The following is a 576,716-nucleotide window of genomic DNA, read 5'->3' as shown; positions in this document are numbered from 1 at the left end:
AACACGATGAAAACCTGGCTATTATCTTGATCCGCTTCTCTCCGTCAGCACAGTCGTAGTTGGGAACGGCACAACAGTGTGCCATGCGGGGCTTCACGTGATCGCTTCCCATACCAGGCCTCGTCGCTGTGCTGTGCTCCCATTAAGGCCCATCCACACGACGGACCAAGTCCGCGGGCCGCTCGGTCACGTGATGCGACGTCACGGCCCGCCGCGGTCCGGTCCGGCGCAGAGCACATCCACACGGCGGACCGCCATAGCAGACGGCAGAGCAGACCAACCAGCTCTCGGCGAGAGTGTTATCATTGTTATCATTCCGGCTCGAGTCCCACAAAGCCGGGAACTGCTCAACGAGGCATACAAAATGAAAAAAAACCTCCTCGTCACTCCAAGAGGACACGGTGTTTAAAAAATATATCTGCTGCACGCACGTGTACGCGGAACAACGGACATGAAACGACTGGCTTGACTGGCCTTTGCTGAGCCGAAAACTGGATTGGATTTGGCTGAAGACACTCTGTTGCCGGATAACATTCGTTGGCTACGCCAAAATCGCTGCGGTTTGCATGCGGTCCGCCGCCAAAATGGAAGCGGGAAAAGCCTCGGCGATTTGTTGGACCGCGAGGGCCGCGGTCTTGCGCGGGCCAACGGCGGTACGCACGAACTGGTGACGTCCTATCACGTGATGCGCGGACCGCGGTCCAAAAGAGCAATTTGGTCCGTGGTGTGGATCGGCCTTTAGCGTCACGGTCTAGGAACAGATGCGTGACCACTTTTTGCCAAGCGGCTTAATGTGTTATTACGCCGAAACGCTTGTTCTGCGCCACCACCAACGGTAAACAACAGTGCACGACAGTTCTCTAAGTTCTTTTACGTTATAGAGTCTGTTATTTCACTGCGTACTAGTTCATGTCGGCGTGCGCTGTCTGCGTACTTTGCTCAAAGTCTTTGTCTCGGAGAGAAACGCCTCCTTTTATCGTTAAACTTTTCGAGTCGGCTTCGTGCACGCTCAGATAATCTGTTAAATTACCACCGTATCTAATTGCTTATGTGCGTGTTGTACATCGGGTGATCCACAACTAACATGAAAAGTAAGAATTCAAAAGCAGGAAAAATATATATACGGTAGAGTACTGCAGTTTTCTCAGATTACATAAATAGAAAGGCGCGGAATTTTTTTAATTAACCAGAAATCTTACGCACAGCATCGCTAGATTTGGCATTCACAGGTATGGCGCTTCAGTAGTACCAGTAGCGTTACAGCGCCGCCTGTCCGTGAGATATTCAACTAAAATGTATCGACGTGAAAAAAAAAAAAAGAACTTTGTCTTTCTGTACACTACGGTGAAAACCGCATCGTACTTTTGCCTCTAAACATCCGAGTATTCGTTTTTCTTTATTTTTTTTATTTTCCGTAACCTGGTACAGTATATTGCTCTTGTGGGAGGCAGCAGTCGCGTAGTGCTCATGGATTCGTGTATTGTGAACTTGCACTCTGTTTTCGCTGCTGTATCAACAAAAGACATCGCTTTTATGGCGAAAACCGAGTACAACGGACCCAAGATATGTAGCAGAGTAAATGCTATGACATGTAATTCGGGTATACTTCATGGGGTATATGGCGTATCATCTCAGTGAAACATCTTTAATCTCAGCAGACACCATATACCACGCAACACACTTGATACATGGTACCGAGAGATCTGTTTTTAACATCCTAACTCTCCATCAAAATTATAAAAATGAAGTTGTGCAAAGTTTCCACACCCACCTGTGGCAATCCATAGGGAGAGTCTTTGCTTCCTAACACATATTCTCGTAGGTTCGACCGGACGCTTTCGCTTCTCTTGATAGGTTCCTGCGGGAATACGATTTGGGGGGACTCGTGATAATGCGCCAGCTTGTTATAAACGTCTCCGAACTTACCTTCGCGAAGTCTGCAGGGATGAGTACTTTGATGGGGGTGTTCTTGTACATCGAGATGTAGTCCGATACACTGCAAAGAAGTGGCGAGTTTCCTTAGCCGATTTGAACCCTGCCGACCTGCGGATTGGAGCAACCATAACTTTTGCGCCTTTCGTGTCTTACCGTTTCCAGGATAGAACGGCGACAACGGCGACGACCACCAGGACGATGTACAACACGATGAACGGAGTACCGATGAAGGACGATGCTGCGTAAAAAAAGTAAGCGCAGATTATAAAGAAACGTTGAGTCTCGGTTACGGCGCTGTACCGGCACTTAATATCTGAGCCCCGCCGTGTTGTTATAATATACGTGTAGTGGGTATGGCGTTACGCTAAGCCCAAGGGCGGGGGATGGAATCCCGGCCGAGGGTGGCCTCATTTCCATAAGAATTAAATTCCATAACGCCCGCGTACCGTGCATTGGGTGCACGTTAAGGAACCCCGGGCGGCCAAATTATCCCTAGTCCCTCACTACGGCGTGCCTCATAATCAAATCGTGGTTTTTGTAAAACCGAAGTTTTCTTTTTTTTAAATATATGAGAGCATTGCAAATCCTAGAGCTGTTTACATCTCGCAAGAACATATGGAAAAAGATATTAGTTTTAGCTTGTCCGTAAAGATATTACACTTGATGGACTACAAAACAAGGTCGACGGCGGATGATGGTGGTCATAATCTTCATCACTAATGGCATCGCCTTCGACTCGAGTGGTTAGAAACACAGATCTACAGCGTGAGACAATAAGATTTTACTACGTCTATTGCAATAGCGAATTCTACCTACCTCTATCTTGTAAAGTTACATAATGCTGGGTACGAGACCGCTCCTTTTCTACGTTTTCCTGCTTCCCCCCCCCCTCCCCATTTACCAATATTCCAGTCGTCTCTTACGAACCTCCATCGCTTTAGGTCCCCCATGAGCTTTCATGTCCAGCGCTTCTGGAAAATGGACGTTTTCGTCCAGTTCTAGATATGTGGATATATCTTCGGATATATACCAAAGCGGCGGCAGCAGCTAAGATAGCGCCATCTCATTGATACTTCTCCAACAACGCGCTAGATACGTTTTTCTTTTTTGTGCTGCGTAGTTGTTGTAGCAGAAGGGAAAAGAGAACTCCAGCTCCTACGATAGTAATTATTACTGCCGCGCCCTTGCAGCCGCACACCGGTAGAACAAGGTCGTTCCCAGTGGGGTTCTGTACGTGTCCTCCGAGATCGCGTGATGCGCGCGTGGAGGCCATGTTCAGTGTGGTGGCGGTGATTAATACCAGAGCGATAAGATGGCACCACCAGCGCTTTTGCGCGTGTACGTGTCTTTGGTATCCTTTAAACTGCAGTATATCTACGGACAGGCTCGTTAATCTATTTTACGACTCAAGGCGGGCATGTAATTAAAGAATTACTACAATAAACAACAGAGAACTTGTGAGTCGAAGTGTGAAATGAGATATGGACGCTAAAATAACTATTATTCTAGCAAAAGCGAAATAAAAATAGCGAAGTCACACACGCACCAACAAGAACATGCAAACATATCTAAATTGGTCAGAGGGAAGAGCGATGCAACACTTATAACAAATATTCATAATGCCTGTACGCAGGTAAAGGCTGTGCTGCTTCCCTACACAATTTCCTTTTTCTTTTTCTATGCATGTTCTACAAATGAGCTACTGAAAGCGCAACTTGTAAGTAGAAACATAGCTGCATTATAAAATTGATGTATGTATAGCCGGTGAACAGCTTATAAACTACTATTATGCCTTCCTGTACAAGTTAGCTTCTGTCTTTGTATAATCTACAGAAATGCTATATAAAACTGCTCATAAACAGTGCAACATCAATGGGTTGTCTACGGACTGACTTGTAGCTTTGATGAAGGTGGGTTCAATAGCGCTGAAAAAAAATATATTAAAATGCGAAGGATAGAGCTAATATTCCATGTGAAATAGGACAAAAAAAAAAGAAACAGAGGAAACTTCTCATAACGCAAGTACTTTGTTCTCAGATGCGGATAAAAAGCACTACAAGTGAACTGCCCTGCGCAACAGTTCGACGAAGTTCGAAAAAGAAGTGCCGCGCCGGCGGCCTGATTGCTTTCTTGTACGCCACCTTTGGCTACATTCCCGCTCCCCGCTTCTTAATTGTAGCTAAGCCACTGGCAATACCTACATTTCGCTTGAGTCTTGAAGATAAGCGGGCGATGATGAACCGTTGCTCCATCTTCGAGCATTGTGCTCACACTGGCACGATACGTGGTGGCTGGCTCCAGATCGGACAGGCGCACCGCCTTCTCGGGGCCCACGGCGTGATCGAAACACTGCGTGAGATCAGCGTCTGCGAAAAAAAAAAAAGAAAACAACAACGAAGGCGGCTTTCTCGTTAAGCACCAACTGCAACGAAACTTTTTACTGCTGCTATATTGGTTGCATGGCGGGGGCTGTCCACACAGCAACGTGTTGTACATGTGGCGACTGCTCCGCTCTAAGTGTGTACACAAGGCATTGTAAGACTGCTGCTCACAGTGCGGTGCTAAACTTGAAATACAGAAAACACGAGGAAAGCTTGTTTCTTTTCCCTCGCGAGTGTCACCAGAAACGAAGGGCTTTAGTACCGGCCTTGGCATGTTGGTCGAGTTGATTCCCGAGTGCTATAAAACGGCGCTCCGCCTTCTGTTGTGAAAAATATTTGGGATCAATTCCCCGCGTTTCCTTGTACGTTGTGACGGGTAGTGTAGTCTAACTCTGACCGTCAAAGTAGTGCAAGTGAGCCCACCTGTGTTCTGCATAATCAAGCAAGAAATCATGGCACAAAACCTCTACACAAGATGTTGCTTCATTGGTGTCTCTAAAGCGCACATGCCTCTTTACGTAATGCAATAAAACGCCGTCCCGCTTTTCTTATCTTTATTTTTTTCCAGATAACAACTCTTCGCACCGCCCAAAGTTCTCGCGAACAGTGTTTTATTAAGTGGGAGAATTTGATGCCAAAGGAGCAGTATTTCCTTGTCGTTACTGCAGAGATACGGAAACAATGCAGCGCACTATTATACACTTACAACTGCTCCGCGAGGAGCTTTCGGGGCCGATTGCCGAGATTTCGGGCCTCAATAACGTACCTGAGACATTGTGTAGGCTCGTATCAGTTGCTCCTTCCAAGGACGTCTCGTTTCGTTGTGGCTCGTCCTGACCCTGGATGGCACACACACGTACAACTCGGCTGGCGACGAGGCCTGAACACTTTGTGAGGAAAGCAAGCTGCACAGTCGTGTCGGTGATTTCATCGTAGTGCACGGCGTCTTGTCCTTCGAATAAGTTCTGGTACTCTGGAACACGCAAATAGGCACCTTGAATTGAAAAAAGAAAATCAATAAAGAGCACGATTCACCCCATTAGCGAACGCATTCTAAACGGAAGCCACCGATGCGCTTAAGTGTCCGACATCGGTGCAGTCAAAAGTTCGACGGAACACGGTTTGATCGGATGGTATATATTTCAACAATATTTACTTTGTTACAAGCACTACCTAATGTACTGAGGAGAACGCAAAAATGACAATCATTGACTGGTAAGACCAAGACAATGAATTGACAAAAGCTAACATTCGTTGGTTCCGGCGCTTGTAAGCAAAGGGCAGAGTGGCAGGAGAGGGGGGGGGGGGTCGGTAGGTCATACGGGCTGCGGGTTTTCGACAAAATGTCTCAGATGTTTGGAGAGCACTGCAGCGAACCAGTAATTTTGTTAGGGCTCGTATACACGAATTCAAGGAAACACTTGGGGTCCCTAAGGTATGCATTGCTAAGACTAAATTAATGCCAAGCCACCTAGCTGCTCTACTGCTTTTCAAGCACATTTCCTTACCCCGCGTGAATTTCAGTGAGGAAAAGTTGGGCTGCATTGACAACCCTTCCATTTTGGGTACCGAAATACCTGCCACGTGAAACAAGGTAATATATCAAACCTCATTGACACAATATTTTTTTTACCGTTTTCCCGGCTCTTACGCTATCAAACGCCGGTCCTGTCTGGCGCCCATAGGGTCACCTTTATTAGCTTCCCGGTTGCTACGTTGAAAAACTGAAACGGCGCACCACTGACGCCCCGGCATCATCCGTCGGAGGCATATTTGTGGACTGCCGCATGTTGCCGATGAACACAGTTACTTCGTGTGTTCTGAATAGTGACTATCATAGCTCCAATTTAGTGAATTCTCACTGGGTCGTTGGCTTTCTATTTAAGTTTTAAAAAAAAAAGTTTCATGTGGGAGCAGCTTTTTCCCCATTTGTAGTGCTGCCGCACTCGTTATCGCATATTACGTTTTCCCGGATCGTGCGGTATTTTTCCTTGTGATCCCCCAAGGAAGGTTACAAAGGGGTTCCATTATGGTACAGCCATTCTCCATGCTGGCCGTACATTTCGTTTCACCAGAACGCGTCTAGCTCCTTCGTGGAACGCGCTTGCTGGATGGGCAGGTGGGTCGTTTTAGACGTGCATCTAGAAGGATCCACGAATCGAATTGCAAGCGCAATTGCACGTCTCAAGTATGAGTGGTTCGATTGCCTCACCTTTGCTGCGGGGAACAATGCAGTCGATCCACACCATAGGCGACACGGCCTGCGCCGAGCGAGTAGCGACGCCGTACCTGCACATTCCCGCGAACGCGCAGCCGACCGCAGTCATGACGTCTCCGGCCGACTTCACCGTCGCCCAGGACACGTCGCCGGCGCAGGACTCCGCGTCCTTGCCGTCCTGGCTGCACCAGAACAGCGTGTAGTGGTGCACTTGGTCGGACCCCCTCTTCTCCCACTTCGCGAGCGAGAAGCGAGACGACGAGTCCCTCGCTTCGCTGATGTAGGCGTGTTGCACCGGTGGCAGGACTGCGGCAACGAGAAACGCCGCATATAGGAAGAATTGTGAGATTCTTCGGCGCTGCCTAAGCACGGCCGCATCGAATGCCACCGGAATGACCGTCATCAACCTATTTAATGTCCACTGAGAAACGAAAGCCTCTCCCGTAGATTCTCCAGTTAGTCTTGTATTGCGCCGGCTGACCACATCTTATGCCTGGATTTTTTTCTGATTTGATCACGCCGTCTAGTTCTCTGACGCCTTCCATTACACTTTCCTTCGGTTGGCGCCAATTCTGTAACTCCAGCTGAGGCGCCGGCTATCTGTTCAACGCATTACATGTCCTGTCCAGCCCCCCCCCCCCCCCCCCCACCATTTCATTCTCTTACTTTAACTAGAATATCGGCAACCGCCGTTTGCACTATAATCAGCAGCACTGTCCTGGTGTCTCGTACCGTTAGTGATAATTTTGCGTTGGATCGATCGTTGCGCGGCCTTTACCTAAAATGTGACCGGCTTTAAGGAAGGCTGCGCTCCTGGTCTACACTGACTATACAGCGAGACACAAGTGTATCAGCTTTAACCAGTACAAAACAAGATGCGATAGAGACGGCCGCGCGGGACAATACGCGTAAGCGTCATTCGGACTTGCGACGCTCACTCGACAATGCGCATGACGCGGTTTCTCTGAATCCCTGGGGTGCCATTCTTTCTTCAATATTGTCCCGGTGATCACACAGGTAGAACGGATAAGAGAACATATTTGCAATATACATCAAGGCTGTCGGAACAGTATGGCGCCTACTTCTGTCATCTTCGCCCTGCCAGGTACTGCTGCAATGTGGGCGCGTCCATATACAAACGCCTCTTAACAATATATTCATGTGAACGTTGGCAAAAGAAAACGGTGCTGGTGGTGACTTTCTGATATCTAGCTTGCCGTATAAATGGACCCACGCAGGGAATCGTGTTCTATTTGGTTTGGAAATTTCTCTACTTGAACAACTGTACTGTACAAGTCGAACCCGGTTGTAACGAACAGGCTTTGGCACTTAATGCTAAGGCTTTAAAATTCGATACATCAAGTAATTGGACATACCGAATCTCGACGTACACTAACGAAATCTCTTGCGATGCGTCCGTAACATACGGCTTTGTTATCTCGAAAAACGAAACTATAAGCGTAGTAAGAACTAATTTTTGCCAGTGCCTCGAACTGTTTCTCAGCGTCACTGGGGTAAAATAGCGTTCTCGATTCGCGACATATCGCGTACACCTACTCCGGTCCGCACCCGGCAAGCTTCTTTATGGCTCCTTGCAGCGAACTCCCCAAGTTCGTTAAGAAGGGGAGATGATATTGCGTGAACACGGTTCAGTAAGTTCGACATAGCGAACGGTTCATTATATCTGCGTTCGACTCCTGTCGTTTATGCTCGCTTCCGCGACGCCGGTGCGAGGTGGGTTTTTGCTTCACTCACGGAGGTCGGCGCTGGGCACGAGCACGCGGACGCCCACGTGCGAGCGGCCCAGCTCGTTCTCCGAGTACAGGTGGAACGTGTAGCTCTCCACGCGGCTCAGGTTGAACAGGTCCGCGTAGGAGCGCTCGCCGGACACCCTGTGCGTGCCGCAGCCGCCGCTGCTGCTGCACCAGTGCAGCACGTAGCTCATGTGGTCGCCGTTCCACAGAAACTTGGGCACTCGCTGCACGCGGGGGGGTTCGTGAGGAGACGGGGGAGGGGGAAGGATGCGAGGAGGAAAAGTCGGCCGTGCGTGTGAAAGCATCACTCCATTGACGTTATTTGTTCAAGCACACTGTGAGCCCCCTTCTTTTTTTCTTATCATGCAGGAGAGAGAGAGAGAGAGTGTGTAAAGTTTATTGAAGAAGGGAAATGTTATTTGGGGAAAATCTCTCAATCCAGGGATCGTATATGATGGCGCTTGCGACGTGCATTGCCCGGTGGGCCACCTTGCGCCAGGCTCGTTTAATACAATAGTCTTGGGAACAAGATGAGTGAATACATGCATGTATAAGAGCAAAAAAAGAATACCGTAGGACCAAATAGAATATTGAAAGGAGCATTCAGCAAGAAAGTCAGCCGACGCATCGCAACAGGCGACGTTTACATTGTCAGCCAAGTTATCAACAATATATTCAAAAGCCAGAGGCATCATTATGTGCAGCACTTCGTGGGACAACTTGGCAGAACGTCACTTTTCTGGGAACAACCAACACTTTCGCTTAACACGTGTGGCGAACTGGTGTTAGCATTCATAACATCGCTTGGCAGCCTGTTCCGCAACTCGACAGCTGATGGGAAAAGTGGCAGGTGATATTCCCCCACTTCTGATTATTGGTTAAGCCTCCTTTTCAAACTTCGCGTTCTTATACATGTTGCCGGAGCTAGCCGGAGCTAGCCGGAGCCTGGAACTGCCTCCTCGTGGCGACTGGGGCGAAACTGAATAATTTGTATTTGATCCGCTGCCTCACCGATCTCAGATGTTGTGCTTGTTTAAGCAACATAGTAGATTACTTCGTTGATTTAGAAGTCTCAGACAGGGACCCTTCTTGACAGGGTGGTAAGAAGCAAGAAAGTTGCAAGTGGGGCGAATTAATGTACACTCGATCGTCTTGTCCCGACCAACGTTTAACGGAATACTTGCGAAAAGCGAAAAACTTTCTGTTCTCAGGCAACCTACAATACGATTTGAATAAAATTTCTCTCCAGTTGAGAATCAGGATAACATCCAGTGACCAGATAGTTACCCGTACTTCAAGCATCATCATCATGATCAGCTTACATTTATGTCCACTGCAGGACGAAGGCTTCTCCCTGCGCTCTCTAATTACCCCTTTCTTGCGCTAGGTGCTTACTGCGCCTGGAAGTTTCCCAATTTCATCACCTCACCTAGTTTTCTGCCGTACTCGACATCGTTTCCCTTCCCTTGGCACCCATTCGGTAACTCTATTGGCCCACCGGCGATCTACCCTCCACATTATACGGCTTGCCGAGCTCCATTTTTTTCTTCTCCTAATGTCTAGAGTATCGGCTCTGCTCTGAATATGTCTGGCCCAAACCACTCTCTTCCCGTCTCTTGACGTTACGCCTAATAGATTTAGTTCCATCGCAGTTTGCGCGGTCCGTGTTCTCGAGTTTCTTTGCTAAACTCCAAGTTTCTGCCCTGTATACGTGAGCACCGGCAGAACGCAGTGATTGTACACTTTTCTTTTCAATGGCAGCGGTGAGCTCCCAGTCAGGATTTGTTAATGCCTGCGCCAGATAATGCAAGCCATTTTTATTGTTCTGTAAATTTCCTTTCGCATGATCATCGGTCCCGTTTGATTATCTGACCCTGATAAACGTACTCCTGTACAGCACATGTACTTTCGGGGATTGAACCCGGGACAAACGCCTCTTTCGGGGCGGTCGCTCTACCATCTCAGCTAACCAGCAGGCTAGCACATCGCTGAGTGAGACCGAATATATCTGATAGACGTTGAACATGGCAATTTGGTTCTGCGTAAATATGCAAAGTGGATGAACACTTTTTATACGAAAAGCTGGCAAATTTCCAAATAAATGAAACGTGCAAGTTTGTAGGTTGGCAACTCTGCGCCGGAAGCTTATATTGCAACGTGCGTTTAAAGAAGTACCAGTTTTGCGTTTATTGCAGCGACAAGCTGACTTTGCAATGAGATGGTACGTGTGTGTACGAGTTCTCGCTTTGCGACAAAGCGGTATCTTGCTCATCCAGTGGATATGAACCGACATAATGCAACGAGTCTTTTCCGTCAATTTTACTCTGCTGGTAGGGTGATTGGCGGGTGGTAGGGTGGTAGGGCTGGTGGTAGGGTAGGGTGATTCTGGGCACGTTGGTGGCCAAAGTAATGACCAGGCACGAAAGGAAGAACAATTGTAATACTGTCTTAACATTCTCTAAACCATGATCGGATAGATCTAAATCGCCCCTCTCAGCATTACTACAGCAGTCTTGTATTATACTTGAATTAAGGTAACAGCCCCATGAACGATGCAGTATCAGTCGTTACCTGATAGTATAGTCGAACTTTCCTGCGGTCGTCGAGGTCCTGGATGATGAAGCTGTTGTCAGCCACTTTGGGCAACACTGTCGGTCCTGAGCAGGAAATGCGCATAATTTTTAGTTATTGTAGCATACTTCTCCGGCACAAAGGAAAACCGAATCGCAGTGTGTTGCGTATTTACGTTTAGTAATATCGAAATAAACTCCCCTTTGTTCACACGGTGAAATAATTGTGACTATACCAGCGGGCAACTTTTCTGGCAGTGAAGCGAAAGCTATGGGACAGGAGATTCTACACATGTATTCACAGGCAGTGTAGTCCGGGGACCATTTGGCACCACTTTCGGTTTCGGTTTTTCTGTCGAGACAGGCACAGTTAACTCGGCGTGTATTCCTGAAGCTAATCGATGTTTACAAGTTTCCCATATGTACAGAGTTCTGAACAGCGACCTACGGGCAGCCTACGTCAGAGCCTGAAGCGGCCGTATAGAACGCGCAGCTGCATTTTAATTTGAACTTGAAAGGGCCGCTACAAAAATTGAATATTTCAGAAAATAAAGACCGGGCAGATGTTTCTCACGTTTCAGTTAACTTTTTGTTAATTCCTCCTAGATTAACGATTTCAAATTGAGATAGACTGCCGAAGGCATCAGTCAGCCCACAAGATACAGGGCTAGGGTTCAGAATTAGGACAAAATTATAATGGATTATGCTTAAGAGTGAGATGTGGGATCATTTATGGACCCCTGTGCCTTTGGGGTGAATGAGAATCATAGTTAATAAGCGGTGCCGCATTTCATAACTTTTATGCCACTTTTGTGCCGCCTGGTGTTCCGTCTACACTTATTAGCCGACAGGACTTACCGGCCGCGCTGGTTTAGCGGCTGTGGTGTCGCGCTGCTGAGCACGAGGTCGCGGGATCGAATCCCTGCCGCGGCGGCCGCACTCCGATGGGGGCGAAATGCAAAAACTCCCGCGCCCCATGCCTTGGGGACGCGTTAAAGATCCCCCCTAGTGGTCGAAATTCATCCGGTGTCCCCCACTACGGCGTGCCTCATAATCGAGTCGTGGTTTTGGCACGTGAAAGCCCAGAATTCAGTTTAGCTGACAGGACTTACGTGTTTTGTCGGTCTTGCAGTATCGACTGTGGCTGAAAGGGCTCCATACTTTGTCCGTGGCCTTAGCGAACTTGACCCTCACTGAGAACTCGTACCGTGTGTTCGGTATGAGCTCCTCGACAGTGGCGGCGTGCCTGTTTTGAACCTGTTGGAAAGAAAAGTTGGTCGAACGTCTTTTGTGGCGCGTCGTTCTTGAAGCCTTTATAGGTGCATTTATCTGATCTTCCCGACCAGTAATTTTTCGTTCGTTTTGTAAGTGAAGGTTCGAATCCTCCAAACCCTATAAAAATACTAGTGAGCCCCACAGCGGCCTAAGTGATTTACTATGAAGTGCGCAGTACCTGTTCCTACGAATCAGTTTCTGTTTGAACATGTATAAAAAGTAGTGGATGCGCCATGACGTCATAGGCTGGCTCGAGGTGCCATTGTGGACGTTTTCGATTTCGCCATGTTGTCAAATTCTGCAGTGGCGGCGTTTCGAGGCAACCAGAAAGGTCGTAGTATGACTCCCCGAGGCAATAATAGCTGATAATGTAGCGATATTTGACTATATGGCGATATTTGATAATATGGCGGATTTTGACAATGCACAGAACTCCATCTTCACTCTCTCCCTGCAATCCCAATACACGAAAAAACGAGTGCAGTGTACTTTTTTTTTTCGTTTTATTATTGGCGAGGGTTTGCCACATGCCATAAAGAATAAAAGAAAGTCAAATGTTTCCAACTCTGTATCCTGCACGAGCACGAACTGCAGCAGTGTCTTCGCAATCTACTTGTCCATCACCAAGCGGTTGTAGTTTTCAGGTAATTGGGGCTTCAGTTCAACCTTCATTATTTTGTTAAAGCAGATCGACTGCGTTCCAGAACTCATACACAGAAGACAAGCCGCACCAATTTAATCGCAGTACTCCATGAAATACCTCGCAGTTCAAAACTCGAAAACGTTACTCGCAGCTCAAAACTCGAAGGACCGCTCAGCGGCGTACGTGTGGACATTACTGCTTTCGCATTCACAGCTGATACGAAGTGCTAAGGGGTCCTCGGATTCTTTTTTTAGTTATTCATTCTTTACCGTCTTGAGTCACAAGATACCCTCGGTATCAAGAGAGACAGAGGAAAAGAATGAATGAAAGGCAGGGATTTTAACGAGGGCTGAGCCCGGTTGGCTACCCGGTAGTTGGGGAAGGGGAACGGGGAGAGAAATATTAAATGAAGAAGAGAAAGTGCGCTGTGGATATCGCCGAAAAAGTAACAGTTGCCTGCTCTATGTCACAGACCGTCACTCAGTGCGGTAGCCTCCAGAAATGGCAGCAACGCTTTTGGGCATCGTGTCTGTCCACTATGAAGCCCGTGCCTCGGTGCTAGCCGCATACCATCTTTCTCGTCGCATACCATATTGCTCTTGCCAGAGAATTCAGCGAGCACTCCGCGTGTTCTGAAAAGGCACGCTCTATATTTATACTTAAAAAATATGGCTCACAATGAAATTAAGTATGCGAGACTCAACACGAGAACAAAGATTCTGGCCATTGTTGTCAGCAGGAGCGCGCTGGGTACACTGCACCATATAACGCAGCTGAACAACACCAAAGTCCGGTGTCGTACACCTGGGGAGACAGTATACGCCACAGACGGCGTCGTCTATGATATTTTACACAGATGCATTGAACGCGGATCTCACAATACTTATAAAACCTGCTAGTGAAGGTGTTGACATCGTGCCCATTGGCCACCTTGGGAGTACACGCCTTGTCAAGGTTACATTTAAGGGTGCATCCATCCCCTGACATGTCAAGGTCAGCCACTTTTGGAATACAGTTCATAAAATTATTCCAAAACCACTTCTGCACCACAGGTGCCTAGAGCTTGGGCGCGTGAAGGCCATCTGTATACAGGCCCAGTGGTGTGTGACGGATGTGCGGAGAACCACACAAAAAGAATAAGGGAGAAAGAAAAAAAGAAGACCTGCGGTGCAACTACCTTCATGCCCTGGAACTGCCAGGGCTCTCATGGCGCCACTTCCAAAAACTTTCCTCAAATTATTAATATCCAATTATGAAACCGCAAACATCTTTCCGTTTGCGGGTTACCGGAGGAGCGTAAACGTGAGTGGCAGCGTTGATGGCGCCACCTGGACGCGCAGAGCTCAGCCAAAGACAGAGCTAGTATTGCAGGAACTTCGTTCTTATTGTATAGTTCTGGCAGGGGCGTAATCGTGAACACAATGACTATTAAATTATTATATTATTTTAACAAGAATACTGATGAAGCACAAGGACCTGTCTGTAAGGCATTGTGCTTAGACGAATCGTCACAAGATGTCGGCATACCAGCGTCCGTTAACCCGCAATTTCGCAAACACCATTGCGTATACCTAAATAACGAACACGTAAAGGCTCTCCATTGCCGGTGATGCCATGACCGGCTTTTCGAGAGCAACTTTGGTAACAAATTGAGGTAACCAACTTTCATAACTTTGCTAACTGTCGTACGTGCGAGAGGTGTGTGTGTGTCAGTGATAGAAAATGTGCGTCAGTGCAGCTGTACAAGCTAATTGTTAGCCACAGTGACAAGGTCGTATAATATATAACGTAATATACAGAACTCAGTTGTCCTCACGGTGCAAGTACGTGGACTGCCGACGCTCTCACACCTGTAAGTTAAGACACGCAACTCCAAAAAAGAAAAGCGATAAAGACGAAGCGAGAAGCTAAATTCCGCGGCTGCGGCTTCTCTACAGCTTACCGATATCAAGATGTCTTCGCCGTTGTCGTGTTTTACACTCACTTCATACACCACGTTGGGAAACGTCGATATACGAGGCAAGCTGGTCCAGTTCACGCTGGCATTGAACGCCATGGCATTGCAATACACGCGCTTCGGGGGTTCGAGCACCACTGAAAAAAGAAATCAACAAAAGGCGCTTTTATAGGCGCCACGCAGTCGTGTACATCTATCTTAACTCAAGTTCACAGAAACATATTATGTTTTATCAAAAATTTGTAGCCATATTTTACTTAATGCCGGTTTCGTAGCATCAGTGTAGAAAATTCAAGATGTTTTTTTTTTTTAATTTAAGGCTCCGAGAAAGCAGTTTAAAAAATAAAAGCACTGTGATGCCCGACAGTTCCACCACGAAACATTTAAAAAAAAAAACGAGCAAACATTTTTTTTATAGCACACGGAATGTTAAAATAGGATGCTAGTTTCTGAAGTCTTTATCGCATAAACCATCACAAGCCACCATAAGAAAGATCGCTCTGTAGTCAAGATGCTAATCGGACTGAATTGACTTGCCGCCTGTGATTGGAAAACCTTTTCTGTTACCTGTTTTCTTTTTTGTTCTTCCTTTTTCCCTTGTTTTCTTGTTCCTTTTTTTTCTGCTCTCGCTCTTTGCGGTGTTTACAACCCCTATACCCCCCACTGAATTGCAGGGTAGCGAACCGGAAATTCGCCTTTGGTTAACCTCTCTGCCTTCCTTCCTCCCCCCCCCCCTCCCCCCCCCCCCTCTCTCTCTCTCTCTCTCTCGTGGTCAACCGCACAAATTAAATTCAATAAGCTTAGTAGAAAGCAAAATTCAATATTTTTTAATCGCTTCGCGACATATCAGGATTTCCAAACCTGAATATGGCATTTTCACAGTCACGGGTTTTGCAAGGGATTCAGAGATCGCTACAAAGCCTGTAAAAGTCTCCATAGCATCACAGACAGTATATCCTCCTCCGTCCAAAGGTCTGCTTTTGTGGACATCGGCTTTTACCTTTTCTTTTAGCATTAAGCCAATAAAGATAAGCTAAACTATTCTTATGTAAGATTAAGCTACGAATGCAAGCGCCACTATATGTCATGCGTTTGGTCTATATTTTGCCAATGGTTTCGGTAAATATTCATACTTTTTGTTTTAGACGTTACGCTGCACTATTATCGACCACAACAAAGGAATGTTTATTACATTTCAAATGCAACTCCACATGACGCGGCAATCCAGGATGAAAAAGAAGGAACAGTGAAGGCTACGAAGCGTCACGTGGTATTAAACCTGTTTAAATATTGTTTAGGCACGTAAATTCCGTTTTATCTGAACAAACTCCAAGAATTGACGCCTTGTGTACCTTCGGGGTCGTGCTTTCGTAAGCCCGTGTCATGTGATCAAGCAAGCAGCGTTTTTTTTTTTTTCGCCGTTCGCAAGATATTAGCTGAAAATGTAAACACACGGCTGGATCTTCCACACGTGTACACGACACATTTCACATCCCGTTACAACGGCCAGCAGACAACCAAACAATGAGACCCACCATTGGCGAAGTGGTCCACAACGTATTCCCACTGCTTAGCGCCAAACATGTTGCTTCCGACGACCTCGAAGCGGAGGACCTCTTCTTCGATCCGGTAGATGATCCTTCCAGATGTCTTCAGCTGACAGGTTAAATTTCTTGGCTTGATGCTCAAGGATTTGTTACACTCGATACGGCTGAACACTGTACTCGACCTATTGGTAAACGAGAAAAAAAAGATGAAGGAGCGTTTCTCATCATGCTCGTGACGTGCCTTTCTACCTTCTTAACGTACAGCAGAAAAGAATGTTTACCCAACTCTCAGGCTGACGGCGTACCGTGTCTCGACCCGGTTGTCCGGAGTCTCCCAGGTACACTGGAATGTTTCAAACTTGTCTCCCGAGCACGTAGGGGCAGGAGGCATCTGCGGAAAGTCTGCAATGTATATGTAATATACATATATACAAACTTTTCTTTCACTTTTAATGCTTCACCTTGGATTAAACAGTTCTTTTTCCTGTTTTTTATACAAACGTGCCAAATTCAGTGCCGTATAGATGCCGAGCAAAACGATTTCTCCTTTCCAATGTACTTGGATAGGAGCTTCTCAGGTGAACCCTAATCTGGAAGGATCATTTCCGATGAATGCAAAGTTAGGCGCGCAGCTGTGGCTGAGGGACTATGCGTTTTGCCGCTGAGCACACCGGGCCTGTGCCGTCCCGCCAGAATTTGTGTACAACAATAACTGGTATTAAACTATAAGTGCGACAACAGCCGTGTCTCTCTCTCTCTCTCTCTCTCTCTGCCCCCCGTCCCCTCCACGCCATGGAGGAAAGAAAAAAAAATAGGAGAGGCCCTGACGTCACGTTTTTCACGCCGGAAAGTCAGCCATCTTGGTGTGTGCCATCCGCCTTTGAGTCTCAGTTCAGCTTGTCGGAGAAAATGGGCGCGACCTTTGAACTTACGTTGTGACGAGCCGCCGGAAATGTGCGCCTGCTGACGCCCGTCACAACAAAAACCTGACAAACTTCTGTAACAGCTTTAGTGAAATTTAGTAAAGCAATAAAGGGGGCTAGTTGGTGAACGTTCATGGTTATATTGCACTCAGTTTTACAAAGACGATATTAAGAAAGGACAGGACGTGGACGGACGTAGCGCAAACTACCAACTGTTTAATAATGTTAAATAACGCGCTTATATACAAGGAGATATGGCGCGAGGGGGGGGGGGTATAAAAGATATGACAAGTTCACGAAATGTGATCATAGTTCGGGTCAGGCATACATGGTTCACTGGCACCCGTTCGCCCTGGCAAACTCAGCCTCAGCTTTGATAAGCGCGATGGACGGAGTGCTTACGCACATTTCTTTTTCTTTTGCTATCGCAAGCGCCTCCCATATTTCTCGCTCCGTTTTTGTTTTTGTTGTGCCAATGACTGTGGCGCTTTCTAGAAGCGGAGAGCATTTGCATTGTTTGCAATGTGCAGCCAGGTTGCTGGGTGCTGTCAGAAGCTGGCACGTGTATTTGTGCTCCCGTAACCTATCATTTAGACAGCGTCCAGTTTGCCCGATGTATACTTTCCCGCAATCTAGTGGGATTTGGTAAACAACTGAAGTTGCACATTCCACGTACTTTGTCACGTGCTTAGTTTGACAGATCGTAGCACTAGTGTTTGCTTCTTTGGATCCTGCATTCACCCTCTTGCACATGCCTTTTAGTTTTTGTGGAGCGGAGAACAGAACTTGAACGTCATGGCGTTGGGCTGTCTTTTTTATCCTATGTGACAAGCCATGAATGTAAGGCAACACCACGCGTTTTTTCAATTTTTCTTTTTCCTGTGTTTTCTGCCTTTTCCTGTTGGTTCTGATTTCGGGCAACAAGTTTTCACAGATTTGCACCACCATGCTGTTTGGGTACCCGCTGTTTCGTAAGCGGCTTACTTGCAAATCGATGCTCTCCCTGACCGCATGGCGGCATGATTTTTCAATTGCTTGACTGATGCAAGCCTTGGCGATGCCTCTTTTTATGATTTTAGAATGGCATGAGTCATACCTCAGGATTTCTTTTTCTCCTCTAGTTTTGTAGCACCAGCAGATGTGGGAGCCTCTGAGCCTAATATTTATGTCAAGGTACTGCAAACGACCTTCGGTAGGAGTCTCGTACGTGAACTCTAAACCTTCATGCGCTTTTTTGAACATGCTGATGACAGTTTCAACGCTAAATGGATCGGTTTGGTCTTCTTTCATGCACACCAAATAATCGTCTACATATCTGAAGCAGGCAGTTATGTTAGTTTCTTCAAACAAGGTGGCAAGTTTCCTGTCTCCCACACTCAAAAACAAGTCGGAAAGCACGGGAGCTATACAAGAACCAATAGCGATGCCGTCCTTCTGCTCATACACACTGTCACCATATTCGATGAACTTGTATCTTTTATATACAAGTTCATCGAATCGTTTTTTATATCTTTTATACCCCCCCCCCCCCCTCGCGCCATATCTCCTTGTATATAAGCGCGTTATTTAACATTATTAAACAGTTGGTAGTTTGCGCTACGTCCGTCCACGTCCTGTCCTTTCTTAATATCGTCTTTGTAAAACTGAGTGCAATATAACCATGAGCTTTAGTGAAGCTGACGCGCTTCTGTGTTTTTCCGTAGCATGATGCAGTACACGACGAGTCTTACTTTTCGGAGGCCGACAGCAACAGCGAGAGCTTAAGGAGCGCGGTTGCTTGGCAACGAGGATGGTTGGCTCACCAGTCCCAGTGCTCCTTCGCGAAAAACACCGCGCGACTTCCGCCACGCACTCTTAAGCTCATCCAGGCTGGCCGGGGCCTCTCCCATGCCTTCCTTGCTCCGTCCATCGCGCTAGGGTCCCATTTTGTTCCCTTTACTTTTGTTGCCGACTTCTTCCTTTCCCTGTAGCGGACTGCTTCAATCTTCTTTCTTGCAGACTTCACTTCTCGCCTCTTGTGCTCCTCTCTTCGGTGAGCCAACGAATTGGACAAACCCGTTACGGGTTATTTTTCGTGCTGTCCAAGAATGTTCACGCAGCCATTTGCACGTGCACAATGGTCCAGGTTATCCGTTCGGACACACACACAATGCTACATGCCCATTTGCATACAGCCAGTGGCCCATGTTATCTGTTCGGGCACATACCTAGTAACCCAAGTTGTTGGGTAACGTTCGCATACTTTCGCGTACTTATCTCATCTACGAAGCTTTGTGTGGGCGTTAAAAAAAAAGCCAAAGCATTATAAGTAAACCGCAGGCCTGCGCACTGGTGTCCGTCATATCCAGAGTTATATTGCCACGTGGAACCCCGTCAGTAAATCAATCACACAAACACTTCTGGTCCTAAAGGACATTTGTCGCCACCGCCGCTTCCATTGTGCTCACGCGTTAACGGTCACAGACCCACATGCAAGCCGCCGTCGATGACCTAACATATCAGAGAAAAAAAATCGTTCGCACTGATCGGCACTGTTACAAGCAGCACTCAACGCTCACACATAACAGCTACCAACACATGGCGATCAGCTGATGGGAGACGTCGCCTGTATGGCAAACAAGAGCAACAAAAGGCGCTTCCTCTTGAAAATACAGTTTATTCGATACGGATTACTGACAAAGCGTCTTGACAAGCTTGAGCCTTCGATCAATATCGGCGTTCGTTGAATTGTGTTCGTTGTTTCCAGTCGCCGAGTGCGTGGTCTTATCGAAAGAAGGGTGATTCCTGGAACGACCAACAAGCATTCTGCCTCCCGGCTGGCTTGGCCGCAATGCCTTCTCAAGCCCAAAGCAGCGAGGTCATTCGGAGAAATTGAAAAGTCGTCACCTTGGCCAACTAAGGTGCGCAATTTGTGATTACCATGTACCTTTCAAGTATCGAAGAGCGGTGTGTCGTGTTTCCTAAATATTAACTCCTACAGCTACTTTCAAATAAAGATTTATAAAAATTGGCAAGGCCCGTAGCAGATCTCGTGGGCAAAATTAGAGAGTCTTCAGGAGCCTTCAAGGAGCAGACAAAGCATACGCAAGGATTAAAGCACTATGATGCCCGACAATTTAGAAGCGAAACACTGTCTCAAACGACCACCGGAGATTATTTTTTATTGCACACAGAGCGCAAAAAAATTGTGCTCGCTCAGCCTCTTTCACGAAAGCCATTGCAAGCCACCACAAGCAAGATGGCTGCCTACCACAAAGACGCTAATCGAATTGAATCGCATTAAATCGGATTGCCTAATCGGTGTGCCGGTCGTTATCCTTCCGCTGCAGTAATAAGGGGGAAAAAAGGAGAGAGAGACCATGAAGGTTATGCTTTTGTCAGCTGCATGCACTGGAGGCGATTCGTGAGAAAAAGAAGCGCGTTTGAATATACGGCAGCGCAAAAAAGACAGGGATGGAGACGAGAGGACAACGATGAGCGCTAAACTTCCGACAATATACCGAATGATTGACGAGTATATACGTGCTGTCCGAGCCAGGGGTTATTTCAGCTCTTTGTCGAAAGCGTGATGGATGCCATGCATGACGCATCCCATCCCCAAGTCTGGACATCCATTCAGGTTCTGCGATTTCCCGTGTCACACGCGTTTTACTCTTCTTGATAACGAATGTGTTTACGAGGTTCACAGGATAACGGATGTGTCTACAACACTGAAAAACGGTGGGACGCCGCTCTACGCAGTCTGATGTCGCAACGTGGGAGCGGCCCTCTTCGGGCCAGGAAACAACTAGCGCGACCTAATGGACCTCAATACAGTTTTTCCGTCCATCCCTCCATCACTCTCTATGAAATATACTTTGTTTCCGTATATAGAGAAAACGCGTAGCCGACATCTGTTTTACCTTAAACGCATCGTGACAGAACTCCCGGATCGGTGAAAAAAAAAAAAAAACGCAGTCCGGGAACAGCATACGCTGCTGTGAAGATAGCCGAATTTTAGTGGTAGTGCGGGGCGCGCGGATCTCGCAAGTGGATCGCCGGCGTCACCTTTTGATCAAACACTCTCTTTTCAAATGAGGCCTTCTCCTCAACCGCTTCGAAGTTGCCGCCGACTTGCATATATGCCATGTGCAATATTTCCGTACACGGCTCCGACAGCTGACATCAACTGACAGCTGACATCAACCAAGAAGGGTGCTTGGACCAGTCCGTTTCTTTCTACAGACTGTTGTTGTGCGTATTTATTGAAGCAGTTTAATATCCACGGAAGAAGCAAGCGAAAGTCGGCATTCGAATTTCGAAAAGGCTTACGCGTATACTTCCGGTAGAAGCCGACTATCGTGTGCTCACGCTCGGCCGAGCACGCCCGCATATGAATTAAACTTTGGCAACCCTACTTATTCGTATTAATGTCTTGACAGCGCTGGTGCCATATTTGTTCGTGAAATTTCTACAACTTCGTCGCTGGCTAGTAGTGCACACGCTTATCTTTCAATGCGTCCGTACGGTTCTGTATGTGTTACTCTCTGTGTCTGTCTGTCAAAGCAGGAAGAAACAAAGATAACGTTCACATGCTGTCTGTCTGCATCGTTGCGCAGCTGCACGATATTTTCCGGCACCTTGGAAAACTTCGACTATTGTCTTCAACGTCCAAAAACCGCACAGTGCTAAGCGGCCCGGAACGATTTCGACCACCCGGCGTTCTTTGGAGCTTGCTCAAAACGTGGTACACCAGTGCATTGGCGTTCCGCCCAAACCAGGACGCGGTTTCCGCGACTGGGAATCGAACGCGCAACCTCTTCCTCGGCAGCGCAACGCCACATCCACATGAGCCACCACGGCGTATACAATGCCACCTCGGAGCTCTTGCTGTCGCACTACTTCTAGATAAAATTACCGCGTCACCTTGACCAGAATGGAAGATGCGAACTTGACAGAAGGGTGACTTTAATAGTCGTTAGCGCTCATTCCGGCTTTCAGTTTGTATTTACATCCCCGGCGCTGTAGGTACCGTCTGACACGGGCATAAGCTGCCGTCAGGCGCGCCATAAAACTGTGGGTCGGACGATCTTGGCAAGCTGCCCTGTCGTTTCCGCAACCATCGTGATGTCCGATATCTCGTTCACGACTCGCGCAGAAGTGTCCGCGGGATCGAGAGAGCCTTACGTCAAAGCCGACGGCACCTTATCGCTGACGCCTAGGCTTTTAGGCGGGACGCCATAAAGCGAAGGCCGATGACACGGCATTTGTATAGATTTTCAATAGGGAATGCGTGTCGATCACTCCACTGGTTCGACAAGGAGGGCTCTCGCATCGAAAGGCACCGCTATCTTTTACGACGAAGCTGTATACCTCTACCGTCCAAGGAAATTTCCGTGTCGTAAGCAAAAAACTCCCCATACGTGGGCCGATCCTGGAGATACTACAATATAGGCCCGACCCGTGGCGGAGGTGAAGCAGGCGTTAAGCACTCCCCATACGTGGGCCGACCCCGAAGATAGTGCAATTCCGGGCCGACCCGTCACGGAGGTGCAGTTCGCCATTAAGGGGCCCACATGCACCGCTTTGCTGGTCATCCTTCTTCACAGAGTGGAAGGGCACCGAGTTTTTTTTTTTATTTCTATCTCTCCCTTTACGTGACAGACTCGTGAGGTACGTTTGCTTCCCACGTGTGTTGACGTCACGATTGCGAGAGACGTCCAAGAAAATCAACACCGTGTTGCGTTCTGAGCACTTGTCCTCCCCTGTCCCAGCTCCACCGTGCACCCGAAGTTGCCAAAGACTCACGTTGCACGTATAGGATCTGGTTCAGACACTCCGGAATCTGTAGTATGGAAATGACTAACAATGTTTCTCGAACTGTACAGCCATGAGCATGGCGTGAAGGACGACGTTAGTGAGCACGAGAGTAAAACGAGCACACTCGGTCGGAGTCGTGAAAGTATATTTATTGAAACGGCAGATGAACATACAACTCAGCACGACAACGAGAAAATTTCCGCACTTAAAGCTTAAGATTTTCTTGAACGCGCTCTCGTAAACAGATAGTTCTATGTTCTGTTGACCGTCAATAGACACATTACAGACTTATAGTGTCTCCTTACTCGTTTGTACTTTTGTGTATTTTCAGCATATATAGCACAGACGAGTCATGGCTCGTCATTCGGTATAAACCTGCAGGGTTCCCAAAAAGCGTTCGATAAACCCTAAATGCTTTAACATTGTCCACAGTGGGCTTCGGGTGACAAATCTCCGGAGATCGTATCATCTGAATTTCGCGTCAAAGGTAATCTTATCACCGATGTCATACGGCGTAGAATTTTTACGCTCCAGCTCCACCATGTGACTGTTGGAGAAGCCATACTTGATGGCTCGACGCGGATTGAATCTGACCACCCGGAGTTCCGCAACGTGCACCCAAAGCTCACTAGACGAGCGTTTTTGCTTTCCACTTCCACCTGAATTTTATGCGAAGCATATTACGAGAGCTCAACCCAGCTCCTCAGGCGCGGCGGTGTCGCCTTGAAACCACGTGACACCGTGACGTCACGACAGAGGAGAAGTGGCTTTGGCTCAACTCTTGCTAGACGGGCTGGGTGGGAATCGAACCAGGGTCTCCGGAGTGTGGGACGGAGACGCTACCACTGAGCCACGAGTACGATGCTTCAAAGCGGTACAAAAGCGCCTCTAGTGAATGCGGTGTTGCCTTAGAAACGAGCTGTTTCTAAGGCGTGCGTCTCTTGCTCAGGCGCACATTTCGTTGCCGCGCCGAACGCTGCTTTGCTCGACGCTCACCGCGTCCAATGCGGGGCGCGTAGTCGCTGCCCTGTAGCCCATTGTCTTACACCCCTTGGCGGGTCGACGGGAATGCTGTCGCGTTCCACTCTTGAAGGCGAAGCAGAGTAACGCATGAGTTGTTTCTCCGTCTAGCCGAACCAAATATAGCCAAGCAACAGCAGTTCACCAGGCTAAACAGTGGTTCAACAACTAAAATAAAGGCTAGTATGCTTCGCATCCTGGGCTTAACCTTACCTAAGCCACAGCCATTTTTTTCTTCTCCTTCTGCTGCTGCTGCAGTCAAAAATCGAACCCGCGAACTTTTGCAGAGCAGGAGAACGCCGCAGGCATCGAGCCACAACGGTATAGTCAATCTACAGACTATCTGTAAAGCACCTATGGACTAATTTTATCTCTTGTCACCTTCTCTCATCCTTCAAAGAACTTTTACCCCGTCACATGGCAGCCAGTTCACTATTACGGTGGCATACCTCGCTGCTTCTCCCTTTGTTTTCTTCCCCTACGCCTCAAGCACACTGAGCCTCCTCGTTTCTTCTTATATCTTTCGCTCCTGCCGACGCGCAGGGTAGCCAATCGGGCTTGACCATGATTAACCTCCATGCATTTCTAACACTGTCTCTCTCTCTCTCCCTTAATTAATATCTCGACAGTTTCTCTAAGCGATTATGCTTAGAGGTCTGTGAACGATAATACAATGAAACACTTGTTAACGACGTCTGTATACGTGTGCAAACTGGGTAGACTTTCTATAGCCAGAAGAACGAGTCGACACGAAGACCGCAAAGAAGCAGATTCAATAATAATTCAGGTTGCATTTCTCTCGCTGTATGTGTACGTTTTACAATGGAGGGGTTTTGCCTAGCAGCATTTGTTGTAGATTTGCCGCGGTGGGCCGAAAACAAGTCAGTCGGTGCTATGGCGAAGCGGGCAAGCAGTGCTTCTCGTCGTTTTCACCAGCACCGGCCCAGTGCCTTCAGTAGAGTTTATATGATGTTTCGACTGAAATTTTATTACATTTCCTAACCCTGCTGTTGCCAAAGTGAATTGTACATACATTTCATGATGACTCCTTTTTATGATCTCTCTTTGTTAATCCGTTGTAGTTTTTAACATGATTGCTATAAAACGTAGAAACTAGGGCTGGTTTCTGTAGAATAGTACACACTTCGGAAAACTAGCGCCGGTCTTCCGAAATCTGAACCATGCTTGCTACTTGCTTTTGAAACGCTACGCTGCGTGTGTCATTAAGCTTCCGAACATAAGGTGGTTGAGAAATCGTGTGAGAGAGAGATGCAAATGAGAGAAAGGCAGGGAGCTTAACCAGACTTGATACCTCCGGTTTGCTACCCTGCACTAGGGGAAGGGAAAGGGGAAGTAAAGACGGGAAGAAGAGCGTGACAAAAATAAAAGCGTGACACAAAAAAAATATGAAAAGGGATGAAATGGGGCCATTATAGTCTTTCTAATAGGCCACTGTCACGTAGAAAAGTCAGCAAAGCCTTGACTGACTTTTGCTGCGACGACAGTTCACGTCGGCGTTCCAAAACTGACTGTTCTGAAAGTGGCCTGTCGTCAAGGCGTGCCAACGCGGTCGCTAGTGACAGCCAGTGGCAAAGCACGTGTTCGATGGTCTCCTCGCCGCCGCAGTGTCTGCAAGCCGCGCTGTCGTCCATACCGACTCGGAAGGCGAAACCGAGAAATCGTGTACTTACAATTACGCCATGGACCCTGTTAAATGACTTTACCTTAACTGTTTACTAACCATGACTATTTCTACAAACTAAAGTGAAAATGAACACTCACAACCGACAACGAGGCCAGTAGCGTTGTACACCGACTCGCAGGCCCCTCCCCTGACGATGCAGTAGTAGGTGCCCGCATCGGCGGCCGTCACGTGGGGTCTCGTCCAGGTGACGCTGGTGGCGTTGTTCAGCAGCGTCTCCGATTTAGGCACCAGGTGGTCGCGCGAGCGCAGGATTCCCATCTGGAATTCCTGCTCCGAAGGCCACCTAGAGAGCGTGCACGTCATCTGGAACTCTGACCCGTTCTTGAGCATCACGTCCCGCGAAGCCACTGCGAACGGGAAAGTAAGCAGGTAAACGAAGACGTCGTTGATTGCAAACGAAGACGTCATTGATCGCAAACAAAGTTTCTCAGAACACTACCTGATGCTGGCCGCTAAGTTTTGCGGGCGAAAAACAGTGTTCCACGCCGACCTTAGATGTCTAAACAGGTCACTCCACCTAACGAGTTTCCTATCGGAACCAACGCCATGCATTACAGCGTTGAGTGCATAGGGCTCGTGTCAGTGGATCAGTATAGAGTATAAACCCCATGCAAGCGATCTTGCGCCCGACAGGGACAAGCGACGCGATGGAGATGGCTGTAGCGTTCGCTCGTCGCCTGCAAGTCGTACCCCATGCGAGCGATGACTTCGAGCGACGTCTCCCCAGTGTTGCCGGTATGAAGGCAGCAATATAGGCGCCGAAACTAGCGTGACGCGTGCTTTATTAACTTAAGTTGATGTATTTTACTGTAAAAAGCAGCATAAAATATTTCTGAAGGTCTTCCATTAGGTTCTTTACCTTTGCACGTATAAAAATTCAATCGTTTGCTCGTTCCGTGCGACAATCGGAAGTACTTGAGTTATGTACATCCAGTTCCGGCTTCGCGCTATTGGCTAGTCGTTCATAGCACTTCAGGGCGACGAGCGACAAATTCTAGATTTGCAGAACCGAGCGATCTGTTCAAGCTACGGTCCAATCCGTCGCTCGAAGCCGTCGCTCGTAGCTGTCGCGCACAAAATCGCGCTCATGGTGTTTAGCCTTAACGACAGCCGATTGTGCGTTCTGGCAAGGGACGAGTGCTCGCCCATTGTACACTGCTAATCTATCCAGCGAGCTTCCATTGAGCCGGTGTCACGCGGAGGGTGACTACAGGTAGACACTGGAGGAGTCCTTAATCTTCTGGTTACCTATCGCCGTTGGCTGACGGCACCTGTAGCTTTCGCTACACTGCATGCAATTGTTCAGCCGGAGCGTGGCCTTCGCGATAGCTACGACGCACCGGTGCGATCCCGGAGGCCACGGATGGAGTGTAGGCAACTCCGGAGCTATGATCGTTCACATAGCATGAAAATTATGCATAGTATATGCATCTGTCTAATATTCGTGCCCATTGTGGCTTTGCATATATTTACGTCTTTGTAAATTTCCAAACAATTATATTTTTATATCGCATGACGGCAATAAGGTGCGCTTCAGATGTTTTCCAAGAAACACAAAGTCAAATCGTGGTCGCAGTTACCGGAACTCTTTTATTCAGGTTGCTCACCTCAGTAGGACTGACGTAACAAACCAGCGTCCCGTATTTCTTTATCGATCTATTCAATGTTTCGGTCATTAAATAATATTTTTACCCTTTCTCATTTTTGCCTTCTATGGAGTGGTACTCGTTACGTCTTTTTGGCTATACCTTTTCTCAATACGCAAGCAGCTAACTTTTGGAGTTGTAGAATCTCCGAGCTTTTTTTATTCGGTTATTAAACGAGCGACGAGAGGCAAACATGGGTTCCTCTGAATTCCCCAAGGGTTAGACAGTGGACGCGAACTTTTAAGCAGGTCTGCGTGGACGGAAGAACTATGCAAACAGTTCAAATTCGGAAATATACACGCAAGTGCTGCAGTAAATTCATGGTTTCTGGCCAACTTTCGTCTCGCAAATTGGACGATTTCAGGAAAAGATATCGAAAAACAACGAAAAGACAACAAAAAAATCGTCAAAACGAATTTTGGAACGAGAAAGACGACGCAAGTTAGCGTAGAGCTATGATGTGTAATTAGGGCGACATGGCCAAATTTACACCCAGGTTAGGGTTTAATTCGGCCTTATCGGAGATAAGCCGAATTAAACCCGGAGGTAGTGCACTCTGAATATTCCGATGCCGGAGGTCGTGCATTCTAAACAACCACATTGTGCACTGCGCCAAAAGGCCTTGTCTTTCTTCGGCGTCAACCGCTGTAGAATCGCCTTTCTATTGGTTCATGGAGAGCTTGCGCAAATAACCAGCAGCGGACTTTACTAAACATGATCCTGCTTGAAGACCCCAGCCAAGGGACAGAATGATAGTATGCATCCTTAGGAACTTGAAAGCATTTCTTGAAGAGGATTATTCTCAATCTGAACGCAAACGTTTTTACTTTAGAAAGCCTCACGTTGTTTCTAAAGAACACCTCTGATGGCCTCGGCGATAGACAACTAGCTATGTCAGAACTTAGCGCACTACGTAATAGGAATGAACCAGAAAAATAAACGACACGTTTAGCTCCTCCGGGTGGCTTATTTTTACAGCAAGGCGAATGCAAATGCAAGAATCATCCAAGAAAGGCGATGCGATAATTGTGGCCACGGCGGTGCGATGATAAGCTAGCACAGAGAGAGAGTGACATTACGCAACGTCTCGCTGCCTGACTTATCTATGTGAAGCTGCTTGCGTCAGCCTTTTTTTCCGCAAAGAAAACTTCATTCTTATGGCGCGGTCCCCTCACCAGATGTCCCATTGCATTCATAAACAACGCGCCGCCTAGAATGGTACGACGCACCTTTATCGAACGTAGAAGTACAGCACGTATTATTTTACGGCGGGACTATCGTTTACGTGGTACTAAAGAAAAAAAAAAAGTCGCAGTTTCGCCCGAAAGGCGAAGCACCGGTTGCGATAGCAAATTAGTAGATAGCTATACGAAGTAAGGGTAGTAGTTTTATGGGCCGTATAAACTTGTAAACATTTGCTTACTTACTAAATTAACGTTGATAGAATGTGTAACCGCGACTGAACGATGACGTAGAAGGAAACAGACACACAGACAGCGCTGTCCCTGTGTGTCTCTTTCTACGTCCTCGTTCAGTCGCGCTTACACATTCTGTCATGGATTGAGACCAACTAGCCCGCCAACGTGTTTTAAGTAAGTTAACAAGCGCGGTGTCACACGCGCACAGGTAAACATGAACACATCTCGCTCAATGAGCGCGGAAGCTCGCTTTCGAAATGCCGGAGTGAGGAATCGCGGCAGCAGCAGCTAGCGAATTTACCATTGTGCATCCCTCGCTTGAACGAGAACAAAACGTGTAAAGCACAGCGCATACGAAGCTACCGGCACTACGCGCACTCTGGAAGCATCGATCGCAGGTCGCTCGCTTTCAAGATGCGGCGGCCGCCCGGCCGCGCCTAAGTAGCAGCCGCCGGAGAAGAACAACACCCCCTAGATAGCACAAGGCCTTTTCACTCCAATCCATGACGTCATGTTACCTGGCCTGACTGCCATAGAATCTCATGGGCATGCCACAGAGTAGGCAACAGTGATTTTGACGTCACCGCTTTCATCACGCCAGCCTTGTCAATAGAAATTTCGGGCCAGGTAGCGTGACGTCATGGATCGGAGTAAACAGGCCTTGTGCTATCTACATAGGTGGTGTTGAGAAGAACCCCCCCCCCTCTTTCTCCTCCCTCGCCTCACCCTCATGTCTAGCGCGGGATAGGAGAAGCCACGCTTCCGGTACGCGTTCCTCGCTCGCGCACGGGAGCTCGAGCCACGTTCGCCGTCTCACCCTCGTACGCTTTCACTCGCACATGCAGCATACGGCGCGCATCGACGATTTGATCGCCCTTGGACCTTATACGAAACATCACGACGACGCCGACGACAGAAATGCGCCTGGAGTGTACATATAATTGCGATCGCAATAACATTACGCCGAGTTGGATCGGCAGGTTGTTCGTCTAGGAGTACGCAACTGCGTGCAATGTGCCGATACATGTTTCTGTTGCGTAGAAAATTGCCAGCGAAGGTCTCCGGTGCTAGTATCGAATTTGAATTGCCCGCGCTGAACCGGACGAGTTGACGTAATCCTGACGTGGCCCATCTCTTGCTTTTATGCCGCTGTTTGTGAATCAGCCAGTGGTGAACTCACAAGTCACAATATATTCTGAAATAGGTGGCGCCACTCGAATGTTTCGTTTCGTTAATTTCCGCGCTTACAAAAGCTCTGTTCTCGCTACGAATTAGGATATTGCTAATACAAAAGCCTAATCTTTCAATATAACTCGACTGAAAAGGAAGCGTGAGCTTGGGGTCTCCTACATATATATATATATATATATATATATATATATATATATATATATATATATATATACATATATATATATATATATATATGGGGGGGGGGAATGGGGAAATAGCTCGTTCGGCAACCATTGCACCGAACTTTAATCTCCTCGTTGCCCTTAAAAAGAAAAATTTAAATCTAGTGACTCTAGAAGCGCATATTTCATTTAGGCCATATACAGTTTGTTGAAAATCGCAAACTTTCAGACAAAGGCAGTATCACTTCACAACTGTGCTACGTACATATTTAACATGATCTGCTTATTTTTCTTTTCTCGACGATTTAGTGTGCCAAGTAGTATCTGTTTTCTCGGAGTGTCCCAAACCTTGCCTTCTTTGGAAAGGCACTGATACGCGAGTGGGCGGCACTTCTTCCTGTGCCTGAAAAACGCAGCCCATGTCGCAGAGGCCGATCACCGTGACGCTGGTTCGCGAACGAACCAGGTGGCGCCGCCACCATCTGTGTGTTTGTATGGCGAATACAACAGTTTCACTTTCGATACACAGGAGGTTCTCGCATTGTGAAAGCAGGGCACTCTGAACCTTGCCTCCGAGCTCGCCACAAGTGCACCTCGCGTCGTTGAAATCTTGGAGGCAACGTTTTGGCTCGGTCGGCTCCCGCCATCGATGCGGCTGCCCCGACCGAGCGCAGCCGGAATAAACGCGACAGCGCGCTCGCTGATTTTGTTACGAGCAAAGTGCTGATCAAAAATTCGCTTTTCGATGGGGACGAAATGCGAAAACACCTGCGTTCTTAGATTTAGGTGATGTTAGAGAACCCCGGGTGGTTCAAATTTGTGGAGTCTGCCCACTACGGCGTGCCTCTTAGTCAGACAGTGGTTTTGGCACGTAAAACCCCATAATTTTTTTTGCGCAGTTCTCATAAGAAGGTATTGCTAGAGATGCCAGCGAATTTTGCTCTCTGTCAGACGTCACAGTAACGTTAATGACGTCCGGTCCAGCCTTTCGAGGCATTGTTTATTGTCAGATGAAAATATAATAAGTCTTTCCCAACCTTCGTACTTAAGAATTCGTACATAAATATTATGGTGGTGGTGGTGCAGCAGGCGGTGTTAGCCTGGCATACACAGCCGGCAGTTGTTCTGCTTGAGCTTCCTATGAGTGTCATTGTGTGCGTCACCAGGTGTCGAAGGGCCCCGTGTCTCGCATGAAGGCAATCGGCAGTCGTTGCGCCATCTTCCCGATTGCCACAGGCCCTCCGGGTGAAGACGACGTCTCCGAAGGTCCCGTGCGAAAAACCGTTCTTTTGCAGACTGTCGGCCATCGCTTTCCTTTCCGCGTCCAAGCGCGGGCACATCCGAATGAAATGTTCGATGTCGGCGATCTCACCACAGAGGAGGAGGAGGAGGAGGAAAGAGAAAAGAAGAAGGCAGGGAGGTTAACCAGAATATCGTCCGGTTGGCTACCCTACACCGGGGGAATGGGAAAGGGGAAAGCAAAGATCACAGGGAGAGAGAGGAGGGAAGGAAAGAAGGAAATTACGGCAAGTTCGCTGACGCGTGTGGTTTTACAAAAATTGCCTTAATAGTCACAGGTGGTCGCACAAACCCGTCGTCCTTAGGAAACACAAAAGTGCCTTCACCGCTTTATGGGCCGACGGGCGATGGGGGCGGTGTTCCAGCAGCACCTGCACAGAAAGCGGCCGATTGTCCAGTTTTTGGAAAGCTTTGGCAAGTTCTTCTCTCTCTAGGGCATATCTTGGACAGTGGCGGATCGGTGACGGTGAAAGCGGATCGTCCAGTCTTGAATAACCAATCAAGGCAGAAAGCTGGGCTAGTTGGTGTGCCATCATTAATCAAAAGACTAGAGCAGTTAACAGGGACACAGACAGAGAAGACGACAGGACGAGCGCTAAACATCAACTGAGGTTTTACTGTCAGAGAAGGTACACGTATACATATGCACATTTTTTGTACATATATACAAAAAATGTACTTGCAGAATAGTTTGGCACATTTTGATTAGATTGTGGGTGTACTGTTTTAACCCTGTGTGCGCATGCACCACGGAAAGGTATATATGTACCTTCTCTCGCAGTAAAACCTCAGTTGATGTGTAGCGCTCGTCCTGTCGTCTTCTCTGTCTGTGTCCCTGTTATTTGCGCTAGTCTTTTGATTAATGAATAACCAAGCCGGGGTGTACGCGGAGTCGCTCCGGATGCGGTACAACAGCGTTGCTTCTTCCCGGCTAAGTACGTAAATATAAGTACGAGAGAGGTCTTGCATTTTAAACAGCGCTGCGCCATTTATCGCTAAGCTACAGCCGGCGGGTGAAAACAAGGTACAACATTAGGGAGCACGCTTCGCCATATCAGCTGCCATGCGCTCAAAGCGTGGCGTTATTTGACAAGGTAGAAGGGAATGTTCGTGAGCATTCCGATACGTGACCTGCGGGCTTGCCGATAAACGTGTTCTCTCGCTCGAGTCCCGTTATCTCTGCCCCGAGGTCGGAGCAACAGCGAATCCATATCTGTCGGTGGCGTAGCAGCTGTGTCGCAAGAAAGAATTCGTCGTCAGGCGCAGCTCAATGTACGAGATGCATCGCGTGCTACAGCTCCGCCACTCGAATCGTATTGTATTTATTTTTCATGTTGCAAGTACATGTCGACACAAAAGATATGAATGTACGAATAGCGAATTTTGTTAACCGAATCAGATGCGAATCGAAAACTGATGGCAAGGAACCGAATGCGAGTCCAGTTATGCGAAACTGCCTTGTCGTAAAACGCGTATACGTTCGCCTCACGTTGTTCGTATTTAAGCATGATTTATTATTATTATTATTATTATTATTATTATTATTATTATTATTATTATTATTATTATTATTATTATTATTTACAGGGTATTAAGGTGCCAGTGTTATATAATCGTTCTAGTGTCTCTATACTGAGGCAGCGGGCGACAACCATAAGTGGCAACACCCCCAGTTTCATCGAAATAAATAATGACGCGGAATCAAATAATTAACAATAATATCGTGTTACCGAACCTAATGACTTGCTAGAAGCCTTCTATTTTCTATTATAACTTTTTCAAGAACACCCATTAAGTCCCTCACAGAGGGTACTACATAGGGGCTGGGGCTGATAGAACACAGGAGTAGCACAATAATAAGTGAATATTTTACGGTGAGATCGTAACACTAATCTAAACAGTGTGGATTAATCTTTAAAAGAAATAAAGAAGTGCTATAAAAACGTTTCGGACGTTAAAAAGAAAATACCATATCCGAAACAGGCAATCTCACTGTAACTGCCCACTTAAATGCGATTAGCATAAAGGCTGTGTGTACTCGCGGACAGCTTTCTGTTGCTATGAAGGGAAAGCTGCGGGGGCGGAACGTCTCCACCTGTGTCACCGCGCCTATAGAGCTTCGTACAACAATTATTCTTTGAAACTCTATGACCGCGCCAACTAGTGCGACGGCGTTTGACAATGCATTTGGTCGCTCGGAACAGGCGCTGAATAGACGCAGCTTCCACGTGCGACGGTTTCGCGTTTGCCCGGACGAGGAAAGGAAAAAGCCGCAAAATAAGTGAACCTTGGTATGCAGCGGTGTGTTCTGTCGTATTCAAGTGTTGTTAATAAAGCGTGTACGTTTTCTCTTCCCCAGCTTAAACTAGCGTGGGTGAAGGCGCGGGGTTCTTTTCAGAAGCGCTCTCAACTTGTGCACGCTTTGCCTCCGTTGCTTTCGATCCATTCACAGCCACAAAAAAAAAAAGGGGGGGGGGGTTTACGTGCCAAAACCACTTTCTGATTATGAGGCACGCCGTAGTGGGGGACTCCGGAAATTTCGACCACCTGGGGTTCTTGAACGTGCACCTAAATCTAAGTACACGGGTGTTTTCGCATTTCGCCCCCATCGAAATGCGGCCGCCGTGGCCGGGATTCGATCCCGCGACCTCGTGCTCAGCAGCCCAACACCATAGCCACTGAGCAACCACGGCGGGTCCATTCACAGCCACAGAAAGTTGTCCGCGAGTATAGTGATACACCGTATCGCCACCGCCAAAAGACGCGATGTATTTTCTTATGACGTCATGCATTTTTCTTATGATGAGGTCGGGAGAAACGTGGAGATCTAAGCCTCCATACCGCAACAGGAAAATGGTGGCGGGATCGCCGTGAACGCGTCTCGATTTTCCGCGCATTTTCTGTCCTAATAATAAGTACATGCTGCACGCATCTATATTTACGGTCCATAGATTCATGAGTCGGTGGAAAGTGAGGCTCGGTTGCTTGTAGTCCCCTCGTACATTAGCGAACGTAACTGCGAAATATTCTCGAACTATTCTTTAAAAAAAAAGATCATTAGTCTCTACTTGAAGCTATTAAATGTCAGGCCTGGGGCCCAACCGGTAACGCAATATCCTGCGCTTCGCTGTTCGAAATTTCCCGGTGATCACGCATGTACACCCAAAGAGAAGTTTGCCCCTTTGGGCCTTGGCTTAAACCCAAACAATAATCGTCATATTTTATCTCGCCTGCCATTCTTTTTTTTTAGCGACGCGTGTACGATATTTCTATGTCAGAAAGGGCATGCGAGTTATCAACGTGATATATCACTCTTGACAGGAAAGTAAGGAGGGCAGAGTTTTTAAAAACGGCAATAGCAAGCGAGGCAGATTGCGATTAGTGCTCGGGGTCAAAGGACGTATACGTTTTTGTTAAGGTGTATTTTAAACAAGGGTAACGAAAAAAATGCCAGGCGAATGTTTAAGCACAAATCTAGTTATCGCTAGCCCAGCTGGGCAAGCTCCCTCTCACGAAAATTAAAAATTCTTCGAAGCTCGCCTACGCAAACATCAGCGCGAGCCGCTACGAAGGCGCTGCTGCGCTATTTATGGGACACACCGGACTGTGCCGCAGCCTGTGCCTGGGCCTAGAATGTATTAGTGGGACGTTGACACGTCGGACCGCTACGTAACGCCTTCGCAGGCTTAATGTGTGGCGGTGCCCACGAAAACAGGTTCTGTACTCTGTTATTTGCTTTATTTTTCTCCGATATGTCGCACCCATTGCCCATTTTCCTGGTACAGAGTAGCCAATCGTAGATATCCTCTAGTTAACCTCCCTGTCTTTCTCGTTTGCTTTTCTCTCTGTATCTGGTTGTGGACTATATGTGGCAGCAAGCTTTGTCCGGGTGTGTTTTCCGTAAGAATATATTGTCACGTACGAGTTTGAACCGCTGTGTACATAAGGACGCGTTGAGGTGAAGGGGAGGTTGACGTGTCTCGACAATCTGCAGGTGGTGCTACCTTGACTACTGAGCTACAACCTCGTAACTGCATATATTGTAGATACATACATATTCTTCCCCGTAACATTTTCGTGTTATATATATATATAATTATATATATATAATATATAATATATATATATATATAATATATATATATATATATATATATATATATATATATATATATATATATATATATATATATATATATATATATATATATATATATATATATATATATATATATCAGAACAAGATTTTTTTTTATTTACCGAAGGCGTTAACTTAACTTTCATATCCATTTCCGACGTGCGATAGCCGAAGTTATGGCGACATCGCGACATTGTTTCAGTTTTGTTCCCGCGTCACGGGATCTCGGTCGAAATTAGGTTGCAACGTTCGCGCGAACTTATCGGCGACCCAGACGTCATGCTTTGACGGTGGTCTTTTTACCTCCACCTTAACATTATCTGCAGTACGTTTGATCGAGTACAAGGGGGCCGCGCAAAGAATGCTTTAGGATATACTAAAGGGAAAATTGTTTCACCTGCATTAGTGCCTTGCATGGTAAGCCAGGAAATTTATTACTTTACTGCGCAATAACGAAAGTAGCGTGCCGATGACACGCTGAAGTTCCGGCGTCAGCAGGCCCTGACGTCATGTCTTTCGAACGTCATATACTCGGGCCCCATTGTATACTATTGTCGGTATTTCAGAAGAGCCAGAAACTGAATTTAGTAAGATTCAGGAACATTTGCGGGGGGATAAACGGCCCAACACGAAAACATGCTTTGAGATCTCTGACGTCGCACTGATTTATTGGAGCTGAGAAACACGCACGTACACTAAGAAAAAGAAGAAAAAAAGCGGAACGTTTGCTCCAATTTTCTTTTCCAATAACAAACCTATTACCACAAAACTAACGAAATTAGACTCTTCCAATAATCCACGTGGAATAGTTTTGAAAGTCCAAGTATTGGAACGTGCTTCCTGTCAGACATACTTCGTCACTGCTATTTTATTTCTATGCAAACTGACTCCGCCTCGTAATTAGTGAGTGCTCTTGTCGCTGTAAATGATCCAGCTAAACTGGGGCGATGACGTTTCATTTGCCGAACGACTTATCGCTCTGCACTGTCTGCGGCCGGCGGCGAGTTCTGCGCCGGCGTTTGCAAGCCCGCGTCAAGCTTGGATTGTCTCCTTTCCTATGTTTCATCTCTCCGCGTAACCGTTTGTTTACGTCTTGTTCAGAGAAAGGACAACGCTCGTATTCATCCTGTCGTGGGAGGCTGCAAGCTTGCGTGCTTGTATGAGGCGCGGGCGAAGCTGTCAGCCGACTAAATAAATGACCGACCGTGCTTTGCACGCGTTCGTCGCTTTCACACAGACCGCGGTTTACAAGCTCCGCAACGAATGCAATGTAACCGTTCTCACCGGACGACGTACATCTGTTTCCGGTGGTATCTCTACTGTTACGTTATACAGCGTTTGTATACGTTGGTTTGGCCGTGCGCCTAAACAGCAGTTGCACAAAACGAACAATCTTTTTTTTTTTTTTTTGTCTCCTGTCCTGCGCTGCTTTGATCGGGTGACTGCGTTTAACCTCGCAAATAAGCTCCGTGTTAACCTATGGCGCCCGGGGTTCTCCAGAGCGCACGCAAAAACACTTTACGTGCAAGTGTTTTTTTGCATTTAGGATCCACCTGAAGGCGGCCGCCGCAGCATCGGGAATCGAACCAGTGACCTAAAGTTCAGCAGCAGAACGCGCGTCTCCGAGCCACCGCTTCAGGGTGCTATTGTTATTGTTGTTGTTGTTTATATAACAGGCATAATCATTATCAGCAGTCTATTTCAGGTCCACTGCAGTGCGAACGCCTTTCCCAGTGATTTCCGATTACCCATGTCTTGTGATAGCTGATTCCAACTTACGCCCGCATATTTTCTAACTTCATCAACGCACCTAATTTTCTGCCGTCTTCGACTGCGTTTCCCTACCCTTGACACCCGATTCCACCGTATATCTGGCATGTGCAACGTGTAGCTTTATACATATGTAAATACCATACAGAGACAATGCCATTAAGGGCTAGCAAATGTCTCAAGAGAACACCGCGGCGCCCATCCGTACGCTCTCTCTTTCCTCCTTCCCCTTTCCCCAACGCAGAGTAGTTGGCTGAAGGAACGTACTCAGGCCGACCTCTCTGCATTTCGTATCATTAAAACTTGCTCTCTCTCCCATCCGTTTTGAAGAGGACAGAGCTAAACATTCGCAGTTTTGCCCTAAAAGCCCATTTAGAGCATCATCATCATCAGCCTGGTTACGCCCACTGCAGGGTAAAGGCCTCTCCCATACTTCTCCAACTACCCCGATCATGTACTAATTGTGGCCATGTTGTCCCTGCAAACTTCTTAATCTCATCTGCCCACCTAACTTTCTGCCGCCCTCTGCTACGCTTCCCTTCCCTTGGAATCCAATCCGTAACCCTTAATGACCATCGGTTATCCTCCCTCCTCATTACATGTCCTGCCCATGCCCATTTCTTTTTCTTGATTTTAACTAAGATATCATTTAGAGCATACATACAGGTAAATATTTACAGAGCAACACGGTGACGACGACAACGAACATTTGCCTGCATTGTCCATATAACTGCTATCGCAGTAATAAAGAAAGCGAATAGGAAAAGACAAAGAAAGAAGGAAAGTAGGAGGAACGCATACCACAGCATCTCTCAGGTCAACAACAACAATAACAACACGTGTATACACAGTACGAACCCTACAGACGAGAGTCAATAAAGTCCAGTGGTTTATAAGAATTCTGTGCCTCGTGTTGTGATGAAGCTCGACCTTTCGGAAGCAAGAAATCGTCGAACGCACTCCGAGAAAGTTCAAGTCGTTGGAAATTTCTCAGCGGCGCAGAGCGACAGCTGTTGAAAACTGGCTATTCTACATCGGCAAGCGCTCGAGCTTTTCCCTGTGCTGCCCAGAAGCTGCACGCGCACGAAGGACTCGGCGTCCTTCTTTGCCGGTGAATCGGATGTGCTCCATTTTGAGTGTGCTACAAAATGTCATTTCTCGGGTGTGAATGAGGAGAATGTCTTTACGTTAGGTGTTTCGCAAGTTACACACGCTTGCTACGTTTCGGAATTATAATTGAAGAGTTTTATCTTGGCCGCCTGCTTCTTGCCGCTCGGGGCAAGTCATCGGGTTACCGGCGCCGCGGATGGCAGTAGTAAAACCCCTAAATCTTTGTAAAGTATAGCGACAAGTGTCGGCAGTGTCTCGCAGTTGTGTGTCAAGAGAAAAACACTATTGGAGGACGCTGAAGCTTCACCTTTAAGAGTGGAACGCGATAGCATTCAAAGACCCCTGACTGCTTCTCATGCTTCCCGGCAACTGCAGCTTATGTAACCGTGTGACGTTCACCGGGAAACCCTGGCGGCGAACGCTATGCACGAAGGCGAGCTTTCTGGTAGAAATGCTGCCTCATTCGTGGATCGATCTCCTGCTATTGTTTCACACTTTTAATATTTCAGTCTGAGAAGAGCTAACATAAGAAATATGCGCTCTCAGCGCTTTTCTTTTCTTTTTCAGTACATTTGTTTCTTGGCTGCCGTTCTCAAAATTCCGAGGAATAACTTAAAAGTCCGTATCATAAGGTGTCGCTACCGGCGATGACTGCCGCCAAGCTAGTCTGCAAACGATAGTACATTTACAGACAAACTCTTGCGGGCTTTGCGCGGCTGGTGTAGCAATATCACGAGAACACGACTGCTTCGATCCAAATTCAGCCTATTTACTTTCTCTTCGTAACATTTATGATGAAATCAGCTCTCACTTAATGTGAGCTTCCTCTCAGGACAATGTCGGCGACATTTTGTCGTAAAATCAGGTGTATGTTATCAGACTGTTACGCCTAAAAAAGACGCTGCCGTTACCGCGAAGATGTTTTGTATTTCCATATAGCAGATGTTGGCACATCATTTGACGTCGGTCACCCGTTCACAATTCGGAACGCCCGTATAGGGAACACTCGCCTAGGATATACGCGTATACCGTCTTGCATGCGTCCACGTAAACAACCCAAACGATTTACTAAAGCTGTCCGATAACGACAAGTGTGGCGATGTGGGCTTGTTCGCATACATCTTTACTAAAGGTGGCTGAGCGCAGGGAAACAATAATGTCCAAAAGCGCGCCCCGTGAGTAACTCGAGCAGTAGGGACCCTTGCGTGGTGGGTTAACGCACGGCCAAATAGTGGTGTATAGTGTACGACCCCTTGGTGACACGTTCATCCGGGTGAGTGCGTTGTAAGCGGCGACGTATGAGCGGTCGCGCGTCGTGGTAATTGCGAGAGCTTGCGGGAACTCAAGAAGGCGGCTCGGCTGAAAGAGGCGATATCTTTGCCGCGTCAGTAGGACTCCTGAGAGCAGAAAGGAGACGAAGATGTGCGGAGCCATATCGCTGCTGCGAGGCAACCTAGTTTACCGGCGGCTCTCCTTTGAAAAGTCCCGGGCGCTGGCCTTATACACCACAAGCATTCGCGAGAAGTAGGACGACCGCGAGTGCCCCTTCAACGTCAATGCTTGTTTACCGCGCGGCTTCAGCAGCAGCTACGTTTGCACGGACCCGACCAAGTCGTCTCGAGTCGGATAGTCGGGTTCGAATCCGGTCGTCAGCTTCAAGTTAACGTACCGAGTGGGGCCGATCGATCGCCGAGGCGAATTCGATTAGCCGGTGCGAATACAAACGCAGGTTAATTCGCCCCTCCCGCTTGGTAAGACACATGTAAACATGGTCGAGTCGAGCTGCGTTAGCTCGATTTCTGACTCGACCCGCTCGCGCCGAGTTCATTTAACGAAGTTAGTGTCCTTCCCTTATAGTATCTCACTGTTGCTAGCGCGTTCATATGAACTGTGTATGAAGGAGACGAAATAAGAAAATTTGCAGGCATAAGTTGGGGCCAGATGGCACAAGAGAGCAGCAACCGGAGATCGCTGAGAGCCGCCTTCATTCTGCAGGGTACATAAGGCGACCGATTATGTGCATGATGAAGCTCTTGGACATCTATTTATACAGCCTACATATACTTCAGCCTTCACACATATGCTTTATCTCTACTTTGTTATCACTTTACATCCCCCTCCCCTCTCTCCGCAGCGTAGGGTAGCAAACCGGATCTTCCCCTCTGGTTAGCCTCCCTGCCTTTCCTCTGTCTCTCTCTCTCTCTCTGTCCACACATATACACGCACACTCTCTCTCTCTAAAATAAAGAAAATAACGGTAGAGCCAATCTCACGGCGAGTGTCGACGGTAATGCGGCTAACATTCAAACACTGTAGAGGCACACTGTATTGCTGAAGGCACGTTCACGGTCACGTTCATTTAATATGCGCAGTGGTCATTCTGAAACTTCCGTTGCTTCGGCTCGCAAAAGCACAGCAAAGACGGAGTTAGAGCAAAATAAAGTAGACAACACAGCGCATGACTTTGACGCAGTTCTGGTGCTTGCGCGCAAGAGCGGATTCAGTCTTCAAGCTTGCGTGCAAGAGAAAAGTCACGAAATTACTAAGAAGGATGACATCGCTCGGAAAATAACGCGTCAACCTTTCGCGGCGACACTTCGCACGTACATCTCTGTAAGTGCGACCGTGCGGCAGTTCGATCGCGCTGACTGTAAACCGAAAGTTAGAGCAAATATGCCTCGGCGCGCATCTGCTGAGCTCTCTCGGATGTTACCTTAGCAGGCGGTCTGAAGTGACGCTGTATTCTGACGTCAGCGAGCCTTGTTGGGAAACCGAGAATTCGCACCTGGGGACTCATCCGTTGTTTCGCGGATCTTGCTTGACGTTTGTTTCTTCTGACGGGAGCTTTGGTTAGATTAGTTATGACGCTGAGAACGTATGTGACAATTAGTCACGATTGATCTTTTGATGCAAGCTTTGGTAGCTTTGGTGAGATGTAGTTATGATGCTTAGAACGTATGTGTCAATTAGTCATCACTGGTGGTACTTAACCTGAACATGTTACGCACCGTTTCGCTGCGAATTCGTGTTTCACTGGCCCCTAGAAAACATTCGCTCGTATTTCTACGACGATAGCGCCTTGCTCTCTTTCAGACATTACCTAGTCCATCACCTCTATTTAGAATTCTAACTTCTGTGCTAGCTTGTTCACTTTGATGTCTTTGGTTTCATTCGGAACTAGCGCCTCTAGATGTGAAGACACGGCTTGCCTGTTGAGGCGTCTCAGGTTGTCAGTGGCGAGAACTGGCGCGAACAGGATGGTGAGCTCCTCGGTATTGCGCGAAGATCTCACCAACAACCAACCAACCAACAACCAACCGGCGGATTGAGTCAGCGTCTGTAATCCGGACTGAGTGACTGAACGACATCCCCGGTGGACTTTCTCTTCTTTCTTTAACCATTCCGTCCCCGTTTCCCTTTCCCCAGTGTAGGGTAGCCAACCGGGCTCAGTCCTGGTTAACCTCCCTACCTTTCATTTATCATTTGCTCTATCTCTGGGTTAGCTTGTTGTGTCGCGAAGTAGCGCTTTGAGCAAAACGAGAACAAGCTGAAAGCAGGAGCCAACGTTTCGACAAGTGGACTTGTCTTCTTCAAGCCGATATATGCTTTCCTCGCCACAGTATAGGTGGGGTTTTTCCAAAGGGGAGAGGGCGTAAGGCGGGTGGGTCCGGCAACGATCGAAGGTGTGTTAGCATGTCGAATTGAGAATGAAGGGGTGCTGTACACAAGGCTAGGGACCGGGGCGCCTGTCAGTTACGTGTCAACGCCCGTGTGTCAGCTGCCGTGTCAACGGCGTACACAGCAGCCCTCTATTAATAGCCTGTTTCACTGGTGTTCGTAGGCTATCGTGTCTCTGAACGAGATAATAGAAGGAGCGGCAGAAACCGGTGCTTGTAAAAAAAAAAGAATGAAAAGGAAAAAAAAGGAAATTCTCAAATGGTCTTAAGAAATAAATAAAGGGGGAAAACGGAAGAAAAAAGAAAAGAGAGAAAGGCGGCAAAAAAAAAAACGCTACGAAACCAAACTAAGTGTTGTTGCATATAGCCTGAAATTTAGCATAGCGAATAGATTCTAAAGCCCCCTTTGATACGTTTATGCCTATTGGTTGCAATGTCTTGAACTTATGGATAAAGTATAATTCTCTGCATTTTCTTTCTCGTTCAGAACGGAAATTTGACTGTAAGATGTAGAGTTTAAGTTCATCAAACTTATGACATGGTTGGTTGAAATGCTCGGCGATGGCTTTGGGAAGCTATTTAGCTGCGTACGCGCGATGTCCGTTTAATCTGACGTTCATTGATTGTCCTGTTTCACTGATATACTGTTTCTTACAGAAGGAATATTCAAGCATATAAATCACATCCGAACTTGTACAAGCGAAGCTAGGTTTGACTTCGTGTGCATAACTATTTACACCAGCAGTGAAGTATAGTATTTAAGTCCCTATAGTATTATTTTTGCGTGCTGTCCGGTTAGACACTGCGTCAGCGAATGTCGCTACCAGAGTTGTTGCTGCCGCACACCTTTCCACTAACCCGGTATAGGGGGTTATCAAATTCACGCCCCATAGGTGGCACATTCTGAATCAAAAATGCGCATCTTAAAGGCTGTGCTTTTGCTCTTTGCATGCGGCGGAAGCGATTGAGGGAGCCGGAAACACGCCATAGACGTCGGGTTTTGGACACCACCCATTCCGCAAACGGCATTACGTTTACGGCCTTACTAAAACTACCTGTTAGAGAGCTTTAGCTTGTCCGCACACATCTTGCCCTTTTATGTATTGTCTGGTTGCCGGACAGGCATATGGCATCAACAACGCTGGTGGCGGCATCTGGCTACGCAGAATGTAACCAGAGTTCGCGCAAAGGTACTACTGCAGTGACTTACATGTGCTACTTAACCATCTGCGCAAAGCGTTAAAAGCACTAAAATATTGTTCTGTGTTGTCTGTATCTAAGACTATGAGGAATGTGATTAATATTTAATGCCTATTTTTATAATTGCAAGTGGCTTCCCTTGTTCTTTGTTGCAAACTGCTAAATGGCTGAAACGTTTCATTTCATCTATCATCATTATCTTCGGTTTCTTTAACAATTGAACCTTGCGGAGAAGCCAGCGAAGTGCTGTACTTGATTCCAAACCCTCGAATCCATGACAAATCAATGAATCGATCAATCAGCAGGCCCTGTCTGGCCTGTACGTTCGAGCTTAAGTGTGTCATTTCCCGCAGCTTGCAAGACGTCATATATAGGCGAGATAACAGCTGTTTCCAAACAGCCTGACCAGTACACTTTCCAAGCTTCGGGGCTTTCGAGGCTTAATGAGAGAGGATGGGATGACGTTATGCATCTCTGAAGTGCTCCAGAAGGTCTCGCTCATCGGGGTCGTTACACCTAAGACCTTTTAGTGAATAAAAAAAATACTGGCCAGGAAGAAAGCATAAATAAGAAATAATGAAAGACTGCCATCTTCTCAGAAGCAACGGGACGTCCCAGATTCTTTTTTTTTTTTTCTACAGTTATCTCGCCCCCAGATATCGCGGCCGGGGTTCACCGACCGGTGCCACACGGCGGATAGCGTAGGGCGCAAGCGAGATAGGCCCTCCGAAACGCCGCAGGTCAACAAGGGTTACCGCCAGGTTGTCAGACGGTGCACAGCCTTATCGGCTCGGTTGTTTGGCGATTACCGCGAACGACCATGCTGAGCTGAGCGCCGCAACTCTGTACAAACACCCCGCGTGCGAGAGCACTCACTGAGAAGGCGGCTTCACCGACAAGCAGCCTCGTTTGCACACACGTGTTTTCCCACGCCACCGGACAGCCGAGACCAAAGTCATCGGAGAAGCCTACGTGTGTGTTCATTTTTCTTTATTTTTTTTTTCTCGCTCTCGAATCGCTCCTTTCTCGAGAGTGCAGTCAACAACGTCTCGTGTGACCAAAGTGGGCAATGCCCGTCCCAGACTCACTGATTCGCTCGCAAAAAAAAAAAAAGCACCTCACAGTTTCGTCATAAGCGCGAAGCAATGAATGCGAGAGCAACATGATAGAATATTACACGAAGTGTAAGACGTGTAGCGGTATAGCGGCAGTATGAATTGAAGTAAACGTAAGCTAAGTAAACACGAGCTGTTGTGCTAGGGGTCCTCTGTTTAAATCCTGCCATCAGACAGTTTCATTCATGTTTATTAATTAAAGACAACGGCTTTCTTGGCAACTTTACCAACAGTTTTCCGTCTCGGGTGTATTCTAAACCTCTCTCCTGGTCCGATCCCAGACGTTGTGCACAACCACGCTAATAACATCACATCATTTCCGGGTTTGAGCTCTGTTATTGTTTCGCACTGTATTTAAGCTTGAGAAGATTTAAGATGAAAGGTATTATGAAAAGACACAAACCCGCGCGGTTCGTGTGCCTTGGTTGCCAACTGCAGTTTTTTTTTTAATTGTATCCTACTGTAGAAATGGTTGTGTTAGGTGGTCCAAGTTGTTTGTTATTACTCTGCACTCTTAAAAAAGGTCGTCATATTCACTAGCTAAATGCTAACATATTATTTGTCCCAAAAAGGACAACCTTCTTATTCAGTGAGGGTAGTAAAACGATGTTTAGTAATTTTCACTACGTGCTGACGCTAGAAAACATTACTAACTTAGTACTGACTAAATACTACCTCGGTTGGGCAGTTACTAACGCTACTGAAATATAATTACCAACAATACGATGAGGCCTATTCTATTTACAAGTGCCACTTGCATTGTCAGATGAAGTCGATGGTTCCTTCCTCTTGGCTTCACTTTCTCTCTCTCTCTCTCCATATATATATATATATATATATATATATATATATATATATATATAAAGAGAGAGAGAGAGAGAGAGAGAGAGAGAGAGAGAGAGAGAGAGAGAGAGAGAGAGAGAGGGCAACCGCGTCCTCTCACTATATATTAATTCATCAGTTGCAGGTATATATACGTAATGTTTACCAGCGACATTAAGACGCACTGATTCTGTGTAAGAATGTACTACATATCGGGAACGAGCACCCATAAGCAATTACACACTTAGAGAACGACAAAGGTGCTCGAAGAGCAACTTCAAGAGTACGTATAGCCCTAGTTTGAGGGAGTGCATGTTGTCCCAGTGGGCACCTATGTATTTCGTTAAATAAAGCTGTGTGCACAAATGTGTAAGCCCTACTGTCGGCATATACGTGTGCTACCACGTCGCACGTAACTGTTAGTCCAGCATAATGAAGAACACTACAGTTCATCTCAATTGTGCATAGGACTGTCACCACCGCAGCTTAATGGGCCACGGCCTGTCGAGGCAGTAGTGGCTTAGTAGTTGGTAAAACTACTAAGAAGGTTTACTGGCTAGTAAAGGCAGCACTTACTAGCTCTACTAGCCGCCGGCTAGCACAGAACTAGTCAGAAGGTATTAAAATACATACTAATCTATTAAATGCGAATATTTATTGGCTATTTACTAACTTTTGTACTACAGTGGTGCAGGATTACCGTAGAAACACCGGTGCCGTTTATTACCTTTCTCTTTTTGATTATGTATTCGAAGGAGAGTTTCGCGTCATGTGTAACTGCCGGCGACTGAATTTCGCTTAGTCAACGAGTACACATAAAAGTTAGGCCAGTAGAACAAAAGGCGAGTGTCGTTGCGTAGGAACACAAAACATATTATTTATTTATTTATTTATTTATTTATTTATTTATTTATTTATTTATTTATTTATTTATTTATTTATTTATTTATTTATTTATTTGAACCTCAAGGGTCCCTGGCGGGACATTACATGAGGGGTGGGCGCAAGAACGGCGGTTAACAATGAATGTTACATGATAATCATGACGATGACATGGCTTCCTCGATGGCAGTCTTGAAATGGACTGGATCAGGGATTTGTGCTAAGTGACAGGGAAGGTCATTCCAGGGCTATACGTACTCTTGAAGTTGCTCTTCGAGCACCTTTGTCGTTCTCTAAGTGTGTTATTGCTTATGGGTGCTCGTTCCCGATATGTAGTACATTCTTACACAGAATCAGTGCGTCTTAATGTCATTCCAGTCGGTCATTCAAACTATTTACACGAGTTCAACCACTAGCACTGCAGTGCACTAGTGTATTTCTTCATCTTCTTCTTCTTTTCTGTCTTCTACGGCAAGCTGCCATAACCGGTGTTGATGAGTCACAAGATAAGCACATGATGTCCTTCACCTTCACCGGTGACTAGAGCATGACAGCCGCCGACGGTCGACGAGGATGGAAGCTCTGTGTCAGTTTTGGCTGTCGCTAGCATTTATTGTCTTTCACGCCACCAGTTCGACTCCTCTTTCGACAATCATCTTCCGCGCGCATGTTACTCGAGGAGATCGTGAAGCTCAACTTGTGCTGTGAATGTCGCTGCCATCTGTGAGGCTTTTTGACGTTGGGAACCAGATGCGATGGAATCTGGTCGGGTATGGTGGCCGATTACAATGTCTGCTCGCAATGTCTGCTCGCAAAGCTTTATTGTCACCGCGATGTTCGCCATCGCGGTGACAATAAGTGACTGGCTGACGTTGACACTTTTGAGACCTCCGATAAGACAGCGCACGAAATGTAACTGATGCCTCGTGACTGTCGCATCTCATCTCCCGCAAAAAATAGCAACGAGTGGCACCTCTCGCAAACGACTCGAGTACACCTGCACAATGCAGTGCTTGTTGCCGAAGCGAGAAGTGAAGATGTCAGAAGCGCTTTCGTGGCATTTTTTTTTTTTTCGGTCCAATAGAAGCCTTTAAACGAACTTGCTGGTGCACCGCTACTATGAAGGTTTCGAGTTTGAGAGGGAAAATGTCATTGTCGTTGCGTTGGGACGCAAAGTATATTTACATCATTTAAATACGCTGAGCAGTTAATGTAGCAAAAAGAGTCCACAGCGGGCTTTGTGTCTTTCCTGTTGTTGTTTTTGTTGACCGGAGTGGTCGTGGCGCATACCTACAGTTGTTCTTTTTCTCGTTCTTGTTGCGCATCGAACATGTGGGTTATACCGACTAATGGGGGACGAGCCAAGAAAATAAGCAAGTTATTCTAAGTTATTACCGAAATAAATTTTCAGGACTCCCATATATTATGTGCCGTGGAAAGGCGAAATCACCGGTTGAAAGTGACTAGGAATAATACTCTAAGAGTCACAAGTAAGTAGACGAAAAGCGCGAGGAAGCAGATAAAGAACATACAAATTTAACAGAGCGTTTGATTGGACTTAATGAGGAATTCCTGGACGGTGGAGGAAACATTTCTGTGGCTGAATCGCGCAGTCGAGACTCCAAACGAAATAGTAACAGAGTGTGCTGAATCCAGACCAACTTCTTCAAAGAGGTATTTCCAAGATTCTTTTTATTCCAACAAGATAGAAAGAAGTGCTCCGTCTTGTACCTGCCGCAAGGAACACCTGTATGATGCTTATTCGCCCTGACTTTTAGAGGGAGCAGATATATTCAACGAGGTAGGCTCGAAGGACGTCGGGAAAAATATATAATAAAGGAAAATGTAAATGAAAGTGGGATGACGCTCACGCGTTGTTCACGCAAAAATTCCGAGTCGGGCACAGTATACGTCACAACAAAGTAATCTTTCGCAGCGAGTAAAGAAAGCAAGTTCGGGTAGACTCTTCGTGCGTCACTGTTGCCGCCTTGGCGAAGCAGTGACGCGTTAGCCGGAAAAGTATAGTGCGCATTTCGCCTTACACTGTTTCGTGCAGTGGTTTTCTTCTTTAATTACAGGGTTTTACGTGCCAAAACCACTTTCTGATTATGAGGCACGCCGTAGTGGCGGACTCCGGAAATTTCGACCACCTGGGGTTCTTTAACGTGCACCTAAATCTAAGTACACGGGTGTTTCCGCATTTCGCCCCCATCGAGATGCGGCCGCCGTGGCCGGGATTCGATCCCGCGACCTTGTGCTCAGCAGCCTAACACCATAGCCACGGAGCAACCACGGCAGGTGCAGTGTTTGTTGTAGGAAATGTTCGCGGGTGCGAGCGAATATCCTCCTTTCGAGAAGGAAAACAAAAAAAAAAGTGTGATTCATGCTCGTTTGTGGAAGTTGCGCCTCACGGTGGTGAAGTAAAGAGGCTCGGCTTTTCTTCTTCCTCTTATACCTGTCTGGATTTAGCCACTGGTCTCTAATAAAGCGACAGTTTAGCTTCTTACCGCTGGTTTGGTCCAGTGTTTCTCAAATTTCTATTTAGATCCCTCTCCCCCCCCCCCCCCCCTCCACCGTCCATTAATAAGCCTCCCGCTATCCTTGAAGAAAACAATTAAGAGGGCGTTTTCGCCATCCAGTACACATGTCAAGTGAGCCGAGCGCTGTGCGAAGACTAATAACGAAGACGAATCTGACGCGTTCAATCATTGTCATTACATGAACAAGAAGAAAACTTAAAATTGAAGACCGCCTCCGCAACTGCAAATGCCACGTGCTAGAACACGACGAAGGCGCGGACGCCAGTTCTATCCGGTGCACACATTTTGATCTGGTATTAACCAATCTTGGCAGCAGGCTCAGACGGCACACTGGACAGCCAATCTGCTGGTCGTAAGCTCGACTCCTCGCAGTACAATTGGCGTTTTTTCTGTACATGTAAATTTGTCACAAAGGACTTTGGGGTTCCGGCGACGACGCCGACGGACATTAAAACGACCGGGTCATTAAACTTATACCACCTTCGTTTTAAAACCGAGTCAATATTATACGGGTTACCAGGTGGACCATTACTTTCTGTTCGCTGGTCATTCTATGCGTCACGAGATCTCGCTACCAGCGTTGATACTACCGTGTATCTCTCTCTAACCCAGCATACCGCAAGACGTAATAAGTTTACGGACAACCTATAACTCTCTATTCTTCGCTTAGCGGCCGTAACATCATAAACACATAGCTTCAGATGTGGCCTCTGAGATTGTACACGCGCGCTCCCAGGTCTCGGTGGCATTCTTATGAGCGGTGCCACTTAATTCATAACGAAAACGCACGAAACAGCGCTCGTATGTCCCGTTCTAGTGCTGCAGTCCCTTGGGTTGCCACGCCCCAGCGAATGCTTTCCCTGGGCAATAGATGCCGATCTCGAAGGGCGTGCTTTTGCTAATTACATGCCCTGCAAGCGATTGAGGAGCCGGAATCACGTCACAGACGCTCATGTTGGGGGGCCACCATTTCTAACTGTTCACATCATTTCGATTGCCCCTTTCCGCACACGTATATGCACTTGCGATGCATCCTCCAAAAGCGGTCACGTGCGCTTACTCCCTTCTCATCAAGTTCACTCTGCTGCTTGTCACCTCTCCAAAGCGGTTCAAAAATGGCCGGCGTACTTTGTTTCCACGAGTAACGTAGTGGCTGTATGGCGCGTTCTTTTTTTTTTTTCTTTCTGTAACACGTTGCAGAGCCCTCTCCGGCAGGACTTCACACATTCGACTTGGTCCGACGTGTTCGTCGGTATTTTCTTCCTTTGTTGTTCATGTATTTTTATTATTATTTTCATATCTTTATTGTTTTGAAGAACACGCCGCACCTCTCACTTGCGAACGACAATGAACAATGGGATGACATTTAGAGGCCGCAGTCGCTGTTCGTTTGTTTCACGTAGACCGCGGCAGACTGTCTTCGCCCGTGTTGCAAGATATTTCTTTCTTTCTTTCTTTCTTTCTTTCTTTCTTTCTTTCTTTCTTTCTTTCTTTTTCTCTTTCTTTCCTTCCTTCTTTCCTTCTTTCTTGCTTTCTTTCTTCCTTTCTTTCTTTCTTTTTGCGGGGACAATAGAAGAACGGCGCGGTTTCTAAAGAAACACGGCAAAATGTCTCGAGTCAGAAAGGCTTCGAGAAATCCAATCAGCATTAGTCTTGTTCGCGGTTTCTCAGTTGTCTTTCCGGCTCTGAACGCATACTTGAAAACGACGCTAAAGAGAGAGAAAAGATATATATATTTTCTTTTGTGTCCGTAAACTATATACTCTTCTCCAGTTTCAAAGACACTACTACTCGTACCGCGATAAGACCCTCGGTAAGCGAGAAGAAGCGCATTAACGAAAGACGGGGCGCGGCGACGCCTCCGTGAAGTTCCCGCGCCAGCTGGCTGCAAAAGCCACGGTTTTTGACAGCGTCTTCAAACCCCCAGTGAATTCTGTATCGGTGAAGATAGAATACACTGTGTTCTAAAAGAGCCAAAAAATTTAACGTGGCGAGTTTCAGAAACTTGTGCTCAGCCAACGCGCGGCCTGTACCCGCCGTGGTTGCTCAGTGGCTATGGTGTTGGGCTGCTGAGCACGAGGTCGCGGGATCGAATCCCGGCCACGGCGGCCGCATTTCGATGGGGGCGAAATGCGAAAACACCCGTGTACTTAGATTTAGGTGCACGTTAAAGAACCCCAGGTGGTCAAAATTTCCGGAGTCCTCCACTACTGCGTGCCTCATAATCAGAAAGTGGTTTTGGCACGTAAAACCCCATAATCCAACGCGCGGCCTGAATAAACACTTAAACACGAAACAACGCGAAATAACACTTCGAAATTCGTCGCGTCACAGTGACGTATACGCTGCCATCGGGGATTCGGCGCGAAAGTAAAAAATAAAAAAAAGAACTGGATCTTTGACCTTACTTTTATCCTGTAATAAACCACCATACGCTTTCGAAGTTGGCGACAGCGGTGTTTTGAAACGACGCTTCATGCGTGACTACTGATTGAGCGTTTTGCATTAGCGCCCTTTGTGTGAAACGGAAATGTAGAAGGTGACTTCTCTCAGCAAGGCATACGCTGAGTCACCGTTGTTTATTGCTAAAACAGCCAGACGTGTACGGGGCGCAGAAAAGTGCACATTACACGCCTGATGTGCACAAATCTTGTCTCGAGGCGCCAAGCTTGTATTCTCGCAAATCGCGCAGGTGGCAATAAAACGTGCAATGATCATTCTTTTCTTTTCCTTTTTTTTTAAAGCATTAAAGACACGGTTCTGCTGAGGCACGGCAAATCTCAACCCAGGAACGGGCACCTAAGAACTGTGCCCTAAAATTGTTCATAGCTGATTGCCTGTCATCAACTTTACAAATGAAATTATGGAGTTTAACGTGCCAAAACCACTGTCTGATTATGAGGCACGCCGTAGTGGAGAACTGCGGGAATTTCGACCACCTGGGGTTCTTTAACGTGCACCTAAATCTAAGCACACGGGTGTTTTCGCATTTCGCCTCCATCGAAATGCGGCCGCCGCGGCCGTGATTCGATCCCGCGACCTCGTGCTCAGCAGCCCAACACCATAGCCACTGAGGAACCACGGCGGGCTGTCATCAACTTCCGAAGTGGTCATCGCTATCGAGCGGTCAAAACGCCGCTTCAATTTGCCAGTCAACATCTGGTGGACGTGTTCTCGGCACCCTTCGGTCGTTTGCCATTTGCACTTAAGCGACTAATCGTAATACACGACCGCGAACGTCCACGTTTCTTGGAAAAGGGGACCAAATATGTAACATAATTTAACACAACGCTGAGTACACTTCACCCATAGAAATATGCTGATCCTGTGTTACAGTCACAAGACTGTGCATATACGTCACTAAATATCAAGCAGATAGACACACGTCAGTTTAAGAGCCAAAAGTTTCTCTCCATATCAGAGAAGTCTTAGACTCCACTAAGCGATGAAGAATTGAGCAGAACTTCTTAGCGCCTATATAAAGGCCGCCTGTAGGAGCTTCCAGGAGAGAGAGGGAGAAAAATAATTTTTTTTAATAAGGCAAATGCTCAGCGATCGGACTTCCGACAAAAGTCTGCAAATCTGCAAGCCTGCCAAGTTCAAGTGTTTCGTGCGTAGCTGCGGAATGCTGAATTGAAAATAATAATAATAATAATAATAATAATGACGAGATATGCTATTTTTGTCTGTATACAACCTACTATATTAGTGCCTGTATATTTATAGTTTCTGCCTACCACGTATTCGATTGGCAGCAATACTGTTACTCGCCGTGCTTGCTCAGTGGCTATGGTGTTAGGCTGCTGAGCACGAGGTCGCGGGATCGAATCCCGGCCACGGCGGCCGCATTTCGATGGGGGCGAAATGCAAAAGTTAACACCCATGTACTTAGATTTAGGTGCACGTTAAAGAACCCCAGGTGAGTGAGTGAAGTAACTTTATTGCGGTCCAGAGAAGACGCAGGGGAGACCCTGCGCCACCCGGCTAGTCCCACGTAGGGACCGCCAAGCCGAGCTTGACGGCCCGATCGCGGGCACTCTGAACCCTAGGTGGCCGAAATTTTCGGAGCCCTCCACTAAGGCGTGCCTCATAATCAGAAAATGGTTTTGCCACGTAAAACCCGATCAGTTAATTTTAGTTTTTAGCAATACTGTTAGCACAACAATCAGTATACACCCCACCTTCGTTGCTTTGTGGTCTACTGCCTTCCCCTGCTGAACATGAGCTCCTGGGTTCGATTCCCGGTATTTCGAAGTATAGGCAGAACATTATAAAGCTCCTGCGCCTTCGTTACACCACCAACAGCATCGGGTGCCGCCATCGCTTTCCGATTCCGGGTATCTCTCCCTCTCTGCACAGACGCTTTAGCGGCTAACTTGGTTACCGGAAAGACAACAAGATTTATTAACTTCTCGCTCTACACGAATCTTCACTTCCGAAACAATTCTCTCTGCGTTCTTTCCGACGCAGTGGGTGGTCTACAAGACATAGATCATACAACACACATTCGTGCAGCTGCGTTTGCACAGCAGCCCACGTATCGCGTTTGTTATTCTAGTCGCGCTCGGTCGCGTGCAGATGCGACTCGAAGCACTACAATAACGATGCTGCGATCGCACGGGCTGCGTGGTCTGCATATGCCACACGAGCGCGAGACCTATTCGCATAAAATGACGCGCGGAGAGTTCCTCTAGAAGTCAGTCGTACGGACATAGATAGATAGATAGATAGATAGATAGATAGATAGATAGATAGATAGATAGATAGATAGATAGATAGATAGATAGATAGATAGATAGATAGATAGATAGATAGATAGATAGATAGGATAGATAGATAGATAGATAGATAGATAGATAGATAGATAGATAGATAGATAGATAGATAGATAGATAGATAGATAGATAGATAGATAGATAGATATTGGTTTCAGAAAGATTTCTTGTTCAACTGTTCATCACTTCATCTATGTATACCGCTGCATTGTTTAGAGGTTATGTGATTGCTTATTAGTCTAGATACTATGCTACGTTATGTAGGTGCCACATTTACGTTACGTAGATGTTATCTCCATATCGTGCACGCTAAGAAAAAAATTCACCGGCAATTACGATGCTCCCTAATGCGAAATTTTGAGCGCAGCTGTATACGCGTTTCTATTTCCCGACATATTAGCTGTTTCAGAAAATCTATCTCGCGCGACACTTTGCAAACGGCACGAAGTGTAGCGCGACTGCCTTGCTAATCGGGAGACCGCGAGAGGCAGTACTTGGGTGACCCGTGGGCGCGATTCGCAGCGGCCGCCGCAGACAGACCTCCACTCATGCAGCGATTTGTTTCCCTATACGTTATCGATGGCGTCATCGGTGAACAGACGACGCGCGCTACTCTGGCGCCATCTCGTAGCCATCGTCGCCTCTAAGACCATCTTGCAGCATAGTTTTCTTCTCACGCTTCCTCCATACCCTCCTCCTCTGGTTTCCACCTCGTAGTTCTGCTGCACCCTCCTCTTCCGCTTTCCTCCTCGCGTTCTCCTCGCTGTCGCCCTCTTTCATCGGCGCTCCGCGTTCGCTCTTTCATCCTTCGCTGTGCTTGTTCGCTAGGTTACGAGGACGCCGACGCTCGCGGCAGGAACGGGCGCCTAAGCGCTGCGCTCTAAACAAAGAACAAACAGCGCGTCGGCCATGTCGTCCTGGATACATTGCTTCTCTTCAGATGGCAGACGCTAGGCAGTATTCGGTTCGGTCACAGAATTTAGCTGGCAGACCATCTTCGATTAGAAGATAGATCAGGTGTACGCCTTCAGCGAAATTGCCACGGCGCCAGTGGCTCGACACCGGTGTCCGCCGTCGAAGAACCAGTGATCGCATCAGGTGGTGGTTGGTATGCAGGTAGGGTTAAACGGGGTCCCACTGGTGAAGTTTGAGACCAGTACACCTCCGGCTACTACACTTCTCTTGCATGAAAAATACCATTTTACTTTAAAAAATGCACAAGCTAAAAAGTAAGAGAGAAAATAATAATAGAAAAGTAAAGCCACTTATACACAGTGAAAGCTGTCAAAACAGCGAAGCTGGTGGTCGTATTCTCAAGTTTCAACCTGTGTTTAGCACGACTTTCATGAAAGTATTTTGACTCGTTGCCGTCGTTTTGCTAGATCCGAGCTTCGGCACCGAATGCGCATATATATATATATATATATATATAAATATACGCAGTGCATTAGGCGAATAAATGGCTGTATGGCGTGTTTTTATTTGATGGGGAGGGAGCTGCCATCAATCCGTATTTGCTGAACGTGGAGAATCACCCATTTCTGTTATGAATAGCAGCTGGGTCACCTGCCAGCGAATGGGGCAGCGCCTGCTGCACTTGACAAGTATGATAATTTCAGGCGCTGGAACGCAGTACGTGTGCGAGGCGATATCTAACTAAGGAATATAACGCAGAGACAATGACGCGGGGAGCACACAATATTGCCATGCACGCTCCGTGGAGTCGGCAAATGCGTCGTTGTGAAGTGAAAGGTAGTAATGAAAAAAAAAGAAGAGAAAGGAAAACAGCACACAGGCGCGGAGAAATGAAAATGAATCGTACAGTATGTGGCCCCTGATGCATGGCAAACGATTTATAACGTGAACATGTACTTTCTTTGTCACTTACACGTTCCACGCTGTTATTGTGTTTGTATTAAATGACACAGGGGGTTTACTCGGAGATAGGACGCAGCACCGCTTTTGAGCTAAGAAACAGCGACAGCGGACTTTGTCCTTGCCACAAAATGTCACCGTTGCGCTCGACTCGAATGTTTAGCTCAGACGTGTAACTGTCAACGCTTTGCCGCACGGGGTTATAAGCTGACGCAGGCTGTCCAAAAAATTCCTATGCATAGCCTATGCCAGGTTATACCTAGCGAAAGCTAAGGCAATGGTTAGCCTTGGTTAATCTTGATTGCGAGTCCAGGTTAGTCTGGTTGTCTAGCTATGTTGCGGCGTTTAGCCAGTCGTACGGCGCGCTGTTCGTCTGTTTCCTGGGCGATTCGTTTTCCTCTTCATCCCGTTCCGATGTCGATCCCAGGCCTCCTCCTGCTTATCCGAATCGTCGCCGTTCATGCTGCCGTCTCAACTGTGGTTGCGGCGCACGCGAGCTCTGCTTTTAAATCCTCCGACATGTTATCAGGCATGCGACGCAGCTGGCGAAGCGAGCGGAGGCGAGCGCAACGACGAGGAACGCGGTGTGACGAGGAACGCGGTGTGACGTCATGTGCCTCCTCGGAGCACGGCCACGGCGAAATCGCAAGTTCGCGGCCAGTGAAGCTATCGCTTTAAAAACGGACACACCGCCTATCTTAACGGAGCGCTGACGTACGAGACATATTCGACTTAACATTTCCCTGCTTGAGGACTGGTGGAAGGGCGTTCTCGCGCGGGCCCGCTAAGCTATAGACTCGGCGAGTATTCCCTGACGTTGTGACTGAACGTTTGCCGCGCAATTCCAACCCGGCTGAATCTAGCCGGCAGCGCGGCGCGCGCCTAGGCGCGCATATTTAGTCCACGCGCGCATACTTTCCGCCTGTGACGTCACGCCGGAGCGAACCGCGAATGCGGAAAAACAATCTGGAGTGGCGCGTTTCGCTTTCCGCGTTAACTCGACACTTCGTTAGAGGCGGTGACCGCGCGACACAAAGACGGTGATAGAGACAATGCCGTCATTCGCTGACGTGCGTGTTCTTGACGCTGGTGCAGTTTTCACCCAACGCTCAAGGCGCCTGGCAACCCTGAACTCGCCCGGCAACGCTCAATCCGCCCATGGCAATTTAATGTAATTACGCGGAAGAGAAGTTCTCTGTCCCTGTTCGCGTATCAGCCCACCGCGATAGTGCAGATGCACGGGCACATAGAAGGACATTTTAAGTGGCTAACGCCCTAATGTTCATAGCAGTTGGAGCGGTGCCCAACGGGCGAATTTATTGTCATTCACCTTGATGTAATTCGTCAATTAATGCGTTCGCTGTAGGGCTGGTTCGGCCGCGAAATGCGTACTTTCAACGTCGTGGCTTGCGCAGATGCAACGTACCTAAAATATTGCTGCTGTTGCTGCTCGAGTCCGCACCGGCGCCGAGCCTCATAACTACTGCCGCCAACAGGCAGACGCTACGAGTGGTGCTGGCTTGTAGCAGCAGGCGGGGATATCTAGTCTTGCACGCTTAGCCGGCAATCGTTCCGTCTGGGTATCTCGCGCATTTTCAGCAAGGCTGTCCTCGTCGTCGAGTACGTAGTGTCACCCTCGATACGATCAGCAATAGACTGTGCAGATGTTTTTTTGTTTTTTTTTTTTAGTAGCCGGTGGCACGTAGCGCAATTGCAGTCTTCGAGCTCAACTACTCGAAGCGGCGGCCATTACTCACTCGACAAATCAAAACGCATAGTCGACTAAGTAAGCAAGATCGCGAATAAACCCATCTTATTGGTTGTCTTGGAGGACGCGTATTTCAATTCAGGAATTGTAGCCAATGAGTACGCAAAGCATATTTTTCTTGGAACGAATTCTCAGGATCACAGGGATGCGCCTTTAAACTTGCGGCAAAAGTGCGCTGTCGTTCCATTTACTTTATTAACAAACCGCCATTTCATTCGTTGAAGCGCAATAGTAACTGGGACGGCCACGTAGTTCGTCGCAGACTTCGGGAATGAATATCTCGAAACTGCAGTGGCGTCCTGAAGAAAATTGGTAATAATAAACAGTTTTACCGATTGAAGCTCCTTGCTTCAATTTATTCCTGATTTGTCGTAACCTTCGTGAAAATGTCTACGACACTAATAGTGTATCCGCACCCTACAGTTAGTAACTGCGCACTTTCTTCTAAACGGAACAAATCTGCAGTAGCTGAACGAAATTCATTCAAGTCCTTCAGGGGTATACCCGAATGAGCAAATTTCTGCGTTGAATGCACGCTTTTAATGACAAGTGTACGAGATACCACCGCGACATGGCGCCACTGTCTACCCGCAGACCATACAACAACAACAACAAGAAAAAGAAGGTCCGGGCACCAACCAATAGCACTTTTTTATCGAGTCGTACGTCATCGCAAAAACAGCCGCTCGTTTCTAGGTCACAGAGTGTTTACACAACGATAGGGAAGCAATACCGCAAACGGCAAGTGCAGATTGGTGCTATGGAGGCGCTCGACGGGATGGCGCCAAGTGTGTTGTGCAACTTCAGGTGTCACGCAGCTTTTCACGGGCTTGCAACATCGTATGGCTGACGGTGCGGTTCACCGTCGATTCTCGCTGTCTACGCAAGTTCGAACGCCTGCATTTATGTGATGAATGGATTCGGTTAATGAAATTGAGTCCTTCCTGCTTGGATCACAAGAAGTCTGCAGTTTCGTGTAACTAAAGTCCTGTAACCCCTCAAAGCCCAATTTATCTATCGCTGTATAGCATAGAGAAATAAGGTACATGAGGTACACTTAATTTTTCACAACAGCATCTCATGTATAACAAGTCGTAACAATGTAAAGATGAATTGAGCACATTCTGTAGCCTTCTTTCTCGTAATTGCATATTAACTAATGTTATTAGCTCAATTATTAAATATTTGTTTAACAAAAATTCATTATGGGGTTCTACGTGCCAAAACCAGGACATGATTATGAGGCACGCCGTACTGGGACACCCCCGATTGATTTTGACCACTTGGGTTTGCAAGAACGTTGGCGTACTTTTAGATTTAGGTGCACGTTAAAGAACCCCAGGTGGTGGAAATTAGTCGGGAGTCGCCCACTACGGCGTGCCTCATGATCAGATCGTGGTTTTGGCACGTAAAAGAAACTGTATTTTATTGTGTTGTTAATAGCTTTCTTCTTTTTACTTCTTTTCTTTTTATGCCAGGGACGGTATAAAGTAAGGATTCCCCTCTGGCTATATTGCGTTCCTTGCTTATCCGCGGCTCACGGCCTGCCAGCGCTCACGGTGATAACGCGCGCTCGCACCACTGACGAATAGCGATTAGGAACGGCACTGTAGCGTAATGGTTACGCTAAACCGATCCGGAGCATTGCACAGCGCGTACACAAGCTAACCAAGTGACCGCGCACGTCCGCATACGAGAGACCGTGAGGGACTCGCCCGCTCACCTCCTTCGACGTCGCAGGGCGGCAGGGCAGTCGGCGATCCGTCGTCGGTCGTCGTTGGCACGGTCCGCGGCGCAACGACCATCGAGACCGGCTCGAGCAGCATCGGCAGCAGCAGCAGTAGCTCCAGCACGGTCGCAAACGGGGCACCGTGCCGTGTACGCCGGCACCAGGAGCCCGCCGAGCACGAGCGTCGACCGCGCACGGGCGTCGCCATCAACCCGCTCACTCGGCACACACGCACGCACACTTCGGTGGTCGCAGTAGTCGGCGCGGCTCCACGTGACAATCCTGACAATGCGGGCCCATGGCTTTTACACCGGCGCTCCTCCAACCGCGTGTCACGCACGCCGCGAGTGCAAGCAGCGAGTCGCCGAAGCCGACTGCTCGATGCAAAGCTACTTCCCGGTTTGCAGCCGCACACACAGGCGCACCAAGGCGCGCGCCGCAGTCGGCGACTCTCCTCGACTCGGCAGATTTGCTTTCTTTTTTTTTTACCCTGGTTTTGAAATCCTGCAGGTGCACCAGAGATGGAACGGCGACGCCGACATTCGCTCGCGCGGCGCGGAAGATAGCACGCCGCCCGCGGCTGGTAGCGGTAGCTTTACTTGTAGCACTTGCAGACGCACGATGTGCCCGGCTTCTCTGAAGGTCTCCCGTGCCACGCACGTCGTCGGCGCTCTCGTCTGCTACAAACGTTCGTCTGCTGGCCCGTCCGTCCACTCACCTCGCCGTCAAAGAACGAAGAAACAAAAAAACGCAGAAGAGATAGCAAGTGGGCGATTGGAGGCGTTGCGCCGCCCTCCGGGCTCTCTCGACGCCGAGAGATAATCGGCCTCTCTGAGAGGGTTGTCTCCCGCTGACGAAGCTCAAACCCTCCGCTCGCGCCGCTTTAGCGCACATGGCGATTTGCCGCCCGTCGCGAGGGCTGCGCGCCTCCGCTCGGGCGCTGCTATCTGCAAGCGCGACCGAGCAGCCGCAGGTCGCATGCAGTTGCGTCCTCAGCTGCAGCCCGGCATACGGAGGGAGTCTGTGCGCGACGGTGCACCCCGCAGCGTCATCTCAGGCGGAGTGAAACGACGTTGTGTGTCTCTCTCTCTCTCTCTCTCTCGTTAGCAGGAGAAGCTGCTGCCGCCGCTCTCGGTGTTTCTACGCGCTGCGTCGAGCGCCTGGAAACGCGTCTCGACGGTGCGCCGAAGGAGTGATAGATCGCAAACCCGTTTTATACACGGGAGGCAGCGCTATACGAATGCTAGGGATGCTTCTCCCACTGTTCCCGTTCGCCACCACAAAGTGGCAGTGCGTCGTGTATGAAAGGCACATATATAGGCGTCACGTGATTCGGTGTCACATTAGGTCTCGTATACCTTCAGGTCGCAAAGTGTGACGTATTCATCTGCTTCAAAGGCGCTGCATATCGGAACTGATTCACCACCGAACGAGTGCAGTGACACGCAGTGGCGTAGCTAGGTCGTCTGGCACCCGGGGCCCATGGGTCTCCTGTCACCCCCCTCCCCGGGTGTAGCCGGTGGAAAGAGGGGTGTATTCAGACGTATATGACACCCCCCCCCCCCTTCACTGGCCCCTTGCACCCGGGGCCTACGGCCCCCCGGCCCCCCCTGTTGCTACGCCACTGGTGACACGGTCCTGCCACCAAGCGACCAAAACATAGTGCGTTGCCTTGCTGCAAGCACGAAGCTGCGCGAGTAATAAGTGATTTGACGTAGCCCCATGTCCAGGAGTGGTAGTCGTAATATATTGGTATAATGGAGGTCACCGAAGTGACGAATAGAATAGTGGAGGTCACACAGCGTCGTCTACGCATCCGCGGGGTTATGTCAGGCAGTCGACTCAAGCCGTATAGATTGGCCCCCTATGCTGCGTCCTGACCAGACCCGCCCCGCCTTAGGGAGCTTGCCCAGGGGGCGGTGTCGCGAGACTTGAAAACCAAAACACACTTGTCAAAAAGTACCGAAGAGACGAAGAAAAAGCGAAGGGCCTTCCGCGCCATCTTGGCTACACTTAGACCTACGCTCCTTATTCTCAGTTGGAAACATCCCTAAAGCATGTGGAAACATTCATTCACACTGTAACAATGCTAACTAGACATTCCGTGAAAATCGTAACTCGATCTGCATCGCAAAACGCGCCGAGTGAGGCTTACATGACCGTGCTACTTGCACAGCTGCGTGCAATACTTTTTGCAAATGTATCATGGTACAGGTATTGTGCCACTGTCCTCAATATCAAGCACACAGACAATCTTTGTCCAACACATTCAGGAAACTAGATGATCGTCCTCTGAGTGAACAGACAGTACTACAGCACCGTCCCCACCGGTCATCGGCTCAGAAGGAAGTGAGGACACTTTAGTGCTCTCTCAGAACGCCTGGTTTGCACGAGCGGCTTTGACTCAAGTACTGTCCGTGCATGTCTCTATACCCTCTCTCTCATCCCCTTTTCCCTTCCCCCAGAGTGGGGTAGCCAACCAGACTCTTGACTGGTTAACATCCCTGCCTTCCTTGTATCACCCCTCTGTCTCTCTGTCATGGTACAAGTAGATGATACTAAGCCCACGACACTTGAGGTGCAGATATAAGATACTGGTAGGTCGAATGTATGCGGTACTTCTCGTTTGTATCTTAAGATACCTTGATAGAACAGTTAATTTCTCATTATGGCTCCGCTACAGGGCCACTGCAAGTTTGCAAGTGTTTACTTGTAAAATTCTCCTCTCCAGCCAGCAGTTCCTCTCGAACTTCTTTTATTTAAAAGTCACTTCTTTTTTCCTCTCTCGACAATATGATCAGGTATTATATTGCCATTCCGCAAGAGTCTACGGGGCCAGCTGAACTTTTTCATGAGATCAACGTAAGTATACGCTGCGCAGTGAGCGATTTTTCCACGCCACCTTTGGAATGCTTTACGGTCTAATCGTAAACCAGGTCCGCGTCTTATTTAACGGCGTAGTCGTTTGCACATGGTCGCAATTTCCCCACACTGAGCTTCAGTGCATAATCTGCATATTCAGCAATGAATAGGTTCTACGAACGTATATAAGATTGTTGACACACAATACGTCACCCTATTCTCTTTTAATTTTTATGGGTCAGTGATGGATGGTTAATGTGTCGTAGGCCACCAAGCTACTAAAGATGTGCAAACGCTCGAAACTTGAAACAGCGAACTTGGTAACATGTACCACCACCCCGTTTTAAATGATGTGCTCTTATTTTCATCATCATTATCATCGTGAATATAACATGATGCGTCTCTACCAATGTTTAAAGTTCGTGTAGATATAAGTGAAATTAAAGCTCGTGGTGGAGCAATATGCGCCGCTGACCATGGTCTTGCAAAACGCTTATCTCGATTTCACTTTGTACCCGTCAACCGAAGAAATGGTGGATCTTGATGTAATGACAGCTGCTGAGCACGAAGTCGCGGGATCGAATCCTGGCCACGGCGGCCGCATTTCGATGGGGGCGAAATGCGAAAACACCCGTGTACTTAGATTTAGGTGCACGTTAAAGAACCCCAGGTGGTCGGAATTTCCGGAGTCCTCCACTACGGCGTGCCTCATAATCAGAAAGTGGTTTTGGCACGTAAAACCCCATAATTTAATTTAATTTGTAATGTAATGACAGATAAAGTTGCTTCTGAGAAAGCATCCGACTGTCATCAGCCGCACTCAGCTCTTCGGTAGAAACTTTATATATATATATATATATATATATATATATATATATATATATATATATATATATATATATATATATATATATATATATATATATATATATATATATATATATCGGCGATTACCTGCATTTTACAAGAAACTCTTCTTTCGTATTCTCATGAGAGTGCATTGGAAAAACTTGGAAAGAACGGCCATTTTCGAAATGCGTCTTCTCACGATGGAGAAAGTGCGCTAACCCGTAAAATATTACGTTCGATGTCGTATTAACAGTGGAAGGGAAAGCAGCGTTGAGTGGGTTAGGGTGATGTGCCGGATACCTTCTACGGAACTATATTGACCAGCAAGGAACGATATATATAAAAAAAAGAGAGAAAAGCCATGATACTTCAAAGCACTGAGCACTACTGTACGAACAGCTCTTAGGTCCGATCCTCTGAACTGGGTGTTACAGTGGAATATCTGTCGATGACGTCTGTATTTCTGTTTATAGCGTCCGAAAATAACTCAAACTATTAAGCATGTTTTGCCACGTGAAAGTGTCAACGCAGAGATAAATAAGGAGGTGGTTATTCTTTCGAATGCTGTGAGTTGCAAAGATAGTTGGTAGAAAGGTAAATAAGCATGCGTTTGGGACAGCGGTGGGATAGAGATGAGGGACAGCGGTGATAAGGTGACCGCGGCTAGCAGAATAAGTGCGATAAAACGATTCTCTCTTGTTTATCAGGCTCTTCTGCGGCTTCGAATTCCATTGCGGAAGGTCCCTGCGGGTACATCGCGGGGACTGGGTCAGCGCTCGTGAAGAGCAGTTGAAGTGCTCAAAATCTGAAGCGATATATGCATTGCGGTTCCAGATGGAAATACTTCTGCACTGTGCAAAGTGTATGTCGAAATGTGAGCTGGAACAGCAAGCCATTTCACGACACGTGTTCAGAATGTATTTGTCGAGGATGGGGCCTAGGGATAAAGTTTGGAACAATGCGGCATGCTATACTTGACTTCCGTTGACTGACTTCCTTGACACTTTCTTGCGGGTTTAGCAACATTCTTTTTTTTTTTTTAGCGACCGACGACTTTCTTCGGTGACTGACAGAACAATTGGCCATGCCTCAGTGACTTCGCAGTTTGGAAGGTTGCTACGAAAATAGGCTTCTAGAACGCGCTTAATTATTTAAAAGCAGCACACGAGTCACCTAAATTGGCTGCATAACACGTAGGCGTTAAGGCTGTGTGACCACGATGAAGCAATGGTTGCCTTCACAGGATTTAGCGTGATCACAAAATCATGCTTTCTTTTTTAATTCTTAACGATACCAATTTGAAAGGGTCTTGGCGCTGCGGGTTCTGCACTTTTACTAAATATATTCGATTGGTGGTTTGCAAAATTTATTCTGAGGTGCCAAACGCAGCAGTTTAAAAATAAGTTGACTGTAGAAATGCGTGCAGGTAGGAGCAGCTGGGCTCGTTCGCGTGAGCCTGAACAGACAGCTTTCTTATCGCAAGGGTTCTGAATTTGGACAGATCAGTACTTCGAAGGTCATAAAGGCCTTAAGGTCACGTGATTGCCGCCACCGTGTTAACAGGAGACGTTCTGCGTAGTGCAGAATTTTGCATTCTTTCAGGAGCGCCGGGTACTAGAAACTTATGAAGGATAACGTGGATGAAAACTCGATTTCCTGCGATTTTCTCGCTCCTTGTTGGAGTGCGTTCATCTCGTGCTTTGGCAATCGCAAACGTGCGCTGATGTAAGTTTAATGGAATTTTTAAACGTCACCTGTGTCAGACAGCATAATTATTTTCCCTGAGCGAGATAGCTAAAAGAGACGGACATTACTAGCCCGAGAAGTCCACGCATATTCTACTATTTATAGAAAGTCACGGTCTACTTAACATCTGAATTACCTTACGGCACATATCGAAGTTTACGAATTGTAGCTGGTGAGTTTGTGAGACGTTCCCGCTTGAAATGAATTTACAGCATGAAACCGGTTTGGAGATATTATTTACCAAAGTGTGGCACAAAATACATGGACCTTCCACAATTCGGCTATAACAGATTGGCTATTCAGTTGTACTGCCATCTCACGATATCCATGCCGTGCAGCGGCAGCTATGGGTTGCATGAACCAGTCGAAAAGACATAGTCGCGTGGGATCTATACATGCAATTAGACTCCTGTGCTCTTTGTTTCATGTAAATCCTACATATTTAGCCGCCCATGCTGGTGAATGAACAGTATGGTTGTAATTCTAGTTCGTACCCTTCTACGTGATTGTTTCTTTGTTGCATTACCTTCTGTTACAACTATGCACATAATTTTGTACATGAGTTACGTAAGTTCGTGCACGTAAGTGCATACATAAGTGTATACAAGTTGCGCATGACTTTGCGCGTCGTTCCTATAACAGTGGGCACGAGGCCAACCAAGCCTTGAAAGCTCTGCAGGGAGTTGATGCTGCCGTTTCACCCCCCTCAGTGCACGTTGCATCATCAGTTGGAGCCTGTATGCAAACGTGAAGAAAGCTCACAACGAGCGAACAGATTTGAAGAGGTCCGTTTATTCACACATCGGAAAAGCGGCCTCGGATATATACAGCACGCCTATGGGTTGGTGCGCACTATAGTACGTTCTTTGTTCGCGGGCCATTCTTGGAGTACTTACGGCCTCAAGGGGTCGCCGGTGGCATAACAGTGGCGAGTTAGGTTCCGCTTTTGAGTGAGCGTTCTTTTGTTGCCTCATCCAGGTCGCTCTTTTTCCTTGAAGGACGTTCCTGCCGGTCTCCCCTGTGCACTATATTCCAACTTTGTGGTAGTTAAAAGGAAGAGGGGCGTAGAATTGTACTGGCCGTTCCTGACTGTAGCCGACTGTTGATACCTGAACGTCGAGTCCGCATTCTGATGCGCTAATGGGGTAAGAAGGTGACAGTAAAGGAGAAACAAGAGAGAGAGAGATAGAAAGAAAAGAAAAGAAAGGAGAAGAGAGATAAGCTTAGAACACTTACCATATCTACAAAACACGCCAATAATGATACCGCGTCAGAAAAAGATAGGAAGATGGATATTTTTCGCCGAAAGTTAACAGGAAGTTGGGTGTGGTCGAACAAGGGGTGCCTTATGTTGCGACAAAGAGGCTTGCCTTTCGTTGGGGAAACAATTGCTTTCCTAGGCATTGTTTACCTAGCTACCTATTTCCCACTCCAAATGGGGATTAGAATGAATGAGTGCGTAGGGCAGGGTGGATGCAAGTGTTCAAAAACGTGGGTTCTGTTTCTATAGGGAGGGTACGGGAGTGAGAGGGAGGGGGTGTAGTAATTACCGGAAGAGGTTCTGCATGCTAATGATAGCGATGAACTACCATGGTGTACACCGTGCTGTCACAATGCAAGCATGGCGATGGGCTGCCAGTGACACCTCAGTACACGCGCATACAGCGCCGAAATTGCGAACGTCAATTGGTCTCCAGTGTGGACACAGCGCCAGCTGTGGGCACCGTGTCAGCGCCGGGATTCCGCACTATAGTCGTGTGCCGTTGTTGATCATTATCTACATTATGCATTTTCGAATGACATGCGAGCCGCCCGCCCGCCATTCGTCTCTTGAATGCAGTTTCCTGTCAAGCAGGGTATCTGTTCCGGATCGTTATTTGACGTTGAAACAGATGGCAATGCACAGGAAAGGCGGCTGCGTGGTTTAATTGAGCGCGCAGCACATACTACACTCTAAAAACAGTTGCACCCTTTGGGGTGTATATTTGTCCCACAACAATAATCGTCGTCTGTCTTGCCCACGTTTCCTTTCTTTAACGCTGCGAGCCCAGTACTTCCCAGTCACGAACGGCATGCGAGTTATCACTGTGACGCAGCAATCTCGAGAGGAAAGTAGCGAGCGCCGAGTTTTCAAGAAAGGAAACGCAAGCAAGGCAGATGACGATTATTGTTGTGGGACAAATATACACCCCAAAGGGTGCAAACTGTTTTTAGAGTGTATACGCGTGGACGGAGGAAGAGCGGACAGGACAAGGAGCTGACGTTCAATTAAAGCAGATCGCATCCTCGCGAAGATTAAATAAACGCTCGCGAGAAAATAAAATTGACTCGCCATCCCGGCCCTGTAAAAGTGGATGTCAAGCGAAGCTGTTGAAAACCGCCACCACCACAAATGCTGAGGAGAGTACGCAATGCTTTATTTCTTTAGAGTAATGGTAGTAATGGTAAGTTAGAGTAATGGTAGTAATGGCAGTAATGGTAATTTTGACAGCACGCGACCGCCGGTCGTATTGCCGTTTGTTTTGCAGCGAAGCTGTTAGCCTCTCGTTGGTCGGCATTTCTCGCGTCGTCGTTCGTGGGCAAAAATGTGGGCCGATCCTGGAAGTAGGCAATACGGGGCCCACCCGCGGCGGAGGGGAAGTAGGCTTCAAGCACTCGGCAAAGTGAAACGAAAAGTGCATACATTCTCATACATTCGTGCATACATATAGAACAGCATTCGTTTAAATAAAGAGCAAGCACAAAACAAGCATCTGAGCAACGTAATTGATGATAAGGTGCTCCTGATAACAATGCGAACCACGTAGCGCTCCCCGTATGCGTTTCCCGGTAAAGATTACTGTTGCGCAAGCTTTTGAGGCGACGGCAGCTTGTGACGTCGGGAGTGACGTCACTAGCCTTTCGTACACAAGAGCACCCGCCTAGCAACTGATATCATCGTTGTAGGAGCCCCTCTCTGGCTGGGCAACGCATAGTTAGGACTCCCGAAGAGCAGCATGAATACGAGGAGCGGCTGCTACGGACGAAAGCTTTAGTTAGAAAGCAAAAGCATGCCGCTTCGGTCAAACGCCACCGGCGTTCACTCATGCCGGTAGCGCCCAACTAAATCTTGAAAAAACAATTCAGCAGACGGTGCTGCTGCTTCCCTAAGCGTGAAGCTGTGTTTTTTATTTTACTTTTATTTTCAGGACTTTCTGAACTTGTTCTTTCAGGTCTATGCTGATCGAGACAACGTTTAAACATGTCCGACCTCGTTGCTCAATGCACAGGCCTGCCATCTAGGAGGCGTTGTCTTAACTAACACTATGGTGTTGGGCTGCTGAGCACGAGGTCGCGGGATCGAATCCCGGCCACGGCGGCCGCATTCCGATGGGGGCGAAATGCGAAAACACCCGTGTGCTTAGATTTAGGTGCACGTTAAAGAACCCCAGGTGGTCAAAATTTCCGGAGTCCTCCACTACGGCGTGTCTCATAATCAGAAAGTGGTTTTGGCACGTAAAACCCCAAATATTATTATTATTATTAACTAACAGAAATCAAGGCGCTTGAATCCCCGTAGCCTTCCTGTCCAATGCCACATTGGTGCTGTATACTTTCTTTGAAGTTCTTTTTCGTTACTTACTCCAACTTTGTTTTTGTTGTTTAGGGGTTGTGTGAACATAACAAAAGTGGAATAGAAATTCAGATACTGTCGTTAAACCGAGGAGTTAGCGCGAGGATACCGAGGATATAGCAGCATAAAAATTGAAGCAGCACGAGGCTTTAACTTTAACTTTTAACTTTAACTTGTTTTTAACTATTTGTAACCTCGCGAGCTGACTTTTCCTAATACTTCATTCCTAAATACAAATTTGATTTTCAACGAAATGCAACACCGTCAAATGCGTGCACCGCAAACGCGCTCGTGGTTTTCAGTATTGCCATACCTGGCACCATATCTGGCACCTGCTAAACTTGGCACCTAAATTTCTTTAGATCTTTAAATTTTCGAAATTTCTTTTAATTGTTCTTGGATCTAAGTTGAAATTATCCCTTCATTAGTCACTAACAAGTGACTTTGTCTTTTAAAGGTAACCGGGATGTTTGTAGGCAGTTCGGAATTTACCTGATGAAAGCATGTCACCTTCATTCGTCCGTTTGAATAGAACAATTGCAGTTAAGACTGCGTCATAGCGTACTACTCATACCTGCGTAGACATCCTGGCTTTTGCAGCATCACGCACGAATCATGCCGATAATTTGTGCTGTAAGCTTGGGCAATCGAGCTTCGATTTATTTAGGACGTATAGAGGTGGATTCCTTAAAGCTTGAATTCTGCCAAAAGTTTGCTTAGTGAATCAGCGAATAAGAAGCGTGGTTGTTGATTGTTTGTGTGCGTATACGTGGTGATGGGGGAGCTGCACGACAGTTGGGCCCTCATCGAGCAAAACTCTTACTACATCTTCAGCGAGCTGTCGTTCAGTGTTTATTGCCATCATTAAAACTGCCGGCCGCCGACGGCCATACTTGAGCAATCGAGCTTATATATATTTATTTCGGAGGACCGAGAGGAAGCCTCACTTCTATATCGAATAAGGACAGGATCTGCTAATGCACTGGCCTGGTTATTTAAGACGGGACGAATCAATTCTCCGAACTGTTCGGCATGCAACGAGACAGGAGACATTGAACACTTTTTGTGGTCCTGCCAGCAATTCCAAGATGAAAGGGACGCTCTCCTGAAGAATCTGCAAAAAAAAAAAGGACCTACCGCATGCGCGCCTGCAACACCTTATATTTCCCGAGGGATCAGTTATAGCCCGCAAAGAAACTTCACGTCTCCTCATCGAATTCTTAAGAGAGACTGGTTTGATGGACATATGGTGAAACCCTTCAGCGTCATTGTGCGAGACGCTCGGGCGGAGCGATTGCCGGCCTTGATCGCCAGGCTAAACACGCCTGTTACTACGATTCACCACCACCACCGAAAAAGACGCATTCTTGGAAGTTTGCAGTCTGCCGTAAGTTTGCACAGCGATTCAGCGAATAACAGGTGAAATTGTCGATTGTGGGTACAGAACTATAGGCTGCACCATGTTTTATCCATCGTGCACTCTCGGCAAGCTCAATCTCTCTTTGCGGCTTCAGCTTTTTGCCAAGCATTGAACTTCACAGTGTAATAATTATTACCTTTGGTACAGTCCCTCCAGCGCAACAAACAGCCCCCCCCCCCCCCCCAATACACAGAAACATGGTGACAAAGAATACGCTCAGAGGCTAAGGTCTTGTTCACGGCATTTATTCGATTACATCAACAAAAGGTCACAGTGCTCGCGTAAAAGTAAAGACTCAAGACGCTTGCTGAGCGTTAACCACGCGCCCAGGAAGGCAAGACGTTTCATGTTCGTATATATTATATTCGATTAAAGCATTGCGCTGGTCGCTACAAAATGAAGCATGCTGTAGGGCATAATCTAAGGCACACTCCGGACAATTCCCGGATGCAATTGCGAGTGACAGTGTGATAAAGCAAAGCACGTAAAAAAGCGCTAGCTCTTGCAGTGCACTGTTGATAACCGACTTCATCCACCGCTGATCTGGTCACGCGGTCATGGAAAGGCAATAAGTGAGGTATTTCGATACCGATATTTATGGCCTGCCACCGGTGAGTATTCTAGCCATTATCTAGTGCACAACACAATTCGGTCGAGAAACTCCAGATAAAGTATGGACTGTTGTGATTCTAATTCAGTGCTATTCCTTTTCGCCCTCAGACAATGGTCCGAGGTGCGCTCCGCTCACGTTATCTCCGTGATTGACCCGTCGCGAATGGGAGATTGTAAGAAGGTATCGAATCGCGATCATACTGATGTTATACCTATCCTGGTTACTCCCACCGATCCACATCCCAGGCCTGTAAATTTACGGATGCATGTGCGTAAATTCATGATGAGCGACCAACCGCACGCTACTGTTCAGAGCGAACTGCTTCAAGCTCTTGTTGGGGTACGCGCAGGGCTTCTTTCGGTCGCCACTTCTGTCAAAATTGTCGTCCGTTCGCCTAGAACCACGCTCACAAAATGCCCTCGGAGGTCGCCGGTGTCAATGCGTCGCTCGCATAAGTTATTTACAGAACACAAGTAAGCCAAAACACATAAGTTGCTTCGTCAGTTTCTTTGGTAATCCAACTCGATAGAAATTAGTTTGACAGTACGGAGGGAAAATATTGATGCACGTAATGAGAGACAGCACTGATTCCGTTTAAGACATCGGCGAAAAGCAATCGAAATGCTGTCGTCGTACTCGGTTTTGCTTCGCGCGGCACATTGTGCTCTTCACGTTTCGAACGGACGAAACGTATTCAGAAGACTGTGCCACGAATAAAGGTCAACGACGGACGAACGGACGTGCCACTTGAACGAGCTATCTTATCGCGCGTACAAACGACTCGCCCGAGCATAATCAAAGGCCGCGTGCGTCGATCGTTTATGTCCGCACCTCACGCCCACCTTCCCATATCGTTCTATCTCTTCAGTCACGAGGCGCTTTCGCGAGTGTGCGCACGTTATCGAATTCCTTCCGCGCCGGAAGTTTAACATAATAAGTGAGATAGCCAGAATATAATATCAACGGCCAGTGGTCAAGCTTCGCGTGCCGATATCAGCGCCGTAATACGCACCCTAGCGAGCGGAGGGAGTAGTTTTCAGTTGCACGTGCTGCCATCTTGCGCCAGCGAATTCACATCTCGTCTCGAGGCACATGTCATCTTCCAACGTGACTGGGTGACATCGCGCTTGCACGTGGGAGCGCATGCGCTCCTATGCGCGCGAAGTGGTGCCGTGCAGAATTTCGTGCCATTTTTGTTGCATCCCTACCGGAGGGTTTCAGCCTATTTCAGTGCACGTAACTGCTGTAGCGCCTCCGCACCACCGCTGACTCCCCATAGACGCGGTACCGAACCGCCGCCGTCAAGTCCTTTACTCTCGCAACTGTCACGAGTACAGCACATGGAATAGGAATGGAAGTACGTACAGCTTCGCACGCTAAACACGCTTATGAAAGGCTTGGCGAAAAATAGCATACGTCGCCAGAATCCCAGCTAAACGCCCAGTCCCCAGCGAACTTCTCTCAGCACAACAGGAAGATTGAAGATATTTGTGTCGAGGAGGCATTGGTTATCCCTTGTGGTATGACTGATTTAGGTGCACGCGTGTTTCAATGCAGTGGTTGTCACTCACACATATTTTTGCAGTAGCTGTTTATGCTCGGTATTTTAGCCAAACAACAGTTAAAGCAAGAACATGAACACTACAGAAATGAATCAAATACAGTTCTGCACGCGAATTCAACAGCCAGAAGGCAACTATGCACAAGTCCTACCTGAGGCGCGAAAATAGTCACGTGACATTGACTGCGCCTTGCTACGCAGAAGCTTCACAGCTGGATTCACGTGCACGTTTAACTTAAACTTCTATAAAACATTTCGTGGTGCAGACAAACACAAGCGAATATTGCAGAAGAAACAATCGCCGGGAACAACACGTGTACCTCTCTTCGGCTGCCGCACACTGCGATATCTGTGCAATGACGACAGTGGCTGAACCATTGATAGCTACGAGAGACTTCAATATACTTTCAAAGGATTGGTGCAGAATGCGATAATTTGATGTATGTGTTCACGCCGCCGTTATTCACTTACGAAAAATGTCGAATGCTCAAGTAATGGGACGACGCATCTACGTTGGTAGTGGATCACCGAGATAATAATGAATGCTTCGGAGTATTTCTGTAGTGTGATTCGATCAATAAACAGAATTATCTTTTGTATTGCTGGCGCCCGAACAAAGCAGAGCAAAAGAGAGTGCGTGTTTTCTGTGCAACACTGTGTGAAGCAAACTGAACTTGTGCAGAGGGAACCGTGTCACAGTATTCCGTCCGTGATTATTTTTTTAGCCTGTTCATTTGCATACGTGTATACTTATATTACTCTGTACATTAACAATAAAGCAAGGGCGTCTGAAATTCTCTTAATATACACCACCTTACGTCTGGTATTTTGCGCGCTGCAGAAGAAGACAGTTCTACCAGAACACAATCCCGCATTGTTCGTTTTCGATTCCGTTCCTTCGTCGCTCAGTTCGCTCGGACTAAGCTGCCGTGTTCACGCAGCCCGTTCACACCGGTCAAATGCCGCCCGCGCCGTTCAGTCAAAGTCGCCTTTCAGCTTGCCGACGTGCGACACCGTCAGGCTTCGCAGAGACCGGGACCGCTCGAACAGCGACGGGTCCGTGTAGATGGGTTCGCTCGGGTCCTCGAACTTGGAGACCGGAGGAGCCGGCTGGAACTGGGACACGTACATGCTGCAAGGACTGGGCGAAGTCATTCCGGCCTGGGCCTCCTTCACCTGCGGCCGGAAAGGAGGGAAGACGGATAGAAAGAAAGAAAACATCGTGTTGCTGTCATACCAACATGACCGTACAAGACTTGCTGTAGCTGGGCAGGCAGTCAAAAATGACACGTGATGTCTCGCTTCACAGCACACCCTTACAGACCGGTGGCTTTAGCAAGCGTGCAGTCAGCGTCACTTTCCCCTGTCAGCTTTGTAATATACCTCTTTCCTTGGTTAGGACAGAATCAACGGGTCAAGAGGTACAATGGATGAAACTGTAGTACTTGCTGGATGAGCTCGATTCTTTGTTAGGCAGGGCCATACGATGTGACAGACAATAATGCTAAAGAAAGCATAAGGGGGAAGTTAATCGTCACGTCTTACTTAAAATTCTTGCTCCTGCGCAGCAGCAATCCACCAAGCGTTGATCAAATAGGTGTCGCGGGGGAAGGCGTTCAACAAGCCATGTCAGTGCTCATTTAATCGGAACTGTGAATCTCACGCTAAAGGTCAAAGGGCCTGATTGAGAGAGAACTCACCTGCAGCTTGACCCTTCGGACGTAGAACGTGGCTCCCATGGCAACCCCCACGAGGGCGCAGATGAGAATAGCGAGTACCACCACCAGGGCGTAGTAGCCGGACTGGGCGACGCACACTGTCGGCTTCTTGTACACTGTCGCGAGAACGAAAAAGAAGAAAAAAAGAGGCATAGAAAGGCACTGAGCGGAATCGTCGATAACCTAATTTTTCACGTTGACTATTCGCCCTCGCGCTGCCAACAACTGACGTGGTAAGCTCGGTATAGGCATGCAAACTCAAATCTGTGTCGCCTGCGAAAGTTGCTCCTTGGGCCTGTTGTGCACCATTAGAACGTGTAACGTTGCGCGAACACACATGGACAAAAACGAGGAACGGTGTTAACACACAGCGCAATGTGTGTATTTGATGCGGGCGGACGGCTAGTCACGTGATATTTTTCATTTTTTTCGCGGGCTTTCTTCATCAGCCGGAAAAATAAACGAGCAAAAATACCTGGCTGAAGACATGCCATCTTTAAGCTTCTTTCAATTTCCCACAAATTCTTCATTTACACCATGGCATTCAGGACAGTAAATAAATAATTAGCTAATCAGCTAACTGCAAATAATTATTGAATTGAATGGCATCAACAGCAAAATTACTGGCAGCTACCATACCTGACTATGGGCACTTGGTTATCGTCGTGTAGTTGTTGAGGGCTAGGCCGGAAGGCACATCCACTTGAAAAGAAGTGTGCTGATGACACCATCCATGAGATATACGCGGTCAAACGTGCTGTAAAAGCACTGTCGTTCCACTTATCTTCTTAACAAAACGTCGTTTTATGCATTAGAAGCACAAAAGTAACTGGAACGCCAATGCATTCTTCCACAAAGATCGGGAATGAATATCTCGAAACTACTGGTGTCATCCTGAGAATTCGTTCCAAGTGGATCCGCCTTGCGAACTCCCCGGCTAGAATTTGTAAATTCCATTACGCGCCATAAGGTAATTAGTTAAACATGTAATTAATAATTTTTGTTAATTAGTCAATCAGGGATTTGAAGCTTTCTTTGTGGGAGTAATGTCCGCGTCTGCGAGTACACCAGCTCATGGACTAGATAGAGTTGTGCGATCTGCCACAGGCAATTTAAGAAAAAAAAATGAAAGTGCACGCACCCGCCACTTAGTGATCAGTGCGTGGCGCTGCTAAGCTCGAGGTCGCGGGTTCAATTCCGGAAGCGGTGGCGGCCGCACTTCGATGGGGACGAAGTGCGAAAACCCTCATACAGATAGATTTAGAACTCCAGGTGGTCATAATGATTCCGGAGTCCCCCACTAAGGCGTGCCTCGCCATCATGACCAGACCGTGGTATTGAAACGTGAAGCTCAGAATGTAATATATATATTTTTTACAACAAAATGTTCTTTCAGTTGGCGTTACTTTGCAGTCCGCGACGTCACACTGCCGTATCGGCACTGTCGTTACAGCACGATTTTTTAATTTAGAATTTACGTTGCAGAATTGTTCTGTGGCGAACTAGTTATCTAATACTGAACAAATAACTTATACTGCGCAAAGAAAAAAAATGCAAAAAAGGGCGGAAAGTAAAATAGGACAGAACGCAAATAAAAAAGAAAAAGATATGCGCTCGCGTCCTACCTTTCTTTCCGCGTTTTTCTTGTATTTTGCGCAGTATACGTTATTTCCTTATTAAACAATATGTTTTGTCCTTCATTCTTTTTTCCTAATGTCGCCGCGGAATCAACGGAAGTAGAGTTTCGAAAGACTATTTTACCGATCGAAACTGATTTACTGTTTCTAAAGCGAGTTAAATAGTTAGCGGGCCGCTATATAGAGTGTCCCTTTAACTAAGCACGATGGCGGCACTCTACCCCCTTACGTAAAATTAGAGAGTATTAGGTCAAGGGGAACGCAAGCGGACCCCAACGCCATTGCGTCCCCTTAATCTAAAACTCTCTCTCGCCACACAGATCGTCCGTGCTCTCTCTCTTCCCCTTCCCCATGTTTCATCGCCCCATCCCAATCCCATGTGTAGGGTAGCAAACCGGTCAAGCTAAACTGGCTAACCTCCCTGCCTTTCCTTCTCCACTTTTTCCTTCCTTCCTTCTCTCTACGCCACAGATCGCCCGATACTCACGTGCAGACGGGCCGTCGTGCGGAATGTCGGCACGCGACAGGTACACGTGCAGCAGCTCGTGCACCTCCTCGGCTTCCTCCTCGCTCGAGTTCGCTGCCCTGGTGGCGTTCTTCGCCGGCTTGGGCGACTGGCCGGCCCCGTCAGTCGCGACTGCTGCCGCCACCGGCTTGGTGGCGTTGCTCATCTTCATGACGGGCAGCGCGACGGCAACCGGCGCAGCGGGCTGCTGGTCGGGCACGGCACGCTTCCGGCGCCCCCACGACGGGAACGTGCCGGGCCGGCCACGGTCACTGCAGATCACCTGGCGAAGGTATACGGTGCGCGTTGTTGGTGTGAGGCTGCTGAGGTCGCGGGATCGAATCCCGATCGCGGCGGCCGCATTTCGATGGGGGGCGAAATGCGATAAACACCCGTGTACTTAGGTTTAGGTGCACGTTATAGAGAACCCCAGGTGGTCGAAATTTCCGGACTCCTCCACTATACGGCGTGCCTCATAATCGGAGAGTGGTTTTGGCGCGTAAAACCCCATAATTTAATTTACCGATACGCGTTGTCTCAATTCACAATCTCGTGGTCTTGCCAGCGAAACGCCTGCTGTTAAGTAGTTTCACATTTTGCGTACGCATATAGTTATGGTAAGCAAACCACATGGTTTAGGAGAGAACTCAAAAAGTTATACGAAAGAACCCCAAAGGAGTACAAAAGGACGCAGTCAGGGCGTGGCGCTCTGCGTACGCAAAGGTCCCTTTGAGCACCCAAACCCATTTGCGTACGCAAAATCTGAATCTCGATCTCTGTTGCGCGGCATCGCAGCACAAAATTATTGGGCAGTTTCAAGAAAGAACTTGTACAGAGACCTTAACGCGAAAATCGCATGTAGGTAATTGTATATTCCTGCACCCGCGTTCCCCCTTTCCAACCACCAGCATAAATAAGATAACCTCTCCGGCGGACATCGGACGCCGTCAGTTTCGCCATCTTGTCTGCTCTGATTGGCGCACAAATCTCACAATGTCGCTATGCCGTCTCTGATTGGCCCAAACGTCAACGCACAGTGGAATTCGACGAGATAGTGGAATTTGTCAGTGTGCGGAATTTCTCACTTACGTAATAACTGGATTTCTTACTTATGTATTTCGGCCCCACCCGCGGCTACGCGTAGTAAATAAGGGCATCGGGAAATCTTACCGGCTCGCAAGGACCGCGACATGTTCGCACTGTCGCCTGGAAGACGAGCAGGTTTGAGTCCGGTATCTTGAAGGCGTAGAACTCGGCCTCCAGCGCACCGTCTGGAGCTTTGTGAAGCTCGGGAAACACGTACAGGTCGACGGGGCACCTGCGAGTAGAGCCAGCCGTTGCCACCAATGAAGACATTGTACCCCGTATACTGGAACGTCCCTGCACTCGACACCCGGCCGCGACTGAACGATGGATGGATGTTATGAACGTCCCATTTGGAACAGGGCGATGAGTTGCGCCAACAAGCTCTTGCCATTATATTGCCTAATGTCCTACTTAAGTTAAACAATAAAACAGAAAAAAGAAACACTATGAAGTCCCAAAACCAAATTTTCTGATCCCCTATTGTAAACTGTGCTTTTCTACGTCTCCGTTTTTTTGTCGTTTCCCTACATTTCTTCCACCAATCCTCCAAGCGCCTCTTACTAATCCCTATTACGGACATGTTTACTTTTCCAGTGCTCTCGATGAACCCAAGGGCTTCGAGGAGGCCAGCGGTGCCTAAATCCACCGCTGGGCAGATGTCTTCACATTCTAATAAAACATGCGCCATAGTTTCCCCAGCTTAACCGCAGCAAGCACATACTTCTTCCTTATATCTCACTTTATATAGGTGCGTGTACTAAGGCATCAGGATCCCGCTTCGAAAAGTAATAAGCTTCCCTTCGAGTTATCATAAATTGTTTCTTCCCTGATTGAACAAATCAGGCGGCAGCGCCGCACTTGGACAGAAGTGGTCGCTGCGCTTCATCTGCACCGCATTGCAAATCTTAAGAAAATTAGCGTCTTCTTCAGCCGAGGGCGGCGCTGTGCCTAACCCGGTGGAGTGGAGGAAGAGCTTAGGAGCCAGGATCGTCTTAGAATGCGGGTTATTAGAGACGTTAGTGTGTACTATAATACGCGCGCCATTGAACAAAGTCCGCAACGAAGGCGATGCTGCCTTTCAAGCGAACTTCCTGTAATTTACAAAAGTGGTGAAACTCGGAGGCAGTGAAATGCCTTTAGAGCGATTAGCTTTATGTGGCTCTTGCGCCCGTTTTCTTGGCCGGTGGCGGCACTTTCTCCGTCGATGCAAAGGGGGCGATAGTTCTCGAGCAACCGAATTTCATGATCCGCGTTCTCTGAGAAGCGTGTGCATTCACGGGAGATTTTTTCTAGCATCTCAAGACGCCTTGGTTGTTGGTGGCAAGCTGTGTCGCGTTTCTGCGCCGCCTGGGCCGGTGACTGCCCACTGGCAGCTTCCCATATATAGACCGACTTCCACAGTGCCTAGGGTTTGCCTGTTATTAAAGCGAATGGTCGGAGGAGTGTCTGATCTCTGTGTAGAGTGAACGAGAGGAGAACAAAGCGCAGCTGTGCAGCCGTTGTGTCATCGTGGTCACACTGTCCTCATGCTGCCGTCTTCTCGCTGTCACCATCTCTGTCGTCGTCGCACCAATATTGTCGCGTTGACGCAGCTGTTGTTGTCGTCGGCTCGCTGTCGTGCCGTCGGTGTCATGCTGTGCCGCTCTCGCCACGGCAAATTGCGCCAGCATCATCGAACACAGTTATGTGCGTCAGCTACATGCTTCTGCAGTAATGCCACTTTGTCTGCTTCATTTCTGCGGTCCGCATAAACTGTTCGCTTACTTTGACGATCATCACCGGTATCGTTAGTGCAACAATCTTTCTTTCTTTCTTTCTTTCTTTCTTTCTTTCTTTCTTTCTTTCTTTCTTTCTTTCTTTCTTTCTTTCTTTCTTCCTTTCTTTCTTTCTTTACTACATCGGCCTCACTCCGAACATGAAGAACACTCTACGCGAAATGCTCGGACATGTTCCTCGGCAATGTGTTTACTCATTGAGTTTCTGGCGCAATACTTCTCTATGCGTTACGAAGCGTCACGCACACAGCGTTTACGACTTTGTCCTTTGTAAATGGTCATAGCCACAAAAACATTTGCCACTCTCGTTTTGCCGAATTTTCTTTCAAAATTTTTTTTTTTTTTGAAACTCGGTGAGATGTCCCTGCGAAGTGAAGGAACAGATAAATCATCAAAAAGAAAAAAGCCAATCGTGGTATAATTTCTCTATTCCCAGTTAAATGGCAAAAGACGTCGAATGCAGCGGCTTAATGGTTTAACTACCCTCCCCCCCCTCCAAAGTTCCCTTCGTAGAAAAGCGTCTAAAATGTCCACTTTTTTTTTCTCACTTCGCCTATTCTATGTCGTTCTCATTAAAAACGGGGGTATGGTTCATATATTATATTTAATAGGAACATTGAGTAAGAAGAACATCAGTGACGTTCAACTCACGTATATACACACACACACATATATATATATATATATATATGTATATATATATATATATATATATATATATATATATATATATATATATATATATATATATATATATATATATATATATATATATATATATACATGAGAGTCTGCCGGGATCCGGTAGTTGTAGAGGCACTAGTGGGTTGAGGACAAAGGACCCAAAATCACTAAAATCAGGAGCCATTCCACTCTTCAAGGTGGATGACCAGCGAAGCTGTTCACGCAACACAGCGGTGGCACAGAATTTTGAACAAAGATACGAACCCATTTACCGTGATTTTTGTATACATTCGCGTGGGCCGGAGAAAACTAGAAACGCGTAACGTTTCGACGGGACGGCCACGACGGGAGAGCGGAAGTAGATAGGCAAGCGCTCGGAACGCCGACAAAGAGAGGCCACTGCGAACTTTGGCCGACGCGGGTCAAAGTGCAGTATCTGTTCTTGCCAGCGTAATATGTGATACGCGTTCTGTTTGGACCCAAGATATTAAACTTACTTTTGCAAGTTTGTGGAGTGCCTGTAGCCTTGCTTGCTGAGCGCTTGTAGCTTCTACCTTACGAGGGTATGAGCGATTACATTTTTTTCTTGCTTACGAGGGCATGAGCCATTGCTTACAAGGGTATGAGCCATTGCTGCTGGTGATGATATATGCCTGTTTTGAGCTTGTCCTTCTTTGAAACGTACGCTGTTCTGTTCGTTGTATGCGTGACTCCAATGGATGTACGCACTGTTCGCGTCACATTGCAGAGTGCTAGTACCGTCTGCATTACGAAGGGGATGAAGCATGGCATTTTTGCTTGCTTAGGGAAGTATGAGCCATTGCTGCTGCTGATAATTTTATTTACGCACACGAAAAATACGCGGTACCCTAACCATGTACAGCTTCGCTGTTTAAAAAAAAACAACGATGCTTTATTTTTTTGTTTTAGCCGGGGCCCAGCCTTCGTCATGGAATATTCCGTGACCAATGCCGGATCCCGGCCGCCGTTATCGATAGGTCGAGCCGACATGACTCGTTTTAGCACAGCAAAGTGCGATTTGAACAAGTAGCACTGGTACTTTGACAATATCGGTGCAATCTTTTAGGACGAGTCCAGTTCGGGAATGCGAGTTTAGGGAGTATAGTGAATGACTGTGAGCCAAGCATGTAAATCATTGATTAGCCTCCATTAAGAGCAAAGAAATGTGCAGTTGAGACTACTACCATGCCACCCATATACTTACCCTCTGGAATCGATGAGATGCACCTGTCTTCCGGAGTAGGGGTCCTTGGCAATCACGTTAGTGGCAAAGATGTCGCTGTAGAAATCGAATTGGTCTGCGAAGATTGCATGCAAAACACCGTGTGTTAAACTCACAGTACGTCGGTCGCATGCATTTCCAGCTGCACTTACACTTTCCCCTTGCCTCTAGCCTGAACGTCAGCAAGTCCCCTACGGCGATGGTGGTTGTTGGAGTGCCACGGTACAGGATGCGCAGCTGCACGTTCGAGGTGAGGATGTTCTGGGCCGGTAGATGCTCTATTTGCGTCGGGTACCGGCTGCGACCGATATGGAGAATACGAGTTATTACGGTCATTATAGGTTTTCAAACATAAAGCGATCAAAGAGCGGAGAAAGAGCTGTCTGGCAAATGCCACCAGAAAGGCTACAACGCCTGACTTCTGTAGCGTAAACAAGGTCCATATAAAACGAATAGTCAGTGACCGATAGAAGAGAGAGTGAAGATAATGAGAGGTGGATAGTGAGTGAAAACGATCAGAGGGGAAAAAGAGGTGTAGGGAAGGGAGAGAACATCAGAGACATCGTACTTTATTGCTAATGCTAGGTATAGGCCTAATAACGTTACCAGATGCCGCATCAATCTCCTGACCGCGCTAGCATTTTCGTGTACGCCTTGGAAATTCCGCTGTCAATAACTTTTCGCACATGGACTGTTCTGACAAAGAACGTGTCGTGTGCAGCTAGTAGTGCCTTCTTGCCGAAAGTTCATTTCACGTAGTGTAAGCGACAAAATGTCATACTTTCAATGTCATGAACGCACGCGCTCAGGCAGTTTGATACGTCGCGAAAATTCCGCAATAGGATCACAGCGTTAGCACATACGCGAGCGTTCGGCAATGTTTTGAAATTTTCGCCATGGTGGTGGCGTTAATGTTGCGTGTTTTTTTCTACGAAATTATAACTGCAAAAATTGTGTTCTTGCTAGTGATGCTAAGCTATTCTCAGTCAAAAATGCATTAGCGCTTACAGTAGCGTGACGTCAGCGCAAGCCGCTATACAAGAGGACCGCTCAATCTTCATCAGGGCAAAAACAACTGTTGCAGAGAAACACACACACACACACACACACACACACACACACACACACACACACACACACATATATATATATATATATATATATATATATATATATATATATATATATATATATATATATATATATATATATATATATGTATCGCTATGTTTGCTTTTGGGACATTAGCCATAAAGGCGGCCACGCAAGCCTTTGAGACAATGTAGTATTACTTAGCCAGTCAACCCCCAATTTCCCTATCGGGTATATGTGTCATTTGAACTAGTGACTACAGACAAGATAAGGAGACCGGTAGTGGCTTCATTGATGAAATTTCTTAATGTTTATCATCAGAATGTTGAGCTTGCGTTCACCGCTGTGCATCCCTCTTTCTACGTCATCATCATCTTCCCTCGCCACACCTTTATATCTCCCCGTTCCCCCTCCCCCTGTGCAGAGTAGCAGGCTAGAGCGCGTTAGCTCAGGCCGAACCTCTCTGCCGTCTTTCAAATAAATTATCTCTCTCTCTAACCACCTTCATGGGCCGGTGCCGAAAATTGTGCAGTCTAAAGAAGAAGAACACGGCACTTACCCGTCCGTCCTTGTGTCCAGGTAGTTAGAAGTCACAACGGCTTCGCCAGGTCCCGAAAAGTAGCACGTGAGATTGTATTTCTTGTCCCTGCTTGTCTGCACGTAGTCGTTAAACTGGACCACGACTATGTTGGTCATCACGTCGCCATACTGCAAAAAGTGATGAATTTTTGGCTTAGTTGACCGAACGGGAACCTGATAAACACAAAGAAATACGCCGCTCTACTTTCGGCAGTTGTAATTAGTATGGAGGTGTTGGGTCCTAACAGACTTTCTAGAAATGCGGCGTGTTCTTATTGGCAATGTTATAATGTTCACCGCTACAGTGATGCAAAATGACGCACCTGACGCTCGCCAGTATCCGCCAGAATATTTAGTACCCTCTGGTTGTTTGTTTCAGCCCGTTTAAGTCTTACAAAGCGAAAATGAGTAGCCAGCATCCCACGTGAGGCTGAATTGTTCCACACACAAGGCGTAAAATCTCGCCGCTCAGTGCGAGCAAACGCGCTGTACGCACACAGGCACATGCATCCCCAAGACACATTCGAAAATCTGACTCCGCCTATCTCCCCACATGACGCGCGCACAGACACACCAAGTTTATCCACAGTTAATCCCGTCTGCATCTCACCTGCTGGGTGCCGCAACGGGGAAACCCATTGGCCCGGCTTATCCTCAGCACGTTGACGCTTCCTCCGTTCCCGTCGTAGAAGCACGAGTCGTAGAAGCCGTACGTGTATATCCGACCGTAGAAGCCGTCCACGGTTCTCAGGGAAAACTCCATCCCATCCGGCGTGCACGTCTGGCTCACTGCGATTCGAAACGATCCATCGCTAAGAGACGCTTGCGTACAGAGCAAGGCAAGGTCGGCTGCACCACAAAGTGGTAAAACATTCACTCCTTGAACCTAGCTTAGAAGCATCATCACAAAATGTCCGTTCATTTAGTCACAAAAGGTCCGCTCGGGCGATCACTGTCGGAGATCTTTCACTTCCGCGAGATTTCCCGAGACTATCACCGGGCGCTTCGGCGTCCATGAGCGATAGAGTTCCTGGCGCGCTGCCTTAGCATAGTTGGCACGCTGCCAGAACGCCGTGGCCCAAACACGCCGAACGCATCCGGCGCTAGTCTCGTGAAATGTCCTAAAGTGATCCCCCAATCATACGGCCCTACCGTGGTGGACGTCCCCGCGCAAACCACCATCTTGTGTATGTGCCCATCTCTTCTCCTCGACTTCTCTTCTCCCCACTCCCCGCCACCACCTCCCCACCGTGGGTGGCCAATCGCGGCTTCACAGCTTCAGGATAAGCAGTGCCGGGCTAATTCCATCGACGAGCCACAGGTCATAGAGCCAAGGCGTGAACGTGGCGCCCCCTTGTAGGATTCTAGCTCTCCAACCAAGTATAACAGCAGAGCTCTGCACATATGACCTTGACATTCTGGAGCCCGAAATAGCGTACTTATTTTCTCTCTACTTCTAACTTTGCATCAAATTGCACTCAGTAGATTTAGTTTAAGGTCTATGTTTTCGAGCAAGACTTTTGGAAAGCCAGAGGATAGCTAGCTAACCGTTATTTTCGATGTTGGTCCCGTATACCACTATCTGTACTGCGCAGAACTCCTTAACGCCTTAGATTGACACGCTGTCTTTCTCAATTATCTATATTCGCTGACAACCTAACAATTACAAGGGTATATATACACTGTTCAACTGAAACGAAATCTGAATAGATGCGCTGGCCAATTAGATTCGCTAATTTACTTACCTGACATTAAGCGACAGTGCTGCCAACCCCCGAAGCCAGCTTTCCCCTTACTCGGATTAAAAAATTCCATGGATTTCCTTAAATGGTTGCAAAATATGGTTCTGTAGCTTGTTACTATCATTTATGTATATAAATTTTTGCTTGTGTTATGCAAATTGACTGCAAATTTTATAGCTTAACTCTATCTCTATGTGGGCTCATTATAACACATTCAAATAATGAAGTCACTGGACTCAAGCTGATATGATGTCGCAGTGCAAGTTGTGCTAAGAAGGTAGGCTCCTGTTTGATGTCATATTGGCGGAATACGTCCGCACGTATACACTTTGTCGCCGTCCAAAGTTGTTTTGCGCTTAGAACAAAGTGCCAATATTACACGGAACTTTATTCAACTTATAAGGAAGGTAGGCGACTGACCTCTCTTACAGAATGCAGGAGTATCAAAACAGTGTGTCAGTTCTCGAAAACAGTGTAAAAATTCCGAATTATTTTTTTAATGCCGTGTACTGACGTAGCACCACCACAGCAAGGCGCTTACGCGTCAACTGCAGCCTAGCATGAAGATGCACGACAAATTTTTAGCTTTCTCTCAAAGCAAAACTGACCCAGACACATCACCACTAGGATGGTGTCTAAGGTTTCTCTGCCTATGGGCGATCCCCGGTAAATTTTAGATTTTAATATAGGCGTGCGTAACGGCTGTTTATTAGATTTGCTCGTGCTGGTTCGTTGGTTGTTGGAGCGTACATTTGTTTCGCCGGTTGCAGATAAATACTTCATTTGGAATGCACATACATCGACAGCCCAGCTGCAGAGGCACGAGTGTCACAAACATAGAAGCAGTACTTCGTTAGAGGGCTCCGGAAACCCACACCCTGTCGTTCACTGGGCGAGATGTGTTCAGCGCGCTGCTGCACAATCAAAAGCGATAGCTCGCATGCTAATGCCAGGTAGTTCGCCTTGACTGTAAATGAAAATACGCCGTCACGTCAGCATTTTCTCCACTTCAGTGCCCCTAGAGAGAAGTTTCCCTAGATTTCAGCAAATTTCCTTATTTCACTAAACACTGCCTAAAATCCCTACAGTTGGCAGCACTGTCAAGCGGTTTCGCGTGTTTGAAACAACTGTTTTCTGTGTGGTACAGCGCGAAGCGGGACAGGGGATACACTAGCCCAAACCATCACCCTTCTGTTTTCTCTCTGTGCAAATAGGCCTTTGTGTCACTGTTTCAAGGTCATTTGCGTGGGCATATATTTTAGAGCATCCTGATGTCACTGCTCTGGTGAAGGTAATGTTCTAACTCGAAAAAAACAAGCCTTTTATTTTGTAATTAGCCTAGTGTTTGCATTAGCCTACCAATACCATTAAGCTGTGAGCGGACTCCAACTGGTTCAGCTCTCTTTCAAAGGGGAACAGCAGGTGCACTGAGTTTTTGTGGGCGGGGCTTCGTTGTAATTTTTAGGTTGGCGCCGATGACAGTAACTGATTTGTAGACACTTGCCGTCCAAGCAGTCACCTCCCGCTCCACCTGGGCCGTGTCCGAGGTCGTCGCGTTCGTAGTAGTCGAACTGCGTGCTCTGGTCGAAGTGGGCGGGGTTGCTGAGCTGCAGTTGTCGGGAGTCGTAGTCGCTGAGCTCACAGTTGTCCGGGAAGAATGCCCTGAAACATGCGTACGGTGACGCAGCGCGAAGCAGGAACGCGGCGCAGGTGCAGCCAGTGCGGTGTTTCCTAGCGCCAGATATACCGGAAGTGCCTGTTTAGTTTCGGCGCTGTGGAATTACCATCGTGGATCACCAGGCTCAAGTTCCGTGGAGAGGAACAAGAGCTCAACGAATTCCTCCAACTGTTTTCATGTTCTCGTCCCCAGTCGTTCCTCCGCTTTCTGTCGCTAGGAAATCCCCGATCGTTTAAGAACAACCAGGTCAAACCGCTGCGTTAATATAATGCACAAAAGACATGGCCGCACTTATTTTAAAAGCTGGAGTATAAAAGCGCCTTGAATTAGTACAATTCGTTTCAGCGGCTTCGTTCCATAGTAAAAGCGACGTTCTGCACGCCATAATCCTCGTTTCAAACTACAGGCCCAAAGATCCACAATTTTGGTCGCTTCTTAAAGCAGTGCACTTTATTACATGTCTGCTAATTTTAGGAACATTTCGTCCAAGGGGAACCGCTGTAACAAAGACGTTATATATCCTGGACTCATATGTGCTTTTACACGAAATCGAAAAAAACTCATGACATCAACACAATCAGCTCACTTCGGGACATTCTAAGAGACTTGCACCCACAAGGTCAGAGGGACTGCTCGCAACTCCTTGAACCTGCCTGCCGTTAACTAACCTTCCTATTTCTCCCCTTTTGCGGAAGAGACTGCTTGCCCTACATCTCATTTCATTCCTGAGACCATTGAAGTATGTCGTCGATTCAACTTGCGTACCAGCAGAGAATACGTGAACCATCGTCGTGCACGAAAACTGTCAATGTGGAGTCAAAGACGGGACAGGCAAAGTACTTCCACTTGAAGCAGACGCTGCCGGCGCTGCATCCCGGTCCTCACCTGAAGTTGAAGGACTTGCAGTGAATGTCCTGCGCTTCGGAGCAGGCCTGCTCGCACTCTTCGAGCCGCTCGGTGCGCACCACCCGCCTCACGTAGAAGCTCTTGAGCCTCGTCCCGTAGCCGACCCGCCGGAACACGGCCGACGAGAACTTGCACTTCTCCGCCAAACCTGGCGGAAGCGGCGGCGCGAACGGTGGCGGCGGCGGGCCTCCCGGTCCCGCCACGGGGGGCAGCGGTTGGTGGGGCACGTGGGGAGGCGGGGGAGGCGGCGGGTGGGCGGGAAACGTCCCCGCTCCACCGTGAATCGGCGGCACCACGCCGCCCGCTCCCGCGGGAGCGCCGCCGGGAGCTCCGCCGTAGGGACTGGCGCCGTAGCCGCCGCTCCCGTAACCGCCGCCTCCCGAAAACCCTCCGGCGACGGAACTGCCGCCGTAACCACCACCACCACCGCCGCCGCCGCTGTTCCAAGACCCGCTTCCGTAGCCGCCGTAGCTACCCGTGGAGTAGACTCCGGAACCGTAGCCTCCCGAGGACGCCCCGTAGCCACCGCTCGACGAGCCGATCGAGGAACCGCGGCCCGGCAGTGGGTGATAGCTGGTCGGAGGCCAGCGGCCGTGGGGGTAGCTGGGCGGGTCGTAGCCGCCGCCGCCGCCGGCTACGCCGGGCGACGGGTAGCCCCGGTGGGTGCCGTGTATGCCGTGCCAGCCGTGGTGGTAGCCGCCCGGGCCGCCGGAGACGACGTGGCCGCCGAAGCCGGGAGACGGTGGCGGAGGACCGTAGCCGCCGCCTGCGGTGCCGAAACCGGGAACGGCTCCTCCCGCTACTCCAACGCCGCCCGCGCCCGTGCCCGCTCCGCCGAGTCCAGGCCCGTAGCCGTGACCCCCGGCGTGGCCGGCGCTCCGGTCTGCTGGCGAAATGAACGCAACAGGCGAATGAACAACAGACCAAGGAGCTCGTCGCAAATTATCAGCGGCTGGAAGACACTACACCTCTTCGCGACCAACGCATGGAGCTGGTAGTGCATATACGCCCACACGAAGTTACATCACCTTGCCCCGAGAAGAGCAGATGTGCTGGCGGCTCTTCTTTTTTTTCTTTTTCTTTTTTTCTTTTGTTAGGATAACTGCATGTGCCACGTCTGACTCCAATTCGGAGAGTGCTCTCGAGCTCCGTGATGGAGGAAGTTTACTCTATATCTCGGCCACAAGCGGAGTGAACGTTCACCGTGGCGATTACAAGAACAAGGCACCCAAAAATGCACTCAAATACGGAACACGTGGTTCGAGCACTTGTTCTTGTCGTTAGACTGTATTTACCTGTGCAAGACAAGGTCAGCCGAGTAGTCTAGTCGTTAGCGTTATCTCTAAACTATGCTATAATTATTATCCATACATCGGTATTTTACGCTTCTGAAACTTTACTTTGTATGTATGGCGTGCTCATCTTTAAGTATTACGGAATTTTTAAAGATTGCCTGAGGCAGATAGCAGAGTTCTTGCCCTTGTGCTTGATTATTCGAAGATGCTGACATTATTAGCATGAGAAATCGCAACACATATTTAGATAATTAACGAGAATTCAGTAACTCATTTCGTGGCTAATCACACTACGGTACTCATTGCAATTTATGAATTCGAGCCAATCAGTTTGCAAGACGTATACACTTGAAATGAATTTCTAAGATGTCGCCCAATTTCGAGATATTGAGCTCAACACGTAACAATATTATTTGTCAACGTGTGGGATGAATTACATAGGCGTTCAGGGGGGGGGGGGGGGGGGCAACTTTTTTGTTCCAATGCATAAAAGAGCGTTTTCTTAAAAATTAAATGGTACATCAGTGCATTTTTACTGCGAGTTTCGTGGCGCATATCTCTAAACTGATGTCATTCTGGAAATTCATTACAGTGAATGCGCCTCGAAAACTCAACGGCTACAATATGTAAATCGCCATGTGCGCCGTAAAATAATTAAGAAGCGAACTGGTGATTTTTGTAAGTTGGTTGAACGTGTTTCTCGTGCAAGTAATGTCCGCCTCTCAGAGTAATCCAGCTCAAGGACTAGAATTATGTGCAACGGGGTATTTTTGAAAATTTCTTAAAATTTGAACATGAAAACCCCGTGTTGTCGAAACGGTGGAACAAGCAAACGTGGCTATATTTGAGTTCGCAGGAAACGTACTTCACTGGGGATGCCTTTCTCGAAGTTTGCCGAAGAGTGGAATATTCAGTTTTCTGAAGCAGTCAGCGCGAGTAGGGAAACGAGACTTAGTGATGTTCATCGTTTTAGAATAAAGCCAGAAAGCTTCCTCAGTGGGGCAGTTGGCAACTTTGCTAAGTCTTGATTGTGAGCAAAGGGCAACACATATGCAAAGAAAACAACGCAACGAAAACCCGCGTCTGTGGTTGGGCTCTTCTTGTGTATGTCCCGTTCTGTGTGTGGACACAATTGCCGTTACCCAGAATCAGCCATGTATTCCGTCTCTATGCAGTTGCGCCAACCGAAAGTTTGCACGTTCGTTTAAAACATCAAAATAGCATGTTGTGTTTGGATGTAGTAGCAAATTACTCCTCTGCAATAGCAAAATGACAACCCTTGGCGCAGAATTATGAATTTATGGATTAGCGATACATTACAAGGCAAAAGGAAGTGGCTGGGAGTACCTTATTGACGGACAGGTAGTGATAGCCGAGATAAAAATAAGGAATTGATTGATTGCATTAGTGGCCGTATTAATGAGTTCGAGAAACCGGGCCAGGCGATATTATTGGGAAATATGAACGCGCACATGGATGAGTTAGACGGATATCTGATTACAACGGTTTTGTAGTGCCGGATCTATGTGATGAACAAAACCTTATAGCAGCTAACAAGGAGAATAAATGTCATGGACAGACAGCGTGGCAATGCGGAAACAGGCATTCATGTTTAGACTACGGTTTAGTCTCAGAAATGGACTGTGAACAACTAGACCAAGTGGTAATAGACGAACATGAAAAGTATAGCTTGGGTAGCGATAATAGACGTTGAACGTTAAAGTTTGAGATAGATACTAAAGCAAAACACAAACCAGTAGCATCTGAATATTTTAAAATTAATGTATAGCAAATAACTGAGATCGCAAAAGACATAGCGAAGAAAATGAAGGCTTTTCGTACTGCAGTCTGGGAATATAGGGAACTGGTAGACGTTATGCAGCAGGAAATAAGGCAGACACGGCAAAAAAGAAAAAGAAATGTTGTATTGGAAAGAGAAAACTACGTGAGTGGTGGAACAGGGAAATAAAGCAAGCTATACAAGAGCGTAAGCAGGTGTCTGGGTATCATCAATAAGCCAAAAACTTGGAATTACAGGAAGAAGAGGTTCTCTAAATTTAGCCGGAACTGATATCGAGAAAAGAAAGGGGTCGCGAGTGAGCTCGAGCAAGGGAAAATTAAATGCGCAAGTGAACGTTGGTTGCATAACCATCTCAAAAGAGATAAGGATTCTGGAACCATATAAGGGCATTTGAAGTTGTAATCGAAAATTTGCAAATGGCTATAAGGGACGAGGAGGGTAACATACTATACTATATCTATACTATATACTAGTTTACTATATATTCGAAATTGCTGATGATATTATCCTGCTTATCTTTCAGTGCATACATGTTGGCTTGTGCTGTGCCAAGTTTTCTTCTCACTGAATTCATTCTGCGTCCATTTTTTACTTGTTCCTCAGTCTTTCTTGCGTTATAATTTCGGTATCCCTTATCTTCTCCTTGTTGATCAGTTTTGACAATTCCGCGAATTCTGTCTGATTTCTTGAGTTGGACACTTTCATTCTTAGTAGTTTCTTTATTAGGTCATTCGTTCCGTGGGAGACGTTACCTATTAGTTGCCTTGGTGCGTTACCTCCCACTTCAATTGCTGCTTCTGAAGCCAGCCAAGTTACGGTTTCATTCAGAACTCTATGTCATCTTCATGTCGCTATGTGTTCGCTATGTGGTGCATATGTGTTTGTAAGTACTAGCCTGAATTGGACTGCTTTTACCCTCACTGCGTCTAGGTTGGCCTGCTTTTTCTTCACCAATTTTACTCTTTCACTCTTCAAACTGAAGTGAATGCTAGACCTTACTAACCTATCATCACGGCATACACTGCCTAATACATCAACATCCTGCACTATGCTGGGATCGGCAGAAAGTATGAAATCAATTTCATTTATTGTTTCACCATTAGGGCTTTTCAAAGGTCAATATTTTGTTGCTACGCTTCCTGAAGAAGGTGTTCATCATTCACAGCTTATTCCTTTCTGCGAATTCTACCAGCATCTCTCCTCTAGCGTTCCTAGGATCGACGCCGTACTTTCCAATTGCTTGTTCACCAGCCTGCTTTCCCCCCACTTTTGCATTGGAGTCGCCCGTTACTACAGTACACTCAGTTTAAACTTTTCTCATCGCTAATTCAACATTTTCATAAAACTAATCTACTTCATCATCATCATGACTAGACGTTGGAGTGTAGCCTTGTACTACCTTTAATATATACCTTTCATTAAGTTTTATTACAACTACTGCTGCCCTCTCATTAATGCTGTAGAATTCGACAATGTTGCCTGGTTCGTCCTTACGGATTAGGAATCCTACTCCATACTGCTTCTTATATGGAAGTCCTCTATAGCACAGGACGTGGCCATTTGTCAGCACTGTATAAGCTTCACAAGTTCTTCTAACTTCACTAAAGCCAATGATATCCCAAAAAATGCCTGATAGTTCCTCAAGGAGTCTTGCTAAGCTAGCTTCACTCGAGAGCGCTCGGGTGGTAAATGTTGCTAGGGTAAGTGTTGCGAGGGTCAGGGTCTGTCCGGGTCCCGAGATTCTTAGCACCCACTGCTGCCTTACAGGTCTGATTTCCGCCTTGGTCAGGTGCTCCGCAGCTGCTGGGGACTGAAGGTCGTTGGTTGATCGAACAAGTCCTTTGGGTGTACATGTCTCTCGAAGGCGTGGACACAGAATGGAAGAAGACGTCAAGAAAGTTGGCAATGGAGTACAGGATGATTGAAAACCTGAATAGACAACCAGGAGTGGTGAAAAAGGAAGTGAGACAACCAAAGGCAGTGAACTGGATGCAAACAGGCGGGAACAAAAACGACCATGGAGAGTGACAAGAATGGGAAGAAAGAAATTAGAAGGAAAAATTTGTATGATAACGACAAAGGGCAGTGCCTTGCGATTTGATGCTCGAGCCTGTTGCCTAAGGACAAAAACGTTCTGGAGCAAATGTTTGCAACTAGATGAGGCTTCTGTATGCTGCAGCGAAGAAACGCGGACAACTCAACGCGTTCGAATCGAATACGAAGGGATTAACCCAGTGAGAACCGTAGGTAACGCGCACCTTCCAGAAGCGCTTGGGTTAAAACTGAACGGAAGCGTTAACCGGTGAGCAATCGAACTAAGCAAGAGACATTCAGAGTATTGGTGGGGGTGGGGGGGGGGGAGGGAGCAGGAAGGAGATTGATACGACCGGATTTCTTGCAGTCTTAGCTAGCGGTAGAAACTAGATTTTAAAGGGGGAAAGAAAACACTAAGGAGATGTATACAAACATGCTATATCAACAGCATGTGTAGCATGCCTGATTAAAACCAAGCAGGCTGGGTGATTTTATGTCACCGCCACATTTAGAAGGGGCTGCTAGTGAATCATCATCGTACCCCGAAAAACGTAGCCTCAGGCATCCAAATATGCGTCTGTATGCCGAAGGCCCACCGCAGCTGCTCCGCGTGCGCAAAGGCCGCAGTTGAGATGGAAATGGCGCGATCGCTTGCGACAGTGCGCGGTAAAGAAAAAAAAGAAGAAAGATCAAAAGTGCGGCAAAAGGCAAGTCGCAGCTGTCTGGTGACGCAGTAGAAGGCTTCGCCACCGGAAGAAATGTGTATGGGTGTACTACAAGCTGTGCTGAACGCCACGCGTGCAAAGAGCACATGTATCGTTCCTTTCCGCGTTCTTTTCATTTTTTTTTTCGTTTTCTGAAGCGCTGCGTATGCAGCGTAGAGAGAGAAAACAAGGCTAGGAAAGGCAGGGACGTCAACCAGAACAGCATCCGGTTTGCTACCCTACACTGGGGGTGGGGGAAAGGGGAATAGAAAGCGGAAGAAAGGGAGAGAGTCAGCACTGAGTACATGTGGGAGGGACACCTTACACAATGACACTATAAGCGGTCTGTTAAGCCCGTGCACTTCAAGTACTGCACTAGTGCACAGCAGCGTAGAAAGCATTACTTAAACTATCACGATGGTAGAATCTACGTGGAGCCAATAGACGACGAAGCCAAGGAAAGCACAATGGAGAATAGCATACATTATTGATGCTGTGGAATCAACTGTAGGTGACAGTGAAATTAGCCACCAATACGGTGTTGAAGGGTGTTGAAAGGGAAAAACTACTTTTTTTTTCCATCGGCAGAAACCGAACGCAGAACAACTGCAGAACGAGTTTGGTGCTTTACCATTTCACTTCCTTTTTTTTATTTAAGACAATTTTTTTGCAAAAACTGTTTCGGAGACCTGGCAAAAGGCTTCAGCTATATATGTCCGTCGTGTTGTGCGTAATTTATCAATATTCCGTGGAATTTCCCAAATCCACCGAGGTGTCGGGAACTGTCCTAGTATGGACGAAGGACATGCTATTCGCGACAATTGAGACACCTAACTGAAAGGCTAAAAAAAAAAAATTGCATTCGGCCCACCCCAACAAACTATGTCTCTCTCTTTCTACGTCCTCGTTCAGTCGCGCTTACACATTCTATCGTCAACTCAAACCAACTATCCCGCCAACGTGTTTTAACTAAATTAAAAAGCAGGGTGCCCCGCGTGCACATGTAAACATGAGCACATCTCGCTCTGTGAGCGCGGAAACTCTCTGTCAAAACGCTGGAGTGAGAAATCGCGGCAGCTGCAGCAGCTAGCGAATTGACCTTGGTGCATCTCTCGCTTCAACGCGAACGAAATGGCTAAAGCACAGCGCATAAGAAGCTATAGGCACTACTACGCGGACTCTGCAAAACATCGGAGATCGCTCCGAAGATAGGGACGTTTAGCGTGTCCGGTATCCGGGAAAGCGCGGGCGGTTTTCCGGTTTAGCGGGGGCGTAAAGGTGAGCGGCCCGATCGGTGGCGCCAGCTGGTGGCGCAAAGCTCAACCACACAACCACAGAGCTAATTACTGTATTCTGCTTAGCTGTTGGGGTAAATATTCGACAGTGGCGTAATCGTGTTCACAATTACGCCGCTGCCAAAAATTTGCACGAGTGGCAAAGCAGGATATGGTGAGTTACTGCAGTTTTAGCTATGCGTTTGTCTGGTTGAGCTCTACAACACCAGGCGGCTTCACCGCTCACGTTTACGCCCCGACCACCCGGTAACCAGCCCAAACCGCTTCCGTTTACCGGATTAGCGTACAAGCTAAACGTCTCTGATGAGAGGCGCGCGCGGGCCGCCGGCACTTGGGCACATTGCAGATCGCCTTCAGCAGTACGGTCGCGCCGTTATAAGCAGCAGCCGCCGGAGAAGTCGCACCGTCGAGGTAGCGACCGCGTTCGCGCCCTCTCCCTCCGTTCGTGCTTCGACGCTGCCCATGTTCGCGGCGTCTCTTTGCATGTCTAGCACTTGCGCTTTCCCTGCGGCAGAACAGGCGTCGCACCGTCGAACGATGATGCGTGTCTACCCAAGCCTAATCACAGTCATGACTAGCCGCCGACCTAGATACAGCCTTCATATACCTGGCTTGACGATGACTGTATACCTAAGTATAATCATTACATCTAAATCGGAGGTTAACCAAGTGAAACCAAGACTTAACCAGGCTAAACCAAGCTTTCGCTTTGCATATCCAGGGTTAACTGAGCTAAGCCGCAGCCATTTTTTCCTTTGGTCGCAACTCGTGGAGGTGCGTAAGGGACTTTAGGGGCGGGCAAATGACCTGAAAGGTGCGACGCCTGCAACGCTGCTGGCGGCGTTCATCTGCTACAGCGTGAACGCTGAACGCTGAATATATGAACAAGCTGAACCTTGCTATGGCGCCGCCTTCGGGAGAAACTGGCAACATTTTTTTTTTCTGTTCTTGTGGTACGTGTGTGCGTATTTGCAGGGAAATGTGTACTTTTATATTTCTCATGTGTGTGCTTGGGTAGCCGGGTCTAGTGTAGCCTATACCTTCGCATTTGTAGGCAAACAAGAACAGAAGCGCACGGAGGCACATATGCAGGCCTTTGCCATTTACTTTGCGAGGATTCCACGACGACCGCAAACGACGACAGGCGTCGACAGCCGGCGAGCGGCACGTTTACGGAAGAGGCGCGCAATTGTGGCAGTTGTCTGGCAGCAAGCGTTTGTCAAGCAGCTGGCATTGGCGATTCCGCGAACGCTGCGGCGCGTCGAAGATAGAAAATAACATGGGAGGCATAAGAAGTAACGGCGTTAATGCTCCGGGAATGATCGAGAGACTGTGGCCTTCATAGCGTGAGGCTGGAGAGAAGCGTTAAACCCGTTAAGAGCGATAAAATTTCGACTGATGAAGACTGACAAAGTGATAGAGACGAAGAGACTGATAAATTTTGCCGGAAGACGTTCGTTTCTTGGATAGAAGAGGTAGACCAAAGAGCGCGATCTTTCTTCCTTCAATTTTTTTCCTTGTTTTATCTGGTTCTGTTTGATCTGTGTGTAAACTGATGCAAACTGATGCCTATATTTATTATCTCGAGTGGGCGCCCGCTGTTGTCTGTTGCCTTAGATGGGTAAGTTGCCTGCGGGCGACGTTTGCATAGTACCCCGCAGAATTCTTTTGAACTTCATGGGAAATAAAGTCAATAATTCATTCAAAAGCCAGCGCCGTTACGTCAAATTGACGTGATATTTCTTTTCTTTTTTGAGGTTGTTGTGACGCAATAAAGGTTTTTCCAAACAGCAAGAAAAGCAGCAGTAATTTTTTTTTTCAGATGCGGGCTACACTCATTGGCATCCTTATAAACATATAGCTAGACCCGAAAGGACGCGGTAAGTTCAAAGCGGCGTTGCTACCCGTTTGGTGCTCATGTTAAATTGCCGTCTTTATTATCGTTTTATGTATCCACTTCTTCTTAAAGCAATGTTAATATTACATTGAGGTGACATGAAGCAGCCAGAGGCGTAGAGCTTCAATTTTCTCCATTTTGACTGCATTTAACAAATTTCACCAACAACATTAGGACCTATATAACAATTGCAGAATTGAAGCTGAGCTTTAAGCAAGTCTTTAAACAAGCAGAAATCCTGTGGTTATAGTTCCAGTTTCCAAAATATCTCTCTTCAAGATATGGCAAAATGCAGTGACGCTCCATTTAACGCTCGTGAGTGATGTACGGAGCAGTCAAAGTGCAAACGTGAGGGAGCCAGTGACACCTTTGCCACACCTGCGAAGTAGCTCATGCAATATCACAGGCACAATCAAACTCTGTCAAACAGGATTCAACGGCCGGAAAGTATTCATTAAAGCTGCAAAGACCTTTATTTTCTTTATTTGTCTGTTTTCATTTCAGTATAAACAAATTGACACGAATAGATACCGACGCAACGTCTTGTATACAACCCTGCGAAAAGGTACGGCTGCATATTGCGAAACAGTTGGAACGATGCGTAGTCTAAGGTCGGTTCCCGACGTCAGCGAATCTTAGGCTGCTAAACAATATATCGTGAAAGGTCGGCGTAACTCCTTTTGACATTAGGTTAGCAATGTGCCCGCATATCTCCTATAACCTTTTCCCAAACCACTTGCCAATGCCCCGCTCTGTCAGCGTACAGTCAGTTCCTTGGTTCACTCGCCTAGTGGATTATAATTTTTGCTAGTTAGATATACCTTCACATTACAGTTAGACGTTCACATTACTAACGATAAACATTAAGGTCAGCATTAATATTATGTCGGTTCATCTTTTTTTTTTCATTGCCAAAGAGCCGCATTTAGCATTTTTCTGCTACTGTCTCTAAACGTATCTAAAGTTTGCCCCGCCGATTTACATGTCGTGCTTAGATTGTACGCACATTGATTTAGAAGTTAGAACACACCTTCGAATGAACGTCGGAGCCATATTTTGTGACTGAAGCCATCGCTAGCCACTATAACAAATTTGAGAAGGTGTTGCATTGTTCGGTGTATGTGGTTTGTAAGAGAAATGATACGCATTCAGCCACTATTTGTAAATGCCTCATTCGTTCTTCTCTGGAATTTCTGGCACGCCTACCTGCAGATCTTGTGGAAGCGAAGACTATTAAACACCATTTGTGCTCGGTACGAAGTCCAATGTGAACTTTTCCGGACAGCATTAAACCAGCTGTACACAATATAGTTTTTGGGAGGCGAGGATCTTTAAATCACATTCATGCGCGTCGCGAAGCGTAGTACGCTTGCTTGTTACCCTCTGCGAAATGCTGCGCTACAGGCAACTTGTGCGGCAGTAGCAATGCTGGCAGCGCCATCAAATGAAGCAGATCCAACAAGTTGGAATCTATATACAGCGAAGCTTTGTGCGAGTGCATAAAGGGTCGAAACACAAATGCACGCGCGCATGCAAGCAAGCACGCACGCACGCTCACACACAGGCGCGGGCGCACACACATTATATCGAGCCTTTATTTAAGCAGAGTTGCAGACTACTAGCGCGTATGACGGACGCCTTAAACGCATCATGGTTTCAGAGGCCGCATGCGCATTCGCACATAGCGCAGTTCGAATCCATTCTATCCGCGAAAAGCGTTTACTTCCTCATTACCGTGCAGCCGCGGACGCGCGAAGGCGAGCTTTCTGGTTCCTTTGTTTTCTCGCCCCCGCACGGCCGGCGCCGCCGCTGCTGCCCATGCGCGGAGGCGAGCGCCATCTGGTGATGCTGCAAAGAACGCAGCGGAGCGCGTGCTACGCTGTGATTGGTTGGCCTATTCGGCAAGGGTACAGCTAGGCCGCAGCGCCCATGGTTACGCTACCCGGCAAGGTTCGCAAAAAAAAAAAAACTTTTAAAGGAACGGTACACGCTGACTATCTTGCAGCTACCGATGTTTTACACTAACAGCGAAGTAGAATATGGTTGGTCCCTACAATAATACATATCTCATCTCCGGTGAAACTCGGTGCCGCCAGATCGTGCTACAAGTGTTGCTACTGTCAAAAAGTATTGCCACTTGCGGAGTACCACTCCGCAAAGAGCAATGCGTTTAGGGACAATCTATTAAAACTCTTTAAATTCGCTTTGTCGTCTGGAAGCTTGGCGGCTTCTGCCGCTTGCCCTGATTGCGAAACAACATGGCGGCGACCAGGCGATCCGCTTCGATCCGAATTCGCCGTGGCTGATTGCTCTCCCTCGGGACAGCAAGAAATAAATCGCAATGTCAATCTTCGCTTAATCTCATCTCGCACAGGAGACGCGTTACTAGCGAGCTTTCGTCATTATTATTGAGACAGCTATTCGTTTTAACATTGTTAGGCCTGCGACCTTACCGTGCCGTCACAGCGATTTGATTTACCCTTACTAGAAGGGGGGCTCAACAGTATTTAACCTTGACAGTACACTATGATTTTTTTTCTCTCGCTAATATCGATCTCCACTCTCTAGGTAAGACGTTGATCTTGCGGCAGGCTTTCAATTCTTTTACGGGCGCACAGCTGTATTCAATCAGGCAACAATTAAAAAGTGTCACAGCTTTTCGCGATTGTCGCGTCCATGTGACAGCCACGCACGACGACGCAGTAGTGCGGCAGGGCCTGTCGCAAGCACGGCGTGCGCGAGGTACAAAGCTGCATGTACTTACTGTGACAGCTAGTGCGACTCTGGTTTAAATTATTATGCCGGGAACGTTCTCGCGTTGCGAGTCCCTTCTAGTTAAAAAAAAGAAAAGAAAAAGAAAGACACAAAAATACCTCCCACGTGCGATACATTGCTGCTGGCGAGTTTACGCAAGCAGATGACTGCAGAAGAGTCATTCATTGCGAAAAATGTTCTTTCCGCTTTGGTTTCACCCGGCCGCATAATATGTCGGCACCATCAGCAGTGCTGTTGGCGTCTGTACTTATCGGCACTGTGACATACGCTACACTACAGTACGTCTACACTATCTTTGCATTGACAACTTTCCTGTGTAAAGTTGCGGGCCAAGCTGGAAGACACTTCCGACACACTTTCACCGTTCATTGCATCCCGCAGGCCCGTCTTTCGTGGCGTGCCGAAGTCAAACCATCAACCTGCAGGTTGCAGCAGCGAGAATAAGTGATAGCCGCCGGCTCAGTGAAGGTCCCCACAGATGACAGAAGTCAGAACGGTTGAGAACGCAAGGATCTGTGAGAAGCCAAAAAGCAGGAGCCGGAGGAGCGTAGAGGCAGCCGTCAGGGTGGCACGGAAGGACAGACAAAGTTTGGTTACAGCGGTCGAGCTTTGCGACGCGCGGCACAGGCTCACTGGATGGTACGCAAGCGCCTTGTGGTGGTGGTGAAATCATGCACCCAAGCTCACGAAAAATAAAAAAGGCAGAAAAGAAACAAGCTGCAGGTTCGTGCTTGCGCAAAGTCCAGAAATCGAAAATAGTGTGAAAGGTAGGCTTCGGAATCGGAAATTCGCAGATAGGTGCTGCAGTGCGTTGCAGTGAAGTACCGAAGCTGCAGCAGTGCGGTGAGTTGGCACTGATGCTTAGAAAGGTAGCTAAGCAGGTTGTACCTATGGGCGAGGACGGTTGGGATACCATGCTCGGGAAGGTTCGTGCCGCGCGTAGGAAACGGGAGCAGCACATAAATAGAACACGAAAGCGAACGTGTTCCTTCACTACTTGCTATCCCCTTCTAGACTGTGCTTAACGCATTTAAGCTTTCGCATTTTGGAAAAAAGGTCTCACGTGGTTTACCTGTAAAAAGTCACGAATTGACTTTCTGCGACACTACTGTTGAAATGCAGTTCTTTTTTTTTTGTTGTTTACCGGCGCAACGTCATATCAGTTGTACATGATTGAGAATTCCATAAAGTCCAAAAATTAACTGATCGTAGTAGTCTCATTAACGAAGAATAGGTTGAACAGTCAGTTTGCAATAATCCTATTTGCCATTCATTTTGTGTAGTGGCTTGAGAGGTAATTATGTTTAAACGTAGCTGTTCAGCGATAAATGCGCTTCGCAATACTTTGCCGAATTTTTTTCGTGATGCTGAATTTTTTTCGTGAGTCTATAAATATCATGTTCGGGAGCAGCTCTAAAAAGCTTTTGCACCTCGCTTATGCGCTTAAATAAGAACGACGATGCATAAGCTCACGTAAACTATACTTTCTATGCCCTTATTTTTGCGGTAAGGTCCTTCTTTCTTTAATGTTCGCAGCCCACATATTTATACAGTAAGATTACAACACGACATGTGCTATAAGGAAAGTGTAATTCACCCGGTCTCTAAATGCAGCCATTCAACGCTTTCAGAGACACCAAACATAAATGTTTTTGAATATTAGAACAATTTTTCCAGGGTGGATAAAATTATGCCGAAATATAGCGACGATATATAAAACTTCGCGACGCACATAGTTACGATATATAGCTCAAGATAAGGGCGGCATTTTCATCTGACTTACTTGGCCGGTATCCGTATCTCTGCTAGCGCTTCTTCAATCTGCTTTCCTGTAGCATATACCCACCGTAATCTTACAAACCACGGTGCCTCTTCTTTCCTCACAAGAGTCGTTCCAAAAATTTTGCCTTCTGTAATTTCTTTGATGTGCAACATGGTAACGTACATAATTTTTGGAAGTGTTAACCGAGTTTGCAAGAAATTGGTATGGTATTCACATATCATTAAATCTTTTTCTCCCGCTCGCTATTTAGAGAAAGAATTGCATTCGACAAACAGCAGAGGTAGCGCCCATCTTTGTTTACAGCTAGTAGTTTGGTACACTACGCTAAATCATAGCAAGCCTAACGCATCTAAATGAAAACATCTGCGAAGGGCGTAGGCGCACGCTGCTTCGACACGAAAGGCTATGGATAGAACAGTGCGTGGGCTGGCGTTTATTTATACTTAGCTTCTGTAATGGAGTCGTCTATACTGCGACCAATATCACGCAGCGTAATAAGAGCGCAGTAGGTATAGAGACAATGCTCTTTAGTGTATTGCAGAGAATTGCCGTGCCGGTGTATATGTGGCCTACATGCTACTCTGCATAGGGAAGGAAATCGGCGACAGACGGGCCCTAGGAGGAGGGTGGGAATGCGCTAAACAGGCTGGACAGCGAACGCGAGTTACAGACTCACGCTGTTAAGACTCGCAATCTTTTCGGCGCGGTTGATATGTTTCGTAATTACAATAACCAACTCACACAATCACAGTACTCAATGTTTCCTTTTTACAGTGCGGGCTGGCGGCATACCTGCACTAATGGTCCAGTTCTTTGTCTTACCCCCACTTCGCACAATGACCGAAAACTTTCCAGGTACATATTCTCGGCTTTTTCTAACCGAGCTGTTTTCATACCATGAAACCTTTTCCCGCCCCAACAATTCCATGCATGCATAATACCTAATGCAGCATAACGTATCTGCAGCAGTGTTTAATTTTCAGCTCGCCGTTATCCTTCGTCGTGCCAAGCTTCAGTATATGAAAGAAGCTGTATCAGCCATAATCAACTCTACATTACCCCCCCCCCTCCCGGACCACTAGCTTGTTTTCAACTTTACCGGCCTTTTTGTATAGTAAACAGCAAGGGAATGCATTGAAGCACAAATACACAATGGTTGACGTAGTCTATAGCAGTGTTCGCCGTTCACTTGAAATACTGCAGAGTGAATGATAGGGAACATTACGTGTATGCGAGTCTGCATTACATTGCGACCTTTACATAGAGCACCACAGAATATGCCTTTATGCGCAGTTTTTTTTTTCTAGCCTTTTCCCGACTTTACAGGAGCTGCGCCCTGTCTGTGCATGCTACTTATTTGGACACTAGTTTGCATTTTTAGAAAACTGCACATTCTAGTTAGTCTCCTTGCCTTTCCCTCCGCCCTCTCTCTCTCTCTTTCAAACGACAGTAAAAAGTTGACTCCACTGTGATGCACCACACTATATGAGACATTATGCGCAATATTTACACATGCACATTTGCAACTCTGTCCATTTCTTAGCTTGTAGTGCGAGTTTTACTCTAATCGATTGTAAAACGTTTTTTTTTTCATTAGTTCTATTTTTCCTACCTATGTCTTTCTGCCGTTTACAGTTTACAATCTACAATTTCGCAATAGCGACAGCTCTTTAGTATATCATCACACCGCCGCAGTTAATGGCCGACACCGGCATGTATACGAGGTCGCTATGTAGCGCCAAACCATCCAGTGAACCTGCGGCCGTGCGTCGTACTTACACCACTTGAACTCGTAAAAGTCGTAGTGGTCGTCGTCGATCAGGTTCGGCCTGGGCTGGCCGTCGTAGGAGCTGAAGCGGCACATTTGGTAGCGCGACGAGTACTCGACCGAGCGACAGTCCCTGCCGTAGCGCCGCATGCACTCGTCCAGGCACTCGTGGAACGAGTACGCCTTCACCTCCACCTGGTGCGAGCCGTCCAGCCGCTTGCGCCGGTAGCACTCGAACGTGGCGTTGTTGAGCAGCACGTCTACGCAAGAGGAGCCCACGGTTGGCACGCCACATTCGCCGCTACGCGCACACACTCACGCTGGAGACGTGCTCCGAAGGAGGCGCGAGGAAGGCAGCGAAGGCAAGGCCGCTTCCCAGCGAAGGGTCTTGGCGGGGAGTCGAAAGGTGCCAGTAGAAGAAATTAAGCAGCGAAGAATGGCCAAATGCGAGATCTGAGTGTAGCACGAAGTGAAACAGAAGTGGCTGTAAAAATCCTCAGCGAAGGGTCTTGGCGGGGAGTCGAAAGGTGCCAGTAGAAGAAATTAAGCAGCGAAGAATGGCCAAATGCTAAATCTGAGTGTAGCACGAAGTGAAACAGAAGTGGCTGTAAAAATTCCCAGCGAAGGGTCTTGGCGGCGAGTCGGAAGGTGCCGGCGGAAGAAATTAAGCAGCGAATAATGGCCAAATGCGAGATCTGAGTGTAGCACGAAGTGAAACAGAAGCAAATTTGTAAACAAAGTAAAGCAATGCGCCTGTGCAGGAGTCCGATTTTCTTTGAGGGAAACCGCAGTAAAGACAGAACAAGCTGGGAGTTGTTTCGGAGTGTGCACCGGTAGCACTCGAACGTGGTGTAGCTGAGAGAACCACGTCTACGCAAGGAAAGCCGAGACGCTGCGCGCACTCCGTAACCATCACGAAGCACTGCGCGGCATGTTGGAAGATGTTCCGAGGGCACACATTAGTTAGCGCAGTCTAGAAGGCTGGACTGGACGGACATCTCCGTTCCTTCGGAAGACTGCCTTTCAGAGGAGGTCATTCGCAGGGAACGCAATGACGTGAGAAAAAGAAATTCGCAGTTCGGCCCGAAAGGCGAAGCACCGATTACCATAGCAAATTAGCAGATAGCTGTACGAAATGACGATAGTAGTTTTTTCGGTCGCGTAAACTTGTAAACACCCGCTTACTAACTAAATTAACAATGGTATAATGTGTAAGCATGACTCAAGGAGGACGTAGAAAGAAACCGACACACGGAGATAGAGCTGACTTTGTGTGGCTGCTTCTTTGTACTCTTTGTTCAGTCGCGCACACATTATATCATGGATTCAAACTAACTAGCCCGCCAACGTGTTTTCATTATATTACCCAGCACGGTGTCACGCGTGCACAGGAAAACGTGAAGACACACCGCTCGATGACAGCGGAAACTGTCTGTAAAAACGCTGGAGGTGGGAATCGCGGCAGCAGCCGCGAGCCAATATACCTCCGTGCATCTGTCGCTTCAACGCGTACGAAACGTCGAAAGCACAGCGCATGCGAAGCCACCGCCACTACGCGCACTCTGCAAACATCGCAGATCGCTTTGGAGATGCGGCCCACGCGGGCGCGCACTTCAACCACGTCGCACACCGATTTCCAGACACGAGCGGCGGCAACGGGTCACCACGGCGTCCGCGATTCGCGTGGCCAACGCCGTAGTAGACGCCGCGGTTGTCTCCACTCACTACGGAGCGGCGGGCGAGGAGGACGGGTAGCAGCCACCGGAGAAGAACGCCCCTCGTCCATCGTCTCACAGGAGAGGGCACGCATCCGTGCTGCGTTCCTCGCTCGCGCACGCGAGATTGAACCGCGTTCGCCGGCTCACCCTCGCAAGCTTTGACTCGTACGGAACCTTACAGCGATGGGGACGTGGACTGCGACGGCAGAAATGCGCCTGGAGTGCCCATATAATTGCTATCGAAATAAAAGAAGAAGAAGCAAAAGAAAAACTACTGCCTAGGCAAAGACGTGAAACGCGTAGCTGCTTGCTGTTTAATTAAGCAATCTGAGCAACGCCCCTACTTCTTCAAGGGTAACGTCAGTAAATGCTGGAAGGCAGACTTTCCTTTAGAGTAGGCTCTACTAAAAGAAAGCCAAGAAAAGCGCGCGGTGGGGAAATGGCACCTTGAAGAGTTCTAAGGCCGTGAAACAAGCGCAGAACAGTGAGGTACGCAGGGCTGAAAAGCTGTAGAAGCAATGCGCTAAGCAAGACGCTTGCTTATGTGGAAGGAAGACAGTGGTACAATGCCGAGAAGCAAAGCCATCTTTGATCTGGGCTCTCTTTCTTTTTTTTAGCCTCCAATGCTAACAATTGAAAAAATTGGAGCGGGAAATTACGAAATGACTCTCTACATTCCTTGTGTTTTATCAACCCCGTTGTTCACAGCGGAATTAATCATCGCTCAGGGCTCTCCTCAGTGCAACGCCACCTTTTCCTTGCAGCACCACTATTTGAGAAACAAACGGAGTGTTACACATGGTTGCGGTTCTGATGGCAGTCTTATTAAAGCACTAGTATAATTTTTATTATTGTCATCTCTAGCACATTCGTGTCCGCTTTAGCACAGAGGCCTCTCACAGCGACCCTCAGCAACACAACTCTTGCGCCAGTTGACTCGGCCATATTCATGCAGATATCCTAATCTCATCGAACCAACTAATGGTCTGCCACTCTGAACTGCGCTTTTTTTTCTCTTTGGTAACCATTATTATTATTCTAATCGATTAACGAATGTCTGGTTTACGCATTATGTCACCTGCCTAACGCCATTTCATTCTCGTCTCAACTAGTAAATCAGCGACCAACGTTTGTTCACTTATTCAAATTACTATCTTCCTGTTCGCTTCACGTTAACCGTATCAGCATCGCCTTCCATCGCTCATTCTTGCGTGATTCCTGGCCTCCTCTCAAGTTTCTTTCTTATCCTCCAAATGTTGGTCACATTGGTGCATTCTCTTTGGCCCGCGCTGTATTCAATAGAAAGACAGTCACTGGCAGAGGATATCCTGCATTTTGACAGTCAAACTTTCTCGGATGGGCTAAAAGCTATCGTCACATTCCTGTGTGAAAGTTCTCTGAATTTGAGATGTGTATAGGCTTTCTGTTCGCGAACCTTAGCCATCTCCTTCGTCCCTCATACCCCAACACTTTTCTCTTTATATTTACTTTACTGAGGCGTATACCCCCCACTTAGAACGCGGTGAGGACAAGGGCGAGCGCGGGCGCGCAAACACAACGCTTGTGTTGTTTCGGTATCGCCTTCGTCTTCGTCGTCACCGCGCTGTTAGTTTTAACAGCCACGCACCCGCGCCATCCTGCTCACATCTCTATCATGTTTCCCACCATAAGAAGTCTATCTATCTATCTATCTATCTATCTATCTATCTATCTATCTATCTATCTATCTATCTATCTATCTATCTATCTATCTATCTATCTATCTATCTATCTATCTTCTTTCTTTCTTTCTTTCTTCCTTCCTTCACTCCCGCTCTCCCGTTGGGGGTCATTGCGGAACCTCCCTCTGATTAGCTCTGCGCAATACTATCGCGACTCGGCGAGGAGGGCGGGCTCCGGCTCCGAGGGCGGGACTCGGCTTACCGCGCTCCGAGCTGCCGCACAGCACCCGGTAGAGGTCGCCCGTGCTGCTCTTGAGCGGCTTGTGGCCCTCGCTGCCCTCGCCGTAGCCCAGCGGGTCCTCGTCGTAGAGCGTGCACGTGCGCGCCTTGTCGTCGAACAGGAACGAGCGGCAGAAGTAGCCGCGCTCCGGCAGGCTGCGCGTGCAGTAGTTGGAGCACTCCTGCAGGTCGCGCGTGGACACCACCTCGCGCTCGAAGGCGCCGTCCAGCTCCTTGCCGGCCTCCAGGATGAACGCCGTCGTGGTGCACAGCTGGGAGCCTGCGCGCGCGCGAAGCACGCGTCGCGTCAGTCAACCGTCTCGCACTCTACATTGCAAAACAGTATACAGCCCCCTTTAGTCACGAGCTACAATATACCACCGGTAAGTCCACCAAATATTCGCTACTTTCATTACAAGGCGCCGTTGACTGCGTAAAAAGCAAGCCAAGGTGGTAGGCTAGTGCTCTGTGAATGCTCTAGTGAGTTTTCGCAGTTACAGAGTAATTACTCTTGCACTTACTGTGCCGTCAGTCAAGCTGCGTATTTTCATTAAAAAAAAATAAATCCCGGGCTCCCCTTGCATGTAGAAGTTAATTATTGTCTGCAAGCAATAGGAGACAAGAAAAATTGCTTTGTCATTGCTGATGGAACGCGGTAGGTCGAACATTAAATTAAATATTGTAGTGCCTTAAGCAAGTAGTTGTTTAGCGACACACTGCACTCTGAAATGAAATAGAGCCGCAATAAGTAAGCCGGCTGTCCAATTTACCCGGACTTTAATGTCGGTGATTCTTTCTCATCGCTACCGTTAAGGAGAAATACAAAGAACGAGTTGCGTACGCATATATGTGTACACCGAAGGCGATATACCGGAGGCGATATGCCTGTCAGAAACCACATAAAAAGCATAAAATTTTTATTTCTTCGAAAATTTGTCAGCACGGGAACTACGAATACTCCATTCATCCATTTGTATTTCTTTCATGTCTTCCGGAAATGCCGTTTTTCTTCATTTTAACCGAAATCGTCAGAATATAAAGCGAGATTACAGTGAACATGCGTATGAATAACGTTACCCGTGCAAGTGAGGAGAATCGGTGAAAAAAGCAAACAAAGGAAATCCGTAATCCGGAGGCAGTTCCACAACAGGAAAGTTGTGCGTCCACCTGGTCGCAGCACAAAGGGCTCTACAAAACGTTGCATTCCGCCACGTGCCATTAACGGCTAACACCTCTGTGAGCCTGCCCCGTACTGCATAGGCTTGATCCCACGGGAAAAGGAGGATTCTTTTTCGGAGTTCTCATTTTCTTACTTAACGCGTGATGTAAGTACGTAGACTACCTTCTCAGCTTGCACAAATTCTGAAGTACGTAGTTATGGAAGACAATTAGGCTAGTTACAACATTCGGTCCACCGACTAGAGCCGTCCTGAAATCTGCTTTAAGTTTATGCGGCAAATCCCTCCAGCTGCACCACATTCTTGGACTTTAGACTCCTTTTGTAAATTCGAGAGAAAATAAAGTGCAGTAAAAGAAAGCGTACGAACAGAATTTACATGATTTTTTTCGTATACGACGTGTCTCTTTAAAGGAAAGTCTCTATGCGACGAAAGCGCGGCACTTGTGACGTCACCAGCGTACAAAGTTCGCCTTGTGTGATTTGTAAACGCCAGTCGAAGCCAAGCGCTTTGTCCCGTACCATCATCTTCACTCCAGCTTCGCCATCCGAATCTCTTCATGCCGTCGTCGTCACGCTGACGTTTTATCAACGTCATCATTTCATTAACGTCGTCCCATTGACGTCATTCCGTCATCGCAATACCGCCTTCGTCGTTCCGTCGATGTCAGTCTTTCTTCGTCATTCCGTTGTAATCATACTGTCGTCATTCAATCGTGATTATGCCGCCCTTCTCATGCCGTCATTGTCAGATAGTCGCTAGTGTGCCTCCATTGTCACACCTTCGTGGTCGTGCCATCATCGTCACTCCAGCTTCGCCATCCGACTCTCGTCAGTCCTCAAGCCATGGTTGTCATATAGGTTCCACGATACAGTCATGGTCACACAATTGTCATCACACGCTCGTCGTCATCGCATCGCCCTCATACCGTTGTCATGTCATCGTGGTCCCTGCATCACCTTCATACAGTCGTCGTCGTGTAGTCATTGTCATGCCATCGTCTGGATGCCGTCGCAGTCGTTCTGACGTCATACCGTTGTCGACGTACCATCGTCGTCACGTCGTTTAACCGTCGTCATCCCTTCAGTGACGTCATACCGTTGTCGACGTACCATCGTCGTCACGTCGTTTAACCGTTGTCATCCCTTCAGTGACGTCATCCAATTGTCGTCATGCCGTCGTCGTCATACCATCTTCGTCGATCCATCGACGTCATTCCTTGATCGTGATTCAACCGTTATCACGCTGTCGTCATTCAGTCGTGAACATACCGCTGTCGTCACAGCGTCGTCACACGGACGCTATCATGCCTCCGTTGTTACACTGTCGTCGTCATGCAGTATTCGTCGCGCCAGCGTCACCGTTACCCCTTCTTCGCCATTCATTCGTTGTCGTATCACTGTCCTATGACGTCATCATCACGTTGTCATCGTTATACCGTCGTCATAATATAAGAATCCGCGTCTTATTGTCATGATGTCGTCGGTAAATGTTCCATCGACATAATTTCTTCTCAGTCACTCCACTGTCACATATTCGACATCATACAGTCGTCGTCACGCCCCCGTGCTCGTGGGCGACCTTGGCAAGCGAGTGCCATATCAAAGTGGGACGATATCGAAGCCTGTGGCATCTGGTCGAATAAACAAAAGTATAATTACCACTACACGTGCTAAATAAACGTGACTCTAGGAATAGGGTCTGTCGCTACATTGCTTATTCGCATTACCATCGACAGTCATTACCCGCCGTGGTTGCTCAGTTGCTATGGTGTTGGGCTGCTGAGAACGAGGTCGCGGAATCGAATCCCGGCCACGGCGGCCGCATTTCGATGGGGGCGAAATGCGAATACACCCGTGTACTTAGATTTAGGTGCACGGTAAAGAACCCCCAGGTGGTCGAAATTTCCAGAGTCCTCCACTACGGCGTGCCTCATAATCAGAAGGTTGTTCGTCTGAAAACTCCACATGTGTCAAGAAAAATTCCAACAGCTTCTCCCAATGTGAAGCCGGTCCACGATGCACAAGTGCCACCGCTGTAGTTGTTGATCCAGACGGCGTAGAACAGTATGCCGAAATAGCAGCTGCTGCACTGGTGCAGTCGACGTTTGCGTTGGCGAGGAAAAAAAAGCGTGCACCGTATCACCACGTTGGTCCGTATAGCATGCGGAAACTCGTTTGTTCCTGGTCGACCCGATGGCTGGGAGGCACTTGTATGCGAGTCGCTTGAAAGGCGGTACAAGTGATAACGCTCAACAATTCATCGGCACGTTTTGTGGACTTGCCAACCGACGCAATGATTCAGAAGCGCCCTTCACTGACCGTTTAGAACTCAACCGCGACATGCATCATCGCAGACCTTTTTTGATGACAAGGGTGTGCAACGCCGTCATGCCTGACCCACTTGCCTGAAAACGGAAGCGATGTGCTGATTTGGCAGCCGGTGAGTTGATTAGATAGATAGATAGATAGATAGATAGATAGATAGATAGATAGATAGATAGATAGATAGATAGATAGATAGATAGATAGATAGATAGATAGACAGACAGACAGACAGACAGACAGACAGACAGACAGACAGACAGACAGACAGACAGACAGACAGACAGACAGACAGATAGACAGATAGATAGATAGATAGATAGATAGATAGATAGATAGATAGATAGATAGATAGATAGATAGATAGATAGACGGACGGACGGACGGACGGATGGATGAAAAGGCTTGCAGTACGTCCGTCGTCCTTTTCGTGCGTTACAATATATATGATTTAATTACATCTACTTAAGGACGGTCCTTCCTGATTGGCAGACAGAAATGCTGTAAAAAAATTCCAAAAAAATGTCGAGATGGCAGCTCTGCTGGGATTTTTCATTTTTTCCTGAATAATGAGAGACGATATTTACGGCCGAAAAGAAGTAGCCTCGAAAAAGTCGGCGCCAGCAATGATCATATGCAAAAAAAAAAGCAAATGCGTATCTTTCTGGCGCCTAGGCTCATCGCAAAAAAATAATTTTATGTTGCGCAGAAGGTGCAGTCAACCCAGTAATGCTCATTTTCTTCTGTGCCCTCGTAAGCAGGTTGAACGCTCTCTAAACTATTACAATAAATCTTTACATTAACGTTTCTTAATCTGGCGTTGTTCAGTTTGTTTGAAAACGGTATAATACAAAAAATTCTCACTTTTTTATTTCTAGATAGATCAGTTTCTTGTATTATATGGTATTTAGGAGTTGTTGTCGCCTTTAATTGAAGCTGCGGCTACTCCTTTTCACATCGTGATTTAAAAAAAAAGAATAACTTGCAACAAAAATAATGAAGTTATAACAACACAAATTCCGATAACATAAGTACACTAATGTCACACTATAAGTGAAAGACAGCTCGAAATCATAAAAACAGAAATTCCATTCACGTAAGTAGACCAATGCCACACTAAAACTGAAAGTCAACTAAGAAAGACAGCAACACAAAGTCCAGTCACATATGTGCACTAAAGTCAACACGAAGTCCTGTCACTTAGCTAGACTAAAATACGGGAACACAAGAAATCACGGATTAAATTATCATGATGTTACAAAAAACCAGGCATTGGATTGGCCAAAGTCGGGTAAAAGGACATAGAATGCGCTATCACATTTAAACACTCTATTCAATACTTCGCCCAGAATATTGCTCGCTTATAGAAATCTTTGAATGGCCAGTAACGCTCGTCTTTCCAATGAGTATGAGATACATCAGTTTGTTTTGGCCGATTTTGTTTCTGACGCTAGCGCTACGCTTTCGGTAGCGTGCCCAAAAGAAAACACAAAAAAGAGATCGTCGGTGCCGTGTGTCTGCCGCGCAAGACCTTTCCAATAAAAAGTATTTCAACTTGGTAAAAGAACGCTTACGTAAAAGAGTTTTTGCGTGCCTGTGTGACAGATGCATAAGGGAAATCCTCTGTTACACACCACCCTATTCGGATGCAATTGAAACTCAAGTTTCCTTTCTCATTCACTAAACCTGTCTGAATTAATTTTTTTGTGCTCAGAAGGTTAAAGTAAGGAATGGTGTTCTCCGCTAATAAAATTGTCCGATCACTTCCTGCTTCCTTTCTATCGGCACTGTGGAACGCGTGAAATCGGCAACAACAACAATGTTAGGCGAGATTTGAGGGACTTCATTTGGTTACATCCGTGACACCATAAGGCAAAAAGACGTTCCCCATCCGTCCACAAAGGTTCTCAGTGGCGCTGGCTAACACTCCTAGGGCTAGATTTAGTCGACATAAATACCCATGTTAGTGGACGAATAGATAGCCGTCGCCGCAGCCCAACTGGTAGTGCAACGCACGCGTAATGCTGAGGTTGTGTGTTCAGTTCCCACCCGCGACAAGTTATCTTTTCGTCCACCTTCATCTCCCTGTTTCTTCATTGTTTTCTACATTTCAATTTCAACCAGTTAATTTCCCCGATGCTTTCCTCGGCCTTATTGTCTGTTGGCTTTAAGTGGCAATGGTTAATAAAATCGAGCCCCTCATGCCCCTTCTTCTCTCGTTTATACATTTGGTGCAGCATTACGGGGACACAAGGCGGAGGACTGGAGCTGAAAGCCGCACACGGGACGAACCCTATCTCCCGCCTTCCACCACTTGCGGCATTTGTCCTGTACGCTGTATCTGCTTGTTCGTTCCAGTAGGCGCACGTACCATTAACTCATCATCATCATCATCATCATCATCATCATCAGCCTGGTTACGCCCACTGCAGGGCAAAGGCCTCTCCCATATTTCTCCAACAACCCCGGTCATGTACTAATTGTGGCCATGCGGTCCCTGCAAACTTCTTAATCTCATCCGCCCACCTAACTTTCTGCCGCCCCCTGCTACGCTTCCCTTCCCTTGGAATCCAGTCCGTAATCCTTAATGACCATCGGTTATCTTCCCTCCTCATTACATGTCCTGCCCATGCCCATTTCTTTTTCTTGATTTCAACTAAGATGTCATTAACTCGCGTTTGTTCCCTCACACAATCTGCTCTTTTCTTATCCCTTAACGTTACACCTATCATTCTTCTCTCCATAGCTCGTTGCGTCGTCCTCAATTTGAGTAGAACCCTTTTCGTAAGCCTCCAGGTTTCTGCCCCGTAGGTGAGTACTGGTAAGACACAGCTATTATACACTTTTCTCTTGAGGGATAATGGCAACCTGCTGTTCATGATCTGAGAATGCCTGCCAAACGCACCCCAGCCCATTCTTATTCTTCTGATTATTTCTGTCTCATGATCCGGATCCGCTGTCACTACCTGCCCTAAGTAGATGTATTCCCTTACGACTTCCAGGGCCTCGCTGCCTATTGTAAACTGCTGTTCTCTTCCGAGACTGTTAAACATTACTTTAGTTTTCTGCAGATTAATTTTTAGACCCACTCTTCTGCTTTACCTCTCCAGGTCAGTGAGCATGCATTGCAGTTGGTCCCCTGAGTTACTAAGCAAGGCAATATCATCAGCGAATCGCAAGTTACTAAGGTATTCTCCATTAACTTTTATCCCCATTTCTTCCCAATCCAGGTCTCTGAATACCTCCTGTAAACACGCTGTGAATAGCATTGGAGAAATCGTATCTCCCTGCCTGACGCCTTTCTTTATTGGGATTTTGTTGCTTTCTTTATGGAGGACTATGGTGGCTGTGGAGCCGCTATAGATATTTTTCAGTATTTTTACATATGGCTCGTCTACACCCTGATTCCGTAAAGCCTCCATGACTGCTGAGGTTTCGACAGAATCAAATGCTTTCTCGTAATCAATGAAAGCTATATATAAGGGTCGGTTATATTCCGCAGATTTCTCTATCACCTGATTGATAGTGTGAATATGATCTATTGTTGAGTAGCCTTTACGGAATCCTGCCTGGTCCTTTGCTTGGCAGAAGTCTAAGGTGCTCCTGATTCTATTTGCGATTACCTTAGTAAATAGTTTGTAGGCAACGGACAGTAAGCTGATTGGTCTATAATTTTTCAAGTCTTTGGCGTCTCCTTTCTTATGGATTAGGATTATGTTAGCGTTTTTCCAAGATTCCGGTACGCTCGAAGTTATGAGGCATTGCGTATGCAGGGTGGCCAGTTTCTCTAGAACAAACTGCCCACCAACCTTCAACAAATCTGCTGTTACCTGATCCTCCCCAGCTGCCTTCCCCCTTTGCATATCTCCCAAGGCTTTCTTTACTTCTTCCGGCGTTACCTGTGGGATTTCGAATTCCTCTGGACTATTTTCCCTTCCATTATCGTCGTGGGTGGCACTAGTACTGTATAAATCTCTATAGAACTCCTCAGCCACTTGTACTATCTCATCCATATTAGTAATGATATTGCCGGCTTTGTCTCTCAACGCATACATCTGATTCTTGCCAATTCCTAGTTTCTTCTTCACTGTTTTCAGGCTTCCTCCGTTCCTGAGAGCACGTTCAATTCTATCCATATTATACTTAAGTATAATATGAAGTATAATATGGAAGTACTATTAACTATCACAAACTAAACCTGCCCTTCGACTGACTCGTGCCTGACGCGCATAGCCGGGATATCTTGACGGCACGCACGCAAGGAAAAAACAGCTGGGTCGCCGTGCAGAGCCGTTGCATCCAACGATTTAAAAAAAAAAAAAGACAGCTAGACCCTACTTCAATGAATGAAAAAATATGAACGTGAAAAAGTGAATTTCTCCTTCATCAATAAAAAAAAAGAGAAGAAAAAAAAAAGACGGCATTATATGAGCGCGAGAGCTCTCCTCGATTTGTCGCAACCGCGATGCTATAGAAACCGCTACGGTGTATCTCACCCACACAGTGCTGATAAGTAACAATGTAAGTAGTGTTGCTATGTAGAGTGCACCAGACGCGCCTATACACGGGGCGATGCCCATCATGCCCGCCGCAGTACTTAACTGTAATAATTTCAGCTTGCATAGCATCCCGGAGACAAATTTATTAATTTCCATTGAGGATTTGTTTAATTTCATTTCGTTTATCGTTCCCGCACCACTCACACTGAACCCGGCGCGGTAGCTTAGAGGCTGTGGTGTTGCGCTATGAGCTTGAAGTCGCCGGGCCTGATGCCGGAGGCCGCATTTAAGAGGGGGCGAAAAGCAAAAACGCTCGTTATTTATATTTAGGTGCTTTTAAGAGAAACCCAAGTGGTCAAAACTAATCCCGAGTGCTCCAATACAACGCGCCTCATAATCAGATTGCGGTTTGTTTATTTATTTATTTATTTATTTATTTATTTATTTATTTATTTATTTATTTATTTATTTATTTATTTTTATATACTGCAACCCCGACTTCGAATTTTAGTAGAGCGGAGTTACATTTGTTAGGTTTTGCAAATTGCAAACAACAGTAACGATAAAAGAAATGCACGGAAGGGAAGTGCATATTTTGGCAATGTAAGACAATGCTGTACTGGAACAAAGCACAAGAGCGTATATTAAACTTAGCGCGACATGCGAGACAAGCGACTCTTGTAGATGTGCAGCAAAAAGGTTTAAGGATAGTTGTCAATCTCAAAACACGATTTCCTTGCTTTAGCATTGGGAACTTGGCTTTTGCTAATAAAGATGTGATCGAAATTCGCCCGAAGCTGTTATAAATAAGCCTCACCGCTCTCTTCTGCATTTTTTTTCAGTTTGCTTAACATGTTTTTCGGTGTACGGGTATCAAATTACTGATAGCTAATCTAAAGTTGGTTGAACGATTGCTCTAAACGCAATAAGGCGAACAGCGGGAGTAGAAAGTATATATTGGAGCTCGTCTTAGCTAGAAGACGAGCTCTTGATGGTTGCGACAATTAAAACCCCAGAATTTAATTTTACCTTACTTTCTGTGCTCACGCCAACTTCACCCGAAAGCGCGCGCACCAAGCGAAAAGTGAGCACTCACTGGGCAGGCAGAGGTTCTCCATGTACTCGGCGTTCGGGTCCGGCTTGAAGCCCTTGGGGTTCATGTACCGGGTCTCCGGGCTGAGCCGGCACAGCTGGCCCGCGCGGTCGTAGGTGGCCGAGCGGCACACCAGGCTCGCCTCGGAGAGGCACTTGTCCTCGCACTCGGTGCGGTTCGACGCGTACACCTCCTTGTCGCCGACGCCGTCCATCCGGTAGCTGGGGCTCCGGTCGAACACGTACAGGCGGCTCGAGCACTCGGTGATCACTTTGCTGGCTGCAGGAAGCGCATTGTTCGTACCAGGGGTTTTGGGGAGAACAGTGGCATCTCAGGGACAAATACATCATCATCGTCAGCAGCAGCAGCATCCTTACGCCCATGCACTGCAGGACGAAGGCTTCTCCCATAGATCACTAATTACTCCTTTCTTGCGTCAACTAACCCAATCTTACGCCTACCAATTCCCTAATTTCATAGCGCCATCTAATCCTCTGCCATCGTCGACTGCGCTTCCTTTTCCCTTGACACCCATTCTGAAACTCTAACGTACCACCCAATATCCGCCCTATGCATCACGTGACCTGCTCAACGCCCTCTCTTCCTCCTAATGTCCGCTGAAATATTGGCTACCAACGCCTTTACTTCCTCGTACTGTCCGCTGAAATATCGGTTACTCCATTTACTGTCTAAGCCACACCGCTGTCGTACTGTCCCTTAACGTTACGCTTATTTTATTTTTTTTTCGTTCCATCGCTCGTTGCGTGCTCCTCACTTCTTAAGCAGCAGTGATGGAAGTGACGCGCCGATTGCGCCAAACTACGCCGTGAAGGAGACCCTGCCGCATGCTGCGCCGAATCGTCGTTTATCGCAGGTATTGCGCCAGATCAGTGCCGACACCCACCTGCTCTGAATTGGGAATGCACATTTTGCGTGCGCGAGAAGGCGCCGCGCATCAAGCAACGCTTCTTTGCGCCTTACCCTCGCACGCTGTGCATCACAGCTACAGCACGTACGGCGCATAAAGGCCATCATGGCGGCTGTGCGCTAATGTCCAAGAGCGATAAGGCTTATTGCACTTGGGCGTTAGACGGCACCTCACGGCTACGCCGACTGCGAAAGTTTTCCTGGAGTGTCCGTATAATTACTATCGCAATAATATTTACATAATTACGGCAACGCACGAATGTGAGGGCGCAGCTGCTCGACATGCTTTTCTCACAGTCGCCTAGTGGTGTATCGACAAGTGCGTTAAGGTGCATCTTATTACGACTAGGTAGCCCCGACATGGAAAAAAACTCGAAAACGGTACAAGGAAGTAGTCACTAATGTCCAAGTCACACAACACACACCATTTAATATATACCTGCGAGGACAACTAAAATAGCATGATTGTTTCTGTTCCTTCTGGATTTTCGCTGCCTATATATAGTCGTGCTTCTGATCAGCTGCCAACTTGCTCAGCGAGTAATCTCAACTGTATGGATATAGAACCCACGCTTGTCAAGTGTTGGTTCTGACTGTACATGTTTGTCTGCTTGTTTTTATTTTCGATTCCCCGTCATTGAATAAGTAACACGTACGATCAAATAAAACGTTTAGTTGAAAGTTAGCGCTGCGTGCGTGTCTTCTCATTCTTGGTCCCTGTCGCATCGCGCTGCTCCGCGTCTATTATGAATCCACACCGGCTAGCCCGGCAACGTAGCAAACATCGCGCGAGCGCCGAACAGATGGTGCGCCAGTACGTTGCATGGAACAGCCTAGAAGGCCACAGCTGTGACTGGCATGAGCTTATCCTTGCGCGGTATTATTAAAATGCAACGATACAGCGCTCGCGCCGTATTAATGTAAAAAATTGGGTAGATGTGCATATTCAACTTGTTTAGCGGATGAAACGCTATAAGAGATAACACGTTTAGCAGATAAAATGAATAACGAAGCGAAGGGCAGCTTGGAGGGGGTGGGGGTTAACTCTTTATTGAAGTGCAGAATTAACTGTGAATCATGATTCCAAACAGCATACATTTATTTTATATACTGTCATTTTTCCTGCTCCGAAAGCCGCACCAAAATACCAAATGCCGCTTCCATCACTGTAAGCTTCTTACTTAACCTCGAAGTTTATGGCCTATATGTTAGTACTGGTAGAATGCAGTGCTCTTACGCTTACCTTTCGAAATACAGCGGTAAGCTGCCGGGCATAACTTGTTAATGCCTGCCCTATACGCTGCAACCCACTTTTATTATTCTGTAAGTGTCCTTGTTATGATCAGGGTCCCCTGTGAAGAATTTGCCTCGCTCCCTCAAGGCTCATGTAATTTATTCACACATTTATTATTTATTTCGTTACTTCGTTTATTCATTACCTCGTGTTTTTCTCTACATTTTCTCAATCCTTCTTTCCCTTATGCATTTCTTTCGTTACATATTCATTACTTACTTTCTCCTTTCATTCTTCTTTCTTAGTACATGCTCTCATTCCCATGTTAATTCTTTCCATGTCATGTTAAATTATTTCCTCCCTTCACTCTTCCATTACTTTCTTACATTCTCTATTTATTCCTTCCTTTTTTTTTTCAAACACCCGTCCTTACTTCCTTCACTCATTCCTTCTTTTATTCTTTTCCTACACTCATTCATTCACACCTGTGTTCCTTCCTGCATTGTCTCATTCATTCATTGGCTCGCTCAGTAGCTCATTCAATTCCGAGTCAATACATTTATCTGTTACTTATGAAAACAATCCTGAAGAACGTACCACGGTTGCTATACAAGAATGCGTCTAGAATTCTTTGGGAGGCGGTTATTTGCGACAGTATGTTGCTCTGTGTCACGTGTGGGAGAAAAATTGCTGTGCGATTGGCCGCTCGAGGCACTTTGCGTGTGTTCGCGGGCTTTTTTCACGCTCGGAAAAACATTTTTATGCGACATGTATTGAGCAGCAGAAAGCTGTATCGGGAGTGTTTCATGTCGCTCTACAATTTTCTCATTGATACCTTCCATCTAATTATAATATTTGGGAAGTTGATTAACTAATGCAGACTAATGGAATTAGGTGGAAGGCAAAAAATTTGGAGGACGCTTAAGCTTCGCCTATAAGAGTGGAACGCGATATCATTCAAAGATCCCTGAGTGCTTCTCACATTTCCCGGCTACTGCAGCTTATGTAAGTAAACGTAATGTTTACGTGGAAACGCTGGCGGCAAACGCTACGCGCGAAGAAGGCGAGCTCTCTCTCTCTCTCCTCCTTCTTCTTCTTCTTTTTTCTTTTAAAGGTTTGCAGCGCTCCTAAGACGGACCTCGAACGGCAGCTGGAAAAAGCTGTCGCGTTAGAAGGGGTTTGCGTTTGAGTTTCCGCGTAACAGAATTATGTTTTCTCGTATGTTCAAACTACAATCCTATCGTATCTGCAGGTAGTCGTACTTTACGATTTTATGCGAAGCATATTACGAGAGTTCAACCCAGCTCCTCAGGCGCGGCGGTGTCGCCATGAAACCACGTGACACCGTGACGTCACGACAGAGGAGAAGTGGCTTTGGCTCAACTCTTGCAAGACGGGCTGGGTGGGAATCGAACCAGGGTCTCCGGAGTGTGGGACGGAGACGCTACCACTGAGCCACGAGTGCGATGCTTCAAAGCGGTACAAAAGCGCCTCTAGTGAATGCGGTGTTGCCTTGGAAACGAGCTGTTTCTAAGGCGTGCGTCTCTTGCTCAGGCGCACATTTCGTTGCCGCGCCGAACGCTGCTTTGCTCGACGCTCACCGCGTCCAATGCGGGGCGCGTAGTCGCTGCCCTGTAGCCCATTGTCTTACACCCCTTGGCGGGTCGACGGGAACGCTTTCGCGTTCCACTCTTGAAGGCGAAGCAGTAATGCATGAGTTGTTTCTTCGTCTAGCCGAACCAAATATAGCCAAGCAACAGCAGTTCACCAGGCTAAACAGTGGTTCAACAACTAAAATAAAGGCTAGTATGCTTCGCATCCTGGGCTTAACCTTACCTAAGCCACAGCCATTTTTTTCTGACGCATTTTACTTCGAGAAATTCAATTAGTTCGATAGCTTCTTTTGCGCTCCACGGAGGGCCTGCTTGGTTTGGATATGTGTGGTTGAGTACGTGGGATTCGGAATGATTATTCCCTAAAGGACGGGTTGACGCTGGACGCCGATACCGGATATTCTGCGACACGGTGCTCTTAACGCTATAAAAGAATTTGAGCACATCCAAGCGACGGCAAACAACATTACCTACGATGTGTCCAGCTATGTGGCATGTGCGTATATTTAAATATTGGTGCATGATAGTTGGGTCACCCTATATATTATTTACGTGCTTTTGGCAGGGACGCTGGAAAAGGATAAGAAAACAGACCCAAACTGACGGGAAACGATGGAAGAAAAACGCGGAAAACCAGGAACGTTAGAGTCACACTGAACGCAGGCGCATAAGGCATTGCCAACCCTCCATCTCTAGCCCGACTACATTCGTACCGCTCCCAGTTGTACCTCGCTTTCCAGCCTCCTAATTTCTAACGTACTGCCACCTATGATTGGCGCATCAATTCCGTTCTCTTCATCGGCTTTAGCGCAATGTGCTCTTTATTCAACACAGGCTTGCTTCCTTGCAGAGGCGGAGGTGCAAGTCATATCGCATCCTCATTCAGCGTTCATGTCGTGAGTATATATTTTCTCTGTGTACTCTCCCCCATTCACCGTCTCTGTGCTCTAAACACGGGAATGGTGCTTGCATTTAACAATGCAAGCACTGCATGTTGACCTTGGCGATTGGGCCGTAGCACAGTGGTTACGGCGCTCGGCTGGCTTGAATGAAATTTTTTCCTGATTGGTTCGATACAACTAGCAAGAAAGCCCAGAAAGCCCAACGTGTCATTTTTGCTGAGTCTGATACGTAAGAAATTTTAATCTAAGCGTCTAAATTTTGATCTAGGCGTGGGAAAGCTATAGCAATGCCCGTAAAGTCGTTTTCGATACGCTGAAGCTAGTGTTCAGATGTGGTTAGTTCGGCAAAAGAACTCACTCTATACTAAATGCTATCTTAAATGTCTTTTTCTGAAGTAACATTCACGGTTTTTGGTACAAATGCAATAAGGGCATCTGTACCAGAGCCATGAGTACAGACAAGAAAAATAGTTTTCATTTTCCTTGATGTGCAATTATAATTGGGTCTCGTGGAGTTAGAAAGTATATACGAGCTCGGGACCTGTTTCTTACCTCACGTTGCATCATGCCTGAATCAAAGTACGACCAACTAACCCACACGAGCAGCCCATCTGCTAGCTTCGTCACTGCTGCTCGCGTTATAACATATGCGCATGTGTGCAAATTTTGAATGCATTTTTGTAAGCACATTATGCGCGCTTTCTATGCTATGCGTCTTGGATCTATATAATGCTACTATAAACATCAAAGCACTTTCATAATGTACAATACCGTCATAATGAGGCGTTGTGTTTGCTACCAAGCTTGTTACTTTTTACATTTTACACTAATTGTTGCAACTGTTGTTGATATTTTTACTTATACGCGGTACAGGAGGTACCATTAGAGTCTTTGACCTCGAGACCTCATCCTGTATAATATTCCCTTGTACTGTATCTTGTCTGTTAATGATACAACCTCATTCAATGCGTACATTCTGCAAGTGCGCTTTACATATGTCAATAGAAATCATTTATATTGCCTACTGTTCAAAAATTGATATAAGGCGTGTTATGTTTATGTAGGGTTATACAAGCTTTCTTTGTGTTTCTTTTTACACCTTGTTTAATAATGCCGACTGCGCTGTCCTGAATTGCTGTTTTCTCATTTGTATGGCTTGAGTTGGAATTCGTAACTATAGCCTCTGTCTAAGAAGGATCCTGCTTCTGTTTGCGTATTTAAAACGCGCGTACACGCGAGCAGGCATCGAATTCAGTTCGACAACGAAAGAAAGGAGTAGTAGCGAGACGGCCGCTCACAGGAGAGGCAGACTTCGTTGAAGTGCCAGGCATTGTTCTGGCGCACGAGCGTCTCGCCCCCGTCGGGCGACGCCCTGTCGTAGTAGAGGTAGCACACGGACTCCTCGAACTCCACGGGGGCCGAGCCGGCGGCCTGAGCCGGGGTCGGGGGCCTCCGGCGTCCCGGCATGAAGTCGAACGACAGGCACTGCGCCACGGCCGTCGTCCGGTCTTCCTGGCAGCGGCGGACGCACTCTTCCAGCACCTTGATTGGCTGCTCGGCGCGCGTGATCTGCGCGAAGAGACACCGGTGTGCAAGGTCGTCCGGTTCACTCGGCCGAGCAGTTAGTTAAATACACACAATTTTCTTTTTTGAAATTTCGTATCGAACAAAAAACCGCGCGACTATCACAAAAGAGCGTATATATATATAATACGAGAAGAAAGCGGGTTAACCGAGGCGCCCAATTTTCATTAATCGTAACATAAGAGGCCAAAAAACAGTTTTGTATGCATAAGTCTGTTCTGTGCAAATTATACGGAATAGGGGAATACGCAAAATTCTGCCAGTTCGCTTCTGCACGCGTCTCGTTTGACCAACACAAGCTGGTGGAAGTCACTCTGGAAGCGGAAATAAAGCAGCACGGAACGACCCGGTACCACCATCCTTGCCGTCGCCATCCTTGCCACCACACGTGCCATCATCTCTTCCTTACGACATTCTCGCTATTTCCAAGCCTACACCCGACTCAACCGGTCCGTGATCAGGAGGCCACCCATCTTGAGTACGGCAACCTGATAGTGTGGTATAAAGCCTACTTCCAGTATTGCGCGCATGCGCATTCGAATTCATCGGATTCACAAAGCTTCTCTTTCGCAAGTGTTCTGTGCCATTGCCCGGTTGCCTTCGCTATAGTTATCTGTAGCGTCAGGATTGGCTGAAATTGTCTCTTACGAACAATTCTAGCGTAACAGGCTTTCTTTCTTTTTTTTATTAGATAAGGGCCAAGTTTTATAAGTCTCCCATGAGTATAGCACGCAAACCGTATAGATTTGTTGGAGTGCCGGCATGCAGAAAGTTTCACTGCGGACATGCGATGGTATATCTTCAACACAACATTGTTTCGCGCCTCCCAGCAGTGCTGTGTTTGGGAGCAGTACTCACCAGTTCGACGCGCTGTCGTCCCCCGCCGAAGCCGGCGCTGAGCTTGTAGTCGGAGATTTTTTCGTAGACTAGCTTCCCGACCCCGTTGTTGCAACTTTGAGCTACGCGTGGGGAAAAGGAAAAAAAATACAAGCGAGTGTCGAGCACTGAACTGCGTGCTGTGACCGTAATAAAGTAGCAAGCATAACCAAATTAAGCGTGAGTAATTCATTAGTTGTTTAATTACTCAGCAGCATATTATGTATCGCGTTGGGGACGAGAACAGCAGAAGTGACAGGACAGCGCCGTGTGTGTCTTGTCACTTCGTTTGTCCTTGTCTCGTTGTCCACGAGGCACTACGTCCACTGCTGGTAATGTATTGCCAACAATCCTACATTGCTACGTTAATGAAATTAATGAAGGGCTATTAAAGAAAACAAAATGCTATACAGCATTTCCCCTAATGGATGGTAGCAAACCACCCAGCCTTTCCTGTCTCTCTCTCTCTCTGTACAACATAATGCGCGCCTACTAAGCAAAAATCACTCATTAAAAGCCAATATGGCTATAGTGAAGAAAAAACCATTATTATTTGATATGAAGAGCACACATACACACAGATAGAGGGAAATGGGGAAGACGCAGGCTGGTAACTGATCCGAGAGAGGTATGAAGCCTGCTTGCTACTCTTTAGGAAGGAAGGGGATAGAAAAGGAAGTTGAAGATAAAAAGACGGGTGAGCAAGTAGGAACAGAAAAAAAGGGAAAATAATGACGCATAGCAAGCATGCCCATAACACGGAAATAGAATAAATAAAAGAAAGTATGCAAATAAGAAGGCGACAGACCAAAAACAAGGAGGGGGAGGGGGGGGGGAGTGCGCTTAAGTGCCAATTGATGCCAAAGGTGGAGGTTAGGAGCACACGATATTAAACAGTGTGGTTACAAAATCTTCTCAAGCACTGGCTATGCTGGCTTGCTAAAAGTTATTCATTATATTTCTCGTTTAGCATTTTGTACTCCTGTCGTCTCGTCGTGACCATACCTCTGACATTTCCTCTTACATCATCTCCTTCGCTGACGTAGTTAAGAGGCTACGTAGGTTTTTCTCTTGAGGAAGAGATGGGGAGTTGCACTCCCGGCCGCGGCAGCCGCACTCAAGCGGAAGCTGGATTCAAGAAACAATCTTAACCGAACTTTGTGCGTGGCCGCCAAATGACTCCACGTTATCGATATTATACCATGGGGCATCCCCCTCACTCTGATGAGTGTCATAGCCGCTGTAGCTTTGTTTAGATGAACTCCACGCGAGAACGTCGAGTCAATAGTCGGGCCGATCTAGACTGAGCCGACCACGCGTTTACATTCGTTCAGCGAGTAGGTGGGGCAAGTCGGCTCACCACTTGCAATCGGCTTAACTAAACCCACTCCAACGCGCACGCAAACCACTAGAATTTACGTGAACGCGATAAGCAGATTTCGGCTTGACAAGCCTACTCATACTAACGTGTGTGGTTTTTCTTTTTTTTTTTTTGCTAGTTCGTGTAAGCGTAGCTTGAATTGCTTTCGGCGTTAAGCTCCAACACCAGCCGCGGTGTACCTTAGTGTCCCCATGACGTCCTTAAAAAAAACACATTTAGAACTCCACCAATCAACGCATCCTCGCACCCATCTCGTTCATATTATTCTTTCTTTCTCTTGTTCGTTTGTTTCGTCACGGTACGTAAAGAAGGCGGGAAGAACGGAGGTGTTTCTTTATTGTCTTCTTTATTTCTTTTTTTTTTCTGGCCAGCCGGCCACTTTATTTCGCCGCACACTTTCCCCCTGCTTCCTAGAGCGCTACCGAGCGCCGGCGACAAGTTGAAAGCCGCTCTCCACGCCTCCCCCTGCACGCCCCCCCCCGTCAATCCCACTCAACTGCGGACATTCTTTCGCAGCCACCGACAATTGTCATGGAAAGCAGAATGTTTCCCGGCGACACGATCATTCAACTCAGGGTCAACTAACGACCGATGCGACGGCCAGATAGTGCGCCGTGATTTTGCATGCCTGTGCTGCTGGTCAAGCAGTGTTTGCTGCTGCACGTCAGTCCTCCTCTCTGTCTATTCCTTTTGTTATTTTCGTTCTTATTCTAAGTGTATTTAACATGTAAATACCGTTTCCGTGCAATCATTTAGATAGAGAGGAGATGAAAGAATTCCGCGTTTTGGAGAGGCACCCTTGTTTCTGGTTCAAGGTAACCGTGGTACGCGACGCTGGGTTAGGAGGCGAGGCAACACTTTCTGTGGTCACCTGTTGCCACACTGGCTATATGCGACGTTGATTTGTTTCGACAATCTCTCATTGTTCACTCCGCGAAGACGTACAGACAGCCTTGCAGCCTTTCTTCTAGTTTCCGGGAACTAGCGTTGTACTGGTGATATTCCGTATATTCAGCATCCATAAAGAAAAACAAAAAAATATGTGGTTCTTTCCACTGTCAGCGCTTAAAAGAACTCTGCTGATAATAGTGAGCTCAGCCTGTTCGCGAACTCATCCCCTTTTACTGACTACCCAAACATCCCGTACATTTCCTTTCCCTCCCTTCATTTGTACTTAGTTATTTAGTATTTATGTCTTTGTTGAATAGAGAACCAATCACTGTTACGGAGAAGCAGACGCGCACGCCACGCTGGTGGCGCCATCTTGTGACGCTTAGGTCAACTAGAACACAGATATACTTCCGACCAAGTTCAACTATCTGCTGGAGCAAAGGTGCCGGCCAACCACAATCATCGCATTTTGGAGCTCCTTTTTCTTCGTTCTACGAGAACAGTGACGTAACAGAGACATTTTTTCTGACGCGTTGCGGTTCAAGAAAGCGTCACACGATAGCGTTAACAGTGCTGGTACTGCGTCGTGGACGCGACTAGCGTTGCCTAAAGTGTACGGGCTAGTTAAAGTGTGTGTGTGTGTGTGTGTGTGTGCGTGTGTGTGTGTGTGTGTGTGTGTGTGTGTGTGTGTGTGTGTGTGTGTGTGTGTGTGTGTGTGCGTGTGTGCGTGTGTACACGTCCCAGACACGAGCCTAAATTAGCCACACCTGATTACGGAGTATTTCGCAGTTGTTATGGCGACGGCTAGCAAACTAAACGCGAACGAAGAAAACGCAGCACGAGGTCGAGTCGACCTGGCGCATAGTCAAGGATGGCTGCTCCTCAACCCCAAAGTAAAAACTAATTTCCGCGGTCACGCCTGTCTGTTGGCAGAGGAAGCAAATTTCACAGGTTATGAAGCCTACGCAATTCAAATCCACTGCATTTCGGCAACGTTTAGTTTGCGGTTTGACTTATGATGACTTTATTCTGGTTCGTGCACGGGGTTTATGGTCCTGAAACAACCTTTTCTGTCGGTAGCTTCAGAGCCGCTCCAGTGGCGCCTGAAACGTCGTGTGAGGCGGCAGCTCCCCTTTGTTATACGAGTCTATGCCAATTCTGACACGCATAATGACGGCCGGTTATCACCGTAAGAGCACATTCACTTGTCCTCGAGGTGCAGCTGGATGCTCTCCCTCTCTCGACTTTGAAGCACTGCTCGAGCACACATCAATGACCTGTTGATGAAGCCGTACTTTGACTATACTGACGTATTTGTGTTCTGCCCTCATCAACCGAGATTCGAACAAGCGCGCTGACACCTTGCACTCTAACACGACTGCGCCATGTACTCAGTGTCAATCACACCTTTCTTAAAAGGTTTGAAAGGGGTGCCGTCCACCAGCACGGGCAGCACAATTCGCAATGCAGCTTTCAGGACTCTTCTCAGTCGTCAGTCATCAAGCGCTAACCAGTGATTCTCAGTGGTTCGCGGGTGCGCGCCGTCGACTCAGAGGTGGCGGCGACAGGCCGCGCCTGGTCCCGTGCGATGGCACGGGGTAGCGCGTATAACGGTATAACCGTGCACGCCTAATTGCCCCTCCGCGCTTCCGGACCCGAGGACGCGCCTGTTGCTGGTCGCTTCCTGAAAAGAGCGTCCCGCCGCTCCGGACGTCCGGCCAGCGGAGTCACCTCCCCTTCTCCCCCTTTCTCCACCAGCCGCACAGCGTTCGTGTGACACCCCCCCCCCCCCGCCTCGAGGGGGGGGGGGGGGCGATACGGATTCGCGTCGCTCTCTGTGGACACTGGCTGCGGCATTTCGTAAGTGCATTGGTGCCTGCAACGCGCCCAGTTCATTCTTCTATGCGGACGAGGGCTGGCGTGCGGGCGGTGTGTGTGTGTGCCCAGTGTAGCGTCTTTTCAGTCCTTTCGGCCCCGACCGGCCACCGGTATCTTTTTTAAACCCGTTGTTTTTTGTCTGTTTATACGATCGCAGGAGCGGAAATAAAGCAAATGCCCTTTTTTGTCGTCGCCGGGAGCGCGGGCGACCCCCCGCTTTGAAGCGCACCTCTTTCGACACTTTTATCCTTGTTTTTTTTTTCTGAGTGTGGCTGCGCGTGCGTGGAATGTCTGAAAATTTTGTCCCGCCGTTGAATGACGTGGAGGGTCGGACAGGAGAGAAAAGATAGGAGCACAGTGACGGGCCTCGTTGGCTTCCGCCGTTGCTCGAAACGGCAGCAGAGCTCCGTGCGGGGCACGGTCGTTGAGATGCACGCGCAAGCTTTCTCCGACAGCTTTGAAGGGAAACAAGGGTTGCGATATGGCGCCGGGAGAAAAAGTTATCGACTAAACACCCACACATATCGCTCTCCCGCGCTTCTCTTATCTTCGTGCGCTACGAAGTCGCTTCTTGTTTCTCGTAGTTATAGAGGTCATAATGAGATTTATGAGCGTATCCGGAAGTACATGTGCCGTTTGTGTGGTCGCCGTCAGTGTAGATCACATTTCGACAACGTAAAGAGAAATGTAAGTGGAGGAAAAAGCACCTTGCCGCCAGTAGGAGTCGAACCCACAAACTTCAAATTACACCTCCGACGCTCTCCTAATGAAGCTACGGCGACGGCTGTTCCCATGTTCACATTATTGGGTATTTACGTATATGCACAATAGCTGACCCTGGGAGTGCTAGCCATGGAGTGCTACTTGTGGCTATTGCGACGGATGTGGCGCATCTTCTTCATTTTCTACCAATAAACCTTGGTATGTTTGCTACCTGAAGGTATCGAACCTGCCAGAGTGAGGGGGAGGGGGGTGGGGGGAGTGGACGAAAGTTATCCATCTATCGTCTGTCTGTCTGATATAATCTAATCTAGTGTAATCTATAGTGAGCTTAGCCCAAAGAAAATAACGCACACGTGCCCATGATTTGTGTCGTATATGAGGTGCAGTATGTAAGAGTAAGTTACAGTTTAAGCCTGAAATGCTAATTCGGCAAAAATGCGTGCGGTTTCATAAGCGAAATGCATGATCCAACGAAAATTATTGTTCATTCAATGATAATCTAAAGGGAAATAGCGAGGGTACTGATTAGTATCTGTAATATCCAGCGAAAATCGGGAGGCTGTTGAGTGAGCATTTATTTAATGCACGTGGTACTGGGACAATGCGGAGGGGTAATAGATATGACATCATCAGTAATATGGATAGTGTATCCCCTTGCCAATATTTTAAAGCAAGATTCCTTCGCATCTTCCTTCCTATTTCCTCTGATGCTGCCGCTGCTCCTGTTGCTACTCTCTTGCCGAATGTTTGGATCATACTGAAAGTAATGTCGTCGTCGTACCATTGACATCCCTGCTGGCTACTGGCTAGTCTTGTACGATTGGCCGGTACCGGACGTAGTGCAAACAAACACCGGATCTAGTAAAAATTAAGGCAGCCTCTGGCGGCAGGTGACGCACGTAAGCGTGGACGTCAGCTCCAGCGCCAACTCGCCGTCGTTGCGATGCTGTCGTCGTCGCCATTTCATTGCCTTCATGCCATTGACTGTGATCATTCCTTCGTTGTCTTGTCATCGTTATCCTTCAGCCGTTTTCACTCTGTCGCTTATTGCGTTTTCATATCGTCGTCATCGCGCCGCCATCTTCGAGCCGTCATCATCATACCGGCATCGACATTCTGTCGTCGTCTTTCTATTGTCGTCACACCATTTTCGTCATCGCGTCGTCATAACAGGGCCACCGTCATGCCGTCGTGCTCGTTCCATTGTCAGTTTTGTCACAGTGATTCCACTGTGGTCACGATGTCATTGTCATTTCACATTCGTCATTTCGTCATCATGCCGTCGTCGACGTGCAGGCGTCCTCGTAGGGTCGTCGTCCATTTGTCGTCATAATATGGCCGTCAGCAAAGCTCCGTCGTTCCCGTCGCGACTCCGTATTTGTCACGCCGTTGGCACCATTCCAACATGGGCATCACGTTGTTCTTCATGCCCTCGTCCGTCACGCTGTCTTCGTCATACCATCGTCCTCACTCCAGGGTCTTCATCCTACGGTCGTCATACGGTCATCTTCGTGCCGTCGTGGTCGTTCTGTCGTCCTGATCCTTCAGTCGTCACGCGTGGCTTGTGCATGAGTGAGCGCAACAACATTCTGTTGAGGGAAGCAGTTTTCGGTAAACATATCCAGCTGGGTCTTGTGGCTCTCTACTTGCAAACCGTCGCTAAGCAGGAAAAACGTTCTTAACAAGCACAGATGAAAGCTTCGCTTGAACCGATTCCCACAGCGCGTAGGATAAGCAATATTTTTTTCTTTGCCTCTTCATGAACAAGATGCTTAACCTAGTTCCAGCAGATGTTGTACTTTAGGATACAATTTCTGCAGAGGAAGCATTCGTACGCAAGTTTTACAAAACTACAACTACGGGTGAAATTGAAATACAAACAAAACGTTTGTTTCGGGAGAATATTCGGACCCCGTGTGTATAACAGCGGTCGAACAGTGTCAGTATGGAAGCAACGTTTGAAAAAGGAGGCTTGTATTAGTCAAAGCATTGTAGAAGACAAGGCGTCTCGGTTCTGTCTATAAAGGCCTATGCTAGACGAAGACACCTTCAAAGCCTGCGGTAACGTTCTGACACGATTACCTTTTTTGTTCTTTGTCCGGGCACTGACAAAGGTGAGACGTGTTTGTTCTGTCGATGAAGGCTCCTATAACACGAAGACTTCGTTCTAAGCATGATAGCGACGTTTCGACAAAATGACTTGTCTTTGTCTATATAAGGTGCATTCGTTTTGTTGATAAAAGCTCCTGCAAGGCGAAGTCACCTTCGAAACACGTAGGGAACGTTTCTACAGGAGGACCACTCTTCATTTGGGGTCCTGATGCAGGCAAGGTGTCTTTGTTTTCTCGATAAAGGCTACTACAAGACAATACTCCACGCTGAGGCTTCATTTCGCCTACGACACGCGCGTCATAGCTAAACATGTCATAGCTAAAATGTATTAATAGCTTAGTCCTGTACCACCGCTCAGGTATCATATACGACATTGTTTTATGGCAAACTTGTTTTCACTGATCAAGAAAATGTGCACAAAGCCCTTGAACCACGTGGACTAAACAGTGTTCACAGGGCTTCTAGCATATCCGGCTAACAGCGACACTCCGTGTGCCATCATCTAGACCACGCGGTGTCAATAATCTATTTCTTCGTTAAAGATATAATGAGTGATAAGTGTGATTTGATTTTATACCGTTTTTTGTTGCTGCTTTCATGCACCGTGGCTTCTTGGCAATCCTACTGTGGCTTGGTTGATTTATTTTCATGCAATAGGGAAGTATTGAAACGAAGCTTTCTTTCTCTTTGCCTTTTCCTTCGACTTTCCCACTACTGCTCCATCTCCCCCTTCCACTCTCTTTCTCTTTTTATCCCCCTTAACCAATCCCTCCGTGCAGGGTAGCCAACCGGAACTACCTCTGGTTAACCTCCCTGCCCCCCCCCCCCCTCCCCCCCCCCTCTCTCTCTCTTCCCACTGCTGCTGGCTGTTGTTTTGCGGTATAGGTCTTCGCGGAATGCGTAGATCATACTGCAAATAATGTCGTCATATCATTGACATCTCTGCTAGCTGCTTACTAGGCAAGCACGACTGGCCGGTATTGGACACAGCGCAGAAAAACTTCGGATAATTCGGGGTGTCGGAACGAAAGTTTCGTTCCACTGGAAAAGGTTCCGTTCCGGTTCTGCTCCGGAACGAAATAAGAAATAATGAAACAACCGTAACGGTTGATAACGGTTTTGGTTCGCATGCAAAAATTTTCGAAGCAAAGTAACGATAAAAACATATTTATTTTTCTCAATAAGCAAATTACGAATTCTGAGATAATGCTCAGTGCATTGAGTGAAGGTGCTGGGCATGATTTTAGAAGCAGCACGTCATCGACTGTACTCGCCGAAATGCGAGACCGCTCTACCAATAAAACGAACTTACACGAACATAAACGAAAGATAAATTTCGGTAACAAAGCGTTGTACCTGTAGAAAACGAAACCATAGGCTCTTCAGCGCTTAAGCCCTGGGTTTTGCTACGATCTGCCAGAGCTTAGATTAGTGGAGCACTCGACCGTCTTTCGCTCGCACTATCGCTTTCTGAGATAGGTGCTTATGCGGACTCCTCAAATACGCGCTAATGCCGACGTTGCCTGACATCGTTTGTTTCGGATTGCCGACTTCCGTTTTCAACCGAAAGCCGATAAAAAATATGTTTCGCTTTCACTTCGAAGCAAAATAATAAATGACCTTTTGGTTACGTTTTCGTTCGGGTCAAAAATCTCCTTTTCCTTTCGTTTTTTTGTTTCGTTCCGTTCCGACACATTGCCGGATATAATACGAATTACGGCGGTCCGCGGTGCCGGGTGAGGCATCTAACTGCGGAGATGAGCTTCAACTACAACACGCCGTTGTTGACGCGTCGAAGTCGCCATTTCATCGTCGCAATTTTATCTCTTTTATATGATCGTCCTTCGTTGCCCTGTCATCGTCATTATTCTGCAATTTTCACTTTGTCGCTGTCACTGCTTTGTCGCATCCTTGTCATCACGCCGCCATCCTCGAGCCGTCATCGACATTGTGTAGTCGCCTTTCTATCTTCGTCATGCCATTTTCATCATGGCGTCGTCACAACAGAGTCGCCATCATGGTCGTTTATTCGTAGCTATTTTGTTTGCACAGTGATTCCACTGTCGTAATGTCTGTCATCAGACCGTCGTGGTCATGCTATTATCTTCACACAATTTCCATCATCAAGCATCGTCATCCTAATGTCATTGTGGCATCGTCGTCATTCCAGCTCCGTCATTCCTTTCATCACACGGTTCTGATGCCGTCGCCGTCATATCATCGGCATAATTCCAGCATCGCCATCACGTTGTTGTAAACCCGCCGTGGTTGCTCAGTGGCTATGGTGTTGGGCTGCTGAGCACGAGGTAGCGGGATCGAATCCCGGCCACGGCGGCCGCAATTCGATGGGGGTCGAAATGCGAAAAACACCCGTGTACTTAGATTTAGGTGCACGTTAAAGAACCCCAGGTGTTCGAAATTTACGGAGTCCTCCACTACGACGTGCCTCATAATCAGAAAGTCGTTTTGGCACGTAAAACCCCATAGTTCAATTTTTTTTTAATCGCGTTGTCCTCACGCCATTTTGTCACTCCAGGGTCGTCATGCCATGGTTGCCAGACATGCGTTGTGATGCCGTTGCGGTCGTACCAATCATCGCCATTTTGTCGTAGTCGTTCCAGTGTCATTGTCCCATTGTCTTTGCGTCGTCATCGATCGACCATCTTCGTGCCGTCGCACTCGTCCCACTTTCGTCACCAAGTATAGCACGTGCATGATCGAGCGCGACAAGTTTATGCTGAGCGAGGCGATTCCCAGTAAAAATTGTCCGACTGTGTACTGTGGCGTCCACTTGCAAATGGGCGGAAAGCAGGAACAGCGTTTTTCGCGAACGCCGTTGAAAGCCTCACCTGAACCGACTTCCAGAGCGCTTGGGATCCGCAGACCTTTCGCGACTATTTTGTCCTCACCGCAAACAATAAATCGTTAAATGATTAAAACACTATAACATTAGATCATACAGAAGTTTGAAAAAAATTAGTCACTTTAGCATCCACTACAGAGGATGAAGGCGAAAGCCTCCACGCTCACAAGACATTAATTACGTGACATTCTCATTCCGATGCCCTTGTTACTTCCTATTACTTGTTTTGTCCCACAAAGGATCGTGGGTTCGAGTGCCTTAGTTAACTGTGCCTTAATTAACTTTACCCTAATTAACGCCATAGGTATTTGGTTCGAATCCCACCAAAGGTCGGGGGTTCGAATGCATCAGTTAATACAATCTTAATTAAGTACCGTAATTAACGTCTCCATTATTAACGTCAAATGTCGTGGGTATGAATGCCTTAATTAACTATATCCTAATTAACGGTGTCATAATTATGTTCGCCTTCATTAGCACCAAACGTCGTGGTTCGGTCACCAATGGCGCTACCATCGACTTTTGTGCCATTGAATTTTGGTGCCATAACACCGGACGGTCAGTGTTTCGATAATGCCGGACACCTGATTTTTCGACCCATGAGCTACATAAGGCTTTCACATTTAAAATAGGGTATTTACGCAAACGTGGCCCTTGTACAGCGAACATAAAACAAAAGCGTCACAAAAAAAAAGAGAAAAAGATACGATAACAGCACGTTGTAAATGTTTGTCTTTGTACACAAGTCGATAAAGCACATTGAATGTGTCAGTAACAAATGCAACCATGGCGCATTTTAGGCTGTCGACAGCAGGTTTTAGCCCTAGTAGAGAAACCGGGTGATCTCGACAATAAAGCTGATTTGATTTGAAACATAGGCTTCCGAAAGAAATCCTTGAAAGCATACAATCCTGACATGTTCGCTCCCTCTAAAAACTACTAAAGAGTCACTCGAAACGAACGCCATCAATTATGTTTTTAACATGCAAGCAATACTGTAGTACGGCGATTAGAATTTCGAAAGCGTACGATATATTTAGAGTTTAGATGACAAGAAGGGTATTCTTGGTTCCCAGCCACGGCGGCCGCATTTCGATGGGGGCGAAATGCAAAAATGCCCGTGCACTTAGATTTTGGTGCACGTTAAAGAACCCCAGCTGGTCAGAATTAATCTGTAGTTCCACACTACAGCGTGCCTCATAATCAGATCGTGGTTTTGGCACATAAAACCCCATATTTCTTTTATGCCGGATTGATTTTTTTTTTGTATATCAGATCACTGCAAGCGCAGACCGTCATCTTGGCAGTGGAGTTCACAGTGATGACGAAAAAAGGCAAAAAAAAACATAACAAAGAAAAATTATTGCTTCAACGTCCAAAAGGTAATATGACCTTGAGCTGCTTGTCCCGAAAAGCTGAATTTATCGACCGTTCTTCATTCCCAAAGGCTGTTTACGACTGCGATAGAACATAATATAGAAATCGGGAGAACGAAACTTCGTTTGGCGTTGTGCAGTGAAGTGTATCATATTGGTCACTGCGAAAGGAAACCTCTTGTATCTATCCTTACTTTCTTCTTATCTTTCTACCTTCCCCTTTCCCCAGTGTAGGGTAACAAGCCGGGTCTTCCGTTCTGGTTGACGTCCCTGCCTTTCATCTCTCTCTTCCCCCTCTCTCTATTGACGCTTAATAGCCTTCATGACGTGGAAATAACGCAAACACCGAAGTGTCGAAAGAAAGGGTTAGCAAAAAGAGCTAACCCCCCCCCCCCCCCCCCCCGCTTTAGAAAAAACTATTGTTGGTGTTGTCGCAGGTCGCCCTATTACTATAGAAAACGGTGCAGTGAGCGAGACAGCCATCATGTTCTGTAACACGCCAGCATGGATCTAAAATGTGCATGCGAGACTTTTTTTAATCACAATATCTCTCGTCCTTTCGGTCCCTGTGCATCCTCCCACACGCACTCAGTGCTTACTCTCTCCTTTTTTCCTCTTTCTATTCCCCTTTCCCCCACTGCCAGTGTAGGGTAGCAAACCGGGTGCTCGTCTGGTTGACCTCTCTGCCTTACCTGTCCTTGCTCTCTCTCTCTCTCTTGGTCACGAATTATGGTTTAGTGTTCGTAAGGTTGCAAATCTGAGCATATTTTCTGAAAGCACGATGCAGACTTTGAAGAAAAGCGTTTGGGCCTGTAGTATGAATATTTAGTTCACTTCAGTCCAGCCTTCATGATTGCAAAAATAATTCCTTACGAATGTTTACCTTATATAGGTGACGCGCTATAGCATGAAAAGAACTGAAACTCTTATTACTATTAAATGTACCATTGATTGTCGGATTGAGGACCTTCTGATGCAAGGAAGAGCACGAGTTAAGTGCGGTGATACAGAGCAACTCGTCACACTTCTCGTCGAACTGAACAGTGTGCATCCTATACTAGCTGTGTTTTGCATTACTCTTGTACTAGAGTAACTTGTGGTATTGTTTATCGCTAGCAGTAGGCAACGTTTACATTCAGCGACAACGTTCAAGTTTTAGCTTATGTCGTCCGATCATTCAAACGTACCTTGCGTCTCCATGTGAAGACACCGTGACGGAAAGGGGCAGATCATGCTGTCGTGAATTTGCTAGTCAAATTTTATTGTTATTTTATTTATTATTTTTTATATAGAACGGAGCCCACAATGTCGCATAAAAGATCGCTCGCTCTCTCCTGCTACTTTCCAGGCCTCTGTTACGTCAAGGAGTGCATACCCGTGAGTAAAGTAACACGGCAGGGGAACGCCGCAATTCCTTTCAGGAGGAATTCCGCTCGTCATTTCTGCCAAACATGGAAATCTTCCAACAGACGTTAGATTCGGCAGGTGAAATGTATGATACGGGATTACACGTCAACTTCTAATCCGCACGTACTCAGGAAGCGTTACCTGAAAACGAATTCCATGTTCTCATTGGTCACAGTTTTACATATTAAACTTATACATGTATGCACATCGTGGCATCGGCCATAACAGCGGTGCTGAGGGAATAGAGAAGGAAGGGAGTGTACCAGGAACTGAGACGGCACAAGAGAGAGAGAGAGAGAGAAAGGCAAAGGAAAGACAGGGGGGTTAACTAGAGATTATCTCCGGTTGGCTACCCTGTACTGGGGGAGGGGAAAGGGGATGCAATAGGTGAGAAAGAAAGAAGGATAAAAAAAGGAAAAAAAACCTAAGCACACACACGCACGTACACACGAACTATTTCTATGGGCACTGTCACGCAACCCGCAAAGGCATTCCTAGTCTTACGCAGCGTCACCGTACAGTCCTGCGCCACACAATGTACTGTCACAATTTGTCAGAAAGTCCCGCGTCTTTCAAGTATCGCAGCAGCGCCTTCAGAGACGGCACAAAAGATAGCAACAGGTTATGCACCTAGGTCGGAAAAAAAACAAAAAAGAACGGAACCCTTCTTTAACGAGCAGGCGTCTGACCGTGACCGAACTGAGGTGCCGATTTGAATTGCATGATTTTTCTCGTCGCCAAGCACCCCTAACTTGCATACTGAGATCATTTCAGTTCAATTTCGACGTTTTTAGATTTTACTGTTCTTATTCATTAAACGTCATTTCCGGGGGAAAAAAAGATTTGGCAGCGACATTTAAGACTGCTTACGTGTGGCAGTGCGAAATATTTATACCGTTTGTATACCTTGGAACGTCATGAAAGCGCTCAGTTTATGCACTCGTGACCTAGCGCCACCTCTTCCCCGTTGGCAGCGATATCACGTGCCCAATGACGCGCGTACTACGCCACACGTCGTTTAGCCAACCAGACGGCTCCGACGTCACGTGTTCAATGACGTATATACTAGGCACACCTTTGGTCAGCCAGAACCGTGGAGCCGCCTTGGTGTCGGCGAATGCGTGCTCGTCTCGCACCCCAGAGGCTCGGGTTCGATTCCGACTCATACCGCGATGTACCTCATTTTCTTTTCAAAGGCACTAATTTATTTTGTTTACAGAAATGTCCCTCACAAATTTGGCGTCAATCCGAACATTGTTTTAGGAGTTCTTCCTCTTTCCGCCGTAGGCCATTTTTGGCACCATTTCTGTCAGCCATTTTTGGTAGTCTGTCAGCCATTTTTGATATCTTTCCGTCACGGCGACTACGACGAATTTCAGTTCAATGGGGCATGTAATGCTGTCGCATTAAACAAAAAAAAAAACTTCTGCGGTGGCGTAGTAGCTTTGGCATTGTTCTGCTAAGCCCGAGGTTGTGTGCTCGAATCCTGGCCACGGTGGCCGCATTTCGATGGAGGCGAAATGCAAGAACACTCATGTACTGTGCATTGGGTTCCCCTTAAAGAACCACAGTTGGACAGAATTAATCTGAAGTTTCCCAATACGGCGTGCTTCATAATCATATCGTGGTTTTGGCACGTAAAACCCTAGAATTATATCCCCCTCCCCACAAAAACAGAAGAACGCACTTTGCGTTAATCTTGTAACATTTTGACGGTATGTCTGCTTTTATTAGGCGGGGTTATATTTTAAGCGCAGCCAATACAAGGCTTACTGATATCCAGGAAAGTGGCTGCTCCAACGGAAGGAAAAAGGAAGGAAGGAAAAAAGTGGAGAAGGAAGGCAGGGAGGTTAACCAGTTTCGCTTAACCGGTTTGCTACCCTACACATGGGAGCGGGATGGGGGAGATGAAAGATGGGAGGAGGCATTGTTATACTATGTCGCATCATATCGTCATAAATAAAACAATACAAAAGGGTCGCATGAAGAAGGTGACCTGAAGTAACCGGCAACGACCGAACAAGAGATAAAGCGTCAGCTTCGAGCCAAGGTTTCGACAAGGGCACTTGTCTTCGTTAGGGCAAAGACTTGAAGGCAATGAACTGCGGGCGTAAAATTGACTTTGCCCTAACTAGGACAACTCCACTTGTCGAAACGTTGGCTCCAGGATGAGCTTCCTTTGTTTGCGCGCTGCTGATGGTCATCGTAGGTCGTCTTGTACCCGATTAAAATATTTCCTGTGAATTTCGCTTGCTTCTTCTTCTTGTTTACTTTATTTTATTTTTTTGTCTGGCAGCGCTTGTGTTCGCCGATGTTATGACCTGGCAATGGCGACTAATTGTTCTTATTCCACCTCTTTCAGTTAACTGAAGAGATGTTCTTCTGATTGACGCGCATCTGGAACGAAAGGCACTAAAGGACTAACGCGTTTTTCTTAGTAGAACATTAACTCCCAGCATGGTTCATTTTTCTGTTCTAACCGAAAAGATCTATAGGAACCTATGTCTTATTCCGAGAGCGGTGGTTAATGCTCAGTTCAGTCACCTACGCGCAGCAGGACCTGTCCAACCAAAACTCTCGACTCATTCAACGTCACGTTACATCGTAACGTTGACAGACAGGTTGACTGGGCGCTAGCGCAAACTGCGGTAATTCTTTAACTAAACTCCATTATTGTTCCGGCTCTTGTAGCGGCACGTTAAGCGAACTGCAGTTGTAAATGTATGTCGTGACACTATTCAAGCACTGCGTTCATCTACTTGTACTCAGTTTCAGCCTTAGCGTTCCACAAGAGCAATTCGTGAAACTCTTCGAGCGCGCAAGCGTAAACAAGAGCTTTAGGAAACAATGATTGAGCCTTCTGGTTTGTAACATTGACCACAGAATTCTCCCTGCAAGACATTCTTCCGCTTTTCTAACGTATATAAAATACCTTGGCTTACTGCCAGCGAATGAACGTTACCTTACTAGGGGATGTCAGCGGCGATCGTAGTTTGCCCAGAGCCGAACAAATACAAGCTCTCTCAGATCGTCAGCAGGGAATTTGTTGCCTAGAAGACATCCGAACCTACTGATTACGTGGTCATACCGAGAGTTATAGCGCAGTTGGGCGCATCGAATGTTCCATACTAAAAAAAAATATTAACCGTATTCCCCATAACTCCTGCATCCAATAACATCATATGGCATATGGGGAAAACGTGTTTTTCCATAGAATCCTATGTTTCCTATCGGATTATCGATTACGGGAGTTATGGGGCATACGAATATTTCAATAGGGGTAGCACATCTATGGTATTAACAGCAATCCGCTCATAAAAGGAGGAAGCGAAGATAAAAACTGCCCGCCGCACTCACCTTCGGTCAAAATCCTTAGCGCCGCGAGAAAGGAGACCAGGGGCACCATGGTGGACCAGCTATAGACCATCTTGGGCCGAAGCACCGTCTACGAGCAAAAAGCGTCCGTCATCCCCGGCACCGGGCTGTTCACATCAGCCCGCCACGGGGCACACCAACAACGGCACAGACATCGAGTCAAGTCAGTGAGTCGGCGGTTTACACAGCAACGGAAAGTGCTCAGCGACCATCAGCACCACGCATGCACCGTCGTCCCTACTTGGCCCGCCGTAGGAAGACGACCGCGCGCGCGCGCACGGTGGCTCGCTCGCGGCAGAGTCTGGACTTCCGGCCTGGCCATTGGCCCGTTGCGGAAAGCGCGCTCTCTGACGTCACGGGACGCTGCCCGCTGGGCCAATGGCGACCCGCTCGGCGGCCGGCGGCATTCAAATGTGGGACTTCCGGTGGCCAGGTCGCACCGCTCTTCCCGGATCTTTCCGGGAAGCTTCGATGGACCGACTGTCCCTGCGGCCACGGTTCAGCGGCTGACGGCTTTATTATTATTATTTTTTTTTCATACGGTGGCACGCCTTTTGTGTCGTGCGCACGCCAATCTACTGTTCGATATATTGTTCCACTGCGCCCACACCCGGTCGCTGAGTTTCGACTTTTGTGTACGCTGAAGCCTGCCCGTGCAACACTCGTTCTGAATCCGTGTGGCTGCCGTAGGTATACGTGTCACGTCATCTCTCTGTGGCAACGGTCAATAGCCGTATACAGTCGAGCCACAGACGTTTCAAGCCGACCCCATTAACTATGCGTTGATATTTATATGTTTGAATTGGAAAATAGCGAGGTAGCGACGCTGATGCTCGTACATAGATGATATAACTTAAAAAGGGCAGCGTCATTCCTTGATACAGCCAGGAGAGGTGATGGCACTGGTGTTCCAAGAAAAATGGATTGGTACCTATACGCATCCCAAAACTTATTACACATCGCTCAAAGCCAGCTGAGTTCTAAAACAGAACCGTTTTCGCTGGGGCATTATCATATCCAGAATAGTGACTTGAGCTTTTTTACCTGCCACAGTGGAGCAGCACATGTCGCAAAAGAAGGTGACATAAAGACACGCTAACTTTGACTCCTGCGTTTCTGTTGTAATGGAATTTGTATTTCGCTTACGAATGTATTTATTTGTTAATGAATGCTGCAGACCAACGGCGTCAATGCAGTTGTAACTGTAATCATTATAGCTGTTCGTGTTCCAGACAATCTGAAGGTTATGTTGAAAATGAATACAATTTAACAGTCATAAGCATCTTCGACAGATGACTATAGAGGGTTATAAGCCGTTTATAGAGGGCAGCGGTCATCCAGGGATACATCCATGCGTAAGAATTAAGTGTGGCAGCAGCTGTCTTTAACAGTAGCCGCAATTGCTTATTAAAACAAAAATTTCAGAGCATTACTTAATCACTGTTTGCTTAAATAATTAACACGCGATTACGAACACTGCTGAAGCTACAGCATCTACGAGAAAATAAACTTCTGTACACTGAATTCACCAAAAGGTTTCAGCACTGCGGCTTGTGATAGAATAAATTAATTTAGAAAAGCCACATGTTTAGTGAGTTCTTATACATTTCTTTATCTTTCTTTACTGTTTTGTATGTCCCTTAGTGGCATCACTACGAAAATCCCTCTTCGTGCCTGACCGCAGTGATCCTTCAGCCAACCTATCCAACCCTTACAAAAATATTTATAGAAAGTCTATAGACAGTCTATAGACGTCTGCAGATTGTCTAAATTGTAAGGGAAGGCCAACTGCTATGAAATATTGGAACGCGTAGAAAGCCTGGTTTATATACTTTGGGTGCAGAAGAGCCTCCGTGCAAAATCTGGCGTTTAAAATACCAGTAGAAATGTCAGGAAAAGCAACCAACAATAGCCGTTTCTGGTAACGCAGCTGAAAAAAAAAAAACGCCATCACCGCACACCGGAAGTGACGCATGACTTAGAAAGTGCACCTCCTCGGTATGACCTCCAAGTTATACAGGCGCCTGCGGTTGCCCTCGGCGCGCTGAAAAAGATCTCGGAGACGGCGTGCTGGCATTTGCGTCATAGCGACAGCCACCAGGTGCACACGTCGTCTGCTTAGGTGCCTTTTATAGCCACCAACAAGAAAACTATACGATTGCTAATCCTGTGGTTTTGTCAAGATTGCTTCATTGGTATATACTACTTATAACAAATTTAGCCAAAGGTACATTGTGTTGCTGTTGGCCTATATTTAACACACAGCTACGGTTAGATGCATTATAATCGTAGTGACCGCCCTTGCTGAAAACGGTCTCCAGGAATTTTGAAGGCGAAAAATTGAGTGCAAACAGCCAAGACAACCCACAAAGAAGCACAGCACCAGTGCTTGTCTCGTCTCTTCTTTGTGGGTTGTCTTGAGTGTTTGCCCTGAATTGGCTCGGCTTCGCGCCGCATAATGACGAGGGGCAAGAACAAAAGAACAAATGCTAAAATTTGCAGCCTACGGACAGAATTTATTGGCTATTTCTACAATGTTAATTAAAGGAGCAGCACTGACAGAGCAGGACAGCAGAAAACTAAGAAAAAATGGCTAGAATAAACGGGGGCAATACACACGCGACAGCCAGTGAGTTTTCTGTGAGCGCCAGTTCTGTCCGAGTACCTCGTTTGTCTTCCGTTTCCTCAGAGCTGTTCTTCTGTTTCAGAACGTTACATCTTTGACCAGATGGATCAATGTCAAAACGTCGCAGTGTCCACTTCCCGCGTGTCCACGTACTGTGTCGTGATTCCACGACACAGTATCCTCCTGGCAAACGAAAGCAAAACTGGCTTGGAAAAGCGATTACATTAAATTATTTGCGGCGCTCTAAGGCATGTCACTATATTTATTTGGATTTGGAGCAGGGTATCGAAGTGTAACTGTACCGAAAGCAGCAGTAGACTAATTTTTACAGGAACCGTAACTGAACCGGAACGTTACGTTCAATTCTTTCTTTTTTTTTTCTGGAGCAAATCCGAAAAGATAAAATAACGGTTTTCGGTTCGGTTTGGTCATTTATGCATTTCCTGCACTTGTGGTACAACTACGCTCCCTCATTTTAATATATCCTGTATGAATTCATACTACGCGATATACAATTGTACACATAAGGTGCAGGAGCCTCTTTCAGGTGCTGTGCACGTTTAGCTCCAGTATCTTACTTCAAATGTTATCCAAAATCTTCACAAATGAAATCAAATGCACATGAGTCTCCTATGATTACAGAAGTGGTGGCACCGTTATTACGGTTTTCAACTTCTCGCGTCGTCAGACAGGCATGTCAGTAATGCACTTTTGAAGGTTTGAAATTAGCGACCGCAAAATGCTTATCGTTTACAAGCGCTTCATTGCAGGTTGGTAGCTCGATCACAGTAGTTTGTTAAACTGAAGCAGATGTAATAAAATGACGTATTGTTTTTGAGGTGCGATTCCGTGATATTTAAGGCGAAGCTTTAGTTGTCTGTTTTTGGTTGTTGACAATGTTTATTTGTATGTTCGACCTCCCTTCCATATATGTGGCCACTGTTAGGAAAGAAGGGGAGATGGAAGAGGAACTGAGACAGGGCACGTTAATATTTCATGGCCCAAGACGTCCACCAAAGGTATTCTATAAGAAAGTCTAAAATTTTTCACCTGTGCTGTGACTCCTTAGGTGGCCTTACCCATTGATAGAAACTTGCGGGATGGATGGTTGAGGGTAGCCTACTAATAATCTTGCATCGGTGCTGGCGAAAGAATGTGTACCCCTAGACCAGGTAGTAGACATTGGCATGTTGTCCGATTGTCGTTATCATCATCCTATTTTTGTGTCCACTGCTGAACGAAGGCCTTTCCCAGCGAGCTCCAATTACCCCCGTCTTGCGCTAGCTCATTCCAACTTGCGCCTGCAAACTTCCTCATTTCATCACCCCGCATAATTTTCTGCCATCCTCGACTGCGCTTCTCTTCCCTTAGCACCCATTCTGTAACTCTAGTGGTCCACCGGTCATCTGCACTACGTATTACATGGCCTGAGCAGCTCCATTTTTTACTCTCTTAATGTAAACTAGAATATCGGCTATCCCCGTTTGCTCTATGACCCACCGCTCTCTTCCTGTCTCTTCGCATTACGCCTAAAATTTTTCGTCCCATCGCTCTTTGCGCGGTCCTTAACTTGTTTTCGAGCATCTTTGCTAACCTCCAAGTTTCCGCCCCGTATGTTAGCACCTGTAGAATGCAATAATTTTACATTTTCTTTTCAACAACAGTTGTAGGTACCCAGTCAGAATTTGGTAATTGCTGCCGTGTGCGCTCCAATGAATTATTAGTCTTCTCTAAATTTCCTTCTCATGATCTGGGTTCTCTGTGAGCCATTGAACTACGTAAACCTACTCCTGCACAGACTCTAGAGGCTGCCTGGCGATCATAAAATCTTGTTCCTTTGCCACGCTATTAGGCATTGCCTTTGTGGGCTACATATTGATCTGCAACCCTACTCTTACATTTTTGTCAGTTAAGTTATTCGGTGTTGCACCTCCAACAAGCTACCTTTAGGTGTGGCTGGACCGCCATGACCAATGGGTTTTCCAATGTAGCTTTGCTCTATGTCTTTGCTTTTCAACATAGTTATTCAGAATCACATTCTTCCTCTTGGTATAATGTGACTTCTGGTGCTGACTGTGCCAGTATCGCAAATCAGAATGCGGCATCAGTGCTTTTTCCACATGTATCGTACCCCTTTGGTGCTCTATATCCCAGATTAAACCGGCCCCTGTAATACTGAATGTTGGCCGAAAAAATAGTGCCAGTTAGCACCCCCCCCCCCTGTATTCTATTTAATAAAGCAATAAATTATGACAACATGTTGTACTGATAATTTTAGCTCCAATGAATATGTAAAGCACAAATATATTTTTATAGAAGGCATGTTATTCAACGGCTTCTTTGAATTTATTTTAGTTCCTATATATATCGTACGCCTTTCCTCGGCTACTGAATATGCTCTGACTTATATTTCAGAGAATTTCGACTAGTAAAGTTGTGATAACGAGCACAGCCGTGTTCTGCGTAACAGAACTATAAATCAAATCACGACATAAATCATGTTAGCATAATGCCGGCTCATAGGTATCTCTAAAGCTCACAGTCATCTTAATGATCTTCAAGAGTTTCCTTAATTTTCAAAAATTTTGTATATTTAGGCTACCCATTCTTGGCCCATTCTGTTTATGCCATTATGCATGGACCCCTTCGCCATTGCAATAGAATGGATATGGGTCACCTTGACCCAAGGGCTATAGAATATTTGATGTATCAACATACGGATGTGTCGTACTTATCTGTTATTATACCTCTCATCACCACTCTTTCCTCGACATACATCACCTTAATCCTTGTGACATCGCTGAGTCAACGCTGAGCATAAATGTGCGCATCACATTTTATTTGTATCATTTATTGAGCCACTTCACGAAAGCTTCACTGATCCCCGATATTCCAACATTTGCGTTGGATCCGCATAGCTTTGCATCTGTGGGTGGCCTATGGGTGAGCACTTGTACTAGTTACTGGTCTTTCTGTGCAGCTCAGGAGCACCGTGGAGGTTTTGTATAAAATAAGCTCATGCTGTTTCACTGTATTTTTCGTTGGTCATGCAAAAGAACCATTTCAAACCGGTTTGAACCATTATTTTTTCGATCCAGAGTTGAACGAGAACTGAACCGTGATTGCTGAACCGGAACGGAAGCCGGAGCAGAAACGTTTCGGTTAGGCTCTCTGGTTTAGACGTCGAGGACATTTATTTAATGAAAAAAAAAAGCGTAATAATATTTCTTTAAAATATCATGTCAACGCCCCTTTAAAATTAAACGTTACCATTTTTTTGTTTTTGTTTTTTAATTACTCGACGAGTATAACATATACCTTCGAAGACGGAACACACTAGCATGAGTACGAGGGGTCTCCAGGGGAACGGACCGGGGCAGTTGTTCGTGGAGTTCTGCGTGACTCTGAGCTGCACACCGTACAGAGCGAGCAGCGACTGTGATAACACGGAGACGATTAAACATTTTCCGTGTATGCGGATATAGCATTCGTGGAGATTTATTAGTGGTTCTGTGTGCACGGGGAGACGCCTCATGGGATCGCATAACGCTGGGCAAAATTGTTGCGGTATTGCGTCGATGACTTCTGTCATGGCACCGCGAACTCTGGAAAAGCAACCCGACGCTCTCACCTGCTATGACCGCAATGCGCGAAGGTAGCGTCATCTGGCGGCTTTTTCTAAACACGGCGCCACTTTTTCGAAGCCTCCGAGCTCAGGTGGCATGCCGGAGGCAATGTCCGGTGCTCCTTGCCGCCGCTTTGCTTAAACACGCCAGCTGATGGCGCTACTGGAGCATGTATGGTAATATAGGGGGACCCGAAACAACGGAGGCGTACAAAAACAAAGTTCCCAATGGTGGGTCAGAAAGTTTGATGCTGGGAATTTTTCGTGCGCATTTTTTTTTTCCTACAGAGAGGAAGGACATTAGGAAAACTAATAAAAAGAGATTGGTGGCGTAACCCAGCGCCGCTTCTTAAAGGTGACGCTCATAGCATCCGTCCACCCACCCATGATAACTCTAGAGAGAAGTAGAGCAAGGGAGGTTGAACATCGTTTTACATCAGTTGTGCAAACGGCCCGTTAATTATTCGAAAGCTGTTCGAAAAGCATTCTATTCGGTTCTCTTTGGCACTACTCGATTCTTATTCGAATTCTCTCAAGCAAATTACTATTCGCAACCCACCGTACTCTAAGCCAACCCAAAAGAGTAATCATATTTCTTGGCCGCCAGCGAGCCGATTCTGGTCACGTTTCTTCCATTTAAAAGAAAAAAAGCGTTAATCTCAAGAATCGTCATACAGATCATAAATTTATTTAAACTAACTTTCCGATAATAGATTTTTCTTTCTTTCTTCTTTTTGTGGCGCAATAACTGTACAACTCTGCCAATCGACAATAGCATGAGATATCGGAGCATTGTGAAATCAAATGTACCAGACGGGACGATCCAATATGACCGAATGTTATACTGAGGGTTCTCCGTTTTCTGAATTTATTTTCGTGCAAAATCTGAATCAATCTTGTCTATTTGCTTCGCGCATTCTTTTAAGGGGTCTGTAATGTGAAATTAAGAGTTTTCTGGCCTTTCTAGAATTACTCACCTTTTAGGTTTCCCTGTGTGCTAAAAAGAACTTTTCAGAAAAAAAAGAAAGAAAATAGCACGAAAAGACAATAAGCCGAGGGAACGTTATTCACAGTCAACATTTGCACGTGCAGAAGGAGTTAACGCCGTTACAATTTGCTATAACCTGCTACACGTGCATATTTACCAATGTTGGGATCGGTCATTGTGGCTGGCACTTTTCGATTTGCGGTACCATCGAGAGCACCTTTCAGCGTTCGCAGTGGATACTGGTATAAGTAAGTAGGTCCAGTACAGTATTTACAAAGACGGTTCCGTCTCGGGCATTTATTCTTCAGGAAGCTGTGGGCTCAGCGATTTCTTCAAAAGCATATGCGTGACACTATCTTGCCACCAAGGTAGTGCCAAGCACCTGTGGTGAGAGAAGTGAAGAGAAAGCTAGGAGAAGAAAGGCAGGGAGATAAACCAGACGAGCGTCCGGTTTGCTGCCCTACACACTGGGTGTAAGGGAAAGCGGGAATGGAATGAGGAAGAGAGTGAGCCCTGAGTTCACGTGGGAGAACACACAGGGACATTATGGCAAATGAGAGAGAGAGAGAGATGAGAAGGGGGGGTAAATGGTAGGAAAATAACAGCTCATACGTGTCCAACACTACTGGCTGTTCCGCCTTCATGTTCCGGTTCGCGATCTTATAGCGTGGTACTTGTGACTGACTCGCTGGTATAGTGAAAGTCGTGAGGAATGTTTCGCTACACGGTAACGTTTTCCTGCAGCAGCAGCAATGTTGTTTTTAATATTATCGTCGTCGTTGTTCATCACACACGTTCCCCACGTTGCTAGAGAGTCATTATCACGGCAACGCGAAAGCGACGGCAACACATATAAAATAAGCACGCAGGACAACTGTTCTACCTTACCATGCTTCTAAATCTAAACAAACAAAGAAAAAAAGACAGCTATTATTTCAGGGATTGTCCTGTGTATACTTCACTCTTCTGTGTGTTGCCGTCCCTTTTGAGTTGCCGCGATTGAGAACCTGAAGCAACTGGCTCAATTTTATACCCAATTTCTATCGAGTAAGTTCAGTTGAAAGGCGGAATTACATGTTAAAATGAAAGCAATAAGAGCAAGTCCTCTCGGAGACTGTTAATGCCTTCACAATGCTTATCTCCGCGTCTACAAGGTCAAGCATGGCACTCGACGCCCGATCGAGGGTTGTCCGGAGTGCGTCATTCCATCGGCTTGGCGCCGGCTGCGTGTGCGCGGTAAGGAGATTGTGCCCATGCTGAAAAAGTGTAGACTTAGCTACAGCTCCTAAATTACTTAGGGCTAATCGTTTTGAACACTTCTTAGGGAAACTGACCTTGATGAGCGAGTTGCGCGAGCACTTCGTGGTTACGACGAACGCCTCAAGTTTCTCAGTTGCTTTCTTTTTTTTTTCGCAGTGTATTCAGCGCGCGGTAACGTCATTATAATTGAGGACCCCGAAATTCGAAGTCTTCCGGATGAACCGAAATCGTCAATCCTTATACCGACGAAGTAAATAGGAGTGGCCGAACAGAAAATGTCACTGGAGCCAATGTTTCGGCAAGGAGGCTTGTATTCGTTAGGGCATCAACTACAAAAGCCGTTTAAAGCCCCCATATCTTCCTGTGCATTTCGGACTTGGATTGTTGTCTGCCTTGTTCGGGAAATTGTTTTGCTTGGCACACACTGAATTGGATATATGGTATTTGTTGCCGTCCCCTTTTTTACATTATTATTTAAATCTTAATGCTTTCACAAGTTGCCGGAAATGAGAAAATCTAAGAAAATTGTGACTCGTCATGCTTACGACTTTCTAATTCGGCAGTGTATGTATGTATATATATATATATATATATATATATATATATATATATATATAACGCGTGAGCTCTATGATATAGAACGTCGAAACCGAACATAATTGGGATGTGCCACCAACATGGGAACAGCACTTTTGTGCGGCAGGAGCAAACAATCTGGCCATCCTAATACGTAATACACATGTCTCCGCTTTTGACTCTCCCACATATACAATTTACAGGATTAGGGTGTCAGTTTCCGTAACGAACTTAAGGCTTTGTGAACTTGCCGCCATTTGTTTGTTTGCTTTTGTGTGTGTGTGTGTGTGTGTGTGTGTGTGTGTGTGTGTGTGTGTGTGTGTGTGTGCGCATGTGTGTGTGTGTGTGTGTGTGTGTGTGTGTGTGTGTGTGTGTGTGTGTGTGTGTGTGTGTGTGTGTGTGTGTGTGTGTGTGTGTGTGTGTGCGCGCGCTTGTTGACATGGATCAATTTTTGGGAAAGAAAATCGAAGCCCTAAATCGCAGTATTCGGCTTCCAGCAGCTAGTTGTACTTCCTTCAAATCAGTTCAGCAGCGTTTCGCATGTGCATTCACAGGGCAATAAATAAGAAAAATATTTAAGCTTAAGTTTCTACAACACCAAAACAGCTACTCTTTACGCGGGGTAGACCTGGTAAGTCAGAAAAGCCGCAAACACGAAAGATGAGTGGTAACCCCTTCCGTCAAGATCCCGCGCCAACCAGCCGTGACATCATCGACTTCGACAGCGCTTTGAAATTCATGACGTCACAATGACATATCGGCGCTGGTGTTTCTGCCCGAAATTCAAAACACTGGAACTTTAACCTTCATTTTCTCTTCTAATAATCTATTCCGTGAAATTCGCGAAAACATTTAAATATTAATTTACCTGTCTAAGGTGATCCAAGCTTGTCCATGAATAGATCGAAGACGTCATACCGCTGACAAAAACTACAATGAGTTCGTTTCTGCAGGGCCTCACGGTAACAAAATCACCTACTAAAAACAACAGCATGCTTATTCTGTAGTTAGAAGTAAAAATGTCACTACATTTTCACACGTACTCCGGGTGCTGATGTGTTGATTCAATAAGGCCCAAGGAAAAAAATCTACGCGACAGATCATATTGATTTTGGGCACCCAATGACCTTCTTGCATCAGAACCGCATTGTGAGAGTTTTATGAATTGCGTTTTATTCTTTTAAACGTTGCGATAGCGTACTTTATCAAGTACGTGGGGCATTTGTGGAAGCAAAACCCAATGCAGCTACTCGAAGGTATGCTTCATCTCGTAGCGCCTTAAAACAAAAACGCTAACAACAAAGAGGCAAATCAGACCTACGCAAGTACAGTTAGCTTTCTGATGGCAAAATTTGTACTTTAGTGGCAATTAGTATTTGTTAAGAGCGTGACTTGAAATCTGTTAGCTTAAGACTAAAGGTAATTGGAAGCCGCTGAGAGAGGCCTTCCTCCTGCAGTGTACATAAATATAGGCCGGTAATGACTATTTGTTAAAAAGTCATTTCTGTGCCACTGTGTATGACACATGACTGAGAAAGGTAATAGGGAACGAACGCCATTGGTCTTTGTTTACGGCAAGCAGGAAGTGCTAATATTTTCATTGGTACAGCTGAAGACGTGATATGTCATAATGGATGCAGCCACACAATGAACCATTCAGCATTTCACTCATTGGTGATTGAAACAATCAACTTGCCTGGTAGTGTCTGTTGCAATGACAAGTCGATTTTTTGCATTACAATCATGTTGCTTGCTTTGTTTGGTTACATCAGCAAAAACGGATTTACGTAATGATTTTCCGGCTTATGATGAAGACGTTGGGCTTATAATGAAGCGCTAGTTCTGCCTAGCGGTTACCGAACTTCTGCAGAAAGACATACATCGCCTTTGTCGTGTTTTCCTCCAACATATTTCGGAAATTGTAATAAACCAAGCTATAAATGACCTCCCTTTATCAAAAATCTTCACGATACGAGTATATTCAAATTCAAAAAGTTGTTTACTATATCTAGTGTAACGTTGTTCGCTATTTTATTGACTGTGAAAGCATGAGCATCGTCATCTTTGTCGGAGGCAAGAAAACAGCTGGAGGAATAGTAACGATGTCGATTCGATATTTGTTCTCTCTGTATATTGAAACTCTCTCTGACATTTTTCTAATCAGCAAACAAAGAGAGAGAGAGAGAGAGAGAGAGAAACGACATTGCCTGCCGGATTAAAGTTATAAGAACAAAAACGAAATCATTATATGTGCTTTGAGAACAAGCAGGGCCTCCTAGCACGCACAAAATCCCAGCGTATTTATAAAGTACACCTGCATTCATTTTCTTGCAACGCTAAGAAGCTGCATAACAAACGCAATGTCATGCCTTAATCATTTACGTCGTTGTTTTACAGCTTACACATGAAAACTAGATTCAAGGAACAACTACTAAAGTATTGTAAAAAATAATTAACACGAAGTTTGAGTTGCCCACAAGCTAAAGATTTCCTTCAATGCACTTAAACTACATATCCTTGCAATCAGCTTGTTGCAGTAAGAAATGTGGCAGAAGAGTGATATACGCAGTGCGGAGACGTACGTATTTGGACTGGTTGCTTCATGACTTGAGTGCAGTGTTTCATGACTTATGTAGTCTTTTGAAAGGCGATGCCGGAAATGATATGGTGCGATGGGACAGCGGGTATGTTAATTAATATCAACTCCATCAATGTTACTAATGCAGTACTCAAGGTCTTTTGCGCACTGAAAACGGGTATTAATCAATTTACTCTGCGAGTGAGCCACAAATAATCTCATAGCGATTAGCGATTGAAACCTCTGAATTCAAGTCAGCCAAAAGAACCAGAAGTGATTTCGCCTATGACGCAATTTCCCTGCTTTAAGTTACTCGCTTGATATCCTTGCACAATCTTATAAGCTTATCGCTCACAATACGTTTCAGGAATGTAAAAGAAATCCCCAAGTTTCAGCAAAGGGAACGGGAGTATTTTCCAAAACGCTTAGTTCAGCACCAGGTCGATTACAACACCATCGCCTCAATGAGTAGAATAGGTGTACTATTAGAAATGCACAAATTCACCATTTTTGTGTCATGTGATTTTAAGTAATAAGAACTGGTTGATTTATCAATGTACCGACTAAATAATGCTGGCGGTTACTGCGCTTGAAACGTTATTTCACCTTTGTCTACATTAAACGCATTGTTGTTGTCTGTACGAGCACACCTAGAAAAAGTGCATGTCTATTCTGCCACCAGCAAGCGAGACCTTACGAAGCAAAAATGTTGCCCACCTGCAACGTCGGATGTAAGGTACATACGCACTACTTCGACTCCAACCAGTAGTCGTCATCCGTGGTCTTTCGAGAGCTAGTACATTATGTGTTACGAGAGCATGTGTCCTGTCGTAACGCACTCATAAAATCATTGGCTTTAACTAATAGCATTTTTCCTTCAATGACAATTTACAAATTAGTGGTGATGTGCTAGCAGCAATTACTTGCCTCGCAAAATTGCCATGACATTAACCTCCTCCTCCACCCCCACCGTCACATTTTCTCCTTCCTGTAGCAGCGTAACATCGTTTCCTCTCGTTTCTCACAGGTGGCGGCACCATCCCGGCAACGTTGACGTGAAGCGAATTCGCGCCAAGCTCTGACGTCACGAAGCAAGAGAAAGAGGAGGAAGTTGCTGGCTCGCTCTAGCAGCAAAAAGGTAGTTGGAAAGGGCGCGCGCAATAGCGTCGTCTTTCACGCGCATACAACAGACTTCCTGCTTCAAGGTTTCAGAGTACGCACTAGTACGTGGCGCCGCCTGTCGGAAGCCTCGCAACGCATACATCCACGTTCCCAGGTGTGAACAAAACAAAGCATACAAAAAGAAACGGGATTGAGAGGGGGCTCCCTAATGTTGCTCGCGAAGATACCTTCACCGTTGTCATGCCTGAACTGCAGTGAAGATGTTGTGCGGAGCAATGATGGCGACTGGGAGACAGTGCATGTGCCAAAATAATCTGACTATTTATTTATTTATCTGTTTATTTATTGCGATCGCTGGTAAGATAAAATACGAGATATGAAATTGTTGCAGTAGTAAAAAAAAGCGCGACATGAGAACCTAACGATTCTATTTCATGCTTCGTCGATGATCCGATCGCCTTCAGCTCCAACCAGCAGTCGTCATCCATGCTCTTCGGAGAGCTAGTTAGTCCATGTTATCATCATTATAGCGTGGTCAAGAGCGCGTATCTGACAGGTGTAGAATCGAGCAAAATGAATCCTTACATTGTATCGGCCAGGAAGTCCGAGTTATTTAGCTGTAATAAAACTGAATTCACTCTCGTCATAACTATATAAGACAATTTCGCCGTAACCATCGTAACCAGCAAAGAACGTTGTTTTAAGCTTATGCGTCAGTTTAACATTTTGATCGGATTTTCACAGATGCTTACAACTTATAAGCTGAGAATGAAATATTGCTTTATCTTGACATGAACCATACTAACGTTCCTTGCACATGTGTGCACTGACGCAGTTTCTCATTGAAAACGTGCCATGAATGCAATAATAGAATTCTATATAGTAATTTTTCCCTGCATACCCAAGGTTCCTACAGCAGTTGCGGTAAGCACGGCGAACGTGAACTTCCGAGAGAAGTGAGAAATTAGCGATTATTTTTACTGAGAAATTTCTGCCATATCACATGTTTTCATTCAACTACAAGCAAAGCAAAGATATGATTAACGGGTACTAAAAGTACCTTTTGGCCTTCATTCATTCATTCATTTTACATCATTAAGTAAGGTTTTGTAACTAGTCTGATAAAACCCAAGTTTTTATGGCTTTTTGTAGTGCGCCAACTCGTGTCCTCGACAGTGAATTTAGAGTTACGTTAACTATACATCTTCAGCAAAAAAAAAAAAAAGCGAATACACGCCACGAAACTCTATTCTTTTCTACTATTTTTTCTCAATTGCACATTTATGGCCTAAGCACATGTTAGGCTTACAGGATGGATGCAGTCCTCTAAAAAAACGAGAAGAAGCTTTCCACATGAATGATACGAACTACACGCTTTTACTAGCCACATAAAGCTTCCGGCATATTTTGTTTCCTCAATCGCTGAACCTCTTAATTGGAAAACAACAGTTTCAGTTGTTAGCGGCACGCTATCTTCGACGTAGCTCTTCTTTCTGCTTTAAAAGGTGTACCGACGGAAAATATTTTTCTAGTTCATCTTTATTGGCTTTCTGGATAGCCGTCAGCCCAGTAATTACGCTATTCAGCCTAAATTCCCCGCGAGCTCAAGAAGTAAAAAATGCTATTATCTTTTAATGTAATCAATTGAAAACGCGCTCCAACGGCAGCGTGGCTTCAGGCGTGAGAAAAAAAGACTCGTTGCGTTATCAAAACCTGTTCTGGCAGTTTCGTGGAACTAGACACTCTGACGCGTACACACACACACACACACTGAGGCAGTGCTGTCAAAAGCCGATTCAATGGAGCACTCGACAGGAGGAAAGGGGAGCGCGTGTCATCCCCGAGTTTAAAAAATAATGGCAGTTATTGGAGAACGAAACTATAGCGGCGCGAAAAGGCAGGACACGACACACGCCGCGTCATTGCAGTGCAAATATATGTCTGACTCTTCGTCATTCTGTTACGTCTCTGTGACGTCTCGTCCTTCGCTGCGTCGCCTACTTGGCTGACGCGGTTGCCCTCGTTGACAGGCGGGACGGCTGTCAAAAGCACCGCGCCAGCTCCATTCGAACGTCGGGTGATCCGTTTCCCAGCCGAGCACGATCGATTCTGGGAATTAGCGGTCTTAATAACCTGGAAACAACGGTGACTAGCGTTTTATTCAGTGTCGCGAAAGCAAGAAAGGCGGGTCTCCGATTTAATATTTCACTTTAAGTCTGAGACGACCTAAGATGAAAGGCATCTGCTGTCGGTTTTTTGTTTCATGACATTTGCTTTCGGGCTGCCGTTCTCAAAATTCTGAGGAATAATGTAGTCAAGAATCTAAGACCTGGTGTGAGCAACATTAGTGATAGAATGGTGTGGCAATATAACCCGCATGTACCGCATGTAATATAGCAGGGCGTGGCATACGGCATAGAAATACCTGAATATATGCGTAACCCCACGGCGACGGCAGAAATTCCCTTGGAGTGTCCATATGATTGATATCACAATAAACTTTGGCATAACGTTAAGAGACAGGAAGATAACAGTGTAGATCAGAGAACAGGCGGGTATAGCCGATGTTCTAGATCACATTAAGCGAAAAAAAAATGCGGCTGGGCAAGCCACCCGCAATTCGTAGAGCACTCTCCGGTGAACTATTAGGGAGAAAGAAAAAATGAGAGAAGGCAGGGATGTTAACCAGAAATGCGTCTAGTTGCAACACCCTCTAGACACACACACACCGCGTCGTGCCTATGCGTTCACGTCAACTTCTCACGTCCTTCTTGTCAGCGATGATGTTCTAAAGGCTCGCATCAATTTCTTGCACGAAAGCGGTCCAGATTTGAGAATTCGAAGTTCTTTGCTGTTTAAGTTCACTCATTACCATATTCACCCTGAACACCTCTCCCCCCTCTCTCTTTTTATTCCAGTCTCCCTTCCCCAATGATGAGTAGCAGGTCAAAACTTTGATTCAGGCCAACCTCCCAGATTTTCTGTCATAATAAATCTTTCCCTCTCGTGCCCGCGTCTTGTTTGCGCTGCGATAGCATTCCAAGATGGCAAGCCAAAAACCCCGCATTGTGACACTAGTTGACGTAGGTTTTGCCCTTTAGGCATCAAGTATCTTCCCGCGTCGACTTCTAACTTTATGAGGTTCTGGACCTTGCTTAGCCGCAGTCGTTTACAAAGACGCTCAGTCCAACCTCTTTCACTACATGTTCCTTACCGTGTAAATTTGATCTGTGAAACACGGTACGCACCTTATATTAATTAAAAAATCATACAGTATCAAAACACGATCTGCCCTTTTGTGGTTTCGTTGCCGTAAGGGGACAGAAGTTATAGCTTTTCAACCAGAGAATGCTTCGAAGTAAAAGAAGTGCTTAGGCGTACCGTTAGTAACGCTATCGTTAGTACACAAAGAAACATTGGTACTTATTACCAATTTTAAGAAATTGCGTAACTCAAGCCAAATTCACTAGAAGAAGTTTCGTGCTGAGCATTGCCTCGCTTCGTAATAAGTTTGGGCGCTTTGTACGGCCGGAGAACGCAAATTATCTGTGAAAGCCAGCAGTTACCGTTTGACGTTTCTATTATTTCAAAGCTTTATTTAGTTTTTGACTTTACATCGCATTACTTTTCCTCGTGATGCTGGTTAGAGATGCCATTCTGGCAGTATGTCGTTCTATCAGCAAGCCCAATGCCGTCACTATCATCATTATAAGCGGCACTGGTTTTTAGTACAGAGCCGTCGTTCTTCACAACGTTCTTCCATTTTTTCCTATCTTATCAAGTTGTGTTGATGAGCAGCAACCGGCCACTTGCTTAGGCACAGTCTGGAAACAGTGCCTGCGTTGTGCCTCCCGCAGCTCCATTCTAGGGCATGCCATTAAGCCGCCGTTAATTTAGACACTTACACAGTGCTTTGCAGTCGCTCAGATAGAAAGAAATAATAATAACGAGCAGACAACAACGACGAGTAGGAAGCCGTTGCGATCGCTATCATGCCTGCAACGGAGTCGGTGGCCATTTTTAGACACCGAAGCGCCCAGCATACGAGCACGCTGAGGCTCCTGCGCGCGGGTACGTATATACGGGCGACTTTCACTCCCCCCCCCCCAAAAAACTGTGACCTCTTCGTGCGCGCTGTGTTCAGTTCGTCGCTTTGGCGGGGTCTCCTCTGCATGAGAATAGAGCTGTCCGAGCCTGCGGGGAACCGTACGACAACGCAGCAGGAGCCGTCTGTTCAGCGTTTTCTTTCTACAGTTACGCTTTGTTTTCTTTCTGCGCGATGAAAACCGTCACCCTTCCCTTCCCCCTCAGCTTCCATCTCCTTCTGACTGTCCTTCCTTTCTCGTATTCGTTTCGTTCAGTCGTCCTCTCTTATTTGCTCCACGCCACCGGCAGTTCCGGCAGCGACGTTCTCACACGCGGCTCTCTCGCCGTACTGTATGTGAAGCAAACTGAAGCACTGCCTCTTCCCTCTCACTACGCGAACCCTCTCCAGCAGAGCCTTTCCTCGACGTCCGTCATGCCGTCTCGTTTTCACATGAAAACGACAGCGGCCGGCGGGTGTCCGGTTGTCAGGCTGGCGGCAACAAGGGCCGTGCTTCCCTTTCGCGCTTGCGGCGCGCGGAGCTGTCCGTGCCTACTGCCCGGTCACATTGCGGCCGCAGATTCGACATCGACGTGACCAGTGTGATACATTCAATCGTACGGGCGTCCAGCATTCCAAATCTCTCTCTCTCTCTCTCTCTTTTTACAGCGAAGCTGCTTATGGCTACGTTCTGGCGGATCTCGTCTCTGTGGACATAGACCAACAATTTTTCATACGTGGCCCGATCCCGAAGATAGTGCAATGCTGGGCCGACCCGCGGCGGAGGTGAAGTAGGCGTTGAACACTCCCCTCCCCATACGTGGGCCATTAAGCACTACGCTAAGGTAGTGCAATGCCGGGAAGACCCTCGGTGGAGGTGAAGCAGGCTTTAAGCAGTCCCCAGAAGTAGGCCGATGCCGAAGATAGTGCAATACCGGGCCGACCCACGGCGGAGGTGCACCTGGCCATTAAGGGGCACGCATTCACAGCTTAGCTGCTCATCCTTCTTGACAGAGTGGAAGGGCACTGGATTCTTTAAGCGAAGCTTTCTTTGCCTCTCCGACTTTCCCACTGCTGCTGCTGCTGTCTAGCACACCGCGTCGGAGAGTGGTTCAGAGCGTATGTATACGTGGCAGGAACCAGTCAGAGCGGAAAACGCGACGCGAGAAACTCGTTTGGACGCCACCGCGTCGCATGTACACAATGCCTTTTGGAACTCCCTGCCTGTCGTCACATTAGCCTCTTGCCACCTGTAATTTTCCGTGGCCCTCCTCAAAAGCATTGCAGAAACTGCAGCACTTCCCCTTCTACTAACCTGCGAGTCCAGAGGGGACATAGAAATGTAGAGAGGAGGGAGGCGAAGAGGCAGTTCCCATACAAGGGGGAGGGGGAGGTGGTAGGGAAACTGGTTAAGTTTAAGTTCAAGGTACGGTACAGTACGTTCCTGCTATTTCTGATAAAATGAACACCATGCAAATATGTCAAGTGGACAAACTATGCAGGGCCTGCAGAAACAGAGCTGCATTAATTAAAGCGCACCGCAGGGTCTAGGCGACTCTACGGAAGCGGTCGACCGTCAAATCAACTCTTCGGCGGCCGCCGCGATAGCTTTACAGCTACGGCACTGCTAGAGGTCGCGGATTTGATTCCGACCGTGGCAGCCGCATTTCGACGGGGGCGAAATAGAAAGCGCACGTGCACTTAGATTTTGCGACGCGTTTAAGAACATCACGGTGTCAAAATTAATCCGGAGTCTGCTACTACGGCTTCCCTCATAATCAGATTGTGGTTTTGGCACGTACAGCCCCATAATCCAATTAAAGTTTAATACTTCTGCCAAGATGCGATGTGTCATGTGAGGCAATTACAATGTTCGACCCTCTCAGAGGTTATGAAATGCAGCGCACAACAACGCCTCAAGCAAACACCTCTCCCTGTGTGTTCTGTGTAATGCACAGACAAACAGCAGTGGTGCACGCAAGGTAACGTATAACATCAACTCATCACTCTCGTGTTAGAATAAACGTTGAATAAATTAAGATTTCGCTGTCAACATCAGCGCTAATTATGGTCAATTTAAGCAACCAGCACAGAAAGCTTCGCTTACATCGATTCCCACAGTGCGTGGGATCTGCATAATTTTCCTTCAGTGTTTGTAGTGCTAGTTTCCCTCTGCGCCTCTGATAAGTCACATAACTAATGATTCGTCATAACTAGGGAAACGTACGTAAAAGGCGCAATCGTGTAACACTCGCATATACTCGTGTGCAAGCCTCACTTCTTTCATCAAATTTTGCCAGATGCGAGTTATACACGAATCAGGCCTATAGCGACACATTAGCACACCAGTGCCACTGCGACTACTGTTTCAGATAATTAAACTGGTGACAGATATCAGAATTTTATTATACTATTTATTGCCGCTTTCAGGCTAATCACTCTCGGACCGAGCTCAGCTCATCGGCACTCTCACCACTGTCGGACGAGCTCGCCTCATGGGCGCGCTCCCAAAACTGGTCGGTGTCTGTGCCGTCCATGGTGTTTGATATCACCGTGACTCTAAAGCTCTTTGCGATGGTGTCCACTGACACGGAACGCCAGGCGTCCAGAATCCAACAGCACATTTGCTGAACAGACGCTCGCTTCAGTCGCCCTGTCCGAGTTGCTTCGTGGTTGTCCGCGGCCATCCACTCGGCGTAGCACCGCCGAAATTCCGTCTTGAATGGCCGGTTTACGCAAACATCTAGCGCACGCAGCACGCTTGTCAAGCCACCATGAATCACGCCCAAGTCCGTTCGGCATTCGGCCAGCCGCGTCTTCACTCGGTCTGTTAGCACTGTTGGCACTCGACCTGTTAGGTCGATGTGCAACGATGATGATGATAATAGTTTGCGGCGAGTGGGAAAAACTAACTGGCGCCATCTTGTAAGACTTTTCGGACGCAAATTCTTGCGTCCGAAAGTGGGGGGGGGGGGGGGGCGCGGGCTATGAACGCGGGCGGCTTATACACGACCTTATATGGTATAACATCAAGAAAGCGACTTCTCGGAGACATTACGCCTGGCGCAACATCGTGGTCGTATTAATGGGGATGTCGTTCCGACGAATAACCGCATAGAGGCGTGCGACACGACGCATATGGGTGATGTAGCCTCTAACTTTTATGCCAATATGGCCCTTCATTTGCTATACACTGTATATCAAGTTAAAACAAGTTTTGGTTTTGAGTGCAAGTTTATCGCGTCATGCGCAGAGCACTTCCAAGAGTTCATAAACAGGCATCCGCCGAGGGATGAAATCACCCTCGTTCTCGTCCTTTCACGTCTTTCCCAAGAGAGGAAGAAGCTGCCCGACTTTTTAAATAATGTGATTGATTGATTGATTGATTGATTGATTGATTTAATGTACCAAAGCAACACATGGGCTATGAGAGACGCCGTAGTAGGTTGCAAGCTTTATTTCCGCCCGCGGCGGCCCCATTTCGGTAGGGGCGAAATGGAAGAACGCTGGCGTATACCGTGCATTGGGTGCACGTTGAAGCACCTCCAGGCGGTCAAAATTATTACGCAGTCTCCCCACTAAGGTGTGCCTCATAATCATACTGTAGTTTTGACACCTAAAATCCTAAACAGTATCTTTTGAGTCAATCAATCGATCGATCGATCAATCAATCAATCAATCAATCAATAAATCAATCAATCAATCAATCGTTTATGCAGAGTCAAGCACATTTGGGGGAATGGATGTGTCTCTGCGGGATTAAACGAACAAAGGCTAACGTGTTATTTTTGTCACGCTGTGCTTCATATCACAAAAGTGTGATTTAAGTTCGGCGATCTTAACGAAAAGCCAACAGTCGCTTTTTTTATACGCTGGAGCGAGTTTTCAGATGCACATACTTGAATAAAGTAATTAGTAATGAATAACTGCTTTACTAACTGTACTGTACTCAACAAACGTTTTATTTATTCTTGCATGAATGCATAATTTATAGCCAGAAATGAAGTGAACATGTTCTTCTAATTTCTCTTAGTATGACATGTTGTTTGGCCTTTGTGGTGTTAGGCTCCCTTCCATCTGTGGTTGCGCATGGTGTCTCACAAGAGCCACGAGATGCTGTTATGAAGTCCAGCGGTTTCAGCGGAGTTAAGAAGCGCGGCCACCTATTTCTTTCCGACTCTATTCTGCGCAATGAGTGCCCGCGTTAATTAAACATTTCAACTCTTTTCACGCGGCGAGATTTACCACCCTACCGCGATTTCGCTCTTATTACCCTTTTCTATGATCAGAATAACTCAAGAAGAAACGCTTGGTTGGTGTTTGGTGTTGAGACAGCGCAGTAAATCGCAAAAGACCCGAGACTCACATGAGAAAGATAACTCGTTTCATTCCGTTCCTTCAACTGAGACGCATGAGGCACTGGCCGTAAGTAAGCGCGGACGGAAAATCGAGTGGAACCTGCCCAGGCGAACAGGTATTTATGAAATAAAGTAATATCCATCACCCTCTCTCAACAGATTCAAATTGGGAATAGGCAGTCCCAGCGCACAAATTCTTAGACATCGGAAGAAGACGTCATGTCATCTCGCATAGCACGTGGCCTGGTTGCAGGTTGTGCGCAAACGGTCAATATTGTTTAAGCTAACGCGGCAGTTAACATTGCCGCGTTAGCTTAGCGTAAGCTGCCGTCACATTGGTGCCGTCTGGACGCGAAACAAGGTTGCGAGGCGAGCTGTCGTGCAACGCATTAGATACAGAGAAGAACGGAGAGGGCTCCCGGATGATAATAGAAAGAGAGAGTTGCATCCACGCACCGCCGCCGGGACAGACGCAAAGTGAAAACCGCACCCCGGCAGTACATTCACAAGGCTGACGCCGCGCGGGGGTCATTTGAATAGGCACGAGCGAGCGCGTGCTCTCCCGCGCGCGTTTTGATGGCGCCTGATTATGGAAGGACGCGACTGACCCACATAGCTCGTCCTCTCGTGGGACGCACGCGGCGCCCGGCGAGGGAGAACAAAAACAAACAAACGCGAAACGAAAAACACCTTCGCGCAGTGTCCGACCAGGGACCATGTATACCCTTCTCTCTCGCGCATCGCTTGCTGTTCCGAGCAACGGCTGGAAACATTGCGCGCGCGGGGGGTTCCGTTAGTAGCAGGCACATACTCCAAAAAAGTAAAAGAGCTACTGGCCTCGCGTTTCTTTCAAAAAACGCAGCCTCTGTGTATGAAAGGTATGTGAGAACATCATTCGCACGCACAAAAGCGATCCTCTTTGAACTCTGGAACAGCGTCAAACGAAAAAGAAAAAAAAAGAAAAAGCAAACGTCCGGCGGCGAAAGGGTTGTAGTGCTCAAAGGGTGACCGACTCGTTGTGTCAAGACGATGACCTTGGGAGGAGTGCCGCGAGCGTGCGCTAATTGGGACGCGAACGTACGTGACTTGCTCGATGCGGCCTTTTGGAGGCTTCCCCGTGTTGATTTTGCAAACTGAGCTCGGTTTTGGACACTGGAAAGCCTTGAATCAATCGCGTTTAGCCTTCAGACGGTACAGTCTTCCGCGTAGTGCTGCTTATGGCATTTTGCTCCCGTTAGATAACGGTGTGCGAATGCCTGGCACCAGCGGTTTGTAGCCGGTGGATACAAATGAAGTGCCATTGAATGAAGAGATCTAATAGAGTTCTCTGTTCATCTTTCAAGCCGTTCTTGCTCTTTATATCGCCAAATTGAAACGTACGGCGCTATCCTGGGTGCTTCTGCGAGTGAAAGTACCTGTCGTCTGTATATGATAGTCTGGTCATAAGGTCATATGTCTGTTCATATGGTAGAACTGCCGTACCACACACGATGCTTCAAAGCTCGGGGGAGTGGAGAGCACTGTCCTTCTCGGTCTGTGGGCTTTTGTAGCAAATAACGGAATTTGGCAAACCCGCACTTGGATCATGCCCTTCTGCAGACCGGAACTCCTGAAGCACGTATTCTTTGATTCCTTACATGTTTCCTGGATTCTGCTGGCCCCCTCTCATACTATGACTTCTCTATCCACTCTAGGAGCAAAGTAGTTCGTCTTCCGTCTTCACCATTCTATTGTATAAAGTTGCGTCTTTCTACAAGTGACTTTCCATGTTGCCGGCCAAGTACTCCGATTAGCGTCTGCTGATTGTCTAATCTCTTCCTTTTGAAACTGCTATATAGTGCTGCAACTTTACCTTCAGTAGTGTTGTTCAATAATTTACTTTAGTAACTATAGCTGCAAGGGCAGTGTCTTCCTCGACGATATCCCCAAGCTGTCCTTAACTATAGCATTCCCTCGGAACATCCATCAATGTGTTTAGCATGAACGGGCACAGGATCGGAAAACTCCCCGAGTGCCACTGTCATCTCAAGGTTTCCAATATCGCTGAGGCATCTGCAAACTCTTGTCGTTGTTTCTTTAGGAGTACTTACCTTGAATCAGCCGGACGTTGTTGTTTGGAGAGCTCTCTGCCATAATGCTACTCCCTTCATCCTGCTTCTGCACAGTTATAAGCTTCTTTCAAATCAATCGTGACTACTAATATGCCTGTTCATATGGTTCCCTACGCTTCTCTATTACCTGTCTCGTGGCGAAGATTACATCCGTAGTATAGGCTTCCCCCGTCGCGCGTCTAAGTTGTTGGGCACCGGATATTCGTACCTGGTCCCTGTATTGTCTCCAGGACCAGTTTAAAGGTCCTCGTCATGGGATGTGGCAATCTCAGTCATTACTTAGTCATTGTGGTCCTCAACGTTGCGCTCGCGTCATTGATGGACACAGCCACGCTTGTTCTTCATTCAATCCGGATCTGTTTCTGCCCGCGAATTTTCGTCACCAGCTCTCGAAGTACGGCGACGCATTTTCCTCCCGTCACCTTTTGAGGTGGAATTAAGAATTTCTTTGGTCCAGATGCTTTTTCAGTTCGTCTTCTACAGTGCTGCCGCAAGCTCACTTCACACAACGTCCTGCGCAAGTCGTCGTTGCAGTTTTGTCGTTGCTGCCGTTATCAGTAGCAAGTGAAATGATAGAATCATTGAAGGGCAGTAGACCAACGATTGGTGAGGCACGTTAAGCAATCCACCCTCGTGGTATCTTCGTTCATTCCCCGCGTCGAATAGTTGCGCCGAAATAATGCACAACGAAATTATGTTATCTATTTCCGCACATTTTATCATGTCCGCCACTGGTAGGAAATCTGAGAAGCGGAACTTACTATTTTGCTTGCAATCTCTTGGTGTAACTGGAGGCATTCGTCGTGCAGAAAGTACTGTGACACGCTATCCTGTACTGTGACAGCAATGAAGACCTCGAAACTAGCTTTACTGAGCGCGTCTGTCCGTCCGTTCGCAGTCAGGCCACCTTCTCATCCTCAGATTCACCCTCACCATGCGACGAAGGAAAAAAAAAAGAAAGGAAATTGCTCGCCTATGATCGCCACTAGATACCGTGCAACAAACTTTCAAATTTTCTTGTAGTCCTGCTGTGTCGCGATGCACAAGATATGCGCTGTAGTTGCATGGCTAACACGGCTGCCAATATAGACAGAGGTACCGTGAACGTTCAGGGCCTACAACAGAACGAAAATCACGACTAATACAGAACCGTCTTTAAGTTTCTGACAGTGCAACAGAAGCCAAAAGAGAAGAAAGTGCGACGGAGCTGTCAGGTATTATAAAAAGAAAATCTGGCTTATGGATTCCGATTCAACAGAAAAAGATAATGCGAAGTTCCGACTGGGGCTCAGAACATTTGCTCTAAGTCATGACTGTTCCGCCAAAATCAGAACGGTTGGCACCCGTAGTTGAAAGCCGAAACCGCTTGCCACTGAGTTTTGAACATTCGTGCCTCGTAATTCCTGCAGGTGCGCGTCATGGAGAGTCCGAGATCGGTGGCGTCTGTGCACGTATCTCGAAGGCCACGTGAGGCAATACTGAAGAGGACGAGGAGAACGTTGCAAAAAACAAAAAAGAAAGTTTTTGAAAAGATATCATATTTGTAAAAGGCAACAACCACAACAAGATGGCGTTGTATACGTTTAAGAACCTGCTGCTGCTTTCGCTGTTAATAAGCTCAGAGCAGTCACTGAAGTCTGCTGAGTTCTTTTTTCTTTCTGCTGTATTTCACAGTAAGAAAGAGAAAAAATTGGCCAGTGTTCAGTGGCAAATATTGTGTTCCCTTTCGTACGCTGGTTCATTACGTACACGCGGCGCCCTTGCGTGCTTCCGCGGGAGCCACGCGGACACACGGGCGCAGGCAGCGATCGCCCAGCCGCCAACAGCCGCAGACATTCCCATTCGGCACCGGCAAACAATGCGCACAGCGTGTGGCGCGAACGCGCTTCCGAACGGTATCGACACGCACACCGCACGCATCGGCGTCCAGGGTCGCGCCGGCGTGACAGGTCGCGAGCGCGTGTCAGCGTCGAGGCAGGATGAGGCGCTCTTTATTCGAGCCCAAACTGGGGGAGTCACGGCACGCCGGTCGACCGACTGCATGGTGGTGGTGGTGGCCTTTCGGTTGTGAACTGCGCGACCTACTTTTCAGGAGTTGGGTCGTACACCGCAGTGGACTTTCGCGCTCTCGCGTCGCGCCGCGGTGTGCGCGAACCCTCGCACGTCCCAAACGCGCGCCGCGGCCACGCTTGTATGCATGGCCCGTGCACGCCACCTAACCGCGCGCATGGTCCTGAAGCGCGCGGGGAAAACCGAACCTTGTCTCCGGGAGACTCGGCAGGCGGAGCACACAGTGAGATCGTTCACGTGTGTATATAAAGTTATTTGATTCGCATCGTCCTGAAGCTAATTAAGCATGCGGAAAGCCGATCCTTGCCCCCAAGGGGCTCGTAGGACGGATCACACAGCGGGATCGTTCACGTGTATATAAAGTGAATGTGTAATTTGCTTCGATAGTTTAAGGTTTGCAGAAGCTCCCGGTTTCATGAGAAGTCGCTTCGCGGAAGGCATCCACCACCGTTGGACCCAGGAACTGCAGCGGTTTCGTTCCGCTTTGCCATGCAAAACGCAAACGGTTTCTCTTGGTAGCTTTGTCGTCTTTCCAAGAGCACAGTTCTGAAGGTGAGCAGTTCACTGAAACTCGCAGCGTTACCAAAGCGACCAATGTCGCATCACGTTGTTGTTCTATCTTATAATGCCCGTTGTTCAGATTAACGCGGACGGGCACACATAAGTTTTTGTAAGCATAGAAGTTATTTCTCCATCCAAAATGAACATATCGAGATGTTTGTGACAGTGCGTTTCGAAGCACGAAAATGGAAGCTGGAGCACGATACGCACTGCGCGAACCCACACCAGCACTCTCCCTCTCTCTCTCTCTCTTTTTTCCGTTGCCACTACTTCTCCAGAACGTTGAACAGCATTGCTCCCTAACTGTAAGTTAGATACAAGACGTCACCACCTACCTCAGAAGCTGAGACGACTCGCACGAAGAAAAGTGTGCGTTGCCAGAGGCAGTGTCCACCCGGCGTCCAGAGCGCTATCGTTCGTCCCCTCGTGTGGTCAGAATCCCGCTCACGCGGAGAGGCGACCTGTCATGGCATTCCTTCTCCACGGGTTTCACATTAAGTGGAGCCCTTGCGTCAGGACGCGGCATTTACCCCCATCCGCTAAAAGCTTTCTCCCTCTGCCTGCTCTTCCACCGTCACCAGGACGTGACGTCTGGCGGGACGTCACATCCGGAAGGGCGCGTCTGCCACCGTCCAGCGCCGCTGGCCTATCCACTCGCGTCGGATCCGCATCCGTTCTCTGACCGATATACACAATTGTGTGCCGCGCCGACGCGATGACGCGCCGGCACCATGCCGTACTGGCCGGCACAATAAGAGTTGTGGAATTGGTGTGAAAGAACCACTGTCAGGAAGCTAGTTCTCCGCCCTGTGGCGAACTAATGGTGGTGTCAATGGTTGGCACGCTCTATAGATACACTGTCCTGGTCAATGGTGACGCTTGTCGCCCTGCGCGGACGCCTCTCAAAGCCGAAGCTGTTCAACTGTGGTCGTGTGCACGCCCATTCGCCTCGTGACACATAGGACCTTGTATCTAACGGCAATGGATGCTTCTCGGCGTATATGCTTTGGGTGCCAATTGTCCAAAAGCTCAATTACGGGTGCAAACTTAATCAACTTTTCTCTAGTCGGCCCTGGAAGCTACCTTTGCGCGCTTTTGACAGCGTCCGGACCCAGCCAATTCATAGCGTCCAATGCCAGCACTGTATCAAAGAACCAAACAACAATGAGAGTGCTCGAGCGTTGACGACCTGTTATATTGTTATATCAGCGGACTAACTATAATGCGCCGCAACCTGCAAGGATTTCAATCGCGGAGTTCATTCGGTGTTTCGGTTCACAGGTCTAGTATACGATCAGTATCGTTGGCGAGGCACAAGGCAATCCCGCATCGACGACAGTTTCCCCTTTTCTTCCGGGCACTTGTACGCTTCCCAAAACTCTGGCAGTGAGCGCACCGAAACCTCGCACCTGTCGCGCATGCGCAGTAGGGACGGTGTCGGCTCTAGCAGAGGATGACTGCAGAACTGAACGCAGAACACCTGGAAAAAGTTCCTGTCGAACGCGACGAGACTTGATTCTTCGACGCCATAACAAAGACGTTTCTGTTGCTTGTACGCCTGGTAGGCGAGGCGAAGCGACTCGGCCTGCCTAAAGACCTCGACAGCTTGGCTCTTCGAAACGAAGCTCACTCTGTCTTGAATCGACGGCGAGCAAATGTCGGTGCCTGTAAGTTCTTGCGACAGTGCCATGAGCAGCTCCCGCACGAAGCGAGCCCGTAGAATCGCGTAATTAGAGACTTCCCTGGACATGTACGAAGCAAACTGCGGTGCAGAAAGGAAGTTCTGGCTGGCAATGACAATGGCGCGGAGCTTCTCGACGTAGCTGAAAGAGCCGAGCCACTGCTTGCGAGCCAGCATGCGGGAGTGAGGTGGCCACCTGGACTTGTTCAGAGCACGTTCCACTGCCTCCTGACGCGTTGCGATGAACATATTTTCGATGTAACTTTGCGTGTGCTCCACGTCACTCTCTGCAAGAAAGTCAGCGACGTTCACAGGCTCGACAAATACGACGTCTACATGACTAAGCTGCTCGCGTATTCCGTCTTTGGCAGCGGCATCAATCGTGGCAGTGTCGTTCAGACTGTCCATTAGGTACCCCCTGGATTCCTCGAGCAGTTCCGACGCCGACGCGTTGTGCACGTGCTCTCGCAGGGCCGTCGCTTCCAGATTAGCGTAGTGCGTGGGAAACAGCCTGCTGAGCACTTCGCTGCACGATACATGTACCCAACCAACTCGTTGCTCTACCTCGGCGTAGCGCTCGTAGAATTCGTAGCGTATCGTTTGCGAAGTGACCAGGACAAGAAGGTACATGGACACGACTGCAGAGTCCGTTCTGACCATTGCCGAAAAGGCGTCGCGAATACTGCCAATACTCCTGACAGCTATTTTCGTTGCAAACGACGCCTCCCTGTCCAGGGAGAAGGCGCGGTTTACAGATGACGCCCACATTTCGTGTGGCACTCCTTCCACGTCGAGTTGCTCCAGAGGCAGCGTCGTTTCAACCGTGCTAGCCATCTTGGTCGCCTCGTGAACCTTCCCGTCGAGCTTGACCAGCGCGCGCAGGAGTTCGTAGCGGGCTGCAGCAGTTTTATCTATGGCGACAACCATGGTTTCGAAGTAGGAGTAGAGCTTGTCGAGGCTGTACACGGCGGCCGATATGTTTCGCACAACTTTTCCCACTGTCATTCGCAGTGGCATCGAGCGGCGTTCAAAGGTCAAGGCGAAGAACGAGTGAAGCCTGTAGAGCAGCGAGAACTCAACCAGCCGGGGCAGCATGCCGGCTAGAGTCGAGTTTCTCCAGGTCTCTAGACGGACGTTGAGGGCGTGCAGCACCTCGTCGGCGACCGAGTCCAGGGACTTGCGCGTGGCGAAGTGCTCAACGCAGCCGTTGTAGACTGAGGCCATGGAGGCGATCACGGTGTCTTGTCGAGCTTTCTGCGTAGACCATGACAGAGAGCGCTGTAATACATGCCCGAAGCAGGCAAAATGCCAGCACTAACAACCACACGAATCGCCTGCTGAAAGTTTACGCTGCCGAAAACGATATACTGCTGAAGGCTCGTAAATGACTTAGCTTTGACACTCGCATTTTGAAGCAGAGCGCATCACCCTCACCTCTATGCCGAGCAATGCGAGCATGTAGGCGACAGTGGCGGCCTTGGCGTACACGCGCTGGTCGTCCACGAAAGACGAGAAGCGGTCCGGCGCTCCCGTCCACCTGCCGCACACGTAGTCGTAGAAGTCGACGCACGGATCGAACTGCGCGCTCACCAGGTCGCGCATCTCGGAGTCGATGTGGGCGCAGCCCTCGGAGTGACAGGTGGCGACGTAGCGAGTCGCCGCCCCGCGCCGCGCCGCCCACGACTTGACGAAAGTCGACGCGGAAAGCAGCGCCGCGGCTGCGCAGAGCGCGACCACGGCGGGACACCTGTACTGGACGGTGCCCGTTCTTTTGGCGACGTCGCTTGGGACGTCGCGACGTTCGGGTTCCGCTGGACGAGAAAAGTGTGGTGGACCGTGGGAGCGCCGACGCCGACCCCGAGAGCTACTCTCTTTCAATATCTCGAAGAGTTGCTATAGCATTTGGTTAGTATACTTACCGTTACGTATGTCGTCGAATTCTTGATAACGATCAGCTAGGAACATTTCAGGTAGTGCACGAGAGTTTATTGACCGGCTGCCTGCTCCTAAGTTCACCAATGCACTATATACGTGGCGTCTGCGGTTGAAGAGATGTTCCACATCCGCCGCACTGGCCACGAGGAGCACTGGCTAGCGCTACCAATATCAGATCTCGTACTGACAAGAAAATATCCGACAACGTGGACATGAGAGCACCAGTCGCCGTGACTCAATTGGTTAGAGCATCCTACGCGCAATGCGAAGGATGTGGGTTAGGTTCCGACCGAGTGCAAGTTCTTTCCACTTTCATTTCACTTTACCTTACCAATTCTACATTTTATTTAAAGTAACAAGCAATTGCCCTTATGCTTTCCTTATCCTTATTGTCTGTTGGCTTTATATCCCAAAACCCCGTAGTGCAGCACTAGGCGCGTACTCCGCAATATCTTAAATCACGATGAACAGCGCCTGCGATACGTCTTAACAATGACAACCAGCAAGCGAGGTCTGAACATTGAGGGGTGACGATGTACGTGACGCGTGTAGCCTTTTGGTACTACCCTCAAGGGTGCCTCTTGGGACAACGAGCGCATAAGTGTCTCGCAAAAGTGAAAGCAGTGTTTATTGTAATTGTGGAACCAACTTTCTGTAATTGTGCGTTCAGGAAAGCGGCACATGACCCTTACCGCAGTATTCAGAAATGCATCTTGACTTGAAACCCATGCTTGATATAGATGACGCCTGTTGCGAACGCGCCAAAGATGCTCATTGCGTTTCTTTCGGTGCGTCCGCGACAGGCGTCATTAAAATCAAGTCAAGCATTGGCTTCAAGTTAAGGTGCATTTCTGAATACGGGGGTTAACGACATCGGTGAAATGACGCGCAGTTTGCCATAATACGGATTATGAGACCGCACGTTGGACCAGGTCCCTGCGTTTACTATAGATGACCGTGACCGTCGATTAGAGGTCTTATCAGCAACCAATAAATTAGTATGCATAACGTTATTAATGGAAAGAGTTGGGAAATGAAGCAGTTACTGAGCTATCACGAAGTTTGTTTGGTTATTTGTTCTATGCACGGTGTGTTTGTTTGTGCAACCGTGCTTATGACGCAGCTAAATGACATGGGTAGCCCGATATTATACCGGGTGTTTCAGCGAACACTCGCAAAAGTTTTAAAGGTTGTTTGTGGCAGATAGAATTCCAGTATATGAGCTGGTCTACTCAAAGAGGCGATTACTTCCAAAAAATTTTCAAATGCATAATCGGCTAATTAACAAACATTCACTCATTAAGTTTTAGCTAATTACCATATGGATGGCCATATTGAAATTTACAAATTCTGGCCGTGGAGTTCGCTTGGAACGAATTCTAAGGACGGCACCAACTTGTAGATATAAATTCCCGAACCTTGCGGAGAAACGCATTGGCGTTACAGTTACTTGTGTGCTTCGATGCATAAAACGACGTTTTGGTAGGAAAGTAACTCAACGCCAATGCATTTCTCCGCAAATTTCGAGAATTAATATCTGTCTCAAAACTGGTTTCATCCTGAGATTTCGTTCCAAGTGAATTCCACGGCTAGAATTTGTAAATTGCAATATGGGCCATACGGTACTACTTAATTGGTGAAATTTTGTGAAGTCTGTTATCTGGCACAGGCACGCTTTAACAACAAAATTGAATGCGTGCGCCACACACACACACACACACACACATATATATATATATATATATATATATATATATATATATCGGCAGCCTAATCTCGAGCAGGATGGGCTCTGGGTCACGCTTCGATGGCCATTCCTGCTGCCCCGTGTCAACTCACGTTTAGCTGGAGCAGGCTCGACCTCTGGAGCATGAGCGGCGTCTTCGGGCTTGAGTTCCGCTGGTGCGGCCACGTCGCTCACCTCCAAGATGCCCGGCAGGCTTTTGCTCTTGGCTCCGAGCAACGGGCGTGCCCCGTAGCCTCTGCCGGGAGGCTCCGAGAAGCGCCTTCTCCTGCCGGCGAATTCGGAGCGAGAAAACGCAGTTCAGTTATGCCGCAAAATATTTTTGGATAGCATACAAACAAACAACAAATAAACGTGCTGAAACCTTTAGTAGGGATACAGCGAGAACTGGTGCCGTATAAACTCGGAAACATTCGCTTACTTACTGAATTAACGAGCATGTGGTGCAAGCGCACCACATGGAATGAAGGAAGGAGATGGAAGGAATGAAGGAAGGAAGTGAACAAAATGAATTGGGAGCGCTCGTCACCTCTTGCGCGAATCCCGCATGCCTCTCCCGCTGGCCGGCGTGGCGCCCAGGAGGGCGCATGACATCGACGTCGAACACCAGCTGTCGGTCTCGGAGCGCGCTGTGGCGGTCGTGAGCGATTTGGTTCCCCGGCGAAGCTGGCACAGCAGCAGGCTGCGGTCGTCGCCTTCGTCCCAGCCTCTCGATCCGACCCACGGGCAGAGCGCGGATCGAGCCCGGAGTTCGTCGCGACCGACTGGAGTCTCGCCGCGCGCACCAACGCCGTCTTCGCTGGCCTCCATGGAGTTGCTCTTTCAGGGCTATCCGAAATCGAGAAGAGGGCTGACAGATTGAGCAGCACACACTGGGACATAAAGGTTGTGAACAGAGATAAGGTGCCTCAGAAAGCCTGGCCAACGTTCCGATAGGAGCACCTATCTTCGTCAAAGGCGGCCTGGTCATCCTCGGCAGGTTGGTTTCAAAGTCAAAGTATTTAGGCATCAAAACAGTTGCCTAGGAGGCAGACATAAAGGCTATTAATGCCTGACAGAGTGTTAGCCCCCTTCCGCCCACTTCCCAAGCACATCGCGCAACATCACTGTAATAATTGCTACATTGCATGTCGACGAAACTTTCAACAAAAATCGGTGGAAAGCACCGGCAGTGATGCATCAAAACCAAAACTTTGGACCAGACTAATGTACATCGTAAGAAATGCACAACTATGACATGACAACAATGCACAACATGACGTGTGTCATGAAGTACAGGAAAATTAACCAAAACAAAGAAACAGGAACAACTAAAAATGAAACTCACAACTGTACGAACATTTCGTGCTCACTTTTCCCGATAGGAAAAAAAACGAGTTAGTTAACGGGTTAGTAGAGTCCTTCAGGGCTACGCATTCACAGCACGTACAGCCGCCGCTAGAATTGACAACAGCACAGAAAACACATTTCTAGCGGTTTAACTTGTAGAAACTGTTTGCATTTTAAGTGTTTTGGAAAGAATACACACTAAGCTAGGAAATTCAAGCGACCCATTCACAAATCACTAGCACCCCTTGCAGTAGGATTAAAAAGGCGCTTAAGGTGTCTTCGGGTTGAGTATGACTGACGGCGGCTCTATACATACGACGCCAAAGGTCTCGAAGTCGCTTCGGGCGTACTCCTTTGGGATACTTTGGGGCATACTTTGGGATGCGAGTATGTGCGGGAACTACTTCTCAACAGTAGTCGAACAACAGATGCATCCGTGACAAAGCCTCTTGCCAATACGTAGGCTCGTATATCTCTTGTTCAACCATTGACAATTCTGTTGCGTCAGGCACCCTTAGGCTGAGAGCTAGAAGCGTCCCTCGTTTCTCCACTGACGATCGCTTCTCAGTCACCATCTTCTTGTGAATGCGTACCTTGTTTGGATGTCAGCCTCTTTGGGGCAAGTGAAGTTTTGCAGAGGCTCCAGCCTGTTCACCTGCGCAGTGCATTCTAAACTTCTGCGCTTAACAACTAGGCTGCGGGGTGCTGTCCTTGTAACTGTTGCCCTGATAGCAATACGGCGTGCAGCCACGGCTGGTACCAAGGAAACTCCTTGGACGATACCGACGAGCATTCGCACTGGAATCGCGAAGCAACTAATTTCTCACAGCCTACCTGGTTAGTCTTGTTTTGGTGTGTCCTTGTTGATGATGATGGCCTCAAAGACAGTGATGCATACCCACTATTAGGGATTGTTCATAGAATTGAGCGGCGCAGGTATACAATGCATCTTTAGAAAGTGTTTTTTTAAGTTTAGTAAATGAAACAAGAAGAGAATAGTGTAAGCTGTCAGACGCTGATGAAATAACGTGGGTGCTTAAATTTGAAAGAGAGAGATATTGTTTACAGAAAGGCAGAGTGGTCAGCCTGAACTACAGCCTGCTACTCTTCACTGGGGAAGAGGGACGACAAAAGGAATGTTGCATAGTGCTTGTGATAGAGAAAGGTGCATATTTAAACAAGCCCACAGCGTTACAGCATCTCTAAAACCGCGCTTCTAGACCAGCGGCCTGTAGAAAATCTGCATTGTAATCATACTTGTACGTAACGATATCATAAGAAGCCAACAAACACTGACACCAAGGACAACATAGGGGAAATTACTTGTGCTTGTACATAACGAATTGCATGTAATGAATTGCTTACTTACTTGTTATTGCTTGCTATTGTCATGTTTTCAATATTGTAATTATATATTCTGGTGTATGCATTTCGTCATATGCTCTTGATGTCATCATATCTTACGTATATTGTGTAGCTTCGTCGCCAGGTATATGTGGTTTCCACCAATTTTTAACTTTTTACACTATGCATTTTCGAGAGGGGGAGGGGGGGGTTCGTTTTTTTTCTGCTTGTGTATCCAGTGACGACTGTTCTCTCTTTTTTTATTTCAACTGAGTGTTAGGTAGGCTACTCACACTGGGTGAACCCACGCTGCCTAGAAAATCGAAAGTAATGCAGAAGAGATGGGAAGACGGGAAAGATTAGAAGTGAGAGAGAAAGATGAAGACTGGAAGAGGAGCATGGGAATCAGCCGCCCGGTGCTTACCCTTCTTCCAACAATGGGTTTTATCAGTCTGTCAGGATTCCAAGATACATGCTTTTAACATCAAAATCAAATCTTAAATCATCCTCGGAACCACACCACAGCAGGAAATTTTGCAAAACAAGACAAACGGAACTGACATTAACGAGACTGCGTTGTCGAGTTTTATCTCTAAATTTATACATGCATCGATCTGGTCTGGCAATATCCCCATAGTGCCATTTTCACAACTCTTTAGAGGCGATCAAACACTACTTACTGGAATACCAGCATTTCTCCTCCCTGAGAAAAATGACATTATAAATTACGGTGCGATAGCTCGGCCTGCCATTGAACACTCCGGTACTGCTGTCTTTCCGAGCGTCTGTGCTTAGGCACTCACACAGGAATCTGTACATCGCCTTACAAAAATTCATTACTGAATCAAACCGATTTCATTATTGACCGTGTGATTAATTTCGTGCCTCCCTTATTCCCTCATTTTTTTATATAGACTTTTCTTTTCTTCTCTTGATTGAAGGACAGTCTACTGAGCCGTTCTGAACTTTTCTCGCTTCAGTTTATGCAACAAAATTATAGATTTTAAATTCATTACCTGAACACGTAAGTCTGCCCGACTCTTGGCCAATTCCCGTGAGTGGGTATGCGCCAAACTCATCAAGGTCATCATCATCATTAAACGGCAACTACGGGTTTCCCCCGGATGGGTCAGTCCGGGGGTGCCGTCTACGTGAAGCCGAGGCCAAAAGGGTGTGTTACCTATGCTGAGGGGCCTTACAGGTCCAGACACTCGGCATCAGCTCAACCCCCAGGATCCTCTTTTCCGCCTGACACGGCTAAGCCGCGCACGGTTAAACGCGGGAGGGACCAACCCTCGTGTGCTCGGGTACGTGGTGTCGCAACGCACCAAACGCCTGCTGACGCAGACGCCCCTGCGGGGGACAGGAGCCTCTCATCGACGCGTGCCCGATGGGAGAAACCAATTCATTTCGTTCACACGCGTACGTGCGACAAATACTAAATATGCGAGCAAGCGTTTCTGGCACTTGACAGTGTTCATACTTTGGGCTAGGGGTCCAAAAACAAGAAAGGGGCTGGCAGATGGAATGGCACACTGTGGTATAAACTTTTTTAAACGGGGTTGAAGTACCTCAGACAGGCTGGCCAACGTTTCGATAGGTGGACCTATCTTCGTCAAAGGCGGCCTCGTCATCCTCGGCGTGTTAGTTTTAAAGGGTTAGTGCAGTGACGTCACGTGCGGGTGTTGTCGCTGGCGGCTGGTTTTAAAGAGAGAGATTACAAGAGGGAACAGGCGCTGTCGTCGGACGTCTGTGAGCCTCATTCTCAAGACGAAGGGACAAGAGCGTGAGAGTGGGCACGCGGGGAGGAAAGAAAAGAAATAGAAGCAGAAAAAAGGGGAAAAGAAGGAGAAAAAAAAAAGCAGGGGGGTGCCAGGGCCGTACCAAGACACAACAAAGGGGGGGGGGTGAAAGAAAAAGAAAGAGAAAAATGAAATCTTTAAGAAATACGGGGGCTTGGGAGCGTGTTGGGGATGCGAAAGGTTAGGAGGTAATCCGGGGGAGTCGTTGGCGGCATGTTTTTGAGGCATTAGAACGGCCGGTCAAGCAATAGGTCGAGTAATTTTGAAATAGTTAAGGTGGCGACGGGGAGTCTGCGGTGCAATGGTGGGGTGACTGAAAGGCAGCGGCATGGTCTTTCAAGGGGCACTGCCCCACGCGCTTAACGTAGGTGTCGTTACGGCGGCATCCAGAAGGCGATGGTTGAGGCGCCGAAAAAGGCATATTGACTTCGGAATGTGTTGTCGAGGGGGTTTCAAAAAAAAAAGACTAAAAAAGGGGTAAGGGGAAGGGGGGGGCGAAATCGGTATAGCAAACAGGAGGGCGACGCGTGCAGAAGCGGGCGCGGGCAAGTGTACACGGAAGAAGGGGATCGTACACTTGGTATAGACGTAAAATCCTGAAAGAGTACATTAAATTGAGTAGTAGGCAGGAAATTTTTTTTCTTCCCTTCCTCCTCTCTCCCCCTCTCCCCCTTTTTCCTCCGAAATGAAAGAGTAGGTGAGGTCTTGTGAATGAGGCTCACAGACGTCGGACGACAGCGCCTGTTCCCTCTTGTAATCTCTCTCTTTAAAACCAGCCGCCAGCGACAACACCCGCACGTGACGTCACTGCACTAACCCTTTAAAACTAACACGCCGAGGATGACGAGGCCGCCTTTGACGAAGATAGGTCCACCTATCGAAACGTTGGCCAGCCTGTCTGAGGTACTTCAACCCTGTTTAAAAAAGTTTATACCACATTGGGCTAGGGGTGTCACTGCAACCTGTGAGATGTGTATGACGCCTGGTGAATGCGACACCAAGGCGAATCCGGTGCGCCATACTTGTTTGGCTTCGTTTCAGCGAATGCCTAAATTAGTCAAAACCTATTGTTTGGCTATAGTTCTTTATAGCGGCAAACTGCGCCAGAGAACATGATGGGCAAGAAGAGGAGATGTGGACGTAATCCCCGCCTGAATTTCTTGTCCAGTGTTCTCTGGCGCCGTTTGCTTCTTAAAGGGCCCCTCACGAGGCCACACAGCAAATTTCGGTTCTACGCCGGAAGTCGTTACGTGCCCTCTAGGGAGCGGTCTGCCACGTACGAATTTTTCAAATTGGTTCATTAATAGCCGAGACAGAAATATTTCAGTGCCGCGAACCCATGATTTCAGGAGGCGAGCGTAGGCACTCTCTCTATTTGCGCCGTCTAGCCTCCGCAAGTGAATTTCCTTCCCTGCGTCCTCCCATACCGGAGCTCGAGGATCGCGTCACGTGTACGTCACTCACCCCGCCTTCATTTATTTTTTCCCTCGCCTGTTTGCTGCGCCGCGCCCTTCCGCTGACTGCGTCGCGCGCGAGCTGTTGCGTTTGTCTCGTTTTGCGCAGCGCACGATTTTCCGCGCTGTGCACGAGAACAGTTGACTAGCGATGTAAGTCTGTGCTACGCGAATACTGAGGCAGACACAAGCGGTTCACAGAGCATGATCGCGAGTGCGTTGGAACACGGTAGAAAATTACATACTTTTGTTGTCTGCGCGGGCGACTGCACGACGTAGGAACAAGCAGATAAAACGGAAGTACATCTCTCTTGCTGCGATGCGAAGAAATACAAGAAAACGCAGACATTCGGATTCTGTGTTTCATTATTTCTCTAAACTTTAATTCGTCTACTGAAGCAACATATTTCATAAATCACGGATGTTGCCTTGAATTATTCTTGGAGTCACGTGTCACTGCGAGCGATGTCACAGCAGTGCGATGTACGTAGGCACACTTGTGCGATATACGTCGACTCTCCGGCTGGGAGCGCGGCGCCCAGCAAACGGCGTTCAGGGCAAACGGCGTTCAGTTTGAAATTTCAGCTTTTTTTTTTTTTGCGGCGCGTAGTGATGTAATACTTAGTATAGACACGATCGTTAGCGCGCATTGTACGCAGGGCGCTTGTCAGTTCAAACTGGCGAGACCTGCAGTGAGGGCCCCTTTAATTTAATAGAAATAAAGAAAACTATACCAAAGGAGACGGAGAAAGAATGCATGGCCTTTGACGGCTTCAAGTCTTTCACCTCGCCTTTTACGCTGTGCGTATTAATGACACGTGTCCACGATGTGGTTTGTCCCGTGCCGTCCGAAGTAACAAAACGCCCCTTTCACATGAAGCGCTTCGTCGCGCGAGTGCTAATGGACAAGAAGATGCAGATCACGATATATTTTTATTGAGATTATATGGACAGTCCAGGCGCATTTCTGCCGTCGGCGTCGCCTTGAGGTTCCATATAAAGTCCAGGGGCAATAAAATCGCCACCGCGCGCCGTATGCTGCACGTGCGAGTGAGAAACCTTGCGAGGGTGAGCCATGTTCACCATGGATGAACAACACACGTTCATCCACGGCACGGCACGGGCGGCCCAGGCGCCCGTCCGCGGGCCGCTTTCTTGAAAACTGTCAGCGACGAGGAGTCCGCCCGTGCGCCGTGTTTGCGCGGCTCAATTGGCGTTGATGCATGACGAAGCACGATATTCAATTCGCTCGCTACTGCTTCCGCGTTTCCTCGCTCCTGCATTTTGACGGCGAATTTCAGCGGTCGTCGAGTGAGATGTGTTCACGTTTGCCTGTGCGCGCGCGACCATGCTTGGCAATTTAGTTAATAATCCTATGTTTGCAAGTTTATACGACCGATAAAACTACTATCCTTACTTCATATAGCTGTCCACTAATTTGCTATAATCGATGCTTCGGCTTTCGGGCGAAACTGCGACTTTCTTAAAAATGAGAATGCCAGCTACAAAAGTGCTCTCTTTCGCTTTTATCACGACAGCGTTAAGTGCCCCGTGTCAATAAGGTGTCGGCGTCCCGCGTCCGATGCTGGTCGGCGAAAAGAATTTTGAACCACGCATATCCAACCACGCAGACCCTCCATGCGGCGCAAGGGAATTACTGAACTAATTGAATTTCTCAAGGTCAAATACGTAGAAAAATCGTAAAGTACGACTCACACGCAACCTGCAGAGGTGGTAGCGTCGTATTGTAATTTGAATATGCGAGAAACAATAATTTTGTTACGTGGAAACTCAATCACAAACCCTTTTTCACGCCACAGCGTTTTCCAGCTGCCGTTCGAGGTCCGTCTTAGTGGGATCGGAGCGCGGCCCCCCTCGGTTCCTTGCAAACCATCAAAAAAAGAATCACAAAGCTCGCCTTCGTGCGTAGCGTTCGCCCCCCGCGTTTCCGGGTAAACACCACGGTTACATAAGCTGTAGTTGCAGGCAAGCGTCCAAAAGGGGAAGTTTAAGCGTCCTCCAAATTTTTGATGCTCCTATACAGCTATTATGTGCGCAATCAGACGCCTAATTTGCTCATCGGAGAAAGGAAACCGAGGGGCTCGATTGTTCTTAACCATGACCACATATAGCCAACGGACAAGAGAGTGAGAGAAAGAAATAGAAGAGAGCAAAGGCAGGGAGGTTACCAGATGCATGTCCCGTTTTCTACCCTGCACCAACGGACAAAGAAGCCATCGAAAGCATAAGGGAAATAAGCTGCGGTTGAAATTGAAATGCGCAGAATAACTTTCCTTGGCTTCATTTTTTTCGTTGGCTTTATGTTGTCAGGATTAATTTGTTCATCAAATTTCTTGCCAATTACTCCAGCGCCCATGAACTTGGTTACTGCTCTCCGCACGTCCACTTTGTACGAATCTTGCGAGTAGCATAACGTCCGAGAAGTTCGGCCGAGGTCAGTTGCAAAATGCAATTATTATATTTCTTTGTTACCTTGTTAACTTCATGGTAAGGCGTACAGTGCGCTTTGCCGCTCCATTTTGAGGTTCATAATGGAAAAAACGCTACTAAAAACGGAGACAGCAAGAACACAGGACAAAGCGATTTGTCCTGTGTTCCTGCTCAGTCTTCGTTTTTAGTAGCGCTTTCTCCGTCATGAATGCTTACCAACACGCTCAACTGACAGCTATACTATTTTGAGAACTTAATTTAAAGGGGCCCTGAACCACCCCTCGGTCTTGGTGAAATAAGATAGTCCGCGGGTAGCATACGCTGTTGTGAACATCTCGGCCAAGTTCTGCTGTCGTACGCGGTCCGTGGAGCTCGCAAGCGGAGCGCGAAGTCACCTTTTTCTCGAACGTTCTCGATTCAAAAACTACGCGTGCCCCTCGCTCTTTTCTGTGTGTTCTATTGCGTCACAAAACACACTCCAATACGCGGCTGCCATTGGTCGCTGCGCTCGGCTACAGCGCGGCCGCCACGAGTCCAGTGGCTAAGCGCACTGCGGCTCTCTGAGGACAGCCGCGTTTGGCTTACGTTTAGCGCGGCGTAGGCACCAAATGGGAAATTTGAACTGCGCGCCACGGTGACGTCTCCGCCGTAGCCTTCGCAGTGCAAGGCATTGGAGGAGGAGGGGAGCACAGCTGAGCCCGTGTTTGATTGCCGATAACTCCGCTTCAGCTGAACGCATTGAAGTACTTCTTGCGGCAAAGTGGTTCTGAAATAGTCTATCTTCACTTCAAATGGCTCTCCACTTCGATAAAAAGTGTTTCAGGGCCCTTTAAAGGAACCAAATACTCACCATAGCATATCCGCTTGGCCTTTCCCTGCGTCCGAACGGCTCAAAGAAAAAAACTCGGTTTATGACGTCACAGCAATGTACCGGCGCCGAGGTTTCGGCGCGAAGTTCATGTATAGCATGCCGTTTAACGGTCTAAACTCGTCTAATGTTGCTCTTCTGTGTCGCCTTCCTAAGGTATTGAATTCCAATGGCAGATTGTGGGCGCTCGGCCGAATCACGAACGGAACGCGTCGTTCCGACCGAGATCGCTCTCGTCAAATTTGTGAATGGAATGAATGCGTGCGCTCCCGCGAGAGCTCTTAGTACAGGCAAATCAAGTGACAGGGTGCTAGACTAGAGGTGGATCGGTTGGTTGTCAGAAATACGTAAGACCGCACCTAGAATATTTCGGAACCAAATAAAATTATTAAGCAAGAAATCAACAATAATACAACAACATAACCTAGACGAAGATGGAAACAAATTGGAAGGGGAAGCGGCATTAAATTACGTCCGAAAAATAACAGCCGAGTTTTTTCAAGGCAATGACGGGGTCGTATTTGAAGAAGAAAAAAAAAGCATGAAAGGGAACCAGAGGGAAAAGGAGCTGGTGCTGACAAATTTCAACTGGAAGAAAGCCGAAAATTCCTAAGCGCACAGCCACAGGGCTAGACGACGTTCCCGTTAGGCTGATTAATGAACTAGGACGAAAAAATTAGAGACTGTTGAAAGCAGCAGAAAAAAGTCTAAAAGATAGACGAATACCAGGCAATTGGTGACAAAGTAGAATAAATTTAATTCATATAGGTAAGGAGGGAAAGATAGAATTCAGTCGTATAGACCGTTGACCATTACATATACAGGCTAGCAATGCAGGCAATCAAATTAAAGCTGCAAGTATGGGCAGAGAATAATGGCGTTTTGGGAGAACTTCAGAATGACTTCAGAATAGGTAGGCGTTTGGATGATAACTTATTTGTTCTTACTCGGTGTATTGAAATATCAAGAGTAAAAAGCAGACCATTCCATGTGGTCTTTTTAGAAATTACAGGAGCATATGACAGTGTAGATCGCAACATTTTGTGGGATATTCTGGAAGGGGAAGGCTTAGGCGACGATTGTCTACAGTTCTTGAGAGAGATGGACAGGAAGGCGAGACTTTAGGTTTGAAATTTAGTGTTAGAACATTAGGTGTTATGGTATACAATGAAAAGAGTGAACAGACAGTGGCAATACAGGGCCAGGAAATACCTCGGGTAAAAGAATATAAATACCTTGGTATACGGATAAACGAAGGCAATAGATATGTGGAAACACGGGGAAAAAATTATAACAGGAAAGGGAAAGAGAAATGCGGCCATTATGAAACACAAGGCGCTACGAGGATAGAATGGGTACGAGGCAGTGGCGTAGCCAGAAATTTTGTTCGGGGGGGGCTACGCCACTGGCCCAATATATATATATATATATATATATATATATAGCTGCACGTTGCAGCTCAGCCTCCTCCTTAAGAGGAAGCTTTAGCTCGGGTGCTCCTATTTAAGTACATGTAGAAGGCGAATTCGCTTTTCCCTGCAACCACTTCACCAAATTTGAGGAGGTTTGTTGCATTTAAAAGAAAAAGTTTAATTCCAGTGACTACTGGCTTCGAATTTTTCATTTAGGTGGTCAATTATTTATTAAAAATTGGCCAAAATTGAAAATTTTCAGAGAACGAAACTATCAAGTTTAAAACTCCGTGACTCAACAATGAAAAATGATATCACAATTCTGTGAATTGCATCTAATAGTACATCTACAGCGGACAAAATAGATATGTTACACATGAATCTCAAAAAAATTTAGTATTGTGGAAATACGGCTTTTGCAGAACCCTTGTACACAACGTAACCAATTCACGTAAGATACAAATTGACACAGCAAACTTGTCCGCTTTGACTGTTATAATAAATGCAGTTTACAGAACCACAATATCTGTTCTTCATGCATAGCTATTAGTTTGTAAACGCCGTGCTTCTATTTTTTCAAACTTTCGAATTTTCCAAAATATTTTAAACAAAATGCAGGCCCTAAATTGAAGTTCTGTTTATAACAGACACTAGGATTTAACTTTCTCTCTCAAATGCAACCAATTTCAATAAAAGCGAATAGCAGGATTATCTCAGAAAAGCGTTTCTGCGTTTTACAAGTATTTGAATAGGCCGCGTCGGATTGGGCCCGAGCTAAAGCTTCCTCTTAAACAATTTATCGAGGGATCAAATACATGAATAATAACTGCATTGTCATTGCCAAAGATGCTGCAAACGAATTCTTGAAAGCTACGCACTGTAAATACAAGTAAAATATGTATTTTTTCATAAAATATTATACTCGTATGTGCCAAAAATTGTGCCCAACATAACTGACGTCAATGCTTCCATGTTTTTTTGTCTATTTATTAAGTAAAGAAAATATCACACGAACTTTAGAACTATATCAGTTCGAAACCAGGAAAGCAGTGCATGCCGCTGATATGAAAAATTAAAAGGCAATGAACTGAACAAGTTGAGGACAAATATGTTAATGAAACTTTGTCATTCAAGAACCGTGCTTACATTCTTGTATATATGCAATGGCCAGTGAAAAATCTCAATGACGCTGTCGTTAGTTCCAATGTATTACGCAGGAGTAGCTGTCCCTTGTCGTTTATCGTGAGTAATTGCACCGAAGTTATAGTCGCGACAGAGAGCACGTATAAAAAGCAGGAGTTCTGCAAGATATATGAGGGCAAGTGAAATGAATGAGCCAGCAACGGGGTACTTTATTTAAAAGTAGTCTTCATGAGAATTCAGACATTTGTCCTATTGACTAACGAGTTGCGTGATTCCCGTCTTACAAAACTCCTTGGATTGTTGCTTCGAAAAGTCTGTATCTGGTTCCCTTGAGCTGTTTTTTCGGTTGCCCCAAAATGTAGAAGTCGCAAGGTGACAGGTCTGAGCTGTATGGCGGATGTTGCAGCGTTTCCCACTTGAACTTTGCCAGTTTTGTATTAACCACATAAGTGGCGTGGGGACAGGCATTGTCGTGGAACAAGATGACCCCATTCGTCAATTTTCCACGTTGTTCGTTCTTGATTGCGACACGCTGCCGTTCTGGCGTTTCACAATATCGGAAACAATTGATAGCCTCTCAAGATTTAGCAAATTCTATCAGTAATGGACCCTGTCGATCGAAAAAAGCCATAATTTCCAGTGGAAATGATGGCCTTTGCGTTCTTTGGGCGTGGTAAATTCGAATGTTTCCACTGTAAGCTTTGCCGTCATGTTGCAGGCTCGTAGTAGTGGCACCAAGGTTCGTCCCCGATCACAATTGCAAACAAGAAGTCTTCATGCTCTTTGTGATACCCGATCAGATGAGTCAAGACAGCGCGAAACTTCTCCGTCTTCTCGCGATGGATAAAAATCTTGGGGATCCATTGCACACCAAAGAGCCGATAACCGAGAAGCTCACGAATTATGGCGTGAACCGAACCGTGACTGATGTTCAGATGGTCTGCCAGTTCATCGATGCTTATCCTCCGTTCTTGTTTCAGCAGCTCACGAACCTTTGAAATTGTGTGGGGGGTGATTGCACGAAGGTTTTGGCCCGGTCTTGCAATGTCTTTGCAACGTCCTTTGAACCGTTTGCTCCAACGCTTCACAGTGGTCAATGAAATGCAGTGTTCAACGTACACGGCAGTCATATGGTGATTAATTTCTGTTTTGGAAACACCTTCAGTTGTCAAAAACTTCGTGACACCGAGCTGTTCAACTTTTGAAGTGTCCATTATGTGACGCAACCATATTCAACCCAGTGTATGAGAGCATTAAAGAACATTTATCTTCACACCTGCGTGTCACTTTTGTAAATGAGACATGCCGTTCTCCTGCGCGCATGCCTCGCCGATCATGAACCGAACCATTATTGCACGGTTAGGCTAGGCTCACTTTCATTTGACTCGCCCTCGTACATTAGAAATGCAAGGATACAATGGGATATGCAAATGCGAAAATACGGCTTGATAAAGGACAAAAAAGTGTCACTGGAAACAAAGTTCACTGCATGTATATACAAAACCTTGCAACAAGATATTTAAGTATACGTATAAGTCTCCAATGCGTCTATGTATGTAAGAAGAAGTAACTGTATATAACGCGTCAAACAAGGCAAATAAACATGTTGCACAATCATAAATTCACAGAATCCTACATTCCGCCCCCATTCCATCCACTCCCCCCGATGTATTGCACGCGATGGAAGGCGGCGCGCTTGCTCCCTGCTTTTCTCCTTTAGGCACACAAGACTGAGCCACAAACGTCGGCTCACCCATTCCACCTCCCCTCCTACGCTTTCACTCGCACATACAGCATGCAGCGCGTGGTCACGATGTTATGACCCTTGGACTTTATACGAAACATGAGGGCGAAGGCAGGAATGCGCCTGGAGTGTCCATATAATTGCTTTTGCAATCATATAATAAACGTATCCGGCAACTGAAGCGTCCCGTCGCCCATTACTTTCCGCAAAAGAAGTATCAAAATCGAACTTTCACCATGCGACAATTCGCTGCGCCGCAACAATGTATTTTTTTTTCTGTGAGGCGGAGGCACCAAAATGAAAAAAAAAAAAAACGCATAGGAAAGTTTGTTGGCCAGTATCTAATGCCTACTTCGGGCACCTAATGGGGCTGCGGAAGGAATACCGAAGAAAACATGAGACATGTAGAAGACATGTAGGATACGCATACTGCTCAGTATCCTACAGCGGAGAAACAAGACTTTCCGGAAAGGTTCCGCTCAAGGAATGCGGTGCAATCCTTCGAGTCCCCACAGTGATGGCGGCGAGCGACCATTTTTTTTTCTTTTTTCTCGTCTGCTAGCCAGAAAGCGTCCAAAACCCTGTCCGGTGAAAATCCACTCGGCCAGAGCAAACTGAACGCGCACCGAAGTGCACCGCACGGTGGTCAGAGCCATACGAGAAAAACGTTTGCGCTCTGGCTGGCTCTGGCAGCCCGCGGGTAGGGTGGCGAGAACCCCCCCAAAAAAAAAAATAAATAAAGAGGCTCAATGTGTCCTCGCGAATAAAAGTCAAAGTAGAAAAAATAAATAAGAGCGAAGTTACTTTGGCTGGCTTTAGTGTCTTGACATGGATGTCCTGGCGTAGGTTTAAAAAAATGCTGATATTTTTTTATGTGACATGACGGCACAAATGAACCACCCCAACGCTTCGTCTCATTGGACCTCGCTGCCTGCTTTGTCAACTCGTCTGCTAGTGTGTTGGTTTGGCTTGTCTCGTTGTATGTTCCGATGTAAGACTTTAGAAAAGTCAATAGACCTTTGGCGTCAAATGTTTATAACAACATTAAACCCACAAAGTTCCACAATTGAAAATCTAAAGCACAACTTTGGAAATGTCAATGCACCTTTCACATCAAGAGCTTATGAGATTTATACCCATAAAGTTTTGCAATTGATATCCATACGCTCCATAGATTCCCTGGCCTCAGTGAGATGCCGCGGCGAGCCCGCTCACCATCAAAGCGCCCTTGAAACTTTGTGCTGGGATGGGACTGCTTGGCGTTATGTGACTCACGGTGTATGGGCGTTGCCACGAAATCCAGCCCGAGTTTGCAATCTTCGCGGTTAAATGTCTTTTCGAGCGTCAAAAAGACATTCTAGACAAAATCTAGAGTGATTTCCGGCGCCGGGGGTCGTTTTGGTCGGCGGTGCATGGACAGCACGAAAAAATTTCGGGGGGGGCTGAAGCCCCATAAGCCCCCCCCCCCCCCCCCCCCTGGCTACGCCCCTGGTACGAGGTGCTCCGGGCTATGTGGAAAGGCGTAATGGTTCCAAGACTTACTTTTGTAAATGCGGTTGTTTGCTTGATATCGGGGGTACAATCAGGACTCGATGGCAACCAAAGGTTAGTGGGATGCCTCTCATTGGGCGCTCATGGAAAGACTAAAAATGAAGCTGTGCAAGGTGATATGGGCTGGTCAAGTTTTGAAGTGAGGAAAGCTCACATTGAAATTGATAATGAAGAATGACTAAGGAATATGGAAGAAAGTAAATGGGCTGGGAGAGAGCTGAGGTATTTGTGCAGGGAAAACATTGATTCACAGTGGAGGAAAAGAACTAGGAAGCTTACCAGCAAATATGCGGCCTGTAGGGTGAGCAACACAGCACCAAAGAACGTCAAGCGGAAAGTCAGAGAGGTTGAAATAATCTCATGGATGGCGGCAATAGAAAAGAAACCTGCCATGAGTAACTACTTAAGAGAAGAAAAAAAACGAAATAAGGAAGGAAACGGTTTATGGTAACTCAAAGGGAAGGTCATTACTTTTCGAGGCGAGATCAGGATGCCTTAGAACATGCACTTATAAAGCGAAACATTAGGAAGAAGCATGTGCTGCATTTGCAATTGGAAGATTGCTGGAAGTGGGGGAACCACAAAAAATGGAGACGTAGACGTACAAAAATAAAGTTCACAATAAAGGGTCAGAAAATTTGGTTATGGGAATTCGTGGTTTTTTTTTTCCTTTTCTTTTTTAACCTAGGTAGGACATTAGGCAGTATAACAGTAAGAGCTTGGGTCCCGTTCCAAAGGGGACGCTTATAACATCCATTCATCCATCCATCGGGTAGGGACTCATCACTATCACCAACATCATCTGGATCATCCCGGCATTCCGCGCATTTGTTTTTCTTCCGTTTCGGAGGAATCGTCACTGGACTTCGGAACTTACAGTGCCCGTCTTAAAACTTTTTGTGTGCAAGTTTTTTTTTTTTTTATCTGTTCCAACTAGGGCGACTCGCAGTTATGCTACAGTGCCCGAGTCGGAGTTGTCACTATCCAGAGCAGGAACAAAAAAATTGGCAGTGCCTTAGCTCGCCTATGCCACGATATACGTAGCGAAAGCTAAGGCATAGCATGGTTAGCCTTAGTTAATCTTGATTGCAAGTCCAGGTTAGTCTGGTTGTCTAGCTATGTTACGGCGTTTATCCAGTCGTTCGGCGCGCTGTTCGACTGTTTCCTGGGCGATTCGTTTCCTCTTCATCTCGTTCTGATGTGAATTCCAGGCCTCCTCCTGCTTATCAGAATTGTCGCCGTCCATAATGCGGCCTCAACTGTGGTTGCGGCGCACGCGAGCTCTCCTTTGCAATTCTCCGACATGTTATCAGGCATGCGACGCAGCTGGCGAAGCGAGCGGAAGCGAGCGCAACGACGAGGAATGCGGTGTGACGTCATGTGCTTCCTCGGAGCGCGGTCACGGCGAAATCGCAAGTTCGCGGCCAGTAAAGCTTTCGCATTAAAAACGCACGGTGCGACGTAGCGTCCATGTTTTCCATGCCGTCCATAGGTGCCCGTGACTGGAAACAGACGACCATGACAGAAAGGCAGAGGCAGGCGAAGGAAATACGTCACGCGTACTTCCGGTCAAATCTGCCGATTTCGGCGGAGCAAATATTTTTGCTCCGCAGTGCGATCCGGAATCGGTGGCTGGTCCTAATCTGCCATTGGAACGCACAGCTCAAGCTCTCATTCTGCCATTGGAATAGGATTGCTCCACACGGAGCAGAAAAACTTGATCTGGATCTACCATTGGAATTCAACATTCGTTTCATAGGCATGAGCAAAGCGGCTTGCTCTAGAGGAATGAGATGATGCTTTCGGCTGCGCGCCTGCCGGTTATAGTAACGGCCATCTGTTTCAATGGGCAAGGTGCCACTTCATCATCATCATCGCACGTGGCCGCAGTGAAAGCACATGAATACGAAACCATTACTCCTGCCTTGTTAATTTCTGATCAGCTGTCGGAAATGCAACTGTGTTAGCTAATGCACTGTGCTCCATTCACATTGCAAAATGTGGAACAGTAAACGGTCTCGCGTCTGCTAGTTAAGGCGCAAAAATCCACAAGGACACTAGAAGGCACTGAAGTTACCTGTACACACTGTTGAAGATAATCATGTTGGACACTAAGAAACAATAAAGTTGGACATGCAGAATACTCTATGTTCCTTGTAGCGGAACGTTTGTGCCTTGCTTGCTTCAGCAAGATGAACCAACATGACCTTGTCACAACCATCATGATGTATGAGTGTACACTTTTGTGGTACGGCACAAAGATTTGCCGCGGGTGCTATTCTCAACTCCATGAATTTCTGCCATATCCTCAAATTTGCCATCTGGTCAGTTCGAATCGAACTACAGGCATAGGTCGGCATGACTTGGTCACCATTACACTGACTCGTGTACTCTCCACAAGTGAGAGATAAGATCACTAGTGAATGACGTAGGTTGCTAGTGGACACGAGTATGAACAGGATTAAATGCCGCTGACAAGGGTATGAATGACAGGCAAGTGCGAGTGGACTTGAGTGTGAAAGTGAGCGACTGTCGGGAAGTGCGAGTGGATGCGAATATACGCATGTGAGGAAGTGCTGCTGGACGATTGCAGCAGAGCAGCAAGTTGGGGTAGTTGGTGGAAGTTCACGTTGTAGTGAGGGGGTCACTGCGCTATAAACACACGGACAACAGAAGTGGACAGGACGTCCTGTCCACTTCTACTTCTGTTGTCCGTGTGTTTATAGTGCGGTAACCTCTTATTACAAGATGAACGAGTGTGACAGGAATAAGTACAAGCGTCAATGGGTGCCTGTAAGTGTGCACGGAGGCGACTATGAGCACGAGTGAAGGTTGGTACGAGAGGGTGCGAACACAAACGTGAGTGAGTGTGGCAAGTGCGAAGCCCTGTAAAACATTGACGAGTATGAGCGAGCATCCACTTATCCTGCCAACCTATGCCCACAAGGCCGCTAGGGGTTCTATGATTGGCCGAAACGCCGCCACTCCGGATTTCCGGGAACGTCCTTAACACGAGTTGGTACCGTGACATGCAGGTGCAACATTGCAGCCGGCTCAAGTTGACAGCGTTTGCTCAAGTGAATCGGCCAATGCAAAACACACACACGGATGCGTGTAACAGGTTTTTATTATCATTTTTCTCAAATACTAGGCAAATGTGCCAGGCACCTGTCGCAAATTCTTTTTTTTATATCTCTGCGCTCCCGCCAGCCGTCTCTACCGGCAGACACAGCGTTATATTATGCCATACACAACATGATATTATACACACACTCTCACAACAAACACACAAGACGCATGAAACGATTGCGAGTCCTCGTCGACAAAAGCCCCAACGTCATAAACAAGTTAATCATCTGGCATTATCAGACAGGGTAGGGGGAGAATAAAAAAAAAAAGAACAAGGTTGGGTGTGGAGTTGAGGAAACAGGTGAAAACAAACAATAGTAGCTCTGTAAGGGAAGACCCCCGTCATCTCAGACTCGTGTGGTTTTGTACTTTCGTTGACGATGTTTCAACGCATCTGCCACTACTTGGGGTGGCAAAACAATCAGGTGTGGCAGAGCTGACGTGTGGCCCCTTCGCTGCTATTATGTAGGCAGCAAAACTAGCGTGCAAGTGGTAATACCATCATTGCAGCCCAAGCACGATGTCGATGCTTGGACTGGAGAAAAAAGGAAATGCCCCGCGAGTGTGGTCTTCACGTCAAACAGGTCCTGTGTTCCAAGTTCACAAGGCAGCGTGAAGTGCAAGCAAGCTTGGTCCGGGTAATGATCGACTGCACAAGGCTTTATGCTTCAACCGGAGGCACTGGCTACGAAACTAACTCTGTCCGAGGATAAGCATAGCAATCGTGCCTCCAGAGTTTACATTGCACTGCATTTTTGCGAGCCAGCACAATCAAATAGCAAACTTCCCACAATCAGCACGGAAATCGTCACAACATTCCCAAATTTGAAAAAAAAAAAACAATTTAGCATTCTGCTTTGTACGCATGTAAAGCTGCTGGCTTGACAGCTATTAACTGGCTTGATAGCAAATGTCGAGCAGTATGAGTGATATCAGATGCTATCACAACTTTTAAAAGCACAAGGCTCATGTCATGCGTTGTTAAATGATAGATTGAGTGCAATAATGGTCGTAATTGCCAGATCGTAAACCCAAATCAAGTTACGAGGCTCAATATTTCAAAGCATTTTTGACATGCAGCTACATTTAAGCACACAGGCATTTTAGCACTCCACCCAGGTCGAAATATGGCCACCACTGCCATGAATCGAACCTACGACGAGAACTCGCAGCACGTGCAAATAAAAGGTGCTGCAGTGGTGGGCCTCAGATCAATTCCGACCATTTAATGCTCTCTAAAGCATTCTGCTTCTCGCTTGTTTTTTCACTCTCACCCCCGGCAACTGACCCAGTTGCGAGGCAAACCCACGAGCTTGTACTCGGCAACAAATGATGCAGACCCACCTAGCAAACAGCGCCTCATACGAGACATGTGCCCTTCAAGGCTTCGAGAACCCACAACTTGGTCGTCGCAAATGATCTCACAATAAAAATATTGAGGACGCAATGCGTCACACCAAGCTTTAGTGTTCATCAAGTTTCCAGCCTGTAAAAGGCTGCGATTGTTCTTACAAGACATAATGCCTCACCACAAATGCCTAGAGCACATGAAACACACAGAAGAACTCGACAAGTGTCCTTTCCACTGCTGTCAGCGACACTTAGCACCAATGGCGAACACAGCGGTGCAGTTGCCGACAAAGCATCAAGCACCACTCTACAGTGATCAGCGGCACAGCTGATTAGGTGCCGAGCACCAGATATGCAAATGGGTTATTCACAGATGGACGTTTATGAGAAAGAACTGATGCGATGACTGCCAAGAACAACAGCTTGGGAGCACTTGCCCCAATATCATCTTTATGAAGTGACACCGAGAGAAAAAAAAATTACTGAAGCAGGCCAGACTCGTAGATTGCTCATACACAACTCTGCATTTTTTTCGCAAAAAGATTTGTCACTGGCAAAAGTCATTCACACATTTTACTGCCTGAACTGCGATATCAGTGACGTCTTAACAGACGAAAACGTTATGTATAACAAGTGCAATAAGAATAACGGATGTAGAAGAAAAGGTCGCAGTTTTGCCCGACAGGCGAAGCATCAATTGCGATAGCAAATTAGCGGACAGCTATACGAAGCACGGCACGCTTTCACTAGCATACAGCATAGAGAGCGCGCCGACGATTTTATCTCCCTTAGACCTCATACGAAACCTTACGGAGACGGCAATGGCATAAATGCGCCTGGCGTGTCCACATAATTGCTACCGCAATAAAAATGCAGTGAGCTTTCCCACACAGAGTTAGTGTACAGAATTTTATATACACATATATATATATGTATAAGCTGCTCCAAGTGGTGTCATAAGCTTTAGTGAAAATCGGCTGAGGCAACTTAACTTTAGAATATCGATAGGCTTTGTTTTATATCAAAAGAAAAATATAAAAAATATATATAAAAGTAACACTGAAAACTACTTTTTTTTAAATGTGCAAAAGAACATAAAACCACAAGACGTCTAGATCTCCAGTGTCTTCCCCACTGTTGGTTCTGTGCAAAAGAAACTGAGATGTTGGTTTTCAATAATGATTTTCTTGGCAATAATACTTTTTTGTGTGTGCGCGCGTGAGACACCTTGAGAGTTCTGGACAAGTAATGCACGAGTCTAGCTTGGTTCAGTTTGCTTTAGAATACAAGGAATTATTGAGTAGAATACAACATGATGCTGGGGGCATAGAATTCAATGCAAGGATTACTAGAAGGATATCTGGCACCAGTACCAGAGGCAGCATCAATTACTGCTGTTCAACTAGCTTGTGTATAAGCCAAGTCTCTCTGAGACAACTCTTAATAGTTTAGCTTCAAACATTCTTGTGGGTTATCATAGTAATGTAGAAGCTAATTAAACTATCAAATCATAAGATTGTATAGGGAGTATGACAAATTACCTGTGCCAACCATTCATGCAAAAGCAGTGACCAGATCTTGTGGCACACACACACTAAATATTTGATAAAGCAAATAGGCTCTCTAACTTATAACGAAACAAACCTTTAAGAGGCCGAAAGTGCTTTCATGGCTAACTGATTCACAACATTACAGCTATCACTGTTTACTGATTGATCAACTGTGCTCAAGGTAGCAAAGCAACACCGGGGATATAAAAAAATCTAAAAAAAGGCTTTTACTGCTCAAAAGCTGTTAAAAAAACACAAACACCTAAGTATGCCAAGCATTTGAACATTCGATCTTCATTGAAACGCAGCTGTTCCAGTCAAGAATAGAGCACTGCACGAACCTGGGCTGACCCGAAAGCCCGGGCCGGGCCGTTCGAAACGTATTTTGGCGCTCAGGCCGGGCTTGAAGCTGCAGGCCCGGCCCAGGCTGGACTCAGGCCCACTCATCCAATTTAAAAAATTAAACTATGGGATTTTACGTGTGGGCCCGCTCATCAAAGGGCCTAAGCAGTGCCTTTGATCACATGCGATTATGCAGTGCATGGTACAAGGCATTCTGTGCCAAGCAAGACATTCTGTGCCAAGCAAGACATTCTGTGCCAAGCTGAGCGATACGTGTGAAGAGTGCTTGGTATACCTTAGCAAACAAAATATAAAAACAGATGAAGTTCAAATTTTGTTTCTTTTCCACAAGAACGAACAGTGTTTCCGCATAATGAAAAATAAATTATACGAAATACCGCTCTTCAGACTGTTTTTCCTGTTACCGCCTTTGCTATTGCACAATTACAGCTCTCGATACTATTATTTTAGTGCTAATGCAAGGGGTGTCTCTTTCTACTTGTGCGTTTATATTATGCTGTATGCCCTTGAATGCGCCTGTTTGTGTGTATAATATCCACACACATATATGTACCGTTATGCAAAAAAGGTGAGGCGTGCAGACAGGCCACAAGAGCAGAGAAGTGGAAAACATGAACGCCGCTAGTTGGTAAGGATTCATTATGCAAATTCATTATTCACTTCTCTTGTGTCCTGTCTGCATGCCTCACCTTTTTTGCATAACGAATCCTTACCAAATCTCAGCTTTATACATATATATATATCTGCATGCTAAATGACCTCATTGGTCCAAATTGTATGATAAATGTAAATGCATGCGTACCAGCGGGAAAATAACAGCACAAGCATCGGCCAGATAACTGATGTTCCCGTAGGAGAAACAAAACAAAGATTTCAGTTGCTTATTGCATGCAGCTGATTAGACCTCGGGAAGGCGAGGTTTATGCATACGGTGCAATCTGTAAGTAAAAAAAAGATACTTTTCTACTTATAGACCGGGCCTGGTCATGCACACCCGGGCCATGGCCAAAAGGAACACTCGGCCACTGGCTTAGTAAAAGGGGTCCGGGGTCCGTCCGGGCCCAGGCTGAGCTCAGTCACGTATGCCCAGTCTTGGTATCATGGGCCCGGGCTGGGTTCGAGCTTCATAAAGCGGGCCTGTGCAGTGCTCTAGTTAAGCATCAATCCTACAAAATTGACCTGAGTCGCCCTCTCACCCACGCCAGGTGAATAACTGCAATGCCAGAAAACCTCTACTAAAGTTTGCATTAAAACTCTATGGTGTGAGGTTAAGCCTTAGAAACCTACAGAGAAGTCTTCCAACTGCTGAACGATGCCACGCTCTGACCATCATGACACTTTCTAAGTTCACATAAAGGCAGGACATTCACCTGCAAGAATGCAAGCTTTTGCTTCGAAACCCATGGGTGCTCCGCTGTACAGCTTGAGAGAGGTTTGCTGGGCTACGCACTGTAGCAAAACATATTGCACAATCACAATGAACACTGCAAAGAATTTAAACCACTCCAAAGAAGGGAAAACATTATAGACAAGTTTCACGAGCCTGTACACTGCTTTTGAAAAGCTTAAAAAGCAAAGTAACTTTTGTACAAACCTAAAACATTGATGCCATAGCTTGTGACATTAAATGTAGAGCTTTGAAAAAAATATGTACAAGCTCAGCAAAACGTAAGAAAAAGGGGACGCAGGCTGTGCTTGTGTTTGGCACAACTAAAGAGATATTCTCCTTTACTAGGCAATTCGCAAGAGTGACTACCAAGTCCCACTTCCTCTTTGCCCCAACACAAACAATGACGGAAGCAGCACTTTGCGCATTCAAACACATTTCATCCTGTGCAGTATGCAGCCCTGGAGAAACACATACTTCGGCAACAACTGGATTGCCTCCAGAAATGCAAAAATTGTGCACGACAGACTGGCAGACGAAATGGTGACGCACACTTCTGAACGAAAAGGCAAACAAAAGCCACCTTATTTCCCTTCTCGCACATACATGAGCAGAGCTCACCAGGCTGGTTGTGATGGTGAATGACTATGACAATGAGCTGACACGAGCCCTCGAAGCGATTTTCCTTCCTTCCATGTCATCAAAACATCCTTGTCCCTGAATAGCTATAATAGCAAAAAATGCTTCACATGTCTACCCCACCGGAGCTCGAAGCTGTGCTCCAAAGTCGTCGCTGTCCTGAGAAGCGAGCTTGCAATGTTAAAAAGCACTCCCGCTCATGACTAGAGTGTCAGATATAAAGAACCACCCCGTACGTTTCCCCTGAGAGGGTTACCAGGCTGTCACAGAGGGCGGACAATATATGACAGTTGTAAAAACCAGAGAGAGAGAGACAAGAACAATCCAACAAGGCAAGTTACAGGCACGCCCCCAGGGCCTTCTGGAGGCGGCGGCCGCGACGGCGTAACGAGGAACACCTTCGCACAGAGCAGCCGCAAGATCTGGAAGCTGCCAGCAGCAGCCCTATATCAGCATCCAAAACTTCAGGCCTTCCTAAAGGCCCTCACACGAATCACACCGAGCAGTCCACCTGAGAGGATGACTCAGGTTTAACACCTGGCACAAAGCCAACTGCCGAAGTCCTTGAATTGACGGCATCTACTGTAGTGGGCAACATGACATAACCATTTGTCTTTGCTGCCGATGTTGGTGGAGGTAGTGCACTGTCATCCATCTCGCTGTCGCCAGGTGCAGAACGCCCCCAGTCGAAAGCAGCCACATGCGTCACATAGTCCCCGGCCCCTCCTTGAGTTTCACCCGGAGACACAGAAGGCAGAGGAACGTAGCCGTTGGATGCAATCCGTGGCTCGCTTGTCAAGTCGAGTGGAGGTGGCTTTGTCGCGGGCACAACAGTGGCAGCTACGTATCCAGGTGTCTGTCCCGCTGTGCGCTGTGGTGACTGATGAGCTTCCACAAGTTCATCAGTGCCGGGCCCAGAGGCACTTGAAAACGAAAAGTCCTCGAGTGAAGCGTTGTTACTGTTGTCGTCGCCAACAATGGCCATGTCGTCAGACGAAGAGTCGACGTCGCGGAAATGTTCGTGGGGACTAGGCTCTCCAGCAGGCATGGTTGTAGCTGGCACTGCAGCCTGGTGAACCCCAACTACGTCCTGAAGCGGGACATATCCCGACGTATCTGGCCTGTTCAAGGGCTTTGGAGGCTGGATGCTGAACTTGGAGTAGCCCTGTCCCGACTGTGGCTCGACCGTGGTCGGCTGGGTTTTCATGGCTTGCCCTACTGTGACATATCCACTGGACGGCGGCTTCGGAAAGAACGGCAAAGGCGTACTCTTAAGGTTTGGCAGAAATCGGGGCTGCTCCAGAGCCAGACCAACAGTAACGTCTGTGCTGGGAAACACGTGCCCTGGTACACCATTCACACTTGGTTGTTGGCGAAGTGCGAGCTGGGAGTAGGGAAGTGCTGGCGGCCCGTCTTGCCTTCTGGTGTCGGGAGATGACCTGCACGCGGTGTAAGGTGCCACCGACACATCCTCGCTGCTTCTTGCCAACCCAAACTTGCTGTATGGCGGGAGGGGTTCCACGGGCTCTGGAACATTCTCAGGTCCCTCGAACAGCGATGGCTCGCTTGTAGCCAGAACCTGACTCTGCAGTAACGGTGCCTGTGTATCGGGAGTCACCCCAAGTTTGCTGTAGGACGGCTGTGATGAGTCCGAAGACGGAATCACAATGGGAGGAGTCACTTCAGTGTCGAGTCCAGAATCCTGGCTCTCGCGGACCCTATCTTCATCGAGCTTGGGAAGATTGGGTCGACAGCGTGCGAGCGGCGTGTGGTTTCCACCAAGGAGGAGACAGTCGGGGGAGGGAGGTGCTGCCGGGTCACTCTCGGCACCGGAGTCACACGACGAGGCGGCGCCCGTGCGCGCCGTGCTGGCGGACACGACGCTTTCCTGGCCGTTAGTGCTGCCACCACTGCTGTCACCACTGGGATTGCGGCCAAAGGTGTCTGCACGCCGAGTCTTCTTGTACAGCAACTAGAACAAAGTAGTTTACCATGGATTGAGAAATGCATGCTGTCCATCTGAAGTGGGTTTACGCGTGTACACTCATGGTGCAAGGTTTCCAAGTCCCCTTCCTGAACGAGTTACTAGACCTGTCACTTGGCCCCGCCTTGCAATACCCGTAAAAATTCCCACGGCTTGTCAACCTCCCCAGCTTCATAGCACCAACAGGACCCTATCAACGATTCTTGTCACTCATAAGGTTGGCTTCCACACTTTTATCAAACACTGTTACTCAATCCTTGATCAAGCTCACATAAATCAAACAGTATATTGTAAAGCTACGCCATGCCCAATGACTAGAGAAAAACTAGCTATACTGAACACAGTTCAGCTGTGGTTACTCACCACTGCTACAACGACATAATCTGCTTTTATCGATGCAACGTAGGATGCGAGAACATGATAAAACAGTGGCATTATTATCGAGAACATAATACATGAGTCAATGGTCTGTTTAGGTTGAGATCACGAAAATGTAACAATGAGGAACGTATCAGTGCGATTCTACTGTACAGCTGTTCGTAGTAGCCTCACATAGAAGTGGAAACAAATTAAGGGTATTGCAAGAAAACGGGACGCACATGTGAAGATTGCAGGGCTATAGGTGAGCCCACTGTTTACCTTTCCATTTTCAACAGCACCACTTACGATATGGTCAAACGAAAGAACACAGCACATGTCTGTGTTCTTGTGCTTGGCCTCGTAAGTGCTGCTACTAATGATAGGTCTCTACCAACAATGCTGAAATTCGCAATCTTAATGACTGTTCACCTCTTCAGTTGAAGAGCTGCTGCCCTGAGAACGTCCCGAGTCGTGACGTTTCTTAGGACCAGCGTTGTCAGCGGCAGAAAAGCAGCCCATGCGGCCGTAGGCGATGTGCGGACTCCGGTTGCTCTCGCTTGTCTTCCCGGCAGAACCATTCTTGCTGTTCTTGTAGCTATGCATCTGGTTCTGCGTCGCAGACAGATGCGGAATAAGCGTAGAATTAAACACAGATTCATTGAAGAGGCTTACTATGCTCAAAAAATACCTTGACGTTACAGGTAATTCGATACCATGCAGACATGTAGCCTACCAGTCTTTTTTGATGTTTACAATGTGTTTGATGCGACTTCTACTGTGACGTTACTCACAAGTATCCTCCCCACGTGACCCGTTGCACTAGCCATCATGGAAGTTAGGTGCACTGCTGATACCGGATCTGTGTCCGTGCCATCCCTCCCATCTCCACACACTGCCATATGCCTTGGTCAGCAGCCACACAGCAGGCATTTAGCAAGCATCACGCTAAGGAAGCTTCCACGCAATTGCATCAACGCGAATATACATGTGCAGTGGAATTTCTAGCTGTGCAAACATATCACTCCAAAAGTTTATCGTAGTGACAACACGTACGGAAACGTCAGTGAAATTCGCGAGATTAAAACTGATAATTGCCCCAACTTTGACAGTACGCTAAAAGTTACGACTCCAAACGTGCAGTTTTCATCCCTAATCAGCAGGCGCCCCCCGTACCCTTGCTCTCATTGGCAAATAAGTGACACTGAGATTTCCAAAATTTGAGCACCTGGCTAAAAGCAAGTTGACTTGGCACAAAATCTTCCCATCATTTCATTGCAGAGTTCCCTTTACAGCACCAAAGCTTTTGACGAACATCGCCTTCCATTAAAATGGCACAGTCTTCAACAAAAAGTACTACATAAGATGGCCCACCACAAGATGAAGGCGTGAAAATTTCAACTTGACTAACAATGTAGTAGCATTTCACACAGTAATTTATGGATGTCACATTGGCAATGAAAAGCACTAAAATATCCATTTTCCGTTGCACACAAATTTGCAAGCAGCAAGTACAGTCATGCATTAGCATCAATTTTCATAAATTCACTACTGCTGCCTCAAAACACTTTTCTCATGCCTTCACGGTGAGAATTTCGGATCACATGATCCTTCTACTTCACTCAGGTCCACATGATGACATTCTATGTCCATAAAATATTTCAAACTCACTGCTTCTGAAGAATCAAGGCCATCAGGAAGTTGAATCTTGATCTCTTTGATCATGTCAACTTTCTTCTTCATCCTGCGAGAGATAAGCAAAGTGAATCAGTCCCAAATGTCTGTGTTCAGCTATGCAGGTGAGCTTACAAAATCCACCCAACCATTCGCTATGTTGCTTTCACCTAAACCATAGATATGCATCATAAGGACAAGGGCCAGAAAAAAGTAAAGATTTTTTTCCAATGCAATTCTTTCCCACCTTTGCCACTGCTCGTGAATAGTGGATGACAAGAAAGAAAGAAAGAAAAGAGAACTGAGTGAAAAAAATCCTTACGTTATGTATTTGCCGAATTCTAATTTGGATTCGAAGGTGCCATCAATAAGCCATCATAAACAGACTTCTAAAATACCAGATTTCCCAGAAAATACCGCATCTACACGATTGTAAGACCTCCTTTTAAAATTTGAAAATCTGAAGAGGGGGGGGGGGGTCGACTTACAGTTGAAACCAAAACATGGCACCGCAAAAAAAAGAAAAAAGAATGAAAAGAAAAGAAAGAGAAAAAAAAGCGAGACCAGTGGCATATCAGGGGAGCTACAACTTAGTTCCAATTTTATGTCTGCTCTACGGCCCCACCCATAGCTTTCTGCTATCCCGCGCGTTTGTTCACTTTTCTGAAGGGTTTTTCAACATTTTTGAGAGTTTATAGCGCACACAGCACTCAAGTGGGGGTGTCGATAGTTCATGGAAGTGTCGCTGTTCCATTCGCAGCAGCACCCTCAAAAGAGCGGCGCTTGCGGGGAGTATCGATAGTTCATGGAAGAGTAGACACCGCTCGCGGCTCGCGCGTTTCTCTTTCCCTGTAGCTCTTTAGTTTCATGCGGTCGATTTGACTGCCGGCCACGTGCTATTTCCGTGCTTCCTCAGCCGTCATGAGTGCTCCGAGTCCACTAAACATTCGGCACAGCAGCGTTGAAGGGGGCTGCCATCCTTTACGCTGAAGAAACAAATAACTGCGCAGCGGACCGCAAGTCCGATGTTCTTTAACGGGTGGTGCGAGGGTGGCGACGGCAGCGAAGCAAAATTTTCACCTGTGACGGCAAGCAAAGAGGTTTCTGCGAACCAAAGTCGGGACGCTTTCCGGAGCTGAAGGCCAAGCTTACGGCATACGTCGTCGAAATGCGTGATCGGTCCCTGCCAGTGACGTGCGACATGGTCATGAGACAAGCCTGGATCTTCGCCTTTAGGGACCTGCTCCGCTGTGAGTATGAGTGGTTGGCGGCAGAAGACTGCGAACTTACGGCAAGCGGACGAGTGGCTGGCGGCAGAACACCGCAAACTTACTCCAACCAGGCATGTCAGAAGAGCCTTCCTAACGGCTCTGTGTGGTTGGGTGCTTTCGGCGTGGACTTATGCACTTATGTATGCAAATGCGGAATTTCGCTGGACAGCGACGTGCTGTGCCACCGTAGCAGCAATGACAATGGCAGCACTAGTGAGAAGTAGTAGTCCAGTGACCATGCCAGCTACTAATAAATTTTCTTGATGGAATGCGCCCGCGGGTATGCTCTTTTTTTTTTTTCCTCTGCCGCACGCGATATGGGAGGGGGGGAGGTGGACTTACATTCGAGTTGACTTACAGTCGTGTAAGTACGGTGACTTCATTTCACAAGAGGCCAAAAAGGTGTGCCGTATTATTCTGAGGTAGACACCTTCAAGAATACCTTCGATTTCGCTTACTAGCACAAGACACATAGGAATCTATGAGCAATGGCATTATTGGTACAATGCCAAGTATGCAAGGTTATAACACAGTCAGAAAGGTTGTCGCCCATTGACATGTACTGCGCTAATCACGCGAAATATCATGAAAGTGAAAGTATCTTCAAAAATCATCGTGTGAGTATGTGGCCAAGGTTTGCTGACGCATTGCTGTTCGCACACATGCTTGTCTTTGGTCTAAACAGCCTGTGGCCATAATTTTGTAGCTATACCGTTTGTTATGCTGCTCCTTTTCACATTTTTCATGCTTCGTCATTCAGTGGTCAGAGCAACACTCTGCCATGTCACCATGACCGGTAGATTATAAGAGTGACATAGGATCAAGTAGACAGCATCACTACAAAATTACCACGCCTGTTTCAACCACTGATATGCTGTCCCTGGCAACACATAAAAAGTTTACTGTGCTGTTATAGCCAAATTGTTGCATGTTTCTTTGCAACAGTCATTGTCTGGCACTTCCCTCACCGACCTCGTCGGCGCAGACATCTAAGGTGCAGCTGGTGCTACTTGAAACTGCTTCAAAATGTCACCCGGGACTGTGTTGCTATTTACACATAAATTAACACTAAGAATTGCTGGATGCATGAAACGAAACTCCCCCGACCGATTGCATAAATCAGAAATGCAGCCTCTATAACTTCGTGGCTTATATGGTCCTGCGGCTTTGGTGCAGCGTGTGGCTACTGGATTGACTACGCTTTGATAGTTTTAGTTTTGGGGAGGCGCCAGCAACCTGGCTGATGACCGTGCCGGCAACATATAAAAACCAAATGCTATTTTACTCTACTTGCTGGCGACATTAGTCTGAGTTCAAATTATCGCACTGCGCGCTGTAATGTGTTCAGAAATTTCAGTGCCCGAATTATTGGTTGGCAACTCGTGCCTACTTCACTTCACTGGAATGGCCTGCAACAATATTTGTATTTGCCACTGAGCGAAGCACTTGTCTCCAATAGTCCTACTTTACGATTCTGGCACATATAGTGGCTTTCAGAGTAAACTAATTACATTCTGCAGGGCTCTTCAATCATATGCTCTATTAGACACTTTATGAACACAAAATGAACACAAAACAACCTGTACTTTGTTTCGATATAATGCGACACATGCGTGGAAAAAGTATTAGAAGCTATATATGGAAAGCAGCTCTTCACGCTGTTCATGCAAATGTACAAGACTGGCTAATTAGTCGACAAGCGACAACACAGCGATGCCTCAAGAACGATGTTTCACCAACTACTTTCAACACATCCTCTCATACCAACCATTCCCCTTTGTAATGTCATTTCACCTTGAGGGTACTTGAAATGAATAAACAAATAAACTAATCCCAGTAACTCGTTAATCCAAGCTCGAAGTGTTTCAACGAAGTAGGGATGTGCAAATAGCACTTTTTAAAACCAAATTGAATACAAATTGAATCGAATATTGAATACTTGTGAAATCGTTGATAAACAGCAGTTATCAAAATTACAGTAAACGATGTTCACATCCCGGTATTGTTGAAGTTAGCAATCTTCTGTCATTACGAAGTACGTTATGAAGCTTTCTTAACTAAAGGCGGAAATGGAGCCCAAGAAGCAAAATGAGTAGATTCTTTGGATGCACTGGGCTCTTTAGAAAGTGTCAATGATTCCTGTACAGCCTCTAAACTAGAGCATCTAAGTGATTTAGCCTGCTCCATTATGAAACTTCTGATGTTTTCTGTGTGTACTATGCCTGCAAGCTGACAATTTACCATGCTCCTGCTCCAATTTTATGTTTATCTAGCCGCAGTTGAGGTTCTGAAATATCCTAACTGTATTCCAAAAATATTCGCCTTTATGACTAGGGTCTATTCAATTCTATGCCTGAATAGATTAAGAAATTGTTTGATTCGTTACTCGAGAGTTTCGAATATTTTCTCACCCCTAACAGGAAGATGGAGACATGAATTGATAAACAGTGAATGAAGAATGGAAGCTCCAGGATGAAGTCAACATAATGACTCGCTTTCATCAGGGCAACGTTGCTTCCCACCTGGAATTTCCTTTCTCCACCTACTGCTGCTAATTGGCTAGTATTGGCGAAAATACCAGAATGCTATCAAGGTTGTAAATCTCACCATCGTGCTAGCAGGTAGAGCACAAAGACAAGGACAGTCAGGCCGACAGCTCCACCCACGGCACATCCAACCACGAGAGGAATGTCCGCCCCTGAAGACGCGGATACAAGCACAGAAATGTAGCCACAAGCAGCACCATCTCTGACAAAAGGAATCTCACTACGACATAAACCAACACAGCTTAAGGTCCCCCAAAGCAACGTCTCTCGCCAGCAAAAGCAATTTTACTACAGCAGTAACTGATAGTGCTCTACATCCTTTTGCTAGCAGATGCAAAGCATTCACAAGTTGTTTCCCTTAAGATTTGACTACTTAAGAAAGCTCATCATGTAAAGGAACTTGTATGTACAAGGCCCTGCTTCCCCGAATATGTTAATCTATACTGCAGAATAACCAGCTTGTAAAGACTGGGTATAAATACAAGCCAGGGCAGATTTATGTGCCAGTCTAGAAGTGCACTTTTCCGCGTTGCACATTTGTAGAACTAATTGCGGCACCAGCTATTTGTTCAAATGAAAACGAAGTGCTAGATCCACATTGCTGGGTTTCTCTTGTGCATGGTTTCATCATGGGAGACATGCCTACATTTTTCTTGTCATAATACTACAAACATGCTGTGCTTGTACACGCCATTTGCAAAAATGACTACACCGTTACTAATTAAGCAAACTGCATTGCAGGAAAGTTAGCTTTACGATTATAAAAAGGGCCTTAAATTCTCAAACCGTCCTAGATTGGGACCCATTTGGTTCCTTTAGGAAATGGTGTAGTTCTCCTTTACCGACAAATAATTAACCACGGTCACCGACAAGACGAGAATGAAGCAGAGGCTGCTCCTAAAAAAAGCATGTTGCACCTAACACAAAAATTAATGTATCACTTTAATTATGACAATTAAGGTTCCCCAGGCAACATGGTCGCCTCATCACTGTCATTGTTGCTTGAATGCAGCCCATAATCAAGATCACCTTGAATTAGAGTTCATAAAAAGCTCCTGAATTTCTGCAGTCTTAAATATGCACAAGTTTTTTTTCTGCATCATTTTAGCAATGTCAGAAAATGAGATTAAGGGAACACCAACAGTCAATAAGAAATGTCACACCAACTGTGATATAATATCAAAACCTACCATAGAATTTTAGTTTGACCAACTTCTGAGCAGATGGCACAACCGTCTACAGATGTTTCAGATTCACAAATTATATCGAGCAGAACCAGGGGTGTGTGCATCATTAAAAGGCCAGAGGAGTATAATTGGGCACAATGCTTCAAAGTCGGGAACAGCTGTTTTGCTATTGCAGAAGCTTAATTTACTAATGCAGCTTAACTTAGCATTTCCCTGCAGTCTCTGAAGTCTTTTTTTCAATACAAACTACGCACACTCACATCAGTAAAAAGCTCCGTCCCCCATGCCTTGGCCCTCGCATCTGCTGGGCAACCCATACTGTCAATGTTTGTGGCACAAAGTTTAAGAAACAAACAGAATGAGCGTCTATTGGCACTCTTTGTTTCTTTTTTCTTTCCTTTCTCAGACTTTGCTCCACTAATACTGACAGCAACGCATCTACTATCCCAACATTGCACTATGCCAACTAAATGAGGTATTGCTAGAAATACTGAATCACCGTACCAGTGCCTTCGGTCTTGGCACACTGCGCGGGGCTGTCCTCGGTGAGCTTTCCGTTGGACGAGGCCCTCACGACAGCTCTGTAGACTGCGTTGGAGGACAGCCCGTCCAGGACGTGCTCTTCATCATCCCGGTCGGTAATGTTGTAAACTCTGCAGGTCTTGGGATCGTATTTGCTGTACAGACACCCTGACGAAAAAAAAGAAACGAGCGCACAGTTAAGAAAAACATATTTCTCGTTCTAAAACGTGGTGCGAGAGCTTCTAATATTTAGCGCTAGATGCAGCTTGTTGCATGCCAGTTAGGCTTGAAGTTGATTGCCTTCAGTCGACTTGTCCAAACCACAAACAAATAAACTAACTAAAATGGCGGCTCAGTGACTGAGAGTTCGAATATACAAAGAAAGCTTTGTTACAAATAAGTGAACACGAAGAAAATAATTTTCTTAAACCAACATTGAATCGGAACAAATATTAGGAAGAAGATTTCTTTGTCGAAGTCAGTTCAGAAGGGACAAAAGGGTGGGGTATGCTCGGAAAATTTGTGGAACATTGGGTGAACAGCAGGTGAACATTCAGGAGGAACAAGCAGCCTATGACCTGTGTGCTTGAGACATTAACATGAATAATCAAATTTCTTGTATTTACTTTCAAAGCTGAAGTTGAATAGCGTCAACTGTTTTGAAATGTGAAAGTTTCAATTATTTGCATTGCCCACCCAGTTCTTTCTTATTCATGTTTCCTTCCTTGTTTTTAATGCCACATGTAAGGTGACAGTGGGAGAGATTGATGCCTGGGTTTGTCCATGCTTCCTGTGCCGCTTTAGTTGTTTCCCGCATGTCCCACCTTCTCCCGTTTGACTGCCCTTGCTATTACGATAAATTGTAGTGCCGAGATGCAAAAATGGACAGAGAAAGAGACGACACACGAACACTCATATGCCTTGTTCCGTTTAACTAGGTCTATGAGCTGAGATATATGCAATGTAGAAACAACAAGGCCGCCACGATTATACCCTCATTTCATTTACAAGCCTTCCCTGCAATGAATCAGTGCCAACCAACTCGGACCATCGCGCTTCATAAAACCCATAAGCAAGAAATTTGAGACAACGTTTTGTCCTTTCGTCACAGCTGCCAGAATGTTCAAAGATGCCCGGAACTAAAGAATTTATTACGCAAGCACCAAGCACTTCAGTTAATGCCAATGGATGACAAGACAAATGCTGTAGAGGGGCTCACCAGCAGCGTCGTGTAGCGCCATCTTTTGGTGGCGTGGCAACACTGCGCAAGCTTCGATCTGGTAGCTGTTCACGTACGACTTCAGCGCACTGCACTCAAGTTGCCAGTGCATCAGGAGTGAATGGGCACTGTCTTTCTCCAATGTCACTTGCGTGATCTTCTCAAGCTCTGCAAGGAACATGGAATGGAAAATATCAGACCCCGTAGTGAAAGAAAGAATGCTAGCACGAGAGCACACTCCCCCTTACTACTGAGACTTGCATCACCATCATTAGGCCGTTGTTCATTGCATGAACAAAAGCACATTCCCCCCCCGCCAAGATCACCATTCATTCCTGTCCAATGTCAAGCAAAACTCCTTCGTGATTGCAAGTTTCCTTATGTCATCACTCTCTATGCCTCTGCTGCCTTCAGTCCCTATCCTATCTTTTCCTATCGTACCACGCCCATTAGCCTACTGACCATTGGTAATCTCTTCTCCACATTATATGACTTGCCAAACTTCACATCATATTAATCTCGAATAAAACGTTAGCCAGCTGCATTTGACGCCTAACACATGCTGCCCTTTCACTTGCACATTCGTATTCACACGAATACAGCACGAGAGAGTGTGTGTGAAACAAAGAATAAGCTTCACTATGGCCACATGCCAAAGTACACGTGTGCCCAACATAAACATAGCTGTTGATTTAAATTATATGTTAGCCCCACATACCCAGGAGCTACTGCACTGAGGATAAGGAGTCAGCACAGGAACAGTATGTGCTTTACTACAGTCATTCTCTTGGCACATACTTCTGCCGCTGGACTCACCTTTGGACACTGGAATGACGCACGTCGTCCAGTGCATCTCCGAGGCCTTGTCAACAGTCTGTGCCGCGACTGCAAATTGGTACACGTTGCCTGCGTCGAGGTTGAGCACTATGGAGGACGTGTTGAGTTCCGTCTTCTGCCACTTGAGAGATTCGTTGCAGCTGTAAGAGCGTGGCAGCATCCGCGGGCACCAGAACACTGTGTAGCTCACGGGTCCTAGTGGCTCCGAGCTAGCCGCGTGCTCTTCCTCGGCCGACTTCGAAGTCGAGGAAGTCAGGACGGGCATTCGACCGGACGGTGCGCGCCACGAAACCACGTAACTCCCAGAGCCGTGGGCAACGACTTCTATGTCCTGAGGTACGTTGATCACTGCAAAGACAATTACATATGGTATATTGCAAGATGCAGTGCAATGCGTCCTGGCGAAAACTTACGCCAGCGGTCATGACCTCTTCCCGGTACGCTATGCTGGGAACAAAGGCACACCAAAAAGAACGAAGTAGCTTGAGCTGCACTAGTACGACCCTTTAATACGAAGAAAGCCACTTTTGCCATGAAAGCAGGCTTGATAAGCCAGAAAAGGCACAAGAACAAATGACAAATAGTGACGCTTCTTTGAAGTTCACACCATAGCTCGCCGTGACATCACAAGTTTTGATGGCATCTGCTTGGGGGACTAGGTCAATGTGTTAATCTATAAAGACTTGACTGCGTGGTAGTATTCTTAAGGTGCCAGACGAAACTTGGCAAGTTTTGAGAACCTTTACTGTGCTATTGCAGCCCAAAACAAGAAACTGCTTTAAAATTCGTTGATGTCACAGTGATGTATTGGCGGTGCGGTTTAGGCATGAGAGATTTAAAAATTGGAGTATGGCCTTCATTTTCTCTTGTATTGATCAACCTCACACAGCAACATTAGCACATATACAGTTCTGAAAGAGTACTTCACTTGTCTAAGCTAATTTAGTGCTTCTCTATACTAACCATCACCGACACTTGACTGCCAGTGAGGCTGTTCAAAGGCCAATTTTATATATACGTGCCATGCCATTGACTATACATTTTCCATGTACGTCTGATGTCTCGTATGCCCGACACATCATCAGCACCACCAGGGCAGGCCACTGCATTCTTAGCACTTCAGCCATCACTCGACAATTGCATCTCAGAAATTAGCCAAATTTTAGCACCTTTTTCTCAATTATTATTCCTTTATGTTTTTTCATTTTAAAAAATTTCCCTTCTATGAGCAAACAAGTATTTCGTATCCAATTGATATTCTAGGCTTGAATAGTGTGTATAGTGTATTCTGCTTTTTTGTCTCAGTAGTGTGAGGATCCTAAAACTTCCAACTACAACTTTAGAACTTGCTTCTTGATTCATGCTACCAGTGTAACAGAAACAGGACACAAAGAGAAGATGTAGACAACCACGAGTGCTGGACTACAATTCTTAGTACCTTGAGGCCCATTCTCCCCATGCTACGTATCAGTCCCTCCATCAGTTTGGTTAACCTCAAAACTATTGTAGCCTGCAATGCACAAGTATAAAAACTTCACCCTCAACCATCAACTCGTTCTACAAGAAGTTCAGTTGTAGCCCTGCGTTTGTTGTTTCTGCGTCTCCTATATCTATCTTGTTTCTATTGCGACAGTGAACTAGACCAAGATTCTTGCAACCAACTAGCTCATTTAACAGAACTACTGAAGAACTTACGTTCATCATATTTGTCCACCTGGAGGCTGGAGTGAACCCGGGAAAACCCAATCTCGTTCAGCGACCACAGCTGAAAGTTGTAGCGCGAGTTGCGAAACAGGCCGTCGAACGTGACGGTGGGCATCTCCACCGTCTTGTTCTCACAGCTGTCTTCCGGCACGTCCTCCTCGCAGCACTTGATGAGGTACTGGAGAGTGGCCCCACCCCACTTCTTCTCGGGGAGTGCCTGCGTTCCGCCGCGAGCAGTACAACCATAAAGCACAACTCATGTAGCCTGGACAGCAGTGGGTTAGTGTAAAGCATTGAGAATACACAGGAAAAACAACAGAGGATGCTAAGCTAAACATTGGTTTAAGCTGGCTGGCAATCCACAGGGTTTCTTTGTGCGTAGAATGTGACAGACGACAAAACTCGGGACAGGCACAAGTGCAAACCGGTGCTTGTGCTTGTCGTTTTGTCTCTCATATTCGGCGCTAAAGGTCTAGGTGAGACAGAGTGCTACTTAGCACACTAAACGAACACTGGCGCCCCATGCAACCATCTCGCTTACAGCTTTTCTGTCTGTATATTTTACCGAAATATTTGACATCGCTGGACAGGCGTAGTGTAGATTTTGATGCAACTCATTTTTAGACATACCAAAATACAAGAACCAGTAACCCAACAGTGGAATTCAAGAGCCAGTTCTTTAGGTAATGGTAACGCCTGCAACCATGCAACCGAAGCAACGTCTCATACAATCTGATGGCTGTCACCGTTGACCAAGTGTTTTCAAAAAGAAGAAAGAAAGAAAAAAAAAACGGCGAGGGAGGGGAGTGGCATTTTTGGTGCATGTTATTGTGTCACCCGGCTGAGTTAATTTAGCAGAAAGACTGACAGGAAGCTTACCCATGCAGCTGGACACTAGTCCTGTAATTAGTGATTGTTTCAAAATATGAAGGACACCTCCATTCTTTCACAATAGTCTTGTGCAGCAACAGAAGCTACAAGGCATGCTCTCAAGCTTGAGACTGAGCAGACTGTGGCACTTTGATGCAGACAGACGGATCGTGTACTATCGTGAATTGAAATATACCAACCAATGAAGGCTAACTAGTGCACATTCTTTCAATTCTGCATTTGCCAATTACATTTAATGACAGAATCACTTGCAGTCTTAGTGTGACACCTATACCCTGTTGCTGTTGGACTTGCAAAATCCGTCTTACCTTGTAATTGTTTGTAAGCATTTTGTTAGTTTGAGACTAACCAAGTGGACTCACATGAATATGCCCTTAAATGGATGGCAACAACCAGAGGTTCAACTCGAATTACACTTCACCGTAACGCCGGGCGTGCACTACCTCTGAATACCTTCACACAGTTTTCCATCCAGCCCGAGCATGAGCTGGTAGCAAGTATATAACTACATTCATACTTGAAAATAAAAGCATTAGGAAAGAAGAAAGCCGCACTTACCTCAAAGTTAAGCATGATGGTCCGTCTCTCCTGATAATTCTGCACCTTGAAGCCGCTCCTCGATATTCGAGGTGGCGCTTCAGGCACATCTTTCAATGTCGTCTGCGAAAGCACAACGTCGTCGGTCCACAACTCTTCCCGCACCGCCTTCGATGCCTTTGCTCGGAGCCGAAAGGTGTACGCAGTGAATGGGTTCAGGTTTTGTATCATCAGCGACGTCTTGTTGAACACCTCCACAGTCTGATGAAAGAGTGATAACCACAAGGAACGAAGGATATTTTGAGAACTCAAACAATTATAAATTGCAGTCAAAAGTTTGCTGTTGATAACTTTGGCCCAAATTATTGTAGAACTTTGTCTTGTATCGTTGCACCCTCTCTAAATTCCAGTTCCTTTAATCTACCAATGTTTTTTCACAGTATTCTTTATGCCCTTTGGTAGGTAACCGAGAACCAAGAATAAAATTCCTCTAACCTTGAAACTATGTAATGTACAAAGAAAAATTAAATATACACAGATTTCAAATCAGCACATCAAGAACACAGCAATACTACGTCAGATTATGCTGTTAAAGTACTGTTCAAATAAAACTGCCTTTGACTAGCCTAGAAAAAATTATTCGTCAGCAGACAAGATCAAGTACCAACATTCTTCAGACTCCAACTGTAGTGCCAGTACTAGATTTCAAAACATTTTCTCATATTTCAGGTTTTTTATGCACAGAAATTATTGAAACCTGCTCAACCGTCTTCAGTTTGTTATTTCCCATTTATCTGCAGTTAATAAACACCAAAAACATACAGCTTCTCCAAAGTGCAATGCAATCTTTTTCTACTTATAAACAAATGCTGCCAAAATCATCCAACGTCACTGAAAGCCGGTACAGGAACTTCAAGCTACCCCTCTATTTTGCGCAAGTTTTCTGGCCAGCATTGTTGCCACATAAAAGGTCCCTGAAACACTTTTTGAGCCTAGTAAGAAAATGCTGCCGATCTGTCATAGAGGCTGCTGTGAACCTGTGAGCCAAATATTACGGCATTGCATGCAGCAGGGAGTTCACAATCTCACGTCACAAGCGGCGAAAGGTCGCTTGCTCTCGCTTCCACAATGTCTTCATGCTGCGCCACTGAAGGCAGCTGGACCTACCAACACTATTGCCTCATTTCATGTTGGCAAGAACATGGTCAGCGACATCTAATTGCTAATTTTCACTTAAAGAATGAAACATAATATACCATAGACTTGTGTAAAGGCCTGCACTTTTTTTTTCACAATTCTGACAAGGCGCAGCTCTTCCGATGATGCCGCCACAGCTGGCGATTTATGCGTACCCACGATCCTTGGACGTACCACTGCATCAGAGGTCAATTCGCAGCACTTACCATTTAGTAGCGAGACCCGTACGTATGCAGTGCGCGAAAATTCGCCAGTGCATGAGCATGGCATCGGGACATTGACTGCGATTGCTTCTCTGTTGTAATTTTTTCCACAAAATTTTGGGCTGTCGAGTTGGGGGTGCGGCCCTCACATGGATGTGGCCCTTACACGAGTCTATATGGTATGTCTGTGATCTCAAAAAGGCAGAATAATCATTTCGTCTTTGCAATGCCGGACTACATACGACAAGTGCGCGTAGCTGCATTCACTGTGCATGGCTTCCGAGATGTCAGCGGCGTGCTGTATAGCACAGTCTACCGCGGCTATCACGGGTTGCTGCCAGAAGCCCATTCATTGTATTTCGCTGTAGGGTGCCTGAATGCTCTCCTCCCCTCCTCCTCCCCCCCCCCCGCCCCCCTGCGCACAGAGCAGGGGAGAAGGAGAACTCCCTTGGCTTCTCCCCTGTGCAGCTTCCAGTGTGCTTGTGGAGGTGAAAAGATCGAGAAAGCCGGGTACCGGCCGCGTACCTCCCCTAATACGTGAAGGATCTGAAACATTTTTGTGGCATGACATTCGCAAGACGTTGTCTTTTACTAGTGAGGCCATTCCATGAGTACTTAGAGAAGTGTTTCAAGGCCCCTTTAGTCCCTCCTTTGCAATCATGAGCGCATTGCGGTCTTCAGGTCGGGAAATATTTTGCACATTTTGGATGCCACACAGAAAGAGCACTTCGATTATCAAACTAGCATTTCATGATTTATTTAGGACAGTTTTCATCACTGCTGAGGCTACTGTAGAGTGTACAGTCTCAAGCTAACATCATGTTGTCAGTGATCACGAAAGCAACCATTTTCTCTTCGGTTTTCATCGTCACATACTTCTTCAGTGCTCTCATCCGGGGACATTTGCTTGGTTCTCTTAACATGCAATCAAAAGCACCAAAATCATCCTCAGAGTTATTAAACTGCCATGCAAGCCCCCTCCCCTCCTCCTCCAGTCACCTGGGCAGATCTTTCTACTGTTTGTGGAGCTGCCCCAAGCCCATGGCGGTAGTGCCAATTCCTAACCCTTCCTTTTCCTTGTGGGAGGCCACTCTTCGGGCCACTTGCTCAGATCATCAGCTCTGGCTGGTGGACTGTGGTTGCCTAGAGATGTCAGCCAGGGGGCTCCTGGACGTTTAGGGGCCCAACCACATTTAAGTAGATCCAATAAAATTTTATCCATCCATCCATCCATACACCAGAAAGAAAAATTTCACCAACTGCTCTGGTGCTTCACGCAATGATGAGCACGTACGAATTCCATCAAGTGTGTCACTAAATAGCACTGCCGTTGTGATGCTAAGTGAAATTATCGACAGTTGGAAATGTTAACGAAAGGCACCGCAATGAACACAAAGACAAAACCGGCGTACATGAGTACACGCCCATGTCTGATTGGAACCAGTATTATGACATGTCGGAAGGAGTTTGACACAATGCTTGCTGCCTAATAAATTTTCACCTTCATATTCCAATGTGGTACCCGTTCAGACCAAAAGTAACATGCCACTAAGGCAGAAGCATGAAATGGCACGTGGCCGTGGGCACTTAAGAGAAAAGAAAATGAGGAGAGGGGGACACACGGACATTTTTTCTAGGACTTGGCTAGCTGCCTGCGTAGCGTAACTCTTGCAAGCTGGCATGGACGACAGACGACAGAAAGTACACCGCTTAGATGGGCTCTTTGAAAATGATAAACATTTACCCGCTTCAACTACTCTTCTTGCCGCCACTTTTGCAGAGACAAACGGCCATTGTTCTGTCATGAGACGCCTGGACAAAGGACAAAAACAACTAGGGAGCTAAAGGGCTAGTTAAAAACAAAGAAAGCACTCAAACAAAGCAAGGGGAGAGGGAAAATACAGCGACGAAGGTAGGAAACAAGGAAAACACGGAGGCCTCTCTAGCACAAAGGGTCTGGGCTTTGTTCCGCTAATTATGCGCAGTACTACAAAGGCAGAGCTTGCAACCAGGTTCCCAGGATTATACAGCGTCATGACGTACTATTCATTATTAAGAGTTATGCACTACTGTTCCAGACGTGGCTGCCCCATACACACAGAGATGTTTTGGCGGAGCCCCACTAAATATACAGTCATAAGCAAAAGTTTACGCGATGTACTGCTGCGATGTACTACTACGCGATGTACTAATACGCGATGTACCACTGCATACTAAGACTATGACCTCAAAACTATATGCCCAGGTTTCCTGGGAAGTCAGATTTTTTCGAAAATGCTGTGTCCCCTAAACTTCTGTGGCCGACTGCATGTCTTGAGATTTGTACGTCATTATGAATTCACAGTGGGAACAAACTTTTCAATTACTCCCTCCTAGAAAAATTATGATTACCACTGTTGTGAGATGTATGGCATAGCATCCAGAATCACTGGCATGGATTCCTGCTACTGTTATGTTGTCACAACACAATTTTGCCATAATGACACAGGCTGACGTCGAGCGCAAATGCTATATTTGTGTTTCATGTCTCTGTGTTCAGTAATGAAAACATGATGCCATTCAAGCAACCAATCAGCTTATACCCCACACATTAACAACTGCTTTAATCAATTTATTATGAGCTGTTTCGACTGTTCATACCATAGTGCCAGCGGTTACCGTATTTACTCGCATAATGACCCCAATTAAAAAAAAGAAAAGAAGAAGACTGACTTTGTTTACTATTATCGTGTTACCTTAGTGACAACAAGCAGCCATCACCAGTTATGGCATCAACGAATTTAGATTTCAATAAGATAAATCTGAGGGAATTTTGGCGTTCACTTTCTATGCCAGCAGCCAACATTTTCCGCCAAAGTGGTGAACCGCTAGTAAGTACAAATAGATTCCCCGAAAAGGATATAGCAGAAAATTTATTCTCGTGTTCGCACATTTACTGCCGCCAGTTAACGTCCCTCTAAAATGAGATAAGAGAAATGACTACGTACCTTCCAGTTGGACTCGTATTGAGACTGGTAGTGGATCTCGTAGATGACAAGCAGCTTCGGAGTCTCCTTCTGCTCGACGCTGGCGTTCCAGCTAAGCGTGATGCTCCGCTTGGACACTGCGCTGCACTTGAACTCAGTTGGCTCGGAAATTTTCACTGCAAACACAGGGTGGAACATGCTCAGAACACAATATTTTAAATGTTATCGTGTGGTGAATATCACAAGCATGTTTCACTGCAACAATATAGGTTAAAGCATTCAGGTAGCCCCTGTTTTCACCATGCACACTGATAATACTTCCGATAAAGAGAACAAAGATTATGAACCGCATTGCAACAGTCATATTCAGTGCGAAAATATATTTGTCATATCCGATATTCCTTGTATGTATTTGTCACCTCCTAAATTTAAGCGACATATTTCAGATTAACCTATGCTTTTTCCAATATTTCTTTATATCCATGTTCATACATCAACATCTGACTTAGTGGGGTCCCATAAAGTTAGCGCATTTATGAGGGATACGTCGTATTGCCTATGACAAAACAAGTCACATTTTTACAGCATAAAACCCGATTTTTCATGCACGTCTGATAAAGTCGAAACTCCCTATGATGAAGTTGCACAACACGAAAATGCCTTTGTTATGGTTAATATTTGTTACAAGCATACACATAGATATCAACAAAAAAAAGTTTGTGAATAACGAAATGCTTCGTTATATCCATTACACCAAGATTAGATTGTGGTACACAACATCTGTTATGCAGGCGAGTTGTGGCGTGAAAGCAGCGAAACCACGTAAACAACAAAATGTCTGCCCACTCCTGGGAGCAGAATACAGAGAAATTCTCACCTATTTTTAGATGCTCTATAGTGTAGGTGAAATTTCTCACACCAAGAGCATTCGTCCCATTCATAACCAGGCGAAAGAGAGTGGTCTCCTTGCGAAGCGGCGGCGAGGACTGCAGAGTCCATGAGCAGAAAGAGCCATTTCCTGAGTGTCCCGCCTTCGGGCACAACCGATAAAAGCCCTTGTGCGTCCTGCGTGAGGAATGTAAAGTACGCCATGTCATCTCGGTGTTCACGACAACGTCGTGACAGAAAGCACTTATATCGCTCACCCACGTCACTGCTACCACAAGGTATATAGTGCAGCCATATGATATGATTTCACAAGGTTTTTTTTAATAAAGGAGTACTTGCACATATTTCCAAAATTGTAGAAACTCTGCCAGACACATTTCCACACAAAAGGACAACACTTAAACAGTACAGATCTGCCAACATTAAAAAATATGAAAAATACTACAGTCAATGCGAAACATTTCTAAAATTTGGTGAATTGTACTAAAATTTGTTTTACTACATGTGCACTCTTATGTAATAAGCTCGAACTCAAACATGATTGTTTATATGTATGCTGGCTATATTTTTCACATGGACGCCATGCGCAGTCACTCTGCTCCATTGTTGCAGCAAGAATGATCTGTGCAGCAGACTAACGGGAATGGCTTTGTGTAGTTTAGCTTTGTGTAGTTCCAGCTGCCGTTATACAGTAGTTCTATAATTTGGTGAAGCTGCAGCGGTCAAGTCTGAATAATTGACAGGTACAAAAAAGAAGTCAGACTATTGAGAAATCGGTGAACGACTGTATTTGTAATTTCTTGAAATCAAATTTCGCTCCAGACCAGACACGAATGAAAAGTTGCAATATTACCGATATCAATAGCACAATTGTAAAAAAAGCCATAAACCTTGGGCATCTTCAATAAAATCGCAATTGTTCTCGAAATGCCAGACCTGGCGTCGCCGACATTATCCTGAAGTCTTCACACAAAGTAAATTTGCTGACATGAAGAAGCAATAAAGCTAAATATGACAATGTTTTTCGTTAAAAAAAAAAAGAATGCAAACAAATGTGCTCCGGCATGCTTCTCCTGACTGTGCTCACGTGTGACACAGCGATCAGAGGAATCAAGAAAGTCAGTGTATTATGTCACCATGACGCATCCACGTCATAAGTACCGTAACAAACTTGTCCATAGAAAAAGTATTGGAGTACAAGTGCCCAGAACCTCATGATAAACAGCAAAAAGCTGCACAGTCGTACTCGTCACATGTACAATTATACCTATATAACTATCGAATTGGATACGTGACGACAACAGCAAGCAGATGGATGTGAAACATGCTGAAATATGACAAGCAAAGGAAACAGTTTTCCACGATGATTAGAGTGTATACATTCAGGAAGCCAGTAAATGCTGGCGGCAAACTCCGCACGTGGTTAAGCTTGGTACTCAAATTATCCCTAGTCCATTTGATCTGCATTCATTTGATCCAGGTGAAACAAGCAATATTGTTTTAAATTATACGATGTTCAAATTTAAAGATACGATGTTTAATATTACATAACACCTAAGTAAAACAGACACTTAAGATAATGTTTCAATAAAATGGCCATAGGATATCAAAAATTAGGTATTAACTTGGGTGAAGAAGGTGGTGTATGAATTTATCACTGACCGCACAGTAACAAATGTCCCGAGTTCACGATTAAATCTATCATAGAATGCAAACCCTTGCTTTAACAGTTTCAGCCTTACTGAACCAAACAAAAAGACTAAAAAGAAAGATTTTTACATAGTCGTGGTTACCCACATCATTTCAACAACAGCACCATGTGCACCTATCCAGACCTATAAAAATGGTGCAGGCTTTGCATTTCGAGATCAGCAGAACATTCCATGTCAACTAATTTTCAGCTAAAATCAACATCAAAAGCCAACATTTCAAAAGCAGACTGCAACAAGACAAAGGCTCGAAAGAAGATGCCAGACATTTCCAGAATAATTTTGAGCTCGGCATCAAGCTCTGTAATGTCTCCTGAGCGGGCACATCATCAGTTTCCACCGCAAAACACACACACGGCAACTACTCACCGTGTGTACGCAAACATCTCTCCCAGCCTGTATTCAGTCTTGACACTGTTTGGTGGAGGCTCCCAATAGCAGGTAAGGTTTTTGTAGTAATAGCTGATGCACCGGAAGTTTTCAACAGGAAGTGGTGGCTCTGTGAAACAAAAAAACAGGAAAATAAACCCAACGGTGAGGTCATTTAATTACTTGCAGCCTCAACCTAAATTACACATCCCATGTTAAAGATCTGTTAAAATGCAGCGTTTAAATTCGCCTGCCCTAATGCTCAAGAGGCCTGACAAGTTTGGAGAATAGTGGGAAGGAAAAAAATAAAAAACACTGAGTCTATTGCACAGGATGGAATCAATGTGAATTGAAGCTTTCATGAAGTGGTCATTTAAATGCCATACAACATATAAATGCATACAATTGTCTTTATTTTCCCTTTATGCAACATGTACTATTCTCATGCAATGTTTACATTTACGCATAAGACTATTTGCAAGCTAAGCTGAACTTAAATGCCAATTTAGGCAGGTGCATTCTGTGACACGATGATTCAGCCATGTCACAAGGGTGAAGGCAATGTATTATGCCTGTCGATGAAAAAATGGCAAAAAAGAAGTATCGTAAACACCCGTACATTATAGTTCCTTTTGTCTTTTTTTTTTCTTTGACATGCATAACCCTAGTATCGCATTTTAACCAGCTACCAACAGCTTTCCACATCATTTTAAGCCCCTAGTCGCACAGTTTTAGTTTTGAAAAATGGTGGAAAGCAGGCACATATTGCCATCGTAGTCAGGTGCTGTGATGGAATCGGCAACCCAATAATACGAGCATCCTCCTTCTCATTTAGAGCCCCTAGTCGCACAGTTTTAGTTTTGAAAAATGGTGGAAAGCAGGCACATATTGCCATCGTAGTCAGGTGCTGTGATGGAATCGGCAACCCAATAATATGAGCATCCTCCTTCCATGCCCAAACTTCTGCCAAGCCCTGCAAAACCACATACTGCATGTATGCACGCCACTATGCATACGTGCATACTGACCAGTACCACCCATCATCCGGTTAACCCTTTGCCAAGTTGCACGAAGACAGCCCCATGTAAGGAGCAAGCAAAGAGCAACTTAAGCTGCTAAAACTACCATGGCGCAACAGTTAGGGGTGACCAAAGGGAGCCACTGGGGCTGACGACAACAAAAAAGAAGCTCTTTTTATCTGCACCGCAAAGTTACGAAGGTCCAAGAAAGGACAAAGTTACCAAAATTCCAAGAAAGAAGGCTGCCTAGAAATTTAGAACGACTTAACTGGCAGCCTATGCCTACAAAAGTAGCAATGCTTTCTGAATCTAGCGGAAAACACTACTACAGGCATCCTGCAGTTGCATCTTGCAGCTACTACAGCAAAATGCAATGGAGATCGCTATTCTGAAATAGTAATGGCCATGATAATATACTAAAGACATTGTGAAGGCAGACACTCACAGCACTTTGCATAACGATGCGTGTATAACAATAATGGAGCTTTAGAAATAATGTCCCCAAGTGGCTTTTCGAACCTCAAAACCCAAACTCCTCCGTATGCCTTTTGCATTCTTTTGACCACTCTTTGCCCAAATGTAAGGAATTCAAAGAAGCCAAATATCATGAGCCAAGTTTCAACGTTAGCATATTCTCCTTAACCCCAAACTTGAACCATTCCCTGGCTCTGAGAGCAGTACAAACACTGATGCGCTCAGGTGATGTAAAACCTACCTCCTATGGTGACCTGTGTGGCACAGACGTGGAAAACCTTGTCAGTGGCGACGCGGATGTTGCAGTTGTAGTTGCCCGTGTCCGAATACTCCGAGCGCTCCTTCCGCAATGCCACCCACATTTCGCCCACCGACAGCAGCTCGCTGGGCACCTTAGTGTCATTGAACTTTATCTCCAGGTGGCTGCCATTCACCGAGTACCGCCTGCTCGAGATGCTGAACTCTGGAGTCTCGAGGGTGCAGTTGAGCACCAGAGGGTCGCCCACTTTCAGGCTGAAGTCCTTGGGCATGTCTGCATACAGAAGGTAAGCGCTAAGGAAGGTGCACGGCTTTCACACGGCAGTAGGGTTGATTGCCACACATGTGTTTAACCAAATGATTGTGTTAGCAAAGTTTGCAGCAACATTTCCATCACACCGTTAGTCATGATACTGGGCTGGCAGAGGAAAGCATTAGGAGCATAAAACTAGAAGATAATACATGGCCACGCATATTTCGGACAACCTTCACGCACCCATGATGTTACAGACTGTTGGATCCCCACTGTAAATTTAGACGTACACACTTTCCTAAATAATTAAAATTGTGCAATGTTACTTAAGCTGTGTTCTCTTTGCTGATATATGTGGGGACTGCTTCCTCGAATATCTTTAACACTTAATGGTTAAAAGCTAATACTGGTGAAGTCTTAGAAAAGTGCTACCTGTATCAGAAAAATGTCCTTCTCTTCCATAAAAAGTTTGGGGACAGTTCTAGCCTGATATACAAACACAGTTGAACGTTAACATTATGAAGCTTCATTGACAATTTTTTGCTAACTTCTCAATATCAGATGCACTGAAAACCATTCAGGTTTTACATGCTAGCAAAGTATTCTGCATTGGAGTTCTGCCTTGAACTGTCCGGACGCTAAAGATAAATATAAATCAGCTGAGATTGATAATGTATCAATCCAAATCTATGCTTTCAGTAATATCGCTGTAGTAGGTTGAGTAAAAAATAAATGAAGAAAATGAAGGTGAATGTTCCATTTTTCTACACTTCCACGCAGTAACCCAATGCCAAGTCTATCAGTGCGATGCAACAGATTTTAAATCATTATTATTTTTTTCAAATTATTTTTTTCAAATTTGGGCCAATGCAGCTTGGTAAAAGCTTTTGAAACTTGAAAAGTTCAGCGTTTGTTTTCTTCAGAATACAGTGTCTTCCATCTCTGCCATTAAAATCCATGACATTAAAGCAAGCTGGTTTCAAAACTTTTGAGGCCACGGCGTCACCTGTCTTTCAGCGTCTTTCCTGGCTTTTTGAGCCTGCTCTCACTGTAACAGTGACCTTTCTTTTTTATCATTTAGAAAGCAATTTACTAATGCAGTTAAAATTATTTTTCTACTTAGTTTGCCTTAAATGAACCAGCCAAGGCTTTCCAATCAGCACTGAAAGGATGGCAACCGCTATGCTTAAGAACCCTGTCACTGAAGGCTTCGTTTCATTGCGTCACGCTCCACAGAGGCAGACAGCTGTGTTGCATGCTTTTAGGAACAGCACAGACAGCATAGATAACCCTACCTCCAGAAATTGGTGAGAACACCGACTTGCAGAGCGATGTGTGGGCACCTGGGAACACCCACAGCAGGAGCAGAAGTCCAGCGCCACTCGCCAGGTGCCGCCACTGCCTCCCGTCCATGACAGACCGGTGTGCACGTCCCCTTGGTTGGTTACAAATGCTGCTAAAGCAGGGTCCGTAGAATCATGCACCCGGCGTGGCTACTGGTGTGCCGCCCTTTTCAGTCAGCAAGCATGGTTGTTCAGCAACGCTCTGTAAGAAGGTTCAAAGTGACAAGAGTCAGAATCGCCAGTTAGCGTTTTGCCTAACCGCAAAATTGGCTTGCGTTTATTGCAGTGGTTTTGTGTCCTTCATTTGCGCTGCAGGTCATGACAAAAATTAAAGCTTACACAGCGCTAAAACCGGCAGAAAATCCTAGATTATTTAGTAAGCTTGTCCACATTTTGCGATTTATGAAACAGCAACTGCTCAGGAAAGTTCCCATGTGACACATGATCTAAAATCATACGCCCAAGGACCACAAAGCAAGATCAGTCATAGACCTACACAATGCCCCAAAGAGTGGCCGACTGAAATGTTTGCAACAATGCTCATTGGTACCCCGCTTACTTCCCAGGAAAAGCACTCAATTTCTGCCGCATCTAAAAACATTTTCAAAGGTAACAGCCCTATACTGAACTAGTGAAACACTCACCCAATCCTAAAATTGGCAGTTAAACCGAAACGATTTACAAGAGTAGTCCACGGCTTCCTGTTTACAAACACTAGCAGCCAAGGAAGTGCAGTGCGCCCAGTCCACCAACACATGTGGCCCACACTAACACGGAAGCCAAGGTCGACTAACAGGACCTGCCAATTCACTCTGGCCGGGGTGAACAACATGGCACGGAATGCAGAAAGCCGAGACAAGAGGCCTCATCGCTTCCACCCTTCCAGAGCAAACATCTTCCTTCGGGCTGTGCCAAGGGGAAGGCCGTGGCCTTGCAAATCCTAAGAGAAACGCCCCTTCCCACTCGTCACATCTCGCCCTACCTTCCCTTGCCGACAACACCTCCTCTCAAAACCAGTTCCACTTGACCATGGCCCGCCGAACACCCTGGCTAGGTTACAGATGCAAGTAGCAGCAAGCCTTTCCCTTCTCTCTTATGAAGCAGAGCCATTTGCTCTCCAGCCTTTTCCGCTGGTGCGGCACAAGATTTACAAGACGCACCGCACCCTCCGGATGAAGAAGTAGTAGCCCATGGTCATCATACCTTGGACTGTGCTTCCCCCCACCCCCCCCCTCTCTCTCTAAGCGTGATTGCATGCAATCAGACTGAGAGTTGCGCGTGTGTAATGATTGCTGGCTCGCTGCCGGCCCCCTTCAATTCTCTCCGTCATGTAACCAACCCGGAAAACACACCCCTTCCTGACATGTAACCACCCCAAATCATCCACCTGGCATATCTTTCCTCGTAGATGCAGCGGGTGCAAATGACACAACAGAGCCTTCGGGTGATGCAGGTTTTGGGTGCAGGACACGAAGGTGTCGGCCCTGCTTGTTGAAGTAACGCGGTCAGTGCAGGGCAACAGCACTTCGACACTTACTCTAACAAAACAAGAAACATTCACGGCAACACAAGGCAACAAGTACTGCCGTAAAGACAAGCCACCTATTACAAAGTCTTCAGTAGGCCCAATGCAGAAGAATTCTTATAAAACGAGACAGAAAATACAGTCTCAGGGCCACAGGCATTCATTCCTTACTTGGGGATGTAGTTACGTCATTACAAACATATCTGGCCAAAGACAAAGCGGAAACTATGTGTCACGATTTTAGGACAAACGTACAGAACCTTAAACAGAAGTCAACTGATGCTATTTTAGCACCTCCACATCCTGGACTTTGTTGGTTCAATGTCAACAAATTCTTTCTACACACCACGCCGTTTTTTGCTGATGCATCGTGCAAGCATATTAGCTACCTGCTGCAGATTTCCTCCACGGCAACAATGCACAATAAAAACATAGCCTTGCTAAGAGGGAAAATGCCTGAACAGTGGATGCTCCGAAACAATGAAAAGCCCTTCAACTTGGAGATTCTTTTTCGGTGCGTAGCCTCATGGAAAGGGACATTCAACCCTGATGACAGCCACGAAGCTTTTGAAGTCCGTGCCAAACGCCACGATCAGAAAGTGGGAAGAGGGGAGGGATCAAGGGAAAGCCCTGCTGCCTGCTTTGATGGGCTCAAAATAAGTTGAGCCCCTCTCCGACCCAAAGAAGCAGCAATGGCTCACTTGCATGGGAGACAGAGGAGGAGCTTCTGCGACGAGTGCCCAGTGGAATTCTTATGAGGTAAACACAGACCACTGTGACGGGCTTGGCTGATAGCTTAGATAACAAACAGCAGGCCCCGCTCACCACACAATGGAAGCAGGCAAGCATTAAAAAAAAAAAAAAACACTTCGCGTAGTGTGGCATGCAATGATGACCTGGCCATCTCCGTGGAATAGGTTGACCCAGCCTCGGCTATGTGAACTGGCTCTTAAGAGTTTGTGCTTGTGCTCTAAATCTCTGTCAAGCCAGTGGATACATGTGCTTTTTGCCACTCTTTAAGAAAACAGCTCCTATATTTGTTTTCTTCACTGCCTCTGAGCTTGAAAAGCAGCATCTGTGCAGGCAAGCTGACGTTGCCCGCTCTCCCGACATGAAGCTGCCAACAAATTCGTCAGAGTAAGAAGAAAAACAGAATAAGGAAAAGTACAAGAAACAGCAATTGTAAAATAAGTACAGCAAAAAAAAAAACATATACCTGCCAAGTTATAAGCCTCACCCATAGTGCGAGGTCCCCAGTGTGGCATGTCTGAGGTCTTCCCAAGTCAAATCAAAGGTGTTTTTGGACGAGGATTAGAGGGAAAGGGAAAAGTGGAAAGAAATGGATACAAGCAATGTGGGCAGAAAGACCAGTTAATATAACATGCCTCGATACAGGCGCTCCACGTTTCTGAACGCACACCACACGCTCTCTTTGAATTGCAAATGCAACAGGGATGCAAGTGCTGTGCAAGAGAGTTATAAAGCATACGTGGCTGCAACACCTGCTTTCTGCCATTGGTTATGCAAGCTACTGATTTGCATCATTTCATCCTGGCGTGGTGGGGTGCAGCAGCGATGGTGAGAAACACACTGACTTGTTGCACAAGATGATGATTTGCATTATTACATCCAGTTGTGCCTAAGTAGTAGCAACTGCAAAAAAAAAAAAAACTAGGTGGCTTGTAGTAGGTGACTTAATAGACTGTCAGTTTTAATGCAGGACATAACAGTAAAAAGAAGGCTGTGCATGAAGGTGCCACCAGTTCCCTTGATGTTGAGCAACGAACACACCAGAGATACCATCTTCAAATCATTTGACAACAAAACTGATTTGTACAAAAATGAGCATGTAAAAGCAATGTGTGCCTTCGAAATGTTTGCAGATGTTGGCTGTGAAATGATATTGTGGTTATCTCCTAGCCTTGAGTGCATTAAGAACACATGGCAAAAACGTCACAATGTTCATGCTACTGGAATATATGGTGTGTATTTAGCAATAAGCATACACATTACATTAAAACAACAAATGAAATATTTTCATTCTCCAGTGACAGTGCTGCATTTTCTAAAAATCCCAGGAAATTGATCCCGCGTAATGTGACGATTAGATTTATGACATCTTTCACTAAACCAGCCCACAGGGAGAAAAAAAGATAGAACAGTGCAGATTCACACCTTCTCGCCTGCTTTCATGCAAAAGCTGCCTTCTTGGCTGGTGGAGGCAGGCTCCCATGCCCTCAAGTGAAGGCACGCCATCGTGCAGCATCTGCGTTTGCTCCAGAAGGGCTGATAAATGCAAACCTCCAGCAAGCAAGAGACAAGAGCCCCGCCCCCCAAAGGGGGGGGGGGCGCAAAGTAAAATGTCGAGTACTACATACTAGACAGTGCACACACACTCGCGCGAGCTAGCGGGAGAAGCGAACAAGATAGGGGGTCCTCAGAAGACGGCGAAGGAGGGTGTGCGCGACGATGGACGGACGGGCCGGGTGTGTAACGCCACCAGAGGGCGGGGGCGCAAAAATCCCCGTCTCCCAAAGAGCACTACGCCCCCTTTCCCCCCTCCTTCGCCAACACCTCCCCTCCCCCCCTCCCCGCACGTCCATCCAAAGCGAAAGGAGGAGTGCAGCTAGAGATATATCCACCAAATAGCGGAGGAGGATAGGAGAGAAAGGATGGCCTGTGAAGTGCACCGCCGTCTGCTTATCGGCGTCCCCATCCATCACCGCGGGGGACTCGACCGGCGGTCCGGAAACGACGAAGCCGGGGAGCCCCTTTCCCGGCACCTCGGCGAGCATCACGCTGGTGGTGGCGGCTCGTGAAGGCGCGCGAGGAGGACATAGAAGAAGCGCACGAGTCATTTTTTTTTTTTTCTTCGCCCAGACAGTTCCGTGCAGAAACAATTTGATCCAGCTGATATCGGGCAATAGCGCCATCAAAAACGACAAACAAGAGATGGACATGAGAACACCTTGTCACCCTAAGGCCTCACAGCGACCTTCAAGTTGCGTTCTTGCTAGCCAGTGCTTCCGCATGGAACGTTATATCGAAGCAAATCAGAAAGACGGTAGCAATATATGTAGATATGGTGCACCACAACATATTCTCGTGCACTGCGACATAACAAAACAGCTTGATGGCAGTGGCCACCCACGTATTGGGGCCGCTCTCCCCGCACCCTTCCATTCCTTCGGATAGCAAGAGAAGCATCAATACGCAACAGATTTAAAGTTTGGATAGAACAGCGCTGGATACGCGACGTCACGCGCCGCGAGAGCGGTGCACGCAACTACCCGGCGGACGACGGACGCTTGGCAGTTCGTTTCCCGTCGCGCAGGCAGGCACCCACGGGCGATCCCTGCCGTGGCGTCGCCCAACACCCTCGACAGCAGCGAGGAACGGTGTGGATGGCGGGATGGAGCGCTCGGCGGACGGCGCGGCATTTAAAGAAAAAGGACGAACGAGGAGGTGACGGAAAGGCGAGATGCCGGCTATGGACACATGGCCTCCAAGATGCAAGGCGCGCCGCCCGCTCTCGGAGGCAATGTTGGACACGATGCGATTCCAGAGGTGAGCGAGCGATGGCAGTACTTCAAACTGACTCGTTGCGAGCACAGCTCGGTCTAGTAAATCGCACGCGAGAATCGAAACTGCGAGTGTGACAGCCAGCTGGCACGCGAGGATCCGAATACGGCGGCAAGACCGAACGACCAGCACGTCCGTCCCGAGTGAATAGCTCCCACTGTCGCTGTCCGTGGCAAGATGTATTCGCTGCGGTGTACTGACCATGTATACTTCTAGTCCCTAGCTGAATAAACGTCAATTGTGGTTCGAAACGGGTTGGAATAGCCAGTTGATTCATTGTACTTTGCGTACAACGGCTGGCATGGTATTTTGGGTGCCAAGGGTGCCAAGAAGTGACAGGACATCGCTTTGTCCCGTACTTCCTTTGCCCACCATTCTTCGGAAGATTTACGCGCTCCCTTGTGTTCAGAGTATATCAGAATAGAGCACACTGGACCAGGCGTACCTCCCTGAATCTTATATAATTATTTGTCTATGCGTTGCCAACCCAAAAGCGCAGTGATTAGGAAGCGCGTACTTTCGCTTTCATTTCGCGCCGCTTTCCACACCTGACGGTTCGAACCACCTGTTTCGCTCGCGAACGCTCGTTTCCTTTCTTTTTTTCCTTTTTTTTTCCAGGTAGTAAATGACGGTAAAGAAAACTGCGTGGGACCTGTACTCCAGAATGCTTAACACCGCAAGGACAAACGACTTACCCACCGCGCGACTCTCAATACAAGCAGCAACTTTTGAGAAGCGAAATCCGTTTAAGGAGGCCCCAGTTTCGCTTCGGGAATCCGTTTAGGAGCGAGTCTGTGAACCAGAGTTCTTGGTTCGGACAACGAAGTACTGCCGGAGCATCTGACTTGCAGAATCTTTTCAAAATCGTTCGTAATTGCTTCAGCACCGATGTCAACGACGCGCCCTGCATATCGGGCCTAAATCAATTACGGAATATGGCCGACTCGCGTTTCCTCCTACAAGAGTGGGCTCTATTCGCACAGTATAGTTGCGAAAGCCGTCAAACCTATGCAGCGAACCTTCACGCCAAGTTAACACGCGGTCAAAGGTTAGTGGCAAATAAAGATGTAACACAGAAACACCTAATTAACGACACATACGGGAGCCGCAATAGCAGGCTGACAGGTAACGGTTGAATACTAATGACTGCTTAAAGCAGGATACGCGTGATACTACGCGACTAAACCATGGTTACTCCGAGTGTCTGAATATGCCGACGCGTTCTAGACGCGTTTGATGGTATAAGGCTAGCCCCGCGTCAAATCGCAGGTAGAACCATATTCTGCACTGAACACCTACAAGTCATGCTCTGTCTTCCTGCTCACATGAATGTCGAAGAGCAACAAGATTGATTGATCGATTGATTGATCTTAACGTCCCAAAGCAATACTGGAGCTATGAGAGATGCCCTAGTGGAGGGTTCCGAACTATGACTACCTGGAGTTATTTAAGGTGCACCCAAAGGACGGCACACGAGCGCTTTTGCATCATTTGCATTTCACCCGCATTTAAACGCGGTCGGGAATCGAACCCGCGAACTCGTGCTCGACATCAGAACGTCACAGCAACTGAGCCCCACGGCGGCGGGTAGCAACATGCGTTAAGGAAGCACTCAGTAACAACTCACGTCGCAATCTTCGGTGCTCGAACACGGCGTAGGCACAGTCACTGACCGCTACTGCACAGTCAGAAGGACTCTCTCCGCAAAAGTAGGCGCAGCAGCGTGTTCCGCCAGCAGCTGGCAGGGCCCGTTCGGCGCACCACTCGCAGTCTCAGTGACTGGCACTCGAATGAAGGAACACAAGGCCCCCGCGGACGCCGTTCGTATCACACCAGCACAGAGTGCGAGACGACGAACCCAGCGGGGTCGTAGCCTGCTCCTCCTGAGGGCCCTCTTTATAGAGGCGGAGATTGCGCCGACGACCCTTCCGGCAAGCCACACACACACAGCCGAGAAGGTCAGCCTAGGGAGGGAGGGAGGGAGGGGGGGGTGCAAAGCAGACCCTAGGAAACGCTTGGAGGAAGGGGAAACCGGCGGCGAAGGGATTCCGCTAAGAGGAAACCGAGACGTCAGCGGCCACGTGACCACCACCGTCGCACCCCGGGGCCCGTTCGTCTTCCCAATCAGGACCGCAGGCCGGTAAACACGGATCTCGGCGGGGCTTGAGAGACGTGACCGGCGATACAAGAGCGCGGCTCTGCGTCGTCCATCTGTTGTGGTGCGCCTATACACGCATCGAGACGCAATGGGCCGGCAAAGGAAATCGCCGATGATGCCGAGATGGATGTAACCGTGACGGCGGCTAGGGCCAAGCGGCGGAAACGGCGCTAAGGCCCAGTGGTTTCGTTTTACTTGTTCGTAGGAGCTAAGGGGAGAGGGAGAGAGGTCGAAAGAGAGAGTGAGAGGTGCTCACGAAACAGCGGGCGAACGTGAATATTGCCATGGCACACCAGTCGGCACGTTCTTCGCAGAAGCGTGGCGGGCGAGAAGGCACGCGCTCTCGTCGTCGCAGTGCCGGCCAACCACGAAACCCGAGACCGACCGAGCTAACGAAGTTAAGGGATCGCAGCTCACCACAGCTCGAACTCAACAGCCGCAACAAACAGCTAGATCGACGCTTATAATTTCTTCCCACACTTCATTTCCAAACAACCAAAACGGCGCGTCTTGCTCCGCATGCACGCTTCCACCAACGGCGCTTCGGAGAAGCTTCGCGCGTCACGGAGCAATCCATCCGACCAGGGATCGAGCGCACTGGCGGCTGGAGGCGCGCAAGCGAACGACGAAAGAAGGAATGCCCTCTGTACTTGGGGCAGCGTGCGCGGCCGCGAAACCATAACAAAGGCAGGCAGAGGAAGCAGGGATGACGCGAGGGCAGAGGAGCAAGAGCAAGCGGACGCTCTTCTGACGCGATAAACACCGGAGATCGCGGGGCTGGCAGTTTATTATGGTTAGGGGGCGCTCATCCACCAACTCTCACTCCTCTCTCTTTTTTTTTTATTTTAGCTTTCTTCAGGGCCACGCAAACACACGCACACGCAAGACAGCGCCTCGTTGCTTCGCTGCACCGCGGGCACAGGTCCCAGAAGCGAAGCACTACGGGGGACGTCTTGGAATGGAAGCCTCGAGTGGGAGAGCGTTTGCCGGCCGGAATGCACGCGGCGCTGGAACCGCGGGTTCAGGAGACTGCGGAAAACAACGAAGGGGAGAGGAAGGACCCCTCGCGGTTTGGAGTGCTGTGCCTCCTGCATGCAGACCCCGGGCGGACTTTCGTCGTGCTTGCGCATGGGAAGAAAGCATTGAACGCCGCGCAAAAAACACAACGGCGGGAAGAGAGGAGGGGTTCCCATTTCTGTAAGGCCGTCGGTCGACAGACATGTACGCCTCGCTCGCGGTCCGAGTCGGGAGGGTCTTGAACGGCCGCGGAGGAAGCGAACGTCATGGTTGAGAAGGAGCTTGACGAAAGCGGGCAGCTAAAGCAATATACAGTGTGGTGCGCGCCACTGTTCCTATGCCGCCAGGCCGGGGGTTCTTGCGTGGAAGGCGACGGTAAAACAACATGTAAGGGGGCCCCTGCTTTATAGAAAGGAAGCAAGCAGAATAACAAAGGGTGGTTGGACCGAAGTTTGCGAGTGGGGGCAGCGCTAACGTAAACGGGGACGTTGCCTTGAAGCCTGGGAGGCTTGGTTAAACAAATTGAACCACTTCGCTCGCTCGCTCTCTCTCTCTCTTCTTGCTGGGTCTGACAAACTGCGCCGCAGTAGCGAACGTTCCCATCACCTTCTGCACGAACCACACGGCTATACGGATCCTTCCACGAATAGGCGCGTGCGAAACGGTAAACTTGAACAAACGGAGGCTACACAAGAAATTCCGTGAAACGATACGTTATACGTTCAGTGGAAAGGCGAGCCTTTCCTGAGAAACTAGGGAACTGTACGTTTTACAAGCCACAACAGCCATGTTTATTTGGCTGTACCGCCGTATAGAGGACATCGCTTACAAAAACAAAAGCGATATGGCCAGACTAACTCAAACGAAGCAATACAGACCACGGCGACACAACTTCAGATCTTTCAGAGCTGGTCACTTGAAAGCAGGCGCAGAAACACAGGAAACAAGCTACACTATCAGCGGTGATTACGTTTAAACAAAACGACGAAGAAGAAAAAAGAAACGCTATTTCGAGGCGACCGACCTACTAGTGCCCTAAGACCAAAGAACGGGTTTAAACTGTACTTTCACCGACACACGGTCACACACTGACAACACGACGCACACAGTAAAAAAAAAGCGCATGATTCGAGATCGGGGTTATGCACAACTTTTTAGTATTGGTAATTAACCAGCGAGCTGTCAGGCTGTTTCAGTCCTTACAGAAGGAAGTCTCTTTGAAAACACACACACAAAATAATGCAACAACGCCTAGCGAGTGAACAAGGTAGAATATCGCAAAACATGGGCCCCGCCAACAGGTCTACGAGACAGACGAATACTGACTTCAGGTCTTCGCTCGCTGTGCGTGTCGGTCAGCGCGACTGTCTTGCAGCATTTGCAGTAGCGCTCGGAGAGCATGCGGGATCGGGCACCCATGCGGGAGAAACATGTCCCACGCACCACGCGCAGTTTTCAGCTGGCTCACTCACGCGCGCGCAATCGTCACTCGAGCGACACGATCGCGCTGCCCGCAGCCGAAGCAGTGCGAACATTCTCTAACGCTGTCATCGCGCCGGAGGTCGAGAACCTGTAGGCCAGTGTTTACGAAGACGACGTGTGGACAGCTGCCGCTGGCGCCGGCGTCGCGGAGCCGGTCGCCATAAAGAACGGCGAACGCGCAGCTGGAGATCCAAGTGGAAAATACCGAAAAAGAGACAGAGTGTAAGGGGGGTTAGTAGGAGGAGAGGCCGGGTTAGGGACCGCGGCCCAACAGAACTGTGCATGCTACAGACACTGCAAATACACGAATAGTTTCCTTCACGTCGACTTTTGGTTTGCGTTACTTCGATAAACAGCGATGTACTGACAGTAGTACGTGCGCTATAAAAAAAAAATTTCACCTAGTTTCAAGATTTTATCCCTCGTGTGACTGACACACACGCGCGCGCGCGCACGCACGCACGCACGCACGCACGCACGCACACACGCACACACACACACACGCACACACACACACACACACACAGCATCACTGCAGTATTCAGCCCTGTGTTTCCGTGTTTCATCTCCCCATGCCACCACCACCAGGCTCGGAGCTGCATGCAGCCTGTACGGCCCAGTAGACCGGCGGCATCTGAACGCGCGCAGAGCTACTTTCGTTACGCGAATGGGCGGTTACCTTTCAATGACCCGATGTCGACAATCTGTTAAGGTTAGAATTCATTTTACCGCTCACTGGAGTTCATTTAGAAAGCCTATTGAGTGACAGTGCGAGCCGCTGTAAAGGCGGCGCCATGAGCGCATATGCGGTACAGAATGTTGCACTGTGACTCTCGACTGGTCCACCATTCCGTTATTTACGAAATACCGCTTCTACCAAAACGTAACTCGTGCCTGGCGACTTTTCCTGTCTTTCTTTTATTTTACTTTCCAAGAAGGTAAATACTCCCGTCTTTATCAGTTACGGTCTCTTTCAGGAGGGGTACAACGTGTCGACAATCGCTGTCAGCAGAAAGATTCGGCTTCCTTCTTCTGGGAAGCTCTACCAAAGAGTCCAATCCTTAGAAAAGAACATGTAACACAACACACCCTCGAGGTTTTAGCAGCTTAGGAAGAAAAAAACGACGTCTGGTTACTTAGAAAGCGAAGTACCGATAAATTTATCACCAACGCGCGAGCACGCTTTATCCGTGAAACGCTGGCGCAAGCTCGCTGACACAAGCACAGTCGGCACCCCGACCCTGTCAGTCACCCTGCCCTTATCTATCAAATGGACGTGACGGACGCTGTCTACCGTTATCTCGCGCCTCACTTCCAATCGGGGCGGGCGGGCTCGGGGAATTCTAGACACGTAGAAGATCTCGGAAACCTTAGCATGAATCTCCCTAAGACGCTTCGAGCGTGGCATGTGAAAACAGCAGCGCTTTCTCGTTCCTCTATGGGCGCGGTCTGGTTCTCGTCATCGCGCGCAACCACAGATAGCACGTAGGTGGCCCTGAACCGAAAGGGCCATCGCCGCGCCACTGGGCTGCGCGCTCCGCGGTTCGGCTGCGGCGAGAGCGCTCGGCGTCGGATGCGACGCAACGTAACGCCGCGCATTCCCGTTTCGAGAGCGAGCCCCGGAGTCGCAGCCAAAGGCAGCTCGGGTATCGGTTCCAGCGACCGCGGCGCCGTCGCAGCGTCCGGCGGGGCAGCCCGAAGGCACGCGCAACGCAACGTCGAACGTACTACAGTTGCGTGCAATATGACCTGCATGCAATACCGGTGCCCGCGGTCGAATGGGCTCCAAGACTGTACACGGCTGCGCAGACACAGGGTAAGTTCCACACCTAGACACAGCTTCAATTAACGGTAGTTATTAAACCGCTATTTCGCATGTCAAAGCCAACGCGCAGCCCTGGAGCCCATTCGACCCCGAACAAGGGTGTTGCAAGTCATGTTGCACGCGATTGTTACATACTGCGCGCAAGTGGCGTACTGTATACGCGCTGTCGCCGGCTTCAGCGCGATAGAAGTCAGAGCGCCTCCACCACACCGTGGTTGCGAAACCCTCGGTCCAGCCCGTCGATTCTAAATCGGGGAATCCCCTCCCCCCTCCCCCCGCCACCTCCACCGTCAGAAGTTGGGCCTATAGCGCGCGTACATGGCGTGATGCTAACAGACGAAAACTGCGTCTGCTCACTTTCCCCCGCCAACTTTCAAGAATGCTAGAAGCGTCTGTAGGGTTGCTTCAAACCGTGCTGTCCCGGGCATGGTGGTCCCGAGCGATCTTTACGCCTGCCGTCACTTCAGCCTGCGGTCCAACATTTGAATGCCGTCAAGCACACCCTGAAACCGAACCACCTGCTTGGGGAAATAGCCTAACGCAGACTAACCGGGAAAAAAAAGTGGAAATAACGGAAACCAAGGGGGCTCAGTCTTCCTCCGCCCCCGACGCCGAAACCCGCAAACGTAAACACCTTCGCTGAAGAATGTCTGAAGCATAGCATACTGGGACTGAAGAAGCTACTGACCGAGGATCTTGTCTTTTATTCTATCCACGACCCTGCAGGATTCTTTCTCTATCTTTTCTTTTTTAAGTGCAACAGGAGCCGTTTCAATAGCGCCTCTCTCAACGCACAAGGAGTGCTCGCGACAGGCGACGCTTTCAAATTACGATGCTGCCCACTGGTATTGGCGCGAGGGTATAAGCAATCCTGCCGAGGTTTCGCGCGACAGGTCGTACCGAAACTTTCGGTACGTATAACCGAAGATAGGGTTTGAATGAAGACGACTTCGGCCAGCGCGTTCGTCAGCCTCCTCTCCGTACGCCTCGCCCCGTCGACGAGACGAGAAGGAAACCCCAAACTCGACCCTGAACGCGCGCGCTCTCCGTCGCGTCTCCTGCACGTTCTCGGTAGCGCGCGCGCGCGCGCGCGACCAGTCTCCCTCCTACAACTCCCGTTTCGCGGCCCCGCTACCATCGCCGCCTAGTGGGGGCGTCCCCGCCGACGTCCTATCGCACGTATACGAGCCTCTTGGCCACATTTGCGAGGCGCGCCAGCTTCAAGTGGCCGCGAATGGACGGCGCGACAAGAAAGGGCCAATCGGGGTCGGTTTCGCCGGAAAGGCTCGCCGCCACGCGACACTTGTCGCGCTGATAGAAGAGCAAAGAGGAACAGCACCGGGGAACACGCTAGGCACGCGTGCTAAGTGCTTGATTCAGCTGTGTACTCTGCATCTTCGAGGAAACGAACGGGAAGTAACGACGCCACGCAGACGGCAAGCCGAAGACGTCGAAAGCGCACAGTTATATACGTCCGACGAAAACCCGGCTGGGAAGTGCGCTGTGCAGGAGCCACAGGAGATACGATGCGGTGTTACACACACACACACACACACGAAGGCCGCATGTAACCTGATTAGCCGAAGCAGGCAACAAACAGTCTTCTTGGATGCCGCCCTTGCTACGACTGGTTGCATGTACGATAGATTGCACGAGCAAGTGTATACCAAATTCCTATCCGGTTTATATGTCGCCGCCAGTACGGAGGACGCATCTCCTAGACATATGCAGCTGAAGCTCACGACTGCAGCATCTGGACAACACGACAATCCATCAATTCGAATCTACAATAAGGGCTAACGGCGCATACTAGCAGAAGCGATTGCTCACGTTCGCAACAAGCCAAGAACACGATATATCGTGTCCATGCGCACGAGGCGAGTTACCAATACACGTGATTGCGGCAACTTTGACACGAATACCTCGCTGCGGCGCTATAACGACTTTATTCCATATTAGACGTGCTTCGTGTACACAAAATTAACATTTTTTTTCTTCAGTTACAGGGGAGGCAATCGAAGCCTATACTGCGTTAATTTAGAATTATGAAACTTATAAAGACATCGCCCAAACTGGCTCTCGCTACATCTACCCCCATAACACTTCCAAACTAAGTCCTAACGGCCGCGTTAGATAGGCAGTAATTTGTCTCAATGACCATTACCGCCTCAGCGCGGCTTCAACTGTGCGAATTGCTGCTTCCGTCAATTCCTACACCACATTCCTCATCACAAAAAAAAACAAGAAGGAGCGAGAAAGAAAACAAGGAGGCGACAATTACCAGATGAACCAAGACAGCGGCGTGCTGTGCTATAGAAGCTGCCACGGTGTAGTGACCTCCGGCAACAAGCTCGCGTGTCGTTATCACACGACAACAACATGCGGAGGGGGTAACTACAACTCCCGACTTTCAAGCAACGTGCAAACAAGCGAGAAAAAAAAATAAAGAAAAGAGAAACACGGAGGGAGTCAACGAAACTGAAGATAGACAGCTACAGCTACATGGCGCCGCCGTAAACCGAGCTTAGACGTTATGACATGCACTCTCCAGCGACGCTGGCTACAGAGCAACGCGCTCTCGCACTCATGAGTCCTGGCGCGCGCAAAACAAGACGACGGGCAAGCGAGCGGCAGACGACAAGAAAGCAAGCGTTGCCGAGTTCAACGACCCGTGCGTCTGTGCCGTCATCTCGCTTGCAAGTAGCAGCAGCGTCTCCCCTGCGCCCTCCCTGCGCCTGCACAACGGATCGCACGGAAGTAGTAGTCGTCACCGCCCCGAGCTGCCGCGGCGCCTCGATAATCGCATTCGCCAAGGTTGCCAGACCTCCCGAAAGGCGCCCCCGAGAGAGAGAGAGAGAGAGAGAGAGAGAGAGAGAGAGCTAGTTCATCGAGCAGCTGAACGTACACGGTACACTAAGTCGCGTCGTGTCGTGTCATAGCGTCTTCAGTAGGTTTACAATGTGTTCAATGGGGCTGGTTGGTTCATCTTTAGAATAAAAACAGGAACTGGACTGCTGGACTGCTGAACACAGGACGAGCGAATAAACGGGACAGAGCGCTGACTAGCATGCAACACAGGACGAGCGAATAAACAGTCCTGTTTACTCGCTGGTCCTGTGTTGCGCTGTTCCTGCTTTTATTCTAAAGGTTTACAATCCCTGCTAAAACGCTCCGAAACGCACGACAGTCAGTCAGCGGTCCACTGGGGTGGAGCCACGTTCTGGGACATTCTAGCCCCATTGGCTCTATCACCACACGCACGGTGGTTGCTTTGATCGAGTGGCCGTAATCGTATACTTGATATGCAGCGACATCTATGCTCTGACGCAATATCTGCAAGCCGAAGTGTTTTGCAGTATATTCTTCAGTCGTTTCCAAGTCCCCTACGTACGTCAGATATACTTCAAGCTGAACTCCGCCTAAAGCTAACAGTCTTTGTGACACTGACACTAACACTGACACTGTGGTACTGACACTAACAGTCTTTGTGACACTGCAACAATCCTATTGGTTAGGATACGCGCAGCAGAGCTCTGTTTGAGCAGCGCCAGAAATTAACTTGACACAAAACATTACAGTGACTATTTAGCAACGCGCCCGTTCTTGAATATATTTCTGGGATTAGGAGAGCGTCCGCACGTGGTAACACTGCCTCACAATACCGCAGTGGTCGCTGTTACGGTTGCCGAACAAGTTTGTTACGCACGGTATAGAAACTTGTAACCGTTTCAGCTTCGACTGCTGTCAATATTCACAAATAATTTCGTTTGGAACGTGCAAGCATTAATCTACGATAGTTCGATCGCTGGACTTCTGAAACCGCAGGTACGAAGATTCGACGAGTGCGTGCGTGCAGCGCATCATTTCCATAGCAGCTACGAGCTGAACAATCGCAGCGCCCCCGAGATCCCACTATAGTTATTTTTCGCAGAAAGCTCTCGCGCTCAGGACGACTCGTACCTTTGGCCACAGTGCACAGAGGACACGAAGGCCACGGCACAGCGTATACGACAACGCTCCTCTCCTGTCTCGATCCCCTCACAACCGTCTTCCCGGGTCGGGCGAGCCAGCGAGCGGCGCCAAGTCCAACAGCTTACACCGAGTATAGATGCCTGCCCGCGTCGCTGAACGTCGCGCGATGATCTCTTTTCGGCAGCGGATTACGACCGACGGCGGGGATTCGGGACAGCATAATAATAATAAACACGGCTTTAACTGTCGCTGCTACCGCTGTTATCCGCAGCATAAAAGCCGGGACCGCCTCTCGCCCTTAGCCGGGGCGAAGACTTGAGGGGAAGCGGAGTTCGGCAGGAGCCTTATCTCTATCGAGATGGCGGAAAGGCGGAAGAAAGGGAAATAAACAAAACACGACGGGTGCGATTTAAAAAGAAAGGAAGAAGGGGGGGGGGGGGGAGCCGAACTCGATCTGTTCGAAGCGGCGGCGGACTGCAGGACCTATAACGTTGCAGAAAGGCAGAACACGGGAGCGAAAAGGGCAGCGAGAGAAAGAAATAAACAATATTACAAATGGAATGATGATGACAGGAGAGCTTGAAATTTATTTTCACTTTAGGCAAGGCGAGTACGGTAGAAGAAATTCGATGCCAGGCACGCGGACAGAGTCTGTAAAGGTCAAGACACGACGATACAAATGCGAAATAAAGCTAGACGGCAGAAACAAAATCGAACAAGGCAATATAGGCGTTGTATACATGTATATGACCATACCGAAGAACAGAATCAACACACGAAGAAAGAGCGCAACACGTACGCTATCGCATTGGGAGTTCAAATCACGCCCCGACTTTTTTTGAGCCGGGGGGAGCTAGGGCGGATGTTTTAAAGCGACCGAATCCGGCATAAACTGGAAACCGCTCCCCGACGCTGAGCGCCCGTGGCTTGTACACGGATGGCGCTGCCTTGAAATGGCAAAGAAAGCTTTCCGCCGAGAGAGCCACAGACGGTCTTGGGCCGGCCTGTATGTATAAGCAATGACACGGGGAGCGACGCACTTACGTCCGCGAATTTATTTTCGTGGTGGGAAAATATAGAGCGCGCAAGAAATGGAAGGCAGGAGGAAATGTTGCGCCTCATGCGTGCGCTCCCACGATATTAAAAAAAAAAAAAGCTCGCAGCAACGAATCCGCGCTGCTTCAAATTCAAGCGGATTGCCCAAGACGGTAAGATTAGGCCATGCGATGAGAAAAGAAATTTGCGGGCGCAGTATGGATTAGAGCTACCGTGGTCGCTGAAGTGGTAGTGATGGAGGCGGCGGTTCGGCAATCAGTGACAGCAGTGGACACAGGTCGCCATACACACACACACACACACACACACACACACACACACACACAAAAAAGAACATCCGCTGACAGTGACGCCCCTAGCGGCAACGCGCGGTCGTTAACGTGACAGCTAGGGAAGGAACCGTCAATAATAACGAGGCGACCAGTTGCCGAACTTAGCTCGACGATATCGGCGACCGCGACAGCAGTTCACTGCGGACGAAGGAACGGTATGCACTGACGGGTTTGCGGCGCGTTCCGAGACATAAATGGGAGCGCCCCTCGAGGCGTTGCCGCCGAGCGACGTGGGGAGGACATTCGTTTCTAACACGCCGAGGTTGTAAATCCTGCGCTCTCTTTTTCGCGCGCTCCGAGGCGGTGACGCGGAGTCGGCCATCTATTTTCCAGCCCCAGCCAAGCCCAGCCGCCAGGAGCCGCTGGTCCGTATAGAGCAATAAAAAGGGTGCCGCCACACTTCGTCACCTTTTTTTTTTTTCTGAAAGTCGCACCCTGTAGCGGAGGCCGGCCAAGAGAGCGAGAAGAGAAAGAAAGAACTGAGACGAACGACTCGAGCGAAGCAAACGAAAGAGGAGTGAAAAAAAAAAAATCGGTGCCCTGAAGACAGGAAGCTGAAACCGTCTCCATCAACTCTCCTTACCCCCCCCCCCCCTTTTTTTTTAATCCTCGACATCAGCGAAGCCTGGCACAGCACCTTTGCGTTCCCTACTTCGTCTTTCAGGCATGTTGAAAATAAATCGAACTCCAGAAATGAAATGCACCCACGTTTCTTTCACAAGAGCTCTTCCTATTTCCTTTGCTGTGACATCGTGTGGAAGATAAGAGCGCGGGGGAGGTGCAGCAGAAGACCCGCGAGCTGTGGTTCTAAATCATGAATTATTTACAAATGTGCAATCTCGAGCTGTAAAGAAACTCGCTCGAGTTTACGTTCGGTTGACTTTGTACGAACACCTCGACGACCGCAAACAGGGGGACCACACCCACGAAGAGGACGGGACGTACGCGTCTTGACATGCGTGTCAAATATAATATGGAAGTAGCGTAGCAGTGGACAGAATAGTATCTCGCGTAGTCGCTTCATGTCCCTGATCTTGTATACTAAAGCTAACACGCCGGTGACTCAGTGATAGCACTCAGCGACAGCAGTTTCAGGGTTGCTGTGCATGCGCTATCATAAGAAGCCAACAAAGACACTGTTGTGCCATTACCACAAGCCCGGATTCCGAATCTGCAAGATGCGGAATCTATCCTGCGAGCGCCCTAATTCTCCCTTCACAAGTCAAGATGCTGCGCCTTCGTGCGGGAGAAGCCTCGGCGGAGCAGCGTGTTTTGACGTGCCCGCGTGTGCCCGACGGCCCGGCGCCGCACCTCCCTTGCCTGGAGGTCACCGCGCGCGCGAACTTTGAACCGAGTGGCCAGCGCGGTCGCTGGTTGGACCCCTCGGACGACCGTCGTGTGCTGACTTTGTATTGGGCCGGTTGAGTGACAATGGGCCTCGGGGATTATAAAAGCAGTGACAAGCCGCCTGAAAAACAGGATCCGCTGACCCCACCTGGAGAGAGGGTCGCTCCCGACTGGGGTGAGATGTGTCACGCGTTTTCGCCGGACGCCGTCGTGCGAGAACAGTCGCGTTTGTGTGAGCTCTCGGCCCCAGTGCCGATCCGTTCATGTCCTGTATGATAACCTGTATATAATGTATAAAGTCCCTTTTGTTATTCTCATCGACGCCAGGCTCGGAGTCTTCGCTACCAACGCTCTGTCACGAAACGGGTGACGAGCGCTACGGGACCACAAAGCCGTTATCGTGGTGCAGCGGTGCAAGTTCGTAACACTGGTGGCACCGGTTGGGAGTTCGTAACACTGGATGGCAGCTACGGGATTGACCGGCATCAGCTACCTCGGCGCGGTGAGTGCCTGAAGTTTACCTCAAACACCAGACTTTCTCTGACACAGGTTATAGTAGCTCAGGGATTGACTTGGTGTTGCATTGTGATAACCTTGTGTGTTTCAAGCCTAGTAAGAGTGTTTTGAAAACCAGGGGATGCTGAGGGGGTAAACAGGGCAGTGTGTGATATACTTGCATATGTCTTACTAGTAGTGTTATAGTAGCGTACGGCAGGTATATTCAAAAAGGGTAAACAGCAGGAGGACAGTGTGAACGATGGAGAAGTGCAAGGTGAAGGAACTTCTCGAAATTTGTGAGGAGTTGGGCATTGAGTTGGGCTCAACCAAAAGAAAGAATGCGATCCTTGAGGTCATGAGGACTGGGGACGTAACGGCTGAGGAGGCCGCTGAGGCCTGGGCGGATATCAAGGAACGTCGGGAAAGGGAGGAAAGGGAGAAGGAACGTTGCGAGCAGGAAAGGAGAGAACAGCAACGTCGCGAGGAGGAAAAGGAGGAAAGGAGAGAACAGCAACGTCGCGAGGAGGAAAAGAGGGAGAAGGAACGTTGCATGGAGGAAAGGAGAGAGATTCGTGAGCACGAGCTTAAAATGAAAGAGTTGGAGACCCGAAATAGCTCGCCAGCGCCTAGTCTCACTTCTAATGTTCCAAGAATACGCGATCAACTTCCACCCTTTGTCGTCGGAGAGGATATGGCCAAATACCTCGTGAAATTTGAGCACGTGTGTGAACGGAATAGCATTGAGCGATCCCTTTGGGCACAGAATCTGTTAGCGTTGCTTCCTGGGGAGGCATCAGACGTAATAACTTGCTTATCGAAAGAGGCGTTTGAGAGCTACAGTGATGTGAAGGAAGCGCTACTGCGGAAGTACAAATTGTCGCCCGAAGCTTTCCGGCAGAGGTTCCGGTATGCAAAAAAGGGTAAGGAGTCGAATGTTGACTTCGCGTTTCGTCTAAAAGCCGACTTGGTGGAATGGCTGAAGGGCGAAGAGGTTTACGACGACCGCGACAAAATTGTCGAATGCATCGCGTTGGAGCAGTTCTACCGTTGCATTGATGAGGATGTCCGGCTCTGGCTGCAAGATAGGCTAAAGGAGGTTAAGCTAAACAAGGCAGCAGAGTTAGCGGAAGAGTATTACACCCGCCGCAGCTTGCACAGCAAGGCAGTGCGCATAGAAAAAGCAGATAGAAGAGATGGGTTTTACGGGAAGCCCGACGAACGGAAGGAAATCACGCGTCGCGAGTTTCGGGACGACGAGTCCCTTCCCAAAGAAACTGTAAGGGATGGACAGAATGCATCTCAGAATGATGACGATGGTCCGAAACAGCGAAACGAAATGACGCGTTCTTTTGAGAAACGGAGACCGTTAACCTGCTACAATTGCAAAAAGCAAGGGCACATCGCTGCAAGCTGCCCAGAGAGAATTGCTTTTGCAACGATACAGGAAACTCACAAAAACATACGTCTATTGGAGCCCTATGTGCAGGAAATTAAGGTAAACGGCAAGAAGTGCCGAGCACTGCGGGACTCTGCAGCCACTATGGACGTTGTTCACCCGTCTTTCGTCTCCTCGAGTGATTTTACGGGAGAGTGCGTTAGGATACGGCAAGTGGCCGAGAAGGAGAGTGTCTGTTTACCGATCGCAACGGTTATCATTGAAGGAGAGTTTGGAAAACTTAACACCGAAGCCGCTGTGTCAGCCGCCCTCCCGGAGCAATTTTCCTACCTCTTCTCAAATAGCTCGGAGCAGCTGCTGAGGGATCAGGGCAAATCATTCTTTGCCGACGTGGCGTACATGGCCCCCACGCGATCCAAAGCGCGCCCGCTGTCGAGGGAACTTGACTTAGCGTCGGTGAGCGAAAGGCGGTGCGGCACACGGACCGATCACGGTAACTTGAGTGGCGAGCAGTCACGGGAGAGGCAGAGCTCGGAGGCTGGCCTAGACGAGCGGGTCCTGGAAGTGAGTGGGAGTGACGCGTGCAGTGCTAGCCGCGATATAGACTCGACGCCGCAATCAGGCGACGCGGGCTCCACACTCGCTCCGGTTTCCGCCAGCTGGCAGGAGCAGGCTGCAGTTGAAAGGGAAACTCGGATTCGCGAACAACAGGAAGATTGTTCACTAGCCGATCTGAGGAAGAGCGTCAAACGGGGAGTGAAAGAAAAGGGGGTTTCATTTGGCAAGGAATCTGGCTTATTGTACCGCCGCTACACGGATAAGCAGGGTCGCAAATATAAGCAGCTTCGGATTCCGCGAAAATATCGCCGGGAAAAATGAATGACCTCATTTGCTTCCTCAGAAGTATGTTTTCGGTCCAAGCGATTTCAAGGGGACCATTCTATTTGTCATTATTATTGATGATTAATAATTGTTTCTAGTTTGTTATGTTGATGATTTGAAAACTGATTGTTTGAGCCTTGTGTGCTAGATCGTACACCTGCCTCTTGTTGCAGCGGGAGCAAAAGGGGATAGCGATTAATTAGGTTGATTTGAATTATGGCTTTGTCTGGTGTTTGACGGGAGACAGAGGGCACTTGTTCGTGTTGGGTGTTGCCTTTTGCCGGTCGGTTTTGCAAGCTGCAGAACGACCAAGCGGGACCAGTGGCGAGAAGCAAGGTCTTAGGAACGACCCGAGCGGAGCTGGTCAAGGTGCCTTGGCGACGACGTGGTGAGCAGAGCTCCTGTCCTGACGAGTCGGACCTGGGCACGTGAAGTTACCTGGCGTCCCGACAATGGACGTGAACTTGGACGAGCCTGACGAACGTGCGCGCCTGGCATCCGAGCCACGTGGAGGCAGCTCGTCTTCCCGGCGCCTTATCTGAGGGCGGGGATGCTGTTGTGCCATTACCACAAGCCCGGATTCCGAATCTGCAAGATGCGGAATCTATCCTGCGAGCGCCCTAATTCTCCCTTCACAAGTCAAGATGCTGCGCCTTCGTGCGGGAGAAGCCTCGGCGGAGCAGCGTGTTTTGACGTGCCCGCGTGTGCCCGACGGCCCGGCGCCGCACCTCCCTTGCCTGGAGGTCACCGCGCGCGCGAACTTTGAACCGAGTGGCCAGCGCGGTCGCTGGTTGGACCCCTCGGACGACCGTCGTGTGCTGACTTTGTATTGGGCCGGTTGAGTGACAATGGGCCTCGGGGATTATAAAAGCAGTGACAAGCCGCCTGAAAAACAGGATCCGCTGACCCCACCTGGAGAGAGGGTCGCTCCCGACTGGGGTGAGATGTGTCACGCGTTTTCGCCGGACGCCGTCGTGCGAGAACAGTCGCGTTTGTGTGAGCTCTCGGCCCCAGTGCCGATCCGTTCATGTCCTGTATGATAACCTGTATATAATGTATAAAGTCCCTTTTGTTATTCTCATCGACGCCAGGCTCGGAGTCTTCGCTACCAACGCTCTGTCACGAAACGGGTGACGAGCGCTACGGGACCACAAAGCCGTTATCGTGGTGCAGCGGTGCAAGTTCGTAACACTGGTGGCACCGGTTGGGAGTTCGTAACAACACCAAGGACAACACAGGGGAAAAACTCAGTAATTGAAACAAAGAAATTGTATATACGTATATATTGTTGCGGGGAGGAAAATACCTAGTATATTTACGGGTTATATACAGAAGGACACTTCGAATGTCACTCAAGATGGCTACCGGACCACACGAACATCACCGAGCGTCGTCGTGTTTTTTCTCTTCCAACTTCATCGCTGACAACGCCTCGTAGCACGACCCCCGGGAGCGAAGGCGCTGTCCCGGTGCTTGGTGTGTCCAAGTGATATGACTTTATTCTTGTGACGTGGACGATGTCAGAGGCAGACAGCGCCATGGTGACATCGAGAGGTTCGATTTCATATGTCACGTCGGCTACTTTGCGCAAGACACGATACGGGCCAGAATGTGGCGAAATCAACTTTTCACACAGACCAACACGTCGTGGTGGTGTCCAGGGGAGGACCATGTCCCCAGGGTTAAAACTGTCATCGCGGTGGCGGGCGTCATAGACACGTCATTGCTTTTCCTGAGAAACGCTGAGGCACCAGCGGGCAATTTCGCGCGCGTCTGCAGCTCTAAAAATTACATCAGGGGCGTCGTTCCCCACCTGCGGCAAGTCTTTTCATTCACTTTCAATTCCATTCATTTATAATTTCTTTATTTCAATTATTAAGTAGAAGTAATTTCCCCTGTGTTGTCATTGGTGTCTGTTTGTTGGCTTCTTATAATATGATTAATAACAATCCTACTGCAGCCCCCATTTTTCTCTTTGTGCATACTCTAGTCATTCTTGCATTTTCAAGTATCCATTGCTAAAAATTTAGGCAACGTCATTGTCTACAACTGTCATTTACTACGATATCAACGAGAACGACCAACCACGTCTACCATGCAAATTTCAGATAAGCGGGGATGACCAAGTATCAGACAGGCACACACTAAGGAACTGGGCTGCCGGGTGACCTCAGATTCTAGTAAAATAAAATTGACGCGATTCAGACCTGCGATTCTAAACTTTCGTTCAACAGAGCCTCATCATCTGGGAGTCGAACCATCGACACTGCTGTGCTCAGAAGGATGTCCCGCTAGTTGAGCCACTGCTGCCGGACGAGCACACCTAAGAAGAATCGTTGTACGAGCACCCTCTGCTTAAGCAAGGTAAGCAGACCATGATACGGCCAGACTAACAAGGTCCGCAGAAATGTGCCTTCTCACGACGGCTCCACTCAACCGATAGGGCAAGCAGTGTGATGTGACGAGCGAGATTGTAGTAGGCCAAATCGCGAGGGTTACTATCACGGCCTTGGACTATAGCTTGTTAAAGAATGAACAGCGGTCATGCTAATTAGCGCCTGGAATTCGAGATGTAAATATTCCACGTCGACAGCCCCATAAATCAACGAACACGTCAACGTTGCATTTCACGCTCTGGAGACGTTCATTAATTGATTGACTGACTTCGATTTATTGATAAATTTCTTATAATTAATCAGTTTCGCGAATCTGAAGCATGCATTTCCGATTTAGACAACACAGCCACGCGGCAGAGCATTAGGTCACTAAATGAGGTTAGAAAATTCGCATACTAGAAGGACAGTGTCGGCTCTGGCATAAGAAAGAGTTGATCTGAGATCACCGGGAAACGTCGTCTTCCTTACTGCACATAATATAGGACGATGACAGTGATGAAAATACAACAAGCACATCAAAGTTGCGCTTCTAGGTTTAAAATGTACGTGACTGGCAGGTTTTTTTTCCTAATATAAACACAACGCGCGCACAGGTCATAAGACGATGTTCTGCAACGATCGTTTTACCTAAACGAGCAAGCAGTTTCGTTGCGAAACCACACTACACATACGTATACAGACACATCGAATACCGGAAGACCTGGACCCATACTTCGTATTCGATGTTTACAGTTCAGAGGAAGCTTTAGCTGGCGCCCAAATCTGACGCGGCCTATTCAAATACATCTAAAACGGACAAACGTTTCTCTGTACCTCTGGAGCGATTTTAATTAAATGTGTTGCATTTGAAAGAGAAAGGTAAATTGTAGTGACTGTCTGAAGCGGAATTTCGATTTAGGGCCTGAACTTTGTTATAGAAATTTTTAAAAGACGAAAGTTTGAAAAAAACAAAAGAAAAAGCACGAAGCTCACAGATTACTCACTCTGCATCAAGAACAGATATCGCGGTTCTGCAAACGGCATCCGTTAAATCATTGAAAGTGGAAAAATTCAATATGTCATTTGTCATACGCTAATTCGCTACTTTGGGTGCAAGGGTTCTGCAAAAGTAGTATTTCCATATTACTAAATATTCCAAGACGCGTGTGTAACACAACAGTTTTGTCCACTTGAGATGTACTATTAGATACAATTCACAGAATTGTGGTACCATTTTTTATAGCCGAGTTAGAGAGCTGTAAACTTCGTAGTTTCGTTTTCTGAAAATTTGCGATTCTTGCCAATTTTTAATTTAAAAAAATGGACTTCAATAAAAAATTCGAAACGAACAGTCGCTAGATTTTATTTCTTTTAATTGCAGCAAATCTCGTTTAATCTGGTGCAGTGGCTGCCTAGAAAAACGAGAATTCTCCTTTTACGTGTATTTAGATAGGAGACCACCTGAGCTAAAGCTTTCCCTAAAGGAATACACTCCTATCGAATTACAGCATACGCGACTTCCCGAACTTCGCAATGCCGCGCCGTTCTAGCCCCTTCCACACGTCCGACACTTTAAAACTTGTTGAAGGCTTAAACTTGTTGCCGGAGCGCCCGCTTCTCGGTGACGGGAGTGTAAACCCGAAACGTGCAAATTTTCCATAAGCACTTCTTGCCATAAGCACTCCTTGCCATAAGCACTACAGAATGTCATAACGAATTCTCCTCAATAAGAACCGCCAAACCCAACTCACGGGCAGGCTGTTCCTTAATTTCCTACTCGGTGTAACAGCCACTGGTAAAAGTAGCTGAGACAAGTAGGACAGAAAGCGACAAGACGGATCTTTCATGTAACCATGGCGAGCTAGACAAGTTCCTAAGAGACCGCTATCACCAGACCACTCCTACTCGGAAACGGCCCGGCGAAGCTAAACAAGTGAAAAAAATTTCTCAGAATATGCAGATATACTGCTGCATGAGCGTCACTTGGTAATGTAAAGTGGGGGCACTCGGCAGTCCAAAATTTCGCGGGAGAACTGATGCGACGCAAGTTCCCCGAACAAAATAAAGATGTACAAAAGTGACGTTATCGGGGAGAAAGTAGCGAATCTCTCGAGTCCAGGAGATTGTTTCCAGGCGCAATTTTGAAAACGACGAAAGGTAAGAAACGGCGAACGAAGAAGGCGCGCATTACCATAGGAATAAAAGTCACATTAAAAAAAAACAGCAAGAAACAACCTTATGGTTTGACAGACAGCTGTTTGTTCAATCGGCGGTATGTGGAAAAGCCGCCTTGCCCTCAGTAGTAGATAACGGCAGACTTGATTTGTTTTGTTTTCTTCTATTGCCTTTCAAACGAGTCTCAGCCATGCATCCTAAAAACTGTTGCGCAAGACCTCCAGTTTTACGATGGCCTGTCACTTCTTAATTTTAACCATACCATATGGGTGAAAGAAAAGAAAAAAGCCTTGCTCATGTGCCGTCCTTAACTTTCCCGCATGTCGTTGTTCCCTATAGGTTAGGCAGAGATTACCGTTAAGAATAAGCATCAGCTTTGCGCGAACTCCACTTTCCCTATTATTTAAACACACGCGAAACGCAGAAACTTTGGCGTTAATCGATCGCTACAGTGACTTAAACATGTTGAATTTTAAACAGTCGCTGCCCGTGCAGATAGATTCTCAAAAGCTTCAAAGCTAATTCTCTTTTTTCTTTGGCAGAACAGAAGTGAACCGTTACAGAACCGAAGTGAAAGTAGATATCGCTACTTTATAAAGCATTCTGACACGGACAGCTGAGTATGCTTTACTTTGCTGATGATCTTGGTTCATTCCAAAATAAATAAAGAATATAGCCTACTACTACTTTCGTACTTCGTCCTGCACAGGAATAATTAGGACACGCTGAAATGCCACGAAATCTGCGGCGCCACACATATGTCACTGGTGTTGCCGTTTGGGCCTGAAACCAGACAAAGTGACATTTAACTTCCATTATTGCTCAGTGTTGAAGTCACTTCTTCCACGTTGGTCATTGTTTCTGGCAGAGTACTCTGCCAGTCGTCTAACCTATAGTACATCGTTATCACTTAATGTCTTTCTGATGGCGATTAACCTAACTTCATGAAACTCGAGCGCGCGCACGTTATTCGGTGTACTTCTGCACCGATTCAGACGTATGCCACTTTCCCTAAGCAGACGTTAGCAAAATACTAAACAAAAAATACGGCAGGCAGACCGAGCTGAAGGACCTCTTCGAGCAGCAATGACAACAGGAAACGGGACAAATGGGGCGGGCAATGGGAGGGGTGCATGGGGAGAAGCAAGAGCGAAAGCTTCGGGAAATGCGGACATTATAGAGAATGCGCAGGGAACATGGAGGCAGGGAGAGGAAGTGAACCATTCTGCAGTTGAAGAGGAAGAACAAGACGGGGAACAACGTTCTATTTGACTTTACGAACAGACAAAGCAAGCAGACGACACGTGTTAAGGACAAAAAAAAAGAAGAAGAAAAAGGTCATGCACGCAAGACGGAGACACAAGAAATGAAACAAATGGGACTCACAAGGTCAGAAGGCACTCGGGAATACAATAAAGGAGAGCAAGCGTTGGTGCTGCTTTGGTGCTGCTTTACCGTGTATTTTTTAAAGAACGAAAAGCGAAAAGGTGGCGGTGACGGGTGCCATTGTCGCCCTTATTCATTCTGTACAATAGTAGTAGAGCGAAGGTAGGAAATACATCCGAGTTTAATTATACTTAACTACCAAGATATACTTAACCAAACCCCTTCCATCTTAGTTTGGCAAATCCATAGACCCTAGAGCCATCATTAGTACCATCAGTACCCTAGTACCATCATTCATTCATTCATTCATTCATTCATTCATTCATTCATTCATTCATTCATACAAACTATAATAGACACGTAAGACAAACGAAGGCGAGTAAGATGGGGACAGTGCGTGGTCTCGTCCGCTTTACGAACCGCACTGTTCTCTGACAATTTGAAACGCACTACCCCTACCTTAAGCACAAGCAATAATCTAAAATACCTCTAAAGGAGTTCCACTCTTCATAATGACCACTGCTGCCGGCACGGGGCGTTAAGCAATTCTCAAAGAACAACCAAAGTTCCCCAGCCGGAAAGGGAGGTAGGCTGCCTGTGTGTTTCTCAATGGACAGTCGAATACGGCACGTGGCTTCGTACGCCGCAGAGACAAAGAGTGGGGAGAGTGAATCGGTACACGCGCGCTTTCTCAACGGGGCCGACTCGTGTGACGTTTTTTACGCCGGTGCAAGGGTTTTGTACAAATCAAAGTGGGAGCTTAAGATCTCGCCTCCCTGGAGACGGGCAGAGGCTGGAATGGGGAAAGGCGGCGCTTAAAGTCGCTATGTGGGGAAAATGACTCCCGAGACGTGGGGAGCAGCGAAATCGCGAAAGCAACAAAAGGGGAAATTGGGAAGCCGGTACGCGGCGCTCACTGAGAGTTAAGAGCGTGAGACGTCGTGGTAGAGAAAAATGAAATCGGGAAGTATAAGAAATGGGGAAGTAGGCAGCACAAACCTCACTTCCCCCCCCCCACCCCGAAAAATCGGGAAATTGGGGGGAGGCGTCTACGACAGTCGACAACGTATATACCGCGACTGCATACGGTCGCATGGAAGCGGCGAACAAAAGAACGACGTCCCGAACCTACCGGAGCTCTCGGCAAAAAAAAAGAAAGGAAAAAAAACGAGAAAGTAACAAGCGAAAAAGTTCGCTTAGCAACGGAGTCGGGAGCCGAAATGAAATCGGCTTTGGCGGCGGAGGCACGGCGTTTCTCTAAATTAGTCGTCGCTGTAGCAGAGGCCGTTCCGCGCAGATGTACACGCGAGAAGCCAGGAGAACAAAAGATGGACCCCGAACTCCGGTTTCAATGCAATCGAGGTTGTTTTCGTCCAGCGAATGCGCCGATCCAATTGCTTTCGCTTCTTTCTTTTTTATCGTGCTAAATAGACACAGCCTGCACAAACGGAGGGCTAAAGGCGCAGCTTCGCAGTGATGGGCACGTATACACAGCACGGATGGCTTATGAGCGAAAAACCATTGCCGTTCACTCGCTCGGCTCCGGAAAAGGGGGAACAGTACTTTTTTAGGGATTAGGGAGTGCAGCTCGGCCGCCAGTGTTGCGGAACTTGTTTTGAGCAGCGAGCTGAGCTTTAGAAGACACAACGGCTAACTGGGGTTATTAGCGTGCAGGGATTGTGCGCATTTCTTCCGGCAATACAGGGTGTCCAGTCAGTGACAAAAGCAAAACGCGACCGGGATAAAAGGAGACCAAAAGCGCTGTTTACAAGACGGCCCAGCGTAAAGCGAGAGACGCAGTTCAGGCTTTGTTACAGATTGCGGCTGCCGGAGCGCCTGACTAAATAAGTGCGCGCTCGTATGTTAAAAGCTAATCGTCGTGGATTCGTTTAGTAGGACTGGCTCGCCGCGCGAGTTACGTGACCCAGAAACCATTTGCGTTTAATTTATGACCGATAAGCCAATGGAACAAGCTACCATCCGACGTCACAACGATTCTCTCAAATGATGTATTTTCAAACTCCACACGCCCACTGAAGTAAGATAGTGTTTTTGTGTGCATGCGCGAGTATGAAAGCGTTCCGGGAATATGTTTTGTTTTGCCTGCTTTATTTATTGGTTCTTTGTTCGAGTCGACGTGCAAATGAAGCAAGAGCAGAAACATGAATGAAGGCCAGCGACAGGGAAAGAAAGAAAGAAAGAAAGAAAGAAAGAAAGAAAGAAAGAAAGAAAGAAAGAAAGAAAGAAAGAAAGAGAAGCATATGAAATGCTACTGCATCATAAGCTAGACGCTGAGGTGGAAACTCATATTGTGTGAAGGAGAGAAAAAAATATTTTTTGTGGCTACGTTTTGAAGACCGGCCCTTTCGTAAGCAAAATGAGCTTTCTAGCGTAACTGTAATCCAGCACTCAGGAGCACGATCGAAATAAACCATGACGTAATCGCAACACTTACATACACAAACTATAGTCATCGACCTTCGTAGCATCTAAGGAGAGGCAGAGCTTTTTTTTCTCTCTCTCTCTCTCTTTCTGTCAACTCTAACCTCTCCGTCGAACTCGCCATGTGCATCGGGACGACCAAAAGCGTCATCCGTATCCCCGCGCATCGATACGTCCACGCAAAAAAAAAGAACACTTCATCCACGCCGGCACCGACGCCCAAGAGGCCGCCGCCAAGTCGAGAAATACATCACGCAATCTCGGTGCAAGTAAGCCCTTGCTAACACCTACGCACGACGCAGGTGTTAACGGAGAGGAGACAGTGCGCACGCCGCATGACGAACGGGCGTCCGACTTGACTCCGGCGTGCGCTCGAAGAAAACGCCGACGCCGAAGTAGTGAAAGAACACCCCCGCGTATATGCGGTCGCGGCAGTTTTGAGAGCGGTGACGAACTTCCGACGGGGGCAACGAACGATTCTACAACACGGGCACTTGCAAAAGCGAGGTCAATCAACCAAAAGCGATAACGTAGTCTCGCGCTGTTTAACGACAGCCGCGCGCGCGCGCGCGCGCACACACACACACACACGCGCACACACACACACACACACACACACACACACACACACACACACACACACTGAAGTCACTTCGGAGGCATCCGCAACTCTCGACCTGGAGCGCGCTTACATACATCTGCACGCTTCGACACCTCGCCGTCCCACGCGAGCAAGGCATGACGAGACGGATCGCAGCGGGAGGTGCGTCGCGCCCCCTCAAATCTCAAACACGCGACTTTGCCTGTTTTGTATTCACAGCGTTATTCGATCGACCCTGAGGGGGACGCGCGCTGCGAGAATCGGAAGGGGTCGACGTAATGAATGTTGGATGCAGGTTGGTCCAGAGCAGGCGTACCGAAGGCGGGCGCTTATCCAAGTTGCGTGCGCGGCTGGCAAGCCAAAGCAATAAGTCACCTGCTGCTGTGCGCATTAGAAATGCAACGGCGAACGAAGGCAAAAGCTGAACACTGGACATGGAGAAAACGTAGCGAGACCAGAGTCATTCGTCAACACCGTATGCGGTTATTGGCATGGCTACTGTAGGTGTGACTCTTTATTTATTTTTTCTCTCTCGTTTTCGGCGAGGCGACTCAGGAGAAGCGAACATCAGATAAATGCGGGGTATTTTTCTGAAACGCAATACACGTCGCCCCGGAGAAACACTGCCCGTTTTCAATCTTTACGCTTTCCGTTGTTCTACGGATCAGTGAGATATGCGGCGGACGAGGCTTTTGCAAACAGCGAAATAGTACAAATTTGGGGATGGTCAGTACGTGTTATAGTTAAATGGGGTAACAACGCAGGTGGCACGACAAACAGCGCTTCGTCCGTTCTTTCCGTTTGTCCTGTCCCATAAGCTGTTACTCAAGCTGTGCAAACGGGACAACGAACGTACAAAAACATCACTCAGATAGTCAAGTGCTGTCTAAAAGAAAAAGTAACGATAACACAAATTTTAGAAAAGGACAGTGGAAAGTTTTATTTCGTACCAAGCACTCATCCAACCATTTTTGAAACCACTCATGAAACCACCCCTAAAGCTGTGCACAAAACAGTCCTCTCTTTCTCCCTCTCTGAGCCTAGCGCTAATGACAGCCGTCCTTAAGCAAGCTAAAATAAGCGGCACGCGTGTTTACACCGGCGGCGCTTCCACAACGCGACACCGCGGCAGCCACACGGAAGAAAGACACAGACAAGGCGTAGCAATGAGCACCACCAAGGTCTACGCCGACACCCGCAAGTGGCCGCCGCGACACGTGCGACAGCAGGCGACGCTTCTTTCTTTTTCCGCCCCGCCCGGCGCTGGCTGCCTGCTTATTTAGGCGGCCATGCACTATGCATGCGCTTCGCCTCGGCTCACGCGTCTTCGCGCAACGCGGCGCGCATGCAAAATGGACCGAGCGCCGGCGCGGTCTGCGCGCAATTCGCACGAACGCACAGACGAGCGTAGGCGCTCGCACGCGCGCCTCGGGCGTCGCGTCGCACGAAACGCGGGCAAGCATCCAAGACATCCCGCGAGAGAGAGAGAGAGAGAGAGAGAGAGAGAGAAGCGACGCCGAGGCGGGGACCCCGCCGACACGCGATGCACGCATGGCCGGCGGAGCCGACAAGCGCGCGTTTTCGAAGGTCGCCGCTCGTCGCGGTCGCACGAGGAGAGCGCTAACGCGGTTCAGCGCCTGTGGCTTTCTCGGTGCCTGCCTAACTCAATGTCGTCGACGACGACGTCCGGCATTGTTTCGGCTTCCGCACGGAGACGGCGACTGAGCGAACGCGGCCAGTATAGCTGTTCCCGCGGCTCAAGTGGCTTTCGCCGTACGAATGAAGGGACTGTCGCTGGAAGCATTGCTGTTATGTGCGAGAATCTTACGACAACCGCCAGCCCTGATGGCCAAACGCGCCACCCTATATAGACTACTCTGGTTTTGATTTACGAGTGCCGTCATCCTGATTATGCCAAGCCATAGACTAACAACGTTCGCTCACTGTCAAGCACGCGGTGTGGCAGGCTATATCTTGATCGCTATTTAGGGCCGAACGCTTCCGCGGCGAGCGCGTTTCTGTTCGTGCGGTGGCCGTCAGAGGTTGCCTCGTGCACGTGTGATGATCCCGTGTTCGATGGCCCAACGAGCCATGGCACGATGGTGTGGACCACCTCGACATTGGTCCGCAAGCACTGCGACATGCAAAGCTGGGCTATTACGAAACACGTTCTGATCATCACACTTATGGGCGGAACTAAGAAAGAAGCCTTTCACACGTCACCCCGTTATCCTCCTCCTGTATTTAAGGACAATGCACAAAACATAAACGCCTACCACATCATGTTATAGCTGAAAATGATCTCTCCATATCTTGCGTTATGTGTGGTATGCACATAGACAAGTATGTTACGTTTTATGCGCAGAATGTCGTGCTATATTTGACTGCCCTATAGTTTTATCAAAACCAGGCAGTGCGAAACGGCGCTTCTAATTTCCTGCAGGCAACCGACGTTCTGACTCTGTTCGCGTCGTGTCGCATCTCTCCTAAGTCAGTCAGCTTGCTGAGGCACGCATGCAGAAAGAAAACGACGGAACCGCCGACACGCAGCTTATAAACTAACGAAACCACGAAACGCCATGGCTGCGCGTCCTTCTCACCGACATTCGAAGGTGCCGAAACCTTACTAACATGCTGACACCCCGGTGGTCTAAGATACCTTACGAAAGAGTACGCTATGACGCCACGGCGCTCGAAAGGCACGGACTGCCCGCGCAACAAGATACGCCGATGTCGTCTCCCAGTGTCGTAACGTCCTATGCACCCGGTTATCATCGCGTATGAACCGCAGACAGCTGGCTAAAACGGTGGGCGCCTCCTACAAACTGTGGCTGAATATTGCATTACCGCCTGCTTGCGAAAGACCACTTGGCTTGCCGAAGGGCAAGCCTATGACGGATTCGCTTTTCCTACTGCTATCTGAACGACCCACAGGCGACTACGCGCTGCATGTCATCCGTGTCACTACAGCTGTCATGTCAGCACATAATGACACGACGTCCGCTCGAGGCACTCCAGGCAGGCAGTTCACGGGGTTACGGACAGCTACACTTGAAGTCCAGGCGTAAAGAGCAAATGTGTGAAACACGAAGAACGTACATAGATACGTCCAAACAGGCGCGGACCACTCGTCCACTCCTTACCTCTTACAGTCAACCAACTCCCACCAAATCACCAGCCTCTGATTGGTCAGTATTCTAACACGTGACTGTTCTTCGTCGGTAGGTGCCAACAAAACAATAGATGTGGTAGTCGCTACACACACAAGCGCGTGGTATGACTGCTGTAACCTTCGGCACTCCGAGTAGAGGAAATCGTTTTGATGCCACGGTGACGTATATTGCCAGGCCTCTTTATTATCCCCCCCCCTTTTTTTTTTGCTACAGCAGCGAAGTGAATAAAATTATCCGCAAAGCGTGAACCTGCCTGCCCACTGGCCAAGGTTAAACTACAGGCTACATCACAGGAGCCACTCGTATTCCAGAACCGATAGGACCGCGGATACGTAGGACCAAACACACCCATTCGCTCCATATTCGCCCACCAGAACAGGCGTGGCATCAGATTGAGCACAGAAATAAGGCCACACTTTGAGCGAGTCTGAGTTGCTACTGTCAATTTCCGCCCTTCGTATGTATATCTACGTGCAGAGGCAACACGAGAGCGACCCTTAGGCTACAAGATCCAGTGACAAGCGCCACACGCAGGACCCACCAATTACGCCTCATATTTCACGACGGAGGAAATCGGACGGTACGATAAATGAGAGGTGTAGGGTATGCGCACATTGACAGCAAAAGGACCTCGTCAAAGCGAGCAGATATGCCACCGTCGTTCCTTTTATTTTTTATTTATTAGAGTTGAACCTTCGATTTAATGAGGTCGACGAGAAACGCGAATTATTTCGTTAAATCGTGAACTACGTCAAGACGAACGAACTCATGCGAATAACACATTTATTCAAGAGCGGAATTTTTGTTTCTTTGTAGGACTACGAAATTGATGACTAAGTCTACGCTGAGAACACAACACAGATTTCAAATCGACTGCGACTGAGCAGCTGGCGCCCTCTGGTAAATCGATGTTGAGCTTGCTATGCTGAAACCACTGCAACGGGTAGTCAGTTTCGTACCCACATTTCCTCCCGAAACTTCGTTAAAACGGGTGAAACGGCAACTTCGTTACTTCGAGGTTTTCAACTCGCTATACTCCGTTCCGTACGTAGCACTCGACGCGGTGGAGGGTAGAGAGACTTCTTGCAGTGGCTTCGTTCGCACTCGGATATAGTTCTTTTTTTTTTTTACCGCAATTGTGGGCAACTGTTGTTTATATAGGCTCAGTATTGAACGAAAGAAGTTTTTAATCCTTAGAAACAAACACACCGCGGTATACGGCTGCTAATGCATTGTTCTATATCATTTTTAGCTTTCTTGTTCTTTCCGGTTTTTTTTCTTTTATTTGCAACCCGTCGTGAGGAGCCTCACATGCATGCTCGCGCGAGCGAACGCTTGCGCGCAGCGAAGCATGGGTGGAACGCGCGGATTGATAACTTTTTCTTGACTGAACTTCTTGCCTAGCTTCCACAGCGTCGACTGCTATGCATGGAATGGAGCATAGTGTCTACGAATACGTGTTGGGGAACCGAAAGTTTCGTAAAATCTGGTTTCGCTAAACCGACCCTTGACTGCCCTGTTATTTAGAAATTTTACTTATCGAGTAGGCGCATTGCATTCTTTTCCTAAAATGAATTGCAGCAGGCGGGATACGTGAAGTAGCAACAATATGATTTTAGCCTCTTAATACGTTAGAAAGACATACTACGATAAAATACAAACACCGCCTTGTGCAAGAGATCTCCAGTAAAGTGGTACGAACAAACAATGACGAGAAACGTCACCGCTCAAGCGACTTTCACATATTTTCAAAGTGTGGTCAGTTCTTGACGATGACGACGATGCGCTTTGTTGCGCAATTGGACCAGATGTGGCCAAAGGGCATCACACAAATTTTGAAGAGTTGTCTATGAACCGACGAATGACGAAGAGTAAATGTAACATGGCTGCACAGAGGCCTAAATTTAGTCGATATATTAGTGCATAAAATATACATGTATTAAGAGTTTGACAATGACTAGTGAAGTGCGCTGTGAATATAGATGATATATAAAGTCAAAACAAATAAGAGATTATTATTATTATTATTATATAGCACCGCTCCCTCGCTAGGACTCTCAGAAGAAAGTGCCTAAAAGCATGTGGTATACAAGAAACCGCTGCGGCAGCCTATAGGATAAGAGGCTGTGCTACGGGTCGCTTGGTTTCTTGACAGTTAATGTGGCGGTGCTATTTGATGACGGAATCAATACGTAAACGAAAGGATAGGCAAGGAATGAAGCAGCTCGAAGAAGAAAGGGCTGCGAGGGGCGAAACGACTCCAGGTGAAAACAACCAGACATACGCACCACCGTGCGACCCGATACCCTATTAACCGGGCCACGCACTTTCAGTCGCCGTGAGGCCCAAACGTATACATTCCCCCGCACCGCCGGCGTCATTAGCGAGAGACTTCCGATCTATAATTGCCCCCCCTCCCGTCGGCGGGCCCCGCAATGCCTAACGCGCCGCCGCGGTTTCTCTTTTGTCGTGTCGATCGTCCTCCACGGTGGCCACTCCACCGGGAGCTCTATAATGGTGCCCGCTGCAGCAAACCCATGGGAAACCCAGTTTCAAAAGCGAAATGCTCGACTGGAATGGAGCTCCGACGCTTGTCGGCTGTCGCGTCACCTATGAGCGCAAAACTGAACTACATTCTCGCTCGCTGCCCCGGCAAGTCGCGAGCGACGTCGAAAGGTTGAAACGTAGCTTCACCGACATAAAAATTGTAACAGCGCAAACACATGCAAACACAAAGTAGCAAGGACGGAGTTTTATTAGAGCTTTAATGAAGTATAGCTTCACCGACAGACCGTAATTTCGTGCACGGCCGCCGAAACACAACGGCCAACGCAGCGTTCTGAAAAACAGTTGATCACTACGTAAGGAAGGATTTACGCAGAAAATGAAACATGTAGGGGATTTTGCACGCCTGCCGGCACGCAACGCGAGTGAGACGTGAACTGAAAGAAGACATGCGCGCTGATAGACCGTTGCGTCATCTGTAGGTCGGCTTTATGTTCACTATTAAAGCCACGCTCTGAGAGGAAAGAAACAAAAAACGCGCTTCACACTCGTCTCCTATCAAAATGCACGGGACCTCGGCCTACTAGCGTTACGTGACGGCTAAAGGCGTGCAGAGTTTCGGGAGTGTAGGAAACGAGCCATCGTGCGCGGCGCTCTTCTCTGGCTCTTGTGCTGCAAGTTCCTACCGAAGCTGTGTCAATGCACCGCACAGGTGTGCAGCAATGGGGCCGCCGCCGCCACCAACCACCAGTCGCCTGCTCCACTGCATGCCGCACTTGCCCGAAATAATAATTCACGTGCTGCTTTTTATTACACTCAACGTGTTCCCTACGGCAGTGGACCGCAGTGTAAATCGACAGGATGCTCGTCGCTCTAGCGAGACGTCGCGCTGAACGTTGCTGCGTTACGCAAAAGCGAAAGTGATCGATCGACAGTATACGGCTCCCCGGGGCTTTCTCTTATCTAGGGGAAGCCGTTGGGGAGAGCCGTCGCGACAGACTTGCCCCTGCATTCCAAACTATTGCGATTTCGTCCCGTTTACCTTCGAAGCCGAACACCCCGCATAGCACGAGAGGCAGCGAGACGTCGCTCGGGAAAGCTTCACGTCGTCGAAGGTCGAAGACGACGCGCGCGCAGCAAACGGTGCGCAAACACGATTGCGAGAGGCCCGTGCAAACTCCTCGAGCCGAGCCATCAGCGGCCGCTTGGACGGCAGCAGCAGTAGCAGCAGGAGAAGCGGGATGGGACGCAAATCGAGGGCGACTGCAAGACGGCTGCGACGCTCGAAGTGGCGGGAGGCATGAACTTGCGCGACGGTTTCGCGAGCCTGCAGTTCGGAGCAGCGCAGGTGAGGGAAGGCGGAACCACGGCGCCAACTCGTTGTTTTACGTACACTCTCAATCCTGTTGAAAGTAAGTTTCACGAAGTGGGGCATTTTTTTGCAAATATGCGCCACTTAGTTGACAGAGCCTATGTGGAGCGATATTGAGATGGCAAGAAGCTCTACCGACGGAAAATCGGACGCCGCCGAGCAAGGGGAACTTACTCGGTGTTGTTGCCGCCCATTATCGGGTGCCAGCGGGTGTGCGCAAGCTACAGCTAATCCGCGATGTAGCTGCTGATGACATTTAGACACAGCAGTCCGCCTTCCAGTAAGAGGAGCAAAAGCGACAGCGAAACCTTCCTCCCAAAGCTTCCTCGCATCTGAAGCGATATAGCCACTCGCACTTATCGCATTGAATTGACGAACCGTGGCAGTGCGATATCGGAATGGGTTCACCACTTCAGCATCGTCAGGCCCACTGCATGCTTAAATATAGAACACTTCGAATGCAAGTTGTACGCGGCCTTCCGCGGGTTAAGGACGCACTGTTTGGCGCACAAAACGTGGGACTGATAAAGAAACGAAGGCTCGCTCAGTGGCTTCGCTGGCGCTGCACTCAACTAGCGAGCAGCAGCCAGGACGAAAGCTGCGGAAGAACAAGATTGCGTTTCGTCACTCAGGTGCTGAGTGCACGCAAGCGCAGACACGGAGATGTGCAGACAGACCGCGAGTCCAGCAGGCGCACTCCAGAGTCTCGAAGTGCGCAACGGGTTGGCAAACACTTTAGGGCGAGCCGAGTGTACAGGCGCGCTCGCTCTTTGAAACGACGATCTCACCGCGGCTGCGAAGCGCAAAGAAAAACAGGGGACGAGGCGCTTCCCTCCCTCTCCCCTCCGACGGGCCGATGACAGCTGTCAGTTAGCCCAGCCTCAACACGCAGCGGCAACGTGACGTCAGCGGCGGGTTCGTTCCCATGCCTCGTCACCGCCGTTCGCAGCCGCAATGACGGGGCGCGCCCATCGTCTCGACTCCCAGACGAGGAACGGCTCACGCTACGTTTACGTGAACCCCACAAAGTCAAGCCGGGTCGGCCTGTCGGACCGAAAATCGTCGGGTTCGTGCCGAGCGGGCGTCGAGGCAAGTTCGGTCAACCGGGAATGGTTGGCCTCCAGAAATGGTAGACCACAAATAGCTGCACACTTCTCTCGTGGTTCTTCTTGCTGAAGCTGGGGACGCCGTAACGCCCGCCTATACTAATCGCATATTAGACTGGTAGTTTCAAAGCGCTCTGACGGTAGTGCGAATCAATTTATGATAGAAAGGAGTTCACTACTGCGTTATTCCGCCCTTGAAACGGTAGGAACGTGCTTGTTGTCCCGTGAGGCGTACAGTTGCCTCGTTAAAAGACCCTTGAGGCTTTGCACGAATGCTCGGGAAGGACCAGTGGAATGCGCCGAAAGCCGTTCCCTTCTGACCCGTTCGTGTAACTGTTGATCACGGTAACACTGAACGCTTCTGACTGCGCGCACATGAGATATGCTCGAGTAGCTGGGGCCACCTCCTCAACCTGATTTCATACGTGGAAAGCACAGACTCACACGTCACATGAAGCGTACGGCACAACTTTGAACATTTGGCTCGTCTCTCTATCTCTTTCTTTGTAATCTTCTCGACTATAGTAAGGCCTAGTGGAGAAACTATAAATATCCCTTTCTTTATTTCCTTCATTCTCTACTTTGCTGCGCATAGGAGGAATGCATCTCGAAGCATAGGCTCCGAGAGTCGAAATCGCACTGCCTACGACTGCACTGCCGGATCTCGGAAGCTACGAACGCTCGGAGGATGTCAACTATGCAGTCAAACATGCTGGACTGAAGCATACGGCACCCCGGTGACCGCGGGTGCGATTTATGCGGATAGAGAATTCTGCGAAGTGTTTCACTCGAGTTAAATTCTGCATACATTAAAAGAAGAAATGCCAGGACCTTCGATGGCCGAAAAAAAAAATGCGAGAGAGGCACGCGCAAGAAGACGAAAAACAAGACTTACGTTTCGGGCGAGTGTCGTGGCGGCGTCCATTTGGATACGCGGAAAGTAGCAGCAGCAACAGCGACGAGGGAAATTGCGATGCACCGGAGGTGGTCGCTCGCTTATTAGCACCTGCGAAGAGAAAGGCGCCGCCGTGAGAAAGTGCACATTGGGTTTTAAAAAAAAAGGGGGGGGGGAGGGGGGGACATGGCAAAAAAAGTAGATAAACATATAAAAAATTAACTCGCTGTGCAATGTGCTTCTGCACGGTTTAGGATATAGAAACACAGGAATGCGTCGTTAGAACTTACTAGTGCAGTAAGAGTTAGAAAAACGAAAATAAAAAAAGAAAGCAGGAACCCACAGGCGAGAGAAAGAAAGAAAAGATCACACGGCAAGCAGGAGGTATTTATTTGTACTATTTAAAAATCAGACGTCGTGGCATACCGCAGAGCTATGTGGGCAGACTGCCTAACGTTGCAACATGTTGCGAATACACTGTCGCCCTGAATAACGCACTACATTTTCTACGGTATCAGTACCCAATACCACTATACTACAAAAAAAAAAATACGCTGCATGTTTGTAAATCTACAATAAGCAGAATACTGTGTGGTAATTTGTTTTTCTTTATTGCAATTTCGATGGATGGTCCCAAATATGAATTTCGTTTTTCGTGAAAGTTAACGCCAGTGTACGAATTTCTCCGAAACGCTTATGTTTGTTTATTTATTTATTTATTTATTTATTTGTTTGTTTGTTCTTACAAACACTGGATCTCACGACAGTTACACAGCGTGACGTCATGGTCGTGCTTTGGACTTCTCTCTCGAGTGCCTCAGTATACAGTCACCACATTGCTAGTCCCGTTGGCGCCAACACTGCCTGGAAGGTCAGCACGCTTTAAAGCTATCCACTAAAACTCCCCATGACATTCACCGCGGAGATGCCGATCTCGTTCTGACAGTGTAATCGACCACAACACTTGCCACTAGCAGAAATATCTAAATAACGTACGATATATTGACACACACACACACAGAGAGAGAGAGAGAGACTGTTGTAGTTCGAGCACTTTATCAACTTCGCCACACCTTACGTATCCGAATAGCCGATGTCGAAAGTACGCGCGAAGTAGCTCCAACAAACAACTGAAGCAAAACGGACAGAAATGCAACGAGCACCGCGACTCTCTATTTGTGGCGGACTGACCTCGTCCGTCACGTGGAAGAAAAAAAAATAGAATAAACAGAACATACAAAAACAGTCCTGCAATAAAACAAATAAATGCCTTTGGTACTGCCTGCAGAACGCGCTCTAACACCGGCGAGACTGGCCTCTATACAGTCTTGTCCGAAAGATAAAAATAATAACAGACCCGGGAATAGGGGGCAGGACAGGACACCCTTTCAAGAAAACGCCATTATGACCACGCGTATGTGCGCATACTTCGAATGGGCGCAAAGCGGTTAGACTACATCAAAGAAAAAAAGAAAAAGAAAACTGCAAGAGCTAGAAGTCACACTGCGTGTGTGGTTTTTCTTTTCTTTTCTTTTTTTTTTTCTTCTCCTCCCGTCGAGTCCACCTGTGCCTTATCGAACACACCTGATCGCCCCCGAAGACAAGACACTCCCGAGTAATCACAGCCTCGTTTTCGAGCGAAACCGCGCACCAATGCGACGGAGGAAAGCCAGGTAGAAGGCAACAACATCGGCGATGGGGGCGCGGCGATAAATCATCCAGAGTTATACTGGCCACCTTCGAGAGGGCAAGCGAGTTTTCCTGCATTAGGAAGTACAAAACTGATGTGGAACTCGTACACAACTCTCGGTCGGAGAAGCACTGGCGTTTTCAAATGAGCGTTCTCTGTGTAACTATTAATGAGGCGCGCGCAAACGCATGGCACCCGCTGTACGACTTCCCTACTTCGTAAACTGTTTCGTGCTATCTATCTATCTATCTATCTATCTATCTATCTATCTATCTATCTATCTATCTATCTATCTATCTATCTATCTATCTATCTATCTATCTATCTATCTATCTATCTATCTATCTATCTATCTATCTATCTATCTATCTATCTATCTATCTATCTATCTATCTATCTATCTATCTATCTATCTATCTATCTATCTATCTATCTATCTATCTATCTATCTATCTATCTATCTATCTATCTATCTATCTATCTATCTATCTATCTATCTATCTATCTATCTATGCATGCGGTCTCTTACTTTTCTCTCAATGTGATGTGTGAGTGTGCCCCTGCATGCGTGGAGTGAGTGAGTGAGTGAGTGAGTGAGTGAGTGAGTGAGTGAGTGAGTGAGAGTGAGTGAGTGAGTGAGTGAGCGAGCGAGCGAGCGAGCGCTCACGGGCTAACTTAAATTTGAAAATAGGAATTTTCGTGGAAGCCTTATTTTCGTCGAAAACTCGCAAGAGTAATTCCAGTTTCAACACTGCCGAATCATGCTCCGATAATATTCGGTACTGAATGTCGTAACGATCCACTTTTTTTTTTCCTTTAAGTTATTGTATCCACATTATCTATCCCGCCAAGCGGCCCATCTCGAAACTGCGCGGCGGTCGTTCCAATGACGATTGGAAAAGAAATAGCATACATATATGAAAGGCGTTAAACTTTTCGTTACAAAAGACGGCCCCTTAAAGGGATACGGACACAAAATCTGAACATTTTACGATAATACAGAAAATGAGTCCTACATACAAGACCTACATACATCTCGCTCCGCCGCCTCCGCAATCACACAGCGCCACCGACATGCACCGAGAGAATGCGCCCCTTGACAAGGCGGTGTGCAAGAACTCATTAAGCCGTTCCTCCGAACTACGACAAGGCTCTCTATTTGTGTTTCTTCGCTCGAATTTCCCCCGAAACGCCTCTCTTTACTCGCAAGAGCCAGCCAAGCACCATCTCCCATCCGCCAGCCACCTCAGATCCTCGAGTGTAGTAACTAAAGCAATCCACGGAAACACCGGAGAATCAGCAGCAGCGGCAAGGCCTCGGGTGCCGGGATGAAAAATGTCCCGCACAGGAACGACGGGGAGGGGTGCGCGCGCGCGCACGTAGGAACAAGGCGAGGCCTAAAACAGCGGGGGACGGGGGGGGGGCGCAAGGCCTAAAACAGTGTGTGTGTGTGTGTGGGTGGGGGGGGGGGGGGGAGGTGTACCCGCACTGGAGAGCCGGCGAGCGACTCGCTGGCGGACACGCACTACATTATAAATAAGGTCACGGCGGCCCGAGGAAACGGCCCAGCCGAGGCTGTGGGGGTGAAGAAAGGACGAGACCGCATAGACAGAGCGCGACAGGGAGTCTCTCTGTCCCCACCTCTTCTCCCTTCTTCCCGCCAAACGACCACATCGACGCAGGGAGGACGAGGGGAGACGCGTGGCCCACGGAGGACGCCCTGCATGCAAAAATGTGGGGCTCGCGACCCAATATTACGGTCCTCCCCCCCAGTGGCGCCGTTTCATATCGAGGTCGCGGAAGAAGCAAAATGCCTAATATTAAAAGGGGGGCAAATAAGGAGGGCCAGTGGAGACGGAAGTGGCGCTTGCGGGAACGGTGCGCGGAGGAATATTACACGAGTCGACGAGCGAGAGAGAGAAAGGAAAAGAAAATAACGTTGGTGTCTCTTCGCCGCCGGGCTTCGGCGCCGTGCCGCAGAGCCGACCCTAGCCATATGAAGAAGACCCCGCGCGTGCGAACTGAGGGGTGGCACTTTTCAGAATGGAGATCATTTTTCACGTCCGTGTGCTCTGCGATGTAATACCGCGCGCGCTTACATTACGCGCTGTGCTCGCGGTAGCGCCTCAGCTGCCTAATGTCCTGCTAAAGTCGATTTGCATATGCATCACAGTATGTTTGTGCAACCAACCATTTCATCCTCGACTTTCTTTTTTCATTTTTCCTCCTTTCGTTACAACGTAGAACGCAGACAATTTCAACAATTTCAAGAAAGAAGAAAAGCTGAACAACGAATGCAGTTTTAACACGTCGAAACTGGTGCAAGTCTCGAGCTTCCTAGTAAACCAACCTGATTTGGGCACTGTCTGCCTTCAGTTGTGCACGTGCTTAAGTTGTGAACGAAAAGCTTCGTATAATTCAGCAAATGATCAGCTTACGAGTGATTATAACGGAAGTTTCTAGTCATACCGTGCCCTGCCGCGAATTGCAACCTCGTCTGTGCTAGACTTACGCAAATTTCAGCTTTTCTTTTGGTGCATATGAAATACGTATCAAAATGGGCAGGTGCCGCAGCAGATGCCGCGCAGCGTAGCGCTAGTTAGCGTACTTGTGAAGGAGACAGTATAGTGCCTGCTTTTTCGACATTAAAAGCGGCGGCGACATGCACTCAAGCGGTGGATATCGTAAAGACTGGAATGACACTGTAAAAAACACGAGTGACGCGCATACATAAATAGAACGCCAGTGAGATGCAACTCAGTCACCTCGGCATCGCTTTAGGAACCGCACTGAAAATGCCACGGCATCGACAGAGACATCTGCCGCGAAAGAACAGGTTTTAAACCGCGCGCGGGCTGCCGTGGAGTCGACGATAAGACTGCCATGGACTGCCACCGCAGTCTCGCACCGCCAGAACACGGAGGGGGGGGGGGGTCTTTGAAAAAACGCGGCAGCCGTAAAGATAATCCGGCTAGCACGAGCCGCAGCCAGGCCGCGGCTGCGAGAGATAAGGATCTCGCTTTTTCGCTCCGTCTCGGAAAAATCCCGGCAGCAATAGCAGTGAAGAGGAGCCGGGATCCCCGAAAGAACGAGGCAAATAAAAACAGCGCGTCGTTAATCACCGCCGCAACTGCATCATCAAAGAACCGCGCGCGGTCTCCGTTTACGAGGAGACGGCGATAAAATAAGACGAGGGAGGGAAAGCAGCCGGATCGGTGCTGAGGCTATCTGGAACGTCAGTCAAGAGTATACGGACTCTCTCGCCTTCGCCTTCTTACACAATCGTTAAGCGCCGAGACGGGTAAGGATTCGAAGATGGAGGCTGGGTCAACCGGCGATAAGCGAAGCTCGCGTGTGACTCAATCGAATGCGAGAACACCCCGACCTCCTGTCGGGCATCGTCGATTCTTGGGGACAGTGCGACGAGAAAGCGGGTGGTAAAAAGGCAGCGACAAAACGAAAAACAAAATTCCAGGAGACGGGAAACTTTTAAAATACAGCAAAGTATGAAAGAGCCGAGGACGTGACTAGCGTGAGCAAGGTGCTGTTCATCGACTGCGGACTACGTCAGCTACTGGTGCAGTGTGGCAGACGCGAGTGAGACGCTAAAGCTGCGTCGTGGCATCTGCCTCCTGTGGGTGGGCGAAGAGAAAAAAATCTGTACTGCCTGCGTAAGCGAAACGGACTAAGAAGCAGAAGCAACCGGCCGATACGAAACGACGGTAGGCAGGTTCGTCGCGAAACAAGTTTGCGCGGGACGATCGCCGACAGATCAGGCCGGCTCCTGGGCGCCGTCTAAATTGAAAAGGATGGCGGCCGCCCGGTGAAACGAGAAAGTGGTGTACGCTATATAAGTTGCCCGAACTTTTGTTTGTTGGGTCTCTTCTCGTGGAGATGTTCAGGCGGGGATAACTGGTGCGTTGTTGCAAGGTCAAATAGCTACGTTGGCAGGGACAGACGACGCACGCCCAGCAGAGCAGACGATACACAGCGTGTGTCATTTGCTCGTTTCGAAACATGCACCGTTGCTGTATATACCATGACTGCCTCTGTAACCGAGACAAAATAGGCGCAACGGAAGCCATATTTCCATCGACCCACGCCTTAGAAATTGAGAACTCCGTTACAAAGCAAGTCAGTTCTGGTGTAGGCCGCTGCTTGCGAAAATTTCATCAAGCCAACTTCGCGTACACTCGTGACATTGACCACGTTTATGTTAGTAAATGCGACGACTACTATCCATCAAGCACGTATCCCTCTCATATATACCACGACAGGAATCAACTTAGCGTCCTTGAAAAGCACGCCTGAACCCATGCACTTAAACGCGTCTTCCAACTTTCATCGCCAACGCACACGTCACCTGAAGCAAGCGTTCAATCCGTCAAGAAGACAAAGTAGAGTGATCCGCCCGATGTCCAACGTGATGTACAATGCCTTCGCTAAACGACCACGCACCCCATAATTGGGAGAATCTATTCACTTGAAGCACGCTCATGAGGTCAACCTAAACAAAAGACGGGCCCTTGTAGAGCTTCGGAAACTGAAAAGGATATACAGACCGTCATGGTACACGTAGACTGGGTCGCAGATTTGAAATAGAAAGAAAAGGAAAAAAAATGAACGTCCACACTCATTTCCATTTGCCGTTCGCCGAAAACTCGCGTTGTCTACTCATCGTACTGCAGTGATTACATGAACACCTTCGCACATTTCAATCATGGCCGCTGCGACCACTAATAGTTGTAATTGCACCTCGGGATTTTTATACTGTGTAAAAGAAAGGCGCCTCGTTGTCAGCAGGCGCTGTTTCCCAGGGGAGCTCGACATATCTATCGCTACGTTGAATATAGTCCCATAAAGTACATTATTTACGCAATACGTGAACCGAGACGTTCGTCAACCTCACACAACGATATAACCGCGGTGATGCGTCTTACGTACGTTGTGTACATGCCGCGGTGACTCAGTGGCCATGACGTGTAGTGCCGGTAAGCGCAAAGTAGGGGGTTTCGACTCCGGTCAGCGGAGGCCTCAATCCAACGGGGCGGTACAAAAGAAAGGGGGGGAGAAAGCAAAGAAAAGAAAAGCGCTCGTGCAGCGAGTTTGAGTGCACGTTAAATAATTCCAGGCAGTCAAAATTAGGCGTCCCTCATAACCTACTGCGCTGTTACGATACGTTGAATCCCATGAATTTACGACGCAAAGCTACGACAAGGTTATGAAGAACGTTTTCGTGCAGGTAGGTCCCGCATCAGGGCACTAGAATCCACTGCGCGCATACCCGCTTTTTCACTACCCCATCCCATCCCCCAATAGGAGCGAGATCGCTGTAAATTTGATAAGGTCCCCTAGATACATTTAAGCTTTCCGGGGAAAGCTCTCAAGATGGAGGACAGTGAAGTAGAGAATTGATCGCGGATCGCAATACATGCACTATGCGACGAAGTCTTCTTTTATTGTGTGTGTCTCAAGCACAAATTCCTGCCTCTTTCGCCCCCCCCCCCCTCCTCCTTTCTTTCCGATTGCATTAATAGTCATTCCCCCGGTGTAGGGTAGCCAACCGGACGTGATTCTGGTTAACCTCCCTGCCTTCTTATCTCTTTCCCTCCTCTTCCTTTCTTTCCGAACTCGAATGTGCGGAGCGCACTAAGTATACGAGAAGATAAGCTCCCAGCACACCTTTCGACACATCTCAAGACATCGAAGTTACGATAACCACGCGCATGTAAAACAAACACTGTTGCATCAAGTAGAATGTGGCAAGAGACGATAACCATCGCCATTTGCCAGAGGGTCAAGCGTATGCGACAGCCAACGAAAGAGAGCGCACGGCGCTATAACATGGCAACGAGGTCACTCGAATCACCTCTCGCGGATCCGTTACGTAATAAGCTAGCTCCCGCCCAGTGCCCGAAGCGAGACGCAGCTGTTTGCTGACGACAGCATGCAGAACCAAGACATTCCAACCAATGCCGATCGAGAAAGAAAGAAAGAAAGAAAGAAAGAAAGAAAGAAAGAAAGAAAGAAAGAGACGTTCCACAGCGATGTAGAAGAGAAAGACGGAAGAGGGGAGCAACACGCTCTGTGCACGCGATAACTCGATAGCCGGCCCGACCCTGCTTGCCTGCCACCACGCACGACCAAGGTCGTCGCCGGCCTCGTTACACAAGTGCACGACAAGGAGCGGTGGGGCAGTAAAACGAAGAGCGGGACGCTTTGAGGCACCGCCGCGACACGAGGCGGATGGAGGAGGGGGGAGGAGAGAACGACAAGGTGGTGGTGGTTGCAGCCGAGTACCAATGCCCGCCTCCATCACCAGGACACGGGGACGCGCCAGCATCGGCGAGGATCCGCTCCGGCGACCGAATGACAGGTTTGCGGTGCAAATCCGCTTTGCGGGGCGGACTGCGCGCAGGTCACGCGAGGAGACACCGCGGAGCGCCGCGGCAAGCTAAGGTATCACAAACTCGACGATGGCCAGCTGCATACAAGGGACGTCATTCCCCTTCTTCTGCTTCTTCCCTACAAGAATTACGCTTGCCTTTATTTTCTGTTCGAAAAAAATAAACGCAAGTCAGCCGAGATCCGCGCCGTACTAAATATTACAGCAACGTCCTGCAATTGTGTGCTGCACATCGAAGCTTTCGATAAAAACATGAGGACACAGTATCGAAGTGTCATTAGCGTCGTACAAACGCCTCTCAATCAATCAATCTTTATTTTCCGAAACAAATGAGCAGGAGGCTACAGGAGAAAACGCCGCAGCTTGACGAGCTCCTCGGCCCCATGCAGATCAACAGGTGGCTAAAATTAAACGCAGTAACTGCAGGCAGGCTGGACAAAATAAGGGTTACACACAGACTTACAAGTAACCGGCGTAATAAATGGACTATTGAAATAGACAACTGGTATTCAAATTTCTCCAATTTAATTAAAGTAGGCGTTTACTATTAAATAACACTAACCGAGGCTTTTACTATTAGACAAATTGTGTGTGTGTGTGTGTGTGTGTGTGTGTGTGTGTGTGTGTGTGTGTGTGTGTGTGTGTGTGTGTGTGTGTGTGTGTGTGTGTGTGTGTGTGTGTGTGTGTGTGTGTGTGTGTGTGTGTGTGTGTGTGTGTGTGTGTGTGTGTGTGTGGCACGTTGCTGCGACGTATACCCTACGGAGAAATCCTCAGAGTCGAGGGCTCGTTTGTGTACACGCTCCACGAACAAGAGAACAGCTGCCACTACGCCGTCCTTCGCCTCGCGCTGTATTATGCACAGGCCGCGACACACGCGGTTGCGTCGATGGCAATCGCCGAGAGACACTTCCAGCGAAAACGAAAGCCACGCCGTTGCGGCTTCGCCGCGCCGTACGCACGGCGATGCGAAACATCTCGAGCTAAGAGCTGGCCTGACAGACCGACCCCACATCCACTGCAGGTTACGGCAGCGCCAACCACATGATCATTGACGCCGTCGTGTGTTTGCGTCACAGCGCGCTGTAGTCACCCAAATTACTAATTCGGAGTGAGCGAGTCCTAAAGCAACAGTATTTCAATGTTTATCGGGTTTGACGTCAGGAGACTGCAAGACCGGTTTACGAGGGATGTCGCTGAGGGTTCTGGATCAACTGGCCGCCGGGGGTCCCTTAAAGTGCACACGACGCGCGGTACACGAACCTTGTTGCGTAACGCCGCCCCCAATCGGAATGCGGCCAATGCGGTCGCCGCAAGCAGGAATCGAACCCGGGACCGCCACAGCCACTGAGCCGGCGCGACGGATAAATCCACAAAAGAGAAAGATAGTAAGAATGGCAGTATCGCCCGAAGGGCAAAGCACCAACAAGTGACAGCAAACACATAGCATACATTTATATAAATATATATGAATATCTAATTATTATTATTAGTAGTAGTAGTAGTAGTAGTAGTAGTAGTAGTAGTAGTAGTAGTAGTAGTAGTAGTAGTATAAATACTCAACATCAGGGCGATGGTGAAAATTTGCCAGTTGTGTCCACGTTAATTGATATCGCAATAACAAAGTCTGGACGCAGAACAGAACAACTAAACGCGAAGGAGGAACATGTTATTTGTTTTAAAAACCCCACGCCTACGGTTGTCTACGGCTCCAACAGCTCGCGCAAGCGAGATCCGACCGCCAGCGTTGTCGCACCCGGCCGACCGGGCCACTGATCTCGTTCAAGGACGCCGACCCAAAGAAATCCCCGACGCAACCCTCTTAAAGAGACACTTCTTGCGGATGTTAAGGCACGGGGGAGAAATAGAATCGAAGTTTAAATGGCGCGCAGTTGGGGAAATGTCACCACGGTCGAGTAAACGCCGAGGACCGCGTAAGATTCGCTACTCGACGAACCCGGGTTCGTTCACAAAGGAGGACCACCGCACCTCCGGTTTAGTGCCCACACTAACGAAAGAAATAAAAATAAGTAAGAAGTCCTCGCAGAAGAACAGCTTGCGAGAAAGCACACACTCCCCCGGAAAGGCGGCAAAGCTTCTTTTCTCAATGGGATCAAGTGGCCATGAAGGATCGCCGCAGAAGCAGCGGCCAAGTACACGTAGAGACGGCGACTTTTTGTACAAGAAAGAGACGATGTGCCTTAAACACCACTCGTCCTTTTCCAAATATCCCCTTCACATTCACTTGGAAAGAAAACAAAAATCGTTCTGAAAGAAAAAAAGATATATTAAAAGAAAACGCAATCGTTCTTCCCCGCGTGACAAGTCGGTATGGTGGTGGTTTCAGGGGTGTCGGTAGCCGAGTGTAAGCTGCCACTTCCGGTTCCGGTCCGCATGTCGCTGTCTTTATTTCCTCTCTCTCCGACTCTCCGTAACAAATGACGGTTCCCTCCCCCCTTGCCCTTTCTTGCAGCTTTCAGTGCCCTCTCCTAAAGCCGCGCGCGGCGTTTTTTGGCCACAAAGCGAAGAAAGCCGCCGGCGAGGCGATCCCATACAAGCACAGAGGCGCGGTCGGCGCAACAAACACGCAAGCGGGAAAGAAATACTGCTCGCTGCGAACGGTCGCGTAGGGAGAAACGTGGGGGAAAAAGTGGGGAGAAAAGGCAGGCCATAAAATATCCTCGAATTGGGAACCGGCGGCAGGCAAATGGGACAGCCGAAGGACAACTGCGGTGCGTGGGACAGTAACAGCTTGTAGTACACATACGTACGTCCTAATGCACTCAAAAAACAAAAACAAAACAATGAATCTTAAAAAGACGACAGCAACTTACAGCAAGCAAAATTCTAAAAGAGAAGAAGGAGACAGCAAGCTGCAGAAAGCAATTGGCCGCCGTGCAAACTCGGTTTCGGGGTTCTTCTTCACGCATGTGTGGTCACGGCACGAGGATGTGCTACAAGCGTATATTGCCGCAACTAAACAGAGCCGATTTGCGGAGGGCCAGGTCACGAACGTTTCGTCAGAGTGTCAACGATACCGAACTGTGCTTTTTGACGGTTACATATTTCTATCTTACGTTGTTTCATACAGTTGTAAATAATATTATTGTCCCCTACACTCTGCTGTTCTACACCCTCTCCCTGTCGCCTGCTAACTATCCCCGAAAAGTAGTTACGCAGAAGGCACCAATGCACGGGCTTGACAATTACTGTTCGATTTTGGAGAGGGGTATCAGCCGTCAACTCAAGCGCACTGATACGCCCCTCCGAACAGCGAGATAACCCAACTCTCAACCATCGTTTTCGCAGACACGCTCCGAGAAAAACCAGAGAGGGGGGGGGGGCGAGGGAGGGAGAGGCGAGACAAAAGCAATACGAAGGATGCCAACGACCGCCAAGTATCCACAAAGGACGGGCGCCAAAAGTGAACGACAGCTTGCACCCTTCTTCTTCGCGTCTGTTTCTCGGCGCGTCCTTTCCAATTTGAGGACCCAACAGTTCGAAAGCCGTCGAACGAGCGCGTTGAGTATCTAGCCGCTTTCCAGCTTCGCCTAACAACCCGTGTCATCTTCGCGGGCGCTTTAGAATGAATGTTCTGCCAAAAAAAAAAAGAAAAGGGAAGAGAGGGGGCGAAAGGAAAAAAAAATTACAACGGAAATGTGTTTTCAATCTGTCCCCCGAACGGAGACCGCGGCGCTCGCGGGTCTTCCTCTAACGAGGCGCACTATCGGCGCAGGCACTTTCTCGCCGCGCGGCAATAAAAAAAAACGCACAAACACAGAAACAAATCTCCGCGACCACTAGCGCCGTCGTCATATCGTCGTCACCGGCTGCCCGGACCGGTCTAAAAAGTATACGTGCGCGCGCTGCCAGCGCTGTCGCACAGTAGCACGCAGCACGGCTTAAAAGGCTGCGAGCGGCACCAGATCGTGCGACCGCAACGACGGGCAAGAGAATAATGTGGTTCTACATCTCAACACAAGTCGCGAAACGCAGCCATGTCATGGACGCCGATAATGCGAGGGCGTAGCTTCTGCAATTACGGCAGTTGCAAAACTGACGTTTCGAAATCCGGCAATTTTTCGTGAGACACGTTTCACAAGTTGGCCGACCGACCGACGCGGCACCAAGGAGCGACCAACCCCCAAAATCCGCTCTGCAACATCGGTCGCAGCATAACGAAAAGTATGAAAAGCGTTGTGGCAAATGGGTCTAAGAAAGGCGTTGCTGCGTGCGTGCACATGAGTGTGTCTATGGCTACAGCGACCATTATGACACCCTGTCCGAACAGCTAACATAGGTGCTCCCTTTTGCTAAGTCCTATTCGTTAAAACGCGCAGAGAACGTGAATGACGTGGACTAACGACAAGGAGGCACATAGCGTGTCTAATATCAGGAAAGATTCCGCAACTGCAGGTTTTACATCACCGAGTAAAAAAAAAAAAGCCCCGCAGTGTACGCTTTGTATTAGAAGCTGCAATGAACGGCAAAGGCAAAGAAAGATCACAAAGTGTGTGCACGTAGGCAGCAACTTCACGGCTTTAAATAACTATGCGACATCAGAAGAGAAAGCCATTTCGCAATGTCCAAGCCGCCCCGAACGAGCTTAGACATCGCGATACTGTGCAGCAACCGCATCACCCGTGTGCCTGTACAAACGGCATACCCAGAGAGACAATGGCGACAGCTATCTGAAGACGCTGAGGAATAGCGACGAGCCCGCCAGGCCGTCACAAACGAAATCACGCGTGTGCCTGTACAAACGGCATACCCAGAGAGACAATGGCGACGGCTATCTGAAGACGCTGAGGAAAAGCGACGAGCCCGCCAGGCCGTCACAAACGAAATCACGGAGGCAGCGTACGACACTCGAGGGCAGCACGCACCGCGACGCTGCGCGCAACTTGCTCGGCGTTGGTAGTGGCTACACAGCGCCGGCATAACCTGCTGCGCGCGCGCGCTCTCGCCAAGCGGACGGGGATAGACCTCGGCCTTCGAGAGAGAAAAACACGAGTCGGCGAACTCCGCGGGCGTCGCAGGACTCTACCCTCGTCCCCCTCTCCCGCATCTCGCTTTCGCTGCCCCTGAAGGACAAGACGTGCCTCCGCCGCCGCCTTCTTGCTACCTGCAAGGCGCAGCGTGGAATGGCAGGAAAACGCGATGCGTCCGCGCAGCTGACGTAGCAAGGAGGCCGGCCGAAGAGTGTGACGTGTGGCGCTCGCATCCTCCGAGCCGTCGGGCGGGCGACGTATTAGGGTGCAGATCACGGCTTCGTGCATTTAGAGTGAAGCTTTCACAGCGAACCCCGCCGGACTTTGAAACCGACTGCTGGTGTTGTCTTGCCAATTCACACGCAAGGAGAGAGAGAGAGAGAGTTGTGTGTTCGAAGGTGGAATCTCCCAGCACGATAGCTCATATGCCACGACCAATAGGTCATATACTTCCGAAAATGCAACGTGCTACGAGTCTGATGACTGCGGTGGCGAGGATACCCTTCAGCACGTTCCGTGTGCCTGTCCGGCGGTAGCTCGCTCACCGTCCTCCCTGGATTTCTCCTTTCATCTTTCTTTCTCGGCATTGTGCCGTGTTAAATAAGTGACGTTTCCAGAAACTATGCCTTGTTTCCTGCATTTGGAAACCCGTTCAATTTGCACCTCAGGTATCGAGAGGGAAGGACTAGGTACCGCGGCCCTTGTGCGGTCTTGATTAGCTGTACTAGTGACCTCCTCGGCGCGTAAGTAACGGTTGGAAATTAGGTATTTCTTGCTTCAGTTATGCCTAAAAAACATGCATCAAACATCGCGAAACACACACGAGTTCGGTGCTGAGGACTTATGTTTTTTCCAGCACATCTTGCTATGCTTACCGAAGAAACCGGCAGCGCACGCATGCGTTACTTCTCTTCCTCCTATTTGGCGTCCCGCTATCCTTCCTTTCTTCTGCGAAGGGTAGCAAACCGCAACCTTTGCGTTTTCTTATCTGTAGATTCCCCCCTGCTCTTTGTGGGCGCCTTTCCCTTCGTCACCGTGACAGCGGGGAAAGGCTGACCACGGCAACAGAAAACGCATTACGACATATAGTACTGCAGTGTTATATGAGTGCTGCAATTACTTAATGCGATATTCTGAGACGCACACCGCTATTCCCCTTTCCCCGACGCGTGGTAGCAAACCTGGCGTGCGTCTGGTTGACCTGCCTGCCTCTCCATCACTTTTCTATCTCTCACTGCAACGCGAAAGATATCGGTTCAATGCCTGTGTTCTGCGTGGCCTCTGCGATTCTGCACGAAAATAGAGAGAGAGAGAGAGAAATAGAGAGCGAGAGAACGCAATGATTACGTGTCTCATTCCTGCGAAGGAAAATACCCGAGACACGCGTTGTGGAGAGAATCGTACGACGAAAAGAGAGAAAGCAAAGAAAGGAAAGACAGGGCGGTCAACCAGACGAGCGTCCGGTTTACTACCCTAGACTGGGAGTAAGGGAAAGAGGAAATAGAGGAAAACAGGGAGCACTGAGTGCACGTGGGTGGATGACCAGAGACGCTATAAGCGGTCTCTTAAACCAGTCCACTTCAAGTAGAGTACTAGTGCACGAACCGCTGCTTGTGCCAGTGATTGGTGTGGCCACGGTGTGAGTATCTTTGACTCAGAGACCCGTCTCGAGTCCAGTCGGCTTAGAGTAAAATGGACCATATTGCTTGTAGCGCTAGCGAAGCTAATAAGCACCGCGGGACATTAAGGTGGCGACGAATGATTAACACTTAAAACGAACTTACACTCCAAAGGATGCGACATCTTATACGGGTGAACAGGCACGTACCCAGGGGGGGGCCCGGGGGGGCCCGGGCCCCCCCCCGAAATTAAGTGGCATACCCCCCCCCCCTCCCCACCCACGCCACCACTCCTCACACATTCCTAAAGCGCCGCCAGATTAATGTTGAGACTTGACAGCTGTTCATCGGTCAGCCTTATGCTGCGCCTTTTTCACTCCTTTTAGATGGCGGTAGTTATCGGCATTTCTTGTAATGTGAAGGACAGTTTTCTCATAGATTCCGCACCCGCGCGATTAATTCGAGATGCGCTCAGTTGTCACCATCTATTCAACCGTCACGCGCATAGATGTTGCTTTTGTTAGTTCAACCTTCTTTGTTTAGGCTGATCCTGGGACCAGGAGAGGGATGCGGCTGTTACTCAGCTGGTCTGTACTCTCATGGAACGGGTTGCGGCCGGAGAAAACACCAATTGCGTTTAACTTTTCCCTTTGCTTCATTATTTTCTTGAGTTACGGCTCGCCGCGACGCTGGCAGATGCCCGGAACCATATACACGTGATATGGGTTAAATAAGGTGGGAAATAAAATGATGTGAAAGAGCGTCCATCATGAAACCCTGCAATAACCCTTAAACCCATAAGCAAAATGACTGTCGCCAGTTACCTCGTCTGTTTTTCCTTAATTGTATGGCCTTTCCGTGCAAAATTGGAAACCGGAAACAAAAATCGCAAGGAGTTGAGAAATTAAGCGATCTACTAAGGGAGAGAGCCAACGCAACCACCAAACCGCAAGCAAAAGCGAATAATAAAAATGTTAACTGTTGTTTATGAGAATATTTATGGATCAACATCTTTTTATTTAAAAGGAAGTAGAGAAAACGCCGCCGGAAGTGGAGAATAATTACTTGCTTTGAATGACGCTTCTACAGTTATCGGTCGAACCGCCTCACGTAGCCACTTCTCTGCTGTGCTTATGTGGGTGTTTTTCTAACCTTTCTCGGTCAGCTCAGTACGTCTAGAATCACAGAGTACTGCGCTCTACGCGGTTGTATGGGACTGGCGGTCGCACAGCGTTACGCAATTCGCGGAACTGTCAAAACTGATCAACAAGGCGAAAATAACTGATATTCGAAACTATAACATATGAAAGACTGAAGAAGCTGTAAAAAAATGAACGCAGCCTGAAATCAGTGAAAAAGAAACCTGGCATAGGACAAACCATGATGTATGCACTAAAAGATAAGAGGGATGATATCGTAAGCAATCTCGAAGGTACAGTAAAGGCAGCGGAAAAATTCTAAGCTGACCTGTATACAGTACCCAGAGGAGTCACGATACCTCACTTAGAAACAGTAATGAACAGGATACAGAAACTCTCCTATAACTAGCGATGAGGTCAGAAGGGCGCTGCAAGACAAGAAACGATGACGAGCGTGAGGAGAAGGTGGAATAACAGTCCATTTAATCAAAGATGGAGGAGACATAATGCTTAGAAAACTGGCGGCTCTTTATACGAAGTGTATATCGACTGCAAGGGTCCCAGAAAACTGGAAGAATGCAGACATTAAACTAATCCACAAAAAAGGAGACGTTAAAGAATTAAAAAATTATAGGACCATTAGCTTGCTCCCAGTATTATATAAGATATTTACCAAAATAATCTCCAATAGAATAAGGGCAACACTGGATTTTGTCAACCAAGGGAACAGGCTGGCTTCAGGAAGAGATACCTTACAATGGATCACATCCATGTCATCAATCAGGTTATCGCGAAATCTGCAGAGTACAATAAGCCTCTCTATGTGGCTTATATAGATTACGAAAACGGATTTGATTCAGTAGAGATACCAGCAGTCTAAAGGCACTACGTAATCAAGGACTACAGAACGCTTACGTAAAAAGCTTGCAAAATATTGCTGCATGCGTGTGGTATTTGTTTGTTTGAACGAGGTGCGTGGGCGCCATCACTCCAGAAAAGAGGAGGAAGAACGAACTGGGCTCGCGCTGTGAATCTAACCGGTCAGCGCCGCAACCGTTGTTGTAAATATAATCTGTAAATAGTTTCTCGTCTTACTGGCTCGTCCTTCGCGTAAGAATATATACAGAGGTTCTACAGCTACCTTAATTCTACACAAGAAAAGCAGGGAGATACCTATAGGGAAATGGGTAAGACAGTGAGACACAATTTCTTCAAAGCTATTCACTGCGTGCTTAGAAGTCAAGCTATTAAACTGGGAAGGCTTAGGAGTACATATCGACGGCAAATATCTCAGCAACCTTCGGTTTGCCGATGACATTGTTCTATTCAACAACAATGCAGACGAGTTACAACAAATGATTGGAGACCTTAACAGAGAGAGTGTGAGAGTGGGGTTGAATATTAATATGCAGAAGATGACGATAATGATAAATAGCCTGTCAAAGGAACAACAGATCAGGATCGCCAGTCGGCCACTAGAGACTGTGAAGGAGTACGTTTACCTAGATCAATTAATCATAGGGAACCCTGATCATGAGAAGGAAATTCACAGAAGAATAAAAATAGGTTGGATCGCATACGGCAGACATTGCCAGTTCCTGACTGGAAGCTTACCATTATTATTGAAAAGTAAGGTGTGCAATCAGTGCATTTTGCCAGTGCTGACATATGGGGCAGAGACTTGAAAATGAGTTTAGGACCGCGCAAAGAGCGATCGAACGAAGATTGCTAGGCATAACGTTAAGAGAGAGAAAGAGAGCGGTTTGGATCAGAGAGCGAACGAGTATAGACGATAATCTAATTGACATCAAGAGGACAAAATGTAGCTGGGCAGGTCATGTAATGCGCCGGTTAGATAACCGTTGGACCATTAGGGTTACAGAATGGGTACCAAGAGAAGGAAAACGCAATCGAGGACGACAAAACACTAAGTGGAGCGATGAAATTAGGAAATTTGCGGGCGCTAGTTGGAATCGGTTGGCGCAGGACAGGGGTAAATGGAGATCGCAGGGAGAGGCCTTCGTCCTGCCGTGGACATAAAACAGGATGATGATGATGATGATGATGATGATGATGACGACGACGATGATGATGATGATGATGGAGGTGGTGGCCCCCCCCCCGAAAAAAAATCCTGGGTACGTGCCTGCGGGTGAATCCACGTCTCAAGTCTCGCAGGGCGTAATGTACCGCACATCTTCCGCTTGCCTCCGAGAAACGCGACACGCGTGACCTCGCCGCGCACACGACCTCAAGGCTTCCGTTTTCGCGGTAGCGATTAGCCCACCGCTATCGTCGTATATTCGGCGCCAGCGCCTACGAAGGAGAAGGATATAAAGGCGATAAGCGCCAAGTTGCCAACAGCTACAGCACTCATTTTGGCGACAAAACAAGAAATAAGGTTCACGAGGGTCGGATTGTGGGCTTGCTGGTAACGCATCTGGAATATGTATTCCCGTAATGCGATAATATACAGGACCAAAGACGAGACGCACACAAGCAAGTCGGAAGTGTAGCGTTGGATGTCCCCGTGTGTCTTTCCTTTTTTACTTTATTTTGTCGTGTCTTTTATCGCGCAACGGGAATACCTATTTTAGAAATACGGGGCCCGCTTTACCGAATGAAGCATTTTGCAGATGGGCAAAGTGAGAGAAACCTTCGCGTATGTGGCATATTTTAGCGACTGACACCTTTTCCGGAGGCGCAAATTCCAAACTGGCCGGTGTGGTGCCTGGCTGTCTTTCAGAGCGGGGGATTTGAGACCGGGGGACTAGCCACATGCAGTTGGTTACGGTTGATGTTCACGCCTCATCATCCGCTTCGCTTCAAGAGGGCGACGTCGCCCACCTGACCGTCACGGATTGGCCAGTTATCGATGAAAGGGCCCTTCCCGGGAAGAAGCGTCGGCGACAGGTGGTTGCCTCCTATTGCGACACGTTGGAGACAGGTGCACCACGTGCACGAGTAGCTCATAGAGGACAGAACCTCCAGGTGCCGGGTCCTCTTACCATCTGACAACGGCACCACAGTGTGCTCCGATAGCTGGAACCGTGTCGGAAAACTTGATCATGCACCTTTTCTTTTTTCTTAAATATAATCCTGTTTTCATTCTCTTCCACGTGCCTCGGAACCCTTCTTTCTCTCGGCACGTGACACGGTGCCGCCAAGGGAATCTTCGTTGGCTGCACGGACCCCCGACTTTACGACACCGGTTAGCTACTGATATTTTTCGTCAGCCAAGGACCGGGAGAGTGAGTTTCTGCAAGCGTTGGGGCTTGCCATCAGCTTCGGTATACAGGGTGGGAAAAAATTTTGCATGTGTGAGCTATTAATTTTGCGCGTTTCCTGACATTTCACGCTAACCTCTCGCTACGAACGAGTCATTAGAGAGTTTTAGTATAGCGTAAAGCAGCAAACGCAAAGAGTTAGCGTTAGCGTTAGCGTTGCGTGCACCACACTGCGCATGCGCTATACGTAAACGCTGCTGGAGCTCTTACGTACGTACGCTATTTTCAGGATTTAGCGTTGAACGCTAACGCACGCAAGGGGAGCCTTACGTACGGCAAGATGGCGGCGCCAGTCGAAGTGAGAGCAGCCCGCTTCGGATCTATCGAGTCGTCTGCCTGTACTGCTAGGCTCTATCCTACCCCACTAATGCTCGTGTTCGCCTTAGATTTGTGTGATGATGCTTCGGCAGCGGCGCACAGGTGACAAATAGGCGTTGTTTGCGATATACGTACTCGATTAGCCGGGCAGTAGGCTTAACTAGAGGGTTTGCTCATGGAGTTAGTAGAACAACTCTATGGGTTTTCTAATGTTTGCTGTAGCCGCCTCGAGATGGCGCCCAAGTGTATTTCGCTCGTTCGCTTGGTGGAAAGCCGCATGTGGAGCCGATGCACGTCATGTTTTCCGCGGCAAAACACAGTAGTGTGGTCGGTGCTGTGGTCACAATGCGTGTGCGTTTTACCAACGACGACGATATGTACCTCGTGAAGGAGGTTTTCGCCTTGAACCCATTCGGATGGACGTCAAGGTGGGCGTCCGTTGGAAAAAATTGGAAAGAAGTGGGAAATCCGCTTTCTGAAAGCGAAATCGCCGGCGAAACGTATCCTCCGGTATAGCTTCGACGCTGAGTGGATCTTGAGGACACGTAGAACCTGCGCGGTCGCTCTCATTCCCGAAGCATGAGGGCGTCTATGTCATCCCAACTTAAAAAGGACACGTAATATGGGTCCCACAGAACACTCGATCGCGGCATGCCAAGATTAATCGGTGTGTTTCGCGACTCTCGACAAAACAACGCTCGAACCAAACACCTACATGCGTGATTAACGCAGCGACTGTGGCTTTCGATAAGCTTGACTTAGGGACACACTTGCGGATTCGGCATTGGATAAGCTCGACATTTCGTGTGCATTTGGCTTTCCAGTACTTTGTGTCTTTACATCTAGATGGCGCTGCATTTGTTTGCGTTAACGTTAACGCTTTTCTCCGTTCCGCTATTCTAAAACACTACCTTGTGCCGCGCAGTGCAGTCTTTCTTTGCGTTAGCGTTGCGTCGCACGCTAACGCTAACGCAAGGATTTTACGCTATACTAAAACTCTCTATTGTTAATTTCCAGTGCACACAGGCATTAACAGCCCTTTCGGTACGTGCTAGTTATCTGAGCCACTGCGGACGAATGCCGTCTATACGCGGCGTGCACGCCGATGGCCGCGCCACTGGTGGCGGCCTTGCGCATAACGCATGGGAGAGGAGCGAGCCGCGCGCCGTAGCGCGCCGTAGTTTGTTGCGTCGCTGATAGTGCTTCTCCGCCTTATTTTTGTTTTCAGAGCAAAATAGGCAACACCCTTCGCATGTGTGGGATGGCCAAAGCTTCCGAAGAATGTCGAAGAAAAATTGTTGTAGGGTGGGGGGCTGAAATACCGGCGAAAACGTGCCGGCGATACGGTTCTAATTATTCCCCGCAAAGCCTCATCAGCAGGAGCAACGGTGGCAGTGGATCGTCGCTTCGGCGCGAAATTTCTTGTTCTCATCCTTTCCTTTGTCGCTTCGGTGTTTTTTCTTTTTTATTATTAGTTTTTACTCGATTGTAGTTAGACGCGTAAGCGACGAAGTTCGTCTGCAGTGCAACATGCGGTTTAAAGGCATTTCGCTAAAGTTCGGAATGCCGTTTGCCGCTTATATTGTTTTCCGCTTCTTTACCGCGTTGTGCTAGCTAGGCAGCACGACTGCACGAGCGCATAGTATTGTATGTTAAAGCTACAGAAGTTTGCAAGAACTGAAATTGTTAGTTTTATGTGGCCCGATAAATCCTCGCACCAGCTGTCACGCACTTCATGTTTCTACATCGATTTTATGCGTGGCTTCGCACATGTTTAACTGTTGCTAGTTGCTTCATGCATAACTCTTGATTCTTTTGAGCTACGAGGTTTTCACCCTGCCTCGTTTGTAAAGGGTATAAATCACGCTGTGTCTTGTCGGAATGACACCAAGCAAGTGCTTCTTTAACAGCTTTATTCATTTCGCCCGAGGGCATCTTAGATATTGTGGTTTTTTGGGAAATGTGTTTAGAAAATAGGTAGCTCAGGGCAAGAATTGCTAATAGTTGCTGCATATGGTATTTTTGTTACATTTTTCGCTGAATAGTTCGCGTCACGTTTGGTAAGTCATCACACCTTGATGCTTTCTGAGCAGACTTAACACGCCGAGTGATTTGTTTGTTTCACAACGTAGTCACTTCTTGCAAGGGAATTTTGTACTCAACTGAATTATTTCTTATTATGCTTACGCCGCATACGACTAAACACGGCCTTGCCGCCAGCGCTGGATCTAATTTGACTGGCGCTGCTCTGCCTTTAAATATATCATGTGGCACCTCTCTCTAGTAACATTTAAAAAAACTACTGCAAAGTTAGTCAGACTATAGCTTTGTACGTTTCCAAGCAGCTCCCTTAGGGAATTTAATATTGCAAAAACTGCAGCGCGAACGGCAGTTCATCGGCGGTACAGCGCTAACACGCGCTTTTATTAACCCGTGAGTTTGGTGGCTTCGTTGACTATATAGTGTACGCGTTTCTATCAATAAATTCGCAATTATTCTTCTTCAGGCGACCTTCACTACACTTATTCGGCGGCGTCACATGTATTCATCGGCAGAAAAATCACAACGTCATATGCAGACATCGCACCATGCGGATTTGTTATCTAAGTCTGCAGTAACGACGGGTGCTTATTACTGAGGTACAGAAGCAGCATTACGGCAAGGGTAGAATTTAAAAAAGAAAACACGGTTGAGACATCGCATTAGTCAACAAAATTTGTCGGCAAGTTTACATGAGCTCCACTTCATGTAAATGGTCTTCATGGCGTTTGTCTGCGGGACGCACCTGGCGCGTATGTGGACCATGTTGCCCCAAACACCGGTAACATCTTGTTCATACCCGCTCCCACAGAGGTCTGCGTCTTCCCTACAGCTGTCACCGCAGAAGAAGCAGTCTGGCGCCCGAACAAAGGACAAATCGCAGCCGCGAACTTCAGTCACCCTTGCTGCAAAGCGTTGTCGTCTGCTACTGCTCCCACGCGTATTGTTGGAAGCGCCCGCTAGGTGGCTATCAGTGGCGCCTCTATAGGCGGTGCACGCGGCCTATACGGCAAGACATCTAAGCCTTGCATGGGCCGCAGAGACGTGCTTGTTGTGGCACTCTTGGCGCGGTCGCCAGCGCTTCTATGATATGTGTGGTCTGACGATACATTGACAAGTGCCAACAAAATCATACAAATTTGTTTGCGCCGTGATAAGCAGAAAGTGAGGAAGCTAATAAGATGAAGTTTTTTTTTTTTTCTATCACTCCTATGGAGAGGCCGCCACCTGTATTGTTTCATTCCAGAAAGGTCAATAAAGTGACCATGTACTTTAATTTGTACACTACTGACCAATGTCGCGAACTAACTGACTTGAGGACCCACAATGCTGCCAAATGATTCTCGCGTGAAGCCGCCATGTCTAACCTCGTAACACAGAGGCGACTCTGCTGCACTTCCATCTCCATTTTCCAACCCAACGCAGTCGTTCTGTGTTACTCCACTCGTTCCTTCTGATCCTAGTTCATACAGCGTTAAAGAAACGGATGCAACGACAAGAACAAAGCACTAACACAACACCAGGTGGCGCTGCAAGAACGTACAAAAGACGTACAAAAGCACAGTTCGCAATAGGGTATCAGAAAATTTGGACGTGGTAGTTCATAGTGTTTATTTTTTTTTTTTCATTGGTTAACCTAGGTAGGATATTAGGCAGCATAGTAGTAAGAGCTTGGTGGCGCAAGCCACCGCCCCGTTCCAAAGGGGACGCTCATAACATCCATCCATCCATCCACAAAAAAGCGCGGAAGAAGGCTGTTTCCGCGGGCGGTTATACACACACCGCATACACCTGTTCTAGTTAAAAGCCCGAAAGCAGGTGTGACGACCCACGAACGCGCAGCGGAGAAGGCATTCTGGCAAAGCCCGAGAAGCCATTTCCCATGGGACGGTCAAGACGCGAAACCCAGTCCCTGCCGCCGACCCCCCCAACACACAAGAAGAAACACAGAAAGAAAGAAAACCGGAACCGCAAGGCTGTGGATGCCCGTGAGTGTATCTCCTCTCTCAGGTCGCCGCGCTGCATATAAACACAGCGATGAGGGGAGGCGGGCTTGGCCACCAGTTGCGCAACACTCGTGAACCCGAAATATTCCGTAATCGTCAGCGGCGCGAACGCTCGGTCGCCCTCACCCTCTACCGCGGCCTCTCCCTCCTCCATTCCACCTCCGCTCGGTAAACGATCGGCAAAGCAATCCTAGGCGCTAGCGAGAGCGTTCAGTCGAGAGAGAGAGAGTGGTGGAGAGAAGCGGTCGTTCTATTCTCCATCCACAAGAACGCGTGTGCCAGGAATGGCGAAGAGAGAAACGCATTTCGATCCCGGTCAGCTCGTCACGATTTCGCGTGGCTGACTATATATAAATATATATATAATGTACGTAGGCGCCGGCAAACTGGTGTGGATGGCCGCCAGAACCGCGTGCCTTCGCATCAGTTCCACATGCTTACAGGGATTCCCGGCATAGCCAGTATCGACAGATCGAACTTGCACGCACGAAGCCGATTACCAGGGAGCGCGAGAATGTTTCCGAGTGCGACCCAGGAGGGACGGGCTGAAGTGTGCCTGAAAACATGGATCCGAATGCGCAAAGATTTTCGTTTGCGAATGGTCTGTGCCACTGGCCGGCCACCTTCGGTAATAATACGTCCAATAGCAGGATTGGCTAACAAATGCTCTTACGAACGGTATTGGCGTAAAAAACAATATATATGCCCTAAAGCTGATTATTTCTCTCGCCATACGTATTCGTGGCGAGCGAACGGTGATGACAATAAAGTAGAAGCGACACCATGCGGTAGCATTTCCCGCTGAGCGTGCCATAAGAACGGTAATAAGTCTAGCAGAATAACCTTGTGAACTTGGTTTTTATCTGAAGCGCACCAAATGCACCACACAACAAGGCTCACGTAACGTGGCGAGATCTTCGGTGAGAGACAAGAGCGGTGGACAGCGCATGTAATAGAGGCAGATATTTGGCTCTCGGTGACCGCCTGGGTTGCCTCGGTAAGAGGCAGGAGCTGACTGAATTATCAGTGGACTAAGGAAGGTGCCATGAATCACCGACACTTCACGCTTCAGTTGCATTGCCAAACGAAACAATCCCTTGGGTAAAACACTGGTTTTAGCTAGGCTGTGACTCGTTGGGGGAAACCAAGAGTGTTCTAATTTCTAGACACTTTACGGCACCGACTTCAAGCTAATAATATAGCAGACGCCCTGACAAAGGACGCCGCTGTTGGTTCCAAACACTGCTCTGACGTTTCCCATCTATCCGCGACGAAGAGCAGCACAAGGAGAGCTCACTTAAAGCTTGTGGCTCCTTCAGCGAGATCACAAGGAAGATTATCGCGTAAACGCACGCCGGCGCGAAAAAACAACAAGCAACTCTTTCGAGGAAATCAAAGCGAAGGCGTCAAGAAAAAACATTTGCCAACCACGGCGAACGAGGAAAAACATGCAACTGCAGGAGGACAGCAGGCAAGGCAAGCGTCCTTTCAAGCAGGCCACACGAAGGAGACACGGATGGCCAACATCAACAAACACTACCCGGCGCACCGAAGGAAGCACGGACCCCACAGCCACTCAAACACACAAACATTCACGACATACCTCGCTAGGGTTCGACGACGCCGGTGAAGGAGGTAGCAGGCCGGCTGAGGTGCAAGAAGGGCCCACAGGGGAGCCGTGACTGCGCGTCGACGAAGAGGATGCCCGGCGTCGAATACTCTCGCCCCACGAACACTCGCGCAGGCTCCTTCGTTTCGGCGCGAGCTTCGTCCCTAAACGAAGCACCACCACGAACGAAGGAGACGCGACGGCGATAGGGGGAGCCCGAGGTTCAAGCAAGCAATCCGCGCGTCGCCGGCCGGCGGCAACAGAGACGCGAATGGAATGTCACCAAGCGTCGGCGCGCACGGACACACGCACACACACCCAATCGCACACAGACACACGCACGGGGAGACAGAGAGAGGCAGCCCGGGGCCGCCGCTGCCCGCGAGAGAAGGACGTCGATGGAGACCGGCTTCCCCGCCGCTCGATAGCAGCCTAGCAGAAGAAAGCCAAGCGGCAGCAAGACTGGTTCGCAGCCGCAGCCAGCCACCAGCCGAGTAGTCTCCGTGGCGCCGCAGGAGAACGCGCTTTCCGGCCGCACGTCGCGGCGGCGCTGCCTTCCTATCACCAGCGTGACGTCACGCCCGACGTCACGCGCAGGTTCGTTTTCGCTCGCCTACCAGCCGCTCGCGCGAGGCGACCCGTGGCGGTGGTAGGTAGGCGGAGCCGACACCCTCAGGCGGAACGGAACGCGCTCCTCGCTTCAAGCATCCAAGCAGAGAAGAAAGCTCGGGGGATTCAAAAGCAACATAGAAAAACAAATAATAATAAAACAATCAGCGCGCGCAGGGTGCACGGCAGCGGCGACACTGGACTGCCGCCGAGAAACCGGCGGGAAGGAGGCGCTGCGGTTGCGCATGCCGGTAGGCAAAAGCGGCGCGCTCGCTCCCCACGTTTTGCGTGCCAACTTTTGTGTGTTTTGCTTTAGCAGTGCTGGAAGCACAACAGTGCAACCGGCTTCCCGTTACTTTTTTTCTTTCTTTTTTTTACTTTGTGATCCACCCTGGTCTTTCTTCCCTGCATTATTTCTGGGCTGTTTTGCAGCTTTCGTTCGACAACGCGCAGCCGCGTGTACTACCGCCTTGACTGTCCCCCCCGAACAACCCACCCCACTCTCCTGCTTTGCAATTTGGGCCCTTCGAAAGAGGAGAGGAAGGAACATAAAGCGTTTTGCCAAGAACGCCCTTCCGAGCACCTCCCGAGGCACCGCGCCATCAGGAAGTGGAAAAAGCTTTTCCCTTCCCGCTTTTTTTTTTCTTCCTTGCTTTACTCCGTGGCTAGTTTCATCCACCGCATTTTGTCCTAAAAGCGTAGTCGGCTCCTCTTTCAAGGGAAACAACAAATTTCTACGCTCGTTTTCCCAGGCGCGCTCGTAGACAAAAAGAAAAGAAGCCTCAAGAAAGCGATCTTTCTGCAGCCAAGACAAGAACAAGAAGAAGTGCCCGGGGCACAGCCTTTATTCATCGGTCCGGAACACCATGCAAAAAAAGAAAGCGTTTGCAGAGATAAAACGGCGGCAGAGACGGTCGAGAAAGACGGAATACAGCACACAGTGAGGGTCGAGATCCTACAGCGGTGGCTACTGACCGGCTCGCCAATTCCACAAGTTGCGACGAGCTAGCTAGCTTCCTTAACTAAAACCTATCGGGTTCGTTTAGAAATCACCAAGGACCGCCGCGCGCCATCCGTTCTTTGTGGAACTGATTCCAATACGGTCCCTATTTGCATTATCCTTGGCAATAGAATTGCCGTCGCACGGGCGACAGAAAAGATTGACAAAAAGATACAGCGAAAGAGTGTGGGAAATAAAAGAGCCGGGGTTAGGTGGAGGCCTTGATTCGGACAGATCTTTATGTGATGCAGTGAAGCGCAGACACAAGTTACCTATGTGCTGCTGCTTAAGACGACGGCAGAGTTGAAGTAAGGCGCTATATTGGGATCCAATCTTGGAAGTACTGCGCGTACTTTCGAGAAAGAAATGAAAAAAAAAATAAAAGTGTGCGCGCTCGCGGACTCGCTGTCTGCCGCGAGTAATGCGTCGATCAATAATTCAAGGCGCGCTTCGAAATTGAGCTCCAGCGTGACCGGAAAAAAAGATAACGTCTTATATGCGTAAGGGAGGGGGCGTTTGATGAGGCATGCATATTAATAACGCTAATGCAAAACTGCAAATCAATGCTGATAAAGGAAAAGAATAAACGATGCAAGGTATTTTGTCAGATTTTGTTAGGTTCCAAATGAATGCCGGCGAGCACGTTTTGACAAGAACGCTGTAAATGCAGGAGTTGGAAAAAGTTCGCCGTTCTTGCGAAAGGTGGATTGGCCGCATAAATGGAGATGAGAGTTGCGCGCAGAAATGACGAATGAATGAAACAATCGAGAGAGAAAATTGCTCCACGAAAAAGCAGAATTCAGATTGCCCTTGGTACTCGACTTATACGTGCAACTGTGTGGAGCACAAAATGCTCAGATATCGCTTCAAGGATGACAGTGATTAACGAGAGAGAGAGAGAGAGAGAGAGAGTAGCCGGTGCTAAAGGTGCGCCGCTTGTAGTAAATCAAAACAGTCAATATTAGAAAACTCCCACGATAAAGACGATAAAACCGCAACATGTGCGCATGTACGCATGTATACGAGACAGACAAACACACAAACAAAATTTAGTGTTTCCATCATTACGGTTTTTCATTGAGAGAATAGGGAACGTTAGAGCACTACACGGGCCAGCATGATCGCAGCGAGGCCGTGCCAAAGCGTTTTTTTTTCTTTCCCTCTTTTTTCTTGGGGGGCGGGGGGGAGACCGCTCATAAAAGGGCCTATGTAGTGCCTTCGAGCACACGCAAACATTAGGCATAGCAAAGTCCAAGGCATTCTGTGCCAAGCTAAAGTGACACGCGCAAATAGCTGGCTCTTACCCCCGTATGCAGAGATGCAACTTAAGTCGAAGCACATGCTTGACTTGATCCGAGTGACGCCTATCGGGAACGCGCCGAAGAAAAAGCAGTGAGCGTCTTTGGGCACGTTAACGCCAGGCGTCATCTAAATCAAGTCAAGCATGTGCTTCGACTTAAGTTGCATCTCTGCATACGGTGGTTAATATACCTTAACGAAAAAAAAATAGAAAAACGGAAGTTCACGTTTTTTTTTCCTTTCCACAAGAGCGAACATTGTTTCCGCGCGAAGATAAATAAATTATACAAAATATCGCTCTTGAAACCATTTCCCTGTTACTGCTGTTGGCGCTCTACAACTATTACAACTTTCGATACTACAATATTTCAGCGCTAACGTAAGGGGTGTCTCTCGCAAGGGGAAAATTGGCATTCACCCCAACTGTAGCACGAAGCTACGTGCTACGATTCGGATGGATGCCTGTTCTTTCCATTTCTGTACTCTCCTCCACCTTGCGAGCTTCTGCAGAACTGACTTGCGTTTATTTTATGATGTACGTCCGTGAATTCGCCTGTTTCTATGTACATATCAACCTAACTTCGGTTTACCTAAATCTGATTAGACGATATTTGCCATATAAAGAAGTGCTGTCAGTTGGCCGACACATATTCACGGAGCCCTATGCTTTGAAAACCACACAACAACGAAGCGAGCTCAGCGGCCCGCTAAATTTAACGGAGTTCCTTGTGGAAATACGGATATGTCCGGTTTCAGTTCACGTCATGGATGCCACTGATACATGTCAAAAGGTTAGGCGCCCCCTTTAAAGAACACAAGACATGTTCAGCGGGTAACGATAAATGCGTACGTCGACAAAAAAGCAAATTTCTTGAATACGATGACGTTTTCGTGTGCCTTCCGTTGAACGAAGTCTTTAGATTCGACGAACTAATTCCAAGGTCCCAGCGATTTCGTTAATGACGATTTAACTGTGTACCTGCCAAGCGTCCTTTGATCAACTCAAGCATGAGTTTCAAGTTAAGATGCATTTTTTGAATACGGGGTTGCGACTTACTTGTCGGTGGAGCGAGGTAATCTCTTTCCCCCTTTTCTTGCCTCTGAAGCCCCCTGCTGATCGATGGCAGCAAGCGGGCGGCTCCATCGGAGCGTAGAACGCTAAGTTATAGCTGAGTAATGGAGCGGGTTATTCGCAACGATGGGCCTTATCCCATAACGCAGAATGCAGGTCGAGCACGTGATTTCTCTTCTGCGTCCCACGTTCACGTGCCCGTGGTGCCTCGCTTCCGATTACGCTAGAGCAACGGCAGGGATCCGGGCCAAGTCGCCCCGCGCTACGGTAATTGACTAACGGGATTTGAATACCCCGGGTTCCAACCCATCGAACCCTTCCACCGAGTAGGCGGGGAAGAGGGGGGGGGGGGGAGTGGAGAAACCGTCGGGGAAATGATTTCCCAGAGGGCGCGCCCGGGCAAGTTACATTAATAAGTAACATGCGAACTGGTTCTGCTCGATATTGCGAATTTTTTGTATACAACAACCCCCCCCCCCTCACCCGGGCTGGTCTTATTACTTCCCCATTCTCATGGCCTCGCAATACGCGCACTCTTGCCATTGTGCGCCATGCTCACGTTTATATGGCGGCTTCCAATGCCCTCGTTGACTTCAATGCAGAGCTTTCTGGTTCTACCCTTTATGCAGCAAGCGGATCCTGTAGGGGTTGGAGGACGGGACGTCGGGATGAAAACCAAACTTGGGAGTGTTTATTTTACGTTATTTACATGGAGGTGAGCGACAGGTAACAGTCGTACAGTCATTACGGGCCGGCAGCAACTCGGACGCTGCGGTCCGCGGCAAGAAGTTCGAGAGAGGTGAATCAGGGAATCAGGGCATGTCCCAGAATGCCAGGTCTCTCTGGAAGGCTTCTTATAAACCCTTCGAGCACTGTAAGTCACGTCATGTTTGACCAATGGGAGAGTCCACTCCGATGACGCCACTTTCAGCCAATGGTAGGCGCCCGTGTCGCGGTGTCACACTTGGCGGCTCTCTGCGGTCTTGCCTCGCAGACTGGCAATGCACTTCTAACGAGGAGAAGGGGAGGGCTGCTCATGCTCCATTGTCGGATGCCCACCTGCTAATCCCGGCGGCGCACGAACTTGTTGGCACGTGAACTTGTTGCCTTAAACTTGTTTGCTCGGCCGCTCCTCTGGAATGTGCTTTCCTGCTTCGGCATTCCTCAATTAGCTGTGCTGCGAACCGATGTGGTCTGGGGAACTCGAAGTAATCGCAGGAAACAGCTCCATATCTAACAATCCATGCACATTTGGGAGCACCATACGCTTTATTTCTTTCCTTCGTTCTTTTTATTTCATCCGCTTGCGTCCCGTCGTGCCGAGGTGACGTGTACACTATACAGTATCGTAAGGTATCACACCGTCACGTGACGACAGTGGCGCAGGGGCTACGGCGCTCTGCTGCTGAGCACGAACGAGGTCTTGGGTTCGATTCTCGGCGCGGGCGGTCGCATATTTCGATGGGGCGAAACGCAAAAAGACTGCAAAAGAGTACGCATTTGGGCTGGTTGGTTCATGACTACGAGCAATAAAAACAGCGCTAAACGACGGGACGAGTGAAGGGACACAGACACAGCGCCGTTGTCTGTGTCCCTTCACTCGTCCCGTCGTTTAGCGCTGTTTTTATTGCTCGCAAAAAGACGTTCGTATACCAAGCTTTGGGTTGGACGCTAAGGAGCCTCACTGAGGCCGTCAAAATGAATCTGAAGCGTACGGCGTCTCACATAGTCCTAGCCTTGCTCTGGGACCTAAAAACCACTCAATTAATCAGAATCAATCTGACCAATCGACATTCCAGCACACGTCTTTCTGCTCTTGCACCAGTGCTCCCCCTTAGGCACATACACGCTTTCATTGTCAAAATCTAGCAAACTTATAGCCATACGTGCAGACATCCCGCTACAGGTGCTAGCGTCCTACAACTAAAGCGCCGCGTCCTTCCCAATCGGCGTAGATTCAGTAATTTTTTCAGTACCGCACACAGGGCAACTTGCCTTTTTTTTTTCTGAGACCTGCCTGCGCGTTGGATTTCGCAGTGCATGAATGCGCACGGCGAAAACAAGTTTGGTAAAAGCGAATGATTCCCTACAGGGGCTCGTATCCGAAGCAGAATGCTTAGAGCTCAATAGATTACAGACTCAGTCAAGTGGTTATTGCAAAATATAATCAGAAGTTTTTCTTTCAGCCAGGCAAAAAATATGCCGCAATGTCGCTTAACCTTTCATGTCAACGATGAAATTAAAATTTAATTTAAAGAACAGGACAATGCGGGTGTATTGTTACGTGCAAACCAATATGGCGCGCGAAAGGAATAGTTGGCGCAACTTCATGCTGTAGTTCGCGGCGAACAGATGAAACACGACGCTGAGAAGAAAGGCGGCGAGTTGCGCTCGCTTTTTCATCACAAGCCCCCCCCCCCTCTAAAAAAAAAAAAACTGAGCTGCATGTTTATAAAAGAGTTACCCCAAACTCTGCTCAAGCAAAAAAAATAAATAAATAACGGAAGAAAGACAAAAAAACTTGCTTTTGGCGCTACACGCCCGACTGCACGATACGAAACCTGATCGATGTTTCCGCTGCAGCGTGTGCGTGCGTGCGTGCGTGTGTGTGTGTGTGTGTGTGTGTGTGTGTGTGTGTGTGTGTGAGAGAGAGAGAGAGAGAGAGAGAGAGAGAGAGAGAGCCCGTTATCGTGCATTTGCATCCCTTTCATGGGTACACTCTCCGTGCCTTTGATTTGCGCGGGGTTTCGACCCGATCAAACGCCCAAGCGGCGATGATCCATCCCCGCGACGCCAGCGCATCCGACGGGGAGTTACCGTGCCTCCTGCTTAGTCCCTTAAGAGCCGTGCTCGACAGTAATTCCTTCATTTAATTATTCACGCGGAATATAATATCGTGGCAAGCTCAAATAAAAAAAAACGAAACGATGTCACCCTCCAACCTTTCTTTCTCACTGTCTTCTATTTCTACTTGTACAGTCACCATCCGGTCCTTTTGTTCCGTATATGAGAGACAGGGTTCAGAGATGCGCCACGCGACGATGAGAGCACAATGAGCAGTGGGAATATTATACGGGGTGAATAGGCTCTGGGAAGTTCCCGTCGTGGGAGCAAGCTGCGATAATAGGCCGACGAGATCACAAAGCACGATGTTTTATGACTTTTAGAAAGCACGCACTCCATAACTCAGTCAATCAATCGAGCCACTCGCTCATTCTCTCCGTATGCTCCATGCATTATACTCGTTACTCAAAGACGTTGCACCTTTCGTTGACTTGTAACCCACTATATAGGATAGTTATCACTCTACCAGTATGTATGTATGTATGTATGTATGTATGTATGTATGTATGTATGTGTGTGTGTATGTGTGTATGTATGTATGTATGTATGTATGTATGTATGTATGTATGTATGTATGTATGTATGTATGTATGTATGTATGTATGTATGTATGTATGTATGTATGTAACAGAGGTATAGTGGCGCAATGTAAAATAACATAACGGAGAAAAAGTAGAGACGACATAAAGCAAGTTGGGCAAGCTCTTTCTGTCGTCTTTCTTCTTCCGTATGGTATTTTACACCGCGCTACAATACTTTTATTGGCTATGTACCAACTCGCCGAACATAGTACCCTGCTAAAGAACATATATTGCCCGATTCCTTCTGCAGCTCCATCATTATCTCATTTATTTATTTTTGCATACATTTATCTCTCGAAACACGGGTTCTGCCCCTCGTTACGAGGGACAGAACAAATCAACGAGGACAAGTGGCTCTCCGCTATCAAGAGCCCCGATGCCGGGGCGCAACTATGGGCTGTCCAGAGGGCCCACGATGCGGCGGTCGGGCAAGACCTGACTGTCCCAACGTGGGAGCGGCCCGCAGCGCGCCGAGTCGCGTACCTCGGGACCTTATTAAAGTTTTGCATCCATCCATCGAAACACGGCTCACTCCACAAATGCGTGAATCATTTCAAGCGGTGCAGTCACTGCGCAGTAACACACGTGCCAGTTTTGAGATGCGCGCGACATTATATATGCGAACACGCACCACGCCACGAGGCGGGCGACCAGGTCGGTGCGCGCATCTTTCGAGACGGTGCGTAAACAGGCGAACGCAAACGTGGAAGCGCAAGGGCGACACACACACACACACACACACACACACACACACACACACACACACACACACACACACACACACACACACACACACACACACACACACACAAACAAACAAACACACACACACACAACACACACACACACACACACACACACACACAGTTACGCGTTTGAATATCTGCTTCCGCGTGCGCACACAAGGCCAAACACGCGTTAAAGGACGCACATATATATAATATGCATAACATATGCGTTTGCATATATATATATATGCATGCCCGTATGCACACACATGCACGAAGCACAGAAAGACCCCACAGGCGCGAAAGCGCAAATACGCGCAAGGACGCGAGCACTCGGTCCGTCTTTTCCTGGCGTCTAGGCGCTTCGCTCACTCGTCACGTGTTTGGCCAATGCAAACCCCACCACCACCTTCCCCCTAAACGTTCGTCTGCTGCCCGGGAGGCGCGCTTTCTCCAACGCCGGGGCACGCAGGCCCGACGATCCCGCGACGCGAAGCGGTCGCTGCTGGTAGACCACTCACACTCTGCATCAACAGCAGCCGCTCTGCCATCAGAGTCGTCGTCGAGGTACGGCGAGAGATTGCGCAACGTTTTTTTTTCTTTTTTTTTTTTAGTACGCGGGTGTGCGGGCGCGCGACGCATAATCGAGCGTGGCCACGCATAATGGAGTGTCGCGAGACACTCGAACGAACTTCGCGTTTCGTCAGAGCCATCCCACATGCCCGCGCGCCTTATGAGGCAATTACGGCGCGCCGCTTACACATACAGCGCCATTCCGGCGATCCGCACTCGTATGCATGCATTTATGCATGCGGGCACGCGCGCGCGTGCGCGCGTGCTCATCGATGCACTGATAAGTTATACGGAAACACGCGGTAGGCTTCCTTGTCGCGCAAAGCGAGAGCTCCAAATTGACCTCATCGTCACGTGAGAGAGAGAGAGAGAGAGAGAGAGAGAGAGAGAGAGAGAGTATACGCAACACCGAAAGCGATGAAACCTAGATTCCTGCAAGAATTCGGATCCAGCAACTTCTGACTAAAAACACTATGGCATGTTCGCACAAAGATGAAGGCTTGAAGTGCGATAATTGCAGTCGAAGAAAAGGCGTCGCTGGAGCCAGCGTTTCCACAAAGGGGCGCGCATCTTCATTAAAAAAAAAAGAAAAGAAAAACGGGGCAGTTGGTGTTCTGACGAAGCCGAGCTGCAGCCCCGTTGTCGCGACGTTGGCACCGACGACGTACATCCCCTGTCCGACCACTGTCATTCTACATTTAATATAGGCGTACACAGGAGCCCCGCAAACTGCACGTCTTCAATCTGCTTGACTGAGCTCATAGAGACACGCAACGAGAAATATTCGTTGAGGCTTATTCGTAACTCACGCTCCAACGATAGCAAATCGGCCACAGTAACAACAGGAGGAGGGGCTTGCATGACGAACCAGCAGAGGCGTAAGAACGAAAGACGGGTCCCGAAGCCGTCTCCCGAACCAGCTCGCCAGTGACGTAGCTCGTTTTCACAGCATATCCTAGGGCCCATAGTTACCTCTTCATTAAAAAAGATATTCTGGGGTTTTACGTGCTAAAAACACGATCTGATTATGAAGCACGCCGTACAGAGGGGGGACTCCGGATTAATTTCGGGGCCACTTGCGGTTTTTTAACGTGCACCCAATGCGCAGTACACGGGTGTTTGTGCATTTCGCCGCCGTCGAAATGCAGGGCCGCCGAGGCCGGAGTTCGATGCCGCGACATCGTGCTTAGTAGCGCAGCGCCAAAGCCACCAAGCAACCACGGTGGATACTGTTCGCCGGTATAGACGTACTGCAGAGTATTCTAAAGGAGCCAAAGACTGAACTAAGTTTTGAGAACTGTTTGCCATACGCCACGACAGAGCAGAGTCAAGCTTAACGGCGAAGAAGAGCCCATTTAAGTAAAACTGCACCATTCAGGACACAGGGGGAACTGTGTAAACGTAACCACTACGCGAATACGCAAAATATAATAATACAACCTGGGAGTCGGGGTAAAGAAACCGCGTGACGTCTCTCCCCACCCAATAACTGGTGCAGGAACGCGGAAGTCAGGGGAACACAAAAAGGTTCTTGCACGAGCGTATGAAACCACGCGCATGCAATACGAGCAAAAAAAAAAGAAAATGAAATGAACAACACAGGAGCGAACGTACATCTGGCACTTTGAGTAACGAGTAGCGGCAGCCGCAGATGCGAAAGTACTATATTGCGTACAGGCAGTCTAGCCGACCACCGCACGTACAGTATGCGCAAAAAAAAAAAGCACGTCGCACATACGCGCTTCGGCCGAGGGAGCGTGAGCGTCGTGATCTCACCGCACGTGCGACGTGCATGCAACACAGCAGCGCGAGCGTGGCCAGCGCCAAACGCGCGTATACGCCACACAATGCAGGCCGCAAACAAAACGCCCGCGACGCGTGCCGGACGGCCAAAAACGTTCGCTCGCCGTCACGCCAATAGTGCGCTTCGCGTCCCGCCAGACGGCGTGGCTGTCGCATGTCGCGTTACCCCCCTACGCGCTGCGGCGCACCTATTATAAGCCGCTTGGCGGGCAGCTTTCATTTCCTGTCTCCACTGGAGCGTTCATTTGTCACGGAGAGAACACGCCGCGCTGGGGGAACCGCGGCCTTTTGTAGATTAAAGTCGCACGATCCATCCACGCGGCTCACGCCTTGTGTACCACGTGCGACAATTCCGCCCGGCCTGTCGTGTTTCAGGGAGAGCCTCACGGCGTTAACGGCGCGACTGATAGTCGTCATTTTTCTCGCAGCGCGGTAATATGCAGTGACAACCGCACGATGCAGTGCAACGTGTTGCTGTTATTGTTCACTCGCGCCGTACTCATGATGTATTACTTTCGCAGATGTATCTCTAAGCTCGTGTTTATTGGCTAAGGCATTGCCCGAGTGCCTATACTCCAGTGAGGCATCGATCCCGGTATTTCGCGCTGCCGAAAGTGATCGACCGAGAACAAGGACTCAGTTTTTGCACTGTGCAACGTAATCCAAATAGAGACATCGAAGCCGATGGTCGTGTCCCTGTAGCGTACACGGGGACGCTACGTTGAAAGAGACACAAGCGCCACCTGCGATTCTTGGTGCGTTATTGTGGCAATCATTTGACTCGAAAGGGTTCCGTTTCGCCGGTGGGAAACTTGAATTGAATTGTGGGGTTTGACGTGCCAAAACCACGATGTGATTATTAGACATGCCGCAGTGAGGGATTGCGGATTAACTTTGACCGCAAGGGGATCTTTAATGTGCTGGCAATGCACGCCGGGACGCGGGTGTTTTTTTGCATTTCGCCCCCATCGAAATGTGGCGTCCGCATCCGGGATTCGATAGGACGATAGCCGTTAAACGCACATATCAGAAGTGACGCTTGCTAACACTCTTCCTTTTGTGTATCCTTTGTTCTGTTGAGAAGAAATGCCACGCTACGACCTCCCCGGGTCATGGCTAACTCAACCGCGCAGGCGTGGCACGTCCAGCTGTACGTGCACTTACGCACCAGGGTGATCATAAGTTGGATGCTTAGCAATGACCGCTCCTCCACGAAGCGACCATAAGCTGGCAGCTGACCATTAGCAGCACCTGGTACCTTATTGCTTAATACGTGGTTTGAATCAACATTAACTGACGCTCTCTATACTTCTTGGAACAACAATTATTCCAGGAAGTGCGAGAAGCGCAAAACATCAGCTACAATGAGAAGTCATTTCCTATACGGTGTTATTCCATATTTAACGTGCTTTCGGAAACGTCAGGCAGAACCGAAAGCTGCCAAGAAAGATTTAATCCGAAATACGTGCGCTGGGAGGCTTCCCTGGGGATTCTTGCGGACAACAGACAACTGATTTAGATTAGTAAACGCTCAGTCAATTTCATTTAATATGCATGGTATGATGCCATGTCATTGGCTCTACGCGGACAACGTATTAAAGTGTGTGGTTTCGTAACATTCTTAATGCAACTGCTCAAAAGAAAAGCTTCTCTAGAAGTTATGCAAGGTCGATCGCATAAGTCTGCTGTACTGTTTTTTATTCGTTTATTTGTTTTATGTTGAATTCCAATGGCGGAGTCGGAGCAAGTTTTTCTGCTCTTTTCGGAGCAGATTTGTTCCAATGACAGAGTGAGGGCGGGAGTAAGGTGTTCCAACGAGAGAGTCGGAGTGGATTCGGAGCGGGAGTCACTCCGTGGAGTAGAAAAAGATGCTCCGCCAAAATCGGCGGAGTGGACCGGAACTCTGCGTGACGTATTTCCTTTACCACGTTTGTCTGCTGGGAGGCGCCACCGGTCATGACTCGCGACGAAGCAAAAGCTGCTGCACGCTTGGCGAGATATCCATTCCGCACTTAAAAAACAACAACAGGTGAACGGCGCTGAAGAGACAAGTGACCGGTGCGGCGGTGCTGGGAGCAAACAGCGGAATGAAATGACAACACGCAAGGTATCCTGGGTAACTCGGTGACAGAACTTCCGCTTCCGCCTTGCTCCGGCGGCGCAGGTTCTGTTCCGCTCGCGGATCTGGAGGCGTTGCTCTGCGCCAGAGTCGAGTGCTCGCTCGCCGAGTCCGTCGGCTGCTCCGCCTCCGCCATTGGAATTCAACATTAGTTTTCGAAGAGGAAGCTTCCAACTTAGCCTACTCCTTCGTCAATAGGCTAGAATAAACAAAGCGCTGAGAAGCGCACAGTATATAAAACTTGCCTGGCCGAACCCACAGGCTCGAGGTATTTGAGTATCGCACGCGCCATCTTCCTATACTGAGGTTCGTGACGCAACGAAGACTCACCCATGATTGAGTCCAGATGCGCCCGGCCGTTCATCATCGCCTATCGAGAATGTACGACAAGAGAGCTTATATCGCGCTATAGCCGGCAGCAGCACAAGCAAGCGGCCGAAGCTATAGGAAACGTTAACGACGATGAAGGCGAATTCGGGCCAAAGCCGAAACGGGAGCCCTTCGCTTCCGCTAAACACACTCGCCCAGCTCCTATCGCGACGTATCAGTGGGACCCGAATCATCAGTCAACGCGAAATCAGGGCGCGACGAAAGCAGGCGCTCTCTCTTCGCCTCTCCGAGAGAGACTGTAGTGCAGTAGAGCCCGTATACACTTGTCATAAAAATCCCATGGTACAGCTACAACAACAAGGAGAACAGCATTAAAGAAGTTCAAAGAGAAAGTGGTGAGCGGGTGTCAAGAGAATTCCGCTTCACAGGGAGAAGAAGAAGAGGCAGAAGAAAGGCGTCCGCCGCCGCCGCTTAGTTCTCGGAACGGAAGGAACGACGGCTGGAACCGCACCACGAAAATGCGGGGCAGAAAGACACGAACCAGACGCGCGCGTCCAGACCGAACGCTGCAGCGCCCAGAGCGCTATCTGGCAGGCTAGTAGTACAAACAAGGGGGCTCGCTCGCTCGCCAGCGCGCGCGCGGTCACGCCACGCGCCGCGAGCGCCCTCTGCAAGCCGCATGCTGCCGCAGCCGCCATGTCTATAAACGGTCGCGCAGTGAGCGCAGCATAAGGCTTCGCCCGTTCGCCGAACGACTTTCACAGCCGGCGACGCCCCGAGGAACTGAACTGCTTCGGGTGCAACTGGGTGCAAAAGCAGGCTCCAACCCTGGCTTGCACCCCTCTTCCGCCTCACTTACTTCCTCGGCCTAACTATACTGTCGACGCTTGAAACAGCAAACTGAGCAATGGAAACGCGAGCGGTTGGCACCGGCAGGAGTGCTAAATGTTTATATTACTATAAAAACGAGGGACGAGATTACTGCTCGGTCCGGCAAGATTGATTGATTGATTGACTTTTGCACTGATTTATTTATTGACCTTAACGTCCCAAAACAACACTAGAGCTATGAGAGACGTGGTATATAGTGAACTTCGAAATAATTCTGATCACCTGATGTTCTTCCATGAGTACCTAAACCTAACGTAGACTAGCGTTTTCCTTTTTTTTCGTTTTTTTTTCTATTTAGCCGCCACCTCCTCACCTTCTCCACGGCAGGAAATCGTACCCGCGACCTCTAGCACAGCAGCAGGACGCCAGCTACCGCAAGTGTCAGATGAATCTTTTTTTTAATAGAATGATAAAAAATCGCCCCAAGTGAATTTGGCTTTAAGTGCCACCCAAAAAAAAAAAAAAACAAGCGTTAGCTGCGCCGACGAAATGGTGACAAAGATGACGCCATGACTCTTTAAACGACGGCTGACGTTAGTCTCGAGCACACCTAAGAAATATCGCGCCCTTAGCTGGAACGAATAAGTACTTTTTTTTTCGCTGGGCACTTGCGAAACAAACGCGAGTGCGACAAAGTCTATCACATAACAATTAGTCAAGTTACCATAAGTTACGACACAAAAACTTGAAGTAACGTAAACAGCAGCTCTCGCTCTAAAATGCGCTGCTCATGAACATGTTACAGACTTCAGGCGCACGCTCAGCGCGTCACACACAACGATGATTTACGCAAAAGCATCGACAAAGTCACGATGATATAATTTTTCCAATAACTTGACGAGCGATAAAGCTACGCGCTAATCTCTCCGCGAAATGCTGCTGCTGTGCATATATCGGGAAAAGTATAACGCTAAGCCAAACAACACTAACTTGCAGACGTTGCGCGACGCCAAATTTTCTCGGCCAGCGGCGATTAATTAAGTACATCCAACAGCACGTCACACTGATCTACAGAAGGGCGAAAACATAAAGAAGTGACAAAATTTTTAAACGACTGATATTCGCGCGCCAAAACCACGAAACTATTACAGGGGACGCCGTACAGAGAGAGCAGGAGCGGGGTACTCCTAACTGAGCGTCAACCTTTCCTTATCCCTTCAAGAACCCCTTCTCCCTTCTTCGACGTGCGACCAAATGCTGGCGTGTACACGCCACAACCGTTTTCGCATTCCGTCCCCATCAGAATGCGCGCGGCCACAACAGCAGTGGTCGAACCCAGGACCTCGTGCAGCACCATAGCCAGTGCAAGGGCGGCTTAACGGGCTGTCCTAATAAACACCTGGATAATGCTTTTATATATGACGACGCGAGTGGCGCGCACACGGTGACGCGTTCCCAAAGAGAGAGAGAGAGAGAGAGAAAGGGGAGGGAAAGACAGGAGCTCTAAGCAGGATTAAAGACACTCCGCGCGGATAACACGCCCCTACGTGGTGCCGAAAGTGACCGTTAATCACGCGGAGCAACACATCGTTCAGCGCGCGCACACGCGCGTGTCGGTAATCCCCGTAACGTCTCAGGCAGCCGGGAGCCGGCCCGCGCGCGCGGCCCAATTACTGGTCGCCCGGCGAACGTATTCACGACCACTCTTGATGAATGACGGCGCGGCCCGCCCACCGCGACGTGGCTGATACGTATCCATAAAGAAAGCGCCGCCGCGGATGCCGATATAAACGCCTTCGCGCGAGTATTATTATTATTGGAGGCCGCGATGAATGACAGCGGCGGGCACGTCATCACCGGCGAATGCGCGCGTAATCGAAAAGAAGTGCGGCGACTTTGGGGAACTATTTCGGTACACCGTTACTCATTTCATTGTGGGTGTATGATAAATTTTCTGTAACCTATATGTATGCACACATATCGTGCATCTACGTGAAAGCTGCGGTTTCGTGCCACTGGCAGCCAGGCATCCTTAGGAAATTCAACCTTCCATCATCCGCAAAGAAAATTGTATACCTGGACGTCACTTGAACGTCGCTTGAACGATATCGCCGGTTCAACATCGTAAAACCCAAGAATCTTTCGTTTTACCTATGACGATGGCAAAGACGTTGATTTATTGGCCTCGCCTATGAAACGAGGCGTTGACAAATTTGCTTCATTTAATCTGGTATGCCATAAATGTTTTTCATCCTAACATTTTGGCTTACATCTCCTGAATCTTTGTTCTTCTTTTTCTTCCTCAACTCTTCTCTAATTTGTACCGCTACATATATGCCTGTAACCGATCCAGACGTATCAATTTCTTCCCTGACGATTTTGTTGTTGTTGTTGTTGTTGTTGTTGTTGTTGTTGTTGTTGTTCACCAATAGTTTAAATGTCTCTTGATTATCCCGACTGCTGACCGGTTTGTGCTTCCGTCCACTTTAAGTACAAGCGCTTCAGAAAGGTGTACGTCACCTACGGGTCTCACCATCGAAGCCAACTTTAACGCATCCACCCCCCCCAACCCCTCCTTCCCCCGGCGGCCGGCGGCGGCAGCAGCTCATGAGCGGCAAACGAAACGGTCGAAGCGCCATACTGTACGGTGCATGCTGTCGTATGTACGGACCAAAGAACAGCTCATAACAACACGTGAGCACGTTATTATCCACAGCTACAAGAGCTGTACACTCACTAGGCGAGTTGCGCTGGCTGTTCCAGTGTAGTGGTCCCTTTAATAAATAAATAAATAAAATAAATGCGGAATGGTAGTGAACAGAACTAAAAAACGCAATGCTCAAGAGTGCTATCGCCATCATAGGCAGATGATAAATTAACACTTGCGCGGTTAGTACGCCTCACTAACGCGTAGCACAAACGCACTCGTGCGCTGCATACCGTCTGCCAACGCAACGACATCCACAGAGGGTTATAACACAGCGGCGCGGCAACGTTGGTCGAAACCCAACCCGGCCGCGGCACCATGTACATATGCGACATAAACACGCCGCTCGACAGGCACCGTCAATCTTTCTCCGAGTTTCCAATTAGGTAGGTCACGGGAGCCCCCCTCCCCCTCTCACCCTCGCACTTTCGCCGACCGTGAAGACAGCACTTTAATTTGCGAACCACGTGTGGGTGCGCGTGCGTCATCTTATGCATACGAACAGGACGACTGATGGAAATATATACGCTACGTATACGGTCGAGGACTATGTATATACACCCGTGCGCGCATTTAGATCGCATGACATGGAAGCACAGGTAGGTTTCCGCGCGCCAAATGACTACTCCGCGATACCGAACGGCGCGGAATGCGCATGTGTATGTATACGTGGCATGAGACGCGGTAAATGCGAGTCATAATAAATGCGCTATATACACGAGAAGCGCGCGCGCTTCGTGCATGTGAGACGCGCAGTGTGTGTGCATGTTTCCGCGTGTACATTACACGCGCACCTCTCATTATGACTAGCGCGCGTTCATTAAGACGAGAGTAAACAAACGGCTCGTGTTACGCACAGGGTCGAAGCCCGTGTCCGCAAAACGGGCGTTGTCGCCGCAGGTTTCAACGCCGACGCGTTTGCGCTGGGCCGGAACCCGGTCGTCGTACAAGAGGCATTTCGTATGCAGGATCCCAGCGAGTGAAACGTGGAATTATGACAGCGGACCCATCTATACAGGAATGTTTCTAAACACACTCGACAGGAAGATGTCCGTTACAGAGAGAGAGAGGGAGGGGGGGTGAGGGGGGAAGAAGCGCGGAGGCACAAAGTTATGTTGTCTGCCCCGCAGAGATCTGTGCGTTTTCTACAATGGCGGTTGACGATAAAATGTCGCCTGGATGATGACAGGTGACCAAATTTGACGCCGATTAACAACGTCGCGCGATGACGATCGACGCACAGGAAGTGAACGTAGCAGTCGAAACGAGGTAACATATGTTTTAACATAGGCAACACTTTGATAGTATAGTATACATACATCGCAGTGAGCCTCGACTGCCCAGCTGTGTATAGGCGAAATACCTGTTAATCAGGCGCAAGAGTCACGTGTCACGCTCCACAATTGAGTAACCAAGTTTGCTCCTGGTGATCGACAGCTTCCTTCTCATCGCTGTAACAGCAACGATCAATTCTGATTATCTTTAACGTGCATCTAAGCGTTCACACAGAAGCGCGTATTTTGCGCATTCCGCCCGGATGAGAATGCGACCGTCCTGGGCGGAAGTCGAACCTGCGACATCGTGCCGAGCAGCACAGTGGAACAGTCACTCAGCCAATGTACCACAAGGTATTACTCTCACAGTTTTTGCTCCCTCGTATGACGTCTTGCGAGCGGCAATACGACGGTTCCTCCTCCGACGGGAAAAAAGAAATAAAACCTTCCTACCTACCCACCAGAAAGAAGAAAAGAAAGAAGAAAAAAAAAGGGGGGGGGGTGTCATCTAGGTGCCTTAAGCTGCCCAAAACTTGAAATATGATATACAGGTTGCAGCTCACCTTCCTCCACCACAACTTTCAGCCGCATCAACAGGCGCGCTTTTATGGTGTCCTCATCAGGTTTCAGCGGGTGCGCACACGAAAATCCATTTTACGAATTTCCTGTTCCTATATATTCTCTATAAACCGTGTCGCCCGGACATATTACACGAAGCTATCAGTCCAATGCCTTCCAAAAGTTGGTTTTCCTTTATTTATTTCTTTTTCTGACTAGTACACGTGTAACACAGGCAACGCGTGTAAAGCACAGAGCAACACAGATTTCCTTTGCCTGTTTTTGAAAGTGCTGATTGAAAGTGTGCGCGTTCCTTAGAAGCACGGGGAGCGTGCCGACCTATATATTCACGCTGGCGACTGTTCGAAGGGCACGGGATAAGAGCCTGCACTATACACTGTAACGGAAAGCTGCATGCATTCACCGGCAGACATGACCTTGCCGGTTTGACCACCTTCCCGGGAATCATCCATGATTCCTATAATGCACGCGTGCGCACTGTACAACATCTGATCTCGCAACCACGCACAACACGGCCGGCCGTCTACCACTAGAAAAGTCCCACCTTACCTTCGAACTGAACAGGAGCGGCAAAGTAGCAAAGAAAAAAAAAGAGGGGGGGGGGGGGGAGAAAGCTAACAGTGAACAACAAGCCACGGGAAACCGGAAGTTCGCGAAGAGCACCGCATTTAGAATGACCGGAGCCCGGCGAAAGTTTCAGGTCCCACGTACACAGCCGTGGCTGTTCTGCAGCGGCCGATCGTTCTGAGAATGGAACAGTTCCGCGCTCATCATGCAAACTGGGTTAATTCGATCACCCGGAGAAAGGCGACGTCCATTACGCGAAACATGACCCGCAGCTTCCCCGGGCAGTGTTCGATATGAACGCGAAGTTCCGCACGCATCAAAGGCCCGATTTTTTTTTTTTATGCATAATTCGCGAAGCATCCGCATCAGCGCGCATGCGCGATCTGTACCGTCAGATTTTATATTCAGTCTCAATGCGCATAACTAGACCTTTCATACAACTCGACGCGTTTACTTTATTTCTTTTTTCAAGTTCGTGCTTTTTTTTTTTTTGGCACCAGCCAATGGGTAAACCTAAAGCACTGCACGATGTTAGGAGCGTGTAAAAATGCGTTAGAGTCCCGGCCAACGAAACAGCATTCTCCGAACTTCAAACGCGACGCAAACAATGTAGCCGACATGCTTCAAAACGCTCGTACACTGTAAAATGTGTAGCGGTGTTGGTTATAGGCGCACTTACATCCTTATATCCACGTTTAAGGGGGCGTAAGTTACTTTACAGTGATAGCAGCGCATATTGCAAAAGCACGTCACGTACCGCCACACAGGCGTGCACATTTTATCCGCACAATTGCACGCAGTGATGCATGCAACTATAACCTTGCAAACGAGCCACTCAGACATGCAAAAAAGGGAGGAGAAAAAAAGTACAGTAGAACCCGTCGATCGATGGACTGGTCGTTTCAGAGGGCTCTGACGGTTTGTATAAAAATAACGACGAAGCTGAAATACACAACCAAACGGCTTTGCATGGTAACGTTATTCCGGCATTGTTAACTACATAGGGGCGCGCTTTATCGCCGCGATTATTCTTATATATGCTGCTTTGTTAGACCTTTGCAATATATCGCAGGACTGCACGGAAGCGACCAGCCGAATGCTCTTAAACGATTATTGAAACGAAGAAATGATTAGGCATGAAGGAGCGCATGTTTGAATAAGTAACGATGTGTGTCGGTCAACGACAAATGCTGCCGAAAGTTTCTTCTGTAATCAAAACAACTCGATGAATAAATTACGTGCCTCTTGAACCACACAAGGCTTCCGCATACAACTGCGCCACCGTGTTACATATTTCTTCTATAATAAATAAACTAGAACTAATACTCAGGCCCACTGATAACACCGTCGTTGCGCGTACATATACGTTAAAAAAGATAAGAATATAGAAAAATATTATGACGTAAGTTTCCAGACTTTAAAAAAAGCTGCTCTTTCATGACGAGTAAATAGCGCATGTTGCAACCGACAATGAGTGCACATAACCACGCTATCACACGCACGCCCACACGTAGGTACACACACAAAGAATGAAGAGCCTTCCGGTCCGTGTAGCTGCAAGCTCCGCTGAACGAGATGGCCCGTATCTTAGCACATCGATTATATAGCAGCGCTTTCAAAAGTGTTTACCATGACCACACAAAGCCCTTACACCGCCGCGAACACAAAGCGGCGGCCGACACGACTCTCGCGTGTGTTTCGCCAACGGCTTCTTTTACAAATACTGCGAATAACGCAAGTATCCACCCGTCCGTCCGTCCAACTAACTATTGTGCGCGTGCGCGGGGTCCGTGAGTGGAACATTTACAGTAGCGATCCAACCGTAAGTCGCGATGCAAGACCTTAACAAGCGAGAGAGCAACCTTGACAATAGTTTTAGCAGCCATTTTGTTTTAACCTGGTTTACTCTGCACATCGAAGCTTCCTGCAGCAACGAGACTCCGCCACGAAATCCCACGCAACTTAAATGAATTAATGAATGGTTTATTTCATCATCAGTTCAAGCATACATATCCAGTGGTATACAGCGGGAAGGGTTGGCCAAAAGGCAACTGAATGCCTGACAATGCGCCAATCCCCGCCCAGACAAAGACTTCTCAAAGTGAAGCAATGCGCAGATATTACTTGAGACTGTGTACACTGCGCCACAAAGCGCAAACAATGTCTTTCTTCTTTTCCCTCTTGATTCATTCCGTGGTGATAGACGCGTGTAATCACTCAAAATGTATCTGCTTCCTCTACATTCCTTCCTTCCGTGACTATATAGTCACGACGCGTTGCAAGCACGACAATCTTCAAACTTTACGCCAATCAGCGAGTACGTTGCCGCATCGCGGGTGTACCGTCAGAGTTTCCTCAGGAGGCATAATTAGGCTCTAAAAAAAAAAAAATACTGCTCTTCGCTCGACGAGCGGAGACAAAACGTTCCGTTAGTGATAGACGAAAACCCGTGTTCAGTTGTTGCTTCTTTTCTTTGTTAGGCAGCAGGCGCCTCGCTCCGCTCTTGGCAACGAGAAAACGGCGAAGCCATTCGTTGTTCCGACGGCAAGAGTTAGAGCAAGGTGCGCTGCCGGCAGTGCAGAAGTATAGCGAAACAATCGGTTCGCGACGAAGTCTGGAAAGCTGCGCAGGCGTGCATAATCCAACGCGTCTGACGCAACCGCCCTCGCAAATCAGCGCAAGTCAGTGTCGGCTAACAAGGCACAACAGGAGAACGCGTCTCGCCGTATAGGAGGAGGACTGTATAAATTTCGAAGATTTGGAAAACATAACGAGATCTAACGAGAGAAAGACAGAGAGAGAAACAGGATTCATTACAGAGAAAGCGACAGTCATTGACAATATTCGTATATGATTTCTGCACTTTTTCTTCTTTTTTCATTTCGTTTCTCCCTCATCTTTGAGGAGCCGCTCGAAAATGGTATCGCATGTACGCCAGAGCGGCGGCGGCGGCCGCTCGCGCCTGTTTACGCTCGAGCCGCCCATCGGCGCAAGCCGCACCGCACGCGTGCGGTCGCGCGAAAGATTGCACGTATCAAACACTTCTGCACAAATTTCGGTTTACAATGTGCACGGTTTACACTGTGTACACAGTGTAAACGGAAATTTGTGCACAAGTGTTCGACGTGTGCAATTTTTTCGCGCAACCGCACACGTGCGGTGCGGCTTGCGGCGATGGGCGGCTCGAGCGTAAACAGGCCCTAACTGCTGGCGTCATGATGAGACCATTATTCAAAAGACTAGCGAAAAATAGCAGGGACAAAGACAGCGCTCGTCCTGTAGTCTTCTCTGTCTTTGTCCCTGCTATATTGCCCTAGTCTTTTGAATAATGATGACACACCAACTAGCCCAGCTTTCTGCCTTGATCGCCATGATGAGACCGACCAATCCGCAGAGGGCAACGAGCGTCATACGAGTTTACGTAGCGTGTAAAAACTCGCAGCAGCGAATCGAGCGCACGTCAGCTCGTATGTATGTGCGTCATGCTCGAAAACGCGAAAGCTGCTGCCGTATACACGTCTCCTCATCGCGTGGAAAGCTGGCAACCTAGCCGTTGGCATATTTTGTAACCTGGAACTCAAATCCGTTGCCGTAACTGCTGACGGCAGCCACGACGCCCGGAGCTAATCATTGGCGTTGATGAAGCGTTAAAGACGAAGGCCAGCGCTGTAATTACGCCTGGCACTTTGCGTCACATAACGCGCAGAATACTGAATTGGCTATATATAACACGTGCTGCACTTCTGTGGAGCAAGCATTTGCATTTGGAGATGACCATGATCCTTAAACACGGAACGTATCCGCAACGGGGGATTTGCCAAGAATCGGGAGGTTGCAGAACACGCAATTTTCATTTCCTGCTTTAAGCTTTCTTTTTTCTTGGTTTGTTTAATAAAAAAATTAGGAGAAGATAGGCCGGCCCCTCCGTCGCCAGCATATCGGCTGGGCTAGTTTTTTTCACTGGGCGCGGTGACGAATGCGCACTCTAAGGAGCAGAACGATGGCGCGACAGTTATAATAAACTGCGTGTTACTATAATGCATAATCTCGTTTCTATATTGCCAGTAGGCACAGTTCGTGTCGAAGGCGAACCAGCGGCGCAAGGCGACGAGTATAGGATCACAGAGCAACACTCGATATATACAACTACCAACTGAACATTATCCACTAACATTACTGTTCAGGCGGCGCAAAGAAGAAAAAAAAAAGAAAGTTTTACCCCCGAGAAAAGTCGGTATAGTTGGCATACGTGCTGTTATTTGTCTTCGCGTTCCCGTCGTTCTGCATCACTTGTTCCATATATATATATATATATATATATATATATATATATATATATATATATATATATATATATATATATATATATATATTCCTGCAAACGTCAGGTGTGGGTCCAGCCGGCGGTCGCTGCTTCGCGAGCTCTACACTCGCCGACCAGTTCAGGGCAAGCTGCGCACTCACAAAACCGCGCCGTATATCTGCATCTGCACTCCGAAGCAGTTCCCGAGGGACGCCGACATTTAAATAAGCTCGCCTGCACCGCGATGTCACGGAAGTGAGCGAACGTAATCGGCTGGCTCAGATAGAACAAATCTGCTTCGAGCAGGCTACAGAGTGTTGAAATTCAATCGAACGAATGAACGAAGAATTATCCCCCTGTGTGAGTGAGACCCAAGGAAAGACCACACAGCCACAGACCGACTGTTATATAAGAGTCAGTTCTCATCGTGGCGCGGCACTTGGCGCCCGCAGTACGCGAGATTATAGAAGCCGTTCCGCGCGCAGCGCCGAAAGGCTACCGAGAGCAAGTGCGCGCGATTTTAAAGAAGAACAATAAAAAAAAAGCAAGTGGGGAGGCGGGGAAGGAGGCGGCGCGACGTGCCACTAACGTAAACGGTTCCTATAGCTCTGCGCCGGCCCGCTCGCTCGCTCGCTCGCTCGCTCGTTCCAGCCGTGCGACCAACCAGGTAACAAATCACGCGCCAAACCAGCTGCTTCTCGGGCGAACGAACAACCGAGTCCTGCGTGCTGCTCGCGCGCGCGCGCAAGAGTGCGTGCCCGCGTGTGTGTTGTGCCTTGTTCTCTCGGAAATGCCGCTTAGCGCGAAAAGGGAGAAACGTGAAACGGCTTTCGCGCCGAGCCTCGCCGTACCTCACGACTCCGTATAGGTCGGCGGCCGGCCTGTGGATTACTGCGCGGGAACGCCGCTCGGACGAGGGCCAGCTTCAGAAAACTATATCCCGATGGGTGTGCACAGTTCGTCAATCGTTGTATGCCAAAGGCGGCGATCACGTGGCCCGGATTGTGCGAGCTACGTCGAGACAGATGTGCGCGCAAATGCACGGCCCGCTATAGGGTGCCTTAATACTGCGGCGGCGCCGACGTCACGTCGAAGCAGCCCGTACGACCCGGCTGCACGCAGAGCCCTCTGTTCTATGTGCCAGCCTTCTCTCCCCTTCTCTCTCTGTCTCCGTGCGAACGCACTCACAAGTTCTGTAACCGTTAATGAGCACTTCTCAATGTATCATATCCGGGGACGGACTAAGCTATATAGCAGAAATGCAAACGCTACATGCTATACTACGGGTGATGACGCAAAGGAAAGGTGATTTAGAGGGACACTGCACAGGAACAATAAGAACGTTTAGACAGCTGAACTATTCACTATAGATTATATTTTCGTTAATGTTACGGTAATAGGCTGATATTTAGAAGAGAAAATGAAGATCAAAGTTATACTCTTTTTCTTTTTTACAGCGAAAACTGTATATGACTAACGTTCCGTAGTTCTTCCGGCGTCCTGCAACAGAAACGGTCTTAGCTATTTCTAACATCTCAAAATGCAGAACGGATTAGAACGCTCGCCGTGAACAATAGCGTGACATCAAGGTTATCGCAGTACATATGCAGGAGAGGTATCGGCGCTAAAAACAGCTGCGTTATCGATGGGGCGGGCACGTATACTTCGTACGCCCGAAGAACAATATGCGTACGAGGAGCGGCGTAGGGAACAGCAACGAGAATGTAAACGGCGCCGGCGCGAGACGTACGTACGTACGTACGTACGTACGTACGTACGTACGTACGTACGTACGTACGTACGTATGTATGTATGTATGTATGTATGTATGTATGTATGTATGTATGTATGTATGTATGTATGTATGTATGTATGTATGTATGTATGTATGTATGTATGTATGTATGTATGTATGTATGTATGTATGTAGTCTCTTTAGTGTCCCCATTAAACAGCCTTTGCGGTTAACTGATATCCAAGCCGAAAGCTGATTCGATTGCGACATGTACTATTCGGAGTGGCACAGTTGAAAAGAACGCCGAGAATTGACTGATTTAAGCAACGGCAACTGAGTAATTAAGACACAGAATGCTGCCCTGCATCGAAGTTACAACTCCACCCATAACACAGCAGCAATAACACGCCCCTTCACAGTTAAGCGACACGCACCCTTTCGTATCGCCTTTCTTTTTTCATGCTGTTTGACCGCAAACACCTATACTTTAATTAGCGATTCCAACAAGCAATAATATCATTGCGAGGTGGTATTCAACGGCCCGCAGCTACACGCATCCATGAGCCAAATCTCAGAGTGGAAACCGGGACCGGGAGGTGCACTTCTTGAGGCCCGCTCACCTGAGGCTTGACAAGCGCCGAGGACTCCGCAAAACGGGTGCTTTTCGCAAACCAGGATCCACCAATACAGCCGCTAAAGATCGTCACACGACCCAAGCGGAACGGGGACTAAGAACACCCACAGGGCCGGGGTATTCTTTTGCACAGAGCACGGGGCCGTGTTTACCGACCACACGCGCGCACGACGAGACAAGCGCAAGGCAATTCCTGGACATCCTAAGGAGGGAAACGTGCACCGGTCAGCTGTCCCAATACTTTCTTCTTTTTTTTTTTCGGAAACAAACAATAAAACGATAAAAGTTCAAGCTGGAGTACAAATACGCGAAGGACGAGGCTTATTCAAACAGAAGGGGCTTCAACACTGTGTCCACGTGCGCGTCGAGCCCGGCGGGAGCAGATTTGGCGTCCCTCTCTTCCCGCCTCCCAATGCCATCCGCGGATTACGCGGATTAGACGGGGAGAAGAAGGACAAAGACTGCGAAGCCAGGCATGGCCACGGAGCTGAACGGCGCGCCCGCTGTCATCCGACGTATACCCCGCGCGTAGACGGTTTACGAACGAGATTAGGGGGCCATTGTATTCGTTTCCGCACGCGCGCGCCACCGGACAGCGCGAGAGGGGATTAGCCGGACTCCGGATTAGCGCTCCGGGCGCGCCGAGAAACGCGGAAGGAAAACTCGGCAACAAAGAAAGGACGGCGAAGGGACCGTCCGTACGCTGTACAGGCGGAAATAGACGTAGACCGAACAAGGAGAACAGTAACACACTGACACACGCTAGCGTCACCCTTCCGGCCATCTTCCGTCCGCCTCTCAAGCTTCAGAACAGCTTACGCTGTGGGCACGCTACGCGCGAAGTAATTGCGGGACCACCCTCCGCGTGCAAAGGACCCAACAGCCAGCGCGTTTCGTACGAATGCGGTATACAGCCGAAACATCTTGAAGGGGAAGGGCAAGATGACGAAGACAGAGAGAAGGCAGGGACACACAGGACAGCGCTGTCCTGTAGGTCCCTGCCTTCTGTCTTCGTCGTCTTGCGCGGCCCCTTCAAGAAGTTCAACCAGTACCAACACGCCCAAATGTCGATCCTTATAAACAGCAGAAACACGGAACAAGTATAAGGCACGGATCTTGTCTAATTCTAGCAGTCTTCGTGTGTTCGCAGTGCTTACCGTATTGCGTTGACACCATACCAATAAGACCAGCTCTAAAAACCCTGCTGTTGTGCTTTTCGCGTGTCGGAAGCCTGTGCTATGGTGAGAATTTAGCGTGAAACAACCTAACGCGTGAAATAAAGGCGGTGCGGCTCAGTACGTTTTCGTTGGCACAAAAAAAGAAAGAAGCGACAGGGATTATTAGCAACCAACAAAGGGAACGACATACTAGCACGGTGCACTGTATCATTGTACAACCTGATCGTTGGCCTATCATCCATATTAACTATGGGGACTACTACAATAACAAATCAGCAGTGTCTATAAAACGGCAAAAGTAAAACTGAGGAAACGAAATCCAAAGAATTGCAAGCGACGGCTGTTCAGACTTGCAATGACTATTGAGAGTAAATTAATCTATAATGACTACCTTTACGTCAATGAGTGCGTGCTGGCGAGTCTATAAAAACCGGTATGGATTAGTGCGTGGTAAGTTGGTAACATCCCTTCGTCGCACAGGAAAATTTAACGTTATTCTTAGGTAATGAGAGTCGATACATCAAATAACGGTATGCTAGTTCCAGCCAGTAATGCTACAAGGCTCAAATATACCATGTCATTCGCATAGGGTGGCCATGATGATGTATAGAGACACGACACACACAAGCACAAAAAAAAAAGGTAGCACCGTATGTGCGAAACCTTCTGATGTAGGCGTCTTTTGACTGAAACTAATTTTAGATTTTTATGATAATCCAAAACATACGGATCACTACTTGAAATCAATTATAGTATGGCATAGTATAGTATAGTATAGTATGGTATAGTATAATATAGTATAGTATAGTATAGTATAGTATAGTATAGTATAGTATAGTATAGTATAGTAATGTGGCCGTCCGCAGGAGGCTGGCTAGCACGCACGAAGCTCTGGACACAATACGCTGCAGCGGGCGCAGCCAGCTAGAGGTACAGAAAAGGCAGCATCAGTTCGGCGAATCCTTCTAAGTGGAACAACAAAAAGAAACGGACGCTGGCGCAGTTTCCAGAAACGCCCGACCGTCTCCGCTCACTTCCTTTTTCCTCACGTTACGTTACATTACTCTGGCTTAGTATTCTGCTGTCCTTGTCTCCGAGTGGATATATAACAATGGCGGGCGCGGCGCCGTGTTTACGCGCTGGCGCACAAATTGCAAGCGGCGAGCCAAAAGCAGCTGCGCGAGGTTTTCTAGAAAGATGGCTACTCGTAATGCGGTAGTTTCGCTACGTAACTGGGCGCCGTGCTTAGCACGACACTCCACGAGAGCATGTACTCGGTTAAACTCCAAAGTGACCATCTCTCTCTCTCTCTCTCTCTAGATAGATTTGCATGAACTCTAAAGCACGTATGCAGAGTCAGAAGCCTTCATGACCCAGCCCGACACGACAGCGTTTAGATTCATCTTGCCGTGCGGGTTGGCCTTGGAAGCCTCGATGCCAGCGCCAATGTAGTATTGAGGCACCCTTTAGGTTTACCGAGTAGACCGGCCCCTTGCAAGCGGGTTGACGCTCGCTTGGCCCAACCCGGTAGCACTAACATGAATGCGACGACTGCTTTTCGGCCCGACAAGCCGACTCGACGCGACTTCATCAGGTTCACGAAAACGTAGCTTTTCTCTTTGCTGCAGACGGCCACAGCCAAGTATATGTTTCTATCACTCCCTCCCCTGTGTCTTGCTATCTTTGTGACGTCCATCGACCTTTTATTGCTTCCATTCGTTTTTGGCAGTTTCGTCTAAATGGTAAGATTGGTAAGTGGCAATCCCGCAAGAATGGCATCAGTGTGGCAACGCCGCGCCCATGCCTCGTCTTCGATGACGATAATACGAGTATCCCGTTTGAGACGGGTGTTGTAGCACCTGCCCTGTCAAGCTGGTTTTTTCCGTACGGTTTAGCGCCGCCACCGCCACAGGCAGAAGCTAAGAGCACTGCGGCACAAGTTGCACCGACAGACATAAAACTGTCTAGGGGACGCTGCCGTCTCTCTTTCGTATGTGTATGTGTCTTTCGTGCGTGCGTGTGTGTGTGTGTGTGTGTGTGTGTGTGTGTGCGTGCGTGCGTGTGTGTGTGTGTGTGTGTGTGTGTGCGTGCGTGCGTGCGTGCGTGCGTGCGTGCGTGCGTGTGTTTTGAACATTAGGCAAATTAATTACAAGAGGCTGGAGGCGCAACCCACCGCCCCTTTTCCAAGGGGACGCTCGCAGCATTCATCCATTCGTTCCTGCATTCGCAAGCCAAAATAATAGGGCCTATTTTTCCTCGAGCGTTAGTTAACCAGACGAGCGCTTATCAAGCGTGGATGCAAGAATACCACGAGCCACTCGCCTTTTCGCAACCTCCTTCCACTTAAATTTTACTTGTTTCTGCCACTCGCGACAATTTATACTCGACCATTTGCTTCGCCGCTGTTTCATCACCGGTTTATACTATTCTTCAGTAGTTCCGTGCAGCACAGCGGAAGCTACGGGCGTCTCGACCAATCCGGTGAGCAAACACGTCTAGAGGTATCTCACCCCGCCTTGCTGTCGATCCCACGCAACCATCTGCGTTTGCAGGCTTCGCAGCTTCGACCCTGCTGCACGGAACTGGGCAAAGTTTATATATAAAGAACTGCCGATGCACCTTTCTAGCGTACCTGGCGGAGTGCCACGCTCGCGCAAGCATCGCTCATGCAAGCGTCGTTCTTGCATGCCCACGGCAGACAAGCGCTGTGATACAAGAACTATACTTACTCAGTGTCCCTCCGCGTGGCGGTGATGCCGACACGTTGTTCCACTTCTTGCCGTCTGCAGCGACGCTGACAGGAGATTCGATCCTGCGAGTGAGAAATAAATAACGAACGCTTTTGCACGACGTACTGAGACGGACGCTAGGAAATTATAACCCAAACCTCGTCATAACGAAGTTCGCGTTAGACACTAAAATACAAATGCTATCACATATTCGTTGTGAATATATATGCCTGATAAGCACATATTCTTTACACTCTAATATCTTCTCGGAATTTTCAAGGTTTCCCTCGCTATAACTGCGTTGTTACATCGAGGTTAGACGGTACTACACTCGAAAAGACGGGTGTCGTGCCGCCCTGTTTTTTAGTCAGATTACTGAGTAAACCTTTAGAGAGATACTTATTACACCAAATGATTGAGGCCCATAACAGAGAAAACGTAAGAGTGGGGTTGAAGATGAATATGCAGAAGACAAAGATAATGATCAATAGCCGGTCAAGGGAACAAGAGTACAGGATCGCCAGTCAGCCTCTAGAGTCGGTGAAGGAGTACATTAGGCCAATTACTCACGGGCGGCCCTGATCAAGAGAAGGAAATTTACAGAAGAATAAAATTGGGCTGGAGCGCATATACGGCAGGCATTGCCAGATCCTGACTGGAAGCTGACAACTGTCATTGAAAAGAAAGGCGTACAATCACTACATTCTACCGGTGCTAACAAGTTGTGGACTGCGCAAAGAGCAATGGAAGATAATAAATGTTAGGCGTAACGTTATGAGACAGAAAGAGAGTGGTATGGATCAAAGAGCAAACAGGAATAGCCGATGTTATAATTGACATTAGGAGAAAAAAACGGAGCTGGGCAGGCTATATAATGCGTAGGACGGATAACCGGCGGACCATGGGTGCCAAGAGAAAGGAAACGCAGTCGAGGACGGCAGTAAACTAAATGGGGTGATGAAATTCGAAAATTAGCAGGCGCAAGTAGGGATCAGTTGGCGCAAGACAGAGGTAATTGGACATCGCTGTGAGAGGCCTTCGTCCTGCAGTGGATATAAAATAGGATTACTATTATTATGAAATGGGAGAGGGCGTGGCATGGGAGCCGTGCGACTCCACGCCGGGCAAAGTGGAAACGGGAACAATGAAAATAGGAGCAAGATGCCGGAAAGATCAGGATGGTGAACGCTATTAAAAAAAAGAAAAAAGAACCCGAGCAAGAGGGGGCAAGCTGGCAGGTTTGAACAATTGCACGATGACGGGCAAACAGTGCGATGGAGGACGTAGATTTAGGACTGAAACGGATGCAACATGCGCTGTGCGCGTCCATTCGTTCTGCAAGCCCACGTACTTCCAAGCTCTGTTTATCCGTAGCGGTATAATAAAACGCAGGTAAGATGTAGGCATTGTTTAAGTGCATTAGGCAGACGGGAATCACAATGTTGGCCGACAGTGGCTCATGCTTCTGGAGCGCAGCTAGGAATGCCACCACAGCTTGCGCTGTTCCTTTCGCTCCGTATTTATGGCGGATGACACGAAGCGTTACGGGAGAGCTAGAGGGGGGAGGCGGGGCGAATTGAGCAAGGATGCGTCAGTAATAGGTGGTGCTTAAAACATGGCATGTTTCACGTGTTTTCGGCTCCCAAATTACTTCCCGCGCATGCAGGCAGCAAATCCATAGCTTCGAGATTTGTTTCCGTTTTCCAGATTCGATTTATAGTAACTTCAAACACCGATGTAAATGACATTGTCCCACAGCACGAGTAGAGTTGAGGAATAAGGTGCTTACTGCAAAGGGACTCCCAACCCTACACTTTGTATATAGCACAAGCGTCCCAGTATAGCTCGTTCGAGAGTTGCACTGTGTTACTTCGGACAACGCTGTTGCATTGGCGGTTAACAAATGACGCAAGCACGCATTCCTGGAGAAATGCCCAGACATGACACAACGAGAAGTGTTTGGCAGAGACGGCCGCCTGACTTATAGAGATGTATGTCGACAGAGCGAACCAACGCGAACAAAGCGGGGCGTTCGTTCCTCCTATCACTGGCTCACATTAACTTTACAGTCACAGGCGGTAAATTTTTTTTTATCTCGCTCAAGTTTATATAACCGCTTACGCCAAGCGACCCCAAGAAGCCATGGTGCTCGGAAACATACCTGCGATACTTTGGGTGGTGGGGTTTAGGAATCCTCTTTTGCCCTTCTCGCACAATGTGCTTGGAAACAGACAGACAGATGTGATCACAGAAAAGCTGGGGCCCACAGGAGAAACAAATTGTTTGCGCTCGCAAGCGCAATAACAATAAAGCACTCGCGCACAACTCTTATGCGCATGCATTGTCTACAGCAGAGGCAGAAAGAGAGGAATGAAAAGTGAAGTATGAGCGCGTTATATATCGCACGGGTAAGCTCGTCACGTCCGGAAACGTATATAAACGAGGGGGAAGGGGGAGGGGAGTAATTCTCTTCCAAAGGCTGACTGACCCGTTGGCCGTCGCGTCCCTTCTCGCGAGACGTGACCTCCCGTGAACTCGCAAGTGACCCGTCGCTCCGCCAGCAGTCGGAGGAGGGGGCCGAGGGGTGGGGGGGCACAAAGCCAGGTCGTGAGCACGAACGAAGGCTAGAGGTACGAAGACAACGCAGAGGGGATGACGGCCGCATAAATCCCCATTCGGGTACAACGACGGGCAATTTGCGAAATTTAAAAGCGTGGAGAGGGGGTGAAAGAGCGACGGACGCACAAGAATGGGAGGATAAGACGCCAAAAAGAAAGAAAGGGGAGAAACACAATTCGAAACTAGAATGAAAAGCCTCCGCTCTTTTCCCAAGAAAGTAAAACTGCGCCCCCCAACCGCCTCCACACAAACACACACACAAAAAAAAATGCTGCCTAGGTGGCCGTGTAACCGTTCAATTCCTTTGCTACGTTTTCGCCAAAGCGCCCTCCTCCTCCGCGCTCATGGCGCTTTCAATTCGCTCCCTCGCCGCCTCTTCATCGGTGAAATCATCCGGCGTCCATTAAGCCACCGCTCTCTCGAAGCCGAGCCGAGCCAAGGCTCTCGCAATGAGGAAATCGGGCCTCCGAAACGACCGCGCGTGCCTCGTCGACGAAGGAACAAAAGGACGCACGGCCGCGGGAAAAAGAAATAAAACAGGCGGACGGGAAGCGTGGACCCGGCCCTCATCACGGCGGGTAGCCGACCTTATCGTCCGCTCCTACACGCATTCGTCCTGGGCCACTTTTTTTATTTTTTCGTTAAACCGCGACTTTCGCTAAAACGGCGCAGCGTTATCGAAACTGGAGCGCATCGAGCTGCCCAACATAGTGGAATTTTTGACGTTCACCACTACAACCTTATTATTGCTTAGAGACATTCAAAATTCGACCCAAGAAACAGAAACTTCGATAGTAGCACCCCAAAGTGCGACATTTTATCTATGTGTACGTCCTACAGAGCTCCATACATTTCCGAAGGCACGCACACACAGCACACACATTATTAAATATTTTTTTAAAATATTTATGCGGTTATCATCATCACCAGCAGCCTATCTTTATGTGAACTGCAAGACGAAGACTTCTCCCGGCAATCTCCAATCACCCGCCATTCGCTAGCTCATTTCAAGTTGCGCCATAAAATTTCTTAATGCCATCACCGCAACTAATTTTCTGCCGTCCTCGACTGCGTTTCCTTTCCCTTGGAACCCAGTCTGTAACCCTACGCATTACATGTCCTAGAAGTTCCATTTTCTTTCTTTTTTCCTCTCTCTCTTTCTATCTCTCTTAACGTCAGCTAGCATATCGGCTAGATTTCGTTTCGATGTCGGGAGAGGCGGGTAATATATATGCTGCAGCAATGAACGCGTGTTTCATCACGTATACTGTTCCGAAGTTCACCAGTCACTTGCGGCACAGCATACAGCAACGACGTTACAGTGGCAGCCTCACGCCGTACAACATATTGACAACGATGCACCCGAGGCTGATAAGGCTGCAGCTTCTTCGTCGATTGTATCGGCTGACAGCACGCCAGCAGTAACACGACAGGCTTTGGATCGCGTGAGTCGCCATTCCCGGCTTCCTTCTCCCCTCTCCTCTCCTGGAAGTATGATATCCTGCTATCACCCAGACAATCGCCTGGTGCGATGTAGCACGAGCGCAGATTGAGCGGGGATATCTTGCAAGGAACCGAGAAAAGTGAAGCCGTGGAGCGAATACCGCCAGGAGCGCGAATTTAGTTGGCGAAGCGAGGGAAGCGAGTGTGGTGGATTCCGCCATGCGTTCTTTCGAGAAGACATCGCGTGTTTCTGGTGAAGTGGTAGTGAGCGAGAATTGGGACGTGCACAGCGGTTTGCGACTGTTCGAGGAACAATCAGGAAAAGATGCCACGCGCAGCCGTGCCGGAGCTTCATACAAGAGGAGGCTCGTTAACCACCCGGCGCCAATACAGCTGCTGAATACTGCGTGGTGAGTAGAACACGCGTCACTTTCTATTCAGCTGCTGCATCGCATCTTAACATGTGCGCTTGATCTATAGCGATGAAGGAGTGAGACGGGCTGTTGTGCATACAGCTAAAATATATGTGCTAAAAGGCAGGCTGTGTAGAAAACGCCATGGCCCAAAAACACTGGTGTTGCCCGAGAGTACGCAGGTGGCATTATATGCATCGATACCGTCTTGCGCGACTACACTGCACAAATGTGGCTGGAGTTTACGTTGTGCAATTTCGTCGTTATGTTGAGTGATCATTTCGCTGTAGCAACTGTGCTCACTTTCGCGATTGACGAATTCGAGGATGTGTAGCTTCTTGCTCATTATGCCAGCGGCGTGTGCAGAAGCGACCACGGTAACGCTACTGCGCGAGTCGTGACGCTTCGATTGGTCCACAGCATGCTAATTTTCTGACACCGCGTTCCGGATAACCCGTCTTACGTTTTACCGGTATTAATAGCCTGCCTGTTTCGTAAGTGACAGTAACTGCGGCAGCACGTGGCAAGGAAGGAATGTGCCGCGTTTTTGGTATACCATACAGTGATCTTTTCCATTGATTGTGGGACACTCGTTTGCAGCGCAGTCCTGAACCATGCTGAGCTCATTACAGTCTCATAGTCAACCCTATACATAGCTTCTGGAACGCTGCACAGTTTTTGGTTCAGCAACGTCCAACGCTCCCTGCCTCGGAGCAGAATTAACGTTGCCTCGTAGGCCTTTTCCGCCCTCCCGATTAGATAGCAGAAGCAGGCCAATTCCTTTTGTTTCCGAGCGAGCGCCCTTTAGCACTGTCATTCACCAAGCCGTTAGCCAGAACCCACGGTTCTTCTCTATTCTCCATTTCTCGTTTACGTTCGACTTCGCTTTCGACCGCGACGGGGCAAAACGAATCATCTCGAATCTCCGCCGCATGCCATGCTTCTTCCCGCACCACGCCTCGTTTTCGTCCTTTGTAGAGTTGCAAGAATGAGGGGCCCGTTACGAATGTCAGGGGGAGCGCTCCGGCCGCAAAGGTCATTTCGACCCGGCAAACGAATCGGGAGGTGTTCGAGAAGCGTTCCGGTCACAGGTACGCCTATTACGCAACGACAGAGGGCTGTGAGAGCGTGCGATTGGTGCCGACCTCTTGAAGTGGTAGTCCCAGGCCTTCTCCCCCTTTGCCATGCCGTGCCGCATTCAATCTTATACGGCCTCTCCCGAGCTTCGGGTCTTAACGTACGTCGTTCCTGCAGCCTCCCAGCCCACTTGCACTCCCAACGGCGTTAGTGGCCCTTTGTTCTCCGCGTAATGGAAGAACGCCGTTTGATAAAACGAAATACGCAGAGTAGCAGAACAGGGACATGAGGTTCAATCTTTTTCAGACGAGGGGAACTCGGTTCGCGAGCTGAACTGCAAAGCGTATCGCGGCCGAAGCTTGTAAGGTAATCATACGAGAACTCTGTCATACCAAAAAAAAGTGGATAGTTTACGATGCATTATAAACGAGAAGACACAAGGGCCATGTACAATGGGGACCACAAAATAGACATAGGAAAACAGCGTGTAAAGGAAAATTTTAGTACACAATGATATACCAACACATCGACGCTGCGTCCCAATGAGCAATAAGCCAGAGAAACGTTGACCTCTGTTTAATGTGAGGGGGAAAAAAGTGGAAGTGTACGAAGGATCTGGAAATGCGAAATTTCGACGAATCCTGGCCATTCAAGTAACTAACACTGTAGCTGATGTTTCAAACCCGCACCAAGCCTGCGACCACTACCAAGCTGCGCCATCAGCAGCTCAAGTGTAACAAGCACGCCTCATGACAAATGGCTGCGTCAAACGCAGATGCTCAGGTTCTTGGGCTTGAAGTGTTGCAGGGGAAATATATTGATTGTCCTGCCCCGGTTCCTCTTTTATTGCTTTCGTAGGTGCCGGAGTTTGTGGCCGATCGGTACGTGGCTTTAACAGAAAACAGACATACACAGCGTTAAGACCTCACGTCTTGCCCTTAGATCCCGCATTTCCAAAGTATTCACTGAATGTAAGATGGATCAAAGATCGCAGACGCACACAAACCAAACGCTATGCGTCCGCGCGAGTTTAAGGGCCGTTCAAAAAGGGTTCGCGAGCGTTCAAACGTGACTCCCTAATATAAAAAGAAACGCACGCTGGGCGTCTTGTGAAACCCATGCCAGACAGCATCAAAAGGCGACACATATCGATCACCTAAAAAATCTGCAAGCAAGAGCACCATGCATCGGTCGTGCAAAGCTGACGCCCAGCCGCTCAGCGCGGTCCACTGAACGCCGAATAATCCGTTTTAGTAGAATGCCAAGATGCAGGACTGACAGATGGCCAATACGCGCGCGCGCGCACGCACGCACGCACACGCACACACACACACACACACACACACACACACGTAAAGAAAGGTCCAAGCCAATCGTAACGTAGGGCACATTTATCAGCGAAAGAGGCCTCACAACGGCACACAGCTCCTGCGAACGACCAGCTTTGCGAATTCAGTCCCCGAAGCTCAACCATGTGGCGCGCACAGCGAATCTGTACCGTCCTCGCACGCCTGGGAAAGGCGGTGCAGCCGCCTGAAAGCGTACCTCGCCAAAAGCGACGAACGAGTTGTAGCAATGCGGCTACGAAGGCGATGACGAGGCACCACGGGCGGCCAAGTGCCCTTTGTCGCCGCACGCACGGCACGCATCGCCTATAGTCTCTTCCCCCCCCCCACTCCCCCCATATATGGAAGCGCCTCAAAAAGACCCCGCCGCCAAATATATTGGGCGTTCACAGAGGGTCTGCGCGGCGCCATCGAACAAAGCAGGCAACGCCATGCTCGAGAGAGAGGGGTGGAGAGGGAGAGAGACGATTATGAAAAGAGCGCGGTGGTGACGAATAAAAAAAAGAAAGGGCACATACGTCCCAACGGCGAGCCGTGGTCGCATAGTACACGTTTTAAACCAGAACACCCAAGTGCGCGCTCTGTGCACGGCGTGCCTGTGTGTCGGTGCTATGCCACAGGCAAACCACTCTTGTCACTCCGCCGCAGAATTCTCAGCAATGCAGTGAAGCCATACGTTGGCAGCCGCACGCGAGGGCATGTCCTTCGTCACTGGCGCGTGTGGCTGTGTGTTTCGTGCGTTGCGTATACAAATAACAACAACGGCAATGAGCACGAGTACGGTTTCCATTCGCTGCATTCGAGAGATTTCCGTGCCTGCCCTCGCTGACAAGCCGCTGCTGCGGGCACAAGAGGAGCAGACGCCTTATGCTGTGTCCGGCAGCACGATCGCAACTTATTTTTTATTTTTTTAAAGCATGGAAGCGTTCTTTCTTTTGAGGTTTCAGCAAGTATGGTTGGTGCGTGCTAGACGGCCGAATGTGAGAATGCTATATAGTACACATTTGTCGAGCTATATATTTAGAGACATATTTTCGAGCTGCTTTCGTCGCAGAAGTGCTCCCAACTGAACTTTAATCACGCAAGAAAACAAGAAAAAAATTCATCAGCCTTCTACTCTGTAAAGGACGAGCAGCGAAGCTGTGGTGTTCTACCTCAATCGACGCATATATATATATATATATATATATATATATATATATATATATATATATATATATATATATATATATATATATATATTGCGAACATGAGGCTGTCCGTTTCCCTCCCGTAGAAGCCCGTGTATTGGCAGCAGACGGGAATTCCGCAATATTCACAACTTCACTTTGAATTACGTAATTATGAAAAATAGATGAAACTCGGCGTAATGATAGAGTCGTCTTAGCGGCAAATTGTCACATAACGTGTTTCGGTATAGTATCGATAATACAAGAGTTAGAGCCGTTTCCTGTGTCCGTATTCCCTCCGTAGAGGGCCATGTATTGACAGCAGACTGGAATTCTGTAACGTCTACAACTTTCCTGTGAACGACTTATGACAAGTAAATGCAACTCGGCGTAATGATAGACTCGTCGAAGCGGCCAACTTCAGTATGATTTTTTTTCTTCTAAAGTACCTACATTAGGTCGAGAGCTACAGAGTATTCGCGAGAAAGTGGCGAGGAGGAGGAGGAATAAACTTTATTTGTGCACAGCAGATCTGAGACCTAGGCCTCTACCTAAATGACGGCCTCGAGCCCTTGGGCTATGGCGGCATCTTCGGCCTGCTGGATTGCCTTGAGTTGGTCTTCCGGTGCACAGCTGAGCAACGCGGTCTCCCACTGCTCTCTGGTCTTAATTATTTTATTCTGTATGGGTGTACGAGGACAAGCCCAAAACATATGTTGTAGGTCCACCCTTCTTCACACAATGTACATCTCTCCGTGTAAAAGGCCGGGTAGTAGCGGTGGTAGGCTACCGGGTTCGGATATGTATCTGTTTGTAAGAGGCGCCATGCCGTCGTTTGAGAAAGTGGCGATGAAAATTTTTTTCGTGTCGCGGCGACGCGTAGACGGGCGGACATCAACCACCGCCGGAGGGTAGCTACATACAGCTTCGCTGCAAAAAAGAAAAGCCCGGTGCCCGACTACGTCGTCCACCAGCCTTCGAAATACGCGTGCGCGCCATTTTCTCAAGAAAAAACGTTACACGACGTCGCCCTCGCCCGCTGCTCTACATATACACACGCGCTTCCCTTCTCAAAGTCTACGTCAGCGCAATACATGGCCGCCATGAGATGCCTCTAGCGAATGCAGTACGCAAAAGCATCGGCTTCGAGGTCTGTTTCTGTCACTCAAAGTAGGCTATCGCTTGGCGCTGTACTTGGATACTAGCTATCCTCCGCGCAAGCGCAACAGTTGAGTTAGAGCGCCGCCATGTCCGAAACTGTCCATTACCTGAAGGACGCAAGCTCGAATTCACAGTAGCGGAGGCAGGCAAAGATCTCGTTTTATTTCGTTGCCATATGGAAGGATGAAATTGAAGATGAGGAGGTGGCCGCCCGACGACCCGTAATGGAAAGGTCGGCCAGCTGGACGGACACAGCGAATACAGTTACGAGCTTCTAACTGGTGTCGCAGGAAAAGCAAACAAGTTTGGAGGCTTCACAGAAGGTAAAAGATCAAGCTAGGGCATTTAAAAGGTAAAAATGGCTGTGGCTTAGGTAAGGTTAAGCCCAGGATGCGAAGCATACTAGCCTTTATTTTAGTTGTTGAACCACTGTTTAGCCTGGTGAACTGCTGTTGCTTGGCTATATTTGGTTCGGCTAGACGAAGAAACAACTCATGCATTACTTCTTCGCCTTCAAGAGTGGAACGCGACAGCGTTCCCGTCGACCCGCCAAGGTGTGTAAGACAATGGGCTACAGGGCAGCGACTACGCGCCCCGCATTGGACGCGGTGAGCGTCGAGCAAAGCAGCGTTCGGCGCGGCAACGAAATGTGCGCCTGAGCAAGAGACGCACGCCTTAGAAACAGCGCGTTTCTAAGGCAACACCGCATTCACTAGAGGCGCTTTTGTACCGCTTTGAAGCGTTGTACTCGTGGCTCAGTGGTAGCGTCTCCGTCCCACACTCCGGAGACCCTGGTTCGATTCCCACCCAGCCCGTCTTGCAAGAGTTGAGCCAAAGCCACTTCTCCTCTGTCGTGACGTCACGGTGTCACGTGATTTCATGGTCACCGCCGCGCCTGAGGAGCTGGGTTGAGCCCTCGTAATATGCTTCGCATAAAAACGTATCGGCGTCGTTCGAAGCCGCCAGTGCACGGCGAGGCAGAAATGCTCACGTCTAAAAGGGAGCCTAAACGTTTGTGAACGAGCGCACCACGTTCCTCGTTCCCGAAGCTGAAAAGACCCCGAGTACTTTCTTTCGCGAAACTTATTGGGCATTGAGTAAAGAATAACACTTTGCGGCGTTCGAAGCTGTCATTAAACGAGCCATACTCTGCGGCGAGCGTGAAAGCTTGCGAGCTAAAACCTCAAAAGTGTTTCTCCACGATCGTAGCACGCCACTTTGCCGATAAGCGCGAGCGAATGCGAGACCCGTTCGCGAAATGCAAGAAAAAAAAAACGGGAGAAGCCCGCGGCGCCGGTGGACAGCGGGGACATAGTGCTCTCTCTCTCTCTCTCTCTCTCTCTCTCTCTCTCTCTCTCTCTCTCTCTCTCTCGTTCCTATTCAAAGATGACAATCGCCACGGAACGAGCCAGAACCGATTTCACCGTCCTGCCTCCCCGTCACACTTAGGCCTTTGTCCGGCGGGCACCACCGCCGGCCCCACGCTACGCGCCGCAAGCACGCCCGCTGTCCATCTCCTTCCTACCCGACGCCAAAAAAAAAAAAAAACACGTGCAAGCTGTCTGAAAAAAAAGTGCGGCGATGGCAAGCAAGTAGAGGTCGCCGAGAAGGCACTGACGACGACGCGTACGCTGCCTACTCCGAAAACCGCCGCGCAGTTATACACCAGGAAGCCCCGCAGGCGAACGGGCAAGCCGGCAAGACGACGATAAAGAAAGAAAGAAAGATCTGGCATCGTTCAGCTTGAGAGCCAGCGCGAGCTCCCTTCTTCAAAGTAACGCGCCAATCACACCCTCTCGCATCCCTCTTCTTTTCATCCCACTTTGTCTCCTTTCTGTCCCCCTTTCCGTACCACGAAAGCTACCAGCCTATTCGTATCTGCCGCGAAAGGAAGAGGAACCCCCCACAGCGATGACCATCGCTTTCAGTTTTTTCTTTCTTTCTTTTTTTTTTCCCCCTTCTTTGTCCAGCTGCCCAAGAGTGCGCATCCCGAAAGAGGCACGTCCAGGATTCTAGAGGGCGTATGCCAACGCTCCGATGCACCTCTTCGTGTAGTTGCGTGCAGCTCGTACTGAAGCTCCAGCAGCGTCCAACTAGATAGGAAGTAATATGGAGGAAGGAAAAATACAGGAGGCGGTATTACGTCACGCAACCAGCCTTGGCAAGCGAACGCTCCGTGAAGCCGCAGTGATGGTCCCACACGTGACCTCTTGCGCCGAGATCACGGAGCAAGAATCGAGATTTGCTGAGACGCTGGGTTCTTTGTAGCAATGCCAATAGATTTTATTCGTTGCGGGCTTGAACGGCTGCCCTGCCGTGACTTTGCCTGCAGAGCGGGAACACTAAAACCAACCGCGCATTTTCACGAGCGACCACTTGTTGGGTCTCCAGGTTTGGCTTCAATCCCGTTGACACATAGTCCTTCCTATCTTTTCCTTCCTCCATGGCAAGTAAGCACATGGAAAGCCGTAAACAACGTTCCTGGACATTTGTGACGCATTCGTCTGTTGCCCCTGTATTTCAGCACTTATTGCCTCAGACACTTGATTAAGCAGCAATGACCCGCTTACGTGTCTCCAGGATACCTGAATAATCCACCTAGAGTACGGCACTGCACCAAACTAGAGCACAAGCTATCCGACCGGACTCTGGAAATCGCAGCATAGAAAACAAAAGTAGCCAGATAGATTTCCGAAGCACGAAGATCGACAGGTGTCCACTTCCTGCAGACGTCCGTTTCCTGCGGTGCACACGCGGTCTCTGTAGGAGAATAACTATATATAACCAAAACAAGCGTGCAGCAAACGCTTTTTTTTTTCTTCTTCTGTTCCCTTTTTAACTGTACGACCTTGGTTTGCCTCGCGAACCAACCGACCGCAAGGCAACACAGCCGGCATCCCACCACTTGCCGCCAACAACGAGTTTGACGTGGCAGGGGGGCCCTGGGCACAGCTTGCTTCGGGTAAGGAGCGGTAACGGAGGTCCCCGGAGATAAAGCTGCCGCAGTGAACGAGCGGTGCGATCCGCATTTGCTACGTGCGGCTAGAGAACACGCTGTGCCTGGCTTCGCTTTTCCCTTAGCACGCGCATTGCGCACGACACCCGGGTTCCCCGCCCGAGCGTCCCAGACAACAAACGCGCGCACCCCCTCTGGCATCGATGCCAGCGACCCCCTGCAGTGACGAAAACCGATGAGCACCCCAATACGCCCGGGAAGAGTGTCCCTAAGACATCTGTCTTGAACTGTCGCACTCGCGTGTCAAGGGAGGCAGCGAAGGACACCGGGACACCGCCCGCTGCGACGTTTTTAGAAACGGGAACACAAGGTTTCAGGAGCGGCCTGGGGATAAAAAGGGAAATCCCCCGGCTGAAGAAATGCCAGTTCTTGCTTTCACCTCCTTCGGTGACCGCATTCCGTAGCTGCGGCTTAGAGACCCGAGAAAAGAGGTTAGAGGAGTACCCCCTTTCATGGGTTGCTTTCGCCTTCGAAAAAAAAAAAAAATGCGCGTCAAGACCTTCAATAAAGGGCGTAACACACTTAGGTGAGAAATATATACGACCCTTGAGAAGAGACCGACCTGCGGAGGCGATGCTTAGCTCCGCATTTGCAAACGCGCAAGCAAAGTAACAAAAAGATGGCCTCGCCCTGCTTCCTTACCCGCACTCTTACACCCAAAAGCAGCCCCAGGGTTCGTGCCGCTTCGTGGGGAAAGGCGTTGCTCTGGCCCGAATCGTAACCAAAATGATAACGACTTGGGCAAGCGACCAGTTCCGTCACTTGTTTTGACATTAACGAATCGCTATAAAAAACCCAGCCTTACTACGGTTTAAAACAGGTTAGGTCAAGTTCTCGAAACTGGACCCTATCTGTTGACGCTGTGGAAGTCCAAGACGTCGGCGAGCGCTGGTGCGCAAAACACTCAAGGCGGCGGCGCCAGACTTCCGTTTCTTGGGTTTGTTTTGCCGTTGCAATAGCGCATGCATTACTACTAATACAAGTAAACTTAATACTAACACTCTTGGGAGTTCTTTCCTGGACGCACATTCTTCTTCCGGGGAACTGGTCTTAGAGACAGACTTAGACACTTAGACAGCAGTGCCGTATTCTCCTCTCCCTCTATCCCCCTCTCTCTCTCTCTCTGTTTTTTATACCTCCTTTCTATTTTACTCCCTTTACCCCCTTTCCCCAGCACAGGGTAGCCAGCCGGCTTGAGAACTGGCTAACCTCCCTGTCATTCCGTCTGTTCCTGCTTCCTCCTCAGCAGGATTCGTTAGCGTGCCTTGAAGTTACTGGGAGAAGCGGCCACAATGGGATCTCAAGAAGGAAGGAAAGAAACATGATGAAACAAAAAGCTTAAGCTGGCAGTCCTAAGAAGCAAAACGTGGCTACAAGGCAAAGCAAGAGGAAGAGTAACGGCGAGGGAACTCCGATAATGGAGCAGCAATGTCGATAACGACGCGGCCTACCAGCACGACAGGGCACAGTTCGGAAGGTGCATGGATACCATTTTGTTTCCGCCAGGCACAACTTGGACACGCACGGGGGGGAAATATGGCAAGACGCGTGCTCAAACGGAAGCCGCGAAATACGACGTGGAAGCACGCAAGCGATCGATGGAAGTGGAGCCCCGCAAGATGAGCCTATACGGCCCATAGAGTGCGGTCGTTTCGGGCACCGGGGAAAAAAAAAAAATCGGAGCTCGCGAATGCAGACCCGCGAAGGAAGCCGACGACAGACCGCACGCACATGCGTCGCCGCAAGTCGTTGTTTAAATGTGGCAGAACTATATCTGAACAGTACAGGACAACATAGTGCACGGCACCATCGGTCGGCACGCCAAAAAGCTCAGTTAGGACCCCGAAAAAGAACACGGAATGGCAATACACAAGGAAGGAAACGCATTACGCTAAGTGGCTCTGCCAAACCATTCCGGTTTGCTTGGAGAAACACCTCAGACCGCGCGGCGGCAAAACGGGTTGTGCTATATTACAGCGGCACTAAGACATCGACAATCTCGGAATATGAGTCAGGCGTAAAAGTGGTACCCATTTTAAAACCATGAGAGGATCACACGACCCTCTTAATCTGTTTAGGCGACAAGTGTTGCAGCAAAGCAGCACACGAGCGTTTTCGCATTTCGCCCCCCATCTGAACGCGGCCTCCGCGGCCGGTTTCGATCCTGCGACTTGGAGCTCAGTTCGATCCTGCGACTTCGAGCCCAGTTCAATCCTGCGACTACGAGCCCAGCAGCGCACCGTCATATAGTTGCTGGGATACAACGACCGCTGAAAGCGACGATTTACCAGGACACAAATAAAATTATAAGCATTTTTTTTTACTTTTCCTTTTGCTTCCCTAAAGTTAGGCTTCGACAATCCATGCTTGCGCCTGTGGCCTACCGAGATTACCCCGCGTTAAAGCCTCGAAACATCCAGTTGAGCTGTATTATATGTCTCGTATCTTCAGGCCTTCCACCTTCCCTTCCTCTTTTATTCGCTTTTCCCTTTCTTTCTCTGCTTTCTTTCTTTCTTTCGACGTTTCACCCGGCTTAGACCCGGCGCCGCAGGAAGATAAGCCACCGTGCGCCTGGCTCCCCGTCGTCCATACCTTTGGCCGGCGGCCCCAACCGTCGGGCACCGGCCGCTTCGCCATGCACGCAGGGGTTCACGCATGCATGCGCACAGAGGGGGCACAGCTTGAGAGCATTCACGACGTGCGTCGCCCTAAACAACAACAACAACAACAACGGCTCGAATGCGTCCTATCGGTCGCAGCACACTCCTTTTTTCCAGGCCCGGCGCCGCCGTGCAGACCCGCTTCACAGACGGACTGGGAGAGACGGGAGCGTTTAAGAAAAGCGGGCGAGCACCGTCGCCCTGTTTGCGTACAACGATAGGGATAAGGAACGAAAAAGAGCGGCGCCGTGCTGGCGCCATCACTTTCCAAAGGCACACCATTCCCTCTTGTTTGTCGTTTATTCAGCAGCGGCAACGCGCGCACGAATTTGCGAGCCCGTAGCTCCGCTGCGAGCGTTCTGGGAAGAAGAGAAGCGTCCGATACGGTGGCGTCGGATCTCTCGGGCGCCATTAAACGCGCAGCACACGAACGTGCGCTCGATAGGAGAAACGCGCGAATCAAAAGGGGTGGACGGTTGGGTTGAGGAGGGGAGGGCAGTAGCCAAGTTCGTTCACATTTCAATAAAGAGCTGCTGTAGCCTGGTGCAGCAACAAGTGCCAAAAGAACTATTCACTATAGACGCTACTGTACAGCGCTGTGATGCCTGTTGCCGTGTTCCCCCGCGGAGAAAGTTCTCATGCGCACGCTGCCTGAAGGCTCCCTATGTCTTCATCCTGTAGGGCGCCGCCCTGTGCACAGTTTGTATACACTCAGTACCCGACACCGTTATCCTACCCACGTGCGAGTATGCAATAAGCACACCTGCCATCCCTCCCGAATCTTTCGTAATTAAGTTTCCGAATGTGGACCCGTTTTACGATCTTGCGGATCCTGCGTCAAGTTTTTACAACAGAAAAATTCTCTTTGCGAAAAGTGTATCGCACGTCGGTCTCCGTACTTCCCGCTACAAGTATTTTGGCAGTGCAGGATGGCGTGCTTGCTTCTAGCGAGCCTGTATACAAACAAGTTCCCCAAGCAGGTGAAATCGGTAACAGCTAAGTCAATGAAAAAAAAATAGTCATAATAACTGTGATGTAGAGACAGTTTTTCCAAGTTTGATGCTGCTAGTTGTGCTGGGTCTTAAGTTAAATACTCGTTACTCAAGTGCATAAGTCGTCCCATAAAGGACATGCACTGAAGGGAGGCTTTACGAAAGAGAGAGGGAGAGAGAGAGATGCGTGCTATCTTTCTCCTCGCTTCCCAAATTGTAAAGTTCGGAGGTTGTTGGGAGGTAGGCACAAGTATACGAGGCCCGTGCATCTCTGCTGTTGCTGCGTGGGCGCTGACGGCATTCGCTGAGTGTTCAAATGTGCTATATGAATGACCCTTCACGCAAGAAACAGCAAGCTATATCGCATCAAACGAGCAACACCGCATCCATCCGGGCAACACGTATCAACCGTCTGACGTCCCGAACGCTCGGCCATGCAAGCAAGACAAAGGGCGATTGGTAGATGGGAGACTTGAATTGATCAACAACACAAGGGCGAACTATAGGGAAGCCCAAGCCAGCCTTTCGAAACACCCCGCGATGTCTTAAATGGACACTAAAGGGAAACAATAAATCATTTTAGACTAATAAAGCATTGTTTGAGAAACCTGCAGGCAGTCATATCAAGAAAACAGTTTGAATATTAGATGAGAAAATGAAGGTCCAAGTATCAGTATTTGAATTTCGCGCCGAAACGCCAGCACCGGTACGTCAGCGTGACGTCAGGGATTCCAAAGTTTGTTTTCGCATTTGGGCCCCGTTGGCTGTATAATGGTTCCCGAAACTTGGCATGTTTAATATTTGGTTCCTTTAGAACACAATGTAGTCAATCTGTACCGTTATATGTAATTAGTAGGCCCTAGAAGATGCCATCGAAATCCAAGACGTCACAGCCCCCAGGTGCGGGAACTCAAGTAGGCGTCGCCACCCGCATTTCGTTCTTGCGCTTTTTCTGGCTTACCAAACGTCTTATCGTTGTAAGAGTGGTGTTTTTGGTGTTGTGGAACGGTGATTTACTGATGCAGAAGAAATCACTTTTCACTTTAGTGTCCCTTTAACAAAAACATGTCCATCGTTTCGAAACGTTGGCTCGAGGCCGACGCTTCCCTCGCTCGCCCACAATTAAGGCATCTTGCAGCCGCATGGTGGTCATAATAACTGGCAGTCGTTATTATTGGTATTAGTGGTATTGTGGCAGTGGCTACTGTGTTCCCAATTTCCGCGGTAACTATCAGGCACAGCGACTGCCATCGCGACTTTCGTAGCGACTAATGTAAGCAACTCCAATATTAACATTGCCAGCGACTGTCGCAGCAACTCCTATTACACAGCTCTAAGAGCAATTCCAAGAAACAGCGCCACCGACTGATGCATCAAGAGTCGCTGGAAACTGCCATAACGAAAACTTCCATAGCAAACGCTAGAGAAACTCCGAAACTAATTTCAATGGTAACTATCGGGACCGCCGTGAGGGCCCTGCATAACTGATTTGAAACCCGCATGCCGCCGTCCACATTCGGCCGCGATTCGGATGGTATAACCGCTATGTACGCTCATCTACCCATATCGCCATGTAGCAGGCACGTAACCAAACCTCGGGGCATGCGGGTAACCTCTCCCAGAGATTGAGCAAATAACAGCAAGTACGCGCACACAGCACCGCCGATATGCTATACGTTGTCTTGCGGTATAGCAGGTGGCGATCCTCTCTCCTTGCAGAGTGACAGAATGCGCACGGGATGCACGCGAAACGAAGTCTGCGATACTACGAAGTCCGGGAACAGATGCGGAAGCGTTGCTTAACGTCGCTAGTTCGACGTCGAGAGAGCGAACGAAATTGACTCGAGCACAGTGAAATACGATAAAATGAATAAAACCATACCAAAATTCCCCGCTTATAGTGTGATGTATGGATATACTGACTCCTTCGACATCGTTGAAAACACTTTTTTTTTATTCCTTCTTTCCTTTTCTTTCTTTTGGCGAAGTTACTGATGCTACAGCACTACTACGAAGACAAAAAAAAAACGATATTCCATGAAGTGCGGAGTCACACTTGCCAATTGCATGAAAAGCACGAGCCGCGTCTGCGAGTCTCCATTTCTCGCCGCGCAGTGACAACGCTGTTATCAGGCTCAAATTTCCACGATGGGGAATGCAATGTACTCCGTATGACCACACGAACATAATTTTCGCGGTCACCATGGACAGTTAAGTCCCCTCCTCTTTCCACCGCAGCGTCTTCGGCGCATTTTAATGTGGAATAAACGCGGTTTCATTCATTCATTCATTCATTCATTCATTCATTCATTCATTCATTCATTCATTCATTCATTCATTCATTCATTCATTCATTCCGACAGGCCACGAATAGACGCGAAAAATACGCCAGAAACACGTTCAATGTGGTTGTCGTCTTGCGTATAGGAAAGATGAAGTACCTAACTGTTGCGAGAGTGATTGCACGTGCTATTTATGAAGACGCAAGTTTACGAGGCAGTTAACACGCCACGATGGATTAGCATTCATGGCGTTCTGCTACACTAAGAACGCGACTTCTGAAAGCCGCAGACGCAACCAGCCGTGCTGCAACAGAAAGCGTACAACAAAAGCGCTCTCGTGATTACTATTCGCTTACGCTGTAGCGAGCACGAGGTCACAATTAATGCAATGTGCCTTACTGTAATGTGTTTTCTAACTCTTGTATATTTGAGTCACTGTCGCCATCATCATCGTCAGCATCATCATCCCTACCGTCACGACCAACGCTACATCTGGCCTATATTACTCCAGCGTAGGAGCCTCTCAGTCATCTCCAAATTTGCCATCGTCTTCCGCAAATTAAGGCAGCTATTTACTCCCGCATACTTTATTATCCTACTACGATATATCTCACTCTCAGTTGCCTCCAGACCACGCTTCTCTTCTTTTTTGCACCCGATCGGTCACACTAACGCACTACAGCAGGCTATCTCTGCTACGCGTTACAAGGCCTATCGAATTCGACAGTGCCCCTTGCATCTCAATCAGAACGTTAGACACGCCAAGCTCCTATCATTAGACGTTACTGGCAGTTGGTGCTTATGCGTGACAATGCGGCTCTGCAAATTCTAGCATGACAAAGCAAATACAGCTATCGTCTGAATAAAAAAAAATAGGTACAGAACTGTACGCTAATACGTGCAGAAAGAGAACTTACCGTGTGCTTTCCATGAAACTGACTGCCTTCTTAGTCAGACTTGGCCTTTTAAGTCAACAGAAGCGAGAACACTTCAAGAGCTACACCTCGATTTTCAGGATGTGGGTAATGAACACACGCGGGCGGACAATAGTACGCCATGTAGCTGCACTAAGCAAGCGCGAGCCGGTTTTCATTTCGACATCTGACAACGCGAGAAACTCGGTACTAAGCGACCCAGGAACGACAAACGCTAGACACTGAAAGAATCAAGGACGGAGCGCTCTCAATGATGCAATGCCGAGCGCACATATGACTGCCGTTTATGCTTCTTTAGTGGCGCAACAGTGGCTGCGACTGGCTGTATAACGCGGTAATAGAGCGGACAGCTCAGCAGCACAAAAGCATGGTTATTCCTGGGCGAACCAGGAAGGCCTGTCTTAACAGACGACTCTTTATCTCAATTCTCTCCCTCTCGCTGTTTAAATTATTATTTATTATTAAGTTGCTTAGCAACGAAACACCATAGCCGTTAAGCCACCATTGGTGGGTCTCCCTCTTTCTCCCTGAAAAATGCGACTCACTTTGTTAACACCAGAGTATACAACTAGACCAGTGCGCGAGGTTTTGTGAATACAATTTTCCAGGAAACGGCAATCGCAGTTTTAACGCGGCGGTTAATGACGACTCGTTTAACACTACGCCGACAACGAGCTAACGAAATTAGCATCAGAATCTCTAACGCACGGCCTCTCATTTCATTGTGTGCCTCTATACAGCGAGTGATTACAAAAGGTGTGAAAGGGGGTGTTTTTTTTTTCCTTCTTCTTTTCAAGTATTAGTAACTCATGCGCTTCCCACACCCAAACCACATAACCTTGTGGTCGCTTTGAACTCCGCCCGCTTTCAACGCAAAGAACACCACCAGACCACCCTCGGCGAACTGTAAACCACGTCCAAAAATAAGAGCGAAAACAGAAGGAACCGAGTTTTTAAAAGCCTAAGGAAATGCCTACAAAACTGGAAGGCGAAAAAAAAAAAAAAGCTCTTTACTAGCGAGGAACATGCTACACAGATACGCATGCAACAAGCCGAAGGATTGATATAACGAAAGAAAAGGAGGAGGCTGAAAGGGGGAGGGGGAGGGGGGCGTAGCGACTTGCTTATAGACAAGAGCGATGCACCTGACATGACGAATGTCGCGGATGTTTTCCCGTTCCCGCCAAAAACCTGTCCGCCTCTCTCCCTCCAGCCTCCCTACTACACACTCCGTGCAAGCAGCCTCAGAAAGCGTTCTCCGTTAGAACCTCCCAATATACTCACCCACCCGCTCACGCACTTTTTTTTTTCTTTTTCCCGCGCCACCATCTATCTCTCGGCACGAGCACAGTCGGCACACAGCGCCCCCCAACAAAAGCACGCACGACTTCCCTCTCCTTTTCACTGCCCGTGACTGGAGTGCATGCATCCCAGCGCCACCCTACTAGGCCGGAGGGCTTGCAAGCACCGAATCGTGACTGCGACGAGCCAGACCCATCGCAGCCAACCCCACTTCAGAGCTCGGCGAAAGATGAAGGGGGGGGGCTCCTGTTTCTCTTTTCGTTTTTTTTAAGTAATGCGAAACTGAACGCGGCCGCAGCCACCTGCAGCCTCGGCACCGCCGATCTCGTCACGCGTGGCGCGCATGCGCTATGGTGGCGGTCCAGGGACTGGCGCCGCCTTCAAACAAACACATACCCGCACATATCGAGAATCCTGGCAAGCAAGGTGCACACGCAAGACCGGCTCGATCTCGTCACGCCGATAAGCGGAGCCGGTGCACCCCGCTGTTCCCGGGAGATTGCCTCGATCGCCCGTAGGCCTGTGCGGCAGCACGCGAACGCCGCCGCGGAGCGCGAAAACCTTGGCAGACGCGAGAGCGTTGAGCTCGGTACAACGAACACGGATATAACGAACTATCGGGTATAGCGCAGAAGCTCTAGAATGTCTCGCCGAAATTAGCGCGCACGAATGTCTTGTATGAAATTTCGCTCACGACGAAGAAATTTTTGTGTCGAATCCGACGTGTTTATAACGAGGTTCTAACGCATTATTAAAGTTTAGAGAATAGCGAAACAACGGTGATGCGGACGGGAAGTATTCGTGGCGGTGGTGGTGATGATGATGATGAGGGCAATCCAAAGATCGCAGAAGCACAAAGCTAGCTTTTTTTTTCTCATTTTTTTGTGCGTTTAAATGTTACAAAACATTGTGTTTAATGTAATCTTCAAATCTGCGCGCTCTAGTTAAACTTGTCGTCAGCACAGGGCCTCACCAGCGCTTCTCCTCTCGTCTACGGCACTGGCCATTCCGTCATCCCATTAATCGCGATACTTCCTTGCACCCAGAACGAAATTCAAGCTCAACATCACGTCCCTTCCAAGCATGCGGTGCGCGCATTCTCGTCCAGCGATGTGTTCAAATGACTCGTTCCGCTCTCAGATTACAGCGGCGGCCAAGGTCTCCTAAAACTGCACTCACAAAAAAAATGTTTTAAAATATAGAAGATGAACAAACAATGAAGAACAACCGTCGGAGAATCGGCTCGCAGAATGCTCGAATCGCATCGCCGCATGCCGGAACGCGAGGCCGACGCATCGCCATAATAAATTCGCCGTAAAACAACCGTTCCTATTGCAACGGATCCCCGAGCACGAGCGCAATAAAGCGCAAGGTCGCAGGCGAGGAAGCGTGCTCGGGGAGCTGAGCTAAAATGCTGCCTCCCGAACACGGCCAGATGAGTCGCGCAAACAAGGGATCCAGTTTCCGTTGCGCGAGCACGCTTCTTCCACCGGAGCGTCTTTCTCCGGTTTTGTCTACCCGGGCCTGTGCCTTGCAGGACGCGATGGAGAGGGGCAAAAGGGGGGGGGGGGGGGGAGTGACAGGGCGGCGTTATGCCGGCACCTAACCACCAAAGAGGTCGATCGCTTGTGTGACGGACTGCGAATGCCCGTGCTTTAATGTTAAGCACATATCATTCCATGTTCGAGCTTACAGGGTCAACACTTTATATATCGTGACCTGCTCACTTTTCAGCACCGGGAGAAACAATAATGGGACGATATTTTCTTTTGCTTTTTTACGATGCTGAAGTTGTTCGTCGCCAAGCAGTATTCTTCGTTCTATTCCAGAAAGAAAGGAAACAAAATAAAGCGCTGCGTAGCGCTGTAAGATCGTAAAAGCATCATTTACACATTATATGTTATCTCTTCAAAACATAATAATCGGTCGGAGCGCCTTTCGCAGACACTTTTAAAACAAGTGGTTCCGTGTCCGCTGCAACAAAGCCGTCCAATAATGAGAACGGTAACGTGCGCGCGGTAGGGGGAAAACCTCTCTGCAAACGAAGGTCATGGGTGCACACAAAGTCGAATAACTTCTTCATAAAGGCGTGGGCCAGAAAGCGAAATGCCCCTACTACAATGGTGGCAACTGGAAAACTAAAAACAGCGAACACGAAATCAATTTTCCGTAGAACCAAGTACCAAATACATTTAACTAATTATTCATTAATCATGGAAAATAAAGAATACCTTGAGAGTGGCTTAAAAAAAATTCCAGAAGTTAATCCTACATGGAGAAGACTTGACGTGTCTAGCAATGGATTGCAATGGTCTAGCAAAGTATTTGCACCGGGTACAAGAGATTGGACTTTGCGTCGTGCAAGACTTAAATGATATTGCGCGACAAAAAAAACGACGCGGACGTGAGAGAAGACACACCAAGCGCAACGTCTTCTCTCACATCCGTGTCGTTTTTTTATTCGCGCAATATCATTTACGTAATGGATTACCAACTTGCCCGGAATGCTGCTCTCATTAATGTCGTACAAGAAATCAGACTTAGCATCCCAAGTGCACGTCCGAATGGATGATGGTGTGGCGACAGGGACAGATTAACATTTGCGAAATTTCGTTTTTCCCTACACAACGTGCGAAGGCGACGGCTTAGAGAAGCGACGGCTTCGACACTGGCATTACGCGATGATTAAGCTGTTCGAACTTCAAGGCGCGTTAAAAAAAAAACGAAAATGCAAAGACGATGCTCTAATTTCACGAAAACGCAAACCCAAAGGCCCCTTACGAGTACAAGGAATAAGATGTTCGGACTTCGACTAAGTTAGCTTCCAGGTAATCCTGCAGCCTCACATTTACGAAATGACAAGTTTATACACGGTAAATAAGGCAGGGGGAGCGCCGTCGGCTGAAAATTAAGAGGCATTATCCTATCACCACCGAAACCTTTAGTCGAGCTTAAACCTATTAAACCCCGTGCTAAACCTATTCTCCGCTGGCCGCCAATATACAGCAACCCACGAGAGAAATGTTAAGCTCGCGTTTGACAATTAAAAATATATATATACGTAGGGAAATGTTCTTAGAAACTGTAGTGGCCCGGAGCGTCAACGAAAGCTGCCACGTTTTATCAAATTGAGCTAGCAGGGAAAAAAGGAGTAATGAAGCAGAGAAAGACAGACAGGAACACGAAACTATGACATTACATAATCACGTTACGCAGAAAGCGCTTGAAATGTTCTTATCCTAATTTAGGTGATTAGGCCGCGGCTTTGTTTTGCTTTGTTTCAACGCGGAACGAATCGATCTGGCTTATCGCAGCTGCTAAGGATATAACCATACCGACGACTCAGTGCTAGAGGCGCAACAAAATACAAAAAGAACAAACGTGATAGCTGGAGAACAGGAACGAATCTAAGGCACTAATTTCGAAAGACGTTTCCATCACGCGTGACGGTGGTGAAGTTGGCCGGCTAGTGCACGTCGATTAATCAATTAACGCATCGACAGGGAGGGAGGTTCAGTCTTTGTTCGGCTCATCAAATGAAATCACAGTTTCTCTAGGCGTTCTCTTCGAAAAGTTTTGGAAGTCTTCCAGCACTCGTGGTATCGCAAAGTACCTAAATATCGAAAGACGAAGAAGTATATGCGTTTCTTAACGAGTGCGTAAGACTATTACTACGTTTCTAAAAACGCCAGCACGTAAACCTGAGTTAGTTTGGCATGGTGTGTAGTTTAGTTTCTTTTCTTCCTTAGGCCCCTTGCGTCTGTACATGTAAAGAGGCTCATTTCGCTCTATTCTAATTTTTCTTACCGAGCACCATTTACGACGGGCTGGCCCCGGTGATAACGTAGGCAGAGAAGGGAATCACTGACTGACGAAGCACGTAAATGAACAGCTTCCAAAAACAACTGAAAAATTAAAACAAAAAAAATCAATTCTGGTGTTTTACGTGCCAAAACCACGATTTGATAACGACGCATGCCATAGTGAGGGATTTTGTATGAATTTAGACCACCTGGGAATTTAGCAATTGCGACAAGTGACGCAACAAGCGCATGCGCAGTGTGACGAACAAGCCGCATCATATATATCCCGCGGACTAAAAAAAAAAAAAAAAGAATTGACCGACGATTACAATACTCCCCAAAGCGAAATCGGAGAACAGCTCTATACGTGCTTTCATTTCGCGATATATTGGCTTGCGCGGACAATCTGTCTCGTGCGGCACGTTGCAAACGGAGCGAAGTGTGACGCGCCTGCCTCGCTAATCGGGAGATCGCGAGAGACCGCGCGCGTGGCTGACGCCAGGTTTCTCGCGGAGCTCCCAGACGACGTCCGCTCCACTGTGGCGCCATCTCGTAGCCATCGTCGCCGCAGTGCGCCTCTTGCCACGGCCGGTCTCGAGGGGTGCGCGCGCTTCTCTTCTTACGGCCTTCGCAATGGGGTCTGTTTCCGCCTCCCACCGCACCGCGGTGGGGTCGCCACTGCCCCACTGCTCCGCCGTTGCGACCGCCGTTCGCGCGGAAGGAGAACGCGCATTTGCTCCAAGTCCGTCCCGCGTGAGTGGTAACCGTCAGGTCCTAATATTTCACCCCTATGCATTATGCTAAGACCGCGCAATCAGCCTCTTCGATTTGACAGCTAAGAGTTATAAACAACAGAATAACTACCGCGCGCCATCGCGTGCTCTTAAGTATGACTGCATGGTCGCATGAGGCTTTGGTACACTCAAGTCAACACTTTCTACCTGTTAAATTTGGAGAGAAACAAATCTATCAGCCTCTTCAGTTTGCCTACTGACGGATTTTAACCAGTGTGTAGAATTATAAGCGACCTGAAGCGTTTATATGACATATTCCTAAGAATTCCGAAGCGTATAAAATATAGCTCCTGAAATCTCAAGCGCTGCCGTTTTTTTTTTTTTTTGCACGAAAGTGGATTTAGCATGAATGCATGACGCTGGACAGATTCAGAGAAACGAAAACAAATTTATTCACAGCTAAATTCAAATTCAAGGTGTCCAATGCGGCGCCGCTCAGATCCATAACTTCAATATGTTTTACGTTCAGAACATATCAGTTGGTTGAAACACTCTACATATCTATAGTATCGCGACTGACGCACATCTATTGTAGATTCAGTCGGTTTAGTAAATGAGTGATCAACAACTTCCCATCAAAGAAAATGGCATGAACAACGCTGTGGAAGTGAGAAGAGCGCCAAACAAAAAGAAGAAAAGTTCACAGTCTGAAAAGCTTCCTGGATGGTTTATGCACATAATTAGCTGGCTTCTCGTTCCTGTCGGTGACTTTCTTGGTGCAGTTAACAAGAAGTATTCTGAGAAATTTTTCAGATATCAAAGAAGCAGACCTCATGGCATGGCTGTTGTCGGTTCCTTCTGAACAACTGAGCAAAGGCGAGTTTTCAAGCTGTGGCTGAATGAGGATTTGAAGTATTACCAGAACATTTGTGCGTGGCAGGTGCAAGGCAACTTTTTCAAAGAAATATATGGCTTTGTCCAAGAGGGCAACAAACTCTGGTTTTTGGGTAGTGCAGTCCACTGGAATCTTGACCTTGCAGAAGAGTTTAGAGAGGACCAGTCCTCTCGCTAGTTTGAAGAAGGATATTGTAAGCGTCACATCCGAAGTCACTGATCAACTTGAGAACGTATCCAGCGAGGCTTTTTCACACTGGGCACCAGGTAGCACGGGTACTCATCGAACACGGTTGGCACAGCACCAGGCAAAAGTTTTCTGATGCGGCACCCTCAAACGTAGTCACTCGCGAGGAAACGCCAACTGCAAACCACACTCGATGCCGACTTGTCGTTGAAGACGAAATTTTCTCTGGAGATGTTTTTGAGCCACTTTGCAAACAGTCCTGAATCACTCGGGAATTGATGAAAAGAAACGCCCTGAGTCTTACCGAACTGCGACTTGCAAAGCGGTACGCAGCAGTACACCATCGCCGCGTTGGATGATCAACGGCGGGCAATAAACACCGTCGCACAGCAAATAACTTAATCCGTGGATAGAACGGGTAGAAACGTGCACCAGCGCTCACAACACTAAAGGCCACGCTGCCTGCCGGCACACAGTCCGATGAGAGCACTCCCCGTCCAAGAGAGAAATATGCGAGGCTCGGAAAAAAAAAAAAGCAAGCGCAGACCAACAGTGACGTCTGCGCTTCGCACATAAGAGGGAAGTCAAGCTGCCAGGCTTTTCCCCACATCGTTAAGATCGGCGAATTCGGACCTTGGGAGGATTCTTAGAAAACCAACGTATAAGGCGGATGAGTCGGAATGCGAGACATAATTCGACACGCAGCTGCGAGGAATGCCGTTCACGGAAGCAGCGGCGACAATGGCGTCGTCAGGTAGCGGAGTCAGGAGACGATACCCCCTATCTCTGACAATGTGGCGAGAAAAAGAAAGCAATGAATATGGCGGCATTGAAACTTATATGAATCTGCCGCAATGGCTCAGTGGTTGGAGTGCTAAGCTACTAAGCCATTTCTATGAAGGCGAAGTTCCAGAGGCCCGTGTACTGTGCAGTGTCTGTGCACGTTGAAGAACGCCAGGTGGTCGAAATTTCCAGACCCCTTCACATTGGCGTCCCTCATAGCCCAAGTCGCTTTGGGACGTTAAACCCCCATACACCATTCCGTTAACCTTCGCGTTCACTGAATTCTCTACAAGCACTTAACTTTGGCATGGACTATGAGACATCCAAGAAATTGACCGAAATACGATCTTCGGCATTTCAGACCGCAACATTTGTCATTTCCCTGTCATCCCTTTCAGGAACGAGAGTGATTGGACCTTTGATGTTTCTATGGTTCGAATATTTCAATGAAAACTCCGTTCACATGTGAACTTATTGGCTGACATGTAGATAAATCATTTGCTTTTTGTTTTCTTTCGTTTCGGTGAATCGTTGAACAAGAAGCAGCGGAAAAACAGCACGAAACCAGGCGATCACCGCCCGCCGCCGCAGAAGCAGGCGAGCAGAGAGCGGTAGGGTGGTCGCGCCCCTGGCGGCGGCGAAAGGCGTAACTCTTGGAGAAAAACTCCCATTGCTTCCGCGGCGAATGCGAAGGCCGTAAGAAGGAAAGCGCGCGCTCCCTTAGAGACCGGCCGTGCTCTTGCGCGGCACTGCGCCTTTCACGCTTCCGCCGCACCTTCCCCCTCCGCTTTCCTCCTCGCCCTCTATTCGTCCTCACCGCTTTTGTTTTTATCGCCCGGTGCGTTCGTTCGCTCGGTTACGCAGGCAACGCCGACGCTCGAAGCAGGAACGGCCGGCGCTAGAAGCTGAGCTCTAAAACACATCTCGTGTAAAGAATGCGATAGCATGACACAAGTGACGCCGCCTTCAACTACTGGCATCTACGTCCCCGATGTGTACCGGCTGGTAAAACGAACACTCAGATGCAAACGCCGGTAGAGTGACGGTCGTCTGACTCCCTTTTGATCGTCCGGCGCCGAATCCGACGGAAATCTCAGCGATCTCAGCTCCACACCTACTCTGCCACATTACGTAAGACCATGCTTAATATAGACGCCCTTCCCCTCACCACACACAGCTGGCGGTCAGCCGAGATCTTTAACGTTCTTCCAGTGACGTCTTCAGCATACTGCATTTCTTTTTCCCCCAGTCAGCACGTACGCCCAGTGCGACACTTTCGCAAAACTTGCACATAGTATATATAGATCGATATAGACCTGATGCCTTCTGCGGCGCGATTTCAAAGCGTATCCATGGCAGGATAAATAGCGGCTGCCGCATTAGGTAGTTCGGCCGAGTTCCAAGAAGAGCTCGATGTCCGGCGAGGACGTTAATGATGTCTAGGCGGAAGTCCCATTGGTTGCTTCGTGACGCAACTGCTCGCACGTGGTTACGGGAGTGCGTAATTTGCTCAACAAGTTGTAAAGTACGGAAGCAAAGGAGCAGAGGAAACGGCGAACGCGTTAGTATGTGAATAACCTAATCGGCGAGCGTGAATCAGTAAGACGGAGAATGTGGGCGAGTGAGCTAGAACAGGAGATGGTGAATAGCTATGCCTGAGTGACAATAAACAAGCGGGAAATGTAACTTACAATGGTGGTGGTTTTGGCTAGTTGGTTTGCCACATTGTTAAGCTCTCGTCCTCGTCTTTTCTGTGTTCCCTGTACGACTAAACATTACGAGCGGGAAAGTAACTGTTGCCACTGTATTCTTTTTTTCTGTGTTTGGAACTCTTACACCCCTTAAAGCACATCTTCTACAAAGTAAGAGATGAAGCCGGTGCCGTGTCCAGCACCAACATCTGCTTGAACATTGATTAACAATAAGGTGAGTGAGTGAGTGAGTGAGTGAGTGAGTGAGTGAGTGAGTGAGTGAGTGAGTGAGTGAGTGAGTGAGTGAGTGAGTGAGTGAGTGAGTGAGTGTGAGTGAGTGAGTGAGTGAGTGAGTGAGTGAGTGAGTGAGTGAGTGAGTGAGTGAGTGAGTGAGTGAGTGAGTGAGTGAGTGAGTGAGTGAGTGAGTGAGTGAGTGAGTGAGTGAGGTAGCTACAGGTTTATGAGCAAGGCAGTGAGTCACTGCAAGTGGGTGAGTGAGGAGACGACAGATTGAGCGAGCGCTCAGGCGGACCTGCAAACAGTACGAAAGACACTTCATGCCTACCTATTTAACAACGCCATCAAGTGAGTGCCAGCCGGTAATGAGATTTTAGCGCGTCTACCGAAACACACTTGTCAAGGCCTAGTAGCGCCATTAAACCGTCCATGTGTGGGAAGGCAGCGCGTAAGTGTCTGCGACAAGCTGCGACTAAATTGCTCGTAAATGAACGACGCCTTGACAGACGCCGGTCGACAGCCAGAATGAACAACGCCACGCCAGCTTACAACACAAGCGCAGTGCCCAGGCTGCAGCATCCATCTTTCGTTGCGAGCGAGCGAGCGAGCGATGCCAAAAACAACGTCGTTGCCGGCTATACATACATGCGCTGCGCGGCCGTGGCGTCATGGAAACGCGGAAGGAGTGCTTTCGACCGCGCGCGAGACGCACGGAGCGGAGCTGGGCTTCGCCGACCGGGTGGAGGATGGCAGGATCGCGACGTTGTCATCTCTCACGCCTCATCACTCGAGGGTGGGCAATTAAGCCTCGTTAAACCGGGTGAGTCGTTTCAGCGCGGACTGCTTAATTTACACGGTGCGTGTAAACGCAGCTGTGTACACACCCCACGCTAGCTTCAATTACGAGCCCTGCGTGCGTGCTTCGCCTTCTCGACAGAAAGTGAACAAAGGACAGCAAAGTAAATTAACAACTACGCGTCTCGCTCATGCACTCGGACCGAGAAAAATGTGCGCAATATTTATACATATATATATATATTTATATATATATATATATATATATATATATATATATATATATATATATATATATATATATGTGGACGTCGCGCAGAACAGGGATCTCGAACGACGTAAACATCAGGAACGCTCGCGATTTCCTGTCGCGTAAAAATAAATAAAAGAAAGTCTCTTACGAATTCGCTTATGCCAGCAGTCTTGCAAGGCGTACAGGATAACGAGGCATGCAGCTCAAGTGTCACACCGCCCTCTTGTGTGGGACACCGTGTGAATGAAATAATGTGACACATGACCGGCGATTCATGCCCGCCTCATTTAACGGCCTCTTTCAGTAGACCAACACTGCTGCACCAAGGAGTTACCGAGCGTCACAACAGCGACAAAACCCGCGTTTGGAAAAGTAATTATGCGTCTTCGGGGATAAAAACTTGACAGCAGCTTCATCGGTGTACGACTTCACCCAGTGAAGTCCAGCAGCCAAGAAAGTGTCGGCGTACGGTTTTACTGCTAGCAGCCGACTGGTGCCTGTTCAAAGACCTTCGTTCCTCGGTTTCCTTAGACCTTCACCGACTTCTCTACGACGGTAATAGAGAGTTTTAGTATAGCGTAAAGCAGAAAACGCAAAGAGTTAGCGTTAGCGTTGCGTGCACCACACTGCGCATGCGCTATACGTAAACGCTGCTGGAGCTCTTACGTACGTACGCTATTTTCAGGATTTAGCGTTGAACGCTAACGCACGCAAGGGGAGCCTTACGTATACGGCAAGATGGCGGCGCCAGTCGAAGTGAGAGCAGCCCGCTTCGGATATATCGAGCCGTCTGCCTGCACTGCTAGGCTCTATCCTTCCCCACTAATGCTCGTGTTCGCCTTAGATTTGTGTGATGATGCTTCGGCAGCGGTGCACAGGTGACAAATGGGCGTTGTTTACGATATATGTTCTCGATTAGCGGCGCAGTAGGCTTAACGAGAGGGTTTGCTCATGGAGTTAGTAGAACAACTCTATGGGTTTGTTAATGTGTTTGCTGTATCCGCCTCGAGATGGCGCCCAAGTGTATTTCGCTCGTTCGCTTGGTGTAAAGCCGTATGTGGAACCGATGCATGTCATGTTTTCCGCGGCAAAAAACAGTAGTGTGGTCGGTGCTGTGGTCACAATGCGTGTGCGTTTTACCAACGACGACGATATGAACCTCGTGAAGGAGGTTTTCGCCTTGAACCCATTCGGATGGACGTCAAGGTGGGCGTCCGTTGCAAAAAATTGGAAAGAAGTGGGAAATCCGCTTTCTGGAAGAGAAATTGCCGGCGAAACGTCCCCTCCGGTATAGCTTCGACGTTGAGTGGATCTTGAGGACACGTAGAACCTGCGCGGTCGCTCTCATTCCCGAAGCATGAGGGTGTCTATGTCATCCCAACTTGAAAAGGACACGTATTATGGGTCCCACAGAACACTCGATCGCAGCATGCCAAGATTAATCGGTATGTTTCGCGACTCTCGACAAAACAACGCTCAAACCAAACACCTACATGCGTAATTAACGCAGCGACTGTGGCTTTCGATAAGCTTGACTTAGGGACACACTTGCGGATTCGGCATTGGATAAGCTCGACATTTCGTGTGGATTTCGCTTTCCAGTACTGTGTGTCTTTACATCTAGATGGCGCTGTATTTGTTTGCGTTAACGTTAACGCTTTTCTCCGTTGCGCTATTCTAAAACACTACCTTGTGCCGCGCAGTGCAGTCTTTCTTTGCGTTAGCGTTGCGTCGCACGCTAACGCTAACGCAAGTGTTTTACGCTATACTAAAACTCTCTATTAGCTCGGGGCCAACGCTGTTCTCCGGTCCGCCAGCAAAGAGGCCACTTTCAACCTTTGCTAAAACTATTGCAAGACATCAATCGTACTTGCCATCAGGATTTACGCCCGCTACACGATTGTCAGATCCATTGTGGTGTCTGCACCGGCCGCAAGTTGAACTGACAATTCCAGGAATCAGAAAGAAAGCTGGAGCGCCATTGCAAGCTTTGAAACAAGCAACTTTGGAGCACATTCACAACGTGCACAGATTCCGCCAACATGTATACACAGACGGTTCAGTAAAACTCAACAGCTCTGCTGCTGCAGTCATATTCCCGGCACAATCTGAGGAAATCAAATTAAGAACTTCATGTGTGACCACATCGACGGGTGCAGAACTCGCGGCGCTCCGTGCTGCACTTGATTTCATTAAGCAGAAGCCACCGCAACAATGGACAGTCTTTAGTGACTCCAAGGCAGCCCTTCAGTGCATACGAAGCCCAATGCGCCACGGACCCAATGAACAACTGGCCTCAGAAATTCGGCACATATATCACCAAAGCTATGACAAGGGACACAACATAATCTTTCAGTGGCTTCCAGGACATTGTAACATCAGCGGGAATGACCACGCCGACGAAGCCGCCCGTTCTGCACATGAAAGTGGTCAACGAGTCTTCATTCCGCTTTCGCGAACAGACGCTGCGGCTCAGCTGCGATTGATGTCCCGTGAGTGTACTTTGCCCCTGTGGGACTCGAATGTTTTCACAATGTGTCGGTTGCGTTCGTTGTCTCCGGACATACGGATGCACCCCCCGCCTGGATTACCCCGACGTGAACAGACTATGCTCTATCGTCTGTGGCTAGGCGTTGCCTTTACAAACGCCTATGCTTTCCTCATAGGAATGGCCAACAGCCCCACGTGCGACACATGTAACATCGACGAGACGCTCGCACACATTATCTGTGTCTGCCCGCGATACAGTGCTGAGAGACAAGTGATGTGCAGAGTGCTGGACCAGTTGGACAATTGTCCACTTTCAGAACTAAAAGCTTTAGGCCAATCCTCCGAAAGAACATCCGCGTTGAAGGCCTTACTCGCGCTAGTAAGGTTCTTGCGGTCCACGGGCCTTCACGACAGACTCTAAGAATGCCGCCCCCTACCGCTCTGTAGTGTACGCGCTTTGTTCGTGCTTGTCTCCCTTTCTTTCTATCTCCCCCTTCTACTCTGTTTCTCTTTTTATCCCTCTTAACCCTTCCCCCTGCGCAGGGTAGCCAACCGGAACTACCTCTGGTTAACCTCCCTGCCTTTCTCTACATTATTTTCTCTCTCTCTCTCCGGTCCGCGCTCAACTCTTCTCACTATTCAGTCCCGCGGGACACGATCGGGTTTGAAACTAAAAATAAGGAAACGAGTGACGCCGCTCCGCAGCTGGAAACATAGCGCACCGCAAGAAGGCACGATATTAGCGTCGCACGCCCAACAACGCTGTCGCTTTTCATCCACACAACAATAAGTACTCCGTACAGAGAAAACAACATGGATAACAGCACAGACTCGCGTTCTGCCGAGATAACGACGCATCGCCTATGCAGCAGCCCTAACTGTTCGGGACAAAGGCAACAGTATCCTCATTGGAGGGGGAGGGGGCTTACGACGCACGTCGATCGCCTCTGTCGGGTTCCTAAACAGTTCATTGTCCCGTCTCTTAAACGAGGCGTAAACACATTTCGTCCTACCCTCGGCGGGACCATCGATCGCGCCTTTAATGTCCCTTAATTCAATTCATTTTTTTTTTCGCATCGCAAGAGCGCAGGCTGCGCTGCCGTCATGGTCGATCACAGAAAACTACGGCGAGCGAGCGAGCGAGCGTATCGAAGAGCAATCGCTCTAAATCAGCTATAAACCAGAATTGACCGTTACAGCTTCGCTCTCGGCACAGGCACGTTTGGTAAACACGACTGACGAAATGCATTCGGAGAGTGGCGGAAGGAGCAAATGTTCTATGAGCCGACATGCAGCGTGATGCGACGCAGGGTCCTCGCGTAAAAGAGAATATTCTCAGACGATAGGCAGACATTATTTCACGGCGCATTGCTGCTTACAACGGCTTCCAGTGCAGTGCATCCTGCGTTGTTATTTTACAGGTTCTGCGACAGCGCAGAATACGCGGAAACGTTTCTTTCTTCACTGCATGATTTTTCTAGACGAAAACAATTATTCCTTTCGAAGACCCTCTTATATATACCACCACACACAGACAAAATGAAAAGAAATTTGGCCGACAATTACGACTGGTGGACCGAGAAGGGCGGACAGCCGAGGGCCATGGCATCCTGGAATAAGGAAGCCACCCACTTGTGGGCGACATGCCGAAGATCGCCGGCTCTACTTTTTTTAAGTTTATTTCATCATCATAATCATCAGCATCATCATCATCATCTCAATTACGACAGTCTCTAATGCGAAATTTGAGCGCAGCTCTATACGTGTCTTTATTTCGCAATATATTGGCTGTCGCGGGCAATCTGTCGCGTGCGGCACACTGTAAACGGAGCGAACTGTGGCGCGACTGCCTCGCTAATCGGTAGATAGGGAGAGGCCGCGCGTGGGCGATGCGTGGGCGCGACTCACAGCAGCCGCCGCAGACGGACCACCGCTGATGCAGCGCTTTGTTTCCATCGGTATCGGTGGGCACATCTTGCGTCACAGGAACACGCCAAAGGTATCGCGCACATGTCGGACTTTAAAACTATAGATGCGCGTCTTTTTACTAATCCACCGTTTTAATTCCGTAAATTGCGCAAATTGTAATTATACGCAATGGCAAGATCATTAACGATATTCCGTAACCAGTTTACCGCATACCGTAGACAAAGACGTCAGCAGTTACTCCAGAGGCTCGCCTTGCGACGAAGAGCTCAGCCAAAGGGCATAAATCTGTTATAAACAGTGACCGGCTGTCCGAAACGTAGCTGTGTACACTTGACAACTTGTGCAATCATAAAATACTGCGCGACTGTCAAAGCTTAATCAACGTGACGGCTTCGGCTGCAACATATTCACGCATATATAGCGGCTCTTCTGTTTCTATAAGAGCAGTCGTATGAAACACGAACACGTTTCTTATGGGCGGCGTAGTTGAACAAGCCACCACGAGATGTCGCTGACGGCGCTGCTGCTGCCAATAAACCACCACCATCAATCACCATCTGCGGTCCGTGTCTCCGGAACAGCATTAACTGCAATGTGTACACGGACATGTAAGCTCTCCTTGACATATATATCCTACTTTCCGGCTACTGACGTTGAGAAAAAAGCTAGACTGCAACCGCCGCACCAGACTGAAATGCAATGCGAGCAAAAACTCCGCACAAATGCCAAAACAACCGCGGCTGAACGGGAACATTTGATCGATTTGCATACATATAAAAGCATCCATCAAGGCTCTTGCCGCCCATAAAGCTGGTACACCGCTGCAGCCAAGCGTCAAACGCTGCGTGCAAGACACACGCGAGCATATCCGGCTATACGCAAAGCGAGCCTGAATCGCGTATTTTCTCTTCAAGTGGGCAAGTAGTGCTTTGGTGGATGTTTCGTGAATCTCATTTCTATAGTGAGAGAAGTTTCGGCTATTGGAAAACGGCACCGAGCTACGCGCGAAGTCTAAAAATAAGCCACCAATACACACACAGGCGTATATACCTCTACGCCACAGCAATACGTGTGTAGTGTGCGGAAACGGGCAGCTAGAAAAAACCGAGGAAGGGGGGGGGGGCAGTGGGGGAGGAAGAATATACAGTCTAATTCCCAGTAAGAATACAGAAACCACTGCCGAGGACGCCGCAGTGAGGCAGTAAGTGCCTGTACTTGGTCCCTGTATATACACGGCGCCCATACGAGCACCCTCTCAGCAGGCGCATGAGTTCCTTCCCACCAGGTACATGTAGTACATAAGCAAGTTTAGAAGATAATAAAAAAATAATCGACCCACGTCGTAAAAAACGTTAAGGCTGCGGCATAATATCGAGGGCATGTTGCGCTCTCAATGCGAACGCGCTTACAGCCTGCGCTGCGCCTGAAACACGATTTAGACCACAGCGTCAGCAGCACCTTTTTTTTGCTCGCACGTGCATAAAGAATGTAACCACAAACAATGCCGGCGCGACATCGCACACTTATAACGTTTAGCTTGATAGAGTATGCACAAGTAGCACTCAAAAGGGGCACCAAGGGGACCCAACAAAATGAATTACACCCGTAAAGAATTCTTTCAAGCTCACTTTCCTTAATTAAACGATAATATACCTTTTTCCTCTTTCCGTTTTTTTTTTTTCATTTCGCTGTGAAACTGAGCTCACGGATTTCAAGTCATTCTTTGGCATTTAGGTTGCTGTCGCTGGGTAACATTCACTCGGTAAATCCAGTCTATGGCTCTTTCTGAATACAATCTCTTCCATTTTTACGCATAAAAAGTTAACTATAGGACCGAGCAGTAACCGTCAAAAATCCGTGACGCAACCGCAATGTAGTGCGAGAGCTTCAAGGCGACGTCGTCACCCACCCTTCATTATTTATTTTTTCGTTTTTTTTTTTCTTTTTCTAGAATGGCAATTTGCTGATACAGCTCAAATAATTTCGGAATTAATTATGGGGTTTTACGCACTAAAACCAGGATTTATTACGAGGCGCGTTGGCATACGGGGACTACGAAATAATTTTGACCACCTGGAGATACTTAACGTTACTCCAATCCACGGAACAATGGTATTTTTGCATGTATAGCCGCCATCGAAATGCGGCCGCGCCGCGGCCGGGATATGATTCCGCGACCTCGTGCTATACAGAAATGATCTCTCTCTCTCTCTCTCTCTCTCTCTCTCTCTCTCTCTCTCTCTCTCTCTCTTACAAGGCTTTGATTTCCCTAGTAGCCCCTTTCCAACTTTGCAGGTCAGAGCGGAGGGCGTCGAGGGCACTGTTGCACTTTTTAAGGCCAACAGAATTGGACAAGCGGTTGTAGCTGTGCTCCGACTGCTACTGTGCTGAGCGGTGACGGTACGCGATGCTAGTGACGGACTATGATTGCATGACTATGCTCCTTTCGTTCTTTCTTTATCTTTACTTTGTTATCATTTTACCTCCCCCTCCCCTCTCTCTCCCCAGCGCAGGGTAGCAAACGGGATCTTCCCATCTGGTTAACCTCCCTGCATTTCTCCTTTCTTCTTCTTCTTTCTTTCTTTCTTTCTTTCTTTCTTTCTTTCTCTCTCTCTCTCTCTCTCTTGCGGAGCAATATTTAATCTCATGATATGCCTCGCAATCGCAAACCAGCGTGGCCGATGAAGTTTCCAACATGTCGGCAAAAAAAAAAAAAAGGTCACTTCCAAAGATGGCAAATGACAAGCCTGAAACTCATCCCACACGCGGCGCACACACTTCCGGCGAATCAAGTGACACTCAAGATCGATACGCCAGGCAGCCTATATTTAAACCATTCAGGGTCGCGAGTAAACGATACGGGAGGACGCCGCCGTGTTTGCACGAGCCTCCCTGCGACAACAGTTCACGTAACGACCGCTCTTCGTGCCCTCCAAAACGCGACCTAAAAAAGGCTGCGTGCAGGAGAAACTTAAAAACATAAACTTACGTTTTCCTTGCGCCGCTTTGGTCCCCCAAGACTTCTTTCAAATTAACACCTGAAACGAAAAGACAGCAAGCCATTTTGATGTGCCGATCCTATATATCGACAAATACCACACAACAGAACCCGACGGGAGAGCCGCCAGTACAAAGCAGATACGGACAGCACAACGCAAAAAAAGGGGGGGGGGGAAGAAATGCTAAGTACCAATTTGGGAAAAGCGTTTGTTCAATCAGAATACCGTGACGTTAGTTACATCGAGTGCAGATCTTCCAGCCTGTTAAATTTAAATTCGTGAAGATGCCGCGGAAACAGCAGCAGGGCGAGGGGAGAGGGGAGCATGGACATTTCGTTGTATACACAAGCACTTTATTAGCCCTGATTTACCTTTACACGCAGCAGGCAAGCAGCGGCAAACTTGCGGCAAACTTGGATCAATAGGGACTGACAAGCAAAACAGTTACTTTTTCAGCGATTTCAGTGCTGCCGATCTGGCTTGCTTTAGGCACTTGTTTGGATAGCTTCATTCGAAGCAACGAACCCTCCGATGCCCTTTCACCGTCAAACTTAGGAGGGTACGGTCGTAGAACAACGAGCGAAACATTACAGTCGACATTATTTCTTTCTACTTTTCGTAAACCTAGACTCGGCATTCGTAAAATCGAAGAAGCAGCGCAAATTCGTAAACATTACGAGAAATATCGGGAGAGTTGGCAAGTATCCGAGCGGCGCCGGGCTGCCTCGGCTGTTCTTGTTCCATCTTGTTCATCCGTCGAGGAAATTCCCTGCTGCTCCAAAACAAACGAAACTTGTGCATTCCCTGTCAACCTCGGTTATCCGGGTGGCCTGATTCGACTGATATCTCTACTTTCTATGCATCACTTCCCGCGTGCGTGTCCCAGGCTATTGTTTCTTTTTTTTTCCCTCTCTTTTTCTCTGATGCCTAAGGCTCACGTGCTTCTCGCGCGGTTCTTCTTTTCTTTTTTTTCTTTTTTCGGAGACGCTGGGTCCTCGCATTACAGTGGAGCAGGAACTCGGCAGCTTCCTGTACTGTTACGAAGCGTCTCCCATCCGTCAACCTCTGCTGCCAGCGCCTACGTGAAGGTATACTGCGGCAAGAACGGGAAGCACTATGCAAAAATATGAGGCAGGACGAGGAATCAAGAACGAGAGTGCGATTACGAAACGCAGCAGGAATGGCAAGGAGGAATACAGCGACAGTGGTGCTTTCAATGAAAATGCAAATAAAATGAAATTAGTATGATAGGAAGTGAAGAAGAACAAAAAAATGTGCGTTTATACGTGTGGAGGGGGCTGCATAAGGAAAAGCATTAAATCTGTCACGGCTACGCGTAAGCGCCAGGGATGGATATATATATATATATATATATATATATATATATATATATATATATATATATATATATATATATATATATATATATATATAGATAGATAGATAGAAGGCAGGAAACCGAGGGGCCCGATCTTTATTAGTTATATCATAAGCAGCCAATCATGTCTATTTGAAGGAAAAAGCTCTACGGATCAGGTGTTTTCTAAATGGAAAGTTCAGGCACACGTAAAAAAGCACAAACAAATATTGAACTGCAATGTTTCGGCCGGCGTCCGGCCTTCATATGTATAGTAGTCACCCACGTCGCTAAACGTCTTCTTTCTCCTGTTCTTTCTTCCTTAGTGAAATAATGTTCCAGCTAACGTTAGCCACGCTGTTCCAACAAAAAAAAAAAAAAGGAAGATTAGACAAACGCTGGGCAAGACGCGATTCCCAGACCAACCGTGTTCGGCGGTCAGACCCTCTTCTCACGACCAAACACCGTGGGTCTTGTAAGTTTACATTGGACCGCTTTTTTTCTTTCTTTTTCTTATGCTGAACAGACGGGCTAACGTTAGCAGGGGACACGCTGTGTACCTACACACATGCGACCGAGGAGCAAGAGCAGAGACAGACGTCGTATATACTGCGCGACATTTTCTCCCCGATGTCTCCCTCTTTTTTTGCGGAGAGGCCCCCGTCTGCACCTCTACACCGCGCGTTGTTGTACCATGCCCCGCTATCGATCGCCGAGACTGCACGCAGTGCCCGCACCCCGGAGGGAACAAAAATAGACTGCCGCCGGCGGCGGCGGCTCCAGCGGTGCGTCAAGCTGGAGCGCCGCCGTTCGGCCGCGTGCACGACGCCGCGTGCATTTAGTACGGTGGACCGACATGCGAGCGTCCCAATTCAGCGTTGAGTTTCCTTGCAAAAAAAAAAATTGCTCGAGGTAAAACTCTGGCGCTAGTGCCTGTGGGAGCTGCAAGCACTGCGTTACAGCCAGCACGGGAACGCCGTTTAGCAGTGTCTCCGCTCCACTGTTAAAAGGAACACGCGATTGCAGATGAAATTAGGAAATTCGCGGGCGCTTGTCGGAATCGGCTGGCGCGAGACAGTAATTGGAGATCGCAGGGAGAGGCCTTCGTCCTGCAGTGGACATAGTATAGGATGATAATGATGATGATGGTGGTGGTGGTGGTGGTGGTAAATCTCCCCTTTTGACCACCCGGCTTTGCAGCAGTTGACCTTTAGTTGCTGGCGCAGCCTAGATCCTCCTAGATCCCAGCGCAGAACACTAACGTGGCACCTGCCGGCACTTGCTGCAACTATAGCGCGCCAACCAGGTGAGAGCAGCACTGGAGTGTTCCCTTTAACCGTGGGCTGCACTGTACGGGGATCTCCCTAAACACCGCCCCCCTGGCTTCAGAAGGCTTTGCGATTCTGCAAGTTAATCATAGTCGACAAAAAAAATATTACGTTCGCGGTGATTCGTGGTGATTGTGCATATGCGGAGAATATTACTGCCTTCCCTCGTTTGGAAAGTTCCGAACGCTTCCCGATTTAGGCCAATCAAAGGTAGATAAAGCTTAGTAAACAAAGCCACAAGAATGTCTGAACATACAAGCACGAATATCAAGCAGATACATGAACCAACCATCATTCCCACGGTGGCTGAACGATGGCAGCGCTACGGTTCTCTCTAGAAATTACAGTGGGAGGCCCTATGCTGTGCACTGAACACTGCAGGCGACTGCATGGAACTTGTTCCCCGCGTAATTAATCTTGGCGTACTCACGACGAAAGTGATAGCCAGAAACGGTGCGGATAAGTGAAACGTAAAGCGCACAGTCGTGTATGAAACAAACCCACGTCAGCTTCCCCCCATGGAACACTGATGAACAGTCAACTCAAAACACAGGCAACCTACGCTCTACAAAGGCCAGTGCTGCGCCGTTTTATGGCTATATATGACTACGGACTGTTGTACGGAGCGGCACTGGACATGTATCATGCAAAGGAAAGCATCAATGCTCCTATACTTTACGTGCAGTGATGACGGAGCCCGTGAAGAACGGGAAGTGCTTTGTGGGAGGAAGGCCACGGTGTCACATAAGCGGTGGCTTCTAACAGCGGAAACAATAGGATACGAAAATTAGCATTATTTTATTATCATTATCATATTTTAAATAAATGAAGAAAGACGAGCACACTGCAGCGACTGCATCGGTGGCGCGATCCTTTTGGGAGTACGCCATTACACCAGCCGTGGAGCGCGCTCTCGCGTGGCACTATCACGGACGCCCGAGACAAGTACAGAGAGAGAGAGAGAGAGAGAGTTAAAACAGACAACTCGATACACGATGGCTGAGCAGGGGACGGCCAGTTTTTCTTGCGCCATATCTCCCAAACTCTGTCCCAATGTCTCCTAAACTCTCTGCCTTTTATCTCAAGGAGTAAGCGATTCGGACATGGTACAAACGTAACACGCTTCTCACCATAGTTGCACTTAAACCGCTAAGGGCTACTATACTACCGGCATACATTGCGGTAGCGGTGGCGTAGTTAAACTCGGCGTGAAATTGGCCTAATCGAATTAGTAGCCGGATCCGTGCCCCATAAACTGACGTGACCGACTGTAGCAAACCTTTTAGGCAGGGCCACCGGTACATAACTATATTACTTCCGCTAACAGTTCTCCCGGCGTCTCCTCCTAGAACCCTTGATAAATAAGTCTTGCATGGATGACCCAGAATGTCACACAGCACCATTCTGACACGAACGATCGCGAATGTGGCAGTCTTTCCAAAGCAAGAAAACCAGTCCTAATGGGAAGCTAGAATTCATCGGTCTAAGAAGCCTAGGCTCTCCAACGTGAAAACAGCCAGTGTTCCCAATAGGGAATATTCAGACACAGACAACGAAAATGCAAGAATCTCGCTGGCGGAAGGAACACACGGGGGTCCCATTTGCCTTCGGCCACAAAGAGCGGCGCACTGCCCGTCTAGTCCTAATTAATAAAGCAGGCGAATAAGCCCCCTGTCCAATCTTCCAGCTCCCTAATCTCTCTCTCTCTCTCTCTCTCTCTCTCTCTCTCTCTCTCTCTGTGTGTGTGTGTGTGTGTGTGTGTGTGTGTGTGTGTGTGTGTGTGTGTGTGTGTGTGTGTGTGTGTGTGTGTGTGTGTGTGTGTGTGTGTGTGTGTGTGTGTGTGTGTGTGTGTGTGTGTGTGTGTGTGTGTGTGTGTGTGTGTGTGTGTGTGTGTGTGTGTGTGTGTGTGTGTGTGTGTGTGTGTGTGTGTGTGTGTGTGTGTGTGTGTGTGTGTGTGTGTGTGTGTGTGTGTGTGTGTGTGTGTGTGCAGGGATGTTATTTTTATATGTACTTTTGTCGTCGACTGCCCTATCGCTCAGTACATAAGAGTAGCCAGACGAACAGTTACTCTCGCTGACTTATCTATCTATCTATCTATCTATCTATCTATCTATCTATCTATCTATCTATCTATCTATCTATCTATCTATCCGAATTTTTTTATTCCGACATGCAATCTTCTCGCTCTAGTTTTATTCATCCATAATCGCACATTCTACGTCAATACGAAGGTGAACACTAAACCTGTGTTCAAACATCGATTCCTATAAACGCAAATGCTGCACTCACTCCCAGTTTCCGACCTAAAATTTTCCCACTCAGATTTCACTCATCCATAATCGCACACTCTACGTCAATACGAAAGCAAACACGAAACCTGTGTTCAAACATTGATTCCTATAAACGCAAATGTCAAAGCTGCACTCACTCCCTGTTTCCGGAATGAAATTTTACCTCTCTGGTTTCACTCATCCATAACCGCAAACTCTACGTCAATACGAAGGCGAACACTGAAGCTGTGTTCAAACATCGATTCCCATAAATGCAAATGTCAAAGCTGCACTCGCTCCGTTTGCTAAAGGATTTCCCTCCCTAATGGAAATCCTTTCTGAGGCGAAGCAGGGAAAAGGAAAAGTTACCGGCTCCGATAGCAAAATCTGGAGTTCCCTTTTCATGACCTTTTCAATTCTGAATCGCCAGTACACGGCTTCAATAAGCTCGTTCTATCGATGCGAAGTCGTCCCGGATCAAATATGTGAACTATGGCAAAGATACACTGCACACTTATAGGGTCGGAATAGTATTGCATGGTTCTAGTTGAAATAACCTTAGTTTCAGACCTATTCACAAAATCTCGTTTGTTTGTAACACACTTCATACAGAGCTGTTTTTCCCAGGCTCAGTAAAGATACAAATCCACAAAAAGAAATCATTCGAAACGTGTTTTCGAAGCTGGATTTCTCGACTAGCGCGAGATCCACCGTACATGCACGGAAGCCCCTCAAAGTGAAGTTTCTGAAGTATAATACACACACGGAAGTAGTTGAGCGACGTGTACGACATTGTCAGCATATGCGAATATTAGCATAACCATCCCATTTGCAGTATAGTTTTTTTTTAAGTTTAATCATGCTAGTCCAACCGTAGTCGTTAGAACTGAAAGGGATATATACCTGTATTTCTTTCCTATACCCCGCACACCATACTGAAAGGATGTTTCCGATTCGCCACCATGACCATATGTGACACTGGCTAAAACTCCACGGGGTACACCCATAGTGCACGTGCACAGTTAAACACCCAAGAGAGTGCACTGGAGGATGGCATAGCTTAATTATAGGTATATAGCGGTATAGCTTAATTGGTAAAACACCGTAAACGTAATATGGTAGAGATGGGCTCAATTCCCACTTGCGACGAATTGTCGTTTCGTCCACTTTCACGGCTTTGTTATCCCTACATTTCAGCTAAACCTAACATCTGTGCACTCTGCGACCTCATAGGGCGTTCTTGCTTCGTATCGCTGTTACAAAGACGCTGAGCCCGACAGCTCCCCTTCATCTAACACGCACGTTGGCATACCGTTAACCACTGCCGTGGCCTCGGAGATCGCAAGGGCGAAAGTCGCACCACGACGATCTTGGAGGCCACGTCACTGCTGTTGTGCACCAGCCTCCTCAGATCCTTGCCTTACGCGCACGTTCAGCTGGCAACGATAGGGATACGCCAAGGCGCATTTCCAAGCAGCAGCGACAACACCGCACCACTTCGCCGTGTAGCTAATTGGAACCCGCGGCGGCCACGTCGGCCAACGGGGCGATACAGAGTATATGCCAGCGGCCAAGATTCGGTGTTCGGTCTCACTTAGAAAAAGCACGGGCTCCGGATTTAGCCGGTCTCTACCGAAACTAATCACCGCTACAAATAACTCCACACATCGCCGTCCCTGAAAGAAGAAACCGCGCGAGATATGCGTGCGAAAAAGAAAAATACAAAGAATTCGGAGCAAACGAAATTTCAACACACTCCGAAAGCAAGCTCCCGGGCCCCACGCCAAACGCCACTACAATGGTTTGGTGAGACGGCGCTGCAGCCTTCCACGAAATGTGAGCTGGCCTTGAAGAAGCAGAAGCGAGAGGACGCAACGAAGCGGCGGCGTGGAATTGCACGTGTCGACACCTCGGGCATCGTCATCCCGTCTTCGTGACCCAATGCCGGCCGCCGCCTCGCGCCCGCCCATCCATCTCGTTCGGACGCCAACGCGTTGTTCAAACCGCGCGGGAAGCTCTCGGTGGCCCACCCCCTACACCGGACTGGCGCCGCATTTGCGCCAAAACACAGCACGAACAACGTTACCAGGTGCACTGCGTCCAGAAGCGCCTGGAGAAGCTCATCAGCACAGCCCTGGACTCATCATCATCATCAGCCTGGTTACGCCCACTGCAGGGCAAAGGACTCTCCCATACTTCTCCAACTACCCCGGTCATGTGCTAATTGTGGCCATGTTGTCCCTGCAAACTTCTATAATCTCATCCGCCCACCTAACTTTCTGCCGCCCTCTGGTACGCTTCCCTTCCCTTGGAAGGGAAGCCCTGGACTGAAATCTCCCTAAGCTAGCGGCACCTTAGAACTAAGTTTTCATTCATTCATTCATTCATTAGAAAAAAATATGGGGTTTTACGTACCAAAACCACTTTCTGATTATGAGGCACGCCGTAGTGGAGGACTCCCGAAATTTATTTCTTTTCTCCGGTTCCTTAACGTGCACCTAAGTACGCGGTAAGTACACGGGTGTTTTCGCATTTCGCCTCCATCGAAATGCGGCCCCCGTCGGCGGCATTCGATCCCGCGACCTCGTGCTCAGCAGCCCCACACCATATTCATTCTTCCTTTCTTTCTTTCTTTCTTTCTTCCGGCGGGAACGCACACACAGCAGAAAACCTAGGACGTCGCACAGAGAGCTCACGAAGTGTGGACAAGATTTTATTTTGTGATATCGGAAACGTTCGCAACTTTCATCACCGGCATTTCCACAGCATTTGCGTTTCTAATGAATGTACAGAACTGCAGAATAATTAAAAATTAAACTGGATATTACGAGCCAGAAATACAAAGTGATCTTAAGACAAGCGGTGGTGGGGGGGCTCCGGATTAATTTTTTACCACCAGGGCTTCCTCAATGTGCCCCTAGATCAACGTACGCGAGCGCTCTCGCATTTCGCCACTAAGTTAGCCGGCACGAAACACATTAGAGGGGGGAATGATGGTCGTAGCACCTGGCGCAACACACACACACACACACACACACACACACACACACACACACACACACACACACACACACACACACACACACACACACACACACACACACACACACACACACACACACACCACATCACAGATTAGTGTTACCTCTATACCCGACGAAATGTTATCGAAGAAACTACTACCGGCGAAACTAATCAACTGTAAATCAGGAAATGCGCCCCGCTATAAAAAGGTTATCGTCATAAATATGCACACACAGGCGGGCATCGCGGCGACAGTCGTTTTTCACCCATTAGTCGAACGCCGCTCGTTGCGAGGCCAAATTTATCTTCCAAAGCTTTGCTAATGCTTTTCTTTTTCCCCTCGGCCACTCCCGCACCGCAAACGCGGCGTGGCAACCAGGGATCCCGGCGCAGACGCAAGCGCGTCGCCCAAATTGGACCCCGGTATCTGATCGCGGCGCGATCCAGCCGAACCCGGCCGCACCTCCGCTGCAGCGAGCGGCCGGTTAACGTCGCGGCTAAAAGCACTGCGCGCGACAGAAACTGTACGTGCAGGCAGCACGACTCCCAGAATAGACGGGGGGGGGGAGTGTACAGGTAGACAGATACACGCGGCCTCCGCGGGAATAATAAACGCGCACGCCGATATCAAGGGTTCGACAAAACGAGCAGCGCGCACAAAAAAAAAGATAATAAAAAAAGGAGCTGCAGCACACGCAGTGGAGGCCGCCCACACGGCTGCAGACACGGGGCACGCGTGGAGCTGCCGCCCGCGACTTGCCCGCAGAAAAGCGCAGTGACATGGGCATTATAGGCGGTTGCAGTAAAAGAAACGACAGAGTTAGTAACCGCATTTTTAAAGGGTACAGTCATTAAAATTAAATTATTGGTTTTTACGTGCCAAAACCACGACCTGATTATGAGGCACGTCGCAGTGGGGGGGACTCCGAAAATTTCGACTACCTGGGGTTCTTTAACGTGCACCTAAATCCAAGTACACGGGTGTTTTGGCATTTCGCCCCCATCGAAATGCGGCCGCCGTATATGACCATAGTGCGATGTGCCTCATGACACAAGGCTTCGCGACGCCTGCGCAGAAGCGAAACTGTAGCGCTCTGCGCATGCGTACGAGTGACGCAGAGCAAAGCACACGTGGGACATGTCTAGAGGAAAGGAACAGTTTGCGGGGAGGCAGTCTCTAAATTAAATAATGTGGCTTTAACGTCACGATACCGGTAGTGGGCTACTAGAGGGGAAGGCTCGAAAATAATTTTCACCGGCCGGCCTTCTTTTTACCGTGCACTTCAAATGCCTGGTCTGGGATAAACAGACTGCAGTGGGGTGTCTGGGAGAGGGTAAGGGGGGGAGAGAGGACAAAAGCAGGGAGGTTAACCATAACGGTAAATCCAATTTGCTACCCCACACAGGGGAAAGGGACATAAAATCGAGAGAGAGAGAGAGAGAGCACGCGTTCACAGCGGTCGCGATCACAGCACAGGATCATGCACAGCATAATGAAAGCTGCAGTTCCGGCTACAACAATTTTTGCAGATCCGTTGTCCTTATGAACTATAGCAGCTCCTTAATCGTCATCTGCTGCGATGGCTCGTGAGGTCATCTGATACTATAATAAACGCTCGAAACCCGACGGTGGTCCTCGCCTGCAAAACGACCTGCTCGTAACCCGTCCACCAAAACTGGGGAAATAAGGGCTGAACACGGCTCCCCGCAAAAGGCTGTCAGCGAAGCAATTCCTCAAACGAATTCTGTTTTTCCTTTTTTTCTTTGATTTTCTTTATGCGGCAAACGTGAAAAGGAGAAAATTATGGAACCGGTGCGTCCGCAAAGCGCCGTGTTCTATCAACGGAACTATAAACGGTCGTAATTTCGCGATTACTTTCGGGGACGTCTATGCATCTGCACTGTTTCGTACGCAATTGCATGATTAGCGCAACCAGGCATTACTTGCGATCCCTTCCACGGTACGGTTTAGAAACAGACGGAGAGTGGCTCATTAACGTCGACAAAAAAGGAGAACTGCATCATGGCGAGAAGCTCAATTCCACGTGCAAGGCGCTTTCATAGAAATGAGCAAAAGACAAAGAGAGAGGCATAAATGAGAGATGCCTCGACCTGTAGGCAAGTAGAAAGGAAGAGCAAGGAAACTGAACGTGAGGTTGGCGAGTGTAAAGGGGTGAAGATGGGTGGCCCGCCGCATAATGGTGGTAGCAGCAAGACTGGTGCGACAATTAATCTCGACGTAATGCGGCCAATTTCTCTCCGCCGTTAATGCGGCGGCGATCATCGCACCCTGCCACTTGGCACGTAACAGGCCCACCTACGGAAGCACGAGGACAACGACCTTCCTCTCGTCGAGACGACACCGAAAGTGGCGGGGACGCGAGGACCCAACAACGCCAAGTGCACCCGGCTACCGACCCAGCTGCGGCGCGCACAAGAAAGACTCGACAAGCACGACCCCCCCCCCCTCCCCGCCAAGGAGCCGACGACAACACGGAGATTCGCCCACGATCAAAGTGGCAAGGACCGCTTATCGGGCGCCGACGCCTGCAGCAGAGACTGCCGACCGTCTTGCAGTCCCCCTTGACTGGCACGGGACGGATATGATCTCCACCACGACTCACGTTCCCGAACACTATATGGGTGCAAATGTCGAGAACATTACATATAACAGCGAAATGACATCGAAAAGAAAACGAGCAAGATTACCAGCAATTGGCTTTTATCGCCACTCTAGGCGAAAGGCTATAGATGAAATCGCCCCTTTTGCGCCCAAACAAAAGGGCGTTGGCGAAGAAAATTCGTGCTCTCCGAGGAAGAAAAGCTATTCCGAGATGAAGGTGAGCGTCTCTCGCCTCAGGCGGCCCGAGTGAATGTCCAATAAGAAGACAGATCCAAGAGGCCAGGCTGCAGACAACACGAAATATATATCCAACGCGAATGAAGCACCCCAACCGGGCCTGAATATCCGACGCGAGCTCAACAGTCCATCTTCTGGAGGACAGAGTTCTGACACGGAATGTTCTTGAAACATCCAACAGGAGAGGTATGTTCTCACTGATGACTCCGCCCTCTCTTGTTCATCCTCGAAGGAGAGATATTATTTTCCATTCGAGAAATCCGCTAGACGGCAGTGCAAACAGCAATCCATTCGCAGACAGACGGTTAACGAAACACTGCGGGCGAGCCGCTTGGCTCTGCAAAATGCAACGCGCCGTCAGCGCACGTGCGAGTGTTATTCTGTCCACCGCCGACGTTTTCCTTCTTGTTTTTTTTTTAGAGAGTGGGGGGGGGGGGGGGGGGGTGCTCAAAGTTCAACATCTCGGGGCTGACTTGTGCCGGTCAAACCGTATCTGTTCGCCCGCTAATCGACCGTCGTGGCACTCCAGGAGAAACTACTGAGACAGATACCGCGATTGCCAGGACTATTTCCGGTGCACGTCCGATCGTAGAAGAAACACTCACCCGCCAAGACAACCTCTCTCTCTCTCTCTCTCTCTCTCTCTCTCTCTCTCTCTCTAACACACACACACACATGCGAGAACAGCGAGGACGTGCAAACTCGTCAGATGCTGCGCTGTTGTGCCATTACCACAAGCCCGGATCCCGAATCTGCAAGATGCAGAATCTATCCTGCGAGCGCCATAACTCTCCCTTCACAAGTCAAGATGCTGCGCCTTCGTGCGGGAGAAGCCTCGGCGGAGCAGCGTGTTTTGACGTGTCCGCGTGTGCCCGACGGCCCGGCGCCGCACCTCCCTTGCCTGGAGGTCACCGCGCGCGCGAACTTTGAACCGGGTGGCCAGCGCGGTCGCTGGTTGGACCCCTCGGACGACCGTCGTGTGCTGACTTTGTATTGGGCCGGTTGAGTGACAATGGGCCTCGGGGATTATAAAAGCAGAGACACGCCGCTCGAAAACAGGATCTGCCGACCCCACCGGGAGAGAGTATCGCTCCCGACTGGGGTGAGATGTGAAACGCGTTTTCGCCGGACGTCGTCGTGCGAGAACAGTCGCGTTTGTTGTGAGCACTCGGCCCCAGTGCCGACCCGTTCATGTCCTGTATGATAACCTGTATATAATGTATAAAGTCCCTTTTGTTATTCTCATCGACGCCAGGCTCGGAGTCATCGCTACCAACGCTCTGTCACGAAACGGGTGACGAGCGCTACGGGACCACAAAGCCGTAATCGTGGTGCAGCGGTTGAAGTTCGTAACACTGGATGGCAGCTACGGGATTGACCGGCATCAGCTACCTCGGCGCGGTGAGTGCCTGAAGTTTACCTCAAACACCAGACTTTCTCTGACACAGGTTATAGTAGCTTAGGGAAGGATTTGGTGTTGCATTGTGATAACCTTGTGTGTTTCAAGCCTAGTAAGAGTGTTTTGAAAACCAGGGGATGCTGAGGGGGTAAACAGGGCAGTGTGTGAAATACTTGCATATGTCTTACTAGTAGTGTTATAGTAGCGTACGGCAGGTATATTCAAAAAGGGTAAACAGCAGGAGGACAGTGTGAACGATGGAGAAGTACAAGGTGAAGGAACTTCTCGAAATTTGTGAGGAGTTGGGCATTGAGTTGGGCTCAACCAAAAGAAAGAATGCGATCCTTGAGGTCATGAGGACCGGGGACGTAACGGCTGAGGAAGCCGCAGAGGCCTGGGCGGATATCAATGAACGTCGGGAAAGGGAGGAGAAGGAACGTTGCGAGCAGGAAAGGAAGGAAAATGAACGACGGGAAAGGGAGGAAAGGAGAGAACAGGAACGCCGCGAGGAGGAAAAGCAGGAAAGGAGAGAAAAGGAACTTCGCGAGGAGGAAAAGGAGGAAAGGAGAGAGAGGGAGCGACGTGAGCACGAGCTTAAAATGAAAGAGTTGGAGATCCGAAATAACTCGCCGGCGCCTAGTCTCACTTCTAATGTTCCAAGAATACGCGATCAACTTCCACCCTTTGTCGTCGGAGAGGATATGGCCAAATACCTCGTGAAATTTGAGCACGTCTGCGAACGGAATAGCATTGAGCGATCCCTTTGGGCACAGAATCTGTTAGCCTTGCTTCCTGGGGAGGCATCAGACGTAATAACTTGCTTATCGAAGGAGGCGTTTGAGAGCTACAGTGATGTGAAGGAAGCGCTACTGCGGAAGTACAAATTGTCGCCCGAAGCTTTCCGGCAGAGGTTCCGGTATGCAAAAAAGGGTAAGGAGTCGAATGTTGACTTCGCGTTTCGTCTAAAAGCCGACTTGGTGGAATGGCTGAAGGGCGAAGAGGTTTACGACGACCGCGACAAAATTGTCGAATGCATCGCGTTGGAGCAGTTCTACCGTTGCATTGATGAGGATGTCCGGCTCTGGCTGCAAGATAGGCTAAAGGAGGTTAAGCTAAACAAGGCAGCAGAGTTAGCGGAAGAGTATTACACACGCCGCAGCTTGCACAGCAAGGCAGTGCGCATAGAAAAAGCAGATAGAAGAGATGGGTTTTACGGGAAGCCCGACGAACGGAAGGAAATCACGCGTCGCGAGTTTCGGGACGACGAGTCCCTTCCCAAAGAAACTGTAAGGGATGGACAGAATGCATCTCAGAATGATGACGATGGTCCGAAACAGCGAAACGAAATGACGCGTTCTTTTGAAAAACGGAGACCGTTAACCTGCTACAATTGCAAAAAGCAAGGGCACATCGCTGCAAGCTGCCCAGAGAGAATTGCTTTTGCAACGATACGGGAAACTCACAAGAACATACGTCTATTGGAGCCCTATGTGCAGGAAATTAAGGTAAACGGCAAGAAGTGCCGAGCACTGCGGGACTCTGCAGCAACTATGGACGTTGTTCACCCGTCTTTCGTCTCCTCGAGTGATTTTACGGGAGAGTGCGTTAGGATACGGCAAGTGGCCGAGAAGGAGAGTGTCTGTTTACCGATCGCAACGGTTAGCATTGAAGGAGAATTTGGGAAACTTAACACCGAAGCCGCTGTGTCAGCCGCCCTCCCGGAGCAATTTTCCTACCTCTTCTCAAATAGCTCGGAGCAGCTGCTGAGGGATCAGGGCAAATCATTCTTTGCCGACGTGGCGTACATGGCCCCCACGCGATCCAAAGCGCGCCCGCTGTCGAGGGAACTTGGCCTAGCGTCGGTTAGCGAAAGGCGGTGCGGCACACGGACCGATCACGGTAACTTGAGTGGCGAGCAGTCACGGGAGAGGCAGAGCTCGGAGGCTGGCCTAGGCGAGCGGGTCCTGGAGGTGAGTGGGAGTGACGCGTGCAGTGCTAGCCGCGATAGAGACGCGACGCCGCAATTAGGCGACGCGGGCTCCACACTCGCTCCGGTTTCCGCCAGCTGGCAGGAGCAGGCTGCAGTTGAAAGGGAAACTCGGATTCGCGAACAACAGGAAGATTGTTCACTAGCCGATCTGAGGAAGAGCGTCAAACGGGGAGTGAAAAAAAAGGAGGTTTCATTTGGCAAGGAATCTGGCTTATTGTACCGCCGCTACACGGATAAGCAGGGTCGCAAATATAAGCAGCTTCAGATTCCGCGAAAATATCGCCGGGAAAAATGAATGACCTCATTTGCTTCCTCAGAAGTATGTTTTCGGTCCAAAGCGATTTCAAGGGGACCATTCTATTTGTAATTATTATTGCTGATTATTAATTGTTTCTATTTTGTTATGTTGATGATTTGAAAACTGATTGTTTAAGCCTTGTGTGCTAGATCGTACACCTGCCTCTTGTTGCAGCGGGAGAAAAAAAGGGGAAAACAATTTAGTTAGGTTGATTTGAATTATGGCCTTGTCTGGTGTTTGACGGGAGACAGAGGGCACTTGTTCGTGTTGGGTGTTGCCTTTTGCCGGTCGGTTTTGCAAGCTGCAGAACGACCAAGCGGGACCAGTGGCGAGAAGCAAGGTCTTAGGAACGACCCGAGCGGAGCTGGTCAAGGTGCCTTGGCGACGACGTGGTGAGCAGAGCTCCTGTCCTGGCGAGTCGGACCTGGGCACGTGAGGTTACCTGGCGTCCCGACACTGGACGTGAACTTGGACGAGCCTGACGAACGTGCGCGCCTGGCATCCGAGCCACGTGGAGGCAGCTCGTCTTCCCGGCGCCTTATCTGAGGGCGGGGATGCTGTTGTGCCATTACCACAAGCCCGGATCCCGAATCTGCAAGATGCAGAATCTATCCTGCGAGCGCCATAACTCTCCCTTCACAAGTCAAGATGCTGCGCCTTCGTGCGGGAGAAGCCTCGGCGGAGCAGCGTGTTTTGACGTGTCCGCGTGTGCCCGACGGCCCGGCGCCGCACCTCCCTTGCCTGGAGGTCACCGCGCGCGCGAACTTTGAACCGGGTGGCCAGCGCGGTCGCTGGTTGGACCCCTCGGACGACCGTCGTGTGCTGACTTTGTATTGGGCCGGTTGAGTGACAATGGGCCTCGGGGATTATAAAAGCAGAGACACGCCGCTCGAAAACAGGATCTGCCGACCCCACCGGGAGAGAGTATCGCTCCCGACTGGGGTGAGATGTGAAACGCGTTTTCGCCGGACGTCGTCGTGCGAGAACAGTCGCGTTTGTTGTGAGCACTCGGCCCCAGTGCCGACCCGTTCATGTCCTGTATGATAACCTGTATATAATGTATAAAGTCCCTTTTGTTATTCTCATCGACGCCAGGCTCGGAGTCATCGCTACCAACGCTCTGTCACGAAACGGGTGACGAGCGCTACGGGACCACAAAGCCGTAATCGTGGTGCAGCGGTTGAAGTTCGTAACAGCGCGCAGAGGATGCAGTGTCGGTATTTAATTTCAGAATCTCAGATCCCTGATCACAGCCGTTTCGATGAGATTCTGAAATTCCATCGAAACGGCTGTGACATCAGTGACCGAAGTGATGAAGGAAGGGCACTGCTTCGCGTAGAGTTCAAACAAGTGGCGCCGCGGACAAACGTTAAGCACCGTCAACAAAGATATCGCACGCCGAGGGGCAAGTGCGAGTCGGCGCGCTCAAACACACACACGCGCACAAACCAGACACACACGCGCGCGCGCACACACGGGAAGTCTATAAGAGGGCGACCAACGTCCCTGCGTGGGCGTGGCGACTTCTGGAAAAGAGGAGCGGTGTCAGCTTTCCATACTCGAAGCTGAGCCCGCATAGTTTTGCGCCCCCCCCCCTCGCCCTCCCTCGCGGTGTTCCGGTCTGTGTGCGCACGCGCATCGACTTTCTCCCTCTCCACTCCTGCCAGCGACATTCAGCCGGTTAGATGTCAAGGTTAGCGGACGGCGTTTGATAACCAGGTCAAGGAACTCCATGTCAAAATAGTGGTGTTATTGGGCAATGCCGCCTGGTTTTGCGATTCAGTTAAGGAAAAGGCTTTGAGCATTTGCCCTGGAGAACAGCAGCCTTAACCAGGCAGTATCGATAGCACTGAAGAAGTGCCCGCTCAGCCTTAAACCTTCTATCAAATTAACATATGTACTGGTATGCGAAGCCTAGCTGTACACTAACGAGCTTAGCTTCTGCTACAAACCCCGTTTCTCAGCTTTTCATCGAATGGCAATATGTCTACATCAACGTTAACGTACGGTCAGTGTCGAAAGTTGCCAAGGCCACATAGTACGTCATCGTGGCTGTGGCTCAAGCCGTGTGATTGGAGGCCCCTCTATCAATACTGGCACTTCGAACACGCGTACAGTCAAAAGCGACCGTCCTTGCCAAGTCTTCAGCACCTCAAAACGCATATAATAAGGCTTGAGGCCCGGCAGCGAATTCCGCTAAGCGGACGGATATCAGATCAACCGCTGACAGGATACCGTACTAGTCGAAACTCATTCGGCGTTTCTCTTTATTGCAGCTTAAACAGGGTAGAAAGCCAAGCGGACGACAGTAAAATTTCTATCTTTACTGCCAGCAGCAGCCGGCCTTCTCTCCCTTTCACTCGGGAATTGCTGTCGCCTTTGTTGGCCTAAGATCCGTCGGCGGGAGCCATGCACAGAGACAGAGTACACGAGTTTCGATAACACCTCAAGGGCCCCATCCCGGATAACGATGACAGCCTTGTACGAGCTAGCCCTCTTTTAGGACCGACGAAGAAAGAAAGGTGCGACGAACTGCGTTTCAAGCACTTTCTCTACAACTGATACGGGAAATACTTGCGCAGGCCAGAGTCGGTCTCGGGCATAGGATGCCAAACAGTAACGGCGGCGGCGGCGGCAGCAGCTGGGAGAAGGCGTACGAGGGTGCGGCCCTCGTTGAGAGACCGTCAACCCTGCGCCTGAGAGAAAGGGGGCGTTGGCGCCCTGCGGCAAACACCGTCCCAGACGCGTCAGCAGCAGCAGCACCCACACGCACACACTCGACCACGTCCACGAAGCCGCCGCACCGTCTTCATCCTGCCCTATCAGCCGCGGTGGTGCTTGCGCTGGCGCCACACGGCGTGTTTACATTGCTTGGCTCGCGATACGGTAGTAGCAACGCAGTTATTCGAGCGAGAAGAGAGAGACAGTGACGGCGCGACCGCGAGACGAGACGAGACGAGACAAGACGGGGGGGGGGGGGGGGAAGAAAAAGATTAAAATGGTGCGGCAAACACAGCTGGAAGTGAGAGTAGTATAGCGCACCAACGTGGCTCTGCGAGTGGACCGGAACTCGTGCTCCTCGAGCCGCTTTTGCAAGCCGCGAGTCGGTCGCGGTCACTGATCCCTCGCGGCATCTTATACGGCGTGGCGAGGAACTCGAGCGTGCACGCACCAGCGTAACATGCTGACCACAAGGCTGTGGGTGTGTTTTCTCTGAACTGACTCGTCGTGTCGTGTTGGGGCGTGGCACTGGCCCGAACCGGGCGGTCTATACGCATGGTGCCTCCTTGAACTTGTCACTCGTGTACGCTGTAGACGCTTGTGTGTAGCACGTATGAGTGGGACATTAGTACGTACATCGCCTCTGTCATCTGCAGTAGAACGCAAGGAGCACGGCCAGGCGAACATTTATACACATATGACGGAAGTAGTTCTTCGGTTCCGGTGTTGAATAAATCGAAAGAAATGCAGGCGCACGTTATATATTATGTTTAGACTATACACCATAGACCAAACTCCAAAACACATCCACACTGCGCGCATATCCATATCGCCCGACATTTCATAAGCCGGTTAGAGGGCGCAACTGGTTAGGCTTTCCTTCCTAAAGACGTGCCGTTTATGGTAACGCAGGTCAGAGACTAGTGAGCCATTTTATAAAGAGCCAATTAGAACTACAGAAAGCAGGACGCGTTGCTAAGCGTGCGTCTTTTGAAAAGCGGGCGCGGAAAACACAGACACTAAATTAATGACAACCCAACAAGTCTATCTGCAGCACTATATAGTACTGGCACCGAGCGAGCTAGGCCTCGTCCTGTATAAAAGAACCATTGTGGACTAAACATTCCCTTCATTTTCTTTATCTTTTTTTTTGTCCGTAATTTACCTTGTATTTAGCGGATGTGTCTACAGAGCCATGTAAGCAAACAGAAAAAAAAAATTACGACGTGAAAACAGAGTCACTAGTGTTACTTAGCGACTAAACCTAACAACGATGCAGACACATAAGCCGCGCCGAGCTCTGAGCGATCCGCTTCTCCATGCGCGACGGAGGCGGGAGTTTATAAATTGAGCTACAGGAACAACTCAGAACCACTCCCCCACCCTCCCCATCGACGTCCCTTTCGGACGACGCAAGGCTCGATTTTGGAGACGAGGTCTGCTCAGTCACACACACACACACACACACACACACACACACACACACACACACACACACACACACACACACACACACACACACACACACACACACACACACACACACACACACACACAAAAAAAAAAAAAAAAACGCGCGCGCGGCGCCGGCCAAGCGTCTTCGTTCCGGGACTCTTGACGTATCGGATTAGCGAGATCGGCTAACGGCGAGCGGCGCTCAGCGAGCGTGCCAGCAAAGAGCTATACTAATTGCAGAACGCGAAGTCTCGCTCGACCGCGCACACACACACGTACACCCACACCAGGGGCGTAGCCAGGGGGGGGGCTTATGGGGCTTCAGCCCCCCCCGAAATTTTTTCGTGCTGTCCATGCACCGCTCACCAAAGCGACCCCCGGCGCCGGAAATCTCTCTGGATTTTGTCTAGAATGTCTTTTTGACGCTCGAAAAGACATTTAACCGCGAAGATTGCGAACTCGGGCTCGATTTCGTGGCAACGCCCCTACACCGGCAGTCACATAACGCCAAGCAGTCCCATCCGAACACAAAGTTTCAAGGGCGCTTTGATGGTGAGCGGGCTCGCCGCGGCATCTCACTGAGGCCACGGAATCTATGGAGCGCATGGATATCAATTGCGGAACTTTATGGGTATAAATCTCATAAGCTCTTCATGTGAAACGTGCATTGACATTTCCAAAGTTGTGCTTTAAATTTTCAATTGCGAAACTTTGTTGGTTTAATGTTGTTATAAACATTGGACGCCAAAGGTCCATTGACTTTTCTAAAGTCTTACATCGGAACATACAACGGGACAAGCCAAATCAACGCACTAGCAGACGAGTTGACAAAGCACGCTGCGAGGGCCAATGAGACGATGTGTTGGGGTGGTTCATTTGTGCCGTCATGTCACATAAAAAATATCAACACTTTTTTAACCTACGCCAGAACAACCATGTCAATACACTAAAGCCAGCCAAAGTAACTACGTTCTTATTTATTTTTTCTACTTTGACTTTTATTCGCCGAGAACACATTGAGCCTCTTCAATTTTTTTTTGTTCTCGCTACCCTACCCGCGGGCTGCCAGAGCGAGCCAGAGCGCATATGTTTTTCTCGTACGGCCCCGACCACCGCGCGGTGCACTTCGGTGGGCGTTCGGTTTGCTCTGGCCGAGCGGATTTTCACCTGACAGAGTTTTGGAAGCTTTCTGGCTAGCAGACGAGAAAAAAAAAACAATGGTCGCTCGCCGCCATCACTGTGGGGAGTCGAAGGATTGCACCGCGTTCCTTGAGCGGAACCTTTCCGGAAAGTCTTGTTTCGCCGGTGTAGGATACTGAGCAATATGCATATGGTTCTCAGTGGGCCAATCGCCTTATGTTTTCTTCGGTATTAATTCTGTAGCCCCATTAGGTGCCCGATCTAGGCATTCGATTCTGGCCAACATACTTTCCTATGCGGTTTTTTTTCCATTTCGGTGCCTCCGCCTCACAGAAAAAAAATACATTGTTGCGGCGCAGCGAATTGTCGCATGGTGAAAGTTCGATTTTGATACTTCTTTTGCGGAAAGTAATGGGCGACGGGACGCTTCAGTTGCCGGATACGTTTATTGTATTATTGCGAAAGCAATTACATGGACACTCCAGGCGCATTCCTGCCGTCGCCGTCGCCCTCATGTTTCGTATAAAGTCCAAGGGTGATAAAATCGTGACCACGCGCTGCATTCTGTATGTGCGAATGAAAGCGTAGGGGGGGGAGGTGGAATGGGTGAGCCGACGATGGTGGCTCAGTCTTGTGTGCGCAAAGGAGAAAAGCGGGGAGCAAGCGCGCCGCCTTCCGTCGCACGCAATACATCGGGGGGAGTGGATGGAATGGGGGCGGAATCTAGGATTCTGTGAATCTATGATTGTGCAACATGTTTATTTGCCTTGTTTGACGCATTACATACAGTTACTTTTTCTTACATACATAGACTCATTGGAGACTTATATGCATACTTAAATATCTTGTTGCGATGTTTTGTGTATACATGCAGTGAACTATGTTTCCAGTGACACTTTTTTGTCCTTTATCGAGCCGTATTTTCACATTTGTATATCCCATTGTATCTTTGCATTTCTAATGTACGAGGGCGAGTCAAATGAAAGTGCGCCTACCCTAACCACGCAATAATAGTTCGGTTCATTATCTGCGAGGCATGCGCGTAGGAGAACGGCATGTCTCATTTACAAAAGTGACACGCAGGTGTGAAGATAAATGTTCCTTAATGCTCTCATACACTCGGTTGAATATGGTTGCGTCACATAATGGACACTTCAAAAGTTGAACAGCTCGGTGTCGCGAAGTTTTTGACAGCTAAAGGTGTTTCCGAAACAGAAATTAATCGCCGTATGGCTGCCGGTTACGTTGAACACGGCATTTCATTGACCACTGTGAAGCGTTGGAGCAAACGGTTTAAAGGACGTTGTAAAGACATTCCAAGACCGGGCCAATACTATCGTGCAATCACCCCCCACACAATTTCAAAGGTTCATGAGCTGATGAAACAAGAACGGAGGATAAGCATCGATGAACTGGCAGACCATCTGAACATCAGTCACGGTTCGGTTCACGCCTTAATTCATGAGCTTCTCGGCTATCGGCTCTTTGGTGCGCAATGGATCCCCAAGATTTTGATCCATAGCGAGAAGACGGAGTAGTTTCGCGCTGCCTTGACTCATCTGATCGGGTATCACAATGAGGATGACGACTTCATGCTTGCAATTGTGATCGGGGACGAACCTTGGTGCCACTACTACGAGCCTGAAACACGACGGCAAAGCTTACAGTGGAAACATCCGAATTTACCACGCCCAAAGAACGCAAAGGCCATCATTTCCGCTGGAAAGGTGTTGTTGACTTTTCTTTCGGTCGTCAGGGTCCATTACTGATAGAATTTGCTAAATCTTGAGAGGCTATCAATTGTTTCCGATATTGTGAAACGCCAGAACGGCAGTGTGTCACAATCAAGAACGAACAACGTGGAAAATTGACGAATGGGGTCATCTTGTTCCACGACAATGCCTGTCCCCACGTCGCTTACGTGGTTAATACAAAACTGGCAAAGTTCAAGTGGGAAACGCTGCAGCATCCGCCATACAGCTCAGACCTGTCACCTTGCTACTTCTACATTTTGGGGCAACCGAAAAAACAGCTCAAGGGAACCAGATTTGCGTCACAGATACAGACTTTTTGAAGCAGCAACCCAAGGATTTTTATAAGACGGGAATCACGCGACTCGTTAGTCAATGGGAAAAATGTCTAAATTCTCATGAAGACTACTTTTAAAAGAAGTGCCCCGTTGTTGGCTCACATTTATTTGACTTGCCCTCGTATATCTTGCAGAATTACTGCTTTTTATACGTGCCCTCTGTTGCGACGGATTTCGGTGCAATTACTCACGATACACGACCGGTGACAGCCGCTTCTGCGTAATACTATAAAAGAAATTACAGCGTCATTGAGATTTTTCACTGGCCATTGCATATATGCAAGAATGTAAGCACGGTTCTTGCATGACAAAGTTTCATTAACATATTTGTCCTCAACTTGTTCAGTTCATTGCGTTTTAATTTTTCATATCAGTGGCATGCACTGCTTTCCTGGTTTCGAACTGATATAGTTCTAAAGTTCGTGTGATATTTTCTTTACTTGAATAGACAAAAATATGGAAGCATTGATATCACTTATTTTGGGCAATATTTTTGGCACATACGAGTGTAATCTTTTATGAAAAAATAGATATTTTATTGTTTTGACTGTGCATAGCGTTCAAGAATTCGTTTGCAGCATCTTTGGCAATGACAATGCAGTTATTCATGGATTTGATCCCTTGACAAATTGTTTAAGAGGAAGGTTTAGCTCGGGCCCAATCCGACGCGGCCTGTTCAAATACTTGTAAAACGCAGAAACCCTTTTCTTAGGTAATCCTGCCAATCGCTTTTATTGAAATTCGTTGCATTTGAGAGAGAAAGCTAAATCCTAGTTCTGTTGGAAACACAACTTCGATTTAGGGCCTGAATGTTGTTTAAAATATTTTGAAAATTCGAAAGTTTGAAAATATAGAAGCACGACGTTTACAAACTAATAGCTATGCATGAATAACAGACATTGTGGTTCTGTAAACGGCATCTATTATAACAGTCAAAGCGGGCAAGTTTGCTATGTCAATTTGTATCTTACGTGAATTGGTTACGTTGTGTACAAGGGTTCTGCACAAGCCGTATTTCCACAATACTAAATTTTCTTGAGATTCATGTGTAACATATCCATTTTGTCCGCTGTAGATGTACTATTAGATGCAATTCACAGAATTGTAATATCATTTTTCATTGTTGAGTCACGGAGTTTTAAACTTGATAGCTTCGTTTTCTGAAAATTTTCGATTTGGCCAATTTTTAATAAATAATTGACCACCTAAATAAAAATTTGAAAGCAGTAGTCACTAGAATTAAACTTTTTCTTTTAAATGCAACAACAAAATTTCTGGCTACGCCACTGGCCCCATGTATATATATATATATATATATATATATATATATATATATATATATATATATATAGTGGCGTAGCCCCCCCCCCGAACAAAATTTCTGGCTACGCCACTGACCCACACACACACACAAGGGAGGGGGGCCACTTCCTTTTCCAAAGTCTCGGACAATCCGCTTTGGCTTCGATCGCCTGCCGCGCGGATACGCGAATAGGCGGAAATCCCGGAATCCGGGAGCCTCGCGATCGCTACAGAGACCGCGCGAGCTCGCGTGATAAGACACCGGAAGAACGCTATGTCAGCGCACTAAGTATCCGATGGCTGACCTTGAAAGTTCGCAGGTACAGTTAAGACTTCCATTCGCCGAAGTCGATGGGACACGATAATTATTTCCTTACACCTATTCCTTACACCGCGAGAACTTCGTTAAATCAAAAGCACTTATGGACTTGTAGTCCTCCATGCATAGAAACGGCAAACCTTTACAAAAGTTCAGTGGCGTCAATCACCAGAAACGTGGCATATACCTGCATTTTATCCATATTCCCCATAACCTCTTTAAATAGGGCGAGATCTTGAGTTCATTTTCCTGTTTCGAGGTCTTCAACTCATTCTGCTCAACGAATGTGCATCGGGGAATCGAAATCACCTCGTTATATCTAAATTTTCGTAAAATCGGGTCTGATTATGGCGTAACCTGTTAGAACAGATGCAGCGCAAGTGTGGGACGCAGATGCGCTAATCCGGGGTGCTATTCGTGAAATTGAAAGTGCGCTGAAATTGTCGGATTTTCGTCATGCTTGCGTTGCTTTTCAGCTAATCGGAATGCATGTAGCGCAGCCATGTGAGCCAGTAAGAGCCGAAAATATGGTTACGTGATTGACTGACAATATGGGGGAATTTGACAAGTGCCCATGGAGAGAATAACACCACTGGACCGGTATAACGTAACGGTTCCTATCGATTCAGCGTATTCCATGTCTTACTGTCTACCGCTCACGGCCGGTCGACGCTGGTAGTAACGCAGACGAAGCACCGGTGGAACCACTAACGCAACACGCGAAGGGAACGGAACAGAAATAGAAATGTTATATTACTCCTACCTACACCTTCTTGTCATAAACATGTTCCACAAGACTGCGCTACAGAACACTCCCCGTCACTGCTGTGACTGTAAAATGGTACGCTAATCTGGGCCTCGGATTGCGTTCTGAAAGAAAACACGAGCGGTGTCACCAATGCCGCTGTCGGACACACCAATAACGCAGTGACAGTTACGTACCGATAATGTAGTTCTACGTCACACTCCTCTTCCACTGGGAGAAATTACGTCGCCGTAACCAACCTAAAACATTAAAACTTGCGCGGTACATATACGGTTACTCAATGCAAACAGTATACCTTGTCTGTGTAGAGCCACGAGTGGCTGGTCATTGTCGGCCATGTATGTAGCGCTTGTGCGGCACATGTCACTTGGAATCGAAACGTTGTACTGGATTCTTGCAACGCGGTTACGATTACTGTCGATTGGGAGCCGTTCTGCCGGGGCTTTTCTAAGTAAATTGATAGAAATTTCAAACGAGCAGTCATTCGTATTCTCCGCATGGCTATGCCATGTCATTTCAGCGCCAACTCGGCGAACAACAAGCTCTGCTAGATCCTACACGGTGCGTAAAGGGGTTAGCTGGAACTCGACGCCGGCCGTGTAATGGTTTAACGAGCGGTCGCATCCTTTCCTTCACATGACAATGGCAGCTCTCGCGACTGTTTCGCAATGCGGGCACTTCTCCTTGGTATACGGCATAGCGACTGCGTCAATTCAAAGAACCGGCGACCAGTATCAATTGCACCGGCACCCACCTGTTTCATATATGCATGCAACGAATCCAGTCGTAGAGCTCTGGGCGTGTACGATAGTTCTGTACTGCCTCTGTATTCAGTTCTGTTCGGGAAGGGACAGCTCGTGGAAACGCACGCCGTGGTGACATACTTGCAGGAAACGTTCGCGAAAAATGTCCAGCAATCGCTAAGTATACATATTTACACTACATCCAACAAAACCAGCTCTAAGCTAGGCACTTTGTTGAAGCACCCGCTCCGCTTGTCTTATATTGCTGTGTGCACAACAAAGCAACAACAAGCATTGTAGGTTTACTTCGTTGCTTGCTTGTCCGTTGATTTCTCCGATGCGTGCTTGTAAGTCCGCTCGTGAACTCGACGCGACCGGGTCGAGTCAGAAGTCGAGCTGGAACAGCCTATCGGATCGCGTTTTGGGCTAATCCACCCCTCACGGGTACAGTGACCAAGCTCGACTGGACACTCGCTCGGCCCGGCCAGCTAGCGTTTACGTGAACCAGACGACCAGTTTTCGTCCCGACAAGCCGACTCGACCCAACTTTATCGAGTTCACGTAAACGTTGCGTATGTCTACGTGGCTTATGACTTCATGAAACACGGTGGCATAACGTCAAGGACAAGAGCCACTATCGTCTACCACAGCACGCATTATTCCTCAGGTTTCTTTTCTTTTTTTTCCCCCCCTTCACTGAGCTCTTTCCGATCCGTCGAGCAACTGATGCAAATTGAAGCTCCTCCGAGCTCAACGTTAACGAGTTCACGGCTGAACCGACACGAGCTGCTCCTTCAAGCGCGTCTTTATAATTTTATTAGCCAAGCAGGGCCTCGCGTTCAACGCACCTTGCCACTAAGCAAACGGTATAAAGAGTAACGCTCGCAAAATTGGAAGGTCGCAATTAAGACCCATCATTCCACACGTTACCAAAAGGAAAAGTGCAATAAGTAATACAGACGCTATGCAGTCAGGGTGGAAGGAACGATGACAGAGGGTCACGTGGGAGTGAGTACGAGGAGCAATCATAATCGCTGATCAAAAAGTGTTTTACCTGCGCCGAGGGCCGCAGTAATGAGGCGTTGCTTTCATAACGAGTCCAGCGACCTCGGCCTGTGCAATGTGACCACCCATTTGAAGCTACGTACGCGGCTTTCCCCGCACCACACGAATACCACGTTTTCTTGGTTGCGAACGCACATAAAGTATGCGTACATAATTCCAAACTGAGTGATTGCCCCAGAGATTGAGTACCATAAAAGTACAAGCGTAAAACCGATGATATAGCCGAAATGCGGAGAAGTCGGCAATACAGGCCGTTTCTTTCTTCGGTTAAGCCAGATGCCAAAATGAGCGAAACACAGCGCATTAGGTCTCGCTTTTGAGCTTCGTGCGTATACTGGAAATTCAAAGAAACGAGGGCTACAGCAGCAGCACAACGAAGTTGGGACTATATACTGCGAAGAAAGAACATGACGCCTGGAACAGATACCACGAGGTTTCAATCAACTGTGCTTAGTCAACACTTAATTATCGCTGTGCGTACATGTGCTTGACGGTACGGCATGTTATGCTAGAGTGCTTATACTTGAGCAAATACGGTGCCGCTCCGTGTTCCTACAGCCTTTACCCAACCCATAAGGAGGCGAGAGCAAAACATATTGCCCCGAGGGCAGATTAGCACAAAGGGTCTCGCGCGAAAGCGCGCGTCAACACTCTTATACGCACTCCTAACGAGTCTAGTTAGCGCTAATAATCTCTCTCAGACGAACAAGCAGCGCGACGAAGCAAGCATAAACAGGCATTGAGCAAAACAACGGTACACGCGCAACTTGCGCCATACCACGTTCTTTCTGCCCAATGCTTTTTGCGATAATTCATTTCCAGGAGCTCTCTCTCTCTCTCTCTCTCTCTCTCTCTCTCCGAGTCCCACAGCATTTCTGACACTGCGCGGCTCCTCATAAAGCGTTCTTTCCTCGTATGCAGCGTCAGCACGTGGCGAAGCGGCGCTTACGGCGCAAAGCATCGCCACGCACGTTTGCCAGTCGGCGACTGTGCGCTTCCCTTTTGTTCTCTGCGCGGAAAACGAGATCAAACGACCGTTTCGCGCCGAGAAAGTACGCACGCACTGTAATGGGCGGTGGCATTTGCCTGCTCCGCTGCGTAAGATGCGTGCCTCCGTGTGAGGCCCCCCAGACAGAAAGTGCCTGCAAAAGAAGCCCTCACATCGCGCCTGCCTTCGGAAGGGCGTCACATCACCGACCACAGACAGCATTCCAGGAGGTCTTTCCTCTTCTTTGTTTATTTATTTATTCTCTTACTCTTGCCGAATGTACTACGCCCACTGTGGCAATCGAGAAGCGCGGGACCGAAGAATCATTGGCTTACCCCCGTATGCAGAGATGCAACTTAAGTCGAAGCACATGCTTGACTTGATTTAGATGACGCCTGGCGTTAACGTGCCCAAAGACGCTCACTGCGTTTCCTTCGGCGCGTTCCCGATAGGCGTCACTCGGATAAAGTCAAGCATGTGCTTCGACTTAAGTTGCATCTCTGCATACGGGGGTTATTCTTGTTCTTGTTTCCGAACACGAGCGCTTACGCGCAACTACGCTGATATACGTGGATGTTTAGTTGCTGTGTATTTTCGCTTCATTTCCTTCCCTTTCTTTTTTATCCCCCCCCCCCCCCCGTCTATTACGTAGTTTTATTCTAGGCCACCACTACAGCCGGGTGTGCGGATATAAACCTTAAGTTAAACGCAGCCACGCGTACTTCGCGAGACCAAAGGGTGACTTATTTCACGCGAACGATTACGCGCATAGCGTGGAATTTCTCGAGCCAGCACAGTACGCGGCGTTGTTCACCCACGAGCGCAACTGAGCGGTAAACGAGTGCCAGTCTGTTGTCAATGGAACACTACTAGGGTGTCTGATGCATTACGATGCTCAACGATTTATATGTCCCGATTTACGTGCCACCTATATAAGGCGCCCCGAGTACTAACAGTGTGCGTATACATTTAAATAAACAACTTGCATATAGCATAAAACCAGACAGCTTCAATACACAAACAGCACACATATTCGGGTAATAAGGCGATGCAGAACACCCAGTTGCAGCAAATCCAGTTTCGAGCTCATAGCTGCTGTCGCAGCATCCTGGCCTCCAAGATCACAGCAGCGAACGCGCGCTATCTCTGAGGTCATGGCAGATGTGACGCATTTGCTACAAATACAACTATAGGGGAAATGCTGGTGATAGTGTCTGAGGGAGCTGAACGTGTACGGCGGCTCAGCCAGCCCGAGAGCAATGGTTTTGTACACTCTCCACCATTTTGAAAGGGAACGCTTTATCAATGTTCGAACAGCGATTCCGGCAAGCGCGCAATTCAGAACCTCACTCACTGTCATTTGTTACGTTGTTCTCTTGTTGGAGAATTCTCGCTCGCCGAACGTTCTCTTCATTAAAAGCACCCACGAGAAAGATTACCGGCTTCCAACACAAATCCGTTGCTCCTTTCCGTATCTGAGGGACAGCGTACGTAGAGTTACCTAAACTTCGTCCTTCCGGCTTTCAAACCACTTTGCCAGTTTGAAAGGACGAAGTTTAGGCAAGCCAAACCACTTTGCGCTGGCCTCAGGGATCTCGGAGGCCGTTCACCGGCCGGTGACAGACGAGCAAGGTCAGGCGCGGCACGACCAGAGGCGCGCACGAGGACGTTCTCGTCCAGCCAAGTCGCCAGCGTGATACACGAGAAAGACCACTCGCGCGTCGCACAAGAGGAAGTAACGTTCACATTCTCCCACGGAGGCGTCTGTTTCACACGGGAGAGTTAAACCGTCTCGACGACCAAACGCGAATCCTTGGGCACATTACGCGGCGCATTTAGAAGAACCTGGAAGGCGTGCCAGCGGGAGAAGAGCCCTGTACGCTTTTGTAAAAGCATACAGTAAGGTTGAAGCTACGATGCGTGGGCAGAGTAGTGGCCAGTCTTCTCTTACGAGAAAAGGCTTAGATAACCTGCAGAATACATTACGCATTTCAAGTTTCATAAGCTACTATGCCCGCTTTTCATGTTCGTTTTCTCTGCACACAAACTACAGACATAATTAAATCGATGGTTAATTAAAGCTGTGAGGCCAGCAAGTTATCTGCATGTAAATAGGGTCTGTAAAGTATTTTATGGAGGGATGAACTGCGTGTGGTCAATGATGAAACTCCCCATTCAACTGTACTTAAATGCGAAGCACGTTCCTTCTTGTGCGTTCAAATACCCTCAAAGCTCATTTTGCTTCCACTCGATGTTCGATCAAGAACCAACGAAACTCGGACGGGCAAAGGCAGACACGGACTCCATCTGGAAGGTATATCCTGAGTTCTTGTTCGTTCGTGTAGGCGGTGGAGCTCATCCTTGCATAACTTAATCGCTCGATCGAATCTGAACATGTGTACATCTTAACAGAAGTTATCAATAGTGCTTGAACAATGAGTTTTCGTGAAGGCTTCATCTAATATCCCTTGTTCGACAACTTTCGACCATTTCAAGTCTCTACCTTCCTGTGATCCTCTGTCTTGTTCAGCTTCACAGAAATTAACGTGACAGTTAGAAGTCGCCTGTTCCTTTTCATGAGCAGACGGCGAGCAGACGGCGAAACTAAACGGTGTTTCGGCACGTTTGCGCCCATGACTAGTTGAAGCGCGTCTCCAGCAGGGGCAACGCTGTACGGATTTAGCGATACAGCGCGACGCAGTGGCAAAAGGGAGGGGGGGGGGGGGGCGAGAACCAGAATGACGCAAATAGGCAGCTGGCGCCTGCAGACGCTTCCAGCTTTGTTTTCGTCCAGCGAAGGACGCCCGTCTCGGTTTTATTACTGGCCTTTTCATCCGCTTCGTTCCTCTCGCGCCACAGTGCAAAGGAACAAGCCGAGAGTTCCATTAAAGGCGAAAGTATGGCGGCGAACGGGAACGAAATTAGCGTAGTAAATTCGCGTTAGGCGTTGACCAACTCGGCACGATGCACGCACGTAAACATTAGACGCAGCCAGACGATGCGGCGTGAACGCTGCGTAATTTGCGTGTGGTGCCTTCCAAGACAATGTCACAGTCAAGGAATTGCATCGGGCTAGTTGGTACTAGCCCGATGCTGGCGGCGCGCCGCGCAAGACGGGCTCTGCGGTGACGATGGCAACTAAATGGCGCCCGGGTAGCGCGCGTCGTCTGTTCACCGATGACGTCAGCGATACCATATATGGAAATAAAGCGCTTCATGAGCGGATGATAGCGATTTTTAATGGAAAGGAAAATACATTCTGGTTTCTGCATCCCACGTGGGGGCACGTCTCAGTGATGACTACAGGGAGAGGGTGAAACAGTATGAAGTGAAGAACCAGAGAGGGGTAGGAGGCAAGCATCAGCGAGTCCATGGCGCATGTGTACGCTGGCGGCCGTGTAGTCGGGCTACAGTGTGGCAAGTCCAGCCGGTCTGGCAAACTCCAGGAGAGCCCGCAGAGCCTGGGATGGTGACTGTTTACAAGTCCTCCCCACCGTTGAAGCCGGCAGGCCTTGTCGGTGATAGGTGTTCACCGTGGTTTGTCGGCGTCGTGCGAGCGTGGGGGGCGGAAGCGCATGATGTGCTCCAGCGTCCCAGGTAACCCGCGTCTGCTACAGCCTGGCGAAGGGCAGCGGCCTGCCTTGAACTTGCGTGCGGCAGGCCAAACACTGCCTGCCTGGAGGCCTGTCAGCGGCGGCTGCTGTGGATCGCGCCCACGCGTCACCTACGCGCTGCCTGTCGCGATCTCCCGATTGGCAACGCAGTCGCGCCACAATTCACTCCGTTTGCAACGTGCCGCAGGAGACAGATAGTCTGAGCCAAACAACAAATCGTGAAAACACGTATAGCTCTGCGCTGAGATATTGAATTAGGGAGTATCGTAATATTTACATTCCTCGAAGACATCGGCTTAATTGACAAGCTCTAGAATACTTATATGAAGGCTCATCACGTCTGCCTCACCTATAAGTACCATGATCATCCTTTTTTTTTCCTTCTCACACTCCTCCGCCTACGACACCTTTGTGTCCCCAATCCCCTTCCCCATGCAGAGCAGCATGCAGGCGTCTATTTATATGCCAGCAGAATGCTTTGTATTTCAATAAAGAGCTCTCTCTCTCTCTCTCTCTCTCTCTCTCTCTCTCTCTCTCTCTCTCTCTCTCTGTACGAAACACGTGCACAGAGAAAAAGCGAGCACACTAAAGCAGTCAACCAAATAAAAGCAAAATTGTCCCACGCAACGTAGCGTGGTCAATACCACTGCAGCCGTAAAGAGAGAGAGGGAGGGGAGCTTAGAGGCATGAAAGACGGTGAGCCGATACAACGCACGGAGCGCCACCTATACGCCGGACGAGATAGCGATGCTGAAGGTTCAAGACCTAACATAAACTAACCCAGTGTCTATTTTTTTTTCTTTCTGCAGTTCAGGTGTAAATGTTAAAAAACAAATCAAACCACACGCCTGCCCACTATTTCTCAGACACACAACTCATCTACGACGCGCACTATGCGTAATAATATGAATGTGCGATGACGTGAGCACAGCTCACCAGGGCACTGAAAAAAAAAGGCAAGAATTTAAAAATAATATAAGAAACGAGAGCCTAAAAGACGCATCGCGGTGGATTTCGAACAGGAGAAAACACGCTACACTGCTACGACGAACGCGTCTTCAGAGTCCATCATCCTAATAGGATCCACCGGCCGTGTCTTACGCGAGCGAGCATAACGTTCGCCTCGTCGTCGTAAAAGGAAGGAGCGCTCTGCGTGGCAGGCGCTGCGCAGTCAGGGTAATGCGGCGCATGGCGACGACGGAGCGGAGGACGGCGATAGACGTGTGACGGCGGGCCATCAGGGTTATTACCGGGAGTGGGCGAGGTTGGCGGTGGGGGGGACTATGGTTGCCGGCAACAGTGCACGCACCGCAAGTGCCCACGTGATGCGTGCGAGCTCGCACGAGTGCGACGTTTTTATCTTCCCGCCGCTCGATAAGTATACCCGGAATGGCGGGAACAGCGCTCGACGCTACGCCGCCGGAGAGGTGCCGTAAACCGCTCTTTTGAGCGTAAGCGCCAAACGACGCGGATACAGTTACGAGCGCGCGGCGCACACACACACGCACACACACACACGCACACACACACACACACACACGCACACGCACGCACGCACACACACGCACGCACGCACACACACACGCACGCGCACACACACACGCACGCGCACACACACACACACACGCACACACACACACACACACACACACACACACACACACACACACACACACACACACACACACACACACACGAGTGTTGCTCACCTCACGTGTTTGTGGTTGCTGCGTTCAGCGCCTGCAAGATACTTCTCAGCGGTGGCTGCGGCATTTATACACCTGCGCACGAAGTCGTGGGTTCGATGGCAGGCTGCGGCGGCCGCATTTCGAGGAAGCCGGAATGCAAAAAGAAAACACTCATGCGACTATAGATACAAGCGCACGTTAAATAACTCCCAAGTGGTCGAAATTGTTATTAATTCGGAGTACCATGCACACAGTCGTGTCTGTCAGAGCCCGAATGTTTTGCCTCTCGAGGTTAATAAAACCGAGGCAGTCACTTTATAGTGAGGATTCAGTTCACGATTTTGGACAGGTATATATACGAGGAAAGTAAACGGCAAAAGCACAACAAATGTGCGTCGGCGCCGGTGTACAAGGGCGTCGTTGTGCAGCCACCAGCGAGAGTATATCCAGGAACCAATCACATTCTGCGTACACACAAAGCCGGGTGTTTTATGATTTCGCGGGTTTCAGGCACCCACTAGCGCGCCCGCGGGCCCCCCATACACACGTGGTTTGCAAGAGACGTGCCTGTTCGAACAACTTTGCAGGAGAACGTGAACGTTCAAGAAAGCAAGGAGAATTGAACAACAAAAACACTCTCACAAACAAAGCAGGCTTCGTTTCAGCGTGCGTGACAAGAGCCGCGTTCACAAAACGCGAGCGATCAAGTTGAATAAACCTAACGAAACAGCCCCGTTATCGACAAGAGTTACACACGCATGCTTCGCGCGCAGACACAATAGCATTAACGAACTCCCGAACGGCCGAGAAAACGCAGCCGGCGCGATAAAAGTTGGCCGAGAAAAAGAAAAATGAGGGCGTGCAACGTTGCACAAAAGCACCGACAACAGCTCGCGACTTGCAACAAAGGGGTCGAGTTAAGGCGGCATAAATGATATTGGCACGTTACAGCGCAGCTTGGATGGGATATTGGCCGGACAAAATTTGCACGACGCACACAGAAGCACGAATGAAATGTTGCGGCAATGTCTTCACTTACAAAGTGAAACGAAACAGAGGGGAAAACAGGCAAGAATGATCTGCCAATTAAGGAGGCACGAAGTTAATTACAGTAAACGGCGCCCTGCATTCATGCCAAGAATAATGCGGCGCTGTCCATAATCATATCAAGCATATAAGCCGATTTGACTTCACATTCTCTTGACTGTGAGCTGAACTACATAAACATGAGCATAGGCTGCTATATACTCTTGCTTGTAATGTCATGGAGCTGCATGACACATCCTTTGTTTAGCTTTGGAACTACACGCCCCGTTCTGAACATGTTTGTTGAGTACATGTAGCGTGTTTCTTTCACTCTGAGCGACTGTGAAAGCTTTTGAACAAGCGATTGTCAAAGTTTCGAGACGGCGGTCTCTTGAACAGCCAAACTTTCCAGACTGTCGCAGTTAATGAACAACGAACAAAAACGGTTCAATCTTAATGAGTGTGACGTGTGACGTAGGCGCTTACATCGGAACGCTGGAAGTCATATTCAATCGAACGAACGGTAGCACTGTTGTCGACATCGTGTGGATGTGCTTAAAGACAGTTCGCAAAACCTTCTGCTGCGATGACCTACGGCATTCGACTGATCTCTTGACATAAGCAACGAGTCGGTCACTCGAACGTACTCCGAATCTTTAGAATAAAGTCTAGCAGCATCTAAAAATCTGGTAGCGCATCGTGGTAGGTCATGTCGACAGAAGGTGTGGCAACCAGCGCTATAGTTCCCGTTTACCTCTTCTGGCATTGCCACATACGTCTACAGCAGTATATCTACGCTGTGTTCAAAGATGTGTGTACTATTTTTTTTCTGTAAAGAGTACTCGCATGTCGAACTTGTGCGCGAGAAGAAAGTACACAGGTAGCACAAAACAGATACATTACGTGTTTTGTTCTTTTTTTATCGTCTTTTTATCTGAGACAATGCAAACGTCCGAAGGAATTCGCGGAGTAGAAGCTCCCACTCTAGAAAATGCCGTATATCTAGTCTAAAGTCCGGCTCAATTGAATCAGACGGTCTAAATCTGGTTTTAAAAACGCCGCCAAACCTCCTGTCTAGAAAGGAGATTTCCAAATACCTAAAGAATATCACCAACACCGCTGTCCAAATTCCGTTTTAAGACGTTTTCGCAACGCCGCGAGTAATTCGGTTCGGTGTATCGTTCTTGTTTCTGCAGCTTCGTCTTAAGTTTATTATTTATTTTCTTGCTTTTTTTTGCCTTCCTCCTTTCCCAGCGCCTGATCAAGCCACGATCCTTGGCTCACCCTCGCGTGCTCCATATAATTGTGTCCATATAATTGCTCTCGCAATAAAAACATTCGCAACAACGTCGACATTTGTACAACATATAAAACAGACCTAAAGTCATGGTAACGCGAAAAAAAATCTCGTGGAAACCCCAGCATGAAACAGCGTGCAGGCAGCACTAATCTTCCACTCGCTTCAATCAGGGTATAAAGTCCTAAAACATGTTCACGTGGATCGGAAGTACTGAAATTCGACCAAGTTGATACAAATTCACGTTATTCACGCAAACAAATTCGCGACACAAATTCACGTTGTGAATTCATTCAAACGAAAACGCCCATGTGTCGTGCGTCCGTTGCATGTTAAAGAATCAAAGGTGCCCGATATCAATCCGTAGTCACACACAAAGGCATGCCTCGTATTTTCATATCATTATTCCCGCACGTAAAAACCCCAGAAGTTAATTTAATTAACGCGCATGGAAAATACACGAGACACCGAAAACGCAGCATCAGAATGAAACTTTCTGTAGATACTTTGATTAGACGCGAAACAACAGGGAACAAAGAGAAGTTGAAGAATAAAAAAAATAATAAATCAATTATCGGGTTTTACGTGCCAAAACCACTTTCTGATTATGATACACGCCGTAGTGAGGGGCTCCAAAAATTTGGGGCACCTGGGGTTCTTTAACGTGCACCTAAATCTTAAAAAAAAAATAATTAGTAAGCGGAAGACAATTAGACAAAACAGTCACATCAAGTCGGCAAAAGAATGGCCCGGCCAAGTGAAGCCGGTTCTTAACACGAGAACAGTCCCCACAAGGGATAGCTAAATTAAACGAACAATCGCAATTTAGTCCGAACGGCGAAGCATCGATTGCGATAGCAAATTAGCGCACAGCGACACGAAGTAAGCATATCTGCTTTATATAAACTTGAAAACATTCGCTTACTAACTGAATTAACGAGCATGGAGCCAGCGCGCACAATCAAACACGAACACATCACACTCGATGAGCCAAGAGACTCGTTTACAAAACGCTGGTATGAGCAAGCGCGGCAGCTGCAGAGACGAAGTGACATTCGTGCGGTCTCTATCGCTTCAACGCAAGGGGGGCGATGACACAGCGCACATAAAGGTATGAAGCGTTTACGGACGCCTTTCAGAACAACAGCGCGCGCGGCCGTGCTAAGTACACACTTGGCGGCGTCGCAGCTCCTTCCCCCCGCCCCCCTTACCTCCCGCGCTGCCGCTAAAAGCCTAAAGCCCGTTCATAATTGAGCCGCCATCGTTAGTTCCCCTTGCCCCCGGTAGCGAAATGCGCACTTGCTGCCGAAGCACAACGCCGGCCCTCCTCCTCCATCCCTTCCTCCGGTTCCACCCCCCCCCCCCCCCCACCGCGGCCTTTTCCGCGACGGAAGACGGCGAGCTTGCTCTCCGCTTTCTCCTTCGCGCGCGCCAAATTGAGCACCGATCGCCGGCTTCCCCCGCGTGATTTCACTCGCACATAGAGCATACGACGCGCGGCGACGGTGTTATCACCCTCGGAATTTATACGAAACATCACGGCGACGGCGACGACAAAAATGATCCTGGGATGTCCATAATAACTGACATCGCAATAAAAAGAACCATAAACACTTAAGAGTTTCAACCAATACATACAATATCACTATCATTTATTAAGTTTCAGAGTTTATCTCTGTACTGACAGGTTATTCAATGAACCGAACTGATCAATAATGAAAGCATGGTTATCAAGAAAATTTATTACTAACATCAAAGCACACCTCTCCCGATCAAACATCGACAGCGCATGCGAACATGTCAAACAGGCATGCTGATCAAAAATATTTTTTGCCGAAAAAAAAAAAAACTAAAGCGGGAAAACATCATCGACTGTTATCGTTCAGGTGTGAAAAGCGTTCCTGCGTTCCGCCTCAATCGGAATGCGGCGGCAGGAGATCGAACCAGTGACCTGAACAGCAGAACGCCATCGCCACTTAGCCCACGCGGCAAATGTCTCGCAGAATCACAACCCAAAATCCATCAAAGCTGTTAGTGCGACCATGCATTCAAATTAAAGCACTCAGTCAAGTAAGTACTCAGTCGCCAAAGACATACTAATAACATCTTAATCAACGCTTGACGGGAAATGAATAAGATAACAGCGTCTCCACTTGCGCACAAAGGCTGCACGGATTCACTTTTTTTTTTCGTGTCAGTAAACAGGTCAATATAAACGCTCACAATCGCAGCCTTTCTCCCTAATTTGTAATGGAGTTCAAAATTAAATAAGTTCGTATAGCTTCTTCAACTTCTACGTAGGGTGAGGAAAGTACAACTTGTAAAACGGCCACGTACTACCACATACGCCAGCACATTTCGCTAACGTACAAGAGATGCAAACCCAGAATCTGACCAATATCGCAGTTATTGCTTAAGTAGTCGTCCAGCTCAATGTACAAGAGGCGTCAGCAAATTTCGGCAAAATATAGCGAGTGACAGGCCAAGTATCGGAATTATCGCTGACCAGAGCATAAACGCAAAACGCAGCGGCCAGTTGTAAAACGCAAACGAGCTCACCCTTCCGGTATTACCTGCACTTCTGGATGCATAACAAATAAACAAAATAAAAATAAATAAATAAATGAGTAAATAAATAAATAAATAGGCATTTTCAGTTATCTCTAGCGTTCACATAGCAAAGCGAAAATAAATAGAAAAAGGCGGGAAGGGTGCAGAAGCAGACACGGTGCCCTCCCCCCTCTCCCCCCCCCTCCGCCGCTAACTTCGAAACCTCCTTTGGCAGCAGACAACAATATGGCGACCTCCCTCCCCAAGAAACCAGCGAAAAATGGCGGCGAGGCAGACGACACCGCAGCTATTGCCTCATCCCTTCCCGTTTCCCGCTCGAGCTCGCGAACGTAATGGGTTCAGCGTCATCTTATCAAATCAATATGCTCTTACTCGTTATGTTCAGCGAGGTCGTGTATAATTACGAAAACTGCTACAGCACCCACTTCTTGTATAAATGCAGTACGAACTGGGCGCGAACACGGAAAGATCACAAAACCACGATACCTTTCTTTCATAAAGGGCCCACACTTATGCGCATTATAACTAGAAGAGGCCATTAATAGAACACTGCGCGTATTAGTTTTGCAAGTACTCACATTTAAGAGTTCTGCTGCGCACTCCCAAGGTATGGAAAAGCGGATGGTGCTTTTCCCTCGGGCCGCTGTCTCAACTGTCCGCGCGACATACTCTCAAAGTTCCGCGACGAACCGCCCGAGGAACAGTTTTGTGGCACATCGAGATGTAAGCTGCCAGCCAACAGGAAACAGCTTCTCGTGTTGTCGAAATGTCCCACCTAGAGGTCCACGACCACAAGACATGATGCAACGATCGCGCAAGAAGTCCGTTACGCTTCCCGCCAAAAAAGTCATGCTTGCGTGAGCGCCACAGGCAACAGTCGTCGTCGCCGTCTCCGCCGCAACTGCGAGCACTGGGTGCGCGCCTCCGCGAGTGCCGGGTCATCGGCCTGGCTGTTGGTGCCGTGTGCAGGTGCATTCTGATTGGTTAAATTGGGCCACGGGATCTGCCGGTTCGCTAATAGTAAGAAGACGTGATAGAGGAAGACGCTGCCTTTGGCAGTGCTACGCGTGTCCTTGAACTTGTTGACCGCGCCAGCTGCGTCGGTTTTAGAGGGAGGGGGGAGACTCCGTGCGTTTCGTTTTGGCGGCAAAAGGCGATTTTGAGGAGAAGACGCAGAAAAAGTAGATGTTTGATGGCGACATTGAGCGCTGTTTGATTGGTGAATATTTCCACTACATTGGTGTTTTTTTTTTCTAATTAAAAGAAAGAGATGCCGTCACCCTACAATGATGATGCCTATACTCGTTTTCAACGGCCCCGTTCAATTGCCTGCACTTGATGCGTAACTAGTCGGTGCATTCCGTCTAGAAAGTGCGATTCCAAGGAGAGCTCCGGTGTTTGTACTGGAGAAAGCATAATTGGCAGCACGCACTAGAAAACAACTCTTAATTGCTCTGTAGTGTATTGTCACATCTTCGAACTGGCAACGTTCATAGCGTGCGCGACGGTGTGGCCGCTCCTTTTTAGTTTTATCCCATCGTATTACTTTATTTTTGTTTGTTGTGTGTATTTGTGTGTGTGCACGCGCACATTTGAGACACACAGTACAGTCACCTGAAGTTTTCTACGAACTGCGCAACAACTTTCGGCCTGCTGGTGACTGAGCAGCGCCGAGGACAACCTCTGTTATTATTCCTTTGTAGTTGAAGCAGCAGTGTTAGTTACTCTAGATTTTGTAGGTGACGTGAAATAGTGACGGCCGCGCGCTTGAGATTTTAACTTGCGCGTTTTGCGTCGTCTTGATAAGTTTTTTAGCGACAGTTGTGATCTTGCTTCCGAATCCCTTCATTTCTACTGTCCCACTTTGTCTGTGCAATATTGTATCTTTACATGTGTGTTTGCACGCGAGATTAGGTGCTCTGCAGTCTATTAAACTGCTTTCCTTACATGTCTTTATTACCCATGTTATTTTCCATATATGTGAGCGCTGTACAAAATGTTGAAAAGGGTGTTAAGACCGCTGTCAGGCATTTTCGCTTTACTCCCCAGCCTTCTCTCGATTTGGCAAGGAAATAACAAAATGAAATGTAATCTGCACCGAGACTTGACATAATCTATTGTACATAAAGGTGTACTACGTGTCCGTTTCCCGTGACAATTGCGTTTTAGCATTTAGTTGCCTTTCATGGTACAAGGTAGGCATGCGGCTGTTTTAAGGCGTCAGTGGAGAAAGACTGCGATTCTCAGCAACTCCTTTAGTGTGCTTCCTGGCTTGAATTAAGAATACAGCCTATATCGTAGTGATTAGACGTACAACACGTACTTGGTTCTGGGACATTAACGCGTCTCAGTTGTCGTCCATGTCAGTGAAGTTCGGCTTCAAAACATACTGTCACGTGGAGGCATACACGGAAGGAAAACGTATTTGCAGTACATTTACGTGGCGACCACACGCCCTACCACATGCCATTTCACTGCTGGTGTAAAACTTTGGTAGCGACATAATCATTAATGTGCAGCACCTTCATTCTTACTTATTTCGACAAGAACTGGCGCGACACACACAAAAATCTTCAAACATATTGTAGTTGGACAAAACGCCCCAAGATGCCGCTACCCGCACTGTTGCTATTGCCACCTAATGCCGCCCAACGGTTCCCATAGCCCGGTAATCAGCAAACGCTAAAAAAGTTTACGGTAAAACTAAAACTGTCTAACGACTCGGGACATTACTGCACGCCTGTCCACGCATGGAAAGACCGTGCGCGCGTGTGTGAACACCAACTGACTGCTCCCTTCGGGCCTTACGTCGCGAATTACACGGTAGAGCCGACCTTCGAAACCACGGCACCGTGACTGCCCAGATTAACACATCGCCGAGGCGCAAAAGACAGGTGACGCCCCTTCGTTGAGCCGCGAAGACAAGGCGTGACACGAGCTGAGACAGTTGCGCATGCGCGTGTTGCGTAAGCGTGTCGCTTGCGGCCCCTCGTGCGTGGAGACGCGAATGCGCGCCAAAAGAAGGGTGCACCCGGGCTGAACAGGGGCTCCGGAGGCAAGCCTTATTCGTCTCGCCTTGAGGCTCTTTTATATTCTATTCTTTCTTTTTTAATCTACAAGAATGAGTGAGACAAGCGGCACGTTAAAGCACGCCGACTTGCAAAACTGAAAAGTAGACTAAGTAAAACAGGTCCCCTCAAAACTTCAAAGAGCCATGTTTGTTCGTCTCTCTTTTTTTTTCCTGCTTCTGTATTTCCATCTATTGCTCTATTTACTTATTTTTCTCACTCGCCGCTCTTTTCGTGTGTGTGTTTGTGTGTAAAGTCGACAGCCGTGCGGGTGATGGATGATCACTAAAGGAGCGTGCGACATGGTTCCAACCGCTCCTCGTGGCGACAAAAATCTACAAGCTGTGATGGGCGGTGCGCCATACTCGTTCTTGCCCGTCATACAAGCTACGGGGACGCTAGAGAAGCAATCGTGAAATTACGGGGGCGTTAAAATTTTCTGCGAAACGGCCGGGCAAGTGACAGAGACAAGAGAAAAGAAAGCCACAGACAGGAGACTGAAATGGAGTAAAGGACTGTAAGGGTCTTCCAGAGGGTCCAAATATAGCATTCGCATACCCAGCAGTGCACTTTCCAAACACTTGTCGCGCAAGAGACGCGCCAAGCGCACGGCCCCCCTCCTCGACACCTTCAGTCAAGCGGATCGCGCAATACAGCTAACGGATGTGTGTGTGTGTGTGTGTGTGTGTGTGTGTGTGTGTGTGTGTGTGTGTGTGTGTGTGTGTGTGTGTGTGTGTGTGTGTGTGTGTGTGTGTGTGTGTGTGTGTGTGTGTGTGTGTGTGTGTGTGTGTGTGTGTGTGTGTGTGTGTGTGTGTGTGTGTGTGTGTGTGTGTGTGTGTGTGTGTGTGTGTGTGTGTGTGTGTGTGTGTGTGTGTGTGTGTGTGTGTGTGTGTGTGTGTGTGTGTGTGTGTGTGTGTGTGTGTGTGTGTGTGTGTGTGTGTGTGTGTGTCCTCAAGCTACGAGTGCGTATATGTTGACGGCGGCGAATAAGGCGAACGAGAAAGCTCGTCTCGCTCGCTCCCATAAAATATATCTGTAGATGCAACGAACTGGAATGTTCATCACTGCCTCATAGACTGCCTAAACTTAGTTCAGCTGACTTCAGAAACCGCAACAGTGCTCTTGCTTTCTGCCGCTGCGACGAGCGAGGATATATAGTCCCACAATATATGCGTCCCCTAATCTAAAACTCTCTTTTACCTAAAACTCTCAATGTGTTACTCTCAACGCAAGCAGGGAAGCGCTGAGGGCGGGCGCGCAGACATTCGTCTCAGCGTAACTGGCGAAACGGCCAAAGATACCAGCCACGCAGAGTTACTGCACAGGCTCCCTTCAGGGATCGAGGCTCCTTAAAGAGATCTCGTATAGTAACTTTACAGTCACACTCGCTCGAGCGCCGCTCAACGTCCGGTCCTGGATCAACGCCGCTGGCCCAGCTCAGACACCACCGTTTTCGCCAGTGCCCCCCGTCGCACACGAATCTCCACTAGATGCCCGTTTATGACAGTTGCGTGCGTCCATATGCGCGTGTACACGTATCCTGTGTAAGCGTGTTAGTGTGGTGTGCCTTTCTGCGTGTACACGTGTATGTATATCTACATATACGCGTGCGTGCGTGCGTGAGAAATCTATCTCACATCACGTGGAAACACTTTGCCGGCGACTTCCTGCTGCATTCCATCTGCACTTGCTGTTCTTTCTTTATTCGTACCACACGTTCTTCTCCTACATCCCTTGACGCGTAATATACGCCATAGGAGAGACGACACGCGGCAGACGAAAGAACAAGACGAATGCGCGGGCAAAAAGAGGGGGAAAAAAAGATGAGACGCACTCAGAAAGCGAGTTGCTGCCATTAGCTTCATCAATGTACCGCATATACACACATTGAGCGTGTCACGTATACCTTGCCACCTGCCCTCCGCAAACATTTCTTTCTTTCTTTCTCTTTTTCTTTGACGGTACATCGCACGGCATTCTTCTCGGAACGGCTTCACGAAGACGAAGTGAGTGGCAACGGATAAAGTGAGCGGCCCGTCGCAGCCAAGCGCGGGATCCGCCAAGTGAAAAACTCCAGCACGCCTCGACCGAGGCCGCAAGTTCCTAGGCTGACAAATGGGCCGCCGAAAACAGTATAGACGCAGACACCTTGAAAGAGAGGGGAAGCGGGAGGGGGGAGGGGGTGAGCAATGCGAGAAAGTCGCGAGAACCAAAGTGTACGCGGAAGGGGTGACATAAACCAAACGCTGGTTTCGCAGGAATGCCGTACGAGTCTCAATCTAGCCGCGGATTGAACCCGAACAGTGCTGTTCCAGAGGAAAGGTTTGCACACGGGCACATACTAACTAGCTGTGTGTCCGAGGAAAGTGATCCGTGCAAAGCAAAATCAACCGCAAGGAGCTTTCCAGCAGGCAATATGGCGCTCTCAAAATTGTTAGGTTGGCCTTCTCACAAAGCAGAGGGCTCTAGATGTCCGACACATGCCTTGCTGCTGCAATGTACAGATAAATTTTGAATACATTTCAACAAAACAAGTCGATTAAAGCTGCACACCAAGTAGTTTCTGAACATCCGAGGTGTAACTTGTTCAGTCATCCTTTGCAGCCAGTTAGGGAAAATGGTACGAAATAACTCAACTGAAGGAGGTATAATGTCACTGTATGCGGAATTTTAAAACGTCGCCGGTGGCAAATAGCATAATTGTAGTCAGAAAGCTGGATTAGTCAAACGGGCGCTTGCACGAGAAATCGGCATAATCCATTCAATCAGAAAACTTAAGTAGTTAACATTTTAATGGATTCATTTAGGGCACATATTTCAATTTACGAACTGCAGCCGGCGAAATTGAAAGGCGTATCCCTTTAGAACAAATTTTCAGGACGACACCAATATTAATATGTTCATTCGCAATGTCTGCGACGAAATACACGGCCGTTCTAGTTACTTTTGTGCTTCAGTGTACTAAACGGCGGTTTGTTAAAGAAGCGCGTAGAACAATTATGCATTTTTACCACAGGTTTCACGGGACATATCTCAAAACTGGTGTCATTCCCAAAATTCATTCTAAGCTGATATATCGCATTTTAAGATCACCAGCTGCAATTCGTAAATTGCAATATGTGCCGTAACTACTTAAAAGGTTAGTGATTTTTTTTGTTAATTAGTCGAGTATGCATCTCGATTTCTTGTGCACGTAATGTTCATTGCTTCGAGTAATTCCGCTCAAGGACTAGAATTACACTATCTGCCAAAGGCGATATTTGAAAAAAAAAAAGAACTCTACTGTGTAGAAAAAAAAAAGAAAAAGCACCCCGTATAAAACACTAGATGTAACGTCACTGTCTTAGCCTACGCGCAAGGCTTATCCTTTAACTTTAAGATCAAATTCGACTCATCGGCCCCCTGCGGGTCAGGGGTGGCGAACTCGCTACTACGCAGTACTACGAAATGGCCACAAAACCGCCCGCACCTCTTGCGTTTGAGACTTACGAAACAGCCAAAATAAATGTACGATGTCAAAGCACCGCACGAACAGCACAGCTCAACTGATCAACATCTATAAGAGGAATGCAGCCTTGTTTACCACAACCTCAGCAGAAAAAAAAAAATGGGTTGCATTAATAGCACGGACAGAGAAAGGCTCTCCAAACGCCGAAGGAGCCTTGACACAGCAAAACAAAAACAAAAAATTGAGAAATTCTGACGTGCGCTCAACTAAATGAACGCGATATACGCAGCGCGCGCCCTCGGCTAAGCCCGAAGGTCGCAGGCATGACCCGATCGCAGCGGGGGCGAGGCCATAGGTCAGTGACGTCACGCTGGGTAAACAGGATGCTGCGGCACTGCAGCACTCCCTCTCGCCAGGACGGCCAGCCGACGCCGAACACACACACACACACGCCACAAGGCACAGCACGTTCACTGTGTGCCTGGGCGCTCGGTACATACTGCAGACCAGGCGCGGAGAGCGGAAAGAGAATCCGAAACGTCCGCTCGTAGCGCGCACAGCAGGCGCGCCGCACGGCCGACGCTGCTTTAAAGAAAAAAAGAAAACAAGCTATACAGGCGAGCGGCACTGAAAAGGGCCGGAGAGGGGATGCGTCGGAGGAAGGCGTGCCACTCCCTTTTTCTCGGGAATGTGAGTAGAAATAGCGGATCAGAGACAGGGGGTGAGGACTTACCATTGAGCCTACGAGTGCGTCGTGTAGTCGTGTTGGTAAGGCAGTGAATCACGGCCACGACCTTACCGGCACCGCAAAAGCTATCCAACAGTCGCAACAGTCTCACAGGTGTGAAATCCAAAGGAGGAGGAGATAAAGATGGAGGAGTGTGTGTGTGTGTGTGTGTGCGTGTGCTGAGAGGAAGAACGATTCCGTAAATCGAAATGTAACAGCTGCACACATCTTCTAATCATCATCAACATTCTGACTGCCATGTTTTAAGCTCGAAACGTCGCAGGAAAGCTACCCTGCCAAACCGCACGGAGCAAACGCTTAACCGAGCAGTAAAAATGAGACGTACTGGAACTTTATATCAGTCAGAACTTTATATACTCGCGAACAACTTTTTGTAGGAATGAAGGAGAAGTTCCAGAGCTTAAGCACGTGTGTTACTGCACCCAGTGTTGCCACAGCGTTTGACAACGCTTTTAGTTTCTCGCAAAAAGATGTGCTGAGTTAGCATGGCTACGCGTGCGACGGTTTCGCATTTCCCCGAACGCAGAGAGATAACCCATATTTAGCACTCACTCGTGAGTGATGTATTATTTTGCTCTTGTAAATAAGATTTTACGCTTTTTCTTTCGAGCTTAATAAATCTAACACGGACGATATTGTAAGACTTTTTTTCAACAGCCCTTTTACTTGTAAGCGCTCTGACTGCGTAGCTTTCATTCAGATTATTATTTATTATTCACATAAATGACCTAACTAACATTCCATTGACAGAGGAAATCATACTGTATGCTGATGACACTAATGTCTTTTTTTCCGGAGCAGACCTTCACGAACTAGAAGTTACCGCAACCCATTGGTTACAAGAACTTAGCGAGTGGCTCTATCTAAATAAACTTGACTTAAATGCAAAAAAAACGAAATTCACAGTTTTTTATTCCAAGAATAAGCAAACAGATTACGACGTAAAGCTTTTTTATTCTGGATCGCAACTTGAACATGTCTCAAGCCATTCGTTTCTGGGTGTTACATTTCACAAAAACCTAAGCTGGACAGAACACATAAATAAGGTACGCACTAAGGTTGCACGATCTGTTGGCTTGCTACAACGGATCCGATGCATTGTGCCTATCGGGCTTCTCATACAATTGTACTTTTCGTTTGTGCACTCGCATCTTAGCTACTGCCTCTTAGTATGGGGAAACGGTAATAAAACAGATATAGAAAAATTGGCAGTTTTGCAACGGCGAGCTGTCCGGTTGCTGAACTTCTCGAAACAATACATAGGATCTTCTATACTAATGATGCGCTACAACATTCCTAATATTAGAAACTCTTACAAAACAAAGATCTGCATACGGCTATTTAAGCAGATCTCCAGCAACAGGGAACTATTTTCAACTCTCTACCTGAGTAGAGACACGGGGTACAACCTACGTCACACTTCAATAGTCATAAAGAAACCAAGGACAAAATATGGCACGCAGACGATCGAATATGAAACCATTTCTTTATGTAATATATACCCTAACATTGTTGACGAAGCTATAAATTCTAGAACAATTCACAAATTTAAACATGCAATACAAAACATAATATTTTCTGATCACTGTGTGTTTAACGAATGTTAATAATGTTTCTTTGTTTAAAATCAATATCAATAGTAATGTTATTAATGTTCTATTCTGAATGTATAATTTTTGTTAATAACAGAATGTTCTTATTTTTCCTGTGCAGTATTTATTGAGTTACTTGCTATTTGGCAAACGGTTTATACTTTTCATTGTGTTTAAAATTTTGCTTGAAGTTTTGTGTCATATTAGTTGTACTTTGTTATCAGTTGACTGCTACTTCTGCTGCTCCAGCGAGGCAAAGGCCTTAGTCAGGAGGATTACGCCCTCCTTTTGCCTTACCTTGCGGGCAAACCTTGTATTTATGTTGCCCAAATAAAGTCTATTTCTATTTCTAAAAAAAAAAAAAAGTTGTCTGTGATTAAAGTTTGGTTAACAGTGTTTCCGTGGCAAACAGTGGAAGCGGGCCTTGAAAACAACACTACAATGGATCTAGGACGACCGTTCTTACCGTTGGAGGAGGCTTGGTCAAGCATAGTAAACGCAAGAACGAATGTAAGAACGTGGAAAAACTCGAACGCGAGCCCTGAGAAAGTTGAGCTTATCAAGAAGCAATTTATCTCTTAGCTGTTTATCTAAGCGGCAGCCTCCACTGTAAAGCTCACTACTTCGGCTTTTTTTGTTTTCCTTTCTTGCTTTCCTTTTTTTTTTTTTCGGCGAAAGGAACAGATCCCCACAGGCGCGTTTGCAAGTGCTAAATGCATCTGTTGTCGTTTGCGCCCATTTTTCTCACCGCTCGAATCCTCTCCGAAGAGCGATTTTCTTAAGCAGCAAACGTGCGACAAAAGTACGACGGTTATCTTTATTCATCGCCTGCCGTCGAACAACAACGAATCGCTCGCGTCCCGTCTCGTATCATCTGCTCGGTCTGCTGTCTACATATGTCACCCAGCTGCTAAACGGACGATCCAGAAAGCGGTTGCTGGAGGAACCACTTTACGCAGATATACGGTCGAACCTGCCTATTTCGGCAGCCTGGCCTCCACTGTTCGACGGAACTATCTCGGCTCCAGAGCCACTCCCGATCAGTCATTGTATCACGCGGTCCGAACTCCCGATCTGCCATTAGAACAGACGTGCTCCGAAACTATAGAAACATTTTGCTCGGGAAGCGCTCCGAATCTGCCGTCTGGAGTTCAGTGTTGGCGTCACTACATCGCCTCTTCTACCTAACTACCTGTAAGATCATTCTACGCCTATACGTTCTCCTTTTTATTTGCATTTTCTGTGTGTTAGCTAAGCTGTTTAAGTGCAAACGCATTCGCAAACGCTCGCTTCTGCGCACGGCACACAGTAGCATGAAGTATCTCCTGGAGTTTCATCTGGACAGTCGCCCGCTTGGCCAAATTGTGCAAGTGCCGCATGTTTCTCTATGCATGCCCCCCCTCACAACCACGTCGTACATCACCCGTGAAGTAGCCCGCGAAGTCATCAGTCAGGGTGACGCTTGCGGTAGTCATTAGAGCGCTTGCTCGGCCCGTTTTTCTGTCCCCCCCTCTCCCACCCGCAATGCAGTTTTGCTTAACGACCCGAATGCAAGGTCAGCGGCAAGCGCCTCGGCTCGCTCCTGTCAGGAGCTTCGGAATCGCTAGTCGCGGTGAAACAGCCTGCGACACGGTGGCTTACGCCCAAAGTGTTTGCCAAATGGTTTCGGTAGCGCATATAATGTGGCGGTCATTGTGGGAGAGAGAGAATCTTTAAAAATGGCACGTTGCTCAAACGCTGGCACAAGTTCGACAGCGTCCCAAGCGAATCCACTGCCGCATCTCTCTCTCTCTCTCTCTCTCTCTCTCTCTCTCTCTCTCTCTCTCTCTCTCTCTCTCTCTCTCTCTCTCTCCTGCCGCCACTGCAACTTGTAGTGCACGTTGTTTCGAAAGCAACAGCCGTTCGATCTCACTGTTTGGGCAGATCTGACTGTTCCCTTAAAAGGAAAATAGCTGTTCTGAATGTATAAACTGGGGAAGGCAAGCTACATTCCATTCATTCCATTCCTTTATTTCAGCATTCAACTTTACATGTACAAATGCTAGGACAGGAGCAAAAAAGCCGCTATTTTAAGCGGCTTGAGCCGGCTGAGCCGGCTATCTGAGCCGGCTATCCCAAAACCCCAAATTCGTTAAATAGGCAAAGACAAAAACGGTAAGTAAGAAACAATATATATCAATCGGCGGTATACACACACGAATCAAAGCACAAGAAGTCGTCGTCGTCTTCGTCGTTAATTTTTGTCGCTCTTGTTGTTCTCGTTGTTAGTTGTTGAATCAGACAGTGGGGTATAGCATCCCGAAACTGCAGAGTCGGTTATGAGCGCCGCCGTAGTGTAGGGCGCTCCGAATTATCTTCACCACTCAAGCGGTAAACTTTAGCGCGCACCCGAATTCCAGGGCACGAGCGGCTTATTTATTTATTTATTTATTTATTTATTTATTTATTTATTTATTTATTTCCCGAAAGTAGGCACACGAAGGGGCATATATATGTAGGTGCGATGTGTACACCACTTAGCAGGTGTCCATCAAGCTATAACTCTCTATCAGCGAAAAAGAAAGAAAGAAAGAAAGAAAGAAAGAAAGAAAGAAAGAAAGAAAGAAAGAAAGAAAGAAAGAAAGAAAGAAAGAAAGAAAGAGAAACAAATAAAACGGAACAGGAGCGGAGTTTGCAGACTTACGAAAGAAGCAGTTCCCAATGCAGCTTACGTTGGCGCGGGTCCTACGGTACGCTGAGGCAGCCTCACCTAGGTCGGCTGGCAGCACCCGCACTGGGCCCTCGGGCCCTGGAAATTAAGAAACAAGGTCCCGGTCAGGACAGATCGGCAGGCAAAAAGAAAACAAATCGAAGTCGCACGCATCCTTGCTGTTCGGCAAAGCCCAGCAACGATAAGAGCACGGATGTCATGCCGCCGCGTTTCAGTGCTCACAGAGAAATTCAGCGGGGTAAAGAACGTATAGTCGTCAGCAATAAGAAAGGCAACAGCAAACTTTTTTTTTTCAAGCCCCCGTGGGAGCTACACACATGCCCTTCGCGAAAGTGTGCAATGAGACTAAATGTTAAACAGGAAAACTGTATATAGTTGTATGTCAAGCTAATAAATTTGAAACGATGCAGCACGAGTTATCGCCGTTTAAGAAACAAAAAAAAAATTGGCTGTTCCCTTTAATATCGGTCACGACTGTACCATCAGCCTAACTTTAAATGCCAACAGAAGATAACTGCAGAAGAACTTGATAGAGTTTGGCCCAGCTGGTGTTTACTGCATGTCATGTTGACCACTAATAAAAGACGAAGACAGAAAAAGAAAAACACATAACGACGACACGGGCGATGACTTTCAACTCGTTTGTTAAGCAGTAAATAACTGTTCAGAACGACTTCTACGCATGAATGCATTGTGGTGCGACGTGTAATAGCTCCCAACTCGGTTTGTACGCATGGCGTAGACCCGAGTGTACGCTTCGGAGAGCGAATTAAAAACGCCGTTACAAGCGCAGGTGAACCCGAAAACGAAACAACGCAGCTCGGTATAGTTTCGGAATGCTTGAGAAAGAATTTGTACCGTCGCGGTTACCAGCACGGGTATGCACCCCTGCAGTTTTTAGATTTGGCCGTTAGAAACAACGCATTAAATTTCACCGACAATGCGACGATGATGGTGGCAGCTAACTGTGACAACACATTGTGCAGTGGAACAGTTAAAGTGAATGAACTGCGCAAGCACCTAAGGAGCAACGTCGACAGGGGTGACGTAGCAACCGCATTCACAAGCATGACGGAGCCAATCGCTAGGAAAACCCCGTATGCTCGAAATTAACTCGGAATCACCCGCTATTGCGGCAGAGGGGCTCGGCCTCTCTGTACCGACGTGGGAGCGGCCCGCATCAGTCCCAGACTTATCCCACAGGACCTAAATAACGTTCTTCATACCATACCATACCCGCTATTGCGTTACGCTTTGCGTTGCAAGGTTACCCCCCCCCCCCCCCCCACACACACACGCGCGCGCGCACGCGCGTATATATATATATGGGAATGTGTTCGTTAGATACGGCTATCCACAATCCCATATTCGTTATTCAGGCAAAAAATAAGAGTAAAAGCAAGAACAACATATCAACGAGCAATATACACACACGAACACGTCACAAGCGACACAAAGACTGCTTTTATGGGCGCAATCACCGAAACCCCAATTCATCAGCTGTAGGACAATAATCCATTCCAGAGGAACGAAGTAGCCCACGCAAGTCCTTAAATGTACGAAAATGGTTATTATATTTGTACACCAACCTTATTGCAGAACGGAGAACCCTGCTGCGATATGAATACGCTAAGAAAAAAAAGCATGATGTAGCGAAGACAAAGCACGTAATCTCCCTCATACGCAATCCATGAGATTAGCGTCTGCATATGTCATACTCATACCAATGAATCAATCAATCACTGAATTATAACGTGGTCGCCTACCCAAACAGCACACCCGCCGTGGTTGCTCAGTGGCTATGGTGTTGGGCTGCTGAGCACGAGGTCGCAGGATCGAATCCCGGCCACGGCGGCCGCATTTCGATGGGGGCGAAATGCGAAAACACCCGTGTGCTTAGATTTAGGTGCACGTTAAAGAAGCCCAGGTGGTCAAAATTTCCGGAGTCCTCCACTACGGCGTGCCTCATAATCAGAAAGTGGTTTTGGCACGTAAAACCCCAAATATTATTATTATTATTACCCAAACAGCACAACTACAAAAAAAAGGAAATTAAAATTAAATAAAGGCTAGACAGGCAGCAATACAACTCATCTTCAGAGTTGCCACGCAGATATTGCCACTGAGCCAGACAACCTTCGGCAAACGCCAAAAGAAAATTTGCAACGCGCTCCGGACTTGTTCTCTCGCGTATTCGGCAGGCATACCATTCCGAAAGATTACGCGAGTCGCATTTCAAAACGGCCAGACAGAGCACCTGTCACTACTGCGTTCGCCGAATAGTTGGAACTAGAGATAACGGTGTAACAGACACGCTTGTTTATTAAAACCCCGCCTGATGGATTCTTGGTCGCCAGCCAGTAAAGAGAGGCCACCGATCCGCAGCAGTACTAGTCGCGAGGTCGGGTGTGTCGGCTTTCATATCAAATCCAGGCCGCAATCCAAGCCGGCGAGCGATTTAGAAGTCGCGGCTATACTCAGAACGATAACATCTGTACAAGGACAGACGGCGTGTTCTATTTGTACATTCATACATTCGTGTAGACTACATCGTGTCTGACTACCCGAGTCCTAAATGACACCGACCAGTCCAATACTAACAGCTTCGGCAGGCGCACGACCTTGGCTACCCCCAAACCATTCGGGTTTCTTCGTTTCGGGAGCAAGGTGACCTTCAAGACGCTTTCGCGCAGACCGAGAAAAACTATAAATCAGGAGATACGGCACAGTGACACAGACACAAGGAGCGGATTGAAGTAGCTGCAAAACTGTCGCAGGAGTGCGCCAAAAAAAAGAAAGAAGAGAGAAATAGAAAGTGCAGCTAAAACAAACGCAAGCGCAGCTAAAGCTAACAACGGGCAAAGAAAAATCGTTCCGTCTTAATTCGAAAATCGCGTCCAGCCGCTCTTGGCCGCTGCTCCGGCTACGATTGCGACGGGGCGCGATCGATTGCGCCAAGGCCGTCGATGCCGTCGCCGCTGTAGCACCGGATTGCCCCTGGAGAAAGGCTTACCCCGCAATACGGCGGGTGAAGCGTTTTTGTCTCTGGCACGGAATTGGCGCGTCTCCAACGGACCTCCCACGCGAGAACAGATGGGACAAGAGCAAAACGAAGGTACGGGAGCAAAACAAATAGGGTCGCGACAAAGGCGAACTGCGAGAACAGAAGCAAGAGACAGAAGACAGACAGGGTCTGTACGATTCCGATGCGAGTCTCGCCCAGTAATTTAGGACGCAGCTCTCGCTCCACACTCCCTTTCTTATTTTTAGAGCGAAGCTGCTAGCTTCTAGTTGGTCGGGATTTTTTCGTGGGCTCGTGCGCACCCAAAAACGGTGCCGCCACCTAGCGGTCGCGGCCACTCATACAGACTTCGAACACAAGCTGGAACAGGGCTTTGCCTTCCGAGCTTCCGGGTAACATGATTATGTTTTCTCGTATATTCGATTTACGATCCGAAGCTATCATGTCTGCAGTTTGTGTAAGTCTTACTCTACGAATTTTCTGAGTCAATTTACTTTGAAAAATTCAGGTAGTTCAATAAGGCACTTGCGCTTGGCGGAGTGCCCAGAAGAACTGAGGAAGTATGCTGCACTTCCGTGCACATGCGTGCGTGCGTGCCTGGCGTACAATGCTCACGGAATGAAACACGACAGGGAGCACTTACTAGTAAAACCCTACATATGTGCGACGTACTTGAGAGTACCATGTCATGTCGCCAGGTTTGCACTCATGCAAACGCGGCTAAAGTCTGCGTTACAAAAAGGCACCACTATCGCTGCCGCTCACGTGGGTGGTTGGTCTCCGGTAACGCGGTGTTCCTGAAATAGCGATTATACTTGTACAGACAACCTAAGCTCTCCAATCGGAGGAGTCCTTCTTGTGTTCTTTTCTGGTTGGCTGAGGGTACTTTGTGCAGCTTCTGCTGCACCGCAAAAAAAATGGCGAGACGAATATATATAGAGAAAAAAAACGAAAGAAAAACGAGGATGGAGAGGACGCATGATGTCCACGAAAGTGCTGATCGCTGCACATCGGTTAACAGTGCTACGCGGGAAAAAAGCGGGTGGGCATTGGGAAACCGACGCGACCGATTGCCAGGATCAGGCTAGGAAAATAAGTAGAATGTTTCACGTCGTAAGTCAGTCGCGTGGAACGGTTCGTTGATTGCGCGCTCTCAGCCCGACTGACCGATCCAGCACGTACTAACTGGAAGGTGCACTTAGACAGCGATCATTTATTTCTCCCAGCGCTTACTTGTACCAACCAAGAAAAACGACTGAGAGAGAGAGAGAGACTTGGCGGACGAGAAAAAGACCGCGGCAAGCGTACCAAGGGTACAGGTGGTCTTACACGGAAACTTACGCTTTTGCCGGCAAAACGCGCCTGTTGTGAAATGTACATTAACAGTTTCTCAAAATTACTTGTGACCTACGTTTTTATGCATACAATTAAAAAAAAAACGGAAAGGAGATTTAGCGTTTACCGCCGATTTGTTATCGCTCAGATTTTTTTTTTTTTTGGGGGGGGGGAGGAGATAGAGGCGAGCTGCTGCTGCTGATATTAGCGATCAATGATTCACTGCCCACCTCGACTGCGTTTCCCTTCCATTGTCGTCATTCTGTAGCTTATAGGCTTCCAGTTATGCGTCCTACGCTTTACGTGGCCTGCTCAGCTCGATTTATTGCTCTTGATCTCGAGTAGCACATCGGCTACGCCCGTGCTAACTGATTAAAACGGCAAACCTAGCAGTCGAATCGTAACAGCGCGCATGATTGGTTGTCTTACTCCACAGAGTTGCAAAAACGGGCCATACGATGACTGCCGTTCTACAGAGGGTCTCAGGTTAATTTTGATCAGCTGCGCCTGTCATTCAACGTGCGCCTAAATAAAATTACACAATCGTCCTGGCGTCCCGCCTGCATAGCTATGCGGCCGAAAATCAAACCCCCGACGGATTCTTCTAGACAGCGATCCACTCCGGCGGGTTCCAGACAACACGACGTCGCGCTGCCAACATTAATGTTGAATTCCAATGGCGGAGTCGGAGCAAGTTTTTCTGCTCGCTTCGGAGCAAGTTTGTTCCAATGGCAGAGTGAGGGCGAGAGTAAGGTGTTCCAATGAGAGAGTCGGAGGGGATTCAGAGCGGGAGTCACTCCGTGGAGCAGAAAAAGATGCTCCGCCAAAATCGGCGGAGTGGACCGGAACTCTGCGTGACGTATTTCCTTTACCCCGTTTGTCTGCTGGGAGGCGCCACCGGTCACGACTCGCGAGAAAGCAAAAGCTGCTGCACGCTTGGCGAGATATCCATTCCACACTTTAAAGAAACAAGAGGTGAACGGCGCTGAAGAGAAAAGTGACCGGTGCGGTGGTGCTGGGAGAAAACAGCGGAAGGAAATGACAACACGCAAGGTATCTTGGGTAACTCGGTGATAGAACTTCCGCTTCCGCCTTGCTCCGGCGGCGCAGGTTGTGTTCCACTCGCGGATCTGGAGGCGTTGCTCTGCGCCAGAGTCGAGTGCTCGCTCGCGGAGTCCGTCCGCTGCTCCGACTCCGCCATAGGAATTCAACATAAGAGAACATGACATAAACGACGTGTCAATAATACTAATAATAGCAAAATGAGATAGCGTATCACTCTGTAACAGTATCAGTAACAGGCGGTAAGCGCCTTCGCGCCGGAGAAGATAACCAGCCAAAGCCAGTCGTAAACGCTCCGTGACCGACCGCGACCAGAGGCGCCGGCAGTAAAAAGAAACCCTCGGAGGCCTGAGTCAAAAAGACACCGCAACGGAGTCGGCGACGGCCAGCTGCCGTCTGCCTCCTCTCCTAAAGATTCGAGTCAAACGGGGCGACGGGCCCGCATCGAGTGACAAGAGCTCGGGGGAGGTCTACCGCGAGCACGTATGTCTGACGTGCCTTATCGTTGAACAGTGTCCGCATATACTCTGTTCCTCAGTTTCGTATTTAGCAGGCAACGCTGCGGAATATACGCGAGCAATGCGACCACAGAAGTCTCCTTATTCTTCGTGCGTATTCTTCGTGCGTCACGGCCTTGTATAAAGCCAGTAAGCCCCGCTGAATCAGGAGAGAGTTCCCTGGGTGTCCCCCTTCGGAGCGCGCACAATCAATATCAGCACGGCCTCCGAGATCGGCACGCGCAACGCTTGATCCCGGAGGCAACGGTAACCCCGATATCGCGCAGCAAGCGTTTCGTCAGAGGCCTCCAGAATAGCACAACAGCGGGGCGACGGGGCAGCCGCGGTGTTCCTCGTCAACGGTGGCTGCGCTCGCCTGCATAGCGCGCGCACAGCCAAGTTAAGACAGACGCCAAAACACGCAGAGGTCTATGCACTCTCCTTCCTCCTCGTCCTCCTCCGCGTGAAAGTTTCTCAGAACGTCGACGTCCTTCATCGCGAGCTCCTATAGGATCTTCTTCCGTTCTCGAACGCGCCGTGGTTCCGCGCCCGTGCATTTTCGGCGGGCATAACATACGGCGGGCGCCGCATACATACAGGCACGTATATATATCTCTTTCTACCACTTAGCACGGGCACGGCTATAGGCCCACCGTTGTACAACGCCTTACGGACCGCGCGAGAGGTGGAGCAGCCGGCCGTTTCCGCGTCGCTTGGCGTGGCGGCAGAAAACGCGCCGGTCGTTAAGCGCAGGCGTACATAACCTCTCGCACTTTCTCGCTCACTCAAGTGGCGCTGTTGCGACATTCCGCGAGGCTGCAGCTGCTGCAAGTGTTAACACGTGTCCCTCGCCAACTCGAGCCAGAAAGGCACCACGGGTCGGTCGGCCGAAGAGGGGGAGAAGTGCGGTGGTGATTGAGAACTAAAACGTGTCCACCTGTTGCCCGCGGCGGCGCTAAATTTCCGGCAACCTGCTTCCCTTGGCCTTACACCGCCGTTTTCCTTTTAGTCTTTCTCTCTTAAATTTCGCCCACTATTCCGGGTATATGACCGCGCACTTTGCGCGCTCGGAAAGGTCAGGCATGCACTTAAGGGATGCGGCTTCTACGTGATGCCGAGAGACTTGCAGCCATGGCTGGCCTTGGGCTGCTGTATCAAGTTCCTTGCCCCTGTATCCAGTGCGGGGTAGCCTACCGGGCTCAGCCTGGTTAACCGGCCCTGCCTTTGCCTTATGACTTCTCTCTCTCTCTCTCTTTTCCCCTTGCTTCGTGCTCGAAATTCTCAAGCACTCATCTTTGACTTCGGCATGGGAAGTCCACGACCTTGTGTGCCGAACCAACACTGCCTGGTTTTCCATAGCGAGAGTCACCACACAAACGTACGTGACGTAGTTATTAACATTTACTTTTTTTTTTCACCTTAATCGACAATCACCTCGATGTAAAAGCGCCGCCGCTTCCAAGAGATGCGGCAACGCGGAAAGTTTCAATATGACTGCAATACGGAATTACTGCGGTCAGGGCGCTCACACTGATGAATGACCCCGAAGACACTGGAACGATGTTTTCGACTGGTAAGTCATTCGCCGACATGACGCCCTCTCGCATATTCACCGAACAACCGATGTCCCCAAAGTCACGCGTTTTATATTAGGTTCATCGGAAGAGTGGCCCCGCTACTGCCACGGTCCAATTCGCGCGTCGCTGCACCGGCAGAGCCCAACATGTCTCCTTGCGCGTCTCACCCTGAGATGTCGTTTTCCGGTTATTTCTTCTCGGGTGTCAGGGCCTCTCCGCAAGCACTCGGCACTCTTGCCCTCTTTCTTCACACTTCCCTCTCCCCACAGACATCTGAGTCCCATCAGGGCTGCAGAAGTGTGTTTCTTCTTCATCTCAGCTTCAACTCCCCCTTCTCTGATGCAATCATTTCCAGCTTGCTGCCATAGACAGTCGACTGGTGATACTCGCCCAAGATGTTCTGCGGCTGTTCAATGGCACGTTATTGTTAGCGCGCCGAGACCACTTTTGCAGTGGCCGCATGCTTGCGCTTTGGAGGCATTGGGACTACTGCGGTACCTCGGCGTGGAGCAGTTTCGCACGTCGACATGTGATGACGTACGTACAACCACCACGCCATCGAACTTCCTCGCATCACGCCGTTCTGAACATGCACCGATAGATATATAGGCCAGATAGATCAATCAATTCAAGAAACTGAGCAAATAAATGCCGTCTTTGGATGTTCAGGAAACTCTACCCGCTACACCTTCCTTCACTGAACGTTGGAACAGACGTTGTTACAACAGCGTTCGGCGTCGCTGTTAAGCGAGTGGTGAAGAATCAGGCGAGACAACACAGTCTAGCGTAAGCTACATCGCAGCAGCGAAGCAGTACTTCGCTCCGCAGGTTAGAGGGGCCCCCAAAAATGGGAACATTCACTCCTGCTCTGCAAAGCAGCGGCGTCTGTTAGCGTAGAAGACGGGCGAGAATGAGCAGGCGCGAAATACGGCGAGGGCCTCAGGCGGTACCCCCTCGCAGCTTATACTACGACATATAAGCTCTGCTCATAGTAGTGCATAAGGCAAAAAAAAAGGGGGGGGGGGGCACTTGCGCAACATGCGCGAAGGGCCACACGAAAGCCTGCTGAAGAAGCGCGGCTCGGAACGCGTTATAAGTATATATACAAAGACGAAACGGGCGCCCCTATGGGCGAATATATATTTGCTGCCGTACACGGTGGATGTACAGCCATCATCACTCTTAACCCGAACTTAAAGGGCCTTTTTTCCTCCTCCTGCCGAAGGGGCTGAAGATGTCAAGTTTGGATGCCTTGGATGGTGCAAGCTTAGTGCGATTTGCTTCCAACGCAGAGCCCGCGGGTATTTCAGACGCGCTAGATGTCTCTTTAACGTTCGGTGGCGGGTGTATGCTTCGTCCGAGAAAGCAATATTCTCGATACAGCAACGCCGGACGAACTGTCACTGGACTGGTTCGCTTTCTCGATTTCTCCGCGTTCAGATGTCTCCGATTGTCACGTTCACCACCTGGTCGGCAACAGACGAATTTAGAAAAAGAAAGACAGCTATTTGCTACGTCCTACTAGGAAGACACGTATGTGCACTCTTGTGCAAAAGAAATCCCTTTTTTTCATGTTCGAACTAAATTTTTTTGTATTAGGCAGCAAATATGCCGTTTGTACTTGAGAGTGTCCTTCGGGCGTATGACTGCACCTTAAACCTAGGGTTACTGTTTCGTCAAGCGATGCCCAGTCACGGCTTGAAAAAGAAGTGCTAAGGGGGCCTTGTAACTATTGCACGTGCCTCAACATTATACACGTACTTGAGTTGGGCCACGCTGCACGCAACTGGTGCACACATGTACGCAGACAAAACATAACGAGGGAGCTCGCAGGTGCAGAAGGTGTGCGCCGAGAAACACCGGAGGGCAAACAGAGGAAACGAGAACTAAAGATAACAGAAACACAGCTATATAGTTCATACGACAGAGCAGGTGCAGCTGTACAATTGACGCGGCAGCGCCAATGCAAAGAAAAAAGAAAAGAAAAAGAAAAAAGCAAGACGGGGCGCGGCGGCAGGGCACAGAACGGGAGGTCCCGCAAAAGGGAGCGTTCGCTAAAGAAGGGGCCCACGTGTTTGGGTGAAAAAAAGCGCGCCTAAGAAACACGGCCTCAGTTTCCGTCAAGGTAAATGCGAAAGACCGAGGTCTAGAAATTAAACTATAGCTAGCCTAACCTAACCTAACCATTGTCAGTCCTAATTAAAGGACTGACGGGCTATTTGGCATTAAATACATGATTTACGCGCCGCTGTATACTAGTCCGGTGGCCTTGGTGTTGTGCTTCTAAGCTCGAGATCGCCGGTCCAATCCCGGCCGCTCTAGCCGCATTTCTATGGGCGCGGAATGCTAGCTAGCACGTTCTTGAATAATTAAGATTTTAGGCGCACGTTAAGGAAGCCCACATAGTCGACATTAATCCGGAGTCTCCCCAATACGGCGTGTCTCATAAATATCGTCGTCCTTATGGTTTAATTTCGAATTAATACACGACCTAAACCGCGAGCGCGGCATGCCAGACGAAAGAGGAGACACCGAGAAACGCCGTGTCGTCTTGCGTACGCACCGCTCGTGCTACACATCGCGTAACGTATTTCTAATCACCATCTAAAAGTGTTTGTAATGGAAATGTAACCGAACTGTGAATTAGGAACTTTAGCTGCGCTCACTCACTGCCAGATTACCTTCCCATTATTGTTTCCTTCCCATTACTGTTCACGCAAGCAGTGTTGCGTTATATGACATAGAAACACGTGATGATGATGAAACACGTGAAGCCGTCATACACACTCCAAGGTGACTGGTAGTGAAGCTTTGCACAGAAGCCCATACGTTCGAAACATAGCGGTTAATCGGCGGTTCACGTGGCTTAGGGCCATCTGCGTGTCGAGGGAACAGTTCCAGCGAAACAAAAAAAAAAAAAAAAATACTGTGACGCCATATCCGTTAAAAGCGTCATTTGTGATTCATTTTTGTTACGAAAGGCGCGAAAATCGTATTCCTGGCCAACTACTAAGCTGCATTTGCCTTGATGGGAGTTTCGAGCTTTTAGCGTGCAAAACGATAAAGCAAAAACACATTGTAACGGATACGAAAGGCAGGTACAAAAGAAAGAAGAGTAGACGAGGAGAACGAAGAGCTTGAAAGGCCGGACTGGGCTGCGTTACATTGGCGTTACAGGTAATTTGTTAACAAAACGTCGTTCCACGCACTGAAGCACACAAGTAATTGGAACGCCAATGCATTTCTCCGCAAAGTTTGGGAATTTATATCTCGAAACTGGTGTCGTCCTGAGAATTCGTTCCAAGTGGATCCGCCTTGCGGAGCTCACTGCTAGAATTTGTAAATTGAAATATGAGTCATAATTAGCTATAAACTTCATTAGTGAATTCTTGGTCATTAGTCAATTTCGCATTTCAATTTTTTGTGCAAGTAGTGTCCGCCGCTTCTAGTAGACCGCCTCATCAACTACAATTTAGCTATCTGCCACGGGCAACCTTTAAAAAAGTTTGAAAGTGTTCGCTGAAACACCCTGTATATTATTGACCTCTAAGTAGATGAGCAAAACGTGAACAAGGTGAAAGCAGGAGCCAACGTTTCGACAAGTGGACTTGTCTTCTTCAAGGCGACATAATGCTTCCCTCGCCACCGTATATATCGGGGGGTTTTTCTAAAGGGGAGAGGGCGTAAGGCGGGTGGGTACGGCAATGAGCGAAGGTGTGTTAGCGTGTCGAATTAAGAATAAATGAGTGCTGTGCACAAGGCCAGGGACCCGGCCGTCTGTCAATCACGTGTCAACGCCCGTGTGTCAGCCGGCGTGTCAACAGCGTGCGCAGCAGCTCTCTATTACCTGTTTCACTGGTGGTCGTAGGCTATCTTGTCCCTTTGCCTTTTAGAAAAACCACACCTATATATACTGTGGCGATGAAAGCATATGCCGCCTTGAAGAAGACAAGTTCACTTGTCGAAACGTTGGCTCCTGCTTTCACCTTGTTCTTGTTTTGCTCATCGTCTTGAATTTCCACCTTCCGCCTTCCCCGTGTTGCCCTCTAAGTAGTATTTTAGCCTCTTTCCCACGATCGTAGTAAGTAGTATTTTAGCCTCTTTAGCGATCTTTCCCACGCATGATGTAAGCGATAATGGTCGTACGTTCTCCAAGCTCGGGGGTTTACCCGGTTTCGGTATTAGTATAACTTGTGAGGTTTTCCATTGTCCTAGCACTTCGCCTGAGCTCCATGCTTCATTGATGAAGTATGTTAGTGATTCAACTGAAGGCTAATCGAGATTGCTGGGTCATCTGTTTGTTACTCTATGAGGATCAGGGGCTGACTTTCGATTTAATTCACTCAACACTCTCCATATTTCAGATGTGGTGAAGGGCTGGTCGAGCTGAGGCTGAGGAGCTCCCCTGTATTCTGATGCAAGTGGTTGGTCCTGCTCTTTTCTAACTGGTAAGTATTTGTCAATTAGTTGCTTGGTGACTGTTTCGATGGGCTGAGTGTTGTTCGATTTGTTTGTTTAAGTTGTGTGATTCTTTTTATCAGCCTACGATTTAGCGTTTGGGCCCGCCACCTTCGGGTTATGGCTTCCTTCGCCTCTATTAAGTCAGCAAGTTTGGAGTCCACTGCCTCCACATTAGTGTCTGTAACAATCCTTTTGAAAACTATTTTGATGTCCCTTCTCATGCTCTCACACCAGTCTCTGAGGTTCAGTTTGGTGGTTTCTTTTCCGCTTTGGGTTCCTAACTCACAAGAAAGGTCCCAATCTAGCCCTAAAATTATTACGTAATGATCGCTGCAAAATTCATTTTTGTGTTAGTCCATGAAGCATACTCTGTGCTCTTAATGAACGTAAGGTCAGGCGCTGTGTCTCTGTAAACAGAATTGCCAACCCTTGCAGGATGTGTATTCTACGTGATTAAGACCAGAGGGGGGGGGGGGGGGGCGTATTCTGCAAGAGTCCACCTAGTCGACTGTCCATTTCGGCCGCTGCTGATTGGATGCAGCTGTACGAGCGAGGAGGAAACGAGCGACCGAAATGGAGAGCCCATAGTCCATTACGTGTACTCCTACAGAATACCTGCCCTGGTCTAGCTCATCCGCGTGGTTCTACAGAGTCCTGCCCTTGGCATTCGTTCCCTAATATAATCAGAGGTTTAGTTCCAGTTTGATTAGTAGCTTTTTCGAATATTCTCTTGAAGTGTTGTTTCTGGTGTTTCGGATTGCTGTAGATGTCGAGTACGAATTAGGTATTGTCCCTTTGATTTTTGTGTGAAATTGGTCCTACAACCTCAACCATGAGGTACTCTAGGTTTTTGTCCACGATGCCTAAGTCATGCGGGATGCGTGTAAGCTGCTTATATACAAGCATGTATAGGAACCTACCGCACGTTTGATATCTCATGACCCTGTATCCAGTGAGTGTGACAGATGCATATCCTGTCTCCTGAAGTTCGATGATATCCGGTTTAGACTGAAGTGACTTAAGTGATTGTTGTAGGATAGTACGATGCAAAAAGGCAATATGCACGCCTGAACACATGCTCTGGGAGTGTGGGTCGCTCGGCCCTGGCATGTCCCGGAATCGGTTTTCAGGAATGATTAAATCCCACCATCGCATCCGTCAAGTCCTGGCTGTCCAGTACGCCCCTGATAGGGCTAGGAGGTCGAACCTCCTAGCCCTATTAACATGGAACTATTCAACATGGTATTAACCAGGCAGGTGGTTACACCTTGCACAGGACTTGAATGATGTTTTTTCCTCCTCCGATCACGCTATCTGCCACTGGGGCAATTTAGAAACAGTGTATTGTATAAACACGCACGCACGCACGCACGCACAAACACACACACACACACACACACACACACACACACACACACACACACACACACACACACACACACACACACACACACGTCGTACAAGTACAGACATTCTGCTTTAATTCTCCAGCGATGAAGCGGCAGCGTGTAGGGTATCGCAGTGCTGCACGGAACTGCAAAAGCCGGCCGAACGGATGCGGTCGTCCGGCGACCCTCGCGCTGGAAAACAATGCGCGTCACGTATCGTGCCTGCCGACGACCGACGGGGAATATCAATTTAGCCGCGGCGAAAATAAAAAGGAGAGAGAAAGAAAGAGATGAAAACGCGCCGCTTTTTGATGGCCGCAGTCGGCAAACGAGTGCGTACACGCACGTGTGTGTGTGTTCGCGAGTCTCCGCGGGCGACGGCCGCGCGGTTTTATGCGAGCAGACCCCTGACCGGCGGCAGCGCACCTGCGCCGTCGCGGCCGATGCCGCCGACTCGATCAAAGTTTGTCACCGCCGGCGCACGTGCAACGCGACGCTTTTGAAGTGTCCGCCGCGCGGTGACAAAACGACAGCGGCGCGACAAATTGACGACGCCCGGGCGGAAGTTCACACGTGACCGGCGACAGCACGCGCGGACACGCACGTACGGTGACGGCACATGGCGTCGCACGTAAACTTGCCTCTTCCCCAATGCTCAAAGTTCCATCACCAAGCGTGCATTTTCAGAGCACCTCAGAGCGCGGCTGTAGGCCCCGCAAACGCTTAGCTACATTGTCTTTTCTTTTTTGCTGTTCCGGTCTCTCTCTCCTTTTTACTTCCGGTCACTATCTCCATCTTTTTCTCCCCATACCCCTTTCCCCGTGCAGTGCTGCTGAGGTGTCCTCCTGTGAGAGACGGTTACGGCACTGCACTTATCTCTTCCATTTCTCTTTTTAAAAAAATCACTTCACACACACGTAAACTTGCGCCGCTTAGTGCAAATTGAATCTTTGGTTGTTGTTTTTTTTCCGTGCCAAAAGCACGATCTGACTGCGAGGCCCACACCAGTGAACACCGGTGCAGGCCTCGGTGTGGGCCTGACCCACACCGGTGAACACCGGTGTGCTGTGGGGCCGTATTGCGGAAGGATTCTCTTCGCACGATTCCATTGATTTCTTGTCGTCTATCCCGCCGAGTGGCCGGGCCGGTCTTAGCGATAGCGCACAGCTGCGCGCGGGTCAATGAAGAAAGACAAAAAAAAATTAGGAATGAAACTACTTGATTCGCAAAACGCGCCCTGGCTAAATTCAGCGCCTCAAGATGCCGGCACAAGCGCCGCTGCATAGGGTTTCACGCGTCTTCGTCTCCGGTGTTCCGTAAACGGCTCTATGGTGAAACCGCAAAATGCTTTAAACTGTCTAATGACTAAAGGTAAAGCGAGAAAACGTGTTAGCAGCCACTTGTCGGCATCTTTATGCGCACAATAGAGTGAGCGGTGTGCAAAAACGCAATCAGTCGAACACTTTTTCTTTTTTTTCTTTTTACTCCGCTGGCTGTCACCCACAAAAATAAAACAAACAAAAATCATGTTTAACAACGAATTACGACAGCAGACAGCAGGACTGAAATGAATACTACAAATGAACGCATCCGTTACAAACGCTCTCGCATGGCAACGCATAAAATAGTCCGACAGACTACATCCCCCTATAAACAGAAAATTTCGTGGGACAGGAAATGCAGCTCGCTGTAGCACATATGCAGCCTCCAAAGCCATATTGAAAGCGACGACGGTTTTAACCGACATTCCCTTAAAGTAAATGTTCAAACAACCAGCAATGACGTGAAATGTTCCTATGAGTAAAAACACAAGAGTGTACTATCAAAGCGTTCCGTGCGCAGTACTGTCGTAATCTTGTAGTTTTCAGAGGCAAAACGACCTCACTAAACGTTAGCATAATTTTCGGTGATCATAACTCTACGATGCATTGTTTTATTGCGCCCGCTTTGTCCTACAAGAAAGAGACACCCGAGTACAGAATTTACGAGAACAGAGTTCAGTTGTATTCATTCACCTCACATCATATCCTTTCATGAAATACGTTAACATCGTGGAGAACCTGGCAGCACTTTGGTAGTCACCATTTCCAGTGCCATAATTAATTAAGCAGTTAATGTATCAGTTCGATCTGTAGGTTCAACTAAGTGTGTACCGCTACAAAACCACAATATTATTTAGCGACGAAATGAATTCGAGAAGAAGCAAAGAGCGTTAGCGTCTCTGAAAACGGACTTGCAACACTAGAAAAATATCACTAGGAGGCGCACCTTTAGAGAAGCGACCGGCACGGGCTGCCTGTAAAAAACCGCAAGAAGCTGTCGCACCGCTTACGGCAGCTTCTTAAGACGCTCAGGCAGGCTTGGTTGATTGTTAATTTGGTCAATTGTCAAATTAACTCAACTGTTCAACGCCCCGAAGCCACACGTGGGCTTTGAGAGGCACGACGGCGGGAGAACGAGGCCGCTTCCTTCTTTAACTACCGAAGGTAGTTAAAGAAGGAAGCTTTTACTTCGAAGGCTAACCAAACTGTGCGTTACGTAAGGCCAAGTGAGCGCTTGCGAAGCCGCAGCAAAGCCATGTGCATAATCACCTGGCGTGCGCGTATTGTTGTGCCATTACCACAAGCCCGGATTCCGATTCTGCAAGATGCAGAATCTATCCTGCGAGCGCCCTAATTCTCCCTTCACAAGGCAAGATGCTGAGCCGTCAGGCAGCGGGATCCTGCGGGAGAAGCCTCGGCGAGCCGCATGTTTGGACGTGTCCGCGTGTGCCAGACAGCCCGGCGCCGCACCTCCCTTTGCCTGGAGGTCACCGCGCGCGCGAACTTTGAACCGGGTGGCCAGCGCGGTCGCTGGTTGGACCCCTCGGACGACCGTCGTGTGCTGACTTTGTATTGGGCCGTTTGAGTGACAATGGTTCCTCGGGGATTATAAAAGACGCGACAGGCCGCCTCGAAAGAGGATCCGCCGACCCACCGGGAGACAGTGTCGCTCCCGACTGGGGTGAGATGTGTTACGCGTTTTCGCCGGACGTCGTCGTGCGAGAACAGTCGCGTTTGTTGTGAGCACTCGGCCCCAGTGCCGACCCGTTCATGTCCTGTATGATAACCTGTATATAATGTATAAAGTCCCTTTTGTTATTCTCATCGACGCCAGGCTCGGAGTCTTCGCTACCAACGCTCTGTCACGAAACGGGTGACGAGCGCTACGGGACCACAAAGCCGTAATCGTGGTGCAGCGGTACAAGTTCGTAACACTGCTGGCACCGGTTGGATGTCGTAACAGTATGCGAGTTCGTTCACCGAGGCACTCGTAGAGCTTCGTTAACAAAACGAGCAGTGGGTGCACGACAAGCAGTCGAGACAGATAAAGGAACACTGAACAACCAAAGTGCAGCGAGACTTTGTTCCATAAGGACTCTGTTCCATAAGGACTCTGTTCCATAAGGAGCTGCTGTAGTGGGAACGCAGGTGTCAGCTGCTCGGGAACGCCGTTGTGCAATGCCCGAACGTACTTGTCGGCGCTCAGAGAGCCACCCGCCCTATCTGAACACTATAGCACAAGTGCCTACACTCTCTGGTTGACTGAATACATTATAAGGCACTAAGCTCGCGTCACCACTGCACTTGCTCAAAGTCACCGATTATAACTGGGCATGGTGTGTTGGCGCACATAGGGAAATATGTTAGGCGTTTTGGTTACAAAGCACGAGGGACGAGGGCATAAGTAGTCCTTCGTTGCCACTCAGCCGTTATGAGATTTTAGCTGTCTCGTGAAAGCATCGAAAGTGATCGTGACATCTGTGACTGACACTCCGCGGCGATGCATGGTTGCGCATATAGCGCGGCGTCTTCAGTCTAGAAAGATTGCACAGTGTGATCAGCAAACGCCAGTTGAAGTACTCGTTCCGTGTCTTGTCGTCCGTCGTCTTTCGTGGCGCTCAGGATTGCATTATCCTTTGAAAATGCACCTGCTCAACTAAAGGCAGCGTTACCGTATACTGCTGAGCGCACAGCGAGAGGCGCAGTTCCTTCTTCGTGTTTTACCTGGCTAGATCCGAATTCATTACGGAGCACCTAACTGGCTTGTCCCGTCAACCGTAGCAGATCGCCCTACACGCGAAAGGAGACCGCAGGAGGCGGGATTTAAAAAAAAAAAAAAAGGAAGGAAAAGAAAGGACGCAAGAATGCTGGAACGCGGGTGAAACCAATTCCGCGCACGGGCTTCCGTCTGTCATAACCTGCGAAAACTTATGTGTCACGACGCGCGGCGGCGCCACATTCGGCTTCGCTAGGCTGGTGACGGGAACGTCAGGCGGCAAACGAGCCAGCGCCAGCCAGCGCAGGTGCGAAAAGCCACTCGTCTCTTCTGCAAGCTGCAAGCCAACAAGAGACCGAAAGCAGACTGGAAACGAAAAAAAAGAAAAAAAAAAGAATGAGCGATACCCGACAAAGACCGCAACGGAGGGTACGCGTAGCAGCAGAAGTCGCCAGATGTCGCTTTTTCTGAGTGCATAAAACACTCCAGGTACGACAGTAAGGCATTCAAGTGTTCTATTCTGAACTTTGGACAAGCCGAATCCATTAATGGAAAAAAAAAAAGACAGAAAAGCGACAGAAAGGGAACCAGTCTAAAGAGATCCATGGGCGACGCCACGTCTTTGGAACGTCTGCCCTCTGCGCCCCCCCCCATCCCCACCCCCTCCCTTCCTTCCGCTTCACCCGCAATCTACTTTCCGACACTCCAGAGCCTCTTTACGACACAGCTACCAGACGGCATTTCTCTGTCAGGCGTCGCCGGTGTTGCGGGGCTAATAAATTGCGCATGCAAATGGAGAAGAAGCCCCCTCGGCTCCCAAGATTGAAAAATAAAATCAGACGCGCAAGCGAGAAAAGAAGAGAAAAAGAAAGAAATGTAAGAATAGCAGGTAAACTGACGGGAGCTATAGACTTGCTCAGTCCGTTGGCGGCGGCGGCAGCAGCGGCGTGACGTTCCAGACGCGTTCCAACGCCTCAAGCGAGCCGTGCCCAAACCCGCCGTCTCCTCAAGTACTCTATTTTTACGCCAGAGTGCGCCTCATTCCACCCCGCATCGCCCATCCCCCCCCCCCCCCCCCCTAACGCCAACAAACTCTTGCTTCCGCAGGCTCCTTCACACCAACCCTTCGCAGGCACACGGGGCCTTCCACTTTCGTTTACGGCGTCGTTAGGCGCAGAAGACCCAAAGGGGGGAAGAAAATGAGGAGGGAGAAGGGGGAATGCTAAGGGTTAAGGTAAACAACAAAAAAATGCAACGGACGAGCTCGGGATTGAGACGCCGCCGAACAGCGATTGGTCTTAGCGGTCGTAAATGGCTAACGAGGCAAGGTTATAAAAGAGAACGTGCGAAGCGTTCAATCGCTTCCTCTCCCTTGGCTGGCTAGAAAAACGAAAGACGGGCGGTTGCACAAAAACTCTCCTTCTACAAGCCGGGCCCCTCCTTAAGGAGTCATTACACACGGCAAAAGGGAAATAAGACAGTAGGGGGCCGGCGTTTGTTTTTCGCGCGTACAGAGAGGGCGTTGCGCGCTCGCGTGCTGCTGCCGAACACATACAGTCCGTAAAAACATTTGCACAGAATTTTACGAGAACGGGACGGGGGTCGTAGAAAAATTGTACGACGCGCAGGCGAAGGCCCAGGGAAGTGTTTGACGAGCGCTGTGCCCGTAGTGCTAGAAAGAGAAAGAAGCGCAATCTGCGTGCGGAAGAGGCTAAGGCTTTTATCTGGAAACCCTAGACGAGGCATCCCAAAGATGCCGCCTGACAGGCGTTCTTCGAAGCTTCGCAAGAGAGAAACGCAGCGCACTTCCTTACGTCTCTGTGACGCCACTCGAAGGGGGCAACAAGGGGAACATCCACAGAAAGCGAACGCGTCTGCTGTTCATCGAAAGCGTCTGCCGCTCGAGTTGTCGTCTGCACGTTCCAAAACTATCGGGTTTGCCCTGTTCCGGGCAGTTCGGATTTTATTAGTGACGCCCGCTGCATGTCGCCGTTGAGAGAACGAGCGTGGTGGCGCCAGCTACCACCCTGCTTCAAAGAGCACGCTCATGATATCGACCCACATGCCTATTCAGAATCGTTGATAGGCTCTGACGTGTGCTCCAATTCTGACAAAACGATGAAGACAGTTTGCGTTGCCCGCTAAGAAGACAGCTTCGAGTCAAAGCAATGAAACGCATTTGGAAGATGTCTCTGCGACTTGACGCCACCTTGCGTCGATATCGCGCAGCAATGTAGCGTTCACAACAATGTAGCTTTCATCAGGCGCATAAAAAAGCGCGACTACCGTTTTCTTGCGCGCAGGAGGGCTACCCATCGAGTTTCCGAACGTTCTGTATAGGCGCCAACCTTGTTTGAACAGCGACGTAGCCTGTATCGTTGTTCACTTCGACGCCGTCTTCGCAAAGGTGTCTCTGTCTCGCCGGCTTCTGTAACGAGGCTCATATACATATGGCCGCTGTCCGATGTCTATAAAACCGTCTACGGCGAGTATTGCAACATGCAGCACGGCCATAATTGCACAACATCCTCACTCTTCCACCTGTCACTCTACCACCAGCTGCGCAATACCGGAGGCTTGCAACAGGCAGCGCGAAGACGTCTTAAAATCAACGAGTCGAAACCGTACTTGGTTCCGAGTGGCTCTCTTTCAGGAACTTCCATTCCACCTTGCGGGTTTCCGCAGGATTCGTTGCGTCAGTGAATGTTCCCGCACTGCAGTGGATGTAGCTATACAGGCGGATAAGCGTGACAAATGAGACAAAGAAAAAAAAATTTTTCGTGCTATAAATATAGATGCGGCGGCCGCGTAGTAAGACGCTGCAACGCAGTTTCAACACTCGCTTTGCCGACCACCTTTGCGTCGAGCGAAAGGTGTGGACGAAGACCTCGCGAGCACACGCACGCACGCGCGCGCGCTAAGAATACCGTTGCCGCCATACATCGCCGGTACATTTCCAGTCACGCACCGCACGTTAACCCTGCTGCTTTTTCACGGCGCCCACTTCCTCAGCTTTGCCTTTGACTGAAGCGAAGCCAGAAACGAGAGCACAGCGCGCGCACCCCAACCACCCCATACGCGAGCGTAACGCCACCTGTAGAGGTCACCCGTGTACGAGACACGTTTTAAAATAGCGCCTAAACACGCCGTGCATCCCGTATATTTACCGTTCGTGTATACGCTTCCACGCCTCCAGCCTCTCAAAAAAAAAAAAAAAAATCTAACTCTATTTATCTCAAGAAGCCATTCACTCGAGGTCATTGTTGGGGCCCAACAGACCTGCCCAAGGTGTGTCTATTCGATGAGCTTACATAACTGAACGTTAACAAGGTACCACGGAGGTATAGGAAGGGCTCGATCTAGACATTCGCAGAAGCCGAAGAGGCACAGAAGAGCAGGGAGTGAACGAAATAAAAGACGTGCCTTAGCAGTCGAATGAACCTGACGGTGCACGACTACCCAAATAGACAAGAACGACTCGAAGCGATCGGCGAACTGTGTTTAACCTACTCGCAGACAATGTGCAGGATCGCACGGTGGATCGCTTCACACGAGCACCGTTCTGTTCTGTTATACTCGCGGGTCGACGTGAGCCATTGTCAGCGTCTCGATCGGATAGGTTAAACGACGTGTGAGGCATGGAGCGAAAAAAATTAATGCACGAAAAGGCGGCGGTCTTAGCCAATCCCCGTTCTTGCGTGTCTATAACAGGCACTCATTAGTGCCGCAAGGGTTACGGAGCAGCACCGCGACCGCGCGCCCAGCTACGTAGTACGTCCCCGCGCTGCAGTCAATAAGCGATGTGGAGTGCGCGTCTTTCTCACACGTCACATAAAATGAAGGAGGGAGTAAGAAACAAGCCGTCTGCGTATGCACAATAGGTCTAAAGAACGGCACTACACTATAGCTGGTACGGTGGTAACTTACACTATAGAAACGAGGCGTAAAGGCTTTTTACGATTCACCTTCTGCGCAACTTGCGCACAACCCCCCCCCCCCGCCCCCCTCTCCGAGAACTCGCTCCAAAATGGCACTACCGAGAATTCGACGCGCCCGATCGCCGATCGGCTCTGCCTTTTTTTTTTTACGCCATGCCGCCGCCCCTCCGCGTCTATGAGCCCCCGTCTCACTAAATCTGTGCGACACAGCGAAACGTACGGGTCGCATTTGTCAATCAAAGAAAGAAAGGGGGGGGGGAGAAGAAAAATGAAAGAAAGAAAAGGCGGTAGCTATTTGCTCGCCGCTAAGCCAGTTCTCTACCTGTTGCACCATAGCGTGAGGATCACAGGCCAATTAGCAGCTCGCAGTGCGCTGGCCTTTCCGTGAGCAATTTGTAAAAAAATAAAAAAATGGTACCGAACCGATAAAAGACAACAAAGAAGCGATGTTCGAAAACTTGCCTATGGTTTCAGCAGGTGCAAAAGTGCGTTGGTGCACCATCGACCAGTGTATCATCTTTAGATATTGATACACGACTCTATCGCGTCCCCCCTCGCGGGAGTCGAGTAGGAGGAGCTTCTGACTGCTTAAATATTTTGACCGCACAATCTTAGCGGTCGTGCCGCGAAAGAGGCTATAGAAACACATGCCCCATACGGAAGAGTTGCATGAAAAAAAAAAAAAGAAAACAGCTCCTAGTCGCGCTTTGTCCCTCGTGTGCCTGTCGTTTCTACCGGTATTGTTCCGTGTTTCCTGCAGTATACGATCCTGCGCGCTTTCAAAAACAACACGAACCAGAAGATACATAGCTCCACATCTTGTTTTACGAACATTGCCGAAGCACGCGGCCGGTTATCGCGCTCCTGGTTGGACGACGCGGCCTGTAGCCTTCACTGCACTACCCGGATCCCCCCACCCACGTCGGTGCTACAGCTATCAGCTTCGACAGCCTACCTGTTGTTCCGAAAAAGTCGTACGGGACGACGCTGTTCGATAGCTCGGAAGCCAAGGGGCCCCTCTACACCCTAACATCGCGAAGAGATGGGAGAGTATGATCGCAGGCAACCGGGGACATGGCCGTAGGCTAAGGAACACGCGTAATCCGGGGGCAGCGGACATAAATGAGGCGCGCAGGAGCCGGTTCAACTGGCGCCGATAAGGTCTACTGCCGCTACACGGGGGCCAGAGCAGCCTACATACGATCGCAAAGCAGCGCCGGCTTGTTATTCTTTAACGACCCGGAGGAAATCGCGCCAAGTGCTGCTGTTGCTCGACGAGAGGACACAAGGCGCGCGGGGCAAGGCAAACGTCGATTTATACGCTTTCTCCGTGTCGCCGCTCTCGGAGACGAGAAGTTTTTCGAGCGTGGCCTCATGTCTCGCGGACTCCGAGTAAAGCTACGCCGGGATTTATACAGTTTCTGAAGACCATTGACCTCAGTGACTGTTTCTACAGACGTGACGTGCATCCTCACCACGGTGAACCTCACTAACGTTGAATTCCAATGGCAGATAGCGAGCGTTCGGCCGGATCACAAACGGAGCGCGTCGTTCCTACCGAGATCGCTCTCGGCAAATCAAGCGAGAGGGTACTGACTAGAGGTGGATCGGGTAGGCCTCATCACCATCATCTGGATCATCCCGGCATTCGGTGCGTTCGTTTTTCTTTCCTGTCGGAATAATCGTCGCTGGACTTGAGAACTTAGGGTGGCTGAGCCGCAGCTGTCGCTATCCAGGAGCAGGAACAAAAACGCACGGCGCGACGTAGCGTACATGTTTTCCATGTCATCCATAGCTGCCAGCGACAGGATTCAGGCACGAGACAGGAAGCAGAGGCGGGCGAAGGAAATACGTCACGCGGACTTCCGGTCAAATCTGCCGATGTCGGCGGAGCAAATATTTTTGCTCCGCAGAGCGATCCGCCATCGGTGGCTGGTCCCAATCTGCTATTGGAACGAACAACTGACGCTCTCATTGTGCCACTGAAATAGGAGTGCTCCATAGAGAGCAGAAAAACTTCATCTGGATCTACCACTGGAATTCAACATAGGTGTTTTTCTCTCTCCTGCCGTTTTATCCCGCTTCCCAAGTATGGTCACAAAACGGAGAAGGTGTCGCGCCCTCGACTTCGTATCTACGGTGGGCCGCAGAATGCTTTCGGGGCGATGACATGGTCGCCCAACTATTCTGTTTGTTACATGTAATTCACTTATCACAGAAGTAGAAGAAAAGCTGCTATGCGCACATTTTTAACAGAAAATTGCAATTTGAAGTCGCTGCCTCTAAGCTCCTCCCAACGACCGCCATTTCGACGTGGCTCGCGTGACGTCAAGATGTCTGTAGCGCGTGACCCGAAACAACGCGCTACTTGGTAGGTGCTACTTTACGGCTGTTAAAACAAAAATGAGATAATTAAAGGCAGTGCAGCTTTGGCAAGACAGCTTTCTTAGTACGCACTAACTATTCATCCATAACCAACTTAACCGCAGCGAAATTTCGTTGCTCTTGGGCTTGCAAGAGCTGCGGTACGCGAGACGTCCCTCGGCGTCCTTTACGAGGAAGCAATGCAAACGCCGGCTATACCAGACGTAATCCGAAACGCGTCACTCTCCGCTAACTTTCACTGCTCGCCCCATCTCGCTTCACTGGCTCCACTGCGTGTATTACTGTTATCGCTCTTTATCTCTCGATCCTTACTCCCGCTCCTTAGAAATGTCACCCCCGGCGTTTCGAAACTTCCCTCCACTATCGCGGGGTCTTACGTCCTGCTCGTCACAGGCTGTCGCGTCTCGCGCGCTTCCTGGTTAGCGCTTAATTGGCCGCGCCACTGGCGCCCCCCAGTGGTTCGCGGCGGTCCTCTCCAGGACAACGCGCAGATCTCCTGTCGCCGAGGGGGCCTCGGACGATAAGGGGGCAGCAGTTCCAGTGACGGAGATACGTGATGCCACGCATGCGTTGATTTCTTTCTTCTTTGCTTACAGATAAGCATGCACCGCCTGAATGCCCGAGGGGGGAAAACCAGGGTGCGGATCAAATTAAAGGTCGCGCGATAAGTGACACCACGACTTCGGTGCTGGACCTGCGCAAGGAATGTTCTTAAGCAACTACGTGTATCTGTAACATTGCGCGGGACGCAGTTGTGGACGGCAGTTGATTAATTTTGACCACCTGCGTTTTTGCTGTTGCTTTATTTTTTTATTTGCATCCATATCTCCTCGCTATATTACGTCGCTCCCATTACGGCACAGCGGGCCATCGAGCCCTCGACTTCGTTCCCAGCAGCGGTACGCCACGACAGTGGAGGCACAAGGAAAGGGAGGGGGGAGGGGGGGGGGCAATGTATACACGTGCAAACACAGTCGCGTCCGCATTAAGAATAATGTAACTTTGCGTTCTTACAAATGACAGCACGACGATCAGGAGCAGCTGGGAATGTCTTGACAGCATAAATTGGTGCCTTCTTTATATCTGTCTATTTAGGGCAAAAGCACCTATCTCCTAGCAATCTACTATTACCCCTGCTTCGCGCAAGGCAACAACTCATCCCCATCCCTCCCAGCAACGTAAGCCTGCTAATCTCATCATGCCACTCAGTTCCCTTGGCACCCAATATGTAATAAACGACAGAGTACCTGCTCTATACGCATTTCACAGCTTTTAAAAAACTTTCCTTTTAATCTCGGTAACAATATCGCCGAGTAATAGCGGGGAATAATCTACCTACAAATGAAGACAGTCCCCAAAACAAGATGTGTAACTCCAGCGACAAAAAATGAATATCTCTCTCTCTCTCTCTCTCTCTCTCTCTCTCTATATATATATATATATATATATATATATATATATATATATATATATATATATATATATATATATATATATATATATATATATCACAAGCTGAATTGTGCGGTTTTACGTGCCACAACCACGATCTCATTATGAGGCACGCCGTAGTGGGGCAGTCCGGAAATTTGGACCTCCTGGGGTTCTTTAACGTGCACCCAAATCACGGGTGTTTTCGCATTTCGGCCCCATCGAAATGCGGCCGCCGTGGCCGACACACACACACACACACACACACACACACACACACACACACACACACACACACACACACCGGTGCATATCAGCCATTGACACACACGCACGTGTTGTTAACATCTGCTGTACCTATGCGCAATAAAAGGGAACAAAAAAAGAGAGGAGAGAGAGAGCCGTGAACCGTGGAGGCGCGAATAATCTCGAGGCGCCGTAAAACAGGAAGCCCGAGGAGGTGTCAACGATCCGGAAAACTGGGCTGCGACGAGCCGACGACCTTGCCGAGGAAGAGCAATGTCAGGGGCGACGACGTTCGACAGTGAAAAGAGAAAAAGACGGGGAAAAAATAAAACTCGCGTGGCGCAGAAAATAGAAAAGACGCGTTCAACGCAAGAGGGCGGCCTTCCGGAAGTAGCTTCCCGGCAGCCCGTCCTCCCCTCACGCGGAAACGGAAGAGGCAGGCATTCGCCCTTCGCGGAATCGGATGCACGCATGCAGCGGTAGGAGGCGCGGCGTGACACGTGACTTCTTCGGCGGAGGTTCCCACGCGTTCCGAGTAGATAGATACACGAACGTGGACTGACGACCGACCAGTTACGTCACGGCATGCACTATGCGCGACCGCGGTGTAAGAGTAGGGTCTTACACTACTACTCTTACACCGCGTGCGCGACATGGTGACACTTCAGGGGGTTTAATTCGGATGTAAACGCGTCCCTGCACGAGCTCAAATGAAAATCATTTTAAAGATTTCGATTGCACATACGTACAGTGTCGATCACACTTGTCTAGAGTGGCCCGAAGGCTGCTCCGCACTGCGCCTGCGACGCCTAGCGACAAGCCCTGGGTTCGAGATGTGTTGGCCGATAGCGCCACGCGCGTGGACGCTGCGGCATTCGCGGGCAGCCAAGATACAGGCCGCAGCATTCTAGCCGTGTCACGCTCGCAGCTCAGCTGGCAGTGCTCGTGTATTGATAAAAAGCCGGTGCTCGCGACCCGCAAATCACGCAGGCCTGTATCTTGGCCGCCCGCGAATGCCGCAGCGTCCACGCGCGTGGCGCTATCGGCCAACACATCTCGATCCCGGTGCTTGTCGCTAGGCGTCGCAGGCGCAGTGCGGAGCAGCAGTCGGGCCACTCTAGACAAGTGTAATCGACACTGTACATGATACACTTCACCTCTGAATGTGTGAGCCTAGCTATAAGCGATTTCTGTAGAATGTAAGTCAACAGATTGCCTTTGTACATAAATTATGGCCCTATACAGTTCTGTTCCGACTTTGGTCATTGTGCATAGAGTATTATCGCAGGTTGCACATGGAGTTCTACAAGCCTACGAATAAAATTCTACACCAACACAAAGGTCTACAGATCTTAAATAAATTTTCATAAGGACAGACGGAAGTGTACGGTCATTCAACTGAGCGTGCATCAAGGTCATATTGAAGAGCGTTGGCACGACTAGCTGTTGCAAGGGCTCCTTGAACAAAGACGTAGCGGCCGGATAGGACGCAAGGCCACGTGATCGCACTCTACTCAGCGGCGCTGAATTGCCGGATCCTTAGATGCCATGTTACAAGCCTAGATGACTCTCTGCCGCGGTATCAGCGTACTTACGGCAATCTCAACGCCGCGACACGTTTTTACGACCAGTCTGACCGTCAGAGCTTTGACCTGGGCCAACCTCTGCAACGATAGCAGATATCTGCGGTGTTCGTCGTCGATACCGGGCCACGCTCGAGGGGCGCTAAAGCACTCTACACACACAGACACGATGGCGGGTCGAGGGAAAGGCGTCACTCAGCACGGTAGCTCGTTCCGCCACATAACTCCCCGAGCACAGGTCCCGTAAAGCGAGGGCATAAATCAAAGCCGGCAGGGCAGGCACCAGCTCGGCTTGGTTTGGCTTTTCCTCTATTCGACTCCGGGAGAAGGGTTACCGCTGCGTCGCGCGCGTCTGCAGACCTTCCAGGAGTGCGCCCTCTCTTCTTCCTACTTACTCGTTGTGTCGTGCACGGAACCCTTTTAAAAACGCTTTCCCCTCGTTTCCGCGGAAGCAGCACTTTCGCGACATTGGCGCAGCAGATAAGGCATCCCCTCACGGCGCCCACGTTCCCGCACCCCCCCCCCCTCCCCTGTCCCCCTGTACGCGCGCGAGCCACCTTTTCCGATGCCAATCGCTTCTCGAAATCTGTCGGGTCGCCGACTCCCCTTCGAGAAAGCTGTGCGCGCCACCGCTGAGCCCCCGGAGAACTTCGCAGTGGGGGTTAGCTTTATCGCCTTTGAAGCTGCATCACTGTCGTCTCAGCCTTGTCTCGCTCGCCGAGACACGGCATCTTGCGACAAGGATGACGCTTGCGAACGATAGCCTATCTGCGGGAGACATTGCAGGCGGAAACCTGGAGCCACTTGCACGACGCATTTACACTGAGGAGTAAAAATTTAAAGGAATATAAAGTCCAGCTCGTCATTCGTAGCGAGAGCTGAACTTTTTTGTAAGCGAGAAAATAACGAAAATGAAAAAATCAGAGCGGCGCCACCTGTTGTGGACTATGGTACCTCTTCTCTGACGTCAGCATTGACGTGTTTCGAAGAGCGCCACAGAGGAATGTCACGTGAAGATTACGTCAACTCGTCCGCGACGGCAGGGCTGTTCAAATTGAGGAGCAGCAGCGGGGCCTTCGGCGGCAATTTTCTAGGAAGTGACATTGACGAACGATTTATCGATCTTGTTCGGCTTGACATTTTCCCTTGGTGTCCCTTTAAACGAGGTCTTACGCCTCAATACAACGATGAGCTTTCCTTAGACGTTTTCCACGAGGCAGTCCTTTCATCAGCACGCGCCCAGACGACGCCGGGGCTCAACACAGACTGTGACGCGAAAACAAAGGAGCTCACTTCGAGGTGACAACTACCACTCTACCTGAACCTGACCCTCACAAGCTAAACAAATTGACGAAAGGAGGTCAACGCCGAAGGCTACTTCGGTGCAGCGTCGACCTCGGCTTCCCAAATTGTTACACGCTCGCGCCACATGCGGGAACGACGGCGCAACATAGGAGGCGGAGTACGGCGAAACGGTGCGACGTCATGGCAGGGATTTTACGACCAATTCGACGTTTGTGATTCGCCGAGATGCAGTCATCAGATTCCCTAGTCTAGTTTGCTAGGGAAGACGGCTGTTTTAAAAGCGGACTCCTCTGGTGCAGTGAGGTGTGCAGACGTGCCCCGATGTTTAATATGCTCCTCCATGGATTCGGGTTCCACATCTGGAGCCAGTGCAAATAATGTAAAATAAACCCTTTTAATTCATTCCTATCACCGGACGTACTACTCATCGATGTGGCTGGAGGTTTCCCGGCGTAAACCCAACTCCGAGCCAAAACAGAGGGCAAACAGTGTTGCACCTTAGTGACTCATTTGCTATGACACGGTGCTACTAATACGAGGCCGTGTGTTCAATTTAATTGTTGTCGAGCGACAACGATTAAAAAGCTTCGTGCAAGTGTCACTTCAGCAAGCTCACTTCAGCGAGCATAATCGTTTCCGGCTCAAACACGAACTTCGGACTCAAAGCTTCGAGAGGGACCACTCGCCGACGCACGGCTACGACACCTCGTTCCAATAAGTTTGGAGCCGGGCACGGTGTTAAAATGTGTAGCCAGGACAAGCCGAAAAATGACCAGCTGTCTTGTCTACGCCGCCTGAAGTGGGCGCTGTGCAGCCGTTCTTTCCTATATTGCATTCTTTACTCGGGGTTCCACTGGCAGATACGTTGCCGCACGGATAATGCGTGAGCCCGCTGTCGTAGCAGTGTCGATTTGGAAAGCAATGCGGCTGCGTCGGTTCTGCCATAACGCAAGAGATTTCCCTCAAAGTTTGTTTTAACCGGGACAGTCAGACGCACAAGCCTACCTCACGGTTCGGTTCGTCGTCTGCTCGGAAACGCCGTGCCAAGAAACGCGGCGATACCGCCACGCTCACAGTAGCGAGAGAGCTGGCAAGAAAAAAAAAAGAACGTTTCCTCCTCCACGCTTCCTCCTCTCCAAGTGGCGGTGCTTGCCCACTTCCCCTTACCTCCCCCTTCACCACCACGGACGTCAGCGCAAGTGCGCCCGCTGCCAGCAGGGATCGTGAACCGCTCGACCTTGGCCGCCGCCGCAGGGACGGAGCAAGGCACGCACCGCGACGGCGCTGCCTCTCTCTCTCTCTCTCTCTCTCCGCCACGCACGCGCACACTCTCCTCGACTGCGCCCCTCAGCCAAACAAGCACCACAACCAGGGCGCAGCAAGCTACGGCAGTTAAGCGTCACCCCCGGCGGCGGCGGTGGCGGTGGCCATTTAAATAACTGCCGCAATATAAAACGCGCGACGAGCACAGAGACTGGGAGGAGAGGACGACGTCGCGTCGCCGCAGCCGGCTCCTGGCGCCGAATTGAGGGGGCTCCCTCGATGCCGACACCACGGCGTCGCCCGTGGGACGGTTTCTCTTCGCGCCTCCGTGCGGTTCGGATGCTCGCGGCCGGCCGCGGGCGTCGGTTTGCATCAGAGCACGCGGCGGCAGCAGCGTGGCGTGCGACGTCGACGCCGGAAGGCAGGGTTCTTTAATGACTCCACTTGCGAAACCCCCCCCCCCCCCCCCATTTCGAGATCTCGGTGGAGGTCTTCGCGCGATACGGGCTTCGGCGAACTTGCGCGCGGCCTCTGCGAGAAACGGCCAAGGAAGCGTAGTGGTGTACAATCCGTGTCGCCGATTGGCGTGCCACATTGGTTCGTTTGTCGACAGGCAATAACAGCACTATTTACGGAAGGACTGGAGCCCAGTGTAGTGATAGTGACACCGGTGTGCAAGTGAACAATGCGCGCGCGTATCTTATTATTAGTCATATTCATTAGTCAACTTATTGGGCATTTATTGGTCACATCATAAGAAACAAAAAGAAACAGGACCAAGGGCCAAAGGTTTCTTATGATATGACTATATGCATGTCTAGAAAGAGAAATTTGCCAGTGGAAATAGCGGGCTCGTGTGACCGTTCTTATCGACGATTAAAAAGGTTATGCTGAAGGAGGTCATTCCACGAATAAGGCGCATTAGAGTGCAGTAGTAAAGGCGTATTCATACATAACGCACATCTTTTGCTTCCCGACAATTTTTCGCATATCCTGATATACGTTAACCTTTTTCATTCACTCGCTAAGGTCAACGCTGCGTCGTCACTGATGGTCGCGCAGTGCTATCGGCATTTGCGATACGAGTAGCGCAGCGTATTATTCCGAAGTATTTCACAACTAGCACGTTCAAAGTTGTAGGAATCCTGAGAGAAAAGATTGAGGGCCAACTTTCGCGTTGCCACGCGGCAATTCAGAAACGGAATGGATCATATGTGTGCCTCGCCGTGCATGATAGAATACACTTACAAGCAAAGGATCACCGGAGTTACGAGGAACAACGTGAAGTGGCCATAAAATGGCGAAAACTATTAATTTTTTGGCTGTCCATCTATACAGGAAATGTCATTAAAACATTAAGAGAAAAGGCCGTGCACTGACGTAAATATCCTTCGAAGAGAATACTTATCATCTTCCCTTCACGTGTTTGTTTTCTTACTCAGCCCAAGGTTGTAATCGATCAGACAGGGCTTTAGAATCACGCGCGAGAAGGACGCGGAATCTTATGGACACAAATGAAAAAAAAAAGGAAAGAAAGAAAAAGGTATTCGGGAGTTGTCCATTTACCGGACAGTTTTTTGTAGACTGGAAATCCCGTACGGTGCGGTTTTCGAGAATCGCGCATGCCTTTAACCATGGGCAGTGGCACCCCTGAACCCGTGCCTTCTGCGCTAGCTAGCTGCTGCTCCTGGTCAGCTATCACCAATCTTCTGCTCTCTCCATCACTCTCTATCTCACGCGTTATTTCTTCCCTTGAATAGCAGCACTTGACGTCTCTCTCTCTCCCTCCCCACTGAGGACGCTGATCGCTCCTGCTGGACGACAGTACGTCGCTTGCATTTTGAGTCCCTATTCATTATGCCTCACCAAGTCGCACTAACGGCCAATAACCCTTACGAGCACAGAAGTACACGCGCTCGCAAAGAGAAACAAACAGCGACGAAGCAGACGGACACACGTGGAACAGAAGGCAATGTTCGACCGGGGAGTCGACCTCCCGTCCAATAAGGCAGTCCAGTCGAGCGACGCCCACTAAAACCAGCCGACCGAAAAAAAAAGAAAAAAAAAGAAAGGCACATCAGAACGAGGAGAAATAAAAAAAATATATTAGAGAGAGAGAGAGAGAGAGAGACGGCACGATGTCGGGTAGCATAGGCCTAACGAGGTCTCCAAGTCACGTCCGTTCCGTTGCCACCAACCGTGCGATCACGGAGCGGCTCAACTTCGATGATGCCATGCCGGCCGGTCGGTACAGGCAGCCGAGAGGCAAGGGTATATATACACTTGGAATACACGATGTCGACGCCAGGCAGGGTCGCAGCGTTGCCATGGTAACGGCCGCGAGCCGCCGAAAATGAGACGGCCCCGAGCCCAGACGGCTGCGGTTCCCTTATGCTCGGGTCTTCAACACACAGCTTCGTTCCACTGTTGCGAAAGGCCCGCCACGCGGGCTCACGCTTACAAAAGCACTCACGCTGACCGGTACACAGCTCGGAGCTCAACAAATTGCGTTAAGCCGCGTTAGCGAAAGAAATTAATGTCCCGGTTACTGCATCCCGCGCCAACTGTGATGTTAAGCTGTGAACGTCAGTTACAGCCTACTCCAATTAGGCCCAGGTATACTAAAAAAAAGAAAGAAAAACGAAAGCAGCATTCATACGTGAATGTTACCAAGAATAACAAGAAACGGCCGATTTTTTTTCCCCCCGTGGTTATCAGCAATGTCACCAGAGGCCGTAACTGCGGTTCAGCTTAACCTAGTTAGCGTGCCCTTGTAACTAGGGTATAACCGGGACCCTCTGGACGACCGAACGGCAAATAGCCGTCTGTTTCTCAATTACTGAGGACTCACGTCTGTTAGCTCCCAAAAGACAACAAGCAAGAGATGACACGAACGCAAATCAGGATTTAGCAGACGACAACGCCAGTGTAGAAATCCAGAAGTCTCGAAGAAGCCACGGGTATTTCCTTTTATGCACGAACGAACTAGACCTATCTTGCCGGTCGGAGCTACATGAAGTTAAGGAGAAAGGATCGCCACGGATCAAGAAGTTACGCAATGGGCTGCCGTCAACCAGGCGGACAGAGAACCGTCGCCGGAGAGCGGCGGCGACGGCTACTTTCGCCGCAAGTTATTCCGCTTCCTCAAGCGGGAAACTTTCATATCAGCGCCATCTTGGTTCATCCATTTAAATGCTCAATTCCGGGAGACGACCTCTCCTTTTTTTTTTTCTTTTTGACGACGTTCCCTTTGGAATCATCTATTCAGCGAATACAGTTCGGTCGTTCGACGCATTCCCGCGTATGATGCGCTGGATCGACTCAATACTTCTTTTTCTCAAGTGCATTTGGGCTTTCTAAGAGGGAGCGCACTTTCTTGTACCACGGACAAGCGTATGGACAGTCTTGTGAATCAGTGAGCTCTCTGAGCCGGAAAAATGTATATGCATATATCAAAGAAAATCCCAGATGGGGAGTGTAGGCGGGAAGCAAGAAACAAAGCTGACGCCAAAACGTCCTCATTGTGTAGCATAGACGATAGATGCGAGAAAACTAGTCAGCTGACCACTGACGTCACCTTTCGTCTCCAGCATAGCAACAATCGTGTAGTGTCAACCAATATATATATATATATATATATATATATATATATATATATATATATATATATATATATATATATATATATATATATATATATATGATTTCCCACTTGCGGAATTTTTACGGGGACTTTTTTCTTTTGCCCTCCTTAATGGTTTATTCATCTCTTTCTTCTTTATAAGAAAGTTCAGAACAACTTCACGTTGTTACACATGCTAAGACCACTCCAAGGCACATTTCCTACAGTGCACCTTAAACACAGATACGTGCGATGATAATGCTGAACTAGCTGTCGCAGAATGGCGACCCACAACTTCCCTCACGAATTTCACAACCAAAAATTGCACCTCTCGACTTTTGCATGACGTGTAGTTTTCATAGCAATCATTGGCGTGACATGCTTGCGACTCTCGGAGCTTGCTAATGACCGTATCGAAATGACACGCATATATTGTGAGAGGCTTAGGAAGTAGCCTCTTCCTGCTCCACTAATCATCAACAGCACCTCCGGTGCCGCTGGAGTGCAATGACTCACGCCCAGCTAATCCCAATCACCACTGCCCCGCTTCAGTCCACTTCCTCTCGTATCTGTAAGCTTCCCAATCTTATCAGTAAAAGTAATAATCTTATCATTGAACGTAAGGCAGCCTCTGCCGTCCTCAACAGAATTTCTTTCTCATCTTTGGCGCCAAGTCTGTTACTATACAAGCATTATACTATAACCATGATAACACGTGTTACTATAACCCTCCGTTATCAGTTCTAGGCAGTACATAAGCCGCCGCAATTCAGTCTATCCCTTTAAACTCAACTACAATATCACTTGCGCTTGTTTTCTCTCTAACGCATACCATCGTCTTCATGTCAAATTTGCGCCTGTCATTTTTTTTTTTTTTCGGTTTCATCGCTTGTCGCGTAGTCCTTATTGCACCGACAACACTTCGGACGCAATTCTTATAGCTACAACGTTGCGCACGACTCATCAGCAACCCGTGTGTGCTCTCCAATCAGCACTGCCATCTTCTCATATATATTAAACGTTAATACGCCTGCCATTTTCATTTCCATCGATCGCTGCGCAGTCCTCATAGCTATGACATCACTTATCGCACGTAAGTAAGCAGTGCTGCCACTGTACTGCATACATTCGCAGCGAAGTAATGGTTGTTGCGAAACAACTGCTCTTCCGCCTTGGTTTCGTGAGAACTACCTACGCATCACGCAGCCATGACATTGCCAGCGACGGTTTCAACCACGTCGTCCCAACGCACGCACTACGTCGCAACGAAGGCGCGCAGAGCGTAGTACGTTACGGCCTATATCCGTGCGCACCCCGACAAGGGCCGTGAAACCAAACTTCCGGCGTCCTTTGTCTTCCTCGTTTCAAAGCACGTGTCACGCCGGGAATATTCTGTTTCTACGCGAGAAACACGACATAACCTTGCCACCTTGTTTCCTATTTTGCTTCTCTTTCCCGAAGAGCTTCGTTTTCCGCCCACCCGTATGTGTTGCACTGCAGCGGGAAAAAGTAACAGGAAGTGCAATGCCGCGCCGACACGATAAGCTACAAACAAACAAAAGACGTCAGTATGTACTATCACAACTGACTATCCTCGTACACCAGATTGAGTGATTGTTTGATTGACTGATTGATCGATTGGGCCTTGTGTCGAAGCAACGCAAGGGATACGAGTGCAGCTCCACAATTAATTCGTGTGCACCTGGCCGTTGTACCAAAGTTCAAAAGACGAAACAGTGAGGCGACGATATTACGCATAGCGACGTTTACATACCGTACAGACTCGTGTAAGGGCCGCATCCACAACTTGGCAGCCCAAAATTTGGAGAAAGAAGAATTCCAGCGGAGAAGCAATAGTGTTCGGTAGCCCGATGCCGCGCGCGTGCGTCGGCGAATTTTCCTGCGCTGCGTACTTCCGCTTACCGCCACTAGATGGCGAGGGCTCCGCGCTGACCTCTGATGCAATGATACATCCGGCGATGCGGAGTGCGCTCAAGTCGCCGGCTACGCGGGCACCATTTTGACCAAAAGGTTCGGTCCCGTGTAAGGGCCGCACCTCGTCACAAATGTGAAAAAAAGGTGCGCCTTTACACGAGTCTATACGGTAGTTGTTGCATGACACAAGCTAGACCACCCCCATGGTTCGTGCGACCTTACGCGATACTGATTCATCATCACCCGTTACGTATATCTCGCGCAACTCTTCCCGTTCCGAGTCAACACGCAACAGCACGCCAGACGGCATGCACGCCACAGCCAGCTGATTTGCGCGAAAAAAAGCACATTCACCGCGGAACGCTCGCCAACGATTGCATAAAGCGGCTCCTTTTGCGGAAATTTTGGCACAAAAGCTCCCAACTAATACAGGTCCGTCAAAGCGGCCCTGTGGTCGACAAACGGGGATGGAGGGGGGGGGGGGAGGGGGGCGTGAAAAGAGAGGTATGGAGCGACGCCTAACCGCAGAAACGTAGCTCATACCAAAGACGGGGGGTCGCTCACTACCCAGAACTCGCATCATTCCAGTTCAGAGAGGACACGCAAGTGGCGTCTGAAAGGAGCGATGGGCGAGAGGGGGGTTGAAATGATGGGCGCGCAGACATTTGGCCCGGCGGGCTGTTTCCCGCCATCGCGATAGCACAACACCTGTGGCAGGTTTCCGTATAGAACTACAGGTGCCACGGACTCCCGCTTTCCTTTCGCCACGCCCTGCAAACCATACGCGAACTCGCAGACTGCACGAGCAAAAAACAGGCACCCAACGTACGCGGACAATGTTTTCATTTCGTTCGTTTGATGACGCTAGCGCCCGGAAGTAGTTTAAGCCACGCCGCGTTTCCGCACCAGGCTCAGCCTCTGCCGTTTTCTGCACAGTTCAGAGGCTTAGGCTAAGAGTGGCGTGTACACGTCTTTACGTGCGCCTTGATGCGACGCACTCTGTCTCTAGACTGCGAGCTGCGTGGATGGATCTATAAGGTCACGTGATATGCGACTGCCCTCATTACTGTGAAGACTGACAGTGCTTGATGCTCTTGCCAGTCTACACAGCTGACCGTTGTCAGAGGTCATTATGGTGGGCTCTTGGGGTCACTAAATTCAGTTTTGAGTCATCTATGCCTTACTTGACTTTTTAAAAATAATGCGCCTAAGCTCTAGGCTATGGTTATATGTGTTCGACCACATCCCTCCCTCCTCATTGCTACCCACCTTCTCCCACTGTCTTTCTCTCTTTCCCTTTAATCAGCACAGGGTGGCTGGCTATACAGAGGAATAATCATATGAAGCCAACAAACAATGAAGCCAAGGAAGGCATAGGGTATATTACTGCTTTGATTGAAATATAAGAATGATAAAGGGAAAATACTCAAAAGAGATTGTGCAGGTACAATGCACATTTGGAATGAAAATCAGGTGTAAACTGTCATGCAGAGCTGGCACAGACCTTAATTAGAGTATGAGCAAATTAGAACAATATTTTTTTCACTTCTGGTAAAAAATATTATATAGGGTTTAAAAATATACATCTGATGCACCTCAGTTTCCACAAGACTACATGCAACAATAAAAAAATGATGACACAACATACATACAGCTCTGTACCACATTCCAAGAACCTTCTTATCATGGAATAATTGTGAACAAGCAACAACATAAAAAAAAGGGACACCGATCACCAGCCTCATGCTGTTCCTAACATTCGCCCACTTTTCGCACAAGCATCTTGTGTCTGAAGAACACAATTGCAGGCAAATTAAAGTGAACTTATGCCACAAAAAGCCTCAAGAACTCAGTGGTGCTTCCCTGTCAACTCGCTTTCTTTATGGAGCTTGACCAAATCAGAAACGATTCCAACTGAAGAATTCTGCACCAGTGTTTCAATCCGCTGCCTGTAACCTTTCATAAGAAAGTTCAAGCAAAATCCTTTTTGAAGATTAGTTTTAGGATTACTCCGACGCTCTTAAATCATCTTTTACCCCTACCTGCATCCAATGTTACAAGCAGAGAGACAAATGAAGATTTGTTTACAGACTAGTTATTTAGTATAGCGCAGCAGTCAAGACAGCAGACCATCTAACCTAAAGAACCTTCTCCATCACAATGACTAGCATCGTCGTCGCTGGACTCGCAGCACTGTGCGGCAAGTAGGTTTAAAAGTATGAAACATGAAAGAAACACGCAAATTTTATTGGCACCATTACATGGAATGTTATAGTATTCCAAGCCTTATAAACAAACTAATGCTTAGGCTAATATCCCTACAAACCCAGCTCCTTTCACAGGTCATCATAATCGATTACGACAGGCAATCTTGAAAGTTACATCTTGCAAAGCATGGTAATTTGAGCTGTCGGCAAAAGAAGTGAAATAAAATGTTATGACTTAGAACCACAAAATAGTTTCTGCCACAGGGCTTTCTTAAACGTGTTCATTTAAAGTTATTGCACCAGTGTGATAAGCAGAAAATCCACATGCCGCAAACTTTAATTGTCCCATTAAGCCATGCCAACTGCCAGATACGAAGCCTTGACCATGGGAGGTGCTCAACGTAGCCATATGCATCAAGTAGCCAAAGCTTTTTCCTCAAGGTCCCCTTCACGCAAAACAAAAGACACCAAGCCGTCAGCAGGAACACTTGGCTGTAAAGGCAAATGGGCATTTCGTGCAACTCGCAAGCTTCCTCCTTGGCTAAACACTAAAGCTGTCCCTTGCCTTAATTATAGTGACGTCATATGCTCCTGCTGTATGCTATGAAACGCTATCCAGAGTTTTATTATTCTGCTCCAACTTGTGGACTGTCCGACAATGAGCTATCCTGTTGTACAAGCCGTATATTAACATTCAAGCCATGCAAGAAAACACTCCTTACATGAAGTTCAACTACATCCTTTTCCAGAAAATAATCTTGCAGTAATTGTAACTCCCAGAAGTAGTTGAGAATGTGTGCAATTTCTCCTCCTCTGCTAAGACAGAAGAAATTGGAAAAAAAATACACGTGTGACTGTTACGAAGCTCGATGCAAGCAGTGCTGGTGATGGCTACCTGCCACCTATCTCTACATACTTGTGCTTTCCTAATGTTGAATTCCAATGGCGGAGTCGGAGCAAGTTTTTCTGCTCGTTTCGGAGCAAGTTTGTTCCAATGGCAGAAGGAGGGCGGGAGTAAGGTGTTCCAATGAGAGAGTCGGAGGGGATTCAGAGCGGGAGTCACTCCGTGGTGCAGAAAAAGATGCTCCGCCAAAATCGGCGGAGTGGACCGGAACTCTGCGTGACGTATTTCCTTTACAACGTTTGTCTGCTGGCAGGCGCCACCGGTCACAACTCGCGAGGAAGCAAAAGCTGCTGCACGCTTGGCGAGATATCCATTCCGCACTTTTAAAGAAACAGGTGAACGGCATTGAAGAGACAAGTAACTGGTGCGGCGGTGCTGGGAGCAAACAGCGACAGGAAATGACAACACGCAAGGTATCCTGGGTAACTCTGTGATAGAACTTCCGCTTCCGCCTTGCTCCGGCGGCGCAGGTTGTGTTCCACTCGCGGATCTGGAGGCGTTGCTCTGCGCTAGAGTCGAGTGCTCGCTCGCGGAGTTCGTCGGCTGCTCCGACTCTGCCATTGGAATTCAACATAATTCAAGACTGGCGCTAACTCTAAAAGTTAGCGACAAATATGCGTGTCGTCTGTGTTTTTCTACTGTCCTGTTTCTGATGCGCTACACCTTTTTCTTTCATCATGATATACCAACAAGCCCAACGTGCAACTTTAGACAAAATGGAAGCTTTTAAAAATACTTCACTGCAAATTAGTGGCCGACTTGATGATATATTTGTCCTGCAACAGAATTGAGAGGGTGCATGTTCATAACTAAGCTTGCTTTCAGATCGCATAGAAGCTGGCAACAACGTTTGACCTGTTCGGCTTTGATGCCCGTTGAGTCAGTAAACCATTGACACTTCGACAATAATACAGATTCCATGCACTCATCAAATGACCCAGACATCCCAGTCTCCGCTGCAGAACAATACTGCCAACAACATCCAATACGGCTAGAGCAGCGAAATGGATGTGTGATACGAGTATAGAAGCATCCTCATTATCAGCATCAAGCCTATTTTGTGCCCACTGCCAGACAAAGGCCTATCACTGCAATCTGCGATTCTTTCTTGACCCCTGTCTTGCGCTAGCCAATTCCAACTTGTGTGTGCAAATTTCCTACTTTCATCACTGCACCTAGTTTTCTGCCATCCTCGACTGTGCTTTCTTTCCCTAGGCACCCATTCTGAAACTCTAATGTTTAGAAGCACTTTACATCTCATTAAAATATGGGAGGGGACCAACCACCGTAGTCAAATACCTTTCCTACGGTAATTCTCTTTCAGATGCAATTGGCAATGTGTGGTTCCTGTAAAGAAGGATGTGCTCCTCTACATATATACATCTCCTTCGTGCGCTAATTTTATGTGTGTTGAAACATTTTGTTTCAACACATTTCTTGCACCTTCAGCATTTTCAAAATTGGAAGCAGCATTAAGAACCTTGCATTTTTTAGTGATACGTGTGTCTGTCTACAGATGTGGACTCCACATCCTAACTTAAAAAAGTTCTTGAGGTTTCGACACCTCACATGCAAACATGCTTCAATGCTTGCCCACTACAAACCACTACGGTCAGAAACAGCAAAAATGAAGAGTAACTCTCTCAGTATGCTGCTATGACGACATAGCAGCATCTCGGCAAAAATGCAAACGTTTATCCTTGAACTCTTTTGTCTTGACAAACTCAGCACATAATAATAACCTTAGAGCACAAGTCAAGTTATAAGTGTCTAAGGTGCAGGAAAAACATTTTATACAGTGTTATTTTAATTGTGACCTCTCATTTTGAGGCTGTTCTTGATGTACTGAATTGCGCATGTGGAATCCGAAGGGGATTCATCGTAATGCTTACAGTGCTCAAAAACAATCTTGTAATTTATTAGCTGTCCTGCATGCGTACAAAAATGCTGTTCTTTCATTAATGCCATAAGTTGCCTAATGACATTTCTTTTGGCAGACTTGCGACACATCCAAATTTAATGACATTCGATACAGGCACGTTGATGACAGCATCTCCTGAAATGAGCACTTGGAATGTTGTAAGGTAAGAGCAAGACGTAAGGTAAGAGTAAGGTACTAAATAAAATATAAATGCACCTACGAGTTTAAATTTCCCTTCAGGAATAGTGAAATTTAAAAACACGCATCTTATGGTGTCATTAGATTGAATTTGTTGCTGTCTCCTACGTTCCAACCAACAAACATAGTAACTTTCGCCATTACATGTCGAATCCAAAGCCCAAAAGCAAAATGGCGCATGCCCCGTCAAAGCAGTTCCAACACCGACCTGAGGAAGTTCGCTGACTACTACAACTCCTTGCAGGAGCATTGTCCTGGAAAATTATGTATAAATTATTTTTTACACGATAGAGGCTGTTTCAAATACTAGGATTATTTTTCACCGGGCAAGCTATGGCGCCGAGAGTATGCAATGCTCAGTCGAATGAGTTCTGGCGAACACATTTGATAACAAATGACACTAAGGCAAATGGCATTAGGTTTGTTCACGTGGCATCACACAAATGGCATTAAAATTTAAGGCATTAACACGTTAATGCCATTTTCGGCACCCGTGTGGCACTGGCATCAAGTAATGGCCTGCCCCCACCGAACAGTGGTTGTACCTAACCAGAATAAGGAGCCCTGAACTGCCATGGCATGCTCTCTTGAAGAATGCTTCAGAAGCTAGCACATGAATTTACACACAAACAGTGACTGCTCCCTTTCTACCAAACGAAATAATAAACAAACCGGTTATTGCATTCAATATCAATGTCGTGAACATCACAATCAACACTATTTGTCTTGATCAGTAGCGCATGTCCAATTGAGAGGACAGGAACAAGCAACCAGGAATGAGCAATGTGGCCTGTCTGATATAAACACCAATGCCAATGCCAAAATCAAATGGCAGTTTTATGCACTGTTCATGTTTACACCGGCCACGCTCTGGAAAGTGACTCAATGACCGTCACAGAAAGGAATTATTTCAATTATTCTAATCAGAGTTGACTAAACATGGATTCATTATGCAACAGACACCGCAAAGGGCAGTTGAGATGATGACTTCAGTAGCCCAACTGTAAATATCCACACCTCCACTCGATGTAACACACCACGATAACCACAGGCCACTTCAGCGCTTATCTTGGCCCTTACGCTCGAGGGCTTCTCGAAGTGGTCGCCATTCTATAGCAGTCGATTTGTAATCTTGTCTAGCCGGTGTCTGCGGCGTGCACCAGAACCAAAATATACAAAACGGTGATAACACAATGGCACGCGCGGGCCATTCAAGTTGGGAGAAGAAAGTAGGGTGTACTAGAGAAGCACCCTAGAAGAAAGTCCCCCCTCCTGGGGCGAGGTAACAATGCCCCGCTAGACGTAAAAGCGTTACGCAAGACTGATCGCTTGTCGCCTACGATACACAATGCCCCAAAGGCCGAACTCCGCGCGACCGCGCATCACCCGACGTTGACACACTGTAGCCGACAATTGGACACGGAACACAAAGCGAGCGCCCACTTTCGTGGCGCATCACGCAGGAAGTACCGTTTGTGTTGTTTGATATGGGCTCCGTTGCGTGGAAGCCCCTTACCGTAGCGACGGCATGTCGTAGCAACACGTACGTTTCCCAAACGACAATTCAAGCCCATCACAGGAACGCTATTCACGAGGTGGCCACGAATTCTACCGTTCCTGAACGCCCGCATCGGTGACCTCACAACGCATGAATAGTCGTGTTTCTAATGCGGGCGTAATAATGCTACATAATGCTTTGTCGAGACTAAGGCGCCGATGTTTTGCATGGGTGATGACGGTCTGCTCCCGATTAATTCTGACAAGCAGAGCTTTTTTGACGTGATCCGGTATCTCTGTGCTCAGTTATTTCAGCATTCCGCCCCCATCGCGGCTATCAGAAACTACCTGCCCAACGCTTGAGATTGCTTTCAATTGGACGTCTTAATCGTCGACGCGGGAAAGCTTTTCTTGTTGGGTTAAATAGACGATACAAAGAGCGAGCGATCGCGCGAGAAACAGCGCAGAGGCGACTGACGGCGGAGCCTGAGCAGTCTGAGCTCATCAAGAAAACGAACACGGTGAACGTTACGGGCTCGTGACACGACTTTAAAATCTGATAGAACCGTTCTCACCAAAGATCACGTTTCCTACAAAAAGAAAAGGACGCGATAAATAGCAACAGCTCCGCCTAAGGAAAACCAAAACTCTCTCGCAAGGAGCGCACTACGCCGAAACATCGCATTGCCTCCCCCGCAATGACAGGCCGTATTTAATCAATAGCGCGGCCGAAGGAGTGTACAAGATGCGCTGACACGGGGTCAGAACTTCAGCCCCTGCAAGATCAGCGACTTTCAACACACGTAAATACCAGGACCACACCACTTCAGAGTGCGAAAGAAATGCCGATATTGACATTAGGCCTAGTCGAGCCCCTCGATTCCCATGGCGCGAGCAAGTGCAACGCGATAGCGCTCTCGAACGAATGCGCGCGGAGCATAAACAAGCAACCGAACCAACTCACCGATCGGTGTTCGGTCAGTACTCCTCGGGCACAGAGTTGGCACCGTGGGTCAATTCAGTTCACAACACACGCAAAAAATATTGACGGCGCACATTTCCTGAGCACACAGACAAGCAAAGGGGGGGTTTTCTTTAGCTCAACGCCGGAGCCATTTCCAAGAAACCACCACGAAAGTAGCGAAAGTTACCCGGCGACGTCACGTATCCTCGGCCCCATATGCCTAACGGCAACATTGGTGAGCGCCGCAATGGTGGCGCCATCTATGTATGTTGGCTGAAACGAATGAAAGGCGTTGACCCTGACCAGGGCGACTGACGCAGTGGCGAATTGTGAAACCTTGTCGAGATAGCAGTTGTAGCTAGTTCTTTAATATGTGCTTGTAGTTGCACTGCTCCACATCAACTGCAGTCATTTTATGTGCGGTACAGCTTGTCCAGCGCTGTTATACATAGAGACGTTGAGTTAAGCTTTATGCGTCGTTGCCCGAATGAAACAATGGATAGTTCGTCTTCCAATCGCGAAATATTGTTTAATGCGCGTGACGATCATTACAAGGACGACTAGAAAGTCAACCGATATATTGAGGCATATATTTCAGCGCTACAGTTGAAATTAAACGTGAGAAGAGACGAAACATCAGGCACAGTTCTTCAACAAATATCTTTTAAAAGTTGTGTTATGCGCAAACGCAGCGTTATCGTATCGCGGTCGACGTGCGGTCGGTCGCAGAACAGCGAACTGCATGGCGTACGTCTGAGCCCGCCTTTCTTTTCTTTTTTCTTTTTTTTTCGGGCCAACACGCAGTGGCGTAGCAACAGGGGGGGCCGGGGGGCCGTGAGCCCCGGGTGCAAGGGGCCAGTCAGGGAGGGGGGGGTGTCATATACGTCTGAAGACACCCCTCTTTCCGCCGGCTACACCCAGTCCGGGGGGGGGGGGGGGGGGGTGGAGGGTGACAGAAGACCTAAGGGCCCCGGGTGCCACATGACCTAGCTACGCCACTGCCAACACGCAAGACACACCCTGCGTTCTCACAAGCGCACGTACCCGTTGAATGATCCAAATTGCGCTTGATGGTTCCCAGAAACGTGTCTCTCTACAGGCGCTTTCCGAAAGCCCCCATTGAGCGTTTACCGAAGCACCAAGCTCGTAGCACGCCATACCACGCGATCGTTGCGAGAAAATCTGCGTAGGGTGACGTGCCGAGAAAAGAAAAAAAAAAAAGTGAGGCTCGACTGCCTTGGAGAAACTTCACATGAAACTGTCTCTCGCGCGTAGGCATCGACATTGCGCTGTATATTGTGGTTGGCGTCGACTCGCGCATTTCACACAGTGTCAGCCGGTCGGATGTATACCCGAAGGATTCTTTATTCGCGTCTTACGAACACCGGTAAGATTAATGCCAGCGCGCAGTAAATATCGTCCGACGACGCAAGTTTCTCTCGCTCGACGATCGGGGTGTCACGAAAGTGCCGCGCGACGACGACAACGACGAAAAGACAGGGCCTGCGTCGCGTCACAGTCGTGGAATCGCGCTCACGACAGATTCCCGCGAATGAAAACCGCCATACATCACGGGGCCGAAGACGGAAGTGCGTACACTGTCTGGTGGGAGCAGCTCGAAAGAAGCCATCTGCTGGGCGCGCTTCACAGAAGCCATTCGACGCCCGCTCCAAGTGGCGCGGGTCATCGTGTGATTTAACGGAGGCGCCCGCGAGCACGCATCTTGCGTGGGGCCTCCGGGCGAAAATTTTGTTTCGTACGAGAAGGGGGACGTAACTTAAAGGGACACTAAAGGGAAACAATAAATCAATTTAGACTAATAAAGCATTGTTTGAGAAACCTGCAGGCAGTCATTTCAAGAAAATAGTTTGAATATTAGATGAGAAAATGAAGGTCCAAGTATCACCCGCCGTGGTTGCTCAGTGGCTATGGTGTTGGGCTGCTGGGCACGAGGTCGCGGGATCGAATCCCGGCCACGGCGGCCGCATTTCGATGGGGGCGAAATGCGAAAACACCCGTGTGCTTAGATTTAGGTGCACGTTAAAGAACCCCAGGTGGTCGAAATTTCCGGAGCCCTCCACTACGGCGTGCCTCATAATCAGAAAGTGGTTTTGGCACGTAAAACCCCAAATATTAAAGGTCCAAGTATCAGTATTTGAATTTCGCGCTGAAACGCCAGCGCCGGTACGTCAGCGTGACGTCAGGGATTCCAAAGTTTGTTTTCGCATTTGGGCCGCATTGGCTGAGTAAAGGTTCCAGAAACTTGGCATGTTTAATATTTGGTTCCTTTAGAACACAATGTAGTCAATCTGTACCGCTATATATAATTAGTAGGCCCTAGAAGATGCCATCAAAATCCAAGACGTCACAGCCCCCAGGTGCGGGAACTCAAGTAGGCGTCGCCACCCGCATTTCGTCCTTGCGCTTTTTCTGGCTTACCAAACGTCTTATCGTTGTAAGAGTGGTGTTTTTGGTGTTGTAGAACGGTGATTTACTGATGCAGAAGAAGTCACTTTTCACTTTAGTGTCCCTTTAACACACACACATGTATTGGAGTTGTAGTTATAGCCCGTCCTGAGAGCCTGTGGGTTTGTTGGGGCCCCTCGTAAAATTTTATTTCGTATGTATGGACGTAAGTTAACAGACATATACGATGCATTATAGATGGTAGTTATCGCCCGTCCTTAGAGCCTGCGCGTTTGTTAGCGCCCCTCGTCAACCTGTGTTTCACTAACTGCATGCCCAACAAGCTGTGCTCATACGCAAATTTATTGGGATGGGCAACTGCAGCGCTGAAACTTCGCATGCCAGCAGCGGTGCCGTAACGCACGGCTTTTACCGAACGGCGGAAACAGTTTTCAGTAGCACGTGCTGCGATTTCGTGCCATCAATTCCACCGTTCGTCTTGAGGTACATGTGTCCAGATTCTAACCTGACTGGGAGCCGGAGTGCTATAGAACGTTTCAGAGGCGTATGCGCTTGTCCAACATGCATGGATGACCACAGCTTGGTTGGATGCATATAGCTAACGCGAACGTTGATACAGATTTGCGTTTCTTGTGATCCAGAACGTCGTACCATTTTCGTGGGCGCCCTATCTGATGGTGACAGCCATAGGCGCCGACTGCGGGGGTGCTCAGGGGCCCGAGCCCACTCCGCAGTTTTCCGGGTGTGGGAGCTGAGTTCCGCCCAGGCGATGCCCTTGGAAAAACTTCTTGGAAAGAAAGTAATATACTAAAAGAATTGTGTGCCCCAAATGCACGTAAAGGAGCCCGTTGCAAGGAAAACATCAGAGGTTGTAGCATAATAGCTATTGGGACTGCCAGAAACGCTATATGACAAACTACCAGCAAAAATCAGTTTGTCATGTGGGCTCTCGGTGTCAAAAAACAAAGAAGAAGAAAAAAAGAAAAGAGGGAAACAACAGACTTCGCACCAACCATCTCTGTGTCTGCAGGCGCTTGTAAATGAGAAACAACTGCTTTTCTTTATCTTGTACACCACTTTAGTGATGACAGTGAAACAAGGGAACAGAGTATGCAGTGTAGGCGCTAAAGGACAGAAATGTGGTAATAAAGTAAGACTTCGTCTAGATTGACACGAGAAATCCGTATGTAGGCTGCCTTTTAAGCCAGACGTTCTTACTCAATGACTGGAAATATTTCAGGAGAATAACTTATTCGGACGCCCTCGTAAGCTCGTTCATAAAGTTGAGCTCACAAATATGCGCAACAACTGTGGCTCTCCAGTTCGAGAAAGGACGGACACTGTATAGTCTACTCGAGCAAAAGCGAGCGTGGAAAGTGCCTGGGAAAGTTAAAGTGACTATCTAGCGGAGAACTATTCACGTTCGCTAACAGACAGCAACTCGTCAGATATATTGTTTCACTACTTGCGTCATACAGACCTCATACAAAGCTTGTGCGGTTTCATTCTTTGTTTGCGTTATAAGCCATGCTGCCAATTCCGCATTAAGGAGAACAGGAATGAATCTCTAAGAGCGATTGAGGAACAGAGTTGCGAAATGCGCGGGAAACAACGCCAAAACCTGTTCGGTTGCTCGGCGCTGGGCTGTACGGCATCGTGGTGCGCTCGAACTCGCTTTGAATGTGCCGCCGCTTCTTACGCAAGCAGTCACGTGGCCGTCGTTACACGTTGCACGTGGCTTCGTGCGCAGGCTTTCGGTGTTTGAGAAATATGTTCTTATAGGCCTTTTGTTGAGGCGTCGCATTGAGTAAAATACTGTCAGGACACGGGCCCTATATCAGAAGAAAAAAAAAAGAAAGAAGGAAAACTGGACAGGCCGCCAACTGTCCCGTAGCAGACGGCCGGGGGAGGTGGCGCACCCCTGTAATCCAGCTTCTCGGAGGCCGGGTCCAGAGGACGGGCTGAGGCCGGGAGTCCTGCACCGCGGCCGAACATGTCGACGGGACGTCCGCGCTAAGCGGGGCGTCGATATGGCGACCCCGGGTGAGCCCGGCGGTGGCCAGGTCGCCTAAGGAGGAGCGAACCGGCCCAGGGCGGAGACGCAGCAGGCAGAAGCTCCCGCGCTCTGCGGTAGCGGTATAGCGGCCCGGAATGGTCGCCGTGGTACAGCCCGGACGTCAGTGCCGGACCTGGATCCTTTTTTTTTTTTTTGCCGCTTGGGTTTTATACATTTTGTCACCGTTATGGTTCCTCTTTCAGAATGATCACGCTTCAACTCAACAGGATTCCGAGAAAGCAGTTCGAATCATTTTGCATTTCTGGGACTCGACTGTCGTATGCACCACTGCTCTCCTGCCAGATATCAGTTGCGAACCTAAAGATCCTCTTTTATTTTTTCTTACCTGCTTCTAGCATCTTGTTTGCTTTATTTTCACCAATTAACTTTTTGACGTTTTCTGCTCTACCAGAGTGAGAGAGAAAGGGAACTTCATTCGCACCGACACAAAAGAAAAAAAAAAACCGAAGGAAAGCCGCTGATCCGCACCTTTCTTTTTTTATTTTTCCACAGCTTAGTTTCTTTCATTAACCACTTATTTAGCGTAATTGGCAAGCTAGTCACACAACAGCGATTCATACTTGAAAAGCCTGTTTGAAACCAGGCTCTAAGCCTGTTGAGGATCCATCCGTATAGCTTTTTAATGACAATTAGTTATCTTTTGTTTAAAACTGATTCTAAATGTCCCTTATAGTTAGCTGGCTTATTTCGTGATGGTGCCTGATTGTGGTGCCTAATTTTTCCGAAACAAGTATGCCTTATGTATATCTGCGCGTAAGGATTTGACGATTCGATATTCGATTCGTTAGATACTTAATAATCGTATTCGACTTGTATTCGAAAACCCGCCGTGGTTGCTCAGTGGCTATGGTGTTGGGCTGCTGAGCACGAGGTCGCGGGATCGAATCCCGGCCACGGCGGCCGCATTTCGATGGGGGCGAAATGCGAAAACACCCGTGTGCTTAGATTTATACGCACGTTAAAGAACCCCAGGTGGTCAAAATTTCCGGAGTCCTCCACTACGGCGTGCCTCATAATCAGAAAGTGGTTTTGGCACGTAAAATCCCAAATATTATTATTATTGTATTCGAAAAGGTTTATATTCGCCCACCTCTACTTATTACTTTCCAAACACGTGTTTTTGCCATTATTATTATTATTATTATTATTATTATTATTATTATTATTATTATTATTGCTTATTCGATATCGTTATAAGATTCTTCGCTCTCGAAGCTGAAACATTCATTCTTGTTGGTGGCTCCAACTCGCGGCCAGTAAGGGAACAGAGATCATTGCCTCCGAAATCATTTACCTGGAACGCCGTATCATCGCTGAATGTCATAGAGTTAAGATCTCTTAACTTCCTTAACTGCGTGCGTCTGCTGCGTGATTATCGCTAACAGACGCCTTGCAGCGTATTCAGGTCGTGACCGTGATTCGCGCACAATCAAACCAACTGCACAATCGTGTTTTGCGACTTTATATCTTGGAGGCAGTGCATTGCACAGCTTAGTGTGACTTCACATCACCAGGTGACACGGCTATCCCGCTGGTTGGCAGAATAGTGATCGCTGGAAGGCCCACCTGCCATTTGTTCCGCTGAGTCCGAGCTTTCTCAGCCATTCTCGGGCCCACTTCTTGTTATTCAGGTTAACTACGGCAGTTCGATCGTTTTGGGAGACACAATGCCAGGCTGCTGCGTTCCCAACTGCACAAATCACTCTAGGAACGGTTGGAGAGTGTTTCATTTTCCCACCCAGCAAGAAAGAAGAACACTTTGGATCACAGGAATCAATAGGAGAGACTGGGAACCTACGAAGTGGTCCTCGATATGCAGTGTAAGTATAATTTCAGTCGCGCACGTGTTACACGATGTGTTGCTCAGCTGGCGCGTGATTTATCGGTGACCGCTTGGGGCCACGTCGCTTCATTCACTCGAGTAAATCCTACGGCGCAGTTTTACGGGTACCGCGAGCTCGCAGCAAACTGTCTTCAAGCAGAGTGAAACGCATTTGCAAAACGCGTTCGTCGTTTACCCTGATAGCGAACGCTGCCTGGCCCAATATGCGTAACATCCTTTGCACAGTATGCGCTACTTGCATAGGTGTGGTAATAGCTATGCGTTCCACGTTAATAAGAAAATGCTTTGAGCCCCGTGCTCACGACCAATGTGTACAGTTGCGACTACTGCATATTGGCGCGGCCTGTTGCCTCCACCTGAAGTGGGACGCCTCCAAGACGGATCATGGAGGCCGTTGTCACATATCAGAGCTTCTGCTCGGGTGCGCCATGAGTTTCGTCTTACGTCAGATGTGCCCGCCGTTTACTGCCGGTTACATTAGTTTATTTAACGGGAGAGTGCCTTCTTAGGTTGTCCTGAATACTTTACATGATGCATGAAAAAGCGTTTGCATTTTCTTCCCCGCCACGGTGAAAAACTTTGAGGTACAGTCGCCCAAATCTTTAACTGGTGTGCGGGAGCGGCGACTTTTCCGTGCGTCAGCGCCGTTTGACGGGGCGAGGCTGGAAACAGTCTGAGGCTAAGCGCATGCGGACAAAGCGCGCTCAGCTGGGCCCATCGTCTACTAGGCTGTTTCCAGCCTAGCCGCGTCATACGGCGCTGACGCCCGGAAAAGTCGCCGCTCCCGCACACCAGTTAAAGATTTGGGCGACTGTACTTTGATACCACATTTGCGGCAACCATGAACGTGCGCTGGCTGCTACGGAAGCTAAATAGCGTTTCGGTGCAGTTTGATGCACCTTTAAAGGGGTGCATACGTGCTTACGAATTACCCCATGGCGGCGGCTTGTACGAATGACGACGTCAAGGGTTCGATTCCCGGTGATTGACGTAAAACGTAGGACGAACGAATGGAAATGTAGATAGTAGAAAGGTGACAATACGTGCAGCATGGCGATTAAAATCTTTGACCAGTCGACACTTGCTTCGCGCTGAGCGTCATTACACTCCGAATGGAGGAGGAGTGCGAACAGAAGTAGGCGCCGTAATTCGTGATGATTTGCTCCCATGAATACTCAGCGTAAACATCGGACTTCTTTTTTTCTTGCTATAAAAGAAGCAGGGCAGCGTCTCTAAAACAAGAAGAAAGAAAAAGTAAGACAGAAATAAGGGTAAACAAACTTCTTAAACCGCGTGATAAGACCATAAGGCCGACCCACTACGGTACTGGCATGCTCTTCACGGCCTGAGTGGTGTTACGTGGTTTAAATATCACTGAACAAAAAAAAAAGTGCTGGCTTCTCCGTGTGGAGGCAACTGTGCCCGGTATAGTATTGTGCCACTGGAAGCATAAATCGCAACTTTTTCTCTCTCAAACTGCAGGCCCACTTTGAGGACGACAGCTTTGAACAAAAGCGCGCCGACGGCTGGAAAAAGCTGAAGCCAAATGCCGTTCCAAAGCTGTTCCCGCCAAAGGGTAGGTTTCCTGTTTTGTGACACCACGGCTTTCCACAACTGTCTAATCAACATTCTTGCCATGCTACTCTTGCTCTTTCCGTAGATGAAGGCGTGGCCCAAACACGGTTCACTCTTTCGTGCTTCTGTTATAGTCTCACGCATGTAACGGAGAATGTTGATTTATAGCTGATATTCTTTATCTAATATCGCTCGCTGGTCAGGTGAAACCTGGTCGCTCACATTGCCTGAAATCCATCAGGCGGGGGGGGGGGGGGGAGTGGGAGGGGCTGGTAAATGCTCAAGTAAGTCCTAATTTGATTGGTCGAACAAATGCTTAGCTGTTTGGTCTAACACGGAAAGGAGGAAGGGTGAGCACGTGGTGTCTTGGAAGGGGAGAACGTGTTGCTGTTGATGCTGAACCTTGCTTATTATTGAGCTGCAGAAATAGCACGTTTTCCTATTGGCAACCACTCTCGTTCTCTCCTTCTATCTCTCCCTGCTTTCGAATACAGGTCCCTAATTCGATACCCTGCCGCGACACCTACATTTTGATATGGCGAGATACAATAAAGAGTCGACTGGCTATCATTTAGTGTACGTTTTTGGAGATGTACAAAAGCAGTTCGGAACACCCGCGTAGACGTCAACAGGTTTATGTAGCCGTAATGCCTATAGCTAAATGCCGTTACCCCCTCTTTACTGGCGCGGAAACTTTTGAACATGTTGAACCTCCAACAGGCTTCGTTACAGCTTTTTCGTTCGCGGGATTTGTCGCAAAGCAAGCGTAATGCGAAATAAACAAAAACACAAGTCAAATAAGGGCATGCAGCCCTGCGTGATGCAGGTACCGCAGCGATGAGATCCCGCACTTCTCTTCCGTTATGCAGCGTTTATAAAGTCCTGGAACATTAGGCTCTAATTTAGCCTCCCTGAACGTCTTGTACTTAATATCTTGAGTACCCACTGCCCAGCCGCAGCAGGTGATCATTCTTCGCCCCGAGACATCGAAGCTTGTCACTCAATCGGGAGGTCACATGTTCCTCGGTTGTCGCATCAAGCCCAGGCCCAGGTGAGGGAGCTTGTCATCGCCGCCCCTTCCCGAAGTTCCCGAAGACGTACTTACTCTACGCGGGAAAATTTATTCTTTGTGCGCTCTTTTTACTTCTTGATTGTATTTTTCTTTCGATTCCTCTGTTATCTTCTCCGTCATTCTTCTATTACTGTTTTACGTTTTATTGGTGTATTGACTTTCACGTTTTGTGTACTTATTATTTATTGTTTCTACTTCGTTGTACCTATGCCACGCTGCTTTTGTATTATCCGGCTAATCTGTTGTTGATTTTTCCTTTTGTGTATGTGTCACTCCTGCAAGGGCTTCTATAGTGCGTGCAATGTCCTCTAAAAGAATAAACTAGAACGTGTAATGTCGCATTCTCGTTCTGCAGCATCGTCTCGCAAAAGAAGAGCGCCGAAAGACGTGACAAGAGCAGCAGCAGCGCCGTCTGGCGTAAGTGACGATTCCGTCGTCGTCGATGGAGCCGATCCGGCACCGACGCAGGTGGAGGTGCACCTGCTGTCGTCCTCCAACGGCACGGATCCGTGTCGGCAAGAGAGCTGCATCGTGCCACAGCTAGCCAACTCAAGCCGGACGCCCCAGAGCACGACAGTCGAGCAGGAGCTCGCTGAGCCGAACGCTGCGTCATCCGATCCTCCGTGTTCTAGCAGCTCCTGCGCCGAATTGAGACAACAGCTGGCAGACGTGACGACAAGGCACGATCAACTGCTGGAAGCTTACGTGATTGCGAATTCGACCGTTAACGCGCTTAGAAGTAAGGTCGGCGAGTTGGAAGGCACCGTGGAAATTCTCCGACATCGCCTTCAGCCTAGCAACGGCGCCCATTAACAAGTGCCTCCGCGATAAAACAACCAAAGCGGTATGCGTATTCAATAAAGCTGGCGCTTGTATTTTCTGCACAACATTGGCTACCGCGCTTTAAATCGGTCATAAAACTGTCCGGCGCGAGGTTCCACGACTAACATGAATTTCTGCTCTGTTTCTGTTTCCGATTTAATAGATCCCTGTGTATGTGCCAGAACCTTCTGCGGAGGGAAGCTTTGAATTCGAGACTTTGTGCGCTTCCTTATGAGAATAAGGCGTGCTGTTCGCGGGCAACTATGAACAAAACATGCAACATTCCCCTTTCTGGCTGAGGGCTACAAATCGTTAAAAAAAAAAAAATGCGGCATAATTGTACCAATCACGACATGCATTCAAATATTTTGTATTCAACCTGTCGTGCACTGTAAACTCTCGGTCGGTCAATATTCACACGACAGGAAGTCAGTAACATGAAATTGGTAACAAAAGCTTTGCGTGCTCAAGGGCAACTGATATAATCAGTTGTGTGCATCAAAAGTTGTCGAGGATTCATTGAAATGACAATGAGTCAACGAGACCGCAATATGTGAACACCTCAAGAGACATTTTTATGGAGGCAGGATCCACAGGAATTCTTTCTTTCTTAATTTTCTTCCTGGCAAATCTCGTGTTCAGAAAGCTTTTGTGGCCGACTGTACCTGCATATGCGTTGTTTGCAATCCCCTTCGCTTATCTCACGCTCAAAACAGTAGGGCCCAGTCCGGCTACGCGCACTTTTGCTCACATTCAATGACGCTAAAACTGGCTTTAAGTAGCCATATCATAAGCGTCACACAAACACACACGCACACACACACGCGCGCGCGCACACACACACACACACACACACACACACACACACACACACATATATATGCACACACACCCCAGAAAGTGGAGGGTGGAACAGCGCCACTGTAGTTCAATTGGTAGAGCATCGCGCGCGTAATGCGGCAGCCGGTCGCTCCGCGTTCGCTGGAATGCCGCTTTGTCGCGCTCGAACTCGATTTGAACGTCCCGCCGCTTCTTGCGCTAGCAATCACGTGCCTGCTGTTACACGTTGCACGCGGCTTCGCGGAGGCCTTCCGTGTTGGCGAAGGCTGCATTTTCGACCATTTTACGTTGTACGATAAACCGAAAGAATCTAATGTGAAGAGCCGCGCCTTATGTTAAAGAAAAAGAAAAAAAAAACTGGACAGGTGGGTATAGAAGCCGCTACCTGTCCTGAAGTACACGGCCGGGGGATGTGGCGTGCCCCTGTAATCCAGCTTCTCGGAGGCCGGGTCCAGAGGACGGGCTGAGGCCGGGGGTCCTGCACCGCGGCCGAGCATGTCGACGGGACGTCCGCGCTAAGCGGGGCGTCGATATGGCGACCCCGGGTGAACCCGGCGGTGTCCAGGTCGCCTAAGGAGGAGCGAACCGGCCCAGGGCGGAGACGCAGCAGGCAGAAGCTCCCGCGCTCTGCGGTAGCGGGATAGCGGCCCGGAATGGTCGCCGCGGTACAGCCCGGACGTCAGTGCCGGACCTGGATCCTTTTTCTTTTTTGCCGCTATATATTTTGTTACCGTTATGGTTCTTCTTTCAGAATAATCACGTTCCAAATCAACAGGTTGCCGAGAAAGCAATTCGAATCATTTTGCATTTCTGGGACTCGATTATCGTATGCACCACTGCTCTCCTGCCAGATGTCAGTTGCGAACCTAAAAATCCTCTTTTTTCTTATCTGCTTCTAGTATCTTGTTTGCTTTATTTTCACCAATTAACTTTTTGACGTTTTCTGCTCTACCAGAGTGAGAGAGAAAGGGAACTTCATTCGCACCGACACAAAGGAAAAAAAAACCGAAGGAAAGCCGCTGATCCGCACCTTTTTTTTATTTTTCCACAGCTTAGTTTCTTTCACTAACCACTTATTTAGCGTAATTGGCAAGCTAGTCACACAACAGCGATTCATACTTGAAAAGCCTGTTTAAAACCAGGCTCTAAGCCTGTTGAGGATCCATCCTTGTAGCTTTTTAATGACAATTAGTTATCTTTTGTTGAGAACTGATCTTGAATGTCCCTTATGGTTAGCTGGCTTTCTTTCGTGATGGTGTCTAATTGCGGTGCCTAATTTTTCCGAAACAAGTATGCCTGATGTAAATATGCGCGTATGAATTTGACGATTCGATATTCGATTCGTTAGATACTTAATAATCGTATTGGAGTTGTATTCGAAAAGGTTTATATTCGCCCACCTCTAATTATTACTTTCCCACCTGTCTTTGGCATTATTATTATTATTATTATTATTATTATTATTATTATTATTATTATTATTATTATTATTATTATTATTATTATTCGGTCTCGTTATAAGATTTTTCGCTCTCGAAGCTGGGACATTCATTCTTGTTGGTGGCTCCAACTCGCGGCCAGTAAGGGAACAGAGATCATTGCCTCCGAAATTATTGACGTAGAACGCCATGTCATCGCTGAATGTCATAGAGTTAATATCTCTTAACTCCTTTCACTGCCTGCGTCTGCGGGGTGATCATCGCGACCAGACGCCTCGCGTCGCATTCAGGTCGTGACCGTGATTCGCGCACAATCAAACCGACGGCACGACCATGTTTTGCGACTTTGGATCTTGGAGGCAATGTATGAAACACCTTAGTGCGACTTCACGCCACGAGGTGACAGGGCTATCCCGCTGGTTGGCAGGATAGTCTTCGCTGGAAGGCGCACCTGCCATTTGTTCCGCTAAATCCGAGCATTCTCAGCCATTCTCGGGCCCACTTCTTGTTATACACGTTAACTACGGCTGTTTGATCGTTTTGGGAGACACAATGCCAGGCTGCTGCGTTCCCAACTGCGGAAATCACTCTAGAAACGGTTGGAGACTCTTTCATTTTCCCACCCAGCGAGAAAGAAGAACACTTTGGCTCACAGGAATCAATAGGAGAGACTGGGAACCTAAGAAGTGGTCCGCGGTATGCAGTGTAAGTATAATTTCAGTCGCACACGTGTTACACGATGCGTTGCTCAGCTGGCGCTTGATTTATCGGTGACCGCTTGGAGCTACGTCGCTTCATTCACTCGAGTAAATCCTACGGCGCAGTTTTACGGGTACCGCGAGCTCGCAGCAAACTGTCTTCAAGCAGAGTGAAACGCATTTGCAAAACGCGTTCGTCGTTTACCCTGATAGCGAACGCTGCCTGGCCCAATATGCGTAACATCCTTTGCACAGTATGCGCTACTTGCATAGGTGTGGTAATAGCTGTGCGTTCCACGTTAATAAGAAAATGCTTTGAGCCCCGTGCTCACGACCAATGTGTACAGTTGCGACTACTGCATATTGGCGCGGCCTGTTGCCTCCACCTGAAGTGGGACGCCTCCAAGACGGATCATGGAGGCCGTTGTCACATATCGGAGCTTCTGCTCGGGTGCGCCATGCGTTTCGTCTTACGTCAGATGTGCCCGCCGTTTACTGCCGGTTACAGTAGTTTATTTAACGGGAGAGTGGCCCCTTATGTTGTCCTGAATGCTTTACACGGTGCATGAAAAAGCGTTCGCATTTTCTTCCCCGCCACGGTGAAAAACTTTGACGTACAGTCGCCCAAATCTTTAACTGGTGTGCGGGAGCGGCGACTTTTCCGGGCGTCAGCGCCGTATGACGCGGCGAGGCTGGAAACAGCCTAGTAGACGATGGGCCCAGCTGAGCGCGCTTTGTCCGCATGCGCTTAGCCTCAGACTGTTTCCAGCCTCGCCGCGTCATACGGCGCTGACGCCCGGAAAAGTCGCCGCTCCCGCACACCAGTTAAAGATTTGGGCGACTGTACCTTGATACCACATTTGCGGCAACCATGAACGTGCGCTGGCTGCTACGGAAGCTAAATAGCGTTTCGGTGCAGTTTGATGCACCTTTAAAGGGGTGCATACGTGCTTACGAATTACCCCATGGCGGCGGCTTGTACGAATGACGACGTCAAGGGTTCGATTCCCGGTGATTGACGTAAAACGTAGGACGAACGAATGGAAATGTAGATAGTAGAAAGGTGACAATACGTGCAGCATGGCGATTAAAATCTTTGACCAGTCGACACTTGCTTCGCGCTGAGCGTCATTACACTCCGAATGGAGGAGGAGTGCGAACAGAAGTAGGCGCCGTAATTCGTGATGATTTGCTCCCATGAATACTCAGCGTAAACATCGGACTTCTTTTTTTCTTGCTATAAAAGAAGCAGGGCAGCGTCTCTAAAACAAGAAGAAAGAAAAAGTAAGACAGAAATAAGGGTAAACAAACTTCTTAAACCGCGTGATAAGACCATAAGGCCGACCCACTACGGTACTGGCATGCTCTTCACGGCCTGAGTGGTGTTACGTGGTTTAAATATCACTGAACAAAAAAAAAAGTGCTGGCTTCTCCGTGTGGAGGCAACTGTGCCCGGTATAGTATTGTGCCACTGGAAGCATAAATCGCAACTTTTTCTCTCTCAAACTGCAGGCCCACTTTGAGGACGACAGCTTTGAACAAAAGCGCGCCGACGGCTGGAAAAAGCTGAAGCCAAATGCCGTTCCAAAGGTGTTCCCGCCAAAGGGTAGGTTTCCTGTTTTGTAACACCAAGGCTTTCCACAATTGTCTAATCAACATTCTTGCCATGCCACTCTCGCTCTTTCCGTAGATGAAGGCGTGGCCCAAACACAGTTCACTCTTTCGTGCTTCTGTTATAGTCGCACGCATGTAACGGAGAATTATGATTTATAGCTGGTATTCTTTATCTAATATCGCTGGTCAGGTGAAACCTGGTCGCTCACATTGCCTGAAATCCATCAGGCGGGGGGGGGGGGAGGGGGGGAGGGGCTGGTAAATGCTCAAATAAGTCGTAATTTGAATGGTTGAACAAATGCTTAGCTGTTTGGCCTAACACGGAAAGGAGGAAGGGTGAGCACGTGGTGTCTTGGAAGGGGAGACCGTGCTGCTGTTGGTGCTGAATCGTGCTTCTTATTGATCCGTAGAAATAGCACGTGTTCCTATTGGCAACCACTCTCTTTCTCTCCTTCTATCTCTCCCTGCTTTCGAATAAAGGTCCCTGATTCGATGCCCTGCCGCGACACCCGCATTCTGGGGATGGCGAGATACAGTAAAGAGTCGTCTGGCTATCATTTAGTGTAGGTTTTTGGAGATGTACAAAAGCAGTTCGGAATACCCGTGTGGACGTCAGTGCATTTATGTAGCCGTAATGCCTATAGCTAAATGCCGTTGCCCTCTCTTTACTGGCACTGAAACTATTGAACATGTTCACCCTTCAACACGTTTCATTAAAGCTTTTTCGTTCGCGGGATTTGTCGCAAAGCAAGCGTAATGCGAAATAAACAAAAAGAGAAGTCAAATAAGGGTACGCAGCCCTGCATGACGCAGGTACCGCAGCGATGAGATCCCGCATTTCTCTTCCGTTATCCAGCGTGTATAACGTCCTGGAACATTAGGCTCTAATTTAGCCTCCCTGAACGTCTTGTACTTAATATCTTGAGTACCCACTGCCCAGCCGCAGCAGGTGATCATTCTTCGCCCCGAGACATCGAAGCTTGTCACTCAATCGGGAGGTCACATGTTCCTCGGTTGTCGCTTCAAGTCCAGGCCCAGGTGAGGGAGCTTGTCATCACCACCCCTTCCCGAAGTTCCCGAAGACGTATTTACTCTACACGGGAAAATTTATTCTTTGTGCGCTCTTTATACTTCTTGATTGTATTTTTCTTTCTACTCCTCGGCTATCTTCCCCGTGATTCTTCTATTATTGTTTTACGTTTTACGGCTGTATTGACGTGTTTCACGTTTTGTGTACTTATTATTTATTGTTTCTACTTCGTTGTACCCATGCCACGCTGTTTTTGTATTGTCCGCCTAATCTTTTGTTGATTTATTCCTTTTGTGTATGTGTCACTCCTGCAAGGGCTTCTATAGGGCCTGCAATGTCCTCTAAAAGAATAAACTAGAACGTGTAATGTCGCATTCTCGTTCTGCAGCATCGTCTCGCAAAAGAAGAGCGCCGAAAGATGTGACAAGAGCAGCAGCAGCGCCGTCTGCCGTAAGTGACGATTCCGTCGTCGTCGATGGAGCCGATCCGGCACCGACGCAGGTGGAGGTGCACCTGCTGCCGTCTTCCAACGGCCCTGATCTGTCTCGGCAAGAGAGCTGCACCGTGCCACAGCCAGCCAACTCAAGCCGGACGCCCCGGAGCACGACAGTCAAGCAGGAGCTCGCTGCGCATAACGCTGCGTCATCCGATCCTCCGTGTTCTAACGACTCCTGCGCCGAATTGAGGCAACATCTGGCAGACGTCACGACAAGGCACGACCAACTGCTGGAAGCTTACGTGGTTGCGAATTCGAGCGTTAACGCGCTTAGAAGTCGGCGAGTTGGAAAGCACCGTGGAAATTCTCCGACAGCGCCTTCAGCCTAGCAACGGCGCCCATTAGCAAGTGGCTCCGTGATAAAACAACCAAAGGAGTATGCGTATTCAATAAAGCTGGCGCTTGGATTTTCTGCACAACATTGGCTACCGCGCTTTAAATCGGTCATAGAAGTGTCTGGCACGACGTTCCACGACAAACATGAATTTTTGCTCTGTTTCTCTTTCCGATTTAACAGATCCCTGTGTATGTGCCAGAACCCTCTGCAGAGGGAAGCTTTGAATTCGAGATTTTGTGCGCTTCCTTATGGGACTAAGGTATGCTGTTCGCGGGAAACTATTAACAAAATATGCAACATTCCCCTTTCTGGCTGAGGAGTACGAATCGCTTAAAAAAAAAAAAACTGCGGCACAATTGTACCAAGCAGGACATGCATTCAAATATTTTGTATTCAACCTGTCGTGTACTGTAGACTATCGGTCGGTCAATGTTTACGCCACAGGAAGTCAGCAACATAAACTCGATAACAAAACCTTTGGATGCTCAAGGGCAACTTATATGATCAATTGTGTGGGTTTACCAATTGTCGAGGATTCACTGAAATGTCATTGAGTCAACGAGACCACAATATGTGAACAGCTCAAGAGACATATTTATGAAGGCAAGCTTTAGAGGACTTCTTTCTTTATTTTTTTCCTGCCAAATCTCGTGTCCAGAAAGCTTTTGTGGCCGACAGTACTTGTATATGCTTTGTTTGCACTGCCCTTCGTTTATCTCACGCTCAAAACAAATCGTTAAAAAAAAAAAAATGCGGCATAATTGTACCAATCACGACATGCATTCAAATATTTTGTATTCAACCTGTCGTGCACTGTAAACTCTCGGTCGGTCAATATTCACACGACAGGAAGTCAGTAACATGAAATTGGTAACAAAAGCTTTGCGTGCTCAAGGGCAACTGATATAATCAGTTGTGTGCATCAAAAGTGTTCGAGGATTCATTGAAATGACAATGAGTCAACGAGACCGCAATATGTGAACACCTCAAGAGACATTTTTATGGAGGCAGGATCCACAGGAATTCTTTCTTTCTTAATTTTCTTCCTGGCAAATCTCGTGTTCAGAAAGCTTTTGTGGCCGACTGTACCTACATATGCGTTGTTTGCAATCCCCTTCGCTTATCTCACGCTCAAAACAGTAGGGCCCAGTCCGGCTACGCGCACTTTTGCTCACATTCAATGACGCTAAAACTGGCTTTAAGTAGCCATATCATAAGCGTCACACAAACACACACGCACACACACACACGCGCGCGCACACACACACACACACACACACACACACACACACACACACACACACACACACACACACACACACATATATATGCACACACACCCCAGAAAGTGGAGGGTGGAACAGCGCCACTGTAGTTCAATTGGTAGAGCATCGCGCGCGTAATGCGGCAGCCGGTCGCTCCGCGTTCGCTGGAATGCCGCTTTGTCGCGCTCGAACTCGATTTGAACGTCCCGCCGCTTCTTGCGCTAGCAATCACGTGCCTGCTGTTACACGTTGCACGCGGCTTCGCGGAGGCCTTCCGTGTTGGCGAAGGCTGCATTTTCGACCATTTTACGTTGTACGATAAACCGAAAGAATCTAATGTGAAGAGCCGCGCCTTATGTTAAAGAAAAAGAAAAAAAAAACTGGACAGGTGGGTATAGAAGCCGCTACCTGTCCTGAAGTACACGGCCGGGGGATGTGGCGTGCCCCTGTAATCCAGCTTCTCGGAGGCCGGGTCCAGAGGACGGGCTGAGGCCGGGGGTCCTGCACCGCGGCCGAGCATGTCGACGGGACGTCCGCGCTAAGCGGGGCGTCGATATGGCGACCCCGGGTGAACCCGGCGGTGTCCAGGTCGCCTAAGGAGGAGCGAACCGGCCCAGGGCGGAGACGCAGCAGGCAGAAGCTCCCGCGCTCTGCGGTAGCGGGATAGCGGCCCGGAATGGTCGCCGCGGTACAGCCCGGACGTCAGTGCCGGACCTGGATCCTTTTTCTTTTTTGCCGCTATATATTTTGTTACCGTTATGGTTCTTCTTTCAGAATAATCACGTTCCAAATCAACAGGTTGCCGAGAAAGCAATTCGAATCATTTTGCATTTCTGGGACTCGATTATCGTATGCACCACTGCTCTCCTGCCAGATGTCAGTTGCGAACCTAAAAATCCTCTTTTTTCTTATCTGCTTCTAGTATCTTGTTTGCTTTATTTTCACCAATTAACTTTTTGACGTTTTCTGCTCTACCAGAGTGAGAGAGAAAGGGAACTTCATTCGCACCGACACAAAGGAAAAAAAAACCGAAGGAAAGCCGCTGATCCGCACCTTTTTTTTATTTTTCCACAGCTTAGTTTCTTTCACTAACCACTTATTTAGCGTAATTGGCAAGCTAGTCACACAACAGCGATTCATACTTGAAAAGCCTGTTTAAAACCAGGCTCTAAGCCTGTTGAGGATCCATCCTTGTAGCTTTTTAATGACAATTAGTTATCTTTTGTTGAGAACTGATCTTGAATGTCCCTTATGGTTAGCTGGCTTTCTTTCGTGATGGTGTCTAATTGCGGTGCCTAATTTTTCCGAAACAAGTATGCCTGATGTAAATATGCGCGTATGAATTTGACGATTCGATATTCGATTCGTTAGATACTTAATAATCGTATTGGAGTTGTATTCGAAAAGGTTTATATTCGCCCACCTCTAATTATTACTTTCCCACCTGTCTTTGGCATTATTATTATTATTATTATTATTATTATTATTATTATTATTATTATTATTATTATTATTATTATTATTATTATTATTCGGTCTCGTTATAAGATTTTTCGCTCTCGAAGCTGGGACATTCATTCTTGTTGGTGGCTCCAACTCGCGGCCAGTAAGGGAACAGAGATCATTGCCTCCGAAATTATTGACGTAGAACGCCATGTCATCGCTGAATGTCATAGAGTTAATATCTCTTAACTCCTTTCACTGCCTGCGTCTGCGGGGTGATCATCGCGACCAGACGCCTCGCGTCGCATTCAGGTCGTGACCGTGATTCGCGCACAATCAAACCGACGGCACGACCATGTTTTGCGACTTTGGATCTTGGAGGCAATGTATGAAACACCTTAGTGCGACTTCACGCCACGAGGTGACAGGGCTATCCCGCTGGTTGGCAGGATAGTCTTCGCTGGAAGGCGCACCTGCCATTTGTTCCGCTAAATCCGAGCATTCTCAGCCATTCTCGGGCCCACTTCTTGTTATACACGTTAACTACGGCTGTTTGATCGTTTTGGGAGACACAATGCCAGGCTGCTGCGTTCCCAACTGCGGAAATCACTCTAGAAACGGTTGGAGACTCTTTCATTTTCCCACCCAGCGAGAAAGAAGAACACTTTGGCTCACAGGAATCAATAGGAGAGACTGGGAACCTAAGAAGTGGTCCGCGGTATGCAGTGTAAGTATAATTTCAGTCGCACACGTGTTACACGATGCGTTGCTCAGCTGGCGCTTGATTTATCGGTGACCGCTTGGAGCTACGTCGCTTCATTCACTCGAGTAAATCCTACGGCGCAGTTTTACGGGTACCGCGAGCTCGCAGCAAACTGTCTTCAAGCAGAGTGAAACGCATTTGCAAAACGCGTTCGTCGTTTACCCTGATAGCGAACGCTGCCTGGCCCAATATGCGTAACATCCTTTGCACAGTATGCGCTACTTGCATAGGTGTGGTAATAGCTGTGCGTTCCACGTTAATAAGAAAATGCTTTGAGCCCCGTGCTCACGACCAATGTGTACAGTTGCGACTACTGCATATTGGCGCGGCCTGTTGCCTCCACCTGAAGTGGGACGCCTCCAAGACGGATCATGGAGGCCGTTGTCACATATCGGAGCTTCTGCTCGGGTGCGCCATGCGTTTCGTCTTACGTCAGATGTGCCCGCCGTTTACTGCCGGTTACAGTAGTTTATTTAACGGGAGAGTGGCCCCTTATGTTGTCCTGAATGCTTTACACGGTGCATGAAAAAGCGTTCGCATTTTCTTCCCCGCCACGGTGAAAAACTTTGACGTACAGTCGCCCAAATCTTTAACTGGTGTGCGGGAGCGGCGACTTTTCCGGGCGTCAGCGCCGTATGACGCGGCGAGGCTGGAAACAGCCTAGTAGACGATGGGCCCAGCTGAGCGCGCTTTGTCCGCATGCGCTTAGCCTCAGACTGTTTCCAGCCTCGCCGCGTCATACGGCGCTGACGCCCGGAAAAGTCGCCGCTCCCGCACACCAGTTAAAGATTTGGGCGACTGTACCTTGATACCACATTTGCGGCAACCATGAACGTGCGCTGGCTGCTACGGAAGCTAAATAGCGTTTCGGTGCAGTTTGATGCACCTTTAAAGGGGTGCATACGTGCTTACGAATTACCCCATGGCGGCGGCTTGTACGAATGACGACGTCAAGGGTTCGATTCCCGGTGATTGACGTAAAACGTAGGACGAACGAATGGAAATGTAGATAGTAGAAAGGTGACAATACGTGCAGCATGGCGATTAAAATCTTTGACCAGTCGACACTTGCTTCGCGCTGAGCGTCATTACACTCCGAATGGAGGAGGAGTGCGAACAGAAGTAGGCGCCGTAATTCGTGATGATTTGCTCCCATGAATACTCAGCGTAAACATCGGACTTCTTTTTTTCTTGCTATAAAAGAAGCAGGGCAGCGTCTCTAAAACAAGAAGAAAGAAAAAGTAAGACAGAAATAAGGGTAAACAAACTTCTTAAACCGCGTGATAAGACCATAAGGCCGACCCACTACGGTACTGGCATGCTCTTCACGGCCTGAGTGGTGTTACGTGGTTTAAATATCACTGAACAAAAAAAAAAGTGCTGGCTTCTCCGTGTGGAGGCAACTGTGCCCGGTATAGTATTGTGCCACTGGAAGCATAAATCGCAACTTTTTCTCTCTCAAACTGCAGGCCCACTTTGAGGACGACAGCTTTGAACAAAAGCGCGCCGACGGCTGGAAAAAGCTGAAGCCAAATGCCGTTCCAAAGGTGTTCCCGCCAAAGGGTAGGTTTCCTGTTTTGTAACACCAAGGCTTTCCACAATTGTCTAATCAACATTCTTGCCATGCCACTCTCGCTCTTTCCGTAGATGAAGGCGTGGCCCAAACACAGTTCACTCTTTCGTGCTTCTGTTATAGTCGCACGCATGTAACGGAGAATTATGATTTATAGCTGGTATTCTTTATCTAATATCGCTGGTCAGGTGAAACCTGGTCGCTCACATTGCCTGAAATCCATCAGGCGGGGGGGGGGGGGGGGGGAGGGGCTGGTAAATGCTCAAATAAGTCGTAATTTGAATGGTTGAACAAATGCTTAGCTGTTTGGCCTAACACGGAAAGGAGGAAGGGTGAGCACGTGGTGTCTTGGAAGGGGAGACCGTGCTGCTGTTGGTGCTGAATCGTGCTTCTTATTGATCCGTAGAAATAGCACGTGTTCCTATTGGCAACCACTCTCTTTCTCTCCTTCTATCTCTCCCTGCTTTCGAATAAAGGTCCCTGATTCGATGCCCTGCCGCGACACCCGCATTCTGGGGATGGCGAGATACAGTAAAGAGTCGTCTGGCTATCATTTAGCGTAGGTTTTTGGAGATGTACAAAAGCAGTTCGGAATACCCGTGTGGACGTCAGTGCATTTATGTAGCCGTAATGCCTATAGCTAAATGCCGTTGCCCTCTCTTTACTGGCACTGAAACTATTGAACATGTTCACCCTTCAACACGTTTCATTAAAGCTTTTTCGTTCGCGGGATTTGTCGCAAAGCAAGCGTAATGCGAAATAAACAAAAAGAGAAGTCAAATAAGGGTACGCAGCCCTGCATGACGCAGGTACCGCAGCGATGAGATCCCGCATTTCTCTTCCGTTATCCAGCGTGTATAACGTCCTGGAACATTAGGCTCTAATTTAGCCTCCCTGAACGTCTTGTACTTAATATCTTGAGTACCCACTGCCCAGCCGCAGCAGGTGATCATTCTTCGCCCCGAGACATCGAAGCTTGTCACTCAATCGGGAGGTCACATGTTCCTCGGTTGTCGCTTCAAGTCCAGGCCCAGGTGAGGGAGCTTGTCATCACCACCCCTTCCCGAAGTTCCCGAAGACGTATTTACTCTACACGGGAAAATTTATTCTTTGTGCGCTCTTTATACTTCTTGATTGTATTTTTCTTTCTACTCCTCGGCTATCTTCCCCGTGATTCTTCTATTATTGTTTTACGTTTTACGGCTGTATTGACGTGTTTCACGTTTTGTGTACTTATTATTTATTGTTTCTACTTCGTTGTACCCATGCCACGCTGTTTTTGTATTGTCCGCCTAATCTTTTGTTGATTTATTCCTTTTGTGTATGTGTCACTCCTGCAAGGGCTTCTATAGGGCCTGCAATGTCCTCTAAAAGAATAAACTAGAACGTGTAATGTCGCATTCTCGTTCTGCAGCATCGTCTCGCAAAAGAAGAGCGCCGAAAGATGTGACAAGAGCAGCAGCAGCGCCGTCTGCCGTAAGTGACGATTCCGTCGTCGTCGATGGAGCCGATCCGGCACCGACGCAGGTGGAGGTGCACCTGCTGCCGTCTTCCAACGGCCCTGATCTGTCTCGGCAAGAGAGCTGCACCGTGCCACAGCCAGCCAACTCAAGCCGGACGCCCCGGAGCACGACAGTCAAGCAGGAGCTCGCTGCGCATAACGCTGCGTCATCCGATCCTCCGTGTTCTAACGACTCCTGCGCCGAATTGAGGCAACATCTGGCAGACGTCACGACAAGGCACGACCAACTGCTGGAAGCTTACGTGGTTGCGAATTCGAGCGTTAACGCGCTTAGAAGTCGGCGAGTTGGAAAGCACCGTGGAAATTCTCCGACAGCGCCTTCAGCCTAGCAACGGCGCCCATTAGCAAGTGGCTCCGTGATAAAACAACCAAAGTAGTATGCGTATTCAATAAAGCTGGCGCTTGGATTTTCTGCACAACATTGGCTACCGCGCTTTAAATCGGTCATAGAAGTGTCTGGCACGACGTTCCACGACAAACATGAATTTTTGCTCTGTTTCTCTTTCCGATTTAACAGATCCCTGTGTATGTGCCAGAACCCTCTGCAGAGGGAAGCTTTGAATTCGAGATTTTGTGCGCTTCCTTATGGGACTAAGGTATGCTGTTCGCGGGAAACTATTAACAAAATATGCAACATTCCCCTTTCTGGCTGAGGAGTACGAATCGCTAAAAAAAAAAAAAAAACTGCGGCATAATTGTACCAAGCAGGACATGCATTCAAATATTTTGTATTCAACCTGTCGTGTACTGTAGACTATCGGTCGGTCAATGTTTACGCCACAGGAAGTCAGCAACATAAACTCGATGACAAAACCTTTGGATGCTCAAGGGCAACTTATATGATCAATTGTGTGGGTTTACCAATTGTCGAGGATTCACTGAAATGACATTGAGTCAACGAGACCACAATATGTGAACAGCTCAAGAGACATATTTATGAAGGCAAGCTTTAGAGGACTTCTTTCTTAATTTTCTTCCTGGCAAATCTCGTGTCCAGAAAGCTTTTGTGGCCGACTGTACCTACGTATGCTTTGTTTGCACTGCCCTTCGTTTATCTCACGCTCAAAACAGTAGGGCCTAGTCCGGCTGCGCGAACTTTTGCTCACATTCAATGATGCTAAAGCTGGCTTTAAGTAGTCATAATTAATATAAGTAGTGACAACATATACTTGAACGAGAAGGGAAACCGAGGGGCCCGGTGTTTATTAGTCATGTCATATGAAGCCGTCACATATATATGTATGTATATATACCCCAGAAAGTGTGTGTGTGTGGGGGGGGGGGGGGGCACGGCATCGCGGTGGCTCAATTGGTAGAGCACCGCACGCGTTATGCGGCAACCGGTCGCTTCGCGCTCTAAGGAATGCCGCTTTGGCCCGCTCGAACTCGATTTGAACGTCCCGCCGCTTCTTGCGCTAGAAATCGCGTGCCCTTTGTTACACGTTGCACGCGGCTTCGCGGAGGCTTTCCGTGTTGGCGAAGGCTGCGTTTTCAACCATTCTACGATGTCGTCTTCCGCGTTGTACGATAAACCGAAAGAATCTAATGTGACGAGAGGCGCCTTATGTAAGAAAAAAAAAGAAAGAAAACTGGACAGGTGCGTATAGAAGCCGCTAGGTGTGCCCGAGCAGACGGCCGGGGGATGTGGCGCGCCCCTGTAATCCAGCTTCTCGGAGGCCGGGTCCAGAGGACGGGCTGAGGCCGGGAGTCCTGCACCGCGGCCGAGCATGTCGACGGGACGTCCGCGCTAAGCGGGGCGTCGATATGGCGACCCCGGGTGAACCCGGCGGTGTCCAGGTCGCCTAAGGAGGAGCGAACCGGCCCAGGGCGGAGACGCAGCAGGCAGAAGCTCCCGCGCTCTGCGGTAGCGGGATAGCGGCCCGGAATGGTCGCCGCGGTGCAGCCCGGACGGCAGTGCCGGACCTGGATCCTTTTTTTTTATTCCTTCTTTTTTTTTCCTTAGGAGAAATTTCATGACAGTTATTCGTATTTCCAAATCGTCTAGCTTCAAATCGATGGGATGCCTAGAGAGCTGTTTGAATTCTTTGTAGCTTCGGGACTATGCATGCGGACAACTTTCCGTGGCTTTGAAGGGAAAGCTACGAAGGCAAAGCGCGCACAAGTGACAGCGCTTCTGAAAAGAGTCCCGCGTTTTCATGCGCGTTAGTTCAAGCTGGGGAAGAGAAAACATAAACACCTTATTAGCAACAGTTAAGTAATACAAAACCAACTAGTGAATGTAAACGTTTACTCACTTTGCAGATTTTCCCTTCCGTGTCTTGGCAAACGCAAAACCGTTGCTCGTGGAAGCTGGATATACCGTGTTTACTCAAACAAAGGCCTAGAACGAATTAGCAGCCCTTCTCTCAGGAGGCGCTCGCCCTTCGCGCGCCTTCTCTCCCTTATTATTCCGTGGCCCGAAGCTTTCGCAAGGACATCGTAATGCCGCTCCAACCGCTGCACCGACCCCCGGCCCTCACTGATGCCACCTGACCACCACACTGATTTTCATCAGGTGTAGAGCTCTTCTATCAGACGCCCGCCTAAAAGGCGGGTTCTGGTTGGTGCGCGTTCTGCATTCACAGTATCAGAATAATTCGCGATTTGTTACACGTTCGATATATTTAGGTCTCATACTAATGCGCAGATTAGATAACCGTTGGGCCATTAGGGTGACAGAATGGGTACCAAGAGAAGGGAAGTTCAGTAGAGGACGGCAGAAGACTATAGGTGGTGCGACGAAATTAGGAAATTTGCGGGTGCTAGTTGGAATCAGTTGGCGCAGGACAGGGGCAATTGGATATTGCAGGGAGAGGCCTTCGTCCTGCAGTGAACATAAAATAGGCTGCTGCTGATGATGACTGTGAAAAAAAGAAAGAAAAAGAATGTGAAAATGATAGAAAAAAAGGAAGTACAATTTTATGCCTGTACTCCTGAGCAATTACTGTAGAATTAGCATAGCCTCAGTGTGTGCCGAATGTAAAAATGGCGATATGCTATACGTACACAACAGTGTGTCGTGCCTCATTTATGATTTATTTATTAATTTAATGAACGTGAAAAAGAAAAGTGTCCTTTCTGGTTGCCCCAATATTCAAGCAGACTCGAATGCTTCTTCAAGAGCTCCGCACGTTGTCCCGGAAACGGCTGCTCGTTAATTTTTATTTTTGGCTCCGAACCGTTCGAACCCGAACGAACCCTTTCATAAAGATCCGAGCCTGTTGGAACCGTTTTAATATCGGCGCCAGAGATGAACCTGAACCGAGCCGAAAAGCTTCAACCTGAAGCGAACCTGCAAAAAAGTTTCGGTTCGATATACGCTGCAATGAATTCTTCCCTTTGGCTAACAGACCAAAGTATAGGTGCCAGCTATGTATTAAAATACTAAGTAAATATAGGGTGTCGGTACAGAAATTGCAGTGGAAATGGTGGTCTTTATATTTGAAGTTTTACTTACGGCACTGCAGTGATCACTATCGGGAGATGCTGGAACATCTTCAGCACCGGCTTGAAGACTTTGTACGCACACGACGCTGCATACCGCTCAGCACTCGCTGGACGGCTGCCGGAGTTATCCGTGCAATGTGCTGGGTAATGGCTGTCTGTAGCTCCTTCAGTGTGTCAGGTTTGTTCTCGTACGCCGGTCCTTTGAGTGCACCCCACAGACGTAATCACATTACCTATACAGTTCATGCATTATCATATCGCACGTGTAGCAAGACCTGAACTTTCTCGTTGGTGCCAGATCGTACCACCATATAGCTATATATACCGGGTGCTTCCTTGTACTAGAGCCAAACTTTAAAACAAATATGCAAAGCTACGCAGCTGGACATATAACCAAGGTAACGTTGTTTGCCGTCACTTGGAGATAGTCGGGGTAGGAGATACTCGGGGTACTTTCTTGCATTCCGCCTAATTCCATAATTAATCTTAAATAATCAACTTATCAAATATTATAGGTAAATGAAAAGTGTCAATGAGAAAACTGTGAAGCGACAAAGTGGTGGAGGCGCGATGCAAATCCTACGGAACGTGGAGAACGAGGGTAGATCCAGTGGGCGGTCACGCCACGCCCACCGGGCACAACTGAAGGTGCGTGCTTTTCCATATATGTCGCTTCCTTTCTTTTTTTGTCTCATAAGGCTTTCGGCAAATCTGAATAATAATAATAATAATAATAATAATAATAATAATAATAATAATAATAATAATAATGTGATGATGATGATGATGATGATGATGAATAAGTGAATCAGTCAGCGCGATCGACGAACAGAGCCACGTGAGCCGCCAGCTGCACTGGAAACGACGCGAAAACCGGTTCGGTCGCATGGCGCTGTGTAAACGTTGCGCTGTGCTTTGAACGTCCCGCCGCTTCCTACGCAAGCGATCACGTGCCCTTTGTTACACGTTGCACCCGGCTTCGTGGAGGCTTTCCGTGTTGGCGAGGGATGCATTTCCACACATTGCATACGTTGTAACTTCCCGCGTCGTACGATAACCTGAAGATATCAAATGTCAAGACATGCACCCTAAATAAAAAAAAAGGAAAGAAAGAAAAGTGGACAGGTGGGTATAGAAGCCACTACCTGTGCCCGAGTAGACGGCCGGGGGAAGTGGCGCACCCCTGTAATCCAGCTTCTCGGAGGCCGGGTCCAGAGGACGGGCTGAGGCCGGGAGTCCTGCACCGCGGCCGAGCATGTCGACGGGACGTCCGCGCTAAGCGGGGCGTCGATATGGCGACCCCGGGTGAACCCGGCGGTGGCCAGGTCGCCTAAGGAGGAGCGAACCGGCCCAGGGCGGAGACGCAGCAGGCAGAAGCTCCCGCACTCTGCGGTAGCGGGATAGCGGCCCGGAATGGTCGCCGCGGTGCAGCCCGGACGTCAGTGCCGGACCTGGATCCTTTTTTTCTTTTGTTTTGCCACTTCTGTTTTATATATTTTGTTGCCGTTATTGTTCTAGAAATGACTGGCAAATATTCAGAATAGCTTATTAGCGGGCCCTCGTCTACGTGTTCGTTCATAAACTTGAGCTCATAGATACGCGCAACAACTGCGTCTCTCCTGCGGCAGAGTCATTCCGAACTGTCCTCGCTTACATCGGTCTTCCTCCATTGAGACTCCCCAAAAAAGTCTTGCTCGCTTTTATATCGAACGGAAACGAATGTTCTGCAATTTTCGAATAGTGAACTCTCGAATTGAATACGAACCGAAGAGAAAGGACTGTTCCATTCGTATTTGAAAGTTGGAATATTCGCCCACCCGTACTCGGAATGTGACTACACGAATACAAAAGTTTCACGTGACGTCATGGGCGCAGCTCTGCATAGTATTAGTACGCAAACGTGGAGGTCACGATGACGTCTGTGCACCATATCAGCTCTGTGCATTGTTTTACTTTCTGACGGTGATGCTTTTCACCAGATTATCGCGGTTATCAAACTTTAACTCGGTGCAAGACGCGCCTCTTTAGTTCGTCGCGCTGTTACATTTCGTGTTGACGCAGCTTCTCGACGTACTGGTACCCCGCGATGGCGGACACGATGACGTCAATGAAAACTATCTATAGTTTACGCTTTGTCGTAAGCCGCCCACACCTTCATGCATCCGGGACACCCGTTTTGGACTTCTATAAGCTGTTAAGGCCTTTTAGGCGCATCTTTGTTCAACAACCACAATAATCTGGTGCTTCCGTTTCCTCTCTTAAAACTCTGCGCTCTCTACTTTCCTGTCAGCGATGCCATGTCGCGCTGATAGCGCGTGTAACTTTCGACCTAAATGTGCAGCCGCACAGCGTTATAGGGAGGAAAGCTGTGCAACATAGACGACGATCATAATTGTGGGACGCCCCAGAAAAGGCTGTAAACTGTTTGCAGAGTGTTGCTGAGGGACGAGGACTGATATACTTCCACTACCACCCAATATTTATCCACCTAAGGCCTGAGGTCATTCCTCACGCGATGAAGACGTCTGCACTAATACTGCTTTTATGTTGCTATTATTATCATTATTGTGTGGGCAATGAATTATAAATATTGATTGACTGATTGAGCAGACGCGCTCCTGTGTTTTTCCGTTGCACGTTGAAGCAGACGACGAAGAACCGCGCCGTGATTACTTGAGTGTATCTGTTGCTGGCTTACACTCACACTCGCAGTCCCAAAACACAACGTTCAAGCTTACTGACCACACTCCAAAGTCACCTTGTCTCGCGAACAGATTGTGCTGCGAGAAAGACAAGGTTCAGAAAATCTGATCTCACTTTGCAGGCGCCGAGAGCAGCAGCGAGAGCTTTAGGAGCGCGGTTGTTATGGCAACGTCGACATTTGTCGCACCAGTGCCAGGGCTCCTTTGCGAAAAACACCAAATGTCTGCCACGCACTTTTCAACTGATCCGCGCATGCCGGGGGCCTCTCCTACACTGTCTTTCCTCCATGAGAGAATGTATGTTTTTTCGAGGCCTCGCGGCGCATTGAGTTCATCGAGAGAGATTATCCTAGCTTTCCCTGATTAGGAATGTTTCTGTGCCGCCAAATCACCGAGGCTATGCATTGAGCAACCTAGTGCGATTTTATGCCACTAGGTGCCACTGCTGTCCCGATGGTCGGCGGTGGTGGCTTGATTGAGAACGCGCATTTGGAAATTATTCCGTACAATTCGAGCTTTGTTCAATCTTTGTCGTACCCAGTTCTTGTGCGAATGTTTGTTTCGGCCGATCGATAGCTTTGATGGCAGAATGCATTCGTGCTCCGTGCCCAGCTGCGGGAATGACTCTAGGAATGGTTGGAGATACGTTGGAGAGTTGTCATTTTCCCTCCCAACCCCAAAGGAGAGCACTCTGGACCAAATCAATTAATAGGGCGAAATGGGAGCCTACCAAGTGGTCCCTCGTGTGCAGTGTGTGTACAATTTCAGTTGCACACGTGTTTTGCAGTGCGTTCTTCTGCTAGTGTGTGATTTTAGGTGGCCGCTTTGTGTGACGTCACTTGAGTTAATCCCACTGCGCTGTGCTATCTGCCGCGAGCTCGTGACGAATACTTGCAAAGTGCAGTCAAAACCTTTTGCAAAAGGTGTTCGTTGTGGAACCTCGCAGTGTTTCACGGGCTGGCCGAATGTGCGTAGTATCCGTTGCACTCTAGGCGCGGCTTGCATAAGTAGCATATCTGTACTTTTGACATTGAGAGCATACAGTCCGCGTGCACACGATATCATATAACCAGCGCCAGGACTTACCGTTGCGCGCCCGAAGTACGATGCCTCCGAGATTTGAAGGCAGTCACCGATCGCGGAGGCCATGGGCTGACTCAGCTGCGATTTCTTCGTTCACTGGGAAACCGGCTTCTTGCCTCTGTGTCTAGATTAAAAAAAAAAAAGAAACTGATTTGAAAAGCGATAATGTCCTTGAAATTCTGAGGGAGAAAAGCGGCAATTTTGCGGAGCTGCTGTTACAGCGTGCGGTGCGTTTCGTTGTACGTCATCTGGGCCCGCAGTTTCCTGCCGGTTGCAGTAATTAATTTCTTCCTTTCTTTCTTTTCTTTAGGAGCGCGGATTCTTATTTGACCTCAGTGATTTGTATGCTGCATGAAACCGTGTTTTTATTTTTCCTTCTTCATCACTTCTATTTCTCACTTCTATTTTACTCGGCCGTCATTGCAGCAGCCACCCGTTTCAAATGGAAAGGAACCACTTCATCATCATCATCATCATCATCATCATGGGGACGCCTTAAAAGGCGTACCTGTTCAGCGAGGTACACCAAGGAAAAAGAAGCACGTGCTTGCAGCCGTGACGCTCGGGTAACAATGGAACATGTTTTATTAGAATGTGACGATACCCGTCCAGCTGTCGGTCTAGGCTCCCCTGGCCTCCTTGAAGGCCTAGGGTGCATGGATAGCAGGGGGAATCTAACAAGAGGTGATTGGAAGTATGGTTTTAGGAAAGTATGGAGACCACAAACAACGCAGGCTTGCAAAAACAAAGTTTGATGCTTTGTGTTTGTGTGTGTGTGTTTCTTTTTGTCTTGGTTTTAAATATAGGTTGGACATTTGGCAAAAGTAAGAGCTTGGTTACGGAACTCACCGCCCCTTTCAAAGGAGACACTCATAGAATCCATCCATCCATCCATCCATCCATCCATCCATCCATCCATCATGCATTGTGGTATACGATTGTGCGTTGTGGTATACCAGCGATCGGCCAGCGTTGAACCGTGGCTCTAAAAGCGCCGCCGCCAAACAGGCCGGTCGTCGCGTTTCAGTGGCGGAGAACTGTAATGTCTATTTATTCCTAATTATATTCCACTTTAACTGCACTGCAGGCCTTCGTCCTCCAGTGGACATAAAACAGGCTGATGATGATATTTGACTTGCGTTGATATGTTCTCTAAGACCCGGCATAAGCTCCGGGATATATTCTCGGTTTTCAAATCAGTTTTATTATAACTACTGGTATATTACGAATGTGTGAATTTTACGAATTACGAATATTACGAATGTGCCAGTAAACGTATGAAATCATCAAATATCTTCATATTTTTCTAGGAATGTTCTAATTGCTCGCTTTTCACTGTAATGTTTTTTTTTTTTCAATTCTAAAGGTGGCAGGTATGTTGTTGATCTTTCTTTTTGTATCTAAATACCTTCTGCATGAGTATTTGGATGACCTTTTGTGTTCTACATATAAATAAAATTAACCATACAGTGCCCACGCTTTCGTTACGCAGAATCTTCTCGCAAACGAACTACGGCGAAAGGCGCAACGGGAACGGCAACGTCATCTGTGGCAAGTGAGGGTTCCGTAGATGGAATCGATCCGGCACCGACGCAGGTGGAGGTGCGCCTGTTGTCGTCCTCCAACGGCACTGATCTGTCTCGGCAAGAGAGCTGCTTCGTGCCACAGCTAGCCAACTCAAGCCGGACGCCCCGGAGTACAACAGTCAAGCAGGAGCTCGCTGCGCCGAGCGCTGCTTCATCCGATCCTCCGTGTTCTAACGACTCCTGCGCAGAATTGCGACAACAACTGGAAGACGTGACCAGAAGGCACGACCAACTGCTGGAAGCTTACGGGATTGCGAATTCGACCGTTAACGCGCTTAGAAGTAAGGTCGGCGAGTTGGAAAGCACCGTGGAAATTCTCCGACAGCGCCTTCAGCCTCGCAACGGCGTTCATTTGCAGGTGGCGCCATGAAAGAGGAACCGCAGCAGTGCCTATGCGCAATAAAGTTCGCGTTTAGGGATTTTCCTGCTGAACTTCCTCGACCGTGCGTGCGTATGCCTGGTTGCCGCTCCGACCTGCTTGTTTACTCACGCTCGCAACAGTTATAATAGTCATAAATTAGAATAATGACTTCGTTTTCATCTATACAGTAATGAGGAGAGAAAGAGAGAGAGAATGCTCGGAATGGCTTGACTAGCTGTCTCCGCATTGTAAAACATAGATACTTTCGAATTTTTTTTTAGTTGGCCATCAGCGGATAGTGTAATTAAACAATATTAGTTAACAATAAGCATCGATATATGCAGTATGATACAAAAGCAATGCACTATATATATAACTGCGCAGTAGTCATTATAAAGCGTCTCGCAGTAAGTACAGCTCAGAATATTAACCATCATTACGAAAAACATTAACAATAACTATATGGTGTACGTAATATATTCAAAATAAGCAATGCAGACGAAACAGTTTTTTCTAAGTTGAGATGCATTTTCGTCCGGAGTGCAGTCCGGCTGTGCGTGAGTATACAGACTGCGAGAGGAGACAAGGACAGAGGTGACAAGACGGGACGCAGCTCTGGTTCTCGCCTCTCCATCCTCATCTGCTCGCATTGCACGTACTATACCAACGCGCGAGCACCTAGACCCGTGAGCTATGCGCAGCCCCGGTCTTCTATACCGGAAGTCCACAGGGTGTTTAGATTACTGGTACATGCTGTCAACGTTGGGAAACCACTATTTTAAGTTACTCATTTTACAGACAGTTTGAAAGTGTAGTGGGCCGAAGCGCGATCCTAATATAAACAAAGGTAAGACATTTATTCTCCACTGCTGTTTCGACAAGCGGAGCTACTTTATGCGCATAAATTTGCTAGGCCTATCCGTTGGCTTATCTCGAATTCATTCTGTCATCAAGGAATATCATGGAAACGTTCCCGAGGGCACACGTAGCGAGGACGCCCGCGAGCAGCTCTAGCCGGTCGCTCCGCGCTCGCTGGAAAGCCACTTTGCCTGCGCTCGAACTCGATTTGAACGTCCCGCCGCTTCTTGCGCAAGCACTCACGTGCCCTTTGTTACACGTTGCACGCAGCTTCGCGGAGGCTTTCCGGGTTGGCGAAGGCTGCGTTTTCGGCCATTTTACGATGTCGCCTTCCGCGTTGTACGATAAACCGAAAGAATCTAATGTGAAGAGATGCGCCTTGTATAAGAAAAGGAAAAAAGAAAAAAGTGGCCAGGTGGGTATAGAAGCCTCTGCCTGTCCTGTAGCAGACGGCCGGGGGATGTGGCGTGCCCCTGTAATCCAGCTTCTCGGAGGCCGGGTCCAGAGGACGGGCTGAGGCCGGGAGTCCTGCACCGCGGCCGAGCATGTCGACGGGACGTCCGCGCTAAGCGGGGCGTCGATATGGCGACCCCGGGTGAGCCCGGCGGTGGCCAGGTCGCCTAAGGAGGAGCGAACCGGCCCAGGGCGGAGACGCAGCAGGCAGAAGCTCCCGCGCTCTGCGGTAGCGGGATAGCGGCCCGGAATGGTCGCCGCGGTACAGCCCGGACGTCGGTGCCGGACCTGGATCCTTTTTTTTCTTCTTTTTTTTTTAAGGTTCTTAATGTGATTTCTTGGTAACGTCTGGGATCGGGCGCCAGACGCTCTCGCTCTTCCCTTCTTGTCACACCGAGTGTATATGCCACAAATAGAACTAGCACAGAGAAGGACTGGACTACTTATCGCGCAAAGGTAATTCAAAACGTCTACAGAAATTGGGTGGGCACTTAATGCCTGCTCCAGACGCCGTAGCACTTTTGCAGTGGCCAGTTGATGCGATTTCGCACGCTTGAACATCTGAGAATGACACTGTGACGGGAGAGTGGCGTTCTCTAATGAACAAGCGAACACGCGATTGCTTGCTTGCTTGTTAGTTTGCTTGTTAGCTTGCTCCCTATGTTATGCCGTGTACTCAATACGGGGGATTAGCCAAGAACCCGTCGGTTAAACGGGTGAGGGGAAGACGAATACATGTCAGGGTGAAGTTGAAGCTGTACACGGAATGAAAGTACACAAACTTATTCTAGAGACATTTATTTCTTTTTCTCTGTCGAGATGCCGGCAACAGGCGTTCCTCGTGCTTTAACCGGAAATTTCCTTCATCACAATAATTTGCGCACTTGTGTGTTCGATGTTTCCTTAATGCTTGTTAATTTTATGCCCGATCAACTTGGTTATACCACGCGTCCCAGTGATTAACTGTGTAATTGTTCGCGTTTAAAATAAAAGAAGAAAAAAAGGGAAAGGAAAGAGATTAATTACTGCTAGGCCGCAGTGCAACTGTCCATCGGTGTCTGCTAGCACCTGAACGGCGGTCAACAGTACGGGTAGGATTGAGGAGGAGCGGAGAGGGACAGGAGGGGGACATGCATGAAGAGGAGGTTAAAGTAAATGAGGTGAACTAGTTACGTGTAGTACATTCCTGAGTTGCTTAGTTACTGAATATAATAACCAGTGAAGCTCGTTTCCACTTTCTCTTTATAGAAATCCCGCATGTCAGGGGGCTTTCGGGGAAGGGCATCGCGATATGGTTACTTTTTTGCTTCAACAGATAGCGCTTTACCCTGCCCGTGCATTTTTTTCAGAAAAAGTGAAGTGGGTTGACTCTTCAGCATGAATATCGCACCAGCGCTAAAGAATGGGCCGTTACAACTGTGCGTGGACTTCCGGAAAGCGAAGGCGTGAACTCAAAATTTGGCGCCTTGCCCTCCATGATTTCTCAGCATGGCGTCATCCAGTCTCTGCTTCGTCGTTTCGGCGCTAGATGGCAGGTCCTGTCAACTTGCGTTTTGACAGCGTTGCAAACGCGCTCGCTTTCAAGGTCGCTAGAGTGGACATGGTGAGATGCTCCTCGAATTTTCTTTTACATTTTCTCGCTGCAGTAAGGTGGTCTACTTGTTGCGTATCTGTTATGCCATTTCCGACTAGTATTTTTCGTACCATGCGTAAAATTTGCCTGGGATCAATGTGGTACGTAACAGCGACCTTCATATTACTACTGGCCCCGGAAACTTATGAAGTTGGGTGTCACGTTAGAGACGAAACGCTAATTCGGCAACTCAAACAAACGGAGCGCGATGAAATAATTTAAGGGAAGGGCTCGTCTTCACAATAATCACAGGACACTCGCCTAACACACGCACAGGAAGTGATGAGTGGTGTTCTATCAAGGATCCTTCCTTGGAACAGATGAGTGAATGGACGAAAGAAAAAACTCAGTGCCCTTCCACTCTGTGAAGAAGGATGACCAGCGAAGCTGTGTATGTGGGCCCCTTAATGGCGAACTGCACCTCCGCCGCGGGGCGGCCCGGCCTTGCACTATCTTCGGTATCGGCTCACGTACTAGGAGTTTTTTGCTTACGACATGAACATTGCCTTGGACGGTAGAGGTATACAGCTTTGCTGTAATACATTAGCCAGCACGTGCACTCATTCCCAGATAGCCCACTGCTCCCCTCGCCCCTTTTCTTTCTCTCTGACTGCTAAATTGCTCACCGATCACTCTGTACAGCCGCGGCAACTCGGTGACTGTGGCGTTTTACTGTTCAGCACAAGGTTACTGGTTCGATGCCCTGCCATGGCGGCCGCGTTCTAATTGGAGAAGGATGCAAACGCTCTCGAGTGTGGGGCTGTGGGGGCAGGTTTAAGAATCCCGCGTGGTTTGTGTTATTGCGACGCTAAACCAACTAACAAATTAAATAAATTACAATGATACTCCTTCCTTTAAATCCCCCCCCCCCAAAAAAAAAATAGCCGTTGGCTGCAGGGGTGCATCCCATCTTGTTTTCTAACAAAAAAAAAAAAAGAAACAAGGCTTCTTGCTGTTGGAAACACTTCTCGGGAAAGTGAAATTGATGGTGATTGATTACAGTTATGAAATAGAGCCTTTTAACGGTAGTCAAGCAATTACGACAGAAGAAACGATTGATCACATACCTTTTCTTTTTTTTTTCTCTAATATACTTTGAACAATTCCTTCACGAACTGCTCAATCAAACGCGCATTATGATGAGCTGGTTCGGTAACTTTATGATGTGTTTATTGCCGTTGAGATGCTAATTAAGCTAACTCACGCGTGGTAGCTTCGAAGCTGGCTTAGTTCACCACTTTCTCAAGTTTCCTTGTGAAGGCAACAACTGAAACCAGGGGAGACGTGATACGCACGGTAATATGCTGAAAATGAAGGTGGCGCTGTAATAATTTATAAAAGGAGGCTAGCTTGTTTCCTGCCTATTTGCTGAGTTGAAATATGTGACCGAGTTGCGCTGCGAGAATTAATTATCGGCTGTCGACTTTGTTTTATAATTCAACTATGCGTGTTTATTATATACCAGATGTTTCCTTTCTTTTCTTCTTTAGCTGCGCCAAAATGAAATAAAAGTACTTAATAATTACCATAATTACACTCACCCGATTTTGAATTGATTACTTTACGGCCCATATTTCAGTCTACGATTTGTAGGCGGGGATTTCTCAAGACTACGTCAGTTCGGAGATATTAATTTTCGAAGTATCCGATGAAATGTATTGGCGTTCCTGTTAATTTTGCCCTTGGATTCGTAAAACAACGTTTTCATTTAAAAAAGAAGAAAATGTAAGTTGAACAACAGTGCAGTTTTACCGCATGGATGACGTCGCATCCCTCGAAACCGGTGCCATCCTCACAATTCGTTCCAAGTTGCCATACCTGGCAAACTCACTGGCTACAATTTGTAAAGTGAAATATGTGCCCTAAAGTGATTAGTTAAACATATAATTAGTGCAATTGTGTTATATTCAATTAGCCTTTTTATTTCTCGTAGAAATGATGGCTGCCTCATCGAGTAATTTCGCTCGACGGTTGGATTTGTGTTATCCGCCATAGGCAATTTTTGATAATTTGGCGCAGATTAAATAAAAGAAAGAAGGAAAAGGAAGAAAAACACCATATATATGAAGAGTATAAGCGGACTTCAGCGAATACTCCGGCTCTGAACTTCTTTACTTGCGACTACAGCATTCCCACACAATGAATACCGGCATATTCTCAAGCCATTATTTGTGATGCCTGTCCTCCGAAATACATGCACTGGCACCACCACTCCCGGAGTCTGCGCGAGAGGCAGAACGTCGCACTAATTGCTAAGCCTGAATGTTGCGCGATAGCGCACGTGACTAACGCGCCCTGCTCATCGCCAATAATGCATGCGACGGGCCCATGCGCGTGGTTCGCGGGAGTTCTGGACCGAGGGCTCCTCCCTAAGAAGTATTCCACCCGCGTTTGGCTCAATAAAGGTATCTATCTATCTATCTATCTATCTATCTATCTATCTATCTATCTATCTATCTATCTATCTATCTATCTATCTATCTATCTATCTATCTATCTATCTATCTATCTATCTATCTATATATCTATCTATCTATCTATCTATATATCTATCTATCTATCTATCTATCTATCTATCTATCTATCTATCTATCTATCTATCTATCTATCTATCTATCTATCTATCTATCTATCTATCTATCTATCTATCTATCTATCTATCTATCTGTCTGTCTGTCTGTCTGTCTGTCTGTCTGTCTGTCTGTCTGTCTGTCTGTCTGTCTGTCTGTCTGTCTGTCTGTCTATCTATCTATCTATCTATCTATCTATCTATCTATCTATCTATCTATCTATCTATCTATCTATCTATCTATCTATCTATCTATCTATCTATCTATCTATCTATCTATCTATCTGTCTGTCTGTCTGTCTGTCTGTCTGTCTGTCTGTCTGTCTGTCTGTCTGTCTGTCTGTCTGTCTGTCTGTCTGTCTGTCTGTCTGTCTGTCTGTCTGTCTGTCTGTCTGTCTGTCTGTCTGTCTGTCTGTCTGTCTATCTATCTATCTATCTATCTATCTATCTATCTATCTATCTATCTATCTATCTATCTATCTATCTATCTATCTATCTATCTATCTATCTATCTATCTATCTATCTATCTATCTATCTATCTATCTATCTATCTATCTATCTATCTATCTATCTATCTATCTATCAACCGCTCCGAGGTATACATTGCCGTAGTTACGGTAGGTCAACTCTGAATGGGAAAACCTCATAATTCGAAATACCCCATCTTTAATGTATCAACTTCATAGGGGGAAATGAATACGCCGAACGAAAGTCATTTTGGGGGATCTATGCGAAGTGAAACTACCCTGAAGCGCTTAATTTGATGCTGTACGAAGCTGTTCGTCTTCTGCAACGCGTCTTTGCAGCGCAGCGCAGCGATCACGCACGTAAATGCATGATAGGCCCGCGCTTTATCACGCCACCTACGGTATTAACCCGGTTTGCTATCGCACTGTATGCGTCCGAGACCAGTGCATCTTATACGGCCAGACGCCGACCGAGCAGAGCGCCAAACCCCGGTTAGAGAAAGCATACAAATATTAGCTTCAACAGAAGAATTATGCGCTTAGAAACGCACACTTGTTTCACTGAGAATATTTAAGTACCGTTCGTCGTGTCGATGCGTAGTACCGCAGAGAACAGGGTCGTCAACCGGCACATCTGTAGAGATAGTACATGTGGTAGTACATATAAGCTGATTCGATACGTGAGCGCTGTCCTGCGGTGCGAATTATTCGGCAGGAGAGCCGCAGCAGCACAAAACAGCATTGTCATTAGTTGGGCGTGTTGGTATAAACTGACTTGGAAAGCGTATTTGGCGCCAGCGAAGAAGGACAGAAGGGAGACGACCACCACAATGCGCTAAATAACCGTACTTCACACTGTATAGTTACATCGCAGCTGGCGATGGGCGACGTTTCGTTTCTCTTCCCCATAAGGCGAGGGTGCAGCTTTCCTGGCGAGACGATAGGACGGAGACGTGGCGACGGCGACGTGACGAAGATGGCGTATCGGATCGAAGAGGACGGACGGGCGTACTATGAAGGATTAGGAGGCAAGGTGAGCACAACGCATGCTGGTGTACGTGATCGGGACCGAGAAGCCTCTATATTCACGGCTGCGCTTACAGAGTCTTTTATAATATTCAATCGACAAAAGACGCGGCAAACCGGACGCGAGATATGCATGCGACATGCCTTCACGAGGTAAACACGCGCACTCTGCGCCACCTAACGCATAAATAATCGTCCCTCTCGCGTCCTCCTTTGTGAACAAGGAAGCCGTAGCAACGCCAAATATGTCACAACTCCTGTGCAATCTGCTTTATGACGTCATGCTTACAAGGCCGAAATTTCTATTACGGAACCCGGTGTCGCGAAACCGGTGACGTCAAAATCACCAGGCTTAATGGGCAGCATTCCCATTCCGTCGCAGTCGGCCCTATATTAGCTTGACGCCATAAGGCAGAGTGTAGAGTCCTTGTGTTCAGTAAATAACGTGAAAACTCAGTTCTCTGAAAGACTCGGGCCTCCATTTGGAATTGTGGGAAACTAGCAAGGACCGACTTGTGTGTATCGGAATCAGCGTATTTACAATTACTGGTAGGTACAGCTGAGCGTGGCACTTGCGCAGACGACAGAAGTTTGCGCGCATGTGCGAGTAATAGCGGGTGCGAGAGAGGAACTGTGGCGACCTTTGCTTCTTGAATATACGACTCTGCCTATAGGCACTAAGAAGGGGTTTCTTAGCGCGTGTTGTATGCGTTTGCCCTAGGCGTGCCGGCAGAAGTCTCGGGGTGGGGTGGTGTGGTACTTAGCGTCGCAAATTGGCGGCTGGACGTAACTGCATTTATTCAGTCGTCTTTTGTAGTAATTGAAACAACCTGTCATTATTTCGCATTATTGGCGGCGCCTCCAGGACACCAAAGCGGCAACGGGGACACCAAAGCTGGAATCTGGACTGGTCCGTGTATTGGGGCTCGCCGAGGCCTGCGCGTGCCAGGGGTGTATAAGATTGGCTGTCCGCTATCGCGGACAGCCAATTTTTTAAGCGATCACCCCCTGGCATGCTTCGGCCTCCGCGGCCCCAACCCACGGGCCGCCCTGCTTCCAGCTTTGATCCCCCCGCTACCCTTTGGGTGCCCTGGAGACCTGCGCCGTCTGCTTTATTATAACCTCAGGTCCTTTTCTGAGGCCTCCCTTTGCCGGTTACATGTACCCTCCTGCCAGTGGCGTAGCCAGAAATTTTGTTCGGGGGGGGCTACGCCACTGGCCCCCCCCGAACAATAATATATATATATATATATATATATATATATATATATATATATATATATATATATATATATATATATATATATATATATATATATACACACACACACATGGGGCCAGTGGCGTAGCCAGAAATTTTGTTGTTGCATTTAAAAGAAAAAGTTTAATTCTAGTGACTACTGGTTTCAAATTTTTTTATTTAGGTGGTCAATTATTTATTAAAAATTGGCCAAATCAAAAGTTTTCAGAAAACGAAACTATCAAGTTTAAAACTCCGTGACTCAACAATGAAAAATGATATCACAATTCTGTGAATTGCATCTAATAGTACATCTACAGCGGACAAAATGGATATGTTGCACATGAATCTCAAAAAAAATTTAGTATTGTGGAAATACGGCTTGTGCAGAACCCTTGTACACAACGCAACCAATTCACGTAAGATACAAATTGACATAGCAAACTTGTCCGCTTTGACTGTTATAATAGATGCCGTTTACAGAACCACAATGTCTGTTATTCATGAATGGCTATTAGTTTGTAAACGTCGTGCTTCTATATTTTCAAACTTTCGAATTTTTCAAAATATTTTAAACAACATTCAGGCCCTAAATCGAAGTTGTGTTTCCAACAGAACTAGGATTTAACTTTCTCAAATTCAACGAATTTCAACAAAAGCGATTAGCAGGATTATCTAAGAAAAGGGTTTCTGCGTTTTACAAGTATTTGAATAGGCCGCGTCGGATTGGGCCCGAGCTAAAGCTTCCTCTTAAACAATTTGTCAAGGGATCAAATCCATGAATAATAACTGCATTGTCATTGCCAAAGATGCTGCAAACGAATTCTTGAACGCTACGCACAGTCAAAACAATAAAATGTATTTTTTCATAAAGGAATATACTCGTATGTGCCAAAAATATTGCCCGAAATAACTGATATCAATTCTTCCATATTTTTGTCTGTTTAATAAAGAAAATATCACACGAACTTTAGAACTATATCAGTTCGAAACCAGGAAAGCAGTGCATGCCACTGATATGAAAAATTCAAAGGCAATGAACTGAACAAGTTGAGGACAAATATGTTAATGAAACTTTGTCATTCAAGAACCGTGCTTACATTCTTGTATATATGCAATGGCCAATGAACAATCTCAATAACGCTGTAATTTGTTTTAATGTATTGCGCAGGAGTAGCTGTCCCTTGTCGTGTATCGTGAGTAATTGCACCGAAGTTATAGTCGCGACAGAGAGCACGTATAAAAAGCAGGAGTTCTGCAAGATATATGAGGGCAAGTCAAATGAATGAGCCAACAACGGGGTACTTTATTTAAAAGTAGTCTTCATGAGAATTTAGACATTTGTCCCATTGACTAACGAGTCACGTGATTCCCGTCTTATAAAACTCCTTGGGTTGCTGCTTCAAATAGTCTGTATCTGGTTCCCTTGAGCTGTTTTTTCGGTTGCCCCAAAATGTAGAAGTCACAAGGTGACAGGTCTGAGCTGTATGGCGGATGCTGCAGCGTTTCCCACTTGAACTTTGCCAGTTTTGTATTAACCACATAAGCGACGTGGGGACAGGCATTGTCGTGGAACAAGATGACCCCATTCGTCAATTTTCCACGTTGTTCGTTCTTAATTGCGGCACACTGCCGTTCTGGCGTTTCACAATATCGGAAACAATTGATAGCCTCTCAAGATTTAGCAAATTCTATCAGTAATGGACCCTGACGACCGAAAGAAAAGTCAACAACACCTTTCCAGCGGAAATGATGGCCTTTGCGTTCTTTGGGCGTGGTAAATTCGAATGTTTCCACTGTAAGCTTTGCCGTCGTGTTTCAGGCTCGTATACTAGTGGCACCAAGGCTCGTCCCCGATCCCAATTGCAAACATGAAGTCGTCATTCTCATTGTGATACCCGATCAGATGAGTCAAGGCAGCGCGAAACTTCTCCGTCTTCTCGCTATGGATCAAAATCTTGGGGAGCCATTGCGCACCAAAGAGCCGATAACCGAGAAGCTCATGAATTAAGGCGTGAACCGAACCGTGACTGATGTTCAGACGGTCTGCCAGTTCATCGATGCTTATCCTCCGTTCTTGTTTCATCAGCTCATGAACCTTTGAAATTGTGTGGGGGGTGATTGCACGATGGTCTTGGCCCGGTCTTGGAATGTCTTTACAACGTCCTTTAAACCGTTTGCTCCAACGCTTCACAGTGGTCATTGAAATGCCGTGTTCAACGTAAACGGCAGCCATACGGCGATTAATTTCTGTTTCGGAAACACCTTTAGCTGTCAAAAACTTCGCGACACCGAGCTGTTCAACTTTTGAAGCGTCCATTATGTGACGCAACCATATTCAACGCAGTGTATATATATGAGAGCATTAAAGAACATTTATCTTCACACCTGCGTGTCACTTTTGTAAATGAGACATGCCGTTCTCCTACGCGCATGCCTCGCAGATAATGAACCGAACCATTATTGCGCGGTTAGGGCAGGCGCACTTTCATTTGACTCGCCCTCGTACATTAGATATACAAAGATACAATGGGATATACAAATGTGAAAATACGGCTTGATAAAGGACAAGAAAGTGTCACTGGAAACATAGTTCACTGCATGCATACACAAAACATCGCAACAAGATATTTAAGTATACGTATAAGTCTCCAATGAGTCTATGTAGGTAAGAAGAAGTAACTGTATATAATGCGTCAAACAAGGCAAATAAACATGTTGCACAATCATAGATTCACAGAATCCTAGATTCCGCCCCCATTCCATCCACTCCCCCCGATGTATTGCGCGCGACGAAAGGCGGCGCGCTTGCTTTTCTCCTTTGCACACACAAGACTGAGCCACCATCGTCGGCTCACCTATTCAACCTCCCCTCCTACGCTTTCACTCGCATATACAGCATGCAGCGCGTGGTCAAGATGTTATCACCCTTGTACTTTATACGAAACATGAGGGCGATGGCAGGAATGCGCCTGGAGTGTCCATATAGTTGCTTTCGCAATAATACAATAAACGTATCCGGCAACTGAAGCGTCCCGTCGCCCATTACTTTCCGCAAAAGAAGTATCAAAATCGAACTTTCACCATGCGACAATTCGCTGCGCCGCAACAATGTATTTTTTTTCTGTGGGGCGGAGGCACCGAAATGGAAAAAAAAAACGCATAGGAAAGTATGTTGGCCAGAATCGAATGCCTACATTGGGCACCTAATGGGGCTACAGAATTAATACCGAAGAAAACATGAGACGATTGGCCCACTGAGAACCATACGCATACTGCTCAGTATCCTACATCGGCGAGACAAGACTTTCCGGAAAGGTTCCGCTCAAGGAACGCGGTGCAATCCTTCGAGTCCCCACAGTGATGGCGGCGAGCGACCATTGATTTTATTTTTTTTTCTCGTCTGCTAGCCAGAAAGCTTCCAAAACTCTGTCAGGTGAAAATCCACTCGGCCAGAGCAAACCGAACGCCCACCGAAGTGCACCGCGCGGTGGTCGGGGCCATACGAGAAAAACATATGCGCTCTGGCTCGCTCTGGCAGCCCGCGGGTAGGGTAGCGAGAACAAAAAAAAAAAAAAAAAAAAAAATGAAGAGGCTCAATGTGTTCTCGGCGAATAAAAGTCAAAGTAGAAAAAATAAATAAGAACGTAGTTACTTTGGCTGGCTATAGTGTCGTGACATGGTTGTTCTGGCGTAGGTTAAAAAGTGTTGATATATTTTTATGTGACATGACGGCACAAATGAACCACCCCAACACTCGTCTCATTGGACCTCGCTGCGTGCGTTGTCAACTCGTCTGCTAGTGTGTTGATTTGGCTTGTCTCGTTGTATGTTCTGATGTAAGACTTTAGAAAAGTCAATGGACCTTTGGCGTCAAATGTTTATAACAACATTAAACCCACAAAGGTCCGCAACTGAAAATTTAAAGCACAACTTTGGAAATGTCAATGCACGTTTCACATCAAGAGCTTATGAGATTTATACCCATAAGGTTTCGCAATTGATATCCATGCGCTCCATAGATTCCGTGGCCTCAGTGAGATGCCGCGGCGAGCCCGCTCACCATCAAAGCGCCCTTGAAACATTGTGCTCGGATGGGACTGCTTGGCGTTATGTGACTGCCGGTGTATGGGCGTTGCCACGAAATCCAGCCCGAGTTCGCAATCTTCGCGGTTAAATGTCTTTTCGAGCGTCAAAAAGACATTCTAGACAAAATCCAGAGTGATTTCCGACGCCGGGGGTCGCTTTGGTCGGCGGTGCATGGACAGCACGAAAAAATTTCGGGGGGGGGGGGGCTGAAGCCCCATAAGCCCCCCCCCCCCCCCTGGCTACGCCCCTGCCTCCTGCAGCAGTGCTTGTTAAGCTCATGAAATAATATGTGAAGCTAATCCGCCCGCCCAAACATGTGGAAGGCAACTGACAACGAGTACCGTTTTTCACCAGTCTCAGCTATAGCACTCCATTGAGCCACAGAGGAGAATAACGAAAACAGCAATGGAATTTCAACGAAGCCGTGCCAATTGCCACCGGAAAAAAAAAAAACAAAAAACAACTTCGTACTACTCATGCATGATTGTCACGGTGGTTGAACGAGAAATCATAAATTGTGGAGCTTTACGCGGAGTGCGTTATGAGAAACGTTCCATACTGAACTGCTTCGGATAAGTTTTGACCAGGCGGGAAATCGACGTAAAGTCGCATGCGCTTGCACTCGAAGCTCAGCATGCGGCGCTGCGACACGGAACATCACGCGTCGCGGGGATTAGTGATTATTCTGTAGATAAATGAATAGATTCATTCATTAATTCGTTCAGCTTTATTTAGAAAACCACAGTGTAGATTCTTAACTGCATCTCTTCCTAGGTCACCTGAACAGCGCTCCGCAGGGAAGGAAGGGGTAAGGGCCTAAATGTGTACAATTATTTATTTATTTATTTATTTATTTATTTATTTATTTATTTATTTATTTATTTATTTATTTATTACAGAACCCACAGCGCCAGTGTGGCATTACAGTGGGGGGGGGGGGGGGGTCATATAGTATATACAACAAACAGTACAAGTCATTTCATAATAAATGCAAAAATAATTTACAGCACAACATATACATCCCGAGAAACACAACTTCAGTCAATAACAGAACATATCTTAATGAAGAAAAAGAAAGATACATCTTCAGACAACATTGGTCCTTACAGCACAACTTCATTCATCAAAAGAACATGTTATGACAAGGAAGAAAAAAATGCATCGTTAGACAGAATTGTTACAGATTCCTGCGGTAACCTGTTCCAGTTCGAAATCGTCCTGGGGAACAGGGAGAGATGAACAGAAGACGTAATAATAACAAAAACAAAAGAAATTGATCATTTGGGCATAGAGTCGCGCTCGAATAGGGACACGTCAGTCGAGTACCTAAGAATGCGCTACACGAGTCGGCATTCGGCACTCTTGACATTCGGCCCCACACAGCCTCACAACTGCAGCTACCCCGCCAGCTCCGCTACTCGCCTGTCGCTGCCCATGTTTGATCGCGCCTGAGGCACCACGTCACGTCACGGCTCGGCCTACAAAGGCCTTGCGTTAGCCGTGTCGGGTGCGCATAGCAAGCCCTAGCTGCGCGAAGCGGCAGCGCATGCGCAATTCCCCCGCCTTACGTCCCACCTCCAATCGCGGCCAGCGGTCGGCGCGGAGCGGGGAGAGTCGAAACAAACGTTCTTCCCATTGGCGACACTGGTCTCTGTCACGTGAGCGTCGCGTGGCGCTTGTCAGCGAGCGGGCTCGTTTCGGCGCTCGACACGCGAGTGCGTGACTCGGTCCGACTCGGCATGACGCACGCACGCACTCCGAGGCCGCGCGGCGTGCGCCGCGTATGCCGGTAGCGCAAACGCACACACACAAAGCGCACGCCGAAACACAAGGCGCGTGTAATTGGGAGCTCCCACGGGGCCGCCCTTCTGGGTGACAGCTAGATGCCAGAAGAAATAAAGGCGACAGAAAACGAAACAGCAAAGAAGGTCGAGGAAAAAAAAATATGTCGCAAGAGGGCCGCACACGCACTCGGGTGGTGCGGGTATTCGTGGCGTCGCCTGCGGCTTGCGCCGCTAAGCTGTCGCGCGCCCGCGCGCGTGCGTGAGCTTGCGAGAGTAGTCGAGCTTGCGGACCGTTCGCTGGCATGTGTACCGTAAGACCTCACAGATAATATAAACTCTAACCCGAGCAGCATTTCCGAGGCTGCGAAAAGAGTGAATATATATATATATATATATATATATATATATATATATATATATATATATATATATATATATATATATATATATATATATATATATATATCGCAGAATCGCACCTGGTTGGAGACATAAAATTAGCACACACACACACACACACACACACACACACACACACATATACAAACGCGCGCGCGCACACACACGTGTGTGTGTGTGAATTTTTTTTCTCAACAAGCTGCGACTCACCAAGAGAGAGAGATAGATAACGAAAGAAAGGCAGGGTAAAATAGACTATCAAGTTTGCTACCCTACACGTGTAGGGAGGTATTGAAAGAGAGAGAGAGAGACGCGCGCACACAAAGGACTGAAGTCTAGACCAGTCACTTGCGTTATGCAATGTGCAGCGTACCCACAGTCGGGCCCCCAGTTATGTCGCTTTTACGCGCTGCGTAGTTAGCTCGTGTGGTTATCTGGGCTGCTGTGCTGTGAGGCCGGGCTCCCAAGAGCTTTGCTTCAGTGAAAGCTCGATCAAACGCTACCGAAACAACTCGAGGCCTTATGCGCAAAGTTTTCCGGTGCCGTTCGTTTAACGGCTAAGTACGCGCCACTTCATTCGATAGGCGACCCTTCGTACATACCGCTCTGGAATACGAGCTGCTTTGTGAGCTCAGCCCTAAGTCATCGCCCTGTATACGCGACGAAAATGAAATTTAAGAAAAGTTGCACTTTCACCAGCAATGCTAAACACTAACGTGATGGTTGGCGCAGTGTTATGCGAAGTCTTGCACTGTTTCGTGCGTTTTCGTGATTAAGATATTCGCGGACGCAAGCGAGCAATCCTACTCCGAGAAGAAGATCGAAACTTTATTCGGTGAGTCTATACAGTCCGAATCGTTTTCAGTTTTGAAGGTGGCGCTCTCCCGGTAGTGGAGAAAAGTGGAGGCACGAATTTTAGTGCGTTAACATTAGGAGTGTCGAAGTTCAAATAAGTATATGCGAAATGCGGGAAGCCGGTGACGTGGCAGAGGTGAGTTATATATATATGTATATATATTTCAAAGGTGTTTATTAGTCACTAGCGTTTGGGTAGACCGTCAGAGCAGGGCATGGACTCTCAGCACGAGCTGCGCGCTCTCCGAGCAAAAGGCGGTGGGGAGACTGACCCACTAGAAAGCGCTGGGGAAGATGGCCCACTATAGCGTTTCTTTTCTTCGCTACAATATGTACTGGGTGTTTCAGCGAACACTTCCAATACATATTTTTTTAATCGCCGGTGGCAGAAAGCAAAATTTTAGTACGTGAGCTGCTCTACTCGAAGGTGCGGACATGCACAAAAAACTGAAATGCATAATCGACTAATTAACAAAAAATTAATGATTACGTTTTAACTATTTACCTTATGGCAAATATTGAAATTTACAAATTCTATCCGCGGGGAGTTCGGAAGGCGGATCGTGTTCTCAGGATGACACCAGTTTCGAAATATTTATTCCCGAACTTTAGGGAGAAATGCATTGGCGTTCCAGTTACTGTTGTGATTCAATGCATAAAACGACGCTTTGTTAAGAAAATAAGTGGAACGACAGTGCATCTTTACAACAAATTTGACGGCGCATATCTCGTAAATGGGGTCATCCACACAATACTTTTCAAGTGGATGTGCCTTGCAGTCTGACCCACCAGAATGTGTAAATTGCAATATGTGCCATAACATAATTAGCTAGAAACTTAATTAGTGATGTTTTGTTGATTAGTCGATTGCGCATTTCAATTTTTTGTGCATGTAATGTCCCCCTCTTCGAATAGACCAGGACTAGAATTGTGCTATCCGCCATAAGCAAGTTGTTAAAATTTTTGAAAGCGTCCGTTGAAACACCCTGTATAAGTAGATAAACATAAATACCCCATAATGTGGATGGTAAAACGGCGCAGCGGTAGCTCAATTGGTGAGAGCATCGCACACGTAATGCGAAGACGTGGATTCATGTCCCAGCTGCGGTCGGTCGTTCTTTCATTTTCATTTCCATTTCATTAATTAAATCAATAAGTACAAGTAATTTCGCCTATACTGTCCTTGATGTCTTTGTTGGATTCTTATGCCATGCATGCATACATACATACATACATACATACATACATACATACATACATACATACATACATACATACATACATACATACATACATACATGCATGCATGCATACATACATACATACATACATACATACATACATACATACATACATACATACATACATACATACATACATACATACATACATACATACATACATACATACATACATACATACATACATACATACATACATACATACATACATACATACCGCTCTGGAATACGAGCTGCTTTGTGAGCTCAGCCTTTAGTCGTCGCCTTGTATACGCGGCGAAAATGAAATTTAAGAAAAGTTGCACTTCCGCCCGCAATGCTAACCATTAACGTACGTATGTATGTATGTATAATATGTACACACACGCACACACCTAAGTGCAACTGACAGTGGTCTGCGCCCGACCACCGTCATTTGCACTTCACTCCTCGAAAAGGCTGGACCTGTACCGAGTGAGCTCCTTAACAACACTTTGCAATATGCTTAACACGGTTGGTTTGTATCACGGGTCCGGCATCTTAAAGAAGTGTGACGCCATGCTAATCGCATTCTCGCATTTACCGCTAAATCAGCACTAAATTTTTTTCCTTCCTCCTTTTCTTCCTTGCCTTTCCCTGCTTCCGTATACCACCAGTTTCATTTCAATTATTTCGCCTCGGCACTGGTTTACGGATAAGCTGCAGGGCTTGGCGTGAGCCATTCACCATAACGAGCGCTCAAGATGCAAGGCGCAGTATTTTCCAGCCGCCGGAGCCTCAGCAATGTCGCTAAAAACTAGGAGTCTTGGTCTTGTGCACATCTTTGTTTAGTCAACTTGTCTCCCATCTGTTTTCTTGTGATGTCAAGAGTACATATTGGCGAGAAAGTTTACGACTTCCTTCACACAACTATACTTTCCAGGCATGCTTGTGTCGCCAGGTGTCGGAGCTTTTCATATCTCAACCCCCTTTCCACTGCGTAGGGTAACAAACCGGTCGTGTGTCTGGCTACCCTTTCCTTCACTTCTCTCTCTCTCTTACACGTGTCAAAGACGGACCAGAGGTCCCTGCAGGAGGTTGTTGAAAATACTTGCATTCTTTCTTTTATGGGGTTTTACGTTCCAAAACCACTTTCTGATCATGAGGCACGCCGTAGTGAAGGACTCCGGAAATTTCGACCACTTGGGGTTCTTTAACGTGCACCTAGATCTAAGTACACGGGTGCTTTCGCATTTCGCCCCCATCGAAATGCGGCCACCGAGGCCGGCCGGGATTCGATCCCGCGACCTCGTGCTCAGCAGACCAACCCCATAGCCACTGAGTAACCACGGCGGGTAATGCTTGCATTCTGAAGGCCCGCTTTAGTCTTGATGACATTTTCACTGACTCCCACCTAATGACCATCTGCTGCACTGGTGGACGCTTTGTTCCCTGTTTTCCTTTACCGCGCATGTAACTTACTTGGAACGACATTCCTACGATGTGCTCGAGTGTGTCTGTCGGATTATCATTCCTCCATGCAGGGGTCAAAACTTATTTGGTGAACTTATATTCGACTATGCCCATTTTGTCGGAAAGTGGTTGGAGAAAAGGGGCTGCTTTGTGCCGTGGTCGACAAACTGCCGATTGTTTCCGCGTGCTGAAACAATTGACCACCGTTTTGTAGACTGTAGGATGCCGTGTTCTTACGGGACATTCCCCAGAGAACAGTTAAGATTGATTTGGATATCACGCAACATGTCTTCAACCTTTTAGAAGTCACTGTGACCCACCGTACGACGTGTTTACGTTACTTGGCTTGCATAGCCTTTGGCCCCGTAGAATCTGTGACAGGCACGCTAAAACGTCGCGAAGCGTTGGGTCGTTTCGTGAATACGTTGCATATGTTAGCGGCGTGTATGCAAGAACCACCGCCGCACTTATTATCTTTGTTTGTCGATTGTTTTTTTCTTTCTTGGTTTCCAGTGCACATGTTTAGTTACCTTTATTTCCACTAGCGCTTTCTTTTAATTGTTTCTTTATTTCCATGTAACAGAAGAGGAAAGAAAAGGACAGAAAGAGAAAAAGCCGAAGTGGACGAGAGATAGAATCTTTGACTGTCAGTCAATGGGTCTCCAGTTCAAGGTTCCGATAGGCACCGCGGCTGTTTTCTTTATAAAATGTTCGCAACACAATTTTTGATTATTGCGGCATACACTGGCGGCGGCAGGCATCAGAACGGCAAGAGGCGTTAACCAGTAACAGCTGTCGATGCGAAATAATAAAACGCACGTGAGCCCATGTGTATTCGGAGTCCCAACACCATTGAGTTTAAGTTTATGGAGTTTCATCTTTGCATACGCGGTCGTACAGCATACATGCATACTTACACTTTATGGAGAGAGGCTAAAGACTCATCGCTTGGCGAGGCCCACCGTCCTGGTGCACAGCCTATGAGTCATTCGATCGGTGCACGCTGAATGAAACCGAAATGTCAAGACCTAAAGTTAGAAGAGAGAGAGAGAGAGAAGTCCGACGATTACGATACTCCTTGATGCGAAATTTGAGGGAAGTTTGATACGTATTTTAATTTCGCACTATAACGAGACAAAGGATTTGACAGCGACATCACCGCACCGATTGGGAATAGACCAGTTCCGTCAGCGTCTTCGCAGAGGGAGGGGCAGTATGGCATGATGAGGGTACATCGCAGCCAGCTGTGGGAGTAGACGACGATCGACGAACGCTGGCATGATGAGGGTGCATCGCAGCCAGCTGTGAGACCAGACGACAATCGACGAACGTGTGAGCAATGGCACGAGCGCGTTCGCGCGGTTACGCCGAGGGACGACGACGCTCAACTCAGGAACTGGCACCTAAGCGCTGCGCTAAAAAAAAAAATGCCGATCCAATGCACTTTAAATGCAATAAACTTCTATATCTTCTGCAACGCGTTTCGCGGCGTATAGCGGTTACTCGCCTGGCTCATAGATCAAGCTAGACGAGGAAATCACCGACACGTGACCGTGGAGAACAGTCTCTCCTTTTGGGGGGATGGCGGACGTAGTTTACTATTTCACCTTGCCCACGACCGGCGCACATAATTCGTTATAAGAGTGCTGTCCTACGTGCCAGCTACTCGACACGGCATTAGCAGCAATGGTCTACGAAGTACAATCGAACGCCTTTATATAACTAAGTGCTCGGGCCTCCGGAATCTTTTGTTATACCGGTCACTTCTTTGTAAAGATTCGCGCACCTCACAGCTCACAATATAACTGGGACAGAGTTATGATTTCGTTACTCAGGTAATTTCGTTGTAGAGGCTTTTGTTGTTGAGGTGCTCCGCAATAATGAACTTTTTTTCCCCCTCTGTCCAAACAACCACGACTGCACCAAAGTCCGGAAGGGGTCGCCTTGAAATCGCTTCGTTCTTAAAGAACGCATTATACGCCGGAGTTTACGGTAATCGCTCACTTTGCCACCATCGCCTCCTCTCTCTCTCTCTCTCTTGCATACACAAATTCCTCTTGTACGGAAGTCGCCTCGACGGCGGCGCGCGGCAAATTACGCCCGCTCGAGATCTTTTGCAGCATGCCGCGCGACCCTCAGTGCTCGTAGCAGCAGCAGCAGCGGTAGCAGGACCCTTCTTCCATAACCTTGTTCTTCGTCTTCTTGCCCTCTTCGCCGCATATAGCCGCGCGGCCGCCGATTCCAATTGAGCCGTTTTTCATCTCGGAAGCGGGCCCAGTGTCGCGAGATTGGTCACGAATCGCCCCAAACCACGAGCCTTGCCGACGCCGACACCGTCGCTTGTCGGGGGGGGTGGTAAGAGGGTGGGGGGGGAGGGGGGGGGGCGAGCGAGACCTAAGTGGGGGGAGCGAGGTTAGGGAGGGAGCCATGCAGGCGCCCGATTCGGGCGGCGCTTGCAGCTCTGCCAGGAGTGATCCGGAAAACGCAATCAACACGCACGCACCTGAACTATACAGAAGCAAAAGACGGCGCTCACGCGAGCGCGCGCTGGAGACGCGAGCCGGCCAATGGGAGAGAAGCAGGGGAAAGAACGGCCGAGAGCCTTGTTTTCTTTTTTTTTTTTCGGAGTCCGGCGTTGTTGCTCACGCTGCCGATATATTGAGTCGTGCGAGCGCGTCACATTCGCGTTGTGACGTAAGTGCCGAGCGCGCGATCGCTCAAACGCGTGACGTCTGCTCTGCTGCCAGGATTGCCCGGATAATCTAGGAGAGAACCGAATACAAGGCCTCCCAAACGCGGGGGATTGTTGTAGTTAAACGTAAGCCGTCGGCACTCCGTCATAATTCTTGCCGATCAAGTGAAGTGTAACGCACGAGTGAGTTCCGCTAACGCACTGTGAACCGCCGAGGTATGGTCACGAACCCTTGCCGAAGAAGTTAACTGCGTGGAGATCGTATATAAAGTGGTATTATACGAGAGATGGGGCGTTGCTATCGCGATGCGTTTGGGAGGACGCGGTTTCTTCAACGAACAAAAGGACAACGTGTTGGCGCTAGCTTTGAACGTGTCTCGCTAAAGATGACAGCACTCGGCATGCAGTAAGATTGGGATATTATCCACAGCGAACGCGGTCCTCCTTGTATAAACGTGGCCAACGATTAGACGTTATATGGACTACAACGAATCGTCTGAAGGAACGCACTGTAGATTCGAAGAGAGACAGAAGCGGCTCGCGGCGGTATGCGTATATCTTTTTGTCGGTGCAATCTCCGATGGCTAATCTGGTCGAGGCAGCGTCTTCGACCTTCTATTAAGGTCGAATAAGACGCGAACGATCTTCAGTCATCGGTCGGTGCATATGCACGCTTTCGAAATGCGCGCTGGGTATTGGTGTCAAGCCCCGAGGGATACATATCGGGCAAACATTTGGTCGTTAAGATTTGTTAGTTGTCGCCGGCATTTGCGCGTAAACGGTGCGGCGTCGGTCCGAAGCGATTTCCTGGCTTGGGCTTTGGATTGCCGAGTCCTTGGCTGCGTGCAATGAGCTAGCGTAACTGGTATAACAAAGGCAGAGATAGAGGAAAGAAAGAAAAAAAAAGGAAGGAACGAGAGAAAAAAAAAAACGAGATCTGGGATGGTGTTTTCGCAAATAAAACGACATAAGACAAGGATTGCGCTGAAGGCAAAGTTTTGAGAGCCGCTGGAGGCGCGCGCGAGTAGGGGCGGGGGGGGGGGGGGGGGGGAAGGGAGGAGGGGTGGTTGCAGCCCGAGATGTGCATTGTTGATAATAGCGATAATTAGGCGGTAATGTGAGTCCGAGTGCGTTCCTAGCGCCCGATTAGCCGTTGCCCTGAGAGAATACTGGTCGCACCACGCGGCGTCCAAACGAATTTCGCGGTCTTGTTGAACCTTGTTTCCTGCACGGCTTCCACGTTTGTTCTTGTCCTCTTTTTGTCGAGTCGGAGATGAAGAAAGTCCCGTGCGCTGCAGGCTGATTCGCCGCGGTCTCCGACTCGTCCTTGGAAAGTTTGCCTCCGAATGAGGAAGGGGAAAACAAAACCATTTGCTCATTTCGTCGTTGTGTTCTTGGCATCGCGTCGGTTCGTATTACCGGCGCCGAATGACCAATGTGGCAGAATATAATGAGTTTCGTCTGTCCAGAGTGCGCGTGCAAGCAAGCGCAAACACACACACACACACACACACACACACACACACACACACACACACACACACACACACACACACACACACACACACACACACACCACGATACTTACTTTTTATTGTTACTTTTTCTAAAAAATTCGGCTGAAAGGGAGCTGGAAATAAAAAAGATAGCTGTGCCAGGAAAAGTGAGCACTACCCTGGTAATTTACGCAGCCAAATGAGATTGCTCGAAAGCGCTCAAATGAGCGTCCTTTGAGACGCGAAACTGTCAGCTGCGATAAATTTAGCTTCGCGAGAACTGAAAATTTTACAGACCCTTGGAGAATGCGCCACGCAGCACGACAGTATAGGAACAATTAGGCAAGCGAGCAATGAACAACAGTGACAAGCATAAATACTAACCTTTTGGACCGTGTTCTGGAGGCTGACCAGGAGGCCTGAAAGAACTAGGGATAATCACATCGTGAAAGGGAAAGTAAAATGAGAGGCGCCATGTAAAATGACAGAATATAAAAGAAAGAAAAGAAACAAAACAGCAGAATGCATCACTTGGGGCTTATTATCTGCGTTAACGCGATTAGCATTCAGGAGCGGGTGGATATGAAATTTAGTGGTGGGAAGTACATCAGTGGGAGAGATTTCAAAGATTATTTTTACGTTGTGTAATTCTGCAGTTAAGTTGTTTGTTCGTGCATGTAACCAGCGGCACATACCGAGTGACCCATGTTATTTTCTCGGCATGATAGCAGCGATAGATAGATAGATAGATAGATAGATAGATAGATAGATAGATAGATAGATAGATAGATAGATAGATAGATAGATAGATAGATAGATAGATAGATAGATAGATAGATAGATAGATAGATAGATAGATAGATATTAGTAGCGAAACTCAGGTTGGTAATATTGCAGCTGAGATAAAAGAAAAGGAGCATGTGGAATAAAACCGCATGCTTATCTCCAGTGAAATCTCGCACAGAGTCAGCACTTCAGAGTGGGTTCGGCTCAACGTATACCATGTCTGCGAGCATTACTTGCATGCATTGTTTGTGATGAAGTCAATGTGCACGTCATCTGCGGGATGCCGTTAAAACAATGCACTCTTAAAAAAAGGCTTGCCCCCTTTGGGGTTTATCTTGTCCCCCAACGATAATCGTCATCCGCCTTGCTTGCGTCTTGCTGATAGCACGCATGGCAATTGTGACCTGGAAGTAGCGGGCGCGCATCATTCAAGAAAAATGCAGGAAAGATAAGTGACAATTATTGTTGCGGGACAAAATAAACCCCAAAGAGCGCAACACTAAAAAAAAGTGTGTGTGTGTGTGGATGTGTGTTACAATCCTGGCACGCATCGAAAACAGTCTAGACAGCTGAGACGCGACATAGCGCCACCTCGCAGTAACCAGAAAACGCTAAGCGCATATTATACATGAATTTTAAATATTTAAAACTCAACGTCCCTTGTAACGGCACAATGTAAAACCCAACGTCACTTGCATTAAGTGCGTAGAAAAGCGAGACTACATTGTCTTGCGCCCAAGCGAACTTCCAGTCGAGTTTCCAAGCTCACTGCTCAGCTGCCATTTTGTTTGGAATGCTTGGAATGTTTGGAAGCGGAGGAGGAGGAAGGAGGAAGTAAACTTTATTACCCTAGAAAGAGTAATTCAGCGGTCGTGCCGGATGTCTTGGTCTTCTATTGGTTGATGAAGATCTCCGGCCTGCATGGTTGGCGCCCCTATTCCAGGGCACCACTGAGCGTGGCTGCTCGTCGGGCATGATCCACCAGCTTCCGTTGGAGGCTAGGGTAGCCACTGGAGAGCACGCTCTCCCACTGCTCCGCACTCGGATTTTCTATTTTGTGGAATTCCTTATTTGTATGGCACTCCCATGTGATGTGATATAGTGTGGGTATCGCACCACACCACGGGCATGTGTCCCTGTATTGACTTGGGAACATTTTGCATAGTATATGTAAATTTGGGAAAGTTCCTGTCTGCAGCTTTCGCCAGTAAAGCGGAAGAGGACACAAGCCCGCTGCCCATGAACCATCCCGCGCATGGCGCAACGCCAGGCCGTCCGTCACACGACACACCACCCTGACATGAACCTTCCAGTCGTCACCAATCACATGCCTAAGTCTACATCCACTAGAAACTTCAGTAGTAGTCGTCACCGCTTATTTGATATAGTTAACATATTAGTGAGAGCAACATAACATGTTACTGAAGTCTACATCACTTAGAAACCTCAGTAGTATATGGTCGTGACCAATCATGATATAGCTAACATATTAGCGAAGACCGCTGGCCTACGAAAAGCGGTTAGCACGAACAGAAAGATTTGTGTATTTGCCCATAACGACTACTATAAAATATTTGTTATGAGCAAGACCTTTGAAAAGACACCAAGGAACAACACTCAATAAACTTCAATAAGGTGTTCATAAAACTGTTCTTTATATACTTGGTAGGAAAAAGGTAGGGAAGCTCCGTACAAAATGGAGACCGTATACTTCGCTTCCTCTATTTTCGCTTCGAGAACACGGCACCGGTACATCAGGCTGACGTCACAGTTTTCAGGGTATTTCCTGGTATTTCGGGCCGTTTCTCCTCAGATTAATGTTCTCAGAATTTGCACGGTTGAAGCTTTGGAAACATCAGAGTGCAATGAAATCTTGCTCTATCAATAAACAAACTATAATTAGATCTGCAAAAATGCTGTCGAAATCCGCGACCTTCTTAAGGCGGGGCCGCCTTTCGTCTATAGTTTTTACTCTATTTAGCTTACGAAATGTGCACTCGTGGCAATAGTTGCCACTTCAGTATTCGATAAATGCAATTTTCCCACCAAAACACTAAATATTATTCCCCTTAGTGTTCCCTTAATAAGGGCACCATTTGTGCTGATGTACGTCATCGAGAATAATTAGTTGACAGCACTTGTTAACTTGTCGCAACTTGACGCAATTATCCGGCGCGTTTGGACACTGCAGCCACACGTGTGTGATGGATGTGTGCAGGCACGTACCCAGGGGGGGGCCCGGGGGGGCCCGGGCCCCCCCCCCCCGAAATCAAGTGGCATACCCCCCCCCCCCCCTCCCCACCCACGCCACCACTCCTCATACATTCCTAAAGCACCGCCAGATCAATGCTGAGACTTGGCAGCTGTTCATCGGTCAGCCTTATGGTGCCTTTTTCACTCCTTGTGGGTGGCGGTAGTTATCGGCATCTCTTGTAATGTGAAGGACAGTTTTCTCATAGATTCCGCACCCGCGCGATTAACTCGAGATGCGCTCAGTTGTCACCATCTATTCAACCGTGACGCGCATAGCTGTTGCTTTTGTTAGTTCAACCTTCTTTGTTTAGGCTGATCCTGGGACCAGGAGAGGGATGCGACTGTTACTCAGCTGGCCTGTACTCTCATGGAACGAGTTGCGGCTGGAGAAAACGCCAATTGCGTTTAACTTTTGCCTTTGCTTCATTATTTCCTTGAATTACGGCTCGCCGCGACGCCGGCAGATGCCCGGACCCATATACACGTGATATGGGTTAGATAAGGAGGGAAATAATATAATGTGAAAGAGCGTCCATCATGAAACCCTGCAATAACCCTTAAACCCATAAGCAAGATGACTGTTGCCCGTTACCTTGTCTGTTTTTCCCTAATTGTATAGCACTTTTCGTGCAAAATTGGCAACTGGAAATAAAAATCGCAAGGAGTTGAGAAATTAAGCGATCTACTAAGGGAGAGAGCCAAGGCAACAACCAAACTGCAAGCAAAAGCGAATAATAAAAAAGTTAACCGTTGTTTATGAGAATATTTATGGATCAACATCTTTTTATTTCAAAACTAAGTAGAGAAAACGCCGCCGGAAGTGGAGAGCGACTACTTGTTTTGAATGACGCTTCTACAGTTATCGGTCGAACCGCCTCACGTAGCCACTTCTCTGCTGTGCTTATGTGGGTGTCTTTCTAATCTTTCGCGGTGAGCGCAGTACGTCCAGAATTGAAGAGTCCTGCGCTCTACGCGGTTGTATGGGACTGGCGGCCGCACAGCATTACGCAATTCGCGGAACTGTCACAAACTGATCCACAAGGCGAAAATAACTGATATTTGAAACTATAACATGAGAAAGACTGAAGAAGCCGTAAAAAAAAATGAACGCAGCCCGAAATCAGTAAATAAGAATCCTGGCATAGGACAAACCATGATGTATTCACTAAACTATAAGAAGGATAATATCATGAGCAATCTCGAAGATATAGTAAAAGCAGCGGAAAAATTCTAAGCTGACCTGTATACAGTACCCGGAGGAGTTACGATACCTTACTTAGAAACAGTAATGAACAGGATACAGAAACTCTCCTATAACTAGCGATGAGGTCAGAAAGGCCCTGCAAGACATGAAACGATGAAGAGCGGAAGTAGAAGGTGGAATAACAGTCAGTGGCGTAGCTAGGTCGTCTGGCACCCAGGGCCCGTAAGTCTTCTGTCAACCCCCCCCCCCTCCCCCGGGGTGTAGCCGGCAGTAAGAGGGGTGTCTTCAGACGTATATGACACCCCCTCCCCCCCCCCCCCCATTGGCCCCTTGCACCCGGGGCCCACGGCCCCCCTGCCCCCCCTGTTGCTACGCCACTGATAACAGTCGATTTAATCAAAGATGGAGGAGACATAATGCTTGGAAAACTTGCGGCTCTTTATACGAAGTGTCTATCGACTGCAAGGGTCCCAGAAAACTGGAAGAATGCAGACATTATACTAATTCACAAAAAAGGAGACGTCAAAGAATTGAAAAATTATAGGACCGTTAGCTTGCTCCCAGTATTATATAAAATATTTACCGAAATAATCTCCAATAGAATAAGGGCAACACTGGAGTTTGTCAACCAAGGGAACAGGCTGGCTTCAGGAAGAGATACCTTACAATGGATCACATCCATGTCATCAATCAGGTTATTGCGAAATCTGCAGAGTACAATAAGCCTCTGTATGTGGCTTATATAGATTACGAAAATGCATTTGATTCAGTAGAGATACCAGTAGTCATAGAGGCACTACGTAATCAAGCAGTACAGAACGCTCACGTAAAAATCTTGAAAAATATTACTACATGCGTGTGGTATTTGTTTGTTTGAATGAGGTACGTGGGCGCCATCACTCCAGAAAAGAGGAGGAAGAACGAACTGGGCTCGCGCTGTGAATCTAACCGGTCAGCGCTGCAACCGCTGTTGTAAATATAATCTGTATATAGTTTCTCGTCTTACTGACTCGTCCTTCCCGTAAGAATATAAACAGAGGTTCTACAGCTACCTTAATTCTACACAAGAAAAGCAGGGACATACCTATAGAGAAAGGGGTTAGACAGGAAGACACAATTTCTTCAAAGCTATTCACTGCGTGCTTAGAAGAATTCAAGCTATTAAACTGGGAAGGTTTAGGAGTAAAGATCGACGGCAAATATCTCGGCAACCTTCGGTTTGCCGATGGCGTTGTTCCATTCAACAACAATGCAGACGAGTTACAACATATGATTGGAGACCTTAACAGAGAGAGTGTAAGAGTGGGGTTGAATATTAATATGCAGAAGATGAAGATAATGATAAATAGCCGGGCAAAGGAACAAGAGATCAGGATCGCCAGTCGGCCACTAGAGACTGTGAAGGAGTACGTTTACCTAGGTCAATTAATCACGGGGAACCCTGATCACGAGAAGGAAATTCACAGAAGAATAAAAATAGTTTGGATCGCATACGGCAGACATTGCCAGCTCCTGACTGGAAGCTTACCATTATTATTGAAAAGTAAGGTGTGCAATCAGTGCATTTTGCCAGTGCTGACGTATGGGGCAGAGACTTGAGAACAAGTTAAGGACCGCGCAAAGAGCAATCGAACCAAGATTGCTAGACATAACCTTAAGAGAGAGAAAGAGAGCGGTTTGGGTCAGACAGCGAACGGGTATAGACGATATTCTAATTGACATCAGGAGGAAAACATGTAGCTGGGCAGGTCATGTAATGCGCCGGAGAAGGAAAGCGCAATCGAGGACGACAAAACACTAAGTGGAGCAATGAAATCAGGAAATTCACGGGCGCTAGTTGGAATCGGTTGGCGCAGGACAGGGGTAAATGGAGATCGCAGGGAGAGGCCTTCGTCCTGCAGTGGACATAAAACATGATGATGATGATGATGATGGTGGAGGGGGTGGGCCCCCCCCCCGAAAAAAAATCCTGGGTACGTGCCTGGATGTGTGTGAACGAGCAGGTTTGAGATCTTGCAAGAGGTACGGAGTCTGCTCATGCGGCGTCTAACATCTCTCTCTCTCTCTCTCTCTCTCTCTCGGAAGCCTGCGAATTCGTAGTAATGCCCATTGATGATCGAAGGATGGAGTAAAGCACAGATCCGAAAAATTCAAAAGTACAGGGTCTCTTAAGATCTCTTTTAAGAGGTGAACGGTGAAAGCCTACTCTTCCTCCCATTGTCATTCGCCTCATTAGTAAGCATTTTTAGTCATTTGTAGTAAATCCTAGTCGTTACAATTCGTCGTTCGACATATTGGTCATTAGTAGTCGTTACTAGTCATTACAAGTTATTTCAGTAATTATTAGTCATTACTGCTCATTACTAAGCATTTTAGTCAGTTATGATCAATTGTGGTCATTAAAAGCCGTTGTTAGACATGTTGGTCATATCCTAGTCATTACAAGTCATTTCAGTCATTATTAGTCATTACTAAGCATGTTTAGTCATTTCTATTTAATTATGGTCATTACAAGCTGTCGTAGACATAATGATAATTTCGTAGTCATTACAAGTCATTAGTAGTCATTACTACTCATCAGTGGACATTTCTAGTCATTTCTAATCAATTGTGGTCATTACAAGCCGTCGTTGACAGCTTGCTCATTTCGGAGTCATTACAAGTCATTGTTAGTCATTACTAGTCATGATTAACCACTACCACTCTCTATTATACCGTTAGCGTTCGCTAACTGTCAGTATCAATCATTTTTCATTATTTAATCTGTCCTCATATGGCGTGATGACGCTTCGGCGGACACTCCGGCGGTCAGCTCTGCTGACATAAACTTCACCATGAGCCTAGAAAGTCTTTCGCGAATGCCTCACATGCAATGGAGGATCCAAAGGGGGTGAATGCAGGAAGACGGGCATAACCCCCCTTCCGTCTGCTAAACCTCCGTCCCCAAGCAAGTAACTAAAATGGCGCGAAAGCAGACGAGTTCCAAAGTATTTTCTCGACCTCCTGGATTTTCGCTTCAACTAACGGCCATCCGGCGGAACTGACTAATAAACGAACGACCTTTCACTTCTTCAAACTCACCGACAGCTCCGATGTGAAAAAAAAAAAAAAGAAATCTGGAAGACATCGCGCGTTCTCAAAAGCCCATCACGGCGACTTCACGCGACACTGCGCTGCCAAGATGAAGCGCGGCGCTGACATTCATTTCCTAAAAATTCGTCCGCTTATCCGCACAAGCCAGGCAGGGCTGAGGCGGCAATCTTTCTAGGCCGACGACAGCGCGAAGAGCACGGCCGTTTGGCACTCGCCAATAAGCAATGCACCGAAGACCGCGAGACAACGTTGTCGTCTCGCTCACTGATCGCCCATCTGTGAGCACGACACCGGCATGAAACAGCCAGGGATCAAACCCATCAAACGACCGTTGGGGCAGTGTAACCGGCCGGGGTCGGTCGCGTAACTGTCGTTCGCCGCCGCTGCAAGCTTCGAATGCGCGCCATCCGGAGCGCACGGCCGTTGGCCCAGCCGCCTACGTGCCGTGTGCAAGCTTCGTCTGATTGGTTGAACTGAGCGCCGCGACGTGTGCCCATGCGAGCCGAGTCACTTTGGCGGGAGGATTGTGTTGTGCTGGTGCTTGATTGATGACACTCTGGCCTACATCGATGGTGTGTTCCTTGGCGCACTTTTTGCGCATGTACCACAGGCGGCCGTCTTCCTTCTTGCAATTGGTGGTTCCAGGACGGACAACGGCGCAGCTATTGCGGAGCCCGTACACGGTGAGCGTTCGTGATAACACTTCTTTATTACTTGGCCAATCGAGGTGGGGATTACATAAAAAGATAAATATATCAGTAGGGGTAAACGGAGGGCAACCAGTGATGCGGTAACAAATCATGCGTATTATTCTAATCTCTTGTGAACTCGTACGTACAGTCCTAGGGGACGTTCGCGGGTCTCTACTTTCGGAGGTGTCCTTTCGCCAAGCGTCGGTATTGCGCCCGCGTACTTTTGGCGGCTGTGTTGAATTGCAGGGCTTTACCATAGTAAATGCCGTATGCTTGGTGTCGCTCTTATCTTCTACCAGGAGCAGTAAAGTAAAAAATAAAAAAAATATATAAAATGGTTGGGTTGTTACGTGCCAACCACGGTCTGATCATCAGGCGCGCCATAGTGGGAAACTCCCGATTAATTTCGAGCAGCTTCAGCGCAGTTTAATTTCCTATAACCTCGATAAGTTTGGATGGCAAAAAAAAAAAAGGGGGGGGGGGGATATACGAACGGCATCAGACGCTGTTCCGAAAGCGACCGCGAGCCCGAGCATAAAAAGCAGAAGTGAAAAACGACGGTTTCGCGATCGTCTGCCTTTCCGCCATTTTTGAAGCCTTCGCGGGGAGGGAGGGTTAGCGGGTGCCATCTTGTGTCGTCTCGCGGACGCCATGGCTTGCTGTTGTTTACCAGACGTGCCGCACTTTCTTTTCTTTATTTTTCCCCTTTGTCTTTCTTCTTCTTTTTTTTTTTCCTCTTTCGCCTGTAGCGTTGCAGTACGGCACACGATGTGTTGCGGACTGCGCTGGGTCATTGGGGCCGACCGTGTCTTTCGGCGAAGTATTTCAGTGGCTGAGGCGATAGTGCTTGTTTAACGACCATGGACATTTTGTTAGAATAGAAATAGCAGCTGGTGTTTTGCCCGGTTATAGTTCTCTTCCAGCATTTAGTGTACGTTTCCGTTTGATATCGTGTTTTCACGCTTGCTGAGTGTAGTCTTGTTCTCTCTTTTTTTTTTTGAGTGAACAGATATCTGCTATTGGGTGTTTTTTTTTTTCTCAGTGTGTTTATTAGCGAAGGAGTCGACAAGGACGTCGAATTTTGTTACTAGCGTGACTACAGCTGTTCGCGGTAGAAGAAATCTGTGGCTGAGCACATCTAACCTGACGCTCGGCGACATGCTGCACATAGAATTTTTTATTCTCAGAGAACGTGCTCAACAAACACGCACGTCAATTTCCCTTTTTTTTTTCTTTGCGTGATTTTTGTCGCACTTTAGTATATAGATTTAGGCCAATTTCCTTTCTTTTGGTTGCGTGATTTTTATCGCACTTTTACGCCAATTTCCTTTTTTTTTGGTTGCGTGATTTTTATCGCACTTTAGTGTATAAATTTACCACGTCACTGTTCCGGCTTCTACCCGCTTGCAATAAGCGTAGCGCTTTGCGGCGAAACGGTTTTTGTACCGCGCGATAAGCTGCTCGTGTATTTTATGTGCTACCTAAAGCCTCATTTGCGTAATGGAGAAACATGCCGTGTCGTTAGGTAAAATTTCAGTGCATCAACGATGCACGCGCTCATTTCGATGTTTGATTCTATGCTTTATCAAGTTATCTAACCGAAGACAAAAAAAGAAAAAAAAAGAACGGTATTGAGCTAACCAGCGCACGTTACGATGTTTTTCACTCCGGAACGACACCGAAAATAAAAATAAAATTCTGTTTTTTTTCTTTTTTTCAACCTGGCCACATTGTGAGCTACTCAGCTACGTATTGCCTGCACGTGTGGCTCAACCCTGCTATGGTGGCTAGTGGGGGAGGTGTCAGCATCGGCTGGGCTGCGCCGCGTATGGCGGTGCGGCATTTTTTCATGACAGCGACAGGCGGCGCGCTCGTCGTTTCCGAGATGCCTAGCGTGATGTGTTTGAGCAATCTCTCCGGCTCCAAGCGCGCGTCGTGAAGTCTGTGGTGAAGTTAGCTTCGCCTTCCCCGCTTTTGTTTGCTTGTCATAAGGAGTTCTGAGTAACCTTCTTGACCCACGCCACGGGAAAAATTTGGTCGGTATGCAGAGTAAGCTGGATGATCTCCTGGATGTGGGCCACCTAAATGAAGTTCACGAGATGGTAAAGCATTGTGATGCGATGCCAGATCATCGTGAAATGGTGGGATCAAATAGCGACTCTCGCATACCCTACTACGTTAGCGGGTATGTTACCAGGAAAATGCTAATGAGAACAAAGTGCGAATAGTGTTCTCTAGCTGTTGCTTCAAGCAAAAGACTCGCGCTTGCTTCCGGAAGAGTCGTGCCTTACCAACCACATGGATAGAGGCGGCCTACTTTGTCCATCTCAGGCACTAAAGGACTTGGTTGCTGCGATGGAAGATGCCTTCACGCATTGTTTCAGCTTTAACAAGTTGAAGGCTGACAGCATCATGGGCCTTATTTCCTACCTGTCAATAAATAAGCTGGATATGGTTGGCTGTGCGCAGCATAGCGTAGAAATCACCAAGTGATACGGCTTTTTGTCATCACGAGGTTGCACGTCCTTGTCGCAGGAGAGAACGCATCGAAGCAAGGGAAGCGAGAAAAAATTAAGTACCTAAGTTGATGGTGGTGGTGGCGGTGGTGGTGATGATGTTGAAGCAGGCGGGGTTAGCCTGGCATACATAGCCGGCAATTTTTCCGCCTGATCCTCCTTCGAGTTGAGATCAGTGGTGTGTCACCAGGTGTCGATGAGCCCCGTGTCTCGCAGGAAGGCTATCAGAAGTCGTTGCGCTCTCTTCCTCAATGCCGCGGGCCCTCTGGGGAAAACATCTTCAAAGGTCCTGTGCGTGAGACCGCTTTTTTGTAGGTTGTCGACCATTACTTTTTGTTCTGTGTCAAACTGAGGGCATAGCCAAATGAAATGTTCGATGTCGCCAATGTCACCACAGAAAACACAGAGTGGGGAAGCGCGAAGCCCAGTCTTGAATAACCAAGCTGGGGTGTACGCGGAGTCGGTCCTGATGCGGTATAAAAGCGTCGCTTGTTCACGTGTAAATCCATGAGTCACACAGGATTCGTGTGGATTCTTGAACATCTCTCTAAAGTGAAGGCGGATTGCACCCTTAGGGTTTCGAAAAGCTTTTGGAGCTTTCACTTTTGGGACACATGTCAGCGCTAGACGTGCAAGAGCGTCAGCTTCCTCGTTCCCATCAATTCCTACGTGTGATGGAATCCACTGAAACCTTATGTTAAATCCTTTGCTCATTAGGTCGTCGATCAGTGCCAGAGACTGCCTTGTAAATTTCTCTAGAGGTAGGCGGAAACTACGGGCCTTTTCTGCACGAGATGTCGTGGTGCTGACAGATTCCAAGTCAGCATTACCTAAGTTGAGGCGCACAACATAACTGCATAACTCCAAAGTTTATATCAGCAAGACCAACATAAGGCGTTTATATATGTAAAACAGGAATTGTTCACATCACATTGTATGCCCAGAAATATCTGCATATCTGAACAGAATTTGTCACCCGACAAATTATTGTTTGCACTGCACCTTGTTCACCGTTTCTGGGTATATACCTCCATTATATATTGGATCTGCGCTCCATTTCGTGTCAATTATTTGTTTGAGAGCTAACAACCATGTATATAGAGTCGTGTGCATTATTTTATTAACAATAAATATCCTTTTAAGGCATTTTTGGCATTATTTGAGCGGTACTAAATACGCGAACTTAGTTCTTTGCAGGTTTCTATTATTGGAAACCAAATTTCCCTTAACGCTCTCATATTATGCTGAGTTTTGACCATTGGTGCCTACAGTTCTACCTTTCATTGCAAAATTAAATAAACTTGAATTAATCATGGTTCACTCGAGCGGCCCGTTTCAACTGAGGCGCGCACTTCAATGAGGCGCGCACCAACCAGTAGACGATTAGGCGAAGCGCCTGTAGCTCAAGGCACTAATAAAGTCACGCCAGACATAACTGCATACGGCACCCCATAATAGTCCCTTAAAATGTTAAAGCGGCATTGGCAAACTGCAAACAACCGCCTACTGCGGAAGCTTTCTGTTTGGTGCAAATATGAGTTTCACAAGTGTTGCACTGAGCGCGAATCTAAAGCGCGGCGATAAAATGACCAAAATTTAGTACATAGTACGTTAGGCCAGCTGCAGTGATAAAGTCGCCTAGCCTTTAAAGTGATTTTCCGATTCGCGGATTGCGCCCCAAGAAGCCGCGGAGCGAGAAAGCACTTCACAGCGGAACCAAATAACCGCAGCGGACCTTAGCCAGCGTACGGGAGGCATCTCGGAGCCGACAGCAGCGCCGCCGCATCGTCCTGAAAATATGCTGCCTCTCCGGCGCTCCGATGCCGACACCGCCCCCTCTAGCCACCATAACCCTGCTGCCTTGTTGGTAGATCCACACGATCTTGCTGTCATTTTAGAAGTGGTAGCACTGCTACAGCAGTTTTCAACGAATCGCTTCGGGTGGCAGGCGTGTTAGTATAATTATTCATAGACTGTACCTGTAGGACGTCGTACCGGTGGGACCGGAAGTGGCTATCTGTGCCACGCGGCATTCGCGCCATGACTGGCGCGCGGGAATAGTACGAATACGGTAGTATACAGGGTGTTTAACGTAACTTAAACCAAGGATTTAAGAAAGTGGTGAACCGCAACTAAATGCAACCAACGACATTTGGTTTGCCGTCATGCGGCGCTCTTTAGGTGTTTTTTTATATTGCACTTAATTTGTTAACCAAGATCGACTATGCAAATTTTTTTATATTCCCGTTGGGGCCAAGTGCGTTTCATTGCGTTGTAGAGGAGGTTCAGAAACGACCGATCCAATTTCTCGTGGCAACGTACATGCTGCGTGAGGATCGTTTGCGACGTTTAAAGAAAGCCCGCGAAATGTGAAGTAAAACCACGTGACTGCGCTCGTGCACTATCGTATTGTAACGCTCTCAACCGAGCGTCAAGCCTGTCGCTTACCAGCGACGACGAGCCTTCTTTTCCGCGTGCCACCGCCAAACTTACTGACGTCACTGTGAAGCTAGTTCCTGGAGCCGTGGCCGCTCACTTCGCCACGGTCAGCGCGCATGGTTATTTCGCGCATGCGCGGTTGAGAGCGCTCCAATTCGGTAGCACACGAGCGCAGTCACGTGGTTTTGTTTCACATTTGGTGACTGCAATTATGCGGCGCGCTCACCATCACAGTTGACGCAGTGTAGATGGTTATATCGCATGTTTTAGAAGTATGTTCATTGTTGCTTCACTTGGTGCAAGTCAGACGACCTCGACATTTCTGGGAACTGTGGCCGAACCTATGTCACTTGGTAAAGCATGTGAGAAGGTTTGACACGTAGGGCGTAACCCGAAGCTTGACGTACTGGGCCTCGATGGACTCGGGCCTTGAGCCGAATGTGATTATCAGGTGATTGGTCTGGATTTCTTTGCCATCCTGCCTCATCATAATTCGTTTAACGTTATGACATTCTGTTCACTGAAGCCCTCCAAGAGTTCAGCCTCAGATATAGCTGCAGCAGGTCATCGTCCGAGACGATGCCGGGGGTCGCGTTCATAGTACGGTGCGGAGTTACCGTTATTTGGGCGTCCCCAAATGACACTACTTTGGGCAGTTTTTCATATTGTTTCTGATCGCGGACCTCCAAGAGGAGATCACCTCCTGCCATCCTCGACGCCTTCTCACCTGGACCAAAAACTGCACTCAAGAGACTTCGAAACAGGGAACGGTGAAATTCTTCGCACTGTTTTTTTCTGGCTTTTCAAAGTGAATGATGTGGAATTGAGGGAAGTTCTTGATTTCCCATCTGAAAAACTGGAAAACATCTTCGGTGCACCCTCGTTTCTGAGGGCGATTAGGGAGTTTAGGGAAAGCGTTCTTTATAAGTATAGATGGGGTTTTTGGCAGCGAAGCCATCTACCCATCGTGGAGGCGAACAAGGGGACGTGACAGCAGTTCCTGCAAGGGAAGCCCTGCCAATGCCAGCCGTACATCGCTGCTATAGTTAGAAGAAGTATTTTAATGATTGGAAAATGTAGAGAGGTCGGCCGGATAATGGAGCATCTGGCCTGCTACTCTACGTAAGGGAAGGGGAAGAGGGGACGAAAAAGGGTCACAATGAGGGATGATAATGGGAGGAACGAGGTGAATGACACATTACACAACTGGTATCACAGGCGTGAGTCCAGGCCCGTGTCACCTAGGAAACGTGAAAGTGCACGCATTGTCTCTGTCGCCTGCCAACTCTGTGGCCACGCGCCTAGCAAGAGGTTCTCGGACAGTTGTCCAATAGTACAGCATAACCAAGACTGGCTAGCCACACAAGGTTAACCCTTGCCGGCGGGAAACTTGGAAGTGAGAAAGACTGAAGACTGAAGATGAGGACAGGAAAAGGCGTCTGCTGACTTCCTCCAGGTGGGTCAGTCTGGAGGTGCCGTCTATGTGAAATAGAAACCTAAGATGTCTGTCGCCTCCATCGAGGGGCCTTAAAGGTCTAAACACCCGGCATCGGCTCAATCCTCCAGGGTCCCCCCTATCCCCAGACACGGCTAAGCCACGCATGACGACACGGGAGGGTGCAACACTCATGTGCTCGGGTACGTGGTGTCGCAAGGCAAAAAACGCCTGCTGACGCAAACGTCCCTGCAGGGTGTAAATGTATAGCCTAAAACATTCTGTATACCGGGGTTCCCACGTAACATGAGCGAAACTTTAAGCATATGCAAATGCCATATAGCTGGATGTAACCAAGGTAATGTTTGCCGTCGCTTGGAGATACTCTGATTATTTTTTGGTTTATGTCTAATTACATAATTAGTCCAAATGAATCAACTTTTCATATGTTATAAGTTGTGTCATATGTTTCGTAAATGCCGATGAAAAAATTGTAGGGCAACATGAAGAACTCGATAGAGCTCTCTGTTGCTAGGTGCTACATAGGAGCGTTTTTCCAAGTACGAGGGAAGGGCGCGAACCACATACTTTTCCCATGTCTACAAACCAGAAATGGGGTTTCAAATTTACTTGGTGCTCACTCTTGCAAAAGTATTAAAGTGTGGCCAATTTATGGCAGCAAACAAACAAACGGCATACAGCTGCCGCAACTTTAAATTGATTCTTTCCTATGCTTCATGCGAGCTTTTGTGATCAAGCAGGTGCTTCAATGAAGAGGCCACCATCAAGAAAGCCAATTTTCGCATCACCGTTCTCATGAAACATTGAATGGGACAAATTAACCTGAAAAAATTCGCTTACTGAATACGGAACATTTTTTTTTTTGAATTGAAGACCTTTTTGGGCTTGGGCAGCGCATTTTTGCTTTCATATCTCATAGTCTAATGGTGGCTACGTGGTTCATATTTCTTTACCTGGTCGACGATGTGAACCAACGTGTGTGGCTTTGGCGTGAAAGCGTGCTGCCCATAACGGTTGAAAATTTTTGGTGGCTGATAATCAATGGCTCAAGTGTACCTAATGCATCAATGCTCCAAGCTGGAGAAAGTATTAGCTGCATAACTTGACAAATAAGAATCAAGGATTCGCATGTCTGCCCCAAGACACTAACAGAAACAGTGCGGATTAAAATAAGTGGGAGGTGCACTACAAGAATAGCTGTTGCACTTACTGATGACACAAGTTGTAATGATGCATCAAACAACCGTGGGTACTTAATGCCACTGATAGAATGCTGAAACTTGAAGGCCTTTAAGGAATCATTTGGTTGTCTTCTACTAAATGAACGAAGGGTACGTATTTGGCGATGCATGAATAAAGAAATTTCTTTGGGTATTATCCTCTCTAGAAGAATATGCATAGGGTCAAAGAGCTCATTTTGAGTTAAAGGGAACCCTGTAACTAGGCCAAGGACAGGTGGGCCTTTAATATCCGAAGAACCTGACATTTCCTTCCACTTAGCCATGTTTCTTGTGCTGAGAAACCGCTGCACCTTGGCTTCAACTTCCCTGTTTATCCTCATAGGATAATCTGAGTGTAAAAATATCACTGGAAAATCACAAGGGCGTGCATTACAGCACCGGCATTCATAATACATGTTTCGTTACGAAGATTCTTTAAAGCCCACTATAGCACCTCTTGCGAGACTGTGACCCAGAAATGCTACCAGGCACCCTTGTGCCCGTATCTCTCCTTCCTTCAGTTGAAGCGAAATTCATCTGCATGCCAGCTTCTTCATGGCTTCGACAAAATCCTGTAGCAGTTCAGTTTTAGTGGCTGATGTCTTCAGATTTCTTGAGTTTGAAACAGCAATAATAAAGATAGAATTCAGCTGTGACCTTTTAGAGACTGGAAAGTTTGCGAATGTAACATGTTCTCTCTTCATTCCCAAAGGGTTAGCAATTTATACATCACAGTAAAGCACGACCCCCAAAAGCATTCTCCTGCTTCAACTCAGCGCGACTCTTAAACCTTAAGCCATTGCAAATTATCTCCGAGAAATGTCACTGGTGGTAAGCTGCTCCTTCAAGGTGTTGGAATAAATTTTGCAAGATGGACTTGAATGGTGCATAGTATGCCAAACTACCATTTGAAAGAACCAACCAGCGCCCGCGAATTTCCTTATTTCATCGCTCTACCCAGTCTTCTGCCGTCCTCGACTGCGTTTCCCTTCTCTCGTTGCCCATTCTGTAACCCTAGCGGTCGAACGGTTGTCAAACCTGCGCGTTACATGACCTGCCCAGCTCCATTTTTTTTCTCTTAACGTACATTAGAATATCGGCTATACGCGTTTGCTCTCTGATCCAAACCGCTCTCTTTCTGTCTCTTAACGTTATACCTAGCATTCTCTGTTCCATCGCTCCTTGCACGGTCCTTAACTTGGTCTCAAGCTTCTTTGTCAGTCTCCAAGTCTCTGCCACATATGTCAGCACCGGTTAAATGCACTGATTGTACACCTTCCTTTTCAAGGATAATGGTAAGCTTCCGGTCAGGAGCTGGCAATGTCTGCCGTATGCGATCCAACCCATTTTTATTCTTCTATGAATTTCCTTCTCATGATCAGGGTTTCCTGTGATTGATTGACCTAGGTAATCGTACTCCTTCACAGACTCTAGAGGCTGACTGGCGATCCTGAACTCTTGTTCCCTTGCCCGGCTAATCATCATTATCTTTATCTTCTGCATATGAATCTTCGACCCCACTCTTACACTCTTTCGGTTGAAGTCCTCAATCATATGTTGTAACTCCTCTGCACTGTTGGTGAATAGAACAATGTCATCGGCAAACCGAAGTTTGCTGAGATATTCGCCGTCGATCCTTACTCCTAAGCCTTCCCAGTTTAATAGCTTGAATACTTCCAAGCACGTAGTGAATAACATTGGAGAGATTGTGTCTCCCTGTCTGGCTCCTTTCTTTATAGGTATCTTCCTACTTGTGTAGAATTAAGGTAGCTGTGGAATCTCTGTAGATATTTTCCAAGGTATTTACGTAAGCGGCCTGTACTTCTTGATTGCGTAATGGCTCTGTGACTGCTGGTATCTCTACTGAATCAAATACCTTTTCGTAATCTATGAAAGCCATAGAGAGAGGCTTATTTCACTTTGCTGATTTCTAGATTACCTGATTAATGACATGGATGTGATCCATTGTAGAGTATCCCTTCCTGAAGCCAGCCTGTTCCCTTGGTTGACTAAAGTCCAGCGTTGCCTTTATTCTATTGGAGATTATCTTAGTGAATATTTATGTAATACTATGGGAGTAAGCTAATGGGCCTATAATTTTTCAATTCTTTAACGTCTCCCTTTTTGTGGATTAGTACAATTCTTGCATTCTTCCAGTCTATAGACACCTCGTATAAAGAGCCGCCAGTTTTCCAAGCATTTGGTCTCCTCCATTTTTGATTAAATCGACTGTTATTCCATCTTCTCCTGCCGCTCTTCCTCGTTTCGAGTCTTGCGAGGCCCTTCTCACCTCATGGCTAGTTATAGGAGGAGTTTCTATATCCTGTTCATTACTGTTTCTAATGGATGTATCTTGACTCCTCTGGGTGCTGTACAGGTCAGTATAGAATTCTTCTGCTTTTACCATACCTTCGAGATTGCTGTTGATATTACCCTGCTTATCTTTCGGTACATAGATCTTGGTTTGTCCTACGCCAAGTTTCTTTCTCACTTTATAGTTTCGAATATCACTTATTTTTGCCTTGTTGATCAGTTTTGACAGTTCTGCGAATTCTATCTTATCTCTTGAGTTGGACACTTTCATTCTTTGTCGTTTCTCTATTAGGTCCTTTGTTTCTTAGGAGAGCTTGCCTACTGGTTGCCTTGGTGCCTTGCCTCCCAGTTCAATTGCTGCCTCTGAAGCCAGCTTAGTTGCGGTTTCATTCATTACCTTTATGCCACCATCTCTCTGTTTTAAGGCTGCATAATTGCTTGCAAGTACCATTCTGAGCTTGACTGCTTTTACCTTTACTGCCTCTAGGTTGACCTGACAAATTTTGCTCTCTTTGATTGTTGACTGTGTGACTTGTTCTGTTTGAATTTGACTGTTCAAATTAAACACATCGAAGTGCAGGCCTTTTGGATAAAATAAATCTGAATCACCTTTCACAACAGTATTCACAGCTGTTTTTGCACATATGTATTTGCCCTCAAGCAGCCTGCACAAATTGGACGCACTGTCCTCATCACTAAGTGTACGAATATCTGGTTTTAATGAAGGGCCCAAATTTAAGCTGTCTGCATAGCTTTCTCCATATTCTAACGCACTGATTTCAGTCTGAACATGAAGTTCCTCTGAGACCTGTTCAGGTCCATGAAATTAGTCATAGCGTGTCTTGCAGCTGCTGAGGGCAGCAAAAGTTACCTTACAAATGGCGCAGCTGTATATTTCCTAATACCAGGATGATGTTCTTTGGCATGCTTAGCAAAACGACTCAAGTAATATGTATGACGAGAAGTCGCAGTGTTTGCACAGGTAAGCTACATGAGCTGTGGAACCTTTCTAGCCTCTATAGCTGTGGAGCTTATGGAAGTAGCAGTTGGTTCTGCTTCTGGACCATCGCTCGTGCGCTGCGTTGTCATGCGGTTCACTTGGACATCTGAGGATCCTTCGCCACAGTCTGGGGATCCTGGAAGGCATGTTTGCATGAGCAACATACGATCTTCTGCTAGAAACGTTATCCGTCCTGCATGTTCAAGAAAAATGGAAAAACAACATTTTTACACTTAGTTGTTAAATCAGGAATGCCAAAAGTCATTGCTGAAGGCATTTGCCAAAGATATTTCAGTAACGAAATTTCTTTTCAAAGTGAGCTTACTGATTGAAGCTTTTATTTTATTAGTACTGTTTTCTGGCGCAAGGGCTACAACGGCCAAGAAGTGCTAGTAATGATGTTTAGTAGTGCGGCAGAATATTAAAAACACGACTGCGGGTATAATGGGTTGCGATGCCTGTGATGTGCTGTGGTGGCTGTAAAGGCGTAAAAAAACGAAAGACGTCTTGGATATCTTGAGCGATTTTAGAATCATCATGTAGGATTTGGAAGTAGAACTGATAGAAAATAGAAGCTTGTGACGGAGTGTTAAAGAAACAACAACTTTGTTTTACGTTTGTTGTAGTTATGATGCCTTTCCAGATCCATTTGGTTGGAATCTAATATTTGATATTGTGTATATGCAACATTTTCATTAAAACACACATATGCCAAATACACGCTCATCAATGCTTGACGTGATGCAACATATTTCAAACCATCAAATATGCTTCTTAGTGCTGTGCATACACGTTGAACCACTACTCTGGTATTGCTTTTTACTTAACAAATCTACCTCGGCAGACCCCCGAGCTATTAGGCAGGAAATAGATAGCGGCCGCATCGAGCAACGTTACCGAGTCAAACAGGACAAGCTGCTGCTTCAGAGTGATTGGCAATTAAAGAACGAATAGCAAGAGACAGTTATCCGTGTTTAATTATGAAGCGGGGAGTCTGCAGACAGCTTGGAATACATTTCTAGCCCAGCTTCTACAGCACAAACACTGTATACTATACTCGCGCCGTCAGGACACGGCGTGATCAGCTCTGAAAGCGCCGTTTTTGTCTTCTTGAAGCTGCAGCCAAAAGCTTCGCATGTCTTCCACTCGTTCACCACCTACGATATCCGCCGAAACAGAGGTTTGCTCAACCGCATGGTGGAGTTATGATCATCCATTTTAAACACGACCGGAAACGGAAGCAGCTATAAGGCAAGCGATGGACGCATCACCACGTGATCAAAGGTGAAGGCGCCCGCGGTATATCGCCTTGAAAAGAGTCTCTATAGTGTGCAGCTTCCGTACGTGAAACCTGACAACTTACAAAGAAAATGCAGCAAGCCTTAAAAGCAAAGACCGCCTAATGAGTACTAAAACTGACAGCTGCAGATGTCCACCGTTCCCCGCGGTTAGGCCGCGTTCTATGCGACTCGAGCTGTATAACAGATATCCTGCGGTCCATAGGGTGATATGCGAAACTTGTCTCTCAACATAACAGAAGACCGCTGTGATGCCCCTTTCTGGTTTAAAAAGAAAGAAGAAAAACCGTGCTTCCTCGTTATGGGTGGTCCGGAAACCTCCACCGTAGCTACCAGGGCTACATGATAGCAATATCTCTAAACCAACCACCGCGTTTATAATTTGCTGCACCAACCGGAATGACTATCGCACTCATTTTTAAAGTCTTCTTTCATCTCGACGATGAACCTGCTTAACGACGACCAGAAATATATATACATATCTTTACGAACCAGAATTAACGGGCGGCGTGTAATATTAAGAACTAATTCCAGGCCTCCTTTATATACACTTATCCGTGGCTAGGCGAGTGGACGGGTGTTTTTGTTGCACCTTAAAAGGGGATTTCCACTCTGGGTGCCACCGCGCTCTTGGTGTTTGCCGAAAGGTCCAGTGTGTGTTTGTTTGTTTGTTTGTTTATTTACTTTTGGTCGCACGGCGACGAATTAGCAGCACGGACTGACGCCTACAGGACATCGCGTGACGATGTCGTGGCGCCGTTTTGCCGGCACCGAAAGTCGTGGTGTCGCGGACCGAACGGCGGGGATTCTCACGCTGGCGTCACAAGCGTCCCTCGTGTGTGGACATGCCTCCCCTCCTCCTCCTCCTCCTTTAGCCTTGCCTGATCGGGCACCACTCTCGGCGGACCCGCATCTTGCATTGCGCGCCGGTCTCGACCGTGTGGCGCGGCGATGGCTTTTTAATCACGGCCGGCCGACCTGGCCGGACCCGTGACCTCTGGCCCTGGCGGTCGCCCCCCCCCCCCCCCCCCCTCTTTCTAAGTTTTTAACAGATGACCGCTAAGGAGATTCCGCCTCTTTTAGGCCCCACGTTCTTCGTAGACGCCCTTGCGCCCTCTCGCTTGGCTCGCTGGGGCGTCGCATTCGGTCTCTAATGAGCCTCGATGTCGTCTCGTGCGCAGCCTTTCTCTGCGGCGACTCCGAAAACGTGTATTTCATCTGTCCTCGAAGGGTGATTCATCTCGTCGCCGTGTGAGGCTGTTTTCCGGACCTGTTATTTGTGAGCTTTATCGCCCCGGGTCGCTAATAAATGACTGAAGTTCGCTAAAATGACTTAAGTGCAGGACTTAAGTTTCCGTAATGAGTATGTACAAAGGGTATGCGAGCGACACGCATTGCGCAATATTTAAGGACACTGCATTAATTTCGCAACTCGCGTTATATATATATATATATATATATATATATATATATATATATATATAATAATAATATTTGGGGTTTTACGTGCCAAAACCACTTTCTGATTATGAGGCACGCCGTAGTGGAGGACTCCGGAAATTTTGACCACCTGGGGTTCTTTAACGTGCACCTAAATCTAAGCACACGGGTGTTTTCGCATTTCGCCCCCATCGAAATGCGGCCGCCGTGGCCGGGATTCGATCCCGCGACCTCGTGCTCAGCAGCCCAACACCATAGCCACTGAGCAACCACGGCGGGTGTATATATATATATATATATATATATATATATATATATATATATATATATATATATATATATATATATATATATATATATATATATATATATATATATATATATATAAGGAATGATCGTTTGAACAGGATAGAGATAAACTACGCGTGTGCGCTTGGTTCAGTTGGAGCTACGGGGCCATCGATGAGATTTGAGAAATGAATGAAAAGCGAACGTCTCAGCGTGCACTTTCGTTATAGAGTCTGCTGCTGTAGGCACGTTTAGCCCTTCGGTTTAGTTTGAATGCAGTGAAAGAGTTCAAGAATGCGCTCGGGTCCTATCTCTTTGCCCTTAATTCTTGCTGGACTTCGCGTGGTACATTATTTCAGAAGGAATCAAATGAAATCTTTGTTGACGTCCTAAAAATTGTTGGCGGCGTGGAGCGAAAGTCATTGTTGGGGTTTGAATAGGAGCCTACGCCTCTTACAAAGATGTACAGTTGCGTTCGATACGAGCTGCAATACGGTGCATGGATTGGAACGGAGCGCGAAACTGCATGGCGGGGCCTACATGTGAGAAATTGGTTTGATGAATATAATTAGTACGGTTTTTATAGGGCCGCAATTTTCTGCATGTCAGTGCTGCCGTACGCTATTGGGGCCCCTTTGAACACCGCGTTGCAGCTCATATTGTCGGTATACAGAAGGGGAACCGGAGTTGCGGTGGGGAACCCTCCATTCCGTTCACCCTCCATTCCGGTGAGATGAGATCTCCGTAAAGCCACTCCTCTTAAAGGGACCCTGAAACGATTTTGGCGATTTTCTACAAACGTACTGAGTCGTTAGAGTAGGTTCTTCTGATCATTAATTGATGCATCTAAGTGCTCTGCGTAAAGCGTGTAATTTATTATAAGGTTTTAAAAATACCCATCGCTGCCGATCGCAGCGCACTGCTCGGCGGAATTTTAAGCCGCCCCTACCCATATGATGCAAATAACCCATATTACGTCACATGGGCGAGCTATCTGATTGGCTGACCAGGGCGCGTGGTCGATAATTTTTTCAACTTTATGGTGAACAAATGATGCTCGTAATAGTTGGAATGTTAGTTACTTTGTTTTTGTAAAAAGAAAATAACTTAAAGAGAATACACAAGAATAGTTTTTTAGTACACTTCAGCACTTCCGGCACACAGCAAGTGTCGTCTGCTTGTGTTACAACGTACTCCATTTTGACGAGAGCTCCGCTGTCAGAGTCGGTCTCAGTCTTTTCGCGAGCACTATGATTCGACTTTGTTGCCTTGTGGACTGCAAGCGTAGCGACCTGCAAGCCGCGAGTCCAGTATTAGGGCAAACGCAAGCGCAAGGGGACAGGGTCTGGCCGCTTGACTGTGCCGGGATGAGCCGCGAGATGAGCAGAAGGGCAAATGTGAACGGTCTGCACGGTGCAGCCACCTGGTGGCACAGAGCTCAACCATACACAGTAGCAGCAACGAAGTGTATTCTTTGCTGCTGGTGTGTATTTTTCGCAGGAGTGTAATCATCAACACGTTGATTTATAAATGTTTAAAATGCTTTACACTTGGTTAGAGCCATATTAGCGCTTTGTGTGACTGGTTAAGCGCTGCGCCAGCAAGTGTGTGGACCGTGCAGACCGATCAGGCTGCTCACGTACGTCTACGCTAAAGTTCCTTCATCAGCTTGAGTTTATGCCTCCAGTCACTTGCCGAAATGACCAGCTTGCCTGTTTTTAGCGGAGTACCGGACACGTTCGGCGCTACGACAGAATGCTCGCAACGCACGCTGCTTCGAAGCTCTCGGTCGACGGCCAAGCGGCTAGCGGGGAGGCCTCGCGCGGGAGGGGGCGTGCTCCTAAACAACCGGAAGTGAGCGATGTGACGTCGCATCGTGACGCTGAACCAGTGAAGGCGGAGCTTAGCGCCGCTCGCTCGGCGAGCGAGTTGAGGAGGAAAAGCATAGCTAGGGAGGAGGGTAACTTCTAATCGCTTGCAGCTCCATTATTACGTAACGCTTCACTTAAATTGTGGTGCGAATGTTCTACTTAAGCTGTACCCTACGCGCCTACAAAATTTGTCCGAACCGTTTCAGGGGCCCTTTAACTTCTTGGAATGGTGAGAGTTCGACCATTCTCAATCCTGGAGTGGCTGAGCTGGTCCATTCTATTCCTCCAGTTCCAGTAAATGAAACGGTTTCTCTCTGTTTGCTACTTGCGCTTGCGTGGCTATAGCGAATATGTGTATTTATAGGTCTTAACAACGCGTAGTTTTTTTTTTTTCGGGCAATAACACATTTTGTGGCTTCTCATCTCTCTAAGAGCAGTGTAGCCTGTAATCTCTGCTCTTGCAGTAAATGAATGCAGAGCCGAATGAATTGCCGAAGTCTGCAACCATTAGCGGTGTGGCTGTTTTTGTCCTGCATCCCTCTGTCGAAGGTCAAGCATGCTCTTGCTTAACTCCGTAACTAATTGTTTAGCTAACTCTAAAATGTGCTGTCTTTAAACGCAATTCAACGTTGTGGTAAAGGTTTTCGGTTCATCAGAAGTGTGTGCAGAATACCTGTTTATAATTACCTCGGCAGAGGTACTAGGTAAATACCGAAAGAGCCGTTTGGAGTAAAAATTTAGAAGTGTAAAGATGGCCAAGTCTAATACAATTGGCAAATTGACCGTACTTTGTAATCATTCCACTTCAGCTACATTCCGGAATCGTGGACTCCGATTCAATTCCCAATCTATCTGCGAGACTGGTGCCACAATTGCATTCCGGGTGTTTAAAATGTGGAATGATCCCGGTATCGCTTCAACTCGGAGTTCCAACTTGCGGAGTTGCCACTCCGCAACTCTAGCGGAAGAAGGCAGGCTTTCTACAAGAACAGCACACACAAGACTACAAAATAACTTGCACTATAATTTAGTCTAACTTTAATGCCTAATAAGCTAAAAGGCCGTTATGTATGCTTATATAAGTTGGTGAGTTATATGAGCGAATTCGGCAAGTTGTAACTCAGCATCTGATAAATAGTTGTGCACGCGTGTTGTAGCATCCAGCAACAAGCGTAAGTACGTTCGTATGTTATAAGCGTGTTCTAATTCGGATTGTGGCGTCTAAGTACAGCGTTCTCTGATTATAGAACTGCCGCAGTATGAAGCGCCCTCAGAGCATCTCGGATGTGGGCGCCTTTTAAACGATCTTAGCTTTCATAGTTCAATGTGAACCAAAATCCGCAACAGCGACAACAAGACGTTCAATGCGTATCATAAAAGCACTCGTGCGCATACGGTTCAGTCTGTTCCAATATTTTGTCTGCTGCATGCATTCATCACCTCATCTTGGAATTTGTATACGTGCAGTCATGGTCACACTTGCTCCGAACATGCCTCAAGCGGCTTCCTACCTTTCTTGCGGAGGGTGCTGGATATTTTATGCGAAGCATATTACTAGAGCTCAACCCAGCTCCTCAGGCGCGGCGGTGTCGCCTTCAATACCACGTGACACCGTGACGTCACGACAGAGGAGAAACGGGGCTCCAACTCGCGCCGTCGCTCGAGAGCTCAACCCAGCTCCTCAGACGCGGCGGTGTCGCCTTCAATACCACGTGACACCGTGACGTCACGACAGAGGAGAAACGGGGCTCCAACTCGCGCCGTCGCTCGCGGCGTCGCCTTCAAGGCTGACCACGTGACACCGTGACGTCACGACAGAGGAGCAACGGGGCTCCAACTCGCGCCGTCGCTCGCGGCGTCGCGGCGGTATATAAGCAGCTGCGCTTGCCTCTGCTAGACACTCACAAGGTGAGATGCCTCCTGGAGACAGAGCTGCTCGTTGGAATGAGAAGCGGAGGTTGCGGCGTGCTACAGAGACTGATGAAGAGCGGGAAGAACGTCTGGCCAAGCAACGTGCTCAGTATGCGGCTCGGCGACAAGTTACCAAGTTTAGCCACCAATATGCTTCGCATCTGACTAGGCTTAACCAAGCTAAGCCTCAGCCAATTTTTTCGGTTTGAGTGCCTTGTGCGAGATAACATACCGCATAGACTCGTGTAAGAGCCGCACCCCCAGCTTGGTAGCCCGGAATTTTGAGGAAAAAAGAAAGACAAATAAATACCATCGGAGAAGCAATCGCGTTCGGCGACCCGATGCCTCGTGCGCGCTGCGCACTTCCGCTTGCCGCTACTAGATGGCGAGGGATGCGCGTTGAGTTCTGATGCAGTGGTGCATCCAGAGTCTTCGTTCAGTAGTCACCAGCTGCACCGTCATTATATTATTTTTACCTAAAGGTTCGGTCTCGTGTAAAGGCCGCACGTCGACGAAATTGCGCAAAAAAAAAGAAGTGCGGCCCTTGCACGAGTTTATACGGTAATGTGTCTTCCAATGTATCTGATGTTTCTTCCTTCCTACTCGCGTTTATTAAATAAAGTCAAGGTGCTATAGTTTTGTGTTTGAAATATCAGGTGTAACAGCCAGAAACTGTACAGTAAGTTGTGATAAACTCCGTGCAGTGTGGCTCCGGAATAACTTTGACCACTTGGGGTTAGGTGCATCCATGGCAGACGAGCGTTTTTCGCATTTTGCTGCCATCGAAGTGCGGCAGCCGCGCCCGGTAATCGAAGCCCCCCGACCTCGCGCTCAACAGCACAACGTCATGGCCCCTGAGCTACCGTTACGGGTCTGTAGCATGTGTATCGATACTTTCAGGTGTTTGCAATGCGCGAACCGCCCCTAAGCGGTATCTTGCGCCAGCTAGCAGCGCTAACATGCATCGGCCGTTCGAGAAAACGAAAGTGCCGAGAGTTCTGCAGTTCCAGCAATGTGCGTCAACCCTTACACACACTCGCACACACACACGCACACACACTCGCACACGAATAGAAAAAAAAAAATAAACGGGCCGAGTTCGCTTGTCGGGATGAGATTTGCCAGTCGGGCTTGAGCAAACGCTATAGCTGCTCGGGCAGAGCGAGCGTCGAGTCCGGGCTGAGACAAAGCCCAATCGGGTCGATGGTTCGCCTCCGGCAGCCATTAACCGGACGCGTTGTCTTATCCCTACGGCCTCGACTCAGGCTGTCGCAACAGTCTCGACCCGTCGTGGCGTCCTTCATCGGGTGTGCACATTTTGTGTCCGTATCGTGAAGCGATACTTACCAGAGAGTTTTAGTTTTAGCGTAATGGCGGGCTCAGCGGAATAGCGGACTTCAAATGCGCATGCGCAGAACGCTAAACGACTTGTACAGTTCAGCTTACGCACGCTATTTTACATATTTGACGTTACCGGCTTTTGCGTGGTTTACGTTTAAGTAGCGTGGAAACGTGGCGGTGGTCGCGGCTACCCGCTTCGAACTGAATTTGGCGATGCTTTGTATTGGACAGATGCAGTTTCTGTCTCATACATGTCTGATACATGTCGCATACACATCAGGACGCCGAAGTGCCTCATACACGCCGCACTTCGGCAGGGTAAATACTCTTCCGTTACATAGCTTCAATGCTAATCGCATTAACGTCGACATTGATGTGCTATGTCGGAGGTTTGATTTATTCACTTATTTGTTAATTTTATTGCGACTCGTAACCCAACGCCTCCGTCGGCCCTTGGGTTAGGCGGTGTATTAGTGAACACAATGGCTACGCCAAAAACAGCAAAAAAAAAGACAGGGAAAAAAAGAAAGTGGTTTTATGTAAAAATTATAGGGTTTTACGTACCGAAACCACTATCTCATTATGAGGCACGCCGTAATGGGGAACTCCGAGCCACCTGGGTGTTTCTTTATCGTGCACGTTTTAACGTGAACGTTTAATGTGCACGTTTTCGCATTTCGCCCCCATCGAAATGCGGCCGCCGTGGCCGGGATTCGATCCCGGGGCCTCGTGCTCAGCAGCCCAACACCACAGCCACTAAGCGACCCCAGCGGGTGTCGATCTATATAGTCTATGGCATTGGAAAAAAAAAAATTGTTCTTTCTTCTCTGTAGCTTCACATAAGAAGGGGATTCCTTTCCGGGCTATCGATTCCTAATATGGCACTTTGGGTAGTATTCCTGTATGGAGTTGAATCATTGCAGAATAGTTGCCGCAAAAATTTGTTGATCATTTCCGCTTTCCTAAATAGGATGCATTAGTTAATGTTTTGAAGGGTCATAATTCCGGCAGGCGCTTGAATTTTGTTATGGGCGAAGATTTGTTCTGCCCGCTGCATTTTGACCGTCCCTTAATGTCAAGAAATATATTATAATGAGCCGGTTCCGCGATCAGTTTTCGCAGAGGAATGTAGTGTGTCTGCGAGGGCTTTCCAGGAAGTCATGTCCATCTATTTTTATGTGCACGCAACTGGGGTGGAAAGACTGGTTTGTGCACTCATTCTCTGTGATGCTTTGCGATTGATTCATGGAGTCGTGGTTGTACTCCGTGGTGGCGACCGTTGTGGTTTTTTGTAACCCAGATAAAAAGTTTGACGTTTCTCTGCCTAATAGTGCTCACTGGAAGCGCACCGAAAGCGGGGGGGTTGGACGAATGAACACTAGGCAGTTACGCCCAGAGACCGTAGCAGACGATATTGGAGTCCCCTTGCTAACGTTGCTCGATCACCGCTCGCAGCGCCACCATCGGCCGCGCACTTTCGTGTTTCTTGGGGGCGACTGACCTGTGTGAACGCCTTTGACGTAGGGGTGACTTAGTCGTTAACATCCCTGCCTTCTCCCTTTCTTTCCCCCTCGTCCTCCCTATACGCAGTTAACTATGTCAGATGCCACTGGAAAACTTGGAGTGCTCGCACGAGAGCGCCCATTCTCCGTATGGAACAACCTGAATTTTCAAAACGAGCAGCTGCACAAGCAGGATTTTGACAGCGAGAGGTCAGCCCGCTTCGTCGTCTATTCATGAATACTGACACGTGTACTTATCTTTATCGGGTGACCACGTCTCGCCGTTTAACAACTGTAATCGCACAGCGAGGGACGCGCCTGCATGTATCCGACGTTTCTGGAAAGTTATCGATGTTTCTACCCGGCTGTCTGTTGTCGCCGAACCTTGTGTTATCTGATTTCATCGCGTAACGCGAATGGTGTAGAACTTTGTGGAAGGCACAGCGGCTTTTGCGAAGTATTATGTTTTTCGCATCGGAATCGCCAACAACACGCTAGCGTTGTGGTCTGTGCGAGGAGACCTTTCAACGCGTTGTTTGTGACTGTATACAGCGTACAGAGACGTTTTCTCGTAATTGCTCTAGCTTGCTTTGTTCGCAGACCATTATCGGAGCAGACAATCTCGAACTAAGCCATCGCGGCTGCGGGCGACGATGGCACTCCTACAATTTTTAAGGACCGCAGACCTGCCCAAGCCTGACTTCTAGCCTGAATCGGTCTTCGCGTTGTGCTACAGGGCATCTTGTGCTGTGACAGCCTGCGGATGATAGTGACCGACTGTCTACGTTTCCCTTGAAGGGCCTCTCACCAGACCACAAAGCAAATTATGGTTATACGCTGGAAGTTGTTACGGGCCCTCTAAGGAGTGTTCTGCCTCAAGGATTTTTCAATTCAGCTCATTAACAGCGGATATAGAAATAGTTGAAGTGCTTCGGACCGTGATTGCAGGACGCAAGCGTCACCGCCAACACGGACGCCGTCTCCCGTCAAGCGTCCGCAAGCGAAATTCCTTCCTTGCGTTCTCCCATACTCCCATACCGGAGCGGGAGGAACGCGTGACGAATACGTCATGGGTCCCACATTCATTCATTCATTCTTTTTATGCGAAGCATATTACGAGAGCTCAACCCAGCTCCTCAGGCGCGGCGGTGTCGCCTTCAATACCACGTGACACCGTGACGTCACGACAGAGGAGAAACGGGGCTCCAACTCGCGCCGTCGCTCGCGGCGTCGCGGCGGTAAATAAGCAGCTGCGCTTGCCTCTGCTAGACACTCACGAGGTGAGATGCCTCCTGGAGACAGAGCTGCTTGTTGGAATGAGAAGCGAAGGTTGCGGCGTGCTACAGAGACTGATTTTCTAGGTGGCTTTGGCTCAACTCTTGCAAGATGGGCTGGGTGGGAATCGAACCAGGGTCTCCGGAGTGTGAGACGGAGACGCTACCACTGAGCCACGAGTACGATGCTTCAAAGCGGTACAAAAGCGCCTCTAGTGAATGCGGTGTTGCCTTAGAAACGAGCTGTTTCTAAGGCTCAGGCGTGCGTCGCTTGCTCACGCGCACATTTCGTTGCCGCGCCGAACGCTGTGTTGCTCGACGCTCACCGCGTCCAATGCGGGGCGCGTAGTCGCTGCGCCGTAGCCCATTGTCTTACACCCCTTGGCGGGTCGATGGGAACGCTGTCGCGTTCCACTCTTGAAGGCGAAGCAGAGTAACGCATGAGTTGTTTCTTCGTCTAGCCGAACCAAATATAGCCAAGCAACAGCAGTTCACCAGGCTAAACAGTGGTACAACAACTAAAATAAAGGCTAGTATGCTTCGCATCCTGGGCTTAACCTTACCTAAGCCACAACCATTTTTTTTTTCTCTCGCTCGTGTTTTTGCTAAGTGGCGTACTCCCGGTGACGGTTTCGCGCGAGAGCTGCTGCGTTTGACTCTTTTCGCGCAGTGGACGATTTTGCGTGCTCTCCACGAGAGCACGTGATTAGCATGTTTATTCTGTCTCTTTAGCGGCATGATCGCGGCGCTGGAACGTGGTAGAAAATGGCAGTTTAGTTTTCTGCACGCGCGACTGCACGACGTGGGAACAAACAGACGAAACAGAAGCACATCTCTCTTGCTACCGTACTAGTTAAAAAAAAAAAAAAACGCAGACATTCGGTTTGTGTGCTTTATTATTTATCTTTAAACTTTAATTCGTCCATTGAAGCACCAGATTGAGCAAAATAATCCATGTTGCCTTGAATGACTATCTAGGTCACGTGTCACTACGAGCGACGGCACAGCACAGACGCGTGTACGTATAGGCGCACTAGCACATGTACGCCACCCTCCGGCTTGGAGCTCGACGCCCGCGAGAAGGATGCCTGCGTTTTTGGTTTGAAGTTTCACCTCTCTTTTTTTTTGTAGTGCTTAGCAGATACGATCGTTAGAGCACACTATATGCACTGCGCTTGTCAGCTCGAGATAACCAGACCTGGTGAGGTGCCCTATAACATCGCTGCCTTTGCCTTGTGTTCCATCTCGCTCGGTACAGGGTGTTTTAATTAGCTGAACCGTTCCTTTTTTAAAAAAATTGCTTGTGGTAGTTAGAACAATTCTAACCTTTGATGAAAGTTATCGATCCGGCAGGCATTACTCGTACGAGAAATCAAAACTCGTGAATGAAAAGTTAGCATAATTACGCTAATGAACGTTTTTCATTAGTGACGTAGCGCCGCATATTGAAACCTACGAATTGTAGCCGGTGAGTTCGCAAGGTACGCCCACTTAGAACGAATTCTCGAGTTCACCGGTGTCGAGATATAAAATTTCAAAGTGTCCAACGAAATGCATTGGCGTTCCAGTTACTTTTGTGCTTCACTGCATAAAACAGCGTTTTCTTAAACTAGTAGTAAAGCAACAGTGCACTTTTACCGCAAATTAAACGGTGCATGTTTCGAAACCAGTGCCATTTTCAAGAATTCGTTCCAAGTTGTCGATATGCCTTGCTAACTCACTAGTTGCAATTCGAGTTACAATTCGTAGATTGAAATATTTGCCGTAAAGTATTTAAAATGTTAATTAGCGTAATTATTGAATTCAGTTTCTGATTTCTTGTAGAGCTAACGTCCGCCTCAGCGAGTAATTTAATTTAGATCAAGGTGTAGCACTGTGATATTTGCCACAGCCACTTTTAAAAAAATTGATGCGGCTATATATAAAAAAACCCTATGTGACAGTTTTACTAAAATTCTGGAGTTTTACCTGCTAGAACCTTGATATGATTATCGGGCACGCCCGATGTATTCCGACCACATTAGGTTCTTGAACGGACACCCAAGGCGCTGCACACAGGCGCTTTAGCGGTTCGCCTCCGCCGAAATGCAGCCGCCGGGGCCGGGATTCGATCCCGCGACCTTGTGCTTAACAGCGCCACGCCATAGCCGCTAAGCCACGCGGGTCAACAAGTTTTTGAAGCTGATTACTTGGGGAGTCTATGCATGGGGCACAAACTTCGGTACTTAGCGTCGTTAGGAGATATTTAAGTTCTATAGGTTTTCGAATTAATTATGTGACATATTAAATATTGTTGGCTTATGTCGTCCTGTATTTTATTAGGTCAGTTAATATCAGGAGGCAGGCGGAGGGATTGTCAGGAAATAGGTATGATAAATTAGGGTAACATTGTCGTTACAGGAATTTCTGTTAACGCGCGCTATAGACGTCGAATCGTCAGAAATACCGCGCACCTGTTGAAACATTAAGTTTAACGGTGGGCTATCTTCCTGGCCAAGAACAGCTACAGTGGGTGGGTTCACCGCGATGGGAGTTGTATACGCACGGTAATTTTGTAATTCTGTTTTCGAGCAGCGCAACGATCAGTTATAACCTTGTTTGGAGGCTGCCCTCAGCTAGTATGTTCTGGCCTGCTACTCTGCGCAGTGAAATAAGGAAATAAATAATAAAAAAAGTTTCCAGTGACGTTTGCAGCCCTATAACACTTTCCTTTTCCGTGTACTTCTACCATGCACTAAACAAGTTAACGACAAGTACTCCGTGTCCTTATGAAAAATTAATTACAGGTTTTATTCCACACTTAGAGCGGAGCTGTTGGCTATTACAGGGTATAGCCAACTACTACTGCATATCGGCTTTTTCTTTTCTTTTTTTACGTAGTGACTTGTTAGAGTGGAAGGAAGGAGAGAGAAGGAAAGGCAGGGAGGTTAACCAGTTTAACTTTTTGCTGTTATTAGGGTGGAGGTCATTCAGCTAATGATACGCGACACGCGAGAAACAAACGCGCAGCGGAAGCCTTGTATAGTTATATTACCGTTCCGTTAAAACAACTACACTCGGCCTCGAGCGCTTCGCATCTCCCACAGCCGGTCTGTGGTACCGCGTTAATTCTGTCGGCCACTCGCGGCAAGCAGCTAGCCGATGGTGGCGGGGCGTCGTAAAAAAAAAAAAAAAAAAAAAAACGCAATCCGAGCCAAGTCGCAAGCTCCTCCTCCAGTCTCCTCTGTAGCTGGGGCGCGATTGTTCGCCTCTGGCCGTGCTAAACATTCGTAGACGTATCTTCGCCCAAGCGCCGCCCCACTTTTTTTTCCCCCTTACTTTTGCCGAGTGAAACCGCGCAGAGTCGCCCGCGCTTATGCCGGCATTCGGCTGTGCGTCGAATAATCCCGGCCTCTGCTGCCGCCGGCGTCCCTGTGAAGGACGCAGCCACTCGATCTACCCCTCGAGCGACACCGGCATTGCACCGGCTCTGCTTGTATATGCACCCGGGGGCGACAAATCGAATCTTCGATTCTCGATCACTTCGCGCAAGGCTAACGTGTAAGCGCGGTGCGTGTGTGCAAGCATGCGTTGGAGGGGGTATACCCTATTTATGCCGGGCTGGTGGCCGATTAGGCGGAAACCTTGGGGAAACCGTGCATTGAGTGCCTATCCATTCTTCCTCTCGCTGACCTCCTCCTCCTCCTCCTTTGCAGGAGCTTCGGCTCCGTTTCCCCGAGATCTAGCCTTTCTCGTTCGCTCGAATCGTACGTGCGTGTGCTCGTATACGAGCGTGGCCGCCTCCGTTACGCAAAGCTTCTCGAGAGAGATACACGACATCTTTCTGCCGTTGTTGCGCGCTCGTTGGAAGAAACTGCGGGCGGCTTGCTTCGCATTTTGCGGCGTGACGGTTCAGGAGGCTGTTTTCTGAGATAACTGTGAATTAGCAAGTGGAAAACAGGATATGCCTCTTTGTGGGTACAGTACACGCAGTTCTTGTGGGACAACAATATGAGTGAGAAAGAAAGCAGAATCAGTGTACAGACGACTGGTGACGAAATGTATACTATAGGCAGTGAAATCGACTTGACAGAAATTGCATGTTCACCAAAGCAACCAGTAAACAGCTAGACAAGTCGGCGGGTTACTGACAGAGGCAAGCTAGAAATGCAGGAGAGAAGGAAAGAAAACACATCGCCGACAACACACCCGGACGCATCCCCTTCCAACACAGCCTCGCCATCGCCATGTTTATCCATGAAGTTGTCCGGGCAACGCAGTGTATCTCGATCCCCTTGGCCTCTCATGCAATCAGCGACATCCAGTGACAGCGGACGATTGCTCTAAGCAAATTATGGACAGCTGGGCTAGTTGGTTATGATTCAACTGAGTTGAATCATAACCGGAATTTAACTAGTTGAATCGCCGGACTTCAACTGAGTTGAAGTCCGGCGTTCGTGTTGTCTTTCTCGCCTCGTCCGTGTCCAAATGTGCGCTGGAACTGTGTTTCATAATGCTGCCCTAAGCAGCAGCCCCGATAAAGACGTTGACAGCAACTTGCCGCTGTGGCCACTCATGCACGATTTTGGCTCTCCGCGCAGCATTCGCGCGCGCTCCGCGTGCAAGACCTCTCGCGGCCCTTCCTACCGTTATGTACATGTTGCTGTCTTAAGCACTGCGTTCGTATGCGGCCGAGTGTAATACCGTATATGTACACATATATATATGCATTCTCCCGGACGCGTACTTGTGCGTATCCCGCGCGCACCGTCGCGCTAAACGTATACACGCGCGCCGAATGCTCGCCCATTCGCATCACGTTTCTCACTGCGCGATATAAGATCGCAATCGGCCCAACCTCTATAAAAAACGGTTGCTCCGTTTGCCGCCGCCACGTTGATCGCGGAGGCGGCGCTGCCCACGCCACCTGTTATTCGCCTCCGAAATGGCAACCGTATAGTCGTGCTCTGATTGCGACGTTGGATACACCGGCGTCCCACGAGCCCACGTCGTAACGGGAGTGGGGGGGTTCCAAGAACACACATGGGGTGCTTATGCAGCCCCCATTTGCTTTCACGCTTCGCGGGTGACGTCTTACTTTTTTCCGCTTTGTACTGAGGCCGCAAAGGGCGCACTTGGTCGGAAGGTCGCGACCGGGGATGTGTACACGTACCAGATTACGTAGTATTCTGCATATCTCTACTCATTATGAGAAGTGATTTCTTCTTGTATGTTTTTACGGAAAGCTAGGCTCTCGGTGTCTCCTGCTAAACAAACGAGGCGGAACGCGCATGCTCGTACGAGACGAACGAAGGCAATGGTGGGGAGGACGTGCGTTTGCCATGTAGAGTAAGCAGGGCCGGGATGCGTCCACCAAAGAGCGTGCTCTGGTTGGCTGCTGAACGCACTCTGGGAGGCTGTGGAAAATTTCGAAGTGGGCCACGTGCGGTGAAAGGCGCACGGGGCGATTCTTTTAGCCCCGTCTCTGAACGCAGTGAGAACATCGCCCGCACATGAGCTTGGTCACGCGCAGTGTATTCGTGGACAGCTTTCCATGACGACGAATGACAACGGTGACGGAGCTTCTGCAGATGTCTGTCTGCAGAGTCCGGCAGCGTTAGACATTGCTTTTGCTTTTCCGAACGGATGCTGAATGCAGTAGCATGCAGCTTCCACGTCTGACGGCTTCGCATTAATATTGGCCACACGCGCAATGTATCCTGTCTTATTTTGTATCTGTAGATAAAATTTTTGTTTTCTCTTCCTCAGCTCAAACTATTACCCGTATCAAAATGTGGAACTATTTTCAGCTGGGAGCGCTCTTCTTGCGTGCAGTTCTGGCTCCGAAGCTTTCCCGCCATCGCCACACAAAGTTGTTCGCGCGTGTTTTATGTGCACAGTATCCTGGCATGAGTACACGTTCTCGTAAGTAATAATTCGAAGGTAGTATTTTGCACCTTCGATAAATCATAACGGAATCGAACTTGGTCAGCGCGTCTCAGACCTTACTTTGAGGGACACCGGAATACAGAGTGCGCGCTTGGTCGCTTGAGACACGTCAAGATAGTCGGTCTTTTTTTTTCTTTTTTCTTTTTTTGAGTTGCCACGCAGTTTATTGCACCTATCTGTGCGCTCCTCGCTAGTGTAGCAGTCCTACGTCCCATCGCGTGCTTTGCAAACCTCGCCTCCAAGCTATATACATATAGGTTAGGCGCTCTATAACTGCTCTGCATTACTTTTCTGCTATACACTTCCCCACTTTCAGAACACAAGATTCTAGGCCAGTATACATGTTCCCAATATAACTCCGCGCAGAAGGCTTTCAGCAACCCCTCGCTGAAGGCGTAGCTCGAGTCCCTGAGGTGTGCGTGCCTACATGATGATACACTGTATAGAACGCCGCCTACTGTCTTTGCGATTTCTTTCTCTTTTTGTCCCCGTACCCTGTTCCCCACGTGCAGGATAGCCAAAAATAACTATCTCCGGTTAACCTCCTTGCCTTTCTGCAGGTCATTTCTCCCCATTTTCAATTTTGTGACCCTTGGTTAAACCTAGCTCGCAGGAGAAAGGGGTTAAGGGATCAAGACATATATATTAGAAGGCGTGAAAAAAAAAACAGAGTGCAAAAAAGAAATCAAAATGTGCGATGCAACTTTTCTGAACTGATTGGTGCGTGATTGTTGCCTGCGTCTCAATCGAAGCAGCGCGCGGGACCCTTAGGCCAGGCGCACGGATGTGGAGGGAGAGGTGTAGATATGTAAAAAGAGAACGGGGCCTCGAAGCAGGAGGGTGCGGCGATAAATGTGCTTCTCAAAGTGGCCGCTTTATAAAATTAACATTGGTCACTGGGTGTACCACGCAATGCGATAAACGGAACGTGCAATGAAAAAAAAAAAAGGCAAGGCGTGCAATTGTGGTTACTTTCTTGCGGCGTATAAAGCGGTTTGTCCTACCACGTGCACCATAATCACCAGCGTTAACCATCTCCTAACCACCATCGCCACAGGCCACTGACCGGCGTCGGTGGTTCCTCCAGGTATATATCTAACTGCGAATGAGACTGCGCTGTGTGACGACTCTTTCTCCGTTCCCTTTGCTTGTGGTTCACTCTGTACAGAGTGCAGTGCGTAGCAGGCGACGTCTGCCATGTAATCATGCCAATGAGGAGCGGTTGGTCACTTCGCGACACTACTTAGCACTACATCGTCTGCGATGGCAGCAAATTGCACAGCGAGTCGAGAAACATGGCCGGCACGAGAAACAATATAAAAACAAAACATAAAAACAACTAGACATAGCTGCGTATAATGATTCGGACACCGGTAATCGCGCTCATTAACCTGCCTGCGACATGATTGCTGCCGTTTGTGGCTGCAGCAGTGGAAGCGCCTTGCAGCAGAAATTTTCCTACCGGTCTGGAGGGGGACAGCAGAAAATTAATTTAGAGGCAGAGGACAATTTAGGGCGGCATTCGGGGCTGTCCTGCCACACTGGCGTAATTCTGAATTGCTAATCGAGTATAAGATATTAGGCTTGGTCGACCGTCGGACGCGAATAGAGAGGTTAAATAAGGATTGATAATGTTAAATGATTCGCCGCCGCAGAATTTGCCCGAGGTGGTGCGATTTCGCAATTTTGCTGTCTGTACGCTCAAATTGCACCACAGGAAATGCCACTGATGAAAAACTACCGCAGAAAGTGTCGTCGCCACGATTCAAATGCCCGAGAGATTCCTGTCGGAGGCCTGGCATAATGAGCACAGCCACAACGAAGCGCTTGCATGCCGACAGATTGCCCTGAAGAGCCATATTACCATTTAAGCCTTTGACGGGGAGAGAGAGAGAGAGAGAGAGAGAGAGAGAGTCGAACTACAACTTTTTTTTCCTTCCGGTTTTAGTTCCGGTTCACAAAATACGGTTCAATTCCGGTTCAATTCCAGAGTGAAATAATAACGGTTCAGAGAGATTTGTACCGGTTCAAATTCATCTGCATAACGGAAGAATAATTAGAGGAAAACAGCCCCCATTCATTTTGTACAAAAAAACCGACGCTGCTCCTAAGCCGCGCTGAAAGATTACGAGTTTCAGTGGCTATGGTGTTGGGCTGCTGAGCACGAGGTAGCGGGATCGAATCCCGGCCACGGCGGCCGCATTACGATGGGGGCCAAATGCGAAAACACCCGTGTACTTAGATTTAGGTGCACGTTAAAGATCCCCAGGTGGTCAAAATTTCCGGAGTCCTCCACTACGGCGTGCCTCATAATCAGAAAGTGGTTTTGACACGTAAAACACCACAATTAAATTAAAAAAAAGATTACGAGTGTTGTTATTCAGGCAGGAGAGGGGAGGGTACCGTATGTCCCAGCTAACGTCAGCGAAGCTGTTGAACGAAAGAAAACAACAAAGAATCAAAAGAGCATGGTGTAACGTTTGATTTCGAGACTTATACGGTTTGCGGTCGTACCTGTGAAGCCCGAACACCGTATCTTGAGATCGTATCTTCCACATTTTTGAAAAATGTATTTCCTGAATTTCTCGTTCAACAGCTTGGCTAGCGTTATGTGGGACACCCTATATACCGAGGTAACGCATAGTCCACTACTCTGCTTCCGTGCTCAGGGGGAGAGAGAAGAGGAAACGAATAGGTGAGAGATCAGTAACGATGAAGGTAGGCAGTAGGACGCAATTATGTATACGTTCGTGTTGGAAGGGTTAGTTCACTGTTTTAAATTTAGGCCTGTGCTATTTAAATATTCTAAAGGAACGTCGATAGTTCGCTCCGTTGATATGTCTGGCCAAACTCCCAGTAACGCTTCTGTCGCTGAATCATCATCATCATCATCATCATCATCATCATCATCATCAGCCTGGTTATGCCCATTGCAGGGCAAAGGCCTCTCCCATACTTCAACAACAACCCCGGTCATGTACTAATTGTGGCCATGTCGTCCCTGCAAACTTCTTAATCTCATCCGCCCACCTAACTTTCTGCCGCCCCCTGCTACGCTTCCCTTCCCTTGGGATCCAGTCCGTAACCCTTAATGACCATCGGTTATCTTCCCTCCTCATTACATGTCCTGCCCATGCCCATTTCTTTTTCTTGATTTCAACTAAGATGTCATTAACTCGCGTTTGATCCCTCACCCAATCTGCTCTTTTATTATCCCTTAACGTTACACCTATCATTCTTCTTTCCATAGCTCGTTGCGTCGTCCTCAATTTGAGTAGAACCCTTTTCGTAAGCCTCCAGGTTTCTGCCCTGGCCTGATGCTAATCCGCGCTAACGGAGAGGTCAGTGCGTGCCGTTCTGTGATACTGGCGACAAGCAACAAGTATATGTGATCCACTGTCTCATGTACATTGCATGCAGCGCCGTCTGTCGAGTCCGCGCGTCGGATTTCCAATTCGTTCCAATTCCAATATCAGTTCCAATTCGAGGAAAGATGTTTTTCTGTATTGTTTTCGGTTCAGTTCCGGTTGGATACGCTGTCCGACGGTGCAGTTGACAAATTCTTCATGTTCGGGGTTGGAAGCAAAATGGTTTGCTAGCGGTGAGCCAGGGTTTGCGAACACATCGTTTAAGGAAACCATGCTTTGTTAGTGTAAGTTGAAACGCCAACATAAAAGGACTATAGGATGCGCTGTTGTGCTTACAGTTTTGTCTGCATTTGTGTCGATGGCTTAATTCAAGCTCCCAAACATACGTATAGAACTACATACTTGTTGCGTAATCGGTTATGGCGACTTCCAAGTCATATCGTGCAGTCGTTACATGCCGTCGTCGGTCACATCGTCAGATCATCATTATGCAGTCTTCATGCCGTTCTTATCATGCAGGCGTGACACATTCGTAATCACGCAGTCATCGGCATTCGCCATCGTCAGCCCGCAATTGTCAGGCCGTCCAGGTTCCATTGTGAACATGTCGTCGTCACTAGAACGTTGCAACGTCTTCTTCTTCTTCTTCTTCTTCTTCATGCTGTCGTTGTAATACTGTCAGCAACGGGGAAAATACGTCGCACTTCGCCGTACGCTATGGCTAATGCCGTCTTGCACATGTAGTTAACACTTGCAAATTGCACCCTACCTATTACGAGAGGCAAGAAGAAGTTACACTTGCCTGACCACTTTATGTTTGAGTAACGTAGCGTTGCACTTGGTGGCGTTTTATTTGCGTTACACAACACTTCGTTTGCGTCACATTGTGCAAAACTGTTGGTCATTAGCGCTGCGTTTGCATAACGTGTCAAGATTTGCGAAAACATCAAGGAAATGTTCGCCTTCTGACACGATATTTTCTAGTCTTCCTTGTTTGCTCTGAATGAAGGTCTGGTACCTCTAAACCTCAGAAAATGATATTCACAAGCCTCACAGCGGCCTAAATAATTTGACAGCTTTTCTGCTGCCAGTTTCGGTTCTGCATATGCGACTTCATGACGCAGTAAGTGGTCACGTGGGGAGCAAAACATTACGATGTTTTGACACTCCCTCCGGCTAGCTCGGTCGTCCGCTATGCTGATGCTGCATGCGCCCTCACATCGAGCATGCAATGTTCTGCTACCACGTGACCACATTTTGTGTATTGACGTCACAACACAGTATATTCCTGAGAAACTGAATCGAGACTGGCTGTAGAAAAGCTGTTGTATCAAATGGTTCACGGCGCTCTGAGTCTCGTCAATATTTTGTCCGGGTTTTAGAGGTCCGGGAGCTTCACTTAATGTAAAAACCCTGTCCCATGAGCATCGGAACCACCGTTAGTTTTTTGCTGTTCGCGGGTCACTTTTTGCTAAGATACTTAACATTACTAATTAAGGTTAAGGGTAGGGCTATTTGGAATATAATAATTGGAATAAATCGCAGCAGAGGTATAGTAGACAACTATGACACGAATGCGGACGAGGAAGCGATGTCTTGTCCACGTTCTCGCTCTATAGTTGTGTGTCCGTTATACCTTGCAGCGCTGTGTCCTAATTTGACACAGTTGGCATGAACGAATGATACGCGCTGTCTGCGCCGAAAACTGCGGCCGCGATCAGAGTTCACGTGATGTCTCGTCGTGGCGCTGCAATTTGCGAACACCGCGGACTCCACTAGGAGTATAGAAGCACCTGCACATCCTCAGACACAGAGTACCGGAACAAAGTCGGTGAAAACACGCCAGCATTTCCACGAGGCCTCAGGTTCACTGCAGCAGTGGTATCGCGAGCTACAAATTTATGCCTAAGGAGTGTGCAGTCGGGGCGAAAATTAAGTGGCATACGGCTCTGCATTCAGAACGTCAGGTTTTCGTCCTCCTGCGTGTGCTGAAAAGACTGACGAGCTTGCACAGGAGAAGTACTTAAGTACTAACGTGTCAGCTCTGACGTCACGCTGTTGCAGTGATGGTTGCTGGAATCAAGTACATCGCACGCTTCTAATGTTTAGCCATTTCCGACTAAGTTCGCCATTCAGGAGGAGCTTTCATTTCTTGACTCGGTGCACTCAGACGATGGTAAGCCCTTGCGTGTAAACAATTGGGTAAGCGATGAGTCCCAAGACAAAAATCAGCGTAGAGTTGCTTGTGCAACACGCTTCTACTACACCGCAGCTTGAACCGACCGCAACCAGAATTCTAAACGTACATCACACGAGAATACGTGAATATAGTTTCTCCGGGACGTCTCGAAAAGCAGTAGGAAGAATCGCAAAGCCGGATTATGTCGGCACTCCTGCTACTTAAACAGAAGACCGAGAAGGATCGGATGTCCGCGACGAACACTGAATGATAGGGTGGGGGTTGGGAGGCAGAGCCGTATTAGCTTTGGCATGCGGCTTCTGCGGTGCTAAACGTGAGGTCAAGTGGTTCGGGTCAAGCGCATTAACTCCCCTGTAGCGTCGAGCTGCTCCACAGGATAGCCGACATTTTGCCAGGAACGTAACGAGCTATTATGAAGGCTCTTTATGAGAGGGGACCGCACATAAGGCATTTAGCTCGCTCAAACGAGAGTCTCGCAGCGTCTGCACCCCAGCCGAAGCTGCGCAGACGGCAGAGAGTAGACGCCAGGCGCCGCCACTTGTTGACTCATGCCCGTGCAAGCGATGTGTTAGCGCCGGCCGACTAACAATTAAGCGAGTCGCGGAGCCGCCATGATGGATGCGACGCGTCTAGGTGTCGCCCTCTTGGGGCGCGCTGTGTGCCGCATTCATTGAATTACAACTCCCTCCTACTTTTTCTCTGTAGCGCTTCTGCTTCCCTGGTGGCGCTTGTAATGGCGATAGAGAGGACTGAGGGGGACGTAAGCTGCCATGTTCAGGGATACCGTTACGAACAGAAGGCGCTAAGAGGCGTTCTTGTGACAGACGACAATCTTGGACCACACCGGTCGTCTGCTGCGAACCTCTGGAGACGCGGCCACGTTGAAGGCTAAAGAAAGGACCGCTTTTTTTTTTCTTTTTCTCTCGCACACCCGTAGCGCAGCCATTCATTTTCGGCGTGTCAACTTTAGGCGTCATGCAATCCATTCTTTTTCCTTCCGCTTCACCCATAAATGCCGTAATGGAGAGGCTGTCTAATTAGCCTGATTCCGCGGATCGTTTTCAACTTGGAGTGGCTTCTGTTTGGGAGCTTCGTTTCGTTAATTAACGACCGAGTGCGATTCGAAGAAGCTCTCCAGCGTCGCAGTAAATGAAACGAGAAAGGTAAGAAAGCTAAGTATGTTAGAAAGGTAAGCAATCTGCGTGCTTCCCTGGATTCTAATATTAGATAGGAGCAGAGCAATGCCGTCGTTTCTTGACATTTTCTCCACTTGAAGTTGAGGAATGGAATAGCATTCCTTCGCTGAAATGTTGAACCCTTATTAGGGGACATGCGAAACAGGGAATGTAGGCCTTTCTGCACTATTACGTTGGCCTACACAATATGGCCGACCTCCCGCTTACGGCAGCACTGAGCCGAGGGTATACGCTTGCAGAGCCAGGATGAAGTTAAAAAAAAAAGTATGGTGGCAAAGATAGCAGAACCAAGCTCGTGCGCTGCAGCTCTATTTCGACTACTAGGATGACGTACGCCATCTTGTGTGGGTCAGGTCAGAAGCGTATAGGGCGGAGCACTTGCAGAATTTACCCCGCTCTGGGATGGAGAAAGATCAAAACTACGCAAGTAAAAGAAACGACGAACTGAACCCGTTTTGGCGGCTATAATACTTTGCAGGTTATATGGCTCTGTCGCGATGGAGGTCCACTGGATGGACAAGAGTAAGAAAAAAAAGTCAGACCAGCGCACTAAAAGTCGGAAATTGTAAATTAGTTAACGCGGATACCGCAGAGTTTAACGCTGTTCGCAGTTAGCTTATCTCGGGTGGATAGCGTACGTGTGTTCTTCAGTGAAACGCCGACTGTCTGTCGTTTAGCGAGAACAGATACGTCGCAGGACACGTTAGTTTACGACGAATGAGCTGGACAAGCGAACGAATAAACGAGGGAAATTTTCGCAAGCGCCGCTAATGAGCCAAACTTGTTCCTGCAGTTGGCGCTGATAGTAATCTACCAAGTGCAAAAAAAAAAAAAAGTTGAAGCGCGCCAATCAGGAACGGCTGTTCCGTAAGAACGAGAAGGCATTTTCTGTCTGTTCTGTCGACGAAACACTACTCAAGGGGGCCCCGACAATCGGCGACCCGTCAAAGACGCGAGATTCCGATCGAGGCGTTACTTCCAGCTGTAGCTGTTCGGAGCACGTTAAGTGTGCTGTGCCTTGACCGCGAGAAGTGTTTCCAGTGGACGACATAACTTGAGTGGAACCAGGGAGACAGAGTTATTCGATCAAACACCGCCTCTGCAGGGTGCACCGGTGTAGGATAAGCTTGTTTCACGGCGGTGCAAGAAGGTTTTACGACCCGCTCAGTTTATTAGGCGGTATGAGGAGGGGGTGGCGGGCGGGTGGAGATAAGCCGGGAAGATCGCGGCACCCGATTCTCCAATAAGGAGCCTCCGCCGGCTTCGCCGGATTGATGTCGCGCGGTAACAAAACTGCAGGACTCGTTTGACTTCGGCTGTATTCTGTCGTATAGCATATATGCGATCGCCATACCGCGAACAGTCTGTCCGTGCTAGAAAGGGTTCTATATAACGCGGAGAACGGTTCCCGATTGGACGTTTTATGATACGGTCCCCGCTTTGGCGGCTTCTGAGGCGAGAACCCTCTGTGTGCCTTGATCTACATACCTGTCGGATGCCGACGCGACGCGTTAAGCTAGCGCGCAGCGATTCCATCGCGCGCGCGACTTCATTCCGCGGTATATACGACTCGTTCGCGCCTGCCTGTTTCGAGGGTGCCATGCCGGCACCATTGGGCAAGGTGCGACTCATAACCCGCTGAACAACGAATACAATTAAGATAATATAACGTCTATACCATATTTTTTTTTTCCGGCACTGCGGTATTCGCCGCGAGATCGAACTACAGGGGTGCGATCTTGTACGCGTTCCAAACTCGAACGGAGGCGGTCGGTTCTTTCCGTCGCGAAATTGGCGGTCCGTTCCGTTGCGTTCGTCCGATAGCAGACACCACGGAATGATTGACAGCAGATATCACTTCACAATTGACGTCATGGCGTTCGTCACCGTTCAAACTGACCAAGCGTGAGCGGCTCGGTGGAACGGACCGCCTCCGTTCTATTTTGGAACGCGTACAAGATCGCACCCCAGGTGGCTGGCAGTACAGTCGCCGATTTAGTGTGGATAACCGGACAACGGCGCGCATTAAACGTACGCGGCGGCGTTGCGCCCGTGGACGATTTGGCCCCACTTTCTGGTTGCGATAGGCACCGACTGCACTGAACTGATTTTATATTGCCCTCCCAATGCCACATTTTTTTGCCCCCCACGAAATGCGCACAACGTTTCTGTTGAAAGCAGCGCAAACTGTCGTTCCACGTGAGATTGGTACTCGGCCAAACTGTCTGCTTCGCCACTTTCGTGGGCCTTGCTGCGTACGTTTCGCCTGCGTTCCGCCAACTATGGTAATATTGTTGAGCGAGTTAACTATACCGCTTTCTATGCGGATCTTGAAGTTGTTTAAAAATGTCTGTTCCTTTACAACGAAGATAAAGTAGCAAGTTCACCTATTGTGCACATACATCTGCGTTTCCTGTGTTTTATTAGCTGTGAAATATGACCAGTTAAAGAGTTCAAATATTTAAGCACTCTATAGGGCACTCGCAGTAGCATCATCAGGGTGCTTCATACGAGATTATTTTCATTGCTCTTGACACGCACGACAGCGATGGGGCAAAGTTGTAATTATTTCAGTAGCTGAAACCGTGGGCTCGTTTTATTTCAGCTAATGGTGGCCACTGCCTTTTGCCGAGTTATAACATCGTCACAGTGACAGGGGAATGGATATTGTAATAGCTTCTTTTCAGCTGGGTGTTATGACGTCCTCCGTCTGGAGCGCGGTCTCGTACATGATGTTCAAGTAATACCCTATTTTAGCTTTCATTTTGGTGGCGGCCAATCAAAGCACAAAAATCTGCGATTTAATTGAGAGTCAAAACGAATTCACCATAAGGGCATATTCCTATTGCAAAACCCAGTACCCGGTATCCAGTGCCATACTGAATTACAGACCCAGTGATACGTGCTGGATGCTGGAGTGCTGGACTGGCACGGGATACTGGTGGGCGCTGGGTGCTGGTGCGAATAGCAACTCTAGAGCGGGAAACGCGGGGCTTGGCTACCGCAGATGTCATTTTCTTTATAAAGAATGCAACAGAGAGCATTTTAATGTAGTAAAACAGCGCCCCTCTCCTTACAGGGGTTATGCGCTGGAAGAAAGTTACGTGCCCTCTAGGGAGCGTTCTACCGCAACTATTGCAAAACTGATTCATTAATAGCCGAGGTAGAAATATTTCAGTGCCGCGAACCCATTGTTTCTGGAGACGAACATCACCGCGAACTATTTTTTTTAATTGCCTCCGCAAGCGGAATTCCTTTCCTGCGTTCACCCATACCAGAGCTCGAGGATCACGTGACGCATACGTCATAGACGCTACCTCCTCCATTTCCCCCCCTCCCTCCCTTCCTATCTTGTTCCGCAGCGCACTTCCGCTGACGTCGTCGTGCAGGAGCTGTTGCGTTTGCCTCGTTTCGCGCAGCGCACCAACGTGCGCGCTGTGCGCGAGGACACCTGACTAGCGGCATAAGTCAGTGCTACACTGAGGCAGACAAAAGGGGATCACAGATCATGATTGCGCGCTGCAACACGGTAGAAAGCGACGTAGTTTCGTTGTCAGTGCGCGCGACTGAACGGCGTGAGAAGAGGCAGACAAAACGGAAGTATGTCTCTCTTGCTACGTACGGTACGAAGTAAAACAGAAGCACACAGACATTCGGTTTGTGTGTTTTATTTCACTAAACTTTAGTTTGTCTATTGAAGCAAGGTTACTCAAAAAACAGATGTTGCCTTCAATAGTTATCGAAGTCACGTGTCACCGTGAGCGACGTCACAGCAGTGCGATGTACGTAGGCGCACTTGTGCGATATACGTCGACTCTCCGATTGGGAGCGCAGCGCCCGAGAGGAGAAGGGCAAACGGCGTGGCGCTTGATTTGAAATTTCAGCTTTTCCTGCGGCGCGTAGCGATGTGATACTTAGCAGACACGATCGTTAGCGCGCATTGTACGCACTGCGCATCTCTGCTCACAATGGCCAGACCTGGTGAGGGGCCCTTCAAAGATATTCACGCTGTACAAGCGCATGTCAACAGGTAGTGCCTAGCGCAGACGACGGCGCGGCGCTGATTGATTGAAACGTTTATTAGAAGGGATGGCCCGTGGCCTAAGATAGGGGTGGGGGTCAGGTGAAAGGAAGGATGCCTGCCTCCTTCGCAAAGGAGAGCAAAGCGTTGATTCTTCTGGTGGCATCTGCTTGAGGTATGTGTCGGCGCGGCGCGATCCACACTGTCAGTGTTTCAGCCATTGCCCGCCAGGCGGCGACTCTGCTCGATCTCGCGGCCAGTAGGGCAGCACACGCAGGGTGAGAGTTGAAAGCCGGCCTCGTTGATAAAGCGTATTGCGATAAGGTGACTGTGGGGCGATTCGTTTCGTGGTAGGTATTCCTTCTAGAGATCAAGACAACCTAGAAAAATCGGCTGATAGCAGTTTCATTTGCATGGATTGCTCGAGATGTTGAAGAGCGTAGCTCGCAGATTAACGAAGTTTCAGTGACTAGCGCCTTGACTAACCACTTTATGGTACGTATTGGAATCTACGAATTGAAGCCGGTCGGTCAGTTTGCTATAGACACATCCACGTTGATGGAATGCTGAAGCTGGTGCAAGTTTGGAGGTGCGCGTTGGTGTTCAAGCTAAATTTGCCCTGCACAGTTTAAGAAGGCATTTATAAGCGTGAGTGGAAGAACAGCGCGTTCCACCGCAAGTTCGATGGCGGCTTTATCAGAACTAATGCTATACTTTTCTGCTATTCTTTCTTCTTTAGCTGCATCAAATTAAAAAAAAAAACAAAAGAAACATGCTTATGGGAGATAGCACGAGTCTGATCCATGATCTAAATTTCTCGGGAGAGGCGTCCAGTATTTCTACGCGGAATCGAAGTGTGTAATTGAATAACTATTATGATTCCGATAATTATTCATGAATTACCCTACGGCACATGTTTGACTCTGTGAATTGTAGCTAGAGAGTATGCACGACATATCGGCTTAGAACGAATGTTGAGGATGGCACCGGTTTAGATATATGCGCCGCCGAACTTGCGGTAAAAATGCACTGTTGTTCTACTTACCTTTTTTTAAAGAAAACGTGGTTTGATTGGAGCACAGAAGTAGCTGTGACGCCAATGCATTTAGCCAGAGACATTGAAACTTTATCTTGAAACTGGCGTAATGGGGAGAATTCGCTCCAAGTGGGCACGATTTGAGAACTCACCGGTTACAATTCGTAAGTGTGCGTCGTAGTGTCACTAATCATAAAGATAATTGGTGTAATTATGTTACTTGTTCAAATAAGCATTTTTATTTCTCGTAGTGGCCGCTTCATCGAGCATTTATTTCAAGGGTTTCAATTGTGTTGTCTGCCACTGGAAATCGTGGAAAATTTAATGCAGCTAAAAAATAAAGAGACAAAGAGAGAAAAGAACAACAATCAGTTCTTACATTTGCTATAGCTACAAGTGCACAAGCATTGGGAACGGGCGCGTCTACAATTCCTCAATTGCCACGTGACCATTTTCGCTTCTTGTGATTCTTCAAACTTCAACGTATCTATAAGTGCGCGAGCTTTCTGGCATTTCGCCCCCACCAGAATTCGGCCGATGCGCTCAGTAGTTGGGCCAGGCGACCTTACGCACATCGCAGGAAAACCAATCATGGGGAGTTGCGTCATTCAGGTGCCTGTTGCGATTGGCTGGCTGACCTTCTGACGTGCTGAAACATGCGAACGACCCATCAGGCTAAGATGGATTTCTGAATACGGGGGTTACGCAGAACCGTAGAGCCGCCGTGGCGTCGAAGGTCGGTCCAGTGTTTAGTACTTATGATTAGATTAGATATAGATTTTGACTATGAGAAATAGTCGACGGCGATTAGAGTGCGAAGGAAGAAGCGTACAGAACCACGTCTTGTATTTTACCTAGACGCTCTGAGGGGCTTAGCTCGCACCTCGGAGGCCCGGGTTCCATTCCCACCGAAACCGAAATTTATCTAATGTTCTTTTCGCCGGGCGATAGTTTACTTTGTTTACAGGAATTCTCCCTGAGAAATCTCACGTCAGTTTGAGCATTTTTTTTTTTTGATGCGGTTTTACTCTGCCGTTCGCCATTTTTGGTACCATGATTCGGTCACCAGGCCGAGTACGACGCCGGATTTTTGCCTAATGGGGCATGTAATGTTTTCGCATTAAAAGAAAAAGGAAAAGAGAGAGAGATAGAAAAAAAGAACTGTTCTACTGTTTGGAAAGTTAAGCTAAGCCGAAGCCGTCGGGGCGTGATGGAGAAGGTCTCCCATTTATGACACTGTGTGCAGTCTCGAATTACTACGAATATTAATCGTAATCCACCGTAACTGCACTTCAGTTTTCCAGCACTTCCCTCTAGGTAAAATACAAGACGTGGTTCTGTTCGCGTCCTCCTTCTCACTCTAATCGCCGTCGACTATTTCTTATATTCAAAACCTATCTGCTTTAATATTAATCATAGGTGCTGGACCTTGATGCTTGCGCTGCACGTTCCTGCGGGTGAAGCGCGTCTATACCAAAAGCAAACACGAAACGCGTTTCGTGTTTGCTTTTGGTATAGACCGCGAATTGTTTTGAAAGAGATTACGCTCTCGCATCATCGATTCCGGGTTCATGGCAGCACGTGGACAGTCTCTCCCCGTTTTTCGTCGAACGCAATCTAGGCGGCCACAAATCAACGGGAGGCGGAGAGCAATTAGGAGTCTTTATTCTCGGGCAATAAACCGGCAGTGCGTGACGTCAGGCGGAGATGCGAAGCCGTCTAAACAAACACACATACACGAACACACAAAAAAAGACAACACACGACCAAGCAATGAAGTAAAGAAATACAGCCGACTTCCGCCTCGTCTTCTCATCATCACCCCTTCATCAGACTCGCCGCGTCTTCATGCATTCGCAAAAGAGTACGGCATGAACTCTCCACAAATACATACAAACACACATAAAAACACATGTAGACACGTACAAAATACCAACAAAAATTGAGCGAACCGTCTCTCGTCCCAAAGGCATGGCCAGATCGAGTCTAGCGATACCCGCCTCTTGAAGAGAGGACCCGCAGCAGCAGTAGCGTCTTACGCAGTATAGGTAGTAGGGGGGGGGGGGGGGGGGCGTTAGAGACTGAAGTGGCAAGCGGCGTTATAGGTCACGTCACGACTTCGCGTCGTCACGCTGCACCAGTGAAACCGACCGCCGCCGCTCGGGCGGCGCCATCTGGCGCGCTTTTCGGTTCTGCAATGTCCGACGGTTGCCGCGGCGTTATATTGCGCCCTGTTTGCGCAGCGACAGCCCAATTGGCGTGTTATTAATAACTCGGCCTTCTCGCGATTAGCTTAACAGCTCGGCTCGTGTGCACGAGTTTGCCATCTCCGCGCGTGACTCCTTGAATGGCCTCTCTGCGGCAGCTTGACAGGCGACGTCGCTGTGTGTAACGCTACGCTTAGGATTGCGCGATCGAGCTCTCCTATAGCGCCATTTGTCACCGCTTTTCTTTTTTTTTTACTTCGGTGAATACTTACGAAAGCCAGCACGTTCATTTTGTGTGTGCGTAGAAGCTAGGGATGCGCGCGCGAGACTAATAAAAGAAGAGTCTGCATTAGTAATCGCCTAACTGATGGCGTCCCGCATAACTCATGCGGTGCTGAAAAAGGTGCGCTGGCGCAAGCCGTATAGGCACGCGCGCGCTATAGTGTAATCAATGACTTGCGTAACTGAAAATAGCTTTAGCTGTTAACATAGATGGTGGGGCTGCGGCTCGCGATGCAGCTACCGTTTTGCGCACTGGCATCTGTAAAGAGGGGCACACGCGGACACGCGTATAGTTGAGTACGCTGCGGATGATCAGGCGAGCTCTTGGTATTCGTGTAATTAAACGTGGTGTGAGCTTTGGGAACGTTATAAACTAACTGTTCGCTGCTGCGCAGCATTGTGGGAGCAGCCACTTCGCCAAGTGACTCGGTGTAGTAGCTTTCTCTCGCCTGAAAAATAAGGAATTGAATGAATAATTGAATATATGGTCCCTTCTAAAGGCGAACATCGCAATTGAGCCCCGCGAGAACAGTGACGTCGGTGGTTACTTCGAAGTAACAAGCGATGAAGGGAAAATTTGGTGCCAGCATTAAAGAATACGAAATGTTGGCTACGAATTGTCGCTTAGTTGAGGTTTGCGGGAGAACTAAACTTTACGTGGGACGGTTGCCTCGGGTGAGACGAGCGTTTCAGACATTTTCTTATTTAGGGGGTTTGATTGCTTGCTGCCTATTCGCATTGAACTAGCACTGAGTGAATTCATTTCCATTTTACCTTCCTTCCTACCGAAACAAGGCGAAAACTATTTTGCGTCCTCACACATTTCAATTCAGTAAGGGGGAGGGGAGGAACAACTCCCCAGCCTTGACCAAGGTCGACCCCACTCTGATGTAGTCAATTAAGCATTGGTTTACGCGCTAACAAAAAAAAAATGTGTTATTGAAATGAGCACTGGACCCTGACACCCCCCCATGCGAACCCAAAATACACTTCTCACTCTTTAGTAATGTTGCGTCACTGCATTGTAAATCACATTAAGGCTTCGTCAAGTGCTCCCGTAAACAGATCTATTAGAGGAAACGTGAGTTCGCCTCGACTATCGCCATCTCGACTGCTCTTCGAAGTGAAAAGTCTCGTAGTTGTTTGGCGTTGCTGCGTTCAAGCCAGCTCGGAAATTGGCTTCATGTCATGTCAATATATTACGCGTCACCGAGCCGTTTCCCGGCGCCTTGCTGCAATGCCAGTATCGAGTTAGCCTCGGGGAGGCCTTGCGGCTTGTTAGCCATGCCTGCGAAAACAGGCGTTCTCTCTTAATCTGTGATCACGCGCATACACTTAACACTCCACTTCTCCGCAAACACCAAGCATGCACTCCCAGTGCTTGTTGCGGCTTCGCTTTCTTGAGCCGCGCTTAATTAAACAACGATGCCTAGGTGAGATAATGAGTTTGAAGTTCGTTCCTGTGAATGGTTTATGGCGCTCCGAGTCCTCGCGCAGAATGGCCATAAATAAATCCGCGGTGAGCGGGCCTCCCGATCCCGGTAGCTGGAACCGATGCCAACTTGGAAGCGTTCGAAGCCAGGAAGATCGATTCTTCGCTGCTTAGTGCAGGCTGTGACGGATGTGTTGATTGAGTCGTTGCGGCGAATGCGCACGAACTCAATCTTATCACCGTGGCGCTGGAATGCATCCTGTGTGGCCGTCGCGAGCGGCCGAGAAGGGCGATCGATGCTCGTTTGCGATTCTGTCATCAACAAAACACGCTTTCTTATGTAAACTTGGGGAGCGCAGAGCAACACAGTTTCCCGTTTGCTTTAATTCAACGAGCTCAAATTGTTGCTTTAACTAGATATTAAGTTTAACTTTTAACAATAACCTTTCTTTACGACCCTCTGTGAAGCCCTGGGTTACTACGTATGCCTCGAGCAGCAGCTTTCCCTCTTGACATTGTCGCATGCTCAATCAGCACAAAATGCCTCTGTACAACATTTGTCTTTTCCGGGAGCCGTTTGCAAGTGCACTCATATCGCCCAGAGACATGTGACATCACATTGTGTCAGCCGAGGAATCTGCCGTCGTTGTTTCGTATCCCGCCCGTCTCGTGCCTTTCGTGCGCCCAAATAAACACACACACATTCTGACGTGTGAACGTGTAGGTTTTTTCTTAGGATGCGCGACTCCGGACCAATGCATTTATTGCGTTTCTATCACTAATAGCGTAGTCACTGTGAATTCGCAATTGAAGAAAAACTCGTCCTGCATTCCCTGGGCCTATAGAATGTGGTAGATTAACTGACAGACGAACGATAGGAAGCCGTGCCATTAGCACCACGCACTGACGCTGCGGGATTCGTGACTCGATCTGCGAGGCGGGAGCTTGTGTACCACGCGCGCGTGACGCTGCTTCCGTTGATCGGGTCAGTTGCCCTGTCGGCGCCCCTGGAAAGCATCATCTCGGACCAGGAGCACTGCAGCTACTTGTGGCATCCGCGCAAAGCGATGGCCGTCGTCCTTAAAGCCGGCGCGCTGTTCTCCTGACAGCGGGGCGGTTTCGATGCGGGTCGCGGCCTCCCAGCATCGAGATTGATGCGCGCACGAGCCCGACCCCTTCGCTTCCGAGCAGCGGAATGAAGGGGTGCGAGGGACGGTGGTTGGATAAGAACGGATGCTTTGGGGGTCCGGTGTGTGTGGGGCTAGTCGCCGGCTTTCGACAGGACCGAACAGCCAGATGGGAAGGGGTCCCAGAACGCTTGTTCTTCTGAAGAGATTGGAAGGTGTGACCTGCGGTGGTGAGGCGGTGTTATGATTGTGAAATATCTCGCGATGATAGCGGCGGGATGAGAGGACGGAGCTGCATATGTTCATACTTCGCACGTTCCGGATAAGACTTCGGCTAGTGTGCGGCTTTACCGCATTGTATGAAAGCTTTCGACGGAAGCCTCTCAAAACCTGCAAAAGTAACTACCATCGCTTCTCTCCATAGTTCTTCACGAAGGCGGCGTTGGGGGGGGGGGGGATATCTTGTGAGCGGCACGCAGGACTACGATTGCAACTGCCACGTTCTACCTGTATACTGGTGCGAAGGCGTTGGTGTAGCTAGCAGCAACAATCATTAGCGTATAGTATATTTTTCTTTTTAGCATTCGTAAGAACAGTGATGCAAGAAAAAAGAAAGGCGTTTCTAAGGTGTTATGATTGAAGAAGCTGTCATATGATGGCGCCATCCGCGCTTCCGCTGCTGTTGACATTCCGGCATTCGATACGTTTACGCTTACGGATGCAGATATATAGGCTACCTCTCCGATGTCTGGCACACTTTTCGCTGCTGCTAACCACATCATCCTGCTGCTATAACTTTGATGCGGCCCACAAACACCTCGTATTTTCGATAACACGAGTATTTCGTTCCGGTGAAGCAACTCTTTGGAAGCGGAAGGGCCTTGAATGAAATTCAACTTTTGGCACGTGTATACGGTGTCTTCAACCAGCGCTAGCTGGACCTTCTCATCTGCACTTCCATTTGCTCGACGCTCGTCTTAGAGCTTCTAGAGGAGCCGTGTTCACGAGCCACTCAGAATATTAATCACAGTGTAGCACGTCTTGCTTGTTCTTGAGCGCGGACGCTGGCGGCCTGTCGCATTCACGGGAAACCAACAGCAGAGACAGGCCGCTTGCAGTTTGATGAAGTGGATTCACGACCATCGCGGACATGCAATTGTGAGGCGCCGCCACCCCCTAAGAGCCGGGAATCGCTCGGGAAGTTCGAAGGAGGCACGAGGCCGGTTAAGCATGAATATAAAACTGTCAAAAGAAAGAAATAACGGAAGTAATGACATCAAAATTGAAGTTTGAGTTGAGAGAGAGAGGTGCTAGGAGAGAGGTGCATCTTGTCTCACCAATACTGTGCAGACGTAATGACATCAAAATTGAAGTTTTAGGAGAGAGGGAAAGAGAGAGAGAAGGTGCTAGGAGCTGCATCTTGTCTTACCAATACTGTGCAGTGTGCAACAAGGTAGAGCTTACGAAGGCGTCGGTGGTGGTGTTGGGGCAGGCCATTGCCGAGGCGAGCTTGGCGTTTGGATGCCTCTGTTCTTACGCCGCCCACGTGAGTCGCGTGATGCGTGTGTAATAGAACAACAGGCAATAGAACGATTCGTTACAAATTTGGAGAAGGCCACTGAATGGAAAGCTAAGTGCTATTGAAAGTAGTGTTAGCTTGCCCGATGACAACGTAGTAACGATGGTGACGATATACGACGAACGCTGGCGGTACGACACGGCATTTCGCGTACCCATGATCGACATCTGCTTGCGAGGGCAGTTTCCTTCGGCGACTTTCCTCAAATAAACAAGTTACGAAAATTGACGATGACGGAGGCTGAAAGCGTCGCACTGATTCAGCTTATATTACAGCCTATTACAGCCTTTAGAAGAACACGAGTTATAGTTGTGGCGCATCTACCCGCCGTGGTTGCTCAGTGGCTATGGTGTTGGGCTGCTGAGCACGAGGTCGCGGGATCGAGTCCCGGCCACGGCGGCCGCATTTCGACGGGGGCGAAATGCGAAAACACCCTTGGTACTTAGATTTAGGCGCACGTTAAAGAACCCCAGGTGGTCGAAATTTCCGGAGTCCTCCACTACGGCGTGCCTCATAATCAGAAAGTGGTTTTGGCACGTAAAACCCCATAATTTAGTTGTGGCGCATCCACAATTCAGCGAAGATGATAATTTGCCACTGTATCACAGTGATTCGCTGGCTGCAACTTTGACACAAATAATCAGCGTGGCGTTTTGTTACACCTTTAAATTGAATGTTGCATCATCGTTTGCACCGTTGGGGAAACCGATGTTGCACCTTTAGGAAGTTATGATAGCGTCCACGCGTCAGGGAAGTCCAGATTAGTACGCACTTTTTTTGCGACTGTTGTCGTAGTCGTTCGTGTCCCTGTTGGTGCGTTCGCGGAATCCAGATTCCGCAACAATGCACAGTTTTGCTGTAGCCTGTTATTGTAACGTAGCAACAGGAAGGAGACGCGGCGAATGTTAAGTAGTGCGAAGAGCGAGCAACAGGTAGCTCCATCACGCGAACTCGGCCTCGCCTTCGTTTTTTCAACGCTTATTACACTGCAGATGGCGTGACGTCGAAGCGCATCTCGTGAGAAACTTGGCTGGACCGTTTCCTCCTCTCCGCGCACGCACGCGAAGGGACTCTCCGTAGCCTCGAACGGAGGAACGTAAAGCGACGTCAGGAGTGAGCCAGCAGTTACTGGCGTGCTCGAAGAAAACGCATAGGTGAATCAAGAACAGGGGTGAAGCACGAAACCGAGCAGCAGAGGGTCGTCGGTAGCCAGCCAGCACCCGTTCCAACTCACGACTACTTGAATGGACGTGTCGGAAGCAAAGTGGTCGGGCGCGATAAAGTAGATAAAAACTAAACTGATGATGACCGATGACTGGTCGCCGGAGCGATCCTTTTGTGCGCCGAATTATTCTCCCATGGCTCCGTCGAATTTTTTCTGTTAATTGCCTTTCCGTCTCCCTCTCTCTCTCTCTATTCGCATGTCTACGTTAGCCTGCGAGGGCGCGAGTCCTTGCCCGAAGACAGACTGCAAAAATAAATGCGGATGCAACTTGACAGAAAACAAAAAACGAAAGCAGGTAACGTAATCGGCGATTGTCTCCGTGCCAGCGACGGGTTGATTTGCTGGGACGTCACGTTGAGGTCTCTGTTTCCTTGCAACAGTCATCTCGATGGTGGGTAGTGTCCAAGCTGCGTTTCGCGAGTCTATATAGTTGCTCGCCTTGCGTCTGGCAAACTGGCCTTTAAGGCGAGACTGTACGTATTCGCCGCCTGTACGCTGCTGGCGTCGCGTATTACAAACGTCCATAACGTGTGGCCTGCCGTCCGGCTTGTCCATTGTAGCTGCGACAGCTGTCCTTGATAAGGGGCTTGTCCGCATACGCAAGCTCCGTATATGCGAACGATCGCTGGGGTGTTGTACAGATGACTTCTTCTTGGCGTTCTGGACGCGCCCGATGCGGAACTCTTAATTACGTTCCCATGTCAGTCTCGTTTCGCGATTGTCGCGGTGCCCTAGTGTGTATAGTGCACGTTTGTCTGTCGTGACCTCGCGATTGGAGCCTTTATGCTCCATCTCGAAGCCGGACGACAAAAGTGACCCTGCGATTGATTTCTTCGATAGCACGTGACAGCGCGGAGAAGCACCTTCCAATAATGTGGCTTTGATAATCGATACTACCGCCGGTTGTGTGGCCGCCGGTACTGTCAGGATTGCCTAGCCACACTGTGTGCTTTTCTTAGTTCAAATTAAAATAATGGAGCTTCACCACCATAGGTTGTCTTCTGATATTTCTTTCTTGCTATTCCTTTTACAACGTAAAAAAAACAAGAAGTGATGAAATAAGGCATCAGGAAAGGAAAATTGCACGCGCACATAACGCGCTTAAGACCAGTAGCACTAGCTCGCTTGATGTGTGGTAAAAGAAAAGGGGGGGGGGGGGTTTACTTGGAAAAACCACGATCCGATTATGACGCACGCTGTAGTGGGGGGCTCCACAATAATTTGGACCACCTGGGGTTCTTTAACGCGCACCTAAATATAAGCAGACGGGTGTTTTTCGCACTTCGTCCCCGTCGAAGCGCGGCCGCCGCGGTCCGGATTCGCTCCCGGGACCTCTTGTTAGCAGCTCAACACCACAGCCACTGAGCAACCACGGCTTTATTTTTCTTTCTTTATGGCTGCACTTCTGCACATTCACTCTCTTCATGCACAAAACCAAATTTTCGAAACAATAAACAAATCGCACAACTTTGACCGAGCGAACATTATAGTTCGCGTTCACCCCATGCAGCTAAACGTTTTCTCTCGCACTGAAGTAATTTCTCTATTCCAGTGCTCAGTAGCATGCATCTTTATACTGATCCGCGGTACGTATAGGTATTTCACTCGTGTCTAGCTCAGTCCAGTGTATGTTTTGAAACGAAAGTGGTTTGGTTTCCCAACGCCCGTGCCAAAAACCCAAGCATTTGCTCCAGTTAACGGCGCTTTCGAACATTCGACAAAAACTGGTAACAATGTTAACTGTTTCGGTTCCGAGTTCACCAATCGCTCTCTCTATCTCTCGCAACGTAATAGGCGCTTCAAGTGCGTCAGTGGCTTCATGCTCAACTTCGGCATAACTCCAAGGGATTCACCGTCAAATCCCTTCATGCATATCTTGGTTTCCGTCTCAGTAGTTCGTGGTCATGCTCTACGAAACTACAACTGAGCAACCACGTGGTGGCTGTAATGTTGTGCAGGATGTGCTGATGTCTTCCGAAAAGCAGCAAGGAAAGGCTCGACGTTCCAGGTAGCGAGGTGCAGAGGCATCTCGTTTACAGCGTCCCCACTTGCGTGTGCAGCAGCCAAATTTTGTGGCATGCGTCGCCGATGCGATCATCGTGTTTATCGTCGTAATGTTCTTCGCGGGGACGAAGATGCCAGCGGAGTAAGCTATCTGTCCCCACGCTGGATTTGATGCCAGGTCCGTGATGGGTGAGGAGCACTCGCGTCATGGTCGCACAGTTGTTGCCCTGGCGTCATCATCTTCGTTATGCCTATAGTTGTCCTTGATGCTATCACGGATGCATGTGGTGTTTGCTGACGTTGTTGACGCTCATGTCGCTGTCGACGTCGTGCTCGAGTGAACCGACTGTTTTGGGTGGAAAGAGTGCTTTGATTCGTGTAGGCACGTACACATTTCCTCGTATTTGTTTCCGCTTTTTTCGAGGTCCGTTAATTAGGGAAACAGTAGTGCCCTTGAGTTCGATCTGTGATTTCTTATTGCTTGCCAATGTACTTCCCGCGCTCGTGAAGGTGTTTGGTGGCACACAGTTCCGTAGATTTATTTTTGGGCGACGCATAAGAACGGACGGATATTCGTCCTATACACAAATGAGGCCTCCCGTTTAGAATGTGCCGAGTTAAATAAGCACAAGGGGGGGGGGGGGGGGGGCACAGAAAGCGCTTTCGTTTGGAGCGTCAGAAAACGGTGCCCTTCGGTGACTGCATGTTTGCGTTATCTACTCGACAGGGAGCAGCGAAGATATGCGCCGCGGTGGATGACAGGCAACGTGTGCCGGTAACGCGTGCCTTATAGCCTTGAAGATGGGAGACCGCCGAGGATCACCTGGCTCGGGGTGAGGTATGATTTCAACTTGCGGCGCCTCGAATTTCTCGCGAAATTATTTTCCCAGCGCGTAATTGGGAAAATATGAATTGATGAAATCCCACTAGAACTCTGGATAGAGCCTAGACACGTTTCAGGACGGTAACGCATATAGATGCCCAACGATGTGCCAAAGGTACAGGAATGCATAAAGGGACGCGTGCTTCCCCCGCTTCTCGTGCACGCAGAGCCTGTGCACCGCTCGCGAGAAAATCGCAGGCGACTTGGGAACGAGTTCGGCCCGTTTTTACGAGTGCCTGAGCGTATGTATACGTATGTAACGGTCGCTCCGGTCCTGCAGTCGCGTTCTCGGAGCGCCCATTCCGATTTCTGGGCGGCGCTAAACGCCCCCTGGCTTTTTCTATACCACGACTCGCTTTATAACCAAATCGCCTCGCGAAGCAGTTTGCACGTGCCGGGGGGGGGGGGGGGGTCGTTTTCACGAGCTCGCGCTGTCAGAGGCGTGTGGGTTCGAGCAACCATTTGACTTCGTCATTGCTTCGCAAACAGGCACCTAATACGCCCGTTTGGATGCAAACGGCTGGGGCATTAGACCGATGGTTGTTAAACAGGCGGGTTGTGTGTGTGAGTGTGGGGGGGGGGGGGGGTAAATAGGGTATGGAGTTAGGGACGACACGCAAATGGCGCCAGGTCAAATGGCGCTGCCCGAGAGTCACGACTCAAGCGGGCGCAGCCCATGCTTTTGGCCGAATGCATGCATGACTTCGCACTGCATATATCTTCGCCCCACAAGCCTGCGCTCGCAGCGGTTCAAAGTGACAACAAGATCAAAAAAGCGGCCCGCGGATGCTTACGGAAGGGAAAGCTTGGAGCGAGCGGCAGATTAATGGAGACGAAACGGCCTCACGGCGCGCTCACTTCATTAATCAACGTCTGAGCGCCTCGCATAGCGCACGCGGTCGCGTGCTCTCTTGAGGTGCAACGCGCCCCCCGTTGGGAGGCATTTCTTGCTCTTTCTTTGCGCTCCTCGCGTTTTGTGCCGCTCTCCGGCTGCTAATAGCCTCGCAGCGCGAGATCCAGGAGTGGCCCTGGCGGGGAAGATTTGTGAATCCGCGCAGGCCTCGCCGAAGGTCTCCAGCGCTCTTTCTTCATTTCTTTTCGCTCACTTCTCCCGTTTTTGTTCGCCCGTGGTCTGGCCCGCCTCCACGCTGCTTTGTAGTGTGCGTCTCGTAGCGCAATCTGTTACCGTTTTTTTTTTTCTCGACGAGTCGTCGTCGTCGGCTAACCGACGGTCAACCGTATACCATACCGAGCTTAGCCAAGCTTGAGCAGGTTGCCGCAAATCAGCGACTTATCGGGGCGGTTGTGTCGGACGCGCCGGGGAAAACGGCCGGGCGTGGAGTCTGGCCGGGGCGGTATGCTTATATGCACACTTAAGGAACGCCGTGGAAGACGCTCTGCGCGCGTGCACGCAGCACGCGGTGCGCCTGTTTGCACGCGCAATTATTCAGGAATCGGTGTCGATTACGGCCGGGGCCGAGCGGGCGGCCCTAATGGGACGGCGCTTAGTTACACATGCGCCGCTACGGTGTGTAGGAGAGGCTTACCTTCGGGGTGTATTCACGCAGTGTATAGAAGGGGGAGAAGCGTCGGGCTACCGTTGCATCGCATGGGCTCTGGAGCGCGCGGTTAACTTATGCCGTCGTTCGGGAATCGTTAACTCATCCTTTCTGCGGGCTTTATTCGACGCGCGTGTTTGTTCCGCATAGTGTTATAGATGCAAGTATTTGTCTGTGTATGTGTGTGTGACCAGTGACGACTGCGGAAGTGTGGTTAATAATGGCTCCCGGGCGCAACTATAAGGTGTGCCGTGGGATGGTCTACCTTCTGGCGATGCGTTACTGCGCGTGTCTATATAGTTTATCTGATCTCGCGTGTTCCAAGTTCCGCGCCTCGTGTTTTCAGTGCCCAGTGACAGGGAAATAGACGCCCAGGCGGAGCGATTGCCGGCCTCGATGGCCAGCATAAGTCCGCCTGTAGCTACAGCACACCACCACCACCACGTTAGGTACATAACTCTCGTGCGTTAGGGGCTTTTCAATGTTTGAGGAGGTACGCTGCTTCTTTTAATATCGTTCGCAAGTGTTCGCTTATTAATTATTAGCGCTAGTACTGCCAGCGCTTTCATGTCTCTACCCAACATAAGGGCTCCCGCAAATCAGCGACAAATCAGTGATTGTACCACCGACACTTTTCATTGTAAGCTGCGTCATGCCAGGTTATCGTCAATTTTTACCCTGTATCACTAGCTCTTGGACCACACAGACCGCGCCTTTCCGAACTGACCTTCCTGGTGTACCGTTGGAGCGAGGAGCATATCTCTAGAGAACGCGTGCTAAGAAGCTCGCTGCCGTCCAACAGACAAGGAGCATCTGTAAGACATCTGCAATTGCCCATGGAGAATGCGTTCGGGGTCTTGGGTGCGGTTCGTAAGAGGCGGAGAGCAACGCGGTTCCGCGTCACGGAAAAAAAGAAGTCGCCGGTGCAGCAACGACTGTAATTAGCCTCTCGTAGATATGCGTCGCGTAATTGTTTCCGTGCCTCGGCAAGGCGCAATGCCCACTGGTCTTGTCCGTGGACTGTTTGCGGAACCCGCCGCGCATGGCATGACCCTTTAACCGCCCTTGCATGCGCGTGTACAGCCTTCAATAATTCTCGCGTTGCCGTCCGAGTCGGGCTGTGTTTCGTTCGGCGCCGGCACGCATCCGAACCATCAACGCTGACCTTCCCCGTTTCACTGGGAGGGGTGGGTGTCGGGAGGTCTCGGGCTATAGCGTGGCGTCTCGATGACTGGTTATGAGTATTACGGATGCAGCGCGTCGGTTGTCCTGCCCCCTCCCTTTGGTTTCTTCGTCGTTAGTAGACCCTTGCCCATCCCTGTGGCGCCTCAAGCCTTGGGACACGCATGCGACGTGTCGGCGTGTTTCTGCCGTGCGTAGTCGCGCATTTCGCGGCTGACCCGAGGGAGGAGTTCACCAAGGGGACTTGGCCCGCGAGTGATGATGTGCCAGCGATCGCCCGAGATATGCGTTGAGATATAAGCCGATTCGGAGCTATTTCCTGTGTCAACAAACCCGATGGTTGCTCGAGTCTACACGCGAGAGAAGAGGAAGGTATGGTGTAGGTGCATAGGAAAGTGGTGCGTGCAGGGTCGTCGAATACCGGTGGCAGCGGCTATTCGTCTTGTGCGTCTTCATATTCTTGCATCGCGACTCATGACTAACAGCGTCGAAGTTCCTTCAGGAGGGTGCTTGGCGTGTTCTTAATACTTTCTTCGTTCTGTGCTTTCGTACATTGGTTGCTGTGAAGAGGTTGAGGCGCAGAGTACTTCGGATGCTCTGCTCGTCTGCTATACAGCAGAAATAAAGAAGAAACGAATACAGATTGCGTCACAATGGAGCGTTTACTTGAAGTCTGTCCATGACGCTAACTGAATGACACATGCCCTTTGTAGTCTTCTACCACTGGTGGAAACACTTCTCCACGTTCTAAATGCATGCCTGCACGTTCCTCGTTGGAATGGCTGGCACGCCGATGTGTGACATTTGCGGAAGCGAAGACTTAAGTCAAGGACACCATTCAAAACCCTTCCGTGCTTTTCTGCCTGCTGCTACGTCGAGCGCGAACCTCTAAGCAATGGTCAGGCTGGAGTCGATATCGTTTCCGGAAACGAAAATCCTCGGACGATTGCCGTGAGCACCGCTGGCGCAGAAGAGCAACCAGAAGCGTTACTGCGGTATAGACCGTTTATAGACTAGCTGCGCGCCTTCACGTGCGCGCGACTAGTGCTACTACTTCTCTACCATTCTTTCTACCTCTTTTCGACCCTACATCGGATTTTCACCACCACTATCGTCATTATTATCATCATCCCCAGTACAGGATAGTAAACCAGACGTGCGTTCAGTTAATTTCCCTGCCTTTCCTCTTTTCTCTCCTGGTCACCTGTTATTTTGTTCATATTTCATTGGAAGCTTGCGCAGCTTCTCAGTCCTGTACGGTAGTGCTTAATATTGCGCGTGACTTACTTTGGGTGCCTTGGGCCACAAAATCGCACGTCAGACAGCAGAGCTACACATAGATGTGGGTTCGACCTCTGTTTTGCGTTGAAACCAGCCGTGGTGGCTTTGTGGTTTAATAGTGTCGTGATAACGGGATAACTTGGGAATAAAAAAAGAAAAAAAGAAAGAAATGCGAATCGCCTATACGGGCACAGCGTGAACTTTATCTGCAACGCTAACCGTACATGATTTAAAAGCCTTTGACTCACGAAGACTCTGAAAAGAGCACTGCAGCGCCAGTGTCTAGAAAATTTAGAAGGAAGTTTTATTAACGATTTTACACTATGGTGTCCTGTCCTACTGCATTGTAAACAGATGGGTGAGCAGAATGGTGTGGTAAGCACAGCGGCTACATTCGCCACTGTTGTCTAGAGCAAAAAATATTGATACAGAAAAAAAAACCCAAAGAAACAAAAAATAGAAGCAGCTACCGCAACGCAGTTCACAATAAATAAGTACTGCCAAGTATACTACAAAAAATACGGTATAGGCACTTTACAATCGTTTACAAACCATCGGTTCAGAAGTCCTGCCTGCATGCGCTGCAATAAAAATGGAACGTCCAAACACATACCTCAGTTCGAGTGCAGTTTTGATGTGTTACGAGAGGACTCAGCCTAAGCTCGGATGTTTCGTCTCTGTCGCACGTCGATCGCTTATGGGAGCTACCTCGTTGTCTGTGCGCGCCGATAGATGGCAGCACCATGCCGGCATTCGCAAGGCGGTCGTCGTGCCTGCAGCGTTCGCGGCCACTGTACCATTGCTGTCGCGTGCCAATGAGTGGAGGTCACGGAATAGTCACCCGGGACGCCGATTAAAAGCGTTATCTTTTTATTGGCGCCGTTATCTAGGCCATGGGTCTTGGGTCACGTGTGCGCCGTGGGCCAAGGTTCCGTGTGCGGGCCGCGTAGCAGCTTTTGTGCTCTCTCAGCTGTTTCCCCCTTTTTTACGAGTTGTGTGAAAGTTGACGCTTTCTCTTTCCCCCCAAACAGCTTGAGACAGGGGCGTGTGGAGAAGAGGAGGGGGTTTTTGCTTTGACAACACCCTTTATAAACTGTGCGAGCAGAATCAGTGGATTGGAGCGTCGTCTCAAGTTTTAATGAGGACCGCAACCCATCCAGGCGCGAATAATGACGGGCTGTCGATAAAAGTCACATTTATGCAAGTTCATTCCAGGGTATGATAGGAATGTTGCTTAGCGAGTTTTACAGTGAGTCATCGTAGAGTAAATATCAACTTATAGTCCTTCGTGTAGACATTTGTATAAAACGAATTGAATCACAGGCTCGGAAATACCTGCACAAGTCAATTAGTGTTCGCAAGCATAACGATATAGAAAAAAAAAGTATATATATATATATATATATATATATATATATATATATATATATATATATATATATATATATATATATATATATATATATATTCTTTTATTCTTTGGCGAGCGATTGCTGCCGGGACGCCGCACGCTAAACGTCCCGCGTGACATGTTAGTGCATTCAGCGAAGTGGTCGTCTGTAGCGATACGCATTACACTGAAATGAAATTGAGATATCGAGTTTGAGAGGAGTTCAGCGCGCCCGGGGCGTAATGTCCATCGCTTTTTCACCACTGGACATATTTGGCGAAAACATAATTGCTTCTTGTTTTTTTTTTACTATTATTTTAATACATATTGTTATTAGTACAGTTAAGGCTATCATGAGGGTCATTACAGGGAGGCAAATTTTGTATCTATGTGTGCACACGCACACTTAGATACATACATATAAAACACGGTATTGCAATCATTACAATGAAGAATAAAACACATTTGATAGCTGTAATCGACGTTAATGCGATTCGCATTTTTTTTTTCTTACGATCGATGTGTAATTAGAGATGATGCGGGATGAGAATTCGTGTTCAAGTGCAGAGCGTTTATTATTAAGTGCACGAGTTGCTTTCTCGACCTGCTTTGTATGTACGTTTTTCTGCGTACAATAATGCACATGTTGTATAGTATATGCAAACGATATGCATGTTATACAGTTACGCATATTAAGGAAAAGAAAAAAAATGAATCGCGCACGGAAATGCGCACAGCGCACATTAAGGGGATAATTTCCTACAAAGATGACGGTTCAGCGGGCACGGGAATGATGCTTGATACATGGATTTGCCGAAACGTCGTTCGTCTCGCTTCTAATGTATGTGTATGTGATTTTGGAGACTGATTATTTTGATTCCCAAGAACTTCTGAAGCTGCAAGCGCGAATATTGTGGTGATCGATTATTTATGACACCCCCTTTCTGAACCGGGCGGTGACAAATAATCCCCTAGCCTACTTGAGCTAAGCAGGTTCTACATTTATCGCCGCCTATAGCATTTTGCCTATCTCTCCTTGATCTGCCCAGAACTTTCATTGTACAGTTATCAATGCCTGTAATGACCCCCGCTCTATCGATCTCTTACCCGATTTCTTTCACCAACAATATCCTAAACGTCTCCTGTTTATCTCGACCGCTGTCCGGTTAATGCTTTCATCTGCTATAAATCCCAACGGTTTTAAGAGGCGGACGTTTCCTACGGTTCTTGCTGGGTGAATATCCTGACCTTCCATTATGATATGCCGCGAACGAACTCCGCGCCTTCTAGTCACTTTGGTAGGAAACTATAGTGTAACAACTACCTGAAGTGAACAGACAATGAACCAGAGGAAAGCTACAGGGGAATGCGCTTTTAGTGTGAAACTGTTAGCCTCTCGGTGGTCGGCATTTCTCGGGTCCGTCCGTGAGCAGAAATTATCATCATTAGTGGAACATACTGCCCTATGCAAGCGAAAATGCAATGGCTCATCCCGCTCGTAATGCAGAAGTTAATTACTCAGCAAAGTGAAGCGGACATTGCGTACATTCATCAGAGGAATCAAGCATACAACGTACAGAACAGCGTACGTTTCAATAAACAAGCTCAAAACAAGCATCTATCATCATCAGCAATGGCTCATACCCCTGTAAGCAGTGGCTCATACCTCCGTAATCAAGTAAAACAAAATGCAATGCCTCATACCCCGTAAGGCAGAGGGTATACAAGCGCTCAGCAAAGTGAAGCGAACAGTGCATACATTCATTGAAATCACCTGTACAACCACACAGCACAGCGTTCGTTCAAATAAATAACATGCTCAAAACAGGCGTCTATCATCATCAGTAATGGCTCATACCCCAGTAAGCAAGCAAAAGTGCAATGGCTCACACCCCGTAAGGCAGAGGCTACAAGCGCTCAGCAAAGTGAAGCGAACAGTGCATATATTTCATTGAAATCACCCATATATACAACACACAGAGCAGTGTAAGTTTTATTAAAGAACGAACTCAACACAAGCATCCGAACCATCAATAAAGCATGCGTAGCAGTTGTTGTGCTGGTTTTGCAACAGCTTCGCTGGACGTTCGCAGGGCCGGGATGGCGAGTCAGTTTTTTTTATTATTATTGAACTGTTAAAAGGCCATGGATGCTTTGTCATACGAGTATTGTGTCGGCGCGCTATAACAGAACAGATACAAGTGGTTAAAAATGACCCTCCTCTCACCCTTAACTTTTACACCGTGCGGCCATCGCTCCGTCACGCCTGTTTCATGCAGTGATGCAAGTGTTGTCTACTTCCGGTTGATTTTAAATAGTGTGTTCCCGCACCTCTTGTTCCCCTGTCGTTTAGGGGACTTCCTCAACATTAGCGTCACCGTCAGCATGTGGAGCAGCAGCAAAATTTGGTCCACAATAGCGACAAACGGCGCCAGACTATACACGAGGGACAAGAAATGGAAGCGTGGACGGTCACAAAGCGCACTACAGGCGCATTACAAGTGAAGGTTTATTTCTTGAAGGCGCAAAAATAAATGCTGGCTGTACAAGATTGAACCGAAGATGCCCAACCGCTTGGCCGCAACCGAAAACGATGCACAACCGCAGTTTCTAAATTGGGAACCTAATTGTCTAGAGATTACTTTTTTTTTGCGTTATACTTGCGCCCACTTAATCTGTCGTTGAGGCGTATGTGCGTTTGGCGTACATTGTTTTACTCAGTAGGAGTCGAACCCAAGCTGCGATTTGCATTTGCCAGCGGAACTCGCTTTATTCAGATATCGTGCGACCATTTTAAAGCGACCAACCTCGGAATCTTACAATTCTATACGAGAGCGACAGAGAGAGAGAGAGAGAGAAAGGGAGCTGGCAGGAAGGAAGGAAAAGCTAGGAGGTTAGATTTAACCAAGTTTGCTACCCTACGCGTATCCGCCGCCGTAGCTTACTTGCTATGGTGGTGTTCTGCTGAAGTCGAGGTTTGCGGGTTCCATACCGGTTAACTAGACTTCATCCAGTTTGGTACCCAACGCGTATCCGCCGCTGTAGGTTACTTTTATTATTTATTATTTGCAATACTATACCACTCTCTTACGAGACCAAAGCAGGAGGGCATTAGCACTGGAATGCAATGGGCACTGCATAACTATAGTTTGACAGGCGACATAAAAAAGTATAAACTTTGAAACTGAAAATTACAACGCTAGTTACATGCAAACCGGACACTATGGTGTTGCGCTGCTGAACTCGAGGTTGCGTGTTCCATACCGGCCCCGGCTGCCGTATTTCGATGGGTGCGAAATGGGGAAGAAAAAAGAAAGAACCTGCCCGTGTATTTAGATTTGCGTGCACGTTAAGGAACCCCAGATGTTCGAAATTAATATCCGGAGTCACCCATCACGGCGGGCCTGATTTAGTAGTTTTTGGCGCGTAAATACGCAAATTCCTGGAATTCATTTTAGGCGCCTGATTTTTCGCTCATTCTTCCCCGCGTCTCCTCACCTGCGAAACCATTTGGGGAGTAGAAGGCCGCAGACATGCACCTCCGGCCGACCGTATGGATTACAATCAGATTATTATGCAACCTGAAGCTCAATTTATGGCGGGGATTGTCAGACGGATTAATATTCGATTTGTATCAGATGTTTGCCATTGTCCGCCTTCTGTCCTTTTGTGATGAGTCCTTTTCTCATTAAGGTTTATAGGCACGCACCAAATGTCCTTCATAAATTCCTTTGTGCACTGGTCACTCTGGAATGTATACCATCCAGTGCTCGCAATTACGTGCATATAGTTTGAGTTGGGCGAATTTTTCGAACACGAATCGAATACGAGTAGCGAGTATCTAATTAGTGTCGTATAGTCAAAATGCAGGCGCACGTATTTACTGCGGGAAAATGATCAGTTTTGTGCACCGGATCGCAAGCTTTCGCGAGCGAACTGCACGAATAGCCTCTCAACACATTTATAGTCTGGTTCTGAACTAGCTTTCGAAGAATACTTGAAGGTCTAAAGGAGGAACATGTACGACGGACAAGGCGCTCATGTTCCTCCTTTAGTCCGCGTTTTCGTAGCGCTCATTTCTTCAAGTATGCAAAACCAACTCGCCCACATCAAGCTTCTGCTTTCGAAGAATGGTTAACTGTTGTATGACTATAGCTTTCAAAAAGAAAGAAGAAACGTTGCTGTGGTCGCTGAAAAGAAAACGTCGCCATGGTGGGGCTTCGTTTGTGCGCCAGCCATTGCACAAGGATTTCTCCAGCTGTGTATCCGCCGCGTATGTGGCATGAGGGCTCGCGCGCTGTGTAGCACGCGCCGTCGCCACAACCTTGGTCAGCGCGGCCGGCTACGCTTGTGAAGACTAACCGGGCGTGCACCGTGTACGGTCGCTTGCAGCTGCCGGCCAGGTAGCGTCTGCCGTGAAGTCTTGCTTCGCGTATAGTCGGACGCGCTCGCGTGGCGTGGAGGCGTGCTGGTCGTGATCTTCGCTCTTTTCTGCGAGCTCGCCGGGCCGCCTCCTCCGAGATCTACGCCTTTGAGAGAGAGAGAGAGAGAGAGAGAGAGAGAGAGAGAGAGAGAGAGAGAGAGAGAGATTTGTTATTGCACACTGTAATGCTTAACGTATTGCATACGTGCTACGCTGTCTTGATGATTCTGAATTCTGTTTTAAGCAAGGGAAACGCATAGCCAACGGCGTTATTTTCTTGATACGCTGGAGACAGTTTTTGGTAGTGGATGGCTCGGCAAATAGATCACTGATTTATTGCCGTGCTGATGGAGCTTAATCAGTGAATAATCAAACGGGACTTGATTGTTCTTTCTTTCTTGTACAAATGCCTATAGAAGGCGGTCCATGGCGAGAAATAGGCGGAAACAGAGAAGTTCTAATTTTCGATGATGCGGAACTGTTTGATGACATCACAGAGTTGATAACTTCAACGGAATTAGTAGGTAGGCTGCATTTGATAACTACCCGGACGCGCGCGCGCGCTCACAAACACACACACACACACACACACATGTACGTACGTACATACATACATACATACATACATACATACATACATACATACATACATACATACATACACACACACACATACATACATACATACATACATACATACATACATACATACATACATACATACCATAAGCACGTGCACACATAGTACATATTGCAAACATGCAATTTGGACCGAGGAAGAAAAAAATCGGGAAATGCGTGTCTTTGCACACGCGTTAACAGTAGTGTCCACACTGCAATGAAAATCCTATTATGCGTGTAACAGCCAACTTTGCCGTTGTTTAAATGGTCCTCACACCAGCAAAGCGTGGTAGAGCATATCATGTATTTGTAAAGCTGCTTTGCATAGCATTATGCAACAACAAAAGCCAGTTGGTGGAATAGTAAGGCAAGACGCGCTGCTGCTATTGCTACAAGGGACACGTAAGTTCATGGCAGTCCCGGAGAGGTGGCGTCCCGAAACACCGCATAATTTGCGCAAATTTTTAAATAGCTAGACATCTTCGGCCTCTGGCGCACATCGCTTCCTTAAGATGTGAGCAGATGTGACAGTAATCTCGGTGGAAAAGAGTGCGCGATTTAGTTTTCTAGCGTTCACCGCTGTCTGCTGTTGCACCTGACACTGTTGGCGAGGAGGAAAAGGGGGGATGGCTTGGAACCCAAGTTCTCGGCTCGCGCGGCAGGTATCTGGTACAAGGAGGCATTGGCTCAGCCTTCGAATGTGTTCTTCGCAGCTGAGCCTTCACTCGAGGAAAGCCTACAGCCGAGCCGAGCCTCGGTGCCGCTTCCATCATCTTCCTACGCAGCCACGTCCGCAACGAATTTGCCACGACCCTGCCTCGCGTGTACAGCGGTCTCGACTGCACGGAGGTGGTTTAACGGTGGTCGGTCGGACTCCCTCCTCGATTCGAATCTCCGCGTCGATCGCTTCGACGCGGTTCCGCCGCTCTGCGGTCCGTTCTCCTCGGCGTGCGACGGCAGCACGCTGTTATGGCCGGCCAACCGCGGAAAGCGTGCTCGGAGAGGTTGTAATTACGGGCTGCCGGACTCGAGCGTGAGCCTGCTTAGGCCTAACCGCCTCCGCTGCGCCGACTCGACCGCAATGTTTGGGGTTGCGGGGGGAACTACCGGTGTTTTCCTGACCACCGCCACCTGTTGCACGCTTCTTAGCCGGCGCTGTAGACGACTAAGCTGCGCGGCACGGTTGCGGGTGCTCTTCGTTTGCGCACCGACGCTGCTGCTTCTACAGCGCGTGCGTTATTTACTAGGTGCACGCCGCTTTATTTATAGCTGGCTGATGTATGCGTGCTGCGTCAAGCCTTTTTTCCTTTGTATGTTGGTGTTAGTAGAAGGCAATGCACGTACTTCTTTCTGCGTGCCGTACGTAAGCCTCGTTCAGACGAATCGTGTTTGCTTACGCGTTCTTGTCTGTTCTTACGCGTCTGGTTTAGCGCTGCTCATCGTATGCATGCCCCGGCCTGCATGGCATTCCTTGCGCCGCTTCGACCCTTCCTCTCTTCGACCCTTTATTCCTAAACCCTTGCTGTCGGTTTTATGGTCTTCGCGGTGCGTTGAGAACGGAGCGCGGGATCTTCGACTGGGCGCGAGCTCGTGATCGCTTTCGTGTTAGCAAATTGCGTCTGACTGAGCTGCCGCGACTTCCCGCCCCAGATATATGGCTGCACGTGGGTGGGCTGGGGCGGCCGAACAATCGACGTTTTGCTCGGATCTTTTGCTTTTTATTGATTCATGTCTCTTTACTGTCCTATATGCGTTTGTGATGCACGCTGTGGCGCTTTTCTGTTCTGTTAGAGTGACACAACAATCTGGCGCTCATATCGATTGGATCGTCCCAATCGGTAGCTTCTGTGAAAGTTGTTGTCTACCATTGCCCAGAAACTGAAACATAAAAAAAAATGTAGCACATAAAAAAAAAGAAACAGACATAGGCTTCAGATTTTAAAATTCCTGACAAACGCACCGAGAGAAAGGCAGTGAAAGAAACGAAAGAGAGCAAGTAACATTCGCGCTCTTTTCCCTTCGCAAACGATGAGCAGTGTATATATGAACTGAAACCGTACGCTCGTAGCCTTATGTGAAGTCCGCTGGGCCACTTTCTTATAGGCCCATTTGCTGACATAGGTGATAGCGCCGTCTTCTGAGTCCGTTGCCCGGCACTTGCTTTATTGCCCATTTGCGAGAGAGAGAGAGAGAGAGAGAGAGAGAGAGGAACCGGAAGGGAGGGAAGTGAACGTCTTCTCGCAGTTGGCTACCCGCTTATGATCCAATGTTTGAGTTCATGCCGGGCCACCTTGACAGCCGCTATTGTGCATGCCTGAACGGTGGTAACACGAAATCCTTTTCGTTAAAAATTAAGCGCGTAGGGTCGCCACTGTGCCCTGCGTGCAATGCACGGGAGGGTCTTAGTCTGCTCTCTGGCATGCAGTCTTTTTCACACGTACCAAAAGACCGCCCCAATGCGTTCACACTGAATATACCGTCTTGAGCTTACGTTATGTGAATTCTGACTACTATAGTAGCGCCAGATCGGTGCCGCTTTACGAAGGTGGTTTTGAGCTTCTTGAAGGACGCTGGCCTCAACGAGGTACTAGTTTAGCTACTTTTGCGCGCTTTGCGTAATATTGTGCATTTGTATATGATACGTGTCTCTTAGCTAAGTGCTTTGCAAATCGTTCCATTTGTCATCCTTTTCGTTCGTAGTGGTGTGATGCCTGGCGAACCTCTCCAGTTCATTAAAGAACCCGCTCCGTCAACTCCCCGGCTCTGCCTGTTACCTCCCTATCTTATCTTAGTCATTGCAGAAGCGCTCGCAAGATTTCTTGTGATGAATGAGGCTGTGCTTTGAATCTTCGCTTTAATGATAAGTTCGATCGCCTAGATTGCCCAAGGTACCTCTGCAATATATCAACAGATCGACAGTGTCTGCATGTTCTTCGCAATCAGATGTCCCAATCACAGATGAATGTGTTTTTTTTTATCGTGACGTGGAAACGTGGACAATTGCACATTTGTTCACACGGCTGTGTGGACAAATTATGCGCTTTTGGTTCGAAGGTCGTTTTTCTTCAAATAATTGTCTTCGATTAGAAGATTACGACCATTCGGGCCGTCCTGATCGAAGAGCAGATTTGTTCGCCGAGAGATTGAACGAGCTTCGGAAGGTAACTGATTCAAATCAATCTGCTGGCTTGCTGTAGAAGCGTCGATACGGCGTGCGTATGTTACAGTATTCCTGTTTTTACATTGCGTAAAGCAAAGGCCGTCAGTAATGGCCGCTGTCTTATATGCACGCCGCCCAATATCTCAAACCGCATGTTCGTAATACCACAAGACTGTGCTCAGTTGTTGGCTTGGTTTAGTTCATAGTTCGATCGCACACGGGTCACATGCATACCAAGTCCTTGAAGGTGGTTTCCACCACCAACAGGTATATTGATTAGGTGAACATATATAAACACTGCACGTGCATGAAAAGGGAAGTAGGTTAGCAATAGTCTTCTCAACGGGATGCCCACCTGCTGAATATATCGCCAGGAGACATCGCAACGTCATTACGCCCCATCGTACACTGCGCTGAACGAACATCGCCGATACAGGAGCGACGGCTAGTTTTTGCGGGGCGTCGTTGGTATGTAGGCAAGTGACGCAACGACTTTGACTTCAAGGACCTCTGTGTAAGCGGCAGCCAACGCTCGAGCAGCGCAAGTTTACTCCCGGCAATTCGGTGCTTCGTTTTCCACTGCTAAACGCTGCACAATTAAGCGGGTCGGCCGCGCACTTTTCTGTCGCCTATTCGAAATGTGCATTTCCGAGATCGTCTCCTTACAGCCTGAGGTCTAGGCGGAGGCTAATGACGTCGTAAAAATGGCTCAGGATTGCCCATATCTCTAGAGCGAGCAAGGGCATTCTTTAAGACCTCTCGGATTTCATTTCCACTGCCGCTAGGCCCCTCCCCACGTATGTACCTCAATCGCTCGAGGTGCAGGGGCGAAGTCACATTATCCCATCCGGGCATCCGTGCCAAAATCGGCCGGCATGCGACGGTGCCGCCGCTGTTTACTCGGAAACGATCTTCGGCGATCCGCGCGTTTCCGCGGTGTTGGCGGCATCGGCTTTTTGCCATGAAGCCGCCGGGGGGTAGTGCGCCGCCGCAGTTGTGTATGCCGTGTGGAATCGCGCATGTATATATGCATGCGCACGTGGACGCCAGGCAGCGCGCGCGAGGGTGATCGTCGCAATTGGCCACCGTCGCTTGGAGAGACCTCGCCTCGAGTGGTTTCCACAGCGGTAGGCGCAAGAACGCCGTACTTTCTCGTATATAACCCTATACGGTGCCGACACTACGGGCAAGCTAGCTATCGGATGGATGTGATCGGTGTGGTGGCCCACTTGGAATCGTACAAGCGTGCGCGCCGTGATCGTGACTGTGAATTTACCATCGATTAGGCTTCACCGCTAAGAGCTGCGACCGAGACGATCAGCTCTGGGCCGTCCACGCTCGAGCCTGTCGAGCTCTGGGCCGTCCAGGCGCTCGACAGGCACGGACCCAGCGAGCCGGCAACGGCGAGCGGAGACCCGCGCCGAGTAACGGCGACTTCGAGGATGACGTAGGCCCTCGTCGGGGCGCGCGAGCGCCCAACTGCAGGCATAAATAAGGTTGGCTCCAATCCAATCCAATCCAATTCACCGCAACCTGATTTAAGGAATTATGGCGAAATTCATCGCGGTACTCAAGGCTTCAATTTCGCCAACTTTTTAATTCCACAATAATCCAGAAATCCGTAATATGCAATAACCGGCATTTCTGGGGTTATCGAGGGTTTCATCCCTTCACCTCTCTTATGGTCGAAACGCGTTCTTGCTGGAGTGCGAGCTCTTCACTTCAGACCTATTGTTCACGGGAAGTTTTAATGCTTCAAGTGTATCGCGGTCATTCGTAGCTCGGACTGGGCATGACGTCCGCTTATCGAGGGAGCGTCTTAAGCTCTCTATGTCGACTGGTGTTATGCAAGATAGTCGAGGAGCCAACTATATGGAGGTCAGCCAGTTCTAGATGTGGTCTCAGCACGCGCCGCATGGGTGGCCGTTTTGGACGTGACGTCACGGAAGGTATTTCGCTTCATAAAGCGTTTCAGCTTTGCGTTTCTCTTCCTGTGCGTAAACCAGACACGTCTTGCACCTCATTTCCTAACTTTAGCCTCGCGCAAGATGCTCCCATTAAAGATACGCTGAGTACCTCGATCGCTCTGAGAAACTCGCTACTGATGATGTTAATGATTTAGTTTCGTTTTACGAAGGTACTATTCACCGTGGTGCTCAGCGTTTCATCCCTCTCGGTCTGTCGCAAGTAAACCTACATCTGCCGTTGAACGTGATGCACATTTCCAATTAATCGTCGTCATCATTATAAAAGAATGTCCACACTGCGATCAATGCGCGACGCTTTACCACATGGTATGTGGCTTGCGCAAGCACGTCAGAGCTCACACCCGTAACACACCCCCACCACACGGCGATGGGAAGCAGTACTGTCCATCTCCGACTCGACGGACCAGCTCAACCTGGTTGACCGAGCGCGAAGGATAGCTAAGGCCGCTGGACTCCTGGACAGAGGGGACCACCCACCTGCGCTCCTGTGCTGTCTTGTATCAAGTTATCTCTCTCTCTCTCTCATCATCATTATTAGAGAAAGAAGGATATAGCTCTGTAAAGGTCGCGCAGCCACTTATGACACGTTCTTCCAGCTCCGATTCGTCACCCCGAAATAGGATAGAAAAAAAAAAAGAAGTTTTACGAAGAGAGGAAGGTGACGTGATGGCGGAACACGAGAAGCCCGAGAGGCTCACGCCTGCGCGGGGGAAATCACGCTGAAGGTGACAAACGCGTAGCAGTGTACCCAGAAGGTGACTCCAAACTATTTGGGGTCAAACGACAATTGTCGTAATCGCAATACGGTGTCCTCTGCCGCGGGTGAGCTCTTCCTGCTCCTTTAAATGGCGTGCCTTCGCGATTCCCACGCGGCGGCACCTTGAAACGGCGAGAGCTTCATTTCCAACGAGATCGACGCTATGCGGGAAGCTATAGGAACTCGCACAACCTTACCCGATAAGGATTCCTCGGTTCATTCACTCGGTGGTACTAGTCGCCCTTTGTGAACTCTCCGGGTATACGCGTAAGAGCTCCGGTATATGCAGGGAGGCGTCCGGCAGAATTTGCATACGCGCGCACAACGCCAGCCTTCGTTCCACGGCGAACCGATTATCGGCGCGAAACGTGCGACCCGAAGTCGGTGGTCCGAGCCGCCAGAGGGCGCAGGTGCACAGGGCGCAGGTGCAGGCTGCAAGGAGGCAAACAAGCGAGTCTGCAAGCAAGCAGCGAGGGTTGGGGTCGCACTAAGCTTGTAATTCGACACTGTGTGCGATCGGAGAGCGCGTATAGACGAGGCAACCTAAAGTTTGCCCGCGCGGCACCAGCGCCGAATGCTCCCCTAGCGGACCAATGGAAGTTTGGAGGGTCGTCGCTGCGCTGGCGCGCGCCCGTCTTCTGTACGGCGGGAGCGCTCGTGCGCGTGGTTTTTGCGATGCCGAGTGCGACCTCATCAGCCAGGAAAGGTGGCACGCAATACTGATGTGTTGTTGATTGCCACAGCAGCCTCGAAAACACGAAAGGTCCTACGCCGCCCGTGAAGTTCTACAGATTTCCTGGGAAGTGGGACGATAAGGACAGACGACAAGCATGGATAACTGCAGTGCGCGGCCGAGTCGAGTAAGTCTCATACTTTCGCATTCGCGTGTAATATCTTGAAAGCGGAATAGTCATATGCCTGTTTTTAGTGCACGGCCGTTTGTTTAGTCGTGTCGCGTTGTTGAATTGTGGTGGCATCCGCCGTTTGTTAGCGGTAAATGCAGGCGTGTTGCGCCGCTAAGCTCTACGACGCGTGCTCGATTCCCAGCCACGGCGGCCGCATTTCGATAGGGGCAAAATGCAAGAACACCCTTGTTACCGTGTGCTTTGATTTTTGTGCACGTTAAAGAACCCCCAGAGCTTAAAATTATTCCTGAGACTCCCCATTACAGCGGGCTTCATATTGATTTCGTGGTTTTGGCACGGTTTTGGCACTTGGAACCTCCGAATTTATTTGATTGCACTGTGCCTTCCCTCGCGATTGGCATGGACGAGCTCAAGAGAGTTATTTCCTTTTTCCAAACGCTGCAACTTAAATTACTAGTTGTGCAGGTAACGAAAGGGGCCGCGCGCTACTTGTGTGTGGTATCAGACCGTATTTAATGCAAGCCGCGGTCGTCGCGTGCGTCGGGAAGCGGCAGATCGGAAAGCAGCCGCTCGAGACGTGCGCGTTATGTTTGTTGTTTCCCCATGCTTTCTAAGTATCTAAGTGTGCAAGTATCGTAACTTGTAGTGGTAGCACTCTTGTAGAATAATATATGCACACAATCACAGGAACGTTACCTTTGCAAACATATTATTGGGAGTAATTTAATCCCCACAACAAATAGGCACACATACTGTTTCACTCATATGCGATGCAGATGGAAGCGGCGCCAAACAGACCAATGGCAATCACAACAGTCTTCTCAGCAGTCAGCACCACTGGGACATGTGCTTTCCTACTGCAGCGACGCAGCTCTTGAGCAGCGGCAAGACACGTGTGAAACAGACTCCAGAACAAGCCTTTGTGAAGTGACGGAACCATCAAGAAGCAGCCCAATGGATCTGCAGTCACCGAGTAGTATGACAACAGAAGTTTCTGCTGCCAGTGTGACTTATGTTGTAATTGAAATAAAAGTGGCTAAATTTCTGAACATGGTGCGTACCTCTAACTCGACGTCGTCTACGATCTTGTCGGACACCTGTGACACGCACTTGGCTTTCACTATCACATCACCGTCCACAATTAGTTCAACGCCGTACACGTTCGGAAGCAGACGCTCCCCTATCGTGAGGTTGCCGCCACGAAAAAAAGCTGTCGGCGTCGGCAGCCTTCTTGCAACCGCACGGCAATCTTTGCATGGCTGTTGCGCAAGCAGGCGATCTGCCGCCGTCGAAAACGGAGCGCCGTGAGCACGAGCAGCGAAGAAAAGCGCGGACAACACAATGTAAACAAAGCGGAGACTGCGCCACGGCGCGACCGCCCGACTTGACGCTTCCACATTGGGGGCGCTGTCAAGAGGCGCAGTAGCGCCGCCTGGCCATGGTTTTCTTGTCTATACGTGCGAACGCGCGTACCACGAGGATGTACGACCGTGCCGTGACATGACGGGCATGTTCGTGCGCACTGTCGTCTGTTGTGTTGTCCTCGCGGGGGGCTATTTATAGACCTTGCCGTCGTTAAATGTGTGCAGCGTGATCAAACCTATGCGGCTCGGTCGCGCGCTCTTCGGGAAGTGCGACAGGGTCGTCCATGTTTTGTAGGAACACTTCGTTAGTGTTCGGTCCGATATTTGCCGGCGTGCTTAGACAACTGCTGACATGCTTTGCTACTCGGTGTAGGGAGGGGGAAGAGGATTAAAATTACAGGGGAATGGAAAAAAAAGAAGAAGAAAAAGAAGAAAAATATGCGAATGCACTAGCGAACCTGTTCATGATATATGCAGGTGTGACGATGCTTTAAACCAGGCTCCGCGTCTCTCAAACGAAATGTAAAGGATCAAGAGAAATTTCAAAGATTATTTACAGCCATACGCAATGTGGTGAACCCGTGCGCGAGCCTGAGCGCGCCTTCGTCGTCTTCACTTTGTCGCGGGACATGCAGTCACTCGGCGATTCCCACGAAGACGCGGCAGGACCATAAAGTGAATCTTTACAGCTTTCCGAGAAAGCCGCCTTCTGATTTGAGTCGCTGTGAGAGCTTGAAAGCTAATTGCTCACAAGAATCGACAACACTGGCGCCACGATTTTGTAGCGACGCTTTCTGCTCGATTATACGTCACTGTTTATATGTTATGTCAGTGCGGCCGGCTCATCCCGTTGATAACGCTGCCGGGGCGTCGCTCTGGTCATTACGAAGCGCACAAAGAAATGGCATTGAAAAATGGAGCGTTAAAGTGTTGCGGCCCTGTATATGCTCGTACGGGGCGGTGACATTGTCTCGGCTCCAATCGCTGGTCAGAGAGACGGTGATGGAAAGACTTGCAGTGGGAGACTGACACTGGGACGCTGCTAGTGCGCTTTGATTGTAAGGTGCAGTAAAGGTAGAAGACTGTTCTTTTCACCCAATTTTGCTGCGCTGTTTCGATCCACCTCTCTACGCCAGCCAATTTCGGTAGTAAACTGGGCGTCTCTGTAGTTCACTTTTTCTACCTTTCTTTCCCCTTTCTCTCTCCGTTTCGGTGCGTTAGCTCGCATATCTTCGCTACGCTTATAAGTTGTCGCCGAAATACGAGGGATGTTCTTAATGTTCGTATTATCTCTACAATAAATTAAGAACAGGCGTACAAATTGGGCATCAAAATGAGCACACGCCTCTCTGTAGTTCTAGCGGAATATAAAATGGTGTTCTATTGATTGCCGCTATTGATACATATTTAAAAATAAAGCTGAAGTTTAACTAGAAAGGCGAACCATCCATTGCGACAGCAAATTAGTCGGCAGCTGTACGAAATCAGCATAGTAGCTTTATCGGCCGTACAAACTTGTAAACGTAGGAATACGAACTAAATTAACAAGCATGGTGTGACGTGCGAGCAAGAAAACATGAACGCGGCTCACTCAATGACCGCGGTAACTCACTGTCGAAACGCTAGAGCGAGGAAGCGCGGCAGCAGCAGCAGGCGAATTTACCTTAGTGCTGCGTCTCGCATCAACGCGAACTAAGCTGCGGGAACACAGCGCGCGGCAGACTTCGTCGCCGTCGCAGATGGCCTTCAAGATACACAAGACACAGCGGTCCGGAGTAGACAACCCCTTCCCCCTACCTTACCGCCGGAGTGTCGTGCGACTGAAGACGGCGCGCTTCCGCCCCGCTTTCCTCCCTTCCGTGCGCGAGATTGAGCTGCGATCGCCGGCTCAGCCTCGTACGCTTTCACTCGCACACACGGCGCGCGGCGACGATTTTATTAACCCCTTCCCCCTACCTTACCGCCGGAGTGTCGTGCGACTGAAGACGGCGCGCTTCCGCCCCGCTTTCCTCCCTTCTGTGCGCGAGATTGAGCTGCGATGGCCGGCTCAGCCTCGTACGCTTTCACTCGCACACACGGCGCGCGGCGACGATTTTATTAACCCCTTCCCCCTACCTTACCGCCGGAGTGTCGTGCGACTGAAGACGGCGCGCTTCCGCCCCGCTTTCCTCCCTTCCGTGCGCGAGATTGAGCTGCGATCGCCGGCTCAGCCTCGTACGCTTTCACTCGCACACACGGCGCGCGGCGACGATTTTATTAACCCCTTCCCCCTACCTTACCGCCGGAGTGTCGTGCGACTGAAGACGGCGCGCTTCCGCCCCGCTTTCCTCCCTTCCGTGCGCGAGATTGAGCTGCGATCGCCGGCTCAGCCTCGTACGCTTTCACTCGCACACACGGCGCGCGGCGAAGATTTTATTGACCTTGGAATTTATAGGTAACCTCACGGCGACGCCGACGGCTGAAATGCGCCCGGACAGTTTTTATAATTGCTATCGCAATAAAGTGGCCGCGCAGTCGGGGGATTGCAGAGAAACTGAGTGCTATGACGAAATGAGGGAGCGTTGCAGGCACAAGGTGGTGTCGGCTGGCGCAAGGCAGGGGCAATTGGAGATCGCTGGGAAAGGCCTTATGTTCTGTAGGCGACATAAAAGGGAGGCTGATTATCATTTTTTACTGCCCGCCACGGTCACTGCACACCTTAGCCGGTGTCGTCCATCCGCGATAATGCACTCTTTTACGCGGGGGGAAGGAGGAGGAGGAGGAGAGCAAAGTAAGGCATGTGTACACCGCGCGTGTCGTCCGACGCATGCTTCCGCCGTACGCGCGCCGCGGAGTCGTCGTTTTGCGTGATTGCCTCCGTATGACGAGAATAACTCAATTGCGCGCTCTCTCTCTCTCTCTCTCTCTCTCACGCACGCACGCACGCACGCACGCACGCACGCACGCACGCACGCGCGCGCGCGCGCGCACACACACACACACACAAACGCGCCCGGGGGGGGGGGCACGCTCGCACGGACACTTGTTAGTTGGAAGCATGTGTTGGTGTGCGGTGTGTAGTAGACCCCCCCCTCCCCCCCGCCTCACGTTTTTTTCATCCGGGTTCAGCGTACGCGCGTCCGGCGGACCCGTTCCGTCCTCGCACTCGTATAATTCGCGCATTAGAAGCGTGCTCGCTTCCCATCCTTCTCGCAATGGTATAAGCGTGGCTGTCCTGGCCCTAAGAAGCGCTGAGTGGTGTGGTGGACCTCCTGTTCCAATCTCGGAGGCGTATATAAACGCACACACGCGCGCTGGAAATTTGATCACTTCCTTGCGCTCGCTTCGAGGGAAGCTTAACCGGTTGTATAAAACAATAAGGCAGAGTGACTCCATTTCATTCCATTGTGCCTTCTGTGGTTATACGGTGACACGGAACATTTCGTTTGGCTATGCCAGCAGTTCGACAGAGATAGAAAAAGGCGATGGTCGACAGCTTTTAAAGAATGGTCTTTCGCAAAGGACCTTTGCAGACGTCGTTTCCCCTAGCAGGGCCCGCGGCGATTGGGAAGGGAGTGCAACGATTGCTGATTGCATTTAATTCGAGACACAGGGCTCTTCGACACCTCCTCACGAGCCCTCCCCCCCCGATCTCGCAGGACGTTGAGGTGGAACAATTGTCGGTTATGTATCCCTGCCTTGGTGTAAACCCTCCCCCCCCCCCCACTCTTACCCCCACCACCACCACGACTCTTCCCATGTTTAACATGAAATTGTTTAGGGTAAACTAAATTATTAAGGCATAGGAAATCATAGTCGACTGTGCTTTAAGTCGTTCTAAAGTTTTGCCAAAAACCGGATTTCATCGCAGTAGTACACAATATTGGGACTAAATTGAAGTATGAAATATAATAAGAAATGTCGGGCTTTTATAAAGAATTTTCTACTTGGGAGGAGTGACTCGAGCACATCAAGCCCCCTGAGCAGAGCGCGTGTTACCTAAGGTTATTACATGTTTGACTTCGATGGTTGTTAGGCACGTCATTAGTCGGATTTTGGAAGGTGTAGGCACTGGTTAGCCTAACCGAGTCTGATAGTTATCGTCAGCGGATGGATCGTCTAGAAGAAATGACGTAGTTATAAAATTATCTATGTGTAAAACACTAGTTTGAAACTATTGCCCGGTCGTGAACGCGGTGGCAGTTGAGGATAGAGGTGTTGAGGCGGGGGAAAAAGTCCTGAAAGACTGGGCTTTCGCCTTTCTTTTTAAGTTCCTGCACAGGGAAAGTGGAAAAAAGGAAAGAACAAAAAATAATTTACAAATCTTTCAACCAGTTATACTTTCTATTCTATTCTCTGCTGTGCATTATACTATGACGGTCTCCGTAAATCTGGACCACATGGGTTTTTTTAACGTGCACCGAAATCGTAGAAGAGTCACCGAACCAAATGAAAACATTATAGAAGATAGACTAATCCTAGAGCTTCTTTGGAACGAAGGAGTTTTTTTAACCAATTACAAGTAATTAGAGAGAGCCATATATCGGTATCGCTAACCGGCCAGTCGCAGCTGTAGGAAGTATGAGCAAGAGAGGCTAATCAGTCCTGAACATTTTGCGATTAAACTGTAGGCTGGATTCGAGGGCTACATTGTACCCATTAGTGCGTGCTGATAGGCCTAAAAAGTAGGCGCCGACAATGCGTACAGTTCAGTCGGCCAATGATATCAATGTGACTGTTCCCGAGGTAATTACACACTGCGCACTGCAGCTGTTTGACGCAACATACCTTTTTAGCCCTTGTCAGTAGCTGCTTGCACGGTCGTAAAATTTCAGGAAAGACGACCTTGGGTGTAACCCATGGTCGAACCGGTTCTGAACAGTTTCGGTTCCGGTTTGGTTCCGGGATGGCCGAAAATGTATCGGCTTGGTTCTGGTTTGACTGAAAATAATGATTCAACTTACGTTCAGTTCCGGTTCTCTTCGACTCTCTTGGCCCCACATGATTTTTTGGCAAATAAGTTCTGCGGAAGCTCGCAAGGTCGAGGAAAGTTGTTGAAAGGGAAAAGTTGTCACCCATCCCGCTGCAGCAGGAAGCTACAAAGAAAACCCATACGTGCGGGTTTCTCATTAAGAAAGCTTCGCAGTTGAAGAAAACAAAACTCGTCCTGGATTGAAAGATGGAACCAACGCTTTGCCTGGGCGGTCCCACTACCATCCGAGCTAACCACGAGGCTCGCAGATCTCGGGGCGAGGGCGAATTAATCGACAACTTGAAGCACTGGACGGATGTTGCCACCTATTA

General features: G+C 48.3%; 5 protein-coding genes and 2 long non-coding RNA genes across 16 annotated transcripts in view; 4 read left to right on the top strand and 3 right to left on the bottom strand.

The window, feature by feature from the left end:
• The window catches only part of LOC135901910 (uncharacterized), a 69,477-nt gene extending 9,629 nt beyond the window's left edge, over positions 1-59,848 (bottom strand). Inside the window, exons 1-14 of one of the 2 annotated variants that reach the window (XM_065431730.2) lie at positions 58,841-59,848; positions 25,805-26,074; positions 16,562-16,682; positions 16,269-16,462; positions 14,719-14,870; positions 11,971-12,115; positions 10,860-10,945; positions 8,290-8,512; positions 6,529-6,840; positions 5,083-5,289; positions 4,137-4,301; positions 2,089-2,173; positions 1,927-1,996; positions 1,772-1,858 (exon numbers count right to left, since the gene is read on the bottom strand). In XM_065431730.2, the coding sequence (XP_065287802.1) occupies positions 1,772-1,858; positions 1,927-1,996; positions 2,089-2,173; positions 4,137-4,301; positions 5,083-5,289; positions 6,529-6,840; positions 8,290-8,512; positions 10,860-10,945; positions 11,971-12,115; positions 14,719-14,870; positions 16,269-16,462; positions 16,562-16,682; positions 25,805-26,074; positions 58,841-59,054 (2,331 nt within the window). In that variant the 5' untranslated portion in view covers positions 59,055-59,848. Of the gene's footprint in view, positions 1-1,771; positions 1,859-1,926; positions 1,997-2,088; positions 2,174-4,136; positions 4,302-5,082; positions 5,290-6,528; positions 6,841-8,289; positions 8,513-10,859; positions 10,946-11,970; positions 12,116-14,718; positions 14,871-16,268; positions 16,463-16,561; positions 16,683-25,804; positions 26,075-58,840 lie in introns of those variants that run through there. The other variant, XM_065431731.2, reaches the window with a different exon arrangement.
• A 9,712-nt stretch (positions 59,849-69,560) lies between these two features.
• nompA (no mechanoreceptor potential A) lies at positions 69,561-168,977 on the bottom strand. Its single transcript, XM_065431732.1, has 17 exons — positions 168,816-168,977; positions 137,384-137,471; positions 121,378-121,478; positions 120,234-120,504; positions 114,263-114,538; positions 105,149-105,445; positions 101,519-101,767; positions 86,135-87,041; positions 85,076-85,233; positions 82,440-82,618; positions 81,810-81,958; positions 80,311-80,456; positions 80,141-80,234; positions 76,541-76,688; positions 75,353-75,653; positions 73,211-73,344; positions 69,561-72,686 (listed from the first exon to the last, which is right to left on the bottom strand). The coding sequence occupies exons 1-17, from the start codon at positions 168,846-168,848 to the stop codon at positions 72,486-72,488; spliced, it is 3,732 nt and encodes a 1,243-aa protein (XP_065287804.1). The 5' UTR covers positions 168,849-168,977; the 3' UTR covers positions 69,561-72,485.
• Positions 168,978-186,927: 17,950 nt separating this feature from the next.
• On the bottom strand, positions 186,928-440,436 carry LOC135901912 (uncharacterized). Of its 5 annotated transcripts, none has more exons than XM_065431739.2 (19): positions 440,209-440,436; positions 397,403-397,507; positions 348,544-348,592; positions 311,344-311,426; positions 256,747-256,857; positions 217,597-217,846; positions 216,032-216,322; positions 214,298-214,427; positions 212,209-212,396; positions 211,353-211,507; positions 206,987-207,226; positions 205,529-205,754; positions 203,813-204,181; positions 202,997-203,164; positions 201,760-201,945; positions 200,130-200,220; positions 196,249-196,321; positions 195,010-195,189; positions 186,928-194,208 (listed from the first exon to the last, which is right to left on the bottom strand). In XM_065431739.2, exons 6-19 carry the CDS (start codon positions 217,712-217,714, stop codon positions 192,730-192,732), a joined length of 3,894 nt encoding a protein of 1,297 aa, XP_065287811.1. In that variant the 5' UTR covers positions 217,715-217,846; positions 256,747-256,857; positions 311,344-311,426; positions 348,544-348,592; positions 397,403-397,507; positions 440,209-440,436; the 3' UTR covers positions 186,928-192,729. The 5 variants fall into 5 exon arrangements, with proteins under 5 accessions (XP_065287811.1, XP_065287812.1, XP_065287813.1 ...); XM_065431740.2 differs by having other exon boundaries at positions 397,431-397,507; XM_065431741.2 differs by lacking the exons at positions 397,403-397,507; positions 440,209-440,436 and adding an exon at positions 386,442-386,742.
• On the top strand, positions 315,277-456,560 carry LOC135901913 (peroxynitrite isomerase THAP4-like). Of its 5 annotated transcripts, XR_010564305.2 has the most exons (6): positions 315,277-315,815; positions 409,287-409,370; positions 448,038-448,131; positions 449,558-450,046; positions 454,514-454,607; positions 456,034-456,560. XR_010564305.2 is itself a non-coding variant. In XM_065431744.2 (5 exons), the coding sequence occupies exons 1-4, from the start codon at positions 446,380-446,382 to the stop codon at positions 454,569-454,571; spliced, it is 630 nt and encodes a 209-aa protein (XP_065287816.1). In that variant the 5' UTR covers positions 446,237-446,379; the 3' UTR covers positions 454,572-454,607; positions 456,034-456,560. The 5 variants fall into 5 exon arrangements, 1 of the variants encoding a protein (XP_065287816.1); XR_010564307.2 differs by lacking the exon at positions 409,287-409,370; XM_065431744.2 differs by lacking the exons at positions 315,277-315,815; positions 409,287-409,370 and adding an exon at positions 446,237-446,532 and having other exon boundaries at positions 449,558-449,882.
• Positions 456,561-459,615: 3,055 nt separating this feature from the next.
• On the top strand, positions 459,616-463,463 carry LOC135901996 (uncharacterized). The gene is made up of 3 exons (XR_010564350.2): positions 459,616-459,913; positions 461,419-461,512; positions 462,937-463,463. It is a non-coding gene; the product is annotated as an uncharacterized lncRNA (long non-coding RNA).
• A 38,551-nt stretch (positions 463,464-502,014) lies between these two features.
• LOC135901919 (uncharacterized) overlaps positions 502,015-576,716 on the top strand; it is a 391,597-nt gene continuing 316,895 nt past the window's right edge. Inside the window, exon 1 of the mRNA XM_070525529.1 lies at positions 502,015-502,476. Coding sequence (XP_070381630.1) covers positions 502,342-502,476 — 135 coding nt within the window. The 5' untranslated portion in view covers positions 502,015-502,341. The remainder of the gene's footprint in view (positions 502,477-576,716) is intronic.
• On the top strand, positions 569,855-571,118 carry LOC135901997 (uncharacterized). Its single transcript, XR_010564351.1, has 2 exons — positions 569,855-570,063; positions 570,846-571,118. It is a non-coding gene; the product is annotated as an uncharacterized lncRNA (long non-coding RNA).

The sequence above is a fragment of the Dermacentor albipictus genome, chromosome 9, assembly GCF_038994185.2.
Source record: "Dermacentor albipictus isolate Rhodes 1998 colony chromosome 9, USDA_Dalb.pri_finalv2, whole genome shotgun sequence".
Taxonomy (NCBI): domain Eukaryota; kingdom Metazoa; phylum Arthropoda; class Arachnida; order Ixodida; family Ixodidae; genus Dermacentor; species Dermacentor albipictus.
Note: the sequence above shows the minus strand (reverse complement) of the source record. Positions and strands in the feature narration are given on the sequence as shown.

Excerpts from the sequence above, each read along its gene's own strand:
- nompA (XM_065431732.1), bottom strand. The coding sequence starts at position 168,848 with ATGCTCCAGAGGTCGAGCCTGCTCCAGCTAAAC. Across the intron at positions 120,505-121,377 it reads GACGACAGCGCGTCGAACTG|ATCACGCGCGCCGAGCAGCC; the intron begins GTGAGTACTGCT and ends CTCTTCGCGCAG. Across the intron at positions 75,654-76,540 it reads GTCGCGGTCCTTGCGAGCCG|GTGATCTGCAGTGACCGTGG; the intron begins GTAAGATTTCCC and ends TACCTTCGCCAG.
- LOC135901912 (XM_065431739.2), bottom strand. The coding sequence starts at position 217,714 with ATGGACGGGAGGCAGTGGCGGCACCTGGCGAGTGGCGCTGGACTTCTG. Across the intron at positions 205,755-206,986 it reads CCATCATGCTTAACTTTGAG|GCACTCCCCGAGAAGAAGTG; the intron begins GTAAGTGCGGCT and ends GGCGGAACGCAG. Across the intron at positions 204,182-205,528 it reads GGTGGACAAATATGATGAAC|TGATCAACGTACCTCAGGAC; the intron begins GTAAGTTCTTCA and ends TTGTCTTTGCAG.
- LOC135901913 (XM_065431744.2), top strand. The coding sequence starts at position 446,380 with ATGCCAGGCTGCTGCGTTCCCAACTGCACAAATCACTCTAGGAACGGT. Across the intron at positions 446,533-448,037 it reads AGTGGTCCTCGATATGCAGT|GCCCACTTTGAGGACGACAG; the intron begins GTAAGTATAATT and ends CTCAAACTGCAG. Across the intron at positions 449,883-454,513 it reads CTGGCAGACGTGACGACAAG|GCCCACTTTGAGGACGACAG; the intron begins GCACGATCAACT and ends CTCAAACTGCAG.